Source organism: Zonotrichia leucophrys, chromosome 6, assembly GCF_028769735.1.
Source record: "Zonotrichia leucophrys gambelii isolate GWCS_2022_RI chromosome 6, RI_Zleu_2.0, whole genome shotgun sequence".
Classification (NCBI taxonomy): domain Eukaryota; kingdom Metazoa; phylum Chordata; class Aves; order Passeriformes; family Passerellidae; genus Zonotrichia; species Zonotrichia leucophrys.
Window position 1 is genome coordinate 11,132,072 of NC_088176.1, and position 574,079 is coordinate 11,706,150.

The 574,079-nt window shown below is 42.1% G+C and overlaps 4 protein-coding genes and 1 long non-coding RNA gene across 6 annotated transcripts; 2 read left to right on the forward strand and 3 right to left on the reverse strand.

Moving 5' to 3' along the window:
- The first annotated feature begins 31,993 nt into the window (after positions 1-31,993).
- On the forward strand, positions 31,994-36,138 carry LOC135449765 (uncharacterized). The gene is made up of 3 exons (XR_010440829.1): positions 31,994-32,063; positions 32,654-32,729; positions 35,800-36,138. It is a non-coding gene; the product is annotated as an uncharacterized LOC135449765 (long non-coding RNA).
- A 73,704-nt stretch (positions 36,139-109,842) lies between these two features.
- Positions 109,843-373,647, reverse strand: SORCS3 (sortilin related VPS10 domain containing receptor 3). The gene is made up of 27 exons (XM_064716259.1): positions 372,862-373,647; positions 293,745-293,812; positions 252,308-252,407; positions 233,166-233,324; positions 210,238-210,311; positions 191,746-191,810; positions 184,983-185,101; positions 172,563-172,652; positions 170,527-170,706; positions 168,595-168,741; positions 168,043-168,145; positions 165,617-165,693; positions 165,420-165,511; positions 162,265-162,372; positions 146,639-146,756; positions 145,067-145,200; positions 140,807-140,920; positions 139,542-139,713; positions 135,216-135,402; positions 132,065-132,198; positions 127,768-127,891; positions 125,057-125,169; positions 123,156-123,287; positions 121,173-121,272; positions 119,014-119,119; positions 114,718-114,878; positions 109,843-114,132 (listed from the first exon to the last, which is right to left on the reverse strand). Exons 1-27 carry the CDS (start codon positions 373,456-373,458, stop codon positions 114,068-114,070), a joined length of 3,639 nt encoding a protein of 1,212 aa, XP_064572329.1. The 5' UTR covers positions 373,459-373,647; the 3' UTR covers positions 109,843-114,067.
- A 95,295-nt stretch (positions 373,648-468,942) lies between these two features.
- CFAP58 (cilia and flagella associated protein 58) lies at positions 468,943-525,886 on the reverse strand. Its single transcript, XM_064716934.1, has 18 exons — positions 525,803-525,886; positions 524,981-525,262; positions 519,965-520,101; positions 518,104-518,260; positions 515,880-516,074; positions 513,611-513,748; positions 511,383-511,542; positions 511,065-511,147; positions 509,720-509,911; positions 504,897-505,058; positions 501,915-502,061; positions 498,445-498,585; positions 497,873-498,096; positions 495,501-495,612; positions 493,160-493,264; positions 475,795-475,914; positions 474,197-474,330; positions 468,943-470,033 (listed from the first exon to the last, which is right to left on the reverse strand). Exons 1-18 carry the CDS (start codon positions 525,884-525,886, stop codon positions 469,910-469,912), a joined length of 2,697 nt encoding a protein of 898 aa, XP_064573004.1. The 3' UTR covers positions 468,943-469,909.
- Positions 525,887-535,825: 9,939 nt separating this feature from the next.
- ITPRIP (inositol 1,4,5-trisphosphate receptor interacting protein) lies at positions 535,826-554,734 on the forward strand. Of its 2 annotated transcripts, XM_064716658.1 has the most exons (3): positions 535,826-535,901; positions 540,364-540,470; positions 552,749-554,734. In XM_064716658.1, the coding sequence occupies exon 3, from the start codon at positions 552,762-552,764 to the stop codon at positions 554,409-554,411; it is 1,650 nt and encodes a 549-aa protein (XP_064572728.1). In that variant the 5' UTR covers positions 535,826-535,901; positions 540,364-540,470; positions 552,749-552,761; the 3' UTR covers positions 554,412-554,734. The 2 variants fall into 2 exon arrangements, with proteins under 2 accessions (XP_064572728.1, XP_064572729.1); XM_064716659.1 differs by lacking the exons at positions 535,826-535,901; positions 540,364-540,470 and adding an exon at positions 549,443-549,572.
- Positions 554,735-566,060: 11,326 nt separating this feature from the next.
- GSTO1 (glutathione S-transferase omega 1) lies at positions 566,061-572,073 on the reverse strand. Its single transcript, XM_064717100.1, has 6 exons — positions 571,922-572,073; positions 571,701-571,809; positions 570,062-570,284; positions 568,991-569,092; positions 566,848-566,954; positions 566,061-566,593 (listed from the first exon to the last, which is right to left on the reverse strand). The coding sequence occupies exons 1-6, from the start codon at positions 571,953-571,955 to the stop codon at positions 566,440-566,442; spliced, it is 729 nt and encodes a 242-aa protein (XP_064573170.1). The 5' UTR covers positions 571,956-572,073; the 3' UTR covers positions 566,061-566,439.
- Positions 572,074-574,079: the final 2,006 nt, after the last annotated feature.

Here is a 574,079-nt window from a genome sequence, read left to right on the forward strand (position 1 = left end):
TCTCTTCCTGTTTTGCAGATTTCCCACTTCCAAAAGACAAACACACAACAGTGTAAGTCACACAGTCCTGAGCCCTGCTGGTATTCCAGGCAGGGAGTAATTGAGAAACCCACGTCTACATGCAGCTTAGATTGCTTCAATTTTGGATTTTTAAATGGAGCCCTGAGCCTGAAAGCCCCTTGGCTGGCACTGTCAGCTCCCAGTGATGCTGTGGGTGAACCTCCATGTGTTTCATCAGACCTCTCACGACCAGGGTTTTGGTAGCCCCAAATGTGACACCACAGTGGTGTCTCCTGTCCCTGTGTGCCGCTGTGTGCCTGTCAGCCCCCTCCCCTCATGGCACCCACGTGTGAGTGTGACAGAGACTGTCATAGACAGATGGACAGACACACAGACAGGTTGATGCACAGATACTCCCCCCTGTGCTTCAAAAACCTTCACCTGCTCAGATGAGAAACTATTTCTCTCTGTCTAAAAGGAGGGCCGGAGAGAAAGGCTTGAAAAGGAGATCTCTGTTCCATGAATGCTTTCATCTAATCCTTTAGTGTTTTACCACTTATCCCTGGATTTAAAGGACTAAAAATTATGATTCCATGGGAAATTAGACCTAAATTACATACCAGTGGAAATCAATATGCAACCAGCCTTAACTATAATTCTTCTTACATGCTCCAATATTATTTATATTGTATATAGATACTTGACTTAGTCTTTATCCTCTTTTAACAGAGACTTCTCATTAAAATGTTGTGGATTTGGCTTGGTTTAATTTCATATGTTTTTCTTAATTCTTTATTTTCTCCTGTTTCTGTAAATCGTGTTCTAGTTTATGGAGGAAAAAAGTTAATTTTCTGAAGCTGAGATACTTTTTTATATTACTAAATTCTAATATTACTCTACATTTCTCCTTTTACTTCTGCACTTCCCTTTACTTGGCAGATGGAAGGGAGGGAAGTGAAAGGGAGGGGAGGTAAAAATATTTCAAAATATCCCCAGGAAAGCACCATATTTATTCTCTGAAACTTAAATACCTCAAAAACATTTTTTAGAATTATTTCTAATGCACAGAAACTTTTTACATGATCATCTACCAAACAAGATAGATGAAATAAATTTAAGAAGTTATTGACCATTTTCCAGGACAGCTATGGTTCAGAAACCCCTATCCCATGAATTTTAAGGGATGTGGGATGTTTTATGCCATTATCCACCACAGAGAAATCATTTTTTTTGTTTGTTTTGAGGTCATTATGTTTGCATTTGCATTCTGTATTTACAAAACCTTTGCCACACTGGCATTCCTAATCTGGATCTGCCCAATGGCCCAGTCCTCTCTCACCAACCATGACCAGAACCAGCTGCTCCCAATAGCAGAAGCAAAAATTCAGCTTCTGCAATAACCTACCCAGGATGAATGTTCCTGCCCAGCCACCATTAGTTAGTTAATCTACTGTGACAATTTTAAAAAGCACATAATGAACAATGGGCCAAATGGCTTTAGGAATGCTGCATCAGTAAAAGGTCTCATTTAGTTGGCTGCAGCTGAGCAATGCAGGTGATCAACCACAGCACCACAAATGCATGAATTCACAGCACAAGACCACACTGTAGTTAATTTACCTTCCTTTAAATTCTTGCTGGATCGCTTTGACAAGCAAGATGTGTCAGACCAGAAAATGACCATGACATCATTGCCCAGAGGAGCAGGCATGTCTATTTGGTTATGATCATATTCTAAACATCTCCCAGTAGTCATAAAGCTGAGCACAGGGATCTCTGAGAGATGGGTTTAATGGACTGACACTGATCAAAGCAAAAATGTCACTTAGGTACTGTGAGCAAGGGCCTAACTGAGATTCATTAGAGGATGCAACAGCCTCCTGAGCTGGATGCTTCATCAAACCAGTCACTTAAAACCACACTGAGAGAAGCACTGAGCTGTTCAAATGCTCTGCTGGGGAGTGAACAGACACACAGGGATGGAAGGAGACATCCAGGCATCCAGCACTTCACTTGCAGGCAGCAGGAATTTAGGATGGGAATGTATGCTAGATCAAGGGATTTAAGTACAGATAGCCACATCTGGATGCCTACACTGGGGCCAGGTGTTTAAAAAGCTACTGCAGTCTGTGGGGACTCCAGTCCTTCTAAGGCAGATAGTGATGGTGGGCAATGAGCAGCTCTGCAGTCTCCAAAGCAGGTTGTTTATTGACTGTCCTGGAAGGTCAGACATCAGCTCTCCCCCAGGATAAAGTTTGTAATCTTCAGCTGAATTCCAACTCTTTCCCAAGAGGAGCTGTCATTCTGTGGACATCATTGAGCAGCCAGCCAAACAAACACCATGTGCTCCCATAAATTTGTGCTGAAAAATGCACACAAGGAGTTTACAAGGAGAGTGATGGTTCAATTTGATGTCCTGGATGAATGCAAGTGACGCTCTTTGAGGTGTCCTGGGCTATCCAGTGCAGGCACATAGGTTTGGCAGATGTGACACAGGACTCACAGAAGAGCAGTGACATTCTGGAGCAGTAGCTGGTGACCAGACATGATACCACAGGATGCCTTAAGGGGCACCATATTCCTATGTTTAGACAGTCATAATTTCAATTCTCAATAAGGGAAACTGCTGTCTTTTATTAGTGCTTAATTCCTCTGTTGATAAGGAACCATTCTTTTCTTTCAGGTAGGGGAAATAACCTATTCAGACTCCAGAACTGCATTTGATATGGTGCAGCATGGGAATAGAGCAGTTACACTGCAGAAAATCATTATTAGTAGAATAACTACAAGGCAAGTCATGATTAGAGAAGGGATTACAATGACATGTGTTAAAATAAGAAATATTTAGCTGAAGGGAAGTTATTTTTGGAATTCCCTAGAACTGGCATCAGGTTGACATTTCTTCAGAAATGTAACAGAGAGGATGTGCTTATGAAGTTTGCTACAACACAGAGTTAGAGAAACTGGAAAAAATTAAAGAAAATCTCAATATTACTGGTAGGAATGAGATGACTTTAAAGTCCGTATTAATTTAAATCAGATTATTAAAGTTAAATACTTGTTCCCAGAAAGTATAGTTAATATCCTTATAGAAATTAAGTCATGCTTATTCTTGAATTCTTTTTTAGGAAGTGGCAGAGGAAAAGTAATATTTAGGTAAATAAGTCAACAATAGGATGAGCAAGAGCCACTTGGGTGATGTGACCAAGAAAAACTCCAATATTTATTTGGATATATACAGATTCCTTCAGGAGAAAATATTTAATGTCTCTGGAAAAGACATTAGAAAAAGGAACACCTTTTTCCCAGCTGGTTTCTAGAAACATCATTTACAGTGTAATATAAATGTAAAATGGAGCTGGAACTGAGCAGAGAAATTCAGAAGTAGTTGTGAAAAGGGGGTTGTAAAGACAGTAGAGACTCTAAGTTAATTTTGTTTCATCTGGTGGAACAAAGCCCAAGAGGAGGTAGAATAATTTTGCTGAATTACATATCTGGGGACAGTCACAGAGTCCTTTGTGACTTGTTTGTTGGAAGGCATTGCCAGGGACCCTCTTGTCCAGCCCCAGTTTGAGTATGTCAGCTTCAGTACCTCAGGTCAACCATGGCTCTGTAAAAGCAAATCTGATAGAACTGTTAGGATGGGGATGCCACACCTTCCCCCGTGGCCACTGCCAATAAACTCAGGAAATTCTTTCCTAATGTCCAGCCTGAACCTCCCTGGACATCGTTTGTGACCATTTCCCATTGTTCTGTTCTCTGACAGTCCTAAGAGCATTCACAGATCACCTATGTCTCAGAGAAAAAGGAGTATTTGAACTAAGGATGATACAGTCCTGAACAGATGTACATAATCTGCCTTGAGTAACTCAAAATGAGAGGAACTTTTTCTCTCTTAGTGGTGTGGGGCTGTGGAGCAGATTTTGGTCAGGGAGATTTGGAATCACACAAAGGTAAGACTGTCCATCAACCTTAAGGTAAAATAGAGTTATAAATTTCTCAGCAGGAATCAAATTCTTCATGGTCAGGATGTGGAAGAGTCTCAGACTCTGTGATGTCTTTCCAGCTCTCTGTTCTGCAGGCCCAAGTTTCTCTCATAATTTTCCCTATCTAATAAAACAAAGGTTTTGCCAATCTTTGCACCTTTCTCTTTAGATGCAGCTGCTAGTGATTACATTACCAATTATGCTTAATGATTTTAACACAGCCCAAGCACTGTCTACTAAAAGTCTTGCCAATCAGCTAGACCATGAGTCTGGCAGGGTTACACAGGAGCAGAAAGGTAAATCACTAGCAGAGAGCTGCACTGAATCACTGTTACTCACAGCAAATTGTTCCCTGCAATTCCTCACAAACCCTTCGTGGAGAAAAACATTCTCTGTAAGAATAGATTCCTTGGCAAGGATATTTTCTACAAAGCTGATAATATCAGCTTAATATCAGCTATAAAATGCATTCAGAATTTATTTTACTTCAGAGATGCAATTGTTTCTAGGAATGATTTTTTTGTGGGTGACCTTGTACAGTATTATGCAAGAGAAGTTTTTCCAGCACTGAAATAGAGTTATAAACATGTCTCAGCTTTATATATATATAGGTATTACAAAAGCTAATAATTCTGATGATGCCTTTGAATGGAAAGAAAATCAACTTTGATTACTTGCCAAATGCTGCTGGATTGTCATAAGATGTGGAAGTTACTTATTCATACCAAATTCCCTCATTTTATTTGTTCTCAGGAAAGAAATTCTTGTTCTTTGGCTTTCTCTTTTTCCCTCTTCTCTTTTTTTTCAGTCTCTTCTTCATCTGTGACACAAAAGCATTTTCTTTGCAGAGACATTACTTTATTAATTCAGGATTATTCATTTGTGACACTACTTTCCTCAGCTTCTCTCTGAATACCTTTATTCCAGACTCTTTCTCACATTTTGAAATTACAATATTGTACTTAAAAAGAACAGTTCTTGCACTTTTCCCCTTCAAGAAATAAAATAAATTAATAAAGAGGTCAGACAACACTGTTTGCAGGTGTTTCTGTGTGAAACAATTGATATTATTATATAAATGGAAATGGAATGAGATGAGTTTTACTGAATTCCTTAGGGAAATCATTCAATACGCACTCTTATCAAAGTCTAATAATGGCCCTTCTGCTGGCTGTTTGCTTTGATGAAGCTGATAATAACAGAAATCTACATTTATTTGCATTTTTTTTCTGCTAGAATTCACTGAGGCATCCCCAAATGTAATTCTGAAGTATTAACACATGTAGATTTGTGAGTTGCATTTGTGAGTTGCATTAAGTAGAAAGAGATCAGGCACAAACTCATGAGACCCAGTCCCCAGGGCTGTACTTGACCCCCTGCATCCTTTTTGGGGGTCACCAGACATGAATATTGCCCTGTTTCATGTACCCAGTCAGAGTCAGAGCAACAAGGGTGCATTAAGTGGAGGGACAGAGTGAGCTGCTAAATTAATGCTTTTGCAGCTTTATTAAGGCAAGCTACAAAGATGTAATAAGCAGGGAGAAAACCCTGTAAGTGAGGTAGGAATCTACCACAGCTCCCTTCTCCAGGATCGTGTCGCTGTCTAGAGAATCTAATTTACAAACACCTAAACCCCATAGTCCAGATAAGACCCCACAACCCAAATATACAGAGGTTTCATACAGGAGGCAGAAGACTGCAGTAGACATCAAGCTCTGATCCAACTCCTATCACCAGCTAAAAGCCAACTGGCAAAATCTGAAAGAATCCAAACCAAATGTTTTTGGCCTAAATTTTGTCTACTTTGCACATCCTGGTTCACTGTTTGAAAATATTATTTTCTGAACAGTAAAGGAAATTTAATTCCTGATTTAATTCCTGCAATGAATATGAAAAAGTTAAGGAAATTTTCTGGTTTGGAAAACAGTTTTCTTAAGAAAGTTTTCCAGAGAAAACAAGTTTTCATTAGACTGCCAAGGGGTTTGAATGCTTCTCCTCACATCTAAAGATGGCTTCAAAGAGTCTAGGAGAAATCACCACACTGCAACTGGCACAGCCACATCCTTCTTACCAAGATTTCAGCATAATACTCTCGATAATCTGCATCATTAATTCTTTCTTCCCTTACTTTCTTACATTTCTATAAATCCCTCCTTGTCACACAGCCACTGCCTGCAACAAGGCACCAGCTGCTCGTGCTAACTCCATGTGCTTTATTCCATTCCTCCAGCGAGGATTCTCTATTGACTCAGTTCTCTTCCTCTCAAGAGCCTAAGACAAACTTCATGGCTTCCAAAAACTTCCCCAATCAATACCTCCTGAGGTCCCTGAAGTGCTGTAATCTGAATCAAGGTCTGTGAAGCAAAACTGAAAATGAGCTCAGCAGGGTTTAGCCACAGCCTGTTATCTGTCACAGGAGGGTTTGGGTTTTTTCTGCATGTTTTTGGGGGGTTTTTTGGTTGCTCTTTGCAAGTTTGTTTTTCACTAACTTTCACTTCTCAAAAGTCAGCTCCTGTTTCTGAATGTTCAGGCTGTAGCTGTGCACCATGAAAGGGCCAATCCACTTTGAGCTCAGTAATCAAAATTTCTTCAGATATCCTGGAAACAAACGATGCATCTAAGCTGAAATCATCTAGTTTTATGTGTTTAGCTTGATTCTTCTCCTATTTCATTGCAATTTGAAATAATTGTTGGAACAGAGTTGTTGTTAAGGTGATGCATCCTTACAGGGTAAAGGAAAATTTCAAGTGATTTTTTTTCTCTGTTCCTCAATGAATGATCCATTCATTTTAAGGCTTGATCAAGAAGCTTCTCTGTAGCATTATATTATTTCCATCTAGCCCCCCAATCACAGCTGAAAACATTAATGAGATATTAGGAAATGTAAAAAATTTTCCAGTAAGTAACTCCATGGTTACATGTTTTTACTAACAAAAGTACAATTTATTCACAATGGAATTATTATTTTATTTTCACACACATAGCTGAGAGATGATCACTGGCTTATGAAGAATCATGCTCAGTTATTATTATTTGCTGAGATAACCATATTTATGTTTTGGCATTGCTCTGATATCTGGCAAAATGCATTTTGGGTATTGCTGTATGGTCTCTGGAGCACCCAAAGAACCACCAGGAGATTCTCCTGTATAATCTCTAAAGTTTGCCTTCATTCCCTGGATATGTGTAAGTCATCTTGCATTATCAGGTGGGAGATGGCAATATTCTGCTTCCTCTCTGTCTGATGCAGATTAATTTGCATAAATTAAACTTGGCATTATATGCATGTAACTGTTCCCAGTAAACCAGGGAGTGATGAGTTCTGTCCTAAGTGCCCCAAAATCCAGATCAGAATACAAGAACATCCTCCCACTGCTTGCTCTGAAATGTGGGCTCTGTGGCTCTGAGAGGAGTCACAATCATTCATCCAGGGCTCAACAAGTAAGTTATCATCTTGTCTGAGAGGTAGGAAAGAATAACATAATCAATATTTTCCATTCTTGAAAAATCTAAATCCAGTACAAAACATCTTTTTCAAAACAAAAAGCCATTTGACACTTTTTTTTCAAGGAAGATTATGAAGTCAGAATTTGCTGGTTTTACATTTCAGAAACAAGAATTTATAAGAATTCTTCTGTCCAAATCTGTTTTAATTTTGACAGTGACTTGCATTTTTGTAATACCATAAGATGGAAAAAAATTCAGACTCTGAAGTATTTAGAAGAAAACGTTTTATTGGGATAAATATTTTTAAATTGTTTTATTAAAAAAAGAAAAAAGGAAGCTACTTTTGTGGGTCCATTATCAGGTCAGGATACAGCCATGGACATGAGCAAATAGATGAATTGTCACCTGGCTCACATAAATTTGAAAGCCTTTTCAGTCTTTCTGCCCTTGTCCTTCAGAATAAAATTAATTGTGATTGGGAAAAAAATCGCAATCTTGTAAAGCTATTTCTGGGTATTGACTATAACTAAATCTAGAACTTAACCATTGCTTTGATTTTCTTGGAGCTTTTTGGTGCTTGTTTTTTGGGTTTTGTTTGGTTTTTTTCTTGAGGGTTTTGTTTTGTTCTGTTTTGTTTTGTTTTGTTTTTAATTGAACAGTTTCTACAGCCAGACTGTTTCTGGAAACTTTCTTTTCTGAGTCAGAGTTCAAAAATAAAAGCCAGCTTAAAGCACGTTCATCAAGCACCATGAGAAGGAACATTTGTAATAAGTGATGCTATTGCAGTGAGCAGGGCTTGAACAAAGCTAGTGGTGCTATTTCAGCCCTGTGGAGTCCATCCATCCTATTCCTCTATGAATAGTGGTAATGGTGGAAAAATCATGATTAGATTTGTTTGTGCTTCGTGTGTGGTGTCTGTATTTTGTACATCTGTCAGTGTCACTGAATGATGATGAAATAGCTAATTCATGTGCTCTCTGCCCGAAACCTACTGAAACAAATGTAAGTGCACTGAAACAAATGGTATGGCTGAAATATAAATCCTGGTTGATGGCTTTTAGTAATAGAAACACAGGGAGTGTGTTGCCAGCTGCAAGACCAGCTTCTGATAAAAACTTCAGCGGCTGACTTTATTCATGTTCAAAGTAAAGAGATTTAACAGCAGCCAGAATTAGCCACATGGAGCTCATCTCTAGGTTCAGTCGGGGTAAAATATTAAGGAAGATGAAAACAGAGCCTAGTTTTGGGGTACAGGACAGCAGGAGCTGCCCTGGTACCAGGCTGTCACCCCAGGCAGCAGCTCAGGGAACACAGGAGTGGGAGCTTCCACCAACTCTTCACCTGGTTGCCCCACCAGGTGCCCCATTTCATTTTTCCCCTCTCTCTTCTCCCCCTGCCCCTTGCTGACATCTCACAAAAGCCTTGTAGGGATTTATAAACACTTCTCTTTTAGAGGCACTGCTGTGAACCTAATGGAACCATTCCTTTATAGCATTAACTAGCAAATCTGCATGGATTTAACAGGGAAGGTCTGGGAAAGGGAATGTTGTTCTTTTTTGGCAATGAGGACAATACTTAGCACAGAATGCTAAGGAGGTGGATATGGAAGGAGCCGCAGCAACCAGATGGGCTCTGGCTTTTATTCAAGTTCACGACTCACAATCCAGAAGATGCACTATAGGCTGGACCTGTCCTTAGTACAAAAAAAGGATATTTTGTAGCCTTTGTTATGGATTACAAAAGCTGAGCCGAGGATTCTATTCTCACCCCAGACACTTAAAATCAAAGCTGCTGTTTCTCACTAAAATCAGCCTGTACTGAGAGGACTGCCAGAGAATGTTTTTCCCTTGCTTGTCTGAGTGCTGAGGCACCAAACATTTGTCTCAAGCTGAGAATTCATATCCCAAGTCCCAGGCTGCCTTCACTGGCCATAAGGGGGGAGCTCTGCCTGTCCCAGTGAGAAAGGTGAAGAGCACTGCTCAGCCACGTGCCAGGGCTTATCTTTTGTCTCACATTTTGGGACATTTTGAGGCCTGCAAATCCATCCCCTGAAAGGTTTACATTTCCCATGGGTATTTGATAGCTATGCCTTGGCTGCAATGAATTATTAAATTGTGGACTGTAGGCATAAACAGGGAATTTTTTACACTGGTTTCTACATTGTATGGGTGAATTTAATTTCACTTACATAAAAGTTGGATGCTTGGGCTGCACTGCTATCCACAGCAAAACACAGGCATCTCCAGAGGGTCATTTTTCCCATTTGCTTTAAGTATCTAACATAGGGTGGAATCAAACTCTTGCTGGTGATGCCAAACATTTTACTGACTATATAAGAGGTATATGCAAGATTTCCTTAGCCTAGATATCAAACTCTTAGGCAGATGGCTCCTACTCAATGTCATTGATTTTTTTAAAAATGCTCCAAGAGAGATTGCAAAGCAGTTTCACACAGTTATCCTCTCCCACTACATTTACAGAAAAGAGCAGTCCTGCATTTTTAAGAGAATTTTTTCCTCATTTCCCAAAAATGGCTAGAGGTCTCCTTAAGGTAACCATTAAAAAATACAGATACGGGAGAGAGAAAGTGTGTGGATTGATTCAGTGGGAAATAAGAACACATTTAATTCATTTCTTCTTGAGTTTTCAAGCTCCCCATAGGATTTTCTGTTCATACTTCCTTTGGTGAAGGCTTAGAAATCTATTTAGCCACTGTCAAATATCACGGACTATAAAAGATACATACTTGGGGTTATGATTAATTCCTCCCATATAATCAACCATCTTCTCTTGTTTGCTGAGAGGAATGGACTCTTGCACATTGACTGTAAAAGCATATTGTAATTTTTTGTAGCTGCTGCTTTGATTTGTGTTGGTTTCTCTCCTCTAAGCCTGGCAAATATATTGTATATGAGTATGCATAACTCGACAGCCTTTGTCTGACTTGGAAACAAATGTCTCATTGTTGTTCCAACTGTTTGTGGGACAGAAATTCAAGTGGCATAAATCAGTTTCAGTCTTCACAGATTGAAAAAAAAAATCCTCAAAATAATTCTGCCACATAGAATTCAAATATATGAAGTTATACATCTTGGACCTTGATACTTTCCTTCTTTTTTTTTGGTTTTTTTTTTTTTTGTCCTTTTTAAGAAAACCAACACAATTCACACAATTCAGCAGAGACAAAGTCACTTTCCTGAATCCCTATTTACAAGGACACACTCAGCAGCAGCAACTGGCTTGTTCCAACTGGATCACTGGCTGTAGCAGATAAGATATATTAAAATTTTAATTGTATTTCATCATGAATACAACTGTTTTGCATCAGTCACTATAGAAGCCCCATTTAACTATTCTCTGCTGGTTTCCGGACAAGAGAGGCCTCAAATTTAATTAGAAGTGTGAGATGCAGCCAAGAATTTGATAACTAACAGCAATTCTGATGGAGCTAAAACCCCAAAAAGGGGAACAGTGAGAGATAAGATTGCTTTTAAATAGAGGTAGTAAATGCAATTTTGCTTTCGCTGATGGAAGATGCAAAGGTAAACGCCAACTCCAGCATACAGTCCCAAGTGACTCTGCTTGGTGGCAATAGAATTTCAGTCACCTGGAGGCACTTTCACTTCAAATTCCTGCCATATAATGAAGTAAAAGAAGTTTATTTGCATAGCTGATAAATTATGAGGGATCTGATCTCAGCTGGTGTGGTGACTCAGTGATCATTACATTCAAATCTTAAGTTTCTGACTAGCAAAGAAATGAGTGCAAGGAAAATTTCAGCTATTTAGCAGGTGTTAAATTTAGGTAGAGGATAGCAAAGTACAAGGTGAAGAGTTTATGGGAGAGAATGACTCAAAATTTAAGAAAAATCTGACTTTTTCAGGAAAAATTAACTATAAAATTATAAATATTTTTTCTGTATCATAAAGATCAGCATTAATATCTATCTGGAACAGTGATCTGAATTTTGGAGATAACTTTGCCTCACACACAGGTGTACCTGAGCTTTCCCTGTTCCATCCAGTTGGGAGCTGGTGTCACACCACCAGCAGATATCGTACAAACCCCTTGGGCCTTTTTATGTGCAGTCAAAAATTGGGTCAAGCCTGCAGCCCTGGCATGACTACTGGTACCTTGGAAGTCAGACTGCAATTGTCTTGGATATGTGTATGTCTAAACTGATGTAAAATTAACATTTTCATCGTAAATACAGGCTTCAACCTGCCCAAAATAAAACCTCCTTCCTTGAAATAAGCTTTTTTTGTTGACTTACAAATCCAGGGGTGTACCAATAATCTGGCCTTTCAAAAAGGCTTTGTGTTGTTGAAATTAGCAGTGCTAAGCCCTGCTGCTGGAAGTGGGACCGAAACATAAAGACTGCCTGAGATTCAATATGTGATCTCTAAATAAACACTAACGCCATTGACATTAGGGAACCCATCTGCTTCTTTATTCCTTTACCACTACAAAACCCATGGTATGTGGTTGGAACAGATGTTTCATGTCTGCAAACGATGATATGCTGCGTTATTAAACCAAGAGGGTCATTAAACTGAGTCGTAGGCACTTTTTCAGTCTGTAACTGCTAGATCATCAACAAATAACCTTAGGGTTATGGAAAACCCTCATGTGCCTCTCCTGACTCAGTGTGTAACTCATGCAGCAAACACTCAGCAAATATCATGAACATCTCCATTAAAGCTTGATAATGCAGGAGTGCCTGTAGGCATCTGTACAAGTGTCTTAATGACTTTTTTGCCAGAAGCAATTCTACGTTCAGCTGCAACTCAAACTAGTCAAATAACTGTTGCCCACCAAGATAAGAATGTGAATTCTCTGTTGTTTTAGGTAATAATATTAGGTTGGCCTATTCCTTGATATCAGAGAAGTAAACAAGAATCTCTGCTTGAGCAAGGTATCTTTGTTTTTCTTTTATTATTGTTATTTTTTCTATTGTTATTGGATTTGTTGTGTGCAATTGTTTTTTCTATTATTATTGGGGTTTTTTCTGTTATTATTGTATTTTTATGTTATTATTGTTATTATTATTTCTAGATTCTTTTTCTCTTTACCATTAATCAAAACTTCAGTACAAAGGGTTTTTCACATGTAGCTGCCTTCATTACCATTCTATTCACACAGTATTCTTTCCTACTGGAACTGCAGCAAACATATTACAGTAACATAGATTTCCACAAATACATGTATTTTTTGGCTCCCTTTGGATTGAAAAATGTCTATTTTCCATTTTCAAATATCATGTAAGAAGCTTTTGCTTTGTCTCTGAAGAATGACTGACAGAGTAACATAAGCCCCAGAGTGAAGCAGTTTTTATTGAAGGATAATATTTCTTTATTGAAAACCTTAAAAAAATAGGATTGGCACCAGTCTTTCAGAGATCCATTTAAATTCTTTAATTAAAATGTATCTCCTTATTTAGCAGGATCCTTGGGATTCTTACCCATAAATTTTCATTGTAAATTTTCATAAATGCAGTTATATTAAGGGCAGAGTTCCTGGGAAGTCTAAGGAGAATTGAAAAATAATATTTAAGGATACTAAATTCAGTTCTAGCAAGTAATATTAAATTCATGTGGAAAGCATGAACACTCTATGAGTTAAACAGAGATCACAGTCATATTTCAGTGAAACATTTACTTGTAAATTTATTAGTATTTATGTGTCCATATGTGTACTGGACATAACAGACTTGTTAAAAAGAACAGAGAAGGAATAATTGTCCTTTTGCCCTCAGCCACTCAAAACTATTCCTTTTAATCTTTTGCTGTTAAAAAAGCAATGTTTTTGCTTCTGTCTTGCAATAGTACTTGAGTTTACAAACCTCTTAAGATGTTTGTAAGCATTGATTTTTGCAGAACATTCATGGTTTGAAAGTACTTGAAGTTCCCAGATGTTCCCAGGGAAAGATAGCTATATAGAAATGTCTAATCACTTTAACCTTAAATATGTGAACTGTACCTTGAGCTTCAGTCTGGATTTCTTCTTTTCTTCTTCTTCTTCTTCTTCTTCTTCTTCTTCTTCTTCTTATTATTATTATTATTATTATTATTATTATTATTATTATTATTATTATTATTAATTTTTTTCTTTATTTTCAGTGAGGGCAGGAAAGAATATTTATAAACACTGGGAGCTTCTGGAAAAAGATGGGACAGGAAAGCTAGGCTTACATGTTTCAAATGTAGTGAGATGATGTACAAGCAGCGGCAAGTCTCACATGCACATTCCCAAAAAATCTGGAAAATTCACTCTAGGTGGCAGTCTCTTTTGTCAGAATGGCCAGAGCAAGCAAGGATTGAATCTAACAGATCTTCCTTGTTCCATAGTAGCTTATCTGTCAGATGAGAGGAAAAAAGATGGATCACTGGAACTGTGTGGCACTACTGACATCTCAATTTTTGTTGCTCTGAAGTGAGTCTCACCTGATTATCTCAAAGTGGTTTATCAAAAATGGCCAGTACCCTAAAAAGGAATGAAGACATTGGAACAAAAAAGGGATGCTGAGACAGGCAGAGCAGGGAGATCTCCAAAATTCTCACCTAGAAAATTTTCTTCTAGATTACACTGTACCCCCAAAGGACATCAGGCAGATGCATCTTTCATTGTGATTGATGGGCAGAGATCAGACAAGCAGTGCTTTTGTTTCACTGAAAATATTTATGAATAGCTATTTCCTTGTGTCCATCTGTCCAGCATTTTCAGCTGGCCTAGTCACAGGTGTGATTTCCGCATTCTGAGGCAAATATCTCTTCACACTAGTGTGTGCTGCAGTAATTCAGTCACTTTTCATGGAAAAAATAATTAAAGCAGTTGCAATGGCGACTGTGTAATCAATGCATAATGTCAGTGCTCCACTGGAAATGTACTTACCAGTATGTTATTCCGGACTAGTACATCTGGTGCTTGTGTCTCCACATTCCCCTATGAAGAAAAATACTAAAATTACTGGCTGTGGAAGCATGGCTAACATATTGCCTGTGGTACATTCAAAAAGCATGTGACTTTCAAGTTACATGGGCCTAGTGTTCAAAAACTTGTTCTGTGAGGATGAATTTGAAAAGGAAAGTTTCTCCTAGCAGTGGAAATTCAGCCAGCATGTGGGCAGTAAGCCTGTGACTTCAAAGACTCAGTTTCATCTCTACCTGATCTCAGTAAAAGGAGAATCAAATGCATCTGACTGAGAATTTTTGGAGATATAAGGTCAAGGTAGATGCATTTTTCAAATATTCAAGCTAGTAAATACCATCATTATGTGAACCACTGGGTGTTACTATAGCTGACCAACTTGGAAGCATTTCTATTCATCTGGACTTTTAGAAATATGCTATATGGCTGGCTGATGAAAAACTTTGATTCAAAGTGTATTTAGATGCAAAATCATGGGCAGCATTTCTCCAAAGCCTCTTGGAAGAACAGAAATATCATGTTTTCATTTTCTTTACAATTGTCATGTTGTGATTTGCTTTTGAATGAGTTTTTTTTTTCTTATTTTTATTTTTACTTTTCTTTTAGAAGTTGCTGTCTCTCAAAGAAGAGATTGTATTCAAGATCAATAGTATTGGACTAAATGAGCCCCTCTGCTTTGATATCGCAGCTAATCATCTCTTGCTTGGACTTTGAAACTTTTCAGGATTCTTCTATGGAGCATTATAATGACAGAGTCCTTAACATGAAACTTCTAATCTGTTAGGAAGTGGATTTTGCAAACTTTGTGTGACAAACTGGCAAGTTTGGCTGTATATTGCACCAACCTTAGGTACCAGCTATTCTTCCTCTACATATTCTGGCTGCAGAAAACGGTTCCATTTCAATTTCCATACATCTGTACAAACACTGCAAATTCACCAGGAGAGTTTCACAGGTGATGTGTCTTCCTTGTTATTCCAAGAGTTTTCTGCTCTATTCAAGTGCCACAGCTCCCCAGGTAGTGCCACAACCCCATAACCAAGCCTGCCAGTCCTCTAAGCCAGAGTGCAGAAAAGTAGAGCACTGCAAGACCACTGTAATTTTTAAACAGAAAGATTGTAATACCCTGGACACTTCCCACTGGGCACCATTTCTTCCATAAGAACTCCAAATCAGATCTGTCCGATGTCATGCTGAGAATCTGCAGCAGCCTACGGAGCCCCCAGGTCCTGACTCATGTTCTGCTCCATCTCAGCATGTCTTGTGTCTTCCCAGACAGGCTTCTCATCAAGAAATCAAAAAATATTGTTGTATTCACAAGGGTGACTGCTTTTCCCTTCTTTCATTGGTTTCCTGTCCCTAGACAGAAGGATTTACTGGCCTCAGGTTTCCCCAGGGTCCTCTCCAAAGTGTTTGCTGCTATCAGGAGTTTTTCCTGGGTTATCAGGGTAAAGAGCTTCATTTTGCAGTGCTACACAGTTTTCCTCTGCAGAGATGTCTCTGGAGTTGCACATCAAAAGGAGCAGCCTCTGGTGGGGATTCTTAACATCCCATGCCCAGCACAGGAGGAAATCTAGGGTCAGTTTCCAAGCGATGCAGTAGTACCAAATCTGATTTGTACACTGTAAACATGATTTGCAATTCAAAGTCTTGTTTTTCAGTAGAAAAAGTAAATAAGATAGGGCTGACTTTTGTTAGCACAGACCAACACAGTGACAACATGGCCATTCAGGGACTGCCAAAGCTGCTTCTTCATCAGCTTTACTTTTCCTCTCCAGTCTCTGTCCTGACACAGGTTTTGCTCTTTGCCAGCCAAGGCAAAAATGAGTACAGAAAGGTGTCTGAAGAGGAATTGATGCTGCAGGCAAGAAATAAATTTTGGTGCCTGGGATTTATTCAAACATTAAAGTAATATATTCCTTGCAGTCTAAACTTGGAGAAAAAATGACGGAGCTGATGAAACCTGATACCTGTGTTTTCCATGTCTGCTTTTGAAAAGGGAAGTCCTGTTTTTTGAGGATGAGAGCACAGTGTGATGTTTCATTAGAGACCCCTGAAATCTCACCTTGTCTCCCTGTCACCACCAGTCAGGTGTGAACATAGGAGTTGCAGGTGAATTTAAACTCCCTTTTCATAAGAATGTGGACTTCCAATCAAGGTTAAAAATTACCTGAGAAATCTCATTATGCAGTGAAGTCTAAGTTGTGAATGCTCACGTGGATTGTAGTGACTGTCCATTCTCTCTTTACATCAAATATAAGTGGATCTCTTTGGAACTGATATAAGTTTGAACCTTGAATCTTCCAAGACTGTAAGATCAGAACACAGTGATGCTGCTGGATCTAAAGGCTTGGAAGCTTCATTTGACTCCTAACTTTCACTTCTTGAGGTACAGGATTTTCCAGCAATTATTACAAAGATTTCCAAGAAACAACATCACTACCTATTTGTTTATCAAGTTGGCATGCAGCCATGAAACAGTTTTCTTGTATATATACATGTATATTTGTGTAATTACCTGTTGAGAATTACTGCATTTACAACAGAAATGCTTATCTCTGTAATGATGCAGTCAGGCATCCTAAAGTAGTATCACACCAGAAGTCAGATTTTTATGTGACAGAAAGAGAAAAGGTTCAAAAATGAGGGAGGAAAGTTTGTGAAGCAAAAAGAGAAACAATTTTTAATAGTTTCTAGGTTGTCACAATTTCTTGGCACATAAATCAGGTGCTAAGAGCTAATCCCTGGGAAAATCTGAACTATCTTTGACAAACACCATTTAATTCTTTAAAGGGTCATTCCTGTGACACTTTACTGCAGGATTTGGTTTTGCCTCTTAAATTTTATGTCAGAATTCTTCTCTAATTGAGCTGTCACTCCAAAGCAGTGCTGGGCTATTGATCTGACATCAGAAAGTCCCTGACAGCAATGACCATGTGTCAGGCCATTCTGCCTGATATGAGAAGCAGCTGATTTGTCCAGAATGAGGGGCAGCTAAAATGACAGGAGCTCCTTTGTCTGCCACGGCTGCCAGACCCTGCCTTGCAACCTTGGTGTCCAGGGGAAGCAGAAGATTGAAGAGATTTGGGTCTCTTTCTTGCTTCATTTTTGAACACTCTGGTGCTTTGAAATAGTCACACAACTTCCCTGTGCTTTCGCTGTCAAATCAGGTTCACACCAGCAAATTTTGCTGACAGATTCTCTTTGCTCATTCACATAACATTTTGTCCCGAAGGACAGTGAACACCTTGTCAAGCAAAGTTACCCCAATGAGGGCAGCAAAGAGCACTGAAGTACCTTACCCTCCCTCTCACTCCCTTCTTTGTTTGAGGAAGTCAGTCCTTAACTACGGGTGAAATGCCACTTCAATGAATACTTCTGAGCTTATTTTAATTTTTCAGGTAGTTAAACCCTTCTTAGTTCTTGAGGATCAATATTAAAGAATTACATCACTTAAAGAAGCCATTTTTGTCATCTTTCAGATGAATACTACCTTCCTCTTGAAATACCTGTGGTGTTCCTTGATCAAAGATTCACTTGAGAAGCCTTTTTTCTGACTGCCATTATCCATTGGTTACACACTGTCATTTTGTGTCTTTTGCAAAGAACATTTTATTTTGTCACTCTTTTCTTTGTTTTTTTTCATGAGATTCTTCTTTAAAAAAAACTTAATATTTTCAGTAACATGTATTTCCTTTTTTTAAATTGTACTTCCTGGGGTTTTCTCTTAGTTAAAAGAAAATAATTCTGGATGGAATTATTTCTGGTTTGTGCTATTTCTTGAGAACAGGTTCAGCCCAAATTTTTTGATAACAGAAACAACAAATAAAACTGAACAAATCTGCAGCAGATGCTGCAGGTAATGTCATAGTAAAAGACAAAAATCTCTTCCTTTCCAAGCTGTGTTTTGTCCTGTTGCTCTGTGTTTCACATGAGCCACAAAATCACTATTGAAAAGAATGTTAATAGGCAGAGGGTTTCCCTTGCAGCATGGCAGAGTTACCTGGACAGTCAGTGGGATGGATTTGGTCAGTGTCTCTGAGAATTACCAACATCAGCCTTACTGCAGATATTGAATAAGTATGCCCCGAATGTTGGAATAGGGAGGTGTGACTGTACCAGGTGCTGTCAGCCAGTGTAACCCTCAGAAATCTTTCCAGACTCACTCTCTCCATAGCAGGCCTGGCAATGCTGAATTCATCATTCAATGATGCTGCTATGCTCACTGAGGCATCAAGAACTTGAGATATCACTGAATAGAAGGAGCAGCAATGCTCCTTTTGCTCTCCTTAGCAGGCTCCTGGTGAGAATCCTCAATGAGCTAAACATCTCACAAAGGTGAGGTATAAGAGATATTATGTCTACATTCCAATTAGCATCAATGTGTTCTCTTTTTCTAACTAACTGTCCAAGAAATTGATTTCATTGCTTTCAAAACTTTCAATAAACTCAGATGACCTGTCAAAGAGATGTATGAGCCATTAAAATCCACAATTACATTACTGCAAGTCATAATTAAAGCTACAGACTCAGACTCTTCAGACTGAAGTAAGACTACAGTCCTCAGCCATTGATTTTTAAGGGAAGAATGTTTAACTGGTGATGTAAAGCCCAATGAATCGCCAGACTTCAAGCAGAAAAGAAAAAAAAATTAGCTCCTCCCAAACAATCTCCTGTAATGAGTTTTACTGTGAAAGCAAGGGGGGACAGGGAGAAAAGGGGAAGTGAGGCTAAATGATTCTAAATTTGTACAGTGGTTTTTACAACCATTTAGGATTGAAGTCAAATATAGTTTGACATTTAATTGATATTTCCAGTGTTTAAAATGGACAAGGACTACATTAAATTTTACCACATAAATCTGACAATATAAACCATCTTGCACTTTGCTTAGCAACAGTTGCAACACAATGCAAGTAGAAATGCCATGTAAAAAAAATGTCCACTAATCCTTCCAAGCTTTCTAAAACTTTCTAAAGTTACCTCAACAAGTTTGCTACTTTATCTTTCCAATTTCATCTCTATGCTGGGGATTTTATTTAAAAAAAACAGCAATGAAGGCAGCTAAAACCTGTTGCTTGTTTTGTTTTTCTTTCCAGTAGCTGCTGTATTTTTCCTGGTGACACTGAAGGGGAAACTCTTCCCCTCTGCTCCATGTGCTTGGTGGATTTTCCCTGAGATACTGAAAAGGCATCACCCCTTTTGGAGCACCAGTTGTATCTTCCCATATCTTTATTGCATGCTGACTCTCCTCAGCAAGAGCAGCAATAGAAGAGTCCGACAGCACTGATAAACTGTTTGCCATTCTTTGTATTATCCTTCCCTGCAATATGTACAGTTCTTCATGTCTCCTTTTTCTTAAGAATCTTTCTGCTGCTTCTTACTACAAAAATCAAGTTTTCAACAGCTTAAAAAAACCAGATATTTGTTAATAATATAATTAGCCATTACAATTAAGATGTCTCCTTAACAAAAAAAATATCTGTTGAAGGTGTAAACTTGTTAGGAGACTATACAAATATGAGATCTAAAGGTAAAGTACAATACAGAAATGAACAGGTTAAAGGACTAAATCTGTATAAAAAATAGATGTCACTGATATCACACCAAGTGGTATTTCATTAAATGCCTTTGAATAAAAGAAAAAGACCTTTCAAAAGATATAGAGAAATAAGTGTGACAAAGGGTTGATGTGCCCCAGGAAAGACCAATTTTTGTTATTGTTTATCTAAAAAGAAGTGCAGTATGAATATCTGGAATAAACCTCTGGAGAGCAGGGTTCACAGAGATCAGGAGAATGTATGAGGTTCAGCAAAGGCCACCTCTGTCCTTAAGCCACTATTTATCTGTGTTATCAAGCTCTTAAGAAAATGACATTTCTGTACACCAGTGCAATCTGTTTAACAGGTTTCTACTGCATTGGAAAAGCTTCTGCTGTCCAGTGGATTTGCTGTAGGGCTTCTGACTAACAGATCAATGGATCCCTTTGTCCAGCATTTTCTAGTCTAAGGTGCTCGTTCTGATGCGGCTGAAAAGATAGCAAACTTTTAATCCTGGTCTCAAAGCACTAGGCTGAGATCCTAAAGGTTTTTGAAAGATATTTGTACATCTGGAAATCAGTTTTCTTAGGGCTCCTTCCATCTGCTGTTTCCTGCTCATCCTCCTTCCACCAGCCTATGGGAACTGTGCCTCGAGGCAATGCAGAAGCATCTGAGGAATATTTGCTCCCACTTTCTCTGAGACTCATTATACCATTCACTGCTGGGCCATGGATTCCATACCTGTGCTTGGTTCAGGAGGGAAAATATAAGGTTTTTGTTTTTCTAATTGGCAGGAAACTGGATCTGGTTTAACTCAAATGGGATAGCCAAGACCCAGCATGCAAAGAGGGAAATGTGCTCTAAATCTGGTAGGAAATGTAGAGTAGCAGGATGGATGAGAGGTGGTCTCCATCCCAATCAAAATACCTGAGTACTTAAACCCAGGAGAGGACAAGACATTTCTTTCTCACGCCTCAAGGTTCAATGATTAAACCATTAAATATCAGGTTTTTGGGGGAATGGGAATCCAGAGATTCTAAAACTTCAGCCATGACACTTTTTCACACCCAAAAGATCTGCATCTCATGGGGAGTGAAGATATTGCAAAAGTTATAAGTTTCATTTCCACAGTGGCTGTAAAAATTTTATTTTCAGTCATTCCTACCTTAAAGCACTTAGGGATCTTGTGCGATTAAAATTAGAACAAAAAATTAATTTAAAATTCTGCAGAATTTAGCTTCTCCTGTCCATATGTGAAAATAACAGTGATTCTTTTGAGTTTGGTTTTTTGTTTTTTTTTTTACTTTGTGGATCTCTAGTAAATGCCTGCAGAGAAAATCCAGGTAGACAACAGGACATCTGAAAGTATAAAGAAATGTAAATCAAAATGCAAATATCAGTCATGATTGTAAAATAGCCTGCTTAAATGAGCACCATGATATATATATATATAGCATAAATATGCATCCATTCCTCATTTTAGTCTACTTTTAACATCAATAGTTTCCCCAGAAATGGTGATAGGGGTAGCTGAATAGGTAAACTAATGTTTATCCATTTCTGAGCTCTCCCACTTCTGCTTATTCCTCCTTTGGAGAGATTTATATAAAAATAGCATGTTACCCTTCAATTCACAATCAGGCATTGAAATATCCAAATCAGCTTTGTTGGGCTGGATTTGTCCGACCATGGAAGCTGAAAGAATACAGTACACAGATTGAGAAATTAATTTAGAGGGGTTTTTCATTGTTAATAATAAAGTTATACAGAAAGAGTAAATTCAGAGAGGGCATGAGGCAGTTCTCCCTTAGCATTAAAAAAATGAGATTCAGAAGCCATCATCCTTTTCATTACATGATTGTTTTCTATCTGACTTACATTCAACAAATAAAAGCAAATCCTACTGAGGCATGCATAATGCTTTCAGCAACAGATGCTGACAAGGGCATTAATAAATCATGATCATTATTGAAATTCTTAAACCAATATTTTGTTGCCATACATGCTGTTAATTACAATTTCTTATTTATTTATGCAGATTGTACTAATCTTTGCCTAAGACACCAATTATTCAAATGGCTGAAGCAGAGTAGTGTACAGAGGCCATGATCAATACAACTGGGGTCAGGAATAAGAAGCGTCAAACAGTTGATGCCTTGACATGGAAAATGAGAGTCAGGACTCTGGAGACCAAGAGCTAATTGTGAAGTGTTGAGTGTTTCATTGACAGTCAAGCTCAAACAGACCGTGATTGCATGTTTCTTCTCATTTCTCCTTTTCCCAGATCCTAACCGATGAAGAAAATGGACAAGCTGGAATCATCATCTCATAAATGGCAGTACCTCCTGAAATTTAGGGAGAGCTTTTGCTTTACCTGGCCTGAACTCAAAATGCTGCAGTTATCTGGTACTTCAAATTGAACATCTGATGTCTTTGGAAAAAGAAGAGATGAGATGCTGTACGTAACCACCGTCCTGCTTACCAACAGAAAAGACTGAAAGAAATCTTATGAGCTGATTCATCTGCAAAAACAGATCACTTGTGGGGAAAATAGTAATGTATTTCAGTCCAGCATCCACCACATAGATTCCTTAGAGTTTTCTCGGAGAATGTCCACAATCACTGGAACCTCCTGTTCTGTATCAATGACCTGAGTGATAAAATCACCTGCTTCCTCCAACTCCAATGCCCCAGAGTGGGCAGACCAGCATCACACTGTTTTCTTTTTCTTCTCATATAAAAACAAGACATAATTCAAGTGCCCTGGGTAGTGTCAGCTGCTCTGAAAGGATACCAAGGGAATATGTTTGATCCTTTGAGTAGCTTCCATATTCTGCTGAAGTCATACTTAAAATGAGTGAAGCTCAGACACTGACTTCATCTCACTCAGTTGTGTTTAAAGGCCTTTGCTGATCAGGGCTCTGGGGACTCCAGAAAAAAAAACAAAAAACAAGCAACACAAGAGAGAAGAAGGTTTCATTCCACATAATTGCTATATATGGACAGAAGGGCTTTTTACTTCTAATAGCTATTTAAAAACTTAGGTAAATACTGATTTATGTGTCAAAGCTCTGAGCACTCCATTGATCCGGTAAATGTACAGCTAAGGACTGCTCAGCACAACACACTTGGTGCCTGTTACGCTCTATCAGACTAATGTATATTTGCATTATTTACTTGGTTGGCATTAGCAGCTTGATGGAGCTGCTCTGGGAGCTGTTCTGAGACACAGCTCAGCCCAGAGTGGCAGAAATGATGGCACATGGAGCCCTGCCTTTGTGCCTGGGAGCAGCTGTGCAGCCCCATGCCTGGGTTCTGAGATGAGTGTGGGGCTGTGGGCAGAAGGCAGGAACACGTTTTTCTAGGAGAACACATTTTCCTAGGAGAGCTCACAAGCTGCTTTTCCTGCACAGCATTCTTCCCCGGCTCTTCAAGATTACATCAAGCTCCCACATGGCTGGAAAGGTAAATTGCTTGTGATGGAAAAAAAAGCCACTATCAAAAACCAAGCTGTGTTTGTTTTGCAACTGATCTAGGAGCCAGCCTTTCACAAAGGCCCAGCTCAAAGGGGAAAATGTGACTGCCAGGCAGTTAAATATGAACAGGATTGTTTTGATATGGTCTCCTGAATTAAGGATTAGAAAGTGATCAAAGAAAACAAAAAATCATCTGTATGAGAGAAGGAAATTCCAAGCCAAAAAATATTTGTTTTTCTAGTTAATGTGATGCATTATTTGGTCCTTAAATTCACTGTTTACACCTCCATAATCTCCATTTCATAATTTTCCATTTTGGCCATACCTGAGTATAAGATCCTTCCTTCCTTCCTTCCTTCCTTCCTTCCTTCCTTCCTTCCTTCCTTCCTTCCTGCCTTCCTGCCTTCCTGCCTTCCTTCCTGCCTTCCTGCCTTCCTTTCCTGCCTTCCTTTCCTGCCTTCCTGCCATCCATCCATCCATCCATCCATCACCACTTTAGACCCTTCTGCAGGCAATGCACCTTTCCTAGTGAACCCAGAGGGGGCCCTTTAGCACCAGTCACTTATGCTAGGGACAAATGGGTCTTCAGTGCAAAGGAAAGGTCCTGGCTCTGAGTCATTATTGTTAATCAGACTCGTAGCCCATGGCTTCTCATGGCATGACCTCCAGAGTAAGCCACTCTGCAGGGCTTTTTGGTTTTCTTATTACTGCCTATAAAGATGCCCTTTAAGGAAGTGCAGCTGCTTCCATGTGGCTCTGATTGCACTGGCAGCTGGATGATATCCATCCTTTCCTTTCCTCCCATGTGCAGTGCACTGCTACAAACATTCAGCTCCACAAGACACAGACCCAGGGACTTCTCTCTCCCAGCTTCTGTGAAGCATTGACCAATTCAGGGAGAAGCACAGGAAAAGTGCTCTGAAAATCATGCATCTGTCTGCTCTAACAAGTAGACCAGCACGTACACTGCCAGGCTGAGACAAGGATAAATCCCAAGTCAAACCCTTGCCAGACAGTTCGTGATATTAGCTCAGTAGTCAGAGGGTTTTAAAAAGTCACATTGTGATCTTTTGACTTGTTTTCTGTTGCTGCTCACGAGAAGACAAAGGAGTGGAAAGGAAGAATAGAATTTTTCAGTTGCTCCTGAAATGTTGGAACCTAGAGATAGTGTGTGTGAATGAATATCTAAGAATATGGCAAAATCAGATATCTTCAGGCTCCTGAGAGTTCAGGGGAAAGGCTTGTAAATAACATTTTACATTGCAGTTGTGGCAGTAGTATTCAATATTCCCTCATCTATACAAAAGAAAGAGCTAAAATGTACATTGAAAGTAACAAGAACTATCTTTACATCTTTTAGAAAATATCAAAGATATTTAACAGATAAAAAAATATTCTTATCCTTCGAACCTTGTTCAGAAGAAGTTTGTTTAATATTGTTGGTTACTTAAAGGGGGTCGATACAAGTCTGTGTTTTACTTCATCTCCTTTGTTGTCTCAGGTAAATAATCAGACATATTCTGGGCTATATGATGGCACTTTAAACACTAAAATAAACTCCATTTTATTTCAAGTGTGTGGAGACACACTGTAAAGAAAAAAGAAGTTGTAGTCCAGTGGATCTAGTAGGAGTATGCAAGCTTGCAATCCTGCTTTTCCTCATCAGCAGGATGTACAGGGAGCCATGTTCAGTGTCATGCACTGTATGATAGGATTTTGAATAAGGGGAATATGAATTATCCACAGGCTGCATGAATTTCCCTATGCTGTATCCATTTCCAGCATTGCAGTGGTTGGTCTGGGCATGACCCTCAGTCTGTCTCATTGCATCTGCCTTTTGTCCTTGCAGCAATGCTCAGAATTTCCTGGCAACTGAAATAGCTAATGTAAGAGCTGTGGATGGTCTCTGCAGATATTTCCATCTGCTTTAACTGCCTTCAGAGAAGATGAGTACGTGGCACTGTGCGTGGTTTGCTGTGGAACAGCAAGGGTATTTCTCTGTCTCCTCAGGGAGGGGGCTGCTCCTGTGGCTGACACTGCCCTGCCCAACTCACTGGTGTCACCCAGGACACCCTACAGCCCCCAGGAGACAGGAGGACAGTCCTGACTCTGGAATGCTGCCCTGAGGCAAAAACTGCCCCTATGGAGGCTCTTCACTGTAGATCCTTTCTGTCTAACATGGAAAGTGCCAAGGACCAAAAAATTAGTAGGGAGGGTTTTGACTGAAGTAAAAAGAATTCTCATCTTTGCTTTTGCTCTTTCTCTTACACCCCATATTTCATACCATGTTTTCATTTAATTTAGATAACCAGATAACCAGTGCACAGATTTGTTCACAGGCCAGGTGATGTGGCTGGCTGAGCTCTGTCTGCCCTCCAATACAGCAGAGACTGAAGGAGAGTCTTGAGGCTTGGCTTGGAGAACAGAGATTGTGTGGTTTAAGTTTTATCAATTTTTACTCAAACTGATAAATATTTGGTTCAAGCTCAGTTCTTTTTTTGCAAATTTCCTTCTTCTATTACAATATTTACATCTTTTTAAAAGACTCCTGAAAGGATAGGAGCTATAGTGATCAACTAGCTTCTCTCCTAATGTATCTTTATCTGAATATTTTTATCTTGGTTTTTTTTTTTTTTTATTTCTAACCACAGACAAATCATGAGTGGATGAATTGTGAAAATCATCTGGTTAAAGGGAGTGCTCTGGGACTTGCCTTGTGTTGTCCTGACCCATTTTGGAGAGACAGGCCCTCTGTGAGGAGGTTAATACTGAATTCCTGCAGGCCAGGCCATGCAGACAGATGTGTCCTGCAGATCTACCAATCACACAGAAAGGATGGACCCTGGGCAGGGGGGTCACACACACACTGTAGATAAGGAGACAGCTTCACATCATTGCTGTGATTGGCAAATGTGTGCTGCAGGTGGACTGTGAGTGTCCATCAGTAAATGCACACCAGAGGCAGGGTGCATTCAGGATTCTGTGCATCAGCTGAATTCCTCCATGGAAATTACTTAGATTTCAGCAGTGATGTAGCATACATGGTGGGGGGGAAGAAGATTGAGTCTCCTTTCCCTTGCAGTGCTTAGACTCCCTAATACAAATGAGACCCTACTGCTGAAAGTATTTATTCCCTTGAGTTGTTTCTTCCCTATTCTACCTGCATACTAGGAAAACAAAGTATTTCCAGTATCCACTGAAACTTCAAGTGTGATAAGAAATGAGATTTCTGTAAGGTGATACTTTCCCTCTGATTATGTACTATATTAGCTTCCGTACCCAACTGAGGAAAAGTATTAAGCCTAGTATACAAAGAAATCAAATAGGAGAGTGATACTTAGCCTTTGGGCTGGAGGAGTTCCTAATTTCTTCTACTTCCTCAGCTCTTATTTATACCAAAGTCAGTTATGTTACATAGCCACAGCTGCCTCGGGAGCCCTGAAAGTGGGGTGAAGGGCAACAGGAAGAAATGAACTTTTCAATTGATGGATGAATAAGTGTTTCCATGTACCTAGCATATTTTTAAAAAGATTGTATTGAAAGAAATAGTGGTTCCTTCTCACCTTCTGGTGGCACCTGTCAGGTTTGGAGGGAATGAGTATTTTTCTAGTATCTGCAATTAAATGAAGTGGGGTTGAAGGAGGAATTAATTTCCCTGTAAAACAGAAGCTTTCATCAAATGAATTATAATATTTTATTTTTCAAAATAAAAGAAAAAAAAAAGTTTTGTTCCAATGTTGAAGTTTTGTTCCAAGGCTTCACATTCAGCTGCTAAAAAAAGGGAGAGAAAGTGGAGCAGAGGGGCACAGAGAAAGAAAATTATTTCAGGTGAATTTTTTGACGGAGGCAATCCCACAGGAAAACTACAAATTTTCAAAGGATATTCAATGGAGAAAGCAATTCCCATTCCCTTCTCCCAGCTATGTGGAAAGGCAGAATACACTGGACCAAGATCCTTCCTGTTTTTAAGCAGTGCACCTGCTCTGCTACCCAGATGTTTGAGAGATTTTCATTTGGTGCTTTTGGCAACACTCCTATGGAGTTCCCCCAGTAGGGGTAGTGAACTGTAGCTAGAACCTCAGTTTTTTTCAGTCACAAGGAAAATACTTCCTTTTATCAGGTTTAAATACTTTCTCCTTCGCTGCCACTATCACTCTTTCCAAGCCTGTGACAGAATTTCACTTCTGAGCTTTCCCTACATCAGCTGTCTCCAAAAGGGACTTCTGGAAGTCCAGGGTGGAGGTCAACACTCTAGCCCTATTTCAGAAGGGGGACACATTCTTTCCAGGCTGTTCTGCTGGGCCCAGCCCTTGTGGCAGTGCAGCACAAACATTGTCTGGACACCCAGAGAGAGCAGAAGTGGAGGTGGGCATGAGGCTGCTGACTGCCTGCCATGCCCTGAGGAAGGTTTGCTGCAGGGCTGCGCTGCTGAAGGGGGAAACAAAATAGTCTGGTGGAGACCAGCTCCCTCAGGAAGCTCCTTGGAGAAGGCTGCATTTTTTTTAATTTCCAGATGCAGCTGGGACAGCTCTTTCTGTATAATTGGACACCTTTTTTAGAGAAAATGGAACATTTTACAAGTCGGTTTACAAGAGATTTATTCCGAATTGAGCTCTATCCTAAATGGCCAGTGTCTCCCCAAAACATAGGCCAGCTTTTCTTTGTGCTTCAGCTGCTGCGCTTCCCTTTGCTCACCTGGCTCCAGAGCCCTGGGGGCAGAGCTGCTTGTGACTCCCTGAGATGGCTGCAGTGTGCCAGGATGCCCTGGAGCAGATCTGGATGCGATTGTAGCACAGTGGCAATAATGCTCAAAGAAAGCAGCACGGTGTTTATGCAAACTGTTTGTGTTTATGCAGTCCATCCTACTGAGATGCTCCTCTGCTCCAGACAATCTTGGCATTTCAGAGGGATATATCAGCATTCCCTGTGACACAGCTCTCTCCTGTCAGAGCAGTAAACAGCAGGTAGTTCTCATTGCTTTCCAAGGTGGTGGGCTGTTTAGTGGCACAATCTCTGCATCCTCCCTCTCAGCACTCTTATACAAATCTTTGAGACAACTCACTCTGTAGCAGGTGAAGTGTTTTAAATAAAACACCATGTACCATCTTGTGCCAGAATAGATTTCACTTTCAGTCCAGTAAAACTTTGTTGTAGACTTTGCCTCTTCCTTTATTTTGGTTTTGTGTTGCTATGCCTGGACACACTTTTTGGTGGTTAAAAGGGATTTGCAATCATTCTGTGGAACACCTGAGGGAGAACCATGGATCACTATTGATCTACTGACTACTAGAAAAGAAATGTGGCTTGCAAACCTTCTGCCAGCATCCATCAGTTAATGCAGTGGGGAAGACCCAGCCTTTCAATTCCCTGAAGTCAGCATTATTGAGGCTTCTAACATAATAAGGACATGAAGGAGTATTGGTTATGAGCTTGGTTTCAGAAGTAAGAATATTTCACTGAAGTAGCAACCACAGTAGTTTTTGGCCATAATTTCCCCACATGCAAAAGAGAAGCAGGATTTCTGGACAGGTCACTGCACTACAATTAAGAAATCTTTAACAGTATTTCATCTGTGACACTGTTTACCAGGACAGATGTGGTGCTTGTCTCTGCCTCAGTTTCCTTGCCTGGGAAATAATTTAATTGGAAGCATACTGGAGAAAAGTGCTCTAAAATAACTGAATATATGGTTAATAGTAACAAAACAAGCACTGTTAGTTTTAATGTGAGTATTTCTTCCTCAGACAGGACTGCACATACATCAGCATGCTAGAAATTTCTACTAAAGAAATACAGAAAGCTCAAATATCTATATGGCATGGAAAAAAAGAAAAGCATAATTAAAAAAAAAAAAAAAGAAAAAGAAAAGGTACCTTGAAAGAAACCAATAATTTTCAATAATTTTGGGGATCAGAGCAATACAGTTACAGTTAAGAGAATCATCAACCAGGTCCCTCCAATGGTGGCTGGGCCAGCATGGAGGCTCTCAGATTTGTCCTATACAGATCACAGAGGCATAACAGACCAAAGCCCCAGACCAGCTTGCTTATACAGTGGCTTTGATAATTAAGGTTTACAGAGAGAGCACATCCATGCAAAAATAATGCCCAAAAGGAGGCAGACAGACAAACCCTTCCCTGCCTCTGGAAGGGTTTGACTCACATGCTGCTGAGTTATTCATGGCATGTGAGCTGTGTGGAAGAGATCTTTTTGTTTTGTTTTGTTTTAATGCTGATGGGATAATCTTTTCTTTTGAAAACAGCCTCCTAATGCATCAGGACAGCTGCCTGGGATACACCTCATTTAGCGGCAATTGTCTCTGTAATGTTTATAACCCTCCCACTGCCATCCAATATACAGTCATCATTTATCCACTCATTTGACTAACACAATGTTAAAATGCCCTTCCAGTGCTTTGTTTTGCTTACTTCTCCATTCCCTTGCTGTCCTCTTGTCAGAGATGTTAAAACCTCTTTTGAGCAACTGGCATCTCTGCGTGGAGGGTTTGTGGCTGAAGGATGCTTTCCCCACTGTACCCCGCAGCTCTCCCTCCTGTTAAATCACAAGCTGGGGAGGGTGGGACATCATCTATCATTCCTTGTTCATTGTGTTCAACAGATGCACATTTTGGGCTCTTTGACAAACTGACCAGGCATATGGAGCATGTCATTCTGCTTGTGAATTCTGCCCATCTAAAATCAACAATACCATTGTCTCCTCAGATGAAATTTCAGGAAACAAGGGGGAAACCCCCCAAAACACCTGAATTTTAAGGCCCCAGTCTCATTCTTAAGCCTTTCTTGCACAGTAGCTTGTCACAGTCCAGATGTGAGTACTCTTTTGTAAAAGCAGCCACACTATGTTTGAGACCATCTATGTGATGTGAGTTGGTGGGGACAGTCAGAAATTTATGCAGTGGTACATAAAATCTGAAACCTCAGAAAGTTAAATTGAGCTTTCCAGACAACTTTCCACAAGATGATGTTCTTGAAACAGAATACAAACCTGTGCCCACTTTTTGTTCTGGCCACAGCTGGCACATGTAGCATTGATACCTGCCACAAAAAAGACATTGAAAGACACAGCTTTTGCCTTCATGGAAGTGGCTTGGGTCTGCCAATAAAAACGTGTCAGAATGAACATGCTCCCAGCTGTGCTTGGCCTGATAGCAGAGAGGTCTCTTACACTAATGCTTTTTCTTAGTTTTAAATCCATGTGGCATCGTGAACAGTACAGATAATCCCAGCCACTAAGGAGAGCAACATTTTTCTCAGGTACAAGGCTGCAGTTCAGTAAACAGAGCTCAGGTTGAATGATCCAGAACAAAATGTTTCTTTTTTTTTTCCTCTTCCTTAACTTTCCTTGGGATAAAACAGATGTGCAGTCAGCTTGGTGATTTTGAGTGGTTCCTTGAGATTTAGCATTTACTTGAGCAATAACATTACTCTGGGGCATTAAGAGCACACAAGACTGAAGATATGAAATTTGTAGAGCTCATGGCAAGCATGAAAACTGGAATAAAAACTATGCTGGAAGTGGATTTATACTGTTTACCTCTCACTAATCATAGAAGGAGCTTGAATAGCTCCCTATTATTTTGGTGCTGTTTTCAGTCTCTCAGGCAACTGTGCCATCTGACAACTGCTAACTTCACCTGTAAGTGTACTGCTGATATTTGAAGCAGGCTCCTGAAAAACATGTGGTAGAGTTGAAATCTGTGCATGTGAAGCTTTGTTCCTGAGAGAAATCCAGGGGAGAAGAGAGGAGGCATGTCCTGAAAATGCCATAAAGAGCTTCAATAAGAAGAGTGATACTCCAAGACAGCAACACATGGTCTGAAATTGTAAAATGCACAGTGATTCAGCCACATATTCCTTCCTGACAGAGACTAGGTTTGCAAGGCACTGAGAACTGATCCTCTATGACGTGTAGTTGTGCAAATCTATCTGTTTCAAGGGCGTTCCTGCCTCCGTGAAAAAAAAAAAAAAAAAAAAATGACAAGGAAAAAAAATCAAAGGTTTGAGATGCTTTGTGAGTTGTGTGTGATTGCTAATTACTCTGGTATCAGCTGCTGCTGAGTAAGCCTTTTATGTCCCATGCTGAGTAGCATTTATTCTTTGGTCAACAGCAAGACTTGTGGAGAGCTTCAGCTCCAGTGTTTGTATCACTGCACTGTTTAGTTTGTAAGGTGAAAACCAAACCTTTCTCCTACTTTCTTTTGGCTAGTTTGACACTGTGTATGGCTGTTGGCCATGCATTAATAGTACATAAGAAAGCTGTAGATCAAAGAACTACCTGACCCAGAGGCCACAGAGTAACAGAGAAAAAGCCAGAAAAACTAATGTGGTGTTCCCTTGATATAACCAACCACCCTGCAGCCCAGGGACCTCCTGAATCAGAGACTGCAGCTACATCTCTGTGCTGAACAGTCCTCAAGAGACCTATCATCCTCTCCAAATGCATCTAATTGCTTTCTGAATCCAGTTATATTTTCCTCCTTGGCATGTTCAAAAGCTTCATTTGTTACAGGCTAATGAGCTTAATAAGCTGAAGCTGTGTTTTTATTGAAAGGTTAATGATTGCAAACATTTAAATAGTTAAATCAACTCCTTAACTGAGTATGGAGTTACAGAGGAAGGGAACAAACAAACCTAACTCTTCAGGGAAGACTGCTGAGGAATTTTTGGGTTAGTGGGGATTTTATATGCTTGGAGTTGCTGGGACTTACCGCTGTGATGTTCCAGCTCACACCATTCCTACTTTCCCTTCTGTTGTGCTGGGTTTAGACCACATTAAATCCTGAACTGAGCCAGTCTTTTCCCTGTAGCTTGTTTGTGTCTCAAGCTACTTTTGTCTCAAGTTAGTTTTGCAGTTACCATTTGCTGCTTCATGTGACTACTTTATCTCCATAAATCATCCCTTAAGTTTCTACATTCTGTCATACTGGTCAAACAATCCATTGACAACAGCTTTGTTACTTGTAAAAGTGTGCTGTTTTGACCTCTTAATGTGAAGTGGGTTTAGCACTACAAGTCAAATGATTGCTTTACAACTGTAAAATAGAGCTTTGTTCAGTGACACTTGAGAAAAACTCTAAAAAGCCAGAATGTGGGACCCCTTATGTATTTGGTAGCAACCAAAGAGCTCTACATTTTTGAAATAGTTAATTAAATTGATGGTAATGTGATATTGGGAGAATTAGAGGGTTTCCCTCTTACAGGTGATAAAAAGTATGTTGGGTAATATGAAAAGAACATTTGTGTGTTTGTCTTTCCAGGAATGTTGGTTTTGTGCAGTGCCCAAGTGACCAGAGGAATGAAATGAAGACAAGTGGCAGTAAAATAATTCCAGAGGTAATGTCACCATAATGATTTTATAAAAAAGTGTTCCACTGAATTTTCTGCCCTTTTTTTTTTGTCTGTGATATCCCACTTCTTATTGAAATGTTGGATATTCTGCCTCCCTGCCTTCCCTTCCTCAACTGGCCAACAAAAGCTGATAAATGAAGGATTCTGCAGTGTGTAAGTTGCAGGATAATTTTGTCAGGCACAGTGGTTTATCAGCATAGAACTCATATCCAGCTGACTACAGGGATGGCCTATAAAGGCCCACTTGGAAAGCACACTGAACTCAACAGAGGCTCCTGTTGACTTAAATGGGCCCTAGACCAGGCCTGAAATGAAATCTGTCTCAAATTGCCAGTTGACAAAGATCCAGGATGGTGGTTTTATTTGGAAGAAGCTGTGAAACAGAGGAGTAAAACGGGTAGGAGCAAAGCAAAGGCAAAATAAAGATAATAATTTAGGCTCATAAATGGGAGAAAACTGCTAACCAGCAGAAAAGAGCTCTGGAAAAGCCTCTCAGAAGGACTAGCAGAGGGAGAATCCTAACTGGTTCCAGGATCAATATTGATAACATAATGAGACAGTTTCTAGAGTTTTCCCACTTGCAACAGCAGGAACCAGGCTTCTTTTCCCTGGTCTGGCAAAAACTCATTCACTTTAAAGTTTTTCTGTGTGGTTTCAAAGGTCTAGTATTTTTGCTTATGTAAATTAGCCTAAAGAAAAAAGCATTTTGCTTTAAAAATCTTTTTCTTAGTCATCTGAACAGTGGAAGGGGAATGGTGCTGGAATCTTTTCTTTGGCTTCTCTTGTGCTCAGGGCTTGTCTCTGCTAACAGCATTTTCCAACCAAATTTTGTTGATTTCAAGATGTGGAGGGAGAAAAGAACAGTATAGTACGCAAAAGAACTGTATAGTACACATTCTTGATTGTGAGCTGATAACTAGTTCCCTGTTCTTCTCCAGTTTTGTTTTGGTTTTTTTTATTAAGACTGAACAAGTCAGAGAAATATTGCAATATGTTAGAATCTACCCTATGAAAAAACAGTAGATATGTTCCTCTCTCTAAGATGAGGTCATGGGCAACTTCAGGGACATTCTTAATGTCTATAATCTATATAACTTTAAGTGTTATGACTTATGTCGAAGACAGCTGTACTCTCATGATTACTTGTGTTGAGAAAACAGAAATATGGCTTCTATAACCATGGCTTGCTTATGACAAAATCCTTCACCCACCAAAGCTTCTGGTGTCTCTTTCATTTGTCTGAAAGGAAGCTGCAGAACCCAATGAACAAGCACTCCAGAACAGGAACCATTTCCTCAGGAAAGCTGCAGGAGGATTTTGGCAAGGGAGAGAAGCTAGCCACTAAAACCCAAGGGTGAAATCTTATTTTAGAATCTAGATGCGTGGTCTTAAAACCTTGGTATTCTGAAAAGAGAGCACTTAAAGTATTACACTGATGGCCATGGTAAATAAGAGAAAAGAAATGGAGGAATAAGGGGATGCCAGTCCTTAAAAGAATGGAAAGGCTAAAAGGGTGGCCTTTTTCCTCTAGTTAAGGAACAGAGTCGAGGTTGTCTAATCTTGCAGAGAAGAAAAGCCTGAAATATCCTTAGAGGCAACTCTGCCTTTTTTAGAGCACACAGCAAGCTGATAGCCAAAGGCAACAGAAGAAACAGTGAAAGGGAGCAGCAGAGAGCTGGGACTCAGTGTGAACAGATAGCTAAAAGTTAGGGAGCCTGAGGGTATGTGGTTTAACCAGACCACTGAGGACTTTTCCACAGTAGAGGCTCAGATGCCATATTAAATCAGCACACACAACATCAAGCTGTGGCTATTGTCTTCAGGCACTTATTTTGCACACTGCAAATTAAGATGAGTAGCATTAACCCTTTTCTGCTGTTGGTGGAGCTACATTAAAATGCAAATTCCTTTGCATTTTCTGCAGACACACCAGTACCCATCCCTGAAGCGTGGCTATGTGAGCCATGAATCTCAGACATGTGATGGAGCCATCAGTCACAGAATCCCATAATCGCTTTACTACACTCCCTGGTTCTGGAGGAGTGCCTGGTGCCACATGGGGCTTAAAAACAGTCAGTGCTCTGCACGCTTGGAAAACACTCATTTTACTGCAGGTCCAATTGGCTGTGCCTGGCTGCAGGAAAACAACACAGGGTTTCTCTGTCTGTGGAAGTCAGCCCTTAATAGAACAGTTCCCAGTATTACTGGGAGCAGCAAATTTGACACGTATGTGGTTTGGCAAGATTTCATCTTGAATAAATGAGTGTGGGATTTGCTTTAGCACCTGCTGCTCTTTTTACAGTGCCAATTTATACCTCAGTAGGAATGTTTCCATATAATGCAGTTGTTTAAGGAAGTATTCTAATTTCATAGTGCTTATCTAGCTACTATTCAAGTCATGTAAATGTTGTGGATGTTAGTCTGCTCAAATCTATATCTTTCATTATTGTGGTACACAGGTACTTTGTGGCCACAGTTTTCTTTCCTTTACTAACATTCCTATCCAGCATTACCTGAAAGTTTAAAATCAAAGCAAACTATACAAAAACCCCATTGAATAGTTTTGGATTTTTAAAAATTTCTCTGTATATCCCTGAAAGATCATTTAGCTGGGGTTATTTTAAGACTGTTTAAAGACATACACATATTTGGAATATTCTTCCTGAAAAAGTCTAGTATAATTAAAAAGTAATTACGTAAATGCAGGTGTTGAGTTTCTATCTAACCCCATGTTATAGTCTATAAACTATCTGAAGCCATCAATTTAACTACTTAGAACTGGAAAGTCTTGTGTGAATTGTAGCCCAGTTTGTTTAATGGAAGTGATGTACAAAATTATGCTTCCTGGGATTAGAATTTAAAAGTGAATCAAAAGCTCTAGAGAACCTAAATTCCTGTGTTCAAGACACAGAGGAAGTTGCTGAACCCAGCAGGAGCTGGGAGCTATGCAGGGAGAAGGCAAGGAAATGGAAACAACTATTGGTTCTTTTTCTGGTTGGTGGGATTTAGTATGCAATATCTTAGAAATCTTATCCTGTTTATATTTTATCCTTAGGATGCATTTCCTGTGCTTTGATGAAATCTTGTCAGTATTCAGGAAGCTACAGACTTGAACCTACAGTTTTGTCTGGGACTATCCCATGCACACGGGACTTGTTTCTCATCCAGTTCTCCAGCACGAGTCACTGCTATTTAGTGATGCCTACTACTTTTCCTTATTTTTCCCTTGCAAAAAATAAAGAAACTGGAATTGTGCCGTGTTCCCACAAACACTTTCTATTGACCTTCAGCACAAACCAGCAGCTGGAATCAGCAGCAGCCCTGAGAGGTGGCTCACAGTGTAGTGGAGCTGGAACCAAAGACCTAAACTTGTCCTGCCTCTCTTTAGTGTCTAACTTGGGTGTTTAATTTCTTCAGGTGTCAGGAAGCACCTCAAAGGATTGTGAGAAATTGGCCATGCCTTGCAAGACATTCTAGAAGGGCATCTCTCTCTCATATTCAAGAGAAAAGGGGATGTGGGATGCAATTGGTTTCCAGTGCAGGAGGTAAAATATCTTGTGAAAGTATCTGGAGTCCTGTGGAATGAATTTGAGCTGTGGGCAGCAGCTGGAATGGTTTGGAAGCTTGCACTTCTGAGTGTTGGGAAGGCAAGAAAACAGCTGGACACTCATGTCAGACAAGATCCTAGAACAGCTTATCGCAGTCATAACTGATACAAGATCAGGCTCAAAAAACATTCCTGCACCACCAATAATCCCATTTTAAAGTGATTGCAGTGGTTAAAGTCAGAGAACTCTTTCTACTATAATAGGCTTTTTTTTTTTGACAGAGGATAATTTGCAATCTTTGACAGGTTCCTACAGATAATGCTCAGAGTACCAAGACTTATAGCAACAGGACTAAATAAATATGAATGAAGAGTTATAGTAAATTGAGCATTATTTCTCAGAGCCACCAGGACAAGCTAGGCTTAATTTTCCTAAGCTAGATTTCTTATCAGTCACTCTTAATTTCACCTTTGTCATCACCAAGCAAACCTTTAAAACAGCAGGAAAAGTAGGTTAGAAGGAAAATGCAATTTAAAGCACTTCCAGGAATATTGCACTTTTTCTTATTCCCTGATGTGACAGACCCCTTATCAGTGTGGACACTCAAGGCTTTTCCACTTACCTGTAGCATCTACCAAGGCATTACCATCACCTGATCATCTTTATTTCACCCTAACTGCTTGAGACACAGGCCGTACAGCCCCTGTCTGGTGAAATTCATTACATGCAAAAGCTCTCTGAAATCAAAGAGATAGGAGCAAAATAAAAGCAACTGCTCTAAGGCCCACAAATACCCTTTCCACAAGGAAAGAAAGGTAACTATTAAACCAGGAGATCATACAATCATTGTTACTGCTTATTTTAAACAAGCCATTTCTTTGATCCTGATTTGGTTTTGATTATGTTTATGTACTGGGAAGAGATTTGGCACTGAAAAGCTCTAGGGACACTTGCTTCTGCAAAACTAAGGAAAAAAGCAACAAGCTGCCCTTGTTTGGAGGGATGTATCTAAAGAGGTGTCATTTTTAGACAGTGAAAGCAAGACTACTGCTGTTCATCAGAAACACTCAAGTGAAAAATGTTTTCTCAGTGATTTTTAAAGTCATCCATAAAGTCCTGAGCACAGAAAAGGCCTCAGTGTGTCTGAAAAAAAATAGTTTGAAACTTGTTTCCTGATTTTTGTCAGCATAGTTCTGTGCTGTATCTCTGTGCCATGTGGAATCAAAGCATTTTTTAGGTAAAGGGAGAGTTGCAGAACTCTCAGATGGCTTTACATAGATTTGTTTTGCTCTGCTCTAATTGATGAAATTCCGACCTGGCCAGATGTTAGGTTCCTGAACCAGAACATTCTACCAAGTCTCTTCTCCCATTTTTTTTCCTTCTGTTTTTCTGAGAGGAGGGGACCACTGCTTGGCCATATATTCAATATATCACTGAAATTGAACTAGATGTGGTTCAGCCCCAGAATGAGCTTAGATAGCTCTGTACATCTGCCTGCTGCTATCTCCTCTTTTTCATTTCCTTTAAAAGATCCTGGGCTATGCAGATCACAAGGAGGACATGGGACATTCCAGTGGGTGGTTCAAAAAAGCAAATACATATAAACATGTGTGCAAAAGCCTATTAAAGGATATGTGTCAATTTTTACTAAGGATTAAGTTGCTTATAAAGGATAACAGGTACTTTTTCTGAGGTTTGAGGAAAGCAAATGTTCCAATTTAACATGTAAGTAGGTTTGCAAGAAAAATTGAAACCTTTGGATGGTTTAAGTGTTTTGTTTTTTATTGTATGAAATTGGTGACCTAAATTCTTGATTCTGTGCTTTCCAGCTGTCCTGTCTTCAGGGACTCCCATGCGTTGCTTCCTGTGTGGGTTATTCTGTCTAGAATTCCCCATGCCATGCACTTGGACCTCACATCTTTACCACAATAACTCTGTCTAATAGCTGATCCCTTTTTAATTATCTTCCAGGTTGTTTCTACTGAAGGTAAAATCTTTTATGTTGATTTAGCCTCCCAAACAACTCAAGATCATAAGGGAAGATGGGACACACTTTAGTTCTTGCACTGGGTATCAGAGACTGTGCAGAAAACATGTGAGGGGTAACAGAATGCCATGATCTGCAGCAGACAACCTAAGTGGATTATGTGCAGGTGAATAGATGTGCAATTGGTAGTTCCTAAAACGCTTCAGGGAAGCTGGCATGTCACCATGCATCTTGCTTGACTTGCCAGGACTAAGGGCATTTTGTTAGAAATCCAACACAAAAGACAGGCAGAGAAGCTGAACAAATTGTTTGCATTTATAGAAAACAGAGCTGGAAACTGCATTGTCACAAATAGAATTCTGTGTGTCCAGAGAGTTGCCATGGTATTAACAAATATTACCCATTTTTTCCTTGTTTTTGTGGTTCCTTGTGATTTACCAGCAGTGCTCTTCAAAGGTATTCTGTTATCACAGAGACATGATTTTAAAATGTTTTCTTATCTAGCCTGCAACACACCATGTTTTTCATTCTTCAGAATATGTAGTACATGTTGAGTTAGCCATACATGCAGCTCTTCCCTCATCACCTGCTTCAAGTCCCACTTGTCTCTCCAAATGAATGTGCAAAACCCAGCTAAACAAATCACTGAACTCCCAATGCAATGCATTCAGGAACTCATTTATTCTAAAGTGATGCTATCCAAGCAGAGGAATTGAAACATGTAATGCTGTCCTCCACCAGATGTTGGGCTGGTTTAAATGCAAATAAACACCCAAAGGGAAAACAAGGCAGTGGAATATAATATGCTGCTGAGATATGGGCTAGAGCTGTGCATAACCCAACTTTCTTATAGTTTCAGATTTTGGTTTCTTTTAAAATTTCTTTGCAAGGCAATTTCATTCTTACCCCCTTGTGGTGGTATGTCCTGCTGAGTGCAATATTCTTCCAATGTTCCTGTTTTCCTCTTCATTTGCTTATATATATCTGTAGAGTAAGAAGGAATCTATTTGTCTGCAGATTTTTCCTTTCCCTTCTGGAAATATTTATGCTCCCTGTGTAAAGAAGAGCAGCAGCTCCTCATTGCTACTGAGTCTCCAGAGGACAGGATGGAGAGGTGAAGGGAGTGAGTTTTCTGCTTTCTGCCATCAATCCCATCACTCATGGTGATAATTCAAATTTCTCACACAATATCTCTTTCCAGATGCCTGCCAAAAGCCCTACAGGAGATTGATTTGTCTTAAGAGAATAAACATTGGGTGGAAAATTAGATGAACAGCTGGAGACCCTCTATGTGGGTGCATAGCCTCAGGGGACAGGGCAGGAGAAGTCAAAGTATGACATTCCTTCATGTCAGTTTTATTTCCTGCAGCAGAAGGCAAAGGATAGGATGAGAAGACAAGGTTTTCCTTCGTAGCTCTTTGTTCCTACCTCAAATATATCACCCCTGCAAGTCTCATTAATGCCCTTTTGCCACTTCTGACGCTTGTACACTTTCCGATCCTTTTCTCTCTCTCCCCTCCTGTTCCTAATTCTGTACTCATATAAATTTTTATCCATCATTCCCTTCCTCCTCCTCATTCAGTCTGTTCCCAAAGTGGCCTGCTAGACTCTCTGCATACACACACATGGTGTGGTTTGTTCTCCTGGAGAGTGGCCTGTTACACAGAACTATGGTCTGTGAAAATCATCCTGTCTGCAGCAGGACAAGAGGTGAGCTCAGGAACTGAGCTGTGAAACAGGGCAGGGCAAAATCACAGACAAACAAACCCCTGTGCTACCTTGTACTGCGGCTTTTGTGGACTTTGGGAGGGAGGATTATTCTGCACATTATCAAAACAGGTATAAACAAAACCCCTGACCAAACTGCTCTTGCTAGACTTGCCTTTATTTGTAGGTATTAATTGATCTCTGGGTATAAATGTATGAATTTGCTGTTAATGGCACAGAAAAGATTGCAAATTAAAGCAATCATGTGGGTCTTGCAGGGCCACAGGGCCCTCTGCCTTGGGAGGTTTGCCAGGAAGGAAATTCAGGGTCTTGATTAATTGGGGTCTTAGGGCTGAGATGGAACAGGGAAGCCTAACAGGTGAATACCTGGGGAGACAATAGGAAAAGAAAATGTAACCACATGAATCACTATCCCTTCTGGATGTCTCTGCTTGGGTTTCAAAGGGTTTTTCAGGTGGATGTGTCTGATCTTTGGCTTCCAGCTGTGATTTAACACACCTTGAAGGTGAAGCCATTATTTTTACCAGATATTTACACAAAGGAAGGTACTTTCTGAAAGAAAAGGAAATTACAGGAATAGGCTGTCTGTGGAATGATTTTGGTTGCTGTGAATTTTGCATAGAGGTGAAAAGGGGTTAATTTTTGAAAGGCAAAAGAAAATTGCTCTCTATATACAATATATACATTGCTATGTTCTTTCTTCCTGACCAAACGAAGGCTCAGTGGAGATTGCAGGTTGACACTGAGAAATTTCAACACTTGCCTCCCTCCAGTCATAACTAAAAAAAATCACCTCTCTGCATATGTTGAAAAAAAAAGTTTCATTGTTGTTTCATTGAATCTTGCACTAATGGAGCTGCCACAATCCATTTTCCTGCTGGGAAGTTACAGCATGACTGTGCTGTGGCCTCTGCTGGATGATGCCCAGTGCCAGGCAAATCCTCCAAAGGGAATATTCTGTTTGCTACCAGAAAACATTGGCACAAAAGGGTAGGATAAGATACACTCTGTTTGGGCTCCATGAGCGATTTCCTGGCTCCTTGTTCTTCTCACTTTAACCTCTCCCTAGTGAGTTTTTAAGCCTTCTGTTGGGATTAGTCATCTGATGGAAGGGGTTTCTTTGAAATTAAGGCTCAGACCCTCTAGAAGTTAAATGGATCATCAGAAATTTTTAGAATTTGGTTGGCTGGCTCAATTTAATTTGTTGTTTTGTTTGTTTGTTTGGGATTTTTTGTTTGGTTGGTTTATTGTTTGTTTTTTGTTTGTTTTGTTTTCTAAGTAGGGAAATTGGTTTTTTACTGACTCCTGAAATCTTATGCAAACATCTTACTGTAGAGTGAACATTCCAATTTCTTCCTCCATGCCATAGATGGTTGCAGTTATTTGGCACATTAACAGAGGGCATATTCAGATACACAAAAAAATCCCTAAAAGGAGTAAGAGAAAGAGAATAATTTATGGTCTCACCCAAGAAAACAGTCTCAGAAACAGCTTGCTAGGGGGTGACTGCCATGGACTCTGAGTCTATGGCGTACATATTTCAGATCCATCAATATTTTCATTTAGAGAGGCACCAGCGTGGGTGTACTGAAAGAAAGAGGAAATAAACAGGCTGTGTTAGTTTGTCTGGTTTCCTGGAAAGTGCTAAATTGCTCAAATGCTGGTGGGGCCTCTGCTGAGCACACGGCTCTGGGGAAGCAGAGCTGTCCCTCTGAGGCACTGTCTTTCTGTGGGTACAAAGCACCCGTTTCATAAATATAGCATAAAAGCTTTGGCTCCAGCAAGCCAGGTCTCCACAACCTTTAGGTGTTTTGGGGTTCTTTTACAGTATATATAATTTCTATATATTCTTCATTTAAAATTAATTATGGTGTATTTCCTGGGTCTCTTGGCTTTGTATTTGTAATATACAATGAGTGTTTTATTTTTAGCAGCTTTTTTCCAAAAGCATGGTAGTTATTAATTCTATACTTTGTAAAAGAAGGAATCAGATATAAATTATATGGAGGTGAGGTTTTATGAAAATCATTGAGTTACTCCGGGATTCAGTGGTTTGACAGGTTCAGTCTCTATAAACTTGTCAGTAAATTTAAGGCCAGGTGTAAGGTCAAGCAAACTAAACAAGTGTCATAAGCAGCAACCCGCAGAGAATTATAAAGGAGCTACCACCTGCTCAGACAACATCAGTGCTGTGGAAATCTGGGCTGGCAGCTGATGGCTGAGCACGTGGCAGCTCAGGGAAAGGCCAGCACTTGCCTATGGGTGAAGCAGCTCCCAATTAAATCGGAACAAGGATCAGCTAATGGGGGCTTGTCCAAACCCCTCTGACTCCTGTGAGCAAGAGCATCTCCTCACAAAGGTCTTCTCTTGGCTCTGCTCCTGCTGCTCATGGAAAACAAACATCTCTTACTTTGCTACTTTCTCCCCTTCTAATTCAAAGTTCACTTCCATGTATTTAGACTTACAACAACAGATAGATTGAAGGTGTGTGGAGCAAAAATTGCTTTGTTTTTGTGTTTTTAATCCTAAAAGTAAAATGGAAAAGATAATATGTCTGTAAAGGAGAGAAGTGGTAGCAGTGGGTGTCAGTAGTTCTGTCAGTACTACGTTGCATTGGAGACTAAATTTGTTTCTGTGAGAAATTTCTCAGTGCCCTTCTCTGGGATGGTACACAAGACAAGTGACAGGCTGTGAAACACAAGGTGTTGTTTGCTTTCATTAAGGTTTATTTCCCATTACAACTTGTTTGAGAACAACTTACTAATTCAAAATGGCATGGGCAGTCCTCTAGAATGTTTCCTCATGTGTCTAAAATAAGACTTGGAGGTTTATTTTTGATTGCTCTTCCTCTGAAATCTTAGACATCTTAAAAAGAGATTTCCAAGATATTCCTGCACTGCTCTGTGAGCATCTATGAGTCCTGCAGCCACTCCACAGGCTGCACCTTGCCTTCCTCCCTTTAATCTAAGCTGCACAGACAAGCCACATCAGTCAAACCATGCTCTTAAGATTAATCACTTCCAGCCACATGGCAAAAGTAAGACAGTTCAATAGTAACCAAGCCTCCCTGCTAGGGCACAGAGGATAAATCTGAAACCTTTCCGTCTCTCTGTTTACAGTCTGCATTTTCTCTCTCAGTTTGGCCACAGCCCTGCTGTCAGCTGAGCTGGCCCTGGGTCCTGGTTCTCACTCCTGGTGTGTGCATCCTCCCAGGTGATAACAGGCTCTCTCAGAGGTGAGGGCAGCACACCCTGGGCACAGACCCCTTGACTCTGCTGAAAAGAAGGATCTATAATCAGCAGAAATCAACGCAGTTTTGATGAAAAAATGCTGAGTTTATGTCAGAAAATAAAATGCTTAATATTCCGAATTTCCATCCAATTTAAAATGGAAATGCCTGTTTAATCAAGAAAATGGTTGGGGAAAAGTTCTCAGTCATCTGTATTTAAGTCTCCTTGATGACAGGTTTGCTGTCCTGAAGAGCTTGTCTCAAAATCAAGATGTGCTGGAATAACTCACTCAGGATCAGCCACTTGTTTCTGGATAGCACCATGTGTGAATATTCTTACTCTATAAAAGCCTTATATGTGTCTGCACAGATCTTGTGTTAACAATTCATGCTGCAGGACAGGAAAAGAGGGGCCCCTGACATGATTTTCTCAGGAGTTTTGATTTGCAAACCTATCACCTGCCTTTCAAACTTGCCCCTCTTCCTCCCAAAACAGGTCTGTGTTAATCATGAAAGTAAAAAAATATTTACATATATTTTCTCTTAGCTTAATTCCTAATAATATTTTCTGCTCTGATTTTATTTTTTTATTCTCCCTTTTACATTTAATTTGGCATCTAACCAATCAAAATGATGTTCTATTTATGCTTTTTAGCAAATGGGTTTGGCTTCAAATTCTTAACATTTCTTTCATGGTTATTTTTTCTCCTATTTAGCTCATCTCCAGCTTGCTTGCCTTGTAACTTCCAAATGAGAATATTATAAATGTGTGGAGGCTTATTAGATCTAGGGCTCTTTTATTTTATTTATTTTTTTAATTCAAATGAGAAACACATTTTTAATATTAAATTTTTCATTTATCTGAACCAGGATGCATTGTGGCTAATGTACTGAGGAGAATACTTCCCCTGCTTGATGATCTCAGGGTGTGTGGAAGGGATGTATGCATGTCCATACTTTTCTCTCCATTTGTTGCTGTGCCTGTTGGTTGCTTTTCAAGATCTGCCACTTTGAACATGGACCTAGCATTGGCACAGGAACACCTGCCCAGTCTCTCTCTCTAATTAAATGATCTAATGTTCACCAAAAGAAGTTGCAGCTGTCCAGGGTCAAATACATTGAAGAAATCTAAAAAAAAATTAAAAAAGAAACCTAAAATAGGTGTATTGAGAAAAAATTGGTCAGTGAAATGTCCTGTTGTGGAACTAAATCGACATTAAGATCCCTTCTGACAGCAGATTGTATGCACATGGAAATCCAGTACCTTGATTGCATTGTGAAACGTGCTTTTCTGTAAAAGTGGCTTTATAACCCCTGGAGCAAGCAAGAAAGCAACACACAGGCAAGCTCAGGCCTAAGATGCCAGAACTGAAGCTTTGTTCATCCTTAAAACACCTCATTCTAATATTCCCCCTTGACATGGAGACCTGCTACTACTCTATGACAAGAACAATTTTGTAAAAAGTGGAGGAAAATTGAAAATACCAGAAATAGGTACATCCTGAAATTTTCTGTAAAAGGTTGTCCTGATTTTGTACACAGACAGCATGACTTCTGTCATGGCAGTGATGTAAAAATATCTTTACTGTCCTGTGGGGTAATATCAGAGCTGGACAGTGCTTGTTAATCACAATCCTTAGATCATGTCACGTTTTCATTTGGTCTAACTTTAAACTTAATGTCTTAAAATCCCCCTCCAAGTTTGCCTGTAAAATTACTCATTTTTCAATCCTAAATTGTAATGTCCTACCAACAAATTAAGTTGATTACCTCATGTCCTATCACCTTCAAAAAACAGCAAAGTTCTGCCTGTCCCATTAAGAGCATTTGACAGTGCAGAAAACTATCATTATAGACCTCTCCTGCTTTCTCAGTTTAAATAAGCCTCATTTCAATTGCCTTTCTCTCTAGGTCATGTTTTCTCAACCACTTATTACCCATACTGCTTTCCTTTGGACTTTCTCCATTTTTTTCCTAAATGTCTGTTTGTGTAGGATGTATAAAATTATACCTCACCAAATTGCCTCATTAGGGCTTTGGAATAATTACATCTCAGGTCTTGCAAAATCATCAACAGGGGGAAAAAGGTCTAGTAAAGGTTATTAAGTACAGAGAAGCCATCTTCCCTGACCTTCAAATTGGTGGTGGCCACGAGCCTTTTTCAGAAAGTGGTCTGCACTTGTGACAGCAATGTGCTACTGATTCCCATTCACCCTGTGCCCAGCAAAAATCCCCAGAGCCTGAGCTGCACAGCTGGCTCCTCCTCTCTGCACTTCACTGAGACTGATTTTCAGCCTTTCTCTGGCATGTATCTGCTCTGAATTTAATCTGATTAATTATAGCCAGCCAGTCCCCTCCTATACAACCATAATCTACCAAAGACACAGAAATCAGCTGCTTCTTTCCATCAGGCAATTGTTCCCCTGTCACATGTCTGACAGCTCTTGTGGAACCTTGTTTTGTGCACACAGGAAAGGTCCTAAAAGAGAGCCCTTCCAACAGGGTCAGTAAATATGGGGTGTAATTAAGATGTGTAAAACAAAGATCTACAGGTCTGGCCATCTGTTTTGAGTCATCTGGCTAGGATGAGTGCCCCACAGCAGGCTCCTGCTGGATGCCTGGATGTGCTGTCGGTTTGTCTGTGCTCCTGTCCGTCTGTTTGGAGGGCATGGTGCCCATTGCCCATTGCTGAGGCTCTTGGCACTGCTTTGAGCACAGAGAGCCTTGTGCAGGCAGTCCACCCAGGCCTGCTGGGCTGCATCTGCTCGTCTGGATCTCCCACTGATGTGGTCTTTGGCAGTGCCAGCACAGCAGCCACATGTCTGGTGTTTGCCTCGTCTCTGCTGAAAGGCCCATGCCAAGGAAAAACAGCAAGGAGCAGGAAAATCCTTGGAAAGCAAGACAGGAGCTTGAGGTAGCTGACTTTCACGGGCAGGGCTAAAGGGAGCTCAGCAGTGTGAGCTAAACCCAGAATCACCCTTTCCAAAGGCACTGGTGCTGTGTCAGGCATGGTAGAGGGGCTGGATGTTGGAAGAGAGCAGAGGTGTCCCAAGGGCTTTTTTGTAGATCCAACCTCTGCTCTTACATAGTTCACTATGGGATTGATTTTGTGCTCCTAGAAACCACCTGAGTTATTGTTGGTGTACTAGAAAATGTAAGAATTACCAAACCCAGAAAACAGGGACACCTAACCTGGTGTCTTCCCTCTATCCCCATGCCCAGGTATGAATAAGAACAGTGAGCTCAGGATACTGCTGGCAGAAAGTCTTATCTTCCAGTGATGACAGTGCAGGCACTTCCTGAGACAGAAGGATTATCTTCCTATTTCATAGCTCTCAAAGGATTTCTACACAAGAGCTTGTACAGTTGCTTTTGAAGCTGATCTCAATAAGCAGTTGTCCATGACAAGGAGTACCACTGCTGAAGTACACACTGCCTGAAGAACCACTGCAGACTACCTATGTACAAGACAGCAGATAGAATACATATTTATTCACTTTGTAGCCCAATAATCTTGATGTTTAAACATGCTATTTGCTGTCCAGGGTGCTGCAAGCTTGCAATGCCTGAAATGTACCCCACAAACTCAGACTGTCTCCAGTACCCAGGGATTATTGCTCTTGATTTTCTACTTTGTGTACCCTTGGCTACACAGTGATTCAGCTTCAGAAGGAGGGAGAACAAAGCTGCACCCTTTACTCTGCCCTCAATGTCTGTCAAACAAGCCTCGGTTAGGAAAAATGTGAATCCAAATCCAAGAAAGCTGAGTAGCTGTAATGACTCAAGTGCCACAGTTCCTGGACAGCTCCCAGGATGTGTGTTGAAAAGCTTGGGACATTTCTCACTGCTTTCCCCAGAAAAAGCTGACAAAAGTGCTTTCCCTTTGCAGTCAACATGAGAATCTGAGGGCCAACATTATTTTCAACAGGGTTAAATGAAGGGATTTCTCCCTGTACAATAAAATAATAACTACAGTGGCTGATTATTCGTACATTAATACTGTTTTGCACCTCCAGTGAGACAAGAACTTAGAGGAACAAAATAGGACGTCAAAGAACAATTGTAAAGTATATAAATACTACTGGTTTTGTTTCACAAGCACTTCAAGTTTCCATTTAGAGAACTTTTTCCTGAAGGTGCTTATGCCTGTGCTGAGAGCCATCCCTTGTTCTTGAGCTCTACCTATATAAGAATTGATGTATTTGCAGATGGTCATAATTGTTGTGCCAGACTTTAAAATTCACCCCAGGTTTGGCTTGGGTTTAAATATCCATATTGCTGTCCGTGCTTGCACAAGATTCAGCTGTGTTCAGTAGAAATTTTAATAAGCATGGGGTTTGTTATTGCTGATAAAGGAAAGAGGAGAGATAACAAGATAAAAGCCTGTTTATACGTGGGCTGTTATTAGATGTTCTGTGTACTGTCCACAGCCTCTCTAGACCAAAAAGAATATAATACATGCATAAAAAAGAGAGATGTTTCACATTTTAGTCATGCTATTTCTCCAAGTAACTTACATTGGCTTAGCTGAACATCTCTGAATCCTCTGGCAAAGGCTTGTCACAAAAGTTAGATTTAGCTTCAAAACTGGAGTAACACCTGAAAGTATAACTTTGATAAAGATTGTAAGATTTGAAGAAGAGGTACTATGGCCAGAAAAATCAGAAGGAAGGTGGAATTTGTTGAAGAGTTGTCACCATTTATTGTTTTTTAATGGCCTCCTTTAATGACTGCTGAGCTGGAAAACTCACTACATGCTTGCACAGAAGTTTTTGTATCTCTCAAAGGTGGTAGTAAGTTATCAGTCTTGGAGGGTGCTGCTGAAAAATAATTGAATGAATTTTAATAATTTGAGAAATACTGTAAAGGAGAATATAAAACTGAGATGCAAGAGGAACAACATTCTGAAAAACTGTTCCAGTGTAGAGATTTTAAACGCTAGCATCATTTGAATGGCAAAAAGACTCTTCTTCAGTAGGACTGTACAGTTCAATGCTGCTGGCCCAATTTTTCTAGGCATATGACAGCTTTATAACTTAGACATTTATTTTACACTCTAGTTTCGCCTCTCTATGCTTTCCTTACTTTTCTCAAATCTTGAGTTAACAGAAACTGTTCTTTGATCCAAGATTGGCAAAGAATTTCTTGAAAGAACCAAACTCTGCAAGCAATTAGCATGTGTAGCTCCAAAACCAGTCTGAACCAAAGAGTAGTATTTGGCGCTTGTGTGTTTGTTTTTTTAAATTAAGGTAAATGTTTTCCATGTAAGTTTCCAAATAGGAATCCAGAAAACAAGGAGAGATAATAGTTATAATAGTTTAGAAAAATGCAATTACATTTTTTATTTCTTAGAATAGAAGTGATTTTAATTATTGTAGAGATTAAATTCTTTCCTAAGGTATATGAGAGATTTAGCAAAGGACAGTGCAGAGAAAGCCTATCACAGCACAGTGTATGTTTTCAAATTTTTCTCCTGTTCTTCCCAGGTTACTGCCAACTATATGGGGAGAGATACTGGGGAAAAGTGAGGGCTAGACCACACATGAGCATTGAGCTCCTTATTACTCTAAAATTAAGTTCTCATTCTTGAGAACTGTCTATTTCAAAGAAGGATATATCTTTTTTGTATTTACAAGTGTCTCCCTTTTGATTCCTATGAATAATTCACCACCTCAAGTTGGAGTCCAAGCCAACTATTGCAAATATCACACTACTGAAAGCCAGACCCTGGTGCAACAGTTACATGTGTGTGTGTTCCAACTGGAGCCACATCAAATGTCTGGCTAGAACAGCATGAATATGAAATCTTTCCCTGGAAATATTCACTAACAGGGATTAAAAACTTATTCCTCCCCTCTCATAGATTTATTTGGTGAATATATTCATGGAAACCTGGAAATTAAAATGGAGAAGCAGATGAAGAGCTTTGTGCTTAGGCTTTGGGTAGAGGTAGATTTAGGTAGAGTTCCCACATACTGATCTTCCCACCCTCTATTTCATTTTCTGTCAATTCCAAATTCTGAAAGAAGAGGTGACATAAAATGGATTTACACAGGAATCTGAGAGAAAAATCACCTCACTTTTCATCCTGTTCACTGTCCTTTCGCTGGTCTGTGGGATGGAATAAGGACAGAGCTGTCATGTCACAGCACAGCCCTTCCTCCCCCTTCTTTCACCTGTCAGCAGCACTATTGTATCTGGCCCTGGAACAAGCCCTGGCATATATGACAGGTATTGTGGAAGCCCCAAGACACCAAAGGCAGCAAAATGTCTGGGAAAGAGAAGGAGATGAGAGGAATAGAACTACAGAGCCATGGGAGAGTTCATGGACAGACCTATGAGGAGAAGTACTTAAGGTGGTGTGGAACCAGTGCCAAAAAGAGCAAATGGAGGTGAAGGTTTTGGCTACCAGACCTTAATGTCTCTGGCTTTATTATTGTTATTATTATTGTTATTATTGCACATGCAACACCGGTGGAACTGAAGTTGTGAGGCCTATCAGGTATTCTGTTATTCTGCACAGGACTGATTGGGATTTTCACACAAATCATTCACAAATGCTGCAGTGCAGATCCCCACTTACACAGCCATAAGGGAGAGAGCTGGAGTGAGCCCAGCCCAGCCCTGGCTGCACAGAGCATGCAGAGGTGTAGGGATGGTAAAGGAAAACAGGGAGGAGGGAGAGGAGTTGCTGTAGGGCTCTCACAGAACATCTGATGTTCAGGATTTCTATTTTATTGCCAGTATCATTCCTCCTGAATGGGCTAATAACAGGATAAATTAAAAGAATGAGGTGCTTTGCAAGTAGAGTCATTATCAAAATCAAACTTTGCTTGTTTAAAATACTCTGCAACATTTGTGGAAGTTTCTCCCACCTTTGCTTACATCTAGTATAAATTTATTGGCAGTTCTCTTGTCATTGTTGAAGCTATATTCAATTTTACCAGCAACAATGTATTGTGATTGGAGTGAATTCAATTTTCTTTTCCATTCAGAAATTATTAGATGCACAATGTAGAACTGAATAATAAGCACACATTCATAAAAGTTTTGCCTGTGGTTACACAGAGTCATGTGCCTTCATCACTGCTGCTCACAGGGATATCATTACAGGAACTCAATAGGATTGAGCCAAGTGGCCACTTCTGCTTTTTATGTCAGATACTGCACTAACTTTATAACCTTGGCATAGGATTTCTGCTCAGATCCCAATATGGCCACCTAAGGAGGAAAATCTCACTCTTTCAGTTAGCAAAATCAATTAAAATTAGGTTATGAAAAAGAGGTTGATCCCATTTTCCTGTTCTACAGATCTATAAATAGATTATGGTCCCACTGTTAAGTGAAAGTTTGCAATCTAGGTGGTTAGAGGTAGGGAGCAGTGGTAAAATGAACAACATGAAAATCAGTGAGATTCTTTGCATCTGCCTTCAAAATATTTTTGAACTTTTTTCTTGGAGAAGGGCCCAGTTTCTGGAAAGAAATGGTTTTTAGGACAAAGGTGAAGTATCCAGAATTTCAGAGTCTTCAGCATTATATTAATACCAATCCTAGTGTGTAAAAATACACACCCAAACAGATCAGCTGCATTAGAGCTGGGGAAAGGTAAGGGAGAGATAAAGAACAAGACCCACAGTAGTGAGACTCTAGAGGTTCTTACTGCACACACACCATCACAGCATAACTTTGTTTTTTGCTTTCTCCTGCTGTCAAACTTCAGTGAGATTAAAATCAGACTAGTCTGAAAAGGAAATGAAGCTGTTCACTTTATTAGTCTTGATTAACAGCAAATTATTCTCCTAGCATTTACTTTTCCTTCATTTATTTAAGAGTGATTACACGCAAATAGCAGTTAAAAACGTCAGGGTTTTAATAATAGTTTTATTTGCCAATGTAATTGCTTCTGTAGCATCTCTGAAGTCTGAAACACACCCCTCCTGACAAAAAATCAAAATAGCAGTAATGCATCTTTCTCTCTTTTAAGTAGACTCTCCAAAACACTATAAAGAAAGATGTAGGAGTTTATTTACTATCTTTCTTATTTAGTTATGTGACTGTGTGTTTCACATGTCATTCCCTGTGCTTGGTCCAAGCTTGAAGGCTGTACCTCTACTTCCACATGGAGAACCCTTAAGGTCAATTTTAGCCTCCTGTTCCCTCAGAGGCTTCTCCAGTGCACAAGTTTAGTCAGCCAAGCTGTTGATCCATCCTGTCCTGTACTTTGCTCCCCACTATCCCGCTGGGAATGCAGGGCTGTCCTGCAGTTGGGGCAGAGTGTGGGTGGCACTGAGGTGTAGGAGCTTTGCCTCAGCCATGGCTTTATCCTTCCAAACTGCAGCTCCTGCCAAGCAGCACCTGAGGTGCCATCATGGTGAAGTGTCCACTTGGCTGTTCATTGCTAAATTGCTAAGGGAATAACTCTTTTTTTGCCCTGGTACCTCTAATGAAAACTTCCACACCAAAACCCAGAGACTCTTATTTTCAACTCTAGGTGGTGGTTTATGTCCTCCTATAAAGTCCATGGCTGGGACAAAAACTGAGAGTCTTTTTTGAAAGGAGGGATGGAGCATCTGTCCACAGAGAAAATTGAGCTTGGCATTGCTGTGTCCTTGTCTTTCTTTTTTTCTTTTTTTTTTTCTTTTTCCTTTTCTAATTGCTATTTATGCTCACTCCTTCTGCATCTGAGTGCAAATACAAACTAAATGGCCCTACTTTTCCAGAGCTACTGTATATCCTGGAAGAGTTCCCAGGATATCTGTCACTTCAGATTCACTCTGTTTCTTTTCAATAAAATCTAGCACTGATGGGAGCTCCAACAGCATCATATCAGAGTGAACGTGACCTTCTGGTGAAGGAAGTCAAGGAATCTTCTCCCTCTGGGATTAGAGCATGGTTATGCCTCATTACTGTGAATAACTTTTCTGCATGGGTTTCTGCATGCTGCATGTCTGGGCAGCTTCACAGTATATGCACATGTACATAAATAATTGCTTCTTTTAAGTAGACCCTAAATATTTGGGAGTAGGAATAAGGAAAGAATCCTACTTTCTGTGCTCTTTGTAAGAGGCGTTCAAAAAAAGGGAAAAAAGGGCCTTTCTCATCAAACCCACAGGGTCTCTGAGGAGTTACAAGGAGTAGATTTTTTAAATCAGAACTGCCTGTTTTGCACATTTGCTTTTGGAATACCATCACATTTTTAAACAAACTTTATTAGAATTCATATCCAGTTATGGAGCTGTACAGAACTCCTTTAACAAGCATAGTCTGGCTGGAGGCAATGAATCTGTCTTTGTCACTAATGATGTTTGTATTATTTTAGCACTGTTGATACTGGGGATTTGGGGGGGGGGGGGGGCTGCAAGCAATCATCTTTCAACAACAGCTCATCTGCCTTGCATGCTGATTAGGAAAATACTTTTCCCTCTGGATGCCAGGAGCACAGTGGGGTACACGAGGGGACATGCCCAAAGGATTTCAGTCACGTTGCCTGGTTGCTGGAAAAACCCCTTGCAATTCCATTGACCTTTACTTACTCAGTGAAGGGGGTGGGTGGAACTCCTTTGGCAACATTTTCCAGAAATCTGCGTCTTTTTCATGTGATGAGTGTGGTACCCTGTCAGGAGGGTTTGTGATGTGGTCATTTGGTAGAAATGAAGAATTTTCAGAAGAACTAAAGCAGCTCTCATTTTTTCAGATGTGAAGGAATCCTGGCTCTGGGCCAGGTCCAAGCTGTACAAGTGCTGAGAAATCTGTTTCCAAGGTGCACTTCAATTGAATCAGTTAAATATATTTATATACTATGTACTTTCTACAATGTAGTAAGCATTCTATACCAAATATTATATAATATATACCATATAGCATAAGAGCATTTATATGTACAGGTGATTATAAATGGCTGGAGACAAATGCTGTATCTTCTTTTTCTGTCTTGTTATGCTATGAAGTGCCAGATGTGATCCCCAGAACAGACTGGGAATATTCTTTTGCTTTAGGTGTGAAAGGGGAACAACCATGTCTGCATCTTCTCCTGGCACATCTGTCTCTTGCACAGAAGTTTGTTTTGGTTTGCCTGCGTTGCTTTGAAACAGTGGCAGTAATTAAGGGCAGGGATGTGATGGTGTTGTGGAAAGAGGCTGCCACTCCTTGCCCTGGTTTCTGGCTGCAGAAAGTCGAGGGAGATTCCCTGGGTGAGAAAGGGAGGCGATATTTGTGGCAGTTCTAGAACATGGAGGAGGAGGGAGCAGGGACCTACTCATGAAAACTAGATATCTCTCAGATGAGGGTTTTCAGAATAATCATTGTTGATTAATTAATATCTTGTTGTGGGTACCAGAGTTGCATAAATTCATCTAGGATCTTCCTCAGATCAGGAGGAAGTGGGTTTTTGACTGCTAGAAGATGTGCACAGGATATTTTGGATGCTGTTGTTCTTCTATATCATTCTCTCTTCTGCCATGACACAGAAGTAGGAGGATGCCACACATTTTCCTGATCCCTTTCAACATCCCATCCTGTGTTTGCTTGGACAGCAGGCAAAATTATTAATTCATTAATCATTAAAATCATTAATCATTTAATTTTTTGAACTGAAGTGATAGACATATGTCTACCCATGGCATAGATGTATGAATAATAACTGAAAGCTATTTACATAAAGAGGTAATTTTTGTAGCCTTAGAAACCCTTTGTTTTCTTTAACTTGGACTGTGAGACCTACCACAAAATTAAAGGTATTTTCCTGTGCTCCAGCCTGTGACCTGAGTGAGCGGGTTCTGTTCATGATCCTACACAGAAAGTGGGAAAGGACCAGCATGATTCATTTTTACTCTAGTTATAAAAGATACTTTTTTTATGAGCAGATAAGATATTTTGTCAGGAAATGGTTCTCAGCAGAAACAAGTCTGGCAGGTTCAGAGAGTGGGTTCAATGCCTACTTGCTCCTGATGCCCTAAAGAAATGAGAGGGCTGAATCCCACCTGCTGCTGTCGGGGCTTGGAGCTCAAGAACCATGACAAATGGTGCGCAAGGCAAAAATACCAAAATGAGGGAGGGGAGTGAAAATGATCTATAGTAACTGAGAAAAGAAAAATGTTAATATTCCTTGGCAGTTGTTACCTAACTATTCTTTTTTTTTTCAGTGTTTAAATTTAACAGTAACGCCCAGGAATATATTGAGCATTTGAGGGAGAGCTCCACAGTTTGGAAAAAAAAAATGAGAGGAGAAACTAAATGTCCTGGCACTAACAGAATACTAATTTGGGTCTGCAGCAATTAATTAAATTGGTCTTAATTAAATTTTTCCTGCTGGATTCATGAAACAATCTGTAATTCTGCCACCTATGCTGTAAAAATGTAACATATTCCCTTTGAATTTGTAAATGTTCCTAACTGCTATTTTTAATCAAAGGTCCACCTGAGTTTAATTGTTCCATAGGTTTGGTGGGATGAATTTCAGAGGTTACTTGCAGACAAGGATATACTGTGATTAACATTGTCATCTGTGAGCTCTTCTCCATTGCCATCACCTCTCCATGGACTGAATATTCAGAAACCATTTAATGCTGAGCCAAGGCTGTGAACTCAGGATCAGCGTCCCAGTGTGGGCAGTTCAGCAAAGGGAAGGAGGATCAGTTTGTGAGGGACAGTGACACAAACTGACCCCGCTGCCATGGCTGGGTGTCCCTTCCTGGCCACACCCAGGACTGTGCGGGGAATGTGTCCTCAGCCGATGCTGGTGCGAGATAAGGACAGAAATGTCAGCAGTGCAGCAGGGCTGATCTGGTTTTGGCATTTCTTATGCAAGTAGTAATGAGGCCTCCAGGAAAATATACTATAGAAAGAAAATAATTTAAAATATACTTTAGAATATATACTATGGAAAATATACTTTAGAAAGAAAAATCCTTTAAAAAGTCTTAGCAAATCCTTTCTTTCTGGCTTCTCTGAGCAGCACAAACCATACTTTTCCTTCCATATCAGGCCAGAGAGAATCAAAGACTTGGGATGTGATCTCTCCCTCTCTCTCTCTCTCTCACTCTGCTGTAATGGCCAAATTTCACCCAGATAGAGCTGCAAATCCCTGTGTGACTCACCTGAGCCAGTGTGCCTCCTAATGAAATCATCCACAGTCCAGATGGCAAATCCAGCTTCCCAGAGACCCTGAATTGAAATTCACTTATCCCTAATGGTGTTTTGAATAATATTGAGTGATTTTTCAGAATGCCACTGTACTGGGCACACTTCAGATATGTCAAATGGTGTCAAGTGGTTGTTCGCTGTGGAACCTGAAAGAAGGGTTTTTATGCAAAGACACAAGATTGCAAGTGTAGGTGACTGCTCTGCATTACTCACTTTGCCAGCTTCAATGTGAAACCTGTTCACATAGCTCTTCACAGGCCTTTGAGGTACCTTTTATGGAAAACCTGTTTGAATTTCTTCAAAAGGCCTGGTGTGAGAACATAATAAAATTTTGCATACACAATAGTGTATTTCTCTTCTCTTTCTATTTTTTATTGTTGGTGTTTTTTAAGATATCACTCTGAATACCTTATTTGAAGTGAAAATTAAAAGTATTCAAGTGGTTATTTTCTTTCTTAACAGAAATGTAAAAACCATTTGCACATTTCACAATCATCTCTCTCAAGAAAAAAATTTAAATTGAACTTTTCAATTACTTTATTATTTTTTAATGAGGCAGCAGGAGTTCACCTGACGGTTTTCTAGTAGAAATCTAGAAAGGTAGTAGGAAGGCTAAAAGAACTGCCAAATGCAAAGGCTGACCATCAAACAGCAGGAGAAGGTATTCCTGACAATTAAGCTTGCCTCTCCAATCAAAGCTTGCTGAAAAGGGCCAGAGCTTAATTTGCAAGCAGTGCCTGCCAGGAATCATTTCCCTGGCCTGGCCATAGAGCACTGGATAGAATTGTCTTCTGCTGGCACATCCAGCCCTGAGCCTGGCCAGCCCTCTTGGGACTCCACATAGGAAGGAGGATAGGATGGAGTTCCACAGGAATTGATCCTGATGTCTGTCCCTTTCTCAGCAGGATCAGGTCAGCTGTGCCAGCAGGAGCCCAGAGAGCTTTCCTCTAGATGCTCCCCAAACCCTGCTGTCTTGGAGGACACAGCAGGGCTGCTGCAAGGGGTCCTACAGGACACAAGGAATTTTGACATCAGGATTAAGTGAATGATTAAAAGAGACATAATCAGCTTTTAACATTATGATTCTGAATGTTTCAGCAGAGGCATGATTGATGTACCAAAGGATGCTCTGGCAGATATGAGCTCCTGCCAAAGGTTTTCCTACACAGGACACAGCTCATCCTGCTGCCACAGGCCATCCAAAGCTCAGATTTGACTCTCATAGGGTTGTGGCTGTCTGAAGGCAACTTTCTTTGCTTTTTCCAATCACCTCTGTTCACTGAGGGTCATGGGTCTCCTCCAGATTACACTGACAACTCATTAAATAGGAAAAGGGAAGTCTTGATTCCCAGCCCAGCGAGTTTATTTTTATCCCATGTTCTGGTAAACATACAAAAGCTCTGAATTATGATCTTGGATATTGTCTGCTGCATTCTTAGTGGGAAATTTCACAATGTATCAGCAAATGAAATTCAACTGGTTTGTGTTTATTTATCCTACCTAAGAGCTGAAAATGTTGCAGTAATGAACAATATATCAAAATGTCAAATTTACATTCAAGCTATTTGGAATTCTCAGTTTCCCAAACAATAAGGCAATAGCTTTTTTAAAAAGGGATGTCCTCCAAACCATCATTGCAGTGCAGCCAAAACTCCTTGGTATTAAAGCCTTCCTTCTCCAGGACATAAAAGTATTAGAGGCAATTAATTATGCTGTGATTAGCTGAGACATCTTAACTGTAAATCATTGTTGCTTAACTACGGTTTCAAAGAATTAATTGGGTGTCTGCCAGCTGAGGGAAATGAAATCCAGCACTAGAAATAATATCAAAGCTGAGGCACCTGTGAAAGAGCCTGGGAGCAGTGTAGAGGTGCACACCTTGTATTTGCATTGGACACCCACCAGCTGAACCCCTCACAGCTCCTACTCTCCCTTGCGGCAGATGGCAGAGAGGGAAAAGTCCATCTGACTTTTTTTTCCTGGTTCTTGCCCCCATAACACCACTGTAAAGCACTGTGGACTTCCTGCTGAGGGACAGCCACAATGCAGGGTCTGTGTCCCATATGGAATGTGCCTATCCCTAGGTGTAAGGAAGGCTCAGGATGCAGCTATGGCTTTTCTCCAGCCTAGCTCACAGCCTGTATCTGCATCCAAACACTGGATTTGTGTGGATTATTGGGAATTCAGTGTCACAAGTGGAGATATGACTGCAGAGTCTGGATCCATGCAGGGAAATAAGGAAGATTCTTAAAGACAGGCACCCTGTTACACCCATCTGACATATCAATAAATCTACACCTCGTAACAAACGTTAAACAAACTGAGTTTAGAATTTACAGTCCAGATTTCAGCCCTCTGTGAGATGTTCACAGATATAATCTTTCAGATATGAGAAAAATAGAGATTGCAGCAAATCTGATATCTAAAATGAAATACATTTAGCAGTCTTTGTAACTTATCAAACATGGAAATGTATCCACATTGTAGTACAAACACAGCCAGCTTCTGAAAATAATCCTATTGAAGTAACAATCTGCTCATGCCGCTGTCTTTCAGATCATGCTGAAATTATGTTTAGAAAGATTAGAAATGAAATAAATGTCATCTACTCTTTTATTTTTCCTCACATCTCTTCCATGTGTTACGGGAAGATGCCGCTTCTCTCTTTAAAGGTCACTGAAAGTGTCTGGGCTCTGATTTCTATGAAATACAATTTTCTATACTCTGGCTAGATATTCCTTTAAGTCCTTAATATGTCCATAAAATCTATGGCAGAGAAACCCCTTCAGACATATTAAGAAATCCAGATGGACCCTGCTGCTGGGATCCAGCCCAGAATCCCTTTCCAGAGCAGGGCTTGTTTTCAAGCCAGTGATAAACACCATGGAGCTTTACTGCAGACCAAAGCAGCTGCCCCAGGAGCAAGGTAGACACCATCCAGCCTGTCTATAAAGGATTCACTCCCTTTATGCATCTCCCCCAAAGACTGAGCTGTTGCCTCCAGCCTGAAGCCAAGGCCAAGCTGGGATCAGCAGAAGACACTGCTCTCTCTCCCTTCCTTGATGGCACACAAGGATTTGGCAGAAGTTTCAAAGGAAATTACCTTTGTGAATATCTTGTAGGGGCTGCATAGACCTCAGATGTCCTTGGAAGCATCAATAAGCATGGAATTTCTTTCTCACTATCTCTGCTACCAGTTCAAGGGATGAGTTTCACAAATCAGATATCTCCAAGCCACCCTAACATTGCTGAGAGTCAGTGGAGAGAAAAAAAAATCACTTCTAAGATGGAATTCATGCAAGCCATAAGAATTGTGCTTTATTTTTACCTTCAGTAATTAGCATGGAAGCCTAAGGTGACTGCCTCAGGTGCAGTCATCCAGAACTGTATGGGATGCATTCCAAACACAATGAATAAGCTCCTCAGGAGTAATAATCTTATTTATACTACAAAGTATTCTGTGCTTCTTCAGGGTGCAGGAAGCTTTTAGCTGATGTAAGCACACTGCCAAAATGAATAGTCTTATCCTTGGCTGTGCAGTCTCTCCCACTCTTTTCTGCTGGGGAAAAAGGTTGATGTGGCCATGTCCTAAATTGCACAAACTGCTGTGGCTGAAAACAAATTAATTTCAAAGCTTCATATGCTGGTAAATCTACCATATCTTTAGTCACCTTGTTCAGTGATTCCTTTCACTGTGACAAGATGGGTCATGCTTTATGTTTTGAAATCCTTGTTGCTAATTTCTAATCAGCCTTTGCTTCTGGATTTTGCAGTATGTGTTGTCAGCTGTTTCTCTGCATGTTTTCAAAAATCAGAGTCAACAATGTCACTATGAGACCCTGTCTTTAAACAAACTGAAAGAGAATAGTCAGTACCACTCCATCTGATGCTCTGTAATTGGTCTACACTGATTTCTGATTGAACAAAAAATGTCCTTAGATTTGGAGATCTAAAATGATAAGTCCATAAAATATTGCATTTCACATCATGTGATAAGTAGCTTCCACTTCATAAATTCCTTTCCAGCTGGTGCTGGAGACAGACAGGTTCTGTGTGGGTTTTTGTCCAAAGCAAATCATCATAGTCTCTCTCAGTAATTGCAATTATTCACCATGTATTGTGACTTGCAAATGAGGCTTGCAAAGACCGTTCAGAAACAAGCCATCCACAAATACACACATTAAGAAGGCTATTGAAGTGCATCTTGCTCTAGAATATTTTGCCATCTCTTTGAGCACGAGTTTTGTAGCAGTATGACTCTTGTTCAATGATCCCTGCCTGCCACATGAAGAAAACAGGAATGCCATAAGCAGTGGGTTTGCAGGGGCTGCAAAGGGCTTGGGCTCACAATATAGGATGTGTCTTACCCAAAACACAAAGCCTGTGTCTCCTGCTCCTCTGGCACTGCAGAGCCTTAGGGCCTGGACACTTGATGGTGATATCCAGGGCAAGCCATGAATCATCACAGCTTGACATCTTAAGTTAAAGTTAATCTTAAATTAAATGAGAATTTAACTTAACTGAAAAGGTTGAAAGTTTCACTAGGCTGGGAACTAAGTCCAGGTGGCAGAGGACTGCAGGGCCATGGGTGCTCCTTCCACAGCCTTGGGAAGGTTCCTGAGCCCTCCAGTGAATCTGGGAGATACACCTTAAAGTGTATCTGTACACCTGCTCTCTCTCCAGCCATTTTCCTCCTCAGCACATTGTCTGGAGGGTTACTCCCTGCCTGTTTTGGGTAAGCACTTGGAGACACAGGAGCACAGGGAGCCAAGAAGGGAAAAAGTACATTTCAAACCCGAAATGGTTAAAAGCGATCTTCAAATGTCAGGCTGCCTCAGGGAAACAAGAGCTCACCTCAGCTCCATTTAGAGGGATGTTGGATAGGAGGAATTTTATTCTTTCAAATGTATGTGCATTTATAATGCATAAAAATGTAGTTAAATCTGCAGGCCTCTGTGTGACTGAAGAGCGAATATTAAACATAAACGGGTTGCTTCACATCTGGAAGGAAAGCAAATCAGCATTGCTTCTCCACAGGGTGAAGCTGAAATGTGAGCTTTGCAATCTTATTACTAGGCCAGGGAGAAATGAAATAGAGAGTTGAGAATCAGTATGAGGTAAAATATGCCATTAAACTATCAGATGAAATCGGGACAAAAGAGGAGACATGCAGGTGCAGGAGGAGAAAGAAGAACAAATTTTGTCTTTTGGACAGATTGAGGGGGTTTTGTGTGTTGGCCTAACACATGTTTTTAGGTGCTGCACTGTCTCAATAAATAAAACAGTAATTTGGGAGGTTTCTGTGATCTTCTGCAATTTTTAGCTTTTTTCCTTCTGTTTTCTCTGAGAGTGTTTTTTGTGTGCTTTGTCACTTAAAACAAGCAATTTAGAGGAAAACTCTTTTCTGTGAACTGGTCTGGTAGAACCATAATCCAACACAGAATATCAAGATAGCCAAGAAAATGTGACTTCCTTACATGAAGAACATTGTGGCTTCTCAGCCAGATAGGAAATGTCTGTGGATAGATGCAGTCATTACAACCACAGCTTCCATGATCCTTTTCCAGCTTTCTCCTTTCCCAAAAGCCTACATGGGAACACTGCCTTACTTAGCAAATAGCATGAATACATTCACAGAATAGTTCACAATGAGGAGATACTGAGTAGGTCACAGATAGACACAAAGTCAGCTTTTGTTCACTGATGATTAATTCTGCTTTCAATGAAAGGAATGATGTAATTGGTTGAATCTATTTAATAGTTTTATTATTATTATTACAATTTTCCTCCTTTAGTTTGTGAAGCTTTCCCCTTATATAACACAGTTTCCAAATGCTGACTACTCCACCAACTCAATAATTTATTTAAGAACTTTTTCTTTGTACTCCTGACAATGCGTATGCAATACACCTGCCTATAAATGTGAAGACGGTTTATTTAGAGAAGCAAATCTAACATTTGCCCTTTAAAATCACAAGAAAGAAGCATCAAAATAAATGTAGAACCTGCATTTGAAACTGTCCCTGTGTGTGCTTAACTCTCCATTTGCTGATCCTTATTCATTGTCCTGAGGTGCTAATCTCCAATTCCTCATCATTTCTTTCTGGTTTCAGGTACTAGAGCAAAGAACCAAAACAAATTTTCTGTCATCCAGCCTCACAGCTGAAGAGAAAAGTGGAAGATTGAAATAAGCATCTTGACCACAGGTGATTGTCAGCAGTCACAGAAGCTCCACAAATTACAGGTAAATCTGGGATCGCTGTGCTCTGCCTGCAGGAAGTGGTTTGCACATCTGAAAGTAGAGGAGGATTAGAAAGAACCTCAGTGTTTGATGACAAGCAGCAGGAATATGAATCTTCATATCTAGAGGCTGACATTAACTTCCATATGCTCCTCAGAGGAAGCTTATAAGTGAATAATCTGCTGAATAGGATTGCACTAATTAAAGTGAATTATTTGAAAGAAAGACAAAGTGAGTTTTTCAAGGAATTCACTCAGGGCACATACTGCTGCCAGCCTTGTTTTAATTTCCTAACACTGTTGCAGTCTACATGAAACTCCTCTAGGATTCTAAAGTGCCATTGTCACATTAAAATTTTCCTGAAGAATATGGGGAGTCATCTGGGGAGAAGGCAAGCTGCTGTAGAGTTGTGCTGGTTTTTTTCTTGGAAACATCTCAGGTCTTACTTGAAGCTTCCACGCTAGAAAGATTGCACTTCTCAAAAAGTAGTTTTCCTTGGGTTCTCTATCACACTGCAATAATCTTTCCCCTCAGTCAAACAAACAACAGCACATCTGTGCTTTATCACGAAGCTTTTGTTAACAGAAATTTAATGAGTCAGAAGACACGAGTCACAGTTCTGGTGTGGGCTCTGCAAAATCTCTCCTAACCATAATAATCCCTGCTAGCCCAGTATTTGGCTGTACCAGTAGATTCAACAAAGCTAAGGAACATTCCCAGGCCTGGTGTTGACAGAGGGGATCTATGACTCTCCAAAATTTTGTTTGGTTTCTGAGGAGATGATCAGAGACTGTTGCAATAGTCAATTTTGGATACAGTCATCCTATTTCTGCAAGGTAGAAGAGTTTGGTATTAATTTTATAAATGTTTTTTTGATGTTGTCTGGCTTCAGTTCCGCATAAGAGGTATGTTAATTTAATATCATGGGTAATGCACCAGCGTCCAAACTTTTGAGTTTTCATGCTATGAATAAGACTGCAGACCATCTGCTTTATTTCACTCATCTTGTTACCCAGCGTGTTAGAACTTTTTGCCACACAGTTCCTCCTCTTCTTCATGCATGTAATTTGCAAGTGTGAACCCCACTTTGTGATTAGGCTTGCATTTGTGGTAGCCAAGAAAACACCCAAAATGTGAGAGTTCTCCATCTGTTATGGTAGCAAAGTTTAAATTCAGCCCCAGTGCAATGTGAAATGTTCAGCCATGCAATACCCAAGCTGATGGCTGGATTCACTGAAATCAGTGCAAGGATTTTTTTCTGATTGATGGGAGAGGATATTTATATTCTATATTCAGATATATAATTGAATCTATAGTTATGAGTGCATTATGGTTTTTGTCAGTGAGCACTTCTGGTGAAAACTTACCTCTCCTATAAGGAGATTTTTGAATGTTTTCCAGTCTTCTTTCCCTTTTTTGTACTTGAACAATTTACATTTCTTCCTTTTGCTAGGAATGGGCTATTTCTTGGGCACTGGTCATAATTTCTGGGTCAGCTAATAAACCCTCTTTTTACTTCCTACCTAAATGCTGTGTATTAGAGAACTGTTGAGTTGGAAAATGTTAGCTTCATTTAGCTATTGTTGAGTTTTGCTGAGAAAGGGGATGGCTAGTTCATATACTGTGTCCATTTTCAGAGGTAAAATGTACTTAATTGGGCTATTTTTGCCGCAAGTTCACAAAGTTTCTACAGCATGGACTCCAATTAAGCAACTGAATCTGATATGAAGCAATTGAGACTGACCCAGCTGGCTTGTAGCACACAGTGAGTTGTTGTGGATGGCAGGAGGGAGCAAAGTTCCCCACGAAGAGCATTCACTCCACATAAAACAGAAGATGCTGGGGTCTCTCCAGAAGCTCCCTAAAAGAGTAGGTTAGACAATATAGCTAAGCAATTCAAGCAAAACCATGTGAATACCTTCCACTGCTAATAGCAGTGCTTGGGAGAGGTAAGGTGTCAGGAATAAATAAATAAACTCTGGTGGCTCACAGGATCAGCCCCAGGGCTGTTGTTTCTCCTCAGCTAACTCCAGCTGTTTACAGTGTGAGCAGCTCTACCTGTGCTGCTTACCACACCTGCTTCACAGTCACTGTTCCAATTATTTGAGCTTGCCAGCAGATAAAGATTTATTGCTGGAGGATCTGAAGACATCACCTTCTGCGCAGAGGAGAGCTTTAACTTTCTTCTGCCCCTGCAGCTTTCTTTTCCCCTGGGTAGGGAGAATTCCAACTCCAATCTGCTTCCAACACAAATTGCAAGGCCTGCAGGTTTGATTGGAGCAGCAATTTCCTGAAGCTATCTTCAACAGTATAACATCTTGTCCCATGCTTAGAGCTGCTAAAGGAATCTCTATAATTTTTGGATGCAGCAGCTTCTGCAGCATCTGTAGAATTGCCAGGTGAGATCCCATCACCAGTATATCTTACCCAGCACATTTTTGGAGTCTTTTTTTTCCTTAGTAAAAGCAGCAATACTGAAACTGTGGAAAGATATAAATCTCAGGTAATACATGGTTTCATTGTACATTGCTGAATTCCTGTTATATCTCCTGATATCAGCTTTACTTAGCACATCCAGCTGTCTCTCTGAATATCATCCTTAGCGCTGCAGTATTTACTTCAACCCCTCTAAAAACCACTTGTGGACTTTGTGAAATATTTCAGCAGGAGCAAATCTCTCTTGCAAGACCCAATACCTAAGATGGAAAGCATTTCCAGGCTGTTTTTCCTTGAATATGCTGTAGCACCAGGATCTTGAAGAGTGATTATTGCAGATTTCTAGAAGAGCTGGTGGAGTACTTCTCTTTTAGCAGCATTGTGCAGTGTTTTGTGAGTAGAGAGCTTTGACCCGCAGTGCTGTAAAAACCCAGACTCCCCAAGGATGCCCCACATTTCCCTCTGCACTGTCACCCTGCCCACAGTGCAGCTGTGGAGGGAGAGCAAAGGGCAAAGCTTGGATTTCACAGAGCAATGTGCAAACAGCCAAAGGCATACATAGGGACAATAAAGTATTTATTCCACAAAAAGTCTTCTGACTTCTCAAAACATACAGATCCCCTTGTGAAAGGAAGCAAAGTACAAATGATCATGAGAGATGCCAAGAGAAAGGTACAAAGAGGGAGTACTGTCATTAACACCTGTCCATCTTCAAGAAGAGGTGAATCATCTGCTATCCCACGTGTCCTCCAGTCACACTTTCAGTTTTTATTAGTTCCTTGAAGGCAGATCACTTTGCTCTTTTATTTTTCCCTGTAGAAATAGGACTTCTATCATGAAATGGAATGAAAACAGTATTTTTAAAGATTTTTTTTTTCTTGCATGGAAAAAGATTTAACAGTTGTCTATGTAAGCTGGGAAGGTAGAAGAGTCCAGTTCAGAGATCCCACTCTAAAAGTCACTTTCCTGGATAAGATTTTAATGAAGGGTGTCCTTTCTTCCACCCCCTCCTCCAGTACAGCTGTGTTAAATATTGCAGCACAAAAACTGAAAGCCCACTGATGGGGGCTGAAGGAATTTAAAAGTCATTAAATCATTACAGTAATGAGTGCAGTGAATGTCTTCTCATAAAAACAAATATACTGCAAGATGCAAAAAAACAGAAAGATGATTGGATGAAACCAATTTAAAGTGAGAAATGCATCTTCATGACAGGAGAAACAGAATATGCTGGAAATAACAAGCAGTTGGGGAATAGCAGCTCCAGGAAATAAAGAGATTTTTCTCTCTAGACACTTGACTGTGCTCTTACAAAATTGTGTAAGTGTGCTGGTGTCAACAGAGAGACCAGATTAATTGTTAGCAGAATTGGGAACTACTGTGTAAATAAGGATAGCTGCACTGGAGTCATGAACTTCAGCAAGAACCTGTTGTCCAAGAACTGATTTAGTTTCAGAAGTCATTACTTTGCTGTTGGTAGAGTTCCCTGCAGAAGGATTAGATGAAGTCATTCAAATTCCTGGTGGGCATCTATCTACCTCTGAAACCCTGCCACCTTTTCTGTTTGTCAATACACCAGCTAATCCATTAAAGATAACAGGGAAATCACACTGCAGGAATCAAATTTCTCTTTGATATAGCTCTAAGCTAAAAACTGCCTCTACCAATGCATGGACTGTAGTCTTCACACAAGGCTGCCTAACCTGGATAAAGGAGCTTTCAGCTCCAGACTCTTCCTCTAGCACTGTTCACTAACAGAGCATTTATTTTTCATTTTAATCCATTTTCCTCACATCTAGTCAGGCTTTCTTTCTATCTAAATCTGATAATGATGCTAATTTCATAATCCATAATGCAGCCATACAATATTTATGCTGTGTGCCAATAGGCAAGAGTGATCACAGCTGTCTGGAGAACTAGAGCATGTCACTACCAGGCTTAAGGTGTGACAGTTCTCACTGAAGTTTTTCACCCTCAGAAACAGCTCAGAAACACCCCCAACCTCTTACCTCAGCCCTCCCACAACTGCCAGTGGTGCCTTACTCTCTGCTCTTCAGGGTGAAGGTGAGAAAAGCAGAATTAATCTTGTTGTTGACACCAAAATAAGTATCTGTGCTCTGTGGTCCTGCTGCTTGTCTGCACAGGCTTTGATGCTCACCAGACATTTTTGTGAATTGGTTCTGCTCAACAGACAACCTGAAAAGCACAACCAGCAAAAAGTAAAGTGTGTTTTGCCTGCTTTGAGAGTTGAACCAGTTCAGCAGGTGTCACACAGAGGAAACTGGCACAGGGCAAGGGAAAGAAACAGGAGGAGGAGGAAGAAGGAGAACCTCCCTGTTCCATAGCAGCAAACCCTCACTCTAAAGCAGCTCATCCTGTGTTTAGCATAGGAGTTCCTATGGCCTGAAAGGAGACCCAGGTCCTTCTAGTGACTCAGAGGGAGATGGGCTCATGTGTCAGACAGCAATATAGTGTGATGTGAAGTCACAATGAGATCTATCTCTTCTCCACACGTAATAAATGCCTTTTTCCAATTTTCCTCAGTGAATTTTTCTCCTGAGAAGAAAAAATCCTCCAAGACCATGTGCACAACTCAGAAAATAATCTAGATACCAGCCTAACTAAATATCCTTCCCCCTCCCTCCAAAGTTCAGATAAACAACCATTTAACTGGAATTGACTAATTAACATTGGCTCAGAAGAACTCATCTGATTACACCCTTCATTACAGTCAGAAGAAAATAGTTTCTGCTTCCTTAATAATATATGGGTTAATGTATTCATAACCAAAATCAATACAATTTTTTTTCCTCCCACTGTTAGTCTTGAAGGGAGTAATGGTTATTTTTCTAATCTATTAAGAACTGTATAGTAATTATATTTTTTTAATATCCCCTTTCTCTGGAGCCTTGTTAGGTTATAAATTAATCATTAATTGATTTTAAAATGCAAGGGTTTGGAGATTTAATTTTAAAGAAATTTGAATTCTAATGCTTCAGAGCCTGCCTCAAGCAGAGAGGAACCTCTACACTGATTTTTAAAATAGTCTTATTGTCCACTTTACTGTTTTTCAGGATGTGTGCAAGTTTTCTAATAGACTGTGAGTCACTGGAATAGCCAGCAAAAGCTTGTACATGTTTTCACCTCTCGTTGTTAGAAGAAGTATCCCAATTTTTCTATCCGCCCATTAGCTGTGCAATACTCTTGTACACAGGCACAGGGGAATGTCCCAGATCTCTTACAAGGAAAGAGGGAGAGGGACAAAGCTGAGCACGAGCAGGGGCACACTGGGGACACACACATGGGGACAGACACCTCTGCTCCTCCTCGCAGCTGGCAGCCAGGCCTGCACAGTGACAGGGATAATCCAGTTAGCAGGGATTGCAGGAGACAGTGAAATTGTGATAACAGAAATACACCAGCTTCCCTTTGCTACTTAAGTCAGCAGATACCAAACACCTTGCTAGGCAAGTGATTACCAATAAGTAACATGTAATTCCACTCTTTAAAATCCCTGCAGTGTACATTATGTAAAAAGGATGGATTTATAATTCTTTTTCTTTTTTGCTTTTCTTTTTTATTCTGTTTCCCTACTTTCCCTTTTCCTCCCATTTGCCAAATGCTGAGGCAATTTTGTTGGACACAAAAACTTTATCTCCTTTCCTTTGTAGTAATTTCCTGAGTTCTAATAGATTTTCCCACACACAGAAACATTTGGTAAAAAAAAAATAAAATAAAAAGAAATAGTAGTCTTCTGTTGTCTGTCAGGAGAAAGAGAACACATGTACCTTGCTGTGGAGGGAGGCCTCTATACATATCTTTAAATATTTGGCATTTTTAAATCTTAGTTCATTTTACTGGCTGATGACCTGGCTGGTGAGAACACAGGGAGAGAAATCTATGCCTGATTTAATTAATTATTTTGGAACTTATATTTTCTATACAGCCAAAACACATTGACCTCATTCCAGGCAGTTTAGAAACTCACACAGTAGCACTCTAAATACTGAAAATTGACTATAGCTCAACTACTGAAATTCAGCAAAAAACATTTTAAAAGTATATTCACCTCATGTTGGTTATTTTTAAAATGAGTGGGCTTAAATCTTTATATTCCCATTGCTTCCTGAGCCTAAGGATTTTGTGATTTAAGGAGACTTTTCATCCACCTAAGCCAAGAGGCACATAAGTTTCTGCTGAGGAAAAAAAAAGAATTAAGTGACTCTTGCTTCAGTTGCTAGGCATGGCATGATGCAGAGGGAAGCAGTGCATAACTGATGGGAGAAGGTGAGATGTTCCCTTGTAGCATATGAGCAGCAGCAGCTAAGCTGTGCTCTATGAGCAGGAATTAAAAGCAGCCTCTTGCTTAGTCAATTGCTTATCCAAATGAGGAGAGCAAGGTGTAAGGAGAATTTATTACTTCTTGGCTTGGTTGATCAGTCTCATAAGTACTCAAACCTAACAGCCATTGAATAATCAGCAACTTCCATTGCTGGGTACATGAGTAAAACTCTGCCTGTGCCACATAAAGGATGAGAATAACCAGGTTAAGCTATAGCTGAAGGTTATAATTTGCTGCACAGTCCAATGTATTGATAAGCAAGGATGCAACACTTCAGTTTCATAAATGAGGTAAGATGAAACAATGCCAAGGACTGGTTTATTCACCTTAAGAAGGTACATTCAATGTTCTCCAGCACCTCTAAGCTCTGGGATTAAGGGATAATATCAGAATGCTCCTGAAACACGGCAGTGACATGCTGCTGGTATCCCTGTTCCTGTTCACAGAATAATAGAACATTCAATAAAGAGTCAATGCACCAGTCCAACCCAGTGTCAAAGTCAGAGCTGTGCAGTCTGGCTAGCGATAAACAGCAGAAAAAATGAAGGCAAAACCATGCTGTGTGTGTGAGACAGCCCCTTCCATGCTTTATTCTGCAGGAGAGGTTGGCATAGTCCTGGGAGACAAGTTGAGGGAGGTTAAAGCATAAAATTTAGCCAGTTTGCAAATTAAAATGCAGGTCCCCTTCCCACTCACCTCCTTGCCTATCCTCACCTCCCAGCTGGAAACAAAAAGAACTGACTGAAACCATTTTTTTTTACTTATTTAAGAAATACCATAATGCATGCTCTGAGGAAAAGAAAAATCTGTGCCCATGCATATATCTCTGTTTGCTCCAGTTATCTTGAATATGCATCACTGCCTGCTACTTATGGCAGTGTTCCAGCTCCTCTCCTCTCCTCTCCTCTCCTCTCCTCTCCTCTCCTCTCCTCTCCTCTCCTCTCCTCTTCCTCTCCTCTCCTCTCCCCTCCTCTCCTCTCCTCTCCTCTCCTCTCCTCTCCTCTCCTCTCCTCTCCTCTCCTCTCCTCTCCTCTCCTCTCCTCTCCTCTCCTCTCCTCTCCTCTCCTCTCCTCTCCTCTCCTCTCCTCTCCTCTCTCTCTCCTCTCCTCTCCTCTCCTCTCCTCCTCTCTCCTCTCTCTCCTCCCCCTCTCCTCTCCTCTCCTCTCCTCTCCTCTCCTCTCCTCTCCTCCTTTTATGTTTCAGCAGAGATAAGCAAAGGGCACTTCAAACTGACCCTCTCTTGATTTCCTTTTTCAGCCCACTTTCTATCAAAAACGTGAATCCCAGCCAGGTTTGGAGAGCTGCAGGAAGGGAAGGCACTGATTTCTGTGAGTGACCAGGAGGAGCTGTCCCATGGGAAATGTTCTCTCCCTGTTGCAGTCAGGGCTCCCAGTGAGCTGAGGGATGGGCAAAAACAAGGAGCAGTACAGCAGAGTCCAGGAATCAGACTTGGGAACAAGGCCCTTGACTAATTGCATCACAACTATTGTTGAGTTTTATTCTCTAATTGGGAACAAGGCCCTGGATAGGAAATGAGCTCTTGGACTTGGAAAAGCCCAGGCAGCTAAGCAGGCTGCAGCAGGCAGATGTAGCCAGCCAGTCTGCTGCTGAAGTTGTCTGAAGCAAAACCTCTGGGACTCTTGCATGTTTCAGAAGAGTAAATTGAAATACTGAATAGCCAGAAACCTATCTGTTCACGTTGGAGACAAGTTTATTAAAGGAATATGACCCTACCTGTGTCCATGTGCACTGACAGGTTTAGGCTCCCAGGGCTGGTCCATCAGGAGGTTGTGGCTGATGTTAAATGACCACCAGCACCATCTCTGGCACGGCACAGTGCTGGCTTTCCCTAGGATGCACCACTGCAATGTCAAGGAAAGAAGGAAAGCACCCTCCAATTACCTTGGAAAACCAGGATCCTCCTGACTGAGTCAGCATGGAAGCACTCCAATCTTCATGCCATGCTGGAAAAACAGCAGCTTTTAGGCTGAATCTCCATTCTGTGCTCTCAGGGGCTGTGTCTCAATACACACACTAACACACAGTGAGTTTCTAAGGGAACCAGGTCCTTGCTGCCCTGACAGCCCTGCAGCAGCACTGGCTTCCTCCTCCCCCATCTGGGGGCTCTCTGAAGTCTCTGCTGAGCTGCCCCCAGGCAGGACTAATGCCAGCTCCAGTGGAACCCAAATCCCATTTCCTGGCTACACCTGGCCCATGGGCAGAGTTAGCAAATTCCCCGGCTGGGCAATGCCTTGATCAAGGCCATGCACAAACACTTCACTGCTGGCCATTAAATTTTATTGCTCTCTCTAATATGCTTTGAGATAGCTAAACTGATGTCTGAAAGAGGCATTTAAACTGTTTTAACAGTATCTACTTCACATAATCTGTTTTACAGCAGTGTCTTATGATTTTACCCATTTAAAATGTGTTCATTGTTGTTTTTTAATCAAGGGATTTGCACTATGACCTTTGAGCAACAGTAGCCCCTGCTAGAAAGCAGCTGGCAATGCAGTGTGCAATGCAATCTATGGAGATTAAATTCATTTCATTCCCTCTTAAAGCAGAAGACTGGGAGGCTGGTGGATCCATGGGGATTTGGGTGGATTGAATTCTTTTTTATTTTGAAAGGAGAGCAGAGACTATATGAGCTAAAAAAAATAATAGACACATTTTTGCTCTGTGGATTTATCCCCACCCTGAATTACTTGGCTAACCTGGATAAGAGAAGATATGTCAGTACTTTTTTCAGGCTAAGGTCAAGGACCAACAACAAGTTTCCAGCCCTGAAATACTGAGATACATCTAGATAACTGTGTGTAAATTGCTTAAAAGATGAACCAAACATTTTTACTCTTCCTGGCTTAGCAAGGAGATTGACTCAATTTTGGATTTAGGTACCTAAAATGAGACCTTGTCTTTATTCAGAAAAAGGTGCTTGATATTTCTGTTTGTTTGCAGGCAGAACCTCTCACCATCTGAGTGATGTAAGGCACTCCAGTGTGTGGGTCAGCCCCAGAGCCAGGCTGAGCTGGGCAGATCTGCTCTGATGGACACTTTGAGTGGGAGACACATTTCATGCCAAACACAGCCCCATAATGACCATTATCTTCATGCCAACTGCAGGTGAGGGCACAGAGCTGCCTCCCATTGCTCAGCTGCCCACTGAGCCCAGCACACAAACGTGTGTCAGAGGCACCTGCTCCACAGAGAGCGGGGAAAAAAACAGAGTGACAATGTGGGTACCTAAAAGCTTATCTCTGCACACACCTTCCAGTTAATTAAGCTACCTTAATTTATCACTGGGCTGTCTCTGAAACAAATTAGGGCTTTCTCTCCAGCCTGATGCAGGGCACCTCATCAGTGAAGGCATAGCAACAGGCCACATTAGAAATTCCTTGTATCTCCAGAGCTTCAGGACAGTTCCTGCAGCTTTTGTTCACCCCTGAAGCTTCCCTGCATGCTCCACCTGACAGAAACACAGCATGGCCAGTATGAAAGCATTTGCTCCTGTCTCTCTTCAAAAAGCCCTTTTGCCATGATGAGAAGCACCCTGATGTTCTGTTTTGCAGGAGAGCTCAGAGCTGCCTGGGGAGATTCCTGTTGAGTCTTCAAGGCAAACTGGACCTGAGGCTCCAGGGGCAGCCTCCTGCCTGCACCCTGACCCCACCTTCAAAGCACAGGGCAGGTCTGAGCTCACAGCTGAGCTGGGGAAACTCTCCTGGGCTTTTCCCGTGCTGCATGTTGTGCAGGTGGTTTTTCACCCTTTGGAAAATTTCTATAGAACCCATGGAACCTCAGGAAATGAAATAACAGCCACATGCATATTCCTTTCCTCCCTCTAATTAGTTCACCAAAGACACAGAAATTAATGAACTTTAATGGAAAACCACATCAGTGAAAATCTGCTGGAAGTCACCCACAGAAGAAAGGATTGCTGCTTGCCAAGATGACAAACACGTTTGGGGTGATGAGGATGTTTGCAAATCAAGACTGTGGTGGCTGCACTGTGGGGGTTGCAATTGTCAGTGGCCTTTCCATTTTGGGGGTCAGTGTGCTAAATTAAAAACCTACAAGAAAGCCTTTAATTTAGGTTAATGGAAAGTCAAATATTAAATGGATTAAGGCAATTTTTAATTTTTTTTAAGAGGAATTAGCCTCATTAATCTCTCAGGGCAGATTCTTAGAAGGTATAAATCAGTGTTTTACACCAAAGCCCAAGGGAGGCTGTACACTAGATGGAGTGTGTGCTATCGTACTTTTTCATACACATATCTATGAACCATGTATTTAGATTAAATTTGTTCTGTCTTCCCCCTTCGCACCATTTTGAGGATTAAAAATGATATTATATGGTTCCTTACTTACCCACTTCCTTTCCAGCCCATTAACTTCATCAGTCTTCTTTTCAGGTCCTACAAAGGGATGGAAAACTTCCTTTATGCATAGGGAATTTGGGGAATGATACCATGATATCTGGAGGAAGGGATGCTGGGAGAGTATTATTTGCAATCACAACTTTCAGGGCTATGCTTTAATATAAAATGAGGATGAAAATATCTTTCAGCAGAGCTGTTTGAGAGTTCACATTTGAAATATTTGGTGGATGGTTAGTTTCCACAGCATGAAAAATTATGCAATGGGAAAATGTTCCTACTGCTTAAAATCAAAATCATATTTTTTTCATCACAGAAATACTTTGTTCCATCTCAGAAAGCAAAAAGCACTGCCCTTATGCTCAGAGGAGGCACATTTTAAATTTTAAATTTTGGGGAAGGGAAAGTCTTCACTGCAATAAAAGAGAGTAAATGTTTAAAATTATCCTTAAATCACTGCCCCTTCACACCACACCACCAGGCAGGCTTGTTAGCTCAGTGCTTCAGAGTTTCAAAGTCTGCTATTTTGCATCCAAGACACAGAAATATGGTAACTATTGTCTTGCTTAGGGCTGAATATTTTTTTTATTGGAAGAATATGATGTCTTTAGGGTCTTTTTGCTGAAGGTGTTTCCACATCTCAAAAATTACCATCACACACAGACATTGATTCTCCTCGTGGGGAGCCTCAGCAGAGAGGGCAAAGACTGAATGGGCCAAGATGACTGAAAAAGCCTGAAAATTAAAGATAGGGGGAACTCTTGGTTGTAATGAAGGCCCTGTCAGGTCAATTCCAGTGATAAAAGACTGAGGTTGATTTAGCCTGTTGTCCTTTAAAATTTTTGTGATTTGTTCCTCAAAGTCAATTTCATTGGGCATGTTGACAACTCTATAGACTGCTGGAAAAAAAAAAATCTTCTTATAAGCCATTCTAATGAGTTCATGTTAATAATGATTATTTTCATCCCTTTCTGTCCCTCTCCTTTGGCCACTATTGCAGCATAAGATTTCTTGCTTATATGTCCTTATATGCTTTGTAATGTAAAGAGCAGAAAGGCACACCTTTCCAGTTTTATTTAATTGGCCACCCTTTGAATTTACAAGACAAATGGTTTCCAGCATGAAAGGTGATCTGCCATATCAATTCCTGATTGGTGCTGTGGGTGCAAAACAATGAAATCAAGCTTATATTTCCCTCAGTACCAAAACTAAACAGTGAAAAGAAGCGGTGAAACCTTTTTTTTCTTCCATGCTCTTTTCTCATCATTAGCTTTCACCTGCTGGTTCAGCTTGTCTGGTCTCTCTAGTCTGAGTGTCCACTCTTCCCTGCTCCTCACACTTCTGCAGGAGTGGAATTTTACAGTTCATCAATACTAAAAACCACCAGAAAGTCTAATTCTAGGTTTAAGACTGTCTGTTAACTAAATTTTAAGTTTTAGACTGTCTCTTAGCTAAATTATAGGGGTTGTCTTTTAGCATAAATCTTTTTTGCCTCTCAATCAGTTCTGAAAATGTCTTATACCCAGAGCTTGCCATGAGATAAATTGTAAATGTGTGCCAGCAATCAGACTGAGAATCAGTCTTCAATACTAATTATCATTCTGCAGAGAGTAAAACATTACACACAGCCTGGCTGCCTTAGAATATGCAAAGTCCCCGCTGCAAGGAATGATGTTAATTTATACTAAACCCACCTGAACACATGGCTTAGCTTGTCTTCCATTTTTATTCTTAAAAAAAAAATCTGAAGAAAAAAAAGATTGAAGTCAGCATTAAAACCTGGTGTGCTCCTCCTGAAAATACACAATACTTTCCAAGGGAATTGGCATAAAATGAGAGCCACAGAGCAGATCTGGGCAATCCTATCCACAAGGTTTGATATGGCTTGGATTGTCCTTCCTAAAAGAGCAATGGTATATTGCTAAGCAAGGGTTCTATTAAAAAATTGAAACATTTTCCCATTTTCCAAGGTTTTCATTACTGATTTTCATCTAAGTTCCTTATATATTTTTATTGCAAATGTAAATCTGAAACCACAAAAAAAAAAAGGGTGGTTTTTTTAAAAAGTAAAATGTTCAAAATTTTGGAAATAAGGAAAATAATTTTTGCCTGCATTGTTATCAACTAAATAGCCTAATTTTCTCTGTGCTTATTTAATCCAGTGAAAGATCTAGTCCACTGCCTTAAAAAACATGCAAAGAATTTTCATTTTGAAGATTTTCCTGTTTTCCAGAAAGGTTCTTCTGCTTGGTAGACAGGCTCAGGAATCTCCTGATATTGAAATACTATGGTAGGTACAATATTCAGGGGAAACTGAAAATTCACTTTGTCTCATTCTTACTATCATCCCCTGGACACCTGCTGATGGCTACAGTTGGAGGAAAAACTCTGTCAGCTCTTGATCTGAACAGGTGTAGGTATTGATATTCCTATATTTTCATCACACAATTAATAGAGCTCACAGTTCTTGGCAGAAATATAGAAGTGATGTTATTTGAGAGTGATTTCAAGCCTCCCAGTTGTGTTGGCAGTGCCCTGTGCTCTACCTGCCCTCCCAGACAGGCTGGCAGCCACTGCCAAGGGTTATGATGTGCCTTTGGTCCCACCCTCTCTTACATCCTTATTAGAAAAGGCTTGAGACCCTCTAAAGCTTTTGCATCCAAATGCAACTGAGGAAAACTTCCCCTCATCAGTGAATTGATGATCCTCCTCAATAAAAATTCCTCTAATGTTTCTAATTCCTTCTGCTATTCATCTCTGCTCACAGCCCTTTTTAGCTTAATTTTTGGACTTCTTGCTGTTCTTTAAAAGATTTTCTGTATTCTTTGGCCCAGAGCAGAGTCTGGGATAACTCATGTGCCATGAGGAACCTGGGAAGAGTGAGCTTGCATCCCTGTGCTAAAGTGAATGGACAGCCTAAAACTGAATTTCTTTAATGCAGAGAAAGAGATAATTCAGTTCTAATTCAGAGAATCATCACTGGGAAAATAGGTTTTAGCTTTTAAAATAACCTTTATGTTTTGTTACCTTTTAGGTTGAAGTCTGAATCACAGAGGTTAAGAGCCAGAGAACCTTAGTATCTTTAAAATTAGTCTAGTAGAAAAAAAATTTTTTCTCCTGCTCCCACTTGACCTCTCATGTTATTATCTACTATATTCTCCCCATCTTTTCTTGCCTCAAGCCTCCAGACCCACAGAAAATAATAGTGAATGGCAAGACTGCAGCTATTTATAATAATAATCCACTCCCAGGCTCCAGTGCGGCAGTTTTAATCATAAGCTATTGTCAGGCATCAAGATCAAAAAGATCTGAGATTTGATTTGTTTGGATTGTAAAGAAGCTCTGAATGCCAAAGTGTTGTTGCTTAAACTGCAAAGCACAGCCCCTGTGTGAAGTGGAATGAACTGGTATTGCCCTCTCTGATCCGATTTGTAGCCATCACAGCTCTTTAAATTTATTTGATTTGACATCAATTAGACAGTTTTCACAAGGGGAAAGTCTCTTTTTGCATTTAATCCAATATCAATGTAATTTTCCTCCTAAAATGTGACAAGGAACAGACCGCTTCAGCGTGCTTTGCAACAGACACCAAGAACAGGATAAGGAGGGGGAGAAAGGCTTCACATAAAGGAAAAAAAATGGGAGTGGGAGGATTGAGAAAACATTTCAACCCCATATTCCCATTTTTGAAGACATGTATAAACAGAGAAACAGACACAGAGGGAGAGCCACAGGAGAGGCACTGCTCAGCAGGTGAATTTTGTCAGCACATTGGCAAGTGTTGCAGTCAGTGCAAGGATGCAGAGCACTTCAGACCTGTGTTATCCTTGGAGGACAGAAAATCTGGTAACATGAGAAAAGCATTTGTAGAACCTGAATCCCAGCTTTGTCTCATCTTCTAATATTCTGCCTAGGACTTTGCACAGTGCTCAAGGATGTACAGAGCTAATGCAGCAAACTGCTTGTAAATGTGTTACATGTACAACATTCTGAACCAACACACCAAAGTAATATGCTCCCAAGAGGGAAGAGACTAGATGACTGAAAATTTCTAAAAACTAAAGCTGTTCTAAGAGGCAGGAGTTGAAGATGACTTGCTTTGCTGAGTGTCATGAGATATCACAAGTGTTGTATTCCCATTTTTTAGCGCAGCAACAAGATGGACACTGCGTGTAGCAATGGAGGGAGAGTAAAAATTGTTTCTCTGTACATGGAGGGGCTGAGGAATTTTGATGGATCAAACAGAAAGTCCAAAACCACAAAAAAACAAAACAAAAGCCAAAAAATTTTTGGGCTTGCAAAATTAGGAGCTGAGACAACTACTAGTTCATATTAGGAGATGCAAACAGGAGGATCTGAAGGGAGTGGCAAAAAAACGGGCAAAACAAAAGTGTAAATGAATACTTTGTGAAAGCTGGTATATTCAGACAATGGTTATGCAGGATTTCAGAGTGGCCTTTTGTTCCTACCAAAAATTTTCCCAGAGATATAGGGAAAAGCTGCCTCGGGGACATTTACCATAATGATTTTTATCTCCATGCCTACTCAGCTGCAGGATTTCTGGACTGTACATGGAAATCCAGAGGATAACAGTGCTCCACAATTTAGATCCCTCCTCAGGGTCCTGAGTGTTATTGATTGCTTCCTTGCCTCTTTGCCAATAGCTTGTAATGCAAAAATGAGCTGTAGGTAAACCCTTTTTTGCAATCTCCTGAGAACATAGACAGACTTGCCACTGTATGACAGCTTTTATTGGAAAAGTCACACATGAGGACACCAGATGTCAAACTAGGACACCACAGCAGGTCAAGAGGGCTCTGTTGCTGATTTTTGGGGAAAGAAAAGTGAGGATATCAGTTAGAGTCAGATGCATTTTCTCAAGCCAGGGTGATGTCAACCTTCAAATGAACTGTTCCTGCTGAATCTTTAAAGTGTATCCTGTTAAACCCACATTGCTATTTGTGGCAGTTCAAACATTCCCAGATTACCTAAATATTTCTTGCCCTTTGGGAATGAACATTTTGATGCTGCCAACCACCATGCAAGATTCAGATCTCATCTGTAAATTCATAATTAGCAGTACAACAATTGCCTGTCAGGAGAAGGCAATGGCCAAATTCTAAGTGGTGCAAAAGTTTTTGGACAAGGATTCCACTCTACATTTTTGCTCATGGCTCTGCCTCTAAATGACACAGAGAGTCACAAGAATAATCTCCATTTTATCAACCACAAATGAGCTGCAATGCAAAATGAGATTCCCATAACTGTGGTTCAACAGAAGGACAAAGATATTTGTTCATTTGTCCAGTGGGTACAAGCAGCTTCCCAGCCATGCTGATCAGGGCTGTAGCAACAAGGCTGCTCGTTGGTGATAAAATCGTGGTGACATAGAAAATCTGCTTGAAAATCAGCCTGGACCTTTTGGGGGGGCTGGCCCACCCCATACACAGGCCAACCTTCTCCTCAGTCAATCACCATGTTAATATTGTGTGCAAGGCAATTTGTCAGGAGGCACATGTCAAATGACAGGCAAGTAAAAAATGGCCAAGGTAAGTCTGTTTCCACAATCACTGCCTAGGCATGACAGGTAGGGCCTTGAGATGGCAACTGAAGGCTGTAGTGAGGGAGGGAGAAGTTTTGTTTGATTTTCCATTTGCTTGTAACTCTCTCTCTCACAGGAACTCCTCAGACTTGACCTACTTTCCTGCTTGTTGCAGCAGGGAATGAAAGGTGCTGCAGAAATGTGCCCCTGTGCTCTGTCCCTGATCTCTGAAACTGCTTTTACCAGAGCTACCACTTCTGCCATAAACCTGGGTCAAGGATGTTTTCCAGTCCAGCAGTTTAGTTCTGAAAGGTCTCAGTGCTGAGGACTTGCTGGAATAATCCCCTTTTCCAGGTTGTGCTTGGGAACCTGCAGCAGATACCTCAATTGAAGTGGGGTGTGTTTGCTTTGGAGAAGAGGCAATAGAGTTGTTAATTTGGGCTTGTAATTAGTCACAATTAGCACATTATTCCTTCTCCCCCCCCCCCTCCCACTTATTTAGTTATCAGATCCAATTACAAACCCAAATTACCAACCCTAATTTTTACTAACAGTTCTTCAGACATGAATAGCAATGAAACTGAAGCACAGAAGGGTGAGGGAAGACTGGATAGACTAGCAGGAGTTAAATCAATACCTGATAAATCCTTTATCTTATAGTTCATACTAAGACTTATCCTGCATAGACAAACCCCCAGCATTAGCAGTGGATTAAAACCTGTGGAGTCCAAAGGAATTTGCAATCTCAGCTCTGACTGGAGGCCATCATAACAGTGCTTAAATCAGTGGCAAATGCAAGTCCCAGCACCACCTCCTCCTAGTGCTTCAGGTGGTCTTCCAGCACCACCTCCTCCTAGTGCTTAAATTCCATTTGTGTAAAACACAAAATCTGGTAAACTGGTAAAACACCAGTTCAGCTGCCTTGGTGTAACCAACATGATGAATCACATTGTTCTCTGATCACTCACTCAAGGAACTGATCTAGATTAAAATTAAATCTTATTAGAAGGAGTAAGGGAAGGAATGGTTATTTTAAACCAGCTCAGCTCTGTGATTTATTTAGCCCCTTAAAGGACTGTGGTGGAGAGAACCACGTGGGATCACAAATGAATGGCCAAGGGTGGGAAAGAAGTGACAAGATAATGGGGAAGAGCCCAGCTGAAATCAGAACAACTGCCAAAAGAAATGCAGCTGTGCCCACAGCCTCTGGAGGGGCACACACAAAGACCAGAGGTGTTGAGCCTCTCACCTCATAAAACACCTGGCAGAAACAATTGATTTTTCTTTTGTGCATTTACATCACTGACCAAACAAAGCAAAAAATCAATCAGTTTAGATTGATGAAAAGGTTTCTGTGTCTCCGATTCGAATCACTTCACTAAAGAGTAACTATTAGTTTATAAAAAAGAGGTTTGATTTCTGGAATTATTGTAAAGATTAATTAGCAAATAGTCTATCATTTCTGTTTCCAGAAAAAGAAATGGAACCTCTGCAAAAGCTTTGACTTAGCACAGCAGGACTCATTTTCACTTTTGGCTTTTTTGATGGAAATTATTCACCCAAACCCCTCTGAACTTCTGAATTCATTCCATCTCTAGATGTTCATCTGGAAAGGTTCATCCCAGCTCAAGATAGAACATAATGAAGAACTGTGAATAAGAGTTGCCTGAAGTAAGAAATAAAATACAGGGTATAAACCGCAACAAATCAGCCAATCAAAACTGTGTGAAGGAGGAAAAACCAGGAAAATGTAGATGTCCTAGATGATGAAATGCTTATCCCTGATTAATCCAGAGGTAAGTTTTTCATTCCTGGGACACAACTAGAACAGGTAAAGCCTGTATCTTGTGTTTGCAGGCTTTGCATATTTTGTTTATAATGAAGATAACTTGTCTTACAATGCAAGTTAACCCACTTCCATACCCCATACCCACACCCTGAGCTACTGCTCAAGCTTATGCAGGAGTCCAGGGAGACTGTCAGTAGTCAAATCCAGATCTCTTGAGTCTCATTTCCGTGTGATTCTTCAAGACTATAATTTTTTGCAAGTAACCTGGTTATTTTAATAGGCTTTTAAAAATAGAGAACGGCAAGAAAATTCAGGCAGAAGTCATAAACCTTCTGAGTATGACAGCAATAGCATTAGCACGATACAGCTTTACAAGGCAAAAATACTGTCCCATCATCAGGATGAATTTCTGAGACTTGAGCTTCATTTCTTCCACCCAGAAACCATTTAGCAGTACCCAACCATAAAAAGAAGACATCCTAACACCTAGCTTTTTTTATTGTTTTGTTTGGACTAATATATGAATAGATCTCAATAAATTCCAGTCTATTCTATTTTTAAGTTGGAGTTTTTCTTGGTGCTCAATAATGTACCTGATTTGCTAATCTGTCAAAAAGCAGAGCTGCTAAACAAAGAAATCCAGGCTTGACTTGTTTATTAAACTCTCCTTGTTTTCATATCATCCTTTACCAAATGGTGCTCCCAGAGTCTGGGAATCCCTTGTGCTATCCCTTTTTTTTTGTTATTTTTTTTCCTGACTGTGATATCAGAAGTTTTTCCCAGGATGTCTGTGTGATACTTTATCACACATCACCTCATTCCAGAGTCTTGGTCCTCATCCAGGGTCTATGAGGGTTTTTCCCCTAACTCAAACCCAGCCTTGACACAGTAAATAAAGGCAGGGTGGCTGGCATCAGTTTCCTGAGGAACAAGCAGAGGCAGAGGAGAGCTCTGTGGGGATTTTTGTGGACACAATGATAAGAAGGGACTGGACACCCAGACACCTCATTGTCCCCCTGTTTCCACACCCCCAAACTTGGGCTCTTTAAGCCTTTCTCTTCCCAGTGAAACGAGGACAGGCTTTCCCAGGATGCAGCTGACATGAGAAGAGCTGTGATCCTGGCAGTCAGTTAAGGATGCAAATAAGAATTTTTTGGGATGTTTCTGACATGACCCCTGTTCAGCAGGTTTTGGCTCATGAAAAAACATCCACTTCAGCCCTCTCCCTGCCCTACCCAATCTTATTTGAACAGCAACCCCAGTCTAATGAGAAAAAGGCTTATTAGATGTTGTTTCTTACATGTAACCTGTGTCCGGGAAATAATATTGAAGATTGTGAGATACTGATGTGTTCTGTCAATATTTGCATTTTATAATTGTTTCTCCAAAGCACTGAGCAGGCAGGACTTCCCTGATGGGGCTGTGGTCACCTACCCTGTGACTTGAGGGAAAAGACAGAATATTAATAAGGTTCATCTCAGTTCCCTCAGCAGATCATTCTCCCTGTTCATTACTCATTTATAAACAAAATCTCAGAATGAGTGATTGGAAGGAGCAGGAGGCCAGGGAGAAAGGTGGGGAAGTTTGCACACCAGCACATCAGACAGAGAACAAAAATGCTCTCTGAAAACCTGTGTCTGTTTGCAAATGCGATAGACCTGTCCCTCAAAGCCAGAGGACTCCAGCTTTATATCACTATAATCAAAAGCAGACTCCAGACCATAATCCTTTGAAATTCAGACTGAGCTGTGCAGTCTGCAGGAGCTGAGGGACTGGAGGAAGAGAGCTGAAAAATGCCCTTTTCTACCCTAGATCAGCTCTCGATGATAATGGGGATCATGGAGATGCACTATCTGATCTCCTTAATGGGGCTGCTACAGCTCTGTCTTACTTTACAGGGCAGAGATAAAAAGCACAGAGAAACACTGGAGGACACAGAGAAATGCCTGGGAATTGTATTCCAGTAGAAAGCAATTCAGGTAGCATCTTAAAAAGCTACCACTCAATTGCTGGCCAGATTGCTAATCCATCACAGACAAAAAAATACATCAGATTCTCTTAAAATGGATTTCTGAAAACTTTCCTCAGCAATGGACTGGGAACATGCAAATGTCCCAGTACTGAGCTGAGCAGTCCTTACTCTCTGTAGTGGAGAATTTGGAGACAGTTGCTGCTTGAACCCTCATGCATCAGAGATGACTTTTCACCTCTCAGGAGCTTTGCCTGTCTCTGTTAAGCAAGAGTTCTCTTTAGTCCTCATGGCAGAAATGTGTTATATGGGCCAAAAGTGGCCTGAGTGCAATGCTCAAGGTCTCTGTCCATAAGTGAGCTTTAATGAGATGGTGTGTTCTCCTGCCACATCAATGTAGAGTTCTGTTTTTGACAGCAGCATGAAGGACCTCAAGTAACACGAGTTTGGAAGGATCACCGTAACTCAAGTGAAGAGTATTGCCCTTAGAAAATAATTTCAGAGATACAGCTCTCACAGCTAGGAAAAAAAAAAAGGCAAAGGTATTTTATTGTAGCTGAGGAAGCTGAAGCACAGAAAGATGAAGAGGGTGGCTTTAGACACTCAAAAAGACCTGAAGTTTTTTCAGGTGCCAGAACTGTAAGGGATTCATTAACATTCACCTCATTAAATCCCCAGAGTTATCATACTGGGGTCACAGATAATTGATCCTGTGTCAAACCTCTTGCTTGTGCCTCTGTCTGTGCACCTGTCTGTCCATCTATCCACTTTTCTAAAATTTTCTAAAGTTTGCTTCTAAAATTATTTGAAAGTGTAAGAACTTAAAAACACTCCTTTATGAAGGTGGTGATCCCAAAGCTATTGCAGCCAAGATAAGCAGCTGCAAATGCCAGTCACATCAAAGCAATGTGGATTTGATCCCACAGGAACTTGTTCCGTGCATATAAGCATGATCCCTAAGAGAGGAAAGAGGATCCCAGGGTTCCAGGATTCACACAGCTCAGTGGGAACAACTCCCACACCTGAAACTGACCAATATGGTGGATTATTAAAAGCTGTGAAGAGCAGGTTTGGGGATGATGCAGGTTAAATACACCACCTGCCTGCATAAATGAAAGGACAGAAGGGATTTTCTTGTGGAGACAGTGCTGTACATATACGGAAAAGGGCCAGATAATTCAGTAACTTACAGCATTGTTTGCCTTTGCAATGTGGATTTAAATTCATTCCTCCAAGCTACTCTTAAAATTCAGGCATAGCTAGAAGTCACAAACACTTAAATCTGTTTGCATGGGGTTTTAATCCAGGGGAGCTGTGCACTTTAAGCAGCAGAGAAGCCAGGCCTGGCCATCTCCTGAGGCTGCTCAGTGAAAGCCACACGCACCAGCTGTGCCCACCCTCTCCAACAACATGGGTCTAAGTAACTCCACATTAAAAGCCAATCCAAGCACTGTTTTGCTCTCTGGCTCATTATGCTGTGAACTCTTTGCTCCCATATAGCATTGAGCACATGAATCTGTTGGCTAAAAGCAAAGACCACCAGTTTTTCTGCATAATGATAAGGTGATCCTGCATTTGTCAGTGGGTGTCTGATACTTAGGTCACAGACTCACTCTAAATACCATGTCCTACTTGGCAAGCAAAGCATGACCATTTCTGTCCCTAAACATCTCCTTCCAAGGAACTTTAGAGTTGTCTGCCTGACTTATTTATGTCACACAGTGATTTGGTGATGAGATGGATATGAATAGAAGTTACATTTTGCAACTTCTTAGTTGTTAAAACATCTTCCCTCCATTTTAAAGTGTACTAGATGGGACATGGAAGACAACAGCTCTTTTGAGTAACTTCCACCAGTACTAAGGAAAATTCAAGGTCAAAGCTCTTAAAAAAATTGTACTATTTATGGAGCAAGACAGATCACTTATTACTAGTATGTTTATTATTATTTTTGCAATGAGGTCTCAGCTTTTCATGAGCTTTTTCTGCCTACCTGGATAATTCATTTCTTTATTTGTTTTGTTGTGAAAGAGAATTAGGATTGAAACTGCAGGAGTCTTAGTAAGGGACCACATCAAATCTGTGCCATAAGGTTTCATCCCATCAGCTGAGTGCCTCCAATGTTAGAATTTAAAGATCTTCTAGGAAGAATGTAAGATCAGGGCAAGCAAGTAGCAGTACTTCCTTCCTTGATACACTCTCCTAGACTGCACTAAGCCACTGCTTCTTAAGGCAAGAATGTCCTTTTTGTAGTTCCCAGTTCTGGTGGATTTTCTTCCATGATGCCGTTTGATTCTGTGGGAGCCCCTGGCTTTCACACTGCTTTCCCTGTTTCCACTTTTGCTCTGACAGAAAGATTGCATACTTGCGCCTTTTCAGCTGCAGAAACTTCAGATCCAATGCAGCCTTTTCTTTGCACATGTAGAAAGAAGCTAGGAAATTTCACTGGAAAACAACAAAAACTTCACAATCCTCTACCCAGGACAGTGTTCTGACAGTATCCAGGCTGCCTCAAGGCAAGTGAAACACACTCACATCATCCTAATAGGAAAACGGCAATTTGGCAGGATGCAGCATGGCCCTCTCACATCAGGCATTTTGAGCTGAAACCTGGGGCTTGGGAGCAGGCTCAGGGCAGTGGTAGACAGGAGGATGGGACGGGGTTTCATTGCTGAGATTCCAGAGGAAGTTGTCTTCACAGCCAAGCACTCCCCGCAGAAAGGTTGATGGGTGACTATGTTAGATAGGCAACATGTCCAATAAAAGAATTATCAAGAACCTTTCATCAAACACACTCAGATGTACATCGCAAAACCACATTTGTAGCAGCTTATCACAGGTTTTCTCATCTGTATTTTCTTCCTTTCTAACTTTGTAATTTGAGAGCTAAATCAAATTGCAACATTATCATACCATCCTAATAGCAGACATTTTTCTGTGTGTCATACCCACATGATTCTTCTTTCTGGCATCTTGTCATACAATACTGAATGAGTTGAATCCGGGAGACCACTCATTGTTGGATTGTGTTTCTTCAAATAATTTTTCCAGACTGATTTAGTTATTGTTAAACATGAACCCAAGGTTCCATTCGTCTCCCTGTTGAGCAGCAAACCACTTTATGACAACAAAATAATTGTCTAATGTCCCCAAGGTTTGAGGTTTTAGCTCTAAGATGAGGATCATGAGAGTCTCTTTGTGCCTTTTTCTGCCTTGTCAGTTTGAACAGAATGGTGTTTGAGATAGGGTTTTTCTTTTACTATGTGTACACATAGGGACTGTACAGTGACACCAGTTGTTCTAAAACATAAATATTATAGCAAGGATTAACAGCTAATACCATTACATATAATTACATATTCCTTCCTAAAGGAAAAGCACTCCAGAGTATTTCAGGAATTGTGGTACAGCTGAATATGAGGCATTGCTTCTTTCTCAAGAATATACTGAAAAGGAGTTCATTTCAATCTTCATTTTTTAACTGAGGTAACCATTTTCTGGTGAAATCTGTTTGTGGGAAGTGATAATGACTTAGACAGAGAGTCCTGATAAAAGTGACTCTGCCCATCATCTGGTTTTGGTCACTTCTAGACAAAGGTTTACATGCACAGAAAAGGTAGGAACAAAGACTTGTATGAAGGAAAGATTCCTATATCTCATTCTTCCCCATGAACTTCAGAAGGCTTCAAAACAAACCCAGTAAAAATAAACCAAAACCAAAACCACATCAACAAAGACAGGACTATGCAGTGGTCATGTGGTAAAAAAAGAATAAGAAAAAATTTAAGAATAAGAATAAGTGGAAAGGAAAAAACTGCCTGAAATATGGCTGCTCTGCATTCTTGCATTATAGTTGAAAAATTAGAAATTACATAGTAAAGGAGAAGTTTGTGTTCACAGTAGTGTACAGAAATTTCAGCTAATTAGCTATGTCTGGGCATCCCATTAATTTTAGACAGTCCCTCCTAGCAATGTAGTTCAAAGGCTACAGATGGGACATGGAGAAACAGGAGATTTTGCAGCTGTATGAACAGAAAAAGCTACTTCCTAATTTCCTGTGAGCTGAGCTGATACTTGTGCATTCTTTTCCACTCTCACAGGCAGTAAAGTAGCAAAATATGTCAGCAAAACAGAGAAACATCTGGACAATATAGTGAGTTCAAGAAATGGAGCGAAGCATAGCTAAGACTAATAGAGTCTGGTGAAGCAAGGAGCAGCTAGCAAAAACTAAACCAGGCAACAGTTTAGAGCAGCTTAAATCAAGTTTTGTTGTTCAGAAAAACTTAAAATTATAAGCTGTGATAAAAAGTTACTTTAGAAATGGCTGAGCAGTAGACTACACAAAGAAAAGGACAGTTAATAATTGTCAGTATAGCTGAAATTTAGGAGTAAGTTATTGTTTATTTATTTCCTTGTCAGATTTTTATTAATTTTTACTTCTCTTAGAATTATTGTTTATTTAGTCATTCAGACCATGTAGTTGTGAGCGAACAAATTACCTAAGTATCAAATATTGTAGCATACCTTCCCCAGGCTTCTCAGGGTAGGCTAGCCCAAACCCCCTTCCCAAAGCAGGGTCAGCTGCAGCAGCTTACTCAGGACCTGCCCTTCACCAGGGATGGAGCCTCTGCAGCCCCTCAGGACAAAGTGTTCCAACGTTTAACCACCCTCATAGCATCCTTGCAGAAGCTGCATGCATAAATACCTTGCAGTAGAAGAATTTAAGACCACCCATCACTTGAGTTTTCTCATCAAAAATTGCCTTCATGTTATTTGTGTCCTCCATCACATGATGTAATGATAGAGAAGAAAATTTTCTTCCAAGTTTCTAATTGACACCTGATGTTTCAAATAGTTAAACCTTTAATCTGATTTCTACTGATTGAGATCAGTGGTCTTTCAAGGGAAGAAGGAGGCAGATTTTTACCAAGGCAGGTAATTCTCTGCCCACCCATAAATGCTGGGTGGGCAAAAAATAATCTATCCTTCAGCACAGTTCACATTAATGAAACTCTTGATATTTAGAGCACCTCATTATCCATCTTTTCTTTTTCCTTTCCACTTAATTGATTTGATAAAAACCCCTTGGTTACTTTCTTTCTTTTGGTTACACTAAGTATCAACAGTACATAACCATAATTACAGAAAATTACTTCATTGTGCATTAGTTGGATTCTTTCCTGAAAATGCTATGTAGAGTCCCAGGTTAAAAACAATTCTATCTGTATTTACAGATTACACTGAGCCCCATCAGAATATGTCTGGGGGGTAGAAATGCTTTATTGAGGAACCAAGAGCTGATTAGGCATTGAATTTTTCAGAGTAGAGCCAAGAGGATGAACTCCACTTTCATGTTGCTCCTTGTGTTCAGTGATTTCCTCCCTGACTCATTCTCCAGATTCAGAAGGACCTATTCAGGCTGGCTGGAATATAAAACCTATGACACTTCATTGATATTACTAATTGATAGCTAATTAACCAACACAAAATGTATGTTTAGACCAACATATCTTCTACAAAGGCATCCTTGATGAGAAGGCATCTACAACAGTGAATCTACAAGCTCCCTCCTAATGTGGTCCTCTAATACCCCATCATACTCCTAGTACTTTTACCTTTTCTTCCAAATTTTAATTTTTCTGGTCTTATTATTCTTAAGATTATGTGCATTGATTTTGGAAGTTGGAATTTTGATCCACTGCTAATAGGTACCATCAAGCATTTGCTTTCATTTGTAATACAGTCTCTTCTGCTAGAACAGTCTACAACCTATATCCTGCAGCTTCTCCTCTGAGGATTTCTTATGGTGTGAGTTGTTTGATTACTAAAATGCATTGTTCTTGATATTGCTTCTACTCCTAGAGATGTCTTGCTTCCAATAGCCTGGGTTATCACTTGCACAAGTGAAATGTGTTCAGCTTCAAGCTATACATCGAAGATGACCTGCACCAGGGATCTAAGAAAGGCAGAGCCACTGTTTCTAAAGAAAAAAAGGCAAAAACCTAATAACACCTAAAGAAAGTGATTCTTAATGCCCTCAGTTAACCCATCTTGACTGTTGATGTCTTGACTTCCATACTGTAAAGAAGTACCTCAAAAGGAAGATACCTAGATCCCTGTAAATCACTGCTAACCACTGACTTGAAAGGCCCAACCATCATTTCTCTCTGCTGCTAAATGAGTTTTCTCACACCATCTTTAACCATTTATTCCACCATCTCCCTAAGCAAAACATTTATCCTACCATCTCTTCTCCTAGAGATTAAACACTTGCAGTCTTCAGAATCACCAAGGAGAGGTTTTGTTATTATTTTTTTGTTTGGTTTTGTTTTGTAAATGAAGATTTATTGTCTATCTATTATAATCAGTTGGTTCTTAAATCACTGTCACCAGGGGCTGGAACTGTCATGTAACTGTCTGGATGTAAGAGATGTGTATGTTCCACTCATCATTCATTGCTGATTTAGACTTCTTTTTTGTTCTCTGATTGGATGACAAACTCATTTCCAAATAAGAGAATAAGGAGTATGGAGGAAGGCCATTCAGGCAGAAGCTCTTTTGTCTTGCACATACCATGCTCTTGTCTAGGGAAGTGTGCTGCTACAGAAAACTCTTATCTCAATGTTTTCAGGAAAGTGATGAGGGGTAACCAGGGTAAAAGAGGAGATAGACATCCTGATTTAATGGAGAAAAACTTGCTACAGAAAGGATTTTGCTCATGTTCTTGAGATAATGTTGGAAATATTGCCTCCAGCTTTTTCTAGAGCAAAACTTTTTTTTTTTGTCTCTCACTTTGTTCTGACTCTTGGAATCACATCATAACAACAAAAGGCAGAGACTGTAATTCAGACCCTGTGTTGAATCACAAGACTTATTGCAAGGTCATCCCCTTATGGTTATGACCTTAAGGTTATCCCACATGGCCAGGGACACCCTCCTTCTTTTCATTTTCATTTGGCTACCCTGAAAGTGTGTGACTGCATTCTTCACAGCACAGAGTGACAGTTCCTCAGTGGTTTTATGCACAAATGCCATAGCAGAGATTATACTGAGCTCACCCTGCAACTGCGCATTCCCCAAATGGAGAAAGGTGCCTGACTAAGAGGACTGGAATGCAGCTGGTTTCACTGAGATGGACTCACACAATCTGCTCTCTTTCTGTTGGCTTTCCCACTTTCTGCCACCCAGAACTGTCATTAGTAAGTGTACCTTGTTGTGATGAAGAGCACACGGTGTCACCTCTGCCTGTGTGACAGATAAGCCACTCACTGTTTACAGAATAGTATTATTGTAAACCAGCAGAAAAGCAATATTCTTAAGGCTAAAATATCCATCATGTAATGGAATAAAGAACTTCAAAAGAAAAGAAAAATGAAAGCTTTATCATAGTTTACTGATTGCCTGTAAAGGTCTTCAGGTGACTGGGCAGTCAAGAGGAGAAATCTATTCTATCCCTTGCCTTTCCATAATACTTGGTGAAAGCTGAACTTCAGGAATGAACAGCACTTAAACTCCCAAGGCTTTCCTCCTTGGCTAAGGGGATAAATGTAAAGAGCAGTGATCTCATGGGGCAGCCCAACAGCCCAAGCCAGGACACACTCTCTACAGACAGGAAGGTATCTCAGAAAAATCAAACCCCTTTACACAGCCCAACACAAAAAGCTGTTATTTGTGCACAACAACCCACACTGTGCTCAGTAAAGAAATTTAAGAAAAAAAAGGAATTAAAGAAGAAATGTCTGTTCATGAAGTTTGAGTGAAAATTTTTCTGTCAGGTGAATTTTCAAGTAAGTAATTAATGTCATTATATGAGAAAATGCATGATACTCATCTGCATACATCATCTATTTGCAGAAGCAGTAAGGATCCAATATCCTGACTATGTTGTACCTACCGTAAGGATTTAAAATGCTGTTTTACTTCTAGTCTGATGTTTGTTTTTATTTTTTCAACCATCAATATTACAAATTATGTTGAGGACTGCTAGCTGATCACCTTTGCGTTTCAATGCTCTCTAACCATAATGTCACCTCTCAAAACAGGAGAGATATGTTACTTCTCCAGCTTTCTGAGTTGAAGACATGTCATTTGTAATTACATCTGTTCCTAAAAGGTCATGAGAAATATGTATTTAATAACTAAGATGACTTTTGTATCTACTTTTAAGAGAACATTCTGCTGTGTGGAATGGAGGTCTTCTCCATGTTGGATAACATTTCCTGCACTGTGCCTGTACTGGACTGCAAAAGAAGGAAAGTCTTCAGGGTAAGAGATTGTTTTCTTGAAGCTAAAGGTATTACAGCTTTTAAACCATGAAAAAGAAAAAAAAATATTAAGCATTTTCTTACAATTTTGTTGGAAAATCTTCTCTGGTGTAAGACAGAGTTTCTGGAGACTAGAAAAATCTGAAACTATTATTGAAGACAGAGGAGTGGCATGGTCTGATAGCAGCAGTGGTAATATCAGAGCAAACAGTGAAAAGAACTTATCTTATAGGTGCCAGGAATCTTTAAGACTTCAGAGAGCTGGGGGTGGACAAGGTGTCTCTTGCCCTCCTCCACCACATGAACCTTCCACTCTCCAACTGCCCTGATGTCTCTGGGGAGCCAGGAATGGGAAGGCCTTAATGGTCTTCTCCTGCTGTTGGAGACCTTTGAGCGGGATTTACATTACCCCTGAAGTGTTTGAAAAATTTACTGCTAAAATGGCTTGATCCTTTGCTGCTTTCAAAGCAAAAGGAGAGGATTATTCAGGGGAGGATTTGATCTGGGAGTGAGCTCCAGGTTGCCCAGAGCACAGCCTTATGGGCGAAGAGGAGGAGGAGGAGGAGGCAGAGGCAGAGGTTCCTGAGCCAGTCCCTCTGAGCTGGGGCTCTTACCTTGTTCAGCAGACACCAAAACAGACAAAGCCATCTCGGGGTCCTTTGTGGTGCTTGGCCTGAGGATAGAGGTGCTGCTGGCTGGATGCCCTCAGTCACACACTGATGCAGACATTGCTCCCTTGCCACAGCCCACCAACACATCTACACCCTGCACAGCCCTGAGCAGAGCATGGTGTGCCCTCAGATTGGGTTTATGCTCACACAGAAAGCAGAATCAACACAACACACCTAAAGCTGAGCCCTGAAGGGAAGGATGCTGCAGACCACCTCAGCCACGTTCCTGATGCTATGTCCAGCCCTCCCCAGTACCCCAAAGCTCAGACTGGGCTGAACAGATCTTTGTGTCTGATGCTAAAGCTACACCAGTAGCAGACATTTCTGCAGAATAAACAAATCCTTCCTTCACTTCAGCAGCAGGACCAGTAACCTTTCTGTACTGCCTGTTTGCTCCTTCCACAAAGTAGGCACTGCCTTCTTCTGCATCCCTGACCTTTCCTCAATGTCTCTCTATTTGTTGCTCCTGTCCTTTTTAAAAAGCCTCTTATTGATGTTTTTAAACTGATGGGGAAATATAAACAAGTAATAAAGAAAGGTTAACAGTACTGAATCGATACTACAGAGAGAGGCATTGGGGAGATGGAATTGAGGAGGTTGACTCTGAAGGAAAGTGAAAGGCCAAATTTAATCACAGTACTCTTAGTAATTAAATTACATTTTGGGTTGTTATTTTTTTAAACAAGAACTAATGAATGCACAAACTTTTGTTAGAGTTTCAGAGAAAGCAAAACAAATGAATAGAAATTATGAACAATAGCTTTTTCATATTGCTGTGAACAGAACAATCTATTCCAGATTATTGTGGTCTTTTTCTGTCAGCAAAGAAAAGAAAAATACAGTTGATGTTAAACTGGAAAGTTTTGAAAACACTGATCTGCTGCCAAGCACAGGAATGTGGAAATATGTATGCCACTGGAAATTTTCTGGTATCACAGACTCACAGAATGGTTGTGGTTGGGAGGGACCTCTGGAGATCATCTAGTCCAGTTTCCCTGCTAAAGCAGATTTACCCAGAGCAGATTGCACAGGATTGTGTCCAGGACAGCGCTGAATGATGCCAGAGAAAAATATTCCACAATATCTCTGAGCAGCCTGTTCCAGTGTTCTGCCACCCTCAAGGTAAAGAAGTTCTTCCCCATACTCAGGTGGAACTTCTCTGTGCCTGTTGTCTCTCACCATGAAAAGTGTGAAAAGTCTGCAGTGCTGCTATTCCTTGTCTGTTTCCACATCTTCAAAATACAGTGAGCAGAAAGAGTAGCTCCCACTTCTGGACCAGAAAGTTCCCTTTTAAGTGTTACAGGATATCACTGGGACTTGTCCAATGACACCATCGTCCAGTCTCAGGTCCCAATTCTCCATGTGTTGCAGCTACACACTGTTCTTTAACAGGCTTCCCTTACTGGGAGAATGTTCTCATTTCATTGTTACCTTTGCCATCAAAACATGTTTCCAGTCACCTATCCACATTATTCTTTAAAGGCTTTAAATATGTGAATATGAACACTGGATTTTTCAGAAATCTCTCCCTCCTCTGCTCTGGCACTGTTTATGATCCTGTCCACCAGCTCTGTGTGTGCATGAACACACACACCATACTGTGAATAGGAAGAAAAGCTGCAAAATGGGAACAAGAAAAAGAACTAGTTAAAATAAATGAGAGAACAATATTGGGATGGGAGGGTGAGGAGTGACTGCATTTTTCAGAACTATCATCATGGCCATCCAGAAGCAGCTTGGGATGAGAGGTTGCCAAGTTTAGTTTTTCTCTGCCTGTGGTCTTCGGACTTCATATGAAAAGAGCCAAATGTAAAAAGAATGAGAGATCCATAAACCAATCCCTGTTACAATCTAGAACAGGGAAATGCTACTTTTTACTCCACCAGTAAGAATGGTGACTGCCATTCAAGTCACCTTTCCCCCCTGCCCTCCCCAGCTCTCCCTTCTTGCGCCAGAATTGATGAGATTGTGTTTCTCTGCTCAACAGCAGCATCTTCTTCCATAGACAAGGCAGGACAATTGAATTAATTTCCTTCCCTTGTCTCTGGCCAAAAATGGCATCTGACTGCACAAGTCTGTCACACAGGCTTTTTTAATATTCCTCCTGTCTTCCCAGCCTGGCCATGTAATTAACTGTGGGCAGGAGAAGGAAAGCAGGACAGCTAAAACCACAGGACTTACAACAGAGTAACCTGGAGAGCTGTCTGAGTTGCATTTCTGGTTTTCTTTTCCCTCTATCAAAAATCATTTTTGGAAAGGTGCCAACTGCTGCATTGGTCACTGTACTGATGGTCTACAGGAGAGGGTGGATTGTCAATAATGCGCTCACAGATCCAGCTGGGAATGACTCCTGTGCTCTATAATCCAACAAAATGCACCTGCTCCAGAAATAACTCCAGTTTCGAAACCTGAGAAAATGATCACACCCAGTTAAGGATTTGTCTCTCCTGGGGGAATGTTGTAAAATGGACTTCCAGGATGTGCAGCTACAGCTCTGTCTACACCAGCTGATGGAGTCAGGGCTTGAGAGAGCTAAAGGATCACATGTGTTTGCACCACCAGGACACCCAAGGATCAATGTGCCCCTGCTGCTGTAAGGGAGCAAATAACCAACAGTGTCACAGGCTGCATGTGGTATTATCCTTCCCAAAACAGCCCCACAGCCAGCTCCCAATCCAGGCTATTACCCAGAGGCTGATAGCACACATGCTGGCAGGCCCAGTCTGAGGATGGTTCCAGAACTGTTGGTCTCAGCAAGAATCAAGAACAGTGAAAAGCTGCTTTTTTAAAAAACAATGATTCTCTTTTACACATTGTCTTTCTGAGTCCTCCACTAAAGAGAGAGCTTGCTCTGCTTTCTACCATGGAAAAATCAATGCACCAAGCATGCACAAATCACAAAGAAAATGACACTGCTGTTGGCAGAGACACTCAGGTCCTCCACTGACTGGGGAAAGGCAGAGGAGGATGGACTGATATTTGATCCACTACACAAAAGATAAAAATATTCCCTTTCCAAATCTGGAAGAATCCTTCCCAAACCCTTGCCCCTGATACAAGGCAGATTTATGCAATTCCTTTAAATATTTACCTCCATAACCATGCCTCATAGATGTGTTATTACTTTTTAACCAACATTAAAGTTTAAAACCTGAATAAAGGCTTTGCTTCATACAAGAACTTATCCTTCAGAAAAACAGGAAATGCACCACATCATGTGTCTACAAATGTAAAAGTACTCTTAACATTCCATTCTTTTTATGGAAAAAAGTAACTGAAAACTTAAAAATGCACTTCTGTGGGATTAGCTTGAATTTCACCCATGTCAGGTTTTTTTAAGAGGGGCAATTCTTAATAATGGGTCTGGACAAAGAATTGGAATCAAATTATAGCTCAGAATGATTGCCAGTGTGAAGATACTCCCTCGGATTCCCTCCTCGTACACACAGCTGCTTGCTGGGGCTGCTCAGTGGTGGTGAGGAGTATTTAATGTCCCTGCCTGTTACTGACACCTGGCAAGGGTGAGTGGACACAGTTGCTTATTCATCCCCACCCTGACCTCACCCAGTTCAGGTATCAGGACAATGGGAATCTCATACCATGGGTACTTTGTGGATCTTGCTGGTGGTGGGATCTGGCGTTCTTGGCTAACTTTGGGGCTGGAATAAAGAGCAGCAGCTCATTTGGCATCAGCAAAATAGCATCAGACATAGCACTGAGTCATTAGTTCTTTGGCTCAGGCAATGCCAACATGCTTCATGCACCATAGACACTGAGCAATTGTACCATAGAAATGTCATTGTCATTTGGGTCAAAAGACAGCTGTGAGTCTAAAAAGAGCAAACAAGAACAATGAGGAGAAAGGTTAGCCTCCCCCTCTTCAGGACTGGTGCTTCTCAGTCTGAGCAAACCACCACAGGGAGAAGCATCCTTTACTGGAGGGTGCTGTGGACCAGTGGAAACTGCTGAGGTGCTTGGAAAGGATCCTTTCCAAGGGTTGCACAAACCCCATCAGGCTCAGAAAGTCCCAAGCCTAGTCACAGTTGGAAGCAGGCAGAGCACAAGGAAAGAATCTCACAGACTTGCCTTGCTCCTTGTCCATGAGCCTTTGCATACAGCCCTGGGCTGGCTGGTGCCTCACTTTGGCTCAGGATGAATTTTCCTGCCTTTCAAGGACACACACACTGCCCAGGATGAGAAGCAATGGTACCATGTCCCTTCATCCCAAACAATCCATATCACAGGCACAATCCCCAGATTCTCCACATCCTCCAGTCTGGAAAGCTTTTTCATCCAGGTGAGACCTTCTCCCTCCTCTCTGTGCTAGAAAGGGAAGGCAAGACAAAACAACTCAAAAACTGTGGAAGACACCACCTCTTATCAAAGGCTTGCTCTCCTTTTACAATAGCAACTATTAAACAAACTTGATCCATCATTTCTAAACTGAATTTCTTGGGGACAGGGCTATATATTTTTCTTCAGATTGATAATGTTTGTAGATTTCAGCATAAATTGTTTCGTAGGGTTTCAATGCATCTGAAATTGTGCTTTTTTCTGCCATTGCTGAAGAAAGTATTCCTTGGAGAAATGTCACCCAACTTTAATAGAGATCATAACTCACAGGAGAGACCTATAGAGTAATTTCCACTGGGATTAATACAGCCTGGAACAGTTGCCTGCTGTTGACGTAACACTGCCAAATGTCTTTCCAGTGCTTTATAAATGGCCAGCATGTGGTTACTTATCAAAGCAAGGAAAGTGATGCAGCAGTGGACTCTGCTCATGGAGAATCACAAGGAAAAGAAACCAGGAGAGCCTTTATTTGGTAATATGGATTAATTAGCTCTGTCTTGCAGTACCACTGACTGGAGCAAGGGCAGCAGCTGACAAGTGGGACACTCACTTTCTTCATGTCAAGGGCCCAGGGCCAGCCTGACTGCCTTCTTCAGTTCACACCATCAAAGTGTTTCACTCTTGAAATTAAAATTTGAAGGCTAGATTTTCCCTAGCATTAAAAAACAAAATCCAAGGAGGTGCATTTGGGTCCCCAGAGGCAGCCTAATTCTGCTCTAGCTTAAGATTTGCTAATGCATTGAGGTCATTAATGTTTCATGGTGGTTCCATTTCTGCATGCACACAAAGCCTTTACATCACCCTGGCTTTAATGAACTTCTCCAGCTTCCCAGGAGGCCTTTGGAAGCAGGGATGGTTTTCCCTAATGAAACAATCCTGCCTCTTTATTTTGAAGTTGTTTACATAGTTAATACCCCCTAAAGGGAAACAAGAAAATAGAAGCCTGTATGTAGAGAGTTGCTCCACAGATAAAGTACACAATTCTCTTGGGGAAATAAGTCATTAAGTTAGGATTTGGGTATGTTTTTGGGGGTTGAATTTTTTTTTTCATCTAAAGGTTAATTTCTATAAAGATAAACAAAGGTTTGCCCAGAGTGATGGGGAAAAGTGAAAGAAGAGAACAAGAAGGAAATTATCCATCCAACAGGCCATTTTCCCCTTTTCGTCAGAGAAACTTCTAAAAACAGACTGTATCTCTTTGCTTCAACTTCTTGATTAACATAATTTAGAACAAACAATAATCCTGGTTTGGGTAGTCTGGGGGAGCACTAATTCTGGTGTTTATGGTCAGAAGATCCTTCCTAATCTCTTTTCTTTCTGAGGGAAACCTTTGGCAACTCAGCCACTCTGTCATTAAGTCCTGTTACTTCCAATACAGGTGTTAATAAATCAATAATAGATTCTGAAAGATAAGTTTCTGACCACAGCAGGGAGAGTGGTGGTCTTGGCTTTAATCTTCTTTGGCTCCCTTTTACCTGCATTTAACTCAGCCCATTTCCATGATAAAGCTCAGAAAACAGCATTGAAATAATAAATGAAGGTGTGTAACATTTTGTAGCTGTGGTTTCTGATAGTTACCATGGTGGTTGTTAAAACCCAGAGAATAAATGAACAGTCTATTATTTCTGAGACTGAAGCTCGATAAAAGTGAGCCAAAACAACACCACACACAGGCAAAACCCCCAAAGGGGCATTCAAAGTATCATTTGTAAGCTCACCTGACACAGTCCTGATACTATAATTGCACCATGAAATAGGCTTGGAGCAAAATGATCCAAATTGCCAGTGTCACAAGGCTGGTAGTTAAATGTCTAGGAAACAGCAGGCTCCTGATGAGCAGTGTTTGTGTTTTTGAAAGAGAAGCAGCAGAGGGGAAGAAGAGTGGGACCAAGCTGCCTGTGCAGAGAGCAGCATCTGATTGCAGCAAAAGAGAACACGGTCAGGCAGAAATTAAGGGAGTGGGGCACATTGTCTCCAAATTATAGAGGAAATGAGTTGATTTTCAAGATAGCTAGGCTGTCATTTACCAGGTGAATGTATTTTAATCAGTCCTATGAAGACTGTGCCTGATGCTACATGAGGTCATTTGAAAGTCCCAGCTGATGTGGCACAGATTTTCTGAAGATCTCAGAAAACTGGAGGTCAAAGGACCAAGAGGTCTTTTATAGGAGGCACTGAGCTTACCTCCAGGGAATTGCAAGTAGATTAAGTAGATTTTAAAAGAAACAAATTCTCATCTTTATTCAAAATTAGCTTTTTTTAGCAATGCAGAGTGGGAAAAAGTTAAGGAGTAATAGACAGACAAGGTGCTGCTTACCGCAGCCTGCAGGGCAGAGAAGGGCAGAGGATCCTCACAAGCACTCCACGTGCCCCAGCATGTCAGTCATGGGAAAGGAGGCTCTGGTTTCTGATTTGGAGTTTCTTTTTTTGCTTGTCATTCCAACAGCATGTGCAGGCAGTTTCAAATGGTGTGAGCACCTTGCTTGGCTTGATTGGGGATGGACTGGAGCAACTGCAGAGCTGGATGCAGCCAGTGCTTCCCTGACATTGGCTGGGCAGGTGGATGAAGCACAGGCTGATGAGTCATGCCACTGTAAATCATTTTACTTGTTAGTTTTGACCCAAGCTAGCAGGGAAGGGCAATTCTACCTGACACAGAGAGGTCAGGATGGCATTTTCTAAACTTTGGCATCATTTTCTGTCTGTTTGACAGTGAATCATTAAAAAAAAAGTGGTAAATGGCTCTATTTCATGATTCTCAGAATCATGAAGCTGCTGCTTCATGCCATAAGTCACACAGAATCACAGAATCACTGGGTTGGAAGAGACCTTCAAGAACATCGAGTACAACCCAGCCCTAACACCTCAACTCAACCATGGCACCCAGTGCCCCATCCAGTCTTTTTTTAAACACATCCAGGGATGGTTTTACCACCCTCCATCACCTCCCTGGACAGACCATTCCAGAACTTTATCATTCTTTCCATAAAACACCTTTTCCTAATATCCAATCTATATTTCCCTTGGTGCAGGTTGAGACTGTGTCCTCTGGTTCTGTCGGTGCTGCCTGGAGAAAGAGACCAACCCCACTGAGCACAGTCACCTTTCAGGGAGCTGTACAGAGTGAGGAAGTTGTAGAGAGTGAAAGTCTGCCCTGCTCTCCCTCAGCCAAAATAATTAATGCTTCAATCCCAACAATGCAATTCTCCTTTGTCTTTTCTTGAGGCTCCAATGCATTTAGGTAAACCAGTGCCCACCATTTCATTTCAATCAGTGGCCACTGCTGCACCAGGCTGATTCACAGCAGAATTTTGACACTCAAAGCAGGGATGGATATTGCCCACTGCTATATCCTTTTTCCTTGCCATGGGGTTTGCCAAACTGCTCTCATCTGTAGAGTTTATGAGCCTGTCCTAAAAAACCATGGATACCATCTCCCCATTTAAGGTGTTCCTGAGTTCACAGGGAAGGTCAGCCCCAACCTTTTTCATGCCAAAACTGTTCATGTCATGGCCAGGGATGGCATAAATCAAAAAAAATCTGTTGGGAGTCATCATGATTCAGTCAGTATTAGAGCAACTGTGTTAATATGCAGCATTTTGCCCTAAAACTTTGCACATCCACTTTTTCTATATGACTTATACAATTCCCATTGGATGATCATAAATCATTTTCAGCTGGCAAGGAGTTCAAGTACAGCTAGCTAAGCCAAAAAGTCATCAGAGTGCATGAACAAAACTTTATGGAGCCTATGAATTCACCAACAGCACCACATGTTTGCCAAGCCAGTTATTACAAAAGCCCATGCAGCATTTAACTTTGTGTAGCACCCGCATTGCAAAGAGGAAGAGAAGGAAAAGTAAAAATATGGATGCAGATCACACATTTTTTATACCTACTTATCATTCATTTTAAAATTTTCCACAGTTCTAAAAAGCACTGTGTAAAAGAAATCAGAAATTTTTGTGGGGGTCTCTTTGTAAGATATTTTTCCTCACAGAAAAAAAATATACAGATTGTGGTCATTGAATGAAAAGGAGTATTGCACATAGGTAACATTTAATTAACACTAATTGAACAATAAGAAGGATTGCTACATTTTCATCAGAAACCAAAAGTTTACAGCAGAAATCTTTTAATTATTATAAAAGCTCATAAGTCAGGGCGCACAGTTTACACCTGCACATGTTGAGTAACTAAAGAGCACAGGCTGTTCTGTCAGGTAATGATCCATATTTTTTTCCCCTACTCAGGGAATGAAAACTAAAGATCAACTTTTAAGGTATGCAATGAGCATTTACTGAAGGGAAAAGGAGTACTGAGTCTTCCATTCACACACCAGATGTTCCCATTTAACAATTGTTTTCATGGAAGCTCAGCTCACGTGGAAAGGGAAAGCTCCAGAGGTCAGAAGGGGGAAACAGACAAAAAGTTAACCTGTGGAATAAGGGCAGCTGCTGAAGAGATTGTTCCCAGTTTTGGCCTGGTACACCCCAATCCAGCACTGCAAGGGGTCAGAGTCAGGGCTGGTACCCAGTGCAGTTCCCTGGAAGTTGGTGTGAGTGACTGATTTACACCATCCTCCCAGTCCAGCAGCCTCAGAGCTGATGGGCTGTGACCTCCTTCTTTATTACCTCAGGACCCTGCTCCTCCTGGCACATTTTCTGGTAGCAGAAATGGCACAAGTGGGATTTTTCAGTATTTTCTTATTTATGCTTTAAAAACCTCCTTAGGCTTTTGCACAGGTCATGGAAACGAAGAGGTTTAAGAGTTCAAACAAAGCAGACACCTCTCCAAATTCCTCACAGTCTGTGTCCTGTTGTTAAAAACACCCCCTAGCACAGCAGAGTGTACATCAGTACTGATGCTGAGGGCATAGCTAGGACATCTGGATTAACTTAAGCCTCATTTAATTTTGGGCACAGGCTGAAAACCCCTTCATTTCATTTGGAGCAGCAGCCTGGCTCAGAAGAGTTTGCTCCTGTGCTATTTGCCTTCAGTAATTGGTCATCTGCCTGGTTCAGCCCTGCTGCTCAACCAGCACAGGAGCAAACCACACTGCCTCAGCTACTTTTTGCCCAGCATCACTTCATAATTTAGGGAGAAGGAAGGGTATTCAAATCACAGAAATGTGATTTCTCGTTGGGCCTCTCACAATCTGTTTCTTCAAATAGGTAAGTCGAGGGCTACGTGGGCTGAGTTTAAACCCCAGTCTTCTTTTCTGAACTTTACAGCAGCAAGAGAGAAAAAGTTTGCAAGTATTATGGTTGGAGTGAGGCAACCAGGTAAAGAACCTTTGCTGAATTGCCAAGGACAAGGAAGAGATGTGTAAAGGCCCTTTATGTTTTCTAAAGATACATTTCTCTCCATCACCGTACTAAAGTGATTCCATTTAATCTGAAATGACAATAACCAAGTCACTTTTTTTTTTTTTCATGGCTATTTTGTCATTATTTTACCCAGTTTTCCTGAACTTCCATGGGGATTTTAGATATGGTTTCCCTCTCTCAAGCTCCCCTCAGTTCAAGTTATCTCCACATGACCTTGGCAGGCTGGAGCTCAGCCCCGCTCAAATTGTAGTGGTCCATTTTCCAATCAAAGGCATGTTCCTGCAAATGACATATGGCTCAGCACAGATCATCAAACACTCCTTGTTATGGAGAAAAACAAGGATTGGTGGGTGCCCAAGCACCATTAGAGGCAGAAAAATGCACTTGTGTGTCATGACAGGAGCAGGTGGCTAGAGGGGGCCTGCAGGGCTCTGTGTGGCTGTGTACAGAACCAGCTCTGCAGTGAAATGCCCTAGGTCTGATGTGCTAGCAAAGCAAAAAGCTGTGCAACAACATTGGACATCCTTAAACGACATTTTTGCATTGTGTTGGTGCTGTTGTGATCCTATACACTATTTGGTAGCCTTGCATCCAGGAATGCACAACAAGCTTGGTGAAAATGTCATCTCTATGTAAGAGTCTATCATGAAACTGAACTCACACTTCCTAGGCCACAAGGAGCAAGGGGATTTTTGTCCACCAAGTTCCCTCCTGCTAAAGGTCATAGCAGCATTTTGCAGCCTGGATGTGGCTCCCTCATCCTGGGACATTAACAGCTGCCCCTGACCCACATCAGCACCTGTCACACAGGTATGAGAGAGAGAGTCTCAACACTTCTCTCCTGTCTGCCATGAATTTGAAGACCCTTGGTGTGAACTGGCTCTTTTAATGTATTTCAAAAACATCGAGAAAAAATTAAGCCCCTGTATGTCAAATGTAAAATGAGCCAAGACCCACGTTATCAGGATGCACTAGGAAAGCCAGGACACATGCAAGCCCTTCTCACTGTTCAATCTCAGTGAGTTTGAAGTTGATGCCAAACTTTGTGCCCTGGTGCAGGATCACCAGGAACAGGCTTGCTACCAGCTCAGGAGTGCTCTGGTCACACTGCTGACCCTGCAATGCAGGACCTAAAAAACGGCTCTGTTTGCCAGCACAGAGATGAGCCCCAGCTCTGTAGAGCCTCCCTACATCTGTGCCTCAAGACATCACAGCACATCCTGCAGAGGACATGTCCTGCCTGTGCACATTAAACACACCAAATTCACCAATTTCTTTGCATTTCATGCTTTACTGCGGCAGCAAAAGTCTCCCCTGCAACTCCAGAAAGCAGCGAGTTGGGGCGGGCAGTCAGTGCCCCCACACTGAGCCTGCAGCGCCGTGCTCTGCCCCGCGTGTTTCAAAGCTGGGCACCCACAGATCAGACATGAGAACTGTGAGCTGTGTGTGAACCAAGAGCAGCACAAACCAAGACTGACTCTCTCCCTGAACAGGCACTAAGAACCAGAGCAAGAAAATGTCACTTCTTCCCCTGGTACTTATGGGGCAACAAATACTTGGGGAAGGTTTTATGGATCACATCTCAGCTCCTTCTTATCTCTTGCTCTAGCTGTTGACAGTGGCAATGGAGAACATATTGCTTTAAAAAAAAAAAGCCTGCTAGAGCTTTTGCTGTCAAGTAGGTCTCTTAAACCCCATGGGTAATGTTCTCAAATGACAAAGCTGCTCTCCTTTTTGGCAACAGTCTTTTATCAAGCAATACAGCAGCACATTTTCAATCATCTCCGTATCACAATGAAGAGACAAACCCTGTTAGCGTTGCTCTCCGAAAATCATAAAATGCAGTGGCTTGGTACACCTAGGGACTAGGCTGGGCTTTGAGCTTCCATGAATCTCAGCAGCAGCAGGAGAAGTGTAATTCAATCTTTTTAACTTGGTGATATATATTCATGTCAGTGGCTTTAAGATAAGGAAAAGACTTTAGTTGAAGAATGAAACTTTTGATGAATAACCGAGAGTACAATGAATAATGTACAAATATTTCTTTCCTCTCAGTCAAAATGATTCCAGATCCTTTTTCATTTTAATCCCTGTTGTATTCTTCATTAAAGAAAAAAAAATTATAGAAATGAAAGGAGAAGAAAAAAACTCAATGGTTTTAAAGGCATTGGAGTTCTAAAAGAAGAGCTTCTAAAAGAAGCCCTCCTGATTGTACAGAAAGATATTTTTATGGTTTCTTTTTAACTGCTAGAAAACAGAAGATTGTTTGGGTACTGGCAGTACTGTGAAAACCTCAGCCCTACCTGTTCATGCCCTGCACAAAATGTGGGATTTATCAGAGAAAATGTCTCCCTTTACCTGGGAGGTATTTTTCATCAAAAAAAAAAAAAAAATGAACTGTTACAAGCATTTTCTTCCCTTGCAATTTCATTCTTAGTTCTGTCATTGCTAAAAAGTGATGAGACCAACATATATAAAGGTAGCATCTTTTCTACAGAGAGGCAACAAAAGCAACAAATGTAAACATCATATTTTTGTTTTCCTACAGGATGGGAACAGGGAAATGAGATACACTGAGCACTAGCTCAGAGTCCTGCCATTTTTTCACAGGTGACATCAAAGCCTGGCCTGAGTAAGATGCTTTCAGCAGAAGGGTGTCCCTGACCTGCAGGCAGACACAGCAGATGATGTTTTTAACCCTCAGAAGGAGGGAGGTCACATTGCCTGAACTTTTTGAACTTAAATTTTGTGGTGGTGAAGTAAAGATGCAGAAGATGGGCATCCTCAACAGCCAGATTTCTCCTCTTCCCCACCTTTGAATGAACAAGGATGAATTTCACCTCCCCACTGAACTGGCTGCATAGGTGGGAATTTCTGAGCAGGGATAGAAGCAAGTAAGAAAGGCAGAGAAGTAAGTGGTGGTGCAGGAGGTGAAAGAAAGCAGCTAGCCAGAAAAGCACAGCCATAGGAAAGTATCTGACTATAAAAAATAGACAAATGCAATTGGTGGTTAGTTCCTACCATGGCAATAGCAACAGGAGGAGCAGACCCACTGCAGTCAGGAAAACACAGTCCAGAGCAATGGCTGGTGCATGCTGTGTTGAAAGTGTTACCAGGTTCATGCACAAAAAACCCATTTAATTGCAGGATTCAAGGAAATGACTATATTGTCCGTGCTTGACCTCAATCCCACTCCACAGAGCTCAGAGCAAAGTCAAAACTGACCTTCAGAAGTTTCCGGAGCAAATCCATTCCTGCCATGTGCAGGTTTCCATCCCCTCTGATTTATGGAAGTCAGGCATATTTGTGAAACACATTATATGAAATTGCTAGAAGGAAAAAATAAGGAAAAAAATGGTTTGCTGGAGCCAACAAAGTTACAAAAAAGCCCTTACTGAATGGAGCTTTTCCTCTATGATGTCTTGTTTGAAGTTGGTCTCTGGAGGGCAAAAGTCTGTTAACAAAGTATTTTTTTGAAATGAAGATGAGGGAAACACATTTTAAAATATCCCAGATGGGAATAAAACCCTTTACTTCCAAGCATGTTGAAGATGAAGTGGGTCACTGTATGCTTTGATTCCCCAACTTGTGTCCCCTGTAATCACACAAAGTGTGAGTGCAGTAAATGCAGAGGCACCAGTCTACCCTGCTGATCCAGAATCCTGGCAATCTCTGGTTCTTGCCATGCAATAGGAAGATTTGCTCACTGAATGGCCTGAAACTGAACAGAGGAGGACAATTTCCAAACAATTTTGCACAAATTGACCACTAACCTTATTGTCTGCAGCAGCCCCAATACTACAGTTGAACCATGGTGAGTGAAGCAACCAAATTTTCACTTCATGTTCCATCTCCACTGGCTAGGGTGGCCTTGGGGCTCTGCAGATATGTTGGCAGGTTCCTAGGCTATCTATCAATCCATCCATTCCAAAATAACATAAAAAGGCTTTTAGTGTTACAGAAGGAGTGAGACTGCTGTTACCCAAGCTAAGGAGGTGACAGAGGTGAGGAAATCAGGAAGCCAGTCTCCCAAGGCATCCTGGTGAACAGGAAGCAGAGAAGGTTTTCTTCTAGTGTCTGAAATGATGACTCTCTTCTCTGGAGAAATTTTGAGAAATATCCTTAGGGTTGGGCTGTGCTTGAGACAACATTTCCACTGTTTAAGGAGGACAGGAAAAAACAGAGTGTCTGAAAGTCACACTTAAGTCAGTGTTAGAGATAGGGTCCACATGAAAGTTTTCTCCAATACCAAACCAGTTCCCTACCCACAAAGGCTTTTTGTGTGTAAAAGTTTTCCCACTTTCCAAGAATGCTGTGCTGAGAATCCAGGGCATTTTCCTTTAAATCTGTGTTCCCATGTGATTTATAGCCCAAAGACAAGCATTCCATTTGCTCCCCAAACTTTTCAGTGGTGCTTGGATCAAAAATTTTCAGGCTACATTAAAGTCTAAGGTATTGATTTATTTTCATGAATTCATTTTCCTTTTCCTTGTCACAGCTTTCACAGATTTATGAGGTTAAAGAGCATGAAGCTAATTAAATAATCTGACTGGTTGAACATCTGTTGAAACACAGTAATAACTTCTGAAGCCAACATTCCTGATGAGCTGTTAATTATTTAAAAACTAGAGGCAGGGTTTTACCATCTAAGAAAATCAAGAAACCAAAACTCTTCTGGGCTCAGTGTGAACCCTCAGCATTGCTTTAAAGTCTTTTACACCCACTTATACTCTTTGACACCCTTGAGTCCAGGTGTCCTTTTTGGGCTCTCCTACAGCCAGAGTTCGTAATGTAAGCCAGATGGTCTGTGGGGAAGGTCCAGCCCTGACTGCAGACTGTTGGTGTGCAGCAGCTACAAATGGAAATTAGGATTCAGATATGATGGAGTTAACTGCATGCAGCACCCACCTCAGCCCAAAACAGAAACTAATGCATGACCTTAAGTTAGTGGTTTAAGTCCAAGCAGCCACTTAAGTAAGGAACTTAAACCTTTTCTTCAGTTCCCTCTTGCTCTCCATCCCCACAGAGCATCCCTGGACTGACTTAGGAGTTCCCAAGCCCAGAACCTTCCACCAGACCGACGTGCAGGAATTTGGTTCTCAGCCTGGCATAGTCTGCCCCAGTTTGCTTAGACTTTGCATTGTCTTCACATCGTGTTCTCCAAATAGCTTTGTCAAAAATTCATCAGTGGAGCAAATAAATAAATAAGTTCAATTCCCTGCTACTACTCAGGATCACTTTATGTTTCAAGGCTGATGAAAGTGTTTTGAATTGACAAGTAATTTCAGCTGTTCTTAAATCCCCTCCTCTGCTGGTAAATTATAGGGGCTGTGGCGTGCTTGTGAGTGTTTGTGCAGAGTGAGGGTGTGCCCCAAGGCCTGCAGGAGTTAATGACAGATCCAGGGGGAAACTGCCCACTGAGGCCAACAGCATCTTCTCCAGGCTCCCCTGCACCAAAGCCACAGGAAAAAAGCCATGTGCTTGCCCTTTCTGCGACTTTTCCTTTTAGAAATGAACAAATTGTTCACACAGTAAATATTATCCATATTGTAAATTATTCATAGTCCCAAAGTGCAGTGGGTGAAAGTGGGGTTGAAGCTTGGCTTGTGCTGAGATTTTTCTGCATAACCTACAAAAGAAAGGGAAGTTTTAAACACACACAGACACAAACAAACAAAAAAAAAAAAAAAAAAAAAAAAAAAAAGAAGAAGAAAAAAGAAAAAGAAGAGGAAAGTCCCTCAGCATCTCATAGTTCAGCTCAGATCTCTAACAGCCTATAGACTGGAACTGACAGGAACATTTCAAGGTTAAAAAAAAATTAAAACCATAGTCTCACAGGTTTTGCTAACAGTATCTTAGGGTATTCCGAGTGTAGCTGATATTATTAGGCTACAAGGTTCAGAGCCACAAATGGATTTAGACTTTCAAACTTGCCTGCAATCAGCCTCACACCCTTCAGCACATGCATGCTGTGGAGAGCTCCTGAGGGAAGAGAAGCCTTTCTGTGTGGCATGATTTTGGTCTCAGTCTTTCTCCATCCTTGTGGACTCTCATGAGACCCAGAACCACTCTGGAATGAGGGGTGTGTACATGCTGGGGCACTGTAAGTGCACCCAAATGTTTCCAGATGTGGCAGCAGCAGATGCTCCCCAGGCTGACTTTGACTTATCTTGGTTGTCAGATTATCTCACATTTATTTTCACCACCCTTTGTACTCATTAAAATTTCTCTACTGTCCCTGGTTTCTCTGAGGGTCTCTTCAGGGAATGCTTATTTCAAAAAGACAAAGGCAGCTACACCCCTTTTCCTAGCCCAGACAATTGCTGTGGTCAGTTCTAGATGGTCCATTCACACAGCTCCTGTAAGGCTTGTCCTTGTCTCCCCTCCCAGCCAAGGATTTTAACTTGTTGCTTCACCCAGCATACAGACAAATTAATATCCATGAAGGAGGACTTTGTCCCATGAACTGAGAAATATTGCAGTGTTTTGTCATTCATCTTCCTTCTCTTTCCCCACTGACCTCTTTGGGTCCATTTTCCTTACAACCCACATCAGCAGCCACTCCTTTTTCACAGCAACCACCCAACCCATTGAATAAAATCACATGCAACCCTAAGCTGAGCTTTGAAATTGGCCAAAAAATTCTTCCTGAGCCCTCACTCACCCAACACTGCTTTGTCAGGATCCTCAGTGCTCAACACTGGGACTTCAATAGGGAATCACTTGCTTAAAGTTTGAATTCCAATGCTGAGCATCAGGATGTGGAAGCAGAGATGACTCCATCTTATATGGCCTGAATGTTCTACATCTCCTATTGATTCAGTGGATCCAGGCTGACACTTTAGAAACTTCCTGTGCTGAAGTCATTAAATGATTAACCAACCTTGTGCTTCTCACTGTGCCTTCTGGTCAGCCACAGGATCTCAGCCAGCCTGGTTCACCTCTCTTCTTCCTCACTCTGCTTCACATCTGGCTTCCAGTTCTTCTCTCCTTTTTGACTTTCAGGTTCAGGTAGCCAACACAAGATTTTAAAAACATACATCATCATAATATTTCTGTTTAATTAAACAAACATGCTACTCCTTCCTTCCAACTACATCCCTGTATGTGATTTTTTTATTAGTAGTAGCATTACAATCTCCCCTAAATTTTGGTCTGAAAACTGCTTGACATTCACAATAAGGCATTAAAAAGGATTTATTCCATCCTTGAAGTTTGCATGTAACTCCTCTTAATGTGAGAGCTCAAACTGGTGTAAATCAAGACTAAATTCACTGATACCAGGGGGCCTGAACAGGTAGAATCACCATAAAGCAATTGTAAAACAAATCTTTTGATATTTATCAATGGTAAAATCCCAACAACAACAGCACAATTGCCTTCTCCCTGCACAACTACATTTAAAGTACAGTCAATTGACCTACTAGTAATAATTTTTTTGAAATTCAGGAACAAATTATTATTATAATTTTTTGTTTTGTTTTGTTTTGCAAGGACAAATCTTTCTTTTCTGCTCTCTCACAGAAATTTATGAAACAGTTCCTAGTGAGCAATTGTTCTTTCCTCCATGACCCAAAATAAACTCATCTCCATGGTCTCATATAGAAACATCAGCAAATTTGTTTAATAAATGTTTCAGGGTCAAGGGAAAAATGTAGAGGTAAATATATTTAAAGGTTTTGAAAGCTTCATGGCAGCAGTCCAATACTGCTTTCCTTGCCTTTATTTGCTGGCTTTGGCAAAAAAAAAAAAAAAAAAAAAAAAAAAAAAAAAGAAAAATACAGGCCATAAAGCTTAGAAAAGTGATCAGTCTCTGGGTCTGGGGCTCCTGTCACCTGCCATTTCCCTGATGTAGCACCGTGATATACAACAGCAGAGCAGCACTCAAGTGATGTATTACAATAATATGTCAGTAATGCAATGGGGCTTTGATAGTCCTTAATAATCAGAGTACTTCAGTGGGGAGAGGGCCAAGGGAAGACCCAGCAGAAGGCAAAGTCAGCTAAGCAGAGCCTCAGCCTGTTGAAGTGTGTGAAAGTGAAACAAGACAGGGAGGAGCTGACTCCAGGAGCAGTTATGAGGCATTTTCCTGAGGAGCACCAATCCCCTGAAAGAGGGGTATTTGGCACGACCATGACAATTTCATAATGTAGTAAACAATGCTTACACTGCCCTTCATAAAGGGAATAAGAGGTCCATCCATCACAGAAAAACCAGCTGGATTTAGGCAAAGATTGAGCTACTGCTCATGTTTCTAGGCTATGAAGTTTAAGTGCCTGCACTTGACTCCACAGCTGCACTTAGCTGAGTTTCTGAACAGTTGAGCACTAGGTCTCAGTGGCAGCTTGTTAAGCCATGGCAATTTCATCCCTTGTGCTTGTCTGTCCATAACTTGTAGTTCAGGATCCCAAGAATACAAGTGTTACACTGTCATTGCTGTAAAGAGGGGCAAACACAAATATTTCAAAGGCTGAGAGTCCTTCTGTGATGCTGAAAGCATCTCCTGCATCACACTCAGGGATGGCCAACCCAGTCCTTCACTGCCTGACTTTCTCAGCTTTCTGACATAAAGGAAAACCAGAAACAACTGCAGTTTATGGACCTCAGACCTAAAGGAATGGAGGGAGAGTGGGGTGTGCATGCATGTGCATGGGTGGAGATGGCTGCTACATATCCAGAGACATATTTCCATGCTCTTTTCTGTTTTTCAACAGTCTCTTTTGCCAAGGAGTGAAGAAAAATTTTCTTTCTTTTCTTTTCTTTTTCCCATATAGGCACTTTACAGTCTCTTACAAGCTAAAATCAGACAGGTGAGAGCATGGGATTTATGGGGTTGTGCTTGTACAAGCAGAGTGTTCTCCCCTCCTATTCACCTCCAAGGCTCCAAAGAGAATCAGCCTGTAGAATGGAAAGGTAAGAAGATAATTATTTTTGCAGAGGAGCACTAAGAAGGAAGGAGAGCTAGCTGTTTTCTGTTTTATCTTAAAAGTCTTGCCTTAGAACATTTCTCTGTTGACACTCTATGTGCATGCATGACCCTGAACAACAGAGTTGGAGGCATAGATATGGCAAGGGAAATTCAGAAGAGAAAGAAGACTTAGCCAAGAGAAAATCTAAAAAGAACAAGGATTGAAAAAGCAGCCAGGGGTAACTCTGATGTACAAAAATACATTTATTTTCAACAATTTCAAAACCACTGCCTTTTTTTACAGTAGAAATATTCAAATGGAACAATAAAACCAAGAACAGTATATATATATGTATATATATGACTCATGCAGTTGTATTACTGTGTTCAATACAGGTATTGCAATTGTCTGTCTCATTTAATCCTTTGAAACCACGGTGGTGGTTTGGGTTTAATGCACTGTCCAACATCATCAGAAAGAATGTGAGGATTCTGGTTTGGTTCATTAGAGCTGGAATAGGTGTGGGAGCTGATTGAAGGGAAAGGGAGGAGAACAGAACACCAGGACATCTTTGTACATCTGTGAAACCAAAGTTTAGTCCAGAAGAAAATGCACACTTCCTACACATGCTCTCATTGATGGCAACTGTGTCTGAAACACTCTGTACCCCCCAGTCACTCTGGTCTCACCTCTGATCCTGCCAGGTTTAGGGTTAGGGCTCTTGAGTACTGGTTAAACTAAACAAAGGTTCATGGTTTATATCAGACTGTCAGCCACACAGAACCAGAAGCTGCATCTAGTCTCCAGACCTCATGCATTATTCCTAAATTACAGCTAATCCATCATGGGGGAAAGGCTGGCAGTGATAGAGGGCACTGACCCAGTCTCTTGCTCTCTGCCTCTCTCTCTTTCATTTCCTCTTTTTACATAATTACATTGTAGGAGCTATTTATGTTCCATTGATGCCATTGCCTATTTCCCTCATTACTCAGGTAAATAATAATCTACAGCTTCAAGGATTTCCACTACATTTCCCTCAGGGGTAAAACCTGCAGGGAAAAAAAAGCCCTGATGAAAACCCCAAGTTGTTATTTCCCAGCAAGCCAAATAAAAGTGGCCAATACTCCAGCCTGTGCTGACACTGCAGCTCAGTACTTCCAAAATGGTGAAGAGGGCTGGCTGCCCAGTCCAAGCCTTACACAGGTCCCATGGACAGGCAGGAATGCAGCAATGACCCTTCTTGGATTCTAAAGGAGCAGATTTCAGTGGTGAACCCAAGCTTTCTCCAGCTGCCATCGGCCGTGACTGTGCCCTAAAGGAGCGGGAGTGACCTGGCAAATGTGGTGCCATGCACACCCTGGGGATGCGCCTGGAGCCCACAGCCTGGTGCTGACAGGTGTGACAAACTGCACTGGGAGGCTGTGACACCCACCAAGTCCTGTGGAGAAGGAAGTTTGAGCAACCAAAAGAATCAGTCAGGCTTTTCTGACATACAGTTTTGGCTTCATGGATTTTTTGTCTTTGCTTTGTAGGATACTTTAGGATCATTTTGGATGGAAAATGTCTTTCTAGACAGATGTTTCTCCAAAACTGCCATTCAGAAATTTCTCAGCCTTCACTGAGATTAAATTTCTTTTTGAGAAGTGAATTTTTTTCCATTTTTTCAACACCTTACTCCCATTTTTTTCCTTCTTACTTTCTTCCATTTGAGATATTTAACAGCAATTTTTTAAAAGTGTAAAGGAATAAAATGTAAAAAAAAAAAAAGTGAAAAGAAATTAAGAAAAAGAATTGTGAAAACTTTAGTCCTCTGCCTTGTTAAAACGGCATGAGATGAAGCCCATAAAAAACCTATATAATTCCAAACAACAATGAAAATCATCACTTTGCCTCGTGGTTTATAAGGAAAAAAGTTAATACAGAAAATATTGAGTATTTTACATTCAGCCCTCTGCAGCAGCTCACCACAGCAGTACCTCAAATTCTAATGATCAGCAAAGACTGAGATCAGCCCACACTTCAGCTCAAAGCCCATGGGACCATTGTTTATGTACATCCCTCCCACCTCCACCTAAATGGGAAGCTATGGCCTTGTGCTAACACTTATCACAAGACTGGGCCATTACTGTAAACTACTGAGGAGTTTCAGTAGAACAGAGACAGTAATGCAACAGTTTATGCACTTGTGATGGATGGAAACCAAGGTTAAATAGAATAACACAGCCATTGCTCTTCACCTTGCATTAGAAACCAGAGCAGGAAAATGAGGGGGAAGACAGAAGAGAAATATTTTTAAATCAATAGAAAAAAAAAATCCACAAAACTGACTGAAATAAAACCTGAGAATATTTGGTTTTAGTACTTCTCAAGAAATAGTTTTTCCTTATTTTTTAGGTTTACAATTTTAATCTTGAAACACTTCCTGAGTTTTGCAAAATTGTGTTTAACCACTTTTCTCTCCACCTGCAGAGCCACCAGGATTTCTAACTTTGAAAGACATTCCAGCCCACTAACAGAGTAAACACGTGGCTGAGGCTGGTTTGTAGCCCACTGGCCTGTTGCAATGCAGAAAGACAGCAAGTAACACCCAAATTCCAGCCATCTCCTCATTTCAGCCCAGGTATATTCAAGGTCCTGTACCCAGTTCCTAAGAAATGATAACAAACATTGTCATCTGCTGTCATTTCTGCCTCCTGTTAGCACACAAAGACTAGAACATCTTCGCAGATGTGCCCCCAATCTTCCTTTCCCTCCTGCTGGGTCCTACAAGTCAATACTCTCCAGAATAAGGTTTATTTTTGACATCACCAACTCAAGAAAAATGGATAAAAAGTAACGCACCACTAAGTTAACCTCTTGCCTCAAAACTCCACCTCTTCATAGGGATATCCTCAGTTCAATGTAGTAAAAAATTTCTAAAGAGCTTTTTCAATACCTTTTTTTCATTAACCTCCCTGTTCTGACCAGAAAACACCAACCCACCATGCAGAAATCTCCACTCTGAGCTGGGAGCTGCCATTCTGCAGCACTCACAAGAACCTTTCACAGCTCATTAATGCAGGTCTGACCCTCCCCTGCCCTCTCCAAAGAGCAGTCCCTAATCACATGCACCATGTTCAGCCAAAATTTACTACTCTTACACATCCAAAATGGCACTTCACTTCATCAGCTGAGCTGCAAAAAGCATGACTTCTCCCTGGGAATAAAGCTACTGCAACCTGCCCCACTGTTGAGCTGAGGTTGTGCTGGGTATGCCAAGGCCACTGATATTTACCTACACAGAGATGGTGATAATATTTCGGGATTCTTTTCCTCATTTTCACTAACAGATGCCACTAAGATGATTCTCAGAAGTGGGCAAAAGTGACAAGGATGAACAGATGATAAACATCATTAAAATATTTATGACAGGTTCATAATCTGGCTGCTAATATCTTTTTCTGCTCCATCACAGGAAATGACACCATATATATATACATATATGTAAAAAAAGGCTTGCAGTTATACATAGAGAAATAAATTACTCTCTTTATAGAGAGCAGTGTCAGATTGAAATATGACAGACAACTGGAACACGCTTGGAACCAAAGTGTGACTCAAGTGCTCACCAGGGTCCCTGTTTGGCTGTACGTGGTGTGTGTGTGCACGTGGGCGTGCATGTGTGTGTGTGGTTCAGGTTTTCTTTTAAACATATCTTCTTTTACTAAACATTAAATTATTTCCCAAGAAATAAAAAGCTATGTACATTGTAATTATCTACAGTAGGCCTTCGGCATCCTCGCTATTCACATGCACAGGGGTCGGGCTGCATTCATAAACTCAGGCTCGCTCCTCCTCTGCTTGTGGTGCTGTCCCCTCCAGCCAGTCTGTGGTCCAAGGAGCACTGATGTGTGGGTTTGCTCTGATTTGGTCTTTTCCTTTCTCAGCAGTCGACAGTGCCAGAGGGTGACTGAAATTAAAAGCAATTAAAAGAGGCAAGATCCTACAAAAAGCTGAGACATGCATGTCACTGGGAAGCGAGGGATGTTGGCATGTTGCAGAGCCTGGTCCAACAACCCAGTCTGAACCCTCTGGCTGGATGAAGCAGCTGATTCATGACTTATTCTGGAAAGGGCTGAAAAGGGACAATTTACTTACAACATGTTGCCTTAGGTACGACATCTATCTGTTGGATTTGAATACTTAATTCCCATTCTGTATGTAACAGGAAGCTGGCATTCAAATCTCATTGCACACTTGACTCATTCTTTGCTTTTTATTTCTAATCTGATGTGTATTCTCTAAATATGAAGAACCTCTGCTATTTATGAATGCAGCCCTGGTAAACACAAAAAGCCCACCCCATTCCCTCCCAAATTATAATAATGACATATAACTCTTTCTTTTTTCATAATAATAATAATAATTATAACAATAATAATTACAAATAAAAATTCAGAAATGCTGTAGACCAAGTGGATTCTCAGTATTAAACACTAGTGCAGTTGGGGATTTCCTTTGTGCTTTCACTGTTGGCAATTGTTGAGATGCTTCCTGTGGAGGAGAAAATGGAGAAGAGAATCAGTGCAGTGGCTTCAACAGTTCGGTCTATATTGCTTCTCACTCTTTAGCATGTCGTAGTGTAAGTGTAAAGACAGAAAAGATTCACATTCTTTTATGTATTTGCAATAAGCAGGGAGCATGCAGAAAACTCAATTACTACAGCTCAGCTGACCAGCAGTAAACTCATTAAGCTATTAGGGACATATTTGCTTGTAATCACAGCACACCAACAGTGAGAGCCTGGCTCAGCTGGTTCTTCTGAGGGTGCAGAGAATTTGGCACTCCTCCACAAGAGAGCCAGGGTCATGAGCAGGAATAGGTGTGAGCCACAGCCATTACTAACTTCTTTATACCTACTGCTGGAGCCTACCTACTACAGGTTCCTACCCTGGGAAAAGCTGAAAATCTGTAAGAGAAACTCCATTATCCTGCTGCTGAGAGAGATTTACTCCCTATCCCTAGCCCTCAGGGCTCTACTTGTACCCAGGGTCACAGGCACTGCCTCTCCTAATACCCAAAACACCAAAATCTTCACCCAGACTGTGGAACAGAACGCAGCTGAGGGTTGTCTCTCACCCATCACTCGTGTGTCCAGCTCTTTGTCCATCAGCTCCTCAGGGTCTGTGAACTCACTCAGGGTGATTTTGGGGGCATTTTCACTTTGGCTGACAGAGCCAATCATTTCCTGTTCCTTGTCATGCTGAACTTGGGCATAGATGTTAATCCAAGGGATTTTCCTGCACAGGAAAGGAAAATGAGAGGTTGTGGTTTGTAACACAGGGATCCTCAGCATGTCATTTATTAGTGAGACAAACTAAGCCCAGACCAACCCCAGAAATGCAACACTGGCAGTGATGCAAAGTATGAGCTCTCAGAAAGGTGAAAGTACCACACAGAGGTTCATCTCTGAAAGTGCCCTTAGCATCCACTAATTCCAATACCAGCCAAAGGTACTCCAAATCTCAGGCCATTGTTTTCACATCATGTGCACAAAGTCTCCCTCAGCTGCAAACTTCAATGTTCTGCCCTTTTAAATGAGAAATCATGCACACAGTGGACACTGTGCTCAGCTCAGACAGCAGCAATTAACTAAGTACAATCAGCTGCAATTGTCAGCTCTCTCAGTATTTATTATATGATCAGGGTTGCATTGGAAACCAAAAGTAAAAATCAATTTGGCACTAGTATGAACTGAGCAAAAAAAGTGCTGGGCTTGTTGCTGCTGACAGGCCCACACTTGACTCAGAAGAAATTGCCACATCTGAAAGAGTTATAAAGAATTGCTCCTGCCTCAGAGTCAGGAAGGATTTGGACCTCATAACACCCATCCAAAGTCTATTTGTTACCATTCCATTGCAAAAACCAGTTTGTCATGCTATGGATCATGCAAGTTTGTAGGGACTTATTTTTCCTTGCTGCACAGGAAGCCAAGGAAGTGAAGGGATTATTTCTTCCTCCTTCTCCCAAAGTTACCTTGGCCTGCTAGAATGATATCCTTGAGAGTCAGTCAGGTAGACAGATTATACAGGCCTAGACAGACAGGTAGTAATCCCTGGAGGAATGCAAGTTTAAATGAGAGAGCTGAAAAGGAATGTGTTAAGCATCGTGGGGTTTGCCAGGATTATCTGCATTGCCTGTTGGAAGTTGACTGTTTTTCCTAATGCTCTTAGAAAGTCATCCTGCCACGCAGTTCACACTGCTCCAAAAAGGAAAATTTGGAGAATATTTTGAGTTCCTTAAAGCACATAGGAGTAAGAGAGAAAGAAAACATGTTCAAAAGAAGTAATATAAAATTCCATATCTTTATGCTGATCTATCTGCTGTTGGATACGTCAGAGACTAAAAACAGTGGAAATTGCCTCAGCTCTCATGAATTCAATGGATCTATGCTGATTTTACTCCAGTGAAGTTCTGGCCTCAACCAACTTGTGCTATTGGCTTGATTTAGCAATCTGTTCTTAACCAGCATCAAGCCAGGACACATTTGGGATGTTTAGCAGCAGATGATAAATCTCATGATCTTCTCCCTTTCTCCTACCTTCTAATGTTTAAATATGCCGTAAATGCCACCAGAAGACATAGGAACTCCACAGGAAATGAGTGAGAACTAATGCATTCCCATAGGATCCAAGCGCCCAGAACTTGTCTGGAGATGTATAGAGACAGGATAACATGCCTGGAGATACTGGGAGATTTAGTTCTACTTTCAAACAGTGCAATAGCAGAGCAGTGATCATCTCTGAACTTCGCGTGGAAAGGTGAGAAAAGCTCTTTAGAATAGTGAGGTAGAGAGCCAAGGTACTTCAGAGAGTTAGGGAAAAAAGAAAGTGAGATGGCTTACATATGTGAATGCATACCCAAATCCTAATCCTGCTGTGCCTGCCAGCACAGACACAGGTGGCCACAAGCACATCACTCTGAGCACACACAAGCACACAGTCCTTCCCTGCTGTCCCAGAACACACACCTGGACTGCCCCGCAGCCCCACCACTGCTCAGCACTCATACACACACACAGTATTAACTGATATATGCTCAATCTTCCAGAAAAAAACCAACATTTTTACAGATTATTTCCATACTTTTCCCTTCTTCCTTCCTTTTCCACTGGGACCTCCTCAATAAGCATCTCTCTGGCAGCAGAGTTTAACATGCCTGCTGAGTCTATAAATTGATGGACTGGTAATAAGGAGTCTGTGTGCAAACCAGCAAAGCACCAAATCTATGAATTTGTAGAATTAAAAAAATCATGTCAGCCTATGCTCTCCCATAACCTTTCCCTGTAAGCAGAAGTTCGTATTCACGCTGAGACAACCATTAATCAGAGGTACATGTGGCTAATGGACTTCTGCATCACTCAGAGCCACAGGAAAGCTTTTGGGTTTGCTCCCCTTTTTCCATTAGGAATCATTGTATGCTTTCACTTCTGCTCCATTGAGCCAGGGGTTTCAGAGAGAGCTGAGAAGTTGCTTTCTTTTCTGAAAAATTAAGTTGAGAACACTCTGTGTATATGACTTATCCTAAACTTTGTCAATTTGATCTGTGTTTTTCCCCTTTGGGACAGAGAGATAAGAGGAGACAGCCAGCTAATAAGATTTTGGACTAAGCGAAACTGATGCTTTGACCACCTTCCTCTTTACTCCCAATTTGTCATATAATCAACTTTCAGACAGATTTTAACAAGGCAGGGTCTCCATAGCCCTAGAGCATAATAGAAGGCTGATGGCTGCTATACTCAAAGCTCAGGGTGCTTAAGTAGTACAAGAGTCAGTTTTATGAGCTGTAGTAGCAGAAAATGACCCAGAGAATGCCAGAGCAAAATGCATTAACAAGCTCTCACTGTTCTCTGGTAGCTGGAATATAAAGACCCTTCTTTAACTGCTAGTGGTAACCACAGCAATGGTAACTGCTGACCACAGGGCCAAGAACGTCAGGCCAAACCTAGGAAACCATCTCACCAAGGCACAAGGGAAAGCATGTCTTACTCAGGGCTGTACCTACAGCTTGTCACATCTCCCAGGAAGATTTCTTTCCTTTCCTCATCCTGCATCTGGGTGTGACAGTAATCACCAGCTGCCTCCCCAGCACACTATTAAATCAGTGCCTTAAACAAATCACATTCTCTTGGGTAGCTGTAGTCACCTCACAGAAGCAGAGAGGGGACTTCAGGCTGCAAAAGGAGGTTGTGCTGAAGGCCTTGAAATCTGCCTCTGAGCAGAGTCACACAAATGCTTTCCCTGGAAATTGTCCTGGGCCACTGAAATCAGTGGGAGCTTGATAACAGCAGTGTGCACAGGATCAAGCACTACAAGGAGTGCCACTCACTGATTAGGACAATGGTTAATGCAAGATGTTAGCAAGGAGGGAAATTTTAACCCTGGAGATTAGGATAGATGCCTGTTTTATCATATAAGTTAATTTTGAATAATGTTTGCATCCCACTAACATCCTTAGAGAATACTAGCCTCGTGCTGGGGAGTAGAAAAGCTGGAGAAAGCAACATTTAGTTGGAATCTGGACAGGAAAAGCTCTAGTTTTTCATTTAAAGGAACTACTGTGTCCAGAAAGTTTTATTTATTTAATTTTAAGCCAGACTTGGCATACGTTTCTAACACAATATTTTGCCACTGGTCAGGGTCCAGGCACACAGACCATTTTATACTGTAAGTACTGTACTGAATGCAAAGTTCCTCCTAAGGAGCTCCATCTGCCTAAAATATATCTTCATAAAGCAGGCCTTCAGCAAACAGGCCATTCTTATCACATATTTTGCTTCACAGCTTGCAGCAGCCAAGTGCCACGGGCCAGACCTGGTCCTGCCTGCTGCCTGGAAGCAAAAGGTTTATATTAACATCTGTCAAGGTAAATCTCAGCACACATTCCCAAAGGCATTTTGGTGCTTTACACAAATTTTTCTGGCTTTGAGTCTCCCACCTTTAACATAAACACACCTGTTCCTCTGCAAGATTAACCTATTCACTTTAAAATATACAAATGAGATGCTGCTGCTCTAAGACAGCTGGGCAGGTGGGTATAGACTGTGTGGAGTCATCCATCATGTGGTTTTTGACTAAGCTTGCTTTGTGTATCTCAGTGAGCACAAAGGTTCCCATTTCTGGTCTGTGGTTTAAATACATCTGCTGAAGCAGAAGATGATTTCTGAGCTCTTGGTGAAGTTTTGGAGCACCAGCTTTGTGGCGAAACAGCAGTAGATGGTTTCCTCTCTAAGTATCAGAAATAGGGAGCTACATTCATTGAAGCCTGATGCCCAGCACAGTTCACTCCTCATTTGCAATGCAGGCACAGCTCTGCACAGATTTCTTGTAAAACACCCAGAGTCTCTTCCTCCCATCCCAAAGTTTTTCAACTTACCTCTTGAATTTGTAGATTAAAAAAACAGCCAAGCCCACAAAGACCACTGACAACAACATCAGCATCGCTGAACTGCTGTGCCCTGAGCTGGAATCCACAAGTGGTGCTGCAGGAGGAAAGACAAAGCATCACACTCGAGGGATATTACAAGGAAACACATTAAGTACCAAGGGGTGAGCTCAACTCTGTCTTTGTCACATCTGCTTTATCACTACTGCATGGTGCATGCTGGTTTTGGCAAGACCAATCAGTAGGAAACAAATTGGTTCTCTTGTCCTTCAGAAGTCAAGGCCCTTTTTCAAGACAGGGCAGTCTAACATCTCTGGGTGAAAAGGCACAGCAAGCCATGCTCAGCTGAATGCCCAATCACTCCTGTGTTAACACTCTGGGCTATTACTTTTCAGGTTTTTCCAGGTACTAGAGTGGAAATGAATTTTATGAAGCATGGCTTAATACACATCTATTCCCCTTCAGAGAAGATACCTTAGAGCATCAATGAACAGCACAACAGCACAATTCCCATCTTCCAGGGATATTCATCTATCTCATATGTGACAGGGATCTACCCTTGTGACAAGCCTCAAGGTCCATACTTTTACAGGACCTTAGAGACTTTTAAATTGAGTCAGTTTCATAATGTGGAGGAGCCCAAAGCAATAATCCTGAATTCAATCACACAATACATTATGTAGTTTGGAGAATTTGATCCTTGACATTTTGGCTGGCTAAATACAGTATATTCCTATACCTTGTTTATGCAGCTATTCCAAGAGCTCATCAGAGCACACCATCTTAATGGCCTGAATACTGTGCTGAGATCAAGTGTCTGATGAGAAGTCTCTAATGATGCACAAATGATTATAAGTAGCAGCTGAGTGTTACTCATTTTGCATAAATATTTGGCTTTGGTGGTTTACTACTCTCTATTTTTCCGTCACCCTGAAGATAGGGACAAAGTCATGCAAATAGAGACAGTTCTGATTTCACTGTCGAATGTCCACACCTAACAGTTTGATCCTGCCAGTATTCTGCTGCTAATACTTCTAACTCTTTTGTGATAAAGACTGTCACTTCATCCAAGTCAAAATATTATAGAAATGGTCATGAAACAAATGCAGCACCTGCACTGGAGAGGGGGAAAGAATAGCTGCAAATGTAATTTAAATGTAGTGCCTTGCTAGAACCAAGCCAGATTCTTGAGAATTCCAGCCACTTGGAGACCTCAGATATTGTATCACATTCCCAGTTTTGCAAATTAATCCATTTCAGGCTACTCCTATTAGCATCTGACTAACATTCCAAAGGAGCAGTCAGAGAGTGAAGGTAGAAAGTGACCTTACCTGTAGGAAAGGTCATGAGCCTTGATTTAGCCCAGCTCTTGGCTCTCTGAGAAGAAGCTGAAGTATGTTATTGTGGGGTATGAATACCAGTCTTTCACAGAGGCTATCAGCAAGGGCACTTGCACAAGATCCCACATTTCAGACAATTGCAAGGATAGTCATAAAAAGTAAGGGCAAAAATAAATCCATCACCTTTTTTGTAACCATCACTGTTTGTAACCATCAATAGCTGAGACCTTCACACTAGGCTGGTTTTAAAGTAAAGGGATTGACAAAGCTTAAGTGGACTGTTTGTTACGTTGTGCAAAATGGAGATTGGTAGCAATTTAAGTAAGTTCTAATTTTTGGAAATCAAATTTCAGGAACTTATTTCCTGTAAGAGGCCTCAATCTATTCCTGAGTGCTTTGCCCCTCTAAAGCCTCCTAGCTAGTCATAACAGTAACAAGCACTTTGCTATAAGGATTTGATCCAACATCCATGAAAGTTAGTAATATCCCACTGAATTCCACAGGTGCTCAATAAGGACTTAATAGAACACCATTCACCTGGTTTTCTAAAACACTTAAAAAACACCAATGCTCTTGTTAATTAAGCCACAGGGAACTCTTACAAGGTACCTTTTATACTTGTACAAACTGGAGCATGAAGATGCCCCTGATGGGTTGGTTTTAACACTTCCTGCTTCTACCAAAATGTCTCAATGGGCACATATCCCAGTGCCACATGCCAGACTGTGAGTGCTCTGATGTAAGCTGATTCTCCTGGAGTTGTCTGAAGCCTCAGGAGAACCACAGCTGTGCCTTTGACTCCACACTCACCTAATGTTAACTGAGTGACATACACAACCACTTCAACTCCAGGCTTCAGTTCAAACTGGACCAGGTTCTGGTTGAGAGCATTAAAAAGGATTTCCACCACCTGACGAAATAAGAAGAGACACAACAGTTAAAGTATAGAAGATTGCAAAGTCTGGAGAACATTCAGGAATACACGAAGGCTGTGAGTAGTGGCTGCCATCTCTTACTGGCTTCAGAAGGGCCTGAGGAAGTGGAGAGAAATGCACTTTGTGTGCTTTGGGTGGAGCTGGGTGTCATTGCATGTAAGCCTCCCTTACAGAACTCCTGAGACTCTCAATGCATGTTATTATATCTCTCCTGGGAAGCAAACCTAGAAGGTTTGCAATTTTGTTTTTCTTTTCAGGGGGCTATGAGAAGGGGGAAAATAACTAAGGACCTTTTGACCTTCCACAATATCCTTTGAGTTCAATCAAATGCATTTGGAAATCACTGGTATACTGGTCTTTCATTGGTGGATAATGAAACTAAATAAGCAGTCCAGACCTACATTTCTTTCTTCCCAATGATTCTGTCATGAAGCTTCTATTTAAATAGGTTATTGGGGATGAGACAATCCAGTTTAGGTCAATGGAAAATTTGCCATATTTGTCCTTCACTTAGAAAAGGGGCTTTGGACTGGATATACTGGAATTGCTGCACTGGGAGATCAGCAGCCCAGCTGTGATGTGTTATTTGGTTGCCCCAGAGCACATACTCAGCCCATCAGCCCAGAGCCTCAGTTTGTTAATGCCTGATCTCCATAGAGTAGTTCTGATGGACAGGGCCCAGCTAATGAGCAGTTCTAATGACCTACTCTCCAGGCAGAGCTCCTCAAGCAGAAGGCAACAACAAGTGCCAAAGTACAACTGAGTAGCCTGTCAACTAAAATTAGAGCACTAGAGCTTTAGGTCTCATAGTCAATTAGTCAGAAAGCTAATCAAGATGTCAGCATAACACTGATACATGAAACATTGACACAGCAGCTTGTTCAGAAGAAGTTTTAATAACTGTAGACCCTACTGGACAAGACAGGAATTACTCCAAGACCATCCCTCCAAAAAGCCTTTCAAACTTTCCCACATTAATGCATCTTTCCTGCACACTGACCACCATAAATTTAAGAGAGCAGCTTTGATGACTTCCCAGGACAAAGGAACTACTCTGCAGGGACTGACTTTACTCAGTGGGTGACAAGAACTTCCACTAAATTCACCAGTCCTCTAAATAATTTAATGTTTGATCCAAACTTACAAGAGTTACTTGGCAATGGGCTCACACATAGTTTGCACACTGTAAAAATACTGCATACAAGAACATTAGCTAGAGCCAAGCAGCCTTTCCAGCAGTACTTCACTCCTTTGCCTTTATAGAGCTGATTTAATCACTTGGTAATTCTAACATGAGAGCTCCAGCAGCCTAGTGCTGTTGTTCTTTCCTTGCCTGCATATCACTGTTGCAATACATCACTGTAATTACCTATTTATCTAAATGGATGGATATTGTAACTTCCAAATATAGTTTGCACAGGCAGTTCAGTGCTGCAGAAGAAAAAAAAAGAGTTCTTGTTGTGGTGATCTATGAGCTGAAGTGTCTGATTTATTTTTAGTAAACCTCAGTATATTATCTTGCTGCTTTGGCCTCCCTTTATTAGCATTCCTCCAGGGAGCAGAGGGAGTACATATTCAAGGTTCCTTTCGCCATAACTACTGTAAAAAGGACACTCCACTGATTTAGGAAGAATCTCTGCTAGAGGTAGACTGTGACATATCTCAGTGAGGTATTGGAAAATCCTGGCTTTCCTCTGAAAATCATTTTCTTTAATGCCATAAACTATGCTGCCACAGTCCCAGATGCATCCATTTCCACCACACTTATTGTAAGTACTTCCAGTGCTGTGCAGCTTCAGGGGCCCATCTGCAAATAATACGACAGGAATAAATGTTCCATGAATCCTTCTCTCCTTACTTGCTCCAGATCAGCCTCACTGCTTTTCCTCCTCTCTGTTGTGTTTTTGTGGGGCAGTATGAAGAGTTCAGCAGAAGTAGGCAGCCCAGGGAACAGAGCTACCAGGATCTGTTCATCAGGAATACCAGTCACCTAGAAGAAAGTAAAAAGAGGTCTCTAGCTGCTATTTTGTTACTTATGTTTCCACTGGCTTTCAGAAATGGTGTTCCCATCAAATTGTTATTTTCCAGTTCCACTGTAAGTGTTGTGGTCCTAATGAGCTGTTCTGCCGATTTGGCGGGTCAGAAACGGAGCTTCTACTAAAGGTGCACTCTACTTCCTTTCTAGAAGTGAATGTAAACTTAATAACACCCCTGGGCCCAAAGACCTCAACCCAAAGTCCAAACCTAGCATGTCTCCAGATCTGAATGTTCTACATAGTCCTCCTTGCTGCAAAAGAATAACTGACCCAAAGTCAGATCCAGAGAGTTTGCCTCAGAGCAACCACTGGTAAATGTGCAGCTAACAGGGACAATATGAAGGAAAGTGCCTGCAATCACCTTCTGCTATCAGGTTACAGGGATCCACGTTGGCCATACATGAACAGCAATGTCCCCAGAGAGAGAATTCACTCCTGGGGCTGACCAGGAGGGCTATTCTGGGAGCTGCTCACTTTGCACAGCTGCCTTCAGCAAGACCTACCCACTGAGGCTGCTTCCCTCTCCTCCCAAACCCAAGCCATGCATCCTCAGCAGGGCAGGAATCCTCCTTCCCTCAGAAATGCTCTGCTGCCTGAGGTTCATTAGCTCCATCAGCTCTCTGGTCCTGTCCCACCTCAAACCCCATGGCCTTACTGCAGAGTTGAAATGTCCCAGTGGGGCAGCCCATTCACAGTTACAAGCTAATTAATTTTTTTTTTTTTTAATTCTGAAAGCTTGATTCTTTTACTAAAGTAATGGGGAAGAACAATTAAAAAAAAAATAAACTTAGCATTTTTTCAGGATGGAAAAACAACCAAGGAAACTCTTACAACCTGTGAATTTTGAGTGGGCTGCAGATGAGAAAAGCTGAGCAGGAATGTACTTTCCCAGTAAAAATAATCAGCCTCCATTTCTAACAGCTGTAGCTAAAGCAAAGAAACCCCAATGAAATACATTTTTGGCAGAATGCCAAGTCCACAAAAGCTTGTCTAAATCTAGCTCCTAATTTCACACAAAACTAAAGTCCCTGACTATTTGATATCATAAGTTATTCTGTCCCCTTTCCTGAAAGAACATGAGTACTAGTTTACATATTCTAATTAATCCCAAAGGAAGATACAGTACCTTCTAACTACGGAAGTTTCTCTTTATCCTGTATTTTATAGGTAGGTTTATTTTCCTTTTGAATCCTCATTTTTTGCCCCAGTTGGAAAGTGAGTAGAGCTTCAAAATGTTCACCAGTTGCTACACTTAACTGCATGTGAAACTCCTGACTATCAGGAAAAGATAAAAACATCTTCCTCGTGTATCCAGAATACTACAATGTCTGTCTTCTGGGATGAAGTGGATCAGCTGTTTAACAACACTCACTAACACTAACCAAATGTTTGGAATAGAAAACAGTACAAACTGTCATATCAACTTGGAAAAATAAGGATAATAATGATAGTATTACAATCTAGAATTTGCAAAATCCTCAGAGATGTTAAAAGCTGAAAAGCACACAGCAATATTAATAAAAGCAATTGTAATATTTCCACAAAATCAGCAATACAGATTGGCTCTGTAAAAGGATCCAGCATATTAAGAAGCTTTTTATTGATTTTTAATGACAGTGCCATCACTGCTGTGCTTACCCATTATTTTAAGCTAGCATGTCAAAAAAGTGCATATTTTAACAGCCTAGTCAATGTTAGTACAGACAAGGAAACAGATGCTCACCTGTGCTAATGCTCTCTTGATGACTTTGCCAACATCTTGTCTCCATTCAGGGATGTCAGGGTTATGGTAATCCAAGTTGGGAGAAAATGACAGGAGCTGAGATTGGAAATATTCTGGAATAGAGAAAGTATTTATGAGAAGGTTAAATGGGCAGTGTTTAGGGTACAGACAAGGGTGCAGAAGACCACAGGAGGACCATAACTATCTTAAAGCAAGAGAGTGAGAAAAGGCTGAAGGAAGAAAAAGGCTGGCTAACACTAAGCAGGACAGAGAGCTCTCAAGGAAAGAATGCTTATAGTGGTACTTATAAAGGATGTTTTGATCTGTTGCCAATTTCTGGCTTTCCCCAGAGAAAAAGAAGTGAGAATGAGAGAGGTGAGAGGATCCTTCATGAAGCCTTTGGGCTTTGTAATTTTGCCACTCAACTTCTTCAGATTCTGCTCACAAGAAGGTAAAAAGGTTGATCAGCAAATAAGGCAGCACCTGGCTGAAATTTGGAAGGCCTGTCTGTGCAATTGCAGAGTGAACAATTGCTGTAAGTTATGTTTTCTGTTTACTCTCCTGGAGGGAAACCAGGAGTGGTTGATTCCCCAACAAAGGAGAATCTAGTGGTGGTAATGACTGGCTCATCAACCAATGGCTATTGACAAAACACTTTGAAGTTCTGTCCTGAATGAATGATTGCTGGGAGGAAGAAAAGCTTCCTAGATTTAAAATACAGATTTTAATTTTTCTCCAATTCCAACTCTCCCTGCTGGTCTCGCCAAAGACCAAGTCTGGAGTACTTATGGCAGCGGTGCACAAGGGATTTGGGTCAGTGGGAGGCAAACATCCAGGATGGGAACCACACTCTTAAGAAAGTTCTCAGAGTAAATGATTCTCCTTTCTGATTCTGGAGATGTTCTGTGCCTCACCTTGACGCAACTGATCTCAGACACTTCAAATAAGTACCATTAATCATTTGAAAGAAGGCACTAGTTTTAGATCAAGATAAACCTGCCAGAGTATAAATGAGGAAATCCACAGAAAAGCAGGGATGTGCCAGCACACCATTTATGTGGCATCTTTTGTAAGAACTGTTCTTTCTTTTTAGATGGCGCAATATATTTTTAAATAAAACAAGTATCAAAGAGGACAGGGAAAGTCTCTGAGGCTCTGGAGGTTTAACCCAAAGTCAGATATATCAAGTCTTTTACTTCTGACCCCTTAGTACCATGTCCACTTTATTCTTTGAGCAAATTCTTTTCTGTTAATTAATCTCAAATTAAGGATATACCTGAATAAATCTCCTCCACTGATAACACCAGAGCCTAGATTATGGCCTGGACACATGATCACTTGACTAGGACACAGATTAGGATACAAGTTTATCAGAGGACATGTTTGCTAAAGGCATCACTTGTTTATGTATTCAGACTTCAACTCATCATCAGACTGAAGGGCTGGAAGGACTCCTTCCTTAGACCAGGTCAGTCTGCAGCACAACACTGGATAGGACTATTTGGACTGGATCCAAGTGGGTTAATTGTTTTTTAATAGAACCCAAAACTCTGGATCTTCTAAACAGAATGGCAAAATTTCTTCCAAGATGTTTAAAAACAGAGTGAGGAGCTCTCTGTGGGACCTACTGGGGCTAAAGATCAAGATCACCTGTGGGTATCACTCTCAAACATATTTGATTCAGGTTTATTCCAGAAACTAGTGAAAGGATGGACATTTCCAAGAAGTAAACACTGCATTTTACAGTGCTCAAAATTATGGAGTAGAAGGTTCCTAATATTTGATAACAGCAAGTCAAATTATTACTAAATCACATTAACAAATTATTAAAGACTATTGAATTTCATGGCCAGACAATCAATAAATATCAACTTAGCTGCTGTTAAATCTGAGTATACAGTGGGACATTTATTTGTATTTAATTAGTGAAATAAGACACACACAGAGCAACTACACAGTGCTGAGCTTCAAAGTAGCCCAGTTATTTGAAACCCAGGTTTCTCAATAAAACTTGAAGTCCAAACAAAAGCTCGTTCTCAAATGCTGAATGCCAAAAACTGGATAAGGAAAACAAAGACTGGGCCAAGGTGGAAATTGTTCTAGAAGTCCTGGTCAAAGCTGCTGAGAGAGATCTTTCACCCAGGATTTATCAAGCCCCAAAGAGGGTAAGCTCTGCTGTCTGTCCAAGGGTGCTTTTTGAAGCCTGTGACACGCAGATGTGGCAAGAATAACAATACCCTTGGGCAAGTCCACTCAGACCTCCAGCTATGAGAGGAAAGATGGGCCATGATACCAACAACAGAGTAATTTCTGTTCTCTTCTCCAGAGCCCTCCTGACCCCTGTCATTTGTACATATAGATAGAGACACCAGTTGTATTCAGATCACCCTAATCATGTGCTGTGATTATTTCTTTCCACAGCTGGGAAGATGAAGGAAGGCAGCCTGTTTTTTATTTCTGGCAGTTCCCTGTCTGGGTGTACAAACAGATCAACAGGCACAGGAGACACCAGCCACCTTTTTAATGCTGAGGTTATAATTTTGGTTAGCTGCCCCATTCTATTCACTTCTGATTTTGTCATCATGACACATCTGAGCTACTCTGTCATCAGAGGTTCCTCCAGGCACTATCAAGTTCCTGGAGCTCATTCTGGATGAGCAATGACAGTCTGCCCTTCACCCCTGAGGTGTGACTGCAGAAGGCTGAGGTACCATGCACTGCGATCTCCTTGGTGTCCTGGATGAGGCTGCTGCCCCCAGCAACCTGCACGGTGACAGTGTTCATCCCCTCCACAGTGAACGTGTACGAGATGCTGCTCTCCAAGGTGATGAGGGGCTGGAGGAGGCAAACACAAAGGACAAAATCAGGGTGAGATTAACACAGGATCACAAGATGCACCTGATTTATCCACCAGGCAACACTGGCCCTGCTCCTTGATACAGGTGTGGTGCTGCCAGATTGCATATCCTGCTAAGGCCCAAACACCATCCTATGAGCAGTGTCCCACAGGCAGAGGTTTCTCTCATTTCAGTAAATGTTTCCTGAAATATTCTTCTATTGAACTGCATTGTATGGACTCCTCAGCAGAATACAGTCAGCAGTTGCAGAATTAGTGCAGTAGAATGCAGCACTGTACACACACAGCCAGCTCAACTGCTAGATTTGCTGTACAAAACCCAACCTCAAATTGAAAATAAACCAAAGATGCAGATGCTTCTTCAAACAATCCATATTGTTCAGATTCAGGGCCAGCCTTTGCTTTTATGAGCACAAATCCATTTATCTCTCACAGAGCAACACAGCTCAGGTCAGAGTGAGGACATCCAGCATTGCCCTGTCCATGCTGTGAGTCTGTGAGCAAGCTGCAGCCACAAGCTGGCAAGCTATGCTAACCAGGCTGAAAGCATGGCATAATTCCTGCTGACAATGCTGACTGAATGTGGCTGTGCAAGGGATCCACCCTGGAGCAACCCATGGGAAGGGCCCACTTTGAAGAAATCAATGGAAAACTGTCTCCCATGGGAGGGATTCCCTCCTGTAAGCAGGGAAAGAGTGGGAGGCCTCTTCCCCCTGAGGAAGCACTGGAAGCGACAACATGAGATTAACTGATCGCAGCCCCCTTTTTCTGTCTCCCTGCACTGCTGGCAAAGGAGGAGGCAGAGAATTCAGGAGTGAAATTGAGCCCGTGGAAAAAGGAGAGATGTGGGAAGGTATTTTAAGATTTGGATTAATTTCTCATTATCCTATTCTGATTTGATTGATAATAAATTGCACTAATATCATAAAGTCAAGGCTGTTTTGTTTTTTAAAAGTAATTAGTGGTGTTTCTCTGTCATTACTGTGACCTGATTTTGTTATATTTTATGTATCCTGCCCATGTGAGGAGGGGAGTGATAGAGTGGCTTTAGTGGGCAGCTGGTGTCTAAACAGGGTCAACCCACCACAAGTGAAAATCAAAGGTCCAGCCTTCACAGTGCCACTGATCTGACAGCAGCTGGTCTACAGAAATAACTCCTTATTTAGAGAAACAACAAAAATGGAAACAGTGATACTAATCTCCATTGCAAAAGCACACAGAGGTCTAAGAGCACAGATAAAGCCATCGTACCATTGCTGTTGTCCTTTCACTACACTTCCAGTTGATTTTCAAAGGAAAACTCCCAAATTTCACCTTCCAGCTCTCACACTTATCTCATCATGCTACCAGCCTGACTGCACTTCACAACAGTGGTCACAAAACCATTTTCATAGTCAAATCAAAATTTCCACCTGCACAGGCCAGACTGGCAAACACATTTCTCTCTCTCTAGAACACCACCTTCCTTAGACCCCCTCATCCATGAGCTGAAAAGGCAGTAAAAAACAAAAAGTCTTATCACATGGCACACACAGTCCAAGGGCACCAGCTCATGCCAGCCCTGGAGGCCTAGCTAACATTTACTGAGATATACACAGACCCTGGAGAAGCTGAATGGGCCTCTATCAAACTGCAGGGATATCAGCAATCCTCCTGGAGGTTACAGGTTGTGGTTCTGTGCAAAGGCAGATAAGAGGATGCAGTCTGGCCTTTAAAATTACATTTTTTTCTTTTTGTATATGTGTATGCTGGACATTCCATTATCATGGATGATTTCACCTCCATCATGGAGTTTTAACATTCAGCCAACTCCTTAATTTTAATTCAAGAACCAAGACCTGGAAACTAACTCTAAATTAAATCAAGTAGTTTAAGGTTCATTTGCTCAAACCTATTAGACAGCTGGATACATCTATTAAACTGGACCTGTGTTAATCCAGGCAAATTGGCCTTTGGGCATACTGCAAAAATCAGTACAGTAGAAATTTGGTACAGGAGTTTCAGCAGGGTGGGGAGAGCAATAGAGGAGTCTCAGCCAGCTCATTTGTGCCTAAGACAACATTCTCCTGAGCCCCAGCACAGAGAGTGAGACTGCACAGTGACACAGACACATCTGGTTCTGCCTGGGATGGCTACAGGCTGAACAGGAAAAGAAGTTGCAATCCCTCAGCATGGATATAAAACTATCATCTAATAATACCAGTCACACTATTACACACCTCATCCTTTAATTCAGTGTCCCCATCTTTCACCTCTACACAGAACACCATAGTTTACTCATGAGTGGGCATAGAGAAGGATCAGACATGTACATTAAACATCCCAGGAGGAATTTTGATGTGATACAGACTGCTGTTCTGAAAAAAGGTGGTTGAAACAGTTATGTCTATGTCCCTTGCCATACTTCTGTCAGAGTTGCAGTACATTCCATGAGGTAGCTGGAGATAATGCTTTGCAAGACTGAACAGTGCTCTGGGTCTGAGATTCGGACACAGGTAAGTGGCACCACGTTTACTGTTCCATATTTCAGCAATGAGTACAATCATGCCAAGGTGTCAAAGGATCAGCTCCATGTTCAGCTATGTCCGAAATACCCATCCCAAACACATCCACATCTGCTTGTACTCTGCTGCCTATGGGTCTGAGATTTAAACTAGAAGATGAAACAGTTCATATTTCCAACCCAGAAGCAAGCACTGTGAGAACTGCATGGAAATCTTCAGCAAACACCACTGCTTTGCATTACCTTTTCTAGATTGCTTTCTATTTCAAAAAATCTTTTTTAAGGTCCTATTCACAATCAACTTCTTTAGTAAGGACAAAAACAATGGCAGGAAAACTCTACGCTGGAGGGTTTAAGCAGATGATCAAGTTACCAGCACCTAAATTATCTCTGATGCACTTTAATGGTTCTCCATGTGTGAGCACTGAGCCAAAAATATTAACTGTAACATGATTTTGAATCCCTGTATTTCAATGCAGTATAAAGTATGTGGAATTACCTGGTACTTGCAATGGACTGGATGTGCAAATGTGGGTGGTTGCCATAGTTCAGCTAGGGCACAGCAACTTGCCAAGTTACAGTAAATGGCTTTTGCTCCTGAGTTCTTCCACTGCCTCAACTATGCTTCCACAAAAATCAGCGAGTTCTTAAAGTGAGCTTCCTAACTGGATGTAGAATCCTAGTAGAAGCAGCACTTACTGTTTTTATTTTGCTTCTATGACATTGTTGGCAGCTAGGGTAAGAGGTTAAAACTAAGCAGCTTTTCAGAGAGAAAACAAAATACTTGTGTGCCTATTTTTTATCTCAAGTTCCATATTTCATGTAAAATCCCTGTTTCTTTCTGCTGCAATCTCACCTCAGTGCACACCTTCAATTGCAAATGTAGACAGTGACATGACTTAAACTGCTTTTGTAAATAACAGCAGAAACTACACTGTGAAATTAACAGCTGTACATTTCACAGCTGTAAGAATGGAGAACAGTGCCTGTCTCACTCCTAAAGTCTACAATAAAAACTGTAGCTAATAGGCAATCCTGCTCTCTCCATTTGAAAGCATGATGCTAACCTGTGTTTTCACTTATTTTAACTACTGCTGAAAAAGCTCATTATAATACATACAGTGACAATACACATAATTTGAAAATTCACTACAAAGAAGTCTCATCCCCCTCTCTAAAACAGCCAGACTCTTCAGCTTGAAATTCTAGATACAGCTGTTCATCTGAACACCAAGAGCTTTAAAGTACTGTGTTGGAATCCAGCAGTATGTACTGCACACTGGCACATAATGGAAACCCCCTAGTTATGTGAACACCAGCAGTTTTTAAACACTGTGTTGAAAGCCAGCATTATTCCACATATAGTTCAGTTAAGTTGCAAGTGAACGCTGGTAATAACAGTGGTCTTCACATCTCAGTAGGGCTGATAACAACCAGATGGAGAAAGTAATGGCTCCTAAGAACAACACAACACAGAAGGAAACAAATTCACAAACGTTGAAGTTCAAATAATGACAACCCTCTTCAGCCAAGTTAAATACTAAAACACAAAACAGAGAAAGGCAAGAAGTTTTTATTATGGCTGAGAGAGTTCCCTGACTGCTGTGACAAGCTCAGGAAGAAAAAATGAACCAAAGGGTGTCTGTACCTTGGTGCTGTTGCCAAACCACCAGAAGTAGGTAAGTGTGCCTGCCTGGCTGGGCCAAACTACTGCAGTAATGTTGACATCCTTATTTCTGATGGCAACAAAGGGAACACTCAGATGGACGTGCTCCACTGGACCTGTGGGAAGAGAGTTCATTATTAAAGGCTTTGAGTTAAATCCTCCCTGCACAGTTGTGAACAGCAAGGATCTTTCCTTTAAATAAATCAAAAGTCCTATGTCAGCAGTGACAGTCTAGTGACAGTCTATTTATATTTTAGAAATAAAAGAGAATTTCAGCAGTCAATGAAAACAGAAAAAGACAATCAGATTTAAAAACACTTTTCCCCCTGCTATTATGCACATTTTCCATAGTGCTAATTTTCAGAGAGTGGCAGCACTGTGTTTAGAAGAATTTTTTAAATGCATTTTGTAGAAAAACAATGAACTGGTTTTGCATTATGCAGTGAAATTGCTATTCAAAGCCAAAAAAAGGTAGGAAAGCCAAAAGGGTAGGACACAAGAAAGGAATAGGACACAAGAAAGGGATAGGACACAAATGAGAAAGAAGGTTTTTTCTTGAAAATATAGCCACTGAGGTACTAAGATTTGTGGGAAAATAATTTTAGCCAAAATGGCTTAAATCTAGTTATATAAGAGTCATTTATAACTTTATTAAATACCCCAAACAGTATTTTAAAAGGTCTCCAAAATAAAAACTCATGATTTTGGAAATCCTTGGTATCTTTTTGATATAGGCCTGACCTTAGGAAGTCTTTGGGGAGTCAGTTGCCCCTGAAACTGAAAGAAAACCATCAGGAACCACTTGAAAGATGTGTGCATTGGCATAACAAAGCATGTAACTGTCAGAAGCACTTGATTCTGAAAGACTTAAATAACAAAGTACCAATGCAAAGTTGTATCTAATAAATGCAAATGCCCAGAATAAATCCAGGGCATGAAGCCCTGAATTCAGAAGTCAGATCCTCTCTAGAAAAAACAACATGTGTAAAAAACACTGAGGTTTTGTTTGGTAGTTTGTTTAAAGCTTCTACTATCTCCATTGTTTTTCTTCTTGTTTATCTTTTGGTTTTGCTGGTGCTGAATTTCAGCTGGTAACTGCTGCTCATCAGACAGTGTTACTGTCTGGGCAGTACCTTTCAAACACAGCAAACTGACAGACTATCCCTGTGAGATGGAAAGGACAAAATAAGAAAAGTCATAATCTTTTCTTTTTTTGTTAGACATTCATTCTGGGAAGCAGGAAATTTGGTGATTTTAACTGAGACAATCCTCTTGTGTTACTTCTCAGCACAAAATGGGGACATTAATCAGTTCTCCATCTACTTGAATTACAAAGATTGTGGAAAGCAAGAGCTGTTCTTCTACCACTGGAACATAGAGCTCCAAGCACAAAAGGACCCTATTCTTACTTTTGGCACCTTAAAATTTGATCTTTTTTTTTTTCACTCTTTCCCAAGAGATCTCTATCAGCAATTCACTCTTGAACTCTGACCATAGGAAGTACTTTGGGTTTGCAAGAACAGCAGATTCCCCTAAATATTTTGTGACAGTGCATGGAAGAAGAAAAGCACTAATATCTTTGCTTCCTTTAAATTTCTAGTTAAGCTGCTTGTCAGCAGATTCCAGAAAGCTGAAAAGTTAACTGGCTGCTAATAAAGCTGCAGGGTAGAAAATTAATGTTGCTTGAGGCCAAGGAGCCTTCTCCTCTTTTTTTTTTTTTAGCACAGGATCCTAGTACCAGAGTGATTGTATACTAAGAATGATTCTCAAGCATATTTTTCTGTACTTTTGGACTTCAAGGTCAAACCTCCTATATTAACCAGTACTTCCAAATATATTAAAAGTTTAGTACTGAGGTGTCATCTTATTTCAGCATTAGCATGAATGTAAGTCCTTGCAAAATATTTCCCCAGAGATAATGATAATAAATTGGCTACCTAAGAATGCCATAAAAGTCAAAGGAGAGATCTGAAAGGTTGATGCAAAAAAAGGTGGAGCAACAAAAGCAGGCCAAGGAACTGCATTGTTGCATTGTGCTTTAAAATCCTCACCATGAAAAAGTAGTTCCTTTGAGAAAAATCAGATAACCCATACAAATCTGGTTGTTATTACCAGGTAACCATCACTTTTGTCAGCTAATGGCCCAAGGTGAAGGAAAAAACAGTTAATGCTCTAATAACAGGTTGTTAAGTGCACCCATGATTGACTTTGAGGGAATTATGAGCATAATAAAAGCTTCAAGGAACATTTATTCCTTCATACAGGGAGCTGGAAATTAAAATGGAGAAAAAGTTCTTGAGTTTTGGAAATTTCTAATGTGCTTCCTTTCAGCAGAAAAGCTCAAGCAAAAGGCAGGATGTAAGACATTCTGACAGGTAAAGAGGGGAGGCAGACAAGGCTATGATCACCATTAGGAGCAAAATTGATGGGGTGCAGCTGAACACAGAAGATTTAATAGTCTAAGAGTAGATCATAGAACTGGGCTCTTTTTGGTCTCATCCTACATTCCACACTCTCTGCTCTCTCCTGTGGCTTTGGGAAGTTAACTCAGAGCTCTATATTTGAGTTTTCTCATGTGTCAGCTGGAGAGAAATTGCATTGATCTACCAAACAGGACAGAAACATCAGGGATGCACGTCAAACACATGAAATGTGAAGAGCAGCACATTAGTCCTCAGTACATTCATATCTCAGGAAGCACGCTCAGCATAATGCTTCTCTTTCATTAAATTAGCTCTGTAAATGCTGAAATTCTGAATAAGTGACTCAAAATTTAGTAGTTTAATCTAATCCTCTTGGAATGAGACATGTATTGAAAATAGATATCTAGACTGTGTTTCATATGCTGCTTGGTCTCTGAGCCTTTCAGAAAACCCAATAGACATTTTTAACCTTTTCTCCATAACTCTCAGAACTGCAAATATACTTGTTTTAAAAAAATCCTTCCCTTTCCCTTCATTCAATAAAAGCTGTTTAACAAGTTAGAGGAGTGCCTAGAAGCCCAAGCCTTTGGAAAAGCATGAGCTGCACATGTCTGTGGGTTTGCATCTATTCTTCGGCTCCACTGAAGCTGCAAGGACTTTGAGCGAGGTCAGATTTTGGCCCAAGGAATCTGGCAGGTGGAAGTACTCACAGACCACGTGCAGGAACAGGACAGCAGTGTCTGAGCCCAGGCTGTTCTCTGCAAATGCCGTCACCTGGAAGATTCCAGCACTCTTGTAAACGTGCCGGATGCCGTCCTCCACGGGGCTGAAATTGGCATAGGACACTGCAATGCCATCTCCAAAATCAAGCTGGATGTTTGTCCTTTGGAGATCACCCTGCAACAGGGAAGGCTGGAGTAGGAAACTGGACTGATATAAAAGGATTTATATTGCCCTCCATCCCACTTGCACGGATACAAAGGAGTAACTTCTCAAAAAAAGCCGAGCTGTGTTCTGTCATTCCCCAAGGTGGCCAGACACAGACAGCAAAAGACCAACACCTCATCCTAAGGCAGCTAAAACAGGTGACATGAATCATCTCTTGCAAATATCCTCCCCTGATTATACAGCGTTTAGAAGACCAGTTTCAGCTAGACATGAAGCTTTAGGATGGCTGAATTTATACAGGTTGAGTCCCATGTTGAGGACTGACAGATTTTTTTTGTCTAACGTCAGTCAACACAGAGACAGGGCCTGGATACACAGGAGAATGAAGCAGATGATGAGAAAATCTCTTCTAGGACTACTGTCAATGACAGTTATTAAATGAAGGAGGGAAAAACAGACAAGAAATTCCAGCACCACAGGTATTGTCTGGGGACAGAAGTTGCACTATTTTAGCTTAAATCATGCTTTAAATCACTGTAGTTGAACTGTAGAAGTGTCTGTTATTTCAGTTTCTTGGAGCCTTATTTTATACTTGCCCCAGCTGACTAATGTAACACAAAAAAAAAGCTAATTTCAACAAAGCTAAAGCCCACTGCAGTGATTTCACTAAACTGAAATAAAACTACAACTCAGATTAAATCTCTGTAGTTTTAGCTTTCTGCATATATATAAGATGTGTTGTGCCAAGTAATTTCCTTTCATCAAAGATCTGCACTGTATTCACTGGGGGTGAAGAAGATATCACTACATTTTGGAGATATTCCTAGCCCTGAAGGGCTGAAGTCAATCCCTACATATATTGAGGATGTGATCTGAAAGTTTAAAAACGAAAATTAAAATCTCTGCTCTTAAATTTACCTTTTTTTAATGGGAAATTCAGAAATATTTTACAGTTGTCTCATAAACCCCATTATAGCTGTAAATGCACAGGGAGAACATACAAAAAGCCAGACCACAATGAAGCAGGTCCCATATGTAGAAAATCAGGGCCTTAGCAGCCCTCACTGAATTTATCCTCCTCATAGACTATACCTGCATGAAGAATCAGAGTGCAGGAAAGGTATTTTTCAGATGTCAATTTAATTTGAGTATATACTTGGGGTCTTCAGACACTCATACAGTCAGGATTATTGCATGTAGTTTTTGAAGTATTGGTATTTGATTATATAGGTTAGATCTCTCTTCCTCCTTGCTCCATCATTCCCCTGCCAGGGAGCCAGGGGAGTTTTGGCCATTGACTTGATCAGGGCACTGTTTTCACCTCTGTCCCACTTGGACATTAAAACTTCAGTATAAACCAAAGAGCAATCAGAAAGGACTAAAGTAGTGGTGACACTAAAACATACCTATTATATTGAGTAGTCAATAACATGCTTTAGACAGAGAGTTTTTAAAGTCATTCTGAAAAAGTCTCTAGCAGGAGCAAAATTACACTCTTGAGATATTCAGTTATTTGATAGAAGGCTCCCACAGCTTGTTAAACCTTTCAAAACCACTTCTCAAGGGAATGCACTAAGACCCCAAGTCCATCTCATATGGAAGATACTGAACAGAGGATAAAAATTTGATCTGGCCTGGATTCATCACTGATGACCTCAGGCTGAAATCTCTTGCACCAACCATGGCAGCTCATCTCCCTTGCCTGGCAATTCTCTTTTCTATTTCTTTCTTGCCTCTCCAATATGATTCTATCTGAAATGAGACCATTTCACACAGAGAAGCAGGAACAGATTTGTCATGACTAAGCAGTGGCAGATGATCTTTTCACCCAATTATGAGCTGGGTCTTCATTGTAAAGGCTGCCCATCACACTAATCATGTTTTCTTTCTCCTTTCCATACCTCTGTATCCAGTACATAAAATACTTAACCAAGCATGTTAGTCCCACACAGAGATGTCAGATATTCTGGAGTTTATAAATATAAATGGAAATAGAAGGGAAATGAAGGCATTTCAAAAGGAAATAGAAATCATTGCTATCCATTTATATTCAAGAGGTGTGGTTTTTTGCTTTAAGCCCCATAAATAACGGAAAGGGAACAAGGCTGTCACCAAGATTGGCTCTGAGTATGGAAATCAGTGAACAGATGTGGTCAAGAACACAACTCCACAATAGCTATTTGGCAGTCTAGTATTTCTTTGTGATCAAAATCAAACTCAGATTTTAAAAAAAGTCTAAAAAGGTTATCTCCTCATGTTCCCTTGCATGTATACAGTCCAAATCTCAGTCCACCCCATATTTCTGAAAACACAGAAAAATCATCATTCTGCATTTATTCGTCTGTAGTCATCGCCACACATGTATTATGAATACAATTGTAAAGAATCCTACTGAAGTTAATTCTATAAATCCTGAGAAATTCAGGTTTTGATAAACTATGATGAAGTCTTCATTTACCACTGAATGCCCAAAGATCAGTCACCTCCATATATTGAGGGTGTGCACTAGAAGTTAGCAAAGAGCTGCTGGCTCACCAGGGTGAGTCTGACACAGCTGAATGGACACCACACAGATGTACCCACAGGAGGGCTGGCCAGGCTGCTCTCTGGCTCAGAAAGGAAGTGTGAACATATGTGCTAAACTACCACCAGTAAAGAGACTGACCAGAAAAGGTGGAGAAAGCCAGGAATGAATCTGTATGGCAGCAAGGTAAGTAATAATTAAGACCTCTACAGAAATTATTTCTTCCAAGTCATAAAGAAATCCTTGGTCACAATTCTTCTCAGGTTCACACTAAAAGACTGGAATAGCTTTGTCCAAAATCTCAGTGTTCCTTTTCTTCTTGAAATTCTATTATTTTATGAAACAAACTCAACACACAACTTTCTGTGGAATAAACAGTTCACCTACAGAGACATTTTCCAAAGAGCCTCTTCCTTTAGAAAAAAACAAAAAAGGTTGTTTCAATGAAATGTTTTTCTAACTACCATTATTTCTCAACAACAGACATAAGAGTGAACGCCCTCACATATTTATTCAGCTGCCTCTTCAATCTCTAAATCCTTGCAAAGATTCCACTCTTCAGCTACCTTGACTGCTGCCTTATTCCCCATCTGTTTATCATTCTTCATACACAGCAGTTCTGCTTGAGTTCCTTAATAAATTACTAGTTGACTCCTAATTTTTAGATTATAACTGTTCTTTTCTGAACTCCCACTCATAGTGTCTACACAAATTGTCTAACCATGTCAAGTCTGCAGAACAGAAAAGAAGCAGCAAGCAGACAAGAAATCCCTCTTGTATAAAAGCAGAGCATGCATGAACCCCTGAGGAAGTAGTAAAGAGGCCCTGTCAGATTAGTGTGGTCCCACTGAAATACTTAGCTACTATATGAGGATTTAATCTAGTGTGAGAATGTGTCTGTGTGTGGGTGGTCTGCCTCAGCTGTCTCCAGGTACTGCTCCAAAATAACATACACAGGGCAGAAAATGTGACAAAAACCAGCTGTTCTTCTCCAGCACCACCTCAGTCCCTGGCCAGAAGAGCCTCAGCATTTTGATGCTTTTGGCAGCAGCATGGCCTGGTGTCACTTATGCTACTGCTGGCTACAGAGGGAACTGTTCCAATAGAAAAATACAATAGATAAGGGCTGGGGCTAGAGGTGCTTTGAGGAGAATCAATTCCTACTGCAAAATAACAATGTCCCTCATTGCTCCCCATGAGAACATGTTCCCCACTGCTCTTAACCTTTCCCAGAAAAGCTGAAGTTAAAGCTTTGCATCCCAGATAAAGAATTTTGGATCACAGAAACACCACTTCTGTCTCATAAACTCCATAAACTGCAGTTTACTGGAAGCAGCAAGAAGTGAGTGGGGAAATAAATATTTGACCACATCTATCTTTCTTCAGCATTATCTTCACTGATAGACAAACAAGCAAACACCTTTGGTGTGACCCAATATGACCTGCTTGTATGTGTCACTATAGCCTTCAATAATCGAATTCCTTAAGTCTCGTAAATCTCAGGACCATTCACCATTTCATTATTCCCCCTTGATTACTATTTTCCTCTCAGCAGCTGGAAAAGTAAAGGAAAAAATGCCAGTCCTGCCACACAGAGAAAGGTTTACTGAGACCACTAACACACCTCTTCCATGAGGATGATGAAGGTGGCGTTGTGCCCCTGCTCCATGACCAGCTTCCCATCAGAGGTGAGGATGTGCAATCCCCGAGGTGCTTTTCCAGGGCATTTCTCCATCTTGGCCATGTACTTCTCTCTCAAGCCATCTGTGCAGTTGTTAGACACAATCCTGCGGTACCTGGGGAACAGGAACAAAGGACATTGGGCTCAGACAGTGGGTGGAAAAGTTCCTTTGTTCTGTTTTTGTTTTGTCCCTCCACATTAATGCATGTGTTTTTTCAAAGGTTAACTACCTGCATGATCCCCTCACTGAAAGGAAGGCTCAAAGAAATTTAATGTTTTATTAAGTAGGAGAAAGCCAAACCAATCACAATTGAACCTTCTCCAGAGATTCCCAGCAGCATCACTGAGAAGAGACACATTGTTGGAGGTGAATTACTCTGCCTTACTAAAAGGCAGAGAATTCCTCGAACCCAAAGCCTGCAAGATTGCGTCTTGCATCCCAGCTTTTTAATTATACCATTTATTAGGTCTTGTCTGCCTCTATTGGGCTAGAGGGCACTTGAAAAAATATGTCAAGGGCTTTGACCAGTTCAGTTTTAAAATGATTTGAGGTATGGGTTTTTCTCTAGGCTCTTCTTGGAAGATGTTGGCTAAACAGCAAAACTCAAGTCTCACAGCATTTCCTGCGTGATAGTAGAACATTTGCAAAGTGATGCTGCCATAATAAACCAACACTTGCCATCTGTTCTGGGTTAGACCAGGAGAAACCAGCACATGAAGTGTGTCTGAAATGCAAGGCATTGTATGTACAAAGTGAAAATGGCAGAGGAAGAAAACATTAAAGAGACTAAAAATTGCTCATTTGAGCCTTCCTAGAAGCTGATATAAATAGAAGCGGTAAGATAGTAAGAGGTTCAATAAAATACAATGTGAAATACCTCAAACTTGTCCTTTTAAATGTTCAGCTGTCTCTCAGGCAGACCTTTTTGATTTGTGTTTTAATTTTGCAACAAAGGGGAGCTCCAAGTCTAGGCTCCAGGGATCACACATCACTTGATAGCAATGCAATATCTATGTGTCACTTATGTTAACGTGCTTCTCCCTCTCTCTGAGGAACAAGGCAATTTTCCATAGAGATGCTGTTGCAAACACCACCTCATGGATAAGACTGAAAAAGATCATAATGGGATGCAGAGAAAAAAAGAACTATCCAGGTTCTCTTGTCTGCTGCAGTCACCAAAACCAGACAGATTGCAAGGTGCACTTACCCAGTGCTGTTCCAGTAGTTCTGTCCAACGTTGCAATCCTTGGACAGGGAGGATGGGCTGAACCAGAAGGCTGGGATGCACTGGTTGTTGCTGTGCCTCTCATATCCATAGTCACTGTGGAGAGAAGTCATGAATCCACCACTGTAGCCTCCACTAGAGTTAGCCCAGAGTTTTAGGTGATGTCCCCAAAGCAGGTGTGTGTTGGTGGTTCTCTGCTGGGATGGCACAACACCATGGATTGGGCTCATCCAGAGGCAAAGCGCTGGACTGGTATGAGATGCAGGAACACAATTCACTGAGGGCATTTGATCCCCACAGCTGCAGAACTACCAAACTTGCAGGGCACTGCAGGACTTGTGCTTCATTTGGCAACAAAACATGACAGAGATTCAGAAAGAGTATTGTATTGTTTGTTTCTATTTCTATCAATCTCTGACTTAAATGTCACTTTTTGGCTTCTTTTGGTTTGTTTGTTTTTTTTTTTTTTTTGCAGCCTTTGCTTTTAGAATGAACCAGGCTAATTCTAAGACCTAATGTTACTTTTTCACAACAGTGGCTAGGAATATAAAACACTGGGAGCACTTCCTGAGCAACTAGCCACTGTATGTATATTTATCTATGTTAATGGACTCCCTGGCTAAGCTGTGACTTGCCCAAGAGGAAAAAAACCAGCTGATGTTTTTCCAACACTAAACTAAAACATAACCAGCTTTGCAGTCGGAGGATTACACGGTATTGTGTCCTACAGGGAAGGCAATCCAGGGTATTGATTCTTCCTTGGACCACCTAAGAATGGAAGTGTACACAACCATATCCAAAACTTCTTTTTACAGCTGCCTTTGTGTGCCAATACAATGATGAAAAAATAGGATTAATCCAAAGCTTTCCATAAGTTTTAATAGGGTCTGGATCAGGTTTCTATGTGTAGCCTTTATTGACAGGCTGGATTCAAAGGACAAATAAAAAGAGATTCTGGATTTTTGCCTGCAGCAAGTTAACAAATGCCAACATGCTAAACCTCTGTGAAAACACAGACACTACAGAAGGCACTGTCTTGAAAGCATTCTGTACCCTTTAGGACACTCTGAGTTTTATCCTTCCCCTGTTCAGAGCCTGAACTGCCAAAAGAAAGTCTCTAGGAAGAGCTTTGGTGAGACAAAATTGTGCTATGTCCCCAATGGCCCAGGCTGCTACTGTTCTTTTTTGGAGGGCAAAAATTCTCTAAGCTACTTTAAATGGTTTGGAGATTCCCTAATGCTCTTTCTCTCAACATTCAATTTAATCATTCTCAGTGGGTCCGACCTGCACAGTCGAAAATGCCTGGCAGGGACTTTGTAATTAAAAATATTCAGGAGGAGCTGTACTTTGCCCCAAAGAAGAAAAGAGCTGCATAAATATTTAATAAAATTAAAGACAACATTGCTGTGTGCCCTCAAGGTTCTGTGCTTGTTCATTAACTTCTGGTAAATGTATATTAAAACCTCACATGCTGCCCACCTTCCCTCTCACAAGCCCCAGGGTTTGCATAAGTTAAGGAAATAATCAAGTCCAGCTGCTGTGCTGTCTTTCTCAGGAAAGCTATCTTGACAGAGTAAATAAAGAAGCAGGAGGAGGGAAAAGAAAGCTCAGTGAGCACTTTAATATCACTTATGAGATGCTTCTACCATTCTCTCTGTTAGAGAAAGGCCAGAATTTGCTTCTGGAAAGGACTGCAAGGGTTGGCAGGAGTCACCCCTGATCCTGACTCATATGGATTTTTTGAACTGGGGCATAATCATGATTTATGCCCCTGAATTTTAGATCAGCCTTTTATCTAACTGCAGGGAACAGCTCTGCAGCCATGAGGCAGACAGGGGCAAGGGCACTGTGACCAAATGGGAGGGAGCACAGCCCCCACAGTGTGTGCTGAAGGCCTTCTGCAGTTATTTGTCCTATCCCCACAGCCCTCAAAGGCAGGTGTCATCACAGCAAGTGGCACAGGGTGCTTCAAGCCCAGAACCAGCTCCAAACCTTCTCTCTGAGGAAGCAGAGGGCCCATCTGGCAGCACTTGCTGGTCACTGCACTCACACAGTCCTGGCTGCTGGGCCTCCTCCTTTCCCTGGCACCCACAGGACCTGCCCAGTTCAACCCAAGGCACAGAGCAGTCAGGGCTTTCAAGAACTGGCACCTATGAGCCCAAGCAGAAGAGGCTGAGTGGACATTTTCCTTGAAAGGGAATGAGTTTTTCTTGGAAGAGCATAAAATGAAAGTAAGAGCTGTCCTTTCACCTGTCCTGTCCACCTCTCAGTGAGCAAAGGCACTTGTCAGCATCTCCCCTTCTCATACTGACATCCCAAGGGAGGCAGATGAATCTACAATATATTCTGGAATAACCTGTATCTTGCAAATGACTAAGCAAATGTTTCATCCTTTAGAAATCACAGAGCACAAGATCACCCTTCCTCTCTGAAAAATCACTTTTAAAATTGTCAAGTTCAGTGCCCCACTTGCAGCACTGCCAGTATTTTCCTCAAATGGACTGTCTCACACATTCTTACAGTCAGCCCTGCTGAGTAGCATCAAAATTCACCATAAAGTTTCTTCTGATTCTCCATCACCAGCTGTAACAATTTTGCAACTGGAAGCTAGTTAACAATTCTGTTGGCAGTGCAGGCTCCGAAACAAAAGCCAGCTTGTTGTCCTCTAATTGCATTTCCTCTGCAGGACTGACAAGTTTAACAGCAATACCCTCTCATATTAGGGGGAAAGTTAATCAAAAATGATACTGAATGCTTGCAAGGAATCTGTCAAGTGATTGAAAAGGTGCATTCTGATGCAGACCCTTTTCAAGGCAGCATTTAAGGCAAATTCAGCTACCACAGTATATCACTTACAGCTTGGAAAAGACAGACTTCCCTGTGAAAATATAAAGCAGGTGAGGAAAAGACAGTGTAAGGGAAAAAAAAACCAACAAAACCAAACAAATTCATTAGCATCTCTGGAGACTGGTGCTGGATTCACCCCAGAGGCCTATGCCAATGCCAAGGGCAGATACTGCAAAGCAAGACAGGTCATCCTGCAAGTTCCCATCATGAGAACAAAGGGGAAAGATCTCATGAGTCAAGATATGGAGTCTCAGATGTAATCTTGAAATGAGGAACAAATTAAATACCCTCCAGATCAGATGAAAATCTCTGTTCTATATCCCCAACTCTCTCTTAAAGACAAACTACTACAATATTCAAGAAAATACTCTGGTCAATATTTTTCTTAATTTTGCTGCATTTCACTATGTCCATGTCAAGAGAACTGTGAGCCTAAGTCCAAATAAATGTACAGATCTCATGCCTCACACCTCTTCAGAAAGTATTTGAAAGTACATGAAGTGTTCAGGAATAACACCAACACCAGTCAGACACTGATCCTGAGTAACCTACTATAAAGATTAAGATGTTTTCCCAGCTGATCAGCTTTCAGGGTATTTTGAATTCCATTTAAATGACATTCTGATCATTTAAGCTCAAATGTGACAGACATTGATAGTCTTAAATCTGAGAAATATTGCCTATCACAGGTGCTATGGAGGAATTCCTTGGGCAGAGATCCTGACATGCATTCTCTCATCTCCTATCTCTGATTGTCAAGCAATAGCAAGCAGTGTCTCATTTCTCCCCTGCTTTATTTTTAAGCTGCTTTCAAAGTGACCTTAAAGCAATTTGAAAATTATGGTCCCATTAAGTTAGAAACACCAATATTTATGCAAAACAAGTAGTTATATCTGACAAGGGTGGGCTGTACAGTCATGTCACAGAAGCCCTTTCAGAAATTTCTCAATAAAACATTGTTAAGAAGCAATAAACTGTTCCCATCTATTCAAAGGAATAATGATTAAAATGTGCATGTTTTGTTGGCTTTCCCCCTAGGAAGTCAATGACCTTGGGAGAGAAATACCCTCCCCTCTTCTGAAAGGAATATATTTTGGACCAGAAAAGTCCTGGCTGTCACTATTCTGGAATGACAGACATAAAATGTCCATCAGTACTTGCAATTATTTTGCTTTTGAATTCCAGGCTTGGATTTCTCATGGAAATGAACAAATATTTCCTGCAGATGAAGGGGAAGCCTCCTTCACTCAGCAGGTTTGGGGATCACATTTCTGCTATATTGTGTGATCACAGCTATAAAGCTGCAAGAGACTCACTTCTTCAGCAAGGTTTTCTGGGTGGTATTTTGGGACAAAAACTCAGCCCCTGCACAAGTCCCCAGGGTCACATACTCACCACTCAAAGTCTCCTTGGCCACAGACACACGGTTCAGACACCACAGTTTGGGAATAGTCCCGACCTAGGGAACACTGGGCTCCAGGCTTGCGTTTTTTATAGATCTTCCTCTCCCCCATGACACAAGGCTCCCCCTTCATTGGCCGAGCGACAAGAGGAGAAACACAGTTTTAGTGGCAGCTGGGTCTTAAATGAAGCATTCTTTTAAAAGACACAAAAGGCAATGAAGACAAACATTTATCTCTGGGAGGGTGGGGAGTTACAGTTCTGCTCTGTTCTGTAACTCAAGTTACAGTTTGCAAAGCTCTTTGTGGCTTTGCAAAACCAAAAGTCTCCTTGGGAGGACTCATGAGCACAGTGTGAAGAGCATTGAGTTGGGATGCCAATGACAACGTGCCCAAAATGCCTGGATGCCCAAGCCATCACACCCACTTATGTCACCTTTCAAAAGACTTCCACCAATATCTAGTCCTACAAATTATCCTGAAAAGACAATAGGGGTGTAGGCCAGGGTTTCTTCCATATGTCAGATAAAGTCAATTTTGATGTGTGTTTCACTGGGCTTTTGGAATGCAAAGGTTTCCAAGAACACTACAGGGAGTAGCTAATCTAAAACAAACATTTGACATCTAGGTGAGTTGCTATAAACAGAATTTTCTATTTTGCAGAAGTATTTTGTTTGCATAGAAGTAAGAAAAAAGACAATACCTAATTGAAATACTTCTCTTCCCCATTAACAGTGATTCCCAAGATTGCTGCGTGGTTACATGTCTTCCCTTTTCTTTCATTAAAATTATTTTCATTTATTCAATTCTATGACTTCAGTTATCTTATCCTTGCCAAATTAATGTTCATTTCTCATTCATGGATTTCATTCAGGACTGTCACAGCGCCAATGGTTCTGGCTCTGGTTATGTTACCCTACAGGGTGTGGGACATCATACTGGTAGTCAGTAACCCATAAGTAATCTGCAGAGGTCATTGACCTCTCAGTTATAGTTTCTTCAGGACCTAAATATATCCAGCATGACAATAAGCCAGTGTATGAAAAACAAAGCATGGATCCTTGAGTAGAAAGAAATAATGTGGTTTTCTCTGGCGTCTTTTATTCAAGAGCTTTTCAGATTCAAGGGTTTTACAGATATTCAAGAGTTTTACAGATACCTGCAGGACCTGCAGGATGAATAAATGTTTTTATTTTCATTTTTGAGTAGGGGAAATAAGAGGCAAACTGAAACAAAATTATTTTCATGAGTCAGTGACAGAGCTACAAAGAATTCAGTGTCATCTACAATTCAATCATAAGGTGTCATTTTACACTGCCCTAAGCATTGAGGCCAAAAAGATCCAGCTAGTGCAATGGATTATATTCCTAAAAATAGAAGGTAATCTCCTGAGCTTGCCCATAGATGCCTGGCCCCATGTTTATTCATGCACATTTTTCAAGGGATGCAAAAAAAAAAAAAAATCCATATGCTTTGATGTAAAGAACAACTGCATTCTCACTTGGAAACACAGAGCAGGGGAAAAGAAAAGGAACCCCACTAATGTCCCCCTGGAGAGTGTGGATACCTGGTTGTGCAGGTGCCAGGTCTGGTAGTCATCCTTGGTACACCTGCGGCTGAAGAGAAATTTGTAATCCACCTTGACCAGCTGCCACTCAGAACGGAGGCTGAAGTGCCCAAAAACTCTGAGCAGGGGACACAAAAGAAGAGAAAGAGTCAGCCAGGCTCATACCTCCAATACAGCAAATAACAACTCATGAATCTCAGCTGCAGAAACCAATACACAGTGTTGGAGCTTAATGCCAGAAAATGGTAATCAGTCATGAATAATATTTTCCTGTTCTTACAACATCCCAGGAGTGTTTAGCCTTTTCCTGACACTGGTACACAGCCTGTGTAGGAAGGTCTTCCCCTGACCCTAGCATCCAGCAAAATGGAACCCAAGTCTAATCACCCTTATTGCAATCTTTAGAGGACAGTACATGTTACTTTTTTATTATTCCAAGTCTTTCACTAATCTACATTTTTACCCAAGCCACTTATGTGATTAAAAGTTTTATTCTAATTATTCCAGACTAACAAAGAAAGAGGAAGAAAGACAAGATTCACAAATTTTCCTATGAAATCAAAAGAGAAGCAGAAAACAAGACTTCCCCACACTGACTGTAATTCAGATCCTGCTGTGTCCCCAGTGTGCTGCCATTATTTATTCTAGCTGATCTTGGTTTACACGGTAATCATACTGAGTTGTTTGCTTTGCTCTCCACTCACTCCTTCTCTAGCCTGCACCAAAATTGCTCTGCATTTTGCTGCTCTCCATGAAACAACAACCACCCAGGAATCAATCATGCTCTCCCCTGGAGACCTGCCTCAGCTCATGGGGATCAGGGAGACAATGGTGGGTGGGCAATATCTGAGGGTATGAAGTGGTGGGTTTGCTGTGGACACCTGTCTATATCTGCGTTCTGCCTCACAGAGGAGCTCCACTAAGCTGACAAGCAGGAAGGACACAATACAAGGAGAACCTGTGTGCTGTCATGAACAAGTGGCTCAGGTTAGGAGCGAGCAAGGGGTGAAGGACTCATCTGGTAGAATGGATTTATTAGGTAGATTGTTGCTGGCTGTCCAGAACCATTCTTAGTGTAGTCCTAATTGCAGGGTATCAAAAATAGGAAACACCACGGCATTCAGGCCATGCCACAGGAGGAGCTGCAATTCCTGTTCCTCTGCACAGAAGGCACACCCTGGACCAAGACAAACCCACAGAAACCAAAGCAGTATGGGGTGCCAGGGCACTGGGAGCAGGAGGGAGAAGGGAGGAATGGGAAGGAGCATGGTCGGGGGATGCAGAAAGCCTCCAGAACTGTACTCAGTAGGAGTCCTAACTGCAGTTCCCCTCTCCACTTTTCCTTGGCACTGGGTGTGTCCTATGTGCTTTCAGCACATACAACCTTGTTTGTACTGCATGACTGAAACATCAGAAACATCAGTCCCTGCAAATCAGCAATGCAGCAAGCAGAAATCTTTTAGTCCAGCAGATTTACACCAGTATAGGATTTGGTGTTTATTACATGGAAAACACAGCAAAAGAAACATGACCAAAGAGAAACACTGGCATAAACCCAGAAGAAAAGGCTGGAGAAATCCAACACTTTGCAAATCAATGCATCTAAAATGAAAATCTTTCTCCTCAGATTGTCCTTTAGCTAACTGTCCATCAGGAGGGCAACAGGGTTTATTTTGTAAACCATCTTTGTGGTTTACAAAAATACACCAGAATTACTTGATTTTTAAATCTATTTTTAAAAGCTTTTAAACAATTCCTTCTGACATGGAAATTCTTCCATGATAATTAATGAAAAAAACCCAAGGTTTTCTAAGAGGAAGGCAACACATTGGCATTCCAAAAGCACAGAACATCAGATACTCTTTAATTAAATTATTTCAAAGAAGATCTTTTTGTGTAATTGCTATAATTTAGATGGAAACAATACTACACTAAATGGAATTAGAGGAGTGCTAACAGAGAGAGGTTTTCCTCTGTACTGCAGAGGTTCTGGGTCAGCTGATTCCTAAAGTAGTAACTTCTCTACTCCATCCTCCCCTTGGTAATAAAAGCTCATTAAGGCTAATCAGTCACAGTGGAAGAGACTTCTGAGATAAGAGCAGCAGAGAAGCCACCAAGCACCTGCACCCTGTGAGCCCTGCTCACCAATGCCAAATGCCACCAACAGCATGGCTTCATTGGCCAATGCCACAAGTGTTGTGTGACAGCTCAAGATGAATTTGTTGTGCATTTGAAACTTCTATCAGTTTCTATAAGAAAATACAAGGAATGGAGGAGAATGCTATGTGATCTTTGGGATTCCGAGGTTCTAGCAGCTTTCCTTGGAAAGGGATGAAAGTCTTCATTGTTTGTGAAGGTTAAAAAGAGCTAAACAAACAATAACAGGGCACAAATCCCGACTGGACAAGACCAGGTGTTGCAGCTGAGCTCCACTTCCTCAGTTTTATGAATGACATCACTGGATGTTTTTCCATAGTGCCCAAGGTGCATGCACAGGGCCTCTCCCACCATATCTGTTTTGAAGTGGCCAGGTCCAATAGACGCTTGGGCAGACAGCAAAGAGCTACAACATTTTAAAACTCATAGTGTCCAGCTACCAATAAGTGCTTGGCACTAAATGTTCCAGTTTCTACATATTGGTTTCTATATCAAGAGCAAAGAAACAAAAGAAGTTCCAAGGAAAGAGATGCTAAAAGAGATTGGTGGGGCTTTATTTTTCCCTACTCAACCGGTGAGTGCTCACATCACTTTGAAGATCCAACTTATCTGATTCCCATGTGCCTTCATTTCCCATTTACTTTGGTCCCTAAATAAGGGAGGTGGATTTTTTTTAATAAACATAGCTAAAGTATCAAGATAATACAGGAAGAAAGGAAATACACTATAAATACTACAAATTTTGCTTCAATAACTTTACCTACCGTGGTCTAACTGAAAGCTCTTAATTGCTTGTTGCAAGCATAGAAAACAAGAGAGCTGGATTTTCAAGGTCCAGCTTTGAAAAGCCAACAAAGAAGGTATATTTTGATTCTTCCATGTAGGTAGTCTGATGTGGAAGTCCTTGAGAAGCAATAAATACAAGAGCCCAGATGGTATTTAAATGGAGTCAGTTTTCTGACTAAGCTCAATTTTAAAAAGGTTCTCCAGCCTAAGACACAGAATGGTAATTTACTGGCTTTAGACTGCATAGATTTCGTTCTATTCCTCTGAGTTACAATTCCACATAAAATCTTAGCTAATAGGACAGCATCTTCTCAACTGACTTTATGCATAGCTGACAGTGAAATCATTGCTAAGAAAACAGAAAATGCTTCCCAATCTTTTCTTTGGAGAAACAAGGCAAGGCTTTTATTGCCAGGGCTGGATATCATTAATTTGCAGAAAACTATTAGAAACATGGAAATCAATTCTGAAATGCTTACAGTTTCATGACAGAGTCATTTTAGAAATGATCATTGCTAATGCTGCTATAATTATATCTTTCATTAATTTTTTAAATACACAGTAGCTTACAAATGCAGTGTACACTGCCTGGATAACCTTGTACAGGAGCTCTTTAAAAGGCTTTTTACATTTATACAATGTTCTCTTTGCTTTTGCCTTATCATTCCTTGTATTGTTGATAGTTGTGCTTTTTATGTAATTCTATCCTGCTCATTCCCGCCAGGTCAACAGAAAGAATTGAGGGTCACAAGATAACTCACCTGCCTCTGGTCTATAGATTCAATCCCTGTTCCTGCTCATGGTGTGAGAAACAGACTTCCTCAAGTAACAGCTCCCACAGGAAAGGCATCAGCTGTATCCATGTGGATCTATCCCTGCTGGCAGTTTCAGATGAGCTGCCCAGCCAGCCATTAAAATGGAAATTCTCCTGCCTCAATCAAGTCTACTTCTGTAATTTCTGAAGTAGACTGGTAGGACACCATATGGAGCAAGCAAGCACTGAAGCTGCCTGTACTTGGCTGGTCTGGATAAAGAAGGAAGATTTTCCCTTCACCAGCCCTCCCAGCCCCTTTGTGTGTGACACCTGCTGACCTCAGATGTGCCCAGCACTGAGACAGAGGGCTGGAGATGCCAAGGAAGGAAGAAGCTGATAACACCTAACAGCAAGAGTACCTTTCTTTCTGAGGCAGTTTTCCTTCACTGGACATTCACAAGGTGAGAGACATGAAAAGTTTGGGTGGTTTTATTGCTTCTCTCAATGTTCCTTAGGGACCTCTGAAGCCAGATTTTAACAAAATTAGGCCCCACAGAATAGACTGTAAGCATTTTTAATAACTAAAAATAAAATGAAAGCAAAAGGATATAATATATTTGGTAGACAGCATCTTTTGAGATGAACTATAGAAGTAGATGGATGGATCAACAGAAAAGTAAAGCCAGAACTAGAGAAAGAGAGCCAAACATATACTTTAATTGATAATACTGAGAGAAAAGCTAATTGCAGTGTCATCATAAATAGACTGTTTCATTTATAAAAGCCTGAAACCAACCTTGATTTTATTTCCTTTTATTTTAAAAGAAAAATGCTTGGAGAGAAGTGTCTTAGCAAGCAAAAAATGCCCAATAGTAAAATCACCCAAATTAGTGAATACTTCAGCTGACCTAAATCTGTGCCTTTGTTTAGAGAATGTAGAATGGAAGAAAGTCAAGTAAGATCACTATCTGATTTCAGTTAAAATCCTTCTTTACTTACATCTGTGCATCTAATAGGTAGTGCCAGAAGTAGAAATTTAATGGGCAAGAAGTGCTATGAAGCACAATCTGGAAGAATCAACTCCTGGCAGGAAAAGAAGCATGTGTTGGTCTGGGTTTTGTTTGTTTTTTGTTTGTTTTTTGGTTGTTTTTTGGTTGTTTGTTTGTTTGGAGTATTTTTGGTTTTGTGAGGGTTTGTTTTGGTTTGGTTTGGTTCTTTTTTATTTTTCTAGTCCCTGGAGAGGAAGCTCTTCTCTCACTGAAACCAGAGAGAGTCCCAGATCTGGAGCAGTGAGCAGGAAATTCACCACAACTGAAGGTGCTCATTCTCATTCTGATGTCCAGCAAAGGAGCACATGTTGCTACTGCTGCAACCTTAACAGATATTGTCTCACTCATAATTGCCTTGATTCCTTTGGGATTTTTCCCCACAAGCCAGGCTACCCTGGTCCCCCATTTCCTGGGAGATGGTGAGCCTGTGCTAGAGTTGCTGGCTCAGTGAACACTTACAGAATGTCCTGGTACATAGATGTACCTCCTTAACTTGTTGATGTTCATAGCTTTTGAGTCAATGAAAGAAAATGCTGACAATTTCACACAAAGGAGAGGGCCTGTTATGAAATCTGGATCTGGATCCATCTCCGTGTAAGGAAGTTGCAGTAAAGTGAGACAAACTCCTGCATGCAGGCTGAGCTGACAGGGCCAAAGCCACACAAACAGCAATGGAACAGTTGCAAGTTGTGCTGGTGGGACCAGATTTTATGACTAGATGAACTATCTCTCCATGAATTAAATATAAATCATGACTTTAGAGAAAAACAAATGGGCTGTGTAATCTCCCATTTTTTTAAATTAGGATTAAGATGGAATTAGCATTAAAGGAGGTCACTAGTTACAAGGAAATTGGATAGAAAGGGACTGAGACAAGGAAGTAGAACTTAATTGAAAGCACAAATCAGCAATTAGGGAGAGCAGGAGAGGGAGAGCTACACTGTCTCATACCTGGCAAAAGGATGCAGGGAGTAAGAGACTGGAAACAAAGGAAACATAAAAAATGAAAGATGACACTGGAAAGGCAGGCAATTGCCAACAAAAAACATTGTCTATTTTTTTTTCCTAAGCAATAAATACTGTTTCTAAGAGCCTCTTTGGAGCTTTTAATTCAGTTGCTTTTGGCTAACCTGTCAACTAGGAACAGTAGCCTGAGGGCAATGGGTGATGACTCAGGGCTGTGTACTTCTGTCTGTGGACCAAAATAAGTAAGAAAGACAGCTATTTTGTTTTGGTTTTTTTTTTTTTCTAGAAAGAAGAGATGCATTTTCTTCCAAATAAAACACACCATCCATTTGGATCTAGATTTTCAGTTGGTGCAAATTAATTCAATTTAGACCATCTAAATAGACCCTCTCAGGTATAAGGCCTTCCACTGATACTATTCAGAAGGAGAAAAAGAAACAGCAGTGAAACTATCAAGAATGTACCAACAGCAGACAGCAGCGTGCATCAGGAGAAATTTGTTCCAGAAACTCTTGGTCTGTATTCCATTTTCCAAGGAGAAGGGTCACACAAGAATTTCACATAATTTCTCCTGCAAACTAAATCTGAGGGATGTGGTTCATTTCCCTGAAACTGAATGTCGTGACATCAAAGTTACCCACAAGAAAGAAATTCAAAGTGTTGGCCACCAGCAATCCATATTGAACTGGTCATGTAAAGCTGCACCACTGCCAGATTTCAGGTCAGGAGAGAGAGAGGAGATGGGGCAGGCAGAGTTTCTGTGAATTACAGATCAAAACCAAAACCTTGCAATAAAAATCCTACAGTACAATCATGGCAGATTCTTTCCCTCAGCTTTGGAAAACAGTCCTGGTATTATTCATCAGCTCAATGGGCACTTCCTTTATAGTGCTAGCAGAAGAGGAAAACCACTGCAAATGGCATGGTACAGCATGATCTTTCAGTTAGCAAGTAATGCCAAGTGCAATTAGTAAGTAATTTGCAGAACATGTAATTACAAAGCAGCCCTACAGTCTGGACTCAATTTCCCCTTTAGCTGCACAAACACTGCATAAGGCAATGGGGGAGACAGGAATTTTTGTTATTATTTTTTCAAATAGGAAATGCTATCAAAATAAGAACTTCCTGAATGGCAAACTAAACCTTTTGAAATTTGGTCTCTAAAAAATTTATTACCAATGTTCTCAAACAACTTTACATGACAATTGCTTCAAAAGAAATTCCAGCAACATGAAAGAGAGTATGAGACACCTAGGAAGGGGGATGGGAAAGCATATTAATTTTTAATGCTGTTTTTCAGAAGAGTTCTTTCTTTTCTTCGAAGCACTCGTGAAAGACAACCAGTTTCTGACAGCCCTGAAACCTGAAGATGCTGCCATTCTTTTCTAGAAAAGATACAGGCAGCTGTCAGCAGTGTGAGTTTCATCCCCTGATGGGTCTGTGGTCTCAGCAGAGGCAAGGGCTGCTGCTTTGCCAGAAGCCACATAACACAACACATCCAGTCATTTCAACCTTTCATCCTATGAATCAGCAGATTTCCAACCAAAAATGTCCAATACAAATGTGGAAGCCATTCCTTAGAATATGTAAGCTCCAAATGCATATGACAGGTGAAGCACAGTGACGAGCTTTGCCTGGATATCAGAGAAGAAGGCTCAGAAGAGGAAGCTCTGGAGAGCTGCTTTCCAACACTCAGTTCAGTGATCAAAAATCTGTCAGAGTGAACTCTGCAGGCAACCCAACCCAGAAAAGCTGGTGTGCTGTGCCACCCTTTTCCTTGTGCAGGATCAGGGAGAGATTCAGCTGGAAAGGTGCTAAGGCAATGTAGTTTCTCAGTCCCCTGAGGGTTGGTGTGATTGGAGCACCAGAATATTTCATGTCTTGCTCTCACAAAAAGGTGAAAGACTCAGGAATGTCTGTGTGCACAGCATCCTGCCCCTTCCTGTGCACCCTCCATCAGGCCTGGGTGCTTCATACAGCCCAGCCCAGCTGCAGGCAGGAGGACAGCACAGGGCCAAGATCCATCTGTCCTTACTTAGCAGCACAGGAAACAAAGAACACGAGCCTCTAGATGAGAATATCTGGATTGTATTGTCATCAGGTAAAACTTGCCCTTTTATCTAGGGAAAAGAAATCATCTATCAGCCGGCTGCTCATTATGGCTCCTTCTGCAAGGGCTTCTTTCTTTTATTCACTTCAGCAAATTCCAGTCTCAATGAACACACCTTTCTCTAGTCCTCCTCCCTGCACATGCTCACCCCTCTCTATTCCCCTGTCTGTGCTTTATGGACATGACTGAGCATCTCCCTCCCCCAAAGAAATGGGAAGAATCTGCACAGTGGGATTCCCACCTGGGACTCTGGAGACCTGCATTACTGCCAAGCTCTCCCAATGACAGCCTGCTGAGTGTCTGACCATGGGCATGTCCTTTGTTCTCCCTCAACTTCCCTACTGGCAAAACACAGCTGATGATGTTGACTATTTTAGCATAATGTGTGATCTAGTGCCCATAAATAGCACTTGACTCCAGTGACAATAATGTTTGCCCCAGAAAGTCAGAGATGGACAATACGTGCCACAGAGCACGATGCCTTCTCCGTGTGTTATGGCTTCTGCCAGGAATCTTCCAGGTACATGGTGCAACTGCTGGGAACTGCTCTTGGGTCACAGACATCCTTTTCCTAAAGCCAAATAAATCACACGGTGCTGTCTGAGAAAGATTACTCTAAGCAGATGTTCTCATCACCTGATTTGTCTTTCAGGTGCCACAGAAAGGCCTCAGCTCACTCTGCAAGTATTAACAGCACAATCAATATCGTGCTTCTTGTGGACTGTTTAGGTGAATTCATGCAGAGATCCAAAGGCTAAAAAGCAGAATACTCTGGCAGAGAGGCAGATGGGAGGAGGAAGTGACACTGATTAATCTTGGGGTCGTTAATAATGTTTTTAAGTCTTGCAGACAAAGATAATGATATGGGTAATCAACTCTCTTACTCCAGGGTATGAACTGATCATCTGCTGGGATAAAATGGGAATTCCTATAACACACATTTTCTTGTCCATTGTAAAGTCACTTGATGCCATTAGCAGATTGATCATTTTCTCACAAAGTCCAAGCTATTCATTACTTCCAGAAGGTTTTGAAACTAGATCAGATGATACAGGAATGCAGCTCACTGGCAAATGCCAATATCCTCTCAATCATTTTGGTGTCCTTACTTAATAGTTGTACTTGGAATTTTTGTTCTCAGATCAAGTTCCAAATTTTACTTTTTTTTTTTTTTCTGTGTGCAGTCATTATTTTAACAGATTCACTTTAATTTCATGGATTCTATTATGAAGAATCCTTATATAGGTTTGTGCACTGCAGTCTGCAGGGTACTCTGAGTGAGGACAGAGAAACTGAACTCACAAGGACACATCAGAGCCTTGCAGGAAAATCCATAGACAATAGCAATGCCAGTTGCACCACAAACAAATATTGCACTGAACAGAAGAAGAAAAGGAAAACTGAAAAGTGAGATAACACCACTGTAGGGACAACAATTAAAATGTAATGGTCTTTTCTAGGATCTAATGTACCCATGCAATTTGGATAAACCAGGCTTTGAAATCTTCTCTCTGATCTTTAAAAAAACCCACAGTTCTGGTAGCCCTGAGAGAATGCACAGACTGGATGGACAGCCTTGGTTCCCAGAGGGTAAATAAGGACAAAGTTCAGAATCTTTCAGCACGACAACTCCCTGTCTCATTTTCTGCACTGGAGGCTGCAGGTTGGAGCTAGCTTTCTAGAGAACTGGTGAAATCTTTCTTCCAGAATTCCATCTTTGCCAAATTTCTGTGTGGCTCAACAGCAAAGTGGGAGAAGATCTATGGGTTTTTTTCTGACAGTTTTTTTCCTCTTTTTCTCACAGAGTGAAGTGAAAAGAGGCCAGACTGATGTCAGGAAAGTTTAAAGGAACCTGTGGGCCATGGGAATTGAGGAACACTGACTCTTTTCTTCATGCACGTTGTACAAGAGCCTTCAATTCCTTCAAGGAAAAACAGCCTCATGGTGTTTTGCCATCCACTCCCACTGTCTCTCATTCGCTGATGTTGCTGAGCAGAGGTGCTGGCTGTGGAGGGCAAAGCCACAAGGGGAGAGGTGCCACAAGGTGCCAGGGGAGCCACTCCCCTGGCACCAAGGGAAGAGCACAAGCTCCTCTGACCTCATCCCAGCAAAGGCACTGTTTTCTATCACTGTTCCACCCTGATTTTTCTCAGTAGGTGGCAAATCCATGGCTCCCTACCCCTAGGCAAAGGGGCAGAATGCTTCAAGGACACTGTGTCAGCTGGTAATTTTCTTTCCTGTATTAGCATTTAATGTAACAGCAAGACTTGAACAAAAGGCAGCGGATGTTGCCTTGCTTGAAGAGAAAAGATGATAATCACCTTATCAGAAAAAGACAGGAAAATTACTCCTGGCTCCCATGTAACTTTGAACTCAGTGGGAGCTTGGACCTGGGAGCTGTTGTCCTTTTCTCATACTCAGTTTGCTGAATCTCTGCTGATTGTGAATCAGAATCTGTCCACATTGCCTTCATACCTGTATCTGCTTTGCTGATGTCTCCCACAATCAGTTCTTCAGAATAAGAGTAACTCATGGAACTCCTGGCCACAGGATAAGGGGACTGCTAAAAACCTTTTCAAAGTATTTAGAAGGAAAACTCTCAAAAATAGGAAAACTCATTAATATCTTAGAAATACAAAGAATACCATGTTTGGCCAAGAAAATTCCTTATTTGTTAATCTCTATAAATGTGAGAAGTATATAAGATAATCATATTTTTAGTATAATTTAGTATAATACATACAGTTTTAGCATCCTGTACTTGCCACATTTGGAACATGGAACTGAAATAGAGGGACTTCTGGTTTGACACCAGTGTGGCCTGTGCTCTTAATATTTTTTTCCTCACCTCAAACCTCCCCTGGCACCCATCTCAACATTTCCAACATCTCTCAATTACTTATTCATTCTTCCTCACTCTTCTGCCACCCAGTGATGAATTGCCAGTAATTTTATGGGTCTCCTGGAAAGAAAGAGTTATTCCCATTTCATCTCTCATAAGGCTGCATGGCCACATAAACAAGAAGGTGCTGGAAAGGGCCAGGACTTGTACCCTATTCATTTAGAACCAGGAACATTTCCTAACACACATAGCCAAGGGCAGCAGTCACAGCAGTGTTGACAGACCAACTTTCAGTTCACTGCAAATATTAAAGCTCAATTATGCATACACACATGTATAGGGATCATTAAGTTCACATGCATAGAACTACACAGAAATTTATATACACACACGTGGGTGTGTCTACATAAATATTTATTTATCAGTACAGAGGAACTTAATGATCCCCATCTGGAAATGAGTGTCTGCACACATACACACATAAGGAGTCTACTAAAATGATGCAGGGCTGTGAAGCAAAAAGGTTGTTCCTCTTAAAACAGGTTTGGAGAGATGCTTAGCACAGGAGATGAAGTGGCAGGGGTAACAATTATAAGTCAGAGCTGGAACAGCATAAAGCCCTTCTCTGGACCCATGACAACATCTTGTCTCTGATTTGAATGGTAGAAACTAGTTTGGATATACCACAACTGACTAGAAGGGGAATGCAGTGTGATTCCTTTTCTTTCTTTGACAGTGTCAGCCAAGCAACACTCTGTGCCTATGGCTTGTCAATCCAGAAATTTAGATCTGACCCATCAGAACATGACATCATTAAAAGATACACTAGTTAACAGTGAGAGGTACAGCACAGAATTTAAGAAAGTTTCAAAAAGCCTAGTGCATTCTAGGCATTCATATGAGAACATGTCTAAGCCACCACCCTTATGCATTTATTTTCCTGTGTGTTCTGCAGTCTTTTCCCCACACCTGCACCAAGCACCACAATGTGCTTTGGTACAAAGCTCTGCACTAAAGGAGCTGAACTGACTCTCTTGTCAGATGAGAGAGGTGTTAAAGCAACAACAAAACTGCAGATGATGATCAGCCGGGACTGGAGGAAGGACAGTGGATTTACTTTGGTTAGGCAGCATTCAAGGCAGACCAGCTCAAACAGTCTCATGATACTTCCCTGTGCATCACAAAACCACGTTTTTAACTGAGCCCCCCCAGCTTGTAAACAAATAATTAATTCTTGCAGCATTATAGTCATACAAAATTTAAAAATCATAGAATCATTTAGGTTGGAACAGACCTCTGCAAGACATCCTGTCCAACACCCCACTAAAGCAGCTCCCAATTCAGACTATTCTTAGATATTCAGAATCTAATAAAGCCCCTTCATAAAGCAAATTACCGATGTTACCATACTGACAAGTTTTTTAGGAGTGTTTAGGACAAGCATACACAGCACAAAGCACAGAGGATTCAGAAAGCCTAGGATACTCATAAAATAAAGACAGATATGGAAAAAGCTAACTTACTAGCTATTGAAATGGCACAAAGGGTTGCTCCTTTCAGCAGCCCAGAGAGCCTCTCACGGCATGTGGCGCAAAATGAAGGTTAGGAAAGTCATTCTACTGATATATTGATTTTAATAAAATAGTATTATGAAAATATTGTTAATAATGCAATATTTTAATAATAGTTGGAGTATAATGACTATGTATACACATTCCCCTCAGAATATTATTTTTTTTAAATGGGTGAACACAGAATACTTTGATGCTAATCTATGGAAGAAATTTTTTCTAAGAGGAATCAGCTGAGACCACTAGATGTAGTATTCTGCATTTTCAGGGATGAGAGACAAACTTTTAAAAGCCACTAACCTACCCAGTTTGGCAACACACAGATATAATCACAGCCTTTGTCTCTCTGCCTCAGTGCTGGTTGAAACCTAAGAGCTCTCACTGACCCCATTATCAGTTTGGGATGCAAATCCCAGACTGTTGTGCTCCTCCCATCAGCTTCTTGTAATCTTTGGGGTTTCTACCCACAAACATGAATTCCAAGCACCTCCAAACCACCATGTGTAATCTTTTTTCAGGGGTGGCAAATAGCAATAGAAATACATTGATTTCTTCTCAGCCAAAGCTTACACAAGCTCAGCATCACCCTACACTGCCCTTATAGAGGAGTTCACTAAAATTCTCATTGGGAGAAGCACCTAAGTGGTTTGTATAGAAATGGTTTGCATACAGCTTTATAAATAGCCTCTTTCCTCCTCAGTTCCTTTCGTGGATCGAAATTTCTCAAAACATTCATTGCCAGTGTCATGTGAAATTTCCTTGTGTGGCTTTTACAGACTATTAAGAATGGTTTTTAAAACTGCTAATGATGACAGTAATAATAAAGACAATAACAATAACAATAGCAATGGCAATAATAATGGTAATATGCCTGCAAAGATTTCAAAAGAAAAAGTTCTCAACAAACCTAGTACACAATATTCAGGAAGATAACTCACTTCCTACATTCTCCACCAGAAGACTACAGAAATATAAATAACAATAACCTTAGATTTATAATGCATTTTTCATCTCAAAAGAAAACTGCATTGATTTATAAAGCAAATGACCTAAATCCACAGCTAGTTGCAACTGATTAGCTCCACTGATTTCAATGAAGGTGCTGATGTGCACATTTATGTGAGTTCCGATCTATCTCTCTGCACATGTCTGTGCATGTGTCTGCACATGTGTGCAGCAGGAAAGTGGCACACATTGCATGAAGAATTTCACAGAAAAACACCATATTAAACAACACAGAAAATTACACATTGTCATTGCATTTGCAGAAAAAATGCTCAGAGTGAAGAGACTTGCAGGTTCTTATCTTTAGGTGGGAACTGGCATATGTGTTTTCCCAACAGGATGCTCACAACAGTCTCCTGAAAAGGCTCACAGGTATATCATATGCTGTTCAGTTTTGCTCTTTGCAAAAACAGGGCAATGTTTGCAGATAGCAAAGCAAGAGATGCACAGATATATTCTTCTACAAAACAAGGACCTTGCTTTTTTGAAAAAAGGGAAAAAAAAAAAAAAAGAAGAATAAGTCAAAGCCAAGGCGTTGTTTTGGAATAAAGGAAAAGCGAGCAATGCCACCGGAACTGGCACCACCTCTACTCTGATAAAATCTCAGTAGCTGTCTGTGACAGACAGAGAGGCTGCCTTGTTGTGCTCCAGCACTGTTTGGGAATAAAGCAGAGGAGTGCTGCTGTGTAAAGTACAACCATAATTACTTAGCCTGTCCTTCCTAAGACAGTTTATCACAGGGGATATGGATGTGCTACACAGGAGTCAGCTATGCTTTCCTGAGCCCTCCAAGGCTACAGCACCAAAAATTTCTTCTGCCATGGCTTAGATGGCACAGAAGCCAGTTCAAATGACCATTTGTTAGAAGAGTAAAATATGATTTTCCCCCAGCTCCTCTCTTGCAGCTGAGCTCAACTTCAAGTATAGGCACATGGTCACTTCTGCTTGTGTAAAGCTGATGTAGAGCTGGTTTTGAAAAGCATAACAACACAAATCACACAACACAGTTGGAATACATTCAAATCAGTAGCAGAAATGTCTAAGACACACAGCTATTACCCTGTTCCAACTTCCTCAGAAACTGATGGCACTCAGTTTCTCACTACTTGTGACACCAGCAATGAGCTCCACCCACACATTTATGCTGTATAAGTATGCAGATGGACTGAAGCCTAGAAGAAAATAAACTTGACCTGAATCTTTTTCTCTTGCAAGCAGTGAAAATGTGCAGGAACTTCAAGTGCGGATGAAGAAAAGCAGATTGACTGCAAGATGAAATTTATAATCAATGTCCTTCCCCTGAACTGGAGGTGTGCAACAGTGTGATCTGATGTGATTAACCAAAGGCACTTCTTCATGCCAGGGTAGGTATGCTTCACAGGCATGCCTCAGTCTAAGGCATCTTAACCACCTTGCTTTCTGATGTTTTTCAGAAAGCTGTTTCAGCCAGTTCAAAGGCACACAGGTAAGAAGGCATTTCTGAAACCAATGCAGGCAGTGCATCTTGTCCTTGCTTTGTTCAGAGCCCCAGAGCACAGTGCTCTGATCCGCTCTGTGCAAGAAGTCAGATGACTACTTAAAAATGCCTTTGAACCTAAAAACTTCCCTTTCCTGGTTGTTAAACTCAAGTCCTGGCCTGTTCTTGGGCCAACATCACTCCACTGGTTCCACCAGCCTTACCCCCAGCACCATCAGAGCCAGCCCAGGCCCTTCCTTCCATGGGATGGCTGAGCCATTCTACACCACAGAACAGGAAGGTTATTCTGAGCTCAGCTCTGCATATGCACAATGACAACACTTTTATCTTGAGCTAAAACTGGATGTACAATGGCCCACAATGCAAGCAACAAGGCTGGGGTATATTCCTACCCACCAGCAATCTCAAAAGACAGTCAAGTCACACAACTGGAACAAGCACAGAACTGGCACGAGGTACAGCCATACAGATCTCTGACTTCTGAAGAGCACAGCCGTCCCTGGGCCTTCAGGTCCAAGGAATGCAATCTCAGCAGTAATTATGAGAAAGGATCTCTGGTTGTCACTACATGCAACCTGACCAAGGCTACACCTCTCTCCAGAGAAGCAGATCTATCTACTGCTCTGTGTGAACTCCCAGACCTCAGCTTGGGACCCTCCCTCCTTGCTATAGCTCTTAGCACTGCTGGAAAGAGCTTGGCTCCATCATCTCTTTGCCACATGATGCAAGAACATGCCAGGCAGGCCCTTGGCCACCAGCAAAACCCACAAAACAGCACAATGCCTTCATGAAACACTGCATGTGCAGCTGCACAATGCTGCATTGCACATCATGAGGTTACCATGAACTTGGGGATCTCCATACACCCCTTCTGCCATCACAATTTAAAACTGGGGCTGCTATACTTACGTCATTATCTGGGTCTCTATGCCAGGGTCTACAAGGGATCCATCCACAAAAAGTGGTGTTGATGTGAAACTGTATTTAGTCCAGGATCTTCCCTCATCGAAACTTATCCTGGGATAGAAGCAGACAACATTTATACACATAAAAAGACTTACTCTAGAGCAAATGCAGCAATTAACTGTTGGCTTGCATTGGTCTGCAAGCTCCAGCAGCTGGATTTACAGACAAGCACCAATCTTTGCCATTTCCCAGCCCACTAAATTCATGTTCCTGATGTACTTTGAAAGATCAAAGCTTTAGAAAGCATAAATACTGGCAATAAGTGCATGTATATACTTTATGCAGCTGTACATCAGACCTCAAGGGATCAAGAGGCTATGCCAAGACCTGCTTCTGGGTCTGGAATAGCACCTGGCATGAAGCACCACTCAGAGCATAAGCAACCCTGGCCTGAATGCATGAAAATTGCTTTCACCACCACAGGACATTTTGACCCATCCCTGTATCAATGCCATATGGAATTAGCTACAATCTCTCTAGCCCTATGAGTACTTAAAGGCAGATTTAGCTTATTTGTGGGAGTGGGGAGCACTGAATGTGTGTGTGCACACAGGCATCTGAGCACCTGGATCTGTCTGGGAGGCTCTTGGTGGACACTGAATCCCCCCTGCTCCAAGCAGGTAGGACAATATCTGACACACCACCAAAGGACCAGGAGGCCACTGTAGTGTGTATTATAAACCATGGGTTACACCGACCTCAGATCTCTGGTGTGGAAAGCCAAGACTGGCAGTCACCATTCCCTAACTCTCTGCCCCTCATGTCACTCAGCAAGACACCTTCCCCTGTCTCAGAATGTACCTGTGCAAGAATAGGAACTTAACTTTAACTTAACTTTACACCTAAGACAGAACTCTGGGAGCACAACCGCACACAGAAGGATTATCTTCCCTAAATCTATTTATTTAAATGCATGTATCTTCCCATACACCTGTGCATTTGTATGCGTTCTGCTTGCATGCTTATCTCTCCAAATAGCATTTCAACTTCTGGGGAACAGCATGCTTCATTAGCTTAGCTAAAGTTCTCTCAGCTTTTCAATTATCCGCCCCTCTTTTCTCCAGCATGAAACTTATTGTACAATGTCTCAGCCTGAGAACTAATGGATTTACATGTACCCTTTAATCTATTCCACTCCTGGCCATAAAACAGGTGCCTACTGAAGCAATATGAAGCAAATTCCAAAGCCCCTAAGGGTACAGTTTTGAAGGAAACCTGTAGGAACTTATTGATAACAAATCTAAATCACTCCTCATTTAATAGAGTAGGTGGGGCACTCAGAACTGCACACACCATTTCAGGAGACTTATTGTGAAAGGAGAGCATCTGAAATGAGCCTCTGCAAACAAAGGTGAACTGAGCTGTCAGCTCCTATGAAAAGTCAACCTGCGACCAAATCTTTCCCAATATGTAAGTACAGGCACTTGTAGTAACGTGCTTTTTATGCCTGAAGAGCCTTCAAAATTAAAGACACAATTAAAACAGTTGCACCTGGCTTGAATAATGCAGTAACTAATGGTTAATATGTGACTTGTAACTTTTTCCTTAAGGGGCTCACCTTTCACACTTCCAGAGCTCAACTTGCTGCAGTCTGATGCACCCACTGCCAGTGACACCCACCCTTGGCTAACACAAGCTTCTCCTTCCTTGACTGATCCTTGGTTTCATCTAAAGACTGGGACATGGTCCTGATGTCCTCTTTTCTGAGAGCACTTCAATTATAGCCATGACAACTGAGTTACCCATCAGAGGCTTCCAGTCACACCCCAACACATTCACAGCACAGACTGGAGTCTGCAGCTCATCCTTTGGTGTCTGCCCTGTTACTGCTCTCCTCTGTGTGTCCAGTTATGGAGCCAATATATCCCGTGGTTAACAGTCCACTATCACACTGTGAATAAAGCAGTCATTTCTTTGCTTCAGGTGGCAAAGAAATGGGCTCAAATGCAATATATTCAAACTTTTAAAGAAATCTATGTTGCATTCATCCCAGAGTTATCTGTCAGGTCAGAAACATTAAGTCCAGAAGCTTTTTATATTGAAAAAGTAGCTGTTAATGTCTTCAGGTACATCTGCAGAACATGAGCATGTAAATGGGTGAAGTCAACCTGTCTTGAGGTGTCCAGATTTGGAATGACTGCAATTTCACTGGAGGATTTTGTACAATAATGACTCAGGTAGAGGAGCCCTTAACACCTCATCACTGCTGCCAAACACCATTGCTTTCTCTTTCTATTTGACTGAAGAGCACATTTCCTGTTCTGCATGCAAAGTAATAGACATGTAATAGGAATAAAGTAATAGACCATCAAGCTGAGAGACAACCCAATATTGTATACAGGAACACATCTTGTTTCTGAAATCTATTTCTAACTAATTCACTTCTAAACATTAGAAGCTGGGTGGGTCAGTCCCTTAGATATGCCCCTCTTTCAATCAAGCCCCTAGACTGAAAGTGGTACTAACACAGCCATTTTCTGTAAACAGTTTTAGTTATGAATTTCAGAATGTGTAACTGGTGCAGGAGTCAGAGGGGCAAGAGCTAAGAAGAGGATAATTTTGAGTGGTATCTTTAGTGCTTAGGCTGTTATAACCCATTTATAGCAAAACAGTGTCTTCAACTGAGAAATCATTTTGCCCTATTTCACCTCCAACTCTAATCAGTTGCCACCACAGTATCTCTGGAAATTGATAGTCAAATACTAGAGGAGTTAGCAACATATCTCTGTTGTCCTTATCTACACCTACTGCCCTCTCCTCTCCCTCCCTTTATCTGTCTTACCAGATTAATGTTAAATTCTGTAAACAAAATGTAGAAACGAGAGACACATCCTGTCAGAAATACCTGAAACCCAAAGGATAACTTAGCATATGTGTGTCTGTAGGAAAGAAATCCCACCTGGAGGCTCATAGTACCTTACCAGTGCAAAGAGTAATCCCATACATGTAGGTGATTATGTATGGAGCCATTATATTTATAAAATGGTGCAATAATCATAATATTCATCAAAGAAACCAAAATGGGGGCAAAACATAGATGACTTCACCTGCTCATTTTATAGACTCTGGCACCCCCTCAAGGTAACAAGTTTCCTTACCACATGTGCCGGATGGGCACTGATGTGTGTTTCATGGCCACTAGTGCTCCTCCCCAGTCCAGAAACCAAACGTTGTACTCCTCCTCAAAGATCTGCAAACAAAGGAAGTACTGCATGAGTGCTCCATTCCCCTGGGAAGTAAAGAGTCAGAAGAACAGCAAAAGGCTCCGTGCCTTCCTTTTCTGTGCAAAACATACCTGTCTCCAGGAATTGCCACCATCAGAAGAGATGAATACGCCAACCTCCGTGTAGGAAAGTTCAGAGCCAATATTGCCTGCAACACAAGTGTCAGACATTCTTCTGTGGATGAACACACTAATGAAAATGTTAATTAAATTTCTGACATTTAATGCTGGAAAATTAGAAATTAAGATGGGTTGACACTCCCCTGTTACCATCACAGAATTCAACTAACCACATTATTGTGTCAATGCTATTTCAAAAAAGTCTGGCTCTGGGAGGCAGCGCAACTCAAGAAGGGTGTTTTCATCAGTGTTCAGGATATAGGAAATATCATACTGTCCATCTACCAAATTTTTTTCCTGACACCAGCAGGAGTCACCAACTGTTTTAGATAAGGCTGTAAGGAAAACCTGATGTGGGCAACCATACAGAAGGTCAGTCTGTAGGGACATCCAGGTTCAAGAGGATAAATCTACTGTTTCAGTTCAAAGATCTTCTTAGCCCAGTATCTTATAATGAGTGGAAGTCCTCAAGAACTAGACACTGATTTAAAGGTAGCAGTGTAAGTTTTGTATCATTATATTTTAAACACCAAAATGGAAACTCCAAATTTTCAAACATGGATTTACAGATGGAGGCAAGGAAAGGGAGTAAAAAGGCAGTAATTTGGTTGTTATGACTTCATTCTGTCTTTCTGTGCAAAGCTGTTCCATTATTTCCTTCATTCTCTTCCTCTAATTTCAGCTGCATGCATTTAAACCTCACAAAATGTAACTCCCAAACAAGTCAAGAGGATTTAGCAGCTGTACAATTAGACAATAAAATATAATTCTTTCATTTGCAGGAATCTAATCTCTGTCCTGTACCAAGTGTCCAAGTTTCCAATCATTGCTGGAAATGCCTCTCTGTAAATGAAGTGTTTGAGCAGCAAACACTTGTGAGAAAAAATTGCAAAGCCTATCCTTGAATACATTCAGCAACATGGTAAGATGCTCCTGCTGTTGAGAAACTGGCTAGTGGAAACAGATGTGTATATTCCCAACAGGTAAGGTTTTTTCATCTACAAAGCAGTAAGGCAGAAATTATATTCTGCCTTTTAAAGGTTAATTGTTAGACTGGGAAAGCATTCATCCCATGCACTGGCAGTTTGAAAAGAACCTAATTTACTAACAATTTAGATCAATGCCTAGAATCTCACAGCCCTGCTGCCTCTATTTGCTTCCTAAAAGGTTAAAAAAAAAAAAAAAAAAAAGCTTTTGTAATTACAGCATCATGAGTAGGGCTTGCTCCTAAGCATCCATCTAGCAAGTGCAACCTGCCAGGAGTGATGACTCCACTTGGCTATGCATGGGGATATCTGGAGGTTTGAACCAAATTATCTCACTTCATTTGGCCTGGATCAGTGAACTGGAAATCACATGGCATTTCCCTTGTTGAGATATAAATGTCATGAAGGGAACCCGTCTCAGGTTCTGCCTTAGTCTGGCAAATACACTGAAGCACAGAAGGACATGAGAATGAAAATGGTTGGAGGAGGTAGTGTAAATTCATGCAGACAATATGCTAACTGCCCACACTTGCAGGCCACTGCTATGCTGAACAGGACCAAGGAGATAAACAGAGCCTTAGAAAGAACAGTTAAGCTATTCAGACATATTTGAGAGCTGGTAAGAGGCTCCATTTGAAAAGACAGGAACTGCCTCCATGGCTCAGAGGCCAGCTTTCAATAGCACCAGCCATTCAGGAAGCACTTTGTTAGCCAGCAGCTCCCACAGAGCTGAGGGTCGTTGGTAGCCCCATCCATCCTGTGGATTAATTACGGTGGCTCTGCCAGTGCCACCATGAAGTATTGTAGCAGGCTGTCATTTAAACACCACAACCTGCCAAAGCACTATTTTGCAGAACAGCCCACAACACCAATGGCCTGTGCAGTGTTGATTAAATGCTGCTTGTCTTGCAGCAGTGCAGAGTTAAAAGCAGGTGCCATGCACAAGACAGGCACCCAGGAAGCCCAGGCTTCACCTGACAGGCTTTGTGACAACCCTGTGCTTGCTACTTGAAAGGTGGGACTTACTGACACCCCCTAGGAGTGCAGCCCTTGGGTACCAATCTCCTGCGTGGGCCCTGCAGCAAACAGGCAGACATGTCCAGTGGTTGTAACAACATGAGAGGATCAAGTAATGCCACTGGGTAATGGCACCCTGAAAGTGTGGGCTTAGATCTGCAAATGGGTCATTGTAGAGCAGCAAATACCTGAAATCTTTTTTGAACTTGGGGCCATATGCCTTCTCCTAGCCCAAAGCAAATGGGAGTTAATGTGAATTAGCTCAGCACTTGCTGAAACAGAGCTGAAAGGTTTTACACCAATGGGGAATACCTCATACACTCTCAGGCTCTCAGGAAGGTATGGGTGAGCAGTGAGAAGCACTGATGTTCTCACCTGTGGCCACCAGCAGCCCAGGAGCTGTCTCTTTGCTGGAAATGCTCCCTGAAGTGTACGGGTTCTCTGAGAGCTGCAGGCGCAAGTGCAGTGAGCAGAAGGGCTGTTGACAGAAAACAAACAAAAGGCAGAAGCTTCAATATTCATCCAATTAAATATCAGAGGAACCCTTGGTGACTGCACACAGATGCTCTGATCCTTCTGAAAATGACCCTTTGCTCTTAGCACACATAGGTCACATGTTCCTTTGATGGATAAGCAGGAACTCTGCACAACAAACAAGCATGTCTGCCCTTGTTTTAACAACAACCTGACTTAGAGCACTTTTCCCCAGCAATTTTCTTATTCTGACTTGAATTCTATTAAATACATCAAGAAAGATGGTCAGAATTTGCCCTTAAAACCTATGAAGCTGTAGATAAAGAAACTTACTGAATTCATTTAACACACAGAAAGTCAAGAGAGAAAACATGGGGAGTTTTGTTAACCTAGTGACTACAATAAGCAGCTCTGAAGGAGTCAGTTGTGCCTTGGAAAAGATCTGCCACTCACCAGCTGGCAAAGTACAGGATTCCCTCTTAGATCAGTGTCCGGTGCCTGTAGCAAACGCCAGTCTCTGCCTTTGTTGTAGGTAATGAAAGTCTTGATCTGGTCATCCACCTTCCTGTTAGCCAGGAATATGCCTTTGATCCCTGCTACCTAGGAAAAAGGGAGAGAGATGAAAAAAAAATACATCGGAAGAACAGGCCAAAAGCAATGTCCATCTGAGCACTCCCAGGAGTGAAAAGCCTCTGTAAAAGCAAGGAAGGCATCTCAGTCAAATCTTAGAACATCAAATGGCACTAAAGGAATATCTTGCAAAGCTGAAAGGCCTTGTGTGGTTTCTCTCCTTGGAAGAAAAAGACAAGAATGGTCAAAGAGCAAATCCCTGGAAAACAGCCCACTTTTGGATTTCATTGAATTCTTGCAGATAGGCTGATGATGGGCTTGAAGGTGCAACATGCACCAGGTCACACTTGAGCTCTGTGAGCTTGAGGATGGGGTCTGTCCCACTGCCTCCACAGACTGCCAAAACAGGGGAGAAAGAAGATCACATCAGAAAAAGTGTGGAATCTTTTTGTGTACCAGAAAAAAAAAAATCAATACAAAAGATGGGAATCCTGAACATGCTGTGACACTGATGTTTTGCAAACTTGATTTCTTTGCTTTCCTTCCACATCCAAATTCTGACAAATCAAGCCAGTTGTTTCAAATGTTTTGATTTTTGTCAGCAGAATCCATTCCAGCAGAATATGGTCCTGTCAAAACATCCCCAAAAAGATTTCATGTTGAGTCTGGTCTCTGTTGCACAGCTGTGAAAGTGAGACAGGAAGAAGAAATTTTCTGCAAATCTGCAACTTCCTGGCAACTGTCAGGATGCAAATCCTTCTACTCTGAAGCCCCTGGAGTGATACTACTCTTTAAATGACTCTGTAAAAATTTATTAGCATTTAACAGTGAAAAGTCTATGATATACCAGCGGGGAGTATGCAGGTTTGCCCGGGAATGTGAGACAATGCATGTTAATTTCAGCTGGTTCATCACAGCAAAGAAATATAATTTTTCAGAGGCAGGAAAATATATTTTACCAGTAGAAGAAAAAACATAAACCCTGTCCTTCACACTAATCAATGGGTTATTTGTGAGTTTTCCCTCATTGACTTATATCACTTGGATTTTTATAAACAAATTGATTATGTTGTTAAATGAGCATTATTTTGGCTGAAATAATAAAATGTATAGTCATAACCTCTGCATGCAGCTGCAAGAACTTTCTCTGTGTAACAGCAGTAATCAGCCTACAACCATTTCTATTACTACTACTGATTAGTTGTTTGCTGCTGGCAAAGCACTGAGCCCTGCATCTCAGCAGATCTTCCATATAACAAATGATAACACACCAAAACCAGAATGCTCTGAAGAAACCAGGAGCTGGAACTGCTCTGAATGCACTGCTGCTGCTGGCCAAGGCTGACAGGCTTGGAAGAAGCATGAGGATGGAAGATAGTTTGGGGTAGAAGTTGTCCATCTGTCATCTCTGGGCAAGTGGCACCTACAAATTGTTGGTTGTAGTTTACAAACTGTTCAGTGCTCATGAAGGTGCAGTCCAGACTCCCTGCCTGTGAGCAGGTGTCTCTAGATGCCCAAGGGGAAAAAAAAGTTGTGTTTAGTCTTTCTATGGATATCCACATTAGGATGATAATGGTTTTCCCTTTTGGAAATGACACATAGCTAACAAGTCATTGACTTGAACCCAACCAGTTGTTGCACCTGTAGCAGAATAACTGCATCTATTCCCACATGAATCAACTCAGCATCAAGTCCAGGAAACGCCTCAGGGTGATCCTAAATCAAATGAAAATCCTGGGAGGTTGGTAAGAGATTTACACTTGCTTGAACTAGCAGGCCATTGCTGCTGCTTGCAGGGTGACCTTTACTGCATACCTCATAAAGGTCAATGACAATATTCCCCTCCAGTCCTCGGCTGCTTTTCACATTTTCCAAGGCCAGGGTGAAGTAGACCCCTCGGGTGTCGGAGATGTACAGGTTATAGGTGTCATTCTGGTTCCACTCTTGAACAGCTGCAAACACCTGATTCTCATCTGTGCTGATAATGTGCATGTCCTGTTAAAAGAAGACAAAAGGCCTGTTACTGAGGATCTCTGTATTTCTCTGCCCTTCGGGACATGTAGTAATTACCATGAATTATGAAAGAATGGAGATGGAGCATGAATTATAGGTATGTTTAACAACTTTCTGTTAGAGCAAGCCAATAAATTACCAGCATTGTGACTTTTCTGCATTTCCCTTTTTAAATAATCACCAGCTGGGCGAAGGGTTTTTGCTTTCTTCATTTTTGGTACCTTCAAGGAATTTCATCCAGTTTCATTTTTTATTTATAAATTGGTAAGTCAGTTTTATTACTCATGGAAGATTCACAGCCTTGGAGCCTGGAGTCTTCATATTCACTAAGCATCATATGGCACCAGGCTAAAAGCAGTGATAATTTTCATTCTCATGCTGGAATAATGGGCTTGTGCTTCCGACTGGCAAGGGATGGTATAAAAAAGACCTTGGAGTTCACATTTATTTGAAGGTGAGGTATAGGTATCAGTTTGAGCTACTGCTGATAGTGATTTTTAATAACATATTTTCCTATTGAGAGTTTATCTGAGATAATTATCCCGCAACATAGGGACTATCAAATAATGCACCCACTAACCTTTGTTGGATTTCTGCTGCTGACCAAGATAAAAAACGTCTAACAAGGCTTTCCCCATTTAGTTTTTATATCAAAGAGATCTGATCATGTATTTTCTTGGTATTATTTTAAAACAGGTTCATGGAAATTACTTTCAGGGTGGTGATGAGTATTGGAGCACTTCATCCTTGCTACCATTGTTGAACAAACTGACACAGGTTCAGCTAGAAGCAAAATGACTGTGGTAATATGAGACTCCATTTATCTATTTGTACCTATTTAAATTTTCTCTAGAGGCCAAGAGGCCTTGATTAATTCCTTGCACTCTTTCTGCATCAAGAAATCATAATTCTGGAAGTCTCCCAAAGGATGGAGTGACCTGATTTCAGGAAAGAATATCTGGAGGAAGATCAGCTCAATATCCTCATCCTGCCTAGGAGGCATCTTAATCTTTTCTGTGAGGTATCTAGATGAAAAGTTAGGATTGATTAAATGGGACTATTTCTAATAGACCTAACATATCCTATCGGCATGAGATGGGGAGAAAAACCATTTGAGGGCCTAATTCTATCCCAGTGAGTACAATCAGTGGGAGATTTGCCATTTCCCTCAACAAAGAAAGACTAAATCAGGAGGCTTGTTCTTGCCCAGGAGCTGTAATTCCTTAAAGATTAAGGAGGTACCCAATCTATTCCAACAGTGGGAAAATAAAGCAAAATGCCCAACGACTTCCATCTGTTTTTACCAGTTGCAGTGGAAATATTGCATTACCCTGGTGCCAACCTCACACACGTACAACTCCAGCAGAGTTCATTAATCTGCACGTGACAGATAGTTATTACTGTACAGCAAAAACATTCTAGTAACCAAGGGCAGCATAAACAATCCTCCTTTACATGGCTCAAAGACTTTTCCATGACACCTAGCCTTAAAGGACTTCTGATCTTTAAATTACAAAAGTACCCCTGATTTTATAGCATGCACCAATTCTAAACCAGGGCCACCAACAAATCTGTATTATAACAGGTAATTTTCCTAGTCCTGGTGGCAACAATATTTTTGATACAAAGATATCATTTGCCTTCTTAGCTACCTCAGGAGCTGCTGGCTCATGTTCAGCTGCTGTCAACCAACACCCCCAGGTCCTTTTCCCCCAGCCTCTAGCACTGTGTGGGGTTGTTGTGATCCAAGTGAAGGACCTGGCACTTCACTTTATGGAACCTCACATATGTGGCTTCCCAAGATATCACATGTCTATGTTCACAAATGGTGGACTCACCTTAGGAAGGGAGTATTTGGGTAATTTGATCTGTGCAAAGGGTTCCCGTCTGTATGACACATAGTACGTTGCTCTTCCACCAGTTGTCACCTATGGAAACACCAAAGAAAGTCAGTGATGACCCTTCTGAGACACTCTGTGATGACACCTCTAAAAGTGCTTGACAAGCTTGCTTTCAGGTACATTTTCTATTGCAGGCACAGCTGTCCCTAAAGGCATCTGGGTAACTCCAAAGAAACCACAAACCTGGGAGGGATGAAGAATTATTTAAGCTGTGCTATTGAACCTTCCATTTTCACACTGGATTCAAATCCTGTGTGATTTTAACATCTCAGGGAAAAAGTGCTGAGTGGGAGAAAAAGGAGGATCTGGTTTCATCACATGGTCCAGCTCAGTTACCTTGGGCAAGTAATTTAAAGTCTCTGTGCTTCTGTTCTTCCCCTGTAAGTAGGAGATAATCCCTCTTTGCTGCTTCTCAGCCTTGTCTGCACTGTAAGTCCCTTGAGGCCAGGATTGTCTTCCAACAACCTTTTACAGTGACTAGCAGCAGAGATCCACACTAGCACACATTTACAGCACTGCTAACTGTAAATGCGCTCTTGGAAAGCTGGAGCTAAGCTCTGAGATGCCCTTTGTCACTATGAAACTGGTTTCTCTGAAATTATACTCTCTGAAAACGGATGTGCGTGGGGGGAACTGATAGACATCCAAATCTGCAGTTTTATGGACTGAATGAACTAAAGCCTATGCAAAAATGCCATGCATCAATGAGATCTAACACAGATAATTTGTAAAATATGGGCTCTAAAACCTGTCAGGAGTCACTTACTCTTGCTGTAGGTGTTCTTTCTGGCACCATCTCAGACCTGGCTAACACAAGGCTTACATCAGTGAATTTCCTACATTCTGATGGTTTGGCAGTCTTGCAGGTCTTAAGATAAAATAATGCACAAAGCACTTGTCTATTGTACAGAATATCACTTGTTGGCTTCCAATAAAGCTAAGAGAAAGGTCCTAGATTCTCTCCTAGATATACTTCCTTTATCTGACAGTGATATTTGAGAATGAGCTTACATAGAACATTGCTACAGCATCAATTGTATTCTCAGCAATGATATCACCTCTAGATAGTGGCTTTCTCCCCTGGAGAAGCTGTCATTTGAAGGACACGCTATTATTGGTCATGAAATTTGATATCTAATCAACTCAAGGCTTTCCCATTGACAGTTTGAAAAACTGGAAAGAAAGGGAGGTTTAGAAGTAGGACCATCTTGTACACTAAGACTTCCCCTTCAGATTTTTTCCCATTTTTATTTGTAATGTCAACAAAACTGTATTTAGCACCCTCCAGAGAAAAAACAAAACCAGCCACTATTAAAGCACACACGGCATAAGGTCCTAAGAACGGCCTATATGACAGCAAATAAACTCTATACCGATAACATTTAGCTAAAGCCAAGGGCAAACACAAACAGGAAAATCTAAAGCAACTTGTCTGTGGACCCAGAACAAGCCAATAGAAGGGACAGGGAGAAAACAGCAGTCACTGGACTCTCACTTCATGGAAAGTGCACTGTGTACTGACAGAGCGGTGACCATTTCTGGGTCCTGCTCTGAGTTGAATCACACAATGGTCTCGGTTGGGACCTTAAAGATCATCCAGTTCTTCTATGTATCTAATCTAATTCTACCTCTTTCAGTTCAAAGCCATTCCTCCTTGTCCTGACACTCCATGCCCTTGTCCAAAGTCCCTCTCCAGCTCTCTTATAGCCACTTTAGTTACTGGAAGGTGCCCTAATGTCTCCCTGCAGCCTCCTCTCCTGCAGGTTGAATAAGGTCAGTGAGTGCTACTTCTGAAAGATATATTTCCCATTTAATACTTTCACATCAAAATAAAATTTTCACAGGAGAGAACAGACTGTGCAGTTGATTCATACTGAGTCCAGCTGAAAGGCAAAATTCATGTTTGCAGTAATTTTATATCTCTCAACTCCACAAGCACTACTCAAAGGATTCCCACACTTCTAGATATTGTCTAAATAGCACAGGGAATATTTAAATATCCCCTTTCACTTTTAATATTTATGGCCTCCATTAGAAACCCCAAATTCTCAATTCTCACATGAACTGAATATGTCCAGTGACTACTTGCTAAGAACCCTGCATTCAATATCCACATCTTCTGATGGGCTGAGACATGGTCTTCAGCTTGTAGATGAGGACATGAATATTTGCACACTTTGTAAATGCTGTGATGACCAATTAAGATTGGGAACAGTCCAACAACCTTCCAGTTAATCCAGTGAAAATAGAGTGGCAAAAATATCAAGGGGTGATCAACTTCCACTTTCTGTGCCACAACAGGTTCTACTGCAAGTCTGCCACACTCAAAAGGTTTTAAACCATTATTTTGGCTTTATCCCACTGAAAACTGGTACCTGGAGGGGGTTTGTTTGAATTACTTGTTTGTTTGGTTGGCTTTTAAATGCAGAAAGTTAGGATTAAACACTGTTAAAGTTTAGTATGCAATAGTTAAACTCCCTTCCAGGCTTCCACCTGGACTAGGTCACCTTGACAAGGTTTAGAAATAGAAATATTTGAGGTTTGTGGTCTTCCTGAGCCAGTTAGTACGAAGCCACCCACAATTCTGTTGGCAGGAGCTGTGTAAGCTTTTCCCAGCCAGGGTCTCATCTTCGCATGATTTACATGCACAGTTATAACAGTTCCAAAAAAATGATCAAGCCTCCAATAAAGTTTTGGCAAGCACCACGGTACAGAATGAATTTTGGAAGGCCCTACTTAATTTATTTTGATGAACTTTTCCTTTTCCTATGAGCAAATGCTCCAACACTGTAAATCCCAGAGATTATGGCAGTGTTTTGCCCTCCAATGCCTCCTTTCAGTTCACATTTGATGAATGTCACCCAATTATTTGCTGTGAGCTCATCTGTCATGCTCAGTACAGAATTAGCTGGGTTTGTCTTTTTCTTCCTCCATCGCTAATGACTGGATCATTAATCTGTTTTTCTGGATTTCTACTTTATGTGTTTAATTGGGCTTCTGGCCAGTAGAAATTATTCCCATGGACAAATGTGTTTGTCATTAAACACATCTGTCTTTCCTAACCTGTGTTCTTTTTTCCTCCCTCCACTCATGAGCTACTACTTTTCTTTAATGTTTCCACATTCAAGACAAAAGTCTCATCTAATTTATATCAGCTGGCATTTAAGAAGAAAACATGAGAAATTTCTCTTTGAAAGCCCTGAAAGTCTGGATATGCTGGCTCATTCCCCTTCCTGACCTGTAATGAGACAGAGTGCATCAATTGCATCAAACATAGAAGAAAACAAACACGCTCATAAGACTGTAGAAAATTACATAAAATTTGTCATGGAATCTATTTATCTCATTAATTTCTGTGACATGTCTAGGAACACACAAAGCCATTTCCCATGTTAATGATTGAATAAGATTATTTAAGAACAAGCTTTGCAGCTTGCTTCCTTTTATTTTTTTTTTCTTTAGATTGAAGTTCATCTTAGGCAAAAACATCTGTTTATCTAAGAGTTTGGAAGGCAAGCAGAATGAGTTAAAAGGTCTCAGACTGTAAAGAAGCCCTAGATGATGTGAGGAATTGTAGATCACTCTGTATGAGGCTTCTTTATCATCTTCCTGGCTGGCTTATGCTGGGACTCATAATTTCCAATGTAAGGCAGATATTGATGGAACAGAGAGGAAATTAGTAAATCTCAGAAAGGCTCCTGTGCTAAGGAGGACCTCATCTGCCTCCTACTGCTCAAAGAATTTTCAGGAAAGTGAGCAAAAATTTCACAGAAACAAATTTTACACTTCTTGTGGATACTAAGTTCTTAATAGTATATAGTTGATGTTATTTTCAATAAACCTCTCACTTGTTCTCCAAGGTGATTGCCCTGCTTGTGGAGTTCCCCTCCTTTCCAATAACATCAAATGAGCTGGTATCCGTGTTGTAGCAGCATTCTGTTCTCCACCTCCATAGGGAGCCCTGGAATCCCTCTACATTGCTTTAACTTTAGGTTCCCTTTCTCCTTCTTGCGAGCATAAAATCCCCCAAATCAAACTGTGGATTAAAGCACAGAAGAGTCATGGCAAGTTCAGCAGGCAGGCTGCTCCACTGACACCCTTACCACGGGATTTTGGGGTTCTTCAGAGACAGCCCTGCCTGACCCTGCACAGGTTTGTTGGTATGAGGATTGAAAAGCTGTGCCTCCTCTCCCAAGCCTAACCACAATTCCAGTCACAAGAGGTTCAGAGGATGAGGAAGAACATGAACCTAGTGTAGTGCTCTTCCTTCTTGACCCACCATGATCAACAAAAGCAATCTTCGAGATATTTCTGTGTAGTGAGGTTCTCCACTGCTTAGCATAAATTCCATCATGACAGGTACCATCCAGTCTGAATTATCTCCCTGTGGTTTTCATTAACATCATGCCTTCTGCACAGTCATTGAACAATTTGCAATTACCTGAGTGTGCTGTGGGATTTCTGTGCATAAAGCACCCTCAAGTTGTCTGGTAAATTCAGCAGGCTTAGAAAACATGACACTCTTTAGAGCATCACACCCATCAGAGAAAATCTGCTGTGACAAAGCAGCATTTATTATACTGGCCCAGTCCCTGTTCAGCTCCCTCTCCCCTCAGAGCAAAGATGACACAGCTAAAGGACAGAGTAATCTCAAGTATTGCATTTGTTTTAAAAGCAACTCCTGCAGAAAATGTGCAGTTACACCAAAACACAAGCCACATCCAAGCTGCAGGTGCACATCACCCACACAGAAATCAACTTATGAGAAGAGCATAATTGTACACATTAACCCTCCTTTTGATTTCAGAGGAAACATATGAGTTTGCCAAAGCAATACTTTACATCTTCAGCTGATCAATCAGACAGCTTGATGGGAGGGGAGAGAGTGATAAAAGAAAGTACATCACAAAATGCCCTAGAAAGAAAATCAATAAAAAAATAAATAAATAAAGGAAAATGTTAATTTTTTTTTTTTTATCAAGAGATGGTTAGGCTCAAGTTCCAAATGTGATATTTGGCACAGAAAAAATGAAACTGTGCTAGAAATGGATGAAAAGCACCCAGCAGTGAATAGGAAAGTAGCTAACTACTTACTGCCTGTCTTGCTTTAACAAGAGCTTTTAACTAGCACGTGGGATGCACTTTCTTTCATCTGTATGGATTAATTTCCCCCACTGGAGTGCTGTCCAGCATTTTAAATAGGAGCGAGAGGAGATCAGCTCTAGCAGGCATTATTCACCAGTAAAACAGGTGTAATCGTGTTCATCATTTAAACGTCTTCATCCTATTAGTTTCATAATAAGCTTTTAATGATTCCTTCAATAAAAGACTCAAAGACCAGCCCCTACAAGCTGGAGAGTGCTCCATTGTTCCGCCAAACCGTTTTCTCTACCATCGATCGCAAAGATAAAAATCAATCGTAGCTAAGCAGGGTGAAGTTAAAAATAAATTGCATGGATTGATTTCTGTTAAGACCTTTGGCTCCTAGTTAATGGAGGAAAAAATGGAGGAAAGAAATTTATATTTGAACATGGTGTATTTAGTTTCTATGAAAATAGAGAGACGGTTCTATACTGGGAAATGAACATTTAATTTCTCCCCACTATCCTGTTTCACTGCTGAGAAGTCTCACATTAATTAAAAAAAAAAAACAATCAAAAAAAACCCCAAAAAATAACTGCCACTTTGTTTATTCCTGGGGAAATTTGCCACTTATTTAAGTTTTTTAATTGATCATTTGATAACCAAGGTCAGGAATCCCTATGAATTAGCATCAACTCAGCTGTGGCTGCTGGTTGAAGTCTATTCACCTGATAAATTACTTCAATTCAGCAAATATGCTCATTTAGCCTATTCTTAAATACTCAATAAACTTGAAACATACACTCATGTCCTCCATAAGCACTTTCAAGTGCTCCTAAACAAGCACAGTTATAACCAGTAATAATATTAAACTACTTATCTGAGCTGGGCTTAGATATATGTAGCTTCTAGAATCAGGAAATCTTTCCCCCTCTATAACACCTCAAAGAGAAACGTCCCCCCACCTGAATTCTAATATTATAAACAGTAAGTATTTTTATTTCTACTGAGGCTGGGGAAAAAAAGGTTATTATAATTATATCCACCCTGATAAACCAGAAATTGATTCAAATAAAAAGAAAGTATATAAATGCCATTTTGATTCAAATAAAAAGAAAGTATATAAATGCCATTTTGCATCAAATTACTTCAGCTGAAATTTTTGCCTGGACTCTGATGAGCCACCAGGCATCCAAAAAAGGAAATATTATCCATTGGTTTTGTAAGACATTATCAGTGATTGTGGGTGAATACTGACATCTGCATATGTTTTAAGGAAACTTTTCTGATGCAAAAGAAGACTAAATGGTTCAACAGATTTTGGCAGAAGTGTTTGTTCCTCAGAGCCAGAGGAGTTATTCAGATGTGCACTCTCAGACTCCCACTCAGCTGCACCACACAACAACCTCTGGAGAAATTCGGGATTTGCTCCTTTTCACTCTTGCCAGTGAGCAGGCTGAGAGGCTGCCCTGCTGTGCAACTCCCTGAATTAGGCAAAAGTCTTCCAAGTTCAAACTTACTTCAGAAGGTGAAGAAGAACCATATAAAAGATCAGAATCGCAGAAGAGCATTTTCACTTGAACTTTTCACTTTCTATATGCAATTCCTACAATTCCTACAAGAACTGCAGCTGCATCTACACTGCTGCATGCACAGGATGTGAGTAACCACCATCCCTTGCTCCTAAATGGCAACACCACAGACCCCATCACAGCCAAGACCCTGTCTCTTTTCCCAGCTGCCCTCAAACTCTTTCCTTCCTTCATCACATCAACCTCAAAACAAAGGGCCACCAAGAGAGCAACTTGGCTTTTTGAACATGGGATCATCATATGTCGCAGGACAACCTGAAGGAATATGGACTCAAGAGAAAGATGGGCAGTTCCCAGGAGACTGAATCACAAATGAAATGGCATAGAAAGAAGACATGAAGGAGAAGTAGAAGCAGGGGCCAATGAGAGACAAGACATTGAGTTTCAGCATGCAGCTAAACACCTTGATAAATCATGCCATGGGATGGAAAGGGGAAGTGGTACCCATGCTTTCAATCTTTAAAGGCCTTGGAAAGTGATAAGGCAGTGCTCCTCAGAATGCCTCTCTGATTAGTGGTGCAAAGCACTTCCCTTTTAAAATGGAAATGGGCCAGGATATGGAGCAAAACACCAATCCTTTTCAATTAAACTTTGCAGGGATCATTCCTTGTCTTTAAGGGACCACCAGTCAAAGAGAGATCTGAGAGGGTTCATTTCCAAAGGCATTTGTCTGGCTTGTATCACCCCCAAACCAGGTATCATCTGCTAAGTCTGAGGAGTCTTCTATACCCAGTGGCGTTGTCACTGCTATGGAAAGTGCTGAATGTCCGAGCTACAACTCAGATCAACTTCAGCTCCTCTCCACTGGGATAGCAGAGTCTGCAGCATCCTGGAGAAAAATAAAGACATAAAAAACTACCAAGACAGGTATTGATCACCCATCCACACACCTCTGCACTTACAGCCAGCTCAAATCAAAAAGGCCAAAGTAGCCCTGAGGGTCTCCAAGTGCTGACAGAGGCAGAAGTGTAAGAGAGGAACGGGGACAGCGATAACTGCATGCCAGACTAGGCTGGTATGATCTCTGGGGGGAAAGCCACAAGCAGAAGGGTTTACACAACACAGTAAGATTAATAGGGGGATGGAAACATATTTATGAGACCTAGATCTACAGCCGGGGAAAAAAAGAGAAAACACAGTTTTGAGAAACCAAATCCTTTCTCATGTCCCTCAGGATCTTGTGAATATGCCTAAAATCTTATCTGTCCTTTTCTAACTCTGTCAGTTCCAACTCACAAAAAATACTGTCTCTCTGTAAATTTTGTCCCACTGAAATCCTTAGGTCACCAGCACTATAACAGTAGTAGTGCCATCAGTCCTCATGTTACACATTCTGAAGAGTTCCATCACAATTTCTGTCCATCTCCTGATACCCAGGCTGCTGTGTGAAGACAGAGTCCTCACACAGGCCAGTGCTGGGAATGTCTTCCCTCTCCACTAGCAGCCAGGCTCATCCAAGGTGGGAGTCCAGCCCCCCAGAAGAACCACTGAGCCACTGCACCTCTCACAGAACCTTTGGGCAGCCAGATCAGCTCCTTTAACTCAGCAGCACTTAGCTCTCCATGGCAGCTATGGGTCTGCCTGCAGGAATGCTGCTCTCTGCAAAAAGCACTGCCCCTCAGCAAAGCTGATTCCCAGGGAATGCACTGCCCTGTTCATGTCCCTTGGGACCCCTCAGACCCCCCAAAATAAGCAATTGGGAATTCTATGGCCCAGACTGTCCTCACTGCCTGAAATAAGTGGTGACATTTACTCATGCTTTCCCTCATTTTCAGTGGAAATTTTTGATCTGTTGACAAGGAAACACACAGATCATTCCTGATCCTCTCTTTATAGAGCCATGCACCACTGATATTATTTGTTTACTTGTAGGAAAATAAAAAGGTTCTCTCCAAACAACACCATCTCACTCAAAATAGAATTTCCTGAAAAATAATCACCATTTTCATTAAAGTCTATTTAATTTTCAACACTTTTCAGCTGCCTGAGCAATTCCATTAGAAACCCTGATACAAGACTAGCTTGAAAAATACCTTTCCCAGAATTGCCTCTGTAATTTATTTTTTAACTAATAAATTCTCCAAAGTATCAGTACTCTAGATTCAACCCAAATGACCATCTCTGATCCCCGTGTCTTATAATGTAGGCTCTGCAGATGAGAGTACCACAGCAGTTTAGGTAATTGTCAGGAAATCACATTTTTTAGGCAGTTGTAGCTTATGTTTGAACCTAAGTTTGGAAAGTGATATTGCTTCAGTAACAAGTGCTCACTGGAGCACAGCTATGTAATTGAACACCACAGAGATGGACATTAAATGGCAAAGTTGATCATCAAATTAGCTCCTTCTGCTATAGTACGTAAGTCCAGACATATTCCAAGGTTTTCTCACTAATAAATGACTTGTTTTGCAAGTTGTATGAATTTTAAGTATTATTCATGAAAGAAGATTATGGTTTTGGCTCCTGGTTACACCAGAGCAATATTGTGAAGTGAATGAAAATTTATACATGCAAGAGAGGGTAAGAGTTTTTCTTAATATATCAATTTACTCAGAATTATCCAATCCAATCCTAGTGACATGACAGGCATCCTTAAATAACTATTGATCAATCAAATAGAAAGTCAGCCAATAAATTCAGAGTGATCACCTACTGTTTTATTCATAATAATTCTTCCTAGTCTCTCTTAGTAGCTATATCTTTTGTCCCTCCACAGTACCTTTTACATCTGTCCTCGTGGGCTATGTTATTTATCTCTTTTGCCTGGCAACAAGTGCCAGTCTTTTCAAACTCTCTTCAACAGATAAAATTTCCAAGCATAAGATCATTCTAATTTTCTTTCTTTGTACTGTAATTCTGAAAGATCCTTTCAGAAGTGCTGCACAACAGGAATTGTTGATTTATAATGGCATTATAAAGTCTTCTGTTTTCTTCTTTCCCCTATCCATTATGGATCATAGTATCATGTTTGCTTTGAGTGCAGTTAAACAAGTTAATGCTGCTCAGGAATCTTACAGTGCTGGCCTGGTTATCATCTTGGTTAGAATGGATATTCACAAGTAAATAACTCTATGCAGATAATCTAAGACATTGATATCAATAGCTGGAATTCATCTTCCCTAATTTTACCTGTCAAAAATTTTGGGGTTTTCACTAAGCTCTACTTAGGTTCCTAACAATATTAATGAGAAAGGCATACTCAAAGAGAGACCTAGCTCATGTTGAAATAGGTGAAATAAGAGATAAAGTGCCCCTGAAGGTTTCAATTGCTCTAATTTTGGAGGAACATTGACTACAGATTTAGAATAAAAATCTACTGGTTTAATGACAAAAGTCAAAAAAAACAAAAAAAACCAAGTTCCCCTCTCCACTCCAGGACATTAATTCTGATTTGTTCCAGAACAGACATATCAGAACACATGCACCAACGCTTTATGCAGCTATTAAACCTCACCAAGTTCTTAACATTTAATTTGATATTTATTTATTCATCTCTGTCTAATATTTAAAATTCTAAAGACCTGGCTCCTACACTTCTGTCCAAGATTACCCAGACTGAACAACACGCGTAAGACATTGCAAGCAGTCAATCTGACACATCCCATAATATGCAGCAATACCACATGGTTTGTGAGACTAATAAATCCAGGACATATTAGCTATATATGTACCAAGCAAACACTCTGCATATCCCACTGACCATATCCTGGATTTAACACACCTTCAGCTCAGAGTGTGCTGGGAATCTGAAGTGCCTGCGTGTCACTCAAGCTCTGTGTGGGCTCAAGCCCTGCCCAGCATCTGCAGCCACTGACAGCAGGCTGCTGGACAGGCAGAAACCTCTGCATGGGCTCAATCCCTGCCCAGCATCTGCAGCCACTGACAGCAGGCTGCTGGACAGGCAGAAACCCTGCCAGTGTGACACAAAACACAGGGAAAGGGATAAACAGCCTGGGAACGGAGACTCTCAAAAAGAGTCTCCCAAAGCAGCAGCAATGTTCTGTGTGTATATTTAACAGCTTTTTAAAGTGTGGGGATGTGATTTTCAATTCAAACACCCATTAAGCTATAATAAGACCTTGCTAAGAATAGTCAAGACACTTGAGTAGTACATATACATACATGCATGTGTTTGTACACACACACAGATTTTTTTTTTTTCACTTGAAGTTTTTAGAAGCTAATAGCCTGAGCGGCTTACTGCTGATTTGAGGCAGAGGAATATATACACCAGGCCCACATCCTCACTGTGAAATCAAGATTCTAAACAGACTGGCCTTGTTTTAACACAGATGAGAGTTGTGGAGTGAGAAACATCTATAAGGCCTCACGCTTAAAGAGTTGGATGTTCCACAACATCCTTAGCCACAGACATAAACCACTACACTAACAGAGTCTCTCTAAAATACTCCTTGGAGAGCAGAGCATTTATTGATTGGAAAGCCATTGCTTTTAGTCAAATCATGACTTACTAAGTAGCAAAAACTGAATTCACAGTGTTTTCTAGCAGTGGATCTCCACTGAGGCCAAAGGAAGCAGTAGCAGACTGGGTTTCACGGGGGATTGAGGGGAGCTGTGGCTCCCACAGCAGTAGGTCATCTCCAGAGCAGCACACTCCCCTACTTTCAGAAGAAGTCTGCCAACCTTGCTCAAATGCATGCAGTTTTCATCCTGCAGCCCTCCCAGGCCACAGGGATCCAGTCTTCCACATAATCCCAGCACATACTTATCAGTCTTCCGTCTTATAAGAAAGTCTGACAATAAACACAGCAAATCTTTCTCATAATTTGGATATAGTCAAGAAAAATACTCAAGGAAATAAAGTAGGAGCTTAATATACCCCAGTCTTATTCAAAAAGGGAAGCATGTGTCTTTTTTGTACCACCTGAATCCAGTCTTCATCTCATTTTGTTCCCCCTGGTTCAGCACTGGAGGCAAGCATTTAACATCACCATGTCTGTAATTTCTGTGTCTCCTGAGCTTCCTGCAATCTGTAATCACCACAGCCTGGCCCTCAGTCTTCCACCAAATGGTACATCTTCAGGAAATGTTCTTCCAGACAGTACTATTCATTCTCAGGCTTCCACAGACACAAAATTTAGAGAGATGGCCCTGTTCCATCCAGCCCATGTATTCTCAAAAAATCTCAAAACCACATAGTTTCTTACTCAATTTCTGACACTTTCTCCTCATCTCCAGAATCATCACCAACTGACAAATTTACAGACATCTTTCACTTTGAAGTTGCCCTGTAACAACTTTCCTCAATTTTTCTGCTATTTTACCTCCTACAACAAATTTTGGTTCAGCCTATTAGCATTACTTGACTGTCAAATCAGCATAAATCTTTCCAATTGCTAAAATAATCATTCACACCTTTCCTTTGCTCTTCTCTGTTCTCCCCAGTTCATTTCTAGTTCCTTTGTATTTTACAATTAGCCATACCAATAGCAAGTTGTGAAATTCATGGACCCTTAATGAACAAATTTTAAAAATATATGATTCAAGGCAAGTGATGAGCAGGGAGATCAAGTGCTGTATCCCAGACTACAGAGCCAATGGGATGGACTCTTAAGAACTGGGGTCCCACATGCTTATCCTAAGAATATCCTAAGAATATACCCAAAATAAAAATCCCTTGTGCAGGCAGAATTCATGTCCCATTTGCAGGAAGCCAACATACCTGGATGAAGATGTACTCATCCTGAACCACTAGGGAGCTGACGTCGATGGAGCGCGAGAAGGGCCCGCTCCTCTTGGTCTCGGAGCACTCCTGGATCCGACAGGTCAAATAGTGGGTGTCTGCAAGGGGAGCAGGGGAAACATCAGAAATGCCCAGGGAGGTAAACACCATCAGCAGCTCCAAAGAATGTCTTATCTCCAACTAGGGAGATGTTATTTCAGGATCTGCCTCCAGCCTTTGACACGGCAATTGCTCTCTGAAGTTAGGAGTTCACCATACTTTGACACTGGCCATTCCCTTTTCTGTTGTGTAGACAACCCTCAGGAGACTGAAGTCCAAAATCCCCCCTCAATGGAGGGTACCAACCATAAATGCATCAGAAAGTTGCTGATGAGACCAAATAGAGCAGAAGCCACCCGGGTAGAATTTGCCAATTCCTACATCCTTCTGGAAATCATACCTCTGTCTTCCCTCTGAAATCTCCTAGCCTTGTTGACTGGTTTTAACTGTGGCAGTAAAACTCAAAAAGAAAAAAAAAAAAAAAGCCCAAATCAAGACTATTAAATTTAACTTATTTTTCTGTGAAAATCAGAAGCATCTCTCAAAATTAAGTATTTATAGGCTAGGAACGAAAATGCCATGGCCATGAAATAGCCTGATTAGCTGAAGATTCCTTTAAGCAGATATTCCTTTAAGCTCTGCAAGAAGCATCAAATGCTTCAGTCTGGAGAGAGGAACAGAAGACTATCACACTAATGGGATCCTGTCAGGCCTTGACATTGCTTGAGAGGAGGAACAGGACTGGGAGAAGAACAAGAAAACAACAGAAGGAAAAGGCAGATATACAGAAAGTTAGAACAAGAAGAGACGTGCTCACCTCTAGTAAGTTGAGAGAGGTTATAGGGGGTTAAGCATTATTTCACTCAGGCTAAGAAAAGGCCTCACGAAACAGAACAATGAATGCATTGTGTTTCTGGATGTGTGTAATCTAAATATGCCATCTCTGCTTTTCAACTGCTCTTCTGAAAACTGCAAATTAGGAAGAAAATAAAAATACTACTAAGATGACAGCTGGAGTGATAAAAGGGTCATATCTTTTGCACTCTGGCGCTTTACAGGCCTCCTAGATTCAAATGCTTCTTTGCTTTTCTGCAGAGGGTGAGGACAGAACATCAATGAACTTAACAGCAAGTTTGTAAGGGCTGGGGTGAGCCTGGTGCAATGATTTTAGCTCACAACAGAACTTTCTGACATGGACCTTGTCAAACTGAGCTCAAAATGATAAAAGAGAAGTTTAAAAAGACAATCACTAGCCCAGCAAAGCTGCTTACAGGATTCTCCGTCACAAAAAAAACCTGCCTTGTCCTTGGTCTGTGTCCTTCCAGTTACAGCAATATGTGGGGCAGTGGAAAGCTTTGGGAGGCACAATTTAAATCCTCTGAGATTCAGCCAACTGCCTTCCCAAATTCTAAACCAACATTCATAGACTGATAGTTTCCTCCTTTATAGTCTTGTCCCAGCTACACTCTTAGAAATGCAAAAAGAATGCAAGTCAGAGTCATTAATAATTAGACTAATAATTACTAAAATATTTTTTCTAAAGGAGTCAGAAACCACAGCCAAGCTTTAATCTAATGAAGGTCCATGCCCAACTACCCAGTGAATGAAGGCCCCTGTTTAAAGGCTGCAGACCTGGTTCTGGGTTGATGCACCAGGGATTCCAGGTTAATAAGGGCTGAGTCAGAGCAGTCACACAGGTCTGGTGCAGTAATGAAATCGCAGTCCCACTGAGGATGCTAAAGCAGCAGAAAATGTTGCTGGTGCCAGCTCGGAGTACTGGGCAGTGATTAAAGTGAATGGTGACAAACACCTGACATAGAGACGGTGCCAATAACCAGAGTATCAGAGCTGTGCTTTCTCCCAGCATAAAATTCCAGCAGCAGCAGCAGAGAGGTCAGACTTTCAGCTGGCATAAATTAAAGTTCTTCATCAACTGATATACACACACTTGGCCCAGAGCTGCTATTTAGCTCCTCAGTGTGGAACCTAAGCCAACCTTGCAGTGGATAAAAGCAACTTCTCAGAAAACAAGAGGGTCTTATGTGCTGCCATGCCATCCAAAGAGATCAACAGCGGTGACTTGCTCTTTGAGGTAGCTCTAAAATTAGGCAGAACAAGGAGGAGAGGTCAGGAGTTGTATTTTTAGAAGCTCATTCCCTCCAGTACGTTCTCCCACACAGTCGCCTGGATATTCTTATCCTTCCAAAAAGGGGATAATTTGCTGCTGCTGAGTGACAGAATGGGAAGAGGAATAAAAACCTGTCACAAATAAATGCAGATAAATCACAAGTGTTGACATGACAACGAGCTTCCTGCCTATTGGGAAATGTGTCATTTTGAGTGTGTTACACCAGCAATCAAATATACTCAAAGAATGGCACCTGATTAATATTCACAAGGAGATAGTGGTGGAGAAGGGGGGTAGCTCACTACCCACTTTCCATTTAGTCTCTTGTTTTATTTATTTTCATATATTTTACAATACAAGCCTATTAAAAAAACAAACACAGACACAAATAATATATCTTTAAACCTCTCTGCTTTAGGATACCAGATAAAGTTGTCTTGCTTTTTTCCTGCTTCTCCAAAATTTTTTTTAAATAGATTAAAAATCAGGTAAAAAATATAGCAGCATCCAGTTCTGTTCCCATTTGTGTGTAACTCGAAGCAAGAAACAATCTCAAGTCCCTGCTCAAGCTTCTAAAATGTGCTCATTCACAGAGCACATCTTCTCACATAGAAAGAGCAGGGTCTCTCAACAAAAGCCTCCATTAAGAGAGAAGAGGCCACCCTAACTTCCAGGCTATTGTCAGCCTCTCCTCCAGAATGAGGTAATTTTGCACTTTTGGGCAGCCACAAGGTAAAAGGACATTCACCCAGAGGGGCAGGTGACATGAGACTAAGCCATACCTCCAAAGCCTTGCTTACATTTTAGTGGCAGTTGTATTGTGTAAGGATGGTTGTTTCTATCTGGGCACTTCTTCCAATTTATATATTGTCCTATACAACACCAGAATTAAAGGGTTTGGGTGTTTTGGTTTTCAGGGTTCTTTTAGCGGGCTGGATTTTTTGTTACTTTTGGGATTTTTATAATGTTCCACTGCAAAAGGAGTTGAGAAGGGCTCCCTACTTTCTAGGCAGCATTAAAAATTTCTCATGCTTATGAGCAACCCCATCCACTTCCTCAACACATCTGTGAATGTGGCAATATGGACATCAAGCAGCCTGGAGGGCTTCCTGCAGCTCCAATCCCAGCATCCATGCCTCCACACAAACCCTTCCCACCTCCCTCAGGATTAGGGAATGGCTTTCACAGATGTACAGCCATTTTCCAGCTGAGGAGCCTGAACCACCTCCTCATTGCTATTTAACACAGTCTTCCATCTTGAGATTCTGGAGTGTATTTTTACCATTTTGAAGTGACAAAACGGAAACAATTTCTTGAGATTGGAAGGGACAAACTGGTGAAATAAGCCAAGCTACCAAGTTTCATCTTTTCCTGCCAGCCATGCCAGCTTTGGCAGGAAGCAGGAGCACAAGAGGCTCTCTCCCCAAAGATGTGGGTTCCTGAAGGGAGGCAGTGAAACAGACAAAGCTGTTGTGCTGCAGGCTGCAAAGGGCCAACCTGTGTGCAGGTGGCTGTGACTTAGACACGGGACAGAAAGTCCTGCCTCCCTCCTGGGATGCCTGGCCAGCATGGCTAACAGGGAAAAGGGCAGCTGACAAAGACAAGCTGCATTGGCAGATTGGCTCAGCTTAAATCAGGCCCTGGTATCAGGCAAGATATAAAATCATAACATCGTGAAGGTTTCCATGAGAGGGAGAAAAACTCACTGGCCTCAATAATTTTCCCCCAAAGAGAAAGATGTGTAGACTCTCCAGGAATTAGTTACCCTGTTTTATCCTTTTGGTTAGCTTTTCTCCCCCTCTTTTTCCTATAATTCAAACCCTGTTTATTGCAGTGTATCTGTGAGTGGGGTGAAGATTACCTCACGGAACATCAGAAAGTTCAATATATCCTTCCCAGGAATGCTGGTGGGTGCTTGTGTCAGTGTGATCATAACAGTCCCCTTGCATCCAGCCCTGTCCTTGCTGCTGCCTATTACAGTGGCAGAAGGCACAATGCCCAAGGCTCCTACATGTTTTTACAATTTAAAAATGCATGCCTCGATTATTATTCTGCTACAATGACTCTGCCAAGATGTCGAAAAAATGTGAAAAACTTCATCTGCTACAAAAGATGGGAACAGCTTGAGATAAGATAGGCACTGAAATTATCAGCATCTTGCAGTATTTAAGGAGACCAGGCACAGGGGCAGATGGGTTTCTCAGAGACACAACCATGACTGGACAGACAAAACCATGTGGCAAGATATCTTGAAGGACAGTCACCAGAGAGGTGAACAAGATTGCCAGCTCCCAGACCCATAAGCTTATTGATAGCCCTGACTCATCTATGGATGAATGAGATTCCAGCATGCCCCACCACCTGTTCCCAGCTCCAGAGCTTCTTTTAGGCTCCACTGTCTGAATTGGTATTAGATGGGTTCTTGAGTCCCATTAATGCCAAAAGGAAAAAAAATTTAAAAATTAAAAAATCATCAAATTCAGGAGTCTAGTCCTAAATAGCACTTCCATTCCTTCCCCTCCCTTCTCCACTGCTTTACTCACTACTTTTTTTTTTTTTTCTTAAAAACATGGAGGCAAACAGAAGACGAGAAAGAAAAATGCCCAGCCTAGGAGAATCATGTATGTTTCAAGCAGCCAGTGACATTGAAGGCATGGATTCTTCTATCTGAATTAAACTAAGCAATGGGAATACTTAAATCTATGTCTGCTAATGCATCACATAAGTGACTGAGCCACCAGACTGACCTAAAAGAGGCATTAGAGAAGCTTTTCTTCCTTCTGCATAATATCGAGGAAAACTTTCATCAGAAGCTTTCTGATCAAGAGGAAGTAACTGCAGGGCCCCATTTTCCAGCAGGTGTAAGTGCCTCAGCTGTTCCACTGAGCACAGGAAGGCCCACTTTGGTTGCAGAACTAACTGTGAGAAAAGTTCAGTGCCCCATTCCTGAGCATCCAGAGCTGAACAATATCACACTGGGGAAGTCTACAGCTGTGAGGCTGTCACCTCTTTGTAACACAAACTAATACTGTTTCAAGCCTTAGAACCTCTGATTGGAGCAGCACTGATCTTTTGCGCTGTGCTGGGAGAGGGGTCCTTGGTACAGGCCAGCAGGGCCAGCACAGCCCCACAGATCTGCGATGGCTGCTGCACTGGGCTGTTTTGCTGACACCACTGGCCAAGCCTGGCTTCCAGTGAAACCCTCAACACCATCAGCTGCCAATTTCAAAATGCTGAATTTATATATTAAAACAAGAACAAAGAGCAAACCCCTGAGCAAACAAGACCTGAAGGAAGAGAGCTGTCTTTAAGCTGGGGATACATCTTTCAAACATTTACATCCTTGACATATCCAATATTCAAATAGCTGGGTGAGCAAGTTTAAACTTAGTTTGAAAACAGACTCCATCAGCACTTTGCTTGCTTGCTTGGGATTTTTTTATTTGCATTTGACCACTTCTCCCATCATACCTGTGACAGTACACACAGCAGCAAAGGCACTGAAGATGCCTCCCTACCTTGTCCACCCACCTGTCGGCCTGTTTTGCTTTTTCCACATATTCAACAAACAGCTGTCACCCCTGAGCTGTTATTGCCTGGTTATTTATTCAGCTGCCATCACTAAATAGCAGTGGGAGGCCAGTGAATGATATTAGAACAGCCACAACCTCAGAGAAGCCATCTTGACAGACAGAAGTTTGTTCACACATCTGGCCTACGCAGCACTTGACTAAAACAGAGAAAAGTTTGCAACCAACAAAAATGAGGCTTTTTTTTTTCCCCAGAAATCCTTTAACTCCTTCATCCTATGCTGTTTTTCTATACTATCCCTGCACCAAAATGGGACACTTGCTCCATTTCCTCACACTGGAGTAAAATTCCACACAAGGAGCAGATGCATTACTATGCTGCAGTTCCTGTGAGAAATACCTAAAACACTTCAGAGAGAGTAAGTCAACTTACTTCTAATACCATGTCTTTGCTGGAAATTGACTGTAGGAATTCATTCCACTGCAAATGTGACTAGATTTATTTCAGTGAGGAGTTAAGATTTTTTTTTTCCTATTTCCTGCTTCAGATCCAGGCACCTTTTCAAGCCTGTAATATGTTGGTATGGAACACTTATTCATACATTATGAGCAAAACTACAAAATACTTTCAATACAAGACAAAGGGGTATAGAGACATTCTGGCTGGAGGGCAAGTCTGACTGCAGGTAATTTCTCAGATTCTCAGGTACCACCTAGCTGTTCTGAGCACCTCTGGAAATGCACAGAGGTTCCATGGTACAGTGCTGGTAGCCCAGCGCTTTATGACTGATGTAAACTATGTGATACTGAAACAGCTAAACAGGGAACAGAATAGATGGGTTCCTAGCCCTCCACAGACACAAGCCCTACAGCCACAACTTTCCCCTGCAAGTTCAGGATAAGAACATCACATCAAACCCCATGACCCACATCTCCCCTTCCAATTAAAATGTAAATGGGGAGGTAAAATGGATGAAGTGGATTCTCATTCCCACTCCATTCTTGGCTCAAAGCCCAGATTTCAGCACTGGCTGCAGGCACTCACGTCCATCAGCTGTCCGGGCTTCCATGTGCACAAGGTCAGGTTCTTTATCCAAACCAGCCACTGACCTGGGAGGAGAGACACAGAGAGAGAGAGAGAAGGCAGTCAGTCAGCTGAAGGGCTGCAGTCAGACAGAGCTGGTGAAGGAGCACAACGCCAGTTTAAACCTAGCTTGGGATACCTGGTATGTAGGTCTCCACCTTTAAACAACTCATCTCCTTTGTATTTCCACACAGACCATGCTCAGGGGCCCTACACCAACCTTCCCAGGCACAGGAGAGTGATCCTGCCTGTCCCTTGTCTACAAGATCAAGGCTACTATGACTGTTCTAGTGATAGCACAGAGGGCTGATCCCAAGACCCAGTAAAATCAGAGTTCTGGCTTAATGCTGAAGGAAAAACAAGGGCACAACTGCCTCATGCCTTCAGAAAGCAAATTAAAAGGAGGTTTCATTTGGCTGATTAGAGACATGAAAGACTAAGTTTCCTGATTTGCCCCTGGTTTGCTGGGCAATCTTGTTATTCTTTACCTCCTTTTTCACATCTTCAGAAGAACAACAGTGTTGCACATATGGTGTATTTCTGATTTTAAAAAGGTGAGAAAGTACTCATTATTCACACCATGATCCCATGCCATCCATGGTCCTTGACAATCAGGAAAAGAGGCAAAAGGAGTTTCTTTCATCTCACTAGCTGGAACTCAGGCACCCCAAGTCAAATCTTCCCATGCATTGTTATTTACTCCCTAAAAATATTTTTCAAAGGACATTAAAAAGATACTTTTCCTCCTGGGAGAGGGAAAGTCAAGCCCAGAACAGAAATGTTATTATTAGTGTCCTGGCTGATAAGAATCACTGAGAGATGAACATTAAGTCCTAGCAATGGCTGGCAGGGGGAAAAAAAATCCATAGATGTCCACGTGATTTATGGTGCTGCTTCTCCTGAGTTAACCAAAGGGTTAGATTAAAAAGGGACAATGACAAAAATCAGTTTCTAATTCGGTGGGAGTTGAATTTGATACAGTAGATTGTAAATAATAGATTCCCTCTGAGCCAGCCAACATTCAGAACTGCCTAATGTTCTGAAAACATTTTTATCACATTCTTTTGCCATTTTCATCCTTGAGGCATCAACAGCAAAAACAGTAAAAATAATAATAATAATAATAATTTTAAAAATACAGATGCTCTGATACATTTTTGTGAATCCCACAAAAAACACAGCAACTGAAGCAATGACAAACATATAAATGTGCTGGAGTTCAGCTCAGATCAGGCAGTGCTGCAAATGTCAAAATAACTACATTATGACCCACTGTGCAGGTAACTGAATCTGGCACTGCTTGTTAACGAGAGCACCACATCGATAGCAAGTCCATTCACAACACCCTGAATTGTGGCCAGAAGATACCAACACCACAAAACAAAGCAGCACAGGCAGGGCTTTCATCATTCCTCTCACAGTGAGAAACAGTCTGCTCCTTAATCGCTACCATCAGTTTCAGGGTGATCCCACAAGCAAGAAGGGCTGTCTGTTATTGGCAAGGATGCCAGAATGAGCCTGAGTTCCTGTGATCACACAGTTATTGGGATCAAAGCTTCCCAATATATGGACACGGTTAAAAGTGACAGTAGGATACACAGAAATCCCTTTAAACATCTGTGAAAAACATTACAGTGTTCTGCAGTATTAGTCCCCAATGTATATAGAAAGCAATCTTTCTAGTCCATAGCAGAGATTTCCTGCCTTTTCAAATGAGTAGCACTAACTGCTGTAATTTCTGTCATTCAGTAACCATCACCCTTGTCTATGACAAGCCAATAGAGACAGATGCACATGCTTACCCTCATATCTATTCATCACAACTTAATGAAACAGGGCAGTAATTCCAACACTTTGAGGTAAAGGTTGGGAACACTTTAGGCACTTGCCCTGCAGCTCTTACCAACAGGTTTCCTACTTAAATTCAGCCTTAAATGCACTCTCCTGGCATCCATCCTTCTGGAAGCCAGACACCAGGCTCCTACTCAGAGCCATTTTCTGGATCCTGACATCTGACAGTGTCAGATGGCTTCACCTGGCCCCCTGACATCCTCTGGGTCCCTCCCTTCCAGATGGAGAGGGCACTGTATCTCCCCCTGCAGCAATGGGGCAAAACTGGCCCAGGTAATAAAAGACATCAGTCTTCCACAGTACTATTCATTTTAAAAGGGACTTCAATTAGAAGAACCTAAGTATATCCTAACAAAATCCAGAATAACTCATTACCATTGTGCATTTGCATGCGTGAGCTCTGTGGATCTACTCATAATGCCTTTCAAGTGTGCACCAGGGAATGAGAGGGATCTCCTGAAACATGTCATTCTAGCTTGAAGTTCCTTTCCAGTGCCATCTACTTGTTCTCTTAATTAGTTTTGACAAGCCTAATGGTTCTTTTCAGAATAACAATGATGACAAAAAAGGACTAGCACACAGCACATTCCTAGTACTCCTCTGTTCACCAAATAGTGCACTACAAGTTGAAAAGCTCACAAAGTGTTCTGCAACACAAAAGCAAGACAGGCTGCTCTATCTGCCTGCAGATAAGGCTGGAAAGTGATGCACTGGTCTTCCTTCCTTCAACCAAAACAAGCTGCTTTCTTACACCAATGACTGATTGCAAAACAGATCCCCAATCAATGCAGTTTCTTCATACCTCACCTCATATCTGTTCCCACTGGCAAGGAACAGAGCTAACAGAGCTTTGTTTTGCATTGCTCTGACTCTTGAATTCAGGTATTTTTAGTAAATGGTCTCTCATCATTTGTCTAGAGGAGCTTTACATGAAGAATGCAAAAAAAGTCAGCAGTGGAAAGAGCCAGATCCTGAAGCACAGCTGCAATACACACACAGACTCTAAATCTATTCTTTTATCCTGTTGTAATTCTCTACCTTTGAGAAATCACTACAACAACCTCACAAGTCTGGCAATACAGGAGCAGCAACAAAACAAGAAGAGACACATTCACAGCCTTGTATTTTCTTACACTCTGAAGAACATTTGGAGGCTGCACTGCCCAATATTATTTAAGCAACTAAATCACATTGAGGGGAGATGTCAGCATCCCCCTGACTTACACAACCACGTGTAGCCCACAGAGTGTGGTGGCTGGGAAAGGCTTTCATGGTGCTCTAGCTAAAAACCCTGTCCAGAAGCTTATAAAGACAAGAATTTAACACTCAGGAGCCTGAGGTCCTGACCCATGGTCACACAGATCTGTGCATATAAACTCCAGACAGCAAAATTTAAACCAAGGTTCACAAAATGCACCTGTGTGTGCTGCTGTGATGGCCATGGGGAGTAAAATAAGGCACTCTCACTGTGAGGAACTGAGCTAAATCAACATCATCCACCATCCCTATTCATTAATCACCCCTGGCATGACAAAATGCTGAGAGCATGCAGGCAGAAGTGACAGGAAAGGTCAGTTTTTCCTGCTGACACTTTCCCCAACTGCTGCAAAAGCAGTTTTTAAAATGTGGAGCCTGCAGCCAGAATTGCAGCAGGCACAGGATAATTTTCCAATTAAGAATTCAAACTACCTCTGAATTCCATTAAAAGGAAGAATTGTTAGGTTTTTTGTATCTTCTGGTGCTGCTTTTCCTTTCTGTTTTCATGGTAGCTCTTGATTTTCACAAGATCCTTCCTCCCTTCTTTTCAGAAGAGAATTGTGTGCTCTTGAAGGATGGACATGATCCTGGCAAGATCCTTATCTCTATCCTGAGGGAAGAGCATTGTGCATGGATGCACATTTACTAGGCCACTCTGCTAATATTTAATCTCTGACTGGGAGGGAGACCAGCCAATAAGGGCAAGGAAAACACAATATCTGCACTTTAACTATTCCTGAAGTGTTTCCCTGTAGTTTCCAACTACAAGGTGTTACAGACTTCAAAATAAAGAATGCCAATACATGCAAAGAAAGGAAAAAAGAAAAACAGAGACTCTTCAGGTTACCTGCCTACTGCACACCCCAGCTCACTTTTTCTGCCAACTCTAATGCCTTTCCATGGAATAAACAATTCTTGCATTTTTTTCTACCCATTTTGCCTTACCCACCAGGCATTTAAAGATAAAAAGGATTGATATTTGTCTCCTCTACCATTTTAAATGAAAACAGCTGAGCAATTCCAACTGCCTCTGTTGATCCCTGCTCCCTAAACCATCAACTGAGAGTAAGAGATGCTCTATTCCTCTGTCTGCTGGACCCAAGAGTTCAGGAGGTTTGAGTGAGTATCACTGAATGTGAGCAACATTTTTGTTTAGGATTTACAACAAGATAAAAGCAAAAATTCAGGTTACAGAAGTTAGCCTTTCAAACTTGAACTGGAACCTGCTGGACTGAGCTTTTTGCCAGAGGTGTGTCTAGTTTCTGACCAGTCAAAGTGGAATTCCCCTGCTTTGAAAACAAAGTCAAAACTTTTACAACAAATTTGACGCCCAAGATGCTGACTTGAAAATTCATTTTTGCAGGTTAAGATGTCAGACTGAAGGCAATTGCCAATGTCCATGTAAAAAGACAGAGGAAACAGATGGATACTACCTAGCAGGATGTTGTGCACTAAATAAGGGCTAGAAACATCAAGGAAAAAGGCACATTTATTGTACAATAACATGTAAAGGAGGAAAAACTCCTCCTCTTGCTGCAGGAAACAGCTGTTAAATTAGTGGATGTTGCCAATTAGTCTGATGTAATTTTAATTCTATCCCGCTCCAGAAGTGAGTAACCACTTTTGTGTCGTACCAGGCAAGCAGTGCATATTTCTAACTCATCCAAGCAACACAAGAGCCATGCCCATGTGCATATTTGGAAGCAGGAACTAATTCATTCAATTCCCACTCAACTGACCTGGAGTTTTCCACATGGAACCCTTGCCCAATGACACATACCTATCCAACAGGCTTCTCCTCTCTCTGATACTGCATCACACATTTGTCTAGGTATCAATAACTGCAGTTGGCTTCAGGTGGAATCGCTACAAGGCGATTCATGTATTCAGAGTTGGTCTGAAATCACCTCCAGCAGACATTAACTCTGGGCATCTAACAGATCTAACAGCATACACCCAAACCTGCACACAACCCTGGGCCAACCACCATAAACTACCATAGTTAAGAGCTACACAAATGTTGAACTGTTGGGACAAAGAATGTGTTTATTAAACACATAAATACAGCATCATTCAGTGTGGCTGAGCCGGGGGAGACGCTGCTGGATGTGTTAGGATGTGATGAGGTCTCTGAAGAATTACGGGCAAAACCTCCTTGCACAGCATATTTCAAATGAAGCTTGGGAAAAAAGCTGGGCAGGAAGATACTGTAAGGAACTGTCTTAGCTAGGTCCCTGGAGCTTTCTACATCTTTTCCAGTGCTAATTTCCGTGATGCTGTAGTCCTGGACATCGGCAGAAGTAATTGTTGTGAGACTTAGCTTGCAAGATAAGGGAAAAAATTGCCAAGTGTTTATTCTCAGCTAATTTCTTTTCAGCAAAGCCAATCCTTTTTAAAATGGCCCCAATGAAGTTTAAGGAGGTTTTCTGCATGGTATCTCAAAAACAAGGTGTTCATGGCATCTGCTTCCATATGTGCATTCATGCATGTGCCTCCCTGCATCTCATCCCCACTAATACCAAATGTGTAAACCTGTGCCTTTCCTGTAAGCTCAGGGGATCACAGGCCCCTGAACCACAAAGTTGCTACACACAGTTCTGTTATGCAAAAACCAGCTCAAGAAGAGGAAAGAGGTCCAAAGCAATCCTGTCCTTGAGGGGAAAACTGGCATTTAGGCTCAACCATGTCAACCACCACCAGAGAATCCATTAAAGGCAGCAGGCTCTGCTGCACAGAGAATCATTTCTTTCTCTTCTCAGTACATAAAAGAAGGTACTTTTTTATCACAGAAATTAACAGGGAATACCTTTAAAGTATATTTAGCAACAGCAAAACTGCTGTTGCTTAATATTTTTTTCTTTTCCCTTTATGCTAACACCAGAACCTATGCACAAATAAGGCTATGTCTAGTTCTCATCCAGGCCATAAGTCATAGTCCTATAAAATCCTGTGGCATTTTTCCCAAACCTATACCATAAATCCCAAAAAATATAACCACATTCTCATGAAATATATTTGAAAAAATAATAAGTATATTTTTTGATTTTTGCATTTGCTTAAAATTAATTTAGTGCCTACTATATTATGAAGCCCAGTTAATTAATGTTTTCCCAATGCTTGGCTACCCCCCTTTGCAAGTCATGTACATGGGGAATAGCTATAGATTATTGCTGTGCTTTTTCATGAAACATTAATCAGCCCTGTTTTGGATCACTTTAGAAAAGCAAAGTACATGCTCAAAGACCCCTCAGCTCAGCCTGGCAGTCCTGTAACCAAAGATTTCACTGGGGTTAGCCCTCTCCTTCAAATGAAATGTTTGCAAGACTTGGAATATGCTTCCAAGTTTGTTTCCTAGCAGAAGTATCTTAAACATGACCCATTCAAGAAATATTTTACACCAAAATAAGGATTGTCAGATACTGTATGTTTAATTGGCCTCATTTGTACAAACATTTTCCAGCTGTAAATATGACATGCCTGAAATGCTAAGGCTCAGTGATTCACCTATTAACAGAGGCCTAGGCACAATAAAAGACCTCCAAAAAGCTTCAGAGCAAGAGCATCATTTAATAAATGAATGCAGCAGTTGATGGATAAAAATAAAGCCTAAATTGTCCAAAGAGGGGATGCCAGTATGAAACTTGGCACAGACAATATGTATAGGATTTGCTGATGAGCCCCACATGCCTATGAGCATTGTACATTGTATTAATTAAGGAAGAATGAGTCTCTACAGTCCCTGTTGCAGGATATTGTGAAGAATCACTCTGGGATAACATCTAATATTCTGGAAATGAATTTGTGGTTCATTTCATGCATTTTGGGGAAAAACAATATGAAAAAAAATAGATTTGTTTCACAAACCTTTTGTGACAGTTGTTTCTCTGCATTTCAGACACTAACCTGAAGAGAACAAATGGCTTATTTCCTTCTTTGACTTTTAGCCATCAGCCAGAAAAAGGAATAGGGAAAGAAAGGAATGAAGAACAAAGGTAGGGAGAAGAAATAGAGAGTAGAATGAACTACTCTGTTCTGGACCAGCAAACATAAATGCATCAATGTGTCTCCTTGCCCCCAAAAAATCACACTCAATTAGCTGCTGAGAGTGAGATGCTCATTTGTCTCAATACCACAGGAGGAAAAGACAAAGAAGCAGGAAACAAAAGGGATTGTGGCAGCAGACAGATATCTAAAGACAGGCTCTGCCTGTAGAAACAGCAAGTCTGTGTGGCTATGATTTGTAAAAGCAACAGTGTCATGAGGTCAGCAGATCACCAAGTGTCTCATGACAAGACAAGTTTGCATCCGAGACAGAAGCATCCTCAGAGGCAGAATGGAGATTAATAAAAAGAGACACAGTCACATGCAGGTCTCTGTCAGTGAGAGAGCAACAGTGCAGCAGGAGAGACCAGAGAAACCAGAGATCTTTTATGGGTCCTTTGCTCCAATGTAAGTAGGTGGAGAAACAATAAGGAGACAACCCAGGGGGCTGAGCACTAGACACACTCCCAGCTCTTCACAACAGCAGCGTCCCAAAGCATCCCCATCCCAAAATCATTGCCCTGGTCAAGTGAGAATGCTCAGGGCAGAATGCTGCAGTGGGAGTCATGTCAAGATGCAAAGGTGTATGGTCAAGCTGTAGGTAAATCAAGAGCTTCTCTTTGCGGGGTTCCTAATCTGTTGTTACAGAGGAGCAATAAAAGGAAAGAGAAGTACAAGGCCAAATGGAAAGTAATACTCAGCTGGTTTCTATCCTCAAGGCAAATTTCAAAGTGCCAGCACACTGTTCAAATCTAATGATTTGTAGAAAGAAAAAAAAAAGAATTCTGGAGAAACTACTGCAGATCTAGAAATGGCTTTAGGGAGTCACTATTACAGATTTCCCCTAAAATCAATATTGTAGTGGAACATGTCTCCTTCACTCAAAGATTTTCAATCAAAACCTGAAAACCAAAAATACTGTGAGCAAAACCTAAGAATCTGTCTGTACCCTTTGGCCAAAAATGTGACAGAGTTTTTGGCTTGGTTTTCTCTATTTTTTCAATAAAAAGTAGGATTTTCTCCTATGTGAGAAAACCCAGATCTACTGAAATCAGCTCTGAAGTCTACAGGTATTTATTATTTCCTAAGTACTTGCTGGCAGACACAGGTGAGTATGTTTCTCTCTCAGACTCAGCTACAGAACTTCAGATATTCCACTAAACATGGAAATGTTTCTGCCTCTCATTTTTATTGCCTTCTGCCCAATGGACAACAATTATCTTGCAAGATAATTACAGAGCTACAACAACCACGGCTATGTCCTATTCCAATTAACTCACTAACAAATAAGCAAGTGAAACAGCATCACTCACTGGTTTTTCATCCTTGTTCTCTATATGATCAGCAAGACACAAGTTACTGAATCAACATTATTTAAAAGAACCTGTAATGCAGCTAATAAAATGCTCCTTCATTCTGCTCTTACATTCTGATGTAGCTTCATGCTCACTGTGCTTAACAATAGCAAAATTAAACTCATCTCATTCTACAGAGGAGACTCAGGGGAATGCCAGGGAATGAAAGGATGGGAGTTTCATTTTCTTCTCTTGCAGAGAATGAATTCTGCCTCATATAACTGCTGATGAATTGTCATTTTAAGAGAGTTTGTTAATTTACAACAAGCAGAAGGCATAAAAACGGACCTCCTTATCTTTAATGGATGTTATTGAGCAACACAAATGGTTCACATTTAAATTAATGCAGAAATATCTTGTCTGTTTTGCCATGATAAGACTGTTCTTTTTGCACAGCATGGGCTCAACTTCTTCTGTTAAATAAAACAACTGGTTTTGTTCAGCTTAATGCCAGGCAAATTTCCAAAGGTTCAGCAGCTGAAGTCAGTTCAGGGAAATGAACTGGAATTTACCTGGGTCCTTCAGGGATACGAACTTGAATTTACCTGGGTCCTGCCTGATTCTTTTTGAGAAAATCTCTCTGAAGAATTTTGAGCTATCTAGTTTCAAGTAAAAATGGTCCCTGCTAGTGCTGATGTACTCACTGAGGATAAATCCTCTATTAGATTACATCTTCCTCCACTGCAAGGATGCTTCCAGCCCCAGCTGCTGTAAAGAAACAAGAGCTGTAAAGGTGCATTTCTCAAAATCAACTGGGCCATTGGAGATGAGGTCTGGGGCAAAGGGAGGATGGATCCAGAAAAGATGCTCACTCCTGATGCCTGTAGGTTTTTGCCATTGAATGAAATAGCCAGAAAATGATGTCTGTAATCAGAGTATATGAAAAGGTAATTCCTAAATGTCTCAGAACAGTAGTGGTTTTAAAAGAATTTTCAAATGTTTATCAGTCATCTGAAAACAAGAGGGATTCTCTCCCACACTGAGAATGCATCCATTTTCCCAGAAATTGAGAGATGAGTATGATATAGAACAAAGATCAAAACCTAACCCAAATTCCCCATTAAAAAAAAAAAGAAAGTGGGAGACTATTCCTTGCTAGCCAGAATGCACAAAATATGATGCTACTTTCAGCCTGGCAGCCCGGCTTTTGATTAGCTTTGCCAAGCTATGACAGTATGGGAGATCCCCATATGCCTCAGAGGGAGGCATTATTCAATATATTAATTAGAGGGCTGGCTTTCATCAATGCTTCCTACAAAGAGTCACAAAGAATTACACTGGGACTGTTCCTGACAGGCTGGAATTAATTTGTGTCTGAGTTCACGTGCATCAGGAGAGCCAGGATGAAGTCAGGCCAGGCAGACTACATGAGTCAGCAGTACAGCATTTCAGCTTCCAACACTGGCCTTTGAAACACAGTGATGGGCTTTGGACTTATTTGTTTTGATGGGTTTTGATCTTATTTGTTACCTTCTTGCAGGAGAAGAACACAGATCCTCCCACCCTGCGCTCCTCAGACAGACAGAGCACTGGGACCCACTCCAGGGATCAATAGAAACTGGGAGAAATATTCAACAAACTCTTCCTTAAAGCATTCCTGCTCTTCCTTACTAGTGGTTCATCTAGTATGTTTCAGTCTCAGACACTCAGTCAAAGAGAGTGTGGGGTTTTAAAATTATCCAAGATCAGCAATGGGAGAGGTAAGAGAAGAGACTGGCTCCTGGGAGATAAAGAAACCTGGCAGCTGAGAGACCAAAATCCTTTGATTTTTGATGGCTGAAAACACTAACTGCAGTGCAACAGGTGACATGTAGTGGTAGGCACTAGATTTAAGCCAAATGAGCAGAAATATTTTAGCCCTTACTTTTTAAGGCCTTAAGGAAAGAAATAACTTCCAGCCACAGAACATTAAAGACATAAGTATGGCAAACATCACAAATTGTACTAAAATCACAACAAATCACAAATTCTAAAAGCTTACTGATATCTATGTAAGGACATCCACCATTACATTAGTGAAGAGGGATAGTTCTTCCTTCTGCAAGATATGTTGTGTTTCTTAAGCAAAAAGAGGTCAGAGAGTAAAAGAAGGTGGTTAGAAAGAGAAATCCTCCAAAGACAACTTATTCCAAAATTGCCCTTCCAAAGAATATACCTTTCATTGAAAGAACTCATTTTTGCTCTGATAGCAGCCAGAATTACAGAGGTGTATACATAATGTGACATTTTATCATGCAGCACTTTACTTAGGGTTCACTTATTATGTAGTTCATGGGTTTTAAAGGAGAATTTAAAGTACTTAAAATTATTTCCCTTCAAAATCACACAATCACACACAATCCTTCTAGTCAGAATGCTTTTAGTATGTTTTTCTTTTTTTTTCCTCATTAAAAGAGGAAAGCCTAGGCAGCCTGATTAGCATGACATCCACAGGACTTCATAAAAATGTCAAACACTTATTTTCCTAGGAAAGCAGGCAGTAAGGAGAGGGGCACCACACAATACTAAAGCATCCATCAGTTATAACTTAGAGCTTACATTCATAGTACAAGAGATTAGTCGTAAAAAATTTCATTTGTGAGATAAAGTCATCAGTCAGCATAAATATACACCAAACCTCCAAATATCTTTGGGTTTAGTCCCAGGTAAACTAGAAAATAGTCTGTAATATTTCTCCAGTATTGTACTATGGGTTTTTTCCACCTTCTACAAAGATGCTTTTCTACATCCAACTATTTCTGTCGATCTCTCACCAATTTGTTCAAAAAGGAACATGGACTGAGCTCAGGAAGGGGAACAGTAGTCTGAACATTACACTGACCAGAGGCACTAATGGAACTCGTGGGGTCTGTGCAGTCCCTATAAAACAGTCCTGCAGCATTTCCCAGAGCTAGAAAGTGAAGGATTTTCCTGTTCTTAGTGTCATTTAGGGTTTTATTCTCTTAGATACCCATAAAATCTATCACAATGTCCCTGGAAGAGCACTTACCAATCTATAGTTCAAAATCAGGATAGGGTTATAATTAGGAAAAATTATCACACTCTTTCTTTCAGACTGCATTCTTTCCCTGCTTTAATTTTAAAATCATATATTGAAAAATGAAGTTTTAGTCAAATTTTAAGATTACTTAAAAAGACCATCCAAAAACTGTCAAATATTTCACAATATTCCTTCCTTTAATTTCTGAGAGAAATATTTTGATAATGTTGCCATGAATTCTAAAATACCTTTATTGCTTGGAACTTTTTCAACAAAAACAAACACTATTTCAGCCAATGAAAAGTATCCACCTCTATATCCAGGTTCCATTTATATCTCTGTCACTGAGTTACTGTGTAATCACAAGTTAGTCACCCACAACCTAACATTTGGAACCACTAAATACCTATAGTGCTTATGGCATTAATTACAGGCACACAAAATGAAATAAAATACTTAGTCTCAGAGTTTCACTTTGCCCATTTTTTACTGAAAAGGAAAACAAAATTAGGTTTATTATCACCATGGTGTTGTGGTCTTTAATTAACTAAATTGACCTTGCAAGGAAATCTTCCAATATATGCCAAGAATTTATGAGAAATTCTTATCTCTCCTAAACTCTTATTACAGAGCTTGAGGCTAGAGTTTGAAAATGTTGTCCTCAGCTTAGTACAATTCATGGTCATGGTGGCTTGAGTAACACATTCCAGGTTTATGTTAGCTTTACTCTCCAGGAGAAAAACCTTCCCTGGGTGTTTTTGCCCACGGGGCATGGGAAGCAAGTCCCTTTCCAGAGCCAAATGAGTCATTAGCCCAAGGGAGGCTCCAGTAATAGGCACTGGGTAAGTGCCTTGGTGATGCTCGTAGGTGGCCAAACTGGAGTCATTCCTTTATCCATAGCTCCATGTATGGTATGGTTTTAATTCTGAAAAACTCTAATGTAGGATTATTTAAGAGCCAATTTGACATTTACAAGACTATGTTTTCCTAACACTAAACTTGGCAGTAAAAAACCAGGCGATGTTTCCCCAGCACTGTGCAATGACACCATCTGGCAGTTAATGATTAGTGGGATTTACAGGAGAGGCAGGCACATGTTTGACTAACCATCTCTTTGCTGACAAACTAGGCAAGTAAAGGTAATGTCAGCTGTATCCAAAGGTCACTACTGGAACTGCTGCTGAAACAGTCTGGACCAAAATTCGCACTGGAATTGGGAAATCGCAGTGCCGTCACAATGAAGAAATAAAAACAGACACAAACATCTGTGTGAAGGTAGATACAAACCCAGACAATAACCTTTAGAAAAACTGAGGCAAACCACTTAACTTCTGCCAGATTACTCTCAGATATCCAAACTAACCGTCACTAAAGTCATCCTGAAATTCAGGCTGCAACTAAAAACAAATACACTGGCTGATACATTTTATCACCTTTTCTTACCCAAAATCACAAAAAAAGACTGAAAACCTTGCCCTTAAATGACAAAACTTGTTGTCTCATTCCTCAAACAACTGTGTCAGAAAACTTTTAACTCCAAAGCAAAGCCTAAGTTAGTGGACACACAGCCTCTTTCCTTCTTTCAGTGAAAGTGTTCCCTTGTCACAATTTTTAACTCTCAGAGACCAAAGTGAGTGTGGCTGGCATTCACAGATGCAAAAAAGACCCATTCAAAATTAAAACATAAATCTGGTTGATTATCATGGAAAAGAAGGGGAAAATAATAAAATTCTGGGGAGATTTGTTGAGGGAATAAGTAATGCATTTGAGAAGTGCTTGATACAACTAATTTTTCTACTTGCAAATAAAAATGCTGCTCCTTGAAGCCATGCTAGTGCATGTCCTATTTTCCTCCTCTCTCCTTTCCTGCCTTGTTGGTCTTATCTGTCCAACTTTCATCAATACTGTATATTTCAGTGGCTTTTACTGACTAGACTCTTGCTGCACACTGACTTCAGGTCTCCAAGTATCAGATGTACCAGAGGCATCAGAAATTCTGCACAGATTTCTCTCTCTCTTCCATGAAAATGGGTATTCCCCACTTTTCTGCTCCCAGGCTTTGAGAGCACGAGAAAAAAAAAAAAGAAGAAAGGAATGCAAACAAAAAAAAAAAAAAAAAAAAAAACCCCAAAAAAACCAAACAAAAAAACTTAAAACAAACGAGCAAAAAAAATCCAACCAAAAAAAAAAAACACCAAGGAAAATGGGTCCACATCCACCACTTCATATTCCTCAGTGATGACATAAGGTAGGAAACAGGAATGTGTTCTCCAAAAAAGAAAAGCCTGGTGGGGAGACCCTAAGAAAGGGTGTTGGTGTCCAAAGGAATATAGTGCTGTCCTCTGCTCAGGCTGGTGATCCTCATGTCTGCTCAGCAAACACAGCAGGGCCTCCAAAGACAGGTGGACAGAGGATATTCACAGCTGTTTAGCTGATTGAACAGAAAGCACAGGTCCCCTTGAAAAACTCTGTATTTGAAAGAATTAAGCCATAAGATGATAAAAGGATTTCATATGCCACTAAAGCATCTTTTCATTCTCTTGTACCCTCTGGTGCTCTTAATCTACTGCTGCAGCACGTCATATTACTCTATTTGAGTACTTCACTCACTACAGTCATCAAAGTGCTCTCCTATCCCAGTCTCACCTACAGGGTAACAAGGCGGAGTCAGCTGGAGCCCCACAAGGTGACAGGGAAAAGCTGTGATCCAGCAAAGTGCTTGGTGAACCCTCCAGTAACCAACCCATCCTGCCCACCTGCTTGATCCCATTGTGCTGCCACAGGAAAAGGCAGAGACAGTAAAAAAAAATACTTAAGGACAACTCAAGTCCTACAAATCTTTATCAGGAGAGCAACAGTATTTAGTCAGCAGAACAGAGCATGTGTTATACAGGCGAGGAAGCTTCCCCAGCATTTCTGTGGTACAAAATACGGGCTTTATTTTTTCATATCCTCCACATGGCAGCACAGGTGTCTAAGTTATAGTGATATAAAATGAACAGGGCCCAGAGGGAGGTGCAGAAATGTGTTCTGAAAGAAAAGAACATTGAGTAGGATTTTAACAAACTTTGCACCCATGCTGGTTTCAGTTATCTTGATTGATCTTGGAATTTCTGCATCACATTAGCGTAAATTCGCTATTTCCAGTCTTACAGGATCCTAAGTTATTAAAATCTCAGGCCAAGGCACGTGGGAGCCAAATCTGGATGCCTGTACACACATCAAGTAACACATTCTGTTCAAGCTCTGCCACTGTCATCAGTGGGTGTAGTTAACAAATGAATCACTACTACCAAAGTAGAGAACTCAAATCCTAGGTTTTTTTATAGCTGTGAGTGGCCCAGGGGTGAATCTCAGCTCATGCACAAACTTTGAGCGGGCTCAGGATCCCATGAGAGATGTCCCACGAACAGTTGGACATGTGGCATCCATAATGAATGAGAACACAAAACTACAAACCAGTGACTAGCACCAACATCTATGACTAAGGAAAGAAGATGAAAGCAAGAGCCAGGATACAATGCCACAAGTTGGGATTGGAGCTTAGGGCTTTGGTTTTGACCAGAGAGCCATCACAGATGCTGCTTGCTAGAGCTACACCAAAAAATGCACAGAGTGACTTACGTGTCTGTGACTAACAGAGACGTTGTGCTTACTCTGCTGAGGGAAAATTCACATCCCAGTCTCACAAGCTCTGAGGCAACCATTATTCTCTCCTGGTCTTAAGGTCTCTATGTGTGAGGTCTTCTCAGAGAAGGTATAATTATTCAGAAAGATCTCAGAGAGAAAAATAAGACCAACCTCTTCTTGTCAGGTTGACTGATCACATGAACTGGGTGAAGTTTTATAGTCTTCACAAGCCCATTCAAAGCAGCCTGAGAGATGAAAGTCATGTTTTGAAGGCAAACACATTCAGCAAAGCCTGGCCCAGATAAAGCCAGCTGCATTCCAATGAGATGGAAACAGTCCCATTTTGTGAAGGATGCTTACCTGAGCCTCTGCTACTGAACAATGCACAAAAGAGCAGCTTATCTCATTTTGGCATCTCCCTATCATTACTATTTCAACTTTCATGGAAGTTTTAATTCAGAGTTTCAATGATGTAGTATTTGATAGACTGATGACAGGGACACAGGCAAGCTGAGAGCTGCAGCTGATACACCAGAGGGAAGGGAGGGCATCCAGAGAGAGACTGACAGACTTGTGAGGTGGGTCTGTGTGAACCTCATGGCTCCAGGAGAACTTACAGCACCTCTCAGTAGCTAAAGAGAGGGAGCTTTTACAAGAACATATAGTAATAGGACAAGAGTAGTGGCTTTCAATTTAAAGATGGTAGTTTTAGAATAGGTAATGGGAATAACTTCTTTATTGTGAGGCTGATGAGGCATTTGAACAGGTTGCCCAGAGGAGTCACAGATGTCCCATTTCTGGCAGTGCTCAAGGCCAGGCTGGATGAGGCTCTGAGCAAAATGGACTACTGGAGGGTGCCCTTGGCCTGGCAGGGAAGTTGGAATTAGATGGTTTTTAGGGTCCTTTCCAACCTGTACTATCTTATGATTCTCTGAGCTTAACATAGTGGCTTACATCCCTCTGAAACTTACAGCTATACCCACTTTTCTCTCTCTTTTGCAGCGCACTAAAAAGAAATCAACAAATTTCAGAGGCTAAAATGGTTTTTTGCATTTTTTTCTGTAAAGATCTTACAAGCCAGAACTTGCAAGTCATCACAGTTTGAAGCTTTAAAGGGAAAGAAAGGAAAAAGAGAAATAAATCAGCTAAGGAGAGTTATTATGTTCTACAATTTCAATACCTCTTATACCTGCACTATGGATTGTTTCAAATCCCTCCCACTCTGGGAAAAACCTAATTCACTCTCTTGGGAAGCTTATTCTCTGTGGGACTCTGCTGTTTCTGAGTGGAATAAAGACTTCTAAGTCTATGTCTTATGAGTTTTAACTATAGAAGACTTGTACATTTCCTAAGAGAAAAAGGCACCTGAAACACACACATTACATAATGCATGGCTAAAAAACAGTGTTCAAACTATGCAGCAAAAGACAATGGAAAATGAGGTAGACTGTGGAAAACAATACACATTTGGGTGTCAAATGGACAAACAAGCAATTTCCATTAACCATTATTATATGGAAGCAGAAAATAAGGCACAACATCACAACCTGTCCTTTAAAAAGTTGTTCAGCTTTTCTTCCCAAGCCAGCTTAGCCTTTGCACCTTATCCTCCAAGAAAGCCTCTCCCCTAAGCTCACTTGTGTTATTTGAAGGATAGGTTACAATTATTCCAAGGACCAGCTATCCTCTGCTCTACAGAGGGATACACCTGGAGAGGATCTACACTCGCCTTTGTCAGAGCAGCCAGCATGAATAGTGAGATCAAAGGATTTTTGATAGTCAGGTCAATCATCCACCTGCCACCAGAACCAGGAGAGAAAAACAACTTCCTTTCCTACATTATGGAATTTTCCTCTGTCCCCTGCTCAGGATGGTGATCCTCATGTCTGCTCAGCAAACAAAGGCAGGGACTCCAAAGACAGATGGACAGGGGATATTCACAGGTGTTTAGCTGATTGGACAGAAAACACAAGTCCCCTTGAGAAACTCTGTATTTGAAGAATTAAGGCAGTCTGTCAGTCTGTCTGTAACATGGACAGACAAAATTCTAGACCTTTGATACATTTTGCAGGTCTGTGTGACTTCGGAACCTTAAAACTTCTTTTCCTCAGTGTTTAAAACCTTCTCACACTGTCCAGATTCCTCATGGACACTAAGGGAAATCTCTAGACCTGATGCCAAAAGTGAATGTTTTAAATGTTGGGGTCTAAAGATGTTTAGAGAGATTTCCAGAAGAATGTAGATAATTTGTAATGAGGAGTCTATCTCCACTTCAATGTGTGGAAATACTGAAAATGCAATCTATAGATATTTTGTGCCTGGATTCCAGGGGCTTTCAATGAGGTGCAAAAATTTCTGCAAGAATTTGACTCTAAGATATATAGATACAGACATAGATATGTATCATGCTTTGTAATTGGGAGTACATTTTTAAGTTTTCTGAGTCCTTTTTATTTTTAACCATCCAAAATGTGACCCTCTGGTTCCTTAATATTACAATCTTTTTGGGTCTTAAGGACCAGATACTCTTTTTAGCTATGCACAGATTCCATAAATCAGCACTTCTACACATTCACACACACCCCATCATCTGGCATATAGTAAGTACAGCATTAAGAATCTGATTCGAGCCCCAAATCCTGAATTCAACTACAGAAGAACTACACTTTTCTTTTTCTCTCTAAAAGTCAATTCTTGAGCCTTCACATGGTGAAGAGAAGCTTGGAAAAGATGCATCTGAGATGGCTGAGCCTGGAGATAGGAACTAAATTTGTTTCATCATCTGATTTTAAGACAGTCTTCCAATCTGAGAGGTTGACACTTGGGAATTGAGAAGGAATTGAGTCACAAAGCAGATTTTTAGCAAACTGCAGATCTTGGGCTTTCACTAGTCACTATAATAAAACTGGCTTCTCAGAGAGTGATTTAAAGCAGAGTGAATCATCCCTTCTCAACAAGATTGCATAAGGAGACTGGTCAGAGTGGCTGGCTCTGCACAAAGACTGTGTTCTAGGCAAAGTAACTCTCTGAAGGGCTGAAAAATAGGAAGTCTGATGGTCACAGGTTTGTCACTGAGGCACTGGACAGCTCCTCTGTGTTACTCTAGGCAGGTGTACAAAGAAGAAGCAGGAGTTCTGCAATTATCAAAAGACTTGCACTTCTCTTTAAAAGACACCACATTTTATCAGACAAGAGGTGCAAACACGGAGACTATGGCATTGCAAGGTATGTTCTGTGGACTGAATTTATTCAGATAAAATATACAATCCCTTCAAGTTAGATGCCCTTCTCCCCTCCATGCCCCACCCAAAGCAAGCCAAGCCAGTGGCCCTAACTCACCAGTAAAACCTGTTTGGAGTGACCCGCTCGTGCATGAGCTGCCATTTTCTTCCAAAGTCCATGGAGCTGTACAGCTGGAAGACAGAGAGAGAGTGAGAAAGAATAAACTTTGAGGAAAAAGAATGAAGACTGTTGCTGGATAAAGTATTAAAATCAGCTCAGATTAAAGAACATGAATGGATTTTTCACAATAATTATACACAATTAATGATCATCCTCACTGCCAGGGGAGGCTAATGTCTTCCCTTTACTGTTAAACTACATTGGACTTCAGAGAATCAAAAGCAGGTTGTCTCTTCCCAAACCTTGTCAAACAACTTTGTCCTTCCAAATTTCAGCTGTCAACACATTTACTTTGACTGCCATATAACAAAGCTGGCTCTTCTGGCTTTTTTTGCCTAATAGGAAGCAGGTGACATGTGAGTTCCTAGTATCAAATAGAATGAGAGTCAAATCAGATTAGTCAACATGACTCTGATGAGGTAGTGACTCTATCCTCAAGGTCATGCCATTACTTGTTTTTGTGGAATGAATCAGATCTCTTCTGTATTGAAAAGTAAATTGCTCCTAATTTATATTTTCTAATATTGAGAACGAGGTCTAAATTTTTAGATAAGTTAGAAATCAACCTGCTCATTAGTTAAACACCAAAGATAGTGACATGACTCTTCTTGGAAGCCAAATTTTCAATATAATGGTTTTTTTGAGTCTTTCTGGTTAAGAAACGACACGGCTGTAATGTAACCAAATTTCCACGCAACTCCACACTGAGTTTCAGACATATGTTGCTTCATATACATTCTGCTTAATACCGCAAATACCATTCTCCATGTAATTATTTTCTTACCCACAATGCATCCTCTCACAATCAAAACATATGTAAGCTCCTTTTCTCCAACTATGAGCAAATTTGGTTCTTCAGAGAAAAAAATATGCTTTGAGAAATAACTACTATGCTTTACCGCTAGATCACAGAGAACTAAATATCAGGCAGCATTTTGATCAGGATTTCAAATAAATTTCATCTGATATATATTCTGGCTTAACAAAACAAGGGTTGATTGCCAGCTAAGGAGGTAGATAAGGGAACTGAAAAAACTTCAATGTTTGTAATAGCCAAATTTGAGTCCCTAATGGGAAAATGATATCATTTGAGCACAAGATTCTGCATTGCATTTGATTTGAGTAACGGAATTTGCAAATTGGAGGCAGGTCCACGTTCAGATTGGAAGGGTTCACAACCTAGTGATATGTCCTGTGGCACCGTTGTGATGGATGGCTAAGAGTGACTGGGAAGATAAACTACATGTGCTCACACTGAATATTAACATTTCGTGAACAGGCAGCAGCCAAATCAGAGCTGGACCATAGATCAGTTCAGAAAGATGATTGGAAAGGGCTGTTTGAGCATTGTCCAAAGCCTGAGGCAGTTAATTAATTCTTGCTATGTTTGTACTCAACTACACAACCAAATCACTGTATAGTCAGCAAAAGAAAGTCAGAAACTGAAATTCAGACTCCATCAAGTACCTAATGCAACTGATATGTGTACAGACAAAAGAATCAGGCCTTTTCATTTTTGCCAACAGGAATGCCAATCTGGCCAGGAACCGCTCAAGCTGCCAGTAAAACACATATGGAGGAAAGATATGGAAACAGGCATCCTTCAATCTTCACGTCAAAAAGGGCTCCAATTATGTAAACTTCAGCCAACACCACTAAGCTTGTAAGAAATATCAAGAAAGATTTTCTACCCCATGTTTTTCAGGAGATCAAATATTATCTGAATATTCTAATTTGGCCATATTTCTTTAGCACTGTCTCTAGATAGGGTAACATACTGCATTACAAGTCCACAACAGCCAGATTTCCTCTGCTTTTCAGGTGATTGTCTAAAAAAATATGATAGAGTCCTCTGCTCCAAAAGGAATTCTGTGTAGATATAAAATAAAGCAACAAAGCATCACTTGCCTTTTTTAATTAAAGGAGCCAGAAAAGAAAATTCCTTGTCCAAATTCAAGATTAGGCTTATGATGTCAGCATCAATATTAAGATAACTAATTCTCAGAACGCACAGGTTTTTACAAACAATAACTGAGAATCCACACTCCAAATTCTACAGTGCTACAACTCTGCCCAGACTTCAGCACAGTTCCTGCCAGGAATATTCCTTGAGTCACTGGACATGATTTACACACACAAGGACCTCAGCACGGACTGAGTTGCATCAGTTGTGTCAAACACCTTTGTTATCCTTTGCATGTTTCCATTACAGGTGCAAGTCAGCCAGGCTTCAGGCAACTTAGTCCCAGTTAAGTCATGCTCACAAGCCAGTCCAAGTGGGTCTAGCACCCTGATTGTATTCTGCAATGGATTAACCATTTTCACCATGAGAGGAAAGGATTAACTACATACAGACATTTCCTTCGATTCCCTTTTATCTTTTGCCCCTGGCACTTCCTTTTCTTCTGCAGCAGCATAACAGCAGTAGCTACAGAAAGCTCAGTGACATGCAGCACAATCTCTTTCAACCACTCGTGTCTCCCAGTGTCTCTTTCAGGGACTATCCCACTCTGTATCAAGTTAAAAACCAGAGACCAGCTACTGGTCTGGGGTTTTTTCTTTCTTTTCTCTTTTAAAGCTTAGACTGACTGATGTCAGAAGGATTAGGCTGAACTTGCAGCCTTTATGTGATTTCAGATAAAGAGGATATTATTCATTTCAATAATTTTTATTTATTATTCACCTACTTTCTCTGGGCATCCACTTCAAATTTTAACCTGATGACTGAGTCCTAAAGCTGTATGACAGAACAAATCCCTAAAAGGCCTCTCTCGCCCAGTTCAGTTTTATAATATTATTTACAGATGCAAATGCAAAGGTTAGTGTTGAATAAATAAATAAAACATACAATAAAGTGATTTCTAGTGTGCATTAAAATTGAATATATACATATACTTTTTGTTTATCTCCCTTCATGGGAGAAGACAAACTTTAGAAAAGACAACAAATTTAGTGGCAAGTACAGCAGAATTCAATATAAATGAATTTGTCCTAAGGCTGAATACTAAGCAAAGAAAAAAAAATGATGTAGGTATGGTGCCAAGATTTTCCCATTTTAAAGCTGTGCTCTGGCTCTTTAGTGACAAGTAATCTCTGGCATTTCCACCTCCTGGAGCACTTCAACACAGTGGTTCAAGAGGGGTGGACTCCAGTACCATGGGGATGGTATTGCGAGGGAATGGCCCTTCTGCAACCTCCTCTGTTATCTGACTTACTCTGGTGACTGAAAAATTAAGGCCATTATGAGTCTTTACATTTGTCTGGGCTGGTCTTGTCTCTTGATGCAGCTAAAGAGTGGCATGCAGAGGATCTGACTCTGCCTCCACTCAGTAGTCTATAGTCAGACCTATCACTTACAACAGGAAAGGCTGCACCACCAAAAAGGTAAATGGCAAATATTTATCCAAACAGCATCACGATACTCCCCACTCAAGGACTAGCAAACACAGCTAGCACCAAACATATCACATCCACCAACACAGCCCTGCAGCTCACCAAGAACACAATCTGTGCAAGGAAAGACGTTGGCAGCCCCAGTGATACCCAACTTTGTTTCACTACAGGCCAGACCTTAACTCCTGCTTGTTTTGCTCAGCACAAATCTGAATCATAAGGATTTTAGGTACCACAGGCAGAATGCTTCGTCTTCAAACTCTAAGAACAGTGGCAACATTTTATTTCACACCAGCATTGTTTCCAAGCAAATTGGCAAGGCCCTTAAAGAAGGAGCTTTATCCCTGGTGTCAGATTCTGTGCCACAAACACAAGCCACATGCCAGAAACACATTCAGAACTACAGAACTGTAAAGAAAGGAGCTATAGACACACAGTGTTGCAAGTGAAAAATGTTGTTGCAATTCTCCAGTACAAACTCTAAGGATGACACATCACATTGGCTGGCTTGGAAGATCTTGCTCAGGGTTGTGGGTAATTTGGTTTGGGTGCTTTGTTTATTTTGCCAAGGAGAGCTAGCAAAAAGAAAAAAAACGTTTTAAGTTTTCTGGAAAAGTAAAGCTTCTCAGAACAGATTAAAAAATTGGTCTGCTTCAATTCCAGTTAAGGAGAGAGTAGAGAAGAATGAGCAATGAAGGAAACACAGGGAGAGACTCAATCCCCTGATGTTAGTTATCCATGTCTGAGCTAGTCACCAAGGCTCATTTTTAGACAGGCAATACACATCTAAAACTGCTCATTGTTCAAGCCTTAGAATCTTTTGCCTCTACTGACACTAAAAAAGCTCACAGTGACTAGTGCAGAAAGAAACGACCCCACCAGACACATGATCAGGTTGAGATGGATTTCATGACCTGCTTGGGCTTCATGGGGGACGCACACAGAAGAATGAAGTTTGAAGGCAAGCCCAAGAAAGACCAAGCATACAATACCCTGGGTACACTCCATCTCTGCAAGAAGCATGTATAGATGTCACTAACAGAATGAAAAGAAAAAGAAATTCACAGAGCTTTGATATTTATAGACTTTCATGTATACACATGTGAGAAGGAAAATACATAAAAGGAACATACATACATACATGAAAGCCAGTAAGCAAATAAAATCAAATATTATTTCTTGCTATGAAATCAGGTCTATTGGCCTGAGAAAACATCTGGTGAGACACTCCATATTTTTCTTCCTGCCAGTCATCTAAACGTGCAAATGATGTCAGATGAAGTGAGAAAGATCAGCTGAACTACATGCATTTAGAGGAACAATTCATTTATTACACAAAAAACCATACTCTCTCCAGACAATATATGCAGCTGATGATGGAAAGATGCATTAAAAATAAATGCATCAGGGTGAGAGTGGGTCTAATGGGAATAACTTGGCAGCAGCTGACACATTATGGGAGAGGAGGGTCAGATTAGCCTGGCCGGCTTGGCCTCAGAAGAGCACAATCCCAAGCAGTAGCTCAGATTGCTTACATGAAAAGATGGCTCTGATCCCAGAAAAGCACAAAGCAAACTAGCACCTTCTCAGCCAGAGCTGGTGGGAAAAATCTACAAGATGTGTGGAGGGTTCCTGCCAAAAACTCAAACCAGGGCAGAAGATAAATAAAATTAGGCCAATATTTCTGTAGGAAATTGGACTGCATGCAAAGGATAACTCAGAAAATAAAGTCTGTTGCAGGGTCTTAAATTTTCTTTACAGAAGGACAAAATCCATTAGCACTAGTAAAAAATTAAAGGCTCAGAAAAAGTTGCAAATTCTCAGAAAACTCAAGGTGTATCTTTTCTCTACATTTCTGTGTTACAAATGAAATTGCAAAAGAAGAAGGGTGCCATCATTAATATTTCAGAAAGGTCATTCCTAGAAGGAAAATGAACTGGAGGAAAAATTCACAATACTTTTCAGTCTCTAGAGTACAGAACACATAAGCCATGCCTGACAGCAGCCACCTGAACGCAGGATAAATTCAGTACAGCCATGAAGACAGCTATTGGTACCCCAGGAACATATCCTACTTCTTTATCACTTCTTCCATCCTTGCTTTTTTGAGGACAGATGAATACCTCTCCCTTTCACTGCATCAGTGTAATGTTTAAACTGTGGGGTCTATGGAAACCCCTTTCTCAGGTTGTCCTGTTAGTCAGGACGTGGTACTTGCAGCACTGTAGGTAGAGGACTCAGGTCTAAAATACTTCAGTTGTGTGGCTGAAACCAGGTGAGGAGCAACCCTTTCCACAGAAGTGGCTTTATTACCCACAGCAGAAAAGGCTGCATTCAAGGAAAAACTTGGGGTATTCCTCTCTTTCTTCTTTTCCACTATTCCCCTCAGTCTGGGCCTCAGTGAAACACCCCTGGAGTGTCAAGAGTCACCATTAGGAACAAAAGGCTAATGTCCCCTTCAAGCTGATAACCACCTCAAGGACTGTCTGTGCTTGTTCTTTCCAACTCCTCCAAGGGAGCTGTCTATCCTTGCCACCTTGCAAGGTAAGGCTCCAGTGATACTGAGATCTGAAACTTGGAAATGCTTCTGGAGCCCTAAATAATGGAAAAAAAGAGCTTATCCTTTTCTTCTCTTGTCACAAGCTGCCTGGAAACCACAATTCAGGTAAGGCACCCTTGACAGCTCCACACTAAAGAAGCTAAAAATAAATCTTATGTCTCGAGCCAAAAAGATTTGTGCAACAGCTTGTGGGGCTGAACTTAGTAGAAAGAAGTCTACCAGCACCAAATTTATGGTCTTTGTTTACACAGAGTAGTAAAAACTAGTAATTGTAATGAAAACAAATGGACCAGTTTATCCCTTTACTTTGATTTCCTTTCCAGGTGATTAAAAGCTGCATCAAGAGACCTCATTGCAGCCCAAGGTTTTTGTCTAGCATTGTACAGCCAGATTGTCTTAGATATGGAAAGAGAATATGCCCAGACTGATTCATGTCTGAGACTCCTCAGAGCTACTCAGTTCCCTACAGATGTTGTATCATAGATGGGACACTGGAAATAGACTATTTTGAAGACTGGTCAAGACAGAAATTAAATACTAATTACATTTTCGTCATCTGTCCCATACAGAGAGGAAAAAAAAATAGTAAAGGTTTCTGAAGGTGATAAGTTGGAATTTTTTTGCATCTTAAGAAAAATATTACACAAGCTAATCAGTAAGACTAGGTCTTCAGGCAAAAGAAAGTCTCTATCCCACCACGGTAAGACACGGGTCAGGGATCTTCTGAACAAAGACAAACTGCTTTGGAAATGTCTGACTTCAGGATGTAATTGTATAGCTCAACCTGGTTTCTAATTAAGTCTTTCAGGTTACAACAATGCACTGATGTAACGTTTCATGGTTTCATAGTAGAAAAAATGCTTTCACTTAATGGTCCACTTTAAACCTGATGCTGAAAGCAAGGCTCTTTCTGCTTTGCCACTTCATCACCAAAAAAAGATAAAAGTAGATTAAACTAGTGAAAAAAAAAGAGTTCAATTAAAAACCTTCACAATTCAATTTTTTGTAAGCCTTATTGGCACCAAGCACACTTAGCCAAAAATTTGGGATTTCTGCTAAGAGCAGACCATCTTTTGCCTTTCTACTCCATGACTGGTTTCCAGTGGAACAAGAAATCCAGATACAGCTGCAGCAGGAGCAATGTCACAAATGAGTATCACAAAGAGCTTAAGCTATGTTTTAGCCCTGGGTGAAAAACAGGCTCTCTTTTTTTTTTGTGCTTTTCCTCTACCTCCAGAAATGCTAGAGTGGTGAAGAAACAAGATGAAAAATATTGCTGCCATATTTTTTAGCTAAACTGAAAATCTGGAGAAAAAATATGTTCAATGTGGTCAATCAAAACACATTTCAATCACTGCTAAAGAATTTAGCAACCCGCAAAAGTTACTATAAATAGAAATGCCATTTTAAGGGAAGGCTAACTTTGCTGATTGCTTATTTATTCCATTCTCCATGATCTTTTAACCATTTCAAAATCACCTATAGAGTTTGAGGGAGGACTAAAGTAGAGAACAGGAACAAGGGAACAATACTGGGACCATGAAGAGATCAGAATGGGATGGAGATGGCAGAGCTGCCTGCTGCTACCAGAGGCTACAAAGTGCACCAGGAGTTATCTTTACCAGAATTTCTTCCTTTGGCATCCAATAGGCTCAGCCAGAGGCAGAGGGAGGTTTCAGGTTGTTCCTGTCCACAGAGGCTGCTTCACTCCTTTTTCCCCTCAGATCAGCTCTTTAACATTCACAAAAGAGTGAATCACCTCTAATGGCTGCTGATTTTTCTGCCTCAAAGCCAGGCTGATCCCTTAGTCCAGTTTCTTCAACTTAAAAATCATTAGGCAGCGTTGGGTCTGAGGTCTGTGCTAATTGGATCCACCAACCACGTGGATGAAGCCAATGCTGCTGTGCAGGTCAGCCTGCACTGAGGAGCTCTGTGCCCTCCCAGCCCAACAGGAAAATGTTCTGTGCTCCTGGGGGCTTCACATTGCAGCCCTTCAGAAGACCCTCCCTACACTCCATCAATGGTTATACTCCAGAAGTTTAACAATAAGGGGAAATAAATGTGAACCACACGTCTAATGGGAAGATTTTTCATTCAAATGTGCTTTATTGTGTGATATATGCCTTTAATTACAGTGCAAGCATCTGGGTACATTCATTGCTATTACAGACCAATCTTTCATGTTTATTGAGCATAAGACTACAAGGGACAAAGCAGCAGAGGCTGAGGCATTAGCCAAAGTGGGACATAAAGCTACAATCACATGCTTGGCTGTTCCTCTCCTCCTTCCTTTACAAACCCTGTGGCACTATTTGTAGGTTAACCTCTATATTATACAGACCAGGATTTAATGGCAGAGGGATATTTTCAGATTAGTGGAAGAAATAGATTTCACACCACCAAACCACCTTCTAAACTTACATAAGATTTTTCTGATTTATTTATTCATGTGGAAAAAAAACCATTTCTGAAATTGTGTACATGGGCATTAATGAATAGGTTTTTAAACTGCATTTAGAACAGCATTTTTTTAGAGATGCAGTCATTGTTCACGTAAAAAAAACTGCACACAGCTTGAAAGAAATATTAGTCTGGTTTCAAGCATTATGTGTCATTTAGCCAAATTAAAGCAATGTATTCTGCCCTAGTTTAAATTGTATGTTATTGAACACACACACACACCTGCCACCCAATGCAGTTTGCCATTCATCAGCATTTTCCCAGACAGGTATGGTTACTCAGTTTTTGTGACCCACCACCCTCAGACACTGAGCAGACACACACCTGAACTCATCCCACCCAGGTAAAAATGCTGTTCTCACTTGGGATCAGCCCTGACAGAGTGCGTTTGCCCATTCCACCAGTTCTCCCCTCACCAGCTGAAGAGCAGCAAACCTCTCAGGTCCTCAGCAGCTGCCCCCCGCTTCTCAGAGTGCTGTGTTCCTTCACAAAGTCAGAGCTGTGTCACATCTCTTCTACTCCAATACCCCCATAAGGGCACTGTGCCCCCTCAGCCTGAGGCCGTGGGTTCTGTCAGGGATTTATGGGGCAGAGCAGGCATCTATAGGCTGCCACCACACATCCCCTTTGGTCATGGATGTGCCCCAAATGCCATCCTGAAAATCTTCTGGGGAACTACAGTAGATGAACAGATGCTGCTTAGGACATGTACACGTTCTGCACTGGGAGAAATCCCGCTCTGGACAGCTCTGGTCCACACATACAGCCTGTGCTCTATGCTGCCTGGGACAAAGGGCAAATACTGGACCAAACCAGCCCAGAGAAAAGCCACCTTAGTTCATGGGACTCTTATGTCCCCCAAAAGAGAACACAGAAGCTGGTCGTAGGACAACTCTTGCTATGAAATAAATTCTGTAAGCAAAAATTTTATAAAAACAAGGTAGAAAATTTCAATTTCTGATAGCATTGAAGATGTAGCTTCAGCAAATATTATCTCCTGCTCAAACACCCCAGATCTTGTACAATACATTATTTTTGGCCATCTCCCTTACCACGCACTTTTCATATCCTGTCTTATAATGAATGAAGAGGCTTCTGCAAGCTTGAATATATAATAAAGTTAGATTCCTTTCAGCTTCACTCTCCTACTCAACAGCCAGCTCTGGTCTCCATGAAGGCCTCTGATATCTTGAAGACATTCTCCAGTAATACTCTTACTATAACTCTTAAAATCCAGTGGAGTATCTCAGTTCATCTCTAGCCAGCCAAATTTCTTTTTGACCAGATTCCCTGGATATCCATGCATTGAAAATAGACTACAACTGAAGGGAAAGGCAGAGTCTGATTTTACAGGCATCCATCTCCACACATACACAGCCAAGCCAGAGATCACATGCAGGGCGGGAAGAGTAAGAGGTCTCATGGAAAACGAGAAATTCCTCCCTGCACCTCACAGAGATTCAGTTCATCCCAATCCAAGACTGTTTACTGAAGGAACCCAAATGAACAGCATCACTGTAAATACCAGCAACCATCAGGAACAATTTAGCTTGACAGCTGGAGCAGAAGCTGTCACTGCACTGAGGCATCACTGCCAGAAAAATCACCAAATGAGAAACTCACATGTTGCAGGGATCCCTCCAGGCTGCTGGGCAGGCACCATTTACACTGTCATCTTTGATTCATCCATCACCCAGCTCCTGCAATCAAGCTGTGTACCTTTGGAATAAATGAATCTGCAACTGCAGATCACACAAGAAAAAGAAAGCTCTTATCTAGCCTCTCTCAGTAGCTCTCTAGGTTTGTAAATATTCTATGGTGTCTATATTTAAGCCATTTATCCCATTTAATTGAAACTCTAGGTACCTTCCTACCATATGATGAAGTAGGGTGAAGAAAAAGCCTCTACAAAGCCCCAGAACTACACAAACTCAATTCAAGGCAACAACTAGAGTCAACAGCAACTCACCAAACTTGATTTAATGTAACTATAATTTCTGGTATTAATCTAGGTTCACAGTGATGGTATAGTATAACTCATAGTGGAAGGCTGCAAAGGAAAAATAAAGCAGATTTTTCCATGCTGTCACTAGAGAAAAGTACAACTCATCTAGCTAGGGAATATCAGACATAATTTTGCAGCAGAACTTTCAGACTTGTGACATTTCTGCCGCTGGGTATGTGTGCATAACTCTCACGGACTTGCACCAAGATCTGAGAAAATCAACTGGCCTGAAGCAAGTGCTGTGTTAGAGGACAAAACTAGAGTCCTGTTTTGGCAGCAAAACTTTTGATGACATTATTATTCTCTTACTATATGGCAGGAAAGTCCCCTTGGGTCCAGTATATTCTGCTAACATGTTATTTGTACGTGCTTTTATCTCTTGAACACTGCAAGTATAAAATGCAACAACATCTATATTCAGACAGTTTATGATCACTGAACCTCTGGCAGAAATGAGTTGCCCAAGGTAGGAGGCTGTGGGAAGGATCCCATTTTCCTCCTTTTGTACTACAGAATCACAAGGATTTTCTATAAAGCTTTAAGCTTTGTTGTTTCTTTGATCAATTGTCTTCCTCTCAAAAATATCACCCTTCATTTTGGTGCCTCAGCTCCTCCTTTTATCATACCCACAATACTCCCAATGAACCAAAATTTTACTGCATCATGCCCTAACTTTCATTTTACAGCCTCCATAGCCCTATAAAAATCCACTGAACACAAAACTAAAGAATTTTATTACTCTGGAAGAACTTCTTGTAACTGTCACAAAACTTATGTGGGGCTTCTACTGCAAAACTTCAAACCTGCACACAGGTGTATGCACACCCTACACAAACAGGTCACCATTCTTCCCCCAGACAACCAATAGGGACAGCCAGCTGAAATATGCACCAAAACACAACTGAAATGTGCAGCATTTGCAAGCATAAATAAAGATATGTGTCTTAGAAGCATAAATGCCCTGCAGAAGAACAGTACTGGAATCAGGACACTATGAAAATCTTGAGGGTTTTGTTCCATTTTTTTTTATGGTAAAATTTCTAATTCTATTAACTGTGAGGAGGCATTTGAAAAACATGGTTTTCAACACTTCCTCAGTCCCAGAAGCACAAGAGACATATAAGAGAGGAAAACTGAAATTATTCACACACCTCTCTGACTTTTTCTCTACCAAAATCATTACTTTTAAAGAACCAATTCATTATTTCTAAACACTTGGGATTGAAGTTCCTGAGGTGCTAGACCAAAAATCCAGGAACTGGCCTTCTCTTTCACCACTGACACAACAGGCATAAAAAGCTGAATCATCCATGCCTAGTAAGGGGACAGAGGAGCTGCAGCGATTCTTCTGGCACCTTTATTCCCCAGAAAAATTGATTACATGAAGCTTCTATCTGAAGGGAAAAAAAAAAACAGTAGAAAAAATAAGAAAATTTTTTTAAAAAGTGAATTTTCATATGTCAATGTTGAACAGAAATAAGTAGTTGCCTTAACACAAGAAAGAGCTTTCACACAGGCTCTCTGCCCAGGGACTCTGCATCTCTCACCAGGCACATTTTAGGGGGGAAAAATCCCTGTGCACTGGGAGGCATAAACTACATCTGTCTTGTTTTATGTGAGAAAAGAAAACTGTACATGTTTTCAGGTCAGATCCTCCAGTGATGTTAATCAGGATTTCCCTGCTAAAATCAATGGACTCACACTGAATATCAGCTGCTACATGTGTGACTGCACACATCTTTTGGAAAGCACCTCAGGTATGCTATCAGATCAGAACATGGTCCATTTCCCCACTGAAAACAAGCACTGGAGACAGGGATAGTTTGTTGTGACTCAAAAAGGAGAGGCAAGAGCAACAGAGAGAAGCCTGCTTGCAAAGGGCAATCCAAGAAAAAACACACAAGCTTCTAGCATTACATAAACCTGTTTCACATAATAGACACAAAGTGATTCGAAATTAAATGTATTAACTTTTTAATAGACTGCAGTGCTACAACATAAAAGAAGGACCCTCTCTGCCTTGTGGCCCATTTACTACTACAGCACCTGCTGTAAATTCTCACGCAGGGTACCCCACCCCAACCACACTGGAAGTTCTGCCAGGACATATCAGCTCCTGCCTGCTGCCTTCTGGAGCTTCTCTGTCTTGGTCTCTCAGATATGCATCTCTCAACTGCATAAAAAGACTTTGATTTCAGGAAGCTGAAACACCCCCTCCTTAGGGGCAGAACAGAGAGCAAGGGCCAGCCTGCTATTTCCAGGCCTGCCATTCCTACTCCTGAGGGCAAGCTCCCAGTCCAGCACACAGAAATGCACCCCTGGAAGCACCCTCACAGACTGCCCCTCTCCTTGGGTGCTGGTGATGTGACAGACAGACACGTGCAGGGGCTTGTTTGGGGGGACAGGACTGTACCTTCAACCCTCAGCATCGTCCATCCGGCTGGCTGCCTCAAGGAAAAGAAAAACAAAAGGTTGCCAACTCCTTCTTTGCTTGCACATCATGTTTGCTCTCTTCTCCAGGGTGAGGGTCATTAGAATCTGTAGGCATGATAACAGGAACTAGGAAACTAAATGCTTTTTGCTGTTTTGATCATATTGGAATCGTATCCCCTGTAATCCATTTTGCACACATCCAGACAGCAGGGTTGGTTTCAAGTCCTCTAATCTCAGGTAATATAGCAAATAGTTACATCTCAGCAAAGGAAATTACATCCTTGACACTCAGCAGAGGCCTCGTCAATACAAATGAGACCAAGGTACAATTTACCTCATCCTAAACGAGTCACTTCCATTTGCTTCCAGAAATCAATCAACACCATTCAGTAGATCCCCATCAACTACCATGTGAAGCCACGACACCCAATGTAGGCGTACATTGCAACATTTTAGATCTCTACAGTCAGGCAAAATAAATCATGCCCCTGGTGTTCTTATTCTTCAGCCTTTTTCACTCCTTCATTTTTATTTCCATCTGCTATATTTATAACCACTCTTCACCCCACTTAGGCTCCAGATAAAATCAATATACAGCCATGATTTAGCATGGCCAGGAATAAGCCACAGGATCCTTGCTCTGTTACACAATAAACTAGGTTGCTCCAGCAGAAGAGCACATTTAAGCATCAAATGTGTCTTGCTCCATTTATCTCTATATTTCCCTTTTCAAAGTAAAACCTGCTCATGAAGTGTCTATAACATAAATAACAAGCAATAGGAAAGTCTGTTCTAGCTAAATCAAGTTTCACAAGCCGTTACTTTCTCTTTGCCACCACAAATCATCACAAGCCCAAAGTTCAGTATTTTGCCAGGACAAAATTCATTGGGCATTTCTGAAGTAGAGCCAAAGTTGCATAATTTAATTTCCCATCTCCTATTAAAACTGCCAGGCCTACCATAATAAGAATGATAAATGTAGAGTCATACGTCTTCTTTCTGACGGTAATGCCCATCAATACTTCAAATGCAAACAATTGTGACATCTGACTTTATAAAAATTACCTGGTGCACCAACAGCACTTAATTAAATTTTAAAAATGCTTTTGTTACGTTTAATGAATGATATATTATACTGCAATGAAACATGCAGCAATACAAATACTTCACAATGCCAACAATTAAGGCTCACTTCACTTACGGCAATTGACAACACAAGTGCTCCTCACTTCATTCAGCTTGTGCATTCCAAATGAACTGGTTAGCAAAAAGGGTGCTTCTTTGCTAATGAGTTTTGTAATCAAGGCATCTATTTTAATTTCAAATTGGCTAGATTGGGGGAAATTGCTGAACTAAATGACTGGTTCTAATTAGGATTATAAAAATATTCATCATGCTGCAGAATTAGCGCAAGGTCTTGATTTACTGACATTTGCATATAGCTTTAGTTTAGGAGTGGAAAAAACCTCCTGATAAATTGTCTTCCTTTTAATGAATTGAACAAACACTATATCTGTTTTAGTCGTCCTTTCATTTAAAGGCACTGATACATATTCATGATTTGTAAATGAAGTTAAGTGATTTCAATTCTTCAGTTCATTATCATATTGAAGAGGAGACTTCTGTAAATTGCTTTTAAGCATTCCCAATCTCAAGGGTTTGGTTCTTTATGTTTGGTTTGTGTTTTTCTAACTTTACTAACATTTCAGTTTATCTGTTTGATGGAACCCTGCCTGCCTGGGAGAGCTGCTGGCAGGTGGCTTGTCCAGCAACACAGACACATGATATGTTTGTAGAACCTGATGTTCTCAGAAGAGTATTCAAAAGGCAAAAAGATGAAAGGCTTATTTGTGGCTAAGTCATGGGAACAGGACTCTATCTGCGTTCAGTTTCTGACTTTGTTATAGTTCTCAGTGGTAGTTAGGCAGTGAAACACTTTAATGACCTGTGCCTGAATACACTCGAGATGCTCAGGGGACACCACTTTCTCTGTCAGCCTCATGTTTAATTGCAAGCACTCTCAGGCAGGGATTGCTTCTTAATATGAGTGTGCAGTACAATGGACCAGTCAGCATGGTAGAGATTTCTATGAGCAGTTACTATAATATGGCTTGTATCAAACATGGAACACTGTGTGCTCCTTTACAGGTGGGCAATATACTCAGAATATTTCCTTCCTCAGTATGGTAGGCCTGTGGGACTAACTGTTATTGTGGCAGCTTCCTCAGTCTCTTTCCCTTTCGGGTGAAGAAAAGAATGCAGTAGGTGTGCCTCCAGCTTCACTCCATGGGGTGCTCAAATGTCAAGTCACTAGTGCAAGACAAATCTGAAAGCTGAGCATTGTATCCACAGGACTGGAATCACAGGCAGTGTGCCCTTCAGATATCAGTGAACTATGATGAGAAACTAGCCCATTTTACCATGAGGATCCATGCAGGAGCAGAAAGAACTTACTTTCCTTGTTAAAAGTAATGTTCACATCTTGTAAGAAAAGCTGTGTTTTATCCAAGAGGTGCAGTCTTGAGCTGTTGTTGATAAAAGGAGTAGTTACTCACACTTCTAACAACTTCTGACAACTACAATTACATTTAAATTCCAGGAGCAGAAGTGCTGCTGAGGAGCAGGTAACAGGTCTGGGTGCCTGCTGATTTATATCAAAACGAGATGTGAGGCAGACACCAGCCTGCCTCTCATCAGCCCCATACCTCTGTTCCCAAGGAAAGAAAACCTACAGGCCTGGGCCAGAGTCACATCTCACTTCAGACATGCAGCAACTCTCACTGCTTGATTTCAGCGCATCTGCAGGAGCAGCTGCTATCCTGGAATCACATTTCCAGCATTAGGAGTTCCAACTCAAAGTACAATAGCCTGACCCAAACACAACAATGAAGCCCCCGTGTGCCTAAGTGTCCTTAGTGGGCACAAAATCTGAGACCAAGGAGCCCTTACTGGAGGCATTCAAGACAGGACTGGACTGGGTGCTAAACAAACACATCTAGGCTCCCTTTCCCATGAGGGCTGGACCAGATGATCTTTGGAGATCCCTTTCAAATTGGATTGTTCCATGTGTCTGTGAAAACAGCTCATCACAAAGAATCCCAGAGATGAATGACTGCTTGGAACAAGGTGCCCATATTCCTAGAATCAACTCCCCCTGGATTTCTCTGGCAGCACCCTGCCCAACTGCACATTGTCAAAAAAAGCCCCAGCCAAACAACCTCACCCTCAGCTGCCTTACTGCCCATGTCATACTGGGAGACTGGGCCTAAATTCCAGGGCAGCATTTTACCTGGAGCAGACACACTGCCTCCATGGCTCTGGTTCTGTGTCTAGCATATTAGAGAAAATTAGAAAAAAACATTTTAAAAACCCCCTAACAAACTTTCCCATATAGTCCCAGTCTTATCTGTGATTTATTTTTTTTGATAAATTCAATAGTGTCTAGTCAAGATAGTCAAGGCTGTGACATGCACTGCATCCAATTTTCAGATGATAACTTGCCACATCTCCCACACCAAAGGAATCTCTCCAGTCAGACCTGATACTGTCTGCCAGGTGCAACTTGGTGATACAGCAGAATGTTATCTTGCACCTCTTATTTATCACCTCATTCGAAGAGATAATGAGACACCCACTTTCTTTTGTTCACTTTCTGCTGAAGATTAAGCTCCATGGAGGGAGAAGCCACTGATTGCCAAACTTCTTGTTTATCCAATGTTCTCAAATTTGTAATGGGTAGCTGGGGAATTTAAATTGGTGTATTACTGAATCATTCTGCCTCTTACCTATTCCCAGCAGGCTTCATATCACAGTTTGGTCTGTAAGGAAAAAGTGGGATTCTACCATGTTGTATACCTGTGGTTTCTTCTCTTAACAATGGTAATTTCTAATATTTTAAATATCCCTCTCCCTATTAACTGATATTTTCTCTTTTAAACAAATTATCTTTTTAAATTATCTTTGAAACAAATATTTATGCAAGAGAGTTTTTGCATGTTTCTATGAAAGTTTCAATGTCATTCTGAGAGAAACTTCATGCAGCTGGAAAGTCCCTTCCATTTCTACCTCCAGACTCATCCATTCCCCACAGAGGAAATTTTGCCTATTGAGAATTAGTTGGTTTCTTGGATAAATGAGACAAATCATCAGACATTCAGCATATTAGCATCAGGAATGTAAGATAAACTCAAGATATTCCTCCCCAGTCACTGTGAATGGCAGCAATGAAATCTGTACCTTAAGCTTGTGTTGGGAGGCTTTAAGCTTTCACAGCATTCCACAGAGCAGCTCCCCACACTTTCCAACAGGCAATATTCACCTTTTTCATATATTCCCCTTCCCACCACATTTTTATCCAAGGATTGTTTAAAATAGTTCCCTATGTATTTTCTGCAAATACCCACAAAAACTGGAGGCTGCAGGCCCATTTTCCATTTTACACTGGGTGATATATCCAAGTGTCAGCATGGACACTCCCTGTGAGACCCAGTCTGACCTGCAGCAAATTGTCTGTAACATTTACACAGTGTCCACCTTCTGCCAAAGGCCACTTAAGAGGGCCATTAACAGAACCAACACGTGCACACATCAGATTGTGCAATTTTGTCAATAAATCTGACACATACACACAAAGCTACTGGGAAGAGATCCAAGATTTTCAACTCACAAGATGCATTTAATATCCCAGGACCTGATAGCTATACAATATCACATGGCAGCTCAGGGGAGAATAGCAAACCCACACAGGTTTGCTTAAAGTCCTGTAAAAATTCCTCCAATTCCTCCAGCCTGTGCTTTATACTCTCTGAGAAGACATCAGGGTCTGTGAACTTGCTACATGCTCATGCCCACACACAGAGATTTCTTGGCTCAGCCCTGCTGCATTTATGAGATGATACAGGAGAGTTAGCAAAGCAGAGGAGGGTCCTAATTGGCTATGAAAATTAAGAACAGGAACGATATGCTCTGTTGACTCATACCAAGGAAGTATCCTCAATAATTCCTTGGATACTACTAAGAGAAAACAAATGGTGGTGACTGTGATTTAAATCAACAACATAACCAGCAGCCACACAGCAATGCATCTTTCAGAAAGCCTGCTGAACTCCATCTCACTCAGTCGTCTTCTGGGAATTGCCCTAACCAGGAAAAAGCAGGACAATACATATGTGGGAGTGGTAATAAAAGAATTGGTGACTGAACTGTTTTTATATTCAATTATTTCACTTGATGGAAGTGGTAATACCACAAAGTCTTTGGCTTTCTCGGTATGAAGTCATATTTCAGGGAACAGTTCTGTGGAGAAGAGATGGGCTCCTCCTCTTAAAGAAGACTGTAGAATATGGAATGGACCTTTTAAAACACCAACTTGGAAGGGACAATAATTCTGTTCAGAGGACATTCAAAATGTGTTGGATTTTTTTAATTGGTTGGTCATTTCTTTAATCAACTAGATAAATATCCTAACATTGTTGTCAGTTGTGGAGAAATTAGCTAAAAACAAGGAGGGATGTTTAGGTTAAAACAGTCATTAAAAAAAGTCTTGAATCACAGCCATGGAACTGAAGGTCAGAAGACGTTAGAGGAAAACTATTTATTGGGAAGATCCAAAACACTGACTATTTGTATTTCATTCCAAAATGTTAATATTGTTTTCTATTTTTATAAACAAAACAATTCAAAAATCTTTTGATCTAGGCAGTTACCAAATTCATTATTTGTAGGGATATGAACTGTCCCTATTTAATTTCATTTTACTGTGAGGAACAACATACTAAGCAAAATGGATTTTCAGGTTCATCATTCTCATTAATTTCCAAGCTGACTACAGCTTGCTTAAAACAGTACATTATTATTATTTTTAATTGAAAGAAAACTAATAAGAAAAATATTAATCTGAAATACTTATTTTAATCTAAGATATTAAATTAATTTTTCCAACTTGTTTACACATTTATAGTTACAAGAGGATGGATTAGATCTTCCCTTAATAGTTTCTGCTGCTGGGAGTCAAATCATATGTACTTGATTTGTTTTCAGAATAACATTTGCATTTTTAAATCTGTCCCTAAAGTCATTAAAATAGAATTTAAGGGTCAAACACACTTCTAAAACTTAGAGAGGTGGGAAAATATGATGTCTCACTGTAGCAGTGTCTGCACTACAGAGCAAACAGCAAGTCACCTTCCTTGTCACAGTATCAGTGGACGAATATTACCCACAGGTTGCAGGCTAATGATAAACTTTCTATTTTATTGCCCTCTCATGCATCAAGTCAGAAGTATTTCAGAGCAGTTTTATCCCCAAAGAATGGACATATGAACTGAGAAAGCAAAAACTATTTGATACAGCTCCACCTGTTTTGTACCAGGCAACTTCATGCTGCTTTGCAGGAAAATGAGCACAAAAACAAAGGGCACAGGAGCAGAACTAGGCTGGAGTTGGACAATTAGCCCCTGCCAGCATGGCATCCCTTTGGATAGCCTCCTCACATCTGTGAGCACCACTGCAGCCTCTCTAGACACTTATTTCAGAAGCTCTCGATCACTCTTTTCTGGTGAGCAGCAGAGAGATGAAATGGGCATTGCCATTAGCACCGTCCCATAACCACATCTAGGAGAGAAGGCAGAGTAGAGCAGGAAGCTGTGAGATCCAGATCTGGCTTCTAGAGAAAAAGGAGAACAACCACTACAATCTTACAAAGATGCAAAAGACATGATGAATATTCTCAAGTATATGGGACTTAAATCCTAAAAGCCTCTTTATTCTTGCATTGGCCTAACCTGAGAAAAGCACAGGGCTGACTCTGGTTCCCACTCGACTGTGGCAGTGCCCCTGTTTCCAGACCTGCAGGAATGCATCACGCTGGCCTCTCAGAGACTCCAGCTGGGGATTTCCCATGGCACTGCTGTCACACTCCACGAGCACTGCCCATTACCTCAGCATCAGCCACGACTGCAGTGAAGCTGGTGATCCTGACTCACAGTGACAGCTCTTTCACAGCTCTTACTAACCCAAGACATGGCTCAGCACAATCTATACCTCAGTCATGTTAAGCAAACATTTCAGCTGAGAAAAGCACTGCTCCATGGCTCCATTCTAGGATCCACAATGAACCAGCACTTCAGGCCGTCCTTCTGACCAGTGAAGGAAAGCATGAGTGGCCTTGAATGCAAAGGCAGACATAAAGGAAAAGCCTGAACTTGGCTTTGCTCCATTTCCACTTGACCAACAAGCCACAGATGAACTCATATTTGCTCATACACTTTGAACAATTTAATTCGGTTTCTGGGATGAAATGCAAGCAGATTCAGGGTGTTTCTAGTTCCGTTCATTTTTCTTGTCTTTTTTCCTGGGCAGAAGACAGCAGCTGAGGTGTGCACACAGATGTATTTGTTTGAAAGAGCAGAAGCAAAAATGCTCCTGGCCTGCTATTGCTGCACTGGATCAGGGGAGCATTAGTAGCAGCTCACAGTCAATCATGTGCCTCCCTTGTATTTTGATTTCTCCCTCCAATGACTAACATCACAAAAAGATTACAAAGCTTTGCAAGTAGAAGTACAGCGCTTCATCCCAACAGCAGATGCTCAGCACTCACTGCAGATGGATCTCTTTGCAAAGGCATGCACAGGATGTCTCATCTGGCTTCTCACATACATGACTGCCTCATCAGACGCCTGTTTCTTCCAAGCCTGTCTATATAAACACCAGGATCATGCAAATTATTACCTCCAGCTTAAAAGTAGCATCAAGACATTTTGTGACATCAAATAAATAGATTGGTCTTTCCAGCCTCTTTCAAAATCCCTGTTACACTGATCCTCTGATTGCAGAAAAATATTTGACATTTGACTAACTCCTTCATACAGTAAAGACTTGATACTATGAAAGGAGTGTGTTTACAATAGCTTTGTTCTTGCAAATGTCACTCAAGAATCATTAGTAGCACAGCAGCAAAACACCTGGTGCCTGCCACAGCATTCTTTTAGCAAGTGGGAAGCAGAGCAATAGGAAATTATTTGATTATATTCTCAGTAACTGGTTTGGTAAAATCTTGCACTAGCCTTCCAAAGGAAATTCTCAAATAGAGAGGCACAGCATTTTAGCTATATTGTTCCTGTAGCTGAGATGTGAGACTGACTAGTTTAGAAATCTTCCAGAATAACTGCAAAAATTGAAAATCCCACCCAGAACACACCCTCACATCTGACAGGTTACCATATGTGTTTGGTTTGTGTGGAAAGGTTTTCATACCAGGGAGGGGGCTACAGGGGTTGCTTCCATGAAAAGTTACAAGAAGCTGTCCAAGAAAGCAAACACCAGCCAGCGCTGAGATAGACCCACTGCTGGCCCAGGTCACACCCATCAGTGACAGTGGTAGCCCCTCTGAGATAACTTAGTCATGAAGTGAGGGCAAGAAACAAATTGACAGCTTCAGCCAGGGAGGAGTGAGACTATATGAGAGAAAAAGCACTGCAAACACCAAGGTCAGAGCAAAAGGAGGGGAGGAGTGTCCCTGGTGCTGAGCAGGGATTCCCCTGCAGCCCACAGTGAAGGCCATGGTGAGGCAGGCTGACCCCTTGACCCATGGCAGGACAGGTGATGGTGAGCCCACAGGAAACCCATACTGGAAGAGTCTGTTCCTGAAGCCTTCATCCCATGAAAGATCCACACTGGGGTAATTCATGAAGAACTGCAGCCTGTGGAAAGGACATTGGAAAAGTGTGTGGAGACCTGTCTCCTGTGGGAGGGGCACCATGCTGGAGCAGGGAAAGGGTATGAGGAGTCCTCCCTTGAGGAGGAAGAAGAGGCAGGGACAACATGTGATGAACTGACCAAAGCCCCCATGTCCTGTCCCACTCTGCTGCTGGGATGCAGATAAAAGAGAAAATGGTGAGAAAAGTTGAGCCCAGGAAGAAGGGAGAAGTGGTAGAAAGGTACTTTAAGATTTAGTTTTTACTTCTCATTACTCTATTCTTATTTGATAGAGTAGGGTATAAAGGGATAAAGTAAAGTATAGTAGAGTATTGATAAGTAATAAATTCAATTAATTTCCCCAGTTGAATGTGATTTTCCTATGATGGTAATTGCTGAGTGAGCTCTCCCTGCCTTTATTTCGACCCACAGACCTTTGATTATATTTTCTGCCCCTGTCCAGCTGAGGTGAGGAGTGACCAAGTGGCCTTGATGGACACCTGGCATCTAGCCAGGGTTAGCCCACCACAGTGAGGAAAACTTAGTGGTTATTCAGCATGTTTCTGCTTTTCAGAGTCTTGGCATGACAGAAATATAAGAAGGGAAAGATAAAAGCTTGGCAAGTTTAAAACTTTGTAGAATTTATAACCTGACCATCCTGTCTATGTCTCAGCTTTGGGCTGTAGTGGGGACTGCTGCTCCAGACCTGAAGCACACATCTCCTCACCACAGCACTTGGCTACCACACTGCACCTGCTCTGCTCAGCACCTTTCACATAGCACTCATCTGTTTAAGTGCAAACCTGCTAAGGACACAGTAACAGACTGGAGATGTCTTACTCACAGAGGGCACTGCAAAGAGGCTTAAAAGTGGCACAGAGGAGTTTGTCATCTGTTGCTGCTCCCTGACCTCCAGTTTGCAAGCAGAATGAGCACCCCTCAAGGCTCAACATCCAGCTGTTACAGACCAGCTCAGCCTGAGTGCTCCATTCTCAGGGACAGCACAGAAATCAGCGCCTACCAATCAATAGATTTTTAGAGCAGCTCCATGTGTCATGTCAAATCTCTAATTCTTTTCATCTTTCATAGTATCACCACTACTGAAGTTTCCACACCCATCATGATCACTCTAATACTCAGCTGCTTTTAGCAAACTGGCTTTGGAGTCACTGCATGGCTTTTGAGCACATTTAAACCTGCAAAGTGAGAACAGCAAAGCACACTATAAATTCTTCATCATCTCTGAGAGGGAGCAGTTCTAGACAATATCCCCTTCAACTCCTGGCTCAAAATCATTGAAACATTAAATCAATTGCTTACCTTTTGATCCAGACTGTAGGCCAAGATCCACTCCTCCTGCTTGGGGTGGAAGAGCAAGCTCTGGATATAGAAGTTCAAACGGTACTTCTGATAAGTAGCTCCTTCATCAGAGCTGATGAGGATGCTGCTCTCAACCTCTGGATCACTAAGAAGCATGATCTAAATAGAAAAATGGAAGGAAAGTGTTAATGGAAAAGTGAAAGTGAATATAATTTAAGAGTGAGGTCACACAGCACTGACTCCTATCAGATGTATTCAGAAGATCACTCAAGAGTATAACATCCCATAGAATTAGGATAGGTTTTTACTATTTCAGTTTCATTTCCTTTGGCAACTCATTTGCTGATTTGATCAATTCTTTTTTTTTTTTCATTTTATCCAGATAAATTCAGAAAGATCAGTAAGAAAGAAAAATTTTATGTATCAACGTGGATTTTGCTTGGAAATAGGAACTTCAGGCAGCGACACCAGGCTTTCCTGGACCATATCTGTCTACCACTTCTCTCATCCCATGTGGAATTCTCTCTCCAAAAGTAAGCAACAGAGCATTCCTGAGATTTAAGGCTCATTACCTGTCAGCTTGCAGTGCTATGAATGAGAGCATCACCTCCATGGAAACAGAATGCCTTCCCAGATCAGCTGCTGGCAGCTGGGTATAGTTCACATGCACATGGGCAAACACTGACACCATTTCATATATCACACTCCCAATTTGTACAGTAAGAGACATTCATTCAGTCAGTGAAAACATAATTTTCCCCAAGCACAGGAAAGTGCACGACCTCAATTTTTACAGGGAGGAAAACACTTCTGAGTCTCTAATTTTAATTAGAAAATTATTATCAATATTTTAAAATGGGTTGATTCCACACTATCAGATGGCAAGCTCTACATAAACGTTAGCAGGAAAAATGTTGTGGAAACATTAATACCATCTTATTAACATCTGGAGAAAACGACTTCACATTAAAGCAAATACCAGCACCATAAAATAAAGGCAAACAGTGGGAAATAAATTAGAGCTGTTCTAAACACAGCAGGTTGTTGATACAGCAGCTGAATCAAATATAGAAACTGTCTTTCAGCAGGAAAACAGATCTAGGAATGGCCTTTTCTACCTCACTGCAGAATGATCAGCTAGCTGACATCCACCGCAGTTTTGGGTTTTTTCCACATTGACTTCTCTTATCCACCTTCACAGAGCTCCAACTTCAAGACTACAATAGGGAAATACATTAATTTTGACAGCAAAAATCAGTTTCAAGGAATGGTTAAACCCTTGGTATGTTAGGCCTTCATCAAGCAAAAAATTTCAGTGCTTGTTTAATCTTAAGTACCTCATTAGCTCCATGAAGTCACCAAGGGAAAGGGAATACAATGTAAATGGCTTCTGATCCTTTCCATTAAGGAATGAAAAGCTGAACAAGAAGTGAACGTTTTCCCAGAGGGAAGCCACCTGTATGAATCCAGCTTGATGTCAAAGGACCTTCAACAACCCTCACATCCATCCCTCACCAGCCCCAAAATCAATCCCTCGCCATTCCCACAGGAAGCCACAGGATAAATTCTGAAGTGCACTTGCATTGTGCCCTGGTGCCCGGTCTGGGGAACGCTTCTCGTTCCCCACCTGCAGATGATTTCCTGGGAATTAGCCTGAGAAGAGACCTCCAAGATCTCCACTCTAAGGGATGTTTTGGTACATTCATTCTTTCTAATCTGACCAAAATATCAATTTCATTATGCCCCAGACAGTAACAATTTTAAAAGTATTTGAAGATATTCCTTTCTTAGACTGCAAAGATATTTTTTACCCCTGTTCACCTAAAGCATATTGCCTATGTCAGAGAACTATAACATAGTTTAGTAAAAAACACTTGCTTATATGGAATGAAAAAAGGATGTAGGCCTGGCCATTTAAGAAGACAATCCAGAGAGATCTTATATTTAAAATAAAGGATACTTCAGGAATAAAAACATTTTCCACCTGATGTAATAGAGGATGACATAGTTAATAATGCTGTATATTAAAAGCTTACTGCTGGAGTTCTGTCCTCAAATAAGGAGCAAAAGTCTGCATGGACCTGAAGTGGTACACAAACAAAACATCCTCTCTGTCCTTTCACACATGATCTGCAGCACTTCAGTGGATAGTGCAAGAAATGGTCATTGAAACAACAAAGGCAGTATTTCCACCAGATGGTCGACAAATCTGGCCCATTTGTTCTTCTGGATGCGTAACAGCGTTAGAAGATCAGATAATAAAACCACCAAGCTAGGAAAGGTGGAAGAACTTAACAACAGTCACATCTAGAGATGACATCACATAAATCATGCCCTGTGCCTTCACCCAATTTCCACATCCACTCTCCATTCTTCAAATGGAGAAATGAACACCCAACATCTCTGCTGCCATCCATCCTCCCAGGAAAGGCTGGTCCTACACAGAGCAGGATGGAAAGGCAGGAGGCTCAATCACAGTGAAAAACAAAAGCTCACCACCACCCATGCAGCTCGGACCAGCACAGGTGTGTTACACGGCGCACAGAGAAAGAAAAGTGACAGACTCTGGCTTTTCTTTTTTTATTGTTTCTACTTTTTCTTCTGGAAGCTATAGGGGGAGGGAACTTTCAGCCTTCTCATTATGGGACCAGGAGGAAGCATCTACCCCACTAGTGATTTAGATTAATCACTTTTCATTAAGAGACAATAAACAAACTCCAGCCAGAATGAGCATTTCTGCCAGCATCCTGTGTTGCCATTTATAATTGCCATAAGGAATAGCAAAGGAGAACCAGAGAGTTGTCAAATGTAATTTATAAGGGTTTAAGATCTAATCATTTTCTATAACATTAAATTAAATGGCAGCCTTTATTTAAATGAAGATTACATTTGGTCTTTCTACATTCTAGATTATTTATGTATACATCCATGTATAAAACGTTGCTTTTTTCTCTAGTTTAAGTGGAGAGGGGTAGGGCAGGCAGGACTGGTTACTGCCAAGGGTATATCCTTGAAAACATACTTTTCCTGACCTTCAAAATCCAGTGAACAATGAATGGCAAGCACCAGACAACAAAACAGGCTGAAAATCAGACTAAAATTCAGAGAGTTCCTTAGGAATGGATGCAGAGGAAGAGAGCTGTCTGGGACATGGTGCATCTCCTTTAAAGCAGGAGCTCTGGGGACAGTGAAGACACAAACAGAGCTGTTCTGGATGAACTCCAGGTGGGCAGAACCCCAGACACCAGTGAGGCAGCACATGGAAAGATGATGGTATGGAGAGATCACCTTGCAAGATTACCTACGCTATATGGACTGAGATCTTCAGTACATGAGCAGGGAACATATCCAGCTCTGAGCACTTCAGTGGGATTCACCCCAGGGAATAAACAGCATGAGTTGCAGGCAGAAGAACAAGGAGGGCATGATGCATGTTACACCTGTGCCTGCCATATTGTGTTTGGTACAGAAACCACAGCAGTAGTTAAGAGTCACTCAGATTTGTTGGAGAGTGTGTAAGACCCTTAAAGGAGCTCAAATGCAGAAGAAATTAGGAAGGAAAGTGGCACCATATTGCAGCACAAATCCTCTAAAAAAGTCATGCCCTCTGATGGGGCTAATATAACAAAAACTAGGGTAGGATTTGTAATTGAGAATGTGAGTTCCCACTAGCCAGATCAAAATACCAGGTAGGTCACTGGGTTAATGCACACACCTTCCATGGTACTGCTTTCATATGGGTTATGGGCAGGTGGATGAGTTAAGATGGTGCCACATTTCTCTTTTTCTGTAGTCCGGCACAAAGAGAGCCATGATGTGGAATACAGAACTGTGCAGTAATGGGGCAGCACACCTCCCACAGGCACAATGCTACAACATGCCCAGACAGGCACGGGGATACACACGAGCACAGAAATCACAATGGAATGCATTTTGTATGCAGCTGAATTAGTTAAAAAAACAGCCACTGGACCAAAAAAACCCAAAACAACATGCCACATAAGTGGCATATTTATTAATATTAGCTTTCAATGAAGCCTTTTATTTTTCTCAACGAACATAAATTTTCACTGTAAATTACCAAAGCACATCTCCCTAAATCAGCACAGACCAGTTTTATAGGTGCAATAATCTGTAGCAATAGTACCACTGAGCTACATTAGCAAAGAAACACCAGAGAGTTGTCAAATGAATAAAGAAGACAGGTTCAAATAAATGTCTTTTGTTCTGAGAAATAGATAGACAGCATCAAACTTTTGTGTACTGCCCCTGATACTCCACTTTAATGCACTTTTCATACACTGTTCTTTTCAGAGGTCCTTGTCATATTCACCTATGTAAAAGGCTATTCTAAAAAAAACCATAAACAAATAAACAAAGCAGTTAAAAAATAAACAAAACCAACAGGACACCTACAAACCACGCAAGCCTCCACAGCTTCAAAAGAAACTCAGTTCCTTAGCAAAATATTAGAATTTATTCTGTAGCACTGGATTATCCTCTCCTACAACTGAAAAGACAGTCTTGCCACAAACACTTCTACAAATACATAAAGCTGAAGTTTAGTGTTTACAAGTTCATGGAGATTTCCATATTGAATGTGCTCAGCTTAAAAGTGAAAAGGCTTTTTTGGGGTTTTTAGGCCTCCTTCCACTAGGCCCTCAATTCAAAAACACTTCAGATCCTTCCTAAAGCCTGGCCACACCTAAAACATCAATGAAAAAACAAATCAGATTCTAAAAAAGAAAAATGTTTCATTTGATTTAAAACATCTGATGGGTTGTATTGTCCCATGTCTCCTTCCCAAAAAGCTTCAGAGTAGCTTGAGTTTAAAAAGCCAAAACGTTTCAACAATTCATACTGAAAGGCCAATGCAAGTAGAAGATTTTTGCTTTGTTTAGATTTTTTATGTCCTTTCCTCCTTTCAAAAATTTTGAGAAATCAAAATTCAGTGACATTTAAAGGCTTAAAGATGCAAAAGTTGTTTTCTTCCTTCAAAACACCAGTCCATCCCAAGTTAAATATGAACAGTTTGGAACTCTCTTATGGGAAGAGTAATTTTCTACATTGAAGCATTTTAGATTACATGTTTGACCACCTGAAATTTCTCACTGGCAAATACTTGATTATTCATTTCCCTCTCATTCCTTCTCTCTCCAACATTATAACTGCAATTACTTGCCCTGCAAGCTAAAAGATGCCCTCAGAGGTCTGATCACAACCCAAATCTCCTAGAACACATCTACACAGTATATCTAAAGCCCTTCCCAGCCATTCCCATGGAGGACAAGTGCAACTCATTGCAAAGAAAATCTCATCCTTTTTCACCCTCTTTCATCACTACATGCCATTTCAACTAAAAAAATTTCAGTTAAATTAAATCAGCCCAATTCCCTCTGAAACTAAAAAGTGCTAAGGTAACCACAAGTAACTGCTTACCAGCAAAAGTAACACCCATACAAATCAGCTGAGCTAAAGTTGTCTTTGAATGATTTACACTAGTTTAGAAAGAGGGTTTCTAGAAAGCACACCTTAACTTTATACAAACTTCCACTGACGTTCAGAGATGGCTAAGTACCTGCTCACTGCCCTGTAGATATGTTGATCTCTACAATAATCAGGGGGAAATGAAAGCAACCTCTGTTTTCTAGTCACCAAACATCTCAGTCAGACAGGAAAAAATGGGACATGTCACTGATAAAAATCTGCTCTAGGGAGAAATCCTGTGTATTTACATACAAGCAAAGAAATTCACTCCATCATTCAGGGATCAGCAGCTGTGACAAGAGGGACATCTGCTCTCTGGGAAGCCAAAAAAGACATCCATGAAGAGGGCAACAACTTTTATTTAATTACTTACTTTGTGTGCCAAAAGGAAAATGCTCATTGCAAACTTTTGTGTTACAGAGTAGCCCAGATATGGGACTCCTTCTTCCTTCACATGCCTCAAAAACTTCCTTAATGTTAAGGATAACCCATGGGCATCAATCAAGCAGTAAAGGGGCATTGAGCTTTCATAAGAGACAAATTGTCTGGACCTACCCCATTTCAGTTTCTTGTAACTTCACTTCTTATTGCCCGAAATTTAACATTAATGGCAGATCTAATTAATGAATATAGCACCAGATCACCAACTCTCAGAACCATAGTGCTGTAATCTTAAAGGATGAAGTGCACTGCACTGACTTTATAGGGGTTTATGAAGCATGTGTTATAAAAGTACCTCAACCATAAGGCTTTTATACCTTGGCACTCACTTCAATACAATCCCATAAAACCCAAGCAATCTTTAAGTGTTAAAGGTGACTTTCACTACTGTATTTATTATTGGATAATGAAAAATGACTCAGACATCCATAGAAACTCAGCAATGAAATAAGAGTTTCCTGAGACTTTTGCATTGGGTCTGCATTATATGTACCGTGACCAAAGAACCCAATGGCTCTCTCAAGACATTTTAGACACTTCACACTAACCTCCCTCCAGAACTTCCTTCCCATCAGGAATTCTTTGTAATTACAAAACAACTTCTAGTCTGCAGAATCACATTGCTTGCCACAGAACTTTTCAGACATCAATAGCTGTTTCTGTTAGGATTCAACCCCTCTGGAGGACCTGTTCCATGGACTGCTGCAGCTGTGCCAGAAACTGAGAGCTCTCTAATCCACCAAACTGGTTTGAGAAGAGAGCAACCTCATTAAATCTGCAATTACCCACACATGGGTTCCCCATCTTTGCAGCACTGAGACAGAAAGGTCAGAGTACACGATGTTGTTCACGTGATACACAGGTTCATTGTTTCTGCAGAATGTTTTGTCTTTCGTAGAGGGTACATAAAAGAAGAGAAACATTATCAGAAATAAAATAATAAACTGTAACATGAAAAAATTTCTTTAACATAAAACAGCAGGGTTTTTGAAACAAAAATGAGCAGTGCTGGAGTGCATCAAATGAGTACCAGCATTACCTTGCCTTCTCTGAGGAGATGCACATCAGCCTACCACACTTGCTTACAGGCAATAATCCTGGTTAATCTTTTGTTGCCTTCTATTGTCTCTTATATCCAATTATACCCAGATTAAATTACAATTAACTGTTCATATTGGTACAAAATTGCAAGAGGCTTTTGGCACTTCAGCCATACCTGCCATAAATTGAAATACCAAAACAAAACACTTCAGAGAGTTCCAAGCTCATGCAATCCCTTCCCTGGGGAGAGGGCACTCCATTTTAATCACCGCGTCCAGCACCTGTGCAAGAGCACAGATGCACCATGCAAGAAGCCCTGAGGATCAGGAGCAAATTAAGGTTAAATTGCATATAAAGTAAGAGCTCTTCAAGGAAAACCACTCTGCCATCCTCACTGGCAGGTGGGAAATGAAAATCTATCATGGCTGTAAGACTTAGGCAAAACTCTGAGCTGGGAAAAGAACACAGATACTCCAAGGCTGCCATCTGAACCTGCCCACAATGCCAAATCCCAGGCTGGATCCAATTTGCATGCACAAGAGTGAAGTAAACCATGATAACAGAACTAACAAAGCAGAACATCTTATCTTTGTTTTGCTGCTGAGCAGGTCAGAACAACATGCCTCCCCTCGTTCTCTCGCCTTTTTGGCACTGGACACATGTACTTTTCACTTTTAATTACAAGGCACAGCAAGCATTTGCTTGTTAAATTTCAGGTGCCAGTGGGGATGGAAGCCATCCAAAAAGCATGTGCTTGACCTGGCAAAGAGTGACTGACTGGCAACAGCCAGCCACATGCTTGGCTGTAAAACCTTTTCATTGTCACAGCAAGGCACCCTTTATCCAAGGTTACTCCAGCCCATTATATTCTTGTTACAGCTGCACATTCTCCAGCTCCCCACAGATCAGGGGAGCAAAGTCCTCTGCCACAGTATTCCCACCTGCCTGGGGCCACTGCAGTGCTGCCCAGCTAATCTGCCAAAGGCTTTTCTGTGTCACAGCACGTTCATGCAGAGTTCTGCTCCACAAACTGCCAAATGGGTGACAAGCATCACCACTGGATTTGTACATCCAGTTTGACCAGCACTTCTACTAATGGGTCTGAACCTTCCAGTAGAAGAAACCTCCACTGGTGATCTTAGGCACCAGCCAGAGCTTCCTCACAAATACAAAGCTTCTGAGCTATATTATTATATTGCTCTGGAGTCTGGTATTTGTGCATAGCATAGCTCTGCATGATGCCTTTTTACTCTTCTGGACTCTAGACAGGAAAGCCCCAGTTATTACAATATCTGACACATTGTTTTGTGGTCATCAGCTTTTTTTCTGATGACAGAGAACAGCTCTAATCCCAAACTGTCTTCACAGAAAGGGAAAAGCAGCATTCACTGTTATAATTATATGTTATTTGAGTAAATGCATGGTTGTGCTATTCTCCATACAACTACAAAGTAATTTTCACCATTATGGTAACTTCCCATGTAAGCAGAAATAGTTACAGAAAATAATGTTATCAGTAAGGAGAGGCTGTGTGCACCACAGCTGCTGGAACTGAGAACACCATTTATATAAAAACACTCCTCTGATTATAGGTCTCACTTGGGAGAACACTTCACATGTGGGTATGAGTTTACTCACAGTAGTTGCCCCATTACAGAAAACAAAAGGATGTGCATGGATAGTTACTCATGGGGGTAAACTTTTGTAGCCTGTATTCAGCAATCTATTTCATTTGAGGACAGTGGAGTGTTTCATGACTCTATAGAAAAATAAAAATCGTGTTATGTATCTCCCTTGAGGCCATTAAATCTGAATACAATTTTAAATGCATCATTGCTTCTGCTTTGCTTACCCACTTTATTTTTCTGCTTTTTTAGTCAGATTGCAGAGTGAACATAGACAACAGTCAGCTTTATCACTGTTCACATCCAGATGCTTATAATCTATCTCAATTTACTTACTTGGCATCTATTACTCATGTCCCTCACTGTCCCCAATGTACTTTTCTTCCTAACATCCCCCCACTGGAGGAAGCCAAGATGACAGGAGAAGGTCTATCCAATTTCTGGATGCAAGGCTGAGGCCTGAGTTACAAAACATGATGGCATGGCAGTGCTCTGCATGGCAGCACTCAGCTCTGAGCTCTCCACTGAGGCTTCAAGCTCTGCATGCCAACTTGGGTGCCAAAGATTCAGGTGCCAGATAGGTTCAGGACCTAGGTACAGGATTCCCAACCAGCACCTCACTGCTTTGACATTTCCCATTATATTTAATAATTAGTTCCCAATGAAACAGTCCTTGCAGGTTTATGGCAGTAGTCTTGTCTGAGCAGGGGAGTGGCTGCCCCAGTGACAGAACCCAGTGGCTGCTACATCCTGTTCCAACTATTCCATCAGGGTCACAGGTACTTCACAGCCTGGGGAAAATCATGCACTTTCCTTTCTGTATCCCTTCATGCACATACGTGAGCTCTGTACGTTTCTGAAGAAGCAGTGGAAGATGAAACAGAACTGGAAGAGGGGATAAAAGTTTTATCTCCAACACAACCCTGACACTTTGTTTTTAGATTCAGTAGGCAAACATCAGAAAATTACCAAGCTTACTCCATTTTTCCATGGTTTTCCAGGTTCTGAGTGCTGCATTCCTTGTGTGCACCCCACTGCCTCTCAATCTCTGAGTACACCTGCTCCAGGAGTTTTGCTGCTTTCTTGCAGGCATTTTTAAGGATCATGTTGCTCTACCATGGGAAGAATCTAAGGGAGGAAAGTTATGAGCTTGTTTTGTCAGCAACAGAGAATTAAAATATTAGAGGGCTCACTGTAAAAGGCAGAACCAATCTCTCCTCAGAGACAGAAGGACTGGTCTAAGAGTTGATTGCCTAGATTTATAAGTAAACAACAGCCTGAGTTTTCCCTAACTGCATCTCTGGACCACTTAGAAAACCGCTGTCATTACTTTTGGAGTCCAGCAACATCTGTCTGTATACAATGAAAAAAAGACATCTTAGAACTGAGAGGTGAAGGGCAATGAACTCACACTAATGAACAAAGAAGCCTCAAGCACTCCACACCACAGTGAAATAACTCTCTAAGATCTAGCCCTGCCAAGCTCCATGCTGAAGAAAACTCATTTTAACAGTCACAGAAGTGTTTCCAGGTTTCCCAGTGCTGCTTGAGATAAAATATTTTACACAGAATTGATAACACCAGAGCTGACATTACAGTTACACTGTAAGAGGCAGATGTGTGTATGCACCACAAACTGAGACTGTGGCCACGTGCCCTGCAGACTCTGCTAATCTAGGCTATTAAAATAAGAATTCACTCAGTAATGCTGAGCTTCTCTATTCTTCACTTCATAAAGGAATGAAATAAAAAGATATCTTGCCACTTATTATTGGGCTTGGGGTTGGCAGGGGGTGGGGGGAGGATTTTCCTCAAAGAGAAATAAATAAGTCTCGGTGAACCAACTCCTATCACTAAAGATCAAGGTCAGATCATTATATGGTCTTCAAAAGGACCCACCTTCCCCTTCTCTGAGAGCTGCTCTCCACCCATTCTATTATTTTTCCCTCCTTTTTAATAACAGGATATAGTGACTCACTGTTATTGATTGATTATCCTGCTGTCTGTGAAGCACCATGCCCCTCCTCGTTAATTCAAAACTACCTTATTTTTCATACTTCATAAATTAATATATTATTGGAGCTGCAGCAGTAAATGAGATGGCCATGTTTCAGAGTGTGGTAAGGAGAATGGAGAAGGGAAAAAAGTGTCATAAAATTGCCCTATACCAGAACCTGCAGCTGTGTTCACCCTGCTGACAGGCCATGTGGTTAATACAGGCAGCCCTGTACAAGGTGCTGCCTCCTGACAGACCCTCTCCTCCCTCTAACCAAGGCAAGGCACTCTGAAAGCTCACACAGGTATGAAGCGATGCTCATGCTAGGTGACAAAATTGCAGCTTTATTTCAGTCGATATCATAACTCCTGATCCATCCTTAACACCCCCTGTCTAAACTGGAGCTAACTATCTCTGTTCTTCTGACAGCCAGCTCTGGGAACTCTACATCTGAATGTGGATGGCCCCCCTGCAGTTTTACCCCATTTCTGGTCTTTATGACCTTGTAACATCCCTAAGTCTCCATGACTGGAGCAATACAAGGTGAAGCAGGCAGAGAGTGCAACAGGAGAGAGGGACTGAATTTTAGGAAGTCTGACAAAGCAGCCCTGTCACAGACATGCACCAGGATGCTGCCAAGCTTATCACTCTTGCCTGGTAACTGTCCTTTTGCTCCAAAAATTGTTTGCAATTTGGAATATAGAGGTACAAAGGTGCAAAATACAGATGAGTAATGGTACACAAAGACAACCCTATCTCAAGCTTTGTGATATATGAACTTCTTTTCCTTCACAAACACTGAAAGAATGGCTTTCATTGTAAATGGCACTTTCTATTTATACCTATTTTCTAACCCTCTTCCCTTCAGCCCCTTTAAATAATGCCATATGGGAGTATTTTGTTAATTATCTCAATTGCATTTATTTTTAGAAACAGCTGATGAGCAGTGTTTGTGGTTCAGTGGGTACGAGGATTTTTTTTTCTGTTTGTTTTTAAATGTATTTGCTTCTTCAGAGAACTAACTGAAAAAAACCACCAGGAATCCCCAGTTTTCACATTCATGAATTCCAAGGGACAGTCTTCTCTGGAGGGCAACAAACACATTGCACCTGTTTAAGAAAGGGGAAAACTTTCACTGGGGGGCTCTCATAATTTTGAGTTCCAGTTCTGTGTTGTCTGTGCTGGAAAATGGTCATCTCCCAGACCACAGATGTTGCACAACCTCTGTTTTTCTCTATGATATCTGTGAAGCCAGAAATGGTAAACCAGCCAGCAAACAGACTTTGCTCCTTCTTTAGGGACATGATCCTCCAGGTCAGGTCAGGTTCCAGTGGGGCATCTGGCATGGGAGGCTCCACCATCCCTGACTGCAGGAGGGCAGAAAATTCTCACAAGAGCATCTTGAGTACAAAGATTCACAAGGAGGCACAATTTCCAAATATATTCGTAATAATAATTTAAAAAAACCAAAACACACACACACAAAAGACACAACAGGAAGAAACAACCACTAAAATACCAACTTAGACATACTGAAAAATATTTGAGAGTATTTGTGCCTTTATATCTCAATGTTTTCCAGGCATTGATCTTGAACCATGTTCAAAACACTAATAAACCAAGTCATCCAGCATCAGGAAACTATATACCTTAGGTAGGAAAGGTCAGAGAAACCTACTCTGAAAATGGCAGAACATACTGAACTTACTCTGACTTTGCTGAATTCAAACTACAAAACAGAAAACACTCCAAAACAAGAAATTCCTAAAGTCCTATTTCTGAAATACTACAAAATGTCTGTAATCCAGGATTTCTTTCACACAGCTGCAGGCGACTGTTCTGCAAACATTTACAAAAATGATCTCTTTTCTCAGGTGCCAAATTCAAGCTGAATTAATTGGACAAGTAGAGAGAATCCCATGTACAACAGCTCACAAGACTGCACCTTGTTAATAAAACACATCATGTCACACATCCTCTCACTCTTCCATAGATGTTGTGGGTGACCTTGAGGAAATCATCTTTGCAACACCAGTAAGTGAAGAAAAATATTACTTCTTCATTCACATTTTATTCCTCTACTTAAATTTTCAGTTCTGGAGACAGCGTGACTGTCCCTGAATTGTATTTACAAGAAGGATACACTGAGGTGTTATCCCCATCACAGCCACATTTGTACAACCCACTGGTGCAACCAGAGTAGGCAAACCTGAGCTCAGCTAAGCCAGGCACTGTGTTTCACAGCTTTCCTCTCTGCCCACAGCAACCCTGGACTGGGTGACATGGATTTTGGAGCTCTGAGAAACACAGGAACATCATATACAGCTCAGTGGGTACAGAGAAGGAGTGCTCAGAGAATTTTACAGCAGCATTTGCAGGTCAGGTAGTTTAGTCCCTATTAATGGCAGTGGCAAAACCAAGAGCTGTTTAGTGTCTGTATTCCATTAGGCTGAAGGGAAGGATTAGGGATAAAAGACAGTAGAAAGGGCTTCTTCCATCACTCCTGCCCTGTGGCTCTAACTCTGCCCCACTGCCTTTCAGTTATAAATACGTTCTCAGGTCACATCACCAAGTGCCAGTTTGCAGCACAGACCCTTGATCCCGGTGTCAGCACAATGAGGAAAAAGGGTCCAAGGAAACCTTCCATCTTCCTAAAGCCCAAATGGCTTTAGGATATTCCAGAGCTCAGTTCCTCACCAATAGCTTGGGATGCAGTCTAGGGAAAAAGCAGCAGATGATGAATGGGAGCTGTGGCTAAGCACAGCAGCTCAGTTCAGGTTGGGCTAGCAAGCCTCAGGTACGTGCTGGAATCTCTGCCTCATCAACCTATCACAGGTTTGATGAGTAAGGAGAAAACAAAATGCTACAGAATTCCCTTTGGGAGCATGTGAACTAAGAAATGAAGGCAAAACAAAAATAAGTTTGAATCATGGTTCTGCCCTGAGGCTCCAACCACAGCTGAGGAATTCCCTTTAGAGATACAGGAGGCCAGGACAGGTTTTGCTCTCAGTGACGGTCCAAGTGAGCAAGAAGAAATAAAGGGGAGGTCAAAGTGACTTGTGCTCATTTTGGGATCTCCAGTTTCTGTAAAGGAAGGTGTCACTCCCAATATTCTAGCTAGTCACCAGTCAAGTAAATGCATTCCTCTGCAATTACAGTATTACAGACAATTAATTTCTTCCTTCATTAACACAAACAGCAACACAGTATTGCTCCCTGCCAGCTCATAAACAGTTGCTGCACTTCAGCCCCCAAGAAACTGCACAGACACAAACAAATCTAATTAGATTTATCTTTCAGAAATTCCTACTCTCTAAATACCTCTGAACATTTCTCCTGACGGCTAAGTTCAGAGGCATGGTGAGGTATGAGAGGCGCAGCATGACTGTGGCTTTTACAGCTTCAGTGATTTGTGCTGCCCCTCCATTTTGATTCTGTGACAACTAAGAAACTAGTCTGAAAAGCCATTTTCCCAAAGCTCTTCCACTGAGCACCATAACTTTATTCCTGCTTTATTCTGTTTGCAACTACTGTTCAAACAGCTTAGCAGGAAGGTCTACCTTTAAATAAAACCTAAAATACTTCAATTCTGGTATAAGGGGAAAATGGGGGGAGTCCTCATTTCATTCACTGCACCTGGGTGATACTTCTGTTCAGCATAAAAGGCTACAAACCTTTTAATTCTTCAAGTCATCACCTGCAACAATGATTGTAATACCTCAGGGGAAAAGCTAAAAACAACTGCAGCCAACTGAACTGCAAAGAAAATTCATGAAGGAAGGTATTTCTAAGACATCAGAACTGTCACCTCAGATCTTAAATGCAATCAGGGCCTCCAGTTTATCCACACCTTATCTGAGCAATACTCTATACAGAAAAATGGGTTTGATTTGTCGGAGTTGTTATTCTCTTCCTTTTTCCTCTCTTTCTTTTGCATTCTAACTCCATCGTCTCCACCTCCACAGTATTCCCAAGGGGAGAGATTAAAAGTTTCTCAGTGAGAACTGGATTTTCAACTAAACAATATCTTCACCAAGAATAAGCACTCTTTACAGAGTATTTCACAGGAAAATTAATACCTAAAATCTATGGTTCAACAATTCCTTGAGATTCAAAGTGGTACCTCTGTGCCTGAAAGGAGCAGTGCTTCAGATATATATGGGACTTCAATTCTCATCTTCTTTCTGCACCCTTTTGGAAGGGCTTTACATCCCTCTGTGAGGCATCAATTGTAAAATGAACCCTGTTATTGACAACCAAGAAGAAAGCAAATGTTCTCACAATAGGGGATCTTACCCAGCAGACCAGCTCATGCTAGAAAATATGGAATCACAGCATTTCAGCTCCAAGCAGTGACATTTTGAAGTGCAGCCAGTTAAGCAAAGAATCACAAGCTTAACTTTTTGTGGAAATTATTCAATTTTCTAACAGAATTTTTTCAGCAACCATAAAGAAAGAAGAGACTTGGGATAAAAAGAAACTGGAAATTTAAAAAGTCAAGAGAAATGTTTCTACTAAAATAGAAGAGACTTTTCCCTTAGTGTTTTGGAAGAAATAAACACTTTTAATTCCCAGACCACTGTGAAAATCTGCCTCTAGTAAAATGTAACTAACACCCAAAACAGAGCTTTAAATTAAAGGTCAGCAGGGAACTGAGATCTCAGCCCAGCAGAGAGTAAGCAGCTTTTTGTCATATCCCCAAAGACAAACAGGCTACAGGGTAGAAAAGCCAAAGCTAAGCATTTTGCTAATTTCAGCTTTTCAGAGCACTCAAACATCTGCTTTTTTAAATCCCATTTATCTGTAAGGAAGGGGTACTGCTAAACAAATACGAAAATTTCTCCATTCTGAAGTTTACCACAAGTTACCTGCTTGTTGCAAGCTGTTTGGCAACCTGACAAAGCAGATGCTTCACATGTGGTCTTTCTCTCAGGCCAACAGCTGGGTGGGCAAGTGCACTGAAGGGGAAGATGTGCCCTGGAATACACTCTGCCCACTGGAACACCTTCATGGGTTTGGAAGTGTCAACACTGCAGGCACTTGGCTTCTCACCAGACCCAAAACAGGAGCTCTCAGAAAGCCAGTCCCCAGCACTTCAGAGCTGTCTGACTGCTAAGGGCAAAGATCACCTGGAATTTCACAGCAGTAAGGAGAGCTCAATGCAGGTTTTCCCGGTTTTCCTGATCCAAACACAAGTGCCTGTTGTGCAAGCGAGAGGAGAAACAGCCCAGCCACCTGCAGGAGAGCAGATCCGAGTCTGGCAGCTTCAGCTCCCGGCAGCAGAGGCTTTCCATACACTTGCAAAGCCTTGTGAAACCCTGAACTTGTTACTGCTTAGGGGAAGGGAACTAGCAGTGTGACAGCTCCAGGGAAAATGAAGCAGTCCTGGCTCACTGCAGGGAGTGTTTTGGCTGCCATGCAGCCAGAGTCTGCACGTTCACAGTGGGCTGCAGAATGTGTGGCAGCTCCCTTATGTCAGCACCCAAGGTGGTGTCAGATCACCAAGCTGGCCCTGACCACTTGGAAGGATACCTCTCAGGCATCACAGATGGGGAAAAGAATTCCCAGCAGCTTCCTCTGGTATGTGCATGGTGTTACATTGATTTAATATAGCTGCAAATGTCAAATTGCACAAGGGCAAAGTGCATTTTTCCAGTGAACCACCTTCTGTGATTTCTAGGAAATGGACACACCCCATCCCAGCTCCAAGAGCAGCCATCAGCAGGTTGGGGAGCACCTGGAGCAGGCAGAAGCTCTAGGACCCAGATCTGCACCACAGCCAAAGCCAATTCAGCTCAGTCTTTGCCCTCTGCCTTGGTTAACTCTGTGCATGAGGAGGATGGGGTGGATATCACTCAGATATGTAAAAGACAGAAACAGCTACAGACTAAATCTGACCTCCAAGAAATAAAACACAGGTTGCCAAAAAAATTAAAATATTCCCACCAAAGTTTTTAAAAAAAAAAATAAATCAGAAACAAAAGCCTTTTCTTTTAAAAGAAGAAAGCAAAATGCCAGCTTTTAAATCCCTGTGCCTCATAATTGAGCCCAGGGTTATGCCACAATTCAGGTAAATGATGTTTATATAACTGGCATTTGGCTGAACACAATTCCTATTTAACAGCTGAAAAGAGGCATTTTGGGTCTTCAAAGAAATCTGACAGGTAATTCCCACTGTAGTTCTGCAGGGTAGCTGAGCAGTAATTATCCTTCTCACTAGTAAATCAATTAGGAACGAATGTATGGAAAGCTTTTCTCCTCCTCCAAGTAAGCGCTAATCCTCTGAGCGCTAATGAGCAGACAGGGCCAGCAGCAATGTGCAAACCCATCAGAAATCCACAGGAGCTACCAGGCAGGCAGGCTCCAACCAGTGCCTGGGAGCGAGTGCCTCAGGAGAAAACACCTTTCCTGGAGAGGAACTGGACACCTGCAGACCTTTCCTGGAGAGTTCTGCATGGCTCATGTGTGACACTGGCTCTTTGCATGTGAGTTATTGCTGATCCCTCCCTCCCACTTACTGCCTCAAGCAAAGACCTCTCCTGCAGCTCACAAGAGATCCCTGCTGCTCCTGCTCACAAGAAGATCCACTTCTGCTGCTGGAGGTGAACCACAAGGGACCTGGGCTCTTTCTGCTAGGACCCACCTATTGCTTTGTGATTCAATATTGGCAGCTGTCCTCAGGAGCTCAGCAAAACCATCCTGCTTACTCCCCATGCCACAAGAACAATATTCACCCAGAGAGGAGTGAGGGGACAATAAACCCAAAGCTGAATTTGACAAATTTCAGATGTTCTGGTCCAGTGACACCTTGTTCAGACATTTCTCAAGTGCTACATGAATGTCTGGAACTGCTTTGATGGTTAACAAAGCAGAGTTCAGACAGACCAGCTGTTTAAGCATGCACAGTAACAGTGCTTATATATTTAGAAGAGGTAGAAAGAATGGAAGCAAGTTGTTCCCACAGCAGCTAGCACTGACAGCTGGTTTCCTTTGAGTTTTCCTTATAGCTTGTCTCTACATTTCAGAAGATTTTTCAGAAGGGATAAGAAGGGCACAGATAGGCTCAAAAATCATTTCCTTGAGACAGAAAACCAAAAAAATTCTTTTAAATTTCTAATCTCAAGTAAGTAAACAGCAGGTAAAGATAGGCCTGTATGCCACTATATGATGAAATGTAGGTGGTTTTAATTAAAAAAAAAAAAAGACTGCTAATCTGTAAAGCTCAGTAGCCTGAGAAATTGCTGGAAGATAATAATATATCCTTGTACTCTGATTTGTGAGGGAGTCTTTACACCAGTGACGTAGGATTTGTAACTGAGCATATTGCCTGTGCTTTTGGGTGGGCAGAGTTGCTTTGGAAACAGTATGAAAAAGAATTAACTCTTCAGTGCCCCCCATGTTCGATACAAGATGAGTGTGAAGGTCAGGAAAACTCACTACAAAACATCCTAATTTGTTTTGCTTGGGGGAAAAAATAAAGTCAAGGTAGTTGTCATAATAGCTCAGGTCCTGCATCAGGAAAAATATAGGCCAAACTGTGACCACTGCATTCTTCCTCCTCCCTGTACATCCAAACACACTTAATAACCAGAGCTATGTCTGCCCTATGGTTGCATACACTGAAACAAATATCAGTCCCAAATATCTGTAGAGTGACCAGTGATGGAAAACACAACAGTCATAATAAGAACAGTACCAGGAGCGAGTTACTAGTTTGGAAATCTTTTGATGGAGACAGGATATGGCCAGTGTGGAAGTGATCAAGCCAAATATGCTGCACTGGGTCTCTACACTGGCCAAGCACCACTTCACTGTCAGCAATTAGCTTCGTGCTACAGCCCTCCCACACTGATTTCTGTGGGTAGCTGAAAGCATCTTTGTCCCACTAGCTCCCCTGAATCAACACAGGCAATAATTTTAAAGCAAAAAGGCACTGAGCAGCAGTTCCTGGGCTGTGCTTGTGTGAGCCAGCTGCAGCCCTAATTGCATCACGTGGGAAGAGTGAGCAGGGGGTTGGAAAGCTGTGACCTCATCTTCTCTCCTACACAACCAAATCAAATTGTAGGGCTTCCACCCACTCTCACAGGCATATTCTGCTTTCAGCCCCCTTACATGATGCAACCAAAGAAAATGTCATTTACATCTTTACCTCCAAATGTGGGGAAAAGAGAGTCAAATGCAGAAATAAATGCCTCTTACTCAGTATTTCTAATAATGAGATACAAGGCAGGGAGATGCGTAATAGCCAAAGCTGCTGTAAGCAAGAAACCCAGAAATATTTGAGTGAGCTCTTTAAAGTTGTAACAGTCAGAAGCAAATAAAAGCAACCTTTTTACTTCTCCAGCAAATTCAGAAGGGAATTAAGTCCTTCATCACCATCACAAGTAAAGCAGGATCAGTTCTGTGGGATTCCATGGAATTGCACCAGTGCAACTTAGACAGTAAATTCAAGATCTTGTGAATTACCAACAGAGTTCACTTCAGGATCATAATTCCTCTCAGAATGCTGTCATTTTGTTTCTATAGCTACCAGTGCAATGGCTCTCCCTTACCTTCCTCTTGTTAGTGGGACTGACATACAGGTAGCTCAGCACAGTCTTCAGGCCTACTTTGTCATTTAGCTTTTCATAGGTAGTGCCATAGTCTGTTGACCTGGAGAAAAGAGGAGACAAAAAGAGTTTATGTGGTTATTAGAGCTCAGGGGAAGGGAATGACTGTGTGCACAGATGCTCCAAGTTACAGTTTGAGCATTATTATGCTTAAAAAACAAGATTTTATGTTTCATTAAGGGTGGTCAGCAGAAAAGAAGAGTCCTTAGGGGCAGTGTCTGTCTCTGCATTCATTAATTGTACATATTTGGGGAGCTGTGGTGATTCCATGCAGGTGGACTTTGGGGGTAGGCTCTGCCCTCATGTGCCAGTGTGGGACTGCAAATGGTATCTGCACATAAAAGGACACTGATATCAGCAGCACCCTTAGTACAAATTCTCTCTTCAGACAAATCCAACATAAGAATCCAAATTAAACCCAACAACAACAGGTTTTTTTTAGGTAGGTTGATTTTTGACTTGAAGATGAGGATCCAAATGTGGATCAGAATTGTAACAGCTGAACTCATGTCTAGATAAAAATGTGCCTAAACTGGCATCTTGAGTCCTCAGTCACCCCCATCCTACTTTGTGCCAGGCATTTAATTTTTCTGAGTTACAGAGACAGATTCAGGCCCCTACACCAGCAAATCCCACCCAGAGGAGCAGATGATCTGGGGGTGGCATTACCCATTCGTGACTGGGGAAAAGGGCTGCTTCGTCACAGAGGGTTTTCTGTGGTGTCCTCCTCCTTGTTTGTGGGCATGCTTGAAACCTCGCTGCCCTGCTTGTTTCTCTACTGCTTTCATACTTTGTTTTCCTAACAAACAAGATCTTTCCTACCAGAACAACTCAACAGCTGCATTGTACAGGATCCCACACCTGAAGAGTGCTCAGCACAAGCTGACTTTAGGAGAGAGAGAGGTGTCAGACCCTGCTGGAAAAGCCTCCCCACCCCATGTGGGGAGAGCCTGGCTCCCAGCCCAACCCAGCTTCTGTCACAGGGACAGAGCAAACAGCCCTCACCAGATGGACAAGCAAAGGTCCTCATAAAAACCTACCTGGACATATCTACAATTTTATTAGGATGAGAATCCATGGCCCCTGCCCTCCTCTCTAATAATGCTTTTTACTGGACAGATGATCAGAGAACATGCAGCAATTCTGCACCTTTCCCAGTACTGATCTCCAGTAATTTGTTTTTGTAAGTTCAACAAGCCTCTCGAATTTGCAGCTTTATGGTTCTGCTTGAGACCAATCTTCTGCTCCTTTTCTGTCTGGCAGAGAAATGGCCCAAGCCACTTCTGGCATCACAATGAACTGGAGAAACTGAGCCATGCCAGAGCCTGCACCCAGCTCTGCTGCTTTCCTTGCTGCTAGTGGAGCCCAGGGTGACACAAGAGTGGCCAAAACCAGACAGCTGATTTCAGGCTTCCAAGTAGTAGGATTCATGAAGTCAAAATCTTGCTTTGTTACTGATGTGGCTGCAACACATTTCCTTCAGTGCATCCTTCAAGGACAATTTCTAAATACCTTTTCAAGTCCTTCTTTCCTTAAGTATGTTTAACCAGCCTTTCACCTTTGAATAGTCACCAGCCAAGGTGCTTCAAGTCTCAAACAACTTCCTTGTGTTTTGGTTAACACTTTAATTTAAAAATAGAGCTAATACTAGCTCCATTTGCACTTACCACTCCTGTGTACTAATGCACAGTAGTATCACCTGCTGGGCTTCACACAGGTACCCCAAAGAATATGACAATAATGTACTGTATTTTCATAGAATTTTCCCACCCAAAGTATCTGAAGCCCTTGTTTCACAATGTATCAATATCAAACAAACAAACAAACAAAGAAATAATATCACCTTCCCTCTCCAGCCAATCTCAAAACTGAAGCAGCCTAAATAATGAAACTGAATAATCCAGGACAATTAATTCCAGTACATGAGACCTCCTATAAATGCAAATTAAACAGGTCAGGAATCCTCAGGAAACAGTAAGCTCTAAACAGAGGATAACAGACAGAGGGCAAGCAGAGGTAATTCCTTGATCTTACCCTTCCAACAGAACTGCAGCAATGAACAAGCCACTTTTGTGACTACACATGTACCAGCCACCAGGCAGTGAAAGAGATCACTGGTTTCAATCAGCATTAAAAGAGAACACAAATAACAGTTTAATATTCTGACAGAGCTACTTTGCGTTTGTTCTCTGAGTAATTTTAAGATCTCCCAAAATGCTTTCACACTTCTGAAGATGCAGGCTGGGTGCCCTAATGACTCTTTCTCATTAAACCATTTTCACTCATTGCATCTGCCCTTTCAAAGAAGAGCTAGAAAGGAAGTAGGATCATTATTTCGTTAGCTTCTCTGAGGCTTTCTTTATTATCCTGACAGTCTCCTCTGGCTTCACAGAAACATCTCAAAGGATATCACAATAATATACTGTATTTCCATGGCACTTTTTCTGGCCAAAAAATCTAAAGCTTGTGTCTTGTGCCAATCCATTCAGACTAACAAAGTCCCAAAAGCCAAACTGGGAAATACTATCTCTATTCTAGAGATGAAGAAGCTGAAAGCTTGCATAGGTAATGGATTATTTTTTCAAAAGCAGGCATCTACAATTAGGCATTTCAGCTTCTGCAACCATATAGTGTAGGGCTCAACTCTACCACCAAATCGCCTAATTAGAAAATGAGCATTAAAAAAAAAAAGTTGTCCACTAATTTTAGTTACCCAAGCCTGAACATTTAAAGAGATGTGACCTACAAGTAGAACAGAAAAGTTATGAGTCAGCTCTTAATCTTAACATGAACCCTTCTCTTTACTAATTACTTCTAATTCCAAATGAACTAGCCATACATCCTTACAGTTGTTTGACAATACAAGCAGACTGGATACCATATCCTCTCCCATTCCTCTGGTCACAATATGATCCCCTTCCAAGCACATTACGAAAGTAGTGGAGGGGTGGAGGGGTAGAAATGTTGTGGTTACATCAAAATGACAAAAGACTCGGTGATGTAAAACATGGTTTCCACGAGTCACACCCAAAAATCCAGCTTTAACTTCCTTTAGGCCTTTAATGGCAAACTGATCCTCCCTACCTGAAGGAGGGATCCACTCTACTGAAGTCATCCCTGGAATCTCATCATCTTGGTAAATTGTTTCTGCCTTCAGTCTCAGTTGATATTTGCATATTGCTTCTAACCACACACTCGTGAAACTGTATTTAACAAGGCTTTCATAAAATGCTCCTCAATACAGTGCTGGTAGCACAGAAACTCTTTCAATACAGGACTAGGAATGTTACAGTGGTTCTTCCCCTGACCTCAGCACTGGTGAGGCTGCACCTCGAGTGCTGTGCCCAGTTCTGGGCCTCTCACTCAAGAGTCATTGAGGGGCTGGAGCGAGCCCAGAGAAGGGCGGAGGAGCTGGGGAAGGGTCTGGAGCACAAGCCCTGGGAGGAGTGGCTGAGGGAGCTGGGGCTATTCAGCCTGGAGAAAAGGAGACTCAGGGGAGACCTTATCACTCTCTACAAGTGCCTGAAAGGAGGGTGTAGTGAGCTGGGGGTCAGCCTCTTCTCCCAAGTGATAGAAAAAGAGGACATGGCCTCATGCTGTGTCATGGGAAGTTCAGGCTGGACATCAGGAGGAATTTCTTCACAGAAAGGCTGATTACACACTGGAACAGACTGCCTAGGGGGATGGTGGAGCCAGCATCCCTGGAGGTGCTCTAAAAGAGGCTGGGACTTGGTAACATGGTATTGTTGGCAAGGTGGTGTCGGGTCACAGGTTGAATGCTCTCAAAGGTCTGTTCCAACCTAATTGATTCTGTGATCTGGAATGGACTCTGGTCATATATAACAATCCTGCATAAACTCAGCCCATGTGTTTTGTCCCACATTTCTATAATAATATGGGTTTGTGATGTTTAGTTCCCTGTTTCTGATGATGACCTTGAGGGTCTAGGCTGCATCAGACTTTTGCTCCTCACCAAATTCTGCATATTCCATTTGGAAAAGAGAGGTTTATAATTTAGTACTTTATGGGGATACTGCAAGTTCTCCCATAATGATATTCTGTTTTAAACAGTGGGGGGAAAAAACCATCTGCTTGATTCCATTGCCCTCCTGTGACAGGCTATGATGTGTTTAAACCATCACTGCAACCTCCTCCAGTCTGGCAGAGCAAGGTGCAAGGGATACACCCCGGCAAAGAAACTTGTCTATACAAAACCTTGTCAAAGTCAGAGCACCACAAGCTAACAAAATCCATCTTGTTTCTCTGAATCTGAGCCTGAGCTTCTCTGTGAATCCAACAAACTGGCCCGCGCCAGCAGACTTCATACTGTGGAAAGACCTTCTCAGTCAGAGATTTGAAGTAGAGGTGTGGAGAGGCAGAAAGAATGCCATGTGAATGGCTTTTGGAGTTCTCCTCCTCTGTGACACTTTCTATGTCAGGGCTCTGTCAGACAGAGAAAAGCAGGTTTGTTTGTTTGAAGTCTCAGCTATTCAACTATGGAGATAGCCTATAAAACATGTATCAGTCTCTCAGGAAAAAAAGAGCTGCAAATGCTGGCACTGAATGACTGGGATCAAAAATCAACCTCTTCCACCAACCCTTCTGTCAGAGGGTTTCTCCTCTGTGTGGAGAAGCAGCCATCATGCTTTTGATTTTAGATTTTCAGCCATTTTCTAAGCTTTTTCTAAAGCTGATGCATTCATCTTCAGTACAGAGTCCCACTACACATACCTGCAGCCCCACACTGAAAACTGTGCGAAGGCACAGATCTGCTTCAATGAGCAGAAGAATATCCCACCTCTCTGTGCACTTCAGAAAGCAACAGGAACATACCAGATTAATAATTGCTTCACTTCTGATGGTGAAGTGAACACTCACTGTCTGCGTGCAGTGTGCTTGTCTCTCCATACCCCACAAAGAATTTCTTGCTTTTACTCATTGGCTAACTTTCTCCCACTTTGGCAGAAAAACAAAAACCCAAGAGGAGCAAAGTTTCTACAAGTTTCATGAAAATCAAGAGCCAGCAAAAGGAGAGCAATTGTGAGGGCTCTGAGAAGAGCAGCAGCATAAAAGTAAATCCCATGAAACACGAGAGGAGGCACATCTCTCTGGACATCCAGCAGCAGGAAAACATTCAAACACAGCTCACATATTAATACAGTGCAAAGAACTCAAGTGCACAACACAGGAACTCAGGCAGCCAGTCTTCCATCACTTGTGAAACATGTTTCCTTCTTTCCCTTCTCCTCCATCCCCTCCCTGAGATAAAGGCCCTTCTGAAGCTATGACACACTGAGAAAAAGCCCCTCCTGAGTCAGAGTCCAGTGAGGCAGTGGCCAGAAAGATCCACTGTTACCACTGCAAGGCTGTCTGCTTCACCTGGGCACACACACAGACACTTTTGCTGACAAAATAAAATAAAATTCAAAACAAAACAAAACCAAGGAAAAACCCACACACGACAACAAAAAAAACCACAAACAAACACCCCACAAATTAAAAAAGCTCAAACAAAACAAAAAACAACAGACAAAACAAAAGTAATAGAAAAAATACAAGCAAACACCAACAAAAACTTTAAAAACAAAACCCAAAAAAACCCCAAAAACATTAACTAGATCATTGTAAAAGGATCTTTTAACCCCACAACCAGGACACCACAGGTACTGATAGCATCAAAAATTACATCAATGGAGGTAACAAAAAAAGTCTAATTCTTGGTCCTTCCCTGTCTGGAGCTGACATAAGTCTGGATGTGGACATTTTATAACAAGTGTTCACAGAAGCCCTGTGGAGCTAAATCTACTCACTAACCAAGGAAGTTCCAACGTGTGTAGTCTGAATCAGCCAGGTAAGACAAAAAAACATTTGCTGAGAGCTTTTTTTTACCCAACCATGAGTTTAGTGACTGCAATAAATGTAAAACCAGAATATTTTACAATTACAAGCAGAAAGAACTGCCTCCCTTTATCTCCATCCTACTAAAGGGCCACAATGAAAGCCTGGGGAAGTGAACAGAATTCAAGCAAGTGGTGCTGCTTCCAGATGTAATGTCCCAGCCTACAGGAATATCACAGGCTTCCTAAATTGAAGATGATGCCTTTGCATGCAAGAGTCATCAGTGGGCTTTTAGTTCCATAAATCTGTCTAATCCCACAGGGAAGCTTCTGGCAACTTCTCTATCACATGGTAGTAAACACCATGCTCTGTGTTGTATGGAGAGGCTCCCTTTTGTTTTAACTGCTACCACTTAACAAGCACAAAACCATGGAGCCCCATGCTGCCATTTGTGATTTCACTGATTGTTGTCATATTCTCCACAGATTTTTTTTCTCTCTCAAGACTCCCTGTTTATTCAGGCACTCCTTGCACAAGCTGTTCATGCCTCTGATCATTCTATGACTAGTTTTACTAGTCCAATTACATCTTTTGTCATGGATGCCTCAGGGACCAATCTTTAGCAATCTTCCTGCAATAAAAACCCAGCTATCCAAGTATATCAGCATAGACCCAGAGTATTTAACACAATCCAAATAAATCCACTTTCTGCCATCATACACAAGGCTTTACATTCTCAATGCTTCTGGAATCAAAATCCATCAGTTCTAGTGGACTTCCAGTTCCATAAAGTTTCAAAAGTATCTAAAACCAGAGATCCCACCGGGGAAAAAGATGCTCAAGCATTTTTGATTATCCTGGTTTTGATAATGTCTCTTGAAAAAATCCTTATTTTTACTTTTAGTTTGCATGTCATGTAAACAGCAGAATATCCACTTCATTTACTATCATGATCCCGGCACCCTCCCTCCACCCCTTTCTTTTTTGATTAATGGTGATTCCCATCACCAAACATCCAAAAGACTTGAAGATGACCTTTGCTGATAAATTTCCATCTACAACATAGAGTGGAGACTGGCAAGGAAAAATGAGCTGCCATGATATAGTAGTCATTGTGATTCACAGCTCAAAATGAAGGTAATAAAAGATAACTTGGAACACTGGCTTCTTCTGTATTTTTCTCCCTTTCTTCAGATTATTCCCTTTATATTTTTACAGGAAAGGTATCATCTTTTTTTTATTTCATTTGAGCCTTTGGGAGCACACTGGATGTCTCCAACATTTAACAAAAGGATACAGAATATTCCACCTCTGGATCTATGGCAAATAAAACACAGGAGCTGCAAATATCAGTCACATTTCTAGTGGCTGATTGCTTATCAGCATTTCATTTGATCACCATCACACAGGGCATCACACAGTCATTTCCTGGCAGAGATCACAACTCAGATGGGCATGAACAGTCTATAGAGATGCAGTTTTTGTGTATTAACCCTACAGGGATAACTTGAAAGCCACATGTTTGCATGGTGCTCGCACCTGTCCTGTAGGAACACAGTGATGCTTTAGATATCCCCAGCAATCACTGACCACCCAGATCATGACACAGGGTGCCTAAATAGCATTCACCATAAGAAAACAGGGTGTTCTTCCCCAATCCCTGCTCTTCTCTCCACACTTACCTTCATATACACCATTTCTGTGGAAAAGCTGTAGTTTCATATCTAAAATATTCTGTAGAACCACCTGAAGAAGCAAGACCCTCTTTTGAGACACAAAGAGGGAGGGCAAGGGGATTGCAGGAAATGGGTAGAAAGGCAGAAAAAGAGAAGGATGCTTGGCAAAGCAGAACCAGATCAACCAAAAAAAAGCCACCTTGAGCACCAGAGTGGCATTCCCTGCTCTGGGACATTTAGAGGCACTATACCTCAGCCACTGTGAAACACAGATTTTGCTAAAGGCAGCTCTGAAGCTGCCTCAACATTTTGTTTCTACCAAAAAATGGCAAGCTCTGCTCTGAAGCAGAAATAAACCCAGCCACACTGATGGATCCTCACCTGATGGTAGGCTAGAGCCTGTACTGTAAAAGCCCATAATAAAGAATCCTTTCAGAGAACCCAAGAACCTGATCAGAACAAGCAGGCCGCAGGTGTAGTGGTTACTCAGCCTTATTTTATACTCTGCTGCTGAATAATAAGCCCACAATAAGCAGACACTAAAGCAACAAAGGTTGGTGCCTCCTACTGTGAAATTGAAGTAATTCTAGTCCTCCATTTGTAAGATTCCATCTTCTCTCTACCATGGCCATTTATTTCATCTTAAATTCAGACACCTACAAACTAGGTATCTCTAGCTCACAAGCCTGTCCACATTTTCTTTTTGTACCTATAGACAGAAACTGTAAACTAAGAGGATGTTTTATTCACCCTAAAATAGATGAGGCTATATTGCCTTTTTAAGGTGTTTTACACCCTTCAGTGTAAAAAGAGACCAAAACAACCAAGGCACAAGTAGCACAAAGCAAAGTGTGTCTCACCATAAATGGGTTAGAAAATTGCATGCACTGAGCTGGCAGTACAAATGACAGGGAAGGACCTCAGCCATCCTGACTGAGATCAAAAGTTCATGATTTATTATAATGTTCTAGTGCTCTACATTTTATGTGTTATTATTCTGGATCTGTATGAGAATTACTACTAGAAGCAGGTGCCAAATGGTATCAGGACTCCACTGTGACTTACACAATTTATCACCTTACAAAATGAAGAGAGCAGAGATAAGCAGAGAAGTATGATATGGATTTCCCAACAGTTGCTGGCAGCATAAAGAATATAAACAGAGACCTGATAAAATGTGAAATGGCTTCCCCTCAAAAGCTGGGATAAGCCCTTCCGTTCATTGCATGCTTGTTCCTGTTACACCACTGATGAACTGGTAATCCTGTGGCCAGGAAAGGCCGATGCCTGCTGGTAGAAATGGTACCTCACAGAACCTCATCAGATGAGATGCAGACACACCCCAAGACAGAGTTTAGCCACTTTGACTCAGGGGCAACCTGGAGCTTAGAGAGTCTGGCTTTCCAGGGGCCTCTGCTTTTGCTGCTCTGGTTGTTTCACTACTGTAAGTCTATGTAAAAGCATTACTTTACAGCTCTGAAGAACTACACTTCATCATTACTCATTTTCCATTCATACTGTCTATAAGATCTGACATATTTATCATGTTCTTGATTCTGATGTATTCTAATTTTCCAAAGAGGTGTTTCATGCATCCCTGATAAGGCAGCATATTGATTTGATTCCAAGCACTTGACTGACTCAGCAAAGATGGCCTTATCAACACATATTCAAGAAATTTGGTCTAGAGGACACTTTAATAGCTTCAAAGATAAAAGACAGCTTTGATGACAAAGCCTCATTAATTAATCAGATATTAATTAGATAATTAATTAGAAACAAGGCCCTTCCCAGGCCCTTTTCTACTTTTATTACTATAGCTAAAAATGCTTCTCTAACGATTCTCTGAAGTAGCTAATCATTTTAATTTGCATTATTTTATAGCAAAAGGGAGTGCTTGGAATGTAAGATTTTGTAAAGCAGTTCTAGAAGCTCCATTTAACATCTCTGCCATTCTGTGCATATTTAAACTGGAACTTCCCTTAAATGTGTCTTGAACAAAATGTCAAGGGGAGACTGTGGAACTGCCCCTTCTCTCAACTCTCTATTTTTGTGGTAGATGTGGATGACAACAAAATTCCTTCCAACCACTCAGAGAATAAGCACACTCTGGGTTATACAAACTGCCCCGAGAGGAGCTCACCATACCCTCCTTAAAGAGGGGGACAGGTGACTCAAATCTCAGTTTCCCATCTGGGGATGCACATGTGTGTCCTCTCATGCCCTCTGGGAAGGTGATTTACCAAAACTTGCTTCTGACACTGTCTGCCTCTTTTGGCATCAGTGGTAGGCAGTACTGTGGGGACATTTAGATGAACCTGAGTCATCTCTAAAATATCACAAGGCATGTTAATTTTTTCAAACCATCAGCAAATCTTTGCAAAACTGATGTAATTAAAAAAGAGGACAGTATAAAGATAGCTTAGTCCAGTTCTTTAGACAGAGATATTAAAAATTGCAGACAATTCCAAAACCAACTTTTACAGTCAGCCTGCAGCTCCTTCCAGCCCCTACCTCAGCTGACCCCTCTCCCACAAGCCTTATGTCTACCCCTGCTTGTGACCCACAGAGGCTACTGTCCCCAGCAGCACACCCACACAATCTGAACATAAATACCACAGAATCCTGCCTGACCTCAGGCAAGGCTCCTCAGCACTCAGTTTCACGTTAACTGAACTTCCTGGGGAAAAACTGACTCTTACAGTTCCCAAAAATAACAAATCTGAAGCTCATGAGATGCAGCCACCTGAGACAGCTAGGGACTGGCAATGAAAGAACCTTCTACACTTAGGAACACATCTTTACGATCAGTCACAACATGACTGAGAGCCTCTACATGCTACTTTTCCAGTACTAATAAGACAGCACCAGATCTCCAATTAGTTGAAATCAATATGGCCCTATCATGTACAAGTGAATGATTCATATTGGCAGATTTACATAAATTTACACAATAAATGTCAGGACTCACTATATCTGTGTATATCTATAAACATAAAGATTCATAACAACATTACCAAGAGGATATAATGCATTTTGCAAGAATTTCACAATTTTGCTTTTGTGAGGATTATGCATTTCTGAAAATCCTCAAAGTTTAAACTTGAGTAAATAAGACAAAGCCATAGTGCAAATTTAGTTTTCTAAAGAAGAAAACAGAATTTTGAGCCATAAAAAACACAAGTCTCAGGCTAATATTACATTACTCTTGAAAGGTATTTTGTGGTGTTCATATTCCCACCAGAACAGACTTTGGCACAAGTTGTCTTTCAATATGAGAAATAAATATATAAAATATAAAATCAGCACATTTGTGAATCCTTCAAAGCTTATCCATTCCAATTACCACTGCAATATCCATGACAGGTCTGCAAACCCTCCCAGCCTTTTGGAGTAATTTTTGAGCATCACATAGCAGAGACATCATAATTCACTAGACAGAAGGAGCTTCCAGGCCAGATTATGCAGCTGACAATGCTTTTCTGTAGGCTGCACCACTTGCTTTGCAGGGTGACCTGGTTATACAACTGGATCCCTAGGCAAGAAGATAGGGTTGTTCTGAATGCTCCCAAATGACTCTGGCCATTCTCATCCAGACAGTTATATGACATTATATTCTCTCCTAGTTCCTCAGAGTGAAGAATTTTGCATGAGAAATATAGGGACAGGGATATAAGTGCAAAAGTGAAAGACAGCTGTCACCCAGATTCTTGGTTTGTGCAATAGTCAGATCAGCAGCTGCATCACACCTCTCCTAAATCCAGTGTTACACTGCAGGTAAGCATTTCACAGCAGCACTGGCTGAATGTGAGTTTTATTAATTCCCTGAGCATGAGCATTAACAGCCATGACTCCAGTTACCACGTTTTCAAAATGCAGAGACTGGGGTCTAAGCTTGCATCAATACAGACTCTCCAAAAAGGCGAGCTTGCAGTTTACATTGAGTTTAATAAATTCCTGTGATCCGTAGGGCAGGAGTCCCCCTCTTCCCCACCAAATGTTTGCCAGTTGTGGGCAGCTCAGAAAGCACGCAGCTGATCACTCCCACTCTGCCAATGCCCTAAGACCATCACTGCCTAATATCTTTCAAACCACCACACAGGCACAACTTACCCCAGAAAAGCCTCCTTTTCCTGTCATCTTTTGCACTCAGCCCACAGAAGCTCATCTAACACAAAACACTTTGCCTTTGGGAGAATAAACCTGTTGGAATCTTTTCAGACAGAAGATCAATAAAGTGGGAGCAGCTTGAAAAGTCAATCAGCATCAGCAAGTCCCCCAGGTGATGGCTGAGTGATTATCTTTTTAGCGAAGGCATAGTAAACAAAGCACAAGAAAATGCACATCCCTTCAAACTCACAGGGGAAGGTATCTGAGGCTGAGACACAAGGACAGAAAAGGAAGCACTGGAAGAGACCAATCATCTCTCCAGTTTGATAAGTTGACTCAAGAAATAGTGAGAAAGATCCAACTTAAAATTGCTCAAACTGAGAATTGGCTCCAGTACTACATTGCAGATATTTCCTCTAAGTGTTGAAGGAGGAATAATTTTGTTTAGAACCTGAAATACAAGGATAAATATCCCTATGCTCTTACTCCTAAGTAGTATGCTAAGAACATTTTTACCCATAAAGGCTTGACTTTTATCTAAATGAATTTTATGAAGGGCTAAGTACCCTGCATATAATCAATGGAAATAAAAGGAGAAAGCTGTCCATGATCCAAGTTCTTTTCCTAAACACTCCATGGATTTACTTTATGTCTTTGGATGTAATCATAGAAAGGCCCAAACACAAACAGTCAACTTGCAGTCTCCAAGGTTCACTGAAGAAATAATTCTATTGTACTAAAGGTATCTTGGGAGACCTGCAGGGTTCCTACTCTGCCACAGGCTCCCTATGTGGTTTTTACACAGGAGGGCACGTTTTGCTGCTGTTCCAGCCACCTAGGTTGAAGTATGGCACCTCCCAAAGGTTCACACAGAGGAACACATTTCAAACTGTAAACTGAGATCCGCATTTTCCTGTCTATGGCATATGGATGGGCTGTGTGAGGTCCTGTGCCCTTGCCGTGACAGAGCTCAGAGTCCATCCATGCAGATGTCTATCCAAGCATTCAAGTCTATGACTGTATATTTTGGGCCTTTAGCCATGCTTTCCACTCACACCTGGGTTCCATCAAACTCAGGATCAACCAACTGTTGTTCTTCGTGTTACTGACAGCACTGTCCACAGATCTATGTCTAAAAAACCAAAAAATAAGACCCAATCTCAAAAAACTGTGAAGCATATCTTTAGTTGTGCTCTAACCCAGCAGGACTAGAACGCCTGGAAGGTTTTAAAGCAGTGGCACTTAAATTCTTCCAGTGATGTTATTTAGACCAAAAAAGAAATGGACTTTTTTTACTTTTTTTTCTTCATTCTACTCAACCTGCTACTTCAAAAGCCAATGGCAAAATGAAGCATGATATTACACTCCTGGAAGGTACCATTAAGTCCCCCACAGATAATGTCAGCATAAAGGGTTGCCCGTCTTTTAGCAGGTAAATTGCAATAGCCTGTGATTAATTAAGAAATAGTGGCAACTCATCATTGCCCATTTCCTTATCCCTTTTAGCTGTCTTACCAGAAGGCACGTGGTTTGTTTTAACATCATCTTTAACATTCTGGAAATGAATCTTCCTGCAGGCTGAACAGGAATGCTCTGATAATAAACCCCCTGCAGTAAACAGTTGTCTGATCAACCACCTGGTGCAGAGGCAGCTCTGCAGACTTGTCTGTGCATACCTCTGCAGGTTTTACTCTGAGGACAGTGGAGAAAATGAAATATGGGTACAAAAGTGGGAGATTCACATGTTGCCATGATTTCTAGCATAAGCATTTGGTCATGGCTGATAGGTCAGTTAGCAGTGCATGGACACCTTGAGCATAAGAACATGCAGGAAAAGTGGTTCATCTCTGCAGTTTATTCCAGAGAATCACAGCAGTGATGAGTGGCCAGTGGCTCAGAACAGATGAATTTTCTTACCCCACCTTTGTCCCTTCAAAGGGTTCCTGTAAGGGCATCTGGACAAGAAGCCTTCTTGATTCATAGCACTGCCTTGGGTATGCTGCAGATTGCTCATTTTCTAACATTAGGCCCTCAGCTATTATATGTCCAAAAGCAACTACTCATCCCATCCAAAACTGGAAGCCTCAATAAAGTACAGCATGTTCCTCAGAACATCCTGCATCATCCACTTTTAAATGAGCACCACAGTGAACCTGCATCACTTAGGCAGTTGGAAATAGAAACTGGTGAGAGGATCTCCCACTACAGGAAATCTACCAATCTTAACCAAGTTTCCCCCAGTTCATTTCCCCCCATCCCTCCCTCTCCCTATACCTCTTTAACCCCTCTAGTGTGTTCCCATATTAATCACAATCTATGCAGACAAAAAAACCTTCCCCCAGAGTCCATTTTAGACACAAATATTTATTTGTCCTTGACTCAGATACAAGAGAATAGGTCTGTGTTAATGAGCCACAATCATGGATCAATAAAGTTCATACTGAGCTTTAAGTGCAGTGATTACTAAAAGAGAACAGAGAAAGAGATATAACACCGTGTACATATGCATCATGTACTGTTACACAGCTGCTAAGCTTTAAAACAATGTGTTTGCAATAATCAAAGCAGTGTGGTGAAATAGCAGCTGTCTTTTCAAGCCAACTGTATAACAGGACATTGGGAGTGCTTTCTAAAGGGGTTATTTCTTTGTCCATACTTTATACAACTGATACTGAAAATAGAGAAAATAAATAATAATGAGGTTTTTGCTACAAGTAATTATTTTGCAAAGATTGTACTATAATAGCTCTAGTACACAAAGTTTTTCATGAATTATTTTCCCTTGCTCATGGATGAGGGCAAACGATAAACATGGGTTTCTTTAACCCCCACCTTCTCTCTCTTTTTATTTTTTTTACATCTCATTCTGTCACCACTTATCAGTGCCCCCGTAGCAAAAAAGGGGAAAATATTAAATGCATTTCCAGGAATTCTATCTCATCCTTAATGACACCATCAATAATTGCTGTCACAAGCTAATATCATAGTTGCAACCTTACAAGGAAGATAAAGAGGCAGGGTTTTTCACACCGAGGTTTCCAGACAGGCTCTAAATGGGATTTTGCTGCATGCTTTGAAATGCCTCCTGGATAGCTCAGTGGGAGCTGAAAACAGGTTCAATCCAGACAAGGGAGTGCTAAACCTATGGTTGTCCCATGAACATCCCAGAATGATGATGGATCCAGAAAACAGGATGTAAATAAATACAGCAAATGCTGCCCTTACAGCAAGGCTCACACCTTTGGGCACCAGGATGCCCTCAGGCAGATGCTTCTTCATGCTGAAACAGATTCCAGTGATGCCCATTCAGCAGTACCCAGATGTCCTTAGGTCCCTGTGCCACAGTGCAGGTAAGACCTTGTCATCCCAATAGGCACACCATTAAGAGAATTTAATCTCCAAGATGCTTTAAAAAAATAAAAAATGGAACACCTCCTAGTTGAAACCTCTTGCTGGTGAGCTGAGCAATGTCTCTTCAATATGGGCATCCTGGGGCCTTGACACAACCTGCACCCCACGCAGACCTGCCTCACACCAGCAATCTGCAGAGGAGCAGTTCCTGAGGACTTCTTGTGAACATGCTGAAGGGCAGACACTGGCACATCAAACCAAGAACAGACCAGTTATTTGAGTGATTCTCTACACCCTCCTAAGTGCATCCAAGCATGTCCTTCAGTCCTTGAGCAGAGAGGGAGACAGGATTACAGCTGTCAGACTGAATTCCAGCTGGGAGGTAGCAACTCTAAAGCTCAGATATTTGGAGTCACTATGACTTCTCAGGTGACTGAATTATTAATTCCCAAATAGAATTTAGTATACTAATCAATAGAAAACAGAGGAGAGGGGAAAATCACCATTAATTTTGCACACTGGAATCTCCATGTAATTAATACTTAGTATGGCACGCTGGCACTTTTTGTTGCAACCCCTGAGAAAACTCCCATCAAGAGTGTGTTGCCAGACAGCTGTGTTGCCAGACAGCATTTTGTTTCTATTTCAGCAATGAAGACATTCCCTCTGCTTTTTCTTACTGCTGGCCAGCAAACCCAGTTCAGACATTCCCTCCTGAACAGTCTAGTGATGCAGACCCTCTCCCCAATTTGACTAAAAACATCACCCTGCTTTTGTTTACTCTATGCCATCAGCCAAATACACCATTCAGTAAGAAGAGTCCAAAAATGAGTCATTAGTCATAGACTGAGGTGCTTCAGTATCATAAACACACTGTCAGACATAAGAAGTCTCTGAATCTGACAGAGGGAAACTGGAGTTTAAATGTTTTCTTTCCATGAAATACAATGATTTGGTTCACCTTTTGAAAAAGGTTAGAAGATTACAGAAAATGGCAGAGTTAAGGTGACAGCAAAGTCTATACCATGGAACCCCTCAGTTCCATGCACTAAACCCCAGAGCACAGTTTCAGCAGAGTTTATAATTCTGGAGCTGTTTAGACTCCACCACACAACAGACTGGTCCAAGTCCATGCCAGTGCAGTCAGCTCCAGGAGTCAGAGCCTCTAAGCAAGAGTACCATCTCAGAAACAAGAAGTGATTTGCTCCAGACTGAGAGCTGTAAATTTTTTTTCCAATGTCAGTGTCTCACTCTAAGCAAGACAGAAAAAGTAGATCTTGTCATTCCAATATGAAAAGAAGTGGAAAGGTACAGTACGATAAATTCAGTAAAAATAATTGCTTTGTGCCTACACAAGCTAAGATTTTCTGCACTGCATTACCTTCCCCAGACCAGTGTATATGCAATGCAAATCAACTTTTGAGCAGCATTTGTACTACAATAATAACTTGGAAGAACTTGTTTAATATCAGAAGACTTATTGGAGCAGATGAATGGCTCTGACATGATATCCATGGGATAGAAATTCAATTAAAAACTGCAAGTGGCACAGAAGTGCTAGTTATTGTTCAACATGTACCATGGGACCTTTGTTGAAATACAGCTATTAGCTGTACTGGTTGAGAAATTCTGGGATTTTTTAATGGCAATCTGTTAGCTTATATAAAGTTAAATTAATAAAAACATAGAATCACTCTCATGTTACAAGAACAGAGCAAAGCCAAGGACTAGTTGCATATTTTATAATTATGGATTAAGTGCATTATGCCAAGGAAATTAGAGATGTCACAAATATAATAAAAATGAAAGATTGTCTGGCTCTAGTGCTGATGACATGCTGGTTTGACAAGGCATGCTGGTTTGCCCATCCTTACCTCCCCAGGATGTTAATAATTATTCCTAATCCTAGTATCTACATTCATGAAGTGTTCAGCCCTCAGTGGAGATAGACTTGCATGACAGAGTTACCCCCCTGCCTGTTAGCAGCCTCCCAAACTCATCTTCTCTTTTGTGGAGTTTGTTTTAACCCCAAGGAACAAGAATAAAAAGGATGGAAGGATGTTCTTTGTTTGTTTTTCAAGTTAGATGGAGGGCAGACCTCAGGGAAAAATAACTTCCTAAGCCCACCCAACTTTTGCCAAAGTCAGAAAGATGGGAAGGCAGGAATACCTGGATGAAAGTTTGGTTTCCTGACATCATTTCTTACAGTGGACAGACAGCTAAACCCATGTTCTCAAATGTGTATCTATCTTGTCTCTCCTGAGCAGAAAACATCAATTCTTAATCTCCTTTTCACTCCTTTTGTAGGAACATTGTTGTTGCTTATGTATGAGGAAGAACAATTATGAATTCCTTCCTGCAAATGGAATATCAATCCTTGTAAAAATACCCTTTTATGCATGGCAAAGTTTACTGTCACAATGCTATTTTTCCTACCAAGAGCTAGATGCATCATGCCACTCAAAATTAACACCACCTTAACGCTCATCGGTAATCACACGTGACAGCTGCCATTTTTTTTAAACCCCAAATGGAACTAGGGAACTCAAACTAGCCACTTGGATCTGTCTGGTTTGACCAAACTAGTTCAGGGAACACCTGTCTTGGACCAAACACATCCTAGTTACTGGCAGCAGACATGAGCAGAGTGCAAAGGGAAGTAGGAAATGGTGTGGGCACTCAGCAAGCAGCTCTTCTGCCTCCAGGGAACTAAGGGGTTATTCTGGTATACCAGACTGTTTTTTCATGAGGAATTGAAATTTTAGCAACCAGCCTTTGAACAGAGATTTCAGTTTCTCCCAACAGCTGTGTTTATAGGCTGTGCTGTGTAAACACAATGGCCTTTGCTCGAGGGAATGACCTACCAGAGGATGCCATGTTTCCCTGGGACAAGAACTCTGCAAGTCTACTGCCACATAAACACTGCACAGGTCAGAGGGCAGGGATTTTGGGAGAATGAAAAGCTCTCTGCTCCCTGTCCTCCCACACAGCTCTGCAGATGGATTGTGCTGAGTGGGGAAGAATAAGCAGGTTACCAGACAGGCTTTCAAAGAGAGATCTCTGGAGGCACCAGAAATATTTGAGACAATCCATGGCAAAGGGCTACACCATGCTGAATTTGAGGGGATCTATTAAAACATCAGGGCAATACAAAGATCTTCCACATGTGGTTTTGTCAGCAGCCATGAAACCAGCCATGAGCACTTCCTCCTTTTTTCTTTTCCCTCTGTTTTAAGAGTTATTACCTCTGGCTGGAAACACACACTAGGATCATGAAAGCATCATGTCAATTCCTCTGCTTCAGTTTCCCACTAAAAAGAAATGAAGAGATGATCATGGAGATATCCAGTTCATCTTTGCAGAAAGCATTGCCGGAGCTTATTTTCATAAACAAAATAGCCAGTGTGACCAGCAAGAACAAATAAGCATAGAAAAAAAGAAAATAAAGCCACAAAACAACCACTTCCCTAGGTTACATTCAGATCTGCCTGATACAGGTACTTAGCTGAAGAATCATAACTTCCATTTCAAAAGCATAAAGAGCTATTTGACCATCTGCTGCCCAGGGTTGCCAGGAGATTGGTCTCTACATAAGCCACAAAGAGAAATCATCACACTTCCACTGCAGGTGAGTAACAGTGGAATCATCAGTGTGGCAGAAGAGTCTCACACTTTCACTGCAGCTCCAGGACCAGCCACAGCAGGAAGGTCTGCACAAGCTGCCTGGGCATCCTCAATGTGCAGAATATCAGTGTGAGCACAGACAAGCCAGCAGCCTGTTTGTCATCAAAAACCACCACCAACCACCCTCCACTTCTACCATGTCAGCTTGGCAGCATCCTAGCAAAGAAAAAGAGAAATCCCTTCCTCGCTCCTGCCACATGCTCACCTCACTTTCAATCCCCAAACACTGATAGAAAGGATTAAAGTGAGTGCTGCTTAAAATAAAATGGATATAGGATTCAAAACCAATTACCAAAGCATAATCTTGCTCAGATGGGCATGCTAAGAATAATTACTATCCATAAGATGAATGCTTGTTGGAGACACATTACAGAAGACTGCATAATTAAATATATCAACTGATCCTCATTTATCTACCGAGCAATTCACATTTAAAAGCTCACCTGCATGCACTTGGGCAAAAACCACTTGGGAGTTTTCATGGCAGTTGGAAGTTCAGGGAAAAGCAAAAACAGGAAAATAAAACAGCAGGAAAAGTAATCAGCTTGTCACCAGAAAAAAAATGCAGAGGGAACAGTAAAATCCTGCTCTGGGCATTATTTGCCCTTTAAAATAATAACCTTTGAGAGAAGTGAAAACATCTTTGATGTCAGCTTACACTTGGTCCAAAGAAAAAATTGTTTCCAGATGCAGAAGCAAAAGAGGGCACACTGCCAGGTGGGGCTTTCTCAAGATGCTCTCTGCAGGGTCTGTGGACTGGAGAAAGGCAACAAAGGCAACCAGTCACCACATTCCAACATTTCTCACATGGCACCAACCTTCCCCTGTCCACTCAGCCAAGGGACAGCTGACAAGTGACCCCCATCATGTGCCAGGCTCCATAAAGCCCTGCCAGCCCAGCTCCCAAAGCATGGCACCAAGCTCTTCCCCTGACATGTCACCCAAAGCTAATTATGCCCCAGCTCTTCTCTCCATAGAAAACTTTATTTATACAAATACTATTAGTAGCTGAACGGGACAAACATCTACTTCATCCCATAAATAAAATATTCATCTAACTTTTCCCTTAGTGAAAAAAAAAAAACCATAAAAAAAAGAGCTTTACAATTTGGAAGCCAGATGAATTTCTGTGGGTAATATTGCCTGTGCAGAAAAGAGGAATGTATAAAGGGAAAGATTTTCAAAGACACCTACCTAATACAGATGTCCAATTAAACTTAATGAGAGTTGATCTTCAGCTTAAGTATGCAGCATTGACGACCTAATCAAAACATACTAAATTTTCCTACATCTATCTTCTGAAACATCTTCCTTCTTAAAATCCATTTTACTTTGTCCCTGAGAGATTAATTTTCTCAGCATCACCTTCCCTAGAACCCTCTGATCTTGCATGTGAAACTCCAGCCAAGCAAACAACTTGAGCAATAAACACTGAACACTAAACATGCAAAAAGTTTTTACCACTGACAACCAGTAAAAGAAGAAGAGGCTGTCCTTTGAAAACTGTCAATAAAGGAAGTGTGACAGCATTGATTTCCTGCAGACAATAGCTGAAAAATAAGGTTTTCATGCATCCAGCCTGAGGTTTGGATACAGAGGTGAGACTCTGGGGGCTGTGTACAACAGATGGTTTTGAAAAGTCCACATTTAACTTTGTATAGAAAAAAATGCCAGTACAGACAAACTTGGTCCTTAAGATTCCTATGACATTTATTCTAATAATTCAACAGTTTCCATTTCCACAATATCTTAACCCAATTACTTAAACATTTCTTGAGTAAATGAGCACAACCATCTCCATATTGCCAATGTGAAAAATACAGAAATTTCTGTTTCATTCCTGAACTTGGTCCTACCTCAAGAGTTTCATCATTCTATACCAACTGCAAGAATTGGAATAATCTGAATGCCAGAGATGAGGCATTCAGACACCATTTCCAGTGAATTTGCTTTGAACTTGAACAACCAGTGTAAATAAATGGGCACTGAAACGTAAAGCTTTCCATGCTAAAGGTAGATCTTCAGCTTGTGGGAAAGCCTCCAGATCTCCCTCATAGAGGACTTTGAAAACATCTGTAAAGGAGTTCTGAGCTACTGTACCCCAAAGAAGAATTGACCTTTCAATTCAACCACAAGGCAGGAGAACAGTCATAACGTCTTAAAAATTCAAACATGGCTCAAGTCTGTTACAAAACATTGATGCCACAAAAGAAGAAAAAAAAATAAGTATATTTGCAATATTGGTTTTTGACAGAAAGAAAAGCATCAGCACAATTTAATAAACACTCCATTGGACTCTCTTTCTTTCCTACCTGAGCTCTGGTTAAATTACATTGTGTGAAGAATATTGTCTACATTTTGTTGGCAAAATGCATCTGAAACCATCTCTACCCTATGACACATTTCTTCTTCTAGACTGTTGGTACTTCAACACAAAAAAATCCAAAACCACTGAAAGCAAGCTTCTGTTTAATAAAAACCACCATCACCCTGACTCTTGTAGAACCAATGGCTTTTAAGAAAGAAACTACTAAAACACTTTCTTCCTAAAATCCATCTATATATAGCACTGAGAAAACTGTATTTACTCAAACAAATCTGAGTGAGATCTTAGCTATGCTGTGTTAGGGACCTCCAATGAATCCAGCAGATTTATTCTCAATTAAAAATCAGTTTTTAATCATATTGTGAAATGAATAACAAGAATTTGGACAAAATTCATAGAGTAAATAGAATTAAGTGTTCCATGGTGAAGCCTACTCTTTGTGGGTGAGATTAAAATAATTAGACATGCAATTTGGCAAAGAAAGGATGGAGAGCTATTAGTAATCATCAGAATGTGAAAGGTCTAGAAGCTTTATCCAATTCGTGTTGAATTCAGCCAGAAAAAAAAATAATCCTATTTACTACTTCAAAATGGATGCTAAAATTGAAACTAAAAAACCCGAAATATTAGACCAAATAAAATCCTGTAACTTGCAGAATCATCAGTAGTGCCTGTTGGAGATACTTCATCAAAATGTCTAGATGGACTAAGAAATTGAAACATCTCTGCCTTTTCAGATAGAAAATCCAAGTTTGGGGACAGCTCTGGCACTTAAAATATGGAACTGGCTGCCAAACAAAGTGACAGAAATGTCACTGCTTAAAGACAACAAAATGTAATTGGTCATGCTAGACCTGTGCAGCAGAAAGAGAGCACAAACTTGCAGGACAGAGATTGTTCTCTGCAGAGCAATTTGTCAAGCAGGGATCTCATTTGGGCCCTCCCTCAGCAGGCAGTACCAGGGACACCAGCCCCAGAATTCTCTTCCATTCCACAGCAATCAGCCACAAACAGCCCAGCCCCACTGTGTTATTTCAGCAAAGACAATGGAAGTGAGGGACATCCCACAATATCCTTCATAAAAAAGGGGACTCTAATGGAAAAATGTCATGTTTGCAGAATGTAAACAGAGATTTCATAGCACCGAGTCTTCATTTTTATCACATCAGATAGCTCTTTCTTTCTAAAGAGAACTCTGAGGAAAGATAAGTAAAGGTTGTTAAGTCCTGCTGCAGCTTTGGATTTATGATGGAAAACCATTTATTTTCCTAAACTACTTGCAACAAATGTTGCTAGGCAGAAAAAGCCAATAGAAACACTTGTAAATGGTCTATTGAGAGGCAGAAAAGTAGAAGGTGACAAATGCTGAAATGACCAGATGAGGTTTTAATTTTAAAACACTATAAACAACATAACAAGTATTTAATGGCAGGGAATCAAAGATGGCTTTTTCTCCTTAATGCAGGGGATCTGCAATCTCATACAAATAGAAACTGTGCTTCATTTTGTGCAGTGAGCATCTTTTCCCTGCGCCTGAAAATACACGAGAGAAGTAAATACTAGAGTTGCAAGGCTAAAAAAATAGTCCACTATAGGAAGATAAACTAAAACCCATGTAAAAAAAGCTATTTTCAGGTAACTAATTACATGAAGAAATACAAGCCAGTTGTTCCAAAATGTGGAGTCATTTTTTTGTGGCAGAACAGTCAAGCCAAGATAATATCTTTAGAAAATAGTGCATCAGTTCCTGCAGTAGAAAAGCTGCATGCTTTGTCTGTACTCTCCTGATCTTATAGCCACAGCAAACAAAATCCAACGTTATTCTGGTGTTCAGCACCTCCTATTTCAGAAGAACAAAGCCATGGAATTATGATTTTTTTTTTCTTTTGAGCCAAGAGGAACTTTTTCAGGGGAAGCAATCAAGAAGGAGCTGAACACCTCACCCAATTTTCATGCTGCCCTTATTCCAGCCAAGGCACACAGGACCTTCATTTGCACTGTTATTCAGTGTACTGAGCACCTGCAGTCCCAGCTGGTGATGAGGAGCTGAGGCATTGAGCTGTTTAATAACAGCTCCCAGGTGATGCAACACCTGATGGGGGCTGCACCCAGGCTGCAGAGGCACCCACAGAGCACAGGAGCCAACAGGCACCCAAGCAGGAATGGATTCAACAACACATCCAACAAAGGGATGCACCTTTGCTGGTGGGTCAGCCTTGTCCCCTCTGTCCAGCCTTGGGGCTGGCTGCATCCAAGATGCCTCCAACATGGAGTCTTAATAATCTGTCTTACAGCAGCACCAAGCTAAAGATTCTCCTTTCACTCAAGCACCAGCTACATCCAAGATCCACGGAGAACAGTCTCTGCCTGCCCCCTCCAGGGATACACTCATCAGCCATGAAGCCTTTGGCAGAGTTGAAAAGGAAGAATACCTTCTCAATCCTCAGTCTCAAGAAGAAAAATTCCCTTTCAAGGGTCTTTTAAGAGATTAAAAAAAAAAAAAAAGTCATCCACATGAATGAGCCAGTGCTTTATTTCATCCCCCTGAATTTTTTTGCCCTCAACTCTTTTTGCTAATAATTATAATGCCATGAAAGGGAAAGTGAGGAACAAAGAGCTCCAATGCCTGGGTTTCATCATCCAGGAATCATGGCTGCAATTTGAAATGTCACAGGTGCTGAGGCTCTCAGATATATAGCAAATCAGCCTGTCTTTCAGCATCACTGAATTTGGCCAACTCAGCCCAGAGTCCATTTGCTGCAGCATCAGAAATGAAATGCAGTTCTAGCAGCAATGCAAATCAGATCACATAATTGACAGACTATAAGTATTAGTAAAGACTGAGTATGTTTCCAGCCAAGAAGCAATACTTCAAACTGCACTGGGGACTCAATGTAGAAATTATTGAGTAAGATTCTCTGGACTGCACTATACAATTAGATTATTAGCATTACTTCTTCTCTGTGCTTTAATTCTATGAATCTGAGGACGTGCAGAGCTACACTTCTACAAAAAGCACCTTTCCGAGAATTTTCTTCCCACATTATAAACTGGAACATGAGAAATCTGAGGACATTGGATTTGTTGCCATTTGTCAAGAGAAGAGTTGCCCAAACAAATATTGGGATGATTAGAGTAGAAAAACCTGCTGCATTATGAAAACAACTGGTCTTTAAACAGGATGTGAGTACCTGCTTGGGGAAGTAGAGGGCTTTTCCATTCAGTCCACAGAAGAACAAAGAGCTAAAACTTGATAAACTCAGGCTAGGCAAGCATGGGTAAGAAGGTATTTTGTTCTATTTTGGGTGGGTTTTTTTAAAAACAGGGAGGGAAACTGTTCCAGCAGACTGTACTAATGGATAAGGTAAATTCTTCATTACTGCTGATTTTACATTCAAGATAAGATGTTGTCCCAAGAGTTTTGCTCTTGATCAAGCAGATGTTAGATGAGGAAATAATCTCTGCTTAATGCCTACAACTGATTTTCTTTTCCTTCATGATCTTGCACAGTGTTTGAGTACAATGCTCCTTCTGCCTTTATAACCTAGAAATTTCTTAATAGTGCCACATCCCTGAGTCACCAGTAACAGAGTTAATACTTTACAGCTTATCCCCATAGTTGCTTCTAGACAATTTTTTAGGATATTTTATTTAGGATTACAGCCAGTATTTCTGAGGAAGACTCTAGTGTCAAGATTCCTTCTGTAAAATGCCTCTTCCCATGATAAAATCCCACTCTACGTACAAGTAACTAATCATTTGGTAATTTTGCTCCATGAAGGAGGGTGACTCTCAGAAAGCAAAGCAACAGTCTGTATCACTGAACAAGGTCCTAAAACTCTCTTTATGTTTAGATCTCTCCTACCTGACCACCATGAGCTAAAAAAAATCACTATCAAGGACTCCTTGCCTATATTCACCAATTCCCCTCGTACTGTATCTAAAAAATCATCCACTGCCTCACTTTACAAACACAACAGCATTTGCCTCAGCTCCATGCCGGTTTAACAAAAAGAAGTGAGATACTGAGCTGCTCAAGATCCCTCACATTTCAAAGACATCCTTTTGCTCTTCCACCAGCCATTCAGCCGGCACTGCTGGCTTGAACACAGCTGCTTTGACAGCACTCACATTTCCAGCATTGCTCCAGCATCAGCCAGCTGATTTTTGCACTCTGTGGTCTCCACTCTGTAATCAGTTGGAGAGGGCATCAAAGAGGTGAGATGAGAATTTTTCATGTTCTCGAGCCATCAGACCCAAGATCCTATCAAACTGCAAATCTGCACTGCAATATTTTGTTTGTTGATGGGACTGAAATCAGAACAGATGCTCTGTAGAGAGCATGGCCTCAGTGTCAAGTTAACACTTTTTATTCCATATTGTCCAATTTCCATGTTGGCTTCACTACCCCATTTACATAATATTCTAATAGACACATTTCAAGACAAGGTAGGATAGGTCATAAGATGCTGATAGGTCAAAAGTGTGCTGAATGCACTCAAGGAAAAATTATTTAACCTCTCAGCTCCTTCCATAGTCAGCTTCTAATATGAAGTCTGTTGTGCTGCTTTCCCCAAGGGATGTGGGGGAGAGGCTCTCCTATCACTGGAATACAGACATAGGGTTAAGAAAAATACACCAATGTCTGCCCTCCCTCCCAAAGGCGCAACTAACCAGAAGCAGAGATCTACCTCAAAAGCTAACATGTACCTTAAGTCCTTTAAAATGGACACTCCTCACCTTCCCAAGAAATCCATGCTCTGCTTTAAGGGTGTTTTTCCTAAAACCTGCCTCTGCACTGCTGCAAAATACTCAGTAACTGGAGAACAGGTATTGGGAGGCCAGGCGGGGGAGGGAATGATTATGCTGTATATATTTGCATACTTACAGGACTGCTGTAAGAACAAAGTGTCCAACTGTTTTTCCTTCACTGAGCTGCTGTAGCCTGGCACCTCTTTTCTAAAATTAGCTCCACTTACAGATGTTGCCATAGTATTTGTTGCCATACCAAGGCACACTTCATAGGTGATGTCATTTGTCATACAGCAGAATGCCAAAGCTGTTTACCAGTTCTGAGCCTTGCTCATTTCTTAAAGCAAATCTGTCACCTCCAAAATTACCTGCACAGGCTATGGATTATTGGAGGTTTTGAGGGGAAATCCTGCCTGAGCTCTGCAGTTCAGCCTCTGCACCCAGGAGCCAGAGCCCTGCCCTGACACCCAGCTCTTGCCAACTTCTCCTGAGGTAGATGATTCCCACAGGGCTGCCCCAGGGTTAGCTCAGGGGATTTTCTCAGGCTAAGTACCTGATATATGAAGACATGTTTCTCTTCATTACTTTTACAAGACCTGACCCAAAGTCTCTGGAAAAATGCCTGGAAACACTCTGACTTCCTTAGAATCATAGAATAGTTTGGGTTGGAAGTGACCTTTAAAGGTCATCTAGTCAAATCTCCTCCAAATTTGGATACTACATTAGTGACCTACATCTAAAATAGGTTTCCTGTGCATATTTCCTCTCTCCAGATTAAATAATCGTTGTACAATCCATAGCCATGCTGAGATTTTTAATATTTCTACAACCAAGTTCCCTTGAAACTTCTGGGAAGGATCTGCATCTCAGACAGCAGTCAAGGAAATTCTGGGGGTCTGGATTGTTTGCTCTTGCACTCGCTTTGTACTACTTCTGGAATCAGATGTATGATCAAGTACTTTTTAAACAATTCCCTTCACATTGGGCCAACGTTTTGCAAAAGCTGGAACCAGAGCTGAATTTCTGACATGTTTTCTCCTTGTCCCTACTCCCAAGACCCCTTGCAGATTTTTCCAAGAGCAAAGGCAAATTTATCTACACGTTCACATGTAGAGAAAAATAATCAATGTTGTTCTGACTTCAGTCAGCCCTGAAGGGTATTCTCAGATTTCTGCTGCACAAAATGGTTTACAGAAAACATCCAGCCTCTAAGACTCTAACCAGATTTTTTTTTCTGGATCATTTGCCCACAATGAAAGCTCTCAGAGAATAAGCAGCAGGAGAGAGAGATAGATTACAAACACATTCCAAAATAATAACAACAATGCATTTTCCTTCTGCTGAACAGGCAGAGGCCCTGGGCCAAATTTCAAAGGGGAGTCAAGTGCAACTCATGTTTTTCCTGGCCCTTTCACCTACACAAGTTGCTTTACTTTCACAGTATCCTGGATTCCCCTTACATTCCAACATGTTGTTGACAACTTGCCCATTCCATCCCTTGTGAATTTGCACACATTGCAGACCGTATCTTAAACAGTCAAAACACAATTCTAAAAGGGAAGCAAGTGCAGACACCAGCCCGTCAGCCCTCATCACTCCACACATTCATTTTCTTTACAGAGATCTGGAAAATCGCCTTCACACACTGGACTGTAGCCACCATCCTTGCTTGCGTGGGCCACGCATAGCTGCACACCTTCCTGACCAGGCACAGTAACAGATGGTTTTACAAGAGGTGCTTGTTCCGACACTCAAGTTGGAAACAGCCAAACACTGCTAGAAAACCACAGCCATTGTGTGCAGCACCAGCCCTGCTCCCTCTGCACTCTGAGCCAGCACAAGCAGCAAAGGCTCTGTACCTGAGTGTCTGAGAGAGCACAGAGCAATCATAACATTTAGATTAATAAGATTAAGGTCACTTTATGAAATACTTCTAAAGGGAAATCCTTTCGAATTTAGAATCCTTTGGTGCCTCCCCATCTTGTTTACAACTTCCTTACCCTGAGAACTATAATTCACGTGAAGAAAAATAAAACCAAGGAAAATTGTACCTTATGCTCCAGCTGTTCTTCGAAGAGCTTGTAAGTCATTACATGTTAACTGAAATTCATTGAAGTCATTAAATCCATTTTTCCCCAAAGCCAGCTCTCTCCCTGAACACCGTCTACTGTTGGAAATGGCAAGGAGAGACAGTGACAGGACCTATTTATGCCTGTTTGAAGGTGAGTCTATATTATCTGATTTTTAATTCCAATCTATCCACCACAATCAGGTACACCACACTGGTCCCTCAAACCACACATTCCCAGCAGCCTGACCACTGTGGCACTGTCAAATTCCTTCTCTCCACTTACAAAGGCACCTTATGCTAACTTTAGAGCACCACTTTCCAAGATCAATGATAATTGACTGATTAAGTATGCCTAATGCTGCCAGAATGTGAGCTGATTGTGTAATGGTGCTAATTAGTAACTGCCAGAGCTCATTCCAATTATTAACCTTTATGAATGTCATTTTTGAAGATAACAGTTTGCAACACAGCTTACTGCAGCATTTGTAATGGTTTTTGTCACATGAGATGAGAAGGAGCACAGTGACCAATGAAGCTGAGATAAAACACAAGAAAGGAGTCCTAAGAACAAAGGATTCTGACTTGGCTTTCTGCAAGTGATACAGGGACGTTAACAATATCTGGAATATCTGGGCTAAGGAGTTCAAGAACCCACTTTTCCACAGGATCTGAGCTCCTCAAAAAAGCATGCCTCCAAAGATTCCTAGCAGTGCAAGGAAACTTTGGTTTGCAAGCACTGCAAACCAATTCCAAATGTGCCAGAGGGACATGGCAAAGTGCCATGTGATGCTCTGGAACCAGACAGACATCAGAAGAAGTTTGCTATTGCATACTGAGTAAAAGCACCATTCCCGTGTCTGCACAGGCACAACACTGATTCTTCTCATATGTTATGTGACAGAGGACATTTCATGACAAACCACACCATGCACCCTTCTTGGATCAGATTCAGCTAAACAACTAAGTTAGACCTCAGCCTCCTTAACCTCACCCTTATCTGTCACCTAAACAAAGCATTTGCACTGTCACTATTTAAAAGGTGCACTTTCAAAAAGGAAATATGGGCTCCTTGTAAGTCTCCCACCACAGATGGGCCATGTTCTTGTGCCCATCACTGTTAAAAAGCCATAGGAAAACAAACACATACAAACTCTTCAGGTGGTGTGACTAAAACCCCTCAGCCCCTACAATTAGGCAGTGTTGGTGCAGACCACTCTCCAATCCTCAGCAAGGCAAATGGTCCACTAGTCCCCCCTACCATATACTCTTCCAGAAAAGAAACCCCTGAGCTCTTCTTTTTTAGTTCCCTATGCCTTGTACAAAATAGAAAATGCACACTTGGGGGTAAAATGCTAAATGTTCTGTGGTAACTCTGTCTTCCTCATAGACATCTCTTTTATCTTTATTGGTTACACATAATAGAACCAATGGGATTTTAATCTTCCAGGGGACATTTACTCTTTACTTTGCTAAAGGCATGCTGAATGATGTACCATGGTCTAGTGCTTACTCTGTAGCTTAACTACTCCATGGCAATATAACATTATATCTGAAACCTGACATTTGAACAGATGATCTTACTCCCCTGGTTTTCCTCAACCACACTTACAGCTGCAAGTAATCCAAAGACAGGACAAGGTTTCCCACAGAATGACTTTACAGAGACTTGTGTCTGGAGCACCTCATGGTCAAGCTTTTCTGTGATCCCTGAAGTAATTACACATGACCCAGAGGGATCATACTTATGATTTTTCAAGGAAACTCATACACCCCTGTGTGGTGATGGATGTTGTGTGATCTTCCTGTTTCCACATCAAGACCTGGGACATATTACCTGTGTGTGAACTACTCTTTTCCAAGCTGTCCTGACTTGTGCTCTGAACCTACTTCCTACTCATCACCCTCAGGACCAAAATTCACAACCAAGCTTCATTCTTAAAACGAGTGATTCCTACAATTTCTAACATTTCAGAGAAAGAGGTGCAAAAAGGATCAATGTGCATTTCTCTTTCCATGGGGCTGATTACTCTTTGTACTCTGAGCTCAGATTCCCAAAGGCCAGAAGCCAGGCCCCAGCGATGGATTGCTCTTTCTTTCTGCGTACTTCTCCCCAGGCACCTTGGGAACTTCCAGGACTTTTTGTAAAAAGAGGGCCCTGCACTCCTGGCAGTAGTTACTCCAGACAGCTGGAGATTGCTGCATTTTGAATGCACCAGAACTCACCCAGGCCAGTTCACAGTGCATCTCTCAACCCTGCACAAACTACTGGATTTTGGGGTCAAGCTTGGCAGTAACAGCTGTAATAACAGCCCAGCCATCTTCCTGTTACCTGTCTCCTACTATCATCTTCCTCACAGATACTCTGAGCTGGCTACAAGATCCAGAAAACAACATGTAACAGTCCTGTTACAGAAGCCAAAGGATATTTTTGGATTTATCATCAACTCAACCTTTCCAATACACCACCAGATTTCTGCATGCCTGACTAGACCTGCAGGATGCTGAATGCCCAGCTGCTAGCCTGCTTCCAGATTCAGGCATCTGGACAGCAACCTTCAGGGAAAACTGGATATAACTGACTACTCATATTTATGGAGTCAATTTTCTAAAGTAACTGGCCTTCAAAGACCCAGAAACAAGGCCTGGAAATCTGGTTACAGAAAAGCCTCACTAGTCTTCTACAGTTTTTATTCAGAGGTGGAAATCCTAAATGTAAAAATGGACTAGCTTCCCATGATCCAGTAATTTACAAGAGCTTTCATTTTCACTTGGCCAGGCATATACTGTTAAAGAACCGGCTGACAGGTTTTACAGATGAAGTACATGTGGTAAGAAAATAAATCAAAGGCTGCCTTCCAGGCTGGGGAAATATAGCCCTTTGTAAATATTATTTGGAGAAGTGACCACTTCATACGGGCACTTTTAACTTCATTAGAAGCCTAATGAATCTACCATGGACATAATGAGAGAGACAGACCAGACTAAAAGAAAGATGGAAAGATTTCTTGCAAGTGTTTTAACAGCTTTTCTCCATCCTTATGATTATTTACAGCCATTATAAAATGGCAGTGCATTTGGGAGGAAAAAAAAAAAGAAACAACCACAACATAATAAAACATCAATATAAACAGACACAACCATGTTGAAATACTAAAGTGCTAAATTCTACAAGTTGCTGTACAAAGCATCCAAGATTTATGGCTTGATCTGAAGCCTAATTGGAAAGAACAGAAAAGCCAAGGGAGGAAGGAGATGGCATGAAAAAGGAAAAGAACAGCTTGGTTCAAGAGAAATCTTGCAAGGCGATGCAAAGCCTACCTTCAGTGTGGATAGGGGCACTGCAGCATGGAAGCAAGCACGAGGTGGCACCAACACAGAAATGTTCTGTGCAAGAACCTGGGGCTCCTTATGCAGGCATGACTGCCTGGACAGTATGTGGCAGTATCAATCTCTGTCTGACTCATCAGAGCCAGGGAATTTCTGAGCCACAGATGAAGTCTTTGCATGTACTACAATCCTTGAAAGGTTTTGTGTCTGATTCTAGGAACCCACCTCAAACATGAACAAAACCAGGCTCCAGCAAGGAGATGCACAGATTAACATAGTGTCCTAAGAACCACATTCTTCTACTGGTTCTGAACCTTAGATCAATGCTTCTTTATTCTTCTTGGAACCAAAGAATTGCTGAGGTTGGAAGGAATCTTTGGATCTCATCTAATCCAACCTCCTGCTCAAGCAGGGCCACCTTGAAGACATTTGCCCATGGTCAGTCCAGATGGCTTTTGAATATGTCCAAGGATGGACACACCACAACCTCCTTAGACAACCTCAGCCAGTGTTCAATCACTTAGACTGTAAAAAATGTTTTCCATCACATTCAGAGGGAACATCCCGAGTTTCAGTTTGTGCCCATTCATTGTCTCTTGTCCTGTCAGTGGGCAGACATTTAAAAGAGCATGGCTCCATTTTCTTTACCCCCTGCTTTGAGGAATTTTCACACACTGATGCAATCCACCAGTCCCACTCCAGCCTTCCCTTCTCCAGACTAAAGAACTCTCCCAGCCTTTCCTCCTATGAGATGTTCTACCCACTCACTTTAGTGTGACCCTGTCCATACCACATAACATTGTAAGATTTTTAACATACTCTTTTCTGGCCACCTCCTCTCCCAATCCTAGTAGATGAGATCTTAGTATGGAAACTCTTACGTAATTTATTAAGTTTTATTTTTCACTTATCTATTTGCATATTTATAAGCAAATTTAATGTGTGGTTTTCATTACTACTGGCACAGATTCCCATTGAATGCATTCCCTACTAATCTGTGCCAACGAAACTCCTCTGCACAGCAAAGAGTGATCAGAAAAAGACATTAGTAAGGTCAAAACAAATTCATCTTTACGTGTGGCTTCCTGCAAAAAGTTTTGCAGTTGACATCCAGATCTCATTAGAATGTAAGATTAGATAACTCAACAAAAGGAGCAGCTCTTTAAGGAGAGCAGTGGAATTGCTGCTCCAAACGATAAAAGAAGCGATGGAGGAGCCAATTCCTGTTAACAGGTGCGGCTCTGCTGATGCAGCAACAGTCACAACACCCACAGGATCTGCAACAGCAGGTTCTTGGCTACAGACTCCCTCCTGAGTGCTGCCTTGCTTCTTCTAAACAAGTAGGCAAAGCACTACAAACACACTTTACCTGCCAGCCCTGACAAGATGACTTCGTAGGGACAGTTAGGCTTCAAAAGCACATTTGCTCTTGGCAAAGCTTCCTCTGACCTGCTCCACCAAAGCCCCAGAACTGAATGCCTGGGAACATCACCAGAGCTTGAAATTCATAGCTGATGAGATAGGATGTCTCCTTTCTTCAGGAACCATAATCAAAGAAATTCACCAATAAGGACAGAAAAGCTATAATAATTATAGCACATATTAGTTGAGAACACAGAGACAAGCATATTCTTCCAGCTTCCTAGAACACTTTTTTCCACAACAAATTTCATTAGTTCACACATTAGTTCACAAGCTCCTAATGCTTATAAATCTACACTGGAAATATCTTTTGGCATTAAATTCCCTACATTTCCTATTTTATTATCTAGTTTTCTGGAATTGAATGACTAGAGACCATAACAGGTCTAAGTGTCCATTGACCCAGCTGAACACCTAAAAGGACTAGCTTAAAATTAAATTATACCAAAGATATTTTTGATTGGGGTTTGGTTTTTTTTTTTTGGGTTGTGTTTTTTGGGGTTTTTTTCAAGCTACAATTTCAAAGAGTACTTCCAGGTCAATGAAACACCTTTACTCAAAAAATGTGGTAACATCCAAGAGATACCAAGTGATGGAGATCCCACCTGTAATGCAGAAGACTCAAATCCCTTGTTTGAATAAGATGGTCACAGTAGACACACCAAATTACAAATATTTGTGTTACCTGTTAATCTGCCACAGAATATGCTTGGGAAATTATATGAAAGAGATAAAAGACAGCATGATTCCTTTCCCCAGACCAGCCAGAGTCTGTCATCCAGTTCTCTGGACTTCAAGATCTCCAGATCCCAAACCCGCTAAAATACTATGGAATAGCACATCTCCAGCACAATCCCAGCAATTCCATTAGAATACTTAAAGCATGAAAGCTCTTTGCTGACAAACAGATAAAAAAAAGATGTTTCTGCAACTCTTATCCAAAACCTGTAGACTTGTCTGTTCCTTCGTTGTTATAAAACACTATTACGTTATTCAGCTACCAGCAGAAATATTCTCCATTAATTCACTGAGTCCCCTTTTGAAAGCCATTTATGCTTTTATTATTTCTGCCTCACAGCATCCTGTAGCAATGAGTTACACAATGTAATTACTTGAGGAATAAAAAATCATTTCCCTTTATACTTATTCAGAGCAAGGGCTTGAACTTGGATCTTCCACACATAAGATTAGAATGAGTCTCTCCCTGGAGAGATTCTCTGTATCTCCTGTTGCAGCTCTTTTGCAGAATATAAATAATTCAGGAGAGATGGCTGGGGCTCTTACCTGAATTGTGGAAAATTAAAGCAAAACACAGCATGTTTTTTTTCTCTGTACATTTTGTTTGGAATTCCACTTTCATCCCAAGAACATTTCCTCAAAAAGTTAGAAATTTGATAAATTGCCTTTTCTTTTTGCTTCGCTGTATTCAGCCAGAAAACAAGATGTATCCAAAAGTTCACAGGTCTACGTATTAAAAGGAGCATCCCAGTAGCCCAGTTTTAGCTGAGATCAACACATATGTACAAGCACATAACCTCTCTAGCTATATTCAAAGTGCACGTTCCTCACTCAAACTCATCTGCAGCGTCCACTGTCAGTGACCAGCCCAGTCCTGTCACAGCCACACGTTTGAACATCAACAACTTTAGCCCTGTTTTCAAGCTGCAAAAGCTGTGTGAATGGGGCACAGAGTGGGGATGGGTAGCACAGGTCAGACAGGAGTTGCCTGCACATGAAAATGTGAACACCTGTGCTCCCACCATGAACACCAAAATGAGGTTCTGGGGCAGAATGCAGACAAAGCCAAGATTTACCTCTTCATACATTCACAGGTATAAATAAATAAAGCATGGGCATTTATTTTTAAAATAGCAGACTATCCAAAACACCATTACAATCTGCAGTTCTGTTTTTATGTATTCTCTCCAATTCAGTAGGAATTTCACCAAGGAATAGGCATGAGCAGATGCAGGGGGTAGCACATTAATAAATCAAAAGTGTCATTAAAATTTGTAAACTAGTATCTTCTGGGAAGTCTTGGCAATTAGTCTCAGAGCTTTCTTGGCAAACAAAAAATTAATAAATCCAAAAGGCCCCCTGTCTGATGACATTCCCACCCCCACAGAAAGGTCACTAATGAAGCAATTAAGAGACACAACAAATGGACCAGTCAGCAGGCTGGCTCACAAAAGACAAATGAGCTTCAGGAAACAAGAGGACTAAGACATCTTAATAAGCAAAGGTGGGATTTCAAACCACACGCCACCCCAAGACACATACAAAGGCTTTTAGATTCATTTGCTGGGATAATACTTTTCACATGATTTTGCAGTGGCCCCCTTGGTCTCCACCATCTCTGAGGCAACATTAACACAATTACAGCAAGGAACCACCAGAAAGCAAAGGTGTGAACATTATTATTCTCTTTCTGGAAAATCCTGTGGGATATAACAGGGCTAGGGAAACATTGGGAAGGAGACAAATGAAACTTCTCTACAGAAGTTGGACTTATTCTTAAAAAATAAAGTATTAAAAAAGGAAGTCTTATCTTCATTGCTATTACTGATTTTGCCTAATCCTAAAGCATAGCCCTGAATTTAAGATAAGCCTAATAATTTTTATTATTGGATGTTTAAAACAGTTTTAACTCACACTGTCCCTTTGCTGCAATGACAGCATCTCCTTCTAGCATTAACTGCAAAGAATGTATGCTCTGGACAATGGAGCTGTGGTGCATTTGAGGAGGGATAAACCTGTGGTTAATTCTGTTCCACACCTTAAATTCTTTTTTTTTTTAATTACCATGACTCATCCCATTCAGCTACACATAGCCCAAGCAAATCTGAACAATCCCTTCAGTATATTTCCTGACATCCACAATTAAATATTTGTTTAGATCACACTGTTAAACTAAGGGCCACCACTCTCATTTGACAGCAGCTGGGCCAATATGCAGTTACTGTGCAAGTCCCAAAGGGTTCCAGTGTGGCTCCCATGCCAAGATGGCATCTATGGCATCTATGACTGCCAGCCAGGATGAACTGGATCAGGCTGACCTGGACCATCTACTGTGGGGAAACAACTAATCATCAAGAGTACTGGAGGTTAAGAACTGCATAATTCTGGGATTTTGCTGAAGGTGTGCTCTGATTACAACTCAGGGAGCTGGGAGCCTTGAGGAACAGCTCTCATCCCACACTGTAGTTATCTGCTGTGGTTCCCCATTATCTTGGCTCTTCAGCAAACATCATCTGTACCTAACAGCTCTCAACTGTACCTAACAGCTCTCAACCACAAAGACTTTCATAGGTGGCTCCCACAGCCTAAAAAACCTCACCATCATTAAGGTAAGTTATTTATACATTCTAGCCAAAAGCAACAGTAGAGATGCCAAACTTTTAGCTGCCCTGGTTTTCAAATCCAAGAGAGACCAGAGTGCCTGCACAAACAGCTGGTTCCTTCCCTCAACGCCCTGATGGTGGCTCACTGCAGATGCAAGAACCCGTCTCATCAGCACAGGATTTCTGCACTTTGCAGCATTATTAAAAAGTGCCAAAGAAGATGCAATAATGGGAAGCATTACTACTTTGAAAATCAGCTCCATTAATTTTACGCCTGAATACAATCATCCAGAAAATAGCACATATCGAAGATGCATGTCATCAGCATAAAAGTGGAAAATTATAAATGTAATCAAATTTGACAATACTGAGAGGAGATGTCAGCTGCTGGTCATGGAGACTGCATTTCAATACAGCAAACTCCAGGAAAACTGCAATGGCCCAGTGGAGCCAAACCTGTACTAAACAAGAGGTTGTGGCACAAACCAGAATTTACCATTCATACTGCAATCTAAATAATATATTGACACTGGGATAGAAACATTCTTAAGAAAGCTCTGCCATTACCTATTTCAGGTTTAGCTTGTTTCACAGGGGATGATATGGAAATTTAAGTCAAGCTTTTTGAATTTCCTGATCCCTGACTTCTTTACTCACCAGTCTTAGAAGCTGCACCATCTGGAGCAACCAGACCAAACCTCAGTTCCCAAAGGGCACTTCACAGAATTCACAGAATTACTGAGCTGAAAGAGACCTTAAAGATCATCAAGTCCAACCTGCACCCTAACACCTCAACTAAACCATGGCACTTAGTGCCACATCCAGTCTGTTTTTAAACACATCCAGGGATGGTGAATCCACCACCTCCCCAGGCAGACCATTCCAGAACTTTATCACTCTTTCCATGAAAAATGTTTTCCTAATATCCAATCTATGTTTCCCTTGGTGCAGCTTGAGACTGTGTCCTCTGGTTCTGTCAGCTGCTGCCTGGAAAAAGAGACCAACCCCCTTACCTGGCCACAACCCACTTTCAGGGAGTTGTAGAGAGTGATAAGGTTCACATTCACCCTTTCCCACCTAGAGCAGCCCTGTGAAGCCAGCTCTATGTGCCACAAACAAACCTAGGACACAGAAATCAGCGTGAGATGGGAAATTTCTGCAATGCTAGAGGTACACTGGCACATGCTGAGGGTCTCTGGGGACTGTGGGAGGCTTGAGAGGCAATTCCATGGGAGGAAACAATGCGAAGCCCTCCTGTATTTCAAACAGAGCTGAATGAAACAGCAGTGCACAACATGAGGCAGCCTGCAATCAAGCTGGGGGGTTTGCTCCTCTCTGCTCCAAACTAGGGCTGCAGCTGCTGCATTTTGCAGCTGCCTCTATTAAAAAAGCTGAAAGGGTTTTTTTCTAACTCAACAAAGAGACTGAGACAACAGACTAACCTCTTTAGGCACAGCAGCCACAAGAGTAAAAAAAAAAAACTTGGGGATTTTTGACTGCTGCCATGGAGACATAATTTCTTGGTTAATAAACAAGAAAAAAAAATATATATATAAATTTCTTCATCAGCATTTTAGCCTCTTAAACAGAAATAGTTAGTCACAATTTTGGGTTAATGCATGGGCCAGCATTATGTACAATCAGGTAATTTAACCAGGAAAACAGCCAGAGGAGGGGAACTCCAGGGGACCCATCTGGGGTGGGTAAAATGGTAGCAGGGACTCAGAGCTGACACATGCAAGTGCTTGCACTTTGGAAGAAAATCTAAACTGCTCCCCACTGCCCAATTAGCTGATGTGTTGCAGCCATGGCTGTGGCATTGATCACAAATAGCTCTTTGCTCACTTGTGCCTCTCCTGTCTTCTGCATCACCCTATTGTCTCTCTGTCTTCACCTGAGATTGAGAATTCCCTTGAGATGGAAGCTGTCTTTTTAGCTACTGAATCCAAATAAATAAAATAAATGAATACATTCCTGAATACTAAAGCAGGCAACAATGGAAAACCTTTCATTCCAGTTATCTTAGCAGAAAGAAACTGCTCAATACACACAGGCTGAAACAGTTGAAAACATTTTAAATACTACAATATCAACTTTAAATACTTATCCAGAATGTTCCCAAAACCCTATCTCAATACTGTACAGCTTAACAATTCCTGTGAAGAGCCTGGCACCTGCTCTTTAGGGAGAGAGTTCATATTTCATACAGATCACTCCTGTATGCTTACAGTTCCTCATGGACAATGAAGTTTGATGCAGGGATCCTGGCCTACAGAGAGTCAGGGAATTAGAGGTGCTCCAACAGAACTTCAAATCAAAATCATGTAAGTTTACAGATTTAAAGGGATTTTTTTTTTCTTTCATTGATGGAGGTGTTAGTGGGGTGAAAAAAAATTATATGGAAAACATATGGCCATCCCTTAATTCATTTTTTTATTTAAGGCAGGCAGGATTCTTTACTACACAGTTAGATAATTCACCAGGCAATGAGAACTGATGAAGGGTTTGCATGTCTAAAAGCTTAAATAATTTTAACAGTTATATTTGTTGACCTATGAAAAAGACATCTCTCCAGAAATTCATAAACAACTCACACCATCACAAGTATAGTAAAGTAACAATAAAGTAGCTTCCTTTCATAGGAGGAAAATTATCACCTCCACTCAACTCAGTGGGAAAAACAAAAATCTAAACCACAACTGACAGGTATCTCCTGTGATGAAGAAGAGATGTGGCATTCACAAGGAAGAGGGGGTGTGTGGGTGTGTGTTTTTTCCTTGAAGCTGGCTGCTTCAAGGCTGGCTGCTTCAGTAGCAATAAAGACCTTTTGTGTGATTGTTTGAGCCCCAGAAGCATGAATTCGGATATTAGAGCAATGTCTGTGTTCTTGCATTCAAATGCTGACTAGAATTTCCCCTGTCTAAGCTCATACCAGCCTGATATAGGAGCAGTTTTTAAATGCAACTTCTAATTCTCCTCTCTTCCTCTGTTGCTCTCACTCCCTTTTTTAATTACATTCAGTATGTTTTCCTATTGATTTACTTGTTTTTTGTATTTAGATGCAGGGACTAAAAATTCTTTTTATACGGCAATTCAGTTTTCTATTAAAAGAAGCCTCTCATGCTATAAACCCAGGGGGAACTGAGGAGGAGATTTTGATGCAGGGAGCAGGTGGAGGCAAGATGGTATTTGGAGATTGCATGGCACTCTGCTCTATCTCAGCATCCTCTGCTGTGTAATTCATTGCTCTCTGCCACAAAAGCCTCACTCCTCTCTTGTGAAGGCAACTGTATTTGCCAAGTGGTCAGGATAGATATCAACAGCACCATGGCTCAGATGGGCAGGGCTCCTGGCTTAGTCATATTTCCATAACACAGGGAAAAAAAGCCAAACCCCTTGGAAATGTACAGATCATCTTCTGATACACAGTTGAAGTTGCATTCAGTTTGTGATCCATCTGGGGGCTCAAAGAGTCTACAAAAAATATCTAAAGAAAGCAAACCTCTTACCAGGAGGCTTACATTCATTCTGCAAAGACAAATCCTCCTTTAAAAATTTTCTGGGTCTCGAAAACGAAAAGGAAATATTGAAAAACACCAATTTAAATAATGGAAAGATTCAGGGACCTGAATGTGCAAATAGAACAGGAAATCCCAAGAAAAGGAGTATTTCTCTGGCTTATTTCGTACACTTAGTATCTATTTGCATTTCTACAATGTCCTTTGCAGAGAAATTCATAGATGCTCTCCAAGATTCTACACTCCCCTGTCAAGTAAAACATGGCTTATTCTTGAATTTTCCAAGCAGAAAATAAGGTTTAGAGCCCAGGAGATCTACCTACTAGCTTTCTACCTACCCTGAGCTTTCCTCACAGACTTAGGAAAGAACCTGAGAAGTTCTAACTTCTCAACCTCTCTGCATCTCCAGGCCCCCACTGGCCCCTATTTCACTTGAGACCAGCTGCAGAAATATTCCAGAACACACTCCCACAAAGCACTGAGTTTTCCCAGCTGACCAAGCGCTGGATGCTTTCAATTGTATTGATGATTAATTACATTTCTATCACTTTGGGAAGCCTCCAAAAGGGGTGCTGCTATTACCTTTCTGCAGAGCTCAGGTGATGCTGCAAGCTCAGGATAAAGACAAGGTTTGCCTGTTTGTTACATTATTTATGCAGGGCAGATTGTTTGGCAATTACATTTAAAGTACAATCACTGTGCCATTTGTACTTGCTATGTAAAGAGGCAAAAGTTTTTAAGGCATTAATACCTTGAAAAGTACCAGGGTAAGTGGAAATGACTGTTCTCTCTTATTAGCTCCATGGTTATTTATACTTTTGCAGATTACCATGGTGCAGTGCAATTAGGCTTCTTAAGTACTGTTCAAATTGAGAAGTTTCAAGAGCTCTACTGAATAATTAACCCTTAAATACATTTACAGGAATAAACCTTCAGCAAATGGCCAAAGCCTGCTCTTTCTTCACAGGCTTTTAAATCACCTGTGAGGAAAGAAGTACAAGAGACCATCTGACAGGAAGGGCTCACACCCAAGCCAAGGCTACAATGCACTGACCATTCCACCAACTACACCTTGAGCAGGTTTCACAATAGCTATAATACACCAGGTGAATCTAAAACAAAGCACTTGGTCTCACCACCCCTGGCTACCTTTTTTTCTTTTTTTTTTTATTTAATGTACCTAAGGTAAAAAACTCCTGATAGCAATTCTGTCAAAGGCATACCACTCCACAGGCAGGATAAAACAATTTGGTGATTTCAAATATCAAGGAACTGACCTATTTATAGGGCTAAGTTTGGGGACTGAGGGGATTTTAAAATATTTCTTTATTTTAAATGCAGACACACGCTTCCAAACACACAATCTGTCCAGAAGCATGTTTCCCCAGGGCAGGACAGTCCATCTCCCATGCCAGACTAGGAACATGGCAGCTATGGACACCATCGAAGTACATCCACCGTGGAGAAGACACTGTGGCATCTCCAGTCCTTCAGCAGCTGCTCTCCTTACAGCCCAAAACATCCCAGTCACTACCAAGATGCCCATCTTAGCTCACCTCAGGGGTGAGGAACCAGGATCAGCTAAGATCATATCATACACTGTGTTTTCTGCCTTCTCAGACACAGTTCTAGCAAGTGTGTACCCATCTATAGAGCCTGTTCTCATTGCCAGCCTCACAGCAGAGAGAGGAAGGAAGGGACTTGTTTAAGGACACTCAAAGGTGAGAAGGAGGCCAAGCTCCTCTGTGTGTCAGGGAAGTGCCATTACACGATGAAACCCTCTTGTCTGCAGACCCCACTTCATTAAAGGAATGTGTCCTAATCTTGCATCCCTTTCCCAAAGAGCAGCTCCATTTGCCTCAGATTGTTTCCCAGCTCCTCCTGTGATGAGCTCAGACACTGCCCCATGCCCCCAGCTGGGGTCAGCCCCAGACACAGTGCTGTGATTTCCACGTTCCACCTACCTCCACAGTGAGCTCTCCGTAACACTCCCCAGGTTGAAGTCGTAGAGCTTGGTCAGAATGAGAATCACCTACAGAGGGGAAAGGGAGGGAGTGAGAGAGAAAGGGAAAAGAGGAGAAAGAAAAGGTTGATGTTAGATTTTGTAACAATACAAAGGGCATCTGAAACCACCTAAAGGAGAGCTGAGCATTTATCCATTAAAGTTGCAGTATTATAGGATAAAGAAGGTTTAAAAAACAAAATGGGAAATCATTAGCTTAGTGCATTGTATAACCAGTAACACTTATTTTAATCCCAAAATGTTTTGCATTTGAAATAAAACATGCCACCAGGAATTAATCAGACTTTGTGAGCTGACCTCTCTGCAACTATGATTATTCAAATTCAGGGATGGAATCAAAATGCACCGTTGTTAATTCAATAGTTCAATCTAAAATTACAGTCAATTTCTTTTGTCTCTCAACATTCTATCATTAATCATTCAGTCTCCACAGAAAGCACTGGCAAGTTTTTTATGTAGATCCCCATCCACTAAAACAGTCCATCTTGCCTACAGTCAGCTTTTTTTTCTCCATCTGCTGTCACTGACTCCAGAGCACGGGAATTCCTACATGCCATCACCTTCCCACAGTGGTAAGAGGGACATGGAGTGTGACATTCTGTTTATGCACTGAGCAAGACAGACCTTCACATGGATCTTTAGTGCCCAAGGACAGTCAGAGGCCCCAGGACTCACTGACTTTCTGGAGAAAACACTCCTGAGTCATGCCCCTGCAAAACTGAGGTTGGAGGAGAGGGAGTTGAGCAGTACATGGGGGACCACAGAGTTGAAAAAGGATGGAACAGTAGATTCATACTTTTCCTCTGATCTACCTGGTGCTGTGACCTCAGATTTCACAGGTAAATGTAATCCTCCTAGCTACAAGCTACATTGCCCAGTGCCCTTCTCTCCAGAAAGGCAGTTGTGCATTCTGATAGCTAGGGAGCATCTGTGAAAGCTCCCAGGCTCCTGTGGGATGAGGGAATAGAGGGAAGGTAAGAGCATTTGAGAATCTGCTCCTTGCCTTTTTAGCATAACTAATGTCATACATTAGTTGTAAGAATCATTCCCTTGGATTCTACAGGACCAGCCTCAAGGAAGAGCTCCAGGGCACCTCTTCATTTTTGTTTTGCATCATTTTAACATTTCAGCATCATTTCCTCCTTGCAGGATTCAAGCACAGACCAGCTTCCCTCACATCTGCTCCAGCTGTGAGAGAGAGCAAAGTTTAAAGCTTTGCAGAAAAATGCCAAAGGATTAATCAATATCACAGCTGCTGCAGCACTCATTTACTGTCAGTGTAATACCAGGAAAAAACCTGTTCAAATTGTGAGGGACCTTGGTACGTGACTATGCACTCAGTGCCCATCTTAATGACTTCAGAATAGATGCTCCAAGCATTCCTTCCTCTCCTGGATTCACTTTTACCACCCCCTATTGCATTTTTCCCTTTATTTCCCCACGCAGAGACCTTTAGGAAGAAGATAATAGCCAAGCTGCTTCTAGCAGGGTGTGAAAAGAAACCTGCCAGGCAGATTTGAGTCAGCATATGCAAGTCCATGTCAGCTGAAACCAACACTATCCTATGGGGAAATAAGGCTAACATCCTTTTTAATGCAGCCTAAACCCTGCACACCTTCCCATACAAAGGGGGAAGAGCCAGCTGCAAGCTGCAGCAACCGAGGTTTGGAGGGTTTGTGTGCCTCCACCCCTTACACCCAGCAGGGGAGCCCTCTTCCAGCTAAAACCCAATGAGAATGACATTTTTAGGATGTTCCCAACAATCCCACAGGCACTCAGCCAGCACTCCTCTGAGGACTGTCTAGGAAGTCATGCACTATAGTACAAGCCCTGCCCTGCCTGGAATTACACCCCTCTTATTGCTCATAGCTGGGATGAGGTTTCACAAAGCTTTTGAGTTTCAAAGTCTAAGCACATTGAAGACAGCTGAGTTCAGTGGATCCTGGATTTATTCCGAAACATTGTAAATAAAATCTCTGTGTCTTGATCAAATTTCAACAGATTCTACCTTATTTCTACCCTAAATTACAATTACAACTAAAGGCAGCATCCATAATCTCCCAGCTCTTTGTGTCTCTCCCCAGATCTCTTATGCCCTATATTTTTGAATACATCACTTATCTATTACCACCCTGCAAATCCCAGGATAACAACAGCTTTACAGAAGTGGGCTGAATGCTACTCAGCTTCTGGGTATAAATTCATAGTAAAAGCATGTTGTTTAGTATGACTTTTCTGGATTTTTGCCTGGGATGACTAACATCCATCTCTATTTGGTGATGCATGGAAATCACAAGCATCCCTTGAGCAGTGTCTTACACACAGTCCCAGGAAACAGAAGGAATTTCCTGGGACAGTGGTAACACCTACAGCAACCTGACCCTAAAATCATTCACCACATGAGCCCAGGACAGGCAACATTCCCACACCACTAACCCAGGCAGCTTCCACTCTGCTCTTCTGAGAAAAAACACCCCAGATTCAATAAAGACCACTCTTTAAGGGTTTGGGAGTCGGCAAACGAGAGAGGATCTGAGAGTCTGAACACACAACCTTCCCAAGAAAAGCTGCAAAAGCACTTTCCCCCTACACACTGCCACGAGCAACCTCAGCTGCTCAGGGAGCACCAAGGGGCTGAGACACAGACAAGGGCCTGAGAGGCAGGGCTGGATCCTGAGCTGCTTCACGGGCTGAGTTTGACTCAGCTCTGCAGAGGAAACATCAAACCCTTCCAGAGGATATTCTGAGGCACCAGCAGGCTGCCCCAGCCATGCTAAGAAGAAACACGAGGCAGGGGCAGATGTGGGAAAGCACCAGATTTTCTGACATTGTGTTGTTTGAATGCTTTAGTTGAAAAAGGAAGGAACAAAATAGAAGGAAGATTGGAGACATTTTACAAAACTGAATTCTGACAAGAAAAATTAAAAAGGGAAAGACCTTCCTTGACTCAGGCTGAGACATTTGATTCCAATTTCTGCTTTGTAGTCAAAGAAGCTCAGCTTGTTTTTGTGAACACTAACAAATTACTTTCTTTCCCATTACAGTGTAATTTTGCATGAAAATCTTGATGTTTTTCATTTTAAAAGCTGAATTCCACTGAAAACTGGAGATTTTACAATTAAGGCACTCTTTCAAAACAAAAACATTTTCTTCCCCTGAACTGAGAGAAATCTGGAATTGCCACCCCATAGAAAATGGGTGCTCTGGGGAAAAGAAATACAAATTTGTTAAGTTCCAGGCAATTCAGAAACAGCAAAAACTTACACTTAAGCATTATTTAATCAAAATAAAGAAAACACCTTTATAGTGCCAAATTAAGCTGTCTCTATTCATCAAACCAAAATTAATTCCCAGTCAGCTCAATGTTAAATTGCATTTTGCTATGGGATCATACTTTTCACTTCAGGAAATGCAGCTCAGATATGAAATTTCCTCATCTCCTGCAGGCTAGGCTCCACACACTATACTGTGCTTCCCAGGACACCCCAGGGCAGGTGTCCCTTGGGACACCAAGCAGCTCAGCTGGTTGAGAATGAAAAAACAGGGAAAGAGTCTGCAGGACAGAATGTGGAAATAGGGAGGCTGAATTACAGCTCCCTTAAGGCAATACAATCCCTCCAGAAAATGCAATTTCAAGCTGAGCTTACACGAAACTTAATGACCTGAATAATTTAACAAATTGTTTTGGTTTTGTAGACAGAAATGGGAATGGAGAAAGGATAATCAGAAAAAATATATTTTCTTTGGAAAGAAGTGCTGTTCCAGTTCTACAAGAATTTTCTTATGTGCTTTATTTTTCACACATGCATTGCCAAATTGCATGTACGTTGGGGTTGTTTTCACTGTCTACTAAATACTTTGTTTTAAGGCTTTTATAAAAAAATGCCAACACTTGTCAATCATTTACCTTCAATGGTCTATACTTCAATACAGATTAAGAGCCTCTGGCACAGAGGAATCCTGACACACTGCTCCATACATACTAAACCACTAAATCCAGATTTAATGTGATGGACCACTTCTTTAAATTAAGAGACAGCAAGTGTCCAAAACTGTCCCATTCAGTAGCCTTGAGTCTTAACACAACCTGGCTGGTATGAAAGCAGAAAAATTACAACGAGAAGCATTAGCCCACATTTCATTCCATCTCAAAAACACATCCCTGAAGGGATCCCTATTGTTCAGGCAATTATCAGGAATCTCCAAGCCCACAAATCACAAAAGTACTCAGAAGCTTTTCAGAGTGTTTGGTGGTGTAACAATCTTCCATGCCAATAAAATTTTACTACGATGGAAAATTACTTCAGTTCATTAAACCCAGCTCTAGATCTTGCCAATTCTAAACTGGCAAAGTGCTTTGCATATACCCCAGAGTGGAATATATAATGCCTGTTTCCCACAAATTAAGAGTGCAAAGGCACTGCAGCTCCTTCAAGCAGGCTGGCAATGAACTTCAGAACAAGTGAAAAGCACCACACCAAGGCTGTGTGGAGACCCTGCACTCCTGTGTGAGGGGACATTGACATTAGTGACATGAGAGGGAAGAGCACAACAGCCAAAGTAGGTGTCAGACAGACATGTGAAAGGCCAGCTCTGATTCACTTCATGAGACATCTCTTCTCTGAGTGATCCTGCTGTATCAGCACAGAGATTAACACAACTCATCAGTAGCCCTGTGCACATATTTGCCAAGTGTAATTAATAAAGAGTACAGGGATGAGCAGTAGGCAGCACAGAGCAGAGCAGAAAGAGGGCAGACAAATTTACATGTGCAAAATGAGAGCTCTCCACTCACTTGCTCTGGCATGCTGGGGTCTCTGTCTCCTGCCCACAGACATATTTCCATGATGCTTGCAACATTTTCTACCCTGCAAGCCAACCAAAGGAAGCTTGTCTGCAATTTCCATCTGCCATTCCCCAATCCATATGAGAGCTACAGCACCCAATAAGTAAATTTCAAATGTGAGCAACCACAGGATAGTGTGAACCAGTGTCAGTAAAAATGCTCACAGCCAAAGACAAATTGGCTTAAAATGCTCTGGGACTTAAACACCGACAGCACTTATATTTATAGGTCCTTGATGTTTTCTTATTTGGGATTTTGTTTGTTTGTTTGTTTTGGGTTTCTTTTTTTGGTGGTGGTGGGTGGTTTTCAAGGCACAAGATTATTAACTAAAGCTGGACTGACTGGCAAGCACATGGACATGCACATTCATTAATTTCTAATGCACTCTTTCATGCAATCACTTCATTCAAAGCTAATTCTGTCAAAAGCCACCAATACCAGCCTAATTTTTCCCAAACAAACACTCAAGAGATGGAGAAAAGAAAATTTACATGTTCAATTTATATTTGTGCTTAAGTGGAAACTGTGGTAGGCTGACCCCAAGCAGGAACTAAGCACCAACCCAGAACTGACTCTGTCCCACCCCAGGTTGATGGAGGAGAAAACCAGAAAAGCAAAAGTGAAAAAAACCCTTGTAATTCCTGACAAAGACATTGCCATTAGTCAAGGAAAGGGAAGAAACTATAAATAAAGAAACAAGTGATATAAGGGCATTGACTGTCGTCCCCAGCAGACCAATGTAAAATCAGTCTTAGAGCACAGTTACTATGGCTGAGGATGATGTTCCATGGAACACACCACCTTTCTGGCCTCCTCCTTGGCTGGGCAGAGTGAGAAACAGAAAACCTGACAGTGTGAATCTCTGTTCAGCTACACCTAAAACACTGATGTGCTATCAGCACTGCTTTAAGCTAGAATTCCAAACACAGCGTGGCACAGGCTGCTCTGAGGAAGTTATTCCAGTACAAGTGTTTTCCTGGGTCAGGGTAGCATGATTCTCAAAAACAACCACTAAATAATCCTGGTCTCATCCAAATCTCTTCACACAAATACAGCCTCAAAAATCTATGTGTGCATGTGAGTGATCCCACTATGCAACATCACCATCCTCATTTCCACTGGAGGCCTGAGTGCAGTTGCCAATACCCAAGAGTGCCATCTCCAGTTGTGAGAAGCATATAGAACTATTACAAAGCTCCCAGGAGAGGAATTTAAATTCCACAGGTGTTAACAGATTCTGCAAGCATCACCACTATGAAACAAGGCAAGTAATAGCATCTTTGTTTTACTGATGAGGAGGCAAAGAGAGGTTAAGTGAAATTTTAAGTGTTTCTCTACATGGGAACACTCAGAAAGAAGATTCCAAATAAACTTTTAAGAGTTTGGTTCAATCCACTTTGCAAATACATATGAAAAGTCAAAGACTACTTTATTCTGAAAAAGTCAATTGAGGAATTCAGCATAGCTTAAATAATCCAATTCAGCACATTTTGATAATTTAAGGTAAGAGGCATCATCTGGAAGATAAAACACCAATCTGAGTTCAGCCAGAGTAAGAGAATGATTAGCTGAAAAGGAATACATACACCTTAAACACCAATCTCCCCTTTTTTCCCCAGTCTGGTGAGCATAGCTGAAGAAAACTTATCTCCAGATAGTAGGAATTAATGAATAGCACATCCTAAGACACAATAAAAAACCAGCAGAGGTGCTGACAACAAGCACAGGCCAAATCCTGCCCCTGGAAATCAGAGAAGCAGTTCTGTAAGAGTAAAGCTTTGCCAACTAAGCTTGCAGCAAAGGACTTTTCCTTACTTTTTTTTTTCTTTTTTTTTCTTTCTTTTTTTTTTTAATCTCTGGAGAGACAAAAATGATCTGTGGGTGGCTTCAGGCAGTGCAGACAAAAGAGCCCTCTGAAATTGAAAGAGACAAATCCCAAGATCACACACAGAAGCAAAACATGTTCCAGTGAACTTGTGATCTCCAAACAGCTGAGACTGTCAAATTTGTCCTCAAAACAAGAACCAGTAACTAAAAGGAGGATATTCGCCTTTAATCCTCCTTTGCCTGTGTTGCTTATCACTTTCCAGTGGGAAAACTGCCACAGCAGGCTCCTTCTGTCCCCTGCCCTCCTTCCTTTCAATATAAATCAGGCACCACAACGGGCTGGAGCCAGAGCAGAAGTCTTCCCACTGGCACAGCTGGAGACAGATCACATTATCTTCACAAAAGCACCTTCCAGATGTAAGCAGCAGTGTGAAATTCCAATTTACAGGACTTGCACTGAATGGACTGAATGAACAGAATCTGAGGGTGCAAAAAAAAAAAAAAACAAAAAAAACCAAAAAAAAAAAAACCAAAAAACCAAGAAACAAGACAACTAAAACCACTACAGTGCCTTGCAGAAAGGGTCAGATCTGGAAAGCACAACTCTCTACCCCTGTCCCTTTACAAGCAAAAGCAGGGCAGGAATTTTGTGTGCTGGTTCCCTTGGATGCCTTGGCAATTCAAGGGCAAGCCCAGTCTGTCAAAGAAACAGCACACATCAGCTTCAACACAGAGAGACACCTCTTCCAGAGTCATGGATCTACCTTACTATCCTCTCACAAATCTAGAAAGTGTTCTTAATTGAATCTGACAGGGTCTTTCATGCTTTTAGTTTTAGGCATTTTTGTGCAGGGACTGTAATTTAGGATATGTTCAGAGATGCCTTGCACATACAAGTCCTTGCTGTGGCAGTGAATGCAGCTGAATAACCCCACCAGCAAGGCAATGACTAATGACTCCAGGACTCAGAAAAGGAATTGGACTATAATGTTTTACAACAATGTGGGAAAAGAAGTCTGATTTTCCTCCTCCCAAGGCAGACATTCCAATTATCAACCAAAGGGAGGGTTTTCACAGCCACTAGCTGTATGGTGGCTGCAAGTCAGCCACGAGGCTCTTTCATCTCCACTACACATTAAAAATTGGGCAATATCTCTCATGCAACATTTTTTTCAAGAAAAATAAGAAATAAAATTGGGAAATTCCGCCTCAGTTTCAGCAAATATATCTCCTGCATACCCACATGCTTATCTTTAGTGCACGCACACACACACACAAAAATTGTAACTCTGATTACAATTGTGCAAAACCTCCTTAATAAAGAAATAAATGAGATGCCTACAGCAGTCCTTAAAGAGCAGCTGGATCCTGTCCCAGAGGCTGCAGGAGAGTGCACACACTCATGTGCATCTTGTCTATGCCTGTGTAATACAAAAGCAATTATCAGTCACACAGAATCAGGAGAGAGTGTCTGGAAAAGGTGTGGTAATTAGGAATAAACACACTGGAAGGGAGGGTGGACACACCAACACTCTCAGCAGCTTGTGAGTAGCATTAGTCAGAGAAGTCAGAGATAGAAAGTACTCCCCAGATTATTTGATCCACCCCCCTGACAAGGCACAGTTTTGCCCTACAGAATTTTCCCCAGCTTTTCAGGATGGTTTTTCTACACATAAATACACATTCCCACCAGAAAAGACATCTAGATTGCTTAAAATAACAGAAGGCTGAGCTTTATCTCTGTGTAACTCAGTTTAACATAAATACAATCTCTCCTGTCAGGTAGTGATATGATTTAAGGGTCCCCTATCATACCTTATAAGAGGTGATAGCAAAGAACTCATTATTTATTTCTATTGATTCAGCAACCCACACTAGATCACATATCCCAGTTCTTCCCCCTTGCTAAGAAGCCCCCCTCTAAAGCCTTGGAAACTTTATCTTTTTTTCCCTTCTCTGTCTTCCTTTTAAAGCTGCTGTGTGCACACCTCCAAGTTCAAGAAGAAAATGAAAAAAGGCCCCAGATACTTTGCTGGCTCAGTTCTTATTCCAATTATCTCCTGATACCATCCACGAAGCAGCAGATTTTGTGCAGCAATTTATCTCTGTGGAGTCAGTCACATTTCTGCTGAAGGGCCATTTAAAGCTTCTGACATGGGGAGACCTGGAAAGAAGGAATGACTTGAACTCTAAGTATGGGTACACTACCATGAGAGGACATTTCTCAATTTAATTAAAAAAAAAAAAAGTAAGGGAACATAGACCTTTGAGATTATATCAAGTGCCAGGACAGAAAAGGGTTTTTCTTGAAGGCAGGAGTATCTGGTTCTATAAAAGAAGCTAAACTATATGGGGAATTTTGTGTCTGAGGCATTTCTGAAAGGAAGAGAATAAAAAAAAGTTCTCATAAAGGTAATTTTTCAAGAAAATTCAGGCAGCTTATAGCTGCTCCATTTTGGACTCCAGGTTCTACTCAGGAACTCTCACTCCTCTCACATATGCCCTCACACTCTCCCCTGCATATGTACATACATAAAAATGAGTTATCTTCTTCAGATTCCAATTATCATGTCAAACAGTTGTTATTGATCAGTGCATGGGCAAGAGATTCTCTCTCTCCCCAGGGATAGAAGATGGAGTAGATATCTGTTCAAGTCCACTCCAGCCCCATGCCTACAAAGGCTTACTTCATGTGAAAAAGCCTCACTGCTAGCACAGGAGAACCAGTCCAAGAGCTGGAGTTTTACAGATGTTACCATGGAAGAAAACAAAGTACCTGTTGGGAGATAAATCCTTCCATCTGTTTTTAGTGGCCAGTTAAAATACCTCCCACTCCTGGAAATCCAAGCATCTTAGACTTTGGCTCGTTTCCTTCCTCACAGCAGCCCAGGGAAAGAAGGATTGCTGCAGTTTGCCAAATGTCAAGTGCAGAACAGAGGGAAAAAGGGCAAAATGCACAAATTGTTCGAGTTACGGTTCTGCAACTATCAGCATCCAATAATCAGATTTTCCACCACACATGAGAACTCACTTTAAACAACTGTAACATCGTTGTACAAATCCATTATGTAATCACAATGTCTTAAATATGCATACCTAGAGTACTTATAATTAAACAGGGAAGGTGACATATGAGAATCATCACAGGAAGAACAAGATAAAAATAAAAGTGATCATTTAGATTAAATGAGTAAGTATCACAGGCAGCTTGGGTCAGTCAGGCTGAGTGGGACACACAGAATAGGACAGTGCCTGAGGTAAGAGACAAGTACAAGTCAGGGCTCATGACAGACAAAAGGTCAGAAGCAAGAGTTTGAGTGCTAAATAGCCAATTAACATATTTTTACATTATTATAGATTAAAAAAAAATTAAATGATCTGATTATCCTATATATTAAGGTAATAAAAACGTGGTCTGTCCAATTAACTGCACTCTCCTGACCTTGAACTTCTGTTTATGCAGTCCTCATCTGCAGGCAACAAAATCTACTTTAAAACTCAGTGACTCAGCTTTGGTAAGGTCAGACTCAGCCCTAGCAGCTCCTTTTCCTACTCATATTCCTTTGAAATAATCTTTACTCATTATTTTAATCACCTTTATTACTTTTATTCTGTGTTTGTCAGGTGCACACATTTTATCATCATTGCAATGGCTGAATACTTGTACCATAAGTAGCTTTTTACTATTATTATTTGTCTTGTATCATTAAATAGTAAACCAAATTATTTTCATCTGTGAATTTTCGTATGTTGCTGTGAAAACACACTCTGTCTGGGCAATTTCCTTTCTTTGCTCCTGTGCAGAGCAGCTCTTGCTCATGTCAAGCACCCCTGGAGCCAGGATGTTATCTCCTTTGGAGGACCTAACCAAGCAGACTTAGATGAAATCTCTGTCACTAGGTATTTCCAGAATGTGAGCTGGGAATGATTCCTCTATGTATATCCACCACATTGAGCCAGACATAACATCCTCCTCTGTCTCAGCACTAAAACTTTTAATACATTCCCCCCCCCCCCCGCTCTCAAAAGATTTTCCTGTGAAAGACTGGCACCAGCTCATGGTGGGGTGGGAGAAAGTAAAGGAATCTTTGAGGAGCCACAATACAATTGCAATTTTTAGTGTCAGTCCAATAGCTCAAAGAGGGGGTAGAATGTGTTTAAGAAAAAAATCCATTCATCTGTTTTGACCTTAGTAAGAAAGAAAATGGGTTTTTCCCACTTTAGAAATACCTTGTGCTAATGCCTGCATGGGGAGATGTGGAGCAGCACAGTTGAAGCTGTCAAGGGCAATTTTTCTTACAGACTTAAGTGTTCTGTTACTTATTAAAAAAATAAAAAAGAAACTGAGAAAAATAGAGGAACTTGAATTCCAATCTCCTTTAACGCAACATTATGGTTGAGAATTTCAAGCTGTAAAAGTAGGAAACTCAGAAGTTCAGACTCTACATTATGTACATGGATTGTATAAGAGAAAAGAGGTAAATCACCTTTGCAGAAATTCAAAGCTCTATCAACTTCTGGAATCCTTTTGCAATTGGTTGAGGCCCAGAGACAGTTGGTCAGACACCTATTGGCTCCAGTCTGCAACCCTCACTTCAACAGAAAACTTTCAGAAGGCTTGACATTGTGAGATCTCTCTCCTTTGCTTACTTAGGGACCTAAAAATTATTTCTATGGACCTGAAAGATTCTTGCCCTCCAGGAGACAGAGAAATTGAAGCACATTCTTCATATCAAGCCACTGTCTTATAAGAATCTCCTATAAGAATCATGGTTATGACAGCTGAGACTGCTGGTATTTAAACTGGGACTACTTTTAAGATCAAGATCTAGGATGCCAAACTCTAAGAGATAGATCCTTTTTACTCATGTGTGACAAGGAAGGCTCAGTGCTTTGCTCTTCTATCACCTGCATCACCATCAGAAGGATATCCAGGACTCAAAATCTGGAGGTAGAAGAGAGGGAAGAGACAGAGTCTCATGTTCTCTGAAAATCCTTTGCAGTTTTGCAGTGTGTCCAGTTGACCTTCAGGGAATTTCACATCCATGGGCTATAGGGTTATCTTGCACCTTGCATTGAGATATCAAAACCACCCATCACTGCAGAAGGGCTCTAAAGAGCATCAATAGTCCCACTGACTATTCCTGCATTGGAATGCTTTATGTGCTCTGCCAGAAATTTCTCAAAACTTCCAAAAATCATTCTGCCCCTTGAGGAACATAAGAGGGAATGGCTGTGCAGTACAACAAAGTAAGAATGCAAACTGACTAAACAAGATCTGTAATGGCCACTCTGCAAGGTCTGTGAGAGTTTTCTTCTCCCCTTTACTGCCTCAAGAGTCCTGGATTACCATCAGAATAATCTCTTCTCCCTCACCAGTCACACCACAGGGTCTTGTCCTTATCAGCACCATGAAGTCACAGGAGCAATATGTTTTTCATGAGAAAGGGTTGAGCTGGCAAAAGCTGAGAGCTCTGATCACCACCAGAGGCTGAAGCACAGTGGGGACCAGAGGGCTGATTCAAGTGGACAGTGTCAGTGTCATCTGTCAGTGTATCAACTCTGTACAGGTTCTCTCTCCTACCTTGCAGGGCGCTCACCTTTTCCTATGTGTGCATATCTTCTAGTACCTGTGGCAGACTAAAGAACAAATCCAAAGGCTCATTTTTGCCTCTGATGTTTTATGACTGTCCTTTCACTAAGATGATCATCTACCAACTATTTCTTATAAAACACCTCCCAAAACAGAAATATTTCTCGGGATCCTTTTTACATCAGGACAGACAGCAAGAGCTCCAAAGATAATCTTCAGTAAACCTAGTTATTGGAACAGTGTAACCTGTTGTAAATTCACATGTACAACACAGAAGAATGAAGATACTCCCCAGTCCAGCCTTTCAAATAGAAATTGATACAGATCTCTTTAGTAACTGCACCAGCACAAGACTGATTCCAACAGCTCCAAGCTCCTCACAACCCTCCTGCAGCCAGAGCAGCTCTCATTACAAAACTGATGCACTGAAACAGGCACCAGGGGCTCAGCTTTAAACCAAGCTGTCAGAGCACCAGCGTCCTCCACTGCATCACAGAGCTCAAGTTATCTCTCATGGACTGTTGCATTTTGGTTTTCTACAAGCCCTAGCTCTTGGAGGCCAGAGGTTTTGTTGCTTTGTTTAAAGCCATTGACCAGCAATGCCTCAAAACAAAACAACAAAACCTCATATTCTCTTGTTTTTACTTTTCCTTTTACACACATGCATACATTATATATTTATGTATTATATAATTTATATATATATATATATATAATGATTTTTAATTATTTCCATTGCATTCTTTTCCCTCCTCTCCCTACCAAAAAAGAAGACAGTAAATTACCTCAGGCTGTTTTAGATGGCTCAGATTAGCAATGCCACAGTCAGAATAGCACAGAGCACTCCTGAACAGCTATTGCAAGCACTTGCAGATGCCATAAGTATACTGTATTTACATTCAAACATAAAGGAAAATAAAGCCAATTTGTTTCACAAACTTCTCAAGAACAGCTTTGCATTCACAGCACGTGCGGCATTCTTGATTAAACAAGAGATCTGCATGAACATAATAAACCTGACATTTTATTGGCCAAGCTCTATGAAAACAATTTAGAAGACATGGATTGCAATGTTAAGCAAACTGCAGCCCAGGTACAACACCCATGAATTATAGCAGTCTGACAATGACCTGGCCAGTTATTTCTCACAGCCTTTAATAACAATCATCCACATCTTCACAGCACAATAGAAATTAGAGACGCAAGGAGCCTATTAGCTCATCCAGAAAAAACGGGATTGTTCCCCATGGGATAATTGCTAATATTCAGTCCAAAGTAGATTTAAAACTGTAAAACAAGGTAGCCTCTTTAGCAAGATTACTCAGCATGGCTGAAAAGTCAGTCCCATAAAGCTTCTTCTAGACAATAAATTTAAATGTTTCCTCTTCAAAAAGGTTTACAGCTAGTCCAAGGAGCTTGGTCTCCTTTGGATTCCCTTCTAGTCAATAAAGAGAGGGAAGAGTTGGGAGACTGACCTTCCCTGGCCAACAGCCTTCACAAACAGCTCTCCTCCTACCCAGCTCCTCTGTCAGCTCTCAACAGGGACATGTGGCAGTTCTAGTGCAAAATGCAGAACCTCACTGTGTCCTGTACTAGAGCAGGGGTTCTGACACAAGGCTGGGTCTAGGTAAATGTCCTTGTTGCAAGCAGTGCCAGTCCTTGCTCTAAATACCAGGCTGAATTTCCACTGCTCACAAAGTCTACATGCAGTGCTTCAGTCCCATGAAAAGTCCAGATTTAACTGAGAATTAATATGTGTATCAGAAGAGTTCAGATGTACCTGGGAGGTAGGGAATTAAAAGATTTGCAAACATAAGAATCATAGCAAGTCTACCACAATCCAGACTAAATCCAAAGCATTGCAGCAACAAACAAAACAGCATCTTGCTTTGAGCCCAGGAGAGTCAGTAATGTCACCAAGAGGAATTTGTGTGAAAAGGTGGAAACAACAGCATTTAGCACTAATTAAAACATCAATGGATCCCAAGTGATGAAACAAAAGTCTTCAGCCTGCACATGTTAGGTCATCTGATTATTATTAACAACCAATTTTTAAAAAGAATCATTAAGAAGGTGAAATTTTCCACGTGACAAAACAGAGTTGGAACTCAGGAGAAGGTGTCTCATAACATCCAAACATTCTAAGAAAAGCCTTTGCAAACTCCAAGTAACAGTCACTAGTGAATGGGTAATGACCCCCCTAAAAAACTTTGAGCAAGTTTGAGAAGTCTTCCATGCCAAAGACAATGGAAAAGAAAACGCACAAATCAAACTTCTTGGGTTTTGCATCTCTAACTTTATTTCCCTGAGAGGTTTCTTCTGAACTGCCTTCTAACAATCTTCCTCTGGTAAAACCTCTAGTAAAATATAACATGTCCATGAGACTGTCCATGTCCATGGGACTGAGACCCACTCTTACACACTACAAAATTCCCTGCTGTTAACTGAGGCATTGCTAATGTGATCACATTCTTCCTCTTAGTATAAGCATTTCATGAGTGCCCTAGCCTTTTTGCTAAAACAAGCCCTAACCTCTAATACCTTTGTTATATATAGATATTCACAAGCAGGATTTCAACCAGTCATCTGCATACACTCACTACATGAGCTCATTACATAAGAAGGTGGAATTATAAGACACACTGTCTGGAGCAATCCACAGCACCTTATGTGTCCCCAAATCATGCAAATCCCAAGACACTTCTCAACTCCTGTGAACAAACATCAGACCTTAACCACAAAAGTCAAAACAAAGGAACATCCCACCAAAAAAAACTCTTTTAACATACCATAAGAAGACAGGAAAAGAAAAGTCAAGGGCACTGCCACTGTCCTCCAGCCTTGCAGTAATGAGGGATCTGAGAAATTCCAAGATGATTGTCTGAAGTGAAACACCGAGAACATGTCAGACACACCACATCTCTCTCCTCCACAGCTGAATGAGAAGACACTTTTTAAACATACACTTCCCCTATTCCACTCAGAAAAGTGACCATGTTACAGTGAAGAGTGATGCTTATGTATCTGACATGGTTCTATAAAAACCTTCAGGATGAAAATTGCAAAGAAGCAGCAATTTATTATTTCTGCCACAAGAAAAATAATATAGTTTGAGGATGCAAGATAAAGTTCTTTTTCATCCGAAGAATTACCTGGCTTTTAAGAAAGGCAAAGCATCCATAATGACAGAGGAAAATCTTTGGAAGTAGTACCAGAAAAAGACATTAGAAGTGGCAATCACCATGTCAGACACACTACACTGCAGGGGAAGGGAAGAATGACCAGATAATGAAATTACAGGGCATTGAAAATGTCAAAGAGCGACCATGCTCTACCATCATTCACAGGTTATATGAGGCATTAACATGCTGATATTCCATTCCAATGACAAAGATGGCAACAAGAACAGAAAATAGTCCAAAATGAATCTGTTGCTGAGACCAGGAATTTAATGAAACAGGGAGATGAGCAGAAAATTAATCTTACTTTCACTGTGCAGCCTTCAAACTGAAAGCTGCTGGCCCTGTTCAGGAACAGTAATAGCTCAGGAATGCATTATTTTACTTTTCTTATCTATGATCTCCCCAGACTTCTGAGTCATCATCACAAAAAATGGTATCAAGTCTTTCGAACAAGGACCAACATTATTGGCAGGCAGTAGCACTAAGGAATTTCCAGCAAGGTATAAAGGAGAAGAAAAAGTCCTTCATAATTAAGCTGATTCACCACTAAATCAAGGGCCCAGGGAGACTGGGATATTGCTGTACTTGGAGGAATTCAGAACTTGACTGGATGAAGATTGGAGCAGCTTTATCTAGCATCACTGCTTCAACCTTTGAAGCTGATCTGAGCAGGAGCTGGACCAAAAGATCTGCAGAGCCTCCCCCTGCAAACCCAATCTATATGACTCTACAGCTGAGTTCTGCTCCCTTCAGATAGGAACACCGTTGATCAACATGAGAAGCACACACAACAGTAAAGCCAGAGGACCCTGTGTCCATCCTGTAACACACCTTCCTACCTTGCTTGAGATAGTTCATCACTATAAAAAAATCTTTTGCCCCTATTCCTCAAATAAAATAAAATTTAAAAAAAGTCACAGTAAATCAAAATGGAGAGTCTGTTTATGGAAACCGCCTTCTGGAGAGAGTCTAATAGGTCATAACACAGCTTGGGGCAGATGCAAATGAACTGTCAGAATCCAGAGAGCTCCATGTGGAGCCACCTCTACACATCCTCTCCACGTATGGCAACCCCACAGGGCAGAGCAGCACCACCCAAAGCAGCCAAGGTCATGCTGGGAGCATTTCCTCTGCAAAGTTAGATACAGCAGAAATTCTGCCCTGCACCCCAAACCCCCAGATTCTAATGCTCTTCCTAGGCCTGGTACAGAAATGGTCCTTTTTTCAGCCCAGCCTAATAAACTCTCCTATTGGAAGGACTGAGAGCAAGACTGCTTCAAAAGGTTTGATAAGGTCAGTGCTAAAGAGTAGCTGATAAGGCTATCTGGCCTCCACAATGGTTTCTTATGGAGCTTGAATTTTCTATTTCAGAATCTTATTTCAGAACAAAATTCACACAAGTTTAAACAGGAACATGTCTTTGAAAAATAAAAGCAAAGTGAACAAAAAACCCATTCATTTAACTTAATCTGGAAAACATAAATAAAGCAGTTTCCTCATTCCATCAAGCAGACGCAAATTTAATTTCAGATCACTCAATTTGCTTTCCTGTAAACAAACAAATTGTTAAAAAGCAGGGGAAAATAAACCCTTGGAAACACTATCTCTTATCACATATAGTATGTGCCTCTTTCTCTCTGCTGGCCCATATCACATTTAATCCTACAGATTTCAAAGGCTCCTGGAATTCAGTCTGCTAAAGGTGTGTAATAAATGAGGCTTTGCAGAGTGCATTTGTTGAGTAAGCAGGAGTATCTGGACATCTGTGCACAGGGATGATTCACTGAGAGATGTGTGTAAGACAAAAGGCTCATCCTTACTTATTTCAAGGCCACATTTTCACCAGTTTATTGGCAGCCAATCTGCCAGACAACAAACTTAGCCAGACTGTGAATCAAAAATCTTTCCACCCACAAGACCATCATTCTTTTACTGCTACACGAGTGGTTTTTGCATCATGCCTAGAAAGCAAAGAGCACCTGCTGCTCGATTAAGGTGTGGAAAAGATCTATCACCTCAGGGCATTCTTAAATACAACCATCTTGTTCATTACAAGGGCATAATATTCTTCTTTATTGACTGAGCAATAGTCATGGATCATGTGGCAAGAACCAGCCTTGGAGGTAGCTAGATGGATGCCCAACCATTGCCAGCTTCATGGTCATATGAGCAATGTCTTTTGGAGATCTATGGACAGACAGTAAAGACCTTGGCAATGTCTTTGTGACTCCAAGCCCATCTGCCACAGCAGCAGAACAAATGAACAATAGCCAGCTTTGAACTGCAGCCTATACCCCTAATTATACCTGAAATGTCTCCTGGCAACATCCAGGACTGGCTGAGATAGCACTTACCTGTCAAAACACATTGGATACAACAAACTGCCTCTTTAGAACATAAAAGTGGTTTCACATTCCCTCTATTGCAACTCTGCCTCCTCTACAGAAGTCCTGCAATCTGGAGAACACACAGATTTTTCTGTGTGCCTTGCATTTACAGAGCCCAAGAAGTAGGCACCATGTCAGGAGAGAGTTCTGTGCTCAGACTGAAAAAGATGAGTTTGCTTTAAAGCCAGATCAGGCTTCTTTGTCACTGCGCACTTAAAAGTCATCAAGATGCACACAATTTAAGATTTTTCTGGGGCTTCCCCTAAGGAATGTAGCACTTAAAGTTGCAGTCTGACAGTTCAAACATAAGTATAAAGAAAATACGGTGCACTGACAATTGAAAGCAGTTTCTAAAAGCTGTTACTAGAAGGGGAATGTGAAGTCCCCTCTGTCTTGTCCATATCTGATTTCTTACAGCTGTTTCCAGTCATCTTTTAAATGAACACCTGAGGTGCAGCCCCAGTCTGCTGCCAGCTAGTGCTGCCGTCCTGCGCAAAGCCCACTGGGGCTGCAGGGACTGGCTGACTTCACAGGAACATCAGAGCAGTAACACAACATGGACATTGTGCAACTATAGATTTAGAAGGAGGAGAGATGGCAGAGTATGCCAAAAACAAGCAGAGATGACAAAGAAGGGAGCATTTCACAGTGCACTGTCACTGTTTCAGCTTCATTACATTTGGACATCAGGAGCAAGCTTTGGCAACAGACACCTGAGCAGAACTGAGTTAAGCAGCTTAGAGAGTTACCTGCAACAGCCACAAGCTGTCACAGCTCACACAAGTTAAGTACTTTTTACTTGCCCCAGCTACATGGTGACAAGATGAGTTGCCCTTCAAGCCTGGACTAGGATACTACTCTCCCAACAAAGTGGAAATACCAGGAGATGCAGTGGGCATCTAGGAATGCTACAGATGAGCAAGCACCAGTGGGAAGACAGAAATCAGAGCCCCATCTGACTCCATCTGCAGTCAGGCTGACCTCTCTCACTGCTCTGCCACCCCTTTCTGTGCTGACACAGCTCAGCTCCCCTACCCAGCTGGAAATTCACTCTTGCCTCTGCCCCCCACACAAGGACAGCCTCCATTTCTCCCCCTGCCAAACAGAGCTCGGTCCAATCCTCACTGCAGCTTTTCCTGCACAGCCTACTTACACTTGCTTACCTTATCATTCTTCCCACAGTCTGAAGTAAAGATGTAATCACCACAGCTGCAGTGTTATCCCACAAAAATTACTTTTTCACAGGGAAAAGTGCAAAAATACAATTACTTGCTTTAGATACAGTGGCTTAGAGGGACCCAGTTTTGACGTGCTTCCTATTTTCCACAAAAAGGCTGAAAACTTGTAACTATATGTATAGCAATCAGAAAGTACTCGTACCCTTCCCTAAAGAAAACCCATGAAAAGGATGCCAGGCCTTATCTGACAGAATTATAAAGTATTCCTGTCTCAAAAGCCTGCATACAGTTGTATCAGAGTTCTTGTTATTTAGCAGGATTGAAGGAGAGGTCAAGCTGCACAATGATTCTCACAAATCAAGATTTTATTGACACTCACAGAGATGCAACTAGAACCAAAACATGCTGCCACTGCTGTAACAAATGACAAACCCGGAGAATCATTAAGGTTTGGAAGTGTAGAACAATTAAATTAGTGAGCTCTGGAGATGTTGTCTAACCAACCTCCATTCCCCAGGCGGGATGTAGTTCCTCTGAATCGCTCCCAAGAGATATTTGCCTGGTCTGTTTTTAATGATCTCTGATACAAGAAAGGACTCCCAGGGAGCTATATCAGGCTTTACTCTCACAATAAGCTTTTTCATATGAACTAACTTTCTCTGTTTTGCTGTATTTTAAACATATGATTGCTCATCCAATGCTTCACAGACAAAAGTAAAAAAAAAATCCCAAACCTATTTACCTTAAACAGCTGTGTTTTCCATTCATTTTATAATCCCTCTTCAGTTTCCTCTTCTTTAGCTGAACAATTCCCATCCATTCAAGCTTTTCTTTTAAGCCAGGTTACCCTATGTTTGAGTATCTCCATTTTTCTCTGAGAGAGACTCTTAAAATGATCTTTATCTTTCTTTAAGTGAACTTAGACTGGCCACAAAGCTACTGCTGAGGTCTTACTTGCACTGAGTGCACTGCAAGGATTACTTTGTGCATCTTGCAGGCTACATATAATCCTGCTCATTGAAGCAGCAGAGGATTTTCTTTCTGGAAACACTCTGTGAGACCCATTCTCAGAGCACTGTGGAGAGGAGTTACTGCAGGAGAGATTGGCAGGAGTGGGAACAAGTTAGGGCAGGGGGAAAGCTGGAGTAAATGTTTCTGTATTTTCAGCCAGGCCAGAGAAGGTAAAGTTGTCAGGATTGCTGTGCAGAAGGAAAGTAACTTTTAGGAGATAATGGCTTCCCTTAGAAGAAAAGATGAACACACCTCTGGGATGGGACAAGGAATAGAACCAGTTTGGTACAAGCTGAGAGCATGAAGCAAGACAAGAGCACTCAGCATGAGTGAGAATCAAATGCAGTCTGGGTTTGTGCCCTAAGAACAGGGCAGGAACAAGTATTTCAGTATTACCTATCCTGAGACAGTGCCCTAAGGAAAACCAGAGCCAAGTACACTGCACACACAGCACAAAAGGGCCTGACCCCCAAGCCTCAAAGCAGGAAGCCCACTTCTCAGCATTCATGGTATTAAATAGGGTTCTGAAACCCCTTTCAAGTACAGTGAGGTTGGATTAGTGTCTGACCTTTGTTTCAGAAGTAAAAGATGATACAATAAAGTCTGCAGATCTAAGTGGCCCAAAAGAAAATGCAGAGCACACAGCAGAGAAGTTTAGGGGTTCACGTGCAAGCAAATGAGAGCCCAGCCTAGTCTCACCTTCCTTTTCTCCCTCCTCTAGACCAACCTGACTCCCTTCCAGTCCTTGAGAAATATTTTAGTGAACAAATTAAGTGCTACATAGTTGTACAGATATTTCAGCAATGGGATTAAAAGGGCCCCTGTCAAATATGCCACACATCAAGACTGACTGTCATTCTGTCCTCACTTAGAGGGGAAGCAAGAAGACAGGATGCAAGAGGAAAACATGGTCACTGGGCAAACAAAATAATCAAGGACAAGATGACAATGCTGGAGAAAGAACAAAGAAATAGCTGGATTATGCTTCAATATTTCAAGCTCTGAAAAGACCAAAGGAACTTTGTCATTAGCAGAGAAGACAGTTCTTCCTGATATACAGCCCTTACAAATCTGTGTGGTATAAATGCAATTTATGTGGCCTATAATGCAGTTAATTTATCCCTATAAAGGAAGGAGACAGTGTAACTTGCTAGACAGGTTCTGGTTCTTACCATCACTTGGGGTGATAAATTTAGCCCAAGTTTCTGTACCTGACTTTTCATTTCTAGGTAGCTTAAGCTACTCAGACACTAACCTTATTGTGACAGTGTCAGAAATGACACATATCTGGCCACATTTTTAATTGAGGTTCTCTTTTTTTTTTTCCCTCTTCTCTCTGGTGCCCATGGAAAGCATTAGCCTGACAAGAGTAGAGCACAAGCCATTTATTTTCTGTCACAACAGATATGCAGCACAGAACAAGTTGCCTATGCATCACTCCCTGCCAGTGTGCATCAGCCCTGGCTCAGGGGGGGACCCATCTCCAAGAGTAAGAGCACAAATCAATTTTGCATGACCATTCAGGGTCAGCCTCTCTGCTGACACCATGTGCTTCTACCATTGTGCTGGTATGGTGTAGGTTCTGCCACATGGATGTCTGTCCACTGGGAAACCCAAACTATGCATATCAGCTGATCTGAGACATCTACATCTCCTTACTTCCATTTTCACAGAAACTTTGTTTCCATCAGAAAATATCTGAAGCTGGTTTGTTTTTTGTTTTCTTTCCTTTCCACATGGATGCTCGATCCACTCTTTCACCCCCCAGGCTGCAGTTACCCAGGGCACACAGGAGGGACACACAAGATAGACACACACAGAGAAGACGAAATCTTTCAACAGGAGAGGTAGACAAGAACTCATAAGTTATGCTTTGATTTCCATGTATATTTCGGGGCTTTTTAAAGTTTTGGTTTATACAAGAATATTTGTGTTGCTGCTTTACAAATATGCACCCATCTGGTGGAAGATCCAAGGGCATATACAACTGCCTAACAGTATTTATTGTTGTTTTGAATACATATTTATTTACGTATCTGCTAAACAAGGCTGTTCAGAAGAAAACAAAAAAAGCCATATTAGTAGACAAAAAAAGGACAAAAAAGGAAAGCAATATAAGAGAGGAATCCAAAGGAACAGTTCATAGCTGTTTTTCCAGTTTCTATGAAGTTAAAGTTCCAATGCAGGTTTGGGTGGCATGTGGGTTGGTTTGATGGATTTTTTTTGGAGGAAGCCTGTTCTCAGTTTAGTGGTTGGGCTTTTTCTTATGATAAAATATATAAGGAAACTAGAAGATGGCATCACATAAATCTGTAATGGTAACAAGCCTGGGAAATGGTATCATTGTAACTGATTCTCAATACATACTTAAGAGCATAATTCCATAGGATACTTGCACTCTCTTCTTTTGCCCTGTGCTGCAACCTTCCCAAAAGCATGTAATAGCATAGTTGATGGTTTAGCAAAAGCCCCTGCTTTACCAGCTGGCTGAATTTTAACCTACAAAGAAGGCAATCACATCTGAAAGCATCGGGGATAAATTCCAATTTTCACTGTATGTAGCTTCAAGCAAAAGGAAATTGCAATCTCTGAGCAGCAAAAGGCCACAGTAAATAGAGGACACAAAACAGTTACTGAAGTTCTCATTTTTAACATCTGACTCTGCATGGAGCATGCAGAACAGATTTACTAATAGACCAGGCTGCTCAAAGCCCTGAGGTTGGTGACTGCACCTGTGCATTAAATTCAGTGTATATGTGGCATTTATTTAGTGTCCTGGCTGTTAAGAAATGGCTTATAATAAAGGGAGTTCATCTGAAACCTTCCTGCATCTTTATGCATTTCTTTGCTTCATATCATGGAAAGGGATAAATCATACCTCATTTAACTGTGTGAGTTCGCCCAAAAGCTGCTGAGAGCAAGAGCATTTTTTCAGAACAGCACAGGCTGATGGGCAACAGGCAGCAGGACAACAGGTACTTTGCAACAGTAGTCCCAGCCTGTGGGAAGTCCTGCAGGTTCCCTGTGGGCACACTAAGCTGTTTTTCCCCTCATTTACTTGGCCACAGCTTTATAACTTTACTTGGCTGTTGCTTTATAACTAATTTCTTCCCAGGCCCTGGCACTGTGAGTGGCTGTGGCTGTGCAATTACAGCTGATAAGAAGGTGCTGGTGTGACCTACAGTTTGTTGTAAGCAAGGGAGTAAGGGAAAAGTCCATCTCCTGTACCACAGCAGTGTCAGGTGTTACATGAATCCATTTTATACACACATGCACAACCTCTGCCTTCCAACGAGCCAAAGAAAGCATGAGTTGCTGAACTAATTGCTCTGACTGCTTCCAGATAATTTAATTTTACCTTGATTGTAATTAATTAATTTCAGCAGAAAATGGGTCCTCATTGACCAAAGCTGAGTCTGGTCTGTGATATATTTAATACAGCAGCTTCACCAGTCAGGTTTCTACCTGCAGTTAATAACAAGTATTGCTTAGCTGCCTACTGTGGGGTGAAAACAAGTTCCTCAGCCCTCCACACCAAGACTTGGTGTCATCCTGTCCTACTGACAACCAGGACAAACCCCTGACTACCAAGGGCCAGGAATGCAAGGTGACAGTGTCATTGACCACCCTTGCTCAACCAGATGTGTTTGCAATAGAGGAGATAAACTGGATCTTTCCAGCCTTCTGATTCTCTTTACTTTTATCTCTGCTCAAAGCTTTGATATTTAGCCTAGATACAGCATTTTATCCTGGACTGCTTTGTTCTAACTTTTTGAATATAATGGACTACCAGTTCTTGGCTAATGGGTTGTCAAACTTCATTTAAATGTGCCATTCTTTCTTCCTCCAAACAGAGAGGAAAAAGAAAACTCCTCTTTCAAATTGCTACTTACAACACTCCACCAGAGTAAATCCTCTCCATCCCTATACAAAAGGATAAACACATGCCATCCTAACAGAGTTAGAGGGTTACTTCCTTGGCTAAAATAATCAACTGTGTCCAAGATACCTGATGTCTTGGGTCAGTTGTTTAAAAGCAGGCCTAGAATAAGGAGGGGATTACCAGTAAGTATGACTCAGAACCACCCAAGTTCATGGTTGCTTCTGCCCTCCCTAACTGACACGATCTGCACCAGAATTTCAGTTTTATTACAGATTCAGAGCTATACTTTCTTCCTGGCAGTTAAAACAATCTTACTGGCTCTTCCATTGTCAGTGTTTGGTTGCACTTTCCAGTCTGACAAAAGTGGAATTAGCCAGCTCTTACCTTAATGTGGGCATAGGTGGCATCAGGAGGGTAGTACAAGGTTGTCATATACCAGGCAAAAATTTACCCCCACCATATGAGGTGGTACTCACCTACTAACGCTTCTCTTTGTGTAAGAAACCACAAAACCTTCAATCAACAGACCACATGATAGCAAATCCTTCTAGAGCAGCCAGGCTTGAGTTAGACATGCATTGTTCTAATCCAGTGTTAATTACAACAGGTGGGGTACAGGGACTGGGACCAGGCTTATTCACCCCCACCAACCACACACATGTACTCAAGGCAAGTTTGTTCACAGATGGACAATTCAGAGCACAGGTTTCCATGCAATACATTATTTTACATCCTAGAGCAAGATGGACCTACACTGTGAAAAAAAGTCCTGGATTCTGTCACATATTATCCAGTTAATCCATATCCCATCTAACTAAACAAATTGAGACCATGAACATTCATCTTTATTTGTATTCACAGAATATTCTGCATAGGCTTTATTTTTCCCTAACTATTCTGCATTTGCTTTACTAAAGCTACATGTATAGATGAGCAAGAAGTACCCAAATATTTCTATCCTATGCTACACAGAGCTTCCAACAGGATGAGTTCATGACTCAACAAATTATCTGGGTGTTTTTGCTAAAACTGTCACTTGTGAGTCATTACGGGTGCTTAATTGGTCATCTGCAAATTTCAGGGTTAACACCTCACTTAATGAACAAGCTTGTTCAAACCTCTGAAAATTATTCATTCTGGCTGCCTGAACTCCTGGGGAGACAGCTAATGCTTCAGTTCCCATTGTGACATTTTCTGTATAATCACAAAGGCTAGGAAGATGTGTATTTGTGTATGTGGGCAAGTGAATAAAAATGCACATAAAATGAGAAAGAGCTCAAGCACATACTCAGATTCAGGAAGAGGAGCTTTGTGTCAAATGATGGATGTGGAGGACCTTGACTATGAAGTGAACATTGTATCCAAGGTAATTCATTTCTTGTCAGGTTTTGTCCCCCAGAAGTATTAGTCAAGCATGAACTTTTAGAAGTATCTGCCACAGGCACAATTACCTGAATTCCAGCCACTGTAATATTAGACTAATAACAAGGGTAGCTCTCTTGCCAGTTTAACTAATGTAATAACCTTAGTATTTGCCTTCTGTAAACACAATATGGACTGGTTTCTCACTTAATTTGGCTTGCAGCATTGCTTCCTGACTTCTCCCACTCCCATGATCAAAAATGGATTTCTGCTCTTCCCCCCCCACACACTTTTTCTTTCTTTCTTTCTTTCTTTCTTTCTCTCCACTTTCGTTCTCTTTATCTTTATTTTTACTTTTTACTTTTCTTTGTACAACTCATTTCTTAAGAAAGCCAGTTCTATTCCTACACTCTTCTTTTAGAAAAGGTCAACATTTGGAGAACAGAAAGCTACAAATAATGAATAAGGAGCTGACAGGTAGATTGAAAACCCTGAAGGAATAAACAGACCAGGCACTGGAAACAGCATTCAACACAAAGCTCACCACCAAATTCCTAGCCTGCTCTAATGACAACATTTCACATCCTCTAGGCCAAAAGAGGACTGCTCCAGCTATTAACACACTAAAGGCCATGGGAGCTGGTGAAAAAACAGAAAAGTCAAATTTCCAGCTGTTCTTCAATCACATTGCCAAGGATGACTATAAAGATGTATCTCAGATCCCCCAGAATATCCCAGAGACCTGGATCTACCTGCAGCACCGGGTGTCACCCCCCCTTCCTTTTTCTTCAACCTGGGAAAGGCAGGTGAGATGCCATCCTGTGTGTCAAGGAACCCAAAACACCAGGACACAATGGTCAGAAAAGAGCTGTAAGCAGCTCTAAAGCAGGAGGACACTGTGGGTAGTTGCAGGTGTTCCTGACACCACAAATAGGATGTAACCATTATGGAAAGTCTGCTGGCTCCTAATCCTTCTGCACAACACAACAGCAAGGAGAGATGCTATCCTGAACCAGAACACACAAAGTCTTTCTGCGTGGAAGAGTCCACACCAGATCTGTTAGATGCCCTCTGTTGTTGCCAGCTGGAACTGTGGACATTCACCACCCTGAAAACCAGATCTTTTAGCACACATTTAACTGTCTCACAAACAAAATCATAGGTACATGCAAAGTAATACAGCTAAATCACTCTGCAGACCTGCCTGCTGCTATAACCATTTGGCACAAGAAGAATGTATCCTTGGTTATAGATAATGGCAAAGAAGATAAAAAGAGTTGTTCTCTTGATCATACTCTTTTCTTTCTTCCTCTAGATCTCAGAGTGACCTTTGCAATTCAAACCATACCATGGTCATTAAAATAATAAAAGTATATTTTATTACTTCTACTTGTAAGAAAACTCAACCTGAACTCTACCTTAATGTCCATTTCTCCTTAATGTTTCATATCTTACTGAGCTTCTGAGGCCTTTTATCCTGCCATATGAGGCTGGCCAGCCCCCATCTGTTCTCTTACAAGCAAACAGAATGAAGTTAATTTACCTGTCAAACTCTGCTGTGGTCAATGATATGTTAATGATGTGCATGGAGTTAAGTAATTCAGTATCCAAACAATAAGGTGACTCACTTATTAAACTATTCATTTTTCCTTTTCATGGAAGGAACTTGCTGTTCCTGAACATGCTCTTGTCCAGGTCAAGCGTGGGTGTGTGTGTGCCCAGGGAAGAGGTAGAGGAATGTATAATTTCCCAGTAAATATTTCACTGCAAGAAGAGCTTTGTAAATGCTCATGAAGGGGTAAGTTTAGGACCCTCTACCATTTTATTCCTCAAAGGTGGCAATACTGGAGTTTCACACACACATGTAAACAAAACAGCTGCTCCAGCAAGCCTGTCATCCCATATACAGCCACCTGTCAACTGATATAAACCAGTTACTTCAGCAAAATAAAACCAAAGAGACTTACAGGTCATTACCAAAGATCTGTGCCAGCCAATCTTCTAAAGTTTGCTGATCTTAAGGAACAAGCAATTGGTAATCCCACATTACCAACAGAATTGCAAGCCCAAGATGACTGTGACCATGGAAGTGACACATCTCTCTGCAACCCAAAAACAGGGCCTGGGGCAGCACACTATTCAATTTGCCTTTACTACAAAATGCATAAAAATGTATAAAACACATTTTGCACAGCCAAAATGGGGGGTGCTCCCTCCTGACTTCACAGCCCTCACTGCTGGCAACCAGAAGAGGGGCAAATACTAAGCAAAACAGAGGCTTATTTTCCCTGAAAGTCTCAGTGAGCAAAACCTTAGCCCTAAGGAAAGGCTCTAAGCTCTGGACAAGCTTCCTCTTATGCTGTACCACATCACACTTCAACCTCCTAAATTAGGTGTCTTCTGTAGACCCAGATTCCTTTTTCCACAACGAGCAGGAGCCACTGCCACAGCCATTTTCTCTACCCACATATCTCTGGTAAAACCATCCATGCACCCAGTCCCAGAGGAAAGACTGCTGTGGAAAATCTGTGCCATAGGAGTCACTTGTTCAAAAGTGACTTCCAAAACTCAGTAAGTTTCCATTCTGGATCCTGCTTGGTGTCTTCAGCAAGAAGAGTGGAAGGGGTATACTTCTTTCATGCTTGTAAAAGAACAAGGTAGCATCTTTCACACCTAGAGACAATTAAATCTTGTGTTCTCATTCCATTTCCATTCAGGAAAAAACAAATGGGTCTCATTAATATCAGAAAGCCAGCATAAGAAGAGGCCCAACTCTGCATTATTTGCTAGTGTCAGGAGACAAGAACAATTTACATCCCTTGAAACTGGGTCATGCACTGCTCTGCCACAACAAAAATTAGCTCATCTGTCCAAAAGACATTCAATGCTCATGAGGCCTAAAGTTGTTTACTTCTGCTCCAAGGGAGAATTAGGGGCCTTGATTCTGCTGTGATGAAAACTATAAAGTGGTCTTCAGCATGGTTTTAATACATGGATTATGATTGCATAGGGCTTATGATTGTTTACATTTTTGCCTTCCAGTGATGACCATAAAGCAGAGTGTTGTGCCCACGGAACAGCAGCACTGATTCAATGTGGCAGCAGGTCAGCAGGGGTGAGACAGAACACTTCTGGAAACTACCCTCTTTGTGTGACCCCTCTCAAAACATCCCAGACAGCCACAGCCTGCAGTAAGCATGCTTTTGTTGTTCTAAAACATCAGCTTCATCCCATTTACTGGAAAAATAAATCCTGTCGGAAAGAGATACCAGCTATTCTCAAGAGAGCCTCAGCACAGTCTTTAGACACCTTTGCCCTTCTAGTTAATGGAGGAGAACTGAGTCACAAAGTCCCCAGCAAGTCTGTAGTCAAAGATTGTGGATGAGGCTGTTTGACTCTGTAGATAGGGTTCCCATCCTCAAAATGGGAAGTTTGACTAGATCTAAACAAAATGCAAACAGATAAAACTTTTTCTGGGCTCTCCAGACCCTATGGATGGCTGTTCAGTGGTGGGGGTACACAATACTCACTGTTTTCCAATCCAGAAACAGCTGTTTATGCAGCTGGATGGAATAAGTTCTTACTTCTTACAACATAGAAGAAATACAAACTCAGCTACCTTGAAGAAATGGGCTACAAAGAAGAAGAACAAAGTAAATTACACTATGATAATAATTACTTCATCAATAATTAAAAATTATAATAATCAGACTGGGATGAGCCAAAGGAATACTTTAAACACCATTAGGCACAAGGAGAGGGGATTATACAAAGCAGACAAAATGCAGACCTAAATCTACTATCCCAGACTAAATTTGTGTTTGGGTTCAGTGGAAAGATAACAGAAGAAGCATCTGTCTTTTTTTTTTTTTTTGTGCTTGTTGTGATAGGAGCACACATCTTCTCTAAGTCACCAGCTCCCAAAAGAAACTATTTCTGTACCACCAAGGTGAACAACAACTTTCTCAAATGTGGAGCCACCAAAATATTATACAGGTCATATTGCAGGAGTGGGTTTGGGGGTTGGACTAGTTTGGGGTTTTTCTAGAATCCTCTAAAACAATTTTAAGAGCTGGCCTAAAGAGCTCTTCCAGCCCTGAGTCATCAGGCCATGGAACAATCCACATAAAGTACTTCATGCCATGTCTCAACACAGATGATTCTACACATCTACACAGGTTTGTCAACAGAGGGGCAGTGGTGGGCTGCTAGTAGGCAAAATATGAGACAAAGCATGGAGTTGAAAAAGGAAAATATTTTCAAAGGGATTTTTATTATTAAGTGGTTTCAAACCAGCAGCCAAGCCAGGACCTGAACTCACTTCTGTTGCATCCCACAGGATAAAATAACTTCTGAATTCTTCTCAAATACAGTTGCCTGGTTTTTGGACTCAGTGGGTTTCACCTCACGTCCCTCAGTACCTCATCAATACACATCTTCAAATCATCAAGCCATTCAGCTTCTCAGATAAATCCATTGTAGTTAATTTGACCAACACTTGCTGGTGCCAGCCGCCAGCACAGGCTGGTCCAGGGCTCCTGATTAAGGTGAAAGATGTATTTCTGTGCTATGAACTGTCAAATCATCCTTTTTGTTTATTAACAGAGAGAATATTTTCTGAGCAGAGCATCCTCTGAATCCAGGACCCAACTCTGCAAGCTGCCAAGTAGGTTCTGAGTGTTTCCCAGTTCTCTGCAGAAGGCATTTCTTCACTCCTCTCCCCAGAAACTTTTCCCACTAATAAGGCTCAGAGACTTTTGTCGCAATGCCACAAATATGGCCCCAAGCACTCTGCCAGCAGAGTAAGCATCTACTAACAGCCAATACATCAGCTGCAGCTCAGAATTGTCCAGCAGCATTACTTCTTCACCATGCATTTTAATGTTCTATACCCTATACAATAATGCTACCTCTAATGACAGACACAGTTTAGAATCCACGACTTGCAAACCTCAGCTGCTCTCCAGTCTCCAGCTTTAATAGAGTCCAGCAAGCCATTCTCCCCAGAGAAGCTAATGCAAGGAAAAATACTTGCTGGTCTTGGCAGTTCAAGCTGCAGCATTTTTGCTAAGGAGCAGAAGATCTAGAAAGTTAGCTACAAAGGGTTTTCAGAGACTTTGACTTTCAAGTCCCTTTTGGATATTAAGTTTCAAGACTCTCACAGTATCTAGGCCATTTCATTTCTTTCTTCTGAGTGCTGGATTTGCCTACACCAAGCTTACAGCCTGATGCTCCAGAACACAGCAAGAGGGAGGGGAGGAAAGTGCTCTGCAGCAATTGGCCTCCCCTTGTGTGATCAAAGCTAAGTAACTCAGTACAAGAGCATGGATTGTGAGCTGTACCTTGGTGAGCAATTACTCACACAAAAATAGCCCTTCAAGACCCAGATAAGATAATACTTCAGGATTGTCAGGTCTTTTGTTAAGATCATTGCCAAACACTACCCCCAGAAGATCCTACAACCTGAAAAAAATTATGGACAATCTCTATTTTACAGGTTGAGAACTAAGCTTATGAGAGACCCCAGACTCTGCAAGGGAAAGCCAGTGCATGATATTCAATTTTAAATAAGTGTGGCAGCACCTCAAAGGACAGAACCTATTCTGGAATCATTGTATTCAACAAAGGTGTTTTCACAAATAATTGCAGCTTCTTTGCAAGCCACCTCTGCTTTACCCTAAGCAACTTTCCTGAGGGCCCAGACATCCGGTTCACACATTCCAACTCCTATTCAAGCACTTGGCAGCCACTGAAATTAAGCTGGCATCAGTCACCTAAATCTCCCCCTTGAAGGTGTGAGCCTAGTGTCTTGCTCTGTGGCACAGAGGAAGTCTTGGCAAAACCAGGTTTTAGAGGAAAATCTTCTTTATCTCTCCTTAATGAAACCAGTCCTGAAACCCAATAAAAAGTTGATCCCTCCTCTTTATCACTTGTATTGCAGTTCCTCTCCAAATAATGCACTCAGACTGAGCAGTTCTTACCATTTATAACAATTCTAAGCAGACAAGCAGGTTATTCTGATACCTGGTACTAGTGTTATACTCCAAAAGCACCCCAACAGCATAGACTTCACAGTCGTCAGCAAACTTCACAGCTTTCAGTAAACTCAAACTGATGCACTCTGTAGACAATTTGACACTATATTTAACCTTACCCACCCACTTTAAGATCAGGAATCTCTCTGTCTCCTGTTTCTCCTTCTCTTGAGTTGGAAAGATGCAGTTCTACAAATCTTTTCAGTCTAAAAACTTGCTAGAGCAAAGATGACCATGCCATCCAACTGGGGCTTCCTTTTTCTGATTGATATGGCACAGACAATTGTCCCTGCTGAAGCCTGACCGGTACCCAGAACCCTCTGCTAACAACCATGGCACATTTCATGTCTGCTGACATGATATTAAGGCCAGCCAAGTAACACACAGTCCTTTTACTTGGAATTTAAAAGAGTAAGAAATGAAACATAAGTGCCACAGGATACAGTAAGCACAGGGTTCATCATAGTCCACATGATTTCAGGTAGATGTTTGTGTGTTAATACCACAGCAAGGACACATGCTCTAAACCACAGTCTAGAAAATGGATCCAAAAAAGGAAATCTTCAGCATTCAAAGTCACTCTTGACTTCAAAACAGAAGTCACCCTCTCCTAATTGCCACCACTTTCTCCTGTTTTAATGTAGCAGTTCCACTGCACCATGTTACAAAATAATTAGTCTTAACCCAGTTTAACACACAAAATCAAAGCAGGAACTTCTCAACTTTGATATCCACACTTCTATGCTAAATTGGGAGGGCTTGATTTTACAAAGCAACTTTACCACCCATGGGCAAGTCAGTATCACAGCACACACCATGCCAAGTGCACAAGCAAATGGTTTTGAGCAAATGTTTTCATCTGATGGTCTTCTGTAATATGCAGTCAGCCAGTTCTGTGCATGTAACTGCAGCAAACATACCTGACACATCAGTGAAAACTGACCCCATTAAATGGTCAGTATATTCAGAACAAGTCTAGGCTTTAAAAAGAGCTGGTTAATTTTACTGTCAATAACTGTAGCAGCTAAGATAACAGTAATCAAATGCCATGTCTCAGAATGAGAGCTAACTGCCTTCAGGGTCAAAAAGATATCTACTTCTTTGCCTCTGGATATCACTGAAGAACTACCATAGAGGATTATATGACTCAAACATAACACCCATTTATTGCTCAGTGCCATAAGCAGGAGAGTGCATTTAACAGGTAAAATGATCCAGTACAGCCAAATCTCTGCCATAACTTATTAACATCAACTTTTACTTGCTGCTCTCCCACTGTCTCCATCCTTCTCTGCAACATGATTTTGTTCTGCAGAAGGTCAAATTTTGTTTTCCTAGCTACCCTCCAACAAACACATGCAGAATTACTTAAGGGCACTTCAAACACACTTTGATAATTTTTTGTTTTAATTGGGCCAACTATCTATTATCAACATTAACACCGAGAGAATACTGAAAACTACAGCTAAAACACTGATTAGCTGCTGTTCAGGTCCTTAATTCCCTAGGAATAGCCAATAGACAGGCATTTCCAGCTTCCCTGCTGTGCCCCAGTGCAACAGAAGAGCTAGGCAAAGGGAAAATTAGGCAATTAATTTGTTCTTTAAAAAAAATGTAAACGGATAAAAAAAAAAGTAGTTGGATAAATCATTTAGTACATTGGAAAACTAATAATAGTAGCCATAAGACAGGCACAGCAGAAGAAGCATCCCCTCCCTCCTGAAGTTGTGTGTTGCCCTCTGCTGTTCTCTGGGTCAGCTCCTGACACAGCTCAGTCAGTGCTCCTCACTCAGGTCCTTCTGTCCTCACTCATTGCCAGCCTTGAGCTGCAGCACAGCTCAGCCAAGACTGTACATATCCCTCTCTCATGTACCTGTAAAAGAGATAAAATCTGGCACAGTTTTCCTAGTTTCATTTGGCAAGATATTGGTAAACTTTGAAATACTTGCCCTGCCTTGCAAGGCTCCTAAGGATTGCTCATTTGTGGAGTAGTTGCACACTTCAGCAAGGGAGTCAAACAACAAACTCCTTCTTCCTGGGCACAAAATCAGCTCAGGCTACATTAGACAGCTGTCATACATAATCAGCTGGTTTTCCTCGATGGGGGGACCCTGTGCTGTCCTGGTATCATGTTAATTAGCGACAAATATGCAGTTGGGGCAAGTCTGCTTCCAGCTGCAGAAAAAGCAGAGGACAGGTTGCAACACAGCTGAGAGGACAAGTCCAAGGACACACTTTGCTGTTTCCTCAAGCTGAAAGCAGCGACCAAGGTAAAATGGTCAATTCCAACCCCCTTAAGCCAGACATCATGGAGATGTCTTCATGCAAAGAGCTGGTGCATTACTGACACAATTCTCCCTGCAACAAAACACACACCTTTAGGAGAACTTAAGAGAATGCTAGCAATGTTTACCTGAGGGAGCTTCAAGAAATTTTGCCCTACCTCAGCTCCCTAGATGCTCTTTTCCACAGTTGAAAGATCAGGAAACCTGGCAGCTCACCCCACTTCTGATCTTTCAGTGATCTGTGCAAATACCAGTATGACACAAAATATTTTTGTCACAGAGTCTCCTCATCTATAACCCAGTGACCATGACACATAACAGCTGGTTTTGGACACCTGCAGAGAGATGGGAGGCTTAAGGCAAAAGTCAGGCTACAATATTTGTTGTGCTACTAGGGAAATAGAGACATTGAAAGGCATTTTCAAGCAAGTTTAGACATGAATATGAGAAAAATAATTAATTACTCTCAGCCTGCTCTTTTTGAGAAACCAGTTTTCAGTTCCAGACCAAACTCTCAGTCTGACCCCAAAGAGTCACTAAACATGAGCTGGTTCCTGGTAAAACAGAGATATCCATTCTTGACCCACTGCTACAGTGGAAGGGGAGATGACCACAGGACTGTGCAACCACAAATCCAGAAAAACACCTTTGGTAACACACTGCAGCCAGGCTACAAACAAAAGCATGCTCCAGTCTAGGCCAGCCTCAGCACATGTCCTAGGACAGGTCCTAATCAAGAAGCTTCTAGATTTGTGTAGTGCTCACAAGGGGAATGAACTGTCACCTGCACCATGACCAGGCTGCTGGGGCACATGGGGGCTTGTGCTGCTCATTTCCATGCTAACAATATGAGAAAATGAAGCTTGAAAAGGTGGAGAGAAGAATGCTAAAGTTAAATCAGCTGGCATGACAGACTACAAAAAATGGCAGTGTGAGGTTGCTCTCACCTTAATAAAGACATTCTGATTCTATTTGCTCACTGCCATCAAGACAACCAGACTCATTCATTGCACAACCTCCTCCACCCTCCAGTCTTCACCACACACAGCCTGCTAATATCCACAGAGAAACAGCCACGCATTCATAGCTCAGAGAACTTCCAATTATGCACAGAAAACCTCAGGGCATGAGTCTGAATTAAGATTATATCCATTGCTTAATAACAATGACAAATTCATTCTGCCCCCAGAAAAAATATTTAGATGCAAACAAAAAGGGATGGAAGGAGGGAATGATGGATCTTCCATATTAGCTCAGCAGACACAGATACAGCAGTCACAGGGCTTTCTTGGAGCACTTGCCTTTAGTGGTAAGAAAATGTAGATAGTAACCAGCAAGTGGGAAAACTCTCAATACCACCAGCAGGTTCTAGCTGGCTTTTATAAACAGACCCAAGCTGAAGCAACCAGGAGGATTAGACACAAAAGAGATTTCTTGTCCTGGAAGGACCAGCTGTTCTCATACCAGAAATCTGTGCAAGTAGCCCCTCTTATCATGAAAGGCCAGACTGTCCTGATCTTAGAGTCCAGTTCTCCTAATATCTTCCTGTGATAAAACCTCTGAACAGCAAGGCATTGAACTATACCTGCAACAAATTCTCAGCTTACAAAAGGCCTAAAACAGCTGTGCTGATTGAAAGGACTCCTTGTGCTTCCTGATGCCCAGACACCTTTCAGATGCTGGACAGCTCCCTCATCCACTGACGTGCCACTGCCCACCTCAGCCTGTGACACAAATACAGCAAAAGCTGCAGACCACAAGGGATGAAGGGAGCTGGTCACTCCTCTCCATCCACCATCCAGCAATACAGCAGGAGGGCAGGAAGCAAATCCCTCTGTGATTTTTCATGAGAATTCAAGAAGGGGTGTCAGGAAGGCAGGACATCAAGGTACAACAACAGGAGCCAGCTCACTCACCCTCCTCCAACTCTGGGACAGCTTTGGGGCTGTCCATAAAATACAGGTATACAATATCTGTGGAGCAAAGTGGGCATTCCTCCTGCTTACAGTTCTACAACATTATACTGAAAGCTAGTTTCCTTACGGAAATGACCAATTGTAAAAGTACAGTTGTTGTAATGTTTATTTTCTTCCATTCATTTCTAGAAAACTGCTTTTATTTGTCGTCCTTCTATAAACTGGGGCAGGGGGAAAGGATGAACAAGGGAAATATTTTGCTTCAAAAACTAATTTTACCTCAAACAAGGGGACAGCCATGAAGGAGAGAAGTTAGGAATCTAGAAGGAAGTCTGCTATAGACAGAGGGACTGAATCTTTTGTGTGGAAACCAGATCTCTTTTTTCCAGTTGAGAGAAAAAAACAGAACAAACCAAACCAACCTTATTTATCACTCAAAAAAAGGTCAGTGTTAGCCCTTCAGGCAAAGCTGCAGGTGTTATTTCCATATGCTTCATGTACCCTGAACTCCAGCTCTGGAAGCTTTCAACCTTTTGTATAAGAGCAAAGAGAAATCGTTAATATTTCATGTGTTGCTTCGCTTACTCACAAGTTCCTTGGAAACTATTAAAGTGCAAGCGTAATAATGTCATCATTTACTTGTCATCTTCCACCTGCTCTTTGCAAAGAAAAAAAGAAAAGAATACCTGCACTTCTGCACTTCCATCCAAAGCCAGTGCAAACACTGTGCCCTATTCAATGAAAGACAAATTAAAGGTTCTTCCGGAGAGAGCTGGGGTAAATAGGCAAATATCCCAAATCACCTTCTGGATGTCCAAGAAAGTTTTTATAATTATCATTCTCTTATGAAGGGGAGATAGTTTTCTGCCACAAGTAGTGCTGTTTCGATCTTCATCACCATCTTCTGAAGCAAGCACCTGTTCCTTAAGTTTCCAGGAATACTGCTCACCCAAAACTACCTTCAAAGCTGACATACAGAATTATCCAAAAGCACCATTTACACCTTCCACAGCTTAAAATACAACCTGTTCTAGAGTGAAATTAAGCTACTGTTTACACACAGCAGCAGCATGCTCAGTTGAAAACTGTTGGAGGACTGGACTACTGCCAGGTAAATTTATCCTAAAAAAAGATGGTGCCTAGAAAGCAACAGTGTCCCACATCTTTTGTCTAGAAACACACAAATGACAAGGACTCCTGTGTGTCAAAGCCTTCCAAGTATCATCAGCAACTACCTCTCATTAATAAAATGTTCCATTTCCTTCCTGGTACCTCTGAGAAGGCCATTACCCAGCCTCATTCCTCTGCACAGAAGCCTTTTTTCCATTTTACCTTCAGTTCATTCACTGAGTTAATAGCTGATTGTTCCTGAACCAACACTGCCCTCTGTTTTCATTAGTCCTTCTTCCTCCCTACAATTTGTGACCTTAACGCATTTAGAGACAGCAGGCACTTCCCATCTCTGTCATCATTTCCACCAGTTTTACAAGCTTTTAGTCTCCACTCATGAGAGGGGATCTCTTTTCCCCAGTCATCTTACTAGCCCATCTCTGCCTGTCTTGTTTCATTTTCAATTCTTCTTCCTTGAGCATGGCTGACAAGAATTATACATAATTTTCTAAATGAGATCTTCCTAGTGCTTATAAATTATTGACAGGGGTTAGTTTTGCAAAAGGGAACAGACTTGCTCAAGTATTCAACACCAGCTCTCAAGCATTCAACAGCAGTGAAGCTACCTCCTTACCTGTGCTGGGGATTACATAACACCAGGAGGATGCTTGAATGAGGGTGGAAAGCAGACACTGACAGCAGCACTGGGCTGGCCAAGCCATAAAGGTTTGTATTAGTTGGGCTAACAGACCACTAGATTGGAAAACAAATCATCAAAAGCAGAGATGGCAATGTAAGTTATTTCCTTCTCCCTGCACACACACATCAGAGACCTCTGGGAGATGCTGGGCTCCAGCACAACTCTGGCCCTTTCCAGGCACTGCTTTGCCCCACTGTCAGAGCAGACCATGTTTGCTCCCCACCTTGTACACCCTGGTTTCAACAACCTGGTCCTGATGAGAGAAAAACCTGTTTCTCTGAGTGTTGTCATGGCTTCACAACTCAAATGAAGGTTCCTCAGCTCCTTCTGCAGCAAATGAAATACAGTGCTAACTAAGAAGATATAATCAAGGACAAATGCAGCATGTAAACCCAAATCTCTCTTTTGCAACCCAGAAAACAGGATCAATATTCTGCAAGGAGAATTCAATATATAGGAAGTTCAGATGTACTCCAGAGATTTGTCCCAGAAGTCAGACTTCTCCAAGAGTAAACGATTGCTATGATTTTCCACCAACATAGTTTAGGATGGGAAATCTCTCTAGAAATCAGTGATTTAAAACAAAATATGCCTCAAAATCCTGTCCCTCCCACTTTTTCTCCTTTTCCAGACACTCCTGAAAGCAAAGGGATAAGAATAAAACTTATTCTGAAACTGAAAATATCCAAGATGTATAAAATATACCCTTACAAATATACACACAAAAGTTTGGCTAAAATTAAAGGTTCTAATTCCAGATGAGATAAAAGGGGTTTTAAAATGATTATGAAAAACAAGGAAAGAAACTTAAAAAAAAAAGGGGGGGAAAGGAGCTAATTTCTTAACAAAACTAAGTATTTGACAGGGGACCTGCAGAATCTGAAGTGCAATAGTCAAATTGCTCCAGGTCTACCACAAATCCCACTCTAGCAGAACTTTTTTGGCCTCTGCTGATGTTTCAGAGTTCAGCAGATCCTGGAAACCCAGTTTTCTTGCAAATAAGGGGAGTATCACAGCAACTGCAGCCAGCTGGCTGGCAATACACAGACTCCGTATCATTGGGGAGTTTTAAGTTTTAAAAATTCAGCATCCCAATAGACAAAATGAATATAGGTCTTGCCAGGTGGCTGATGGCTTCCCTCAACCTGCCATTAGTTTGTTTTCCATAATGCACCACTGGCTCTTTCCTAGCATTCAGTAGCACCTCACCTGCCTCTCTCACAGCCTTTCCTATAGCACCAGGAGAAACCTGGAAACGTTGCCATACCCTCTTCACAAACATATGCACTGCATTTATCTGCCAAGGAGGCAGTGTGTGGCAGCATGTACTGCCTTAAGCTAAATGTCCTTGGTTTGTAAAGACTTCACAGATAGTGCAAAAGGGGCCTTTTAAAGGGAGCCACAAAAACCAGAACACAGACCTGGGGTTTAAGGCAGCAGTTTCCACACATGGGTTGTGTTTCCTTGATGTATGCTCCTAAGGGGGGAAACTATCCCTCAGTTTCACCTTTCAATGGTGTCATTTGACTTTGAGAATTTTTGGCAGCCAAATACCCACCATCTTTCTGGCTGCTGAGAACAAAACAAAGCAAACAACGTTTCAGCTTTACAGGCCCCAAGGCAGAGCACAGAGCATAGCTCACACCCTACACGGGCCATCTCCTGGCACAGCACAGCCCCAGAAAGCCACACAAACCCTTACCATTGCATTAAAATGCCACTGGCAGGTTACAGCCTCACATTCCTGGGCCTATAACAATTCAGAGTAAAGAAGAAACTTCCCTGCAGCGTGTATCATCACACTGATGCCAAGCATTTTTCTGAAGCATCTGGTATTTGTCACAAGGTATGGGACTGCACACTTCATTCTTCTGATACCCCACCACAGTCCCCCATGGTGATGCCTCAGTTTCCAAGCCATGAATCACTCAGAGGAGGCAGGGGATGCTCTTACAGGGATCAGCAAAGCTCGGCTTTGCGTCCAGAAGAGGGCACCAGCGCTGTATCCTCACCAGCATGAGGATGGCGAGGATACAGAGCTGCCTCCTCCCGGCCACATGTGCAGTGAGGGGCTCAGCCACACAAACGCACCCGGGTGACAACGCTGCCGGTGATGGATGAGGTGAGCAGGACCCATCTTCTTCCTACAGCTGTATCAGCTCTGCAGGGCTCACAGGAGCAAGCAGCACACCGTCACGTCTAAAGGGAGAGGCTCAAGGGCACAGCTGGAAAAGTGGATCTGCAGAACCAGAGGGTGCTGTGCTCACTTTAATGTCTGGCTGTAGACAGGCTATGCTAAAGATAGATGAAAAGCAAAATTTAACATAAACCAATGGAAAAGGCATCTAGGAACCAAGGTGTTTGGGCTACATACCCTTTGGCCCCATCACTGTTCTTCCTGTGCATATATTACCCTTTCCTTCCCTAGAGTGTGCTCATTTTTACTATTCAGGTCTTTTGAACAGAAATGGATTCCAACAAAAAAAAATTAATACAAGGATGGCCAAAAGCCAACTAAAGAATCCAATTTGCCCCATTCCTTTCACTTGTCTCTTGCCTATCCATCACCCCTGCAGCAATAAAGCTAAATTAGATAGTCTTTAGGCTGCTCCCAAACAGCCATTGTCACATTCAGCCCTGGTCACTCATGGCAGTGGGAAAAACTCCTTGGCTTCAGTCTCCTGGCAGGACAAGAAGCAAAATATGGAAGAAACTCTAACAACCAGACACTGCTCCTATAAAAACAAATTACCTGGTCCCCTCCCAACAAGAGAGAAAGTAGAAGCATGTTCTCTCCAAGTCGTTTCTCTCCAGCAGGCTGACTTTGGGCTGGATTAATCAATAAGGTATGGCCAGGCAGTGCTAACAGCACTGCAGAGAACACTGCTTTGCACAGTGGTTAATTACTACAGAGAGTTTAATGAAGTTTAAAGAGACTGAAACCTTCTTCCTATCACTAAGGAGCAGGGTTTGTTACACGCCACCCTTATTCAATTAGAAGATGTGCTCACCAGGCTGCCTTCAGTCTCACCTTTGCATGCTAAGGAGCAGTGTATCAATCTGCATTTTTGCCCAAATAAAGAGGCAGGAGCTACTGTCACCACAGCCACCTCCTGCCCTCCAGTGCACCCTGCTTGCGACAAAAAGCCCCAGTGTTACACATTGATCTCTTTCCCCCTTTTCCAAAGAAATACAATGACTAACAAAAAAGCTAAAGGACTGACAGCCCTGGAGTCCAGTCACCACCAAGCAGCTCCATTCTAACAAACCCAGCTTCTCCTGCCATGGCCTGTCTGCATGTACAAGCCCAGGCCTAGAGAAGCAAATCCATTAAGGTTAGAGGGCTGTTCAGGGCTGAACAGAATTTTTTCTTTCCTTCAATGAACACATTTGCATTTCAACCTGGATCTCCCTCTCTCTCTTTACCCTCCTGACTCAAGTATTATTCTTTGGACTACTGGGATAAAGTATTGAAATCAGTGTATCATTTGCTCACCCTGGCAGCACTCACCATCTAGACAGATAACAACATCCATCAGCACTGTCACAGATAAAGATCCCTTACTCCTGTTCCCACTGCAAAGCCTCATCTTCATCCTTGCCAAGAGTTTAAAATTTGGTGGAAAAATTAGCTTTCACCAAAACCAAGTATACAAGCTTTCAGAAAAGCAATGAAATGGGAAGTTTGGTGGGGATTTAAAGCCAATTTATTTCCCTTCAGTCCCATTACAGAAGTAGGAAAAGCAAAGATGCAGGTTCAGATTGCTCCATTTACATTTCTATAGCTCGTACTCAGCTCTCATTACAAGAACCCAGCAGCAAGCTCACAATGTGGACTGATGCTTTTGATAACTGATGAAAATCACAAAGCAAGGGAGAGTCTGCATTTTTAAGTCCACTGCATAGCACTTGCTTATTTAGATCATATAAGGCATTGTTTGCTAAATACACAATTTCAGATCAAATTGCAGGGTATTTTTCTTTTGCCTATAGTCCAGGTTATTAAAGATATACAGGACTTGATGCTCTGCAACTTTCAAGGATCCAGAAATTTCCGGTACATTTTCATTTTGAAAGGAAAATATTATATTCTCTTATAGTTCCTTTCAGTTAGTCAAAATTTATTTCCTATGCAGCTACCTCAGGGGTAGCACAATGAAGTGGTTAAATTGCCAATAGAAACTATACATGAGAGCTGACAAAAAGGGGAAAAGAAAAAAAAGAAAGAAAATAGAAAAATAAGGAAGAAAAATTCCTGCTGTCTTTTGTGAAATAGAATAGGACAAAAAATTGGTGGGGAAAGAAATGTAATTCAAGAACCTCTGGGGTATGTTGCAAAGAGCAAGAAAGAAATTAAAAGCAATAAATAAATAGCTGACAATATCCCTTTTAAACCGCAAAAAAACAGGGTTTATATCTCCAAAGTGAACATTAACAATTGTTGTGTTGTCTGGATGGCTACAAAAACAGACAACCTTTGTGAATCTGGATCTCACATCATTATCCTTTCTCCCTTTCCTGCCACCCCAACAGTAATTTTTGAGCTAATTACAAGCCATGCCAGTAGAAGAATCTGGCCAAAGCAGATCTCAGGATTTACGTCCAGGTTCAGCACTGGTCATTAGGAATCACACAACACACTGTCACTGTTTCCAAGATTAAAACAACAAGCTCCTCTTTGGCAGCACAGTGAGTCATCAGTGAGATAAAGCCCACAGCTGGCTGGAAGTTGATATGTGCTGCTCCTCAAAGCACAGAGAGCTCCCACTTCACCACCTTGTCCTCTATTCCAAGCCACCCAGCAATGGACACTTCCTGGGGCTGCAGCCAACACTTCCACCCTCTGCTGTGCCACTCTACCTCCTGCACAGCAGGAATTCTTTCACTGCAGACACCCCAGTTCCAACACCTCCATCACAGGCTTAACCTGGCAAGTGTGCCAGGGCCATCACTGCCTGCTCCTTGGAAGACCCCTCCTCTGGCATTCTCACCACCCACCCTCTGCCCTGTGCCAATCACTCCCTGAGCACAAAGCTGTGTTTTGCCTGCTTTCCACCCACAGCCTTGGGTTCTCTTCTATCCAGATTTGCAAAATACTCCTGTGAATGAGGCAAAGACCTGCAAGCTTCAGGCTCCCAACACAACCAGTCCCCACCATCCCAGTTGAAAGAGCAAAGCACTGACCCCAAGGTGCCAAGAAAGAAGCCAAGGGCAGGGCAAACATCTGCTCCCTACTGCCCACTGTTTCTCAGCTGCCCAGGGCAGAGTGGTTCCTCAGACACTGAGGTTCCCATGTGGATTCCCTCAGCATGACAGGAGCTGCCATCCCAGTTCAAAGGTGTCTCTGCCTTCACTGGACAGCTTAGAAACTGAAACTTAAAAGGCTTTTCAACATCAAGGCCTCTACCTTTTTGAGCCAGCTGTAGGGCTTTTTACCCTTTCAGATTATGCAGCCACATCCCAAGTATAATGACCAAGCATGGTTGAAATCAGCTTATGCGAATTCAGACAAAATTTGAAAAAGAAAAGAAAAAAAAGGAAGTAGCAAAAAGAATAAGTGTACCTATAAATATAAAAATAAGTTATCTCCCTGGGAAAGTGCCAGACACAGGCTGATGTTCAAAAAACAACAGATCCTTCCCTGGCTTCTGTGTAGCAGTCAGAGTCTGTGGACAACAGTTTATGCCCTGACCCAGCCACAGACCATTCTGAAGCACACAGAAGGTTACACCTTGCCAGTTAAATCAGTCAAGCCTCTCTCAGAGCCTTAACCTCAAGCACCAGAGCACAGGTCTCAAAACTGGGCACATGCATCTATTTGCACAGGTGTAAGTGCCACAGCTGCAACCCCAGCTGCTGAGGCAGCTTAATGCAGCAAAGGAACAGCACACACCTTCAACTGCCTCTCCCAGCTGCCTCTCCCCCAAAAATCTCAAAAGGCCAGCAGATTTACAACTGCTTATCCATGAGTCATAGGCAGTGTCCTCATCAGATTCAGAAAAGTTGGTTCAAGGGTCTTGTATTGAATGACCTCTGTTTTCCCCCTGGAAAATGAATATGCCAAGGAAGCCCAGGATGAAGAAAGCAAATCTCCTGGGATGCTGAAGGAAAATGATGGATAAGAAGCAGGAAAATGTTATTTGGGAATGTGATTGTTTGCAACAGCATCATGCAGTCATTATCAAGTGGATTTCCTACACATTGGTTTTTCCTACATGACTTGTTATTAGTGGCTCTGTCTGGAAGGTTGGCCATTATACACGAATGTCTTCTAAAACTAGGACAGCCATGAAGTTCATACAGCTACAGTGCTGGCCACAAAACTATTTACACTGTCTGGGAAGCAAAATGTATTCCCAATGAGCTGTCCCCAGCAAAACCAAAGGTATCACAGCTTGTGACCAAAACAGAGACAGGGACATGCCGTCATGTAATCAGGAGCAGCAGGCTCTAATGAAGCCACATGCTGTCACTCCTTTTAGACTACAAATAAAGCTTAACCATTCTGCAGAAGAGGCAGAAATCAGAATAAACCTCTGGCCTCTATCACAAGGATATCAGATTGGCAAATGCTGAAGAACATGTCTACCTTTGAAATCTGTAGAGACAGGCTAGTTGAAACATTTCTTCTCCAAACATGAATCAGCCTTTTCCTTTCAACTGGCTGTAGAGAAGACAAAGAGCATTTCTGAAGCTCCAACTAATATCAAACACCAAGATCTTGGATTAACTAAAGTGCAGGGATTCCAAGGGCCTTTACCCAAGATACAGTCCATGGATGGTTTCTTAGGGCTTCTCTCAATTTGTTCATTACTTTGCCATTGTTTTTGAAGGGCTGTGCTCTATTTATGAAAACAAACAGGCAAATGAAAGATAATAATACACCCTTCTTCCAAGCTGTCTTTCAGTCATCCTTCGGACAGAAGAATTAATCAGAAAAAGCAAGCACATGCTTACCCATAATTTCTTTTTTAGAGTACCCATAATTTCAATTTTCTAAAGTTGCACAGAGATTGGCCCCACTTTTATGGAGGTGAGAAGCAGAAAGAGGACAAGCCTCGTCATTATAGTTGGGATGTGGCTGCATAATCTGAAAGGGTTCAGCAGAGAAAGCCCTACAGTTGGCTCAATCCACACATGTGCAGAGCACTTTGCAGAGGCACAAGCTCATGTACCAAATGCACTTTGTCTGCAGTAGGTCAGGTGTGTATCTGTGTAAAAGAAATCTTTTCTGTATCACTCCACTGTGATTTCTCTATAGCAGCATCAACATAGACAAGCAGCTCCCAATTCTCCCATAACTAGGTCTCTGCACAGGACATGCACCCAGAAACACAGAATCAGTCTTCTTAGAAGCCAGAAGTTCATGATGAAAGAAGGAGGGAACATCAAAGTTATGTCACTTGAATAGTAGGGGCCACAGCTGTAATGCAACCCTACTTCTGCATAGCAGCCAAGGCTCTAATATGCAGCATCTTTCATTTCTGCTCTCGTATCTGTTCTTTGTTCATGGAACAAAGCCTGATCTACTTACAGATTTCTACTTATATAATAATGCTGAAGTGATGATGAGCTTTATTATTGTATTTATTATTAACCATGCGGACTAGAAAAATCTCCACCATGAGTTCAGTTTACCAGGATGAGAATACATCAGCAGAAGTGAATCTATGTAGGCAGCAGAGGCTGGCAGAGAGGAGGAGGGATTCAGTGAGTCACCCACAGCACTTGTCTTGAGGCAAATTTCTGCTAGATCTCTACATCAGCTCTTTGGCTTTTCTCTGCCTAATCCCTAGGGTTAAGTGAGACCATACAGGCTACAGAAGGGATGAAACAACCCCTTTTGGCCCTTACAGAAGACATAGTTAACATCACAGTCCAGACAGATTCCCAGGGACAGAAATCACACCAGTGTCTCCTGCTCCTCTTCTAGGATTCACCCACTGGCTAAGCCCTAGCACTGCTCAGCTTGTCTCTGGAAGCCTCACATATCTATTCTCCTGGAACAGCACCTACTGGGGAACACCAGTTGCATGAGAGCAAACAAAGTTTTTAACATCATCAACACAAGGTCTGGGATTTATAATTACTGGGATACCAGAGGTGACTCTCTCACTTCCAGCAGAATATTCCAACCAACAGTTCCAATAGACACAGCCTAAGCTTCAAACATTTCGGCCTCCTCTTGCCCTCCTACATGAGATCACAGCCTGCAGAGACTCTAAATTCATCTGTGACCAGGGAGGACTTCATCCTCTGGGGTTCTTCTGAGCACAAGGCCTGCTTGGCTTGGTGAGGCACCCCTGATGCTTCTCCCACCAGCCCCACAAAGATCCTCTAAAACAAAGACAGCACACTGAGAAAATGACAGAGGCAGAAAATATCACAAAGAAGGAGAAGAGATGCTGCACCACAAATCTTTCAGATCCAAACCTAAAACCTTTATCAGGAATAAGAGAGACAACGGAGGAGGAGTCACCCAGGCAAGCCAGAAGAGAGTGGCAAAGGCTCTGTATGAACTCACTGGGAAGCTGTGCTCAAACACTTCCCCCTCTGTCTTCCCCCCTTATCAACCAGCAACATTTTGATTGTCTCATTTTAAATTTGAACTTCTTAAACAAATTACAACAAAGCTCATGTGAGGTTAATCATTCCCTGTTTCCTCTGGCATTCATTTTAATAGTACTAATTGCAATAAACACATTTAAAATTAATATGCATGTTATATGCATATATCAATTGCATTCTAATTTACCTTTGACTAACATCCACAGACTGAACGTGCTCTCAATAATAAAAAGCTCTGACATAGCTTAACCAACCTCTGCCTGCCAGACTGCCCCCACAGCATTAGGAATCCATGACAGATGAGATAAATGAAAACATGCAAGCCACCAGCAGCAACCTGCAAGCTCAGCCTGTAACACAGGGTAAGGATGAGCCTTTTCTCCACGCTAAGCCATCTCCATTGCCTGTCATTTTGGAAAGGGGCTCACTCTTACAATTCCAGAGTACACTGACAAAGTATTTCAGATCTGTTTGCAAGCAGGGAGGATTTCATTTTCACTAACACAGTTGGTTTAGCCATTATCAGCCACCTCCCTCTTCACAGGACACAATTCCTTCTAAACATCCATCAGCAAGGCTCTGCCAAGCAGGGCCCTGACAAGGCACAACCCCAGTGGGACCAGCAGGAACCTTCAGCAGGTCAGAGACCAAGAAGCATTTTTGCCAATACCAGACACAAATAGAATCAAGTCTATTGACTTGACATCCCATCTTTAGCTGGGATGCTGTAATTGCTAAGTGTGGGTGACCTGTCCCACAGTCAGTTTATAAATCAGTTAAACAGATCACAAATGAATAAAGAGGCACTGAGAGAAGAGCTGGAACTATTTCTGCAGCTCTTACACATTCCTTTCTCTGAGCTGTTTGTTCTGCCCCTCTGCCAGAGGACATGCTCATTACAGCAAAAATAAAGAGTGTTCCTGAAAACCACAGACATATCACAGATTGAAATATGTGGATATGTCCAAGATGTGAAACCCAACCAGTGCTGGATTTGCAGATGACGGCATACCTGCCACATCTCCTTCAGATCAGACTGCCAGGCTGAGTGAGGAGCAAATGAGAAGATCTCACACACCCTGCTCTCTGCTACAGGCATAACCCCACCCTGAAGGAAGGATGAGAGAGGAGCTCCTGGCTCTGGCAAACACTGGTGTTGTCTCTCCTGAGTTCAGCAGCAGCACAGAGGGAGGATGAACATCATTCAGCACTGAACACTCACATGAGAGGTACCAAGTAAAAACAGGGGCATAACTTGACAGCTTCCCATCCATGCCTGTGTCTACAGTCAGACCTGCCCAGGCAGCAAAAGGGAAGGTTGAATACGCTGTTGCTGAAGAATAGTTTTTACCAATCTTGATGAGCCATGAGAAAAGATTGGTAAATGCTAAAGATTTACTTCAGCAGCATTATCCTATCTCTCCAGACAACCTACAATCTGGCCCTGGTCTTACTCCAGCATCTTTTGGTGTAACCTTTCTTAAAACACTTTCAATGAGCATACTTCCATCTAAAGATTCACAGAAAGAAAATTTATACAAATATTGGAGCACAGTTCTGTCCCATTGATCTGACCTCTGCTCCAGGACTTCAAACCCAACATTTGGACTTTTCCAGCTGGACACCCAACCAATGCCAAATAACCTATGAAGGTAATTCAAATTAACAGGCACACTAAATGCTTGTATGAAGGAGTTCATGAGTCAGCCGTGGACAAAGAATGAGTCATAGGAGATACATAGGAGATAATTTTGAAGAATGAGTAAACCTGAAAAAAATCCCAAATTGCCAATGAACAATATGCAAGTAGAAAAACATGTTCAATTTACAAAATAAGTTAATTGCTATGAATTAGTCAGATGGCTCTAGTCACATAAACATATCTATTGTGGGCTGCTGTTGCAGTTTATATGTCACAGTTGAGCAATTTGAATCTCTATTAAAGGTGTCTCTGACTTTAACGAGAGTTACTGCAATGTATATCAACAACACAGAAAGACAATACCAGAAAGAAATCCAGTGCCACAAAAATGAAGCTGCCTTAGCTTCAACAACAGAGGTTGCTTTCCTGAGCACCCCTAGGTTCCAGCCCCACTGCAGGCCTCTCAGGGACAACTCACACTGGTCCATATCCCTCCCAGGGCTCCACAACACTGGAAAAACAGAATTGCTGATTCCCATTGACCAGGGTCCTCAAACTCACTATTAAATAAGAAAGGAGATGGGGAAGCCTAAGGACTTGGTCAGCTGAGAGAACACAGCCAGTCCTTCCTTTGCTCCTGCAGCTGCTGAAACACTCCATATCCTCAGTCCATCCCTAATGATTATGGGAGATCACCCCCAACACCTTTCCACAGAGGAAAAAAAAAAAAAAAAAATTCATCTCTGCCCATTTAAGAAAATAGTTTGATCATACACTTTGCTCAGCCACCAAGTGACACCACCAATTCTATTCCTCAAGATCACATCCTTCCATTTGCTTCACCAGAGACAAGTACCAGGACAGACCCAGCAGCGCAGAGGCTCCTGCAGCCCTCCTATCAAACCTGCAAGCCTCCTGCCTACCTGAACCCAAAACTTCCCCAAGCACCTCCCTCCGAGCATGGAGCAGTATTTCAGAAGGTTCAACAAAGTCAGGCAACTTCTATAATTTAGTAAATATTTGCTATTTCTCTCTTCCTATTTCCAGGTCACGCATTAAAACTGACCCTTGACAGAAGCACAGCCTCTCTGCAGCACTAATGCTTTGGGGATGCATAAGGGCACAATCACACCCTGAAATCTCTCTGGCTGCAAATACCACTCTAGAGATTCCCACTGCGCTCACTCCCACCCTCTTCAAGGTAACTTACCATCCCCACAGACATTCCTGGGGACAAGTTCAGATTTAAGTTCCACTCACCCTCCCCACCTTTTTAGTTTTGATTTTGATCTTTTGATTGCCACCAATTCTTGACAACGACAGTCCCACAAACAGTGACATTACCACAATGAAGAAGAACAATACCCAGACATGGGGATTTCAAAAACCACAGGAATCTCCTAACACAGCTTTGCCACTCAAAGCATTTTAACATCATACTCCCCATTCCATGTTTCTGAGTCTTTTTACACCTAACCCTTCCTAAACCATGTCCTCTTAGAAGAAACCCAAGTCTTCTTAAAAGAAACACAAACTCAAATCATGAAGTAGATTATTTCAATTAGTTTTGTTAACACAGCTGAACAAAATGAAGCCTGGCTTCCAAATGTGCCCTTATGACCTTTATTTTCTTGTATGATTTTTATCAGCCTGTACATATAAGGATGGATATGTGAGCAGGAAGGTACAGTTTTTTATTTTACTTTTAGTCATGTTTAGTGCTATACAGTTCATTCAATGGTAGTCAGTCTGCTGTCAAACAGTTGTAAAGGAAGTGTTTTAATTAACTAATTTCCTAAAGCTTCCAGTCACTGACCCCAGTTCTGCCAAGAATATTACCTGTCTCAGGATAAAGCACCTAGGTTTTATGAGCACCTGCAGCCACATCAGAATCAGGGCAACATCTCCCTGCAGGATGAAGTAAAATAAAGCTTTTCAAATAATCCCTCTCTGCATGCCAGCACTGGCACCCATCTCCTAGGAGACTCACCAATTCATCTAGTATTGGACCCCATATTTATAACCAACCCTTAAATCCCAAATGAGTGACAAAGCAGTGAGCTGAAGGCTCCCATGATTCACTGGTAGGAAATGTAGTCAGCATTCAATAGCCCACGTCTGTTAATAACCCAACTAATGCATAATGCCAAATGGATCTGTTTCCACAGCACTGCTTTAAATACAGAACATTTAGTCAGTCTGGAAAGGACTTTATAGTTATTGACACACAGGAGGGAAGAGTATTTTTACCTTTTCAAACCAAGCTTTCCCACCTGACAGCCATACAGCTCTAAGTAGAACTAGGACTTGGTTCCAAGTCCAGCTAAAATAACAGCAGTAATATAACCCTCCTGCCCAAGAAAGGTTGAGAAATAGATCCTCAGGAGGTTGGGAAAGCCAAAAAATACCTGAAAAGGCATAAAAAAACCCAAAAGGAAACTCATCAGCCCTATCAAACATGTCAAAAAAGTAGAAGCAGAAGCAAATCTGCAACCACCAAGCAGTTGGATAAACCCAGAGCAACACTCAGTGAAATCTAAAGAGCTGATCTGCACTTAAGCAGCTCTGACCTGCACAGCTGCTAAACTGTTACCCTCAAACTCCCAAGTGTTTTACTACTTTTCCTTACAGTCTGTGCTGGATCATGACAGGCAGGCTGAGTAATGTAAAAAACTACCCATGGTGACCAGAAATTCAAGTAATGACCTCAAAATTACTTGTAAACAATTTTCATGAGTGCTCCAAGCTTCAAGTAAACACAGAACACAATGCAGCAGTATTTTGGCCCAGAAGACTCCAATCCTTCCAGCCTCCAATGAGACCTGAAGTGTCAGGAATGGTTTCCTTTTTCTCATTTCTCCATTCCCATCAGCCCCTGGCTACCTAGCACTAGGAGAATGCTACCTTTTGAGACACAGCATGCCCCCAGTCAGGGGGGAACACCAGGGCATTCTCATCCAGTTGAAAAAGCATTGCGTCTATAGGCTATATAGCTCTATAAAGGCAGACAGGAAGAATAAGTTTTGAAATATAATTACACCATAACTAGACAGCCCAAATGGCTGGTCAGTGCAGAAATAAACCAAGGGCTGGTTATGCAACCACCCTGATGCAGCACAGACCCAAGCTGCTGCCAGAAACAGTAGTCATATGCCACTTGACCACCCCCAGCTGTTCATTCCCACAGCAAACCTTGTGCCAACCCTGATAAAATGGGTGATGAATTCTGGGGGAGGAAAAGAGAGCTGAAAACTGCACAGACATTCTGGAGTCTCTGAGTCCTCCACCTGATGGATCAGCTCTTTGGCAGCGCTGGCCCAGGGGAGGCCACGGGAACAGGCTGCAGCACAGCCGAGCACAACAGCCTCAGCTGGCAGCACACAAACGGTCAGATGGAACCACAGTGTGCCTACAGTCTTTTAACTCCTCCACTTAAGAAATGTTCCTGTCACAGAGCCTTCTACGAAATTGGTTGTAATATTCCTGAATGCACTCTTCTGCAGGATGGAAATGCTATTACTGTCATGTTACCACCCTGTAAAACCCAGCCAATGACAAAAAACCCAGCCCATGACAAAAAAACTCCCAGATAAACACTGGATTCAAAGAATCCAAGTTTTGCTGAAGCTTAGTAAATACATGGCTTGGAGACACTGCTAAATATAATGGAGTGAAAATGGGACAGCACTATTCATTCTGCTTTCAGGTTCTTTGCTGTAATGCATTACACATGTATTTGCCCAAACCTAAGTTATATGTGAAGGATTTCTGAAAGGGATTCAACATGGAATGTACAGCCAGACAAGCTGCTGGAAGAGCTAAGGTTAGAGAAAGTTCAAGTTATCAATAAATGGGAGGAGTTATAAAGCACAAGAAGCACTTAGAAACTTTTCAGTACCTAAATATTAGAGCTCTGTCAATAATTTTGCTTCCAAAAATCTTTCTAATAGCATATTCCTTTGACCAAAAGCAAACATTTCTCTGCCCTTTTGATCTAAACATTTTGTTCTTATTCCAGACTTGAAAAACTGAAGTGGTTCCCCACAACTGAATACAAAAGAACACCTTTGCTAAATATTATTTTTAAGAAAACAACCATAAATAAAGCACACACAAAAAGAAAAAGAAATCACACAAAAAAAAAAAAATAGAAAAGCTATGGCATTTCAAAGAAACTTTCATTTCTTCACACTTTCTTCCCCAAAATAATTCTAGTATAATTGGTCAAAGAATTTAAGAAAAAGATGTAAGAAGCAGCAAATAAACACATGGGAATAATGAATGGTTGGTGAAAGCAGTGTATATTTACCAATTCAGTCTTTTAAAGTCCCTCCTGCCTTGTAGAATAAGAGCTTCTTTTCAATGAGAAGAAAAAAAATGAAGTAAAAAACAGAACAACTCACAGAAAATTCTCCCTACCTGGCTCAAAAATCAACTGCAGGACAATACAAAGAGGAAAAAAGTCATAACCTCTTCACTGTAAGAAGGATTGCAAACCATAAAGTTTCCCACAGGTGTCTTTCTTTTTTTGAAATGATACAGATTAAAAATCAGAAATCCCAAGATCATACATGGCTGATGTCTCATCACCAAAACACTCAACTTCCCTGAGCAGCAAGGAGACAAAATCCATTTGCGATTCTTCTTTTTCCAAAGGAGGAAGCTGAGTAGGAGGCAAGACCTGCTCCTGACTGCATAACAGCACAACAGCAAGAGAAACAATTGCTCATGAACATTCATGAACTAGTTTGGGTCCCTGGCTGCTCCTGTTCCAGGTTCAGAGCACAAGGCATCATACACTGCTATCCACACCGATGGAAGCATTCATTCCCTCAAAGCTTTGGATACCATGTGGAGAGTCAGAGGCTGCAAGACTTTAAAAAGTTTTCTGGGAGAAACAACCTCCCCATCTGGCATGAAATTAATTACTTTCCCTCATGCCTTACCATCTTCCTAAGGATTGGAGTGTGCAATCAGGAGTGTGCATGAAGGGCTGTGGGAGAATGGGACAGGGCAGGGAGTCATCAGCTCCTCAAAAAGGAACTCACCAACAATACAAAGTGAGCTGTGCTTGCAGGGATCTCATTTTCTGCAAAGGGGGATCAGATATGCTTGGACCCAACAGCCAAGTGGGAACCTGCTGCTGTAGCAATCAGTAGAATCACTGCAATCTCAAGCAATCTACAGGACTGAATAATCATCAAATAATCATCTTGTTAAGTTTCTACAAATCATTAATTCCACTAAGTGTCAAGGTTAACAAGGGTCCTGTCAATATCAATGGTTTGGCACAGAGGAATTCAATACTTAGAGATTCCATAACCAGCACTATTATTGAAACATGCAAGAGATAAGATTGTCTCTTTTTCACCCACTCCTACCACCAGGCAATCCCTACCCCACGTGCAAGCTGCAACTACAGCTGCTCAGAAGTTTCTGACAGATTTCCCCCAGAAAAGACACCAACTGAATGTGTTTTGCAGAAGCACATTCATTCAGTGAGCCTTCTGCTGAAACGTAAGCTCGCGGTGCTCGGCCAGCTGCCAGGAGAATTCAACTGTCATATGGCACAATGCAGAGTGCACGAGGCAGCTGAGTCCTCAGAGCTTGAACTGCTCAGGCTTCCAACATGCACAGCTCTCCAGGCAGGATCTCCATGAACTTTGCAAAACCCAACATGTTCAAACCATGAGAGAGTCACACCAACTCTGTGCAACCTCTAACCCTGTACCACCTGGGAAATGAATGTACAGCAAGTCCTCATGCAGCTTAAAAGCAGGGTTTCCCCAGAGCTCAGACTTTCACACAGTAATGCAAAAATAACCCTTCTGCAAAATTAGTATTAACAGTACCATAAAGGATATCAGTGCATTCCCTAGAAAGTTTTTTTAATCTCATGTTCATCTCCCCTTTATTAATCATGTTTATTCTCACAAAGCCTGAAGAAGCAAGTCTTCAGGCTGTTTACATCTGAGATTAAGCTGGCTGTAGTTGGAGCAAGTAGACAGACTCATAAGCAAGATATCTCATTCTAATGCAGACATCTTCATAGCCAAAAATAAAGAGAAGATGAAATATCGAACAGTCTCATGACGGCAACAGAATGCTTCCTAAAACACTAAGGTTTTCTAACTTCCCTCAAAGCATCAGTTAGTTTAACAGTAATAAATGTAGACAATAAAATCCAGCTTTTAGGATTCCCAGTCACCAAACTCCCCAAGCAAAACTAATTTCTTCTTTTCTTATTTTTCTGCAAACATGTTTTAGGTTGCAGTCCTTAGGAAGAGGCAGTACAGGACACTAGTGCACCAGCTGTCACATTCCAGAGGAAACAGCACTCCCATGATTTTTTCCCTACACCTAATGTTCAGCTAATAAACCACTTTCCAAACTTGAAGTCAAAGTACCATTCTCAACTTACCACCACGAGTTACCAAGAAGCAGCCACATCAAACTGATAAACTCATTTAAAGGAGTTTAGCAGGAATCCACAAGCAGTTCCTGTACTTTAGAGGCTGCCAGTGTTTGACAGCTCAGTTTGGAAAACACAAAGGAAAGTTGGGTAAATATTACACAGGTGTTAATTAGCCAGCACAAGAACCTGTTTGACTCCATGCTGAGTTAAAGCAAGGTTGCTCCAGCAAAAATCCTTTACCTTGACTCTGCTAAAGGAACAGTAACTCTTTAAATCACTCAAGTCTCGTTTTAAGATCACATCTTATAACCCTGGAAGTCTCAGCGTTCAATAATCAAACCCCTTGCTAAATCAAAGACTGGGAAAATTGTATTCCTCTGAGGAAAAAGTATCATGAATCAGCAAGAACATAACGATACCACTATCTTCTAGAGCAGAGGAAATCAGAACTGTTTAAATTAGCATCTCTGAGACTCTTTCATGCTAAGTATCTTCTCCTCTTGCAGCTCTTTGATCCCTGTGGGTACAGTAGAATCCAGTCACAGAGAAGTGCAAGACAATTGTAGGCAGTCACCAATTTGAGACAGCATTAATGTCATAAACCCCCTGCTACCAGCAAAGAAAGAAGTGTTCAGTACTTCCTAAAATTCGACAAGTCTGAGATCTTAGTTTTGCTTTATTTTTTTTCAACTTTCTGTTTGTCCAGGTCTCAACACCTCCTGTTCTGGCAGGGTTTAGGGCACTCCCTCTGTGCTAACCTTCAGTTTGCCAGTTTTGGGGGAGCTCTGCACTTGGTTATGGCTTCTCAAGGGAGATGAGGCACTGTCATGCCACAGGCTGAAGTGGCACTAACAGCACACTGAATACAGGGCTCTACACTGCTCCACACAACAATCTTTCTTAGCTGAAGTTGGTTTTGAACCAAAAGTTGACTGAGAACTTTTGCTCCAACTGGCAGATCCTGATGCTGTCCCAATATCCAGAAGATGACAGCCATCAGGTATGAGATTTTTGCAACCTGTCTGTATCCTCTTTTAAGAAATCCTGTTCCCAGAATAACCTTCCCTGGCATTCCAGCATTCTCCCACCAAGCACAGCAGTCAGGCCAGCCAGCAAGCCACCAACAAGCAGGTGTTATTCTCCACTGTGCCTTGCTCTTGGCACACTATCCTGCTCAGATCCCATGATATACAAGTCCAGATTCTCCTCAGAGCAAGAATTCCACTAAGACAAAAGACTGGGTTGAGGATGGATCATGAGCCTCTCATAAGGATGGCTGTTTAAAGGAAAGAATTTGATTCACTGGATGTCAACTGTTCTAAAATTGTCTCACTACTCCTGTTGGAAATTACTCCAAGTTTAAAAATTTTTATGTAAGTTTAGTCAAGGGTTTTGTTCACTTTTGCCCAGAGGAAGGAAAATTGAAGCTTCTCCTCCAAGGATTATTTCACCATTTGAGGCCTGATGAAGTTAACATCTCAACAAACTGGGAGTAGCTCAGAAGACGCACAAAAGGTAATGACCATCAACGAACATCAACTCCAAACCTCAGCCCTGACACCTGGTCTGGGAAAAGAGAGATAAGATAATGAGAACCTAATTAACATTGAAGGCAAAGGGATTTATAACCAATAGGAAACCAAATACTGAGATTTAACTTGGGACCAGTGAACATTGAACCAATGAATTCCTATGGGTTTTGACTGTATAAATATCTGAAAACTCTATAAAAAAATAACGTGTGATGGAATGACTTTCTCTGCACAACCTGAGCAATGTGTGGATGAAATTATTTCTGTTGCACATCCTGGCCAGAATAAAGTAATGCCTTGATTCTCTAACACTAAAAATGCTGTTGAAGAGTTTTTGTTTTTCCCAGTTTCAGTGACAATGCCACAGAAACACAGGGAAGGCCACTCTAAGTCAGCACAAGGGTCCATTTAACCCACAGTTCTGCTTTGCCACAGCGGTCACTTCCAATACCTAAGGCAGAATGAGGTCAAGGTAAGTATACATTAACCCTAATATTCTCACAGTATGTGGTAATTTTTCATCTTAAGGGATTCTTTGAGTTTTTACTCATGACTGAGTCTACAAAAGACCAGCATGATAATTTACTATGGGTGAGCAAAAAATCACAGAGTTTCACCCTGCAGTGGCTTTGTTTTCAAGGCCACAAATGCCATGAGGTTTCCTTGGCTCTTTTGCAATCCCTAAAAGACAGCTGGCTTATTACATTGTCTCCAGCAAGTAAAGTGGAGGCTTGCAGTCTTACAAGAGTCTTTGTTCTCTGTCCCCATCCTGTCCAAAGCAGATAATGAAAAAACATTGTACATCTGCATAGATCTGGCATGCCATCTATCTGCAAAAAGCACTGCTGGCTGTCTGGATCACATCTGTTTAAAGATCCACTTGAGCTTTTCCATCTATCTGGTGTTTTGAAATCATGGGGTACAGACAAGCCAATTATGAACAATTAAGTTACCACACATAAGAAATTACTGTTTCTTAGATGAGCAGAGGTAATTGGCCATATGCAAACTCACAGCCTAGTCCCAATGGCCAAGAAAATTGGTTTAACTTGTATTTTCTTGTAACACATTTTGCTACCTGTTTGCAAGGGAGTAAAAGAACAACCATAATCAACTAGCGCAGCTCAGGGCATCAGCTTTTATCTGCTTTTTAAGAAGGTACACACAAGTAGCCTGTTCATTCCTATGGTGAAACCTTTAGAGATTGTCTATGTTACTCAACTTTACCTCAGCAAACAACTCACACTTCACAAACAAAACCAGTTTCATTTGAAATAGAAGCAAATTGCTATTTAAGTAAAAACATAGAGAAAAAAATGCAACAGGGAAAAAACAGATTTACTTGCTACTTGTTCCTCCTCTAGGTAATTAATTCAGAAGCATATCTTAAACTATGCATATTCTTTCAAAAACACAGAAATTGAGCCTATGAATTACTTTAGTTTTATGTCAAAATAGACTTACAGCTTCTCTTGCTTGCAGTAAATTACCTGGGAAAAAAAAAATCACATTATTGAGGAAAATTACTACAAAACAACCACAGTAGACTGGCTACAAGATGAGATAGGAGCAGGTGGGAACATCCTCAGAAATACCAGAGTCACATAATTTGAGGGTCAGCTCTAGTCCCAGGAGGGTAAATGAGTCACAGCAAAACATGAGAAGAACCAACTCTACAGAATTTATCACTCAGTAACATCCCGCCTTTGGTGCACATTAATCAGGCTGTGAGGAGAGCCAGGGAGGAGGCAGACAGGCACATGTGGTTGCTATGGAGTTAAAGGCTTGAAGGAGATACATGGAAACAGCACAACTGCATAGAGCACAGTTAACTCTTAAACTGCCTCTACCTAAGCAGCTCCCTGGCCAGCATGAATATCCATCTTAAGAGAATTCTCTTAAATACCCAAGAGTGCCCATGAAGACTCAAAGTCCAACCAAAATCCACCAAGGCAGAGTAGTTGCCCCACATTAAAAACCAGAGTGCTGGACAAGGAGAGAGGACCATGCTTTGCAGCACACAATCTCCGCTGTCTTTGTAGTTTAATACTTTGATCTGTCACACACCAGGGAGCAAAACTGTTAGAGATCTATGCAGAGAATTAGTTACCCCAGACAAAAAGTAGGGGTAAAAAAAAAATTTAAATCATCATAAAATTTAATACATCCATGGTTCTGAAAAGTTAGAAGTGTGCTGAAGTCCTAAGAAGCCCAGACAGATCCCTTCCCCAAGAGCACACATCTTTAAGGGTTTGGACTTTTTCTGCCCCATGGCATCATTCAGCACTGCTTGAAAAAGCCACCACATGCTGATGTGAGTGCACAAAACTCACATATAGGCAAGGATTGGGATGAGGCTGGCACAGGACATGCTTCTTGCACAGACTAAACAAGGAAGAACTTCTTGGAAGACAATTTCCTGAAGTAAATGTTTTAGGGATGGGAAAAGGGTTCTGGGAGACTAGGGAAGGAAATGAGGTAAAAATCCTGAAGAAAAACACGTTCGAACTGATGACTGCAGTAACAAAGCACATTTCATGGATAATCCAACCAGCTACTTCCAGATCACAAGAAGCTGCTGCACATCCAACTCCCTGCAGAGTTTCCTAGCAGGGGCTGTCTGTGTGTGTGTGTATATATATACATATATGTAGATAATCAGCAAAGTTTCTATTTTCTCCTCCTACTTAAGGCAGTCTTTTAGTGAGCAACCTCCTACACTGCTATTTTTACCTGCTCCTAATCAGTGTGTTCTTAAACATTGAGAGACTCTGAGAAGAGCAGTTCAACTCCTCCAGTGCACAGCCCACAACACACTGAGTAATATCTGAGTGGCAGCTCTTTTCCCATCACCCAGGAGAAAAGAATTTTTTTCTTCTTTTATGTTTTGTAGAGCACTAGGAAGAGCTGGTGGTCAAGGCCTGGGGGATCTCTTCTCATTCACAGAATGCTGAGCTTGAACTAAAGGTTCTTTGAGCAGAGATCATTAGCACCACAAGAAGTCAAGTAGAGAGGACTGGATCCAAAGTCAGACTTTTCAACTACTGATGTAGTAAATAGTAATACTGAAAATAACCCAAAAAGCTGGGCAAACTCTTTTACTGCAATATTTTCTCCTCTCCTTTTTATCTCCTTTCATCATAAAGATTTCAGTTTTCACTTTCAATGAATCATCATTGCCAGACCCAAAAATGTCTGATCTCAGCCTCAAAGTAGGCATTAACCTGTGGACATAATTCCCAAAAGACCAGGGTGCCTCAGTCCTTCCAAGGAGTCCCTGAGATTTATGATAACAAGACGCCCAAGAACAAGGAGATGGCACCAAATCCTGATGCCAGATGACAGCTCACTAATGAGTGAGCTGCACTCTCAGCTCCTCTAAAGGTCTTTTTCAGATGGCTGTTTATTTAAGAGGGGCCATTTTCAAAGCCCAGCACTGCAGAGGTGGTGTGTCTGCACGGGCTGTGGTGACACCCTCTGTGCCAGCACAAACCCTGATCATTCTTTGTCTCTCCTCATCCATTCGTGCAGCCTTGCTCTGAAAGCAGATGCTGAATTCTTTCTGGACTTTCAAGAGCAAATAGATCTTCCTTTGAAATAATCATTAATTCATCTGATTCAGCAAGTCATTTCCTCTCTTGCAGCAGCATTTAATTAAAAAAAAATCCACTAAGGCCAAAACTACCAGAGGCAAGGCTCCAGCTGAAACTTAATGGAGAATCAGCTCCAGTGCCCCAAAATGCAGCCACACTAAGAGTCTATAAAGACAGTGCCAATTACTTCAGAAATGTTGCCAGCAAGACTGACTGGTCACAAGCACCATGTTTGGGGAAAATGGCATCTTGGGCTGCACAAGAGTGTTCTAAGCAAATCTCAGCTTCCTGTCAACACGTACATTTAAACCTCTGACATTTTAAAAGTTGACCCTATGGATTGATTGTAGGCAGTTCAATATAAGAATTCAGCACATGATACTTGATATTTAAACTTCCTATTTCAGATTATAAATGTTGACAGATTTATCTATGGCTGCAGTTGACTGGAAAGTATCTGTCCTCCTATTTCAAGTTTCAACCTTTTCCCTTTTTCTGTAAATATTTATCAAGCAATTTTTAAAGTTGCTCAAAATATTTAAAATATTTTTTCTAGCACTGAACAAAAACAATCAAAGCAATTTCCTAATTGCCATTTCCTAATATTTTTCATAGAGTACTTTGTCATAAAGTCCTTTGATTAAAGCTGAAACTTTTCAAGAAATTTTCAATTTTCTTGGAGAATTGATTGAAAACTGTGTCAATAGTAATTCTGTAATCACTCTCCTCTCCCATGAGTCTTATACAGACTCATGATATTGATTTTATTCTCACTTTAAAAGTAGAAGTACATGCAGTTGAAATCTTTAAGTGAAAGTTCTTACTCAATTTAACATTTGTCATAAAACTAGTAAACAGCTACATATTAAAAAATTTAAAAATTTTTAGCAGGGCTAACATTTGTCAATGACGTCACTTAGACATGAAAAAAAAATTTTTTTGAAAACAAAATTGCCTCAGATAATATATTAATAAAGCATTTTTAAAGATTTTCATTCTGCTTTCCTCTATTTTCTTTCTTCTTCCAGCTGCAGAGTACAAGTGATTTTGGGGAAAATACTTTGGTATAAATTTTTAATACACAGTTTCCTGACAAAATATTAACTCTCCTTATTGCAGCTTACTTCCTATGAGCATCAACAGCAGTAATCATTAGAACATGACCAAGGAAGCCCAAGATCACCCAGGGCTCTCTTCCCTGGAAAAAAACAGAGACAGTAGTTTGTATTCTTCAAATTCTCCACAGACTGCAGTCCATCAGGATTTATTTAAGTAAGAGTAGGATGACACCACTGAAAGAGAATGTGTAACTCAGAGGGGAACAGCAGCATCGGTCGCACTGCAGTGACCACTACTCTGAAGCTGCTTCATCCCCTGACTCAGGGCTTGCTGCAGCTCTACCACACGCCAAGGGAGCTGCACAGGGACAGAGCCATCCCCCAGCACCTGATCCCGACCAGGCTCAGCTGAATACACACAAAGAACTGGATGGTGCTTTCTCCTCTTCCCAAGAAATTCATGCCTGCAAGCAGACCATTTTCTCTTCACAATCTAAGCAGGGAAAACTAGAAAGCAAGAATCACTTTGTTTCAGTCACATTCACAGTAACGTGCATATCAATATGTAAAACAAACAAGACATTTTCTGGAAATTCAGAAAAAATGGGTGGATGATATCTTTGCTGAGACAATCACCACATAAATGCATTTCACAGCCTCAGACTACAATGCAAGTGACAGCTAAAGAAAGATAAGTCAGCTCATGTTTATTTTTTCAGGCAGCAGGGCTTCAGACCAAGCCTTGGGTGGTCACAATTACATCACAGTATCTTGCAATAGTAAGCAAAATCTGTCTTCTAGCATGTGGAAGCAGGCTGCCAATTTCTGGTGGCAAAAGGTAAGCAACAAACACCAGAAACAAGTCTGCAAATAAGCAAGAAGGAAGCTTCTGCTCTCTGGAGCAGTTATAGGAGTCAAGGATGGTATGTTCACTCAGCACATCATCTCCTTGGATCCCTCTATTTACATTCAAGACAGATTACATACAATTACTATGTTTCTATGAAACCTAATTAATCTATTTATTGCCATCACTTTTCTCTGACAACCCCCTGCATAGAAGTGAAAGTTTGTTTACTATGAAGTTTTGCCTGTTTGAGCTGAAGTGGTTTTCTTCCTCACAACAGATTATTAAGCTCTGCAAAGCCAATGAGACAAATCCAAGTATCTGTGTCCTTCCTCTGTGCAGGCACTGGGGCATATGTCTGATACCATCAGAGAAACTTCTCTGAGGTTAAACAGGGCATGGCTTTCAATATTTCTCCCATGATAATGTGTAGTGAAAGAAGTTCAGTACTTTGGAGTGGATTTTGATGGCTCACTGCCAATGTAGTTAATAGGAGCAAGCTGAGAGGACCATGGCCTCACCATGGAGGAACATTTATCCCTGCAAACCAAAGGTACATCACAGAACCACATTCCCCCCCCAGACATGAAAGCTCTCTGGGAAAGACATTGGCCCAAAAATTGCTGACATGGGGAGTCCTGATCTGGACGCTACTTTCTGTAGCACTGCTTGACTCATTCCTCACTGTCATCTGGCCTCCCTGCTCCCGTCTTCCAGCTTGGCTCCCAAGTGCTTCATCTCCCTGAACCACCCAACCACTACTAAGACTCCAGCTTCTTCTTCTTCCCTTCTTCCCTTCTCCCCTTACATCCCCCCTTGTCTCACCAGAAGGTGGCAGATAATTGCCAGAGATCATTAGGACAGGCAGGAAATTGTACTTTCCTTCTGGGCTAAATACCCAAAGGAGCCTGAAGCCATCTCTAGCCCTCCAGTGCTTTCCTTCCCTGTGCACAGTTTTGAGGCAGGACTGTTCTAAGCTGTCTGAATCATCGCTTAACCCTCTAAAGAACTTGCCTCCTCTCACCCCTGCAGCATTCTAGCAGCCCCACTCAAATCCCCCAGCGATGCAGGGCATCCTCTCACCAGCAGCCAGGGAGCCCAGCTGAGTGCATTGATTGTTCCCTAGACGCTGATTTGAGGCTGATCCACTAATCAGACACAAGGAACCGCTCGGGAAGGTCCCAGGAGCCATCCTTGGAATAAAGCCTGCAATTTTCCTTCACACCAGCTCCCCAGGCCATGGCTATAGACAACACAGCAGGGAAAGAGCAGGAGCCTGCATTAAAAAGATGTGGATGGCAGGAGTCACAGGATGCCACTGCCACCTACCCCATCCTTTTGGGGAGTTGGGGGTGACTCAGCAATAGCCAGAACTCTGTGTTATTACCAACACCTTTCCAGCTACAGATGCTCCTGCACAGCACCAGGAGTGCTGCCTTGGGACAAGTTAACTCCATCCCAGCCAGACCCAACACACCATCTCTGGCTGCAGACTCACAATTAGACCTTTCAGTGTACCTCAGGATACACCCAAATATGCAGAAAGTCTTCTTTTGGATAGACATCTTCAACTGGAAAATTAAATAAACTGGGAAGAGGAGGAAAACACACTGATAATAAACTGATTATCTGATGGTTGCTGATAATAAACAAGCATGTGTTGCAAGCTTTCACCAGATCCCTGGCAACCAAAAATGTCACACAAGAGAGCAAGGGGCAACTGGACATGTGGCCTAACTGGATGCTTCCAGAGCAATAGCTTTAGGTGGATAAGCAAACTCTTTGGTGTATTCCCACATCTTCACCATCCTGTACTGGTATTACAGACCCCAGATAAAATCCAGGGAGACTTCAGACAATTTGTATTCAATTCAAAGGAAACAGTGGAAAAACAAGAGACCAGATCAAGAGAGACCTTTACCTTCATGTCACTCGTGCTCTTCATTTTTTATTCCCATATAAGAAAGTAAGACAAGTTAAGGCCTATTTATTGGTCCAGAGACCACTTGGAACATCAGGGTCTATCTCCATCTGGATGAATTTCCTTTCTCCCCAAGACAAGGGGCCAAAAGCAAACATTCTTGGGCTACCCAATCCCCTAAACCAGGTCTGAGTTTGTCTGAAAATGTTCCTTGGCATGGGACACAGCAATGCTGGGGGACACCAATGGCCAAACCATCACACTGTCACATCAGGCCAAGCATCCAGGAGCAGGGAACATCCAGGACCATCCTGGACACCCTGTGAAATGAAACAAGTAAGGCACAACTCCCCTGAGGTGGACACTGGGGTCCCACAGACAGAATTTGCCATCATTCACGGGGCCAGCACCACAAGTTGATTGGAGAAGAGTCACTGGCTGGAAGCCCAAGCTCTGACAGATTAGTGTCTGTCCTAGAGGCAGCAAATCTGGTCCACAGAGATTAAAAGTGCTCTGCCTATCCTTCTCTGTCAATAAGCTCAGGGATGGATGAGATGTACAGAGCAGCCCCTGGCAGCAGGGGAGGTGGCAGTGGACGAGGCTGTTTTGCTAAAGCAGCAGTGATGTCCTCAGCCCTGTGCCTGCCTTCCACACACACCTTTCCTTTTCACTGCAGGCTTTCCATACAAGAAATCTCTTTGCAAACAGACCTGGCGCTGGCAGAAAGAAATAATCTTTGACACATTTCCTGGGGGTGCTTTGATAATGAAAAAAAAGAGTTCAACAGTGGCAACACCTGACTGGCCTTCCTGCTTTCTTTTTATCATTTTAATTATTTTTTTAGAAACTGTCTGAAAAAAACACCAAAATAAAAGCAAAACAATGGCGAAATATCAGTCTTCAGATAAAAGCAATTTTGAAATCTGATGCTTATGTAGCTCTGTAGGCACAGTGGATATTAATAATTCAACAAAATATTATAGTCATTACTATATTTGGCAGTATCACAACAGTACGTTTTAGCAGAATTTCTCTCCAAATCTCATTGCAACAGCCATTAATAAATAAAATGCAATTCACTGCATTAAATGTGTTGTTTAAAGGCTAAATATTTCATCAGAACTAATTCATTTTAAATAATCAGACTAGGACTCTCCTCCCAGCACCAGGACAAATCTCGGCTCTGTACACTTTCTACACTTGGAAATGAAATTATGTTTCAAAAAGCAAACCACAAATTGAATTCAACTGGAACATCTACGCAGCAGCTCTTGGACTGCAACCCACTGCAGACAGACAGGGTCACATTCAAACAGGCCACAGGTTTCACAACTTTGTTATGCTGTTTTTGCCACCCAAGTAAATTAGGGCTCAAAAAATACAGTAGAACTGTTTGCATTTACTGCCTGCCTTGAACAGTGGCCAGGATCTGATTCCCTGGGGGAAGGAGAAAGAAAGGCACGTGTGTCCAGACCTCAGCTGCCAATAGCTATAGATAACAGTGCTTATCCAGGGCTTCCCACCAGTCCCTCCCCCAGGACTTTGCAAACAAGGTCAGGTTTGACCTCTCACAGGTGGGAAAACTGAGGCACAGAGGGAAACAACTTGTCAGTGGTTGATATAAAGCCTGAAGGTTGAGTTCCCACACATTTGTCCATCCTACATGAAAGCTCTACCCCTAAGGCACTCATTACTTCATTTCAGTTCCAACTTTCTGCTGGCAAGTGCTACTTTCCCCCCCCCTATAGTTTTCTCTTGTATCTCAGGAATGAGACCAAGCAATTTAGATCTGAAGTGTAACTCTCCCTCCATTCTCAAACACACCCAGCCTCCCCAGCCATAAATTGATGAGTTTCTAAATCAGGATGAAGAAGAGGGAGTTTGATTTTAGTTTCTATCAACTGCTATCATTAGCAAAAATATGTTAAGAAACCCATATTACAAATTAAATAAATGACAACCAAAACTAAAAAACCTCAGACAAACAGACAAACAAAAATCATATGTGTATTTCAGCTTGAAGCTTTTAGTTTAAAAATGTCTTCAAAAAGAAAAAAACAAACCAAAAAAACCCCAACAAACTAACAAACACAACCAAAAAACTCTCTAAACTATAATTTTCTGGCCACCTCCAGAACAGTGTGTGAGTATCCACCCTGCTGACTTACCAGCTGACGTCAGCAAGGTAATTCCTGTAATTAACACAAAACAACATGACCTTACAAGCAGGTCCTGCATCAGACACCATAATCTCGATTTTTACCCACAGAGATCACTGCTTTCCTCCAACAAGAGCACATAAACCTGCAACCTTCTTTTCACTGACTTTGTACCAAGACAGCATAGCACAAAAAGTCACAGGAGCAGTATCTTCAAGTGCGACTTTCTACAGTAAAATAGCAATTTAGTAAGGGCAGCATATCTGGTATCTTCTAAATTGTGCTGAGTTTGGTTTCATAACTACATAATAAATATTTTGTTTTAACCTTTTAAAATAAAAATATCACCTTTCCATTAAAAAAAATTCTTTCAACAATTCCTTAAAATTTAGGGAGATTTGGTTTTTATTTTGTTGGTTGGTTGTGATTGGTTTTGTTTGTCTTTTTTAAGCCAGAATGCAAGTCAGTGCTTGGTCCAAGTCAAAACCTGGGGAGACTGATCAGGGTGGTGATGGGTGGCATTAAACCCAAATTATTTCCCTTTTGCCAACCAGCCTACACACTCTCAAAAACAGCAAGGCAAGCAGTCAGTTATTTACAGAGCTCTCTGTACTGCATATTCTTGATTCCAGAGAGGTGCCAGATACAATTCACTGCCAGATACAGCTGTGCCACAGAGCAGTGTGACATTGGGAATAGATGGACTTTTGGTCTCGTCCAGCACATCTGATCTTATGATCCTGGGCACATGTCCAAACCCCATTAAAGTCAATAGAAATGCAAAGAATTCACTGGCTTTGAGTCAGACCTTATATGACAGTGGACAAGAACAGCTAGAGATATTTAACCTGTCAAGGAGAAGAGTTAATGGGAGCTTGCTCTAATAAATACACCACCTTTACTGCACTGCCTGTTTGTGCTTTAAGTCATTCATCCTCAAGTGCTAAGGAGCCTTAACTCCTGAGCCAAAACCCAGAATATTTCTCTCAGTTTCATCAAGGCCCTACAAAGCACTCCTGCCCCAGTCAGACAAGCCAGCAGGACCTGAGCTAGAGGGGAACCTAAACCCAGGACCAGTGAAGGACTAGCACAGCACGGCTAGAGAGGTCACAGCCAACAATGGAATTGTGAAACTGATTCAGAGCTGTGGCAATAAGCAAAGTAAAGTAGTAAGAGAATATGCCACACAATAAGCCAGAGTGGCCTCTACCAAGGCAGTAAAGAAGCTTCATTTTTGTTTGATGTGCTGTTTGGACACTGCTTGGTGGAACTTAGCAAGTGAAGCCCTCATCATCACTCAAAGCTACTTCTAAAGGGCTGCATTCCTGGATTGCTCCTGGTGTCTCTCCAGGAGACACCTCTGCTTCACCAGGCAGCTTGATGGCTTCTGACACTTGGTAATTTATCAATGTGTTAATGCTCTCCTGGTTGGTGTCTGTTATGAAACACAGGTAGAAGCACAGTCTTGCAGATGGAAGAGGCTTTCAAATTCCATCCTGTCCAAGCCTGCCAGCTGCCAGAGAAGGGGAAGGCACGTGAGTCTAATTCTCATCTTACTGACATTTCATCAGTGTATCAGCATTGACTTTGAAGGTATTACTGTTGCCCTACTCAGCATCACGAAGATGAAAAATATGCCCTTGAAATAAAACATGCTGCTCTGCAGGAGCTCCTGCTTCATCAAGCTAAGGTCCTTATCAAGGTTTTATTGCAATAGCAAGGATTTAAACCAAGCACAGCAGTTTTATTAAAGAGAGGGAACAAAAGACAAACCAAAGGGTTCCAGTGGCAAGTTACTCCAAGCAGAAGTGAGAGATCCAGAACACCATTTCCAATCTGGCAAAGAGATCACTCACAGCACTTGGTCTGTCTGGCCAAGTCTGTGTACTCTTTATCTACCCAGCCAAAAAAAAAAAACTTTCCTCATAGCAGCTGTTTCTAAAACAAGCACAGAAGAGGCTGGCAGCCCCAGCTCATGGGTACAGCATAGCACAATGATTAAAAGTCTGGTTTGCTAGTTTATTACAAACAGTTCCCTCCCTCCAACTTCCATTTGGGCAGGTATTGGTGACGTCTCAAAACATTTACCCAGGGAAGATATTTAGTGAAACAGTGCACTGAGAGCTCACAGTGGCACAAAAGACTTCGAGAGACACTGTGCACTAGGAAGGGATACCTGTCTTCTCCCAGAACAAGGCCAACAGCATTTAGGATACAGTCTAACACTGAGATTTTTATTCTAAATATTCCAAAAGAACAGAGACTTGGCAATTTCCAGCTTGGCAATTCTCACCCTCCAGTGTCCAAATCAATGGTAGGCAATTAACACAATTAACATTACTGTTTTTATTGCTAAAGCACATGCTAGTGCTCTTGAACATCCAAGATTCTCAACAATGCAAGAAAGAAAGAGACTTGGCCACACTACAGCAGTACCTGAGTCTTCCTTCCTGAAGTCACAGATTTAGTCATGTTCCCCACAATCAGATAAGTCATTTTTACTGTCCCAAGTTCAGGACAATAGAAAAGAAAATACAAGACAAATGGGAGGGGAAAAAAAGTCACAGGCACAATTATAAGGAGGTACATAAAGACACTTAAAGACCCACACTGGCAAAGGTAAGGCTGCACACAGAACTATTCACATTTGGGTCCTGCCCACACTAGCAGAAATCAAGCTCTACTGAGCTTGATTCAACATCAGCATAAAATCACCATAAATCTGAGTGAATTTTAGAACACTAACAGGGGCTGAACAGTACCCCTTGAAAGGCTAATTTGCATTTACTGACATCCTTCCTCTTCCTTCAGTTAATGGCAGGACAGGCCATTTAGTCAGTGGTCTAAAGCTTTAGCTCACAAGACAGCAATTTATGCACCCTGGCAGGTGAGAATGACCCATTCAGCCTAAACAAGAAGGAGAAAAGCCTCCTGACAGCATTTCTCTGCCCAGTTCTTCTCTGAGACAACTCCAACTATCATCCAGCCATGGCACGTCTAACCTGAACTGACCGTGTCCTAGACTCCTGGGAGTCAGATCCCCTGACTTTGAATAATCACTTTCCTCCCTCTCCCCCGGCAGGATTTAGGCACAAAGCAGTACATCATCCAAACACTATTTAAGTTCCCAGTGGCTGTGCATGCCTTGCTCAGGGGACTGATTTTTTTCCTCTGGTGCTAATTCCATCTCTTAGGTTCATTTTCTGTCCATGCCCTGGGCAGGAGCTGCCATAGCAGAAGGATGCCCAAGGAAAACGCATTAGGACAAGCCAGGCACAAGCATGCCCCTGGAGGCAGAGAATTTAAATAAAGAATGAACCTGAAAAAGCTACCAGCATCCATGTAGCCAGCACTGTTAAGAAAAATTCACCACAGGGGACTATCACAGGAGCAAAACACCTTCTGGCCCCATATTCAGGAGAGAGAAAGCAAGCACAAAACTGACCAGTGTGCCACCCCAGGGACAGGCAGAGGCTGGTGTCAAAAAGTCAGAAACAACAGAAAAGGCCACATCTGCCCCATCACAACTGATCATCTATGTTCTGTAGAAACAAGCTGGCAGGGAATGCTCATGCTGCCTCCTCTTCAGGGAATTCAAATTCCATATATGCAGGCAAAAACAAATGGCAAGGTTCTGCCTTCTGTGTCATGTACATCATCCTTTAAAGACACAAAATTTGTGCCAGGCGCTGTACATACAGCTGAGTAGGGAGAAAGCCTCCCCTGTTCCAAATGTTCATCATTAAACACAGTTTTCTACTTCTCTCTTAAAACCATAAAACTCCACTGGGACTTTTTTCCAAAGAGAAAAAAAAATACTTTCAGCTCAAGACAGAAAAGATTGAAAGGACAGAGTCCAACTAACTGCCAGCTCTTTTCTACCTTACCACCATTTCCTCCCATCTCCTGATCAGTGACATCTGCAGATGAGAGCAGAGCAGAGCTGAACCCAGGGAGGACACATGCTTTAGGAGAGTTCCAAATTTCCAAATCCAGCACACCAACAACCATGCTCAGCCTAAGGAACCTGATGTGTAACTAAGGGTTCCAAACCCAGCTGTGACAGGCACAGAGAAACCTTCACTCTCACTCATACCAAAGCCTGTCCAAGCCACTGCCACTGTGCAAAGGCCACAGCAAAGGAAAGAGGAGGAAGGGACCTGCAGTACCATATAATAGCATCAGAGCCCACAAGTTACAGTGGGGGGCATAGAGAGCGAACAGAGGAAAAGCAGGAAAAATCAGACTATGGCCCCAAATCATCCCTGGCTACATGATATGTAGGTTTTTTCTCATTATATACTTACATACAAATTCTGTAGTTATCAGGTCACATATCCTTACTCACACATAAATGTAGGCATAGCATCCCCTACATTTCAAAACCAATTTTTTTTAAACAATATAGTGATTAAAATGGGACTTTAAAAGATGTAAAAAAGCCCAGGAATATCCACTCTGTCCCCTCCCATTCTACTTTGAGGTGTTCCCATGCAGGTGATTTTGACAAACACAGGTAACAGCAGGCTTGGTTTTGTTAAACCTGTTAGGTACCAAGGCAATAAATGTTACAGCAAACTCTCTCAGGGAAAAATGTGCAGCATTAGACAACGTGTTTCCCCATGAGGTGTGAAACAGAACACTTTCACACATATATTGACTCACTCCTGTGTTCTGACAGGTTCGATGGATCAGCTCTGGCCTCTCACCCTGTCTCCTCCAGGATGAGTACACGAGAACTCTGGCTCATTCCAGCCTGTCTGAGAACAGCATTCACTGGGCAGTGACTTTCATGACTGTTGAACTTTGTCTTTGGGAAAGAAAATGAGAATCTCCTCTTCTACAGAAGACACAGCATTCTCAAATTATTCAATATTTTATCATCTAACATTTGATCTCATTCTGCAGAGTTAGACCTGCCTAGTTCCCCTTTCTGGGGGTCATTTTTCCATCTCCCCAAACCAGTTTATTGCCTGTTTCCAGGAGCACTACAGGAAGCACAAATAAATAATTTTTTTAAAAGCCAGAGAAAGCTGAGAGCCATAAGAACAAAACCTCAGTGTAACTGAGAAAGGCAGGCTTTGTTACTTGCAGTATGTGAGGTGGAACAAGTAATGCAGATAATCTGAAATTAATTAAAGGGAAAGGCGGGTACATTGAACCTGCCCACAAAGAAATGCTGTATAAGCAAACTGAGAATGCTACACTACCAGCAATTGTGCCTTTTGATTAAAGGAACGGAGTTTCCAGGCAGGACAGCAAAAACCAACATGAACACTTAATTAAGAAAATTAAGGACTCCTCAGTGCTGATGCTGTAGCTGTGGTTTAGGTGCCTTGAAAAAGAAACCATTTCTGCTTTGGATCAACAGACCATGCTATGTGTAAGCTACCACTGGAGGGATAACTTGGAATCATATAACTTGCACAGCCTGCTCTCCTCCAGTGCCCAAGGATGCACATCTGAACTCAACCCATAAGTTTCTCTCTGCCCTGAAAGTCAGCAGGAGCTCTGTACCAAGACTTCTGCTCCATTAACCCCTCACTGGGGTCCTCCACCAAATCCCCAGGAGAGGCTCAACCCATTTCAGGAGCCAACCACCAGCACCACTGAAGATGTACCAGCAGTACCCATGTGACAGACTGATGCAGTGTCAAAGCAGTTGCTTCCAGCATCCCAGTTCTTCAGCCCATCACTGACCTTTTTTTTTTTTTTTTTTTTTTTCCAGCTGCTCAGTCCTAGCTTTTATTAAATCCCAAACATACATTTTAGTCCCAAAGAGATCAGCTAGTGCAACCATGTGCAACCATATTTCCTGGTAAGAATTCCAATTCTTTCTATCCCTCCACATCCACAAGAAAAGAAAGGATGAACACAAACCCTAAGATTTGTGCAACACCCTTCAGCTTGGTCAAAAAGTTAGAGTGCCAAGTGGCAGGAACCTGCAAGGGCAAGCGCGTCCTCTGCGGATCAGGCACAGGGAGAGAAGCGAAGGAGCCCAGCTCTCCTGCCCTCCCCCGCGGAGAGGGAGCAGATGGGCGGGGAGGTGGCTCTGTCAGCAGCGCCCCGAGCGGGGGGACAACAGCGGGGCAGGGGAGCGGAGGAGGTGGAGGGTGCAGCCAGGAGCGGCCGCGCTGCTTTCCCGGGCTGCACGGTGCGAACACAGCCTCGCCCACAGTAGCAGCGCGCCGGCAGCTGCAGGGCCATGCCGGAGGTTGTACAGGCACGATTCAGGCTGGAGGGGACGGAGCAGATGAGAGACCCTGGCACAGGGAAAACCTCTTCCAGGGAAAAGCCTGGCAGCGCAAAGGGAGCCAGCATCACTGCACGGGATGGCGGAACGCTGCACCACGGCCGAGTGCCTGGCAGGACTCTTCTCTTCCCTCCCTGGCAGAGGGAATCCCAGGCAGCGGGAGTTTCCCAGAGCCTGTGACTCCGAGCGGGTGTCCATACCCACATTTCAGCAGCCTCTGCCCTCCCAGCACGCAGTCCGGGCTCCGGCAGCGCTCGCTCCCTTTCTCAGAGGCCCACGCTCCCTCTAGCGCCCGGCTTCGCTTCCCTCAGGCCGGCAGCCCGCGCCCTTCCCTCGGCCTGCGCCCGGGGGCCCATCCGCAGCACGCCCGGCTAATTAAAACCGATGCTATTTGGGGCACGCAGGCCCTGTGGTGCCCTGCAGAGCTGCATGCCTGGCGATTTTGTCGCATGTTGGAATAAAAAGGGGAAAAAACACCGTGACAATCTCAGTGTCAGGGCTGTGCCACTCGTTTCAGTGGGAGAGCAATCAGGTCTCCTTCAGCACTGACAGGGAGGAACAAAAGTGAGATCTGATCACTCAGCATCCATCATTTCTTACTTTTATTGCATGCTCCGACTCCACTGGTTATGAAGGCTGGAAACTGACCCTAAAGTTTCCATGGCAGATTATTTATCAAATATGTTTACACCCACACAGACACATTTTACAAACATGCAGCAAATTTTCTTCAGTTGCCTCAGTCTCATAATACCCCATAAAGGCAGGAAAGGAAACTTCCATGCTCTCCTTTTTGCATGCAGAAAATATTACCAACAATGGTGCAGCTCTGCCTGAACATGAGGAGAAGTTAGGTTTTAGGAAATTGTTTACTTTGGATTCCTACACAGAGTTTAAGCAAACCAGGAAGCTTGTATGCAAAGGCGTAACTGCAGCAAAGTATATTTCAGCTAAGGGATATTCCAGCTTAAAATTCCTGCTGGGCTCCACCAACTATGTCACCAGAGCAGTGTCCAACATGGCTTGCAGTGTGGGTCAAACTCCCACAGAGTAACAAACTCTCCCAGCCAAACAAGAGACAGTGAAAGGCTGTGCACAAGAGAGGAAAAAATTCCTCTACCCACAATCCTGTGGCTGTAATTCAGAAAACGTGAAGGGCCCACAGGTCTCCTTGTTGTACTGTTCCATTTTTCCTCACCTCTGTATTCATTTCTCACTCTTATTTTCCACTGTTTTAGGATCCTTCAGGTTGAATTCTCCAATACAGTAAAATAGCCTAGATCTATCTTGTATCAATTTAAACTGAGGATCCAAACAAATACTTTCCTGCTTTGGGGAATTTCTGCAATTTTAGAATTCAGTGCTTCACAAGGAACATGTCATTTAATTTACCGTCTCAACTGAGGCGGGTTGGATTCGACACCTTCAAACACAGATTCTCAATGGAAGATAACCTTGGCCAGAGCCCAACCAAACCCAAGCATTAACTCCACAACTGACAGGTCCCCTGCAATGTCCTCAAAGCAGCCCCAACCATGAGGCCTGGCCCTCAATTCTGGAATGAATCTGGAATTGTGTGCGAGTGCTGACTGATGTAAGCATGTACTACTCTCTGTTCTACCCACAGACATCCACAGAGCTCAAGGAGCATGATACTACAAGTATGACTTGAGTCAATTCTTGACTGTTTGCAAGACCGGATTCCAGTATTCTTCAGTGCAAGTAACACCAAAGATCTTTGCCCTTAACCTGTGCTTTTCCCATTAGACAACACTGGTCTCCTAAGTCTTCTAGAATCCCTACTACAAACACAGCTGTAAATTTGGAAACTCTCAGAAAGTTTCATCTCCCTACAGCCTTGCCTTCAAGAAAATATTTGTTTCATCTCACCTCCCTTTTGAGAAAAATCTCTCCTGCCTAACGTAAATTATCTGCTCAAACCCCTTTTCAAAAGACTTCATCGTCTAATTGAATGAATGTTTTCCATAATAAAAAAAGTAATTAAAGAATCACATAGCTGTTTCTGTTTGCATTTAATCCACTTTGAAAGCTTAGCCACAAGTCCTAGGATATCATGGCAAAGTCTGAGTACTGAGGTCTGAAGAGAAGCTGCTGATAGGCACCTCAGACAGGAGCAGTTCTGTTACTGAGCTTGGAACTACAAGAACATCAATAGTTTGCTGTGCCAGACAGGGAAACGGCCCAGGGAACCTGCCAGTTTCCTGAGATCCACAAACAGTACCCAGGTCCAAACATCAAATTGACTTTGCAATGAAACCAGTCTGGAGAGAAACAACACAAAAAATATTTTCCAGATGCCTTCTCCCGGGTCTACTAACTCAACACAACCACAAAAGTAGTTGCCACGTTGATTTCATTTTTACTTCCAATCTTCTATTTAAACATTAATTAAAAATGGATTGGCAAAGTACTGGAGAAGGACTTTAGTAGCAAGCTACATTAATAAAGGTAGAGGAAAAACAGAGATGCATAAAGACATTTTGCCAGAGTTGGCCTACCTTCAATGGCAACAAGACCATAGCATACTCAAAAGCTATTTGAGAACAAAACAGTCTAGAATAGAAATTAAAATATCTGCCAAAGGCAGCGCAATTTATGTGGTTGCTCTCTCCCCATTTTTGCATTCTAGGAGTAAACATTTTAGACTGAAATCCAGCTGGACTTTTGGAGCAGTTGCCCGGGGCTGACAACTAAATACAGCTTTGCCTGCCTAAAGATTTCCCTTCCTCCCTTCCAAGCATAGCAGTTTATTTGGAATTGCAAATAGTGCCCATCACACACCGCATTGCAAGGCATCTTAATGAAAAACTATCTGGCACAGAGTGATCCCATTGGCCTCCCCAGCTTGTAATGCTCCATGGGAGTGAATAATGTCTCAGCATCCAACCACCAGTACATTAGCAGATCACACCAGAACCCTGCCAAAAGCATTCAGAGGAATCATTCCCGGAAGAGACAGGCTTCACTGGGAGAACTTGCACAACCTGCTTGTCACTGCCAGCCCCCAGAGCTTGACAGGGCAAAGAAAAGGTGGTAGTAGGAGGTAAAGAAAATCCATCCAGAGCAGAGTGGTTCCCAACAGATCATCATCTTTACATGAGTACTGAAAATCCCCGAAAACCTTCTGGTACCTTGCTGCAGCACTTCCTTTGAGAAGAAACTTTTCCTAATGTCCAGGATGACATATGTTGAGGCTGTTAACAAATATTAATCCCTCTTCAACCAAAAAGATAAGCTGCATCTTCTAACTCTACTTGCAATGTCTGTAAGTTACTGCAGCATTATTAGCCTCCTCTTTATTATCTTGTCCCAAAGGCATCTCATATTGGAGTGAATCTTGAAGCCACATGAACTCTAGAAATGACAGTCACAGGCCAACTGGACAAAACAGTGCAGCATGGCTACCAAGACAAAACCAGACTCCAGTGTCTGACCAGCTCTCATCCTGACTTTCCCAGCTTTCAGGGCCTGGATCATGTTGTAAGCATCCAGGCAACTGCATGGTTTGCACAAGCAGCAGCTGCATCATTGAAGCACACCAGACTTCCACTGGTTTATCTTCTGCACTGTTGTACTACAATGAGATAAAAAATTGCATTGCTGACATTTTTCATGTAGTATGATAAATCCAGCCCCTAGGATATAGAGGAACTTGGTCTGGCTGCAGCAACCTGCAATATACACATGCCTGAGACAAATGCCCTCTCCTGCTCTTACTGGGGCATTATAGTGCATTTCTCATCTTTATTCCAGAAGTTTGGGAGAATTTATGCTAGAATTTGGGAGATGTCTCTGTCCATGACAATGGGGATTGGGACTAGATCATCTTTAAGATTCCTTCCAACCCTTAATATTCAATGATTTTGTGGAGTTTGCCCTCTGGTTACTAAAAAAGGCAAAAACATATATACATGGGATAGCTAAAGCATGCAGTGATCATAGCTGCAGCATCTCCACAGATAGTGGATTGAAAATGCCTTCCAGAGAAAGCTAGAAATGTGCATCTTTTCTTCTCATATGGAAAAAATCAATGCCAGCCACAATGCCACAGAATTTGTGGTAATTGCATCTCGGAAAAAGCATGAACAAAATTAAGTACTTTCTATAAACAGCTGCTTTCATCAGAGGGACAGCTCTGAAACGTAACAAAAACAGTTCCCATTTCCCATTCCACCAGTGATCACACCAGGACAGCAATCCTAGTAACTGTCTTTTATTCACTGTAGCTTCTTGGAATCTCTTGAAAAACCTACTATCAAGAAATGAGATAGTGAGATTTAAAACTGTAAGAGCATTAAAGGTGCTGCTACCTTTTTTTGCACATCCTTATCCTAGAAATCAGGGAGAGAGGAAGGAGGAAAAGATCCTATGAGGAATCAGATCATCTTCACAAGGAGGTTGGAGAGAGCATCTGATGAGCAGAACAAGGAAAAATTTCATGCACTAACATAAACATCTAGAGAGGGAAAACAAGTCTAGACTCAAAACTGTTCACTGAATTTGTACACAGCATATGTGTTCAGAGAGGAATGCTTTTGGAAAAAGAATGGTTTGCAGATCTTTTGGGAATAACAGTATTTTTCACTAAAAATTCTCCTTTCTTTAGAAAAGCCTTGGCAAGAAAACATTTTATCTGATCTCTCCAAGGTCCCTCAAGAGCTTCATGACCTTGCTCAATAAATGCTTCTATTAGGGCAGATTGATACTTGAAGCCCAAATAGAAGTCTGCTTTTTCCAATATCAGACCAACTGAATTAAACCAAGTGCCCTCCATAAGAACATAGAGAACACAAACCTCACTTCTACACAGACTAGCATTTTTGTATTTTCTTAACGATTTTCACTTCAAGATCCTCAGGTATTGTACAAAGCAGAAATGAATTCTGCTCCACACCACCACTTTGTGGTAGCTGAGTAGTACTATCCTCGTTTAACATGGAAGAGGAGATCCAGAGAGGTTAATTGTCTTTCCTAAGGTCACAGAAAAAGCCTGTGGGCAGGACAAAGCAGAGAACCCAAATTCCCTGATCTCACCAGCTTTTTGCCTCTATCATAATCCTGACCTCACTAGCTGCCAATACAGAAAACAAAAGTTTGTTGCCTGGAAGGGATTATGTTTTAGTAAGTGAAATTGTGATTTCAGGGATGCGTGAGAAAAGGGGGATAGGAGATTCACAGACACTTGCTTTTAAAATAAAAATAATTAAGAAGCAGAGGGTTTTAACATTATAGGTAACAAGATGTCCAGCAGCTGCAAAGACCTCCCTTTTGTGGAGTGTCTGCAGATCTTCTTTGCAAATCCATGCAGTTTTCAGGAATACCCTACCACTAATGCACAAAACTTGACTGATCATGTTTTTAATAACACAAAAGTGACAAAAACTGAGCTTTTGAAGTCTGTTCAAGTAACAGAATTGGTAAAAGCAAGCTGTTTGCCTCTTTACTGCTTTGGGAGCCTGAATACAATAACACACAGACACATCCTACCTACTCTACCAGGTCAACTGACATAATCATAACATGAGTTAATATCTATTGTCCATTTCCAACACACTTTCCTGCTGCTTTACATCTCCTGTGACCTAAGAAAATTTATGCTTTGTGATGTGGGGCTGGGGACCAATGTGGCTGGCAAAAGAAGCCAAACTGTTTGCTTGAGTGACCTTGGGCAAATTGCTTCATGTTCCTGTGCCATGGACACACCAACAGTACAATTAGGTTAAAACTGAGCTGCAGCAGAAAAACAGGTATTGGATTCAGCCTTATCTGTTAATTAATGAAAGAACCCAGGTTCAAGCATATAACTTTCCCTCTACACAGTTAAAAAAAATCCAATTAATTACTAAATGCAGTATGTTTTCTGAAAAAGACAGGAGACAAAAAGACTCAGAATGCTAGACCTCATATTAGGAAAATCACAAAAAGATAACATTAGAATTTATTTTCACTCTTGCTTCCCCTTCCTACAAACGCCACCCTGGCAATAAACACCAGTCTTTTGCTTTAGCTTGTGCTTTTGAGTTGGAAGCTTTCAATGCATGGTATCCTGAGGTGAAAAATCCTAATGGCATGCCATGAACAATCAAGATATTTTCTTTCATTACCCTTCTCAGTCACTTAAAGAAGAAGGAATCTAGTTATTTAAATAGCATGTTTCTGTGAAAGAAACTGAGGAGAGTGAATTTTGTGAAAATCACTTTCTGAGCTGTGCTTTAGAAAAAAAAATAACCTTTCTTTCCCCTGCAAATGCCTACAGAATGAGTTTTCATTGCTACTTTAAGCAGAAATACTCAAAATTATTGGAAATCCATGCTGGGAAGGCATGGGGGAGGCATTTAAGCTTCTTTTACTCAACGCCCCTTGATTCAGCATCAAAATGAAACAAGAGAGGGCATATAGGTTGTTTTCTTCAGTACGTGGCATGTTATGTTAAAAATAAATAGTCCTAGAGACAAGTGTAGTCCATACAGCTGTTTTCTCTTCAATGTTTGCTTTCATCTTTAATGAGAGTGAAATTCATGTCTGGCAAACACAACTGCCTTTAAAAATTGGTTAAATCAAAGTAACATCTACATTGCTGTCAGAATTATTGCCTAAGTAGCAATAAATAGACAAAAAAAATCAAGTAAAAAATTAGTTGAATTGCACATTAGAACCTATAGCTGATGCACAGATAAAGACACAGATAGATAAGTAGGTAGACAATTTGCTTTTTCATGGCTAGTAAGTTCCATGAAGAATGTATCTGAAAATGCAACCAATCTGCTTTATGCTGTTAATTGCTTTATATTCATTTCCAATAGTGGCAAAACAATAAGAGAGGCATTTTCAAGGCAGTGACAAGCTATAATAATCAGAATAATGGGAATATTGTCATCAGACATAAAGGTTTCCCAGAGTCCTTTAAATTACATCTGTTCCCACACTACATGAGAGTAGGAATGGTATTTCTGATACCAAGTCAAAAGAAACTTCAAGTTTTGTCCACAGCCACCTGCCGGGCGTTGCAGAGCGGGCGTGAGGGAGGGTCCTGCACTATCATGGCACAACGTGTGGGCTTTTGGGACGTGCCCTCCACACACGCACACACACAGTCCCACAGGCTTCCAGGGACACCTCCGAGACTCGTTATTATTGACTTCGGGGAAAAGGCCCGAGATGACACGGATTTTTTTACAAACTTTCCACTCTGCTCGCACTACGTGCCTCCCCTCAAAGCTCCTTGACGTGCTGCGGGGCTTTCCACCCCTTAATAAATTAATGGGATCTCTCTTGCCTCCAGCACTCACAGCGGGGCACTGGAGGGCTTTTCCACCAGCCCTGTGCATCACACATGCCAGGCAGTGAGGCAGCGAAGCGTGCCACGGTGTTTATTACATACAGGGAGACTGAGAGTGGGGGTCCCCAGGGCAGCGGCACACGGGACACGCGGGAGCGCAGAGCAGAGCGCTGGGGCCAGCCCGGCCCTCCGGGGCGCTGCCCGGGATCGCGGCACTGCCTCCGGGGGCGGGGGCAGAACCGTGCTCCCACTCGCCTTCACCTTTCCCCAGGAAAACTTTTCTCCTGCGGACATAGCTCCGTGCCCCACTCCCGCTGGCCATAAGGGCACGGTGCCCGCCCAGCACCCCTCTCCTCCCCGCAGCCCCGTCCCGCAGCTGTCCCGGCTCCCTCCCCGCCAAGCGCCGCCGGACCGGACCGGGTGGGGTCGGCTCGGGTGTGCGGGGCGGTACTCACGCTGCTGTTGTGTCCGGACCAGTGCACCATGGCTTGGTTGTGCGCCGCATCCCCGGTGAGCGCGAAGGTGGTGCTGCTCAGCCTCGGCTCCTCGGCCCCTCGCGGCCGCGCCGCTCTCCCATCCTCCGGGGGCGCGCGGGGCTGAGCGCGGCCGCCGCGCTGCCCCTCGGCCGCGGGCACTCCCCGGACGCCGCCGGCCGGCAGCGCCCGGCGCCCCTCGGTGCTCCGGCGGGTCCGCGGCGCCGCCGGGCCCCGGCTCCCGGGCGCGCCGCCTCCCGCCCCCGCCGCGCGGAGCGCCGCTCCCCGCGGCCCCGCTTGGCCCCCCGGCTCCGCGCCCGGCACCGGCTCCGCGGCGGCCGCCGCCCCGAGCGAGCCCCGCGCTCGGCCGCCCGGCCAGCTCCGTAATCCTCGCGGCGGCGGCGGCGGTCGCTGCTCCTGCCTAAGGCGAGACGAGGAGGACGGCCAGGAGGGCGATGGAGATGAGCAGGATCTGCAAGTTATTTCGGCGCCGGTGCAACACCAAGAGAGAAGTAAGAACCATGTCCAGGCGAGAAAAATGGTGTGGCAGGTCGGAAAGCAGTTGGTCCCCTTCTCCATGCCTTTGCGGAGCGAGTCGGGGGGCTTGCAGAGGGAGGGGGGATGAGGCGCTGCGTTTAGGGCTTTTTTTTTTTTTTTTTTTTAGGAAGAAAGGGGCCGGATTCTAATTATAATATTTATTATTTGCAAAAGGCGCCTCTTTCTCTGGCTCTTCTTCTTTCTCTTCTTCGCTTTTCTCTTGACTCTTTCTCAGCCTCTGAGACGATGACCAGGAAAAAAAAAAAAAAAAAAAAGGAAAGAAGGGGGGGAAAAGGAAAAAAACTCTCCCCGGTAGTTGGATTCTGTTCCTTACTGTTGCTGGATAATTTTTTTTTTCAAAAGTGCTTTTCAGTGAAACTGTTCACGTTCAAGGATTTGATCAAGTGAGAGGGTACCACCACACGGGGGGAGGAGCCCCGAGCCTTGCCAAGCCGCCGCCGCCGCTGAAATACACCGCCGAGTCACCCGCCGCGCCGCGCCGCGCCGCCGGGGGCCGGGAGCGGGGCCGGGGGCGGGAGCGGGACACCGCGCTGCACCGAATCAGCTGGAGCATCACCCAGCCTTCTCTCCTGATTTGGTATGTGTGCTCCTGGCCGAGAGAAAGCAGCCGTCATTCCCCGCTTCTCCTGATGTGTATGTACATAGACAAGTGTTTACAGCGCTGTGGGTGCTCCTCGCCCTGTGTGTGTGCGCGTACATATACGCACAAAGGCTGGATGCCAGCCACGGGTACGGGGGCACGAGGGAACGCAGCTGGGATGAGCGGCTCTTGGGTGCCTCCCGTGTGTGAGAGCGCACCCACGGACCCGGCCATCCAGCAGCATCCCTCCAGAGCCGGCTCCGTGCGTGTGGATGTGCCCGTCTTAAGCGCAGCCTCCCGGCCGCGGGAACTCGCGCGTGTGCGTGGGAATCCCAGCAGCCTTGCCACCGTCCAGCAAGGGAGACTATTTGTGTGGGGCCAATAACGAAGAAAGGGCAGTATCTGCAGGCAGCTCCCTGCAGCAGCATCTCGGGACTGTGTCGGGAGAAGGAGCCAGGGGGATGTGTTTCTTTAGGTCACGGCAGCGCAGCGCTCCCGCTCCCGTCGCACGGATGCAGTCCCCCTGGCCAGGACACCTGTTTTCTGCTGGCAAAGCTCAAGAAGCCTTTGCAGCTTCAGCCCCCGGACAAGGTGTGAGTAATGGCAGGCTGTGAATGGGAGAGGGAGGCTGCTGCCGCCTCCCGCGGCTGCGGGGCGTCCCTGTGGGTCACCCTTGGCATCGCCATTTGTGCCAGTGCCACGTCCCTCCGGACCGATTCATTGCAGCAACACGTCGGCACTTTCTCTTCGGATCAAACCCACGGTCGACCTTCTCCCGTTCTCCTCCTCCCTTTGAAAAGCGTCGATAATTAGCGATTTTTTAATCGTCCCACCCTCCTACTTCCCGCATCAGCCATTCTTTGCCGTCCAAAGACGGATCCACCAACTACACGGCTCTCCCCGCGGTCTGCCCCCTCCCCATCGCCAGGCCGGGTGCGGGGGCGGCTCAGCACTTTCTCCCGCCTATCGCGGGTCTCCCAGCCCGGCAGGGAGCGGGGGACAGAGGCAGGACCGGAGCTGGCACTGCCCGCACCGGGGAGCGGGGAGGTTTCTGGCTTGGTCAGCGCCTGCTGCAGAGCGCCCGGCCCGGGCTGGGGGGTCCGTGCAGCCCGGCTGCCGCAGGGGAGCGAGCGGAGAGCCGGAGGAGGAAAGAGGGGCTGCACACAGCGCTGCCTGTTGCGAACGGGGGGAGCGGTCGCTAAAGGGCTGTCCTGCAGGAGTGGGAAACGGGGCCGGGTGGCAGCCGGTGCGCACAGAACAGCGCTGACAGCCTCGGGAAGGCGGCGGGGGCCGTACCCACAAACGCGGACCCTTATTAGCCTTAATTCCCAACGCAGAGAGGGAAAGTGGGAGGTGGGGGTAGGGGAAGCGAATCTCCCACTCCCAACGCAAGGGATGGTATTCCTGGCTTGGAATCGGCTCCTTTTATACTGTGCTGCCAAAATGTTTAGATGACATTTTATTTGTGTGGGAGCAGTGACGTGGGCCTGAGCCAGAGCTGCTCCGCAGAACCTCAGGGAAGGGGATTTCACAAATTGCACACACTTGTGGCAGGGGCTACCCTGCATGCACAGGGACACACCAGCCCTGAGACCGCACATTACTGCTGCTTGTTAGCAACCAGCAGGGTGTGGGGAACAGGAAGGAGCCCACTGCCCCTCAAACCCGACTGCTGCAGGAGTAGAGTTCCCAGCTGTGTGGCATCAGCAGCACACATGCCACCCCAGTGTCTTGCCATTGCTGTGCACTGTGAGGAGAGGCACTGCCCACCTAATGCCATCCTCTAGCAGTGAGGCTGCAGCTGTGACAGGCAGAACTTGTTCTTAAATTATAATCAAAGTTTCTGCAGTCCGTCTGGACCCAGCAGCAGCTCACTCCTGCTCCTGAAGGTCTCTGCACATCCAGAATCCCAGGCACCACATTGTAAAAACTACTGTGGTGCTAGCAATTGCCACTACTTAGCCAGTCCCCTGCAGTGCAGTCCACCCAGTCCCATTTATCTCTCAGCCTTGCTGGACACTGCTTTGGATCTAGTCCTTGTCCAGATCCTGACCAGTCACTCCTTTGTGCAGCAGCATCCTTGGCCAAAGCCCACCCAGACCAAGACAGGACTTGTGGGCACATCTCATTTCACAAATCCTGCCAGCACAAAGCATTTCTTTGTGTCCACCACATCACTCTTTGTCACCACAAGAGCCCAGCTGTGCTGGACATGGCACAGAATGTGATGGTGAACACTTGCACGCAGCCTAACACTTTATTTGGGACAGTACTTTCACCATTCCAATAGCAGGTGTTTTCCACCCTGAAGACTGAAGAGCCATTCCTTGCAATCACCTCTGTGAGTGTCATCCTCACCTGCCACACTCGGGGATAGTCCCAGACATTCAGTGCTGATTATATCAGTGAGATTACCCCAAGCCCTAATTTCTCAGACAAACACCCACAGAAAGCTGTGGTCTTTCTGAAGCAAATTCTAAAATTCCTTCATCAGTGCCTGCTTATTGCTGTTAGATAACAGGATGCACAGCTGGGGAAGTCCCACTGATGATGTGGGACTGTGTACTAGAATCTCCCCGCTCTGCCTCAGCAGCCGTGCTCTCAAGTATCTTTCCTTCTCTAGAAAACAAAGGTAATGTGAGCAACACCCCCATCTCCTGCACGATTCGCGAACTGCGTGCCCATGGCCAGCGCACAGAAAAAGGGGCTTTTCCAGTTTGTACCATATCTGTTGCAGGAATAACAGATTTGCTTCAAAACCTGGCCTCTTGCATGACAGGGTGACAGTGAGGATGTCATCTGACAACCCCAGATTTGCACAGTCTATATCCAAGAATAGAAATGGAATAGTTCAACGCAGTATCCATTACAGGCTGTTTTAATCCCTGATCTAATCCATTATGATCTGCTTTAATCCCCACCCAGCTGCAAACATCCATTCAAAGAAGCAGGGGTTGGTGTTATATTCTGTTGGACCATGTTGAGTTTTAATTGATGCAGAGAAAACCATATGCCCTAACACCAGGCAATGCAGAGGATTTCTAAGTAAGTAAGTAAATGCTCCGGAAGGCAAACTGTGGCACAAATACAAAGCAGCGGAACATTCCTATAACAGAGGGGGAGCTGAGTTCAGTTAAGGAGAGGAAAGCAATTGGGGGAGTTATGTTTGTTTGGAGGGGGTGATTTGGATGGAAGAAGACTAATGACACTATCTAAAGAAAGAAGCAAATAGAGCCTGGCAATTGCCAAAGCCTTCAAAAGCAGCATTGATTATTTGGGTTTTACTTTTTTTCCCTCTTTCCTATTATATGAATTTTATGTGGGAAAAAAATAATTATGAAATGTTAAATTCTATCACACATATCAATAACTTCATCATCCCTGCCTCTGCTGTTGATTGTAGACCTGCTGCCCAGTACCCCAACCCTTCTGTTTTGCCCAGCTCTGCCTGTCATTGCTCCATGTCCCTCTCCTCCTGAAGGATTGCACACACCTAGAGCATGTCTCCCAGTCACTATCCCCCCAGGAAATTTCTGAGTGGGAGCTGGATCATGAAAGAAAGGAGGAAGGGTTGGGTAAGAGATCGTAAGAGGAAAATTTAGAGAGGGGGGGAAAGAAATTAATGTCCCAGCTACACTGCGCTCTTTTCACACACTCGCACCCTCCCCTGAAGGTCTCCTGCACTACTCAAGCCCTCCCAAGGGAGTAAATCCCGCACATACTAAAAGAAAAATCAATGCTTGCTCCAGTTAACTTTAACCTATTTATTATGTGTGAGACCAGTCGCTGGAAAACAAAGCAGCTCTCTGATAATGCTGTCTTGTTTACCAAGGAAAAGCCTGAATCTACCTAAACAAAAATCATTAAAAGCTGAAGTATCCCTGTACCCTCAGACAAAGTGTCACCTGCAGGCAGGGCCTCCACCATTTTTGCTGGTGCAGTACTACCCCATTGTGGGACAGATTTTTTCTGAGCACAGCCAGGCAGGGTGTGCAGCAGACAGTCTGACTGAAGCACAGCAGGCCCGTGGCACTGACAGACCTGCTGCAAAGCTCCTGAACAGGGGCTGCAGAAAACTGCAGATGCTGCAAGAGGGAGTCTGGTTTCTGCACTGAGTGATGAAGTGGGAGTCCAGCAGCCCAGTACAGCAGCCAGAAACACAGGTACCACATAGCAGCACACCAAGGAAGGTGTTTCACACAGCCTGGATCAAGGGACAGTGGCAGGACACTTGATCTCAGCTCATTTTGGAATAGGGTCCTCACAAAGTGGATCCCCTCACTGCATCACAGCACCAGTCTCTCATCCGCACCACTGACAGTGCCCCAGAGCAGGAGAGGGAGCCACAGGCCACACTGGGACTGCAGCAGGTTGGGGCTTAGCAGAGTGAAGAACCCCTTCTGAGAATCTGCCTCAGGCTCCCCAGCATGTCATGTCAGATTTGCTGACCAACTGGACTGCATCCCTCCTTTTGATTTTATCTCTCTGCACACCATATCTGTGGGAGACAGAAGAGCCCCTTTCCTTCAGGGATGCTCAGAGAGCTGCACTCTCTTCAGCCACTGATAAGGCTGCCCAAAAGGTGCACAACCTGCACAGTGCAGGTAAGAGACTCAGCAAGACACAGAGCAGGCAGGGGTGTTTTCAATTTTCTGGGGAAATTCAGCAGGTTTTAAATCATGTTTCTAGTTAATGTTGGGCTTTATTGTTCATCTTAAAGCCAAGATAAGAAAATCCCCTTCTGCTGATAATCAGCATCATCAGGAATGCCAAAGAGCTTATCAGAATGGAATGAGCGCACAGATTTGTAGCATACAAAAGATAAATTGTGCAGCACACAAGTTCATGGTGTTGAATTCACTGTATATTGAAGATTCCATATATTTTTATCTTAGAGATTCCAGTCAGAAATACAGGATCCCCCATCTCCCAGATTTCAAATCATTTAGGATCACAGTGAGATACTGGACTTTCAGAAGCATTTGCCAAGTTTTTGAAAATATGCTCCTTAGCATTACTTAGAGAGCTCTGGATCAGAACATTTAAACCTTCAGCCCCTCTTTGTCTTCTGAATTCAATGAGCTCATCTAAAAGCTGGGTCCAACTATGCCACATATTATGAAGAGAGGAGGAATAATGGCTTAAGATGTTACAATATCTAAGAATACTCTATGAGTACTGAGATACCCCATTTGCAGAAAGGCTGATTAAAACCAGAAATGTGGCTACTGTTCATTAGATCATTGATTCAGGAAGACTAAATGACCCTCATCTCTCTTCCTGTCCCAAGGTTTGTCTCAGAGTTGCAGGTTCCCTGAAGAAGAGGAATCTTCCTTACTGTTAGAAATGTGCACCTGTCATCAGCTTTTCATTTCTGGTTGTTAATGAAGCCTCATGCCTAAGAGGGTTTAGGATTGGCTTTACAGCCACCAAAAGGGAGAGCACGAATGCTGCCTTGCTGTGCAAAGACAATCTTTGTGAACATGGAGCCTCCCCTATGCTTGTTCCATTCCTGCAGAAACAAGACAGAAAAATGACAAAGTGCCTTTCCCATCCCACAGACACACTGGGAAAATGAGGCAGACATGGTCAGTGACACAGCAACAGTTCTCTCTCTGACTCTGTTCCCTCCCCAGTTGCCTTTTTCCTATTTTTTATCTTCTTCCAGACAAATCTTTCCTTTTTCTACTCTTCCCTTCCCCTAAGTTTGAGATAGACTTAGAAGGGGAAGGAGCTGGTATTGTTTCTCCTCTATTGAAGCTAAAAAGTGATTTCTCTGTGTGTGAGTGCACAAAGGCAGAATTTTCTTAGCAAGCTGGAGAGAAACAAGTCTGGCAGCAACCCCAGCTTTGATGGTGGGACTTCACAGGAGGATGTTGAACCTGCAACAGCTTGGTGCTCTTTTCTCTTCCACAACAAACACCATCTTTTAAGATTCTCACCTATGGCTATTTCCTTCCCTTCTTTTAAGAAGAACCCCAAACAAGAGAGAAATTGAACTACAGCACAGAGGAAAGACTTTATACTAGTCAACGTGAAGGGAAGCTTGTATACTTAGCACAGAAGAAACAAATCAAGAAGGAAATAAAGAAAAATAATGCAAAACTACAGCAGTAGGTAGCTGGCCGTAGGCAGGTGTTTCTTACCAAGCCAGTCCTGGCAGTCCCCAGATATCCTGTGCACTGAATCAGCAATAACTAACTCCTAAAAGGAGTCAGGTTAAATCAAATATCATGTAAACAGAGATTGAAACATTCCAAAGGGGGGAGTCTCAGGCAAATATGTGCTCCCAGCACCTCTAAGACATGAAGTAGGAGAGAATTAAGTGGCAGCTTTTACTGCCTTTGCTAGACTGTCTTGGCCAATAGCTTCAACTCACAGGGGACCAAGTGAAGTTTCACACCACCAAAGGAAATTAGGAAAGATAACACCATCCCCACAAAGAGAATAATGCATGCAGTGCAATGAATTCTGGCCGGCAAAGGCCAGGCATCACAGCTCTATGTATTTCCATGATAAAAATGCCAATTACTAAATTAATAATGATTTAAACTTTAGCAATGCCTAGAGTTCCTATCAGGCTCCAGGAAAAGGCCTGCAAATGCAACAAGGAGACAATCCCCTCTCTGAAGTTTAGGTTATGACTTGAAAGCAGGAAACTTGTGTATTATTTTCAAGACAGACTGAAAATGAAAACAGTTAAGGAGATTGATCTTCACAAAATAAAAATGTACTGGGGCAAATCAGGGAGTTTGTCTTGGAAAGGAGGAGGAAAAACCTGTACAGGGATTTATTGCAATGCAAAATCTGTCACAGGGGAGGGGTGGAGTGGCCAAAAACCTGAAAGGTTTGGGAAGGCTCAAGGGAACCTCTTCCCTTGAAAGACCACCTGACCGCAACATTTATTACTCCAACACAGAGTGTATTTATTCTGTGTTCTACCAGATTTAAAAGCTTCCTTATTTTCTTGATGGTTTGAATCTATTCCTTAACTTTGTTGCAGATGTCCAGGTTCCAGTGCAGTACAGCAGAGACCACCCTTGTCTTTTCTCCCTTTTCTGAATCTGCCCAACACCTGGCAATTTCAGGAGCAATCTCAAGAGGGTTAAAATTCAGGGACACAAATGAAAATGCAATTAATAAGTCTGCCACATAAAAGATCCTGATGCTCATGATGCAATCTGCAAAGGGTGAACGTTTTTCTTTGGGCTTCCTGTGCTCTGCGGCTACGATAACGCACGGCGATATCGTTAGCATTGATTTGCCGCAAGGTGCGTGTTCTACATCTGCAAGCTACCAGGGGAAATGGAGGGAGGCTCTCTCCTTGAAAGGCTGCAATTACTTAATTATCCAAGGAAAATGACATGCAGATTTAACAGCACAGGGAAGGGTTAGGACTCACTTCCCCCATTCCCAAAGAATACAGAACAACGCTTCTCTGCTACGTGATCTCCATGCAAAGCTAATGCTCCTGGTTTGGTATTATTAATTACCCAGCTCCTATTCACTGGAATTCAGAGGTGTTGATACTTCACATCACCCCCAGCTATGCTTGCAATTCATAAATCATACTGAGAGGAGTTGCCAGGAGAGGAGAGGAAATACTAAAGGAAACTTGCAAGCATCTCTGAATAGGCAGCTGCTGCTCAAAGAGGCTGCATCCTCTGCACAGAGTCAGATGTAAACCAGGATTAGAGCTACAAGACAGCAAGAGACATGCCAAAAGTGGGCAGGCAAGACAAAGAAACAATGCTCTCAGACAGAAAAGGTAAAGGAAAGCAGATGGCCCTGGGGATTAACCTTTTATCTTCACATCCACAGGCTAGATCAGATGGTCTGATAAAAGCTCAAAGGCTCTATTATGATTAATAATCTGGAAGAGGTTGACTGTAGTCCAAACAGAGAGAAAGGTGGCAGTTCTAATGCTCAAACCAGCACTGATTTCCATTCCCCTGGGATTTAAAACCTCTCTCCCAGTTTATCATTTGTAAAATAGATCTGAAACTGCCTCACAAGATCAAAGGTAAAGTTTTGTACAGGGTTTTGGCCATCCCACACCTCCTACCTCTTTATACAGATATATATTCCACGGGAAGTGTCCATTCCCCTGCTCATCATAGTGGCTGTGCTGAAACTATTGTGTCCTTTTTAAGGAATTGAGAAAGGTAAGTGTGATACCCAAGGGATTTCTCTCTTAGGCAGTTAAGAGACTGATGACCACATCTTTCTGTTGACCCCACTCAGTTGCCCTCTGGCTGGCACCAGAACAACATGAAATCAGATGTGGATGAAAAAAATAGGTGGGAAGCGTCTGAACCCAGATTTATCCCTATCTGTGAATCTCTCCATTCACAGGGTTTTCTTTTTGGGTTGGTTTTTCCTTCCCTTTCCAAAAATCATTTCAAAGTTACAAGTATTTGATCCTTGAAAGTAAGGTTTGTTGGAAAGGAATAGCAGCTTCTCGTAGGGCTCACAAGGGACCTCAAGGAAAAAGAGAAACTTAAAGGCACACAAGGCCTTCATTTGGCCTCTCAAGTTCAGTTTTCTTATTTTGAGGGAAGGAAAGGATCTCCTTCTCTTTCCTCCTTTCTGCACTTTGATCCAGAGAAACTAAAGATCTTAGGTTGTTTTGTTCTTTCTCCATTGTTCTTTCTCCATTCTTTCTCTCTTTCCTCACACTGCACCTCTTCAATACTTTTTCAGCCCTGGGAGCTTGACAATGTGGCAAAAGAAACAATGAAAGTAACACAGAAACAGAAAAATAAATCAGCTGGAAGTTATTCATTCCAGTATTCTATAATATACTGAAGGGGAAAAGGGGCAAAACAGGGTTAAATATCATCCTCAAAGACCACTGATATGAAATTCTGAAATACTGAGATTACTGGTCTCAGTGAAAACCACAGAAAAGAGAGACAAAAAAATTACAAATACCTTAACAGAGGTAATATTCTCTTTAAATGTTTAAATTTTTTTAAAAGATTTTTTAAACAAGGTTTTTTATTAAATGAAACCCTGAATTAATGAGTAAATTTTAGAAATAGCAGGTTTAGCCTGACACTTTGCTTTCCACAAGTGGATTTCTCATTACTACCATAATAGCATTTTTATGTTGCAATTAACTTTTCTTCTCCCAGACTGAAGAGAATATTTCTTATTCTTCCTGCTAGACTTTCCTCCCTATTATCTTCATCACTGCATTACCAGCACAGGAGATTCAGAAGTACTTTAAGCTGGCAACTAAAGAGGTTTTTCTGCTTAGGTCTGTCATTGAGGCCCACCTTTATCACAGAAGTAGACACAGGAGGGAGCTCAAGCAACCCCATTCACATGGAGGTTATGTGTCTTCCTGCAGCAGCTGAAGTGATTTTATACCTCTAATTCTCAAATCAGGGTTCCTTTAGGTCTTGGACTTAGATCTCCACACCTGCCAGAATAGAAGTCTCCTTTTTTTAGATAGCAAAACAACTGATATGTGCTCCCTGCATACCAGAAAAAGAAAAATCTGTAGCAGCTCTGGCTGAGCTGAGACCAGAGGGATGAAATCTTTGCTCACCAGATTTGGCAGTTGCAGATGTGGCTGCACACACACTTGGAATTTAACAATGCTCTTAGCACTGCTGGCTGAACCCTCAGCTGCCTTTTCTGTTTGTTCTTGCTTGTCTACTTCTTTCCCCTTGCTAGACCTCACAAAGAAAACCCTAGGAGTTTCTCTTCTTTTGCCTCCTCCTATTCTGCCTAAGCAAAAGACATCTCCTGGGGAACAGGGAGCAGGAATTCCTTCTCTTCAGAGAATTTCTTTATTTGTGCAACGACCAAGGCAAATCTCTTGAAAGTAATGTTCATTTACTCTTTATATTCCTTTCTACTACAGATTTCATCCCCCTTGTTTTGTCTCCCTTTCCCATTGCCCTTAATAGGAATATTTCATGGAATCATGAAATGGTTTGGAAGGGAGGAGACCTTTGAAGGTCACCTGATTCCAACCTGCCTGCCATGGGCAGGGACACTTTCCATTAGACCAGGTTGCTCAGAATTCCATCCAACCTGGCCTGAGCACTTCCAATTCTGAGGCATCCACAGCTTCCCTGGGGAACCTTGCCTGTGTCTCACCAACTTTCATCATAAAAAAATTTATTCTTTATGCTCTATATGAAATAGCCTCTTTCAGTTTAAAACCAATGTCCTTTGTCCTGTCATGACAGGTCCTGGTAACAAGTCTCTCCTGTCCTATAAATCCCTTTATGTACTGAAAGGCTGCAGTAAGGCTTTCCTGTAGCCTTCCCTTCTCCAGGATGAACAAACCCAGCTCTTTTAGCCTTTCCTCAAAGGAGAGATGCTCCAGCCCTCTGATCACTTTTGTGGCCATTCTCTGGACTTGCTCCAACAGATCCATGCCTTTCCTGGGCTGGGTGCTCCAGAGCTGGACACCATACACCAGGAGGGCTCTCAGAGAGCAGAAACAAATGGGCAGATTAACCTCTCTTGACCTGCTGGCCATGTTCCTTTGATGCAGGTTGGCTTTCTGAGCTGCAAGCATACATTACCATCTCATATCCAGTTTTTCAGCACCAAAATAAAAATATTTGAAAGTGTCTCTTTAACCCAAGTTCACAATTCTCATTAAAAATGAAGCAGTGCATGAGAATTCAAAATAAATTCTTGCAGGCACCTAAAATGAATTCACTAAAGGGAGAATCTACAGCCATAGCCCTCAGCAACTATTGTCACCTGTTTCACCATCACACACACGAGGTCAGGGAGCCCTGGAGGCAGCTGACACAATTAAATGAAGATTTGGATCAAATCATCTCGAAGTCAAACAACTGTGAGCAGACACCAAGATTAAATGTTTGCTCATTTGCCAAAATATGGCCAAAAATAATTTTATTTTGGCACATATTTCTATAAAGAATAGAACAGGCACTGACAATGTGGTCTATTATTCTAGGTTTTCCTGCTTTCTCTAACATCAGCAGTGTCAGATAAATTCTGGAGAGAAAGATAGTTTTGTTCTACCTTTTTCAAAAGAGGTTTTGGAGGATGTGATTATTTACTGTGTTTCTTTGTAGTCCTCACACTATGAAACCCAGCTTAGGCATTAGCTTTGCACACCAAAGCAGTAGTGATCTGTAATAGTTGCAGCATCAAGAAAGAACCTGGATGCATTAGAAGAGCCCAGCAGAAATCACATGTCCAAGAGAAATTCGTTAGATGTAAGGAAGATTATTGACTTTTATCTTCTTCCTTATTTCCCTAATTTCTGCTGCTCATGATGGATGCAGGGATGTGATTATTAGCAACATTTTTGCTGGGATGCACTGGCTGCTGCTATTTGTCCTCTTTCCAGTTAAACCCATACAGAAGTTCCCAGCTGCTGCATTATCTTTCAGGCTTCTCATAATTTGCAAGGAGAGATCATTCTTCATTTGAGGCGAGAAACAACGGGCTTGATTTAATTTTTCATTTCTCCATTTCCCTTGTATCTAGAGGCCCAGTTTTCTAAAAGGCCTGTTTTTCTGCATTGAGATGGTGTGTTTTACATCCCTGAAGAGAGCAGACATTCCACATTACCATCTGAGCACACTCAGTGGGGTATTGGAGTGCAGAATTCTCAATCTGTTTCTCTGCCTCATTCATTACTGAGCAAATACCTCCACAATGAACCAGCAAGTTGGCAACCCCATCTGCTCTGAATACACCCTGCCATTAGAGGAACCAACAGAATGTGCATGGCATTCTTGTCCCCTTCTTCCAGCACATCCCAGAGGGCTTTGCAAACTACATAAGTCTTGAATGGGCATGCAGGTTATACATTGATTTTTTTCAAATGACTCAAAGGATTTAAAGTTAGAACAGGCTCAGCTAGGCAACTATGATAGTGTCAATGGCAAACTTAGCTAAAGAACCCAGAAATCTTGATGCTGTTCTGCCTTCTGGTCAGGTCTTCTGCACCTTAAATTCATTTCACTCACTGCTCTGAGCAGAGGTCTGACACTTGTTTTTGACAGGGACTGCATTTCACCTCTAAAGGGAGTTTCTCCTTATTTGTATGCTTCCTTTCCCAATTCTACTGCCTCAGAAGTCTCATTCTGTCCCATACCTGCATATTGGCTTTCCACAGCCCTCCTCATCTTGCATGGTGCATTGATCTGTTCTTGCTGAGACTGAAGGACACAGGTGCCTGCAGGAGTAGCATTTATGCTGGTTTGCATAGCAATGATTATAAAGAAAGTACAATCAGCAATTCCTTCGCAATATCTCCCAAGAGAAGCAATATTAAAGCCTAGATTGTTACAATACTCTCACTAACAAAAGGGTTTCATCCTGGAAACATCTTTTTAAAATATCTAGGCACTGCTACTTAAATACAAGCTCCAGTCCTAACCTGGAGATACTGAAGACTCAAACACCCAGGATACAGTGTGAAAATAAAGCCATTTCATGACCACACAGTTCCCTGCCACACAAAGCCACCTCCAGCCTCTGCTCACCCTTGTTCACAGAGAGAAGTTCACTTCTCTCTTGCAGAGACAGCACATCCAGACACGCAAACCCCTGAAAAACCCAGCAGGGACTGCTGCACTCTGCTGCCTTGCAGGATGCTCAGGGCACCTGCCCTGGCCTCCCTGATTGTCACAAGAGCCACAAGGGAAGAGCAGTTCTCTCACAGCCACAACAGCAGGGATATATCTGCCACCTGACTTCAACTCTTTTCTTTCTTACAGGGAAGAGATAATGCAAGGGACCCTGAGGAAGGTGAAGAAGGAGGTGCAAAGAGGAGGTATGTCTTATTGGAGATTAGAAGCATGAAACTGCTCATTTGGTGCTTCTTTCCTTTTCTTTTCCTTCCCCAAGATTTTCTTTTAAACAGAATTCTCAGATGATGTCTACTTTTTCCTAGCTATTTTTTGTCTGTTTTGTTTCTCTAGAAGAGGAAATAAAGCTGTATATTTTCACCTAACTATATTAGTTATTGAGTGTTTTGCACTGTTTTTAGCAGAAAGGCTAAATGTTTATTAGAAAATATTTTGACAAAGGAGAAAACTAATTTCCAGCTAGGTCTAACTGTAGGAAAGGTGAGTATGGCTCACTGAGCCTGTAACTGTATCAAAGGTTTAAAAAGTGCCAATTTAAAATCTAATCCCAGCACCCTTGCATGATTGGTCCTATTAAATGGAGAAAAAATTTACTTTTTTGCCTTCAGATTTATACTGGTTGTCAATATAAGCAAATGAGAATGAAAGAAATTCAGAACCACAGCCTGTTCCAAGCTGCACCACTTCAAAGAAACTCTCCAGGAGTCAAAGGATGTGCTTTTAATTAGCACTGGAAACACAGAGTTGAATCAAGAAGATATAGTTTTTAAGTTAACAAAGGTGGTATCATTTATACACTACAGCATCTCTGAATCATACAATACATTTCAAAGACAAAAGTTAGGATGCCTCCCTCATTATGCACTCATGGTAACTGCTAGGTATGCACTCACCTTCCTTTGATTACTGAGGTTCAATCAAAAAACTTCTCATGGTCACTCTACCTGAACATTGCATTTTGTAAGTATCCCTGCATCTTGGTGATGTCTGTGTGCAAGCATCAAAAAGTGATTGCTCAATTCTCAATATTCCACCACTTGTGATATTTCCAAAGTAAACAACTCTTCCTCCATTGGGAAATAATATCTAGGCTAAAATAAAATTGTGAAATACTAAAAGAAATCTAGCCTCCTCCATATTAATCTTAAAACATTTATGATAGATCAAGGCATTGAATTTCCAGATCGAATGAGACTTTTGTGCTCTGAGGTAACTCCTCAATTTATAAGGGAGGAGAGTAGGTTTCACTTCTCCTTCAACACCTGGCTCAGAAAATCCTTCTCATATTGTGTAATTGCAAAAATGGAAGCCAAATTATTTTTTGTCTGATCCTGTCTATGCTAAATCTGCTTAAATCCCCTGTAAAGCCTCCTTAGTATGGACATAAATTACAATCACTCTATGACACCCTAAACAATGAACAGGAAACTGGTCTGTGTGAAAATAAAACCTGCTGAGTGACTATCTCTTGTGAAAATCTGGCTTTTGATGACAAGAAGAGATAGAACAGGACAGAAATTGTCTCTGAGTCTTAGAAAATGTGTGGCAGAACAAGATTGCTGACAGCATTTTATTGAAGTTAAAGTAAGCCTAGCTTTCACATGATACAATCCACAAAAAAGGTGGTCAGTGTTAGAGCACATCTTCTATCCATATTTCTGGTCAAGTTGGTTTCTTACAATATTGAGGTAAGACCAGTGAAACCCAGAGCAGTAAGCACAGAGTCATGTTTTAAACAGACCAACAGTTCCACTTGAGGATAAGATCCCACTACCCATGTGCTTTTCGTCCTTGATATCACAAGTTAAATAAGATCAGGGTCAGTCTGTCTGCAATCCTTGTACTTATTCCAGCCAACTTTCACATTGCTCCTGCAAACCAGCCCACATCTCAGTTTAGCAGCCCTCAGACTAAAAAGAGAGGTTCATCCCTCCACAGTCACTCTCTCCCAACCACACTGCCCCCAGTAACTGCTCTAAGCATTTCCAGATTTCTTCTTATTTCCTGTTTCCCCATTGGTTTCAATCCTGCATCACAAATTCACAAAGCTCCTCTTGAGTTAACCTCAGAAAAAGGATCTTAGCCCAAAATGGGGTTTTCAACAGTTCTTGGCAGTGGCCTAAATTCAATTTCTTTGAGCAACTGTGACAAAATTTTACCAAAAGCTTTCTTAGGCATATCAGATAACCCCACTCCAACTCTGTATCGGCATTTTTCGCTGCACTGCACTTTGCCATCTTCTTTGCACTACAAATGACATGTATATTACAAATAATAGGCAGACTGAAATCCTACACCATTTCTTTGAGCCCTTTTTCTCCCCCCCACCAAAATACAGAGACAGCTGAAGAGCACAAAGATATTTATTCTCTCAGAAAGAGTGCTTTTATTGAGTAATGCTGGCTTGGCACAGGAGCTCTGATTAACTCCTATCATGTTAAGTCATGTTGTTTGCAAATTGCCTCCATTTCCCTCCCTCAGCCTCTTCACCAAAAAACCCCAAGAACATCCCACATATTCAAGAAAAAATTGTAGTATCAGTAAAGGAAAAAATTGGAGAAGCTTCATTCTCACTTTTTGAAGGGCACATGTATCTTCAGAGGCAGAGACAGTAAGGTTTTCATAATGTTTGCCGACCTGAAAAAAAATGCTGTATTTCCAAAAGTGTGAAGGAATTCTGTTCCATTAATTCATTTGCATTTCATCCCCCATAAGATTAGGAACATAACCCTTTCTGTCTCTCCCCTGTCAGCTGACATTCCACATCATAGCTATGCTGAGGCCACTGTCATGCCCCATTAAGCATTAGAGGGCTTTGCTCAGCCAATACAAGTATTTAAAAACTCCCTAGAAAACACATTAATCAAGTGGATTTGCAGTTGTGTAAAATCAAAGTTTTTAAATGTACCATATTTAGTACGCAATGGACTGTCAAGCACCTCCAGCATGCCAAATTGCCACAGCTCATTGCATCTCCTGGCTTATGAAAAACATGTAGAAGCACAGAACAGCCCTTTTGATATGCCTACTTTTTCCATATTTTTGTTTCCTTAAAAAAAAAAATCAAAGCTAAATTCTAAATATAGAAGCAACAGACAAAATTTAGCACAGAACATAACCTGAGCAGGATCATAAAGCCCATGTCAGATCACAGTGTGACTTATTCACTTGTGTAAGAATACTAATATATATATTCACATGCCCCATAAAATTTATGGCTCTCATTTTAAAACAAAGGTGACAAATACTTGTGCAATTTAGAAAATGGACCACTTTTCATGATTTAGCAGAGACACACACAGTATACTGTGTTCCAATTACAAACTAAATGGCATGCATTCACTGGCAAATGGGAAACAGAAAATTATTTGCTTTGAATGTGTTGAATCATGAGAGAGAATTTGAAGTGGCACAGCACAGAAAATATCTCCAGTATGCATTTAATCCACACAGATCAATGCTTGAGGCTTCACACATGAATTAGTGACCAGCACAACATCAAATACTCCTGTCCCGTGCCACAATAATAGCATTACACAGCTCAACAATAAAACATTCACCCATTCATTCACCACTGGTTGCTCTGTGTTTTCTGCTGCTGGAAGCTCCCCAGAAAGATCTGTCACTTCTGAACTCATGTGTGTAATGTGCAGGGCACGGCCTCACCTTCAATGTAAATGGCTGAGGCCAATTTAAAAGTCACATGAGAAAGATGGATAAAAATTCAGTTTAATGCTGGGAAGACTTGCAGTGGTTTTCCAGGGCATGCCTCTTTTTTCTCCTTTTACCCTCATGTGGCATTGGAACAGCCCTGGGCAAGAGGCAGCAGAGCTGGGGTGTGTTGGGGGGTGTTTAAGGCAACAACACAGGAAAGGCACTGGGACCAGCATCTGTCCTTGGGGAATCAAGAGCTACCAGAACACTGTTCCTGATTCATTTCTGGCTTACATTGCCCTAACTCCATGACCTGTGAGAGAGTTGTAGCTAAATAAAAGCTCCACTAAACTCAAGGCAGTTACTCAAAATTTACTCCAGGACCTGAGCCTATCAAGGCACATTCAAAGCGTGTGTAGGTAAGAATAACATATGTGATTATAGGAAAGGCAAACACAGCAAAATAGGGACTTAACAAGATGAATAATGAAGAGAAAGCAGCACTCAAGTTGTTGTTCATACCCTTCTACTTCCATGCAAATGAAACAAACCTGAATGCTTGCCTGAGCATGAGGGTAAAGAATGCCATTCATCACATTTACTCCTCATCCAGCACCAGCTCCACAGGTTATCTTCCTGAAATGAGGTTTACAAAGGTGCTGAAACAAATAGAATATGTATCCTGCAGTTGTGTTTCGAACAGGAAAATGTGTGGCCATCAGCAAGGGAGATAGCTTAGCAAATCCAAACCCCTGCAAATAGGAAAAAACATGCATGGAGTCTTCTAGAAGAAAAAAGTAAAACAGTACATTTTTAAAAATCCCTGCAGAGTCAGGAAGAGGCTGGAATAATTCCACTGTCTTTTCTTGTCTCATCTGAGCTGAGTACAAGAAGGGCCTGAGGCAGAGCTACCAGCCAGGAGCACACCTCAGGAACACAAACCTGAGGAGGGATGCTGCAGAGGTGGACAGCTTGTGGAGATGTGGGACCTCCCCACAGCAGCAGTGCAGTGTAACCCCCAGGTGTGAGGGAGAGAGATTGCCCACTGGACTGATGAGAACAGGCACACACACAAGATAATTTGGGGGTGTTATTTAGTTCCACATCTCCTTTAACTGACATCACTCTGGAGTTTGGAGTCTGACAAATGAGATTGAACTATCCAGGACTTGTACTCATGATTTTACCCCCAAGTAAAGATATCAGCAACCTTATAGGAAAAGACATTCCCTCCTCCACCAAAGCTCTAAAACAGTGCATCATTCTGAGGTAGAACAATAATGTCATAGTGGTAAGAATTAAACCATACATGATCCCAAAAGGTGAAAAATTCAGCTTTGTATTATACATACCATATGTATACAGTAAGGGTGATCCATGTAATCCTTCAAATGCCAGTCTCTCCCAAGTTCTGAAAACCAAGTCCCAGACCTGCCTACATATTTTGACAGAAATGGCAAATCTCAGGAAAAAAACAAACAAGTCAAACCAAACAGAACAAAAAAATATTTAAAAAAAAATCAAGGGGGCAAGCTCAGTGCAAACTCAAGAAAGCCTCAGTCTTTTCCCTAGACTGCACTTTTCATTCATTTTGTCTTACAGCACAGTACAAATTGCTGAGCTAAAGAATCTCCTGATTTCAAACATAAAAGCACAGAGTAACAAGGCCATGGTCTGAAGGATCACTGCTTTGCCTTTCTCATAGCCAGACAATCCTTGCTCTGTTCTGCACAGAGAAGGAAACTGTCCACCCTGTTCACACCACATCCTCCGGGACAGATGAGCACCCAACATACCGAAGTGGCTTCCCCCAATACACTCCCTGAATTTTTAGTTATTTAAAAAGAACAACAGCAAACAAAAGCTCAATTGTGAGTACATCCTGAACTTAAAATCATCTAGCAAAGACCTTCCTTCATTCCCTGCTGTAGCTTTTTTTATCGCTGCCAGCTACACCGCAGTGCCCTAGGGTAAGTCACAAAATTCTTCATTCTTTTGAGACGGGAATAGTTCAGCTTAGAGAAGGAGCCATTGTCCACGTGAGGAGATGCATGTACCTGATGTCAGCACTGGGTTTGGGAAATAGCAAACCAAACTGAGAGAGAAGAAGAGGGAGAACTTCATTGTAATACAAATGCACCCACATCAACAGGATTTGGTTTAGTACTCTGGCAAGAACTCCTTACAGAGATACTGAAAATGCACTTAAAGATCACACCACACCTGGGACTCTGTGATATTGGATGTGATGCAGAGGCTGTCACTGCCAAGAATTGTTTTCATACTAAGCAGACCGTATAAAGAGTAGGAAGAGAAATGAATAATTTGTAGCCATCAAACCAGCACTGTCTTAAAAGAGCTGGAGAGCAAATGCAGATTTTATATTGTGCACAGAAGGCGCAGCAGGTATCAGACGCAGTGCAAGCTACCTGAGAGCCTGTCTCATGCATCCATGCCTAAAGAGCTCATACAGGCACATCAAGTTAAGAATAAGCATTACACATCGCAGTCTTCACAGAATCATCTGGGGTTGTTGTGGCTGAAGTGCAGGACCTGGCAGTTCACCTGACTGAACCTCATACAGCTGGCATTTCAATCCAGCATGTCCAAATCCCATGGCCTTCCTACTCCCCAGCAGGTCAGCACTCCTGCCCAACTCAGTGCTGTCTGTAAACTTGGTAAGTCTGCCCTCAATTCCCTCCTCCAGACCATTGAAAAGGACCTGAAACAGGCCTGGCTCCAGCACTGAGCCCTGGAGAGCACCAGTCAGCCTGGCTGCGCACAGGGTGCAGCACCATCCCCACCATACAGACAGGATTTTACCCAGTGAGGTGAATTCCCACCCCATCCATCTGCAGACAGTTTCTCCAGAAGACAGGGTCAAATGCTTTACTAAAACACAGGCAGACACATCCTCAGCCTTTCCATCATACCCTAGGCAGGTCAGGAGACAGGAGAGCAGGTTGGTCAAGCAGGACCTGAGTGTCCCAACCCCACCCTGGCTGGGGCTGATCCCCTGGCTGTCCCATATGTGCTGGGTGATGTCACTGCTCCATAACATTTCCCAGCTCTGAGGCCAGGGTCAGCAATGCTCCTTTCCATTAGTCCATCTGTCTGATACCAGCCCACAGAGAACTAGAGTTAAACTCTCTCCTCAGGCCAGAAAGAGAGAATAATTTCCAGCCACCCAAACACAACACAACACTCCAGTCTTAAATGCTCAGCTCTTACAGACTGATTTCTGATCTGACTTCAGTGCTGTCAGGATTGTGGTGGGAGCATCACACTTCTCAGTTTGACCCCTTGACAGTGATCCCTGGAGCACAATCAGAGCAATCAGGCAAAGTGAGGAGCGCACATTGTGAAGGCAGGGTATGTGATTAGCTTTGAATCTCCATGCCAGGTCTAAGTCAGCAGCTCCCAGTGCCTGTGGTAGCAGGGAAGGCAGATTCTAGCAGCAGCAGGATGGGGATGCTGGGCTGGCTTTCCACCATGAGAACTATTCCTGTAATAGCATTTTCAGAAACTGCATCTTAGGAGGATGTTATAGCCTCCTTAGTAAGGAGGGAAAGGGAATATGGCAAGAACCAAGTAAGCCTACTCACATGTTCAAAGGCAGAGAGTTACAGTCTATAGCTCTGATACTAAATGGCAACTCCAAGCCTCCAGCTGCCTTCCCTTGCCAGAAGTTAGCAGGCATCTGCTATAAGCATGCACCTCTGTGGCTTGCTGTCAGGCATCACCAAGGGCTGGAGAGATGGTGGATCTACAAAGAAAGCAGAGACAGTAGCACCAGGATTTATGTCACCTCCCTCCCTTTTCCAGGGTTAAGGACTAACATTACAGTCGGCCGAAAAGTCCAAAAGAGGAAATTTAATAATTTATGTAATTATTAATGATTTTAATTAATATTTCTATTAGATTTTGCTGATAATTGTCATACAGTTTAAAAGTGGTTGTGGATCAAGTCAAGGGTAAATGCACACAATTTCCTCTGTGCCAGCCAGCCTTCTCCACCTCCAAAGATTCCCATGCTGCAAGCATCTCTCTCCATCACAGCTGCCACAAAACCACAGCCAGATGGGGCTGGGACAGCAGCAGAAGGCAGGAGACTCTACAAGCACCATTTTCCTTTCCCCATCTGGGAGACTACTCAGATTTCAGGCTCTGTTGTGGCTTCTCATCTTCCCCAGCAGGCTCTGGTAGCTGCTGCTCAGGGCTCCCTGCACTTCATGCTTCCTGCTAACTCACACTGTGCTGTTACTTGCAGAAGCTAGATTGCCACATTTTCACCTTTTGGTATGAAATTTTGGTTAAAAATAGAGCTAGTTTGGGGGAAAAGTATTTTCAAAATTTTAAATAAAATCATATTATCATATTACTTCAAATTTGTAAAAATCAGCAGGCACCTGGCTTTTTCCATGAAGAAGATTCAAAACTAAACTATGCATGTTTAATAATGGCAATTATTTTACAAGCTTTTCTAAGCACTACCATTTTCCCCCCACTTCTTGTTGTCTGCTCCTATTTATGCAGAGACTTGAAAAAGCATGTAAGTTGCTCATTCCTCCCAGTCCTGTCAGAGGGTTTGAAAGAACATATTTTTCATAAGATAATAAGGACTTACTTAAAAAGCTTTTATGAAAAGCAGCATTGTGTTTATGCTTTTTAGAAGCAACTAAAAAATTTCACAAGCAAATCTGAAGTCAATAACCATTCAGCAAAAAGTTTTCCTTCAGAGAACTTCAACTAGCAGTCCCTGAAGTCTGACAGTCAGGATGCTGCATGGATTTGGATCTGTATTAACTCAAAAGCACCCAAGTTACTCCCCTGTTCACATCTTTATTACTATGTCATACATAACTAGAAACTCAGGATTGGTGTTGAGGCAATTTGACAACACATGCTCACCTTAAGAAGCTTTCTATTCTAGAAGGTGTAGCAGGGGCTACACTTTATTGCACCTTAATGTCAATCTTCCTCAACAATTACCAGAATAACTTTTTCAGCTTTTTTTCCCACCCACAACTGACACTGATATTTTTTCCCACTGAAAAATAAAACCCTCATTGCCATGGGAATTTACTAGTAAATTCCCATAAGGCACAGTCTTACTCTGCCTTTCCACTTTCAAAATTAAACTTAAAAAGTGACAGAAATTGGCCAAGGGCAAGAATGAAAAAATCATAGTGAGTGCACTGAAGGATCACAGTCAAAGCAAGCTGTTAAAGACTAATAAGAATTGTGTCTTTAAGGCAGGATCTAATCAGAAGAAAAGACAGAGCATGTTGTATTAGTTGTTCAGCAGATGACACCAACAAAATGCAGGAATGGGGGCGAAAACAGCTTTGTAATACATGAGGTGCCTTCCTTCCAGTAAGAGAGAGCTGTTAGACCATTACAAGAACTCTGCTGGGATAAAGCAGACAGTTCTGTCACCTACAGTCACAAAGAGTTGCGAAGATCAGAAGCAGTGTGAAACAGGGCTAACAGTATGATCAGGAAGAGAAAAAAGTCATCCTACAAGTGGAACTTCGATTATAAAAAGCGAAATCGAATGTGATCATTCTCCATGTAAATCTTCAGTAAATATCACTAAGGAAAGAATTAACATGGAGTGGCATTTTAGCTGGGGAACGTACAATGATTTCTAATCACAAGTGTTGGACTATCAAACAGCTTTTTGGTAGAGTGATTCCTAGCTGGTTTTAAAGTGAGTTTAATCAGTGAATAGAACAGTTAATGTTTTTGACAGCATAGACCTGGACTTCTTGACACAGAAGATTCATTTCACAAATTTTCTTTCATGTTTCTGAACTCCTAAAGAACTAAATGAATCCATGTTTCCATCTGCTAGGTTGAAACATTCGTCCAACAACAATACTCTTCCAACATTTATCATTGTCGCCTGTTCATTAAGCACTGGATATGGAATTACAGCTCTACCAAAGAAAGAACATATCTAGGCTCTTCCCATCTAACAGAACACTCTTTCATCCTGTTATGTAAGTTTTCCTCTTCCCAAAGGATCTCAAAACACTTAAATGCTGTGCACTGGTTTACTGTACACAGAGACTTACCAATTTTAGCATGCAGCTCCTCTGGGGTGATACGTGTCAGCTGCTTTAACAGCCCACAACAGACACACAGAGCAGACGAGAGCATGTCCTGAACACTCAGAGCAGATTCTCTGGGAAACAGGCTGGAACTACACTAAACTTGGACTCTGGCCAGGACTTCATGTCTAACACTTCCAAATGGTCCCACAATATCTCTGAAGCAACAGGGAAGTTTGTTTTAGGCTATATCCAAATGAGGCTCTCGAGTGCAGACATCAGGATGGCACATAAGTGGTCTATAAAAAAATTGATAAATTAGCATTAGGACCAAGGACCACTGTGAGGCAGGATAAGGATATTTTTCCCAATTTACAAATGGCAAACCAAAGCTCATTGTACCTGAGTAATTTCTACACAGTAGCAAAAGAAGTGTGTGGTGGATCAAACCCCAGTTTACACCCCAGTTGTTCTTCCTTTAGCTGCTCTTGAAGCCATCCATTGCTGCAAAGAATAAATATGAGGTTTATTTATGGAAGGGGAAAAACTCCCATGCTTATAAAATGTCTCTCCTCAAAGCCCCAGACTAATTTCCTGGGTTTCAGCAACTCCTATTGCACCATTTCTAGTATCTGAAGGTTGCGGGTACCCTGTCCTTTCAGGAAAGCTGCCTCCATATGTTAACTTCCATGACAGCCTTGACACTCATTTGTCTATGTACCACATAGACAGTTGATTTATTTTTAGTCCAAGCTCTGCCACCAAAAGTACTGAATCCATTTTGTCCTTCACAACAGCTAAAAATAATTTGCAGTTCCATGGTTTTACCCATCAAACGAGCTCCCTACGCTGCACAAACTGATACACCAGGGGGGCCTATCAAACAGATTTGCTCCATGACAACAATGTATATGGACTGTGACTGAAATCTCCCCATGGTCTCAAAAGTGGAGTGCTATTTTCAACCTTGTTTTAGAGCTGGGGTAAAAGAAATCAAAGAAATTTGCTGCAGAACAGGGCACTGAATTTAAATTACTTAGTTCACATGCGAAACTTCTAAGCAGTAGACCAGTCTTCCATTTACCATTAAAAAAAAAAAGAATAGAAGAGATCACAATGCGATCAGGTGACAATATCATACTTCTCTAAACTGCATATTTCTTAAACTAGAAGCTTCAGATATTGGAAACATTGATGTCCCCCCATGTCCTTTTATAGCCTAATTCCTCCTCTTTCCTCTACTCTAGTTCCAAACTTTGCTGCATTTGAAAATGTCATCATTCACTTGGTGACACATCCCAGCCATGCAGTAGGGTGGCAGCTGAGTCACCTCCCTGCTGTGACGAGGTGTAATGGTGACACAACTGCACAATCCTTTTTTGGGCACTTTGTGTTGGAGGTTGCTCTATACAAAGGCTAGGTGGGAGGAACAAATCAGGGTGGAAGAACTCCACACACACAAAGAGAAAGGAGGGATTGGAGGTGGCCCTGGCAATCAAATTACATCTTCAAGCTAAAGGACGCGTAGAGAACCAGGCACAGCCTGAAAGACCAGGAATGAGTCAGACACTCCTTTGGGTTGACATTTGGCTGATATCTACTGAAGGCTCTGAACTAAAGCATCTCTTGAAGCATCCATGTCTCTCCACAGACTTTGTGGAGATACTGGGATGTAGCATTACGTCTTTGGCTTTGATGCCAGCTTAAAATGTTTCTCTCCTTCTCCCACCAATTCTGTGTCTTCCAGTTCATGAGGAGGTTCACCTTCCTCTCAGGCCGGCTAGTAAGGCTGTTTGTGGGGTTCTCCTGGAAACTGAAAAAGTAAATTATCCTAATTTAAAATGTCCTATTTGTCAGGGGAAAAGGGCCAGAAATCCCCTCATCCAGCTTTGCTGTTTAAGACAATGGACCAGCACCACAGATCACCTAAAACTCCCAAACCTTATTCTGCTTGACTATGCCCTCATACCCATGTCAGAGAATGTTTTACAAGGCAGATGATCAGACAGCACCCACAGAAATAACTACTGCCTAAAGGGCAAGGGAAAAGCACTGAAAAATCAGACTGTTCAATCTAAGTCGGTCTTTGATGGGTAAGTGGGGAAAAAAGTCCTTCCAAACAGGTGACACCACATAATCCCAAGTGCACAATTTTGCCTTGAGTCCTTGGAGGCCAAATTCCCATCCTTTATGTATGAGAGAGAAGCTGAACTTGTGGTGCTGAACATCCAGAAAAACAGCTTATTTACATCCTTACCCCAAGGAATAAATTTGCTCATCAAGGTTGGCCTCAGCAGGATTGCAGATCAGCTACATACATCATCTTCTCTCTCTAATGCTCAGAAGCCTGGCAGTTGTGTTTGCTAGGTTTGAAATCATGGTTTTGTGCAAAACATTGTCCAGTGTGGCACCTGGTTAACCAAGGAAACAAACCTGGAACTGACCACCAAACCAGAACCTTCCTGCACATTTTTCTGTGCCTCCTTTCTCTGAATTAGGAAGTGCATTATGCCAGGTTGCATTCTAATGTCCTGGAAATATTTGCTGCAAACTTCTAGAAAAATTTTAATTCATTTTCAGCCTGCACCATGAAAGATGTATTTTCTGCCACCAATTGGTCCACCAAAATACCGGACCTTTTATCAGACCAATTTACAACTAATAGAGAAACAGAATAGCTACAAGCAATGCTAGAGCATGACTGACAACTAAGGACAGGATGCTTTCTCTGTTCTCTTAGTGTTCTCCACTTAAATATAGGCCCACTTTGACTTCATGATGACCTGAAGACCCCTATCAGATGGAACTGCAGGTCAGTTATTCTCCTCTTCTATGCTCTACTTCAAGTCAGCTCAGGACCAATTTCAAATGCTTTTAAAAGTAAACTCTGTACAGGAATCCTTTATCGACACTTTCTTGCAACTGGAGTTGAGCAATTCTTCCTGTGGAGGCCACACTAAATGTCTGCAATGGGTTTGACCTCACAGGATACATCCCTGATGCAGTCTTTGTCCAGTTTACTCTCTGGGGAACAAGAGGGGAATAGAAAAAAGTATAAGAGCAAAAATGAGAATTCAGTGCATTATAGAGTGTTCTCCCTGGTGTAATTGTCTTGGCTGCACAAAAGTAGAAAGTACCTATTTCTGGGGCTTCTGTAAGAATCTCAGCTTAACAGCTGACCCTTACATACAGCCTAGTTACAAAAAAAGGTGATCCATCATTCACACATCACTTCCTCACCTTTGGCTGAAGTAACTGGAAAGGGATCAATGATGAAGATAAAACCTGAAAAATCAGATGTATTCCCAAAGGGGCTAGGAGTTTTTTACTTTTATTTAAAAAGCTTTGAGAAATGTTAACAGTAAGTCAATATAGACAGGGAAAGAAATGCAGCTAGGCTACCCCTTGCTCCCAGGAGCAGGCAGATAAGGAAAGAGCACAACACTCACACAGCAAAAAGAGATCTGCAAAGTTAATGCCTCTCTCAAGCTTGCAGCAGGCCAGAGTGTTACTGTGAACCCAGCATGCTGTGCAAGCTGCACTAAACTGGCTAAGAGTAGTCACTTTATTCTGCACTTATCAGCACCTTTGGCACTGCTTATCCTTTTTTTCAGCTGGGATAGAGTTAATTTTATTCCTATTAGCTGGTACAGTACTGTGTTTTGGATTTAGGATGAGAATAATGTTGATAACATGGTGATGTTTTAGCACTTACACTTTTCAGATGCTTTGCTGCCTGGCCAGTGAGCAGGCTGGGGGTTCACAAGAAGCTGGGAGGGGGCACAACCAGGACAGCTGACCCAGCTGGACAGAGGGATGTTCCAGCTCGTATGGCAGTGTGCTGAACAATAAATCTGGGGGGAATTGGCTGAGGGTGGCAGCCTGCAGGCTACATGAGAGATTGCATGGCAGGAGAGGGACACAGTGGATTCCCAGCCTTGCACCATCCCAGCCAAACCTTGAGCACCCAACTCAAGGCTCTAAGTTTACTATGAGACAAATAGAAAACAGCTGCATGCTCACCCCCAGGAGCTGTGCACTGTGCTGCCTCTCTCCCAAAACCTTCTGTCCAAGGCTGCAGCAGATGAAGGTTCAAACCCTGCCATGATGCTTGGTGGAGCTGCTGGCCACTGACACACAGGACTCCTGCACGTGTTGGGGGAAGATGATGCTACGCCCTGTGGTGCCTAATTCCTGACAGGAATTACTGAAGAGTCAGCAGTCCCAGCAGCACCTGCTGGAGGACAAAGATTCTTTACATTTCAAATTTCTGCCTAATGTCACCCCCAGCCCTCAGAAAAAAATCTTTAATGTTTATAGCCCTATAACTATCCCTTTTAAAAGGCTTCTTCATTTTCTGGTCTTTTTGTGTCACATACCTAATCAAATGTGGTAAATTTATTCTATAGTTCCTTCTACACATTCTCTCCCTCCTCAAGATTATTTTCAAATGAATTTTTTTCCAGCATCTGCTCCTTCCTGTTTCTGTACCACTGCTGTAAATGGGATTTTTCTTCTGGACATCAAAAGAAGCAAAATAGGGCTTCCTAAGATAGTTTTCTGGCTGATTACACAGCAGCAGTGCAGTAGTCATGAGCAATAGATAAGTAGCTTTAACACATCATAGTTTTGCTTCTTTGGGCTGTAGAACAACATAAATATGATAATGCACCCTGCTCTGAGCCCTGCAGAGCTCCACAGCAGCCTCTGCTCTCAGCTGCAAAGGCGAGCACACACCTCTGTGGGAAGGGCTCCTGCTCTGCCCCCACATCTGCAGCTGTGCACAGGCACCAGCACAACAGCACAAGAGCCTCACAACTCCCCTGATGTGCCCTGGGCCACCCCTGAACCACGTGGGGCCAGCATGGGACATGGTGACAGCTGGAGATGTCCCTCAGGGAGTGATGCAGCCATTGGGTGGGGAAGTAACACAGTCCAGGTCCTCTGAAGAGGACTGGCCATGAGGAAAAATGAAGAACAGTCTTTAGCTGTCCATTTCAGCCACAGGTCCCATCCAGATCATACCTGAACGAACCCACTCACTGCTTTCTTTTTTCTAAAAAAGCAAACGAAACAAAATATTAAAAAAAAAAACCCTCTGGTGTTCCCATGTGCTCATATTTAGGTAGCAAACAAGCAAGAAGCTGGAAAATCTCAGTCAAGTAAAAAACTTTTGCAAAGGGGTTCAGGCAGGCAGTACTTAGAGAACAATTTCCTGAACACTGGCTGACAGCACAGAGACACTCAGTTTTATGCATTGCAAAATTACAGTCTGTAGCAAACTACAGTCCTGGCCAAAGGAGCAGAGATAGAAAGAAGGATGAAGAGACACCCAGGAGGATGGAAAGTCACAGAGTTTCAGTGAAAGCAGAGCCCTGGACTGCTTTTGGAAGGTTCAAATATCTGCTGTAGAATATTTCATATGATAACATTACATATATGTTATGTGTTTGGAGATATGTATTTCTTTTCTACATGCCCATTATGGAATTGTCATGAAATAAAACATTTCTCAGTAAGTAATTCTTCTGCAGAATAATTTACAGTTATGTACACAAGTCATCTACTAAACTACAGTTGTATTTAGACTTCCATTTCTGAGCTAGTTCATCAGATTTTCATGTAGTAGCACAATTTTGCTTGTATTTCTGAGACTGCAGGCAAATGTTTAAATATTTTACAAATAGAAAAACATTTTGAATGAATTTTTTAAGCCAAGATGTTACATTTCTATTCCTATTTGATTTGAGGAGTTTCATACAGTTAAAGAATGCCCAAGCTGGGACTTGAACCGAGAAACCAATGGCTCTTCAGTTTTTACAGGTAGAGACTGATTCTGCATTGAATGCATGAAATGACTCTTCAACTTCTGGTTAAACTCAACTAAATTATAAAAATGCTTCCATTATCATTATATATTCCATATTCCCTTACTAGTTGCTTTCCAGCTTCCCAAAATTCTCAGTATATCCTGAGACAAACCTGAGCAATTCAGTGGTGCAAACCATATCTGAATGAGAACTGGAGCCTTCATGGGGTGCCTGAAAGGAAGGAGCCAGCTAGAAGACATTAAACTATTTTCTATATAGATTTCTCATCCATGTCCTTTACCTGATGAATGGCTGCACAAGTCTGAATTAGGAGTTTCCTTGAAAACACAATCCAAAACTAACAAATTGACAGGTAGTTATAGAATGAAAAATATACCCTAGAAAATGGATCGAGTTGAAGCTCCTCAAAATGTACAAGGCAATAAAGCAGGAGTAGAACTGCTAAGTCAGGTCAAGCTCCACACAATGTTTGAAATAACCCAGGTAGAAACTTTGTATAGATTACTGAAGTAGACAAAAAGAAAGTCTTTGAGGTTTAGAGTCTTCAACTCCTACATTTCCTACTGTTTCCTCAGCTCCTTGCCAGAAAGAATCCTCTCAAAAGATGATGTTGCCCTTATTCTGAAGCTCTTTGAGCACATTCAGTTTTTGCATGGATACAGAATTTTAGGAAAGACCTTGAGGTCTTCTGTGTTTGCTAGTACTTTGCCATACAAATAAATTGGGTATTTAGTACCAGAAGTCTATGGCAATGAACTGGACTCTTTGTGGATGTATGGTGGGAAGGAAGAGTGGATCTTTTGTCATCCTTGAGGAGCACAAGATTTATTGTGCTTTATTTCTGGTCTCTGAGACCCCTCCTGGAGCACTGTATCCAGCCCTGGAGCACTCAGCACAGACATGGAGCAAGTCCAGAGAAGGACCACAAAAATGATCAGAGGGCTGGAACACCTCCCTTGTAAAGACACAGAGCTGCATCTGTTCAGCCTGCAGAACAGAAGGCTTTAGAGGTCCTTTCTTACCCAAACATTTCTGTGGCTCTATGAGAAGCAAGCATTAAGATTCAAAATATGATGAACAAAAAGAAAAGGATACACAAGTCTGTCAGCCTGCTACAGAATTCTCCTCTGCTGTCCCAAACATTTTTACTTTCAAGAACCAACTTTCATAGAATAATTTATGTTCTTTGTTTCTTATATGCTTCCTTGCAAACATTAAAATCAATCATGCCCAGAAACCATCAGACCCAAATAGGAGAGGATTATGCAACAGCATGTCACCAGTGAATCAATATTGTCTGACCAGGCCATGTGCTTGTCAAGGTCACATTGATTTCTTTAATGACCTTCCTGGCAGATCCATCCACGCTGCAGTGGTTCCAGGTGTACACTCACCTCACTGCTGGCCAGTCTGCAGGATGCTTTTCCATCCCAAGTTTCCATTCTTTATCTGAAGCACCATTGCCCTCCATATGTCGTGCCCAACTCCAGCAAAACCCAGTGCTGCAGTGCCTCCTGCTTCCTCTGGCTGGACACACTCAGACGCTGAGACACCCCATCAAACCCCCTGTTCTGAAAGCATCAGGGGCTACATGTGCTTAGCACACTAAAACCACGCCATCCTTCATGGGAAACTGAAAACTATCAAATCTCTAGGGTATGAGCATAAAAATTTCATCTTTGGCCATCAAGCAGTGGTCCTTATTATCCACTGAGTACACACCAGGAATTGTAATGGGAGCAACATAACAGGATTGTTCACCACTGTGACTGTCATCTTTTACTTTTCAGCAGAGAATTGTTAAAACTTGTCTTCCTCATCTTTTACAGCATGACACTATGAGGTGCATTGAAGAAAAACAGCTCAGAATATAATTAGATATCAAGGGCAATAAGCAGAAAGTTCTATATTTATTACCAGATGTTAGTGGCAAGTTGCAATGCAAACATGTAGCCTGGCAGCAAAGCCCAGGCCCAGCAAGAGTTGAGAATGAGAGCCAATTCTCACAGGAGTGTTATGTCCCGGGCTGAAGAGTGGTGTCAGATATTCCAGCAGTTTCTTTACCAAATAAAGCCACAGAGCCAAATCAGGGTGCAACAGGAGTGAGAATGTTATTTCTAGGCAGAGCACAGACTGGTGGCAGGCAGAAGAACTCCATGTGCCAAGCAAAACCAGTTAGCCAACTGTCTCTGCTCTTTGAGTGTGAACATGTTGCTTTTCTTCTGCTTGGATGATTTTTAATTTTTTTTTATTTTTAATTTTAATGAATTCTGTCCAACACCCTAGGGTAAAGCAGCCCAATTCTCAGTGCTGCTAATAAAACAACTCCCATTAAACACAACATTTAATAAAGAAAAAAAGCAGTCATATAGGTAAAATCAGGGAAAAAATAGCTGGAGGAGAAGTCTGTGATAGGAAATTTGGAGCAATCAGAGAGCAAAAATCTGGCTGCTTATCCTGCCAGATAAAGATACCTGAGGAAAGCAATTAGCTAGTTCCCCTGGTTAACACCTGATTAACAGTTGTATCACTACAAAGCAAAGATGAAACAATTGAAAGTATCTTCATTACAAAATAACACAGATGGGGAGAAAAAGAACTTTCAAAATTATGAGTAGTTAACACAAGCTTTAGCTCATTTCCCAACTGGGTGAGCAGGGAATGGAAAAATACTGAGAATTTGGAGAAACAGTTCTCAGGATAAGACAAATGTGAAGTCCCTTTCTTCCCCCATATAAGAACCCCAAGAACCAAACATGGACTTTTTTTTCAACAACTGTTCAAAACCCATGAGCTGGTTATGTCCACAGCCTGTTCCATCTTGGGGGTTACCTGTAAAGCAACCATATAGGTATTCATTAAATTCTCATAATGACATCTGGTGCTGAAGCACAAGCACCTCTTAAAAAACTATGAAGACCAAATTTTTGGAAGATGCTGGCCCACACTTTCATTAGATCCACCAAACATTGGGAGCAGTTTATAATTACACCAACACCAGGGCTCTTGTCATGTACCCAGGGCCTCAGTTGACTGAACAAACTTCTTAGACCATAACAAAGCCATGTCTGTAAAGGAAGGGAGCAATCATGTGAGTAATTAAACACATTTCCACTAGTTCCATCTCCTAGCTTTCCACCATTTCAAGCAATACTGATTTCAGAAGCAAAGTCCATGCTGTCTGCTGCACTACTACGAGGGCAGAAGGTCAGTCCAACAGTTCAGTTAAACCGTCTGGCAGAGAAGGAACCTCTCAATCAATCAGTATTGAGAGCTCACCTTTTTTTAACTCTCAAGTTATAGCAGCGCTGCAACATATTTTGCTTTTAGCAAAGTGAACTGAGTTTGAGTGCTTAATTCAAAGTAAACCAGTAAAATCACACAGACAAATCTGCTCCCACATACGTCTCCTGGGACAACAGCCAGGGTTGACTTTCATGTCATCCCAGCAAGCACAACCCCTGAGGAATTCAGCTTAATTTATTCTAACACCTCTGCAGAAAATGCATTGCAGCAACCCAAACATGGGGCAAAGGCAACTAGAGTAAACCTTGGTATCTCCACTCTCAGTGCACAGCACAATATCTATATGTCTGGAGAAGAAAACTTATTTTGGAAGGTAATCTCAGCAGCAAATCTATCTCCAGGCAGTACAGTTTAATGGTATTAATTCACAGATCTATATGCCCTCTGACATGTTCATTACAATTTGGAAATCCCTTCAGGAGTTCCTGCCCCTTCCACTCATCCTATTTTCTTTTTTTTTTTTTTCATTAACTAGTTATTTTCAAACCAGTTTCACGGACCAGAGGAGGCTTCGGAGACATGAACCTCCTCAAAGAGTTTCAGTATAAGTAGTTTGATTAAAAAGATTGCCCCAAATTAATGTCTCTTCCTGGGGAATGTTTTTCTGTTAGACATCAGAAAATTCAGCACTTTCCCTCCCTCCCAGTCTTACAGATGGGAGACAAAAAGACAACAGCCATGCTAGAAAGCAGTCTTCACACATTTTGATATTCCTGGTGCAACTTCTTGAAAGTTAAGACAAATTCCAAGATAGTGACCTCAAAGGTGTAACTTCAGCCCGAGGTTTGGTTACAGAACCAAAGGAGGACACACAAAAACACACTTGAGCTTCTCAAAGAAACCTACTTGGTTTGTGAGTCTAGAAGGAAAGTGGGCAGCTATCATTACACTTTTGCTTCCAAGGGCATTGCAGACATGAATTTACAGTTTGGGGTTTTGGCTTGCTTTGCTCTTGGGGTTAGGGTGCTGGGTTTGTTCTAGATGGTGGGGTGATAGCAGGTTGTTTTGTTTTAAAAGCTTCATCCTCCCAGAGAAAGAAGCTTCTGGGGGATGCCAGGTTGGCAATTTATGCAGCAGGTAACAGGAAAGCTGCACATAATTTAGACAAAAAAGAAAGGTGCACAAAACTCAGACAGTTTTAATTGAATGTATTTAAAAACAGCAAGGCAACATCTTGCATCAAAAGCCCTCTGTGGCTTACAGCTGGTGCCAGCTCTGCCATTGATCTCTCAAGGGTTTGTGGGCTTCACTTCTCCTTAGTGAATCTCTCTTTCTTATGGATAAGACAGAAAACAGGAGCCAAAGCTGTTTGCTGACACAAATGGGGGCACGGTCCCAGTTATTAGCCCAGTCAAGGACTTGAGAGATCAGGTTTCTCCTCCTTGCTGTAACATTGGCTTCTTGTAAACAAATCACAAGGGCCAGGTTCACAGTACTCCCTCCAGCACTGAAAAACAATCTTAGAGTTGTAGTGTGGCATCTAAAATCAAAACAATGATGAATGATGAGCTACTGAAGGTCTTAAATTAAATATTGTCCCTGTCTTTCCACTGACAGGCAGTTAGGAGTTTTCAAGCTAATCCCTCTGCTATATTGCAAGATACTGATGGACTTGAGTATATAGTGATTGAAACCAGGAGTACAGAGAGAAACAACTCTGTGAGAAACAAATTACTTAATGTTCCAGGAAATTTATTATAACAAACCTTAGTTCTCAACTAATGTTTCCTTTATATTAAAAAGGGCAATTAGCACAATTATCCCTGTGTGGGATGATGACTGTGGGCAAAATTAGAGAAAACTGGGAAGTTATATTCTTCACATTCCAGCAGAAGTTAGTACAGAATTTATAGGATGGAATGCAATTGGCATGTGCAAAATGTACTCCACAACGATTCCCCACACAACACAGCCTGCAGCCCTGTGTACAGCCTAAGAGGGATGAGATGAAGGTGGGAGCAGCTGGAGACACGGCAGCCAGGCTCTGCTGTAACCCTTGCAGGGATGGGAAGTCATGGTACCACGTAGCTGATAAATCACACAGCAGCTGTCAACCAAAGGAGACAGGAGATATCTCGCTGCTGAACCAGCATCTGTGGCAAAACGGCTCTCTGCAGATGAGCTTGGTGCACCCACACCTCCAGCCAAAAGCTACCTGCCTCCAAGGTACAACCACTCCTCACTCAGCGTGTGCGCTCTGCTTCACTGAGTATATTTTTCAGACCAAAGCAAGAGACTTTTACACCAATCAGAAACAAAGGTATGTATGAATGGAGTCACTCAGGCTCCACCTAAAAGGAAAGAAATAGCATAATGGTGAATTAAGGAAGGAGACAAGTCAGGGAAGACTCCGCTGTAACTTCTGGGATCAGTCAGTGGGCTTCAACTGTCCTCTCTCCACAGGGACTCCTGCTGGGTAAGAATTGCATTTGGTGCACACTGAATGATTATTTGAGCAGCTTTCATTGGTGATTTGAGCTTGGCTGTTATTATTTTAAATGCAGCTGCCAGCAGCAGATGACATGGTGTCATGGTTTGAGCCTGGCACAGAGCCAGTGCCCCCCATGAAAATGCCTCACCCTGGTGTCTGCTGTGAGATGTGACCAGGAATAAGCAAAACAGGCTCTAACTTAAACATAAAGAACACTTTATTACTTAAACTACAGGAAAATAGGGAAAGACTATAAGGAAAAGAAAAAAAAGAAATTGAAAACCTTACAAAAAAACTTTCCTCCTCCCCACTCCCTGACTTTCCCAATCCGATACATTCTCTCAAATCAACTGCCCAGCCTTGGCCCCACACTTTAGTATACTCAAACTGCAGTTCATGAAGAGGAAAGGAGTCCTTCTTGTTCCATAGGCTTCTCCTGGAAACACACTGAAACCTCGTGTGCTTCCTTGTCACTTCGGCACCGCCCGGAAAAAGTCCTTTTGCCGCTTGTGACATCTTCCTTCCATGCCCAGTGCTCTCACCACTGCGCATGGCCAGAGCTGCTTTTAGGGTTGTCTTTCAAGGATGCCTTGTCTCACTCCAAAAAGGCACAGTCTCTGCTTTGGGACATCTGTCCCCCCCATATTTTTCCAACCCCCTGGGGCCGGGGGGTCCTCACGAATGAACCCTCCTGGTTTTGAGGCACTGCCTCCCCCTAAATGCAGTCTGTGTCACAGGAACAACTGAGTCCATGGCCACAAGAAAAGTCCAGCCAAAAGGCCACTCCAAATCATCTCTCCCCATCCAATCATCTCCACGTTCTTCGGGCCAGGTCCTTGTCTCATCTCATCTCTTATCTCCCTTCTTATTCAGCTTCGAGGAGGATTAGCATTTTTGCAAGGCCCCAATCATGAAAGAAAGGGTTAAAAGTTTTCAGTCTCTGTCTATCTCAGAATGCTGGTAGAATGCTGGTACTCCCACAGGTGCTGCTGCTCCACCGGCCAGGCTGCGCCCTTCCCTCCCCTTTCTCCTCCTGGGCGGCTGCTATCACATTCAGACGCCGGCTCTCCTCTCTCTCTCTCTCTCTCTCCTGGGGGGGGATGGCTGCCCGAGGGCTGACTCCCTGGGATCTTCCACCCTTCCATCCTCGAAGCCCCCTCAACCCCCATCTCTGTCCAGGCCCCGGGCCTACCGCATGGCTGCCCCTCCCCCCGCCCAGCAGTAGAGGCTGGACGGGGGAAGAGATCTGACCTCTTCGAAGCGACGTCCCAAGAGAGCGTGCCAAGGGCAGTGCCCTGCTTTTAACCCCTGTGTATTCTCGGAGGTGTGTCCAAACCCCACTGGCTACACTAGGTGCCAGTCTCAAACCTAAAACTTTCATTGGTTTGACCACAGCTTCCCAGAATTCCCACTCCTTCCTGGTCAAACCACCACACATGGTCACCTGAAAGCAGAGATATCCAGGAGGGGGGGGGGTCTCTTCCTAAATTATAGTAAAGGACTCAACTCTCTTACACTGTTGGTACATGGCCCTGATCAAGTTAGTAGGCCACACATGGATATAGCAGATTTTTCAGTGGAGTCCCCATAACAGACACCAACAGACTGGTCAGGCACAAGAGATAAACCACATTTTATTTGATATCTTTGCTGTGGACATTAACCACTAGCAAACTATAGACAAGCCATGAACAGCACAGGCCCAGTAAAAATATGAACACTGTTTGTTACAGCTGGCTACACACACCTCTGGAGAGGGTCCTATTGATCTGATGGAGAGGAAGATAATGTTTTAATAACCATTTAGTTAAAAGAAATTGCTAATGAGCTGTTTACAAATGGAAACTTTAAGCATTACTCAATTGAAATCTTTCTGTCCAATTTTAGAGCAGAGAGACCTCTGTAACGAGTGCTATCAGCTAGCAAAACACAAAATTAAAAATCTGAAAGAGTATTCTCTTTTTCATTAGAGTTGGGAGAAATTTATGGTATTCTATTTGCACATATCATTATTGATTTAGTACCTGTTACACTGCCCAGGAATTTTATGTAAAATATGTCAAACAAGAAATCCAGCAGATTATTTCTACAGACTTCTGGAAGTAGCACAGGGTATACTCATTTGAAGATTGTGTCTATCCATTAATCACAAATTAACAATAAAAACCAGTCCAAACTGGTCCTCCATGCACAGCTGTTCTCAGTCTATTTGGAGCATTTCTCCTAAACACAACAGAAATGTTTATGCATATCAGAAGGAGCTAACTCACGTTGGAGAAAGTATTTCAAAGTTCCCAGAAAATCAAACCAATCAAGCCCACCAGGTCATACATAAAATCAGCTCTGTGGCTTTACTGTAGATGTGGTAAGTAGCAAAACAAGGCTGAGGAAACCAAGTGTTTTAACTGAAGGTGTTTTAGCCAGGTCTGGTTAACTTGATAAGTGAGGGATTAAGGGCAAGCAGAATCTCAACCAAACCATCCACAACCAACAGATGCTGAGGCCTTCAACTAACAAAGAAACTTTTAATCCCTTGGAAGTGATGAGAAGAGTGCACCATAGCAGGGTCTAAGGACCACTTCCACAGAAATTCCACCAGAACAAAGATCTTTATTTCTATAGCATGAGCTGCCTCATCCTGTGGGTCACACACCAGCACAGCCCACTGCAAATCACAGGGAGATGTTTATGCCTGAATTAAAACCCTTGCTGTGTAGGAGGCAGGCAGAATCTGGACCAGTACCCTTTATCATTTATTAACTTCACTCAGCCTCATGACCTATTTCTGTCATTCAAGACAGAACAGCCAGACACAGTCTTTCCATCAATCAGTGCCAAACAAGTGGTAAAAATATTGCTTGTCTGTTTCCAAACATCTTTTTTTTATTATTATTATAGATCTATTGAGTTAGAGGAAATGCCAGACTACAAATACATAGCATATTCATCAAAAATTCCCACCTTTATCTTGTTTTTTTCTTCCACTGCTGTTAAGAAAAAAGAAAATCCTTGTTGAAAAATTTATACTGGAAGAATTTAGCATTGGAGGAAAATAGCCATGTCAGCTCACAACAGAAAGAACTATTCAGAATGGGAGAATTTCTTGCATTGTACCCCCTCTTCACTCCAGAGCTGCCTGATTTAACAGCTTCTGAAAGCAGCAGGGAATTTGCTGCTTTAAATTGATTTCCATGTGCTCCTGTGGATCACTCCTACACATGCTCAGCTGAGCAGAGGTGAAACCTGTCCCAAGGGAAGGTGGCTCCAGCCTTGAAATAGGGCAATTATGCTGCAGAGTCGCCTGCAGCAGAAGATTGAGTGAGGCTTCCCAAGAGCACCAAGGTCATTGTGTTATATCAGATCTACCCATTAAAGAGGGGTCAGTTTTATTTTCAGAGCAGAACTTGCTCTGGTGAAGAGGTTCACAGGGTTCTGTGTGAAATGACCATGTTTGGAGTATTCATCAGGCCAGAAATGCCCTCAGATGAGTGGGCTGTATCCTGCAGTCACACATCAGATGGACCCAGAGGCTCTCAAGGAGTTACAGCTGTTTGGGATATGCCCCTTGTAAGCTGCCCAAGGCCACCCTGATCCTGCACACAGAGCTGCTATGAGCACCCCAGCAGGAGCAGGGAGAGGATTTCAGCCCTTCCTCAAACTGATGGCTCTCAATTCCACAAGGGTGAGCACAACAAGGGGAACCCAGCCAGGCAACTCCGCTACTGTAAGATGGTCAGCTGGGGCCCAGTCTCTCTCAGACACTGTACAGCCATCTACAGTCTTTGGTAATTTTTTCATTCACAAATATCTACATTTTCTTGGGTATTTTAAATCCTTTTCAGCACTGTCCTTCTGCAGCCATGAGAGGACTCCCTTTCCAAGACAGGGATGAAGAGTTTAATACATCTCAATAAATTTATTCCTCTCCTGAGCAAAGCTGTCAGAATTCAATGAGCTGTCAGCAACAGCTCTAACTGTATAATTTTATCTCTAGGGTCCTTCACAGCTCATATGACAATGGATATCTGTCCCACATTTTTCTGGTGACCACAGCATTCAGCACACTGAGACAAAAAGCAAGGGTACAGAAAAAAAATGGATGAGACAGAGTATTTTGATTGTGAAGAGAAAAATGTTAGTTATATGCCGCCTAAACAAAAAGCCTTAAAAATAAATTCATTTTCTACTTCCCAAAGTCCAAACAGGGCTATATTTGAGATCCTCTGTCTCACTGACACCTTTTCTGATTTGTAAGTGCTCATATCACTTTCCAGGGGAATGGTTCCCAGCCTACTACCTTTTGGGTAGAAGGAGGAAAAAATGAAACTTCCATTTTAGTGAAAGATAAAGAAATTATGACTCTCAAACAGACAGACTGTTTACTCAGGCATAAAGGGCATGGGAGGTTCTTCAAGTTAATATGTATTTCAAAAGAAAGGGACTTTTGGGGTGGACCAACTGAAAGAAAGGCTGGCCTACATTCACTGGATAAATGCAATTATCTCAGGAAAGTTTAGTTGCACCAGTTATTTTTTCACCTAACCTAAACAATTCCTAAGGCCTCAGATACTGACTAAAATCAGGAACTAGCAATCCACATACAGACCAACCTGAAATAAGCATTTTATGAGACTTACAGGACTCAAGTTGGCCAAGCTAAACCCCTGTAGCACATGTAATTTTGGTTTAATGAAATTTTAAAATGGAATTTCCCCTACCTCTTTCAGAGAAAATGTTTAAATCACTGATCTCAATGTCTCTACCAAGAAATGAGATATTTAATTCCTGATGAGCATCAGCCCAGTTCATTTAAAAAAATAAAGCAAAAGGGCAGGTAAAACAACATACAGTAAAAGGAGGCTACCCAGCAGGTCACTGATGATGGGATTTTCTAAGATGCTAATGAAGATATATTTAAATTCTACGGGAATTTGGCACTTTAACCTTGAGGCAAAATTTGCTTAGTGAGTTACAAAGACTTTTAACTGCACACGGCCAGCCTTATTGAGTTATGCCAAGCTGACAAGTGTCAGCACAGCTTCCTAAAGCCAGCAGCATCCCAACCCTCACATATTGCCAAGGGCTCCTTTCAGGTTTGCTTTAGTCTGACAGAGACCCCTCCAGTTCGAGCAGAAATACCCAGGTTCCATTCCTCCACCAACATGAGTTCCCATCTGAGCAGGAAAATGTAGTAAAGAGGGAAAATTATTTGCCAACATTTTTACAGCTTTTTTAAATGTTTTCCCCGTTCCAGTTAGAAGTCATATTAATTCTATAAAACCTCAGGCTCTGAACAGTGAAAATGAAACAGAGGAGCCCAGAAAGCTCCTCAGGAACCTGGCTGAAGAGCTGTCCAATTGCATGCCCAGCACTGCATGATGAGGGGGGAAAGGCAGGGATAGCACAGGGGAGTCAGTGCGGCTGTGCCGTCAGTCAGCCACCGAGGGGCCAGCCCTCAGCCTCGCTGCTCTGATCAAGCAGCGTCTCTGCCTCACATCTGGCAGAGTGGGAAGAACACAGCAGCACAAATGTTTGATTATCCTTCTTAAAACATCCAGTTCAAACTCCAACCTTGTTCCGTACAGACACATTTCAGGGGCACATCCTCCCATTACCAGGAGCAAAGGAAACAGAGCTTTGAATGTGACCAAAAATAAATTGTCTGTCAGAGACGGAGAGATCATTATAGCTTTTCAAAAAAACAAGACATTAGGGACTTTGTTTCACTCCATTTGATGTCTGGTATTTGATGTCAACACTTCAGAAACAAAACAACTAAAGTTGTTTGAATTTGGTTTCTTTCTTTATAGAATTCATTTCTTTGTCTTGCAGTCAGTGGCATTATGAGGGTCTCAACAATTAGAGGTAACAAAGTGTGTCTCTATTGCCATAAATACTTTGCAAAGACAGGAAAAGTAGAGTACTTTATGCTTTGTAGAAGCTGTAAGTATTGGGTGAAAAGAGACCCAGGGATTTCTGTGCCAAAGACTATTTCCAACAGCTTGTGTGTTTCCTGTGCATTGTCCAATTCTTTGAATGTCAAAAGTCCCACACCGTTTTGTTAAAAAGAAAAACATGCCATGCACTACTAATTGAACAAATCAATACACAGAGAAGGCCACAAAGGGAATGAAATGTTTTTGACACATACAAGCAGTTGTTTTCAATGTGCATAAGAGGAAAAACCCTGCTTGCCCTTTATGCCTTAATTAAGACAACCTCAGGAACATGGGGTGAAAGACCTTTCCTCTGCACCCTCCTCACCATTCTGCTCTTAGCTCCCTGCTGTTTGGCCATTAGTGACAGTCAGAAGTCTGTGAACACAAAAAAGTCACTGCAGTCTCTAAGAGGGGATCCAAACACCAGAGGGGCTCCCACCAAGCTCCAGAACAGCCTCAGAAATCCATGAAAGGAAATCTGTGGTGGACTGTTGCCATAACAGGGGCTGCATATAAAGTGCATTTGTAGGGTCCAATCACATGAGCTATCTAAAGTCTTTGGTAATTTTTCATTTACAAATATCTACATTTTCTTGGGTATTTTAAATCCTTTTTCTCCAGAAAGGCCTTCCAAGGACATTCTTACAAAACTTTTACAGTCAAGAGTCTGACAAAGACAGCAATTTCAGCAGAAATCTTTCTCCAGAAGCTTCTTCTGGGCTGATGAGCACCCATGAAATAGCCTCAGACAGCTTGCTTTGAAAGCACTCTAAGGAGCTCCATGGAAGCCTGGCTGTTGAAGCCACTGAGATTTACCCTTTCCCAGAGATATATGAATCTCTGCAGAGAGATTCACTGCAATGCAAAGAGGAGCAACCTCCCCTTTCTGGCTGCTGGGCTCTGTCTAGCAGCTCTTGGCGCAGTGCTTCCCTGCCCTGCTTGTGCCTCCCTGAGGTCAGGCCATGAAGGGCTGTCCCTGGGAACTGCTGTGGTGGCAAACAGCAGAGAGGATCTGTGATGCACTCTGGGATCTGCATCTGGTTTCTCATCCCCCAGTAGAACCATTTGCAGAGATTCATATTCCCTATGCACAGCACTGGCTTAGATTAATACTTTGGAGGCCTCAGCCTGCTTTCCTCATTAAATGTAACTCTTAAAAGCAATCTAGTGTGGACTGACAAGAAGCCATTTCAGTCCTCCAAGGACTTTCATCCTTATCTTTTGTTTACTGCCCTCTCTGAGATCCTCAAACTTGGATGGAAAGGGAAAGTAGACATAAGACAAGTTACAGCAACCATAGACTGAGCTCAATTAAGGCATTTCTGTCTATCCCTACAGCTAGACAGATAGTATATGATTTACTGCCAGTCAGAAAATGAGATCAAGAGACCTGAAGCCTGTGAAGTGGCATATGAGCAAATCAAGATACATTATGGAAACCATTTGTGCCACCAGCTGTGGCACAAAACTAGAGCAAGGTAAGAACAAGATGAAATCTTCCTCCCAGGCTTCAGATTTGGGGTCTATAGGAGGATGTTTAGAGCTCGGCCCTGCCTTCACTACTGGTGTAAGTTTTATTTGATCTTCAAACACCTGTAGAGCTTTACCTGCAAAAGAAGAGACTCTGCACCCATCAAATTCTGGAGTGTGTTGCTGGCATGTCTGCACACACAGTACTCCTTAGGGCCCTGACTCTTGTTTTATAAGCTGCTTGCACTTCCAATCAAAGGGCCTGTGGGTACCAGGCGCTCTTGAATCAGTTCAGGAGGGACCTAATCCTCTTTACACCTTCCCAAAAGTCAGACCCTGATGTGCTTCCTTTTAAGGACAGAATTAATTCATTACTCAACTCACACCAGTAACACCAGCATTTCCACATCCTTTCTCTCTTTGTTCTTCAGGCAATCCTATTGCTTGCTGAAGTTCAGCTAGATTATGACTCTCTAGTTGAAAGCAACAAAGTTTTTTTCCTGTCCTAAATGAAATTTGATCCTGAAGAGACCCAGAGAGAGAATTGACAGAACTTGTTTTGTGGTAATTTCTCACCACTATTCTGATGGAGCACAGTTATCTACCAATGGCAGATTTTGCTCCAAGGAAGCAGTACAGAATATTTATGGCTGTGGTCAAGATCCGAGCTCAAATCTCTAGTTTCTATCCAAAGATCTGAGACACCAAGAATGATTTCAATTCGCAACATGCTAGGAGACTACAGAAAGAAAGCTTAAGCGACTGGTCAAGAAATTCAGTCGAAAAACCATTTACACTTGTTCTCCCTCCTGGAAGACACCAAAGAAGAAACAATCCTGTTGGCCTGATGGAGTTCATGGTATCTATTAAGCAGCTGGTTGTTCTGTCACTTAATTTATGCAACCATTTGGTGTCATGATCTCAGAGTGAAATCATAAAATACCCCTTGTGCTTTTCATTTTTATGATTTCAGAGAATAACAGTCCCAATTTCACTTTTAACTCCCTGCATTTTCATGACTATGAGTAACAGAAAATCTCATATACCTCATGTTCACAAGAGCCTTGGGCTGAGAATGCTGGCCTGGAAATCCTTAAGAGTAACTCAAACTGACTTTTTCAAACAAAGATTTTTTAAGTGTGAATTCTTACCTCTGTCCGCACATATTGTGCAAAGTTCTTCTCAGGAAATGAAACAATAATCGTTTTCCAGCATAGTCAAAACTACTAGGATGCCAATATTAGCTGACAGAAAGGATCAAACTGCCTTGAGAAGTATGATGAGTTAACTCAGCTACTCTAAGTATGTAAGCATTTTCATCTCTGCCTCTGCAATTAAAAATTAGCACTTAGATTTAGCATCTTCAGAGTGGTCTAAAATTAAGCCCTAATAACTCATACAAATTAAAAACTAGGCATGAGTTCAACAGTGCAATGTATCATGTCTTCTGTAGAGGTCAGCTCATTAACACCCCAACATTACATGGTGAGACCTTCCCATCACACAAGTGAGCAAAACATCATTGAGCAGAAGTTCCAAACATTCCAATGCTTTCACATCCCAGGACAGAGTATGAAATGAGATATAATCAAAGAATTGCAGAAGATGCAGTTAGCAAATGACCTTGTCTGATCTATTTCTGTACCCTCAGGAATGACCACTTTGATCTAAACCAATCCAATAGATCTTAGTTTTTCTTAAGGGTGATATAAATCATGTCTTTCAAATTGTTTAAAAACACATCTGCTTCCAAAGCTTTGGGAGTGAAAAATTAGGTCAGTTCTTTCATGAACTGCTCCTTCTGTAAGATTTCCAACTTTTTATACTTTTGGTGAAGGCGGACATCTTAAAACAAGTTTACTTCAGCCTTACAGGCTCTGGTCAAACACTCTGCAATGATGATTTCTGCCTATTTCACACATCTCCTTCCAACACAAATATGTCCAGAGAGTTCTCTACACAGAAAGCTTTGGAATTTTCCAGAAGTGCAGTGGGATAAAGAAACTACCTAATCAAATCCAACCAGAAAGTGTCTGCAGCTTCACTCTTAGCTGCTTCTAGCAGCACTGGAGGTTCTGGAGGTTATTTAATGGCTTCTAAACCAGCTATTCAGTAGGAGAAATGAATTGCACTGGAGACACAGTTCTTTGATTGAGAGCCAAAAGTCAAGATCATTAATCCTGATAATCAAAACAGCAGTGCACTAATTGAAAGAAGCAGGGTATAAGCCTTCTTCTCCCAAACAGATTTTAACCCCCTGAACCACAGCTGACATAAATTTCCTGATTCTGATTTGCTATTTCATTCCCTTGACTCCAAAAGTGAAGCTGTGTGGTGGAGTCACTGCTGTGTTCAACACTATCAGATTGACATCAGCTCATGTTGAGTGTATTTTGGGGGAGGGGAAAGGAAAAATCATGCAAAACACAAAAGAGCCTCAAAAAATTTTTGTAGGAAAAAAATTGCATCTTTAGTGGGGACAATTTTACACAAACCAGAGAGAGGAAAATAAAACTCAGCATTTAAAAACAATTTCTGGAGCAAGCAAGCCTTCAATTTTCTCAAAATCTGCAAATTTCTCTGAATCTTAGCACTTCTCAGGTTGCATTTTAATGTTCAGTTTTTCATTGGCTATAGTTAGTACATCCATCTGCAAAATGCTGCAGGATTACTTGAGAGGAAAAGCTTATGCATATGAAATAATTTTTATGTATGTACTTATAAAAGAGTAGTTCTAAAGTCACTTCCAGCATGCCAATTCTGTTTCTTCTTATATTAATCTAGTGTTTAAAAAATCTGCAGTTCCATGATCACGAATTAATTTCTATGTGCTCAAACTTTAGAAATACATATATACTTTGTTGAAAATGTTATATTTAGACATAATCATAAGCTTCAGAGTTCCAAAAAGCTGCTTTGGGAAGAAATGCTTCAACTGATTTGGGAGCTTGAAGCACTACTACCCACCCTTGTTATCTGCCATGGTGAATGTAATTAGATCTTTTCTCAAAAAGAATGCCACACATAAAGTCATCCATTAAAGGTAACAGAAAGAGACTTGAGCAAAACTTAGATTCCTTTTCCCTTGATAAACACAGAGTGCCCTTTCCAAGCTGATTTCAACAGCAGGAGACAGATAAAGGCTGAGTAACACACTGCAAGCAAACAAGTAATTCCATTCAACAGCCCATTTCTTGGACACGGTGCTGTGAGTCTGCTTCAGATTGTTAGACCAGAGTTACATTCCTAAACATGGTGGGATTTTCAGGCACTCAGAACAATCAATACACCTTTCAATACACCTTTTGATATCAAAATTCCCAATTTGGGGAGTTAGTTGAAAGAAACCTGATGCCAGCTCTTAAGTCTGATTCTATTTGTTTCACTCCAACTTTTGTTAAATCTAGAAATATTGATGTGTCTAAAGGGAAACTATATTTTAAAGATTTAGTAATTATTAAAATAGAAGAAGCTCATACAGGCATCTGATTGATTACATTTCTAAGTACTGTAAACATCCATGGAAACTCATCATAAAATGGGTGAGATTATCCAGCACAGTTTAGACTGCAAAGAAAGGAGATTAAAATGAATTGGGGTTTTTTGTTTGCTTGTTTTTTAATCCAGCAGTCAAGGACAGTCCACTGCAACTCAGCTGATGTGCTGTAGCTCAGCACAGTGACTGGAATAAGGGTCCATTCCTTGCCATCATCACAAGGGTTGTAAAGTCAGAATGTTGGAGCAATCCTTGTATCATCAGCATTGTACCTGCACCAGGCAGCTGGAAATCTAGCCTCAGTCCTACAGAGCTGGACCCAAAAATACAGTCCTACAAACATCCCAAGGCTGGTAATTTCCATGGGTGGAATGACTGCCAGGTACTTCAGCAGCACCTTCTGTTCCACATCCCTCAGAGTGTGCAAACACAACCCACATGAAATAACAGAGGACATGACCACCATTCATCTCCAAACTATATAAATATCAGCAGTGGTTCATAAGACAGTAAATCCTGGGTCCAGACATCCTGTGAAGTGCAGTGTCCCAATTCTGATAGTCCACTGCCATTGACCCAATAACCAACTTTTCATTAAAGTAAGCAATGTGCATAGTGCTCTTCCCTGCAAGAAGAAAGGGAAGGTGAACAGCATCCCTCTGCTCCTCTGCATTTTGCTGCTGGCTAATTATTCATTTGCTATTTATCAGCTAATTACACATGTGCCTTGGCATTTGAAGACTTAGGGGCATACTTTATTTAATGGCTAGTAATTACACATGCCTCCTCTGATCCCTGTGCTCTAATAGGATGGTTTTTCTGGTTTTGTCCTTGTGCTGTTAGGTCTAGAGGTTAAATACCCCAGGACAGATGGCTGTCCTGTTGCACACAGAAGCAAGTTTATACTTTATGTGATGATACAGGGTTCCCCAATAATTATGTGTTAATGCAACAAATTATTTCCTTCAGAGCTCAGTGTTGATCTGTCCATTCACGTGTAGGTGAAAAATTACCGAGGTGCAAAAGGTAACATGAAGAGCAATTCACTGCTAATTTTTCCCTGGGAACAGTCCAATACACAGGCCTTGCTCTTCAGCTCAACATCTGCACAACCCACTGCTGCAGCTGCCTGCCTTGGTGTGCAACACCGCTGGAATGCCCCTGTGAGACAGGGCCTGAGCCTCAAAATAGATCTGTGTAGAAAAGACAAACAGATATAGCAAGATGCAAAGAATTCTTTGAAATTTGGCACAGATGGTTGAATAGCACAGCTGGAAGGAATGAGACTTCAGGTAGGATTGCTGCCAGAGATGGGAAATATTGACAGTAGTTATAGAGAAAGGGTTTTGCATTTGTTGCCATCAGTGTTGTGAGGATTATGCTCAGGTAATTGCCTAGAAGCCTTAACTGTGGGTCATTTCATCATGAGAATGCTGAGAAAAATGAGGTAGATTAGCTACAGGCAGGGAGGCAGCACACATGAAGGGTTCCTTATATTCCCAAATGGATATAACTGTCCTGGAAGTTTTAAACCCCTGCCACTCATTCTTCTAACATAAGGCCACTTTATGTTTGAAAGAGGGCACTCACATGAGTTTGGAGACTAATTTATTCCAATAGTTGATAACCTGTACCTTGCATGAGTTGTGTTCTCTAGACAAACTGTGCCCCAGCCATTTATTACTAAAGAACCTTTAAAGTTTCCAGGCTCCAGACACAATAGAAAGATATTTACATATGCCTTCAAACAAGAAGGAACTTCAGAGATTGTGATATCCAAATCAAACTCTTGCATCTCTAACCCCTCTTCAGAGTTAGGCTTCTGAACACCTCTGATTTTGGCAATGGATTAACTCTAGAGCAGAGCAGAAACTTGAACCTACCACTCCTATCCCAGCTCAGCTGGTAGCCAAATCATTTGCCCATCTGTGATCTGCACTAGCTGAATCAATCAACTCACATGAAAGGCAAATGATCTCTTAAGCTTCTTATAATAGAATCATTTCTCTTTCTCACCTTAGGTAAATAACCTCTTGGAAACCATCCTAAGTCAGCGAGACTGAAGCAGCATCTGATATAATAAGTTAATACTTCCAGCCTAAGAATTCAGAGGAAAAAAAATTAGAAGAAGAAAAAGTGGCTTTCACAAGTAATGGGATCAAGCTGATAGGTCCAGTGATGGTGCATTGTAATCATGGATATATCAAATACTGCAGAGGGTTGTAAGTCCAATAAAAACTTTTTTTCTGCATCTGTACTGTTTCTTCATTTAAGCATGCATCAGTTCTACTGAAAATGCTTGTCCCTATTCATAAGCACATTTACCTGTTCCTGCTATTAAATCAGTGGCATCCATGTCACCTGAGACCAGCCAAGCTTACAAATTCACCTTCTTTGGGAAAGGAAATGACTATTTTAACAGAAAGCCATGAGAGGCCAGACTGGAGATCTTGTGAGGGACAGACAAATGAGATTTAATGTGGTCTCTTGATTCCCAGAGTTAGCTGTCCAGGGAGCTCTGCTCTGAAGAAACAAGCAGAAACACAGAATCATTTAGGTTGGAAAGACCTTTAAGATCAAATACAGCTGTAAAACTAACACAGTCCAGACCACCACCAAACCACATCTTCCAAATATCTCAAAGCTGGTGAGCCACTTTCCTGGGCAACGTTTTCCAGTGCTCCATACCCTTTCTGTGAAGAAACTTCCCCTAATATCCAATCTAGACTTCACCTGTGCAATGCACAGGTTGCTTCTTCTCATCCTATCATTTACAGGTAGTAGCACAGGAGAAGCCTCAAACACATTTTCTGAAAATACATTTTCTGATACAGCCTATTAAGGAGAGGAGCAGACAACAATTAAAGCAAAGCTATAATACACCAGCTTTAGTTTATCAGCTTTGGTATTGGATCCCAATAATGAGCAGAGATGTTTCACTGTAGCTCAAAGCCCACAGTGAAGGAAAAATCAATTTCTGGTTGAGATTATAAAGGCTCCTATTCTGATTTTCCTTACTTGGTGTCTAACATTGGAATTTTTCCCTACTTTAAACGATGCTATGAGAAATAAGAACACAGGAAAAAAGGGAAGCTATAAATGCATATATTTGGGGGAATAACAATAGAAAAAGAGGAGGAGTCCTTCACTTCATGGCAGCAGTGCTTGCTTGAAGCTCAAAAACAGAAACATCAAGTCCTGTTCCAGATCTCTTGCTCAAGAAACAGTGGCAAGAAGAGAATTATCCAGAGAGAAGCAAGTGGATGAGTCTTTTCTGGATAAATAGCAGAAGTATCACTTTCTCTGAGGATATTGGGTTACTGAAAACAGTGCAGCATGAAACAGAATCTAGGTTCTTTCTGATGGCGATGAGTCTGTTTTAAAAGATGAGGTAAGTAGTGGGAATTTAGATTTGATTCCAATATGGAGAAGCTCTTAAGAACTGAAAGGTGGAAAGCACTGCAGATGAAAGTGATCATTAGAGAGCAGAGGAAGGGAAAGAGTCCAGGAGAATGAGGACAATGGACTTAAAAAAAAAAATCATCAGTCTTGAACACACTCAGAACTGTGAGGGATGATCTCTTGGGAAGATAATCTAAGGTAGGGAGGAATGCAGAGGATCTGGTAGTGCTGAAAGGGACTGTACAAAAAGCACAATAGCAGCCTATCCTGGTACAGAGCAAAGCTAGTGAACATAGCTTGAAACCAATATGGTTACATTAGGAGCACGTTAAAGGCTGAAAAATCAAAAAGCAACTGTATAGAAAGTGGGAACAAGGACAAGCATCTCGAAGTATAAAGGACTAGCATAAGCAGGCAGGGATAAATCAGGAAGGCTAAGGCACAAGTTGAATTACAACTAACAAGGACATAAAGGCAACAAAGGAGGCTCTATAAATACATTAAAAAAAGAGAGGAAAGAAAAGCATAAGATCATCAGTTAATGGAGATGAACAAATCTGATGATGCTGAGAGTGGAATGTTATCTCTGCAACAGCCTGCAGAAAAACAGGTTACTTGTGACCCAACACTTAACACAATCATAATAAGAGAGGTGGACAGAATAGGGAACAAGTTGCAAACTGCTTAAATGAGTTAGGTCTTGCTTGCCCAGGGATATTAAAACATGGTAAATTCAGGTGTGAATTTATCTCTGAGCACCAACCACCAGTGCTGCACATCTGCATCCACAGAATAAGTGGGCAGATGTATTGTTCCAGAAGCTTGTTGGTGTCTGACCTTGGCAAGGAGGTGGGGATAATGAAGCACCCAGAATATTTCTGGGGATAAGAAAAAGTACATTTTCCTCAAAGGCAAATTTCAGCATTCTGAAGAGGATTTTTTTTTAACCAATTCCTTGAATCTGTTCATCTGAGAAGTGTGAAAAGTTACCAGTTACCAGTTCAGTGCAATTGGGTAATTCCAGCTTTGCTCTGCCATTTTCCATGGAGGCCAGCCTTCAAAAAGCTATAGAAACAGTTCCTGTAGTCAGAAACACAATTCCTTGGTGCTATCAGATGTGCTACCCAGCAGTTTCTGCTGCTAAGTCAAGGTACAGCAACCTCTTACACTCCATCTTGGAATCTGTCCTGGCTGGCCAGGATGTCTCCCTGCCTACCATCCTCCATATGGCATAGACCAGATGAAGTGTGTGCTCTCAGGACTCCAAGTTTTAACTGTCCTCTATTAATAACACAGATTCTTCTTTCTACAACACAAAGTGACTCCACAGCATTTTCTGGTAAGGGAAATTATAGCTTGGCATCTGTTCTTTTCACTGCCAGAACCAGATTGCTCATCTTATTATATCTTACAAAATTGCTCAAGACCTGCAAGGAGAAAATGGATTTTCAATATGGCCTTTTTTGTTTTAATAGGCATGCTTAAGATCATGAAAAGCACTGTGCCACTTCCAAACACACCACAGAGCTTTTGCAAGGACAGACATCATAAGGGCATTAGGAAATAAAACTGAGGAGCTTCAAAACATAACATCCCAACACTGATACCAAGATCATCTGTCTGATTAAAAAGCTCTGTGCAGCACTGTCACATTTCAGCTCAGCTGGGAGCAAATTTACCTTTTAACCCTGGCTGGTGAGTGAGCACAGCAGAAAACATCTCAGGACAAAAAAAAAAGGACATTTTGTAGCTATTCCCCTCTCCTGCAATCTCTTCATTTACAGGTGAACTGAACTCCCACAGCTGGAATTTCTAACTGAGACACAAAGAAACTTTTAAGAACATGACACAATGGCACAGGTTCAGAAAAGGAGGCACCCTGGCAGTTAGGATTTATATTCCTATTCACTATCACCCATGTTAGGGAATAGAAGGACCACACAGCCAGGAAGAGCTGTGTATCTGCATTCAACTGCGCTCTCTGCTGAATAGAGGTTACATTAAATCAATAGGGAAGATAATTCTTGACTTTCATCCAGCTGCCACACCTTCCCAGCATGATAAAGCTGACAACAACCTGCTGGGTTACACATGGCTTTCCTAAGCCTCACATGAATCCACAACAGAAATAAAACTCCAAGGGATCAGGATCTGTGGAAAACAGCATACCCTGGCAGGTAATGTGTCTTCTACAAAATCTTTGCAGAACAAGTGAATGTCTCCATTCCAAGAAGCCATTTGAATTTCTTTACAGGGTAGTCCAGCTGTTGAGTTTGCCAAATGTCATCCAGAGAGTAGGGAATATTAATAAATAGCCATTATCCAGATGGTGCTCACACCATTTGCTTGTATGTCACGTGCCATTGCCCCTGCACCACAAACCTACACAGCCCACAGCTGGCCATGTCCCTGGAGCAGTTCCAAGAGGCAGCGCCCACACAAATTTCAGCATTATGAAGACTTTTTGTTAATCCATTTCCTTGAATCTGTTCATCCGAGAAGTGTGAAAAGGGCCCCACAGTTACCAGTTCAGTGCAATTGGGTAATTCCAGCTTTGCTCTGCCATTTTCCATGGAGGCCAGCCTTCAAAAAGATATAGAAACAGTTCCTATAGTCAGAAATCTCCTTTCAGTATGAAGTTTGTGCTCTTCACACCAATGATTTTGAGATTAGTCTGAACTACAGACAGAGGATCAGTTCCACTCTACTGCCATTCCTTTCTGGTAATTTACAATTGGGTAATATGGAACAGTGCTAAATAATGTGAACACCAAAATAATGAAAGATAATACATAAGGGGGTTATAGGAGCTGCAGCTCCAAGTGGTATTTGCCAAAGTTGTTTTGGCCAATTTAAAATCAGTAAATGCACTCTGCATTTCAAGGGAACAGACACCTGTAAGCAGTTTGAGAAAAGCAGCCATTGAAATTGAGCTAAGAGAAAGGCTATGACTGAGCTGAGTTCAGGAACAAAAAAAAACACTGGGACCAAGTCCAACCAAGGCTCAGTCTGTGCAACCTCACACAGGGTTAGAGGGACTGATGATGCTCCGTTTACCAAACCTGAAGACTCTGAAAAGAAATCATGAAATCCAGAGATCACCCCTATCAAATGAGGAAGTGTTCATTGAATGCCCTGAGAACTCCATTTAAACCTTAAAAAAAGAAAAAAATTACCACCACCTACAGTCATTAAAACTATTTTAAAAAGTTAAATTTTGATTGCAGAAATGTAATCTGGAAACAGTCTATGAATCTGAATTATGGTGAGTCATGCATATTTTATTTCCCTCTTCAAATGTAAATGAATGCCTAATGTATTTAAAGTTTCATCTATTGCCAGGTTGTTTTACCAGCAGATGTACAAAAGGAAAGAGATGACAAGGAGGCCAGAAACAAGACAGTTTATCAGTACTTGAAATCCTGAGTGTAGAACACAGTAGACATAGCCATGGTCCACATGTCCTAAATGGTACAGAAAAAGACAAAGAAAAGAGTGAACAGTCAAGGAGAATGGAAAGGAAAAAAAAAAATCTTCAATGTTACTGGGATGAAATGGGTTAGGTGGAAGTCACAGCTGTGCCTAGCCAGAACCACCTTATTGTTCTCAATGGATCAGCAGGTTCTGGTCTCTTGAGTATCTAAACAATCCTGAAGTTTCCTCCAATGCACAGGAAGTAATTTCCAGGAACCAACAATACCAAAATACAGCCATCGTGCCCTCTCTCTTTCCCTGATCATGTATGTGATTTCTCTGTGGGACATCTGGGAAGTTAGGCAGCACAGGAAACTTAGAAGGTGGAAAACACACGAGGAAGGTAAAAGGATGATTTCAAAACTTGCTATGTGATTTGCCTCACTAGATAGCCCAGACCCATGAAATGTGGTGCAAAAACCATCTGTCAGCCTATTTGTGCTCTGGAGAAGCCCCAAGGAGCCTGCAGAGAGGGCAAGGTGGCACAGACCAGCCTACAGATGTAAAAGAGACAATAAACTGCCACAGCTTTGAAAGAATAGCCAGGTCTTTAAAAAATATCCTATCCAAGAGACAGAAACAACTCATGGCCCTATAGGGAAAGCAAAAAGCAAGTTTTGGTTTGGCAGGCTCTGAGCCCCAGACCCATTCTATCTCCAACAGCACCAAAGCTTTATCAAGACCAAGAGGTCTGGAAAAGGACCAAATCATTAAAAGTGAATGAGTATTTCCAGTAACATATTCCTTTCACCTAGTTTATTCCTAATGACTAGAAGCTGCTGCTTACAGAACAGTAGGCATGAGAGATGGAAGGAAACCAAAGGACCAATTAGGTCATTAATCCATCAAATTGACAGGAGGTTAGTTCCTAGAGTATATTTCTTACTTTTCCATCCACTTTACTTTTAAAAAGCCCCAGCAATGGAGAGTTTATCCATTCTCTCAAGGAAATCACCCACAGCTTGTTAAATATCTCTCATCAGGCCAATTTCTATTCTTTCCAGCTTATAGTTTCCCTTTTTCTTAATTTTATGTTGCTGCTCTCAGCAACCTTTTGTAAGCCATTCTCCAGCACACATTCAGCAAGTGCACATGCATCCTTCCTTATCCTCTAGCCACATAAACTCCATTGAGTAATTTCATCCTTTTCAAATGCATTTTTTTCCAGTCCTTTAGATTCAGAAAAAAAGTGGTGGCTTCCTTTGGCATATTTTCCCCCCTGAACTTCCCTTCCAGCTGTCTCTATGTTCTACTGTCCCACTGGATTAAAAAAAAAATAATTCTACATTTATCTACTAAAAGTAGTAAGACAAAAAGACACAAATGATTATGGACTCATATCAAGGGCACCCAAGTCATTCCAGAGGGGTAATATAACACAGACAATTTTCTTCTTTCATGAGACAATGGGATGGAAGATTGGCTGGCTGTTCACTCCTCTCTCAGTAAGAGGTGTTGTTCAAATGCAGATTTACCTGCCTAGCAGAAGGATCAGGCCAACCTCTGGCACAGAGTAAAAAGGGAAGCATGAACACAAAAAACACTCCCAGGCAAGCACATTCCCTACTGACACCATTACATCCATCCATGGCAGAGATATGGATCTCAAAGCACCACTCCTCCCTCTAGGTCAAGTCTCAACCTCCCCATGGGCTGCAATTAGAGCAGCTGCACTAATTGCTTGTGGGACAGCTGGCTGTAGTCAAGGTCAAGGCTGCCCTTTGCTAGATGCCAAAAATCTCAGCTGAAGACTGGCTACACACTGGAAGGGACAGAATCCCTTCAGTCTGAGGGCTGGAAATCAGAGGGGTCACACACCACAGAGCTCCAAAATGGAACAAACTGTTCTAACAAGATGGTTTTGATTAAGCAGGAAATAAAGATTAATTTCTTAGTGCAGCATCGAACGGAGTTGCCGCCTGTAATTACAGGCAGAGGATGCCACAGCCAGCACAGCCTCTGGGTATCCCCAGGCAGAGATTCCCAGGGGAGACAGTTCTTCTCAAGGGAATTGCCTATGGACTTGCCCAAGCAGAAATACTGCAAAACACACTACACAGTAGTCCAGCCCCACTGAGAGAAGAGGCTTGAGCAGATTTCTATCTGATGGCCAGGGGAGCACAGCCACATGGGCAATTCCCTGCAGCCCTATTGACTTACGAGGGAGTGACATTCACCAGCCAGAGCACACCTGGGCAAGGATGAGCTCTTGTCTGTGCCTGTCCACTGCAGGCCACTTTGTTCAACTGGAAGGGAGAGAAAGCAGATGCTTTCATGGGACTGGAGAGCCACAGACTGCTAGGAGAGTCCAGAGGTGGTTCAGCTTCAGGGAGTGTCTGAGCTTTCAACAGATAAACAACATTCTCTGCTCCTAGTTGAGAACAGGAGTTGAGGATCATAAGCAAGAGGAAACTGGTCCTGACAACCCCAGCTCTGTCTCCTCACATGAGTGGAGGAGATCTTATTAATGCATTTTTACTCCACACCGTCATAATCTCTCTTGACTTTCAATGGCTTTGAGCAACAACCTCACACCTTGAAGAGCCTGATAAACTCAACTTTAAACTGATTATTGAAATATCCAAGCTGTTCATGCAATGAGTGCCAGCTGAAGCTGCACTCTCTTCACTGCTTAATCTTCACTTACAGTGACAGAATTCATTTGTTCTTTCCCACTGCACTCCTTATACCCAATTGTGCATTCCCAAACCCTCACAAATACCCCTCTTCCCACCTCCAATGAGCACACTGCTTACAGGATTTCTGGAAATAGCTCATTTAAGGGAGAGCTTATTTGTTTCAAGCAATGAACAAAGAAGAAAAAGCAAAAAGAACAACTCAATTACTGTTTAGTTGAGGATAAAACCAGAGCAGCTTTGATAACTTTATGTGCAGCAGCAACAGAACTTCATATTTAATTATTTTCTACTTCCTCTTCTGAATTCCTAAGCGATATTAAGTAACATCAGCTCTCCACACTGCCAGAAGCAATTGCATTTAGAAGTAAGATGTCCCAACATAACTTGAAGAAGAAGCTATAAACACCAAGATGCAGCTACCACACCCAGCAAAGGGAATGGAGCTCTCTCACCACCCTGCCACCACCTATGGCTTCAAGCAATCCATGGACTTACCTGAGCCTTAAGGCCTCATCTGAGTGAGAAATCCCCACACCTCTGCCACAAGTCCTTCCTGTAAGCTGCCTCCAGCTCCCTTCATTCTCCTCCAGACCAAGAGACAGAGGGAAGAGGAACTCAGAGTTCTCAATCCAGAAGCATCCTCCACATTGCTAACCTCTTGCTCCTCCTCCCCATTGCAGATTTGAAGGTTCTTTTCCTCTGCAGCTGTTCCCCTCTCTCCTGAGGGCCCCAGAAGCAAGGGCAGACAGCTGCAGCTTTCTGCAGAAAAGGTCACTTGCTGATTGCTTGCCAGGTGAGGGACAGTGTCCATCCCCCTGAGGAGGGCAGATATTATCTCCTCTGTGTGACATTTGCACAGTGCTTTGGAACACAGCTATGTAAATGGACAGCAATCAGGGATGTTGTTCAAATCCTGCAAACCCATCCAGAGCCAAGCGGGCAATGCATTCAAGTGTCTAGAGCTGTGTACTTAACAATCAGAAATGAAGTACAGGGCCTCTAAGCAAGTCCAGGTTTACCCAGATCTGTGGCCAACACTTCACCCCAGTTTTGCTGAAAAGCAAAGTTCTCTCCAAAGAGAACAAAATTCAAACCATTTGAAGAGATCATGTGACACTGCATTTGTCATTGCCATGGCCAGGAAATTATCCAGCCCATCAAACAGCATGGGCAGCCTTTGCAGGTGGGTCAGTGAAAGCCTGGGGCACAGACCAGCAGCTACAGCAGAGGTCAGATAGCCCTGTGGTGTGGGCACTGGGGCCAGCAGAAACTGTCAACACACACGGATTTGAGGACACCGCTTGGCAAAGTGTCATTTTCTACTTCTCTTCCACTGAAGCCATGGGAACACCAGCACTGCAACACTCCCCCACCTTCCCTAGCCCAGTTAAGTCCCAGATAAAAGATTTGGCACTGGTGATTTACCCAACCCCCCTATGCAGTGCAATCATGTTTAGAAACACCACGAGTCCTGAATTCCAACTATTGAGTCTTCTTATGTTTTTGCCTGACAGATCAAAAGCTTTTTGCACATTTTCTGTTATGTAACACGATCCACTGGCCTGAGACATTTGCCTTTATTAATAAAATACCCTGCAACAATACCCTGAAAGTCACAGGTAAAAAGTGCTGGCACTCCACAGGGCAATAGATGTGAAATACTCCAGTACTTTAGTCCAGAGCTTTCCAAGCAGCTCCCTGTTTAATGAGTCCATCACCAGGTTTAATGACCTGCCAGAGCTTTAGAAACACTCTTCCCTCCTCATCAATGATTCACATGCAGTCTTAAAGCTGTGCACAGATTAAAGAGGCTGCTGCTCTCCCACCTCGCTTCAACCCAAAGTGGTTTTAAATATTTCATCTCACCACAGAACTCTTCTGTACACATCCCAAAGGTGCTCTGAGAAGCTCTCACCAGGAGCTCAGCATTACCTGGCAGAGGGCCTGCTGGCACCACAAGAAAGCTGTCACTGCCAGCCATGCCCACATCCTATATTTACTTTCTTCAGTGAGTCCTGCATGACCCCAGCTGCCAAGAGTGGGGATGGGATTTTCTGCTTTTTATAGAGAAACAGATGCAAGACCTGATTGCGGGGACAGAACGAAGCAATACCTGATCTGTAATTACTGGGGTCAGCAGGAGCTTTCCTTTGACTCCAAGGGAAATGGAGGCATGACCCTCTTCTTCTCAGCTCTGAGGGGATTCAGAGGGCATCCAAAAACACTGGCTGGATCTTGCACTTCCCAGGAGAGCATGTTAAGGATTAGCAGTCTAATAGGATACCCCTAACACCCTGTAGCTCTCACTGTGAGGCCACCCTGATGTGAGAAGTCTCATGGTCCAAGCTGCCACAGAGAATTCCCCCTCCCTCCCTCCCCACACAAAGCAAGGCTCTGCCCTGTGGTGCAGTCCTCATAAACACTTTGTTGGTCCCAAGGAAAGGAGAGCCAAATAGCACAGGGAAAAGTGTAAAAAGACCTCTAGCCACCCCCCAGCTTTGCCACCAATGGCAGGAATTTGCTGATACAACTCCAAGCCACCACTTTACCTTCTCCCAGATGGAAATGATACCAGCAGATCCCACATTCCAAGCCTCTGCCAGCTTAGTGGCCCATGGCTAGCAGCCGCAGTCTCCACATGCCTGTAGGCATTCACAACACAGGAAAGGTTCCTCAGAAGATCACCCTGGGGTCCTCTGGATAATTCCTGACCTTTGGATTTTCATTTAAATCAACTTAAACCTTCAGAACCTCCATGGCACGGAAGAGCCTGCCCCCCTACAGAAAAAACTCCCTTTCCAGCATCTGCCCATGGTCAGCAATGTGGATGAGGAACCAGATGATTCCCCTACACTGCCAGGGACAGTACAAGCATGTAGTACTTGGTCACATAATTTCTTTGGCCTCATTTCTTCTTTCATTCCATAATGGAAAATGTGGGAAAAAAATCCCTCAAGGGATGAAGGGAGTCACAATAATCCACAGCAGACATGGCCAAATCATGAAAAATGTTGTTTGTTGGCACACTCAGAATATGAAGCCTTGAGTTCTCCTGTGTAATTCAGCCTTTATAAGGAAAGAGTGATGACCTCTGTAGGCCTGCAAAGGGTAGACTTGACTGAGAGAAAATACAAAGATCCCTTTACTTAGTGCAAAACCAAACAAAAGTGAGCAATAAAGCACTGCAGAAAACAAGCAGGTAAGCACTTGTGTTTTATCTTCAGTCAATACCTTTTCAGCATGGCTGATCTCTGAAATCTGATTTCATGTAGTTCTGCAAACCCATACCCCCTGGGAAGCTTGCACTGCTCTAGCCAAGCATTAGCTCTCACTTCATTTGTCCACACAATCTCTACAAAGCTGTCATCTTGACATCCAAGCAAGCTTAAACAAAAACACAATCTCTCCATAAAGCACACCTCTCTTCTCAAATAGCTGCTGCTCTCAGGTGTCCCTTTCCATGAAATCCATCACCAAACCACTTTGCCTTCCTCAGCGAGGGGAGGACATTTAGAGAAGAGAGCTCTGTAGTACATCACAGTCTCAATTTGCTGTGGCTCATTGCCTCCTTCTTGCTCACTCTATTCCCTCCTGGAAGTGAGAGGGCCATGGCATGTGTTCCTGGCCAGAGTCACTGCAGCAGCCATGGAGAGATTCATTGTACATCCTCTCTGTACAACAAAGCCATCAAGGAAAGGATGTGGCAAGAGAGAGCACTGAGTTAAAGGGCTGTGTGATGAACAACTGGACCTTGAGGTGGATGAAGGAACCAGGTGATAAGGCAAGGAAATATCTACTGCCTTAATGTCAATTCACTTCCCCCTTCTTGTCTAATGACTCAGAGCTTTCAATGAAAGGAACTGCTCAATGCAGTCCAACCCATGCCCAGGAACCACTGGGGCTCCCCATCACCCCCTGTCAGCTCCAGCTGTCTTACTCTGCTCAGCACAGGGTGAATGTCCATGGTTCTGCAAAACCCCTGTGCAGAAATCCTTGCAGTTTAACCACAGCATCAAAGCATCACACCAGAGGAAAAGATGCAGGTGCTGGGCTGTTTCCAACCTGCCTTCCTTCCACTCAGCTGTCTCCAGAGCAGCTCAGCCAGAGCCACACCACAGCCCTCCCAATGAGCTCCTCACTGGAGGAGTGGTGCCAACACCTGGGTACCCCACTAAGCCATCAGGGCTCCAGAGCAAAGAGCCATCAGGCACACACCGTGCTACCAAAAACCCTACACATTCAGGAAGTTTGAATCATGTAGAAATCAAGATTTATCAAATTCCAATCATCTCCATCCCCAGCAGAAGCTGGGTGGCCTTAAAGAAGTTTTATCAGGTTTGAACTTATCCCAGGTTATATAAAATTGCTGCAGTAGACTCAAAGATGTGAAACATGGGTATGAGAGTGCAATTATGTTAGAGTTGATTGCATTTAGGAGTTAAGGTTAGTGGAACCAAACTCAAGCTGGTGTGAATCATCACAGTTCCACTGGAGGGAACAGTTACATTATTTACTCCGGATGAAAATCTGTTTCACTAAGTTGAACAGAACAAGAAAAGGGCTATAAACAGAATCAGACTTATAAAACAGTAAACCACAATTTTCTGTCCTTAAAATAAGTCTCTCTCCAACACTAGATTTCAAAACTGGGGCCATGTCAGGTGAAAGGCAAGGCCCTCCATTGCTGACTTACACACACAAAAAGGATATAACCTGATGGCACCTGGCAGGTATAACTCACTTGCCACATCAGGAAGCAGAGCTCATAGATGGGCAGGCCCAGCTGCCCCTCAGTAACCTGAGAACATTGTTTAAATATTTTTTCCAGATGCAAAGCCAGCTCTGTGGATTGCAGCACAGGTGTTGGATTTTGGAGCCTGAGCCTCAATGTTTGCTTCTACTACAGCTATTCCTCAGCAAAGCTTTCAAGCTGTTCTAAACCCGTCAGCCTTCAGGACTACCTTGCACCTATACCAATGAATACCTATGCATAAAACATCCTCAGCTGAGGACAGGGACTGGTGCACATGGCATTGGGTTCCTCTCCCCTGGAGATGCTCTCTTATCTTCCTGCTCTTCCTCTTTGCATTGAATCACTGGAAACTCCCTTAGGTCTCTGCCATAGGGAACCAGGATCAAAAACAGACCTGCAGCTCCTTTTTTTTGATGCCCGGCTCTGCCATATCCTGCTTTCTCCCAGCCCAGGTGGAGAAAACTCCTGAGAGCTCTGTTTTCTGAGCAAGAAGCATTGCAGGTGGCTTGGTGCACTGCAGGGTGTTGGATAGACCTGGCAACACCAGCAGTCAGAGGTGACCTCTCACACTAAATTTCTGGTTGGGGTAACAGACAAGCTTTTGAGCACTTTACCCCTTGTCACATCACTCCACCTACAAAAGGTTCAGACTATTTCAGTCAGCTGATGGAGAATTACAAAATGAGGGTAAGCACTCTGACTTTACAGTGCCCTGTAATGCCAGAAATTTACACCGACCTTGGTGGCCCCAGAACATTGAACCACATAATGTACAGCTCCCCACCAGCCTCCATCCCCTGCAACAGGGCCAGACTTTGCACACTGGAGCATTAAATCAGCAATCCTCTGCTTCTCTGGCATCACCATGGGACTCTGCTGCTCAGGTTTCCCTGCCACAGGAGTTTGATTCACAGTAGAGGCTTTTCAGCTATGGCTGTGGGAAGCTGATCTACATATTAATATAATAACCCTTTACAATTCAATAAGATGAGAAGTGGAAAAATATGACAAAGAAAAGATGAAGCCCTCTGCAGATGTTGTCCTCACATATGGTGTCCCATATGGTTGTATTTCAGTGCAGCTTGGTTTTATAAGATCTCTCTCCAGAGGGTAACCCCAGCCCCATTCCCTACTGTGATCAAGAGATTGATTAAGAAACAGGTAACACTGCAAGCCACTTTGTCACTGCTGATAGAAGTGCTGAACAGCCACTGCTAAATTACAGCTATCAATCTCCCAGCCTGTACATGGATCCATTAATTTTTTCTTCCATTACCCACAGAGACAGATGCTTCCTGTTTTCTTGACATAAGCCGTGTGGATCTCTTGCCCATCTGGCTTCTGTGTGTTGCTATAATGGTAGCTTTCCCCCAGTCATGTTACAATTCCTAACAGCCTCCACAAGGAGACAACATTATCCCTTGGCATTTCTAAAGGATAACTCTCTAATCATCCAAAATTTGTTAATTCACCCTGGAATTCCTGGATTATGTTATGATGTACTCTTAGCCCAGATATAGAGGGGGTGTGTAAGGATGGGAAACTGGTACCAGTGGCATGACTTGCCAAACATCATAGTAGGGATCATCATCATCATCTACAGTGATAAAGCAGACACACAAGCAAAAACCTGGAAGTTTGCTTTCCCATCAGCACATAAGGATAAGAGACAGTATTCCATGACCTGCTTGCTTAGGGAAAGAGGAGTCCCCATGCACAATGTATGGCTGCAGCTACAGCCTGGCCCAAGGATGATGACACTTCTTTACAGTCATGCAGTGTTGGAGATTTTTTTAGAAATGGCTTAGAAGGCAGCTGTGAGGAGCAAGTTCTCACAGCCTGTTTCTGTAAACAGTAGAAGTTCTCAGGTTGTTTTTAATTACAAGTAAAAGTGACAAACATGAAGGCCTTGAGAACCTTGCATACCAGAGTTCTCAGGCAGCTTTCTCATAACAAGTAGATATTCTATCTTTAGCTGTTTTGGGAAAGTAAAAGCAAGTTTTGAGAACACAAATCTTGGTATTGGAAACATAAGGAGGGGTTGCTGTGTTATCTCTGACCTTTTGTGACTCGGGTTTGCAATATGCATGAACTTAATTAACACAGTTATAAAAAGTGACTGATTGAGTCAATAAACGGAGTCAGATGCTGAATCAACAAGGATGGGTCTCTCCCTTCACTTCAACAATGCAGGACACCAGTGGGATCTTGACAGGGGAGAAGAGAAGCAGCACAGGGTGAAGCCACAGCCACACTGGCAGGGCCACCACCAGCAGCCTGCCAGATTCCACAAGATCTGACCTGTCCCCTGCACCCACAGAGAGCTCCAGTGTTTCTGCAGGGAGAGGAAGCCCCTCAGCACAAATTCCATCAACAAAACTGGAGCTCTCTCCAGCTAGCAGATATAGAAAGGAGCTGGCTTGGGGATTCCCATTTCAAGTTCACACCTGGCCCATAACCTGTGAGGGGAAGATGGCCATAGATGTTAGATTAGAGCAATTCTACAGATGATCTCTCCTGAGCATCAGCTTCTCCAGGCAAAGAGAAATGGGTAGCTTTGATGGTAGCAGTTCCTTTTTCATGACTCACTTCCATGTCATTATACCAATAAGATCCTGTCTCTCCAGGGTGTTTTCCTCTAGTGATTAAAGATTTGAGCCTTCGACCTTGTGCCTTATCTACACTACAAACATACACTATAACCACCTAGAAACTTGCTGCCTTTCATCCCTTATTCTTAATAAAATTGCCAGCAGACCTATTGCAACAGAATAATGAAGCTAAGCAATTGCATTCAGCTCAGTAAATCTAGGAGCAGTGCCTGTTAAAAATAAATAGAATTAGATTTAAAAATCTCTCACAACTAATTGCGGAAATGTGGAGTATTATGAAAATATCCCATCAGTTCAGCCAGAGTTCAAAAACCTCTCACTCTGCTGTTTCAGCTGCTGAAAGGACAAAGTGTGAGGAAAGATGAGAGAAGGGACTTGCACATATCTGGAAGAAGAGGAAGAGGAGATGTCAGGACATATCCACACACAGTGTGTGCCTGAGGGAGCTGCTGCAGGAGCTGCAGACAGCATGGCCTCTGGCATGAGATGCTCAGGAAGGGAAGGAATGGTGCTCAGAAGCAGGTGCTTTGGCAGGGTGTTGGGGAGAAGGCAGCCCTGCACCTGGCTTTCAAATTTGGTGACATTTCATTTCAGCTGACATCAATAATCTGCAGTTTGTGTTGTGTTAGTGGTGATCCTCTTCCAAGGCAAGGCACATGGGCAGGATGTAACAGCAAGGCACAGGGCAAGCACTGCACGTGCAGGGACTCCTGACACTGCTCTGCTGAGCAGCCACATGAGGGCTATCCTGGTCCAGATGCCCAGTCTGGAGGTGCTGAAGGTACAGCCCTTTTCAGCATTGCCTGTGCATGGAGCCTGTGGTAACCACATTTCCACCTCTGGGTGCATCCTGTGGGTCTGGACAGGCCCACAGAAGGTCTCACCTGCAAGATCACTCACAGACATCTGTCAGGGCTCATGACACTGCCCCTTACAGGCTGGGCAGAGACTGTTGCAAGATTTAAAGCCACAGAAATTGATTCAGTCCCCAGCACGTTGAAGGAGAAAGCAAGAGCCATGGCCTTCCCCATATCCAATTCCTCCTCGTGAACAACCAGGTCACTTGGGGAAAACTCCCAAATCACCCTTGGATTAACAACAAGTACAATGAATCTCTTCTGCCTCTAGACCTCCCTGGATCTCAGGGGAGAGATCCAGAAACCTCCAGCAGTTGCCACTACCCCAAAGAACTTTCTCCAGCTGCCAAGTCACTTGCAACTGGATCTAGACCTGGGTCTGACTTCCTGGGAGAAATTGCTGCTGCAGGTGTGAGCTGCTGCCCTGCCCTTCCACCAAGAAAGTCAATGCATGTCCCAGATAGACAGAGAACAAGAAAAGGGAGCTCCATCTCCACAGTGCACTGCACAGTAAGTGCTGTAATTTATAGCACATAAATACTGTACCTATACTGCTGCGTTTTGCAGACATTATCATCTCAAAGGGTAGGTAGGAGGTGAGAAAACAGCTTGTAACAACTGTAGCTTAGACAGCTGCTTTCTTTGCCACATCTAATGCTGTTTAGGGAGGTAAAATAGGTCTACCCGGCAGTGCCTCCGCCTCTGCTAGGATACACTGCAGCTCCATGTGGAGCTTCTGCTGAATAATTAGGTTCAAGGCAGAATCATGTAAGCAATCTTGTAGAGGCTTTCTGGGAGAAGAACAAAACCATTCCTAACTCCAAGCCCATTCCTTTCTCAGAAGAGACCACACTGTCCTCATGCTGGGCTTTGGCACTGAGTCTAACACTGTCTGTGTGTCCCAGCCACTGTGGCTGAGAATCTGTGGGCAGGATAATCCTCCCACAATGCCAGGTATCACAGCCAATGGCACCTTTCAAGACTACTTTAAAAAGGTTTTTTCCCACACCAAAAAAAGTTAGTCCTCGTCTTCCTACCCCTCCTCCTTTCTTCCCCAACCTGATTATTGGCCACCTGTCCTTCTGCCCCCATGTCCTTGTGTCAGACAAGAGCCAGTTCAGCTCACTGAGCTGACAGAATATGCTTCCTTTATTCTATCCTGGGGGAAAACTTTTGGCCAAGTTTGTTTTTTGTGCCAATTTCATGAGTTAAATTGTCTCAGCAGGAGCTGACTACCAGAATCAAAGTTGACAATAGCTCTACCAGTAAAGATACATAAATGGAAAGTGAAAAAAATCAGGATCACAAAGACATTGGATCAGCTCAGCTGCACTACTGAACCACACCCTCCATTAAACATGGCACATCTCATTTTACACTTCTTTATATTAGACAAATAGGTGGTTTCTCTCCTAAAGTCCTAAAGGATATAAGAAATCACATTTTCACTGGTCTAGTTTATTCTAGTTGCTGGACATCTTGGCTCTACTGGCCAAAGGAGTAGCTTTTTCTCATTTGTGCTTGGAGTTTGCCTTGAGGAAGTTTGGCAGGATGCAGCTATGACATCTGCAATGGTAACAGCATGGGAAAGGACTGCCAAGGTGATCCTGTGTTAGCAAATGGAATCACACTGCACTTATGCAGCCTTAAGGAAGCCATAACATGACCCAGGACTTTAAGCACATAGAAAAATGGAGGAGACACAATGTCTGGTTCTGAAAGCCTCTGAGATCACCAGAAGCACACCTTGGCAGTGAAGAGAGTGGATCACTCTTTGCTCATCCTGCTCCTGTGCAGGTGTTTGTGCTGTGACAGCACAGGGCTGTCACAGATCCCTGCTCTGACCCAGCAGAGCCATCAGCTCTGGCCCAGACCCTGCAGACACAACCCCACAGAGGCCAGGAGCCCTTCTTGGCTCCTCCCTTCTTCTGCTTTGAGCTCTCAGAGCAAGGAAAGCTTTACTTTTCCCTTTAGGGATGTTAGGCCAAGAGTTCCCAGCACTGATGGTTTGTCTGAGCAGCACAGAATTGCCATGGTTACAGCCTTGTTTGTGGACTTAGGGAGAACAGCAGGATCCATGGAGTCAAACTCAAAAGCTCGCTTGAACATCAGAGAGATTCAACTGGGGATGAGTCAACATCAGAAGGAAAATAAATTGCTTCTCCCACCACCCAACATGCCAAAAGGGACAGTTAGGAAAAACATCATTGCATCAGGGCTTTGAGAAATTTGAGCTCAATCCCTTTCATTAAAAGGCATAGGGAAATAACTAACCTTTATCACTGCAATTCAGTGCCCTTTCTCCTCAAGGGCAAAGTTTAATTATTCTTTCAGAAGTGCAAACTCCTTCAAGCAATTCTCTTTGCTCCTTATTTTGTTTCAGCCAGAAGTTGTGAGGTTCTAAATGTTGTAAGGTTCTAAATCTCTGCTTCCAGCAGCACTGATGGAGGCTGTGAGAGGAGTTCAAGGCAGAGCTCGGCCTGGCAGACACATCTCACCTGTGTCAGCTTCCCCCTCACAAGTGTGACATGGCAGAGTCCCACACACCTTGCAGGTGCAGAAGGTGAGAAGGGCAGCTGTGTCCTGACTGCCCCTATGGGTGGTGCTGTCCCTCCTAAGAGCTCCATTCACCCATGAGAGGCCACCACTCTCAGCTCAGACACATCCTGAGGCCAGAGCCTGTACCTGTGCTACCCCCTCATACCTGCAGCATGAGCAGGTACCACCAGGTCCTCAGGCATGGAACACCCTTGCTTTTGGTAGCAATTTCCACTGTGATTCACTTGGCCATGCATCCATAGTGCAGCTGTACAGCCCTGCCAAAACTCAGCACCAAACACCCAGCAGCACAGCTGGTCCAATGGCACCATGCTGGAAATCTGGCCACAACTGCAGGGACAGTGCAAAATGCTGCTGTATGAACAGTGTGACATGCTGGATGACACGTTACAAGTGCCATTGCAATCCATGGCCTCAAGGGATCCTTCCCACCAGGCTCAGACAGCACCAGGCTGGGGCTGTAAACCAGATTATGACCACAAGCTTCTGTATTTACAGGAAAACACCCTCCCACACCTCAACACAAACTGGTTTCATCACTCAGACCCCTTGGAAAGCATCTAGAAAACAGCAGGAGCCCACCACTGTCACTTCTAGAGGTCTCTGTCCATGAACATGACCACATGAGCTCCTTTTTAAGGCTTCTTCCAGCACAAGATGGTAAGAAGCAGGCTCACTCCTGCCATTTCATTGGGCAGAGAAGCAGTCTGAGCATGCAGAAGAGCAAGGGAGCAAGGGAAGAGCCTTCCCTGGTGCAATGTGCCGGACCAGCACAGTGTGACCAGCACTGCACCCTCTGTCATATCCTGTGATTCTTTGAAACCTGCTTGACCCCACTGAGGCAGGAGCAGCATAACAACTTAGAAGCTCAGAAGATTTCTGCTGGTGTGAATATCCATTCCCCAGGAAATCAGTGTATTTACAGCCCCAATTTAAACTGCTACAAGCACTATCACTAAAAACATATTTGCATTATTATCACTGCACTGAGCAGTTAATTGCTGAACAAATATTTGTGCTGCCCACATTCATCACAAGGGCTGCTGCTGCCTCTGGGTGAACTTACTCAAAATCTGATGTGTTTTCCCAAGACTGGAAGTCTTAAAGGGGATGTCTCTATTTTAATGCTCTGAGAAACACTGATCTAAAATTCCTTTCCACTGAAGTGGATCCAGAGTGACAGGGGACCGTTTGCTTCAGAGGAAAAGCATGATGGGGCAAGGCTTCCCAGGCTCCATTTTTTGGCCAAGAAGTCAGGCTGAACTTACCTTTCCTCTTGTCAGCCCATTGTGATTTATTTAGATTTATCACCAGTCCTTCCTACTCCCCTCTCTCTTTCTCTCCACTTTCTTTTTTAATTAGGCCACTGAGGCCTTGTTTTTAGAAACCGTCTGGATCCCAACAGAAGCTTTTAAGTCTCAGACATCAAATGGCAGGCAGTTTACTATAGTTAATTATGGTAATTTTTGCTTAGTAGTAGCTTCCCTCTGAAGAGCCAAAAGTACTTAGAAAAAGCCCCAGCCTCAGGCATGAATTTCTAAGAACATATTTTTTGTCATACATTATTTTACAAAGTTAAGTAGCAGCAGAAAGTTAAAATCCAGAAGGGAAAAAAGAGCTGACAAAAAGAATAAACTTTTGGGGGCCATACACACAAGCAGACAATATTTGCCTTTTGCAGGCACTGCTGGCTGAGCTGTCTCCCACAGTGGCCTAGTGACTGTGTTCAGCTGGAAAGGCTGCTCTGAACTGCACAGAAGGACAGGCAGCTCTCCAGCCAGTCCCAGAGCAGAGAAGGCACAGAGATATCCTAAAAATTCTCATGAGCTGGATCTCTGAGTGATGCCTGCTGTGTGTGTGGTGTGGGTACCTGGCTGTCCCAAGCAGCCAGGCCCACAGGGATGCCCCCCTTGGATGCAGAGCATCCCATGCAGCCAGGGAGATCCCAGCAAAAACAGCAAACTCCTTCCAAGCACTTTTGTAGGGAGGTCATGTGCAGCAACAGGGCTTTTAAAGCACCCTGACAAAAGCAGACCCTGCCTCTTAGCATGGATTCAGCCTGTGGGTGAGAACATATTGCATGTTCAAAATTACTATAACTATGGCACTCACAAAAACATCCACTACAAAGAGGATGGAGTTGATTCATGCAGGGATGCAGGGTTCTTGCACAAGGAAAAGAGGCACAAGCCAAACAATTAGGAATTAAGAGCCACTTTCCCAATGTCTTGACAAACCATCACCTCACTGCCTGCAGATTACTCAGCCTTACATGAGCTAAATACCTTGACTTATACCCCTGCTTTTTCTTTTGCCAATCAAGAATATCAACCTCTATTTGTTTTCCAGGATTCTGTTCTAGGTTCCCATAGGGAAAAAAAAACTTTTTGAAGAGAAGTTTGCCACCTGGAGAGGAAAGGAAAACAGAAGGAGGACTGACAGTTTGCCTTTGATTTCTATGGTTACAGAGTCTGGCCAGATAATCTGGGCTTTAATACATAGATTCTTTCTTTTATGAAGGGTCTGAAAAGGTGGTGTTTTTATCAATTACCAAAATAGGTAATCATCAGGTCTGCTTTGCTACTGATGAGTTTGTTTCATCTTCAGACTCTTTTAGGCAGTTTAGCATTTCATCTGGGAATCTAGAAACCACAGGGAGCAGTTCAAGTCAAGCTTTCAAATATCTATATTTGATGGGTTCAGAGGTATGCAAAAGAATGTAAAATACAAATTCAGAGCTTCCTGCATAGCCCATCTCATCACTGGAAGAAAGGAGGAGGGGAAAATATATGTGTATTCTAATTTAATCAAAAACAAGTATCCAAGCAATCACTATGGTCCTTTCCAGAAGTTCTCATTCTGTGGATGCTGCAGCTGTTTGTTTGCCAAGTGGTTTGAACAGCTTAATCATTGTTTAGTGTAAAAGAAAGTAATTGATTTTTGAATTTACACTGAGACATTACACAGCACTGAGAAGACTGCCTAGATTTCCAAAAACATCTTTTAAAACAGTTTGTCTTTTTCAGCAAAGTAGATCTGGGTGTCTGCCTACTTTCAGACAATGAAATTCTGGCTCTCATCAAGCTTCTTTCTATGCAAACATGACTAGATTTCTGATCAAATATATCTGCTTCTTTAGGCCAAACCTAATGAACAAGAAAGTTAGATGGCCCCCATGGTCCCTTCCAGCCCTATTCTGTGCAGCTCTGGAGTAAACACTGGGGCTGTTTTTCCTTTCACCGTTCCTTCCTTGAATGCCACGATCAGTCTAGAGGGCCACCAAGCAGTGGACAAGAATTTGGCACTGGGGCTCAGAGCTCCATCAGAGCCCCTCAGTGCCCAGGTGGTTTCACAGCCTCCAGCCCCTCCAGGCCATGGTTACAGCCTGAGGGCCCATGCCAAGCACTGGAGCCTGTGGGACAATGGACAGGCCTGTGCTTTATGGGTTTGTGGCACTGCAGAGAAAAGGAGCAGTGGAAAAGATGCCAGCTGGCGGGGATAAGGCTGGAGAGCTCCATTTCCCAGGCCACACAGCTCCACTGCCCAAGCTGAGACCTTTTCTTTCAGCAGTCAGGGGCTGTGACATTTCCCTTCTGTGACAATTAGGGAGAGCAGCCAGCCCTGCAAGAAAACATAAGGACAGCTCCTGGAACAGCAGCAGTGGTAGGACCAGCTGAGGTAGAGTGAAAACAACCATATCTCCATGGCAAACTGCAAAATCCATCTAAGCCCCAGGAGCAAAGCCCAAGGATCATTTGTTTGTGATCCCTCATGCCTCCCAGCCAGCTCTGCTTTCCCAGGACAGAGCCTGTCTCCTGTCACACTCCTTTACAACAGATTTTTGGAGTCCTAAACACCCCAGCCCCAACAAAAAAAAAAAAAAAAAAAACAACAATAAAAAGGCCAAACCTTACAGGTAAGCACAACAATCAAAATTACAAGAAAAGTTTCACTTCATTAACTTTCACTGCATTATCCATGTAGTGAGCATGGGGTTTCAACAAAGGAGCAGTGGGAAAACCTCAGGTAGCCTAAAAATTCCCCTTGGAGAAACCCACAGGGCTCAGCTATCCAGATACACTCACTTCTGTAAATTCATACAGGATGAGAGTAATTCCTGCAGCACCAATTGTCACGTTACACTTCAATTCTTCCACGTCAGAATTAGAAGATTAGAGGACATAAAAAAACACCCACAACATGCTAATACCTATCTCTTCAATAGATCAAGGTACTTTATAAAGAATAGCTCAAAGAGAGTGATAACAAGGCCCAGGCCTGTGCTGAACATCAGTGGAGAAATCTCAAAGCACTGTGTGCAGACACTTCTGCTCTGAGGTCAGCATGCACAATGGGAATTTCAGTTTCCTCTCCCAGTTCTTGCTTCCCAAACTCTGCAGTGCACATCCAAGAGCAGCTGATGCAACAACACCTGATTGGAACTTTGTTCACCCTCCTCACAACCTGCCCCTCTCCTGCCTGTGCCTTTAATACCCAACACACAAAAGATGACACGACTTGGCCATTGCCTTCTGAGTTGTCATCAAAAATCCTCCTCTCTCATTAACCAGGCCCCTCCTTGACACCACTGCCAGCCAGGGCATGGCTTTCCTCTTTCTGAGTAACCCAAACTGAAAGAGCTGCTCCTGTTTTCCACAGCTGAGACAAATCATATGGCAAGTCAGGGAAAGATTTCCCTTTCTCTATCCTTTCAGCAATGCCATCACATTCTTTCTAACTACAATATGCTCTTTGGGTCCAGGGAGAAGGAATTCCATGTGCCCCACTTCATAACATGCATTGGGGCTGGGGACAGAATGACAGAAGTAATGTCACTATAGTGGTGAAATCAGTGTTTTGTTGGAATGTGCCTGTCCCCACTTCACACTGTTCTGCAAGGCCTTGGCAAAGGACACCTAAAAGCCCCTGGGTTTGTGTCATTTGTCCTGAAGCTGAAATCATTTGTCCAGAGAGCAAAGGAGAGCCCTCTTCTTCTGGAACAAACAAACAAAAGAGCAACAAAAATAACCCCAACAGAGCAAGGGAAGAGAAAAGGGTTTAAATGCATGGAAAAGTGAGCCACTTACCTCATCTCTCCCTGCTCAGCATCTGTTCAGTCCAATCCTCCAACCCTCCCACACAGGTACAAAGGGGTCACCTGTTCCTCTGTCCATCAGCAGCCAAAATCTTGCCCCAAGATTGACCTCAACACAGCAGCTAACAGCATCACACAGCTCTGTCCCAGGAAAGCAAGTCTGTGAAGGGAAACTCTTCACTGCCAAACACAGTGAGCTAGAGGCACCAATTTCACTGTCTGTTTCAGTATTGTTGCCTTTCCAGCAGCTGCCTCAGCTCTGTCTGGGGTTGGGCTCACCCCACCCCACACATGGTAATAGTGCTGCTTTCATGGCCAGATCTGATCATTGCTGGACAGAGCAACCCCAACAAGAGCTTGGTTAATTAAGAGCACTAAACTGATTCTGTGCTCTTCTTTGGCTTGTTAAGAATTTGAGTTCAAAAGGATTTCCACTGCCAAGAAATCAATTAGAGCGGTTGCAGGAGATACAGAGGAGAAAGATGCGGGCAGACACGCTGATTAAAAAGTTTCCCATCCCACGGTTGTGTTTCCACCTGCCAGCTCTCCTGCCTATGCCATAGTCCCAAAGGAAGACTCCTTGCAGTTTTTCTCAGTCCAATTCATAGAAATTCAGCCTGAGGAGTTTGGAGCCCATTTTCTGGCTGCATTTGCTCAGACTGGGGGATTTTTCATGTGTCAGGTCAGAGAGAGCTCAGGGGAGCCCTTCCTTCAGGGCTGGGGCAGCCACGTGAAGAGCCACATGGTTAAGGAAAGGGAAAGCATTTCCTCATCCACAGAGCCCTTTAAACTCTCAGAACTTTTGGACAATAGTAACTGATGGCCTGCTTGGGTTACTGGCTGCCCTGAAACCCATTCTGTCTCCACTGGCTGTGACTGTGGCACAAAGCCTCCCCATGGAGGTTGTGCATTCCCCCCCTCCTCCACCAGCAATTGCCACCTGAGGACCCCTCTCATGCCACCTGGTGCCACACCCCAGCTTCTGATGACAACCATGGCCCCAAGCAGGTTATATAGAGCATCAGTAGGGCTTTCCCTTTGGGAACACCAGCTCTGTGCTGTGTCCCATCCCTCAAAGCACCATTGCAGAGCAGCCTGCTCCCCCAGTGCTGCCTGCAGGGATTTCCCCCTCTCACAGCAGGTTGCACCAAGTCTGGTGCAAGAGCAAATCAGTGTTGGTCAAATCACTTGAACTTTCCAATGATCTGTCAAATTATGCTGATAGCATCTCACTAAGTCACAGTAAGGCTTAGTTAATTATTTTAATGTACATGAAGATTTCTAGATATTTGTTATAGGCACAGACATAGGCAAACTGTATTACATGAGTGCCAGCCCTTGACTGAGTTCATCTCAGGGTCTCTAGCAACAGGCACAGGGTTAGCAAGTGGGAAAGTACCAAAAGTTATCAGTGGACAGATGGCAAAGCCTCCCCGGCCTCACAGTTCCTGTCCTGTATTTGTGAAGTCCCCTGTCCATTTCTAATCACTGCCCAGCCTACAAGCAAGAGCTTCCTGTATCAAAGCAGCAAGATGAGCTCCTGCCTAATTAAAATTAACCAATTATGTTGTGCAACAGCTTATTCATTTTGATATGCACAACTAAATAATTATTGCAGGTGTATGCAAAAGAGGTTCTAGCTTAATAGGCTGCCTATTTTGTTTGTTTTTGACCAGAACAATTGCCTATGAAGAAAAATCAGAGCGCTTTAGGCAGTTGTTATTGTTAAAAAAACACAGTTTGGGGGAGAAAGGAATTTGCAGTGGAAAAAAGAACTCTCATTTGAATAACAAAACAATTTTTGTTGATTTCATTGTTGTTTATGAGCTATTTAAACCCAGGGGTGGGTAGAAAAGGAGAAATGGGAGGAATTTACTGACAAACATGTTTTAAACAGATAGCACCAATGATGAAAATCCCATTTTGAGTTTGAGCAGTGAGTAGCACATCATACAGTTTCTAGGAAGGAAATTTAAGAGAACCCAATGAGACATGAAAACATTGTAACAAGTGGTGTGTAATTTTTCAAAATAAACACAATATTTCCTCCCCTTTGAGCTCTTACATCTTTTAATTTATTCAGCCAAACTTGCCATCAGTACTGTTATAAAGGTTTGGAGAGCAAGATGGCATTTATCTTCCTCCCCTCCACTCATGGTGAGCAGTTTGCAGTGCTGGAAGAAGCAGTGGGGCTGGAGAAGCACAGCAGGACAGGAGGCAGCAGTGCCTGCACACCACAGAGACCTCTGAGCTGGACATCAGCCCTGTGACTAAAGTACCTGGGAATAAATAACACTCAGGCACTGTTCACACATCTCAGAGCAGTTTGCTGCACTACCATGAATCTGTTGCTTAAAATCTGTTCTGGTTCAACCATTGCTTTTTGCTCCACTGTAAGAGTTCACTTAAGTGATTTTTACTCCCTCTATGTGAAATAGCTTTGAGACCAGTTCTATTTCAATATTTTGGCTAAATATAAAACATCTGCAGTTTAACAGCACAATATTCATAGCATGAAACGAGCCAGGCACCTGGTCACAGGTTTCTCTCCAGAGCAGCTCCTCATACACAGCAAGGAAGAGACCAGTGTCACCTCCATCACCTGTACACAGAGCCGGCCATGGATTCAACAGTGAGAAAGCACAAGACAAAACACCACAGGTGTTGTGGCATTTTACATGGAAATGTGTGCACACAGAGGTCTTTGAATTTCAAAAGTTTCTCACAGTTTTAGAAAAATAAATGTGCCTTTTCTGCTCTGAGGAGTTAGTCATGCTTGCTTTTATATTGTGGGTTTTTTCTGGCTTTGGGGTTTTGGTTGGTATTTTTTTAACTAATAAAATTACTTTTTGAGACATTTCACAAGATATGTTCGCAACATTTAAATTACAAAGACCTATCATCCTTGACAGGGATATTCAACATGTTTTGATATAAAAAACTAAAGGAAAAAAGGAAGATAATTCTTTGTATTAAAAGGGGAAAACGTATTTCAGATAATTGCTTCACAAGTGATGACTTGTTATAAATGGATCAGTGCCTTCCTGCAAAGAAACACCCAAAGATACTCCTAATTAGCAGTAAGCTAATTACCACAAAGCCTCCCGTGTTCAGCAGTGACATGCTAAATAATCACCCCCGCTCGCAATTTCTGCAGCTTCACAAAAGCCAGAGGTGGGAAGGAGGAAGGAGCAGGGAGAGGAGTCCCCGCCTCCCATCCTGGGAGCTGCAGCTCCCACTGCTCCGAGCAGCCCTGGCAGGAGCTGGCACTTTCCCTCCCTTCCTTCCCAGCTCCATCCCCTCACCCTCACTATCTGTGCCCACCACTGCTCTTTGCTCACACCTGTGCACCCTGGTTTGCCCTGTGCTGGTTTGATTTGCTGTAGGTCTGGCTATTCCAGCAGCACAAGGGAGCCAGAGCCTTCCCTTAAAAGCTTTTCCAGCCTGCCCATCAATGAGGCTCAAGGTGCCCACTATGAGACAAGGGCATTGCTTCTTGCACACAGGTGTTTTAGCCAAGGGAAAAGAAGAAACAGAGCATTCAGAGCATTTGGTGTGCAATATTTGGAAGTTGTTTTGAGTTGGCTGTTTGGTTTTTTCCTAAAGAAGTTCCCGAAGACGCCAGCAAACAAAAAAAAAATTATTTTCTTTCCATTTTCAAATACTGAGGTATTTCAAGATATCCCCATTAAACCCTATCCTAATCTCCACAACTCACAAGAGAGAAAATGAGGTGATGAAAAAGACAGGAAATGAACCTGAAAAAGCTGTAAAAGTCAAAATGTTTGAATTTCAACTTTTACAATGCAATTTTTTTTTTTTTAAGATAGAAAAAAACTAGATTTAACTTTGTTAAAAAAACAGCAGGAAATGTTAAAAACCATTCAGTGGAGAAAAAAGCTGCATCATGGCTCTTTCTCTCCTCTGCTCAAGCTCAGTTTCAGCATTTCTCCTTCTCACCACCTTTGGCTCTTGAGTCTCCCAGCTCAGGGCTGTGCAGGCAGAGCTTCTGGCTGTGCAGGGCTCTCCTGACCTGACTCCCTGATATGAAGCAGCATTGTCAGGAGGTTCCCCAAATCACAGTTCTCCTGGGGAATCCCAGACTCTCCAGCACAAGGCCACAGCTCTCTTCACAGAGAGCAGCAGGCACAACTTTCCCAGGCATTTTCCTGGGGAAGGCTGTGAGAGCTCAGAGAAGGGAATGATAAACAATTCTTATCTGTATTTGTTGCTCCTGTTGTTGTGCACATGTGTAATGTGTTATGGAGATTGTTTACCAAAGGGGGTTTCTTAACTGGGCTCTGGTGATGGTGTTTGGATTCATTGACCAATTGGATCCACGTGTGTGTGTGTGTTGGACTGCCTGGCAAGGGTGATGGGTTTTTCCTTAGTAATCTAGTGTAGCAGTAGGGCAGAGTAGCATAGTGTAATACAGTATAGCTTAATGAAGCATTTGTTCAGCTTTCTGCAATCATGGAGTCAGTGCACACCATTCCCCACTCAGGGGGTTCACTGCCACAACCCCAGCACATGGTACCAACCATGGCCTTGGCCCAGCTCCGTGGGGCTGGAGCTCCAGGAGCCCCTGCTGCTCCCAGGGGTGCTGCAGGCCCTGGCCCTGGCCCTGCTGCTCCCAGGGGTGCTGCAGGCCCTGGCCCTGCTGCAGAGCCTGGGGCTGCTGTGGGGATGGCAGCTGCAGGGTGAGCTGCCCCAGAGGCTGATTCACAGGCAGAGCTGGATTTAGCCTCTCTGAATCACCCTGCAGAGGAGATGGCTGCTCTCTGACTACAAAAGGAACTGGAAAGATTAGCAGCAAGTTTTCCTGTGAGTCCTCATCCCCAGCATCTCACAAAGTTTGCTTCAGGGCTTAACCCACACAGCCCAAATCTTAAACTGTCACTGCAAGTCCTACCAAGCAAAGAGAACAAAAAAAGCTGGGACAGAGCAGAGTAGCAGGAACCACTTTTTCTTGTGCTACACACCATCCCAGATAAAACATCATCAAAATTCAGCCCTAAAAGCCACCTGTGTTCCCTGCCTGGGGACCAGGCTGAGCCCAGGGCTCCATTTGAAGCTCAAGGACAAGCTCATGACCCAGACATGCAGCAGCTTCCAGAGGCAGGGAGTGATCCCACAGCCTTCAGTCAGCTTCGCACCCACCTAACAATCCACACAAAGTCATGGATCACTTGTCTTGCTGCTTTTTGAAAATGATCTTGACCAATTATTAAATCATGGAGACAAACTTAGAAGGGAGAAAAAGGCTCCCAGACTCCAGCTCTCAGAACAGCCTCACGCACACAGAACATCTCCTTGCCAAAAGGAAAAAGCTTGATAAGGGTGTTAACAGCTGGGACAGGGGCTCAGGAGAGCTTTCTGTGCTTCTGTTTTATTTCCTGGAAATTTGCTAAGGGGTTCTCTTGGGCTGATAAACTTCAAGGACAGGGTCTACAAGCTCACACTGTGGGCCAGTCTGCCTGCGCCCCACCTTGTTTGCATCCTCCTCCACAATCATTTAAGCTTGGCACTTTTGAAAGAAGTGCTGGAGGAAATCTGCTCTCTGCCCTCACCAGAGCCATATGCAGCTGCCGAGATCCCTGCCCCACAAAGCTTCTGCTCATCTACAGCAGACACATCCAGAGGGAAAGGGGCTCTGCTCCTTAGGGATGGGCAGATCAGTCCTCTCAATCCCCCTGCATTCCTATGGGCCAGGAAAATGCCACAAGGCTGCTCAAGGCTGATGTGGGAACACAGCCTTGCCCTCTGCCCAGAGCAGAACAAGGAGAAACACAGGAGCTACACAGTGGTCCACAGGGAGCCAGAATTCCCCATCCATGACAGCATTTACCCACTTGTAGCACCATGCAGGATCAGGGCTCTGCTGTGCAATGAAAGCACGACACAGACTCTGACACCACGCTGTCTCCATCAGGGTAAGGGCAGGTTTTATTGATCTGAGATGCATTGGTTGACAGCTGATTGACAGCTGAAAATCCAAGCCCAGAAGTGAAGTTTTTGGGGTTCCTCTCCATGCCTTGTGTCTGTGTGTGCTCTTTGTTTGTCACACTGAGAAACAATGGGCAGCTATTGCTATCACATAAGTGCCACTGAACTAAACAAATTCCATTCAGAAGCTGTGCCACAGGCTCCACTACATGACCTGAAACAATCCTATGCATCAAATCCCACTGCTTTTACCATCTTTACTTCTTGCAAGTGATTGGAGGTGTAAATCAATCTGAAAAAGTGAATGTTTTGCAGATCAGACACTGCTCGTTGCAGAACGTTACAGCTCCTAAATTATTAATATTAAAAAATGAGGTGTCCCAGAGCTGCTCATTCCTGGAGGAGGGAGAGTAGGAGGGGGGTAAGAAGAAAGTATTGTGCTGTTACAGGTTATTTTTATCCAATGTTTCTATGCTTCTATCATTAGCTAATTGATGACACAGCCTGTTTAATATTATGTCTGCCTTTGTTATTTATAGCTCACCAATTACTGTAGTATCTAGGTGCTACTAACAAGCTGCTCTCAGATGAATTTGGATGCTCATGAGTGGATTCTTTGGCACAAGAAGTTAAATTCCCATGAAGTTCAATGCTTCATACTAGCCAAGGATTTATTGGCCAGCCCAGTTAATCATGGATGGTGATGCTGGATCCAGTCCATTGCACAGTGCAACAGCAGCCACCCCAGGAACCCTCAGCATTTCTGCTGCACCTGTCACCAGGGGCGTCTGAGACAATTCTGCAGTGAGACACCTCTGGGTATCATCATTTCCTTGAGCAGACCCTGGAGCACTCACACCACACTTTCAGATATTTGATCCAAATGCAAAATCCCTGAGAGTGGGAGAGAAGGGGGGTCAATTTCCAGGCAGATTTCCAAGCTCCATACCTCCCAAGTATCAATGAGATCTTTTTAGTGGAATTCACAGCACCGAGCCATGGCATCATCAGCTGTGTGAGGTTTTGCACTTGTGGCAGATGGCATTGACCTTTGGGCAGTGCTGCTGAGAGAGAAGTGGCACTATGCACACTCAGAGCAACATCTGAATGTCAAAAGTGTTCTCAGCTCTGACAGACAGACACCAAACAGCTCAGTTCGACCTCTGTCCAGAACCTCTCATTGCTACAGTATTAGCAGAGGAAAAAAATGTGTCTCAGATATAATTTTGTCTTTCTACCACCTACCCTACAGCTTCCATGTGATGATCACACATTCACAGGCCCAAGGACACCATGTTCACGGAGCTTCCTGTTTGAGGTGCAGATCCCTTGGGCCACCAGCAGGTCCTGTTGGTTTGTGGGACTCAGTAGCGCAAGGATTTAACAAATAAAAGCCCAACAGGAACAATCCCCAGACCAGAGCCTGCCTTCTTCCAAGTCCTACAGGTGGCATGCACAGGAGTGGCTACCTGCAGTAAAATGGCAATTTTCTGTAACTGTAAACAATGTCAGTGCCTATGTATTTCATTCCTGCTTTTACTGAGTAAATCTGAGAAATAATGAAACATGTGGAGAACATTTGAACTTTCATTGTACTGGGTAAAAGCTATATAACATTAACAAATCAAAAAGCATTACTTCCCAAATAGCAAAATGCCAGGCCATTTACATTAGCCATGCTCAGATTCCTGCTGTGATTGGTGTGTAATTGTCCATCAGCAAGGAACAATCTCTCAAAATTAGTGCTTGTCACAGAGCTCCAGACTGCCTAGAGCTGCACTTATCAGGGCTTATGGCCTGAAATGCACAAAAATCTGCTTTTAACCCCAAATGAAAGAGCAGCCTTTCTGGTGCATCTTCTCTGTAGCTGCCCCCTGCCTCCTTTTCATTTCTCTTTCATGAGGCAAAGTAGTTTGGCCTTAAAAATATATATAAAAAATTTAAAAATCTTTCTTTCACAGATTTGGCATGTTGTGAAACAGCTTCATGTGACCCCTGCAAGATTGCTGCCCCACGAGATCCATGGGGCCTCCAGGAGCTTGTGCATCCCACTGCAGCATTATATCACAGTACAAAGCTGCAGACGTGTCACAGGCAACTTTTATGAAAAATCCTTTCTTTAGGATTTTTTTTCCTGAAGCTGAGAGGCCTCAGGAACAAAATGTAAACAATGGTTATCTGCTGCTGTGGAATTCAACAGGTGGATCTGTGATTGGCCCATGTAGGATGTTTGTAATTAATGGCCAATCACAGGCAGCTGGCTCAGACAGAGAGCCGAGCCATAAATCTTTGTTATTCCTTTTCTATTCTTAGGATTTCTTCAGAAGGCTAGCTTTCTTCTATTCTTTTAGTATAGTTTTAATGTAATATATATCATAAAATAATAAATCAAGCCTTCTGAAACATGGAGTCAGATCCTCATCTCTTCCCTCATCCAAGAGCCCCTGTGAGCACCATCACGCAGACACTGTAGTGAAGGACAAGGCATGAGACAGCACTGAGGCTCAGCTGAAGGGGACATTCCCTTCCCACCCCCAAGCCAGCTCCTCAGGACACTCCGTGTCCCAAAGCTTGGTCTGGCCAGGACCTCCCCCATGAGCAGCAAACACTCCAGCACCAAGGCATTGGCTGCTCCTACTCCTTCCCCCCCACTTCCAGCAAGAAATTCTGTCACGGAGCTGGGAGCACCTCGCTGTTGCAAGTTTTGTTAAAATAAGCACTTGAGGAGTTTCAGTTTCAAGAAGCTGACACATTCTGCCAAAATGCATTTAGTTAGAAAACTCCCAACCAGCTGTGATAGCATTCAAAATTTCTTTGAATTTTCTATTTCATTCATAAAGACTGTCAGTATTTTTAAGTTGGAAAGTGACTGAGAAAACTTTATATGCCTCCAACGTTGCTTCCTTTAGTGGCAGCTCCCCAGCAGGAAAAACAATAGCCTTAATTTTAAAAGGGAAGGGGAAAGGCTGAAGAAACATCAATGGAAAAGATTAGGTGGACTGCTGAGAAAAAGAGCACAATTAGTTCCTGTCAACACCCAAATTATTTCTGTGGGATCTTCAAGCTAAAGCAGTGATGGAACAACAGTATCAGTCTGTGGACAACATCGCTTTGTCCTTCTTCATAGTCCAGCACATAGCCAGTGGCATAGCCTTGTCTCCAGAATTTTACCCCTCTGAGGTTGCTCTGTTTCATGCCTTGTTTTCCCTGGCTCTTATTCCCCTTTAAGCTTTCCTGGTCTTTAAGAGCACACAAACATGTATGGGGCTCTTCAGAAGCCTCCCACAAGCACCCAGAATAAACTAATCTCTAGCAATTAAATGGAGGCATTTTGCTGCTCTCACTTGGTTGCAGAAGGAAGCAGAGGAGTGGTTCTGCTTTCTCTGTGTACTCAAATCACAGAAACAACAATTATCAGCAGAGGAATTGGCACAATAGATCAAAACAGGAGCCCGAGTAGCCTCTACCCAGACAGACTTTTCAGGCAGAGCAAATCAAAGTAAAGGGCAAGGTCCTGGAGAAGTATTTGCTTTAGCAGCTCAGTCTTAATCCATCAGCAGCTCTCTCCAGGGCACATTGGAGAATAAAGCCAGGAGAGCTGGGTCCCTCTCAGAGCTCTCCCCCTAGCAGGGCACACAGAGTCACATCCTCTGAGCACTTGGGGCTGGGCACAGGGCAGGACTGAGGGCACATCCCTGGCACCACACAGGGAGCAGCCTCTGACCCAGACATTGAGGGAAGAGCAGCAGCTGTCCAGGAAGCAGCAATTTTCCCTCCCAGCACACAGCCCTGCCTCAGCCTGCCACAACTACAGCTCATGCCTGGGATGAGCCCCTTGAACACCAAAAAGGGCAGCTCAGGCACTGACCCTGCTGGAGCAGAGGGATCAGCACCTGCCCTGAGCCTGGGGAAAGGCGGATCTGCATCAGTGCCCTCTGCTTGTGCATGGTGTAACCAGAGGGGAGAAAAGCCTGGAGCACCTGGGGACAGCACAAGTCATGCCTGAGTGTCTCTCAGTCCTGCTGCAGCCCTGGTTTCAGGGTGCTCCTGCAGCCTTCCACAAGCCATTCTCCAGGATGTGCCATCTCCACAGCAGCCTCAGCAAGGGACTGAGCATCTCCTGTGTTGCAACCTTTTACCACATTGGGCAAAGAAGGATCCTGCCATGGCTGCAGTGACCAGTGCACCCAAACTGTGCACAGCAGCCTCAGGATAAAGCTGATGATCTTCCTGGGCTCAGGGGGCTTTGTTTACAAAGCACTGTCCATCCCCTCTATCCAAATCATGCTTCCAAGTGGGCATGCAGGGCAGGACATGAGAAAGGACAGCCCAGCTGCACCAGACTAGGAGAAGGAGAAGGAGAAGAAGAAAACAACAGAGCACTACAGGTTTTACTTCAGTCTGATAGGGCTAAATAATCCCCTTGAGCTGGATCAGACAATTTGGAGGAACTGCACAGTGATGTGCTGGCACACCTTGGCACTGTGCTAGAGGATGGATGGAGAAGAGCTCCCTCATGGGTGGTACAAGGCTGCTCCCCACCATTCACCCCAGCTCCTTGACATTTTCTGTCTCAGGCAGCACACTGGGCAGGTTGCCCACCCCTCACACTGCAGCACCCTCACTCCCTGCTCCTTGGCCAGCACCTTCTGCTCTGGAGGTGACACCAGTGCCAGCATCCTGCCCTGCCTGCAGCTCCTTTGCTCTACACCTTGCACAGCCCAGACAACCCAGTACAGCAATGGAAGCTGAGCTAGATAAATGGCCAGGCTTTTTCTCAGGATTAATCACCCTTAGATGTGTTGCATGAGTCTGCCACAGCCTCCACGGCTGGTGAGGTATTTGCTGTCTCAACTCATTGGAAGTCAGGAAAATGAAGCAGCTGTGTGAGGTATCCCATTACTTAGACAGTTTGTACTGAACCTCAAGTACCTCACAGGGAGACAGCCAAGGATTCATCCTTCTGTTTTAACAGTGCTGCCCCTCGTCACAGTGTAGGAGTCTGAAAAATTACAACAAAAATCCTCTACAAAGACAGTAAAAGTGTCCATTACTGCCCTATGCAAATTCATTTTCCAGTGGAGAAGCCCTCAATACATTCATAATTTTATTTTTTTTTAATGTGACCTTTAGCTATAAAACAGCTTTTTCCCAGGGTTATGTCAGCATCATGTCCAATTCCTTGCACAGATATTCCATTCAAGGGATGCACAGGGTTGGGGCAGAGGCAGGGGAGGTTAACTCTGCTAAATTCATCACACAGAGAAGCTGAAGGAGACAGGGCTGAGACAGACAAAGCTCCAAGGATATTCAGTGCAGTGCCTGGGTGTTCATCTTGCTTATGAGAGGGGAGAGCCGGCAAAGCTGCAGGACTGCAGTTCTTGGAAGAGGTCACTCCTTCCCTGCCCTGGGGCTCTCTGGGGATGCTGGAGCAGCAGGAATCCAAGAATGGAGATGCTGAACTGAGTGCAACCTCTCAAACTTTTCTAATCTCCCTCAGTGCAGTTTGCCCTGCTCTGAGCTGTTGAGCTTGGAAGGGGAGAGGCCAGAGAGGAGGCTGCAGGTTTGAATTCCAGACCAAAGAGGTTTAATGCAAACTTCAAACAAACCCGTCACTGTCACATCCACCACCAGTCTGCATTTCATCCACCCGTAGGGAAAAAAAAAAAAAAGCAATAAAAAACTTTCAGCTTGAGAGAGGCTTCCAGAAACCCCCCAAGAAACAACTCCAGTAGGAATGGACCTCCAAGTCCACCCCTGGCCAGGGGCACCTGACACAAGAAATCCTGAAGAGCTGATGCACAACCAGCCCCCAGCCACAGGGCTGAGCCAGTCCTACCTTGTGGGGGCCAGTGAAATTCAGCCCCTTACAGCAGCACTCTGCAGCCACACCACAAAGGCACAAAGCCATTTCCTACTGCTTAAACACCTCTTCATCTCATCTCTTTCCCTGCTGCTCTTACACCCTCTGCCCTCTCCTCCCCCACCTCACACCATCTCCTTTTCTCTCTTCCCCTCAAACCTGCAGCTTCCACACAATACATTTTGGTGGATATTAAGGATAAAAGAACCAGAAAACAAGAGTGTGAGTCCTGCTCCAAAAGGAAGAAACAAAACCAGCCTCCCTACCCTTACAGGGAGAGCAGAGGGGTGCATGCAGCCCCTGGCAGCAGGGCTTCCACAGCAACTTACACTGCATAGAAGTACAGCAATCACATTATTGGCTAAAAATTTGTGTTCACTTTCAGAACAGATAATCACTGCTGCCAGCCCCACTTATCTCCCCACAAATCACATGTTAATGGCAATGCAGCAGCTCAGCCCACCAAAACCTTCGTTGGGGTGGTGTCTGCAAGGGAGGCAGAGGAAGCAATAGAGGAGGAGGTGGGGGCCCAAGGCCAGGACCCCTCTGTGCATGCAGAGCTGCTTATGCTGCAGGCCCCCCTGGCACCCCATTGCTGCTCCTCCAGGCTCCCACAGCTCTGCCCTTCCCCTCTCTTTCACTAAACCCTCCACATCTGGGCCTGAGCCACCCTCACAGAACCCACACAGCCCACTAGGATCTGTCTCAGTAGACAGGATCCAAACACTTTTGCCATCTGCTTTACAACTGGTGCCAGGCTGAGCTTGTGTCAAGCACCCAGATCCAGGGTGGAAGATCACAAGCCCAAGGCTGATGCAGATACCCCTATGTGCTGAGTACTCCAGGGAATCTTGGCAGCACACATTGTGAGGCATCCTGTCTTTTAAATATGTGCTGTGCATGGGTTCATCACCAACACAATCATCTTCTAAGTATTTATGTCATTTGCTACAGCCCTCCTCAATAAATCAGACTGCAGCATCAACATCAAACCATAAGGGAAGATCATTTTGTACAGAAAAGCAGTGCTTTAAAATTGCTTATGACTGCTGTATTAAATAAAATAATAAAAATAAAAACTACTCATAGTTCCAAAACAGTGATGACTTTGACTTTAAAAATGATTTAGATATTAAAGAAAAATAATATCCCCAGAGGGGATAATTTCAAAAATGCAACAACATAAAATAAAAATTAGGCAGAGGATGGGAAAATACATCTTCAGCTTTGTAGATCAGAGCTTTCCCATCCTGAACACAGAGTATTGTTGAGGAGCAGCCTGTTGGCATAGCTGTACTGTTATCCTTGCATTCTTAACACACTTTTGGTTAAATTAAGAAAAGTGACATTCAGAATAAAAGCGTGTTGTGCCCCTGCCTGAGCAGTCAGGGAGGAGAAATTCTGTCAGCAGCAACATGCTGCAGTCATTTCTCACCCAAGGGTAATGTGGCCCTGGGTGCCTTGAAGTCTCCTGTTGTCACCACTGATCCCCAGGCAAGAATCAGGGAAAGAGGCACTCCAGAACCAGGGGAGAGCCTGGCCTGGCCGCTCTCATGTGAGAGAGTTCAGGACTCACTGATGTCCTTTCCCTAATGATAAAAATGTGATGCTGCTCACTTCAAGAATCATCGCCTCTGCTATTTCCCCATACCATAATACCTGGCACATGTAGTGCCACTTGGAATGAAGGATGGGGAGAGAACACTCTAGGTGAGGATCACAGCATTGGTGTAACAGTAATAAAGACAAGGGGTGCAAAAAGGCAAACTCAATCCTACCTGCAGTGAATCTGCCCCAGGATGACAGAGCAGATCCAGGAGGAGGCTCCAGCATCCAAAGTCCTATCTCCCACACAGCTCCTTTACAGGAGCAGAGGGGCCTCCTGGCACAGAGGCCATGTGGATGGAGGTGCTCTCCACAGAAATCCCATAAGCCAGAGCCCTCACCAGCCCCTGGTGCTCTCACAGGGAAGGGCAATGATCCTCTTCTCACCCAACTCTAAAAGCAGAGTCTTTAGAGCCCATCTGGGCACTTCAGACTTGCCTGAGCCCAGGGAAAGTCTGTCCTGGTGGCTCAGTCACTGCCCATGATCAGTTCACTCTCCCTAATGCATGCTCTCCTGAGCATCATCTTAAATCTCTGAGACTGTGAGGTCCTTGCAGGCCAGGCTGCTCTTCGCTGAACACTTGGCCAGCATCCCACACACGGGATAAGACTGCAGCCCCAGCACAAAAAAAAAGATGCTCCAATCTCCACACTGCACTAAACCTGCTGTGCACCTCATTACCCCTTCTTCTCCCCCAACAAAGATCCCTGCTTAATTTTCCCACGTGGAATGCAATCATTACACTCTCACATTGCACCATAAATAAGGAACACGGTTTTGTACTGGAAACCAAACTGGGCTAAGCAGAGATGGGCAGACTCTGGCAGTGCCTCGGCAGGGCTGCAGGCTCTGGGCTTGCAGGCACCAGCCCAAGACATGTGAGCATCCCAGGGCTCCCCCTGCCACCACCTGTCCCCAGAACATGCTGCTGCCAACACTGCCATCAAATCCAGCTCTTGCACAGGTACAGGCACAGAGCCCTCCCCGCCTAAGGCTGGCTTTATCAAGCACAGCCTTACATAAGCTTACATAAGGCGTAAATCAGGAGCAATCACACTACACCAGGTGCCCACCCAGCAATGGCAGTAGCCCCCAGCAGCCAAGGTCAGCCCTCGTGGCTCCAGCTGAGCTGCTCAGGACCTGGTGGAATGGTGACCAGGACATCCCTCACTGGCAGAACCCTTCCAGCACCACCACGAGGGGCTCCAGAAAGGAGCAGGAGCAGCCAAGAGCCCCAGCAGGCCCCACAGACCAAGGCAGAGCTGACCGTGGCTCCACACAGCTCACACGCACACGGTTGGGTAAAAACAGCACCAGGCTGTGTCACAGGCACAGCCCTGCCTCCTCTCCAGCACAACTGGACAAGCAGCAAGGAAGCAGAGGAGCAGAGCTGCTTAAAAAACCCAAAGCTGCTGCACCAGGGAAGCACAAAGAGGGGAGGAAGAGGAGGGTGTTGTTACAGCAGTATTCAGAGGAAGAGTTTGTGAAGTTCCCAGAAAGGAGACTTGGGGATCTGGGAAAAAGAAAGATGTTAAGATTATGCATATGTTCCTCTTGTGTCTCCCAGGAGTCTCCAGCTTTGCATCCCAAATTATTCCAGTTCTTCATTAGTCTCTCTCTATCCCCTGCCCACCAAGCAAGCCAAAATGTCATCCAGTTGTCAAAAGCTAGCACATATACACTGCAAAAATGTTTGCTCCCTCATGCTCAGTCCCTGTGCCAGAAAGACTCACTGCACCTTTCCTTCTCATTCCTTATTTTAATTTCCCCAACTGACACCATTTGGAGGGGGCATTGTTACTTCTGCACAGCCGGGCTCCATGCATTCCCTCCTGGAAACAAACTGGGCCTTCAAAAAACCCCACCAAAACCTAGAAACTCCTCCCACATGGTGCTCACCATCCGAGGAAACAGGCTTGGCTTGGAGAACAACATCCCAAACTCACCAAGGAATAATTCAAACCCTTCAGTACAGAGCTCTGTCCCTGGGTGAGCACAAACACATGGTTTATGTTTTTAGTGCTTCTGTGGAGCAAGAAGACCAATGTGCACCCACCCAGCCCAGAGATCTTCCATCACAGGGGAGCAGGGCAGCTCACACCCATTGCAGCAAGGACACCCTTCCCCAGAATTCCCAGCAGAAAAGCTCACTCAGCCCTGGAGGAAGCATCAGCCATGAGGAAGGAGCAGCAGAGCTGCTGAAGGCAGTCCTGAGACAGCCCAGGCCCCTGTGGCAGCCACACCAGCATGTAGACCTTGCAGAGGAGAGGCAGCTTCTGCCACCCCTGAGCTCTGCAAGCAAAGCAGGAAAGCCTGGCAAAGTGGGACCAAAGGGGCTTTGGCAACTGATCTGCACAGTAAATTAGGTTTAAAGGAGGGGGGTGGCATAAAAGGGCCATAAATGCCCCACAGTGATTGATGCACAGCCCTGAGCTGTGGTTACAATCCCGTGATGCAGACAGCTCCATTAATCACCAGTGCACCCACTAAACCCTGCTCTAGTTCTGGGAGCAGTTTCCCTGGAAAATGGCTCATGTTTCTAGGATTGACAGGTCTTCTACTTTTTGGTTTCTTCTCTAACTCCTTTTTTTTTTTTCTTTAAATAAGCAATAAACTTATCAAAATCCTGATGTTTTCTTACGGCCTCAGCCCTTCTCACCTTCCATGATGCCCTTCTCCCCAAGGGACTTTCAGTCTCTCCCACTCTAAAAATAATTCTAGAGAAATTACAGAGGAGTTGTACTCCATCTGTCTCTAAAGTGGGGTTTGTGCTCATATTGTTTGTCAGTGACATTCCATTGCCACAATTACCACTGCTATTTTATCCCTCTCTGCCTGTAATGCTGATGAGAGAGCAGCAAACTGTGCTGGGTTTTAAGCTGAATAAGTCACTTAAATACATTTATACCCCCAGATCACAACATAAAGCATAAATCTAACCATCTATCATGCACTCACTTGATATGAATGCTCACCATGGTATCAGGCAAAGCAATCTCAAGAAAAGCACAGGATGATTTGATCTGCAGCTGCCTGCAAGTATTTGACAAGGGTATTAGATGAAAAAAATTCAAGAAAGGGATGAAGCATCTCACCTAGACATGGCTTTTGCTGGGCTGATTCCAGAGGGAAAGCAGGGACTTTAAAAACTTCTTGGTAAATTTGCAGCTATGCTTGTAATATTCTGAACCAGCAAGGGATTGCCCAAGGCTTGGCACTGAAACTGGGTTCTTTTCTTGACATATCAAAGAGAAAAATTGCCCAGAGCCAGGACGCTTGGTATGGGGGACCTGGCTCAGGTTCTGCCTGCAAAGCACCTCCCAGCTCCCCTCCACTGCCCTGTCTGTGCAGCAGGGCTGAGGGCCTCTCCTCATCACTGCTAGGAGATAATTGGGATGATGTTTGGATTCTGCACACCTGAAACTTCTTTGAGGGACTCTGCCTTAGGGAAGAAATACCTTGTGCTTCCAGCTGCCTGTCCCAGATGTGATGCAGTGTCTGAGCAGGGTTGTTTTGATGCTGGCGCCTCTCCTTGTAGTCTCCATCTGGACTGTGCAGAGAAAGGTGAAATACTGTTACAGACCTCACCATGTCTGGTTCTAGGTAAGAGCCTTTGTCCCAGCAGGCAATTAACACAACACCTTTATTCCAAATTCCCTTCTCCCTCAGCTTGAGTCCAACACTAAAACAAGGAAGATGTGAGCCATGGTGTGAAAGTTTTGTTGCCTTTCTCTTCCTTGCAGGTGCTGAGAGAGAAGAGGGATGAAGGTACCACACTGTCAAGTTGGAGACAACACTTCAGCCTCTCATCCACCGAGGATCTCTGCTCCCAAAGCTTGTCTGTTCCCTGAGCAACATTCTGCCAGCAGCACATCACTGTATGGGCTGAGCTTGAAACTTAGGCATTTCCTCATGGAAGCATTGTGCAGCAATACTTAGTTTTTCTTTTTTTCCAAAAAAGCTGCTCCACTGGCTTCACAGCAAAGCTGGCCTGTCCTGCTGAGCCGGGGAAGAGGGCAGGAGAGGGGCACTCTGCAAAGTGGCCCAAAAACCCTGCCCAGTTCACCTGGGGGAATTTGTCCATGCATGCACCAGGCTGGGGGCAGAGGTGACAGAAGTAATCTGATTTATCTGATATCAGGAGGCAGGATTGTGTCACAGACCCCAATGCTCCTTTGCACTGTAATCAGGTGAATTTTAGCTGAATATATGACACAAAAATCTCAAGTTACTTCAAGTCCAGAAAAAAAGGAAAAAAATCTCAGTGACCTGTCTTGCCCATGGTGCTCACAGAGCACCAAAGATGGTCACTGCATCCTGCTTTGCTTCTTCTCTAAAATCCATCTCCAACCCAGGCAGGGCAGGTGCCTGGATAAAGGCAGAGGCCAGTCCTGGGGTACACAGTGAATTCCATCACTCTTTCCCCAGGCAGACCTGGGGCTGTTTGGATGCATCAGCTCAAGAACCAGAGGCAGCCAGGGGCAAAGTGGGTGCAGCCCAGGGACACAGAATGGTGTGAGGAAACCAGAACTGGCAGCACATGGGACAAAAGAAAGTGAAGAAAGGAAGGTCCCAGCTGCAAAACTTGATCAAAGCCCAGCAGATATCTGCAGGCTGCCAGTGAAGGGAACAGGCAGGGGAGAGGCAGTGGGGGAAAGAGGGCTCTGGAGTTGGTTGCCAGCTTGCACTAAAGAAGATAAGAAAGAAAAAAATCAGTTATCCCTCAGTCTGAAGTAAATTACAAGACACATCCCTCAAGAGCACAAGGTGAAGCTCTTGATCAGACAAGCAGCGCTGGCATGTAATTCCCCTTGATATCAGCTGATTTGAATTTTAGTGCTCGTGAAGGGTGCATGACTGACAGCTCTGGAAGCTGCAGGCATCTGTTCCTGTGCAGGAGCAGAGCACACAGCCCTGGGCACCAGCATCCCCATGGCAGCTCTGCTGCTGCTGGAGCTGCAGGGACAGGCAGCACATCTGGGGAAGGAGGACAGAGCTCATCCCTTGCTCCATGCAGCCCTTGTGCACCCCACCAGGGTTGGGCACATGGGGCCTCTTGGTGCCTTGTGAACATGAGCATTTGCCTCATATTACACAAAATTTCAAGTTAGCCATGGAAAAGAAAGTATCTCCTGAGGTCATGGATCCCATTCTTCTGTTGTCATTATATTGCAAAGGTTTCACATTGCTGTCTCCTTAGCGCCAGAGTTTCACACCTCCTTGATGTTGCTCATAGGCAGCCCCTCAGAGCCCTGGCTCTTCCCTTTTTCTTACAGCGGGCAGCTGGAGTCAGTTGGTTGACTGACTCACTCATGTTGAACTGCTCACTCATGTTCAACTTGCCATCAATCAGGACCCCCAGGTCCCTTTCCACAGTGCTGCTCCCCAAATTTTCATTCCCCAGTCTATACACACAACCCCATCCCAAGTGCAGAATCTGGCACGTGCCCTTGTTAAAAATCATGCAGTTGATGATTGCCCATCTCTCTGATTTGTCAGGGTCTCCCTGGCCTGGGAATGGTTTACATACCATCAACATTCAATATCAATGGTGAGATTCAGAAAACAAACAAAATAAAAGGAGACTTGGATTCACTAAGCCCACACCATTTTAAAAGCAAAGTAGAAATTGGATCTGCTTAAATGCAAATGGAATACCCTAAACCCTCACTCCTGTACCCAGGCAGAAATCTGTTGAGTTCTGTAACCAAAGTTCACTTAATTGCTCACTTCTTCCAGTTAATGCACATCACTCCTCTTCTGTGCTGCATACCAATTGAAACAGCTTCTCTGCAACAAGGACAACAGAATCCATTCTGAAACCAAGCCACAACAGAGTTTCTCTGAGGAATTTTGAAGGTAACTTTGGCAAGAGAAGCTGACTAGCAAAGCTGCTGCAAATTCAGGAGTGCTGGAAGCATCAGGAGTTAGCAAATAGCTCACCACTGAGCAAATAAATCAATGCAGGGCTGTTAAAAAAGTCTGGTCCAAGACATTTCAGGTCTGCTTGTCTTTTTCCTCTACAGCACCTGAATCAGCAAGGGACTTGGCAATTTCTGAAGACTTGTGTACACTCAGTTAAAATAACACTCCAGTGATGAGTTTTCCTAACTGGCCAAGAGGGAATACCTCTGAACAATAGCACAGAAATTGCACAGGAGGAGGTAGCTCAACTGGGGGCTCAGAAGCAAAAATATTTATTTCCCAGGTAACTCCCAGAGTTTGCCCTGTCATTCAACACCATCATGAGGTTCTGAACATCCTTCATCAAAGGGGGCTGCAGAGAGGCACAATCTTTACAGAGCAAAACTAAACCCTTCCGAGGATTTTACCAAATTTGTGAGTTACCACCCTTTGGGTATTTGCTCATAGCCTGCCCTGACTGCAAAGTAAAACAATCTTACTTAAACTGCTGCTTTGGGCACCTTTTCATTTGAAGTGAGCAACATGGTTTAAGCAAATACATTTTACTCTGCAACTGGGGACAGCTCAGTACCTGTGGTCAGTCCCTGCAGCTCAGCTGCCACAGAATAGCTTCTGGCGTGATCACATGAATGTCAAAGCAATCCTAGAAAACTGCTTTTGGCAGAAGCTGGGCACAGAATTCTATATTTTTTTTATTTATTCTTTCAACAAAATACACATCTTTCCTCCAGAAACACTCTGTTCTTAGGATAGAATTTCAAGCTGTTCATGGCGAGGGAAGACAGGAGGTCATGTTGATCAGTGTCTATATTTTTTGTAGGAAAGAATGGTTAATCAGCAACTTCCCAGGGTGATGCCAAATATACCACTCCTTTAGTACTTTTGCTTTTATCATCCTATGGCTCTCAATAAGTCTGAGCTATCACTGCATTTTGCCACTTCACAAACATGCTTTGTTTCTACAGGGACACTTGGAAAATTAAGAGGGATCAACAAAAGTTGCAAATACATACTTCACTTGAAGTGTATTCAAACCCCATGTAGAGATTCTCATTTCAGATTAAAATGGCTTTAAATTACTGCTTAGTCTTCTGCCAAGAAAGAGCCCTGAGAAATGGCTCTTGCTGTGAAGCACTGTGAAGTTTAAATCAGTTTAGACTGGCTGAAATCGTAGTTTTTATATCCACTTCACACCTGGGCATATTAAAGTGCTCACCACCAGAAAGGGAAGCTGCTGGCCACCATGGAAGGAAACTCAGATCTGTCAAGATCATTTTTCAAATATAACATCCTTCAAAACAGTGTTTGCACTTTTTTTTTTTTCTTCCTGAGTCTTGGGTAAGCTGAAGATCTCACCACAAAAAAAACTCCAAACCAACAACAAAAAAATCCAACCCACAACTAACAACAAAACCACCACCACCACAAAGAAGCCAGCTTATCTGAGACTCTATACACCTATGATGAGGTTTATAGGTTTTTAAACCAACTGAGGTCTGCAGAGGGACTAAAAGTTTCAGTAAACCTTCACAGCTGCTCCACTTCAGGAGAAAGGAAGCCAAAGGGTCAGGCTTAGAGGGGCAGGCAGCTGCTTTGACCTCAGCCATTGCAGTGTGTCCTACAGGTCCTGCCCTGCTCCCTCACACCCACAGATGCTACAGACACAGATTCAGCTCCCCTTTGGGAAACAGGGCTCTCAGACAAGTCCAGGGGATGTGATCCTGACATCTTTCTATATGCTGAACAGCACAAGTTACTGATCTGTGTGGGGCTGCTTACAAAGCACCCAAGTAGGGAAGAAGAGAAAGAGCATCAAAATCAAGTGTCTGCTTTTAGAAATGCACTAAACACACTAAAAATACACTCTGCTAGAGGAGATGGCACAACAGCTAAACCACCAGCAAGGAAAATAATACTCAATTGCTGAAGTGCCTAAATACAAATATACATGATTTAGAGACACTAATTTGGGTAAAGATAGTTGGGATGGGCCATTTTTCAGGAAGAGGCAGTAACATTTCAGAGATGGCAGGCACTGCTTTTGCTGCCCAGCTTCTCTTTTTGACTCCCCTGGTACCTCTGCCCTCTGTCAAGCTCACATGGGCAACAGGAAATAAGACAAGGGGATCTCTTTCTCTGCTCTACCTTGCAACTTGTTTAGGATACAGCAGTGTCACACTAAACAAAGGTACAAAGCAGCAACCTGAGACCTGGCACTGTGGACTCACACAGTAAGTGACAACCCACCTGCAGGCAGTGCTCAGGGCCATGCTGCTGGATGCCTCTGCAGCAGCTCCTTGTTTGAAAGCTTTGGGAGAAAAACTTTTCACCTTCTTCACCTGAGCTTTCTACACCCACAGATTCCTTTTCTGGCAGTGCAATCCATCCCTCTTCATCCTGTGGGCAGCCTGGTCTTGGTCAGCGCTGAAGTTGTTTGTGTTGGGGCACAGCAGGCACCAGTGGTTCCCTGAAGGACAGGACAGCCCAAGGAGCTCAGCTGCAGGTTTGAGCTGGTTCAATGTGCCCAGGGGGAGCTGGGCAGGGCCCTCCAGCCCCACCAGTGCCCCAGGGACCAGCACCTGCTGCTCCCCTCACAGCAAAGCCTCTGCTCAGTGATGCTGGTAAAAGTCTGCACGTGCCAAGTTCTCAGCCCCTCTCCTGTCTCCCCAGCCCAGCCTGGGTTTGTAGATCTCAGCAAAACAGAGTCTGAGCTGTGCCCTGGTTTTCAAAGAGTTCCCAGATTTACAGCAGCAGAACATGTTACTGGCTGTGTGAATCTGCTGCTCCAGATTCACAAAACAAGGGTAAATTAAGGACTGGATTCTTGCGCTGTGCCTTTCATAGCTGACAGGTGATCCCAGAAGGGTCATGGTCCCACATCTGAACTTGATAGCTCAGTGTACAATGTCTTTTTTGTGTCCTGCTCATGCAATACACTGAACACAGACCTGCCAAACAAGATCAGACAGAGCCTAATTTTGATGTGAAATTACTTAAAACAATATCTACATACTGCAAGAGCTTTGAAAGTGAACAATATTACATACTTTGCTCACGAAGAAAGGCTCTGGGATAGATTTACTGTGCAAGCTCCAATCCAAAGCAATTAAAGTGAAGAAAGATTTTCTCTAACTTAAGTGCCATGGATCATAGCCCTTCACCTCCATCTTTTCACATATCTTTACAGGAACAAGAAGTTAAAGATATACTCGCTACATCTTGCACAGACTGGAATTCAATTAACATTTTTCTGCAACAAAACTTAGAGAAGCACTTCAGAGCTGCTGCTCACAATGCAGAAGCAAGTGAACAAATGATATTCTCATTAGCGCTCTGCCTTTCCCTGCTGTGCAAGCCAAATCCTTGAACACTAAAAGCACCTCAGCATCAGCTGGGCTCACAGACATCCAGAGCAATTTTTCAAGCTCCCTGACTTTTATAGACCAGGGGGGAAGGGATTTGGTGTGCTTTAATCCGTTCTATTATATGAACTCAGAAATGGTTTTCACTCTCTAGAACTATAAATTAAACTGGCTGCAGTTATTTTATTCCTGATTATGCTGAAAGTTACTGGCAATAATTTGATGACTATATTTTCTTGTCTTTATTTTTTTCTTCTTTTCCAAATTAACCTGTGAATTTAGTTTCTGTGGTAGTAAGTAAATAATGCAATAAGACTGAAGATAGTAGCCAACACATTCACATCTTGATGCCTGAAATTGTGGATGAACAAGTAACAGCTTCTTTACGTTGCAGGTGAAATTTACTGTATTCAATTCTCAGCTCTTTAGGCTGCAAGAACATGTTGTACAAGAAAACCACATTATTTTGCAGTACCCTACTTTTTTTTTTTTTAATCTAGAAGACTAGCCACCTTTTCAATGTAAGTGAATATACCTTTTCAAGTCTTTAGACAAATACCATCCCAACCATTTTAAAGACAGGAAAAACTTAGGTCAAGAATAATTTACAGAAAAGCTTTTTACTTGTGCTGTACAAGCTATTATTAAGTACAACTAAAGATAGAAAAGTATCCATTTTACTACTGCATTCCTAAAAATATATGAAAGTAGGGAAAAATTTCCATCTGCGTGGCTTCCTCTCCTTTCTCCTGACCACTGAGACAATTTGTCTTCTAAAGCCTGGTAACAAACAGAGAAAAAATGAGACCGCACTGGTGAGGCCACTCCTCAAATGCTGTGTCCATTTCTGGGTCCCTCACCCCAAGAAAGACATTGAGGGTCTGGAGTATGTTCAGAGAAGGGTAATGGAGATGGGGAAGGTCTAGAGAGTCCTATAATGAGCTGCTGAAGGAGCTGAGGGGGCTCAGCCTGAAGAAAAGAACACTCAGGAGTGACTTTACCATTCTATAACTACCTTAAAGGAGTTGTACCTGACAGAAGCTGAAGCTTGGCCTCTTTTCCCAGGTAACAAGTGACAGGCCAAGAGGACATGGCCTCAAGCTGTGCCATGGGAGGCTCAGGTTGGACACCAGGAAGAATTTCTTCATGGAAAGGGTGGTTAAGCATTGGAACAGGCTGCCCAGGGAGGTGGTGGAGTCAACATCTGCTCAAGAAATCACAGGACATTACACTTAGTTCCCTGGTTTAAATTGACATGCTGGTGTTCAGCCAAAGGTGGGACTGGAAGATCTTTTCCAGCCTGAATGATTCTGTGATTCTGTGGGAGATGGACACAGACTCAGATTATCTCTGGATGAGTTAGGGTGCACACTGTACATTTTGGAGTGTAATACATCAGCGGCTTCTCTACAAAGTGATACGGTTCTTGGAGTCCAACTGTGCCTCTAGTCCATGGGAATTAATAAATGTGTCTTTGATGATTTATTTCAATACAAATTACTTGCCAGTGTAAGCACAGCAGAATCCAGCTTCAGGCAGGATACTTGGTACCTTAGAAAATACCAACTTCTAAAAGCTTTAGTAAAACCTACTTGGGATTCCATCAGACTCAAGTGCCCATGTCAGTTATTGTCAATTATTCCATCTATAAGGACATGTCAGATACACAAAAGACACTATTCTGACAGCAGGCCTGCCCCAAAATGATAAGTTTAGCATAATGCACTTGACAATGAGAAAAGCAATAATAGCTATTTTGGGGACAAAAGAAAAATACAATGGATCTGATGACTAAGTGTTCTGGTCCCCAGTGTAAAAGCAAAGTAGATCCCTGTCGTATTTAACTTGATTCTTTTGAATTAAACACTTCCATTAAAGTTTCCCACAGTAGCTTTAATATTTAATTATGTATTCCACCAAAGAAAAGAACAAAATCTTTGCAAAGGGTTTTTTTGGGCTTTTTTTTCTGGATGTGAAATATTTATCAGCATATCTCTTTGGACAAGTATTTTTATCCCCCAGGCAGGGAAAAAAAACTTCCACGATCAAATCGGTTTCAAAACATTTTATTTTACAGCTTGAAAGTTTTCTATACTTCAGCACCTCATGCCGTGACTTTGTTATTTCACTTGTTAATGAATGGTAATTAAATCTCTTTTGGCTGAAAAGGTTGGAGGGCTCCTGCTGTATTACAAAAACAATTTCTGAAAGTTACAAAAATGCCCAAATGTCTAGAAATTAAAGCATAAAGTTTGCCATGTTTTGAGTCCAAGTTTTAATCGCTCAGAAGGGTTTGTGTGGGAGAACAGCACGTCCCAGTGAGTGTGCACAGCCCCCCCAGATTGAACAGACATAATTATGTCACTTTGTATCTACCAGAGTAAACACAATCGTGCTCTTAATAATCTACATTGTGGCCACAAACTTCCTTGATCTTCCTAACAACTGTAGCTAACACTGCATAAACCCTATAATACACTACCTACACAGAGAACTGCTACATATGTACATCTAAGTAAAGACTTGTTAATTTTGCATTTGCTCAGCAGGGCTTGAAACATCAGCCTATTAATTTTTCTTCTTTTCTGTATTCTCATTTCTTTCAGGTGCTTTGAGCAGAAGATAAATGGAGTGCGTGCTTACAACTGAGGTAGATAAAAGAGAAATAACTACATATTAAGGCATTTTGTGGCATTACAGTGCTAAATAGAGACACAATATTGAAGAAGAAATATCTCCACTATCCATTTACATCCGTGCAAGTGTCTGCTGGTATCAAATGGGCAGATTTGGTACACAGATTGTAAAAAGAACTATGTTAATTCCAATATAAAATGTAAAATATATAAATGCAATATAAAATGTAATTCCAGTGTAAAAATGTGTTTGATTACATGCAATATACCATTTTTTCCTGAAGGTGATACAGTGATTTCAGCAGATTTTGAATCTCTTTTAAAATTACAGTTTCTCAAACAAGAAACTGGGAGCAGGAATGCAACTAGATGAGTGCATTCCTAGACTGCAATTTTGGGAATGGGTTTGCTTGAAGGAAACCTCACCCCTAACCTGAAGTGAGGAACATCAGTCTTGAGGGGTGGTAATTTTGTCCTCATATAAATGCCGGATGGCTCCTTCTCCCTTTAAATAGAAACAAAGAAACAGAAAATTCATATTTCATTCTGCAGCGCAGAGATGTTTACAAAGTAAGGAAATCTGTGTCCTCCAGAGTTTCTTTGATGCAACCACGTATCAAGAGATCATTTAAAAAGTGTTGATTAAAGCCTGTTAGGCTAAACCTCCAAGACTAGGTGTCTGGATCTAATTACAAAACCACTGATGGAGTTTGGAATTATTAAAAATTAGAAATAAATGAGCTTTCTTTGTGCTATTCCCCAAAATGGTCAGAGCACCTCATTAGAGCAAGTATGTACATGAGCTCCATGACTTCAGATTTCTAATCACCATCCTGTTCTAGCTGGAATATGCCTGTTTTCAAACAAACAGCCACATTCATCAAAGGCACAATGGGGAGGGTTTTTTCCTTTGCTGAATTTTAATGAATATATAGTGTTATCTGTCTTCACATTTTACCAAAATTCCAGCGATAATTGCCCTGTCTGTGACATTTGCAGAAAGTCAGCAGTGTGCTGTGGGTGCACTGACAGCCCCAGGGAGCTGCTCCATCTGAGAACCCAGGAGGTCTTGACTTTGATGGCCTCAAGAGGAGGGAACGAGGGTTAGCTGGTTCCACTCTCCCAAAGCTGGGGAGGTAAGCAGAGCACTACAAAGACAAAAGGCAAAATTCCAGCCTCACTGCAATATACCTGGATGCTTCAGAGAGAGGTCCTGAGATACTTAAGATTAACCAAATGAAGCTTTATGAACTTCTAGTTTATCATAGGAGCAGAAGGCTTTACGAAGATGGTCAGTACATTACTTTATTTCACAGTCACTGACACTGAAAAACAAATGTGAGTGCAACCACACTTGTACAAAACCTAGCCTTCTCACATGAGTATCTTTTCTCAGTCCCCACCAAGGGAAAAGAAAACACTTCTGTAATTACTTTTCTATTTGCCCCTAAATAATTGTCAGGATAGGAAAAAGTTCAGAGAAACAGTGTCAGATTCTAGTTATGCATCCTTTTCCAAACTTGACCCATATAGAAGTAGGAGAATAGCCAAAAGATGGCACAGATGAACTTTACAACGAAAACCATTTATAACTGGTTTTAATTGTATCAGTGTAGCTCTAATGGATATGCCAGCTGACAGGAATAACACTCTGTATTTAGATGGCTTATTCCATCTCACTATTTGGTTTCCAAGTCTGGGGAGAGAAAATGATCCAGAATCCATGCTCATTTTTTCCTCGTGCTCCCATGGAGACAACAAACAGATGTGCTCATCAGTATGGAAAATTCTATGCAACTGAATACTATAATATATTATGCAGAAGTAATGTGCAACCAGCCACGTGCAAAAGCTCCCAGTTACTACTGACATCCCTCAGTGCAGTTATTTACATATATAGGACTGCTGGATTAGGTCTCTGGTGTGGATTTAAGCTTCATATTTTCTCACAAATCCTTATCAAGATCAAAATGGGATCCGGGTGCTAGAAGCAACCAGGAAAATAGTGATGCAGAAAGGGTTCATGGAGCTGAAGTTAAAAATAGGAAGAGATAGAACAAGACAACTTACACAACTGGGAAAAAGCAACATTCAGAATCAGAGAGCTGAAAAAGAGGATTTTAAATTCACAACCAAAATCTTAAACACTGAATTTTCATTTTTAACACAAAACAAAGCTAAATTCCCAGTTACTATATTCCTTCAGCATCACATGCAAAGCTGCATTTATTCAGTACCACGATGTTAAACCACAACTCAAAGCTATCTTGTACAAATCAATAAAAGCTTTAGATGATAACTTTGTGTAAGGTTATCCAAGAGTATTAATTCTCTTTCATACCAGGGTAGTCAATAATGTTGTTAATGCTATTGTCCTGACAGGATCCTCTTTTTATTAGCAAAACCAGCTACATTTATTTCAGACATGATGTTAACATTAGCCAGCAAGACAGAGAATCAAGTCAGTGGTTTTCTGTCAGCTGGGATTTAGAGATATCTGAGATTGTATGAATCAAATGGCCTTGGCTCTCTGGCCAGCATCCACACAGCAGGCACACCCTCTGCTCAGCCCCGCCTGAGGCAGCAGGGGTGTGGGATGGCTGGATGGCAGGGATGAGGACTCCTTGGGGAAGAACCTGACTGCACAACAGGTTCTCTGTGCTGCAGAAAGCCAGCAATGTGACCTGCACACCTGGGAGGCTGGAGAAGGAGGGCTGAACAAGGTTGTTGTCCCTTACCAACAAAAAGCACAGCCTAGAGGCAGCAGAATTTGCAGTTACCCAGGACTGGCATGCCCAGTTATGCCTCTGGGTTCTTCACAGCAGGATGCAGTCCAAGAGGCTTGACTGGGGTACAAAGTAATGAGGGGCAGAGGAGAGCAAAGCCCAGCACCACCCCTCAGCTGTCACAAGATGGGAGAGGTGCAAGCCAGGGCTGGCAGCACAGTGCTGGTGCCTTCTGAAGCTCTGCTGGGGACCGCAAGATGATGCCAGCCTGCAGAAGCTCCACTATACCTGGATGTGCTTCCAAAACCCAGATGTCACAGAGACACTAATGCTCATCAGACTACAGGCATGACTGCCCAAAAGAACAACCTGAAAAGCTGACCCAATAGCAGGTATTTATCCTGACCCTATAGACAGTGTATCCAGCACTAAATGACTTTTAATATGAAGTTTCTTTCGCTGTATAGCATGGCCCTGTTCAGCTACCATCAACTCACACAGTATTTTTTATTTTAAAGCAATTACGTCCTTAACAAGTGGAGTTTTTATGAGAGGAATTAATTTTAGGTGAGATATAACAACAAAATGTGGGTGAGCTTCTCCTCATTTTATGAACAGAAAGAGACATGATGCCAGAGTCTGAAATGGAAACACCAAATCTACTGTGAAGGAGATATTTAGCTGCTGCAAATGGATTATCAGGCACTATGGTAGCCTCACATATTGATCCTAAAGCTCCAGAAAGGCCATTAGCACTGCACAATTGCTGCTAATTCCAAACATTAAGGTAACATTATGCAATTTGCAGATGGACAAAAGTCACTGTTTATCACTGATTATTTTGCTAATTTAGTCATCAAATCATTTGTTGTCTGAAATTAAGGAAGACTTAATAAAGGCAGCTTTGAATTCTATTCAGAAACGGTACAGAACCATTGGCTTTAGTGTGTGAGGAAGGCACCAGCTGAGGATGGAAATGAGTGGAAAGACAAAAGGCTTTCTGTGCATACAGAAAAACTTGGTAACAGACCACATCATCTGACTGCAGAAATCTAAGAAACCTCTTGTTAAAGTTAAAGCCCACCCTCAGCAGGTTTTCAGATGATGAGCTGAATGGGGCAGGTGACTCACCTGAGGGATGGGATGCCATCCAGAGGGACCTGGACAAGCCCAAGAAGTGAGCCCATGGGAATCTCTTGAGGTTCCACAAGAACAAGTGTGGGGTGCTGCACCTGAGGCAGGGCAGGCCCTGCATCAATCCAGGCTGGGGCATGAGCAGATGGGGAGCAGCCCTGCCCAGAAGGACTTGGGAGTGCTGTGGGTGAGAGGCTGGACATGAGCCAGCCATGGGCACTCACAGCCCAGAAATCCTGCTGCAACAGGACAAGGGATAAGGGGTTTTTACTAAAGGAGGGTAGATTTAGACTAGATATAGGAAGGAAATTTTCTGTTATGAGGCTGGTGAAACACTGGCCCAAGTTGCCCAGAGACGTGGTAGATGCCCCATCCCAGAAATATTCAAGGTCAGGCTGGGGCTCTGAGCACCTCATCTGGATGGACATGTCCCTGCTCATTGCAGGGGGATTGGACTAGATGGCCTTTAAATGCCCCTTCCAACCCAAACTGTTCTATAATTCTATGCTTTGATGTCAGAGACAAGACACTAATCTGTGTTCTCTGGGCATCATCTCACTGGTATGAATAATTTAACTGGACTGCAGATCGTGTTCAGCAACATCTCTGATGAATGTTCTTGTCCTGGCCATAGATCATGGTAAATCCAGACCAGACTGAAGGAACATGAAGGATAACATTCAGAAAAATTAGGCAACAAAACTGTATCACCTCAGTCAAATTTGGCCACATTCTGATCCAAAGGGTCTAAAACAAAAATCTAGCTTATGCAGAAAGTTGTGCAGACAAAAGTGTTGTTTTCCCATACTTCTTCTGTTGCTCCTTGCGTTTCTGAGACAGATATTTCTTTTTCATTTCCAGAAGCTCATTGTTAAGTCTTTCAATTTCATGTTTGTATTCTTTGCTCTGTGTTTCACACATAGTCAGTTCTGAGGACAAAACCTAATAAACAAAACACAAACAGCAGAAAGAGGAGATATTGCTTCACTTACACATAAGTACTTTTACAAGCACTTCCTCTTTTTATATTTCATGATGTAAGAAATGATCATTTTCTACCACAATTTTTTTTCCCACTTGATGTTTCATTTCATCTCACCTCCACTCACCTAAAAACATCTTACAAAATAAAGGTTATGCCATTTAACTATAATACAACATGTAAAATATGCTCCAAGCTTTACGGGAATGGCATTAATAGCTATATTAGCTCTTAATTTCTGGGACATAAAGCTGGGCAAAAATCCAAAGTTAAGGTCTTAATAAATCAGGGAATTATTTTATATTAATGGGGTTTATTCACAGGGATGCATTTCTAAGTGGAGTAATTCAAACCACACAGGCAAAGTAGTACCAGGCACTGCAAATATTAATACAAAGCCACTTATATGTGAATCAGTAAAATTTTGAAAAAGGAGGAACATGCATAGTGCACCTTCTTTCAAAAGGGTAATAGCTTGACCTGGCACCCCAAAATGCATGCATGCCATCATGCTACAGCATGCTGTGTCTGAAATGCAAAGCAGCAATTGACTGCATTAAGGACAAATAAGGACCGTATGGAGAACTTCAAATCACGTTCAGTTTAGCTAAACCGTGGCTTCTATTTTACATTTTCTACATTGTTTTTCTTCTCCATGGAAAGCTAAGATTTGCATAACAGCCTCTTTGTTTCCTAAGGGCCCATCTGCTCCTGCATTTTTTTCCTCATGGTTAGTATAGACGTGATTATGATGCAGTGAACAGGAGATGATGACTTCAACAGAGAGAGGAACTGCAGAAGTAGATGAACTCCTGGGGAGATGATCTCTCATGCAGGCAAGAATAGGAGAAGATCAGCTTATTCATAGAATATCATTGAATTCTATCACAGAATCGCTTTTTAATATTATGCTTTTTAAATGTCCTACAAGATTCTTTTGGAAGCAGGAACTCCTCCCTCCAACTGACAAGGGGTTAGAACAGGTTCCTCCTGTCATCTCCAAAAGATCTGGAAATCTAAATATACATGTACACAAGGCAAGAGAAAAAACAGTAACTTAAGACTGGATTCTCAGTATATTCTCACTGGTTTGTTAAAAAGAAAAAAAAATTGCTTTGATTTGCTTCTTAAAGATATTAACAGTTTAAGATAAAGGGAAGGAGAATAAGCTGAATGAAAAGCTGACAGTATCCCACAATGCCCATGCAAAATACATATGTACAGCATTGTGCTGCTAACTCATATTGTAACAAGATTTTTCCTCTATTTTAATTTAAAAAGTAGAACAATGTGCAAAACAAAAGTTTGTTTGCTGCTCTGTGTTGACCCTTGAGGAGATGCAGCAATAACCCTGCTTTCCTGGGTTATCAGCTCACTGAGCACCTCCCTGCAGCCCCTCCCCAGGGACAGCGGGCACCTCTTACCTTGATCTGCTTGCCCTTCTCGCGGAGGACGTTCCGGTACTGCTGCAGCTGCTCCGCGGCCTCGGGCCCAGGCTGCCGGGCCAGCACGTGCCTCAGCTCCACATACAGCTTCTCCTTTTCCTAACCAAGGGACAACACGAGGAGCTCTGATTAAACTACTACAGCAGCAGCACAGCCTGAGAGGAAATCAACCGCACTGAAAATTGCAACTCAGTCAGGAAGGTATTTGGAGAAACAAATCTGCCTGTGTGTCAGGCTTTCCTCACTAGCCATAAGGTATTTAAAGTTGTTGTGATAGCAATGGGAGAGCTCATTAAGATAAACATCCAGCTACTTCAAACCATGAATGAAATGCTCTTAAAGACCATCACCAGCAAGCTCTCTACCTCAGCACTTACTAGAAGAGTATCCAGGGCTGGGAAATTAATCACTAGAAACTGTGCTTATTGTAATCTTTCCTCTTATGAGTCACATTGCCTTACATTAAGGATCACAGCTTCACCCAACAGGATGTGAGCTGGCTATAGAAATGTCAGCAAAGGACTGTACTAAAGAGTTACTTCTTCCAAAGAAAATCCTGCAAAGCACATGTACACACACACAGATATTTATATATATATAACCTTTCAGTTTAACTGCAGGGGCTCTGGGAAAGCAATTATAAACAGCAACAATTATGACTAGCACAATTACCAAGTAATTTTTGTCATGTGTCTCCTCGTCCTTTATGCTGGAACAGTAATGCTTGTGGGAGTTGGATATTGCCATGCCTGAAAAGAACCACACCATGGACCCACTTACATCTTTCTGTACTGCAATGCTGCTTTCAACTGTGTTTTGAGAGTCTACTTGTTTTCAGTCTGAGGAATAAAGCTCTGAAAAAAGCCACCTTCATAGTTTTGCACATTACAATAGTTTTACTATCTACCCTGGAAAACGAAGATTCTCAAATAATATAATTTGGTAAGATCCCATCCTTTTCTGGTACAATGAAAACTGGAAATAAACAGGAGACTAGCAGACAAAAGATTAAACTGAGGAAGACAGAAATGCCAAGAAGAAGGCAGGATAGGTGATTATTTACACTGGATTTGCAAAGCCCTTTTTAACCGTCTTTCTTATAAGGTCTCTGTACAACTCTTACCACAGAATTTGTCTGTTGATGTGGGAAATGCTGCCATCACACCATCTAAAATTGCTACATTTGTACTTTCTCAGTGGTTGAGCCAGGGTTTTCAGAAGTGGTTTGCTATTTTGAAGATGTAAAACTTTAGGTGTCCAGTCTTCAAGAACACAAAGAGTGTAGAGCTTTTAGACCTCATCATTTTCTGAAAATTATGAACTACAATGATCACAAGTTGGGACACCAAAATGGAATCACTTCAAATCATGCCTTACTTTTGCAAGCATTGTCCTTAAACTCTGCAGATTACTGAAGAAGAGTTCCCTATAAATTAAATTGTTCACAGTTTATCTCTGGAAAAATCAAAACCTCCTGAGACTCATACTGAGGTTTGCATAGCAGCAAATACTAAATTGAGAATTCAGTCTGAGTAAAGAGTTAAGTATTCCACATCATAGTGTTATTCCCACTACCAGCTTTTCTTACTTCTGAGGAAGTAAGATTTTACTGCAACATAAAAACAACTGCAGAAGAAAAATCCACCTTATCAAAATCTGGCCAGTCAATATTAACATTTCAACCCTGAACGTATCATATATTTGTATTTTGTAATAGTGTAATGGTAACTTGGATAAATATGGGGCAATTGATAGACTGAAGGTCTTAAGTGCAATTGTTTTCCAATTTTTTTATCTCCCTATCCTCTACAGTGGCCAACCAAGCTCTTCAAACTTTGTGCAATGGTGTGTATAATAACCTCATTTAGAGACAAAGCATGCAATTCTATTGTAAGGAGAATCTATTTTATGCAGCAGAGACTCGTTAGGTGTCCAATGTATATTGTATCCATAATCCAACAGAGACAGAACCAGATGTCTTATAATGCATGTCTTGTCCTTCCTTGCTGAGCACTGTCCATCTCTTTTACATCTAGTCAATTAATTTGTCACTGAGTTAGAAACACCATATGTCAGCAAAACATTAAAAGAAAACCCTGGATACTTCTTTCCTATTCAGCAGAAGTTTGTATTCACAGGTTGGCATTTCTTTAATTTCTGAAATTCTACCGCAGGATCCAAAAAATTAAATTAAAAATAAATTAATTAATTTAAAAACACCACCACAAGAGTAAATCTATGAGTCACAAGGTGCATTTGTAGGTACTTCCATCTCTCAACATAACAAAACAGAAATGATCAAGAAAAAATATCAGCACAAATTCATAAAGAAAAACTTTGTTTTCTGTAATAGATTAAGTCAATCCATTATGACTGGGTTTCTTTGGCTCATCCCAAACTGCCTCCCCTCACATTACCCTCCATCCTCACACCAGGCTGCCATCACAACACACATCTTAGCACAGCTGTGAGGTTTTGAGATCAAGGAACTTGGAGTCACAAACACACTGCGAGGCACAACTCTTCTTCTTGAGGTGAGGGAAGATCAAATCTCTGCAAACCCAGGCTGCTAAGAGTAATGCACCTGTGTGCAGATCAGGTCTAGGCCAGTAACAAAGCTTTTTATGGGATCCTTCCACCATGAAATTCCCCTGAAATTCAGCAGATGCTTGACTGTAGGACTGAGCCCATAACATCAACAAGCTTCACTGGTCTATGACACAAACTAAGCCAAGATGATGGTGGAGAGATGATGGCACATTCATTTTGGGTATGTAGGACATGTTGGGACACTCAGGCTGAGGATTACAGTTAAATTTCAGGCATTTTAAAGATAATTTCAGGACCTTTGTGAACACCTGCTGTAAAAATTCTGCAAATAAAATTGCATATTATTTTTAGAATAGCTCTTCCTGTCTTAGATTTGTTTCCCAGGGGATCTCTGAGGAGCTCACAGATCTGTCTGTAGGCCCAGCCATTACAGTAATTTTCTTCATCCCTAAGTCTCTCAACCATTAATTTGGAGAGGGAGGGTGGTGAAGTAAATGGCACTTTCCCCTAAATTTAAATAGGTGCTGTCTCAGCCATATTCTGTAGTTCTCCTGGTCTGCTTGCTCTACAGCAAATTGAGACAAAATTCTTTTCTTCTGCAGAAGACTGGCTAGCATTTGGCAAACTTCAGTTGATTGTCCAGGATTAGGTAGTGCTGAGTTGCCTCCATCTTCAGCAAGAAGAATCACTTTTGCCAGCAAAGCCTTACTTCAATGTAAGTTGTTGCTGCTGACCAGCACAGCACCATTTGCTTTTCCGTGTGAGAAGGACCATCAGTACCATCAGACACATTCCCAAAGTGGCAGCAAGGCATTCACAGCCATTGACAGGGAATGGGAAGCATTCACCAGTCCCAGGCTGGAATAGAGCTCTAAAGATGTGTTCCCATTTTGTGTCATCCTGTCCCCCACCATGACACCAGGAAATGGCAGAAGACTGCTAACTAACTAACATCTTGTTAGTTAGCCCAGGGTTTTCCTCTGAACCAGAGATGATGGATGACCATACTTTTAATGAAGATGATTTCACAGCAGAAATAGGCCCTGCAGTCCCAGCTTCCTCATTTTTATCTTTCCAAATAGATAATTCAACAAATTTACCTGGCAAAGCAGTACCCCAAGAGCCCTCTTCACCAGACCCACAAAAATCCTATTATGCACCAAAAGCTTTCTATCACATGAATTACTAAAAAAATAGAAAAAAACAAAACAAAACAAAACCAAAAAAAGACAAAAAAACCCTACAAAAAAGTCCAAAAGACTTTGCACCATGGTAAATTTAATTTATGCCAGTTCTTGTCTCCAGCAACTGGGCTAAAGAAAAAACTCAACAAGATAAAGATGTAGTGCAGAAGTGTGCGATGTAGTGTATGGCAGCAGTCCCTAAAACATTCACCCTAAATAAAAATTCTTATTTTAATTAGTAAGGTGGAGAAAGCAATATAGTAACCATGCAAGCACTCTATAATTCCTCATGGCTTTGGTGGGGATAACAAGTCAGTCAGCGTGCCACAGGGGGTTTCTTGTTTATTGGCACTATAACCAAAATGTCAGGGCTGTGCAGAACTCCAGAGGAATTTTGTTTATGATGCCATGCAGCAGCAGAGCATCCTTAGGGGTGGTGATTCCTCTTCATGAGTCTTAAACAGGACACAGAAATCTGGATTAAATACATACACAGACATACATATCTAGTCATAGTCATTTTCACTGTATAAGCCCTACATTTATTTGTTGTTGTGTACACCTAGCAGTAGCTGTTGGTTCAGTACATCTATCTTTAAAAGTTTTATGAGGTAAAGAAAAAAATTAGCATATGGTGACCTTCAGAAATTTTATAATAACAGAAGAAAGTTGCCTCCAGCACTATGAGAAATGTGCAGTATAAACTTTCTCTGTAAACACTTTCCAAAAGCTCCTGCTCTTTCCTGTCTATTCCACATCCATCAGCAAACACCCTTGCAAGGATGCACTTCCCTAGAACAGCTCCTGTTTTCATTATCACCTAGACACTTCTTAATCTCACCACTGTGAGGGTTTTTATTGGATACATTAATTAAGTTTGAAAGAGGACACTGAGGCCCTTTCACAGTGAGGCAACACTAACACTGTGTTAGATGTTTTGGGTTTTTTTTCCTGTGAAAACCATCACTTGAAGGGAAAGGCTGAGATAGTCTCACCTTTGGTGAAATCTGCACCACCCAAACTTGTCCTATAACTTATTTCTCCAGTTGATAATAATATTTCTCAAGAGCAATTCTGTTTTCTTTGGCACAAAGCAAACTGTACCAAATTGACTGGCATTTTCAAAACAGCCTAATGAGAGAGGAAAGAAACCTCGAAACAAAGAAAGCACCTTGTAAGGTCTCCACCCATGGCTGCTTTTTGCAACACCAAGAGCTGAATGCTGCAGCATCACCATCTTCCAGGAACAACAAAGTATGAACATTTCCACCTGGAGTGCAGCTGCAACTTATTTTTATTATTATTATTGCTAGGAACTGTTACTATTAGATCTTCCCTAATAAGGGTGTAGGAAAACAGTATTTTTCCCAATGAACAAATAAATACATATATTCCTTTCTACTTCTGAACTCTGAGACAAGAGGTTAAGAATCCAGCCACAGAAAATGGCATGGATGTGTCTTGCTGAAATAACAGCTACAGTACCCTTTTTGCTATTGACATTACACAAGAGTTTATAAAATTATTAATTAGAGTAGCTCATTTAATCACAGTGTTTCTACTTTGCACTGCAGAAGATTATCAATTAATTATCTCCTATATCTGTGAGCAGAAATACACACACATGAAAGTGAGCTGTTCCTTCAAGGTGAGAATTACCCCTGACATGATATGGATTGATGTAAATATTCCAACTATTTTCACAGTGCCTGCAACTTGACAGCTGGCTTGAAGAGAGCTCTAAGCAAACCTTTGTTTTGCATTCTAGAAGCAGTTTATCTTGAAGTGACCTGGAGGAGATGAGAGGTCAATACAAATCTGATCAACAAGGCTCCTAAATATTCTAAGTGAATAAGTCTACAAAGCAAATGATGGGGAACCTTTTACTGTATAATAATTACTTTATGCAGGGTTCTAAGAAAAAAAACAAAGTAAGTCTCTTCTTCAGATCTAGACCATTTGACTTAAAAACTTCTGTATTTTATTGTCAGAGTAACAGCATGCATTTCAGCTATTCAATAGCAATTTAGATTTTTAAAATTTTAGATGAATCAAAGAATTATTACAGCTCTGTTGATAATGATTAGCTGTTCCTGCAGGTGACAGCTTGGGATGAGAATTCCCAGTAGACCCAGCTTCTGTTCTCACTTCAGACTGATCTGGCAGATGACCTTGAAGGGTCAGAGAGATTGCAGAGCTCCTTCTAGAAGTATCTATTTTTAAGTTAAGCATCTATATCTCTTTAGTCACCTGCTTGACTTAGATCTTTAGATTTCCATGAAAGATGAGAACACTTTGCTTCAAGTCCTTTGGTGTTCTGGAATTGCTACCTCTGAACAGCTGTCTCAAAGTCAAGCCACCACTTTAATCTACAATACCTGTCTAACAAGGCAGTAAAGCCTACATACATCCTTTTGACAGGACAGCAGAGTTCCCCTGCATACATCAAGTACCTCAGAGAAGAAAGACTAGTCTCCTGTTACACTTTGGAACCTATTAAGAAATAACAGTACATCTAAGAAATACACACAGCAATTCTGAAATCATGAATGTTTTAATGCATGGCTTCCTTCAGGCTCACTGTAATTAGAGCTGAGCCTCTGCTATTCTTCAAGGAGTTCTGTTTCAGCTCCCCTTGCCTGCTTCTTAAAATTCAAAGAAACAGAAACAGTACTAAAGGATGGGGAAAGACAGTGAATCTTAATGTCCATGTAAAGACAACTGCTGTGCTCAAGTGTCCCATCCCCTGTTTAAGATTACAGCTGTATCTGCTTAGACAGGCATGGGAAGCCTTGAGCTCTGAGCCCCCAAGAAGAGGTGCAGCACTTGGCTGACTGATGCACCCCACTGGGCAGAGACTCTCCCTACCGAGGTTCGTGGCTCCTGTGCACTCAGCAGCACATTTCTGGCTATCTCAAGAGAAGAGCAGAGAAATGGGGTTCTTTCTACATCTGATTGTGCCCTCCTATGTCCCATTTTAAGCCATCCTTCTAAAAAAACCCAACCAGCCACAGTGACTCTGCCTACCTTCCTCCAACAGCTGCAAAAGAACCTTAGCTGCAGCATCTTTCTGCATGTGTTCCCTCAACAACAGCACCATTCACAGTAAGAACAAAAATAAGAGAACTGGAATAGAACAAAATTAGTCTGTCCCTGCAGAATTACTTTTTTTTTGTGGGGTTTTGCTGTTGTTACAACTGTCATACAAGATAATAATCCATCACTGACTGGGATGCTGTAGATTGTCCCTATCTTGCTGCTGAGGGAAGAGCAAACACCCCTTATCTTAACACAAGAACACCTGCCAAAGGGTGAATACTAACTCTGGGCCACACTATAGAATATGGGCTTGTGAATGTTTTGCTACATTGCTGCTGCACTCCTGCAGTAATTCAGCTTCTCTAGCAGATTCTGGATGGCTGACAGTCAGTATCGGATTGCCACAGCACTGCAAAGTCTGTGTGCTGCAATGTATTCAGTCAGCACAGCAAGTCATTTATTTTCCCTTAACAAGATAACTGGTTGATTAATATACTTTACCCTGGGGTGCACAGCAGATTTATTTCCTTCTCAGATACATGCTGAACACAGGAATGAGGAGTAAACAAGGTTGTTTTCAGTTGTTATTTGCTGGAACAATTCCTGAACTTTTTATCCAAGCTTTTTTCTAGCAAACTAACGTTGAAGTTAAGAGCAATTCTGACTAAGAACTTTAGGATTGGGTCATTTCACAAAATATTTTTAGTCCAATGATACAAGGTATCTGTGCTCAGGATTCTGGGTTCAGATCAAACATACTGTATTTGAATAAAACACTTTGGTGATACTGTTTCTGTTTTGCTGATGCAGATTACAGATGACAGTGCTGTGTCTTAGGTTCTTACATGGCATCCTTGCCTCAGTAAATGAATGGTATTAAATCTTTATTGTACACATGCTGAAGAACTGCTTCCAGCCAGGGCAGTGATCCTCTAGTCATTCTACAAGAGTTCTGGACACAAAGAGTTATTACATGAATTGCCAAGGTTCACTAACACTCCTTGAAGACACACAGGAATGAAACTCAGTCTCCCAGTCCCCCAGGACCACCTTGCTGGTGGCTGTGTCAATACTCCTGCTCCTTGCTTTTCAGAAATAGCAGGCCTGGACTACAGCAGGAGGTTACAAATGTGCAATAAAACTCATAATAAGCCACAGTGTACTTGAAGACAACAATCTCTTCCGACATGCTAAACTTTGTGGACTTGGGGGTAGATGTATTAGAATGCAGGACACAAAACTATGCTTGACACTCATCTATGAAGGATAGTATTTATGTAATTAAAACAAACTTGCATGATGAGGAGGGGTGACATCTGATGACCCACGAGAGTTCTCTTTCAAGCTCAAACTCAAGTAAATACATCAATTATCTTAAAAAAACTTGTAAGACAGATTCAGCATTCATGTGTACTTGCCACCTATAAACCTTAAGGGATTTTTACTCTGCCTGCAACTGCCTCAGCTTTGTAAATAACCTCTGAATATTTCTGACCAAAACATCATTAGGTGAGCTAAAAATGGTGCAGATCCCCAGAAGTTATTTTCTCAAATAAACTTACACCTTGCTTCTGTCCAGAACCATTTATCATGGGAAATATATTTTGTTTATGAGGGTGGGGTAGTTTCACAAAGAGTCAGTAAAAATTATCTCTTCCACTAAGGAAACTGTTTGCCAGAAGTATTTTGTTTGTTCACTAGGTAATCTGCTTTGCTTCCCATTTCTCAGCGCCAGAAATATTTGCACTATTTTTATTGGAAAATTATTTTCTCACCCTAAAGAGCAGCCAATTATCTCCACCTGATGACATTAAAGTGATCAGCATACTTCCTACCCATTTTTTCAAACCCCTGTTTAAACAAACATACCAAAAAAAATACTATTTTTCTGGGAAGACTTTATTCTTTTCAACTTGAATTGCAACATATGTGGGAGGAGGGAAAGAATCTAAATGTCAGTGTGTTTTTAAGAGCAGTTTATCATGCTGTAAATTTCTATAGCGTAGAACATCTTCTAATTCTAGATGGACTGAGATTAGAAGGTCTAAAATAAACTAATGCACCAAGAAGTGTATTGGAAATATGCAGAAATACAAAATCAACTCCTTTCTGAAGAGAGCTAGGGCAAGAACTGAACATTCCTCAGATATCTATTGAATTATTAAAGCTCACACAAAACTTTCAGGTAGATATGTAGACCTTCAAGACACCTTCACACAGATGACTCATAACTTTCATGTTTTTGAGATATGATTCCTTACTACACCATCAAAGGACTGCATATGAGCCCCGGTAAATTGCACCAAGATTTAACACAATTATCCTACAATTGGCTTAATGTGAGTGGTTCTGCCCTGCTCACAGAACCCTGCTGGCTACACAACCAATTTTTTAAAAATTAAATAATTAAATTAATTGGGAAAAAATTCCCTGCGTTAGAACAAAAGACATTAGAGATATTCTAATGGCATGGAAAAATCATCATGCCAGGTATAGAACCACTGAAAGATATTATTCCTTCAATTTAAAACCAATATTAAATACAAAACATCCCTACTTAGAGTCAAAGATAAAATCTTCACTCAAAGTCATAGTTTAGCAATGAACCCTTCAAACACAAGAAAAGGAAAACAAAAGAATACCACAAGAAGGAAAGAATGTAAGAGTAGTCCTAAAGAGTGACTTGATGCATTAGGTACCTCCATATGTCACTTCATATCACATTGGAGATTCCAGTTCAAATAAATTTCAAGGTATTGGACTGAAATTATTTTGATGGCACTAATTCAGTAGACTGTTATGCATCATAGTATTGAGCTAGTAATGAGATATTTTTTATCCATCACAATTTAGAACTGGGTTGCAGCCAGAGTTCATGGGCACACATTATTTTTTCATTTGAAAAAAGAACAGAGCTTGTCTTTGGAGTCTAAATCAAGGCTATTCTTACTGTGTGCCTTTGACACATCCACCTAATTCTGCATGACACTGGGGAAGTAAACTTTTTCTTTATGATTCATACCCAGCTGAAAGCCAAAAAGTAAATGTTAGGCCTGAGTCCTCATGGTATTTTCCATTTCTATATTTCAATGCAAATCCCTTGAAATTCCAGTCGCCAACTTAGAACTGGAGTCATATCCTCAAACCTCACACTCCACCCAGTACTGTTTTCTCTCTCTTGTTCCCTTAAGGTACACAGCAGCACTTAAGTTTTTATAAGGACAGGAGAGCATTTTTCTGCCTTCCCCCCCGCCCCCCCCACCCTCCCAGAACCATTTGATCAGTGGCTAGAAGTTTTGGCAGCTTAGGTTTCTCAGCCAGAATCATAGAATACCCTGTTGAAAGTAAATCTCAAGATTCATATGGTCCAATCTTTCTTTCATTCCCATTTGCTTATATTGGTGACCATCTATGAGAGCAAACAGGAAATTTGTTGTCCCTTTAATGGGACCAGTCATGCAAGGACTTTGGGATTAGATCTTAAATTGACACCTTTTAAATCTCTGAATCATAGAAAAGAAGGTTATAAGGGGACCTCAAGGATCATCTGGTCCAGCCTTTCTCAGCAAAAGCACCACCCTGACAAGATGACCCAGTGACCTGGCCAATGGATTATTGCCATGCCTTCCAAATGTTCTCATTGTTAACAGCTTTCATCTTGTGTCCAATCAGAATTCCACAGGAGTAACCTGCACCTATGACCCCCATCTTTGCCATGTGATTCCTTGTAAAAAGAAAATCTCCACCTCCTTTTTAACCACCCTTTAAATACTGGTTATAAGGTTTCCCCTCAGCCTTGTTTTCTCAAAGCCAAACAAATCCAGTAGTTTCAGTCCTTCCTCCTATGGCAAGCTTCCCAATCCTTTGATTATCTTTGTGGCCCTCTTTTGGACCCACTCCAGCCTGCCCATCTTTTTCTATATAGCAGGCACCAAAATTGAGCACAGATTCTATGTGTGGCCTAACAGGTGCTGAATAGAGTGGAATAACCTCTGCTAGTGATGCCCTTGATGACATAACCCAGCACCCTGTTGTCCTCCTTTCCCGCAGCAGCAGAATGTTCACCCACACTGAGCTTGCTGTCCACCAGCATGCCCAGATCCCTTTACAGAGAGCTGCTCCCCTAGCAGGTAGATCCCAGCAAGTCCTGCACTCCTGCATTGAATTTCCCAGCTGTAGGACCTTACATTTGTCCTTGCTGAACTTCCCTCTTTTTAAAGCATTGTTGCTATTTCACTTCTCCTAACAGTGGGCCAATATTTCTGGCTGTTTCTGCTTGTTGTTTACATACCTGAAGAGCTCTTTCTTGTGTTTTTTCACAACACTGGCCAATTTCAGTTCAGTTAGTGGTGCAATTCCTTTGTGCTGATCTGTTTATGCCAGCTACTGCCTATGCAATTAGATGCAATTTTACTGGCAGGAAATTATTCTGCCATTCAAGAGCTGCTATAAGCTAAATCAGAAAAGTGACTTTTTTGCTGGTAGAAATGGGGCTTTTAAGCATAAAAAAGGCCTAGAGCTCAATATACTTACCCTTTTAATTGAGGGCTGAGAGAACTGCTAGCTTGAGCTGCAAGATAGGGTATTAATCCAGTGCTTCCAGAGGAACTCAAATCCTCCAGGAAACAGAGATAGAAAAGCACCAAGTCCTACTACACTATAAAAAGCTAAAAAGAAAATTTCCCTTTTCATTTTTGGATGGAAAATCCCTTCAAAAGGCTGACTTCACATATAAATGAAAAAGGAGCAGTAAAGAAAGGATTGCATTTTGGCAGTGGATTTTGCAGTTCACCTGTAAGTTTCAGTGCACACAAAGCACTATCCCAAGCTACCTCTGGGAAATCTCTCTAAAGACAAGATGACAGAGGAACAATAATGGGCAGGTCAAAGGAGACTTTTAGGGATTCTACAGTCATTAGTTCCCTGAAGTGAATTGCAGTTATTTTTTTATGAAAATAGACAATTTTGCCAAAAAATCCTCAGCTTGGACTCTATACCCTACCTGTAATATGCAAGGAGTTTATACTCTCATATCCAAGTAGAATCTACACTCAGCACTAAAAACAAATAAATGCCAAATTTGAGAGGGTAAAATAAATCTCAGCCATTTTGAAGACACAAAGATAACATCTAAGATAAAACTCATCTGGCCTTAATAATACCAAATAATACCAAAATAAAGGTAGGGAATAGGAGAGTATTCTCTCAGTTTTCCTAGCAGATTGTCAGATGTCTTACTCAGCATTTGAGCACACATTTCTCTTATGTGGAAGCTACTTGAGCACTGAGAGGAGTGAAGAACTTAGCAGCAGCATGCTTCATGAAACTTCCAAGCTAGGGAAAGAAGTGATTTTCAGAAGGACTAGGCTCCCATAAAGTGGGCTGAAAAAAATCTCATGAGATTAAAAAAAACATTAAAAATTACATAATGAATGGGGGGGAAATGCATAACAAATACAGGGAAGCAAATTCCCAAGCTCCTTCATTTCTTGAGAGAAAACTTTGTTTTCAATAGCTGCCAACCTGCATAAACCCACATGGTAACACACTGTTCTAAAGTAGATTTCTTTATGAAACTATAGTACCAGCTCTAAGAAATAAAGATGGTTATGTATATGTTCAGACACTATAGCAACGAGCACCTCAAACTGGATAGAACAGCTCTACTACCAACTTAGCACAAATAAAATAAAACATCTGCCTATTTTGAGTGTTTCGCTACTGAATTGAGTCATGTCTCTAATATATTCATTCACACACCAGAAAAAGAATGGAAATTATTTTATTCCATTTTACTTGATGTGAAGTATGCAAAAGCTAAGTAGCCTGCCAAGGTCACAGAGAAAGTCTCTCACTCTCCCCTCCCTGTATCTCACAATACCTGAAAGGGAACAGGGCTGGAGACAGCAGCATCCCTTCAATTCCTCCTACTCTCTGTCACTGGGACAGTCAGTTCTCTGGAGGGATTGAAACTTAGCTCCAAACTTGGCTCAATGCAAGGACATGTGGGTGCTATCTGGCTGTAATCTCTGAGTCACATACATGAGCTAATCAGGCCTTTTGCCCTTGCACTCTTTGAACTATGAGCTCAAGAACAGCAGCACAGCATCACATCCTGACTGCCCAATCCTGGGCTTTCCTTGCTGACAACTTCAAACAATACATATGTACAGAAAAACAATGTTTTCACTACTACATGCAAGGCTTAACTAAGACATTTGCCTTTGCCTCCCTGAACAAATAATCTAGATTGCACTTTCTTTTACATTTACATTTTACATTTATGAACAATCTTCTGAGATGACTGACAAAAGAGGTAACTGACATATAATGTGAATCTTTATGCTGTTATCCATTCCAAGACATGCAGCTGAATAAAATTCTGCTCAGTCAGACATAAAATCAAATTAGAGGAGTTCGCTCTGAAGAGAAAGAACTAAATTTGAAACAAATAAAGCGGTGCATAATTCACTTTTAATGGGATAAGTTTCTAAAAGCACACTAATCATAATCCTAACAAGGTAATACTTTCCATTGTGAGTTTACCACATCACTGCTCAGTACACAGCAGAACAGAGCTTCAGTCACATGAGGGATTTGCCCCACATGCAAAGTGAGCAACTGTATTTTTGCAGTCAGGATTTGCAGAACACTCCTGTTTATTAATAATTATTCCTTGTGGCCTTACAACACATCATTCATCCCACATGTGTTCACAAAGACCTTCACCCATCCTTGAGATCTCTTTGATAGCACACAACGTATTGCTCTGCAAATCTCTGTAATATTACTCAACAGTTTAGAAAACAACCAAAAACATGCTCTATCTTGACTGCACAAATTCAGAAAGAAGGTAACAACTCAGACAGGAAAACTGGCTATCCCTGAAATAACATTTTCTATGTTTGGAAAAAACACCATTGATTTTTATTGACCATAAGTATGCAAAACCTTGTGTTTGGATCTGATTTTTAAAACAGCATTTTTCATCAGCGCAGCAGCTCACAACTGTGAGAATGCCTGAATTAAAAGAGAAACTATGACCACCTGCTTTGCAGCTCCTCTTCAAAGTAGCATCCCTGGATGACCATATTTATTTGGTATATAAGAGCTGATTCCTTATAACCCAAGATGCTGTGGTGACAGGGCACAGATAAATCAGAAACAAGAAAAGACTTCAGTAATTTCTCTAACAGAGGAAATCTTTTTACACCTTTATTAAAATGTTCAACTCTGAAAAGCTGTTCGAGCAAAACCCAACATTCAGCACGCTGCATATTCTCTATCTCTCAGCATCTGTCTGATCCAAAAAATGCACCCTGATGACTGGTTAAGAGAGATTAAGATGAATTTTTGCATGAGATTTTAGAGTCAAACTGGGTTTTTCCCATATTGTCAGCAATCTAAATTTTCTGACTGAAACACAGCAAATCACTTTTTTAATCACATAGCATGGATTGTAGCTTGCTTCTACATCTGCCTCAGTTTTAAAGAAATGACAGGTTAGAAACAATGAAAAAGCTAATAAAAAGGATATGATCAAATGCACATCAGGAACAGGTAAAGTAAGCAGATGCTTTTCCACATGAATCTATATACTGTGATCCTTACTTAGTGAAAATTTCCATTTATATATCCAGCTGAAACCTTGCTCCCTGCACTTTTATTTAAAAGACCATTTACCAAAAAGTAAAACAAGAAGATAGACCTACAGTGCATACAATACAAATGGAATTATTTTTTCCTTATAAAAACATTACAGCTCTGCATGAGTATGCAGCAGGGTGAATCCCTACAAATCAAACGGTAGGTTGCTGACACTGGGCTCAACCATTTCTTCACATGGGTTATTTCTAAACTCCACAGGTATTTTTAATACTCAGTATTCAACACACAAGGTTTTTTGTACTCTATTTTATTAACACACTGATGTGAGGGAATTTATGCTACACAATACTTACATTAGACACAGATAGATACAAGCTTCACCTTAACCAAGTATCCAGTTTGCTAGCATGTTGGCCACACACACATGAAAAAAGATTATGTATGGCAAGCAAGAGATTAAGGTAATTTTAAAGCTGACACACCCAGTGGCTATGCCCTTGTTACAGGGCAAGATGTGAATGAAGATGACTGGGAATGAGGAAGTGTGACTTATGCAAGCAAACATAACACAGGGAGAGCAGGGGTTCTCTGACCTAATGCGTTTGTGTCCCTCAGTCTGCAGGCTCCAGCTCTGAGTGGGGGATGTTCTGCCAAGTAGGCACAGGCCAGTCACCAGCAATTCCCCCACTCCTGCAAATGAGCAGTGACTGGACTGAGCTGAGCTGACTTCAGGAGAGACCCATATTAAAAAAAAGCTGAATGCCTTTAAGCATGAAGGGCTTACCAGGACTAAAATAAAATAAATAAAAGAAAATAAATAAATAAAAGAGAGAGATGAACTCCCTCAACATACAAATTATACCTGAGGGAACAAAATTAAAAATTCCTGAAATTTGAGCTAAATTACTGCTATTTCCCATAATTCTAAAGTTCAGTCAGGATCAAATCCTACACTATCTTTCAAATACTTCACTTCAAATACACTTCAAATATTTCAAACTGCCCAGAAGGTGGTCTTGTGAAGCCACCGTTCTCATGTGTGAAACTCTGCTTTCTCCAGAAAGCTGATGTTATTGTCCTGCTTATTTCCTTCTGCTAGAAGTGTTCCTTGGGCTGGGTCCTTCACCACAGCAGTTTGGAACTTGGTAACATCAGTTCAGTAAGTTATTAGCAAGGGTTTTGTATTGGTGAGTATCAGGGTGTGATTTTAGAGATGCTACCATCATACCAAGGACAACCAGTCCAAAGAATAATGAAATGCCTTGTATCAGATTATCCAGACACTCAGCAGAAGCAGCTCTGCCAGCACCCTTAATTTGTGGTAATTGTGCCAGTAAGCTAATTAGTAGCACTTAAAGCCCCTAAAGGGAACAAGCTGGGGTTGTTCTCCATCTCTGGTTACCTCCGCATATCCACACCCTGCTATGAAAGAGCCCTATTTCAGTCATGGTGGAGGACTCAAAACCCTAGAAAAACAGAAAAGAGCTCAGAAATATGGATGTTAAATCCCTGAACAAAATGGGGAGCATAGTATTTTTGGCCTTCACTATTATTTCTCCAAGGGAAACCTTCATTTCAGCATTATTACACAGGAAATTGGTGCCTGAATTAAGAACACAAAGGAACTCATTAGCAATTCTAGCTATAATAATTAGATTTTATATAGCCAAACCCTGTCTTAAAGCTAGAAAAATAATAAAAACATCATAGTGTTGCCATAGAAGGACTATTGCAGAGACAGAAAGATTATGCCAGTGGCTAGTACAGTAATGTAAGCTCAAATACCTACTATTTCAAAGATTTTCTTGTGCAGGCAACTTAATACCTCTATATCTCAGTTCTTCAGCTGAAAATAACAGCAAAATGGGAGCATTCTAAGGATAAGGCCAGATATGCAATAGAGACGATCTAAAATCTAACAGAATTTGTTTTGTGCATGGGTAAGGCACAGTAAATTTGGAGCTATTTTTGCTACATTTAAGCTAACTATTTCACTGACAGCATTTCAGTGCTATGCAACAAAGATCACATTTTTCCAAGCAGAGGAATAATACACATAAATTACATTCGAATGAAATTTCAGATCAATGTTTTCCCATGAAACAATAAATAGAGACAAACCCTGTTTTGATAAGATCTGCTGAGCTTCTCCTCCAGACAAAGGGAGATTCAGGTCACATTTTACTCTCCAGTGAGTGATACCCCACACAGATATACAAGACTATTAGGGTATTTAAGATGTTAAAATCACACCTAGAGCTGCTAATCTATAGCTAACCCTACAGTCACCAGAGAGACCAGATCAATACCTCTGGATAAAGCCAGGACTCTCTGAAGTCCTCCTCTGTTATATTTGATAAAAATGCTTGCACTATAGGAATACAGTCTTCCCTTCATTCTACAGCATAAATCTTAATGTTATCACTGGGTTAAGGGACATCTGATAGAGTTCAAAAAAAGATAAGCTATCAGAAAATTTTGGTTTTTTTGCAAAGTTCAGCAAAAAAACCTCAAAATCAAACATGCCCCAGCCAGCAGCATATCTAAATCACAAAAACTCTTTAGGATTCCTCCTGGCAAAAGCCAAGTTAAGCACAAATGGAATCAATCATGAATTTTCCTTCACGTTCAGGTCACTGCATACTTGTTTAAAACGACACAGAAAAACTTTTCAAATAGTCTAAGTCTGACCTGAAGACTAATCTCTGACATGAATAAACTAAAGTCAACCTTTAATTGTATTTTCCAGGGCTGACCAGGTATCAGTAACCAGAATATAAAAATCAACTAATCTGATGCTGTTTGTTCTCTTCCAGTGAGTCAGTGCTGCCATCTAAAGCTACCTAAAGGGCATGCAAAAGAAATCCAAAGTCTGCATCAAAGTAACATTCAGGAAGCACGTCAGTAGACAAAGTAAATCAAATATATGAATGAGATGCAACCAAATAACGATGCTGCAGTACCTGAAGGAGAAATTCTTTCTCTATCACTTCATTTGTCTTGCTGATAAGTCGCTTCTGTAGTCTCTGAACTTTCAGAATAAGCTCATAGGTAGAGGGGTCACTGGCCTAGGAAAGAGCAAAGGAGTCTCAAAAATGATATATGATAACAAGTTACTGTTCCTTTTTTGCAAATGAAAACTATAATATCTCAGTGTTCAAAAGTAACAAGTGTAAAAGGGGGGCTAGGGGAAGATGCATTCAGCTGTTTTTTTTTTAAATTGCATGTTCACAAGCAGTCCCGGAACTTAATACATCTATTTTAGCACCAACTGGAACTGTCCACTGACAAAGTAAGAGCAGTGCAAGTATCTTCTGCTGTTCAAGAACTTCAAACAGTGTCAACTTAGTTTTTAAGGAGAAGATTTTTCTATTGAATAAAGTACTAACTGCAATTCAGTCTTGAAGCAGGTGGAGAATTTAAGAGGAATTGGCGGGTACTCTGATGAATTATTATGGGGTTCTAAAGTGTCCATACATGTGAAATCCCATTCTTCAATGGAATTAAATGCTTAATTTAATGCTTAAAATGGTGACAGAATGTTTGCACTGTAGTGTTGCCTTCTACCTACACAGCCCATAAGAACAGGAGCTAGTAGATGTCTGTCTCTCCATCCCTTCCTTTTCATTCTTTTGGCACAGATTGAATCTGGAGAAAGCTCTAAGGAGCAAAGAAATAATTCCTCCTCCTTCTCAGGAGGAGTCAGTAGAGCTTAATTTCCCAGTACTTTGTGTCTTCTTGTTGGATCTTTCAGTGAAGGACAAACTCTGCCTGCAACTTTTCCTCACTCAGGGTCTCATATCAGCTCTCTCCCATCTGGCTTTTCCCCTCTCATGGGGTGCCTCACAAGGATTAAACTCACACTGCAGTAAAGGCTCCAATAAAGTCCTGCTCTCTTATATTCACTTGAGCTTATAAGGAACTCTGCATCTTATTGTTCTTAATCTTTTGTCTGATTTTATCTAAATTGACTAATCAATTCAAGCATAACTAGGACACTGACACAGATACACACGCAGTGCTTACAACACAAAATCATCTCCTAAGAAACCAGGCTAAAAAGTAGACCAGTCCTCATGATCCACTCAGTCCTTGATTTTTTTATAGCACTGCCCAAGCATGGTGCCAATTTGTGACTACTGTAGTGATATGAGAGTGTTTGTTCATTAGGAATTGAACCAAAACCCCATCAGGATTATTTCATACAGATCTTGCCATCTGCTGGCCTTTCTGTGTTCCAAATACAAACCAGTTACCTAGAATGGAAAGACATGATTTCCCCATTACTAGTCTCTTCATACATTCATTTTCCCATCACTGGATGTTTTGACTGGCCTGATTTTTCTTTGTTACAAGGTGTTGCTAGAGTTTGTACCTAGATGTGTTTAACCTACTTCAGCATTCTGCATTTTATCTCCCTTCCATGAGAAAAGCTAATCACACCATCCACCTTTAAGCTCAGCATGGAAAGATCAGAAATTCACTATCATACTAGTAAGCACAGTCAAAATATTCAGCTCTGCTTCTGCAGGGACAGAGCACATTATCACTCAATATTAGAGAAGCTAAGCAACCCAGGCTGGCATCAGATCAGAGATCCATGCAACTGAGGAATGTCAGATGGCACTGACTTACATCAAAAATATCCAGTGATGCCAACTGATGTTCATATATTTCATCTATGCTTGATGGATTTTTTATTTTTCCCCTTCACTTGGCAGGTTCAAATCATGTGAAAACTTAGATTTGCTGTTTATGTAAAGCAGTTGAACTCACATTACCTGGAATTACTATCTTTGTGAGTCCACCACTGTTTATGTGGAGGACTCTCTCTGTTTTTTCTCAGATGTAATTTACCTTCTGACTTCATATCCGTTCATTCTTCAATCTACCTATTCTATTAACCCTTCATTTACTCGTTTTCTTCCCATATACATTCCCATATATATCTCCCTGCTCAGTGAGAGTAGGATTGTATCTTTCCCCTATCATCTTATTTCTCACCATCCATGTTAAGGAATCACCCCCTTCTAAATTTGCCTAATGCATTCTTATTCCCTTTAGCACTTCACTGTCTCTTTACAAATCCCCCTGCAATTTTTCATTGAGAAAGTGCCACAAAAATAGCACTGATTGCATTGTGCAAGGAAAGCATTCAGCAGGTAAGGATTCCATTGGTACTATGGAAATTTCAGTCTGCCCAATCCCTCCACATCATTTGCATAACAGTAAATGAAATAGGCATTTGCTAGGTCACTGATGTGATAATAGGGGCTTTGGGAACACAAAATCCTCACACATCACCTCTAATTTTCTCCATCTGTGAACTTGCAAGGGCTTCTGCAGTTCTTCTTCCAAAATTTTGCACCGAGTCTGCTCCCTTAACAGTTCCTTCTGCATGTGATTAAACTCCCATCTGAAGACCAGCATAAAATAAAAAGAAAAAACACACCAAAAATACTTCAACATGACCAAGGCACTAATGTGGGCGTTAACAAATCATTCTCCCATGCACTATGATGCACAGGAAGCACCAAATGGAAAGCACAAAGAGGCACTCTGCCACTACAGCAATACTGTGGTGGCAAACGTATCAACACAATACCACTGAACAGGTGGAACCATAAAATAACACACTTGGACCTCTTCACTTGCTCATTAAGAATGGCTCAGAAAAGAGGCTCCCAGGGAATCTACTCCACAGACTACTGGAACTCACTCTTCACATCTTCCCATGTACATTGAGGCCAGAAGGACAGTTAGTTTATAAACCTACAAATCAGTCATGGATCATATCCAGTTACTCCAGTGTTGAATCTAACAGCTTGTGTTTGAAAGGTTTTAAATCTACATGGCTCACACAATCCATCAAATAAAACACACTCCAGGACCTAAGCATGATGGACACCGTTCCTAAGAGAACTGAGCTTTGATTTCTTTTATTACATCTCCTCAAGGAATTTCAGAGGTGACTTGCTGAATTTAAAATTAACTGAGCACTACCAAGATTCCTCAGGCTTTTATGGTGGTGATAGGGGGTTTAAGGGCAGGAAAAAAAAGGCATATTTTGTAATTATCTGACCCTTATCACTTTAGTGGTGGGATCCTCTAAATTCTCCAATGTCAAAAGGGGGTGAAAGATTGTGATGTGCCTCCTCCACCACCGAATCCTTTCCTACTAAACTCAGAATTGCATTTAGCTCACTAGAGAGAAAAAGGTCTTTTTTTAACTGTGAGGTTGGACAAGGTTATGGAAGAGGGAAAAAACCTCACATTTCCAATTGGCAAATCGGGAAAGCTAATTAGCAGCACAAGTGATAAATGAAATCTTTTCGACAGGCAGTTTTCATGATGGTTTTGGACTTCATTGAAGTATGAGATTGCTGCTGCAGTTAGCAAGAATTGATCCACCCATCATGGTATGCAGCACACTACACTTCAATACTATGACTGGGTTTCAATACAGTAACAGACTCAGCTGAATGCATTTGGGCAGCAAGTTCAAATTCCATTCCTATCTGCAGTCAGTCAATGAAAACTGCAATTGCTAATGCTGTGTGCCCAGTTCTCCTTTCTGTTTCACCAAATCAAACTGGCATAATTCCACTGGAGTCAATGGGACTGACCATGGACTGAAGTTAATTTGTTCTGCTGAAAGCCACAGAACCACACTGATAAAGTAAAGATCTCACCCAAAACGTTCAATAGCTACACCGAATTGGTACAGTGGTTATCTGCTAAAACATAACTGCCTCTCCTTGCAAATCAAGACTGGTTCTTAGAGAATACCCAGAGTTTCCCATCAGGAAAGAATACACCTCAAATATATGAGGGGTAAACAAGAAAGGAAGCATTAAGCTGGAAAAGGAGGAGATAAATCAGGTTTGGGCTATTAAATTGCTCTTTTAAAGAAACAAAACCTTCAGTGAAAATTTAACTAAAACTTTCTCAGAGATCATAAGATTTGCATCTAAATCTAGGAGAGAGCTCTGAAAACAGGATTTTGTTCTGAATATGTCAAGTGTCTCCCATATTCAGTGGATTGCTTAACCAAAAGGAGTTCCACTAATCTAGGCCTTGCACCACTGTACCACTTAGGAGCTCACTGGACTGTGAACACATTTTCTGATGCTGTCAGGTTTATTCTGTAGGCAGTAACTCACAGTACAAGGGGAAATACGGAAACTATTTCAACTTTAGCCAAGATCTCTTCTTTCCTTATTATGATATTTCAATTTTCCTAATTGTTGGTAAATTGTTTAATGAATTTAATCCAGTCTGGGTTTGAGGTCAAACAAAAAAAAAAAAAAAAAACCTTTCTCCAAGATTGATACAAGTCTTTATTATGTATAAACCATATTTTGTGTCTCAAACACAAAACCATGGCTGCAGTCACTATGGAAATGTATTCCACTGGGTTTCCTACCTGAGCTCCTGCACGTTAGTCACACTCTTGCCAAGTATTCTTGGCAACTTCAGCCAAGATCTCTTCTTTCCTTATTATGATATTTCAATTTTCCTATTTGTTGGTAAATTGCTTAATTAATTTAAATCAGTCTGGGTTTGAGGTCAAACCAAAAAAAAACCTTCTCCAAGGTTGATACAAGTCTCTACTGTCTCAAACACAAAACCATGGCTGCAGTCACTATGGAAATGTATTCCACTGGGTTTCCTACCTGAGCTCCTGCACATTAGCCACACTCTTGCCAAGTATTCCCTTCTCACGCCGAAGTTTTTTGATCTCCAGCTTGAGAATCCTCATTTCCTCCACCCGCTGCCGGTACTCGTTCTCGCCGCGGTTCAGGACGGACTGCTGGATTTTGATCTTCTCGTAGAGCAGCGCCACCTCGTCATTGCGGCGAATCAGCTGCGTCACCAGGGCGTGTCTCTCACCGACCACCTGTGGGCACCGGGCAAAGCCATCAACTCACACTTCCTTCACACAATCCCAGAGTATCGTGGCTATGCTTGGATCAGTCAAAATCATAGACATTAAGAGGTTTCACTGCTATTAATTAAAGAAAGATGGCAAGAACCTAATCATTTCCCCTACAAGGGTTTGATCACCTGAAGAGTACAAACTGCAGATTTTGTTCACTTCAATATCTTAACATTTTGGTTTTAATGGCATTAGAAAGCTTTAGTACTCCCAAATTCACAGTAGCTAAAAATCTTCATCTTAAAATACACTGGACAAATGAGGGAACAGAATGCAGGGTCTTTGAAAACTCAAATTAGGGATTCCAACCTTGTCAAATTCTCTCTTTTGCTTCATTCTCTCTACCTCAGCTTCAGCAATGATGTTTAGGAGTCTTTTCTCTTCTGCCTCCTGATTTTCAATATAGGCTTTGACTTCCTGAGCCTCTTTTGTCATCTTAAGCAGTTCTGCCTGATGGATATAAAGAATACAGGTGAACAACTGTTAAATAATAACTTCCCATTATAGAAACCTACAAATAAGAGTTACTTACAAATATTTCATACATTATTTTACCTTCCTGAGAGGTACACATTTTGTTAGTTTTTGAGAACTGATCACCAAGACAAGCAAGCATGAACACACATAAACAAATAATATAAATACTACTTTAATATAATTGTCTTATACACAATAGAAATTTGAAAGTATTTTTATCTATGACAATTGTTCAAGTTGTAATTCAGGGATACCTCCTTTTTTTTTTTTAATTTTACTACACATATTTAGAAAGCTTTTTAGTGGAGTTGCTATTCATAGTCAGTCTGGGATGTGAGAAAGAACAGTTCGCCTTGCTGATAAGGGCAACAATCTCTGCTGTATAGTACAAAGCAGCATCAACTCAAGAAAGGCTTCAGACTGGAGTAAAAGGATTGGTGGCAACCAGGAAAGGAACAGCAAGATTTAAGAGCCACAGCACTTTGTTTAGTGGATGTGTTAAATGAGGAAGACTGTGAAAAGAGGGGCTGTTCTGAAGCAAGGAGGAGCAATACACTGCTACAGCAACTGCCCAGCACCAATACAAACTAACACTGGAATCTGGCCAGTCATTCTATCCCACTGTCACAAAACTTGCAATTTAAGGCATGTATGTAGATAAAAATAACAGGGTCTTCCTGGATTATTAGAAGTTTTTATCACTGCTAGGTAATTAGAGCCAAGGTGGAACTAGCTGACCACAGTTCATTTTCATAGCTTTGAAAACTTTCAAGCCTCAACTCGAAGACCTTACCACAACTCTGACCCTTATAAAGAATGATGTTCAAAATAAGCATCATCCAATGCTGAAAGATTGAGCCTGTGATGAAGGGTGCACCCGCAAAAACATTGATTTAAGACAAACAGTTCCATCATAATAATAAAACAGCTCATTCCATTCACATTTTCTTTAATAAAATTCTCATTTTCCTCTATGTGTAAGACATAGCTCTCTTAGTCAGTGTCAGATATTCATCTGCTGAATAAAAATGCAAGTCACTTCATGCTGAAATTCAATAAACACTGTACAAAAGCAGCCCACAAATGTAAAACTGCTCTTGTGTTCACCATTGCAGATATTTTTTTAATAGATCACAAATCTATGGTCCTCTTATGTCAGAAAAATATGAATTGTAAACAAGAAGTGGCATTAGATGTGGTCAGCAAACATTCATATAAACAAATCTCACTAGAACGCACTCAGTTTAAATAAATCTGAGCTATCTTGTATAGTAAGGAACATAAATACTTAAAGCCACACAAGGCTTTTCAGTTAGATTAAATATGCCCAGAACCACAGTACGAGGGTCTCTGTACATCAGGTAAAAGGAAATTAATAAACACAGTCACTGTGCAAGCAGAAAAATGGTCACGTCTGAAACTGCTGTAAATCAGCACAGCTCACCTGAAGTCAGTTCGAGAATTTGTAAGAACTGAAGAACAGTCAGCAAGAAAAAATAACATGTATGGGACCTACACCAATATCTCAAACCAAACTCAAACTAAATCCTTGTTTAGACTCTGAAGTATTAGTGCAAGTGATATTTTTATTGGTATGCTCTACTAGACGAAGGAGAAAAGCAGGAGTTTTGTAAAAGTTATAACTGGGACTGAACACAGAATACTGAAATAAAAAGTCAGATTTTATATTCAGATTTCCAGAAAAAATATGCATAAACACCTATAAAATTATATTAATCACTTGACTTGCCAGCAGCTCCAATTTTGAGGGCCACTGATTTTTTTTTTTTTCAATATTCAGATCCTTTGTCTAACAACTCTAATCTGCAGCCATGCATGAAGGCCAACTGAAGCCAAAAGATGTCATTGAACTGGCTTTAATAGAGCTTGGATTTACCGTGATTACATATTTTTAAGGCCTTTATGCCATCTGAGGTGAGCATGTCTGTATAACCTCATTCCTATGAATCCCGGTCCTCCGTGATTTAGCACATTCTTTAAGCTTATTTCCCAGGAACAGCTTTCTTACTTCCTTCACATCAGTGCAAACAGGACAAATTGATGCTGGCTTACAACTCAAATAATTGGGTTCTTTTGTGCCTGTCACAATCAGCTGCCTCTGAATTCTCTTCTAGTTTAGCACTCAGCAGTGACACTCAGGTAGAAGACCACAATGCCCTGAAGCAAGTCAGTAATGTCATGTCAGTGTATGGACAAACCTGCTGGTGAATAACTGAGTGGGTAAACCATGCAGCAATCATGTCTGTCACACAAATGGCAGACAGTTCTGAGGTGATGAGACAGAACTGGGGACTAGCTGAGGCTGAAAGCTGCTCACAGGGAATGAGATGCTGTTTGACTTCTCCATCACTGATAGAACATCTCTGAGACAGACCAGGTACAAGAATACAAATTCATCACCCTTTTACAAAGCCATATTGACATCTTGTCATAACCCTATGTGCTGATAGAGGCTGAAAATTCTAGGAGTCATAGCAGCTAAGCAATAAACTGACAAAAGAAAATATTGTGAAAAGTGAACTTTCGTTTTTTGGGGGTATTGTTTGCATTTTTCCTGGTATTTTTTTTTCCTAGTGCTTAGTGAAGATTAAAAAAAAACTCCTGTGAACACAACTCCATAAATCTTTTCAGAATACAGCAAACTGGGTTGAGATACCACCACAAATCTAATAGCTTATCCAAGGATGGGCTGCAGCAGCACTGAGAAGAGCCACCCGAGCATCAAGCTTAGATTTCCTTTGATTTAAGGCAGAATCTTGATGCTTTATACCACAGTATTAAAATAACTTTCTCTGCAGAGGGACCTACTAAAAGGCACTGCCTAACTCCCAAAAGGCTAATGCTTGCTAGTTACTTAGAAGTACAACATTGTGCAATATAATGGGATTTGCACTTAAAAACAGTAGAAAGAAAAAAGTCCTTAAAAAGTTGAGTTATAAGGGTCTACATTAAAAAGTTTGCTAGAATCAGTTTATACACAAAATCAACATCTCTACAAGCAAAGTGGAACTTTTTAGTAAAAAATGTTCAGTCACCAAGAGATTTAAAGCTTCCAACAGACAATTCCAGACTCTTATTATTATTATGGGCAGAGAGGAAATTTGTCAGAAAGACAGATTTCTGCAACTATTATCTCAAAAGGGTGCTGAGATCTTGTGCTTCAAGTACAGAATAGCTTATTAAAATGCAGCAAAACAACTACCACAGATCAGAACACAGTGCAGTCTGGGAAATCATGGAGTCCACCCTTTGAAAGAAAGTATCTGTGTCAAGGGTCTTACTTTCATCCACTCTTTCTCATCCTCTGACTGCTGGAATTTCACTTGTACTTTCTCGAGGGCTATATCCTTTTCTTTGACCTCCTCTTTCAGCTGATCCACCTGGCGTGTGGAATTTTTCAGTTTTATCATCATTTCTGCCATCTCATCCTAATGGAATAGGAAGTGTGATCACAGAGAGGGTTAAAGCAAGAGGTTGTTTGTGATGTGGAGTTCAGGCTATTTAGAAGTTGGAAAATGTAGCAACGGTGCATGAAACTAGATCTGTTGTACCTACTATAAGACATCACTTTTTAATCCAATAGAACAAAACAGTTTCATTAAACAACAGTTTTTTGTTTAAGCCAGCATGACATTGCAATAAAAAAAAAAACCTTTTAAAGATACACTGACAAAAATAACGACCATCAATCATGAGTTTAATAAGACATTTAATTTAAAGTGCTGGACACACAAGAAGAACTAGCAGTAAATCCAAATCAGTAAGATTCTGATCATATCCATCTGTTTTCATGCTTCTAATAACATGCTTTTCCAATAAGGTCATGCATAGTTGAGCACAAATCTTTGCAGAGAAGCTCATTTTGTGCAAACAAACATAGCCGCAGAAAGATACCAATACATGCTAGTTTGCACAGAGGTGCAAAGTTCAAAAGAGGGCTCAGTCTTTGAGAAGGTTCTGTGAAAATATTTAGCACATACTTTAAGCTCAAATACAGAGCAAAAATGTTGGTAGCACTGAAGAGAGATTCAGGTCAGTAGGAATATTTCTAACAGCACAAAGGTGCCTGCCTGTACAAAATTAGGATTTCAGCTCAGCACAGTGACAGCACATGGTATGCCATGAAATGGAAGCTAACAGAGTCAATGACTACACAGACACATTCTTCTGGATGTAATGAAAGCAGCTTTAGAGGCTATTACTCCTCTGCCAGAACCTACCATCTCACAAGGAAGACATCATAATCTCTCATACGGATACACCCTCTTCCAGGGCCAAACCAGGGTAGCTCAAAGCTCCTTCAGCACTATCCACCATAGGTGTGGATTTACTCGACAAATGAGGGATTTTTACCTGCATGCAGTGCTTAATGTAGCTAAGCAAGACATTGAGTCATGGCAATCTTCACCCAAGCAGCACAGAGAGAGGACTGATTAGTAGTGATATGTCACTAGGCCCAGCTGTTTGCACATTCAGCCACTTCCATGAAAGCAATAGTTATTAAAAACTGTCTTTGGTACACAGTCTATAAATCTCTTTGGTGTTGTAAAAGATGACAGATTTAGCATATAGAGCCCAGACACACCTAAATACATTATTAATTCTTTATTTAATGCAATACAGTAAGAACACACAATTTTGCAAACTGGTCTCCTAATCAACTCACTTAAATAAATGAACTCCTAACACCAAAAGAAAGCCCCAGGATGAAAGCATCAGCTATTTATATCATAATAACAGCCTGCCAGGATGCCTTTTCCATTCTAATCCCTTGAATGTTATGGTACTCTGGAGACCACAGGCAAGGTGGGCATAAGATCATTTCACATTAGGCAATCCAAAAATATTTGCATCCAGCTTTATCCAAACAGGCTTGTGCAAATTTTACTTCCCAAAATGCGAAAGAATTTGCCATAATGTTTAAAACAACCATCCTTTATGTGCTTTTTTTTTTCTTTCATGACTGGATGACCCGTTACTGAACACGGAATAGCTATTTTTCTCATTGCTAAACATAACACTGCCTTGGCCAAAAGATCTTTTGTAGTCCGCTATTTTCTCACACAGGACTTGCTAAAAGAGTTTGGTAGCATGACAAGCAAGCTATTAAAGTCTAAATATTGGCCTCTAACAACTGGAACTGTGAACAGCATAGTGTTACCACCACGTAACATTCAAAACCCAAAGACCAAAAGGCTGCTCCATTTCTAACTCGGCAAACAGGTGCCTGTTCTTTATAAATAACCAAATTTATTTAGTGTTTTAAGAAAAAAAAAACTAGGAAAAAATCAGCATTGTGATTTTTCAACCTTATTTCTCCTGACAGACTGTTTGGGAGCCACAAGAATCCCAACACTCAATCCACCAGATGAGAGGCTGACTAAGGTCAAGTAAAACATCCTACATAAATGGCAAAATGGTGCATTCCTCATAAAATTCAGCACACAGCTTGTTAAGAACTTTGACAGTTCCTTCCCATGTGCTTCTCAAACAAAACACCTACCTTTCCAAACCTAAGTATAAATTTGTAATTTACTATATATTTTATGTCATAAATACTTATTTGGAAATAACCCAAGGCTTAAAATGACAGCTATCCAGGGCCCCAATATCTGCCAATTACAATAGGATTTGTGTAGTATTTTAGATCTTTACATCAGAATAACAGAATATATCCTTAAGTGCTCTGTTCTCTTCTTCTAGTATTGTTAGTGAGATCCCCAAGGAGGAAATATGAATGGAAAGAATCATCTCCTGAGGAAGATGACACTCTCTGAAAGAAACCAGCAAGGTGGAAGCATTTGGTTCTCATCAGAAGACCCCACTTCAGCTGGGAAAGTGTTTCTCTGCTTCCTAAATCATTATTCACAGTAATGTGCATACTCATTCAGGACTAAGGAGGCAATCTTATTCCCCTCATACCCTATTTCACATACATGCATACAACTCCTAAAGGGATAAAACAGACTGGAGGCAGGATGGCTTTATGAGTCTGTGGCTCCAGTGTACCATGATTTTACGCATGGTTTGCAGCGGGGATATTTCCACATGATGACTGAGGACTCCTATTTCCAGCCCAAATACAAATGGTGTAGATAAAACTTCAGAGACCTAAAAAATTCATTTCCTCAAAACCCACAGGAATGCAGAAACCACTTCTGCCATTGAGCCACTAAGCTTCCCTTTAACAAATTAAAATTAAATTAAAAAAAAAAAAAACCAACAGCAGAGAGAGAAGCACAAGGAAAAATGTATCCTTCTACCTTAGCTTCAATCAGATTTTTACTGTACAGGGTCCTCTCTGTTCTCAGACTTTCACAAACAGCTTTTTGCTGTTTTAATTTAAGTCCTTGCCCTTCTATTTCCTTCTCATAGTTGCAGATCTGAATTTGATGCATTTCAAGATCTTTCATGTGATTGAGAATCTGGAGCAAAAGGAAAGGAAAGAAATTAACATGATTAAACCATCATCACAAGATTAGAAGGATGGAACAACGTTTGTGATTTGAAAATGACAAGTTTAAATCCCTGGGATAAGCAGTTTTAACTACAGATGAAAATTGCTCCAGTCGAAATACAAGTTTAACCTTTCTGACTTGTTTATGTGGGACAAAACTGTATTTTAATCTGATACCTAGGTTTCACTCAAGACTCAAACTTATAGAGGAGCACATATTTAACACCAAGCTACTGAAAGAAAATATTGCCACAGATTGGTTGCAATACAATCAACATAAACAGTTTCCATCAAGAATAGACTCCATTCATTTATGAAGCAAGTCTAGATTTTGGATGTTGTTTTGGATGTCAGCTGTATGATAAGATAAATTAACACACATGTTTTTCCAGAAGCCCTGCATGTGCATCCTACATACTAACAACCCAATTTTTTTAATGAACGTGTGACCACGGAGTTGATGATTACAAAATAGATACAATTACTATAATAAGAAAGTCAGTTAATGTAACTTACACTTGGTCTAAATAAGTAGGTAAGGTAGGTAAGGCCTAACTTACACTTGGTTTGAATAAGTAATCGCCATTATTTGCTTCTATGAAAGATTAGAAATAATTATGTGAAGATTAGCTAAGGAGAATGGAGTATTGTAGACTATAGAAAGAGGATGATCACATGCAGTATCAATAAACAAAACCACAAAATTTTACAGACACCTTTATTAAGCAGTTACATAAGCATAACATAATTAAGTTATCATAAATAATAATTGCTATGTTACAGGGGCAAAAATACAAATAGTTACTAATCATTATGAGGAGATTCTAAACATTTTAATTTAAAAATAGTTTTTAAAAATTTATTTTTGATTTTTCTCCTGCTATACAAAGCTGAAAACAGCAGCACTCACACAGAATTCAGCATCACAAAAAAATAAGAAATAAAAACAATACTAAGGAGCACACACATCAAAAACATGGTTTACCAGGTTCACTACCCAGGAGGAGAAAACAATGCCATTCTTAAAGCTAGGGGAAAAAAATTAGGCATTAAAAAAAAGCTGAGGAATCACATAGACAAAATCCAGGAGAGGAGTCAACGTCCAGATGCAGTTCATATCCCGTTCTCCTGACTCCACTTTTGAAAGTAGAGTTTTGGGCTAAAATACACGCTTGCACATCAAAGGAGAAGAAAAAACCAAATGTTTACATCAAATAGTCAATAACTGCAAAGTTCGTAGTTTACAGCACTGTCTCTTCCTCAGCAGTAAAGTCTTGGGGGGGCCTAACTACGGGACAGGAGCTTAAATAATTAAATATTCCACCAGGTACCTCCAACCAACTTTGAAGATGGGGGACAGCTAAATATCAAAAATTTTATTACAGAAGCAGGAATAAAATTCCAGCACATTGTAGCTGACTTCAGGTGATCCCAGGAACTGCTTACAATGCAATACAAAAACACAATCCCACTTTATAACCTACTCCTGTCTTTTCCTTCGCTGTTTAAACAATCTGCCAATAGTAATAGCACAGAAAAGAAATCAATAAGGCATTTTTTCTGTCTGCACTATGGTGATAATAGGCTGGAGCAAGTTTTGAAAGTAGGTCACTGCATTTATAAGCATTTTACTTGTTTCTGATACAATATAAGTGCGGTAAGATTGTGGACAAAGTTTTCTGAGTTGTGCTCACAGGCTAGATGCTGATTTTGCTTTTTCAGGAATGATTAAACTCAAATAATTCTTTCTTATAAATACAGAAAAGATACATGCAGTGTGTCACAACACAGCCCCATGGGAGGCTGAGCATGCTCAATTCCTGTTTAGTCAATAGGCACAGTACACCTCTCAGATTTGGCAATGAGGGCACAAAGCTAAGCAAAAAGGATTTGGGATTCATCGCTTTTCCTCTATCCTCATAGCTCTATTACTTGCACACTTCACTATCATCTACAACTGGTTATCTGTTTAGTTCTATAAACCTACTCAATATGTCAGTAGTGGTGCAGTCCTTACTTGCTTATCCTTTTTTGACCACTCCAGGAAGTGCTGCCATGGCCTTAGTGATATGTCTATTGAAGAACAGGTTTGCCAAAAGATGATGTGAATTTAAAAAAGGAAACTTATCTTTTCATTTTCCTGGATAGGTTGTTAACTGCACACTCAGCATTTTAAGAGGGTTTATTTGAAAAAAGCCAACATATTAAAAACTGGTTTTGGGACTCCTCAGAAAACACAGCCAAAGAACAGTTCAGATAGAACTGGAAGGTATCAGTGAAAATTTCACTACCTCCTTTTCAGCAGCCTAAACCTCGCACAGAGAAATCAGTATTTTATAATTTAAGAATTTCAATTCAAAAAGGAAAAAAATCTGCTAAAAGTTGTATCCAATAATACAGGCTACATAACAAAGAGCAAGAAACAGATGTTGTTACTTACTTGTGCTGGTTAATCTAGAAGTAAGACTTTTCAACAAGTGGCAGTGACTTGAAAATAAGCAGTCAGCCAAGGCAATAGTTAGAGGATGAAATCATGCACAAACTCTCACCCTAAAAATATTTTACTGTTGTGTATATGATTTTGTTGACTCTGTTTATCAGTCAATAGTAAATTATTGTTGTCACAATATACAGAGTATTACCATACAATTTCAGAAAGCTTTAAGCATTTGCCCTAGCAGAGTAACACCATACCACACCAGAAGGCTTCAAGCATCTGCCCATACAGAGTAACATCCCATCACTTCAGAAGGCTGCTCCTCTTGTTCTTCAGCCAAATCTTTTTTACCCTCATGTTGATGCACTGCCCCTGTGTGCCCTCTGCTCCCTGTGGTGGTTGCTCAGTGCCCCTGGGCACTCCCTGGCTCGTTGCTGTCAGTGCTGCTCACCTGCTGCTCACAGCTGTGCCCATTGGGGATGGGGCTGTGCCACAGCCCCGCTCCCAATCCCCACAAACTGTGTGATGTGGTAAATGATGATTTTGAAAGATGAATTCTGCAGCTCTGTAGAGTATGTGCTGCTATAAATAGCCAGGCAGCTTTCAGAGCCAGAATAGCTACATCTCTTAGCTACATCTCTTTTTCAGCTCTTATGCAATTCTGAAGGTGGGGTGCAACTTCCTGCAAAACCAGGTTGGTAGCAAAAGGTGAGAGAAGAGCACTGACTGGCCATAGCCTTACTACCATCAGTAGCTCATTCCCCACCAGCTGTGAAATGACTTCTGTAGTTTTGACACAGCTTCTCAAGTCTGAATAGGTCAAACAGTGAACCTAAATATTACCTATTTACATAACAATCCTGATCCTATGTTGTCCTACCCTGCATTTGGACTGAAGGACAAGACTGCTCTCACATACCCCCGTGCTCAAAACTGTTCTTACTGCTCTTCACCTATAAGCAGAGTCAGGAACTGCCCCTTTGGTGATCCAAGGAAGCCTGCCAGTCCTTTGGAAAGCTGCAGTCACTGCAGGCATCATTATACAAACAGCTCTAGTGTCATAAGCCATTTACTGAGCCTCTGCCTTATAAGAAATGATAGAAAATTTACACCCAAAGTGGCAGGGGGAGAAAAGAAAAAGTAAGCAAACAAACATTTGTCATTCTCACCCTCAAAATACTATGGGCAGCCCCAAATAGAATTAAAAGAAAGAGCCTTGTAGTTCTGAGTGTTATGAATTACTCTCTGGCCCTAGCTTACAATGTTCTTAACTCATATCTACACTGTTAGAAATGCACTATGAGGGAAAGAAGGAAAATATGACTTTGCAACAAAGACAAATCTCATTTTTGTGGAATATTATTTACAAGGAAATGACAAGAGGTATTCCAGGCAATGGAGCATACACCATTCTAACATGATTTAAAAGCCCCTGGTCAAATGAAGTTGGAAGGATAATTTTACTGTGAAAAGATAGCAAATAATTTTTGAGTTGAAACTGCTTGGAAGCTAATCCCAGTAAATCAATGAGCTCCTTGGAGGGCTCTCCAATGTGACACTCAGCAATTAATGGAACATGTTAAAAACATGTTCCTGATTTTACTTCATCAGTAATAAAGTTATACATAATAATGGGCAGCAGGAAACACGGATTTTATGCCTCTGCAGCTGCTCCTGGAAAACTTGTTTTACAATCTATTTTGAACATGCTGAGCTGTTTTCACATACGAAGTAAGCCTTCAAAATGTTAAGTACCTTACAAATATGTTGAGCACTGTTAGGTCTCCCTGGCCTGGATTTTAGGACAGTGGTCATTTGCAAGATAAGATCCTTTGCAGATAGGGCAATCAAAGTGTAATTTCCAAGTGTATATGAGTTTCAATTGTGGGACTCATGTATAAGAAGGCCATGTGTAAGAGGCCTTGGTTGGAACTCCAGTAATGGCAATACATGGCTGGACTCCAAGTCTCTCACAGAATTACCAAGTTTCTCTTCCATTGATAAGGTTTCCCTAGAGAGAGCTGAAGCAGTAGCAGACAACATGCACTGACAGCAAGAAATATTTGTACATTGTATTGAAGACCACCAATCCAAGCTTTCTCCCACTGGCATGTCAGGAAAATTAATGTATCATGTTCACAGTTCTGAGAGTAAGACAGGAAAGAACCCCTTGCACAAAAAGCTGTTCCTACCTTCTCTTTCAGCTCACTCAATTCCTTGATGAAACTCTCTCTCTCCTTCTCCAATTGGTAAATAATTTTTCTTTGTTTCTGAGCTTCTATTTTACAATCTTGGATTTCTGTCTCCAAGTTCTGTTTTGACTGTTCATGGAACTTCATCAAATCGATCTGCTTCTGATTAGCATTTGCAGCCTTGATCAAGTTCTAAAGGGAACAAAAATTAATGAGTCTTGAGCTGAAAATGCAACACTGTTACCACCATGACAAAAGCATGCCATTGTCAAAGCGGATTATGGACTTTTCAATGTTATCATTCCTTATCTAATTTGTTCAGTTGAAATACTTGAACCTTAAATCTGATTTGAAAAAAAAAAAAAAAACAAAATCTCTAGCATAGCTGCTAAATAGAGCTTTTTCTGATTTCGTTAAAACACTAGTGTCTGCATTACAAAAAATAAAATTGACAGGATTGTTTACAAGTGGATATAACTAATGACTGGAAAATCCTTACCAGCTTAAAGGCATTTTGATTGTAAAGCATGCCAACAGTCAGTAACATTAAAGCCAAATACATTTCTTTCTCATGTCTTCAATACAAAGTTCAAGCTTGAAATTAACCAAGCTTACTTTAAAATTACTTTAAAATTTTGCATAAAGATTAAACAGAAAACATCAACATATAATCTTTACAAAATCAGCTTCCTGGTCCCACTTTAAAATTTCCTTCCCTATACAAAACAAATATTTTTAAGCTGGCAAATCAGAGCCTCTGCTAGATTCAAGACACAGGACAGTAAATCTACACCAAATAAAGCTCGTCAGAAATCATCTTTTAGCACTGAATTTAGTAGATAACATTTCAGGTCTGCCCATAAACCTGAGATGCTATACTGCAGTACAAGAACCTTGGGCTGATGGGAAAACAATGAGAAATCAGATCTAACAGCAAGGATTACTACTCAACCAACCTGCTAAGCTGCTGCAAGTGTATCAACACTCTGGTTGTCTTCTCTTAGCAAACACCCAGTTTGCCTAGATTAGTACCAAACTTCATAAGATACAGAGTAAAAGATCTGTGTAAAAACAGATATAGCAAACTTTCCGGATACCAAATAATGGGTTTGCAGTTTGAAGTCCCTGATGGTTTATACATTAAAACTTGGAAATCTTCTGTGTTTTTATGGATACTAGCATTATTTCAGTGCACAGAAAAGTAGTTTGTACAGCTGCTTAAGGAAATCTGAAGGCTTTAACTTACATTATGAATTCTACATTTCTGTGTTGATGTGAATGTTTAAGCTACAGGCATTTAATTCTCAAGCTGTGAGGCTTATCAATATGACCAAAGCAAACTCACCTGGTTTAGCATATCCCTTTCCCTCACAAGCCCATCTATGGCTCTCCTGTCAGTATCTGCCTGCTTTTTGCCTGTCTCCAACTCTAGAGAAAAAGAGAAAAGACAGTGAATTCTCTGTTCAAATTGCACAGCTGTTAAAAATGCAGATGTCCACAATTTAGTGAACTTTTTTTAAAGTCTCGACATTACATAACCAGTTCAAGTAGTTTTGAACAGGTTTTACAACCCTATGTATTAGCTGATGTTAATGCTTATTGGGTACCTAGAATAACTTGAAAGAACTCAGAAAACAGATCCACCTATCTCTTTGGTACCTACCTTTCTCCAGTCTGATTATTTGATTTTTTAGCAGGCTTTTTTCATTTTCTGCATCAACTTTTTGTTCCTCTGCAGTGCGCAGCTTATTCTGGAGAACATCTCTCATTTTGCTCAGCTTTGAAATTTCGAGGCTCATATGAGCAGATTCATCCTCTATCTCCTACAGAATAGCAACAGGGAAAGGGGAGAGAAAGCATCCACAGAAAGAGGGAAGAAAATGCTTTTTTTATTTGGTGTACACTTACTCCATGAAACTCAGTAAGAAAACATGTAAGTGCTGTGGGTCAGATGCAGAAAGATAATTAGCTAACTAAAAAATATTTAATATAATTTAAACAAAGCCAGCTTGGGAAATGAAAATGATAATCAAATCTTACACTTTAGGGCTAAAGATGATCAACAAAGAACCTCAAGCTGCAAACTTCACACAGCAATACCCAATTAGTCCAGTAGATTAAAAACAGGCAGATCTATTTTCATTTGAAGTACTAGGCACAGTGATTGTGATGAGAAAGAGATCTGTAGTGTGGTCTGATTGCATGTCCCTAAATAGCAGGTATGTATTATCCCCATCTCTTTCATAACCTATGGCTTTAAAGAAAAGGCAAAATCCAGAGTCTGTCTCATTTACTATACAATAGAGGAAAAAATAATCAATCAAAATACTGCATGACTGGTTACTGGGAAACAACCAATAATCACAACAGCAATCAGTCTTTTTCCTTTTAAGAAGCATAACTTTGTACAATTCAGTGTCACTGCGAGGTTTTACAGTCATCACAGACTACAGTGTTCCACTTACAGCCTCAGAGACTGATTCTGTGGGAAGGGGAATCCTGCTATGAAGCATCCTCTGGGAGAATGGGAATCTCCTCAGTTCTTGCTGACAATAAGAAGTTTAAGAGTAGTTTGACAATTCACATTGCCCAGCACACAGCACACTGCAGGATGGTATTCCAGGCACAATCCCTACACAACCTGCAGCCCAGATCATGACTAGGGCTCTTAACCTTCAGCAGTTGGCTTAACTGCTAACTGGGCAGTATCTTCTATTTTTTTTGTTCCCAGAAGTTCTTGAGCATGACTCTGAAAGTTCCATCAACTTTTCCTGAAATCAGGATAAGATCATAGAAACAAAATACTCTGACACTCTAAAGTCCCAGATTTAAGTCATATTTGTAAAGTTTTAAATAATGATGGCATTGGTAATGATAAAACTGGATAATCTGGAAAAGACAGTAATTTGTTTTTCAGATAAGTAAGAAAAATAACCTTCAGCTTGACTAATAAAATACAACAGAAAGAAACCTCCTATCATCCTCCATTAAGGATCCAAATCAGAACCATCAGTTGTGAACTGAGCTTTTAATCTATCAGGGGTTAGTTTCTATCAGACTAACAAGCAAACAAGCTTTTTATTTAGGTGAATTAGTTATACACAGTAAAACTCAAGAAGATCATTTTCTACCTGAATTTTCTAATGTTTACTGTTTTAACCCCAATGGTGACACAAAATGCAAGATATGGTAAATAGCATTATAGCATCCAGCATCTATACATTGCTCTTTGTCAAGTGCTCTCAAAATACCCTAATAAGAATATGCAGGAATCCTTTAATTGCTCCTCAACAGAAACTCATCTGCTTCTGAGTTGTATAAAATTACTGTTGAGTAATGTGAAGTCAGGCAACAAAACCATTTAGATCTGAAAGTAAACACCATCTTGCTTATTTATATTAACTTTCTCAATCAATACTGGGGGGAAGAAATTTTAGTGTTGAAAGCAATTCCTTTCAGTGGAAACTATCCAGGACACCATTATTATAATTTATAACCATTTTTCAATGGATTTTGACAAAATTCAAATTACATTAATCATTGTAAAAAAATCATTCCTCTTATCTGAAGATCTCAGGATTGAAAAGAGTCCCCATGTTTGTGACCGCCCATCCTTTATGAACAGAGTGTTTAACATTTTGGTTCATGTGTTTTATGAAATAACTCCTCCAGGAGAACAGGTGCTACCATGTCAGAGGAGAGGGCTGGAGACTACCTGCCATAGAAAGAATGGCATCCAGCATCAGCAGATCTATTCCTAAAAACTACTCATGTTTCCTCCAAAACTACCTGTGGGGAACTATCAGGACAAGAACTGAAGTCATCCCTGTCCCAAGTGGTAAGATTTCATTGGAATTATACAGCTGGTAGGATGAACCTTCTGGAACTTACTTTCAGTTGTGCTGTCTTCTTACCAATGTCCTTCATCACATCATCAAGCATTGCAGTCTGCTGCTCATTGTCTTGTGAGAGCTTTTGATATTTCATCTTCAATTGCTCAAGTTCCTTACCAGCTTTTTCATTCAAGGTCTGTTAGATTAAAGAACAATCCTATCAATTTTCTAAATCTCATTACAACACCTATGTACACCTGAAGACCAAACCTTCCTGCTACCCAGGAAACAAAAGCTGCTACAGATTGTTGTCTGCTTAAAAACTAGCACTCACTGTTGATGAAATTACTAATATTACTAAATATGATACATGGTCATAATGACATGGAAAAATCATAATGTCTAATGAACAACAGATCCAGTGCAAATTTTTTTCTGGAAGCTTAGCAGGTGTTTATTGCAGGTGGTAAATAGATATTTTACCTCTTGTTAGGCATCTGGCAACCATCACATAATACAGCTTGCTACATACAATTACTGAAAATGAGTATGAGATTCAAATCACTTCAATCAGCAGAGGGCAGGGAAGCTCTGTTTTATGAGCAAGCATCCTACATTAATGTGCTGATAACATTTCTCTGGGTACATGGTTTGCTGAGACCAGGACAAAAGCATTCTGCTCTTTAATTTGTCTTCAGTTAAACATATGGAATAGTGGTTTTGTGGCTTCTATACAGAACATATATTTCAATACTGGAGCTACCAGATTTATCTTCTGCTGGATGGAAATTTCCTTGCAGGTATTACATATATAAATGAGGAAACAGCCATCACATTTTTCACTCCTGATGAAGTCATTATACATTGCTCCTTTAAAAACACTAAAGAAGGAGAAGTAGAACCTAGTGTAAAAATAAGGAATACTCCTTTTTATATTGCAAATGCCAGGATAACACTGTTTCAGGCAACCCTTTATTGAGTCTTGAACAGGGGTGGGATAAAGCTTACAGCAGCTGTAGCCAGCCATTTTCAATGTCATGCAAGAAAGGGTGTTTCATTAGAAATTTTTTATAAAATAAGAATAAGAATAAAAGAATAGCAGGTATCACAGCAACTATTCAACTGAGACAATAACCTGATGAAATTGCAGTAGCTGTGTTACCTTCTTTTGAAGATTTCTACCCTGACCCTTGCAGAGTTGGATAGCCTGTGTTTTGGACAGACTTCAAGCAAAAGACCATTTAGGGCATTCACAGACACCTTCAAGCCAGCACAGGCAAGGAAGACAATGCAGAAGTCTGGTTAATTAGCCCACACACAGCACTTTATGTGAACTCATATTTTCCAGGACAGTTTGGATAATTGAATGTCCCTAAAATCTACACTTTGAAAGCCTGGAAAAGATTATAAAAAGGAGGAAGAATGGAACAGAACCAGTATACACAACGTGATTGCCATGGCAGATGATGGAGCTGCCCTCAAAAGCTGCATCAAATCAGTGATATTCAGAAAATTAATCTAGTCTTCTCTCTATCTCTTTTCTGAGTACTTTAGTAAGACTTTGTGTTGACTAAAAATTGGCACAGACCTCTACCTTCTCAAACTCAGGGACCAGAAGGGAAGAAAAAGCTATAAAAGTTATAAATTTACAAGATACACACAACTCACAAGGAAGTTTCCCTAGAGGTAGGACTGGTTTACAGTGATGAGATCTCCCCTGCCATTTACTGAAATTGCTTCTCTGAGAGTTTCTCAAAGTCAGGGGAAACGGACTGAAAACCTGAAAATTCACACACTTGCAGAACACTATGTTAGGACGTGTCCAGATAATGTTTTTAGAAACAGAATGAGGAAATCAATCAAAAAGGTTTATGAAGACAGTTCCTTGCCCTTTCATAGGCTTGAGAGGCAGATAAAAGTTATTTTTAAAAAGAAGAAAGAAGGGATGGAGGTAAAATTATTTTACCAATGCCACTAGACACAATCAATAGCAAAGCTGGCAATATAGTCAGAAGTCCAACCTGGCAGTCTCCTGCTCCTATAGATCATCCATGTTCTTCACAGATTGTGTCTCATTTGCTGTGATTTTTCAAGATGAACAATATCATTGTGATCCACTACTGACTTCTGTGAGAAATCTATCTGAAATTTGTCAGCAAGCTTTACATATTTGTTAGTAAAGTAATATTTATATAAAACTAAGTGTTTATTAAAATTTAATAACTTACTCTCCCTCCCTCTCTTTTCAGAAAATTCCATTTTCTTCTTAATTACAGATTTTACTCTAATCTTAGACCTGATAAACAGCAGTGTGCCACGTACCCTACCTTCTGCTCTTTAAGATTATTTTCTATTTTCAGTTGTTCCTCTTTGTCATCCTCTATTTGTTGCTGTAACTTCTGGACCTCAGCTTGCTTCTTATCAATTTCAGCTTGAAGATTTTTCAGCTCAGTCTCCACTTTTTCCTTCTTTCGCATCTCTCGTAACTCCTCGGTTTGACGCAGCTGGATGTCTTGCTGAAGCTATAATAATAGAGAAGAAAACAATTTTAAATTCTGCTGCCTTTTACTCAGGAAAACAAGTCCTCTCACCTCTCTGATTCTCCTTGATTTTAAAAACAAGAGCTTCTATATTACTGCAACCATCATTGTATGCCAGATCTTCTCAGAAGTAATTACGTTTTCTAATGATTGAACAAAAAATTATTCTGCATGAGGGCCCTATTTATTGTTGACAAAAATTTGTTAAACACCAGTCAGTTCAACTAGACAGAAGTACAGTCTGATACAGTCCAAACATAAAAGCATTCCTCTGGAGATGCAGTGGTATAAATGTCTTTACTGTTATAAGTTACTTGCAAAGTGGTACTTTCTGAATGCAGCATTAAAATTAATTGGGGCTTGATGCTGTATTGCAAGGAATTTTCTTTTTATTATTCTCTCTGACTAGCAGAAACACTTATTACATTGATATTAAAGGAAAGAGAGAGATGTTAGAACCAGTGTTCATTTTCTCAACTGCTCTCAATCTTTCTACTCTCAAAGTTCCTATGTGAGAACTTTGAAAGAGGAAATTTTTCTCATATTTAATAAACTTTTTTGTGAGTCCTGCACTCTCACTCCACAAAAATTTGATGGAGCAGAATCAGCAGAGAGGAGACACAGGGGGCTGATCCATATGGAAATATTCGGTTCAGCCAGGGACCAGCAATTGAAAGATGTTCTTTGCCTAAGGATTCCTCCCCCTCTGAGCCCACAGATGAAAAGTTGCCAGAACTAACTGGGTCTTCAACAGGATCTTCAAAGAGACATTGTCATTTAAGCAGTCTGAAGTGGAGAATAATTTCATACTGGAAGAATGGGAGGTGATTACAAATGCTGTAACAATTCTGTAAAATTAAGGGTTGATGAAGTGAGTATCAGAAGATTAAGGCTGCCAAGATTCAACAAGTTTTGACTCTTTTCTCTCATGCCCACAATGCTGTCAGAAAAACAAAGATTTTATATTCTCTTCTTGTACATTACCAGTCATCTTCTTTATAAATAGCAACAATTTCTGTGCATGAAACCTAGACTGATCATTACTTTCCTATTTGTGATTTATAAAAAACTGAAAGCCAAATGCTCCTTCTACCTCTTGTCTGTTCGTTTAAGTGTGATTTTCTACTCTTCCTTTCTCCAAGTGTCTTGCTCCAGCCTCGATTTATATTCTGCTTTAATTCTTTAATTTCTCATTATTATGCTTATATATTTGATATATGAGTTCTGTATGCCATGTTTCATCTTTTTCTACCTTCCATTCAGTGGCTATTCCTCTGATCCTCAGCCTTGTCTATCTCTAGCTGCTGTATACATTTCAAGAAAGACATACATATTGATCACAAAGAACAACTGTCTATTCAGATGGTCAGAAATATAGAAAGCCTAACTTCATGTAAAGCTGAGATGGAGTATGACTGCTCTCTACAGACAATTGTGTGGTGGAAAAATTAAGTGGAAAAACAGTAAACCAGAATCAGAGTAAAGAAGTAAGTAAGAAGTACCTAACTATGGAAAAAGCAAAAATCTGGAAAAGGCTTCCCATAGAGGAGAGAAAATAACTTCATTATTTTTAAGCCAGATTTTGATACGTTCTTAACAATGACGGTGTCTCACAATATGGCAACCACTGCCAACAGCAAGGGACCAAGAACCTCCATTCCAGGCTTATGTTCTAAGTGTCTCTTTTGAGGCATAAGGATTTACAATACAGAAAACATCCCATTTCTTCAGCATTAAAGATGATTCCAATTCACGAAAAACAACCTTGGCCTCAATGGGGTATTGGGAAGCTGTGGAAGCAGCTGGTACATGACAATACACTTTGCAAAGAACATAGCCTAAAACACAGAAAAATATTAAAGTCATTCACGGCAAAGTCCGCTCAGAGCACTCCTGAAAATGTTTAAGATGCAAAACAGCAAGTAGCATTCTAATCACTGGAGATCAATTGTAAGTGTGGAGAAAGGCTCAGGGCAAAGCCTAAAATCACCATCTGGTGATCAGTACAGACCTGCAGAACAGTTTGCTCTGCCTCATTTTTTTCCTTTTCTGTTTCCTGCTGCTGCTCTGTGATTGCAGTGAGATCTTGACGTAACTCCACAATTTCTGACAACAGTCGGTCTCGCTCTTCTGTTACCGTTTCTTGAAGTTTTAGCAAATCCTCAACACTGGAAGCAAGGAAATAATAGTCAAGCAGTGTCACAGGCCATTTCTGTTCTTCCTCCTATGCCAGACAAAGACTTTTGTGAGAAAGAGGAGTTGAAAAAAATTTTTTTTTCATTTTAAACTCCTCTGTATGAAGGCTGATGGTCAACCGAATTATATGCTTTTATCTACTGTGAACAGAGTCACCATCAGCCAAGTCAAAACTCTTTCCTGTTGTATCACATCCTCATGAGTCTGAATAAACCTTCCATTTCCCAGAAAGGTAACAGGGAAAAAAATTTCCTCTTTTGTTCCCACTGCAAAATTAGTTAGGGACCAAAAATGTTACACTATTGTAACCTGTCTCTCTGCACCTCACCTGACTGGACACCTAACTAGGTTATGTCATACAGTCACATAATGTAAAAATAAAAACTGACTCTGTTTTGACACATTTACAACATGAAAGGAAGTCCAAGCGTGGGTTCAAGCTCTATCTTAAAAGCAGTCTAATTTTCTAAAATATTATTAGGTTTTCAAGGCTGAAATCTGCCAAGGAGTGAGTCTCATGGCCTTGTCACTGGACAGGGTATTTAAGCGTGGAACTGAGAGCAATACAGAGGGAACTTCAAGAAGAAATTGTAAGCCAGCAGCAGCCTGCGCAGAGCTGGAAACAGGAGTGAGATGTTAGCAAAGTAACAGCTCCTGGCTCTTGCAGGAAAATGCAAAAAGCTAGGGAGACAAGACTTTAAGGAGAGCTATACTAGGGGGAGGTTGCATGACCAAGGTTTTAGATCCAAGGAAAGCAAACAGGTCTAGAGCATGTCAAGGACAAAAGGTGAAGGATTTGTCATGGACCCAGGTGGTTTATGTGCTGGCACATTCCTTGGCGGGGGAAGTGCCTGAGCGCACTGAAGTTTTTGCCGCCTGGAAACACAGAGTGCAGAGGCAAGCATGTCCCATACATATCCTGCATGCATATTATAAATAAATACCTTAAACAGTATTAAAATTTCAAGCCATAATCAGGCAGGCCAATGACCAGCAATTTCAGTAGGAAGTGCACAGGCCATAGGGTCAAAACACTTAATAATATCTTTGAGTTTAACTTAATGTTACAGCATAAGCAGTCTCTGAGGAACTGATACTACAAACAGTAGGTTCTGGAGAGCTTCTGAGCAGCTCCAGAGGATGATTATTATGTTCACAATGCAGTGGCTTAGAGGCTCCATCTCAGACTAGGTCCCTCTATGTGTGTTTGGTTAAAAAAACCAAAACATAATCTTGAAAGTGGATAAAATACAAACAAGAACACAGACAGTGTTAAAGCCTTATAACAAAGCTAGGAACAGAAGAGAAATCAAGTGTCCTGCCTTCCTGATTTATCTACTTGACCTTGCTGCTGTGAAATGTAAAAATGTTGACAGGATCCTATTCTCAAAGTATGTTGAAGAGTTTGTCAGATAAAACAATATGACACATACTGAGAAAGTGCATAGGAATCATTTTATTTGATCTTTTAGCTTAATCCAATACTGAATGAACTCAGTCAGAGCCTGATTCTGTTACTTACTCACTGCATAAACACACAGACAAATAAATGTGTATTCATGAGAAAAGTAAAAGACAGAAAAGATCTATGTTTTCAACAGTGTCTACATGACTAAACAAGGTACAGAATGATAGAAAATCAGATCAGGCTTTCCCTCTGCCTGAGGAAAACTTACTTGTAATCCTGTCCAGCTCTTTCCTTCATTAAATCATTTAGGTGTGAAATTTCCATTTTTAGTGAGTCAATTGTTTCCTTCGTTTTCTCTTCCCTTTCATGGGCTTTATCCACCATTTTCCAGGCCCTTTCAAGCTCCTAGGAATGAAATGGAAAATAATTTACATAAATTAAATTGTGTTTAAAAATAACTACAAATTAGAAATTAATTGCCTTGCACTTTACTTAGTTGAGAAAATAGATTTTTGTGCCTTTTCATGATTAGGTTCACAACAGTCCCCTCCACTTGGTATCTATTGTTTTGGCTGAGGGCATGGACTTTGTGAGGCTTTGATAACACGAGTACCACCAATATCAGTAAAAATTTACTGACTATTCAGTGTCCACAAAGGTATCATCTACTTAAATCACTCATGTCTGTAAAATTCCTATTAGGACAATGAGCATCCAATCTGATTTGGATGAGGAAAAGATGTTATACAAATTTTCTTCCTCTTTGTTCATTTTCATCGGTGAGGACTTAGTGTAATTTGATTTCAACTAATTTTTCAGCTAATGCTCAATTCTTATGCCAAATTTTAGCACATGGAGATACTTAAATGACAGAGTTAAGTGCCTCTCACAAGCCTAGGGTTTGATACCCACAAACAGGATAAGGGAGGAAGATTCACTTCATTTTATAACTTCCTCTGCATCTCTCTCCCTTGAATCAGATCCTTATGATCTGATTCAAAATCAAGGTTTATTCCTTGCTAGGTTCAAATAAAGCTCCTACCATTTCTGGAATCCTGTGCTAAAAAAAAAAAAAGTCTAAATTCAGCAAGTGACTGGACTGGAAGGAAAGTTCCTGAAGTCTCAGTAAATGATGAAGACACTACTTTTACACTAGAAGTCCCTGAGCTTCAAATCACAGCATGATGCTCTTTTCTCAGCTGGCTCCTATCAGAGGTCTGGATTTCATCAACTTGTACAGATTTAGACCCCAAACGTGGCTGTGCAGTTCTACATTAGCTCTAGGGTCTCCCCAAGGACAGCCAAATAGAAGCATCATCATATCAGGCCATAATATCCCTTTCAACTCCTACTTGCATCATATGAAATTGTGGCAGGAAAAAACTACTTTAGAAGCCATCTCCACAAGGAAGAAAAGAAAAAAAAATAATTTATATAAAATTGTTTACAAAAATTCTTTATTGTAATTGACATCTCTGTTTGTTCCTAAAAAAAAAAAAAAAACAATCTATTTAATGTTAAACTCTAAATTATGACACCTATGTTATGTTATATTGTTAATATACTTATGGAAACCTTACAAATCAAATCTATGTAATATTTAGCTTTTTAATGCCTAAAATAAAAATTCAAACTATAGAACTAGCAGAAGTAACAGGGTACCAGATTTTGCTGAATGTTAACACAAAGTATAACATCTGTAGCCTCTTCAAAATGCAGAGGGAATACATTTCCATTTTATTTATTCAACTAGCTCAGCATATCCAAATTTGAGAAACCATCTGGAACATAAAGATCAGGAGTTTTTGCTCTTCCTTTTTATCCACACATACTAATAAAGAGGTAAACAATGAGCTTTCCTTGCTCAGAAATTCTGAAATTACAGTCAATTAAACTCACTACCTACAAACAGTATTTTCATTACTTAATAAATTACTTAGTTCAAAATTTAGCCTGAAAAATATGATTTTTCACTTATGTATCAAGCATTTTTAAACAGCTTTATATATAAAATCAATTTTTATGTCATACATTTTGAGTTCTAATCTCCATTCAATGCAGCAATGATCATACATAAAGCATCAAGCGTTATCTAACAAATTATAAGTTTTTCATTCATTAATATCTCACACAAAGAAGCTAAATTCTGAAATTTAAATAAATGCATGTTGGGCTGAAATAATTGCACAAAGACACAGTGTACATATTGACTAGCAGAAAAACATAAAATATAACTGCAAATAAACATGTTTCAGATTTGTCAACCAGTAAGAGGCAACCACCCTTTCTCTAGAAAAAATGCAAATTGAAAATAAGATTAAAGCTGATTACTTACATCAGAGCTTCCTGCTGGCTGATTAGACTGTGATTAAAATTGGTGAATTAAATCATTACGATTGGAGCTTTGCGGAATAGGACTGGGGAATAAAATCAATGAGCCTCTGAAAGGTTTCAGAGTCTTTTGTTCTGATGAGTATTTGCAAAAGTGATCTCTTTTGTCAATAAGACCATTCAGATAAGCACTGATTTCAGGTCATCCTAAGCTCTGTTTTTTGAACTTTATCTTTGGCCTGTAAAAACTTGTATTGAATTTGTATTGATAATACCAATTTTTATCAATAAAGTAAGAAGACAGGGGTGATGGCCACGCTAATAAGCAAAATCTAAATAAGAATTTTCTACAGACTTCAGCATCAGCAAAACTGAGCTTCATTGTAGCTGCTCATTGGTTGTGTCTTCTGCTGTAAGAGCGGATCAATAGATCTGTTATTTTCAGAAGTAAAAAGGAGCAAAATTTTGATGATGGAAGTCTTCATAGAGGAAATATTCACATTATTATTCAGTGTGAAAGATTGCAGCGTGTCAGCAACACGGGGTGATTGCAGTACAAGATAGGCAGGTAATGCATGGCAGTCTGCTGCATAATTAAAGGGAGTACCCTGAATGTTTGCTGTTAGAATAATTCAAAAATCTCTGGAGAAGTACTGAACACTGGAACTTGTGAAGCAGAACTTATGAAGTGTGACTGCTTTACTTTGCTTCCATTAAATACCCCAAAAGATCACATCAGTTTCATTGCTCAGAAACTGAGAATTAATGAAACGTTTTCTTATTATATTGGATTGATACGCCTGGAAATTGAAAATTTGGCAATTTCAAGCAGGGCAGTACAAGCTCCTATAAATTCCTCTTCTAGAGTACTTCCAGTGCAGACTCATGGATCAGTGTCTCTAGCCATGAAAAATAGAATTGAATTTCCTTCATGATTAGCTTGGCCCTTTGCTGCTTTGATATTACTGTAAACAGCAGATTGTTGTGTCCTGTTTATTAAAACTACAAAACAAATCCTTTAACTGCCACCTGACAGTTAGCAGCTATTGATTATCACTGACCCACCTCCTACCAGCCACAGATCTGTGTGCTTAACCCCTGCCCTAAACAAACTCTACTGATTACAAACAGGCTTCACACAGAGAAAAAATTTTCTTCTGCAACTTTTATTTCTTAACCTAATGACCCATCAAGTCATCAAGATGTAGGACCTTAATTTGGAGCAACTATTCCATTTTTACAGCAACTGTTCCATTTTTACAAGAACAGCCCCATCAGGATTCTTTTATGGTTTATAAATAATTAAACTGTGGGACAGATTTTTTGTTTAATTTACCACTAAAGAATTTCATCTTGGCTACTTTAGCACTTGAACTTCCTTCAGCACTTAGCTTGGATACATGGGAAACAAACTGTTTGAATGTTAAGAAAATTGTAGTGAAAAACTACAACCCTTCTAGAATTTTCCTTCAGAAGGAAGAATAATATGGAATATAAAGGGTTCACCAAGCAAAGCCTCAAACAAGACATGAATATTTTAAACAATATTAAAATAATTCCTGAACCTTTAAGAGGACTAATTCTCATAACCAAATTTAAAAAGTATCAGCTGTATACTTGACTCACAATGCACCACTAGAAATGTCACATGTTGTGCACTGCACATCATTTCTAGCAGGATCATATTGTCAAGCAGCTTTTTCACTAGAAAATCACTTAATGGGTTCAATAGTAGGCAGTATGCTTCAGTCATATTCTGCTTGAGCTTAAAATTAGCTGCTGAAATTGGAAAGGCTCTATTTTCCCAACATTTCCACTCCTCAGTTTTATGACGTTGCCGAGATGTCTCCTCAGTTTGGGAATGTCTGGAAGGACCACCACTCCTACTGTTCACACGCAGAGTATTGCCATGTGATAGCAAAAAGGAAATGGTAAGGATCACCATCGTTCCTGATGTTCATCAACCAGGTTTTGATTAGCAGCAGTGAAAATCAACAAGATTTTCCATGCTTTTCTTCCTCCTAGAAGAGGCTTTGGGCACGGGTTTGCAAGCTGCAGCCACAGGATGACAGTGCTGCTATTTATATTTACTCTGAATTTATTTTCTTCATAATTCTAAGGGCAAGAAATTCCATTTCAAAGAACTTCTATTTCTGTAGTGCTCAAAAATCGCTCTGGATTGCTACACTGACTTTATTTTACTGGAACAAAACACTTTATTGTAAGGCATGGAGGTTTCCCAAATAAGTTCTACATTAAAGCCTATCTAGGTATCACAAAGCTAAGTTTTTAAACCATCAGAATGAAGAAGTTCCACATACAGTCTTATGATCCCTTGGCAGCTTTAGGTTTCTGACAGTGAAAATTCACTGTAAGCCTCAAAACATCAACTGTTTTTAAGGAGCCAAGCACTTTGATTTGACAGAGTTTAAATCAATAATAACAAACAACACATCAGAGTAAATTGGTGAAATCACTCTGAAATGCTATATAGGATTCCTTTTCAAAAGCACTGTGAAACATTTATTTATATAAGTTGTCACTTCCCTGGCCTAAAATCCATACTTCAAAAAAAGTAGGTTTTTGTAATGTTCTGGCAATAGTTAACATCCAAGCAATCCTTCAAAAGTTATAATGAATCAAAAACAGTACATTAAGTTGAAAATGTGCCATTTTACAGAGGGAAAGCTTAAATAAAAACTATTAATAAGGACTTGAAAGCTGACGGAGTTGGTTTAGTGCAAATAAACACAGAAATTGACTAAAACCTGTAAATATACCAGGCTGAGCAAACAAAGCAAAGCAGAGGTTAAACTACTGGAGATGCCACCTCTATCCTTAATCCTCAAGCTAGCTCTCTACATAAAATCAAGTGTTCTTTCAGGTGCTTTTCTTATTACCACATTTTTCATTAACAATTTCAGATCATACTTCATTCTATTCAAAACTTTACCGACTTCAATGATGATATAGTCTCCTCATCATCATGAGTGATTTTGGTGAGCACAGCTACTTTGGATGACTTCTCCACAAGCTCAGCATTCAGCTTCCTGCATTTCTCCATGAGATGATGTTCATTTTCACGAGACTTCTTCATAATAGCAAGAAGCTTCTCATATTCGACACGGAATTTTTCCAGAGCTTCATCCCTACTCAGTATACTGATGAATTCTTCGGAGTCTTTTTCCAGTGCTTCAAAGGCACTTTCTTCCACATATGGTTTGTCAGACTCTTCCTGAGTGAAATAATAAACAGGAAGAATTCAACATCTCACTTATGACCCCAGAACACAAAAAAGTAATATACTGAGTGTATAACAGCTACTAAGAAATCATGACAAAATTTTCTGTAATAACAGTTCTTTTGCTAGCACATAATATGCATCTTGTAGGCTATTTTTCAAACACATTTCTCCTAATTTTACTGAAATAACTTGTGCTTTACCAGCCAGAGTTCTTATAATTGAGTCCCACAACTGCTTTAAAGACAAGTCTATAAAATACCATAATTGTGATAGTGTTTGAATAATGCATCAATCACGGAGGAAACCCAGTATTTTAGCCCTAATTCTGCCCAGTTCTCTACCCTCTAAAGTCTGATTAGTTCATGATTTCTATCCAGATAGTGCCAGAGACATGCAGACAAGCATGTCTCAAAGCTCCACTGATGCCAACACAATCCAGCCCTCCCTCTGTGGGAAATGCTACTGTTAAACCTTCCACAGAAGATATTTTTCATCTAGCTCAGTTCTGATGCCAAATCCTTGCAAATGCACCTCTGAGGTGTTCTCACTAGGATAGGGAAGCAGCTCTCCTGTCAGCAGGAAGACCTCAAGGGCAACTTTAATGCTGCAGCCCATGCTCTGGCCGGCATCAAAGAACAGTCTGAGCTGTGAGCTCAAACTTAGTGCATCCCTCCTTCAAACCTGCTCTAGGACTCACAGCTTTCTTCTCATATCATCCTCTCCAAAGCACAGAATCACAAAATGGTTTGGGTTGGAAGGGGCTGTGAAGATCATCTCATTCCAACTCCGTGCCATGGACCCTCCACTAGACCACGTTGCTCAGAGCTCCATCCAACCTGTCCTTGAACACTTCCAGGAATGGGCCATATGCAACTTCTCTGGGCAACCTGCGCCAGTTTCTCGCCACTCTCACTGTAAAGAATTTTCTCCTAATATCTAATCTAAATGTACTCAGTTTGAATCTGCTCTCCTCTGTCCTGTCCCCCATTACATGCTCTTGTGAAAAGTCCCTCTCCAGCTCTCTTGTAGGCTCCTTTCAGTAGTTCAGTCTTGATCTTGTCCATGTTTGTGATTGTAAATAGACTTAAAAGATGAGCAGTAATGAGGGGGGAGGCAGATCATGCCCAGGATATTATATGTAGCAGCTACTCCGAAAATATAGGAGTTAGTAGTGCCTGGGTACAGGTACAGGACCTAACTGAGCTCTGCTCACACAGGTGACACATAAATGTGGTACATGGCTACAGATGATACACGGGTGATGTTGTTGGGCTTATCCTGAGGTGCAGCCCTCGTCCCGTCCAGGGGACAGGCAGGGACGGGAGGGGCAGGTCACAGGTTACCTCAGCCATGCTGCCGTGGGGTGGAGGCGGCGGGCTCGGTGCAGAGAGTCGGTGTCGGTGTCAGTGTCAGTGCCGGTGCTGGGGCGGTGCCGGTGCTGGGGCGGTGCCGGTGCCGGCGGCGGTGCCGGTGCCGCGGGCAGGGGCGGTGCCGGTGCCGATGCCGGGGCAGTGGCGGTGGCAGCCCGGGCCCGCGGCGGTGCCGAGGCCGCCGCTCGCAGCCAAGGCCGCTGTGGTATCGTAGCAACGGCGGCGGCTGCGGGCGGGGCCGCGCTGGGCCCAGGGCACCGTCAGACACCGGCCCGGCGGCGGCCGCCTTCAGGGATGGGCCGGTCACCCTGCTGCCGGAGTGTGTGTGTCCATCTTGCTGCTGAAATTCGGCCGTCGGGGATTCTAACCAAAGACACCGAGGAATGTTTCCCCTCTGGCCCAAAGGGCTCCCGGAGCAGAGCGGCTGAGCGCGGCCGGCAGGGTGGGCCAGTGTCATGGTTTGAGCCTGGCACAGAGCCAGTGCCCCCATGAAAATGCCTCACCCTGGTGTCTGCTGTGAGATGTGACCAGGAATAAGCAAAACAGGCTCCAACTTAAACATAAATAACACTTTATTACCTAAAACTACAGGAAAAAATAGGAAAGACTATAAGGAAAAGGAAAAAAAATTGAAAACCTTACAAAAACCACTTTTCCTCCTCCCCACTCCCTGACTTTCCCAATCCAATACATTCTCTCAAAAATACCAACTGCCCAGCCCGGCACGACACTTTAGTATACTCAAACTGCAGTTCATGAAGAGGAAAAGAGTCCTTCTTGTTCCATAGGCTTCTGGAAACACACTGAAATCCCGGATGCTTCCTTGTCACTTCGGCACCGCCCGGAAAGTCCATTTGCCGCTTGTGACATGTTCCTTCCATGCTCAGTGCTCTCACCACCGAGACATGGCCAGAGCTGCTTTTAGGGTGGTCTTTCAAGGATGCCTTGTCTCACTCCAAAAAGGCACAGTCTCTGCTTTTGGGACAACTGTCCCCCCCATATATTTCCAACCCCCTGGGGCCGGGGGGTCCTCACAAATGAACCCTCCTGGTTTTGAGGCACTGCCTCCCCCTAAATGCAGTCTGTGTCACAGGAACAACTGAGTCCATGGCTACAAGAAAAGTCCAGCCAAAAGGCCACTCCAAATCATCTCTCCCCATCCAATCATCTCCACAATCTCCGAGCCAAGTCATCTCATCTCTCATCTCCCTTCTTATTCAGCTTCGAGGAGGATTAGCATTTTTGTAAGGCCCCAATCATGCAAGAAAGGGTTAAAAGTTTTCAGTCTCTGTCTGTCGGTCCCGGAACGGCTCCCACGCATGCTGCCCACACGCTGCCGCTGCGGCCAGGCAGTCTTCCTCCCCCTTCTCGCTGGCTGCTCTCCTGGGGGGGGAAGGGGAAAGGGGGAGCTGGCTCCCCGAGGGCTGACTCTCTGGGATCTTCCACCCTTCCATCCTCGAAGCCCCCCCCCCGAAGCCCCCTCAAGCCCATCTCTGTCCAGGCCCCGGGCCTACCGCTACCGCATGGCCGGCCCCTCCCCCGCCCAGCAGCAACAGGCTGGGCGGGAGAGAGAGAGATCTGAACTCCTCACCGCGATGTCCAAAAAGAGGAAGTGCCAGGGCAGTGGCCTGCTTTTAACCCCTGTGTATTCTCGGAGGTGTGTCCAAACCCCACTGGCTACACCAGGTGTCAGTATGAAACCCAAAACCTTCATTGGTTTGACCACAGCTTCCCAGAATTCCCACTCCTTCCGGGTCAAACCATGACAGCCAGCTGGGTCACAGAATTGTCAGGGTTGGACACCTCTGGTGATCACCCAGTCCAACCGCCCTGCCAAGGCAGGGACACCCAGACGCAGGAGTGTCTCCAGGTGGGTTTTGAATGTTTCCACAGAGGGAGACCTCACGACCTGCCTGAGCAGCCTCTTCCAGTGTTTTGCCACTCTCAATGTAAAGAATTTCTTCCTCATGTTGAAGTGGAACACCTCGTGGTTTTGTTTATGGCCATTGCTCCTCATCCTGTCGCTGGGCACCACTGAAAAGAGCCTGGCACCATCCTATTGGCACCTGCCTTTGAGACATTTATATGCATTGATAAGATCTCTCAGTGTTCTCTCTTCTCTCAGACTGAACAGGCCCAGCTCCTGCAGTCTCTCATCATGCAAGAGATGCTCCAGACTCATCATCATCTTTGTGGCCTCCACTGGACCCTTTCCAGTAGCTCCTTGTCTTTCTTGTACCGAGTCCACCCAAGGCAGGGTCCTGTGGAAGGCAATAAACAGGGATTTGTGCAGTTTGGGGGAAAAAATCATAGAACCACAGAATACATTGGGTAGGAAGGGACCTTAAAGATCATCTCATTTCCATGCGCACTGCCATAGGCAAGGACACCTTTCCACTATCCCAGGTTTCTTGAGCTCCATCCAGCTTGGGCTGGAACACTTCCAGAGATAGGCCATCCACAACTTATCTGGGCAACCTGTTTCAGTGCCTCATCACCCTCACAGTAAAGAATTTCTTACTAAAATCGAATCTAAATCTACCTTCCTTCAGCTAAAGGCCATTTCCCCTTGTCCTCTTGCTACATGCCAAATGGCATTTGGAGCCTGACTTCTGCCATATCATCGTACCTAACTATTCACAGTAGCCTGTCTGTGCATGTGGCTGCTTTGGCACAATCCATGGTGCAGGAAAAGGAGAGGCAGGACAGCAGCTCAAGGATCAGCTGCTGCTGTTCTCTCCACTCCCAGCTCACCCCTGAAATGGTGGGGTTTATCTCTCTAAGCACACAAATTGTTCCATCTGATAGGGCTTTTTAGGGCAGGGAATGTACTGTACCATGTATACACTCCCTAGCAGCGTGCATGTTGGTTACGACCTTAAAGTACCACTTGAAACAAATAATGATGACAGAAAACTTTCTCTCTTGCTGGTTTAATGAAGCCTGAATTGTAGCACTTCATTTTACTGATTACGTGGCAAAATAGGCAGTTTCAAATGGATGCTTTCAAATGATCTGATTTTACCATTAGAACTGGAGAATAATACTCATTTTATAATGTATTCTTTTTATGTGTGACTTAATTTACAAAATACCCTATACACTGAAACATTCAAACATTTCAATGCACACTTCTAATAAAAAAAATCAATAAAGTTCCTTTTCTAAGTTTTGTACTCCCTTTTTTCCTCATTTTCTTTTGTACTGATGTTTCTTACATAATAAGATTACAAGGAAGATGATTATGATAAATTCCTTGATTCTAGGATTTCAGTTCTCAAGAGGACCAAACTTCTAGATCTTTAACACAAAACAATGCACATGTAATGAAATATCAAATTATACAATTACAATTTTGTGAGCAAAATACTGCTGGAAGAAAGGGACATGCTCAGAATTTAAAAAATAATATTATATTATAAACAAAAAAGGCCCTCCAATTTACATCTCGAATATATAATTTTGATATTTTTATACTCTTTTTTATGTTTTTAAAAACAAAACATGAGTGGAAGGGAGATGGTCACCTTTGGGCTTCAGGTTCATGCTTGTGCTTGAAGGAAACAGTATAAATGTGTTTAAAAATTATACCCATGTATTAAGACATTTCCATGAGCGTCCTGGTCTGGTTGAAAAGGTCCCTGTTCACTGCTGGATTAGATGACCTTTAAAGGCCCCTCCCAACCCAAACTATTCCATGATTCTACTCTTATGTTTTTCAAATTCCTCATGAGTGTGTCCTCTGAGACTCTGTAAGTGTGACTGTATACACTGGTCTTCATGACAACTTCCATTTGAGCTAAATTCACCCAAATTCTGCAAGTTCACCCTCATGGCAGCTGCATCTCTAACTGCAGTGCAGAGATAGTGGGGTGAATGTTTTGCATGGTAACTCATGCAAAAGCCCATTTTATTTTAAAGCCTTAAAACATCACAACCGGGACACAAATCAGTGCGACTGTGAAGACCCAAATATTCACATTTAATTAATTCTGGAATAAATTATATTGACAACAAGAGAATGCCTCAACAGCTTCATAAACCAGGAGCTGCACTGACACTCAAAAGGACACCTGAGTTTCTGAACTTAGCAAGAATTTACGTTCACTCAGGACCAGCCACTTAAAATTTTCTGTGCTTGAGATTCATCAGTGAAGTGTAAATAACCACATCTGCCCTCCTGCAATGCTGCTGTGACTGTCATGGCTATAAATGATGCACTCATGTCATAGAGAGAACCTCTGGACAAGGTGGAGGTCTTCAAGTGGGATCACATTTTAACTCTCCCTCTTAAGATAAGCACATGTCCCCCTCTGCAAAAGCCTTTCTGCTAATAAAAGCAAAAATCTCCAGTGGACACAGAAGAAAAAAAATACCCTTAATAAAACCAAATAAATCTCCATTAATAGCAAGGACAAGCAAGACCTAGAAAGTTTCAGTTCACTGAAAAAATTGCTATTTATTTCCCTGAATGTCTTTGTTCAAGATGCACATGCACTTTATGGTAAATAAGAAGAATCACTTGTCTCACCAGCCGCATAAAAGAGAGTTTTGCATCAGTGGACTGTGTTGATGTGCATGAAGAAAGGGTTACTAGAGAAAAAATGTTTGCTCACTGATTTATTCGAGGTCACAACCCTTGTGCAGTTAATTTAAGACATGTTTTAAACTGCAGTAGCAGGAAAATGATAAGCCATTACTTCCTGAATGTAAGGATTTATGGGCTGCTGCAGAGAGATAGAATAATAAAGTAAAATCACATCATAAGATGACCCAGGAGTATGTTAGCCATTTGGGGCAGGGACCATGACATAACGTGTCATCTCAAAAGTGTGAAAGGAGCCTTGTGAGGAGAGGATGAGGTGCTGAAGGAAAGCACGGGGGCTGGGGTGGCTCCTCCAGCCCCGCAGCTGTTGGGAGGCAGCAGCACCGCACCACGGCCGTGCCCCCTGATTTGACCCCAGACCCCAAACACGGGCTGCAAACACCCCGAAACACCCGGGATGGAACGCGGGGTGAACACGTGTCCATGCATGAGGCTCTGCTTCTCAATTCGGTTTTGCTCCTTTACTCAGATAAAATCATCAATGGGAAATTGCCACTAAGGAAAGCAAAATTTATCTGCCTAATATTAAATTATTGTTTGACATTGATTACAAATATGTTACATAAATATTACTTAATCTAACTGCAAGTCTTGTAATTTGCCCAGCAGGATGGAAATCCAGCAGAGTCTCATGGTCCCAAAAAGCAGAGATGCTTCAGGCACTGTCAGTGGGCTGACATCCTGGGACGTACCCTGCAAACCAGATTGCCCTCTCAGAGTTTCATCAGTCTTGCAGTATTAAAAGGAACAAAAGTAACTGAAATGCTTCTGACTGAAAAGGCTCCTTTTGCTCCAGTGACAAGGAAATGCTATATAGTCCTCAATTACTTAATTATCTAACTGATGTTTTTACTATATTCTTTTTTAATGTCCTCTCCACCTGTTATTTTCAAACTTAATGATAGTTTTATAACAAGAACGGTTGTTCAGTTTAAATTGGATTGAGACTTTCTACTTTGTTCATAAAGATGATGCAATAGATCTCAAATAACAGTAACCTTTGATCATGTTTGGCACTAGAGTTGAGCTAACGATCTCAAGAGAGGAAACATTACCATTTTCATAAGAAGCTAAATCATAGCAATGCTTGAATTAATAGAAACATCCAAATAAAGACCTTGGTTAGTTTTGAGAAGCTAAAGCTGACAAGTGGTCTGTGTATAATGTACAATTACATGTTCTACCTGAAAAATAAAATAGGTGAGAATAAAATTAATTCAATAATCCTGAAACTAAGTTGAACTTGCTATTCCCCAGTATGTTTTGAAACTGCAGAACAGTTTTCCATCCCAGTTTTTCCTCCCAGTTCTGAAACTGGGATTACCATGGCATGTTAGAAAATTCCTCTCTTGTACCCTCCTCCAAACTAAACACAGGAATTCTCCAAGACTGCTGGATGAAAGCAAAGCTCTGCAGATCCCCATCACCATCACTGCCCACTGTGGGCTCCTACCATCACCAGTGTTATGGTTTATGCTATGAGTCCAGCCTTCAGCTTTAGAGAGTGAGATGGGGGAACTTTTCTTCCTATATATATGTGAAGGAATAGTCTGATAGAAGTAACCCCTCCCATCCTGTTGCCCAGCATCATTAATCACTGGAGAGGCTATAAAGGAAAGCCTGCAAGACTTTTAAATACACTTGGGCCTGCAGAGCTCTTAGGTTTCTTCAATCAATGATTTGCATTACCTGCTTAGCAGTTCTGACCCATGGCTGTCTTCCCAATCAGGAACATTTGGGTCTATTTAAAAATGAGTTTCAAATATGTAAGGAGTCATCATGTGCTCATTAGCTTTCCAACAGCCTTTTGGTTCCAGCAGCAGAATCCAGGCCCTACTATCATATTCCTGTTCCACTCACATTTTATTCTCCAGCCTTTTAATTCTCAGCCACCAAGCCTTTCCCTAGATGAAAAGTCTGTCAGGCATCTTTCACTATTTGACACCTGACTCCTCTGGAAGGAAGAGGCTATTAGAAAAAAATCTTAATACCTGGAGAAGGGTGGAGAAATCACAGAGATTTAAGATGTTTATAAGGTCAGCTGTACGGGGTAGATGAGGACACCATATGGTGAGCTGCAAGGAGGTGATCCCATCTCCCTGCACATGTCCTTGCATGATATGCAGGAGTTGTGAAATGTCCATGGGTGGGAGTCCCCCACTCCCTTCTCCCCTTGACCTGCTCCTGCTATGCCTGCTAAATCACCATCCTGCTGCAGTCTCCTTCAGGCTTACACAAGGGTGGGCCCCAGCAAAGCCTGACAAGTGCAAGATTATCACTCCTGCTTCTCTCTGTGAAGTGTTAATGTAATCCCCCTGTGTACTCCAGGCTCGAAGTTGTCTCCAGCATTCTTTGATTTTCTTTATTTACTGTTTCTAATAGTTTAAGTAAATATTGATGGTTTTGTAATGAATTAGAAATACCAGTGGAAAGACTAAATTCTCAATCATCTAACATATCACAAAGCAGCTGGGAAAGATACCTAAAATTTGAGTCTCAGCCGAAATCCTGCTCTTGTCCTGCACCTGTTGATGGCATCTTACTATTTTAGAAATAGTATTATTATGTCTAATTTCTGCTGCAGTAGTGGCCACGTCACAGAGCCACAGTTAAGTCTCAGTGTGTGAAGAACTATGGTACTGTTACTCCACTGCTTGCAGCTTCAGGTCCTGCCCAGCATGTGAGTAAGGTTAGCGGAGCTTGGCTCATTATCAAATAAATTACTACCTTTAGCAAGATAATGATCTCAAGCCTTCTGCAGTGCAGCAATACTCAAACAATGAATCATGTCCTAGAGTTGTCAGTTGCTTCTAGCTTTCCCTCTTTCAGACTGCTGAACTGCATCAAAAGCCCCCTAACACAAATCAAATGAATGTGTCTTGGTTTGAGTTTTCCATTTATGTGTATTGAATGGTTATAATAATTTTATACCATCTTAGGTGGCACAGAAAGTAGATCCTGAATCTAGGATAGTGGGTATGTAATATAATCTGCTGAGATGTGAGTCTTCCTGTGAAAAATGTTCAGGTCTTTTCCCTGTGTCCCTGAGAAATTTTGCAGATACATATAAATTATAGCCACAGTAACCTATAGTGATTTGTATTGTCCAATGTGTATATCCATACAGATACACATTCAGAATCAGTAATTTCCTCCTTATTGGGCTTTATGTGGGCGATATTCAATAGATGTTTTCCTCTGGGTGAGGTGATGAATAGCTGTGATCCAGGCAAAGGAGCTGCTTTCTCTCCTCCTGCTGCTCTGAAGTTCCCAGGGGAAATAAACAATGCATCAGACAGGCTGAGTCCTGCAGCAGGGAAGCAGGGAGATTCCAGTACTGCTCTTGCTAAAGATATTTCCATAATTAGGGCATATGAGGAAGGAATGTACTTATAACACCCAGGTTGCTAATAAAACTGAATAAACTTGATTTGGACACTGAGGAAACAATGCCTGTATACACAATTAGAATCACAAACCCTTGGAACAACATTAAAACTCTTACTTAATTCAACAAGCATTTCAGGAAATACTAAGAACAGGACAACTCAACAGTCCCAGTTATCACTCATGAGCTAGCCAGCTTCAGAACAAATCTGTTCCACCACATTTGCCTGGTTCCTTTATAATAGCACAAAGTCTTAGTGCAACATAAAACACAGACTGTCACCCACCACTGCACATGTCCACCATCTGAGCTTAAAAAAAATCAAAGCAGTGGTGGTGGTGAACATGCAACATGCCAGAGCAGTAGTAATATAAACCAGTTGTTGCAATGCTGTGGAAAGAGGAAGGGTACGATGTAGTTCCCTAAGTCACATAGATGTTACTATGCTCGTGCCCTTAAGCTTCCTGTGAAATGGACAGTTGTTGAGAAAAGCATTTTTGTGAGAAATACAAGAGGATGGCCTTTAACTCTAGAATGAGGGTAGTGTTTGAAAACACTTTCAAAAATCCTTTACTGTGGCCCCGATCATTAGCTAAGACTTGCTGTGCCTCAGTTCCCTCATCCCTACTCGGACCGAGCCTGTCAGGATTCAAAAAGCGTTCGGACAAACTGTCAGGAACATGGTGGGGTTGTCATGTGCACGGCCAGGAGTTGACCCTGTGGGTCCCCTACAACTCAGGATACACAATGATTCTAGAGAAACTAGTACCGCTTCTGGGCCACTTCTGGAGAAGGATGTTAGCAGCTCCACAGCTTTTTACTTGTGCTAGCTTGGAGCACGAAAATGGGTCAGCAGTTCCGAGATCTACTCCTTTGCTTTGATAAGAACAGCACAGGGGGTTCCGCGTTTCAACTGCTTTCCTGACTTTCAGGCGCGACCACCAGGAGGTCAGAACACATCCGAGAAGCAAGATGAGCGCATTTCCTCTCCGTCCGCCGTGCCCTCGGTCCAGCACCATCTGGGAAGCTAATGGGGGAGCCGAAGGGCAGATCGGACAGCGGGCTGCCGCCCGCCGGGGCACGGCTGGGCTCCTAGAGCTGGCGGGGCTGGCTTGGAGGAGGAGAGAAGCAGCGAACCAGAGAGCGGCGGCAGCGCGGGCGGGGCGGGCTTTGCCCCAGCCGCGCGGAGCCGAAGCCGGAGCCGCGCCGACAGCGCCGGAGCGCCCGGAGCGGGGCCGCCGATCCGGCCCGGCCCGGCCCGGCCCGGTGAGTCTGTGCGGGGCCCCGGCGGTGCGGGGGATGCGGGTCGGGACGGAGCGGCCGTGCGGGCTGCCCGCGACGGGTCGCGTCGGTGTGGCTGTCCCCCGGTTCTCCTGACGGGGCAACTTTTGTTTTGTGCGTGTTCTCCGTCTCGGTCGTACCGGGGCACCGGCAGGGTCGGGCCCCTGGGAGGGGGCTCTGCGCCCACCAAAGTTCTGCAGAGCTTTTGGCGTTCCCTCTCCCTGCAGTCCAGGCGGGAGCCGGACGCGGCGGGAGAGCGGCCGCAGCCCCTCGGGGACTCGGCGGGACCGAGCCGAGTGAGCGGAGACCTCTCGGCCATCGCCCTTCGCTGGTGACACAGCCCGTGGTGTCTTGGGGCCAGCGCTGACCTCGGACATTTACAGTCCGTGCAAAATGCATCACTGAGCCTCGCTGCGTGTTCGGTGTTACACGGCATGGATTTAAAATTTATTTCTTCTGATACTCAACATCTCACCAAAGAGCACAGAGAGTAGGAGTGAAGCTTTCAGTGGAGCTGGAGAGATACTTTCAGTAGAGCTGCTCTTCATGTGTGCAGGCATGTTTCTGAAGGTGGCCAGCAGGTCTTTGTAGCTCAAAGCAGAGTGAGCCAGGATTGTGATAGTGGCAGTCAATGGGCTGTAAAACTGGTGTGCAGAACACGAGCCTTACTGGCCTTCGTCTTCAGCTTGGCAGGCTCCCACCGTAGCAGTGCTCTTGGGAACTGCCATGCTAAAATCCTTCAGGAAAATAGGACATGTTGCTGTTGGCATCTCTTACATGGTCAGGAAAGATGAGCAGTGTCTCTGAGTGAACATTACTATTCATATGTTTTTAATGAGGGCTGTAGGCCTTGCCCATCCCTTGTGCATGTCCTTCAGGCACAAGTGTTTGCCATGAGCTGCCAGGCAAGGACCTGAGCCACCATGGAGCCAGCACTTGGACAGGAGAGCCACTGTAGTACAACGTATTGTGTTGTGTGAGGTTTTTTAGTTTGGTTTGGTGATGATGGTAATGCTCTTCTGCAGCTCTGACTAAAGTGATTCTGGCCACCTTCATAGCCATCTGCTTTTAAAGTCAGATTTTCCTTAGTATAAGTGAAAGGGGTTCTCTCAGTCCTCAAACAAAAGTAGAGCATACAAATTAGGAATAAAAGCTGTAAGCCTTCTCTTCAACTTTGTTTTCAGCACAATAGATGCTTCATGCTGCTCTCACATGGGAACTGCACATATTAAGTGTGCTTGCCACAGACGTGGAGAAGGTGAATTGATTTCCCAAATTCAGAGAAGAGTATGAGTACTGGGGCCAGTCCTGAGGGTTTCTTTGCTCCCAGCTGTAGATGACACTATTTTTTGCTTGCATGACTTGTGTGTACAGGACTCAGTGATCTATCTGTGTCCACACCAGTGGCATCTGCAAGGAAGTGTTCTGTGCACACCAGAGGCACTGAACTTGTTTATCAAGAGCTCAGGTGGTGGCCTCTCACCTGTCTTTCTCTTTTTGTTGCTTGGAGTATTACTATATACTAAGAACACTTTTTTTTTTTTTTTTCAAACACTTCTTTTTTCCCCCTCAAGTCAGACTAAATAGCCCTGGTCAGTGACTGAGGAATTTGGTTTTCCTGAATAATTGTTTTGGGCCAGCTGATGACTGGGGCAGCCAAAAGCTGCATGTCCTGCTCCTGTTTTGTTTTTCTGTTGGGGCTATCCATGGCAATAAGGGCTCCTGTGTGTCTCTGCATGACGTCTCAGAGGGATGCCAATGCTTGTGATTCTTCTTGCATGGCAATGACTAACATGGGAAAGGAACCTGATCCACAGAAACCTAGCACCAGTGTTTCACAAACTGATCTCACTAATTTCTGAGTTTGTTTTTTAAGTAAAATGGTATGGTTTTCCAAAGGACAATTTTAGTCTGACTTTTACAACTGTCTACCTGTTGACTGTGGTTTCAGTATCTTGGGCTTGCTTGCAAATGAATTAACACAGAATATGAACTCCATGAAGAGCCTGCATGAATCTCTCTGCTGTCCTGTGCTGTTCTGTCCTGCTCACTCTGCTTTGCAGAATTGCAATTGCAATCCATAGCAATGGTGCAATGGAAAAGGAAGCTGAAAAAAGTTTCTGGCTTGTTCCTTTAGATCCTCTTTAAAATGGACTGTTGGGTGGGCCAGCTTTTTCTCTCCCAAGTTTTATTCCAATCCATTTATACTGGGGAAAAAGCAGGTTTGCTGCCAGGCAGCATATTTTCCATCAGCACTTGTAATTGTTGGGTGGCAGAGAGAGGTAGAGACTCTGGTTTCCAGGCTGGAGGGAGAAAATGTGGCCAGGGTGTGCAGTGGGCAGCATTGTCATGTGCCCAACCATGAATTCCAGGTTTTGCAGGGATGTGGGCTCAGCTGTGTAAGCAAACCCTTCTGCCTGCTCACTCCTTGGGGCGGGCAGGGAGGCAGGTGGCCAACCTTCAAGCAGCTTGAGGATGGAGAGCTGCCCTGGGGTGTAGCTGCAGCAGAACTCTGTTTTTAGCTTGTTTATTCTTACACACACACACGTGGGCTATGCAAAGCTGGCTGAGCCAACCTTGACCAGCAGCAAAACAAACAGGTTTTACTGCCATGACCTGAAGGCCACATCAGCTGCTGAGCTTCGCTGGAGCAGGGACAGCTTTCATTTCTGTCAAGGAGAGGAGGCTCTCATATAGGGCTGGCTCAAAACAAACATTGTGCTGGGCTGCTCAGACTTCCTCATGGAAGCAGTGATAACAAGGCTTATGCAAGAAAAGGAGGTGATTTGAGGTAGCCAGCATGGCTTGACTGAAGGTAAATCATGCCTGACCAATCTGGTGGCCTTCTATGATGGAGTGACTGCACAGAAAATATCTAGACTTCTGTAAGACCTTTGACGTGATTCCACATGATATCCTCATCTCCAAATTGGGCTGCATGCAAAGTAGCATGGCCATCAGGTCAGGGAGGGGATTCTGCCCCTCTACTCCACTCTGCTGATTCTCTGTGCACAGTGCTGCATCCATCTCTGGGGTTCTCAGCACAGGAAGGACATGGAACTCTTGGAGCAAGTACAAAGGATGATCACAGTGCTGCAGCATCTCACCTATCAAAACAGGCTGAGCGAGTTGTTCAGCCTGGAGGTTCTGGAGAGACATCATTTTGGCCTTCCAGACCTTGACGAACCCATAAAGCTTAGTCAAGGTCTCTCCAACATGAGGTATACAAAATTGAGGGAGACCCTAACAAAAACTCTCTCTTTTGAGATTAAAAAATTATCTTAACAAGTGAATTGTATGCCCCATAGAAGCAGTTCCTGCCCAGCATTTAAGAGCTCCTTTCCTCCAAGCAGACACACCTGCTCTACCTCACCGGCCCTGAGCCACCAGGAGACCAGACATTGCAGGCCCTGAGGGTTTACAAATATCCACTGGGATATTACAGTGCAGATCCAGACCTTTGGGGCTTGGGATGTCTTTCTCCTGTGCTGCTGCTGGTGGTGTTGTGGCACACCGGTTGAGCAGAGGCACCAGCAGCCCTGCAAGATGGGAGGGCTGGGCAGAGCCCATTTGCCCAATTTGGCCTCACAGTGGAAGATGGAAACAGAGAAGTGAAACTGTACACACTGTCTGGTCAAAGCAGGTACGTGGGAGGAACTGAAGGAGTTCAAGAGAGCAAGGATGCGTCAAGCTAATGCCCTTAAAATGGGCTTCAGGCTCAGCTCAGCCCACACTGATCGTTTCATCAGGCTTTGGACAAGGACAGTGGGAAAGTTTGAAGTGGTGGTAGCTTGAAATGAGGGAGGTGCATTCCTCCTCCCCAGCCCATTTGTGTACAGCTGGGGAAGAAAAATGTCTCTGTTGTCTGCCTGCAACCAGCTTGTTTGGTCTTCTCCTCCTCCTGGTTGTTTCCTGTTGCATATAAAATTTCTTCACTTCTCTATCCTAAAATATTGTAGTTTATCTTTTGCGGTTCTGTGTTTCACATCTTCCTGTGCTCTTAGCCTTGCTTCCTGCCTCTTCTGTTTTCTGTTTCTCCATTAGCTCTGTAAACCCAACTCCCCGAGCAAGTATTTCTACCTTACAAGCTGCTTACAGAATCTAGATGCCTTTTCTAGACAAACCAATCCCAGACAAAACTGTCCCAGCCCTTGCACTTATGCAGCTGCTCGTCTGACCCTAATCCATTTTAAAGGAGAGTGCTGGTGGGTGAGGATGGAGTCAGAGGAGGGAAGTCCTTGCTTGCCGACACCCATGGGAGAAGCAGCATTTTAACTCTTCCCTGATCACTTCAAACGGATTATTCCTGCTCTCTTGAGCTTTTATGATCATTTTATTAGGTAAGGGGGTGAGTTAATCTCTCTTTTAATCAATTCATAATTTAGATAACTGCATTATGTACCCATCTTCTGCCTGCACTTCCTCATTCATTCGCTGTACTTTGCAGACTTCCTGGCTGTGCTTCAGTGGCGGGTGACTGAACTGAGTCTTCTCTGCATCACGGTGATTGTAGTAATGTGAAGTTTAATGAGCACCTGCAAAGCTGTGTAGCAGGTAAGTGCTCCAGGGGTCATTCTTCCTCCCAGATTTGATGTGATTTACAAAAGCTTCTTGATGGGCTCTCACTAGGAGATCTTGAGCCTTGCAGCAGAAATGCTGAAAGGAAATTGGTGTGGCTCATAATTTAGAAATGTTCCCAGCAGTGAGGTACAGACAGCTTCTTGCAAAGCTGAAGTAGCAGTGTTGTGAAGGTTTAATTTGGAAATGGCTTCAGTGTGGAAGATCAGTGTTAACAGCCTCCTCCTTTTGAACTTTCAGTATAAAATTGGTCCTGTCTGACTGCTTGGTACAGTTGAGATCTAGTCAGAGAGTGATGGCAGAGGGGAACAAAAGGGTCCAAAGCTTTGCTGACATCAGTTACTGATCCATTTTCTGCTGTGGAGGAGAACTTCCCAGAAGTACCTTACCCAGACTGGTAAAGTACTGGAATTCCCCTCTTCTGAGTGTTAGAGGGAGAGCAGATGCCTGGAAGTGCCTAGACAACTTCAGATGATCAAGGGTGACAGCAGAGGCAAAGGGAAATAGTGCTTTCACAAGCCAGCGACATGTGGAGTTTTCATGTTTGTATGAAAACCCCTAAAAACACTGAAAGGAGAACTGGGTGAAACCAAGATGTCTGGCAGGGCTGTCCTGTGTGTGGCAGGAGGCTCTACAGGCAGCAGTGGTGGGAGGGCAGGAGCTGGAGCTGATGACAGAGGGAGCTGCCAGAGCAGCACTCCTGGCTGCCACAATGTCCTGCTGCAGCCCTGAGTACCTGTTAGCTCATGCACTCCACGTGATTTTTTTTTTTCTTACTTATTCTGGATCTGTGTTGGGTGGTGTCTGTCCCATTTTTCCCATCACAGAGTTCAAACAGCTGCTCTGCTCTAGCAAAGCTCAGCTCAGAGAGTTCCCTGGCATGCTCCTCCAGCCAGCCCCGATCAAAGCTGTGAGAGCTGGCCCACTGCCATTCTCCTGTGTGTAAATGAAGCTCTTTCTCTTTTTCCTTTCCATGCACCATGTTTCATTATTATCCCTCCTCCAGAGGCAGGTTTTTCTGGCTGATCTAGCACGTTATTTGTATCAGCAATATTTGCCTCAAGGCAGAGATGCTTTTTCAGCAGGTATATGGAAAACATCTGATGCAGCCCACTGACATGTATGTGGCTCAGAAAAACCAAGCATGGTGTTGGCAAGGATGAGGACCTTTGCAGCCAGCTGTTGCAGACTTTAAGCCCTGCTAGGCACAGTCTCCAGCTCATTGGGTTATTCTGGTTGCCTGGCAAAGGAGAACTGTTACTGTTCCTTCACTTTTGAAACCAAGGGAAGAGCACGTAGAGAAGGTTCTTGTGCCTGGGCAGGAAAAGGGACATGAGTTATAAGGTGTCAGCTGAGCCACCTGTGTGGTTCAGCTCATCTTTCCCTGGGTTGCCTCTGGGAATGGTGGGTGCTTTCAGTTGAAAAGGTAGAAGCTGTGGCAAGACCCAGAAAAACCAATGTAAATCAGCTTGAGGGTGCCTTGCTTTCAGCTCTTCCAAGCTGCTGAGGGTTTGATAGTGAGCACCTGATGAGGAATGGGAGCAAATGGTTCCCACGCTGTTTGCAGGGAGGTAGAGAAGCTCCCTGAGACAAGATACCACCTGCCTGTGGCAGGATCCCAGCAGGAATCCAAACAGCTTGTTTGGGAGAAAGCACATGCAGTGATAAGGAGACTTTCCTGCAGGTAGGGGCAGCTAAGCAGTAGTCTAGACTGCCTTAGGAGGCAGAGATTTGCTGGAAGCTTTTCAGAACAAAGTAAACAGAGACTTGCCAGAAATCATTGAGGCACAGAGTAAGCCGTGCGTGTAGGCAGAGGGAATAAACTCTATTGCTTTTTCAGACCTCTTTTTTCTTGTATTTTTCAAGCTCCTGTAGAGTGGCAGAGCTAAGGAGATGTTCTCAAGCTTAAAATGTCACACTTGATATTCACAGTGTAATGCTTCTCAGAGGGGCTTGGTGTTCTGTATCTGCACCCAGAATGCTTCAATCCTAATCTGTTTCCTCCTGGATGTTCAGGTGCCTTTCTGCCACTGGTTTCAGAGGAGAATTTTATTTCTAAAGCCTTTTGGAGATTTAGCAACCAAATACATTGGGACTATTGGAAATTTCTTGAAGAGGGAAAATACTTGAAGTTTCAGCAGCACACAAACAGTTCTGCACTGCAGATTGCAACTCATTCATGGTAATTAAAACTTGCCCTTATCTTCCAGCCTTGCAGGGGCAAGAATGGAAGGGATGTCTTTATTTTGGCTATCTGGAATCCATCAGTTGACCCTCCCCTCCTGTAACACACAATGACACAAATTATCTGGCACAGTAGGTGACTTAAGGACAGAGCTCTAGTGTGGTCCCACCTAGAGAGCTACTATGCTCAGCTCCCACCTAGCTATATGCTCAGCCTGAGAATCATGGCCATGCTGTTCTGCAGCCAAAATGAAAAGATGGTCTGAAGGTGCTTGGATTATGTTTATCCCACCTTCCTGTTGACTCATAGCTGCATTGTGCTTTTGGAAGAGGTGCAGGGCTATGATCTCACACTCTGACAGAGTTACAGCAGAAATGTTGACTGAAAGGGATGTGTTTGTGTGCTAAGGCAGCCACAACACGTGCTCCCAGCTCAGCCTTGTGTTTGCTGCTAGTCCTGGACGCTTTGGGTCTGCCATGTGGAGCTGGAGGCTGTGCTCCTTGCTGAGCTGCTTGCCTGCTCAGCACAGGGGGTTTGTGCCTGTGAGCAGGGGCCCCAGCCATGACTCACAGCTCCCATTACGTGGTAACTCAGCCTTTAAGTGAGAGGCTGTCCCTTGGCTTTCAAACAAAGCCTTCCTTTGTTGTGCTTAGGTTATAAAGAAAGCAACCGTATGTGCTCACCCCACACATCCCAAATGAAAACCACGTGGCTTCACAATCTTAATATGTGTGTGTTTGATATTTCTTCTGCAGCACTGCAAGTTACATTGCTCCTTTCCCCTTGAGTCTTTTTAGAGATTTTCTTCCCAGCATTCAGTTTACAAATTCTTCAGCAAAACAAAGAGCTTAGAGATGTTTCCTTTTCTTGGTAAGAAGAGGGGACTGAGCAGAGAGCACATGAAAATCATTAAATATGAGTGCATGTGGCAATAGGCTGTCTCTGAGTCATTCCCTCGGGTGAAAATGGCTCTGGGTTGGTGGCCACGGGTGCTGAAAGAATGAGCTTCATGGAAATATTGTAGGGAAGTGGGGCAGTTTGTTTTCTTGTATGACTTTTTTTTCTTCTGCTGCTTTTTATTTATTTAAACTCATTTTGAAGAGTGGGATTAGCCAGAAGTACTCTGCAGCCAACATATTTTTGTGCATGCGTCTGCCTTGGCAGTTTTTAGGTTTATGGCAAGTGAGCCAAGACTGGGATTTCTGCTTCCCAAAGCATTTGTGTTGTTTCTCCTGATCTTTTCTAAAGTCATAAGGTAATGAAGTAAGAGGGTTTGATTCTTCTTCAGAGGCTGTGTGCAATGCACAGTGTCTCTGCTTAGATCAGGGAGTCATCTTGGTGAGGGGCAAGGAAATGGGGCAATGCAGTAAAAGTGCTCTTGTTCTCTCTTCCTTCCACACCCTCTACCCATCCCTGCAGGGGCTTTCACAGTCGGTCGGGTTGTGGTTTTTTTTTTAGTTTATTTAAAGAACTATATTGTGTTTAAAAAAAAAGCTGGGATTTCAGGCAACAGAGTAAAGCATTGCTTTTGATTTCTGTGGTGATGCTTTGGCAACAATAGCCAGCTTTTAAATACAGTTCTTTCCCTATTGTTTGAATACAAACAGCAGTGACTAGTTAGCAAAACAATGGTCCAATATCACACAAACCTTCAATCCCATCCAGTGGCGTTGGGTCCTGCCTAAGCAGAGACTTGGGCCTGCAGGTTTCCTGAGCTATGAGTGTGGCTTTGTCGCTGAGTCAAGACTGTGATGGAGTAGAAGATCTCAGATCAGCCAAATTCCCAACCCAAGATGATAATTTCTTTTTGCTGTGTTTTTGTTCAGTGTCTTAGTGTGGAAGTGTCTGGTGACTGCTGTGCTTTCCACTGTGTGTAATATGTAAGTGCTTGTTGTTCATGGCTGAAATGGGACTTGATAGTTTCACATGTAAAATGTAATCACTCTGCAAGTCATGTCTGTGCCCTGCCAACATCTACATGTGCTCTTCTGAGATGTGCTGGAGTGCTGTATCCCTGCTGGGAAATCAACTTTCTAATAATGCTTCCACCAAATATTTTAATACCAAAGCATTTATTCCAGTGGGTGCACGATTAAGTTGAATGTACAAGGATGCATATTCTTACCACAGGATGAGGAGAGCCAGGGTAACCACTGCCTGATTTAACAACACTGGTGTGGGGTTTTCCCACCTTGCTGAGAATTAAGTGGGGAAAAGGAGGGCAGATTTAAACAAACATCTTGTCAATTGATGTCTTTCTCCACTCAGCACCTCTCTCTGAGGTGAGTGCCAAGTGGGACCCATGAGCCATGGCTGCCTCACGTGCAAGGAGCTGTGGTGTGGCTGAGGGGGTGACAGCCAGAGCAGGGCCCAGCTTGAGCACGAGGGGGAGGCCAGAGAGGATCTGTGCAGTGACAGTGCTCCATCCATTGTGGTTGACACTCTCAGGCTTTTGGTGGAGCAGCAGGGGTGTTTGTCCATCTGTGCTGATGAAGGATTGGGCAAGGGAATGACCAACTATTGCCCAGGCTCCCATCATGTTGGGGTGGAGGAGGAGGGTGCTGGTAAGGGTGGTAAGCTAAGGGGTTTTTTCTTTGCCTGTGTCTTTTCTCCTCTTAAAAAAAAAGAACCCAATACCAACAAAACCCACAAAAGCTTGGTTTACTCAAGTGTTGTCCTCACTATTAACAGACAAAACCAAACAAAATTTATTTGGCTTAAAAACACAAGCTGTTCCTGGCTGTGGTCCTACTACAACAGCTCAATATGTGGGTGGGAGTCACATAACATACACACTTCCTACCTTTGCCCTCCTGCCTCTCCTGCAGCCCACACTGTGTTCCAGTTTGTAAAACCCCTTCTTGCCATAGCAGAGGGAACCCGAGGCACTCCACAGACTGCATGTCCTGCTTGCTAATGAGGGCTGAGCTGGCTTGCATAGTCAAAAAGCAATAAAAACACATTCAGGCAATGAGCAGGATGCTGAGTAACACATTCCTCATGCTGTTGGCTGTCTCCTGTCTCCATGGGCACCCTCTCTCGGGTCCAGCCTTGCAAGGAGTAAACAGTGAGTGCTTTGGGGACATGAGGTGTCTCTGTGTTACTCATTACTTATTAAAGTTGCCTTTAATGGTGGCTACTGGCTCCTGGGGCAGGAAGAGGATCATGTTTTGATTAGTGGCATGATACCTGTATGCACTGAGAAACCATGACTTAGAAATGGGCCCAATAAATCCCCACTTGATGATAAAACTGAAAATCTAACACGTGCCACATCTTTTTGGGTTTTGGAAAACAGCCCCAGAAGGCAAATAGCTCCCTTTGAGCCAGGAAAAATACTTTGTACTGTCTAGGGTTTGGGGTAAGGGGGACCATGGATTTTATGGCAACAGCTTGTAAATGCACCTGTGTACAGTGAAAGCTGAGGCAGGACAGGAGTGCCTCTGAACATCCTGAGTGCTACTGCAAAAAGAAAACAAAGAATCCGTCCTACTTGTACCCACAGTGGGCACTGGAATGTTAGGCGGTTCAAACTGCAGTAAGGGAGACTTAGCAAGGCCTGCGAAAAAGCTTCCTGGTGGCAAAGGGAGTACATGACAGGACAGGAGAGAGACTGCCTGTCTTTCCTAGGGCCAGTCAAGCTCTCCTCTGCTTGGAGAGAAGCTGACAAAGTCTCTCATTTGGACCTGGGGCCGCCCAGCAGTATCTGCTTCCAGAGCACTCTCAGTGCCCCTCACGTGCTTATTCCCCCCAAATCCTCCTGCCCGTGGGAAGGGAGGGCTATCTACTCCTGTACACAGGATGAGCATCAGCATTTCCTTGGAAATACCTGATCTGGTGACCCCCCGGAGGAAAATACTGTTTCCAGAAGTGCACAGCAGACCTGTTGGGCAGGATGTCCGAGGCAGGCTGCGCGACTGACCCCGTTGGCACTGCAGCAGGCCCGGGACAGGATGTCCACGGATATTACAAAAGGCTCATGTTCTCAGTCAAACAGCAGAACAATAGCTGTCAGGCAAGTGGCCTTGTCCAACTGCTGTGCTGTGGCCAAGCAGCTGATCTGGGGTGTGGCTTCCAGGCATGGTTTGGAAGGCAGTTGCTCTGCCATACCTGATTGCCATAGTTCTGTGCAGGCCACTTGGCTTGTTCTGGTTTTAAATGTGGTTGTGTTACCAATCTCAACATCCAGGCCCCCGCACATCATGTATTGGTGCATTTGGTCCTTCCCCTCTTGAGGCTTTTGGCTTTGGCTCTCGCCACAGAGCCAAAGACAGAGCCCAGTCCCACCTGTCTGTGCCGAACCAGCTGTGATGGTGCTGGCAGTTGGAATTCAGTACTTTGTCTGTAGCACTAATTGAATGCTGAAAAACAAGTCAGAACATGAGTTAGAGCTGCTGTGGCTGGCACTGTTCTGTCCCAGTTGAGATCTCATCCCACTGATGTCCTGCACACAGCTTAATTCATAGGGCCTGAAAGAACAGCACAAGCTGGTGCTGCTCAGGCTCTGAACTGGATTTTTATCCCTTATTTTCCTGTCTGGGCTGTGTGTGCTGCAGCTGACTGTGCTCAGGAGATGGGAGAGCAAGAGCCTGTCCCGGTGCACTGTGTTGTGTGAGTGTCTAAGAAACTGCATCTGTCCAAGTTTTGGGCAGTAACAATAATGCTGACGTGCATCTCTGCAATTCCCATTTCTCTGTCATTATGCAAGTTTCTTACAAATCAGAGCTTGTAGTCCCCGCTAAGAGAAACTATGATTTCTTTCAGTGGCAGCTGGATCATATCTGTGAATACCTGCAGAGGTGGCAGTGATACTTGCAAATTGGAGAAGGATATGGTGCATTACTAAGGGCTTTCAGTAAACTTTTATTCTTTACTAGACCTTCATATATGCAGCAGAAACTTTTTTCAGACTAAACACTCAAAGACCAGAAGGTAATTTTTCACTTTGGTAATTTGTTGTACTGCAAGAGAAGGCATCACAGAGCTCCCAGAAGCTCAACCATGAGGAAGCACAGCTGGGCTGGGCAGAAACCCCTCAGACTGAGGTTCACATCTTCCCAGTAAGAAAGTCCCAGGTTTAGTGCCTGGTTTGACCTGTTAGTCTCTGCAGTCAAAACAAGTAGCAGAGTCCTTTCCAAACCTCAAGGACCTTCCCAATAAGAGAGTCAGAAATCATATTTGTTCCCATGAAAGTTCTGGTTTCAGAAATTTGGCAGCTTTCAATGAAAAAAGGCTCCCAACCAGCTGTATTTTCTATCATCTACTTGAAATGCCTCTTTTTTTGCAGCCTACCAAAGCAAAACACAATGTAGCAGCCACCTATTCATTGCCTTTTGTGTTGGCCAGATTGCAGGAAGCAATTGAGTGTGTTGTAAGTGATGTCTTGGCGTGTTCCAGTGTAATACTGAACTGCACTCAGTGGCTTGACTTGGTTTTTTCCAATTTAAGAATCAAAGCTTCAGCCCACTCCTGCCTGGTTTATTGCTGAACACCAGCCAGAGCATGTTTTGCTTACCGTGATTCAAAATTTACAGGAATAAAATGGCTGAAAAAATAAAGCTGCATGAGGAACTCCTGAGTAAAGAAAGTTCACTGTTAATGAAAGGGAAATACTTTCCCTTGTCTTCAGAGAAGGTGGTTATCTGGGCTCAGAGCACATGAGCAGCCTGTAGAGGCAAACTGCAAGCTGCCATCTCTTTCTTTCCTTTGCCAGGCTGAGCAGGAGGTTCTGAAGCTGCTGTGGAAAAGGGTGTGAGGAAGGCTTAGGGTCATCAGAAACTAAGCACATGTAGCTGGAAGGGACAGGACATTGTTATGACTTTGAGCATCATCATCATCCCCATGAAGGACTTTGCTGCCCCTCAGAGCAATCTGTTACAGGGTGGCTTGGGAAGGGGCACACATTGCCACAGGGCAGCAGCTGCTTCAGGCTGCTCCACACAAACCCTGTAGGAGCTCTCTGATGCTCCCAGGTGAGGAGGAGAAGCTGAAGGTGCAGCTGCTGCTGCCTGACTCTGTGAAGGCTCCTTCCTGTGCTGCTTCCCTTTCCTTATGCTGTGCTACCTGGAACTGTGCTCCAGGCAAGCCGAACATCAGTAAATTGTGCAGCAAAGGGCTCTCAGATCAGCTAGGGTGAGAGCTGGCCTCCTTCTTGTGGCTTCAAGGCACCAACCTGAACTGCATGACAGCAGCATTATCATTCCCTTTCCTCTCTTGGGGCTTCCTGCATCATCCAGGACCTGCTCTGGAGCTGGTCAGGATCCTCCAGCCACAGAGGCAGCTTCAGGTTTGAAAGGATGAGACCTAACCTGCCTGGGAGCTGAGGGTGGAGGGCTGTGGGTGCTCTTGGTGGACCCGTTGAACATGCCAAGTGCTGTAGGATGCAGCTGATTGTTTGTAATCAGGCAACAGACTGATCAGCTGCTTTTATCTCTCTGAAACCTCACTCCCAGCTGGAGGGTGGGATGGTGTCTGCCCCCTCACTTCCCAGGGCTGTGCAGAGTGGTCATTAACCCTAACCTTGGTGAAGCCCCTAGTCACTACAGCAGTGAGTGCCACAGAAAAGCTCAGAAGGAAACGAATTCTAGTGCCAGAGGCAGGTTTGAACAGGTAGCATCACATGCTGGGCAGTGAGCAGAGACAGCTTCACATCAAGACAGTGAGGTTTCACATACCCTGGCCCTTCTTCATTTCCCGGGCAGCTTTCTTTGGTCCTCCTGAACCTTTCCCTGCTTTGTGCCCACATGAGAAAAGAGGGGTCTCTGCATTCTCACCTGGCCCAGGGAGCAGAGCAAGGGCTGCTTTGGCTGCTGGCAGGAGTGGCCTACCTGTGACCACAGCACCTTCTGGGGGCTTTTGGAGCCCCAGGACTGCCTCAAGAGGGTCTGCAGAAGGTAGGTAGGATGTAAGCCTGTTACTGAGTCCAGATGTTATTTATACTCTAAATGGGAAAAAACTGTCAGGGTGAGAAATTCAGAAAAGGTTGCAGATTGCTTTGAGAACTTGCTATTTTAAAACTTATGAATACCTTTCTTCCCCCCCCCCCCCCATATTTGAAACGTTGCTAAATTTGATGCGTAGATTGAAAAATTGCCATTTCTCTTTCTTAGTCTCAAGCTTGGAAAGGTTTGGACTCTCTCCCTCTTCCCCACACAAAAGCTGTCTCAGCCTGAGCAGGCATAAATATTTTTATCAGACTTAAATAGCTTGGGCTGAAGTTAAAAGCAAGGGAAAAGAGCAGCCTTTGTTATGGGGAGTGCTGGAGCGCCGTAGCAGGCAGCGCTACTGGTTTCACCTGTATTATTGAGCCTTTCATATTAGCCAGGAAAGCTGTGTCTGAGAGGTGTGGGAATGCTCTGCCTGTGCCACCCTGGCTGCTGCCAAGGGCAGGCTCCACTGGCTTTGGCCACTGAGCAGCATTAACCTTAAACCTTAGGTTAATGTTTGGCTTCATTTTCTGGAGTGAGTACCTGCAGTAGCAAAAGGGCAGTTTTAACCAGCAAAACTTACTCTGGGCTGAAAACAGACATGCCTTTTGCAAATCAATGTGATCTGAAGATCTTGTCACTTCCCGTTTCCAGAGGCTGATGCCTGTAGTGCTTGCTGAAGGAAGAGGTTGCTGCAAAATGAGCTGGGGTATCCCAGAATGTCAGTGGGACCCACAGTGAATTCAGCTGAGCCAGCCACTGATGGCCCTGGGGGTGTCTGGCCTAACCCCTGCTGCTGGCAGAGCTTTGGGACAGGTGACCTGTGGCAGCAGTGTGCCCATGGGCAGCTGGGCGTGAGAAAGAAGATCCTGAGGAAGCTGACTTCTTTCAGCCTTACACACCTCAGAAGTAATGTGGTAACAGTAGAACATTTCATCTGCAGGGACAGTGATCGAGCAGAGCAGAGCAGTGATGTCATCCTGGTCAAGACTGCAAGAAGGAGGCACCTGGCCCCTGGCCATGTTATTTTTAAGCTTGGAAGGCACACGTGGTCTGCAAGAGGGTAGTACTCAGGAAAGGAACTCACCAGCACTTCCTGCCCTGCCCCAAGCAAACTGATAAAGCCCTTTGCAAAGCAGGGCGACCCCAGTTTATTTTTATAATGTGGCCAGGCGTGGAGCTCACAGAATAACTGGAACACCCAGATTTGGGCATTAATTCAGTTTTAATTCATTGCCTGATGAATTAAAGAGTTAATGTAAATGTAAAAAAGGACAAGATAGGGCCACAAACTATTTCCAGAGCAATGTCTGCATAAGAACATTCATCTATGCAAGTGCATGGGATCTAAAATAAAAGGGTGGCTGGTAAATGTTACACAGGGAGGGGCATGGAGCATTATCCTGAGCACCGTGTGAATTTTCTTGCTGCTTGGACAATGCATCTCAATCCTGTTCCCTTCCCTTGTTATTCCAGTCCCAGCCCTCTCATAAGCAAAGATAATTGTGTGCTGAAGGATACAGTTCCCATGTACAGTAACTGCTCACATTGAGGAAATCCAGGTTCCTGCAATCAAAACCAGAGGTTTGTTGTGCAGTTACAATAACAAGGTCCACTGGGGTGGATCTGTCTTTATTGTGTGCCCTGTGGAGGCATAAATGAGATTGCCAGAGATATTTTCCTTCTTGCCCAGATGCTGGGACAGCAGGATTGCTGTGGCACCAAAACATGCTGGGTTCAAGCCAGGAAGAAGCCATTCCAGGGGGTGGGAATTACAGCTCCGAGCCCCTGGAGCACACAGAGTGCCTCACCATCTCTTGGCTGTCTGTGAAACAGCTTCATTCCCACAGCAGCATTACTTAGATTGCTATTTCTGGTCTGATTGATGAACTATGTTATTGGTAGACTTTATTTCTGTAACAGAAACCCTTCTCTCTCAAGCACTTTTGAGGTATTAAGCAGCTGTCCTAAAATTTCTCAGCTGGAAGAAGAAATATCCCTGCTTGTCCATCTTGTCCTTCTGATCTTCCTGTGCTAGGACTGAGAAGTGATTTTGCTAGAAAGGGGGACTGGTGAGCTTCCAACATCACAGCAAAGGGTGACAACTTCAGATTGTACTGCCCTGAGCAGGCACTTGGGCTCCTGATAGGAATGCTAGCCCTCCAGAAACAAAAATGCCAGCTGGAGGAGACAGCCCAGGCTTTAGCCTGAGCACCATCTGGCCCAGCCCTCTAGGAGGCCTTGGCAATGGGACCATGTCCCAGAAAGTTGGGAATTAAATCCTTTCATTGCGAGCCCCATGGATCAAAGCCATGGTGTTTACTAATGTCCTCCACAGACAAGTAATCAAAATGTAGTAATCACCAAAGATAAGCAGCCTGATGCTTTTAGAACCACTGGGCTGAAGGAAACCGTTCCCATTTTAGTAGAGTCTCTGTCTGTGCCCTTTTTCTGGAACTGCCATCATGAGCCATCCTGGGGGCCAGCAGGGTTTGCCACAGCCTGATCCTGATGGTGCTGAAAGGCAGGAGGAGCTTTGCCTGCTATGAAGCACAAAACTGTGCAGGCTTGTTCCCACCCAGGTGCAGCTCACCAGCAGGGCAGTAAAGGTTGCCCTGATGCAGGCAGGCTCTGTGGGTTCCCAGACATCCTTAACATGGAACGTGGCCAGGACAGACCTGCCTATGCCACTGCCACATCTGAAATATTAACTTTATGTTGAGGAAAAGCAGTGCTCATTTCCAGTCCTGCTTTTTACAGCTGGGGAGGTTCTGCCTGCTTATTTCTTTCCTTTTCTGTCCAGGGAATTTTAAAGGAGAGGCAAAGGAAGGACGTGCCCTCCCATACTGCCCAACAGCATCATAGTGGGTTGACAGCAGGAAGTGCCTTCAGAGTTCTGTTTTTTGAAGTTCCTTTGATAAGAGCCACTTTCATCCTCACCGTCAGCTGATAAAGCCTCTTGGGGAAGTTGGTTGATAACTTGCAGAAATGGGTGTTCACTTAGTGATTTCTAGATTCCAGCATTTTTTCCAGGGCTGGAAAGCATATCAAAGTTCTTGTTGCAGTGAGGAGTTTCTTTCATTTTTGTACTTGAGGGAATATATTCCAAATCATGGGTCATTTCACCTTTCTTTCTCTTCCAGGGAAGGAACTGCCATGCCTGTGGGACTCTTCCGGGTGTGCCTACTGGTGATCACAGCTATTGTCAACCACCCGCTCTTCTTCCCTAAGGAGAATGGCACGGTCCCTGAGAACACAGAGGAAATCGTCCAGAAGATGAAGGAGCGGGAGGAGAGCCTGCGGCTGGAGCAGCTGCGCTTGGAGCAGGAAATCGCAGACCAGGAAGCCACACAGAAGGCTCTGGAGGAGGCTGCAGTGGTAGTGGAGGAAAGCAAAGAGGGAAGGGTCCGATGGGATATGTGGACTGCCCTCTCCATGGTCATCTTCCTGCTGATCGAGCTCTGGAGGCAGGATTTCCAGGAAGGGAATTGGCAGGACATAGGAGGAGAAGAGGATGACATGGCAGTGCTGGGGAAAGCATTTAAAGGAGTGGCCTTGCCCGACAAGGCTGTCCTGGCCAGCTTCTATGAGAAGCGTATCCTGGGTACCACCGGAGACATGGCCAGGATGCGGGAGATGGTGGAAGGCTTTGCAGATGACCTGCTGGAGGCCTTGAGGAGCGTCTGTAACCGGGATGCTGACATGGAAGTGGAGGATTGCATGGGTGTGGGGAGCATGTATGAGAACTGGAGAGTGCGCAAACCCTTCGTCTGTGATCTGATAGTGCCTTTTGCTCCCCCAGAGCCTTACTGCTTTCGCTGCCAGACCTGGTGCTCTGGTGACTCTTTTCCCCCAGATGAACAAGGTTATGGCACTATCAAGGTGTGCAGGGCAGATGAGGATGTGACAGGTTGCATCTGTGACAAGACAAAACTAGGGGAAGATATGCTGTGCCTCCTCCATAGCCAGGTCAGTAGTACCAAGCCCAGCAGTGAGATGGAAGACCTCCTGTGCTTCAAAAATACTCAATATCTGGATGCTGACCAAGTCATGAAGTGGTTCCAGATTGCTGTCACCAAGGCCTGGAACAGAATCTCCCACAAATATGAATTTGACCTTTCCTTCAGCCTCCTGGACTCGCCAGGAGCCCTGAAGATAAAATTTAAATCGGGGAAATCAATTGCCTTCAACCTCACCCCTGTGGTGCAGTATGAGAACTCTGATGTTTACTTCATCTCCCACTTCCCTCGGAGCAGCCTGGCAGCAGATGTTCCCTCCAGCACCCACTGGTTTCTCACCTTTGCAGTGTATGAGAGGAGGTTCATCCAGCTGGTCTCCAAAACACTGCCTGCCAATGCCTGCCACGTCAGCTGCCTTCAGATCCTCTCCTTCCTCCATGGGAAGCAGTGCAGCCTCACGGGTCCCAGTGGGCTCACCAACTACCACCTGAAAACAGTGCTGCTGCATCTCCTGCAGGCACGTCCCAGCCAGGACTGGGCCCCAGAAAAGCTGGAGGCCCGCCTACAGGACATGCTGAAATTCCTAGAGAAATGTTTGCATGAAAAGAAGCTTTATCACTTCTTTATTGGCAATGGGAAGGTACCAGCAGAGCTGGGTTTTCCCATCATATTTCAGAGGGCTGAGCCTCTCAACCTTTTCCGTCCCTTTGTGCTGCGCAGGGACATTTACAGGAAGACGGTGGACACGTTCCACGAGATGCTCAGGAACATGTCTGCACTGATAAATGAGTACACAGTGCACATTCCCCTTGCACACACCAATGGGATCCGTAAGGAACCCCTTTAACCAAAGCCTAACTCTAAGCACAAGTCCAGAGGGCAGCTTTCTGAAGCCTCCTGGAGACAACTGACTTTGCCAGTAGAGCTTCTTGTCTGGAGCTGAACCAGTCCTGGGCCATGGTTCCTGCTGAAAGGAAGAGGCTTGAGGGGGAGAATAGGGAGAAACTGGAAGATGTGGTGGTGAAGTAGGTTTCTGTTCCACTGCTGTGCTTGGTTTTATGCAGCTAAGAATATATTTTTTCTATTCTGCCTCAGTCATGCCACAGCAGTGGTGAGCAATAAATATAAGTAATTTATTCAGATGCCTGCAATGCACATGGGGGTGGGGGTGTGTTGGTGGCCAAATACTTCATTTCCTTCAGAAGGGGCAGATAAGAGGGTGGGGGAATCAGAGACAGGATCTTGGGATCAAAGGAGCCTGTCTGCTTGCAGACAGCAGGAGCTCTTTCACCAATGGGAAGTGCAACATCAGTCTACATGCTGGTGTGGAGAGGAGGAGGGTCATGCACAAGGTCTGGACTGGATGGAGGTCCTTAAATAAAGCACAGCTTCAGAACTGTAGTTAAAAAAAAATATAAGAAGAAAAAGCCTTCTTGACTGGACTTGCAGCAGTAACTTATATGGCTTGTCCTGTCCTTCAAAGATACTCCTGCACATTTTTTTCTCCTGTGGGAGGATGTAGCAGAGCAGGGTCTGTGTCTTCAGACCATTTCATTTGAGTCTTCCATGGTAACATGGCTAGTGGTTTATATTCCTGCCCATTTTGTATGGATCAATGAACAGGAACTTTTATTATCTTAGATAAAAGAAACACCACCATTGGGTTCTGACATTTTGGGTTGTTTCTTTTCGTTACCTCGGGGCACTAAAGTGTGAGAACAGCCTAGAGAGAAAGGAAAAGCAGGGCTTGAACTATATCATCTTTGAAGGTCCCTTCCAGCCTAAACTGTTCTGATTCTATGACTGCTGTAAGTTTTGCTTTCGTAAAAGAAGCAGTTCTCCAAAATTATCCTGTAATGAAGCCAATCTCAGAAGTCTGGAAACAGGAGTGATCACCCTCCATTTGAGAGTGTGACTCTCTGCACTTGGTTTTAATTAGGCCAAGGCCAGCAGGGAAGGAAGGGATAAAAAAGATGCACATGTAGTAGATCTGGGCAGTGCTGCTTGCAGCTGCCTCATGATCCATGTTGCATCCCTTCTGTTCCACATATGCAGGCAACAGCTACTTTATACATTCTCTTCAATCATTTTAAAGACTGCTGCTCTGAGGACCTGCACTAGTAGACTGTAATTTGCTGAGCTGGGAGTGCAAAGGAGGAGAGCTGAGCAAGGTGGCTTTGGTGAAGGAGAGGACTCAGGAGATCCCTACCCTCCTGAGTGTGGGGTCCAAACCAGGGCCCCAGTGCATAATTGCTTTATGCTAGTCCCAGAAGCCTGGCCTCCAGTGCTAGGGGGCCTTTCCCACCATTTTCTCACACTAGGATTCCCTGCAAAGTTTTACACTAGGGCTTCCCTTAATCCTGTTTACAAGAGAGTGGTGGTTCTGTGAGGTAAGACCTGTCAGGGATCCTTTTACCATCACTCCACAGGTCCCTTTTTATTAATCCTCTCTATCACATCAGAGAGAAGATTCAATCCTGTATCACTGCTGGAAGCAGCACACAGCATGAAGCTTGTTATCCTGCCTTATCCAGTTGATAAGCATACTTTCCATAGACATGTCCTCTCTTCCCTCTTCCTGGTAAAAACTGTTTCATCACCTCATTGGTGTCTGCTCTTCTCTGTCCTGCTACCACTGAGGGACACTTCACACACAGAGGCAGAGGAAGCTGTAACTGCTGTCTCCACACCTGGTTTATAAGAAAGCACAGATGGTGGCAGAGCTATGCCCAAAGTGCTGCCTTTTATTACCACAGGCTTTTATTACCACAGGTGGTTAAGTAGGGTCTCTGAACAGAAAGTAAGGGGTAGGTAGGAATGGGGGAGAAGAGGCTGGTGGGTAATGACAGTAGGAAAAAGTCTTGGATCATCAGTGCTTGCTTCAGCATCCTTGGTGATGAGTGCCTGGGAGACTGCCAGGAGAGCAGCAGGGCAGGACTAATTGCTGACGCTAACGAGTGCTGAAAATCCCTGGCTTTCCAAGTACAGCCAAGAAGGCTTTCCCCAGTAGGAAAGAGAGCAGGAGCAATCTCAAGGGCCATGGCAAGCAGGTAGTGACAAGCAGAGGTACAGGGAAGGTGGGCCAGTACTGGAGCCTGGAGGCTGCCTCAGAAGCTGCGTAAGTCGTTTGCAAAGCCAGGTGATTTGCCATTTTTACCTGCCCAGGTTTACTGCAAAGTGCCTGCAGCAGACCCAGCTTTACTTGGACTGCTGGCATGTAAAGCAGGCAGGTCACGCTGGAGCAGTTGTGGTTGAAGTTGCTTCTAAATGTGCTCCCAGCCCAGCCAGAGAGAAATTAGAATTTCACTGCCGTTTCCTGTCAGGAGTCTAAATTTAGACTGTCCAAAGAACAGAAACAAATTTATGACCCAGGTCTCTCAGGAAATGACATTCAGAGTAGAAAAATAACTTTTATATAAGGTTGAGCAGGAGGACCATGAGAAGAAAAGGCTGTTGAACTGAATAAGGCAACTCCCCTATTAAAATGTCAGAACAAAGCTTTGCAACACCAGTTGCAAAGGGCTTGTAAACGTGCCCAAACTCGCCTTTACACAGCCCCGAGCACTGCTGCTCAGACTCAAAGGGAACCTGAACTGATAAGTGGATTGAATCTTTTGTTCTTTGTTTTCTGTACTTGTATGCCTGTTTTCTCTTATGCCCAAACTGACCCTGAAGTATTCCCACGGGGTTTAGTTGAACAGAAGCTGGAGCTGAATCAAGTAATTTATGGATTTGATCCCACTGAAAGCAAATTGCTTGGCATAGTTTTCCTACATGCAATATGCTCATTTTGCCCTGAGCACCTTTAAAGTGATGTGGTCTCTGCATTTAGGCTGTGAGGGAACCCACTCCTACCTGTTGGGGGGAAATGTTATCTGTGATTATAAGCTGTGCTTCAGTCAGCCTCAGAGTGGAGATCTTCCTTGGAAACCAAGGTACAGACATGTCCCATCAGAGGAGGGGCTGGTACACAGTGTTTCTTTGGACCACACCTCTGCCATGGTATGGTGTGGTGAAGAACATCATTCCTTGGACTTCCTTGTCTCTCCAGGATCAAATCTTTGCCCACCAAATACTAGCCTGTTAGTAAGAGCCCAGACGCACATTTCACAAAGTAAGGTTCATAAGACAATTCAGTTCCATCACTGCCAGCCAGTAAAAATGTCCTAAGACATTTTAGTGTTGCCCATGGGCAGTTCTGCCTTGATTGAAATCTGGGTGGGTGATCATAGGAAGCAGCTTTAAAGGATGGGAGTAGAACTGAGATTTTGTGGTTTAAAGTGAAAAACGTTTTCTTAAAACCAAACTGCTTATGGCAGTTACCTGAGTAACAAACATATCTTTGACAATGCCTGTATCTCTGTGAGATATCCTAAAGAAAGGTAAACAGCCTGTCCTGGACTCTCAGTGATGTTCTTGCCATTTGCTAACCAGGAGAATTCAACACATGAACTCCGAGTGCCTTCCAGTGGTTTCCAGCCACTCCCTGAGCCCTCAGCTTGTGGTTTTAATATTTTATTACAGGCTCTGTCAAAGCAGTGGAATTAGTGGTGAGTTGATAGCAACCACTGATCTACAGCATAGCCTCAGGAGCCATTTGCCCTTAGAAAATGTCTTGGTCTAAGGTTATTATTGCTGTACAGGAGCTGAATGTCTTCTAAGGGGTGGTGTTGGGTGTTCACTGTTAAGCAGCCACAGAAAAGAGTTTCTGTCTTTCCAAGCTGCTCTGTATACAGGTATATACAGGGGTATAAAGATGTAGTTTAGCCAAATGATCCAAAAATTTATCCAGTATTCAAGCAGCAGGATTTGGTGTTTGTTCACCAGCCATTTTTAACCCAAAGTTTTTGCAATGTTTTCTCTGTGGTGAGGAAGTGAGACTTCAGGCACCTGTAACAGCTTTGCTGCTGCTCAGTGAGGAGTTGTCTCACAGCACCTACCTGGTAAACAGCTTTATTTATTACTTGGGTTTTTTTAGAATTGGGGGGGGTCTGTGTGTAACGTGTTAGCTCGGAAGCAAAACTGTAGTACAGAGATGAATTTGGCAATGCAGCCAAGATGGGCAATAACACCAGAACTCTCCAGACTAAGATCTTCCGTGATGGACAATGCTGTACTTAAACTGCTGCTTCTATAGCAGGACACTATTGAATTTCTATAGATCTTCTCATGCAGCTTAATTTATAATAAAGGAAGTCTTGTACAAAATCTCAGTGAGCATGAAGTCTCTTTTGTTTCTAGTTCCCTGCAAAATGTTTCTAAGAGAGCAGAAGGAAGGAGTGGGGATGTTTCCAGTGTGATCCCAACACAGGGAGCCCAGCAGCAAGAATTCCTGGAGGAATTATTCCAGAATCAACTGCAACATGACAAAGTGGGACAGCTATTCCAGAATAATGCCAGGGATGTCATTCTTCTTGAGAATATGAATCCACAGGAAATCAAAGTAATTATTCTAAATATGTCTGCTTAAAAACACCCTTAGCAAGCCCTAAATAATGCTGATAGATTTTGCCCTTATGGGCTGAACAAGAAATCTCCTGAATTTCCATTTCACCCAGAGGAATTCTCTTTACCTGCTGATTTTATGGGTATCCACAGCCAAGTTCAGCAACCACCCACACCCTGCTTAACTCCTTTGCCTGGTTTAAGGGAATGGCATCTCTTTGTTAACATTCTAATATGCTCTGGCTCTGGAAGCACACCCAGAGCTAGTCATTAATTCATATAATAAAAGCACCACTGTTTCCTTGGCAAAATGTCTTCCAGCCCCACAGAATGCCCTGCACGCCTTTAATAATTCTGCCTTCCAGTGCTCACTGGGGCTGAATCACCACTGTTAGGTCTGAGAAGCAGCTGGCTTAAGAGCTGCAGCCAGAATTTAGAATTTCCCAGGGTCAGCCACACACTGCTGGAAAGGGAATTCTGTAGCTCAGGATCATCAGCAGTCTTGGTTTGGTGCAACTTTGATAAGACAAAAAACCCAAACCAAACAAAAATAAACCCATCCTGCTTCAAAGCTATCTGACTAGCTCAGCAACATTTTCTCCATTGAGCTCTCGATTTTCTACAACACTTTTTTTCTTGCCTCAATTTACTGCTTCAGTGTTGCTGTGGAACATAAAGGGCAACATCCCTTAAAAAAACCTTTTTCAGAAGGGCAATTGGCAAATTTTTGAACCATGCCATGACCATTATTGCAGTATTATTTGTCATAGAGTAAGCAGAGCAGAAAGAAAAAGCCACCCACTAGAGATTGGGTTTTAGCTTAAAAATTTATCTAATGACTTTTTACCACTCATGGGGTAGCTGTAAGCAAAGACTCAATCTCCTTTATTTCAAGGTGGCAGAAATACCTGTGCCATTAAAAAAAATAGCAAAGCAGCCTCAAAGGATATGGAACTCACAAGCATGCTAACATGAATTCAGTAAGGTACCAGCAGGGATCAAACTGGCAACACTGGTCTCACCATGGGATACAGCTCAGGATTTGTCCACATACTGAACACGTTCCATCCACTCTGCTCATCTCTGCGTCGTGGTTTGTTGCTTGCAGGACTGAAAGCTAACACAGCTCTGTCCCCAGGTGCCACTGGCACAGGATTAGATTTTAACTTATATTTAATGGGATTTTATTTGTTTGGGAAAAGGATGTCTCAAGGTGTTGGGTCATTGGGTTCAACCCAACATGTGAGCTGTTGCATCCCTTCCAAGTAAAACTCCAAGCAGTCCTGTCTTTTTCTGAAATAATAAATTCCTTATGGCAACATAAACTAGGTTATTTTTAGCAGTCAGTGTGTTCACACATCTGGGCCAGGCTAAAAGAAGGCCTATGCTTTCATCTCCTTCCAAGTAGCTTCTGAATCCATCAAAGAACTTTCACTCAATTTGATAGATCTCAGAAAAAACCCTGGTAATCTTTAGGCAAGCAGGCAAATGGACAAGAGACAAAGACTCTCATAATGCTTCAAAAGCACAAAAGAGGTATTTTGAATGTTCCCAGTGCAGTAAAAGGTAGTCTCATGTCTTCTTTGACCTGAAGAAATATGATGTGAGGAAATGCAGAGTTGTGTTACTGCTTCTGCTGCTCTCAAAATGATCCACCCAACTTTGCAGCAGAGCCTTAAGGGAAGATGGATGCAAGCAGTTATTCCCATCATATCTATTGGACTAGTCTGGTATCAAAACAGAAACCTGAGCAAGCCCCTGCTGTGGATCAATTAATGTTACTATGTTTTTCAAAAGAAACTTCATTTTCCAGTTAGGTTACATTTAAGAGTATCATCTGAAACTCCTCAAGAGCTGGAAGTAAAATCTCTGGCTGCAGAGGCAGAGAACAAAGCTTCTCACTCATTATTCAAAGGCAGCACGTCTGCAAATAAAGGCTCTGAGTTTATAAGTAATTATAAATCTGTCTAGCTAAAACCAGAGCTCACCCAGAATGTTAGAGGAGGGAGAAAAAAAAGGTATTAGCTTTATTGATCTGCTCTGAGAGGGAAGCACAGAAAGTGCTGAGGTGAAACATTTAAATACAGCCTGTTCAGATATTTGAGTGCCTGTAAAATCTCTGACTGTGGCACTATGTTAAAAATTGTGCCCAAAAATAAAACCAATTAAGTTCTTAAGGGTGTCTTAGGCACTCTGTAGTAAAAGGAGTCTATTGTAGATGGGAAACTATCTTCAAATCCACTGGTGGGCCCACAGCCAGTAACAGACTCAACTCAAAGACTTAATCATGTAAAGAGACAAGTTTTTGTCTGATTGTCCTAATTGCAGAAAAGCCATGACACTTATAATGCCATTGAAGCCCAATTAGGCACCTTTGTGCAGCCCATCCAACATTGAGGATCCCACAGAGTGCAATACAGCCCGGGGGCAGAGCTAGGCAGGTCTGGGGTCAGTAACCACAGTGCACAGCCTGACTCATCGTCACTTCACCTCCCCAGGTGCATCAAGAAATCCATTCCCTGGCTCCCAACCTTCAGCCTTGCTCTCTGGCCCTCTGCTGGGAATCAGGCAGCACAGAGGGATTTCCCAACTCCTCAGGGAGATGGTATGTAGCTTGGGAACATGTTCCAGATCTCATCCCTGCCTGCTCACACCAGGCAGGGCAGGGCAGGGCAGGGCAGCCCTGGATGGTTCTGTGCCTGTAAGCACAGATGATCCAGAGCAGCCCCTCCTGGCCTCCATCACCTGGCTGTTCCCACAGAACAGAGGTGTTCTGCACTCTCAGCAGGATATTCCTGCCAGTTCAGTTCACCTTCAGGGCTATCACATCAAGTCAGTGTTACAAACCTCCTGTATCCAAAACTAGAGAAAGGCAAGGCTTGCCCACATGCAGCTGTCTACCAGAGCCCCACACCGACTCCCCTGCCAGAGCCATACCTGGCAAAGCTTTGGAAGTGAAAGGTTTGATCCAGAGCAGAGACAGACCAGCAGAGAGCAGCCAAGACACATAAAGCCCATGGAGAGGAACTGAGGCACCTAATCTGTGGGCTTGAATGCACAGGCTATATCAGAACTGTCTTCCCACAAAGACAAACAGCTGATTAATCACCACGCCTTAATTACTACAAGTAAGAGGAGACAAACTCTGCTTCCAAGCCTAAGCACAGAAAAGAGCTGTGATGAATGTTTAAGGGGAAAAAACACCCACACTCCAACCTGTGGATTGGCCCAAAGCATATTCTTGTTAAGAGCTCCCTTCTGAGGATGGTTTGAGTGACAGAAGGAAAGGCACAAAAGCATCCCTTGGGGTAGCAGGAATGCTGCAGAGAGCTGCAGGAAGGACAGTATTAATTCACAATGTCTCATTGGTCCTCGTTGATTCTTCAGGCAGTCTGAAGCTGACAGCTTTTTTCCTCCTTTTTTCTCAGCCCTCCTATGCTTTTGCTGTGCAGTCACATAGGTGACTCATGGAAATGGTTTGCAGCTTACAGGAAACACTGTCTGTTCCTTACCCAGCTTGTGGCTGTTCAGTGCCCCTATTCTTGGCTCCCTTTCCCCTGGAGAGATGACTTTTTCCATCAGCTTTGCCAGGGGTGGTGGTTCTCAGACACAAACCTGCAGCATGTGCTGCAGCTCTCACAAGCTGCTTCCTGCTCACCAGAAGATGCTGTGAGTGGCACAGAACAGGCTCCACACATCAGCCCTTCATACCAGCTGCATTCTCACTCCCTCCTGGACTCAGATACAGTGTTATTGCACACTGCTAAACAGCTGTCACACCCTACAACAAGCACACTTGCATCCCACTGACAAGTTTTGAAACTCATGTTTTAGTAAATCAAAGTGTTGTAGAATGGGAAAAATACTAATGACATCACATGGCATCATTACTGCACTCAGATAAATCAGCAACTGCCATCCCCATCCCTGTTGGCTTTGGACCAGCAGTAGAAAAGCCTTTCCATCTTACAGAAAATGGGAGTGATTTAGTAAAATTGCCCCTGATCTCATGATTTTAGAGGGACTGCATTTTCATGAACCATTCCCAAGTGAAATCTGTGTCCAAGGAATGGTGGTGAAATAATCAGGCTACTAGGAAAGACAGGAGAGAGGGAAACAAACAGCAAACAGCCAGTTCTCAAACCCTGCTAGTGCAGGGGAACGTTACAGATGCCATGACAGTGGAAAATTGGGGAGAGCATTCCCAGGACATGTAACACTGTGCCAACACCTCATGCCCAACATGTGCACTCACAGCCAGGCCTGTCTGCTGAGCAGGACAGACAGCTGCTAAATAAAGCATGGCAAGAATCTGAGATTAAGTGAAACAGCAAAAAGTTGATATTTCCATTTTTCTTCCTTTTTGATTGACTAGAAAAAACAACAAATCCACAGGCATCTGTGTGAAGTTGACACAAGTGCTCCATGTGTCTGTAGTACATTAATTTTGAAACTTTTCAAACCAGTATATCCAGTTACTACCACTTTCAGTGCAAGAAACACTGGCCCTTTTGATACCTCCCTAGACAGAAACTTCTCAACAATTTCCCCAAGCAAGGGCCTTCTGTTATAGCTGCAGTCCCATTCACCCAGGTTCCCACTCAACTTACCCAAAACTCAGCAAAACTTCCCAGATCTGAGAACCTGGGATCCTCATTCCTTCCTCCTGTTTTGGCTCCCCTCTACCTTTCTCTTAGCTTCAACATAAGGGACCCTAAAACTCTAATGAACAAACACTGGAACACATCTTGTATGAGGGTACCAAACATCTCAAGGATATCAGTAAAGATACAGGAACATGCTACAAATGCAGGATAGAACAAGGCCCAGTGCCTTGCTAACCTGAAGTATCTCTTATCCATCATGCTACTAAACTCACTATTTTTATAGTGACTCTGTCACACTGTCAGTCTGTCACACTATCTGTCACAGACTCTGCCTTGTTTTCTTAATACTGAATTTATCTTTTTTAACCTGTGCTAGTAGCAATTGTATTTGGTGGCACAATAATAGAAAACAAACAAGCACCCCCTTTTTTGAAAAGCAAGAGCACTAACCATGTTCAAGGGCAAAACCTGGAGCAGAAGGCAAGTAAAGACCTACTTACTGTACTACCTGACCCACAGAAGGTTTTAAGGAGAGCTCTGACCAATGGGGAGAGCTGTTCATCTGTTTGATCTTTTCCTTACACACTTCCATCTTTCTCTTCTGTTGACCAGTGCTGAAAATGCAAATGTCTCCTTTACACCCATCCACCCAGAAAGGAGAGAGTCAGTCTATTCCACATAACTTGTCTTTTCCTTTCAAGACTGGGCCAGCATTGCATATTCATTACCACATTAAAAACACTTTGCCTGAGGCCTGCATTTCTTGCTGTGCTGTAATGAGTTCAAGACCCCAGCTGTCTGCTTGGGGATTTAGAACACAGATATTTAATAGTAAATTATAAGGCAGAATATTTCATTTTACTTTTTTCTGCTGAAGTAGCACATTTATAATGGTACACTACAGCCACTAAATAAAGATGGGGAGAGCATTTCTTTCTGTTCAGATAACACAGTCTCTGGGTTACTGTGGTCTGGCTGGAGCCAATTCAGTTTCTGGATGCTGATCTCTGCTTTTAACCTATTACTGGATCTCCCTAATGCTACATCTCCCACTACAGTCAAATAACACATTGGAGCAAGCTGTAATATATTTCTAGCACTATCCTAACAGCTTTTAACAAGCCCTACACAAAGCAGAGCTGCTAATAAAACCAAAATGCTCTGCAGTTAATTCTTGGAAGCTTGCCACTGAGATCCCACCAACACTACTTCAGAGACATTGGCTTTATAAAGCTCAAACCCTGCTTTCATCTAATGGAAGGGCCCAGATCCACATCCTGACAACACTTCACAGCTCTTGGCTCCCTCTGGGTCCTCTGACAATCTATGAAACATGTGTAGCATCACTTCCCAACTGGGAACTCTTTTAAAAACTACAGCATTCTAGAAGGAACAGCAGCATAATTATTATTTTTCTAAGTAGTACCAGATGTGTTTAAAAGCCACAAAGATAAACAGGAGGGGAAAAGCTGCATACTTTGAATTAAAGTTAGTAAGAGCATAAACAAGGCCCTCCAAGAGCCACAGGCTGACAGATCTGCTTATTCTTTTTTCCCCATTTCCCCAAAATTTCTTTCCTACTTGAAGTTCCACAAGCATGCACCACCTCAGTTGCCATGCCAGGGCAGAACATATTACAGGAAAAAGATAAAGTCTACTTTTCCTCCAGAAAAGCTCTTAGAGTCCCAGTATCTCAATTACCATGAAATCCATGAACCACCACATTCTGCTATGCTGCCTCACCTCACTGCAATGGGAGGCAGACAGGAACAGTCTTGGATCTCTTATGACAACCACCTCATCCTCACAGGAACCACAGTCCTGCCCTTGGACATTCTGCTTTGCCTTATTTCTTTCTGTGTGCTTATCCCCTGGAATTATGGCTAGTTTGGGTTGCTAGTGCTCAGAAAAATACAGAACTGAGCAACATCAGAATGAGACATAGATGTGAACAGAAAAAAAAAAAAAAAGAAAAAACAGTAGAGGAAGAAGTTTTTCCTGTGACTGCTTGTGCTTCAAATAATCTTGTCCCCACACTGCTATATACAGAATAGCTTCAAAGATGTTCAACTAAAAAGCTCTGATCCTGCCACTTACCTGATGAAACAGAACACTCCTTCACCAGCAGCAAGACATCACCAGTATAATGTTCTGACTAAACTCCTTTCATTTCTGCTCTCTAATTTTACCTACACCTCGACAAGCAGAGCAATGCTTCAAATTCTGAGAACAGAAAATCAATGTCCTTCTGCTCAGGATATTGTTTTTGTTGGCTTTACTCCTTACTCCAGCCTTTAGGTTAGAACCTAGAATAAACACACCAGTACTTCAGAAGGGCAGAGAAGGATTATAACCATACACTCCCTTAGCATATCTAACAAAAACTAGAAGCCCTTACTAGAACCAATCCAGTGACTAACAGGTGCCCAGAAACAGGAAGGAAAAACTGTTTGAAGACATTGCTTGTTTTTTATTCATTTTCAAGACATGATTATTACAACATTTAAATCAGGTAACAGCATCAGTTCAGGGACTGCCCACTGCAATGCCTAGAAAGAGCCCAGAGATTACAGACCATCACCTCTTGAGTGGAAACATTCTCCTTTATGGAATATTCATGGCCAACAATGACTTTCCATCTCCTGCTTGAAGCCAGCAAATCCCTCCCCCAACAGGAAGGAGTGGAGTTCACAAAAGGCTTCTCAGCCTTTTCAGCACAGATTTATTCCCCATTATGAATGCAACCACAGAAAAGCCCCCACCAAATTACACTGACTTTGCACATGAAAAACAGCACTAACACTTCAGCCAGCACGTTCCTACTCAGAGCCCATAATCACATGCCTCAGGGCTGTTCTTCAGATACAGTTGGAGGTAGTTTTTGTATATTTGTGGGTCAGTTATTGTAGCCTTGATAGCAGGGTCCTCCTTCATGGCCTCCATCCAGCGTTGGAGCTTTGGGGTGTGATTCAAAGAGCTACAGGAAAAAGGAAGAGACTGAGTAACACAAATGGAAAATTCAGAGGGCATCGAGGAAACAAAACAGCTTGAAAAGTTCCATTTTACTACTTTCTCTGTCCCAGTACAAAGTCCAGTTTAGAGCAGGATGCTTCCCCCAAACTGCAACACAATACAAGCAGCCCCCAAGAGTGGCCCATTGCTGCAGGGTACACCAGGAATATTGATGCTGAGGCACTTCAGAACACACCAGAAGCCAGGCAAAGTACTTACTCCTTCAGCTGGAATGGTTCCAGACGTTCAAACCACGGCCAGATCATGTAGTCAACCATTGAGACTGAGTCCCCACCATAAAACGCCGTGTTGCGTTTGGACAGAACCTGGGAAGGGTGAGAGGTGTCAGCTACCCTCAAGGAAAAGTGCAGCAGAACACTACACAAAAAGTGTAGTGGAAGGCAGGCACACTACAGGGATCAGTGAGCAAATGAAGGAGATACAGTATTAGCAGAGTCAGTATAGTTAAGATTAATACTATAGCTGCTATTTCACAAACTCAGCCCAGCTCTTCTCCAGAGGTTCAAAATCTGTCACGAAATATGAACCACTAACAAGCTGCAGCATGTGCACAAAGAGTAGCTTAGCTCAGAATGTTTGTGATTTCTTGCTTGTCATAAAACATAAACGGCACAGACTAATCAAACACAGCAGCAAACATTCATTTCTTGAGCAATAAATTAGAGCACCATTTTAGCAGGGACTCTCTTCCCATGGCAGCTGAGGCCAAGTGGTGTCAGGGAAGGATTTCTAACAATACATCTCAAACTGCATTTGATTCCAGGTGCAAAGGCAACAGTAAGCAAGTGTAACTGACACCAGGAAGAGATCCTTCTCACAGCTCAGCACAGAAAGCATGCAGCAAGCTCTCCTGTTACATTTATGACTCATGGTCATCCAAGTTTAATATGCTTTAAGGACCCTCCAGAGCCTGTTCTCTTCTTTCATTAGATTAGTGGCTCTATATTCATTAGTGGCTTTATTTTCGGGCACTTTGGTGTTTTAAAGGTGGAACTCAAAAGAACTTTACACAACTTGGTTTTTTTTTGAACACACACCCCCTATACACTCACATGGCATTTATTCCCTGCCCATAACCCCCATGATCTAGTAGAAATCTTGAAGCAGCCCTTCAGGAGCTGTTTGAGCTCCCAGGTGTCTGGCAGAACACAACCAGCAGCTGCAAAGGGGCAGCGATGGGAACACAGCCCCCTCTGTTGGGCAGCAGAAATCAAAATACAGAAGTGTTCCAAAGTACTTCCCCTCTGGAATATCTCTAACAAACTGAGGGAAGTTTGCATGGCTCTCTTTCAGCCTCTCATTCACAGCTGACCATCAGCTGCTGCTGTAAAATCATTCAGGGTATAGTAAAATAGAGACAATGAAGGAACAGCAAGTTGTTTCGTAGTATTAATCAAGCAGGAAGAAGGTTAACCCTTGGCTAATGTTTAATACATCTGTATTTCAGGGAAGTGAAACACACAACTTCCCCCAGGAACTCGCCATCTGCACTACTCCAGCCTCAGTCTGACCAGATGGGCAAGACTACCCTGGAAACAACTGTGTTTTGGCAGCCCAAGGGGATGGGAAAGCAGAATGCACCAGACTGTCAGGAGAACTAGGAAAGAATTAAAAGGTTATTGGCAGCTTTGCACCAGAGCAGAAATACTCTGTTCTTCATTGATCCACCCAAGCATTGGCTGTGGATGCTAAAGACAGAAGGAATGGATTCATGACAGAGACAAGTGCAACAGCTGTTCAGATTAGCCAAGAACCATTACTGACACAGACTGTCAAGTGGCTAACACAGCATCAAAGCCACCTGCCACTTCCTGGAGCTTCACTGAAGTTGCATTACACCACCACGGTCCAGGGTTGGATTTCTACAAAGCACACATTACATTCTGCTTCCACCCACCCCCAAAGACAAGCTCTAGAATGAGAAAGATTTTGTCATCACCAAGATATCTGCACTGGTTGGGTTCAGCACAGACGCTTTTCAGCAGCTCAGACTCTTCAGCCCTTGTTCTTAGTACATGCGGCAAGGTCTCCTTCACTTAGAGCAGAACAAAGACATCCAAGACAACTGCAGTGGTTGTTCAAATTCAAAAATCTCTACAAACCTACACAGTTTTTATCATAAGATAAAGTTGAGTTTGTTTAGTTTAGCTAGTTTTGGTCCCTGAAATTTATTCCAATGGTTTCATTGTGCATCCTGGGCTGAGGGTAATAAATTGAGAGACTGGTTCTTGTGGTAACTACCAACTAAATGAGAGATCTACCTCCAAATGCCACATCATGAAAGGAAAAAAGGGAACATATAAAGGCTGGCAATCTCCTCCTTATCATGAAATACTCTCACCTCTTCAAGTTTGCCAAACTTTTCAGCAATCTCTGCTTTCAGTGCAGTGGTGTCCTGTCCATCTTTGACTGCCAAAACATGCTTGAAAAGCAAGGATGTTATCTATAAAAAGGAAAGCATAAAGTTTTAAATGCACCGATTACAAGAATATAAGTTAGTCACTCAAAACTTATAATGTTAACTTAGATGTTAAGATCTTCAATGAAAATTAAATCTTAAGAGATTTGACATTAAAGAGCCACATAAAGTCCATTAAAATCTTCTATATTTCACAAAAGCAAGCAAAAGCCTAGAGGAAGAATTAACACAAACAGTAATGAATTTTAGTCATGTAGTAAGAAAAGGATAGTGAAAAATGTTTTCCATCTGTGCATTTTCTTTCTTGCAACACACTTCTCTCTTTCCATTTGGCCTATTTCCAAAGACCTGTTGTAAATACACTCTCCCTTTTATTCTCCTTCTTTGACCACATCCTTTGCATCTTCTGTTTCTTTCTCTCTTGTCTCATGTCCATGTGACTTCTTTCACTTCCTAGACTCCTCAAATCACATGCTTTGTATGTTTGAATGTACAAAGAGGTTAATTCCAGTCAGCCAGCTCCAACCCCAAATAAGAGCCAAAACCAGCCTCCCTACACAAGTCCCACGTTTACAGCCATGTGCCATCTCCTGTCATGGTTTTAGGCTCTCTCAGTCAGGCACTTCCCACATCCTGCATTCACTCAGTACTTCCTACAGAAAAGATCAGAATAAAATACAGCAATTGTCACTCCCCAGGTCTCACATATTTGTCTGGTTTGGTCTGCTAACCTTTGTTCTACTGCAGGATGCTCAAAACCCTTTCTCAGTCATACAAACTTTCACTTGCTTGGATGCCTTCTTGCATCCATCCTTGCACATAATTCTGGGAGCAATTGAGACACAGCAGGCCCCAAATATCCCCTCTGCTTATTTAAATGCTCATCTCAGACACAAAACCTGCCTTCAAGGTTGAAAGCAACATCAGCAACAGAGCTGTAGTTTTTGGTGCAATGGTGAAGTCAGAAACAGTCCCACTCTGATCACACAGTACCTTTGAGAAGTCTTCCAAGAGCATCTTCTGACAAGCTCGCTCATAGGGGTCTGAAGGCATCAGCTTCTTCCCTGGAAATGCTTCATCCAAGTACTCACAGGTGATTGGGGACTCCCAGATCAGCTGGCCCTTGCTGGTCTCCAGAACAGGAACCAGCCCAGAGGGGTTCTTCTCAAAGTACCAGTCAGGTTTGTTCTTCAGATTGATGTTGATTACTTCATGACTAAAAGAGCAAAAGAAACAAGACCCAGACAGGCTCAGTTCTGCTCCAGTCCACCCCATACCCCACACCTCTACAGTTCAATAATTGAGAGGCTCAACCCTCAAGCCCCTGTACTCCCCTGTTTGCAGGACTAATCCTTTGACACAGAAGTACTGCCACACTTTGCTGGAGAAAGCACACACTGACTTGCAATGGGTTATCTGCAGACTGAATGCATGTCTTTTACTATCTTAACAAGCACTCAACTACCAGGCTAAAAACAAAAATTACAACTCAGCACACTTACCACATGTGAGTTCAGGGGCAGTCTAAGAAGCAGCTGACTGCAAATGAGCTACACCCCAATTAAGAAATGCACCTGAACCTTAACCTGCCATTACACCAAAGAACAAATCAGGAGAGCATCCTTCCTGCTTATCTTCCCAACTTATGGCCTCATAAGGAACAACTGCTTAGGGCAAAGGCAAATAGATATTGATTAAAAAAAAATATATGGGAAATACATCTATATAAAAAAAAACCAAACAGAAGTTATATGCTGACTTGTATGTGTGACCCAAGACAATTCCTATTAAGTCCAAAGGTCAGCTAAATACAGCTGAGCCTTCAAACAACTGAGTAGTTACCAAAAGGCAACTATCACATCTAGGTAGCCATAAAACCCCTCCAAAATCACTATGCTACAACAAACCTTCCAGCTCCAACATCAATCCAAAGACACTAAATAAAAACAGAATTAAACTGACCCAGAAGTTTTATTGCATCTACCCTTCCAAAATCAAAACACCCATGTAAAAAACAAAATGAACTAACTCAACCCTCACTTTCAAGAGACCTGTTAGCATTCCCCATTCCAACATGAACTCCCAGCCCTGTGCTGGTTCACAAACCACTGGTAGGCCTTGGACTTGGCAGAGCCACAAAAGATGGAAAAAATTGTTAATTTTCATTTGTACCTGAGGGAGATATTAGACCCCATTCAAGAATGCTGAAATGGCTATCTTGAAAACGAAACGAACACAAGCACTGAATTTTGTTAACTAACTACAGCACAGGAAAGATACAATGTTATAGCAACACGGTACATTTCCTTCTTAAAAATGTCATTCACGCTCTAGTGTGTTTTGTTGGGCAGTGACACAACAGAAACAACTCCAGAATTTTCACAGCCACTCACATCAAAAACAAACAGTGTTTGCTATGTCTCTACTCAATTTACTCAGTGCAAAAATTATAAAAGAAAATCAGCTAGGGGTTCTTACTTTGGGCCTTTATGCAGCTGCTTTCATACACACCCTACTCATTCAAGCTCCAGAGCAAAACCACGCACAGAAGCCTGTTCCCAAGCAGCTCGTTCAGGGATGTTTAATTTAGGAAACAGAGGAAGCCAGGCCCGCCGCTCGCTCCGGAGCTCACCTGATGCCCTTGGCGCGGAGAACCAGGCGCGTCCGCTGCGCGTAGGGGCAGAAGCGCATGCTGTAGAGCCGGATCAGCCCCGCGGGCACCGGGCCCGGCGCCGCGCTGCCTGCGGGGAGAGCACAGGGGCTGTGACCGCCGGCCCTGCCCCAGCCCCAGAGCCGTGCCGGCCCTGCCCGAGCCCGAGAACCCGAGATCCGTGCCGGGCCCGCGGCGCTTACCCTTGCCCAGACTGCGGGAATGATCGCCCGACATATCGACACGGCGCGATGGGCTCCGCTCTACGACGGCTCCGATCGGTGACGGCCCCTCCGCAGCGCCCGGCCCAGGGCCGCAGGCACCGCCCGCCGGGGGACGGGTGTGCGGCCCCGCCTCTCTCCCTGCCTACCTTCCCTCCCGCCCAACTCCCTCTCGGCCCCCGAGAGCTCCGTTGCCGCTGCCGACGCCGAGAGCTGCTCGGTGGTTCCTCCCTGAGGTGGCCGCCCGCCCCACGCAGCAGGGACAGGGACAGGCACTGCTCAGCTGCTCTCCCTCCGCCCGCCCCACGCAGCAGGGACAGGGACAGGCACTGCTCAGCTGCTCTCCCTCCTCGTTTACAAATAACTGCACAACCAGCTCCAGCATTCCCGTGGCGATAGCACACTCATGGCCAAACTCCACCTCACGGGCCTGCTGAGGTACAGGGTTCCCCTCAGTGCCTCCTCCTGCATCACCTACCACCCTCCAAAGCCCCATCCAACCCCACCTTGATGGTAACAAGAAGGGTTTATCTCTCCTGCAGCTGTCCTGCTTCATGATAAAAATCCCGAGAGGAGATAATAACCCAGCAAACAACAAAGCATAGCAAAAGTTAAATCTAACTTAATTACTACAGTGCAGTTATAGGATTCATGCTTGCTTCTGCAAACATCTTTGTGGGAACATCAGTGTGTGCATAAAGCAAAAGAAAGAACCAAAGGACAGATTGAAGTCTTCTCCATCCCTTTGCTCCCTCTTCAGTTGAGACTAGGGCGCCAGGGCCTTCCTTGTACCAGCTTTCCTTGAAGTATAAAAATGGAAATGGAAATGCTTTCCTCTCAATGATTTTCATATATTCACACAGTGTCCAAGTTGATTTCTGACCACAGAGGTAAAGTGATTCCCGTCCCATGGCTCCACACACCAATCTTCAGGTTGGCACTGTACATTTATCGAAACAGCACATTTGTAGGGACACAGCTCTTGCCAAAGGGAGGGAAAATCCTGGCCTTCCTGGCAGTGCATACTCCTCTGTCAAACCCCCAGGCTAACAGAGCTTTCTCCAGTCCCATCAATGGATCCATGTTTACACAGGGGACAAGTCCTACCTGTTTTGGTTTGGTTTTATCACTGAAGTTAGGCCTCAGACACCAGGTTACAAAGACCAATATTTTCTGTGGAGATCTCACCTGCAGAAAAACACCAAGATGATCACTAGTAACACAACCAGGACCTTGACACCATTATCCATTGTAATGGAGGAACATGATTTTTGTTGAGTCACTGCTGCTTCATTGTGTATATATTAAGCAGCTCAGCACAGAAGGGGAGTGGTAACTTGTTGCACAAAAGTTTGCCACGCCCTAGGCAAACAGAACCTGTACATAAGGTGCTCTTTGCCAACAAAAAAATTTCTCCAACCATAAAAAAAACCCCCAGCTGTGTTAGAGGACATAGTCTTTATTCCTCTAAGTACCTATCCTTAGTAAAGATTCAGCAGAATTTTGTGTGATGAAAATAGAGAAAATTAATTTGAAATTTCTTATAGCAATTATGAAACACACAGGCAGTCTGCTAACCCACAGCCTGGAGAAGGCATGTAGGAACTCAAACCAGCATCACAAGACCCACATGCTGCAATAGGCCCTCAGAAGTACCAAAGAAAATAAACTCATTTCCTCATTCTCTGCTGGTGTTGGCTGACACGCAGAGTGCCTGTGGAGACAGGAGGTGAGGAATAGGCTTGTCCTGCTGCCTCTGGGCAGAAGTGCCACTCTCCATGCATTGCCCTCTAGCACTGTGAGTGCACACCAGAATGGCAAAACTGCACACTGCCACTGTCCAGGGAAGTTACAGCAAGTTAAAACAAAAAAACACACTATAAATAAAAATCCTCCCTTAGGAAAAAAAAAATCTATTTTTTAAATACTTGGAGGTTATTACTGTGTCGCCAGGCTAAAAGCTTCAAGTACAGAGGGAAAGGCTGCAGGTGTACTTTCTCTTTTTTTCTGGGGAAAACTTCTCCTCAGCTCACTCTGAAGCTTCAGGAGCTTTATTGCACAGAATCCAAGAAGAACTTTTGTACCTTGTGGAATTACAGAATCATCAAGGTTGGAAGAGACATTCAAGACCATCAAATCA

Coding starts and splice junctions, on each gene's coding strand:
- SORCS3 (XM_064716259.1), bottom strand. CDS start 373,458: ATGGAGAAGGGGACCAACTGCTTTCCGACCTGCCACACCATTTTTCTC. Junction 168,146..168,594: donor ATCCTGTACTTTGCCAGCTG/GTGAGTGGCAGA, acceptor TTCTGTCAACAG/CCCTTCTGCTCACTGCACTT. Junction 114,133..114,717: donor GCTGGACACACGAGTGATGG/GTGAGAGACAAC, acceptor TCTCCTCCACAG/GAAGCATCTCAACAATTGCC.
- GSTO1 (XM_064717100.1), bottom strand. CDS start 571,955: ATGTCGGGCGATCATTCCCGCAGTCTGGGCAAGG. Junction 566,955..568,990: donor AGTTTGGCAAACTTGAAGAG/GTGAGAGTATTT, acceptor CACCCTTCCCAG/GTTCTGTCCAAACGCAACAC. Junction 566,594..566,847: donor GAACCATTCCAGCTGAAGGA/GTAAGTACTTTG, acceptor TTTTTCCTGTAG/CTCTTTGAATCACACCCCAA.
- CFAP58 (XM_064716934.1), bottom strand. CDS start 525,886: ATGGGCTGCAGCATTAAAGTTGCCCTTGAGGTCTTCCTGCTGACAGGA. Junction 511,543..513,610: donor AGAAGACAGCACAACTGAAA/GTAAGTTCCAGA, acceptor GCTATTCTGTAG/GAGATAGAGGATGAATCTGC. Junction 470,034..474,196: donor CGCAAGGAGCAACAGAAGAA/GTATGGGAAAAC, acceptor TTCTATTTAAAG/GGAGAAGGAGCCATCCGGCA.
- ITPRIP (XM_064716658.1), top strand. CDS start 552,762: ATGCCTGTGGGACTCTTCCGGGTGTGCCTACTGGTGATCACAGCTATT.